Here is a 482,830-nt window from a genome sequence, read left to right on the forward strand (position 1 = left end):
TTCAAGCCTGTAACGTCTTGTGCAAATATCTAACAAGTGATTTTAATTCATGCAATATCGTTCTAACTCATGCTCGGAGCTTCCCTGCGTAATCGAATCAGGAAAACTAACGTAACCGACATAAACAAAGTAACAGAATTGCCAAACTTAAGTGGCAGTGGGCGAGGCATATAGCTCGTAAAGCTAATGGCCGCTGGGGCAGAAAAGTTCTCGAGTGGCGACCACGAGCTGGAAGACGTAGTGTAGGCAGGCCTTTCTCTGAGTGGACCGACAATCTGTTGAAGGTCCCGGTAAGTAGCTGAAAGCGGGCATCGCAGGACCGGTCTTCGGGGAAATCCTTCAACTAACGAATCCTGAAACGAACTACATAATATCGTTCTCATTATCAGTGCTTCTTACTGCCAACACCGCATTGCACCACCACGGATTATCAGCGGAGTTTTTCAATTAACACACCCAAAATGCTTTAGACGAATTCCTAAAACTATGGCCATTTAATTAGTAAATAAATGAACCGAAGCGAGTTTGATAATAAGAAATCTTGATAAATGACATTACGAGTATATTTGACGAAGCAGAATATGATTTTTTGTGAAATTCTGTAGACATTTTATCTAATTAGGCTCTTAGAAATTATCTGGAAAAATGTCTGAAGTTGTGTCTAATATTACATTGAGAATGTTCATGCTCTTCAGAACCGTAATTAAAATTGTATTAGTCTTACAGTAAAATAATAATACAGACAACAATGAAAAAAATCTTCAGCTTCGAATTACTTAAGAATACAAGTCTTTATAGTATTTATTCCATATTAGGATTTTGCTTATTATAATCTTCTTATTTTGCTTAGTTGGCAAATTAGAAAGCAGTAATTATGAAATGTTGTGTCATTCTCATAATAATAAATAGGTAAGATAAAGAAGCTTATAGAGAAAGTTTAACCAAGGCAAGACAGTTGGTCCGATAAGTCGGTGAGCAAGACAAGGAATATCTGGCCAATATCCAATAGTCTGATAGTAAACAACATAATTTGTCAGTCTTACCTAATCTCAGACAAAAACAGAGTACCTACTTACCTATACTGCGACCACAGGATAGAAAATTTATTTTAATAATAAACTTCCAAGTTAAAATGGGCGCTTAGAAGTATAACACAACCATCGTCAGTTTGGGTTGTCAGGTAGCAAAGCCTACCTACGATCTGTTCTTCGATGTAGGGCAAAAAATAATAAGACATGTATAGGCTCCATAACAACATTTGACGATTTGTAAGTACTAATTTAATTAGGATGAGTTCCACCACCTACATTTGACCGTAACTATAACGATAACCGGTGTTTTTCGTATGGAGTTTGACAGATTTTTGTCGTTTGTCAAAGTTAAAGTAAGGTGGTGCAACTCAGCCTGGGTCTAAACGAATAAAGACTTTTTTTTTGATGGGCCACTTAATCATTTCCTACGGTTCGTAATTGTTAATTGTAGAGTTATTTGTACAGTCGACAGAACATCTCACTAATTATATATTTTACAACTAAATAACTAATAAAATGCCAACTAACTGTTTTTACTTAACTTTTTAATAAATTGTTTACTTAACTCGACGTGCCGTTGGGTACAAAACAAAAACGCATCGCGTGGGCAGCTTCTAACAGAGTGCACAAACAATAATTCGCAAGTTCTATTAAAAGGAGCGCGCACTTTACGGAGTTCCCATGCACCTGCAGTTATAATTAATTGTTGGAGGCACCGCTTACGGCACTCACTTAATTAAGGACATGCTCACCTTTCTGCGATACTTCGGTGCTTCGTTATTTGCCGTTTTGTTTGCATTTATTCGAGTTCATTAGTTGAGACTCTACCTATGTATTATGACTTCCTTCTTGTATTTAATGTCCAGTATTTTTTTAAATGAAATTTATAGCACTTAAACAAAAAATCATCGTCAAGTCATTCAATCTTCTCTTCGGGAACGCGGCTCCAACTAACAAAAGATTTCACCGAATTTTGATTTAGGCTAGGTTGCACCATTTTACTTTAACTTTAACAAATATCAAAAATCTGTTAAACTCCATACAAAAAACACCGGTTATCGTTAGAGTTACGGTCAAAGTTAGGTGGTGCAACTTAGCCTTAGAATTTTTCCATACTAAATTTTACAACTTTGTGATTTTTGGTCCGATTTTCAAAATTTTTTCGCCTTAAAATATTCACCCTTTTCGGTTTAGCACCCCACTGACATTCGATTGACACCGTTTCATTGACACCATCGGACCATTCACATTTACCACGGCTACTGGCAAGACGGATGTAGGAGCTTAGGTCTCTTGATATTTGCCCTTTGTAGCATTTTACAAAATTCATAGGAAAAATGGGGGCGCGACTTGGGACCATATTGCAAAAAAAATGTTTTTTTTTTTCATATTAAAGTGAAGCCTACTTCTAATGTACGACAAAATGCCGTTGATACAAACTATAAAATAGTTTATCAAGAAAAGTTCCTGCCCGATATAAAGTTGCTCCCGAGAGAGAATACAGCGATGCGTCAGCGCCTGGAAACTTGTAATGAGCATTATTTTAATTATTTTCAAACTCAGATAGTTAATGTTGCCAGTCTTGACTCGTGTGAAAATACAGGCGTAGGTATAGTCTAACGTACGAGTATAACTAAGCTATGAAACCTATTTAATACCTTCAGTTTGTCTGTAAAGACAGTTTTAAATAAGGACCATCTTTTTAAAGAACTTTTTTTTTAATAAAATTGTACGAGTATTTTTGCGCACTTTTGGATAAAAAGAGTTAGCAAATTAAATCAGTAACCGGGATAAAAGCTATTTTTTCCCTGAATCTAACTTCTCTATTTGTCTTTACCAAATTTCATCAAAAACGGTTCAGCGACTTAAGCGTGAAAAGATAACAGTGTACCTACCATGAGTTTACGTTAAGTGTACTCGCTAGCGAGTACGTCAAAAATCTCTATGAAGATTTTGTTTCTTGAAAGTAGCCGCTAGGGGCGCTGCACAATATGTCATACAATTAATGTTATTTTTTACGCAGTCGCTAGCGAGCACACCTAACGTAAACTCGTGGTAAGCACACAGATAGATAGAGTTACTTTGGCATACTTATTCTCCAAACTCTAGATCGTTATTTGAACAATCAATAACAAGCCGGCCAAAACATCGTTTGTTAAATAATCAAATCTTAGGTAACAACCAAACCGTGTAACATTCGGTGCGACAAGTCCTCAACTACACAAATGGATTGAGGAATCAACCAAGGATTGTATAGACTGCACAGTAAGCTGAAAACTACTCTTATGTATTAGTTATAAGGTGCAATTTTGCAACAAAAATCCAAAGCGCCTCTGTATTCGCCAAATACATAAGGGCTATACTCCGATGACTTGTGACTTGAATGACTGTGTTCTGTTCAGTCTACTTGACTCGGTCTTTGATTGACGCAATCCGCAATACTGTATGCCGTTCCTACTAATACACAAGCAGCTGCGGATGTAAAGAAATGTCTAGATAAGGCATGCTGAAATGAGTTTCTTTCAGTAATTGGAGAGACGGACTTGATGGGTGTTAGATAAATATACAGGGTGTTAGGTAAATGGGTATATGAGCCGACACTAGCCCATGTTAACATGGTCATATAAATGGTATGGTGAAGTCAGAAAATTGATATCTTCATTTTAATTATTTTATTTTTCATACAAATCGGATTTTATAATATTAATTTTGTATGAAAATTAAAAAATTAAAATGATGATATCAAATTTCTGACTTCACCATACCATTTATATGACCATGTTAACATGGGCTAGTGTCGGCTCATATACCCATTTACCTAACACCCTGTAGAATTTAAAAAAAAAGAAACTTGAAAATAGATATTAAGAAAGATAAGTTTTTCTCAAACATATTCATATTTACATTCTTTAGTCATGTACCTAGTTCTGCCAGAGCCTGTAGATGGCCACTGATCCCCTCTCCTCTGGTGGATGTCATAAGAGGCACCTAAGAGACATACCTACCTACTTTGAAAATTAGTCTCCAATTTGAACGCAATAAGCCTCATTTGACTTACTTGACTTAAGGTCCTATGTCCCCTAGATGGGGCAGCAGAGGGCGTCCACAACAGTCCTCCATCTCGTTCGGTAAAGCTCATTTGCTTTTAGTTAATTTGAGACTCAATTATTATGACCTGGTGATGATAACACTTCTTAGAATTGACAATGGGGAAACTGTGAAAGAATCTCGTGTAACCTAATTCTAAAAGAAAGCTTATTATGGAGTCTTAGATCTTTGTGTGCTATCAATTATTTTAAATTAAGTTATGAAAACAGGTTTTCCTTTGTAAATGTGATATAGGGATGTTTTTGATCGTCATTTACGCTTTAATGACTGTACTAATTAGGTACTTTCAGCAAATAAAACGCGTTCAAGGTCGAAACAAAACATTAAGTCGTATCGTCAATTTAATTTTATTGGATTTTAGAAGACATTACTGGCCTACAAACCTCTTTAAGGTGTTTGTTATTATTTAGTAGTAAAAGTGTCCAAATAGAATGAAAACATATCTAATTTACCTCAAAAATTTCTAAAGTTTTAAGTAAGATGAAGTCTAGGATGGACCTGTAAGTGCCTATTCACTCTCGCCTTGAAAAGGCCCGGATTTCAAAAAGTTGAGGCCTAGAGCAACAGTGAGTTGAAAAATTACTGACGGTGCATAGTGCTGGGAATAGGCTTGCATTTCATTAACTAATAGTGACTTCTATTAGTTACCTATAGGTCAACGATAATATTATATATATAATATTCCGAGAATTCCCGCAAGATAGGCGCTACCTGAATCTCTCAGGCTCTAAGAAGTGCATGTCGATTTCAATTATGGCGGCTTGACTTCTGGTTCAATGAATTCCACGAGGCATGTCAAATAATGTTCTATCCATTACGTATAGATCGCAGGTAGTAGTAGCAAATTATCTGTGCTTTAATTTAACAAATAACCATTTAGGATAATGTCCGTAAGAATATCGTAATGAAAGAGGTTTGCAACAAAAACCTGGACTTCAATCACGAGACCCTGGAACTGATCTTACCAAAGCATGAAACTACGATAGCCAAACGGCGAAGGGGTCGGACTAGTCAACTCGTGATCCGGGGAACGCGGGTTCGGTCTCCGCCGCCGCTCGACTATTGTAGTGAGCTCACTCGTGACACAAGCATAATTTGCTTAGTACGAGGGGCTAACGGGACTAAAAAGCAAGAATTCAAACCTTGATCCAAATTGTCACTTCTAGCAATAAACACTTCTGGTGCCAGCTTGTAGTGCTCATTTCGCACTTACCCTTTGTGTCCTTAAAAGGTTGAGTTCATTTGCCGCCGACTCTCCTGAAATGTGACGCTTGACGAGGGATTGGATTGCTGTGACCAGGTCTTTGTGTGCTGATGACTTTTTTATGTATCGCTTAGTTCGCTTTTACAATCGCATAATATTTCGCCGATATACAGCGATCACTTCCATAAAGACCCAACGATAGACATAAATCTTATGATTTGACTCTCTTTAAAAATTTGACAGTCAATTATGATGCACAATACCTTTATAGAGCAGTTATAGCATATCATTACTGCTTCAATAGTTATACTTAGTGGTATATTTACTTGTTTTAAAGAACAATTTGTTCTATTCTAAGTTTTTCTAAAGAACTGACGAGCGCTGCGTATATCCCACGGGGAAAATGTTGGAATGATGAAGTAACTATTAATTACACCCAGAATCAAGGATATTGAAAAATATGTATAATGTGAAAATATTACCCGTTATACAGGGTGGCCAAAACAGTGAGGTCTAAAAGAAAAATTTAGATTCCTTACATCAAGGTGTACCTAAATCACCCCCATGTATGTAATACGATTGTGCTTAGTTTAGGAGATAGAGTTAATTTTGTGATATTTTAAAATTTTGTGACCTTGTAGGCTTTAAACATTTTTATCTTTTTTTTTGGGTTGACTTTTTTCAGATTTCTTTTTTTCGACAGATTTCTTATGAATTGCAGATGTTTGAAAAAAATAATCACCTTTCTATCTTTGATTCAAGGTACAAAAGTTTTGCTAGAAACATTAAAATTATGCTTTTATCAGAATACTATCAAATTTTCAACTTAAAAGTTTAAGTAAAAAAAAGAACTTCCATAGGTCCAAAACCATTTTAAAAACTGCGCCGTCTCCTGAACATTCATAATAATACAAAAAAAGATCTACTTAATAGGCCACTATTTCCTGTAATCGGTCCACTAAAGTGGTAAGTCGGAGATTCCGTTACATGTTTTTGACTTTCTTAGAGTGAATTAATATTGGGAATCCTCTAAGTTTACATTACGTAGAACAGATTTAGAGCAGTAACTGGACAGAACATGTTTTTATTCTCAACAAGGAAGGTCTTGCCCTTCATCACACCTGGTGGAAACTGATGATTAGGCTGAAGGTGGAAGGGAACTTCAACTACAGAGGAACTATGGCTTCCTACCTCCAAATTCTGGAACACATTGTTATTTTAAGTAAGTTTTAATGAACATAAACCAAATATCCCTCCTTCTTCTTCTCACTGTAGTAGGTATTTCAAGGGTAACAGTAAAATGTAAAAACTGCCTCTGTCTTCAAGTGGTAAGAGGTAAGTTTCAGAGGTCCCAGGTTCGATTCCCAGTGGAGGTGAAATTTTCTGCTCGGTTTGGTTGGCGGTAGGGTTTGATCTAAGTCTGCCTGGCTAGCAACTCTATTTTCCTAAGTCTGTCACTATAACAATAATGTTAATAGCATTACTGTATTCCGGCATTTGGAGGTAGGAAGCTATAGTCCCTCTGTAGTTGAAGTTCCCTTCCACCTTCAGCCTAATCATCAGTTTCCGCCAGGTGTGATGAAGGGCAAGAGCTTCCTCGTTGAGAATAAAAACATGTTCTGTCCAGTTACTGCTCTAAATCTGTTCTACGTAATGTAAACTTAGAGGATTCCCAATATTAATTCACTCTAAGAAAGTCAAAAACATGTAACGGAATCTCCGACTTACCACTTTAGTGGACCGATTACAGGAAATAGTGGCCTATTAAGTAGATCTTTTTTTGTATTATTATGAATGTTCAGGAAACGGCGCAGTTTTTAAAATGGTTTTGGACCTATGGAAGTTCTTTTTTTTACTTAAACTTTTAAGTTGAAAATTTGATAGTATTCTGATAAAAGCATAATTTTAATGTTTCTAGCAAAACTTTTGTACCTTGAATCAAAGATAGAAAGGTGATTATTTTTTTCAAACATCTGCAATTCATAAGAAATCTGTCGAAAAAAAGAAATCTGAAAAAAGTCAACCCAAAAAAAAGATAAAAATGTTTAAAGCCTACAAGGTCACAAAATTTTAAAATATCACAAAATTAACTCTATCTCCTAAACTAAGCACAATCGTATTACATACATGGGGGTGATTTAGGTACACCTTGATGTAAGGAATCTAAATTTTTCTTTTAGACCTCACTGTTTTGGCCACCCTGTATAGTCGCCATACTCAGCTTAATTTGGGACATGTTGGGCATTGCTTACAATAAATCTAAGTAAGGTATAAAGTGATTTGCAAAACGTTCGAACATCTAAACTCCAATTGCAATGGTGTTATAGCCACTATCACACGCTCTGTTCCCGCTGTTTTCATAATGTGACCAATTCAGGCAAAATCAGGCAAAAGCTCTTCTAATAATGACATTGTCCCAAATCTACGCCCCAGTTTGGGCCCCGATTACGTTACAAACGACGGTAGTTCTATCGCAAGGCCCAAAGGCCAATCTTCACATCCCACCTAGAAATGGGATCTACACCGAGAGGATTTGAACGCGAAATCCGACCCAACCGACTTAAACCCAAAGCTCATTTTATAACATCCGAATTCACTCAACCCTAAAATAATAAAAATTTAGCCGCAGCTAACGCTGGCAAGTATTTTTGTATCGGGATTCAAATTCAGCGATTGTTAAAATTGTGATACAAATGGAGAGTTCAGTTTCTCTTTTAGTACCTACTCTAGAAATTCATATTTAATTTTATGTTTACGACTGCTGTAACTAAGTGTGGTTAGTTTTATTCCGAACACACTGGTGTTCCGAGTAAAATGTAATACGTACAAAATTCAGAGAATCAAAATCAAATATTAAAGAAAAATTTCCATGTCGAGATTAGTATTTTAGCATAATATAAACAATTTTGAATAAATCGCTATAATTTAAACATTTTAACAATATTTTGACACTAATGACATAACATTTAATATTTTTGCCTCACTTTAGACGAAGCGTTTGTGAAGACTATCCATCTAGGCTTTATTAATCTAAGGAATTACCAGACCAGTTTATGATATTACTTAGATAATGTTACGTGATATGATATTACAAAGGGCTTTGCTTTATGAGTCTTGAATATGAATGCTAAAGGTTATCTGAAGATCCTATCTCAAAGTGAATAAATTTATTCACTTTCAGAATTTAATAATTATTAAATTATATTTATTTATGATGTGTAGATAGATAGTCTTATGAACATAATAAGACATTGCATCACACAAGCGAGCTAACTGAGCTTATAAATGGTACCTATCAATTTAATCAAACATTTAAAAAAAATTAAAAGTTCCAGTCACATTCAATGGTCATAATGGTGTTTTAGCCTAGGCGCACACTACAGACGTTTAGCTGGTCGATAGTTGGGCCTGATTCTTGTATGAGGAATCGGCCCATCAATTGTGCGCACTTTCATACATCTCCATACTGAATTCAGTCCGACTCATCTATCGGCCAACTAAAAGAAAACTAAACTAAGTCGGTGATATGCGCCTACGCTTACATGATATCAGACTTCAATTTTTTTTAAACCAACAATGTCGTTAAGATGCGTACGGATTGCGCGTACCCTGGTACGCGTACTCAGTTTACGCGTATCCGGAACGCCTAGTCCGTACGCACCTTTACACTAACGTTATGTGCATGTACACGTACACTCACAAGTAAAGCTCACTCGCCTTCGTGAGTTGCAAGAACATTATGTAGAGAGCCTACTTAAAATAACGTGGAATATGGCACAAAATTACGCGTCTGAGAGCGATATTTTATGAAAAAATATGAATGAACATCTTCATGCGAAAGTGTTTAATTTAATAACTCTCCCGAAAATTTTGTGTTTGAGAAGCATTATTAAATCGTACCAGAACGATATTAAAATGCTCTTAGGAGAAATGGCTTCCAGGCTTATAAGAATATTCAATGGAGTAACTACGGTAGTAATTTAAAATTCAACTGTGGACTACATTAAGTCCAAGCTTCAGTATGAAATATGTATCAAAAGATGCGAGGTCTGTCTTAGAATCTCTGATTTCTGGAAACCAAATGTTAATTTTGATATAAATAATCAGATTGGCAAAGAAAGGGTTGAAGGGTTCCAGGATTTACTTTTAGCATCAAAGTTTGGCGCAAAAAAACTGTTGACATAATAAAAAACAGGCATAGAAAGTACACCAAGGAAAAAAACAAATTATCAACAACAGAGCAATGATTTGAATTTCTGTTTTTGTTTTTGCCACTCTGGTTTTTAAGCAGTCAACAACTTATGAGACTATACCTACACTTTTGGGCCAAATCCACCGTTATTACAAATAAACATAATAATAAAACGTCTTATGTAGAGGCGTCCCACTGTGTTTAGCTTGATGCTCTTTATTTTTGATTTCTTACGCTAACTTTACAATTCACTCTTAGTACCTTCTACGTACAGTTAAGACACTTAGGCTGGGTTCCACCATCTTACTTTAACAGTAACTATAACCAAAACCGGTGTTTTTTATGGAGTTCGAGCGACTTTTGACGTTATAGTTAAAGTAAGATGGTATAATCCAGCCTGAAATGGATGCCAAATAATGAATGCGTTCTAAATCATTCCCAAAAACAACTCCAATTAATAGTCGAGTGACTTTAAACAGGATTAGAACCGGGATCTGGGACTACAGACTTAACAGAGCTACGCGACACAACGCGGCTGTAAGGCGATTAGCGCCACTACAATAGCACCTTAATTATATTGATATACAGACAAATCATGGCGTTTGTACACTACTGTAAGCTTGTGGGTTAATCCCAACTAATATTATAAATGCGAAAGTAACTCTGTCTGTCTGTCTGTCTGTCTGTCTGTCTGTCTGTCTGTCTGTCTGTTACGCTTTCCCGCTTAAACCTCGCAACCGATTTTGATGAAATTTGGCATAGAGATAGTTTGAGTCCCGGGAAAGAACATAGGATAGTTTTTATCCCGGTTTTTGAAACAGGGACGCGCGCGATAAAGTTTTTCTGTGACAGACAAAATTCCACGCGGGCGAAGCCGCGGGCGGAAAGCTAGTTAATCCAATAAAGCTTGGGGAGACCGTGTTAGTGTTAATTGAAATTGGTTTCCCGGTCCATTGATCTTCTTTTGTTTACGACTGAGCTGGTGGTTCTTTAAGTGTAATACAACGCCAGCAGTTGCGGGTTCGAATTCCGCCAGGACTAATAATGAACGCGTGATGGAGGAGTATGAGCATTTGCTTGTGAAATATTTGTTCTGCTGGCAATAGTATTTAATCGAATAAATATTCGAATAATATGTTTTTTTACTGACAACTGGCAGCTAGTTACTGGCACAAAAAATAGACTAGCTGTTGGAAGAAAAGCAGAATAAATTTTACTAAAGATCGCATGGATATTTCCACCGCAATTAAATCAATGGCGTATGGTCACGAAACGATGTCGATTGAAACGTTTCAACACAGATTGAACCGAGAGCCAAAGGATCCGGCATTTAGTGTCTCCAGCCACAACAATTAAGGAAACAACTATCCTGAAAGTCTAGACCAAACAGAAGCCAGTCTATACCAATATTACTTGGTGTCTGCACTGAAAAAGATCTAATTTGTATTGGTAGTATACTGTATGTGAAAGAGGGGAATATTATAGTACTTGAAACAACGTAATTAGATGCGAAAACTTTTGCAATGATAGAAACATTGAAATGGAAATGCTCACACTGCTAAAATGTCTCATTTTTTAACCTGTTACATTATACAGGGTGGAAACGATAAGTGATCTCACTCGATTTTTTCTAAACTATACAAGATATCGCCAAACTGGTTACTGATCCTGAAAGTGCTTTACAAGCTCTTTCAAACAGAATTAACTGATCTATCCGAAAATTCAATGTTTTCAGACTCCATTACGGGATATGACTGATCTTTCAACATCGTAAATTAATAGTACAATATACAAACTGAATGAATGGCGTTGTTTGGCATACAAATAATAAAGTAAGCATCCACCAAGGATTTTACAAAATTCACCCCCTAGAATGAGACGTTTAACGCAAGTGAAACCATGAACCCGCCGAAATCTTGGCCCTACCCAAAGCTGAAATGGATTCCTTAAACTATAATCCGTCAGTCATGACGAACTTTGCTGATATCACAGTAGAGAAAGATGCAGAATCCCTTCAAAACAGCAAGCAAATGAATTAACAATTAACATGTAATTTTACCAAGACATAAAAATCACGTTTTTTGAATTCTTTACTGAACAATCAAGCATTCAAATTAAAAAAAAATATATTCCTTGTACTGTGCTGGGGAAGCTCTTGGCCTGTACCTACCTGATGGAAATTGATGATCAGATCCAAGGCGGAAGTTAACTTCACTCAGAAACCTCAACCGCACAGGACTGGCAATTTTATGAGGTTCTTGCAGTACAAGTGTGGGATTCGTGATTCTGACTATGAGACCAGATGTCGTAGATTCCATATTTTACCCCTTAAACACAGAAGAGCAATTGCAGATATCATATTTTTAGTAAAAATCGCACAGAATTATATTGATTCTCCAGAACTGCTCTCGAAAATCTGTCTCAAAGTTCCAAATAGAACTGTAAGGCTCCCTATTTATTTAAATATCCCCCGCTGCAGTACCAACTACAGACAGAATTCATTCTTTTTGCGATCGGCATGTGAAGTGAACAAATTGGTTACCATTCCTGAACTCGATTTGTTTAACTCGAAACCAAATCTCTTTAGGGACACATTGGCTAAATCTTGGTTCGACGGTTCATCAGCTGTTTAATGTAGGTATAGATCTTAATTTAAAAATAACTCTCTCATGTAAGCGAATTGGCTTTTGTTGTATAATTGTATTGCTACATATATGCGAAAACATGTAAATGGTGTATAGTTTCTTAAGCAGTGGTTAATCTATTATTGTTTCACTGTATGTTTTCCAAACAAAATAAAATAAAAATAAATAAATAAAATAAATAAATTTTACTGACATTGTAGTTAAGGCTTTAGACTTAGTTAAGATGGAGCCTCTAACGAGGTAAAAAGAACGAGCCATACCTTCAGCCACAAACCTAGCAGAAAATTTTAGCTCTACAGGAAATCGAACCTTAAACATCTTCAACAAGTGTTCTTGCTACTAGACCACAGAGCAGAGCATGCAAATGTAGAAATGTTTTTCTTGAAAGGATTTGGATTTGCTCCTACATATTTGGCTCGTCATCTGCTGAACTTTCAGCTGTTTTCATAAGGCGTATTCTGTTCCTAACTCCACTATACTGAGGTCTCACTAACTCGCCTGATATTTATTCCCAGTGGTACTGTCACGACTCAAACTTCTTCGTAGTAACCAATTTACACTCCTCCGGAGATGTTTCTGAGTAAATAAGTACGTAATGAGTTTGTACTTGTTTGTTGACGACAATTTTCAACCGCTTCCAACGGTAGTACAAAAGTTGGTTGTTACTTTCACTAACGCGGTTATGAGATGAACTAACTTTTTTCTCTTTACATTTAGATGGGCTGAAATAGTTCTACAGTCGACAGTACGACAGACTACAATTTTTGTTGCAAAACAGTTCCTATTTTGACTACAAAGAGTGGATTTTCGTGTACACTTTTTTTAATTTATTTTTATCCACAACAAGGAAGCTCTTGGCCTGTATCTCACCTGATGGTAAGTGATGATCAGGCCGAAGGTGGAAGCGAGCTTCACCCGAAATCCTCAACCACGGAGGAACTGGCTATCTTACCTCTAACTGCCGGAACACAACAATGCTGTTAACATTTTTAAGTTAACGTGTACTTTTGTAAACATGCTTGTGATAAAGGTAGGTACTAAATAGATACATACGTATTCATGGGCACGGTCATTGCTTTAATTATTAATATTACATACCTATAATTTCTTAGTTGTATCTATAGTTTGACAGTTCTTGAAAGTCTTGAGAGATATTATTGGATTATCGGATTTTATCTCCAAAACTCAATTTGCAAAGGTCAGCCTTCTCTCAAGTGAAGAATAATTTAGCATTATTAAGTTACTGAAAGCTTTCAAGGAGTATCGTGTTATAAAAGAGCAGATTTATTAATACTTTCAATTTTCATAATAAATCTGTGGCTAGAGAGTTACACCGCAATTTTTTTACGCAGTTGGTAGCGAGTTTCATGTAGGTAAACTCATGGTAAGCACACAAATGTATGACAGATTGTACAGCGCCCCCAGTGGTTCAACCAACTTTCAAGAACTAAAATGGTATAGATTATTTTATACGCGCTTCCTAGAGGTTACGACTCATGTAAACTCATGGTAAAGTTACTGAAATTAATGCTGATTTTAGTTTCATTTCGTTAGAACAAGTTTGCAATAGGAGGCGATTGCACTTCGGCACATCAACCAACCACAAGTAAAACTGGCCTCAGTAGATTTCTATATACATACCGATAGCTTTGTGATCCGATATGATAATGAAAAAGGGCTTACTATAAAATCGATGATTATTTAAAAGATAAAAATGTTTGGGATGCGTAACTGCCTAGCTCGCATAAATATTTAGGTATAACTATGTATTTCGAAAACCTATAAACCTTTGAAAAAGAGGCTGACAATAGTGTCTGAGTTTCTTGCGCTGCTGCCAATTTATTGTCCTGAAGCAGTGGTAGGGTTAATACTGGGACTTACTGTGCTTTTTTAAAGCCTACTTACATAAAAGAGTTTTTTTATGAGTTTTTTACGAAGTATGAACTGCGTTTAGTTTTTTGACGATAGTCGACCGACTGAAAGCAATCAAATAGATGATGTATACCATTTAATACGGAGAGCAACAGGACGCAAACGGGAATGAAAAAACAGTAAATTAGTGAGCATTTTACACAGCGCCATGTAAGTACACAGATTTAAAAAAACGTAGGTACCTATACAACGCGAACGGAAACCCCTCTTTTTTTAAGTCGGTTAAAAAGACGCTGACAATTGCCATGACGTGATTATCTTAGCACTAATTTTCATGATTGGCTTGAATCTTTTGTTAAAGTGTTACTAACTTATTGATAAAAAAATATGTTTTCGTCAAGACAATCAGAACTATCGTTTGAAATCAATACTGAGAGTAATTAACTAACCTTATTCAGCTGTCAACAACTGGTTGCCATCTAATAATAGCCATTCAAATTCAAATTCAAATTCAAAATTTATTTATTTGGTAATAATTACCCCTTCAATGGCCATCAAGTCTAAAGATCTGTCAACTATCTCCTAATTTCGTCCACTATTACAGCTTTATTTAAGAGATAAGCCCCGCTCACATACGTATTAATTACGGGAATCCTCTTTAGAGGGAATGCGCATTAACCCATACTATTTGTTAGCATCCCCCTCTATATAGTCGGCCATTCGTTTTATTTCCCCGCATCAACTGCTGATGGAAATTTCCAGAATTAAGTCCGCAAGGATAACCTAATGTACTAAGCAGTTAGATGTTGCGGAAGGCTGTTGTTTTGTTCACGTTAATCGTAAGTTTATTTACACGTATACTAGTTTTTCGTCGTGTATATCGGCTTGCTACAGAAAAACTATCACGCCCGTCCTTATTAGTAGTAGTCGGTATAAAAATATGTTTACGTCCTTGACAAATTAATTATACACCTAAACATTCCTGAACCTCCATGAATCCCTCTATCTATTAGTTTAAACCGAATGAAAATCCGAACAGTTGTTTCTGAGACAGACGTGGCGGAATCGTAGGACTTTAAGTAGTGATTGTGTTTATACGCCTATACCATCCCACTTTTGGTAAAGCAAAAGGGGTTAAACGTTGCCATAGTTCGCAGAAAAGCACTGACAGAAATCTTTGGTCCCGTTTCGTCGAAATATCTGTTGATCGAAAACATTTTTTGCAGCAATTTTGAAACTATAAAACAAAGTCTGTCGACACCACTTTTAACTGGCTTAATGGTTTTCTGAATAAACTAGATAGGTATTTAAAAAGGCATATCATACGCGTATTATAGATTTTGCATTTTTCTTTTGTTTCGGTAGTTATTTTGATTGTACGGCACTCCTTAAGGTTTTCAAAATCATTCATGTTTTTATACACAAACCTTCAAACTCATAGAAACACTTTCCAACCCATTTCAACCAGACGTCGCACCTATAGAAAATTTATAATTGCTTTATAAAAATACTAAAGATATTTTTTAGACAATAGGTACCTGTATAATACATTAAAATATAGATATTTGTATTATTTGGAAGGAAAACAATTTGCCGCTTTCCCTATTTTATCAACCATCTTGTTTTTACAGATGCGCTGTTTTGTTTTTTCAGAGCCATTCGAAACGGCGCGGGTGGCGTACTGCTTCGTTCGTATCTTGCATTAGCATTTTTTCTATAACTTCAGTGTTTATGATATTTATTGAGTTATCATAATATTTCTGTTCGTAGTGATTCATATTCATATTCATTTTGTCTTTGTTAGTAGATAGGTAAAGCTTGTTGAGATTTTCTTTTGACGAAACATTTTTTGAGTCTTGACTCAACTCAGTTACTTGTAACTCAATCGTATTTCCTTTAATCTTGCACTAACTGTCTAAAACTGCTTTTCTTATATACTATAAGTACCAATTAAACAAGTTATTTTACATTTTAATAATATTTAGCACTAACTTGTTATGTGCTCTTACTAATTGTAAGTCTCTTCATATTAGCTTTAGAAACTTTAAAATAACTCATAACATTCTTTCCAAACGTTGACTTGACGAAGAATTTTCTCCCGACTATTTATTTATTTATTTATTTTATAGAAACAGCGATACATTGAAAATGTTAGTTATAAGACAGATTTCCCACGCCCTGAATTCTTTTATGTTAAAATACCGGTGACATCCGAATTTCTGGAGATTATAAACCGCAGGGCAACCGATTGAGTAATAAAAATACCGGTACAAAGGAAGCAGGGGAAATGTAGACCGAATTTCCCTCTAATGTATGACGGAAATTTGTTTTACGGTACGGTTTTAGTGTCGAAGTTTTGTTTCATTGGCTCACATATCCAAAGTAGGCCTAGAGCTAAGGCATGAAACCTGAAATTTTATTCTATTACTCTATGTAGGTATGAAATACACTAACGTGTGTTAATCGACAGAGCAGTTATTAGGCTTTTTTTTTCAGATTAAAAAGTTGACAATTAATTACTACATACTTAATTCGTTAAGAGATGGTTAAAACTTAGCCTTCTTTTCGTATACAATGCTCACCTTTATATTAATATTTTACTCGATTTACACAAACTCAAAGTTCCAAAAATGTATTGATATTAAGTTCTGAAATATTTTTTAACAATGCAAATTGCTCATTAACTATCTTATAAGCTAAACACTATAAATTGTGTAATAACATTAATAAGTTAGAACAACTAGACCAAGTTGGATATTAAGGTGTAAAAGCTAATTTTCATACCATTTTTGTTACATGTCCAAATTGATTACTGGCTCTTGTACTAAGATGTTGGGCATAAAAATAATTTTACGGTGGGCATCCACTTTATTGAGCCGATAAAAGGTCAACGGAGTATATTGTAATTTGAATTTTATATGGCCATGAAGTAAACTATTGATCAGCAGCCGTATTGTACACCGCAATGATTTATGGAAAAATCTGTAACACATTTATTAAAATAAGTTGAAAACAAAAAATTACGGTAAAAAACCGGACGTGTCTTTTTCCGGGCTAAGGTGTTTTATTTTTACTTTTAGGAGGCAACTTAACAAGCCTTTTATCCGTGAATCCGTGGGCTATCCGCATGTTTTGACCATTTATTAGGTGAAATGGTCACCAATGAACTGAAATTTTAGAGCAAATGGTATACAAATACGTAGTAGATTGGTCGGCCCTAATTATTTAACTTGACTTTCGTACCGAAATATACGTTCACATTAATCCGCACAATTCTTCAGTAGTACATTTCTTCAGCAATTTTCACCGCTAAATTACAAACACAACTCCTGTCTACCTCTCAATACTTGTACAAGTTTGTTTTGCTCCTCAGTAACTCGGATTTAATTCTGTCAGAACTATGTAACCAAGTTTGCAACAAGAAACGGGGGCGGTTACCCACTGACAACTTTGTTACACAGATTATTCCAGTCACTCTGCAGACATGACGGGATTTTAACCTGTAATATATTCGGTTTCATCATGTCTCTAACTGTATACTTACCACGATTTTACATTACATATAATCTTCTGATTAATTTCGTTGCGGGTCCGATCTTCTTCTAGTCGTGTCGACCTCAAACCTACACAGTGTCAGCCCAAAACTCCACAAGAGTGGCGTTGTCAGTAGCCTTCATTAAATCTTCCTGCGTACAATTGTTTGGGCATGCAGGGCACGAAATCATGTGCTTCGTTGACTGGGGTAAAAAACCACACTTGCACTCCAAGTTTGAGCCATCCAAGAATCCCTTCAGAACACATTGTCCTTACTACGGCCGACCTGCGGGTCCGATGACAGTTGAAGACTTTTCCCCGGGACAAACTTGACCTTAACTGGTTAGGTTTTTATTGGCGGTTAAGCTGTATATCCTGGCTACACAGCGGTAAAACATCTATGACGATTGTAGCTCTTAAAATTAACCACTAAGGGCTTTGTACTCTCTGATGGTAAGGCGTTCGATACATGATACTAAGTACTAAATTGCCTATGTATTATTGAAGTTGTATAATTTTCTTCCTTTAATTAATTTAGTCGCAAGTTTGCAACGCAACGTTTATGGGTTAACCTGTAAGTTCCAAGGTGCTATTATTGTTTACTTCCAATTGTTCGACAAGGCTAAGGCTTATTATACTAAATGTGCTTTAAACTTTATTTAACATTTTCAAAATGTACGAGTATTTTGCTGAATAAAATGCAAATAAAATCATGAAATTATATTTATTAACTGTTTCTACACAGTTATTTTGTATCGAATTCTTTAAAAAACTGGGACAAATTAACAAAATGGAATAGGTAACTAGGTACAAACTGCAACGGCATGAGAATAATCTAAAATACACGCAGTTTTTAATGACCTTATACCGTCATCACCTGAAAATTGTTCGATGATTCAATAATTCCACATAATCTATGACATTTAAAATGCTATCAAGTTTTGCAATTTACATTTTAAATGAGAGATTTTTCAGATAAGTTCTGAATCTTTTTTCAATTATTCTAAATTACCCAAACATCTGCAACTCTAACTTAATTATTGCTTACTGAGAAATTCATATCAATAAATAATCAATACTCTATATTTTATTGCATCCATTATGTACCTACTTAAAATTAGAACATTATGGGCCCACTATATCATTTCATAAACTATAAGGTGTTGGTCTACCAATTTCACTCAGACTAGTTACAAATTACATTGTAATAGTTCTGAACCAAAACTAAATTATTAAATCAAATTTTCAAGGTTATTAGATCACGGTTAATAATTTCAACAGTTTGTTATCTTTGAAGATATTAAACTAGCGAGTGTGTTTGAATAATTTTGAGTTAATATTAACCGAATGTTATTACAAGCTTCGGAACTTCAACGGTTATTGGAAATCACTCTGATTTATTGGATCCTACGTTTTGCTGAAGTAAAAATGTGCTCAGTAGTCTCAAGAGCAGCTTAAAAGACAAATAAATAAGCTTTTTAAAATGCTTTGAATATAAATTTCCTTATTAAATGCTTACAGGGAAACTGTGATATAAATGTTCATATTTTCAGAATTCATCATTATCATCATTTCAGCCATAGGACGTCCACTGCTGAACATAGGCCTCCCCCAATGACTTCCACATCGCACGGTTGGTAGCGGCCTGCATACAGCGCCTTCCTGCTACCTTTATCTACCTTTATTTTCAGAATTGATTGTTTGTTATTATTATTATTTATTCACTTAGGCTTCTTTTGGTTTCACTGCGCGGCGCCTCACACAATCGTGACTGCCGATATTAATTACACTGTAAAAACCTGATTTTCCTAAATAAATAAATAATAAATAATGGAGTGGTCACCGCCTTTAATGACAGTTAACTACTAAAGGCTTAGAAGACGTAATGGGCGTAGATTTTTTAAGATTATTAAGACTCAGGTTCGGCCAAACCACAACGCGTGCAGATCCTACTGATCGCCATCGCGCACGCAGGCTTCACGCGTTGGTTTGGCCGAACCCTAAACCATATCCACCGTTAAAGCCTTTTGTCCCACATGTCTAGAAATACACTCGACATCAAATAAATCGCACCTCCCGCGACAAGCACTTTCAAACGTATGCAACCCCGCTTCCTACCAATATTGGCACCATTTCAAAACCTAGTTCTAACCTTCATTTCATTAAAGAACAGGTTTTTACCCCATAAATGTGTCTTTAGAAGGATCCAGAGTCACTTCTTCAAAAAATAGGTAGTTACGTTTGAGCCAACTTTTATAGCTATAAAACTGTTAAGTTGGGATTAATCGCTATCCATCGTTAAAGAGGACACGTGAGATCATTATTTGGTTTTATATCCATAACAATTGGTCTAATTGATCCCAGAGGTGGGCGCAAAGAGAGGTATTTTTTCAAGTCACAATAACACCAATATTGTTGGGGTACCATGATTGTCTCAGAAGAAAATCTTTAAAGTTCGCGTCGCGGAAGGTGCGATTTATTTGATGTTGAGTATAGTTTTGCTGTCATGCTTTTATGACAGGGGTGTGTTCGTTAGCTCAGAAATATTCTAGGAACTAGAATCCCTTCGGAGATCCTACCGCATCACTCCATCATTATTAAGCGTAACCATTTTGTAAGCATGAGGGATACACGTACGAATTTTGATTCACCCATTTTTATTGAGAATATTTCGACTCATTTCATGAGTAATTTCTCCTCGAGTGATTTGATTTGATAAAAATGTCCTGTCTGAGCTACAGTTGTGAAGGTTAGGCTTGTATCTAAGAGTATATCAAAATGAGTTGAAATACTTACCAGAATCGAGTCTAGGCGCTTTGATTTGTCGAAGGTTTTAGATTCTGTACTATAATAATATTTGATTTGCCTGTTGCAGTCTTTCCCTAACATCCAGGCCTCTTGAAGGCGTAAGTAAATAGGCACTAAAGGTCTGGTATACGCCACCCTAGACTGCATTCACTTAACATCAGGTGCGTGCTGTTACTAATTGCAAGCTATCAACACAAAAAGTAGGTACCACGGAAGAAAACTTTGGATGATGGCACAAAACTCAGCCCTATTAATCAAGATCGGAAAACCAGGTGAACCAAATTAAGAAGAGTCAATAGTCGGTGAACATTTGATTAAAACTTCAGCGCTCCTAACTAATAAACTTTGAAACGTGTAATTAGAAACTTGTCTCTTCCGCGACGTGCACCAACTCAACTTTACCGTTGGCGAAATATTTTTAAGTTAATTGTGAACTTTATTCTATTGCAATAAAAGCTAGCTGGAGTTATGATAATGGAGGTAAAGTGGATGAAAGCGTGTTTTTGAAAATTTGTACAAGGAATAAGTTTGACATAATTGTTACGTCCATGGAGTTGGAAGTGGAGCAAAGGTTAACTGTTGTAAGAACAGGTTTATTGATGTTAAGAGAAAATAGGAACAATTTTCCATGAAAATATTATACAAAAGTGACGCCTCTATGGAGGAAGGTACACTGGTGACTATGATAGGAACGCTTACAAGTGAACACTTAGGGCCTTGCCACACTGGCGGATTGCAAGCGATTTCAAAGCGAAAGACGAGGCGCAAACTCTAGGCGGAAACGTTGCGCAGCGTATTCGCTGCGTCGCCGCTCCGCTTTGAAAACGCTTGCAATTTGCCAGTGTGGCAGCTCAAGGCCTGGTTGATACAAGTGCGATAGCCGCGTGGTTTCTGTGTGACTCTCATTGGCGATGCACTGAGGCAATAACCCTGCGGTTAAAGTTTGATGTAAAATTTGCAAGAACTGCCCAGCTATCGCGCGATTATCGCTGTCTGAACCAGGCTTTATAAGATAGGAAGGCGATTTCTGTCACCCCCAATAGTTATAGTAACCAACCAAATGTTGAACGAAAAACTACTTACTTTCAATTCCTTATCTTTTTAATTTCACATACGGCGCTGATTTTCAGGTCTATTCTTAGATTTCGCTTATGCCAGTATTTCATACGCGAGGGGGAATTTATGGGAAATTCAGCTTAAACCCGCAGGATTGCCGTAGAAATTAACCCGAAATTAATAATCTCGCATGATCCGTCGCTTAAACTAATCCTTCGTTATGTAACCCCCGGGAGCGAAAGATGTTATAATTAGGTGCGTTAGTATCCGCCTTGTAGCACTTGCGGGGTTCTATTCCAAGTACTTATGTCTATAATCATGAAGAACATAGCTCACTTAAGATGAGCTAATTATACCAGATTTTAAGAAAAGTGTAAACCGCAGAGGTATTCTAAAAAAACCGGCCAAGTGCGAGTCGGACTCGCTCACCGAGGGTTCCGTACAAACCTGCAAGGTTTACAAAGTTCGTTCATTACGACAATCGAGTCATAACTATGGTATTTTTATTGCAAAATGAAATTCATAAGTTTATATTTATTAAAAAATATATATTTTGTAATGTAACTAAAAATTTAAGGTTTTCGGAATTTTTCCTTCATGTGTACTTAGGGATGCAAACGATACATCGATGTTTTAAAACATCGAGGTATCGTTCATAAACATCGATGTTAAACATCGATGTTGAACTACAAGAAAACATCGATACATCGTGTATTAACATCGATGTTTTATGAACGATGTTTAACTGCAGCGCCATCTTGTTGTATTGTACGTAACTATCATTTGTGTCACGTGAGCATGTCGGCTCGCGCGCGCCACTGCAGTTCACTGCACCTGGCGCCATTAGGGTTCCCAACCCTCCCGGATTGCCCGGGAGACTCCGGAAATAATGGTTAACCTCCCGACCTCCCGGAGAGAAATATTTTCTCCGGTATTTCTAAAAATTAAATGCATCCATTGCTGCTCGTACTTGTGTATAAATNTCATTTGTGTCACGTGAGCATGTCGGCTCGCGCGCGCCACTGCAGTTCACTGCACTGGCGCCATTCTTTTCTCTCGCGAGTCGCGTCGCGTCTTGCTATTGCTAGGTACCGCCAGATTAAAACGAAATTAGATTCGAAGCCGTCAAGTGAAGTTAAGTGTTCGTGATTTTATGTTAATTACGTAGTTTATGTAATTAAGTGTAATTTTAAGTAAGCATACTGAAGCAGGATATGTAAGTATATTGTTAATTTACTTAAGAGAGTCTTCTTGGTTGTTAAATAAGTTTTACAGCTGTCATGTTTTGGTGTTTTGAACTAGAAAAGACATTTTAAAAAAGCTGATATGTATATTTAATGTACCGTTTACACTTATTTACCAAAAAATATTGTATAGTATTGCCAATATAATAGAAATTACGGATGAGATAAACAAAACATAACCTTAAAAATAAAGTGTTGAACAGATTTTATTTTCGTATATTTTATTTTAGATTGATACATACATAGAGCCGTAATTAATTTTATGAATTACATTATTTCAATTGTTATTTATATGCGCAAGTTAAGTTTAAAAAATATTTAGTTTACACTGTAATAGTGATGGGCAACGATTAAAATATTTTGTTATCGATATAATTTTGGTGATTTGAACGTCCGGCATATTACGTTATAGTTAGATTTTAACACAATACGTTCTTTTTTTTCAGATAAAATGCCGACAAATAAGAAGAAAAGTTTAATTTGGAATTATTTCCAAAGAGGTGTCAATAATAAGGAAGCGACATGCAAATTTTGCAATAAAACTTTGAAGACTTCAGGTAATACTACTAATCTGCGGGGTCACATGGAAAAAAAACACGCTGATGTTGTTCAGGATTGTATAACAGAAGAACCTTCACAAAAAAAACTGAAATTAAATGATGTAACTGATACTACTGCTCAAAGTAGCGAACCTGCTATTAGTCATCCTGAAAGTACTGATGCTGTTACGCCTCTAATGTCGGTAATAAATGTTGATTCCATGGACATTGTTAATAAAGGAGCTAGTACTTCTAGTGGTTTTGAAAAACCTCAACAACAGCCCAATGTGGGTGTGGGTCAATTGTTTACCAATATAAAAAGTATAACAAGTACTGAAGGTACCAAAAATAAGAAGATCACTGAGGCAATTTTAAATTTTATAATTTTAGATCATAAAGCGTTTTCAGTTGTGGAAGGGAAAGGATTCCTACAACTTCTGAAGGAAGTTGTGCCCTTATATAAAGTTCCTTCTAGAGAAACATTCAAAAAACGGGTCGATGATAAGTATGAAGTCATGTCAGGTATTTTCAAAAATTATATAAAATCAGCACAATATTATTGCCTTACATACGATATATGGACAGAGACGATGCAAAATAAGTCTTTTGTTGGTGTCACCATTCATTTTTTAGAAGAAACGAAACTTACAAGTGGTACTTTGGGAGTTTTCGAGTTATTCGAAAGACATACAGCAGAGTATGTACAACGAAGGCTTACAGAGATCCTTACCGAATGGTGTATTTCAATTGATAAAGTTACTGCCATTGTTACTGATAACGACAGTACGGTTATGAAGGTAAATAGAGACATGTTCGGAGAAAAAAAAATAATACCGTGCTTTGCTCATACTGTGAATCTAACTATAGATAATCCATTGACGAGATCTGAAACTGCATCTCAGATTATAGGTAAAGTTCGCGAAATTGTAAAGTTTATAAAACGCAGTGTCAATGCCAGCGATGAGTTGCGTAAAAAACAAAGAGAAGCCGGTTGTAAAGAAGGTCAAACAAAGAAGCTTATTCTAGATGTACGTACTAGGTGGAATTCCACCTTTTATATGTTAGAACGTTTCTTGGAGTTAGTTTCAACGATTGGTGCAATATTATTATGCCGTTCCGATGCTCCACCAATGCTGACATCTAGTGAAATTGGCTGTTTACGTGAAATCGTGCAATTGATAAAACCATTTGAAAAACTGACCAAGGAGATTTCTGGACAGAATTATATCACAGTCAGTAAAGTTATTCCACTTATTAGTTGTTTGCGAGGTATGTTAGAAAACTTTTCTCCGAAATTTGAAGCTGCAATTTCTTTAAAGACTGAAATTGAGAAGGAAGTAATGAAGCGATTTGATAATAAGTTAGAACACAACTCATCTTTGGCTTTAGCAACCGCTCTGGATCCGCGCTTTAAACTCATTCATTTTAAAGATGCAATGGCCAAAGCTAAAGTCGTGAATTATGTGAACAACTATGTGAAAAATATGCAATCTATGATTTCACCAGCTGAGTCTTCTGACGAATCAGAAAGAGAAGAAAAGGCAGATCGTGAATCAGATATATGGAGTTACCATAAACAATTAACACACGATAACTTGAAAAATAAGATAACAAGAAAAGCAGAATCAGAATTTCATATGTTTATATCTTCACCCGTTAACTCAATAAAAGAAGATCCAATAGAAATCTGGGAAGATATGAAAACTGTATTTCCATATTTATATAAACTAGCTATGAAACATTTGCCGATAGTCGCAACTTCTGTCCCCAGTGAGAGGTTATTTTCTGAAGCTGGAGCTGTAATTACCCAAGAAAGAAACCGGTTACTCGGCAGTAGATTATCAAAATTATTATTTTTGAATTCTGTAATGAGAAAAAATAATAAATAACTTCTGTTTAATTCATAATACATGTGATTACATATCTTTGTCTTAATAAATGTGATTATCTTTGTCTTTCTGATAATTATTTGTTTAATTTGTCGTTCTACTACTTTTCATATCTTAAAACGTTATAGATGTATCATTTAAAGTAACTAATTGTTTAACATTGTCAGTGATCATGATTAACAAAATGAATCTAAGTAGGTTATCAATATTTTTTTAAGAAATAGCCTTTTCTCTGTATTTCAATGCTGTATTTGCTGACTCTGCTAATAATTAACGAAAACATCGAAAAAACATCGATGTATCGTCCTAAAATATCGATATTTCGACATCGATGTTTCACTTTAAAAAAATATCGATGTTTCAGTATCGATGTTTTTTATGAACGATGTTGCATCCCTATGTGTACTATAAAACGTTGCTTCATGCCAAATTTCAAGATTCTAGGTCGACTGGAAGTACCCTTTAGGTTTTGATTCCCTTGCGAGTACTTGCGAGTTTCAAAATATGCAGCTTAAATTGCTGTTTCTTTTGATTGCGTTGACATAGAAGTTTGATTTTGTTACAACTTAAAGGTATTATAGACCTGAGTATTTGGTGTGAATGTCAATTTAATACCTTTACGCGTTTATGAGGAAATGGTACCTATGGTAAAGATCAAAATTATTTAATTAAAATTCAATGAAAACAAGTTTGTTTCGTGGAATATAAAGAACGCATAGCCTATAATATAACGTCCCTATAAAAATGTAAGAGGAAATGAAGTGAAAATTCAATCACCTCCCAAAAACAGAATAAAAATTTAACGCAAAAATTAACGCTACATAACCCGGAAAATGTTCCGTCGTTTAATGTAAAGGTTATCGTTTACGTAACCAGCCCTAGGGATGTTTAATTAGGTGTTCACCACAAGCGCGGGACTGACGGTGCAACGACCCCTACGCGCAGATAATACCCGAAGGATTTCCTTAACTATCCGTGTGTGTATTATGATTCTTCGAAATACGAAAATGGAGCGATACCTACTGTTATGAACATCACTCGGTCACTAAATTTAGGTACAGTCAACCGCACACCATCTATACGACATTATCGTTGCAAAATGACACCTATTTATAACAGATTTATCTTATGATCCCATTGTTTTCGTTCATGTAACCAGCCCTAGGGATGTTTAATTATGTGTTCACCACAAGCGCGGGACTGTCGGTGCATGTAAACCCTAGGCGCAGATAATAATACCCGAAGGATTTCCTTAACTATGCCAGATATAACATTTCGTGTTCATTTTGATTCTTCGAAATACGATAACTAAGAGCTTCTGGAAGGAAGATCACTCCGTTACAAGCCACTGTTATCGTTCACTTAATCAGCCCAAGGGATGTGTAAGTAGAAGCGCGAGGGACTGAGTTGGTGCATGTAAGCCCCTAGGCTGATAATTACTAACTGTACCGAATATAATATTTCGAGATACGGAAACGAAAAGATACCTACTGGCATTAGGTAATTCGCTCCGAGAAGCGTTTTCGAAATTAAAACTGTCATAAATGTTTCTCTGTCTAGGCAAAGAGCGTAAGAATACGGTCACACAACATGACAGGGAATGTGATCACTACGTTAAGCGAAAAAGAAAATTAGAATCTCTTATCTACTGTTGAATGCTCTCAGAATGCTGAAGCTGAAAGACTTGATTGTGCCTTACTACCGTAGGTCCAAATATTTCTTTTCCTGCTACTTTCCTGTTCGCACCTGTTTCACAATCTAGAGGTGTAAAAACTACTAACGCAGAATTCTTTATATAACTGCCATGAAATAGTGCGGTTGCGATGAAATACGCGGGTCTTCAAGCCCATCCCTGGGGCGCCCTTAACGTGAAAAGCTGGCTTTTTTCAGCGAATATTTGAGAATCACTTCCCAGTAGTACCATTATTTAGATGCAAGAACTGTTGCATGCATTATTTACGTTTACTTTTGGGATTATATCACTGTCAGGTGACAGGGTAACTATAAAGGGTTAACATTTCGACAATATGGTTTTCGACCTTATGCTAAGTGAATAAGATTGTATTTATGGTAGCTTTAGGGAAAAGAGGCACTTAAACTTGAGCATAAAGATGTGTGCCTTCATTTATTATTCAATCTTTATTTAATTTTCTCCTATTGTGATTTCACTAAATAGGTAAGTAACTAAAAAGGTATGTTCATAAAATAGTACAAAGGAGATTGAACGTGTTAAGAAACAGGTTATAAAGTAAAAACCATTTATTTAATCATTAATTTATTTCTTGTCATCACTACTTATTAATATCATACATAATTTTTCAAACGCGAAAATATTAAGTTTAATTTCTACACATAGGATCTAATTTCCACATAAACGATACTAATACATACAATAAATACATTGAGATATCTTTAATTATAGCTATAAATATTTTTATTACATTTACGTACAATTTTCTTAAGACTAGTTAGGAAATTATGACGATAATTAATATTTTTTTCCAATAATTAAGGCCTAACTCAAGTAAGTATTGAAATAAAACAAATTCTTACTAACGATATAATAAGTTGTGGTCATAAGTCACAACAAAGATAAGTATTACATAGTAAGTATAAACTAAAACCTTTTTAGTTAAATGTAATAGTTATAGATTATAATAATTACAAATGAAAAAAGAAGCGAGATTTTTATTATGTTTTATTTTTTGTTGGACACAGAACAGGATATCACAGCTATTAAATTTATTATTTACAAAGAATAAAGTCTTAAAGTATTTGTTAGGGTTTTTTTTTAAATAAAGGGCAATGTTAATTGTAATATTTTGGTGTAAAGCTAAATCTAAATCTAGTGGCAAACTTTTTATCTATTTTTAGTTATTTACAGCTCGTTTGTCTGATAAGTTTAGCAAAGTAGCCTTGATATTGCCTTCCAAAATTAATCATACTAAGGTACTGTGATTCCTACAAAAATGCATTATTTACTTTTATTGTTAGAACTCTACAAACTCTACATTACGATCAACTTTATGTGAATCAGTAACACTGAATAAAAAGTAAATTAAAAAACCTTAAAAGCAATGTTGTTATTTTTGCGTACAATAAATTCTAAATATTGTATGAAAAATGCAACATTTCAGGAAATAGTTTGGAAAATCTTCGAAGTACTAAATGCAATCAAAGACGCGAAAATCGAATAATACTTGTTTTCAACAAATCAGCAGTTTACCGATTCACACGAGTCGATGAATAAAATAATTAAAAATGGCGGTTAGCGTTTTACATGCTGATTTTGAGTTTCAATCGATTGCTTTTGATTATTGCGCGTACGCATCGAGCATCACCTACGCGTATTTTCTTTTGTTTTTCTTCACCCATAAAATAGGGTAGAGCGGGCACCCAGTAAAAACTGTCAACTTTTTATGAGCTGTCAACTGTCTCGTATTTTTAAACGCAATAGGGAGTAAGACGTCATCTACGAACTCTTTTGTGATTTTAAAACTTTTATACCCCGTTTAAAACCGAGTGTTTTTAAAGAAGATGTGTATTGTAATCATAATCATCGAGATGTCAGCTGACGAATTGTAAGCCGAAACAATATTTTATTTTTCATGCCTTCTGTTGTTTTTTTTCCTATTCTAATAGAACAGAGAGAAAAACAAAAGAACACTATTTGAAACAAAAGAAATTGACGCACGGTTCATTTGTTTTTCGCTAAAAGTACGCTCTATTTGTTGATGTACGCGTGAGCATGATTTTGGTTCATCATGATTTTGGGTAGCGCGTCACTTCGATGCAAAATAAAACAAAAGAACTCTACAAACAGCTTCCACGTGGAGAAAAACAAAAGAACGCTTCGAGGGTGACGCGCTGTTCTTCTACTCATCAAAAGCTATCGTTTGAAAGTGTACTCTATATCCTTTGTTGTACGCTCAGTTTCGCGTGAGCATCGGGTTGATCATGATGTTGGCGAGCGCGTTGCGCCGCTTGCGCCATGCGCCTGCGCCTTGCGCGTGGTACTGGAGCTGGCGGTACCAGGTGCGCGTGCGCGCGTTCTCTTCGGCCTGGAAACAAACGAGATGATTAGAGATCTTTATTACAGTATGAATAAAACCTATTTTTCTATCTAGAATCTTCTGCTCATCTAAATATTTTCAGATCTTAGAGATTTTCTGCGTGAGTCCTATAAATGAACGTCAAACTCAAAACACTGCTAAGATCTCTTTCCCGCAGAGACATCCCGAACTACAATTGCACTTTAATACAATAAGCTAATAATAAGTGAATAATTATTTAGACTTAATTTCAATAAATTGTGATTTTTTCAACAAAGCATGATAATTGGAAAATGGATAGAATTTACGTTAACCAAATCACCTTTGGCGCAAACCAAACCAAATACTTGAATTATTACAGTCAGCTGTTGATAATTACTCTTCTACATGATTAAATTGATTCCATACGGATCAACTGTTAACTAAATTAGCATAATAGCGATAATTATCTCCGCATACCAAATTGTTATTACTGCATTAACAACCGAACTTGAATCTAATTGGTTTGTTTTAGAACTGAAATTCAAACAGCTGGTCTCGAATATATTTTTTTGAAGTTTATTGGCTACTTGTATTTATGGAGAGAGCAACAGAAAATAACCCTATGTAATGTTAGTCTTCCAATAAAAATCTTATTAAACCACCAAATGTACAGGACTGAGTTTCTTCCTTCACTTTATTTCAGTACAAGCCAATCATGTTGTCCTGATATTTTATGGTGGTAGAGTGTTATCATAATTATTTGGAACGTAAATATGAGCTCTGAGTCGCTATCGTATTCATTTAGATAGGTTTTTTACCTAACAATTTGAGATGAACTCATGGTAGTATTTTTAGTTTTGCTGTGGTTCTGCTACTAACCGCTGGAGGCACTGTACAATTTGCCATACATTTTTTTACGCACTCGATAGCGAAATGCTCGGTAGGTAAACTCATGGTAGAGACACTGAACGGACTAGCATACTAAAAAGAATTTAATATAATTTGTTTACTTCTACATTTAAAGTTATTAATATCGATTCGATAAAGACTACTAAACTTAAAACAGAAAACGAACTAGTGAAAATGTCACACAGAAATTCGAAATAGCATCGTAATGATGCAGAAAGATAACAAGGCGATGGATTTGCAACTCCAAATTATCTCTTTGACACGTTTAATTCTTCCTCCATTGTTAAGCTCTTAATTTTTTAGCCCCTTGCTTTGACGCACTTCGCAGTGTTTTGTTTTTATGACGTTAACGCAAAAACTGCAGGCTTTAAGAATCATGATAAGACGAGCCCAGTCCCTTTTCTGTGTAAAACAATTAATTTCTATTTAGATTCCCTTTTCAGGTTCCTTTACTCAAAGGAAAAGCCCTCAAGAGGATAGCAAAACAGGCAAAAAATACAGCAGTAAAGACTCTATTTATTCTGTAGGAATAATGCGTCCAGTGACTAGTTATATTACCAGGTAAGCTATACATAGTTACTTTAACATTTCAATAATTTATTTTCAGCAATACAAACTGTAAGTCAACTGAAGGAACTGCTTATTATGCCAATGCACCGAGCGATAAACGAGATTCATCATGTCGCCAGTATCATTCGAAACGCACTGAAATACCAATAATGAAGTTACTATTACTTAAATTCCCTTTTTTGCCTAAATTTGTGGTTAGCTCGAAGAAAATGCCACTTGGCATTAAGCTCGCCTGTTGTACCACTATTTGTTATGTGTGCAATAAAGATTTAAAATAAATAATATTTGACTACACCAAAACAGAAAAGATTAATGTCTTTGGGATTAAGTAAAGGTCCGCCGCTCTATGATAAGTTCTAGTGTATCATCCTCTCACGAACCAAACATGCTTTAGAAGGAAACTCAGCTTTTTCTTTTAATGTATCATTCGTATGAACATCATACTTCATAAAATGCTTTAATTATTCATATATTTTAATATCCACCTTTAGAATAAGATAAAAACTCACCTTGAAAATATAAGAATCCTTCGTGGTTATCTCGTGGACCTCGAAGAAGTGTTCCGGCTCGTGATCAGCTGCGACCACACACCGGTCCAAGAAGAGAGGCTCTCTCTGCAGCGTGTATCTCCCGGCTTTCTCTCTTACGAGCAGGAGAGCGGCCTCTCTCACTCCGCTCCGAGCGAAGAGTGCTTCGCCCTCTCTCTCGCGCGCCTCGCGGTCCCTTTGCTCTCTCGTTTCGCGAATCTCGTTCGTTTTGTGGGTGGTCGTTGGCTGGAATATGTTTTCAGTTAGTAATAAAATAATAGATACAAAATAATAGAAGATACACAATTTCCAGTACAAAATTAGCATCTGTAACTTTTTTAGCTTCGATGTATCATCGAAATAGCTTTCTTATGCCCGTTTTCACCATCAATCCCTAATGTTTAAGTGACCCCTATGAAAACAAAATTCCTGTTATGTGTTGCCATAGGGGTTAAAAATTAGGAATTAATGGTGAAAATGGGCATTAGATTGTCCAGTTAGGCAACTTGTAGTAAAGAGTAGAATTAAGCAAGTTTCAGACATTTGTACACCCATAAAATATCTTTATCTCAGCTAGTCCTATTAAGAAACATCTATTATTTGCTGTTGCGACAGAAAATAGATTTTCCATACCTATAAATAAATAGTTTTTAGTTGCTTAAAACTAGTTTTAGTTTATTACCTTCCCGTTAGTCACCAAGAGCGCGTTGATCGGCGTCAGCTTGATCGTGCGGCCCTTCCGCCAGTTGTTGTCATTCGGCTGGGTGAACAGCAGCTTGCCTTCCATTGCGAACCTTAACAACATGGAAATAGAAAACAAAATGAATTGATGATAAAATTGGCTAGGGCAAAGAGCAGCTTGCTAACTTCTAAATAAAATTGGGCACCACAAGGTGAGTGGTTCCTAAATAAATGTTCCAAAAGTTTCAGTCAAATTGTATTCGCTATACTGTATATCACGTAGTCTATACTGATCAACGATTTTATTTTCCTTAGCTCCTACAATGTGCCGCAATGTGACTGCCAAGTCCATGAAAGAAAATCTTTATAGGCACTTAGACTTTACATAATTACATTACACGATTTTCAAGGCCACTACACAAATTTGAAATGCTTTTTAAACATATTTTTCATTACCACATCAGTTTGAAGAAATTAAATACTAATTTTAATCATTTATAACTGAAATAGAACCACTACTGAACCGATTTAGACCATAGAATCTTCATCAGTAAATATAGAACTAATTCCTAGTTTTAACCAGTGAGGCGTAAGTCCTATTCAAGATATGAATGGGCTTCATCTGATTTCATTTACGTACTTTATTTCTCAATATTTTATAGCGTGATTTCCAATGCAAAGCGGGCATATTAAGCCGCCATTTTAGCTCCCATAAAATGGGGTCGAGATAAAAATTGCTTCTAATAATCCAGTTAGAACTCAAGAGCTTTTGATTTTATAGGTTTAAATTAACATTAGTGCTCGTCTTCAAAAGTTATTTCCTTTTTACACGTATAATTACTTGTATTTGTGTTGTTAGAGCAATAAAGAGCCTCGGGAATAGCTCTTGCTGCCGTTACTGGCACTAAAGCGACGATTATCAGCAGAGTGGTGCAAGTGACAAGAGTCCACTTAATCTTATTATTATCTAAAGCAGGGTTTCCCAAACTATGGGACGCGACCCAGTGGTGGGTCGCGGCGAGCGAACATTGAGTGGGCCCTGCCTGTAGAATGAAACACCACCACCCTACAGATCCAACCGCTGGGCAGCGGGCGAAATTTCCTATAGGTGGGTCCCAAGTTTGGGAACTTGTATTAGATGAGTCGTAGCCCAGATAACTTTGGGAACCACTAATCTTAAGATATAATTAAGCTAATTACTGGTAACAAAATGGACCCATAGCTCGTATTCTGAAACTGATGAAGAGTTGTCCAATTATGAAGATATTATCTAAAAATCGGTAATGATATGGACCCCATAAACTGAATCAATGCTTGACTTTGGTTTGGTCTTACTTTGACGTGATGTTTCCATACAAACAATTTGACTCTTTGTGAAACTTTTTACGCAAAATTGAGTAAGTCCTTCTCTAAAACCAGATGATGATGTGACTAGAAGAGTAGACACACGTAAGTACTTACTTACAATAGTAGCATACAACGGCCAAATTAAATATTCATTACCGCGTCAGCTTACGACTGTGACTGGAACCAAACCTGCGACCCGCAATGGATCTAGTAATGGGATCATTTGTCCCATCCACCAATAGCAGGGCAATGTGCCTGAATACAATTCGCCGAAACATTCAGAATTATCCAAAGGGCTAAACGTTTATTTTTTAATTAAATCTGTGTAATTGTGGAGATTAAAGCTGATGGTGATTGTTTGTTGTAAGCAAGCTCATTATGGGCTTTAGAAACGGGATTTAATAGATCTTACGTAAGTATCAAGATAGATCTAGATATTGAAACGACACATTTAGAATTTACAGCAGCATTTTATAAATCTTTCGTTCTCAACATCGCAGTATTTTATTTCAATTAAGAAGAATGGGCCACAGTAATAATTTTCACTTACAAATAATTGGCACAAAAAGCAAATTAAAAAGTTGTCTGATGGCTGTTATTTTTTGTGGAAACCTAAGGGCATGAGGCAACGTAATTAGCTATTAGAGATAATGACCGAGCTAATTAATAATTTTGTTCAGTTATAATGTTTGGAAAGAAATCTTATGTCGAATAATACGCATTGATTTGTTACTTAGATCAAATTAAAAGTGATAGAGTACATAGACAGTACGCTCTTTTAAAGACGACAGAAAATTAAGTTATAGTGGCAACTTATGAACCTAGTTATGACAAATATTGTCACAACAAAATGCATGGTTTGATTGGCTGTCACCACAGATCCACACATAGAAGTGAGCAAATTAATTACCTTAATCTTTTGAGAAAGTTACCGTTGACTATCAATGAAATCACAGTAATTTTAACGCAACAGACCTTATCATGGCTTCATTCAAGGACTGATTATTGCCAGATCTGTCGCCAAAAACCCTTAACGAAAATCACCCACCTGGCATCATCATGATTCCAGTCTAGCACATCAACCGCCATCTTCCTAAGCCTGATATCGGCCACGTGGAGGTCGTGCGCAGTCCGCCTTGCAGCCGCCAGCCGCCGCCATAGTGGCACGTCCCTCGCAGCCGCTGCAGCCGCTGCGGCCGCTGCGTTGATCTCCTCAAGCCTAGACTCCACGCAGCGCTGCGCCGCTCGAACGTCCTCGCGCTCGGTCGCACACGCAGCCGTGGCACGGTACAGCCGCGAGAGAAGGAGTGGATATTTTGTCACGCGTTGTACTGGCACCTGGTTTGAAAGATTTTAATGAAATTTAAAGCATAGCACAAGGCACTCATCGTCATCATGAGATCATTTATGCCCGTTTTCACCATCAATCCCTTATTTTTAAGTGACCCCTATGGTAACACATAACAGGAATTTTGTTTTCATTAGTCTCCTCCGCAGGCCTGACCCTAATTTACCAGAGGCAAAAGGGAGCGCATGGGTCCAAATGTGTATTACCATGACAGCTCTATTATGAAAACTACTTAGATATTTAAAAAAATCAACAGGTTTAAATACTTTCAGCGAATTGTCGCTATCAGCGAAATCTCTATTGAGATATTGACAATCTTCAAACAAAAGAAGCAAACAAAAATCCTGAAGATCTTACCATAAGAAATGAGTTCAAATTCATTCGCCTCAAGACTGCGTTTTCCATCTGAGACACGCGTAAGAATATCCTCAGGAGTTCTTTCTCCTTCTCAAGACCAGCCAGCAGCAATGCAGCACCAGCTTGCTTCACACAGTACGACTGGAACGCCGACAGCATACCCGAACACTCCAGAAGAATTTTGCCTACATTGACTGTCAACAGATCCTGTAAAGAAAAAACAAATAAGAGAAATTCCGTAAGTCCATATCCTTTAGCGGATTTTGAATTTTATGCCAAAAATAATAGTGTTTGAGATTGAATTTGAAGTTGATAAGTCTTTTATGAGATGATGATAACAAAAGCTAAATATACCTCATCTCCCTGGTCAACGGCGATCTCAAGAGCATCCCGTAACTTCTCGGATAATACTTGATTGTTGTCAATTAGCTCTTCAACGTTCAAGAAAATTGCACTCAATTGTTCTTGTGTCAGCAAGCCAGCCACCAACATGGGTTTGTAAAACTCTTCTAATATAATTTGCAAGTCTCTTCCATATTTCTCTTCAGTCTCAACAATTTCTGTGATTATTTCTTTTCTCTCTGCTCTTTTCTTGGCACATTTACGACATACTAACGGAGCGTATATTGATCCTGAAAAATAGTCTCACATTAGATAAAAATCATTTCAAAACTTACAATAAAATCAAACAATAGTGATTAACATACCCTGTTCTGTCACTTGAGTATCTACTGCGGTGTCACAGTCTTCACAAAGATGAATTGGCGTATCTTTATCACTTATTGTACCACAAGGTGAAGTTTTTCCTTGTAGTCTACTTCTTGAAGATTTACTAGTTTCAGATCCCACACCAGAATCATTTCTTTCAATTTCAGCAGAAGTTTTCTTACAAATTGCAGATTTTTCTAACATTTCATTATTGATTGTCAAAGAATTGTCTTCGCTAGAATCTGAAGCGTTTGATAGCTGACTAGTATTACTACTTAGGTGAGTGTCAATAATACCAGTGTTGCGTTTGTCCTTAGACTCGTTCAATAAGTTTGAAGAATCATTGCCATTTGAATAGCTGGTAATGTATGTTTCTTCGTCATCAATGCCTCTCTCTTTTGCATCAACTAGATAAGATAGAATATCATACTTTGATGCTCCCTCAAATATTGATCGTGAACCACTACGTTTCTCATCATCCATAAGTGACAACGAATTAGGAGGAGGATTTGCTGGTAGAGGTGGTGGCATATCTCCTATCTCCTCGTAAATGGGATCACTGTTAAGGCGGATTGATTCGTAATGATGATCATCATCTGTATTATTTCCTATTTCTATTTCACAAAGGGCAGCATCAACAAGCATTTGGTAGAACTTGGACCTTGTAGAATTTGTGTCATCCTCAGTAGATAGCTCACTTGCTGATGCATTGTAACAATCTGACATAGGATCGAGATCAGAAAATATTCCCATGGCCCCGCTTTCATACTCCATACTTTCATAGGGAGCCGAGCAGCCGCTTTCATCGTTTTCATTACTAACGGACGTATCGATTATTTGTCTTTCAGTGGATTCTTCATTTTCAGCTTTCATTTGATTCTTTGGTTTTTCGTCTTCACATTTACTATCAGTTTTTTCCATTTCCAATTTCATGTTTTTAAGGGAGCTTTCAATTAGTTTTTCAACTTTCATTTTACCACTGTCTGTCCACTCCTGATTCTTTGTTTCTTGAAGTTTTATTAAGGAGTTTTCTATCAATTTTTTTACTAAGTTCGAATCTAATCCTTCAGCTAAATGGCCAAAGAAAGGGTCATCAAATAGTTTTGTAACAAAATTTCCATCCTGTTGCTTGCTGTCTTCGTTGGAATGTTCATCCTTCTTTCCACAAACGTGTGGTATTAGATTTCTTTTTACCGCTTCTACAGGATCGCTTAAAATAGACGAGAGCTCATTGGCGTCTGATATATTTTTTTCGTTGTTCTTATCATTATAATATTCCTCATAAGTATTCCCGTCCTCTTTCTTTTCTTTTGCATCCGATAAGACAGCACCAATGTAAATCTGGCTCTTAGATTTCTTGACTTCTTTTTGTGGAGTTCCCACACTTATGGTCACAGTAGTGCCTGTCTGGTACGTATTGCAAGAATTACCAAAGTCATCATTTACTACAACTGATGATAAATAAATCGGTGTATCACTACTAACATTCATTGTAGAGTAGCATTCATTTCCATTTATTTGAATAGAAGTTTTTCGAGGTTCACTTTCAGTTGACTTAAACACATTTGTGCCTTTAGTATCATCAGCTTCATCGGAATCAAACTGTTTGACACGTAAAATAGTTTTTTGTTCGTAATCGTTTGCATCTGACCATTCATCACTAGCAGAACTTGACGAATTGTTCCTCACAAATCGTGTCTTGACGTATGTATGTTTCTTTGACTTTGAACGATCTTTAGCTTTCAATCTAGGAGGAGGTTCTGGTGATTCGGAGATGCCACGACGCAAATTCTTTAAGATATTTCGTGTTATATCACTGCTGTCACTCAAGTTACCGGGTTCAATGTCATGTTCATGACTAGTGGTCTTTATTTCATTTGATTTAGGTGATAAAGAGACATTGTCTTTTGGCTGTTGAACAGATGTCTCAATAATAGTTTCAATTACAGGTGATAAGAAAACTTGACTTGTATGCCCATGTTTGCTTTTAGGTCGTAAAGCCATGGTATCCAAAAACTTCGGAGGTGATATTGATACTGTTGACGTCAAACGCTCAGATTCCGACCGACGCAATATCGGTATTTTAGGAATCTCATTATCTGGAAAGAAAAGAATAAAATGAATAACGTTTGGTTTAAACAATAAGAATAATAATTTTTAATGTAAAATGTAAATAAATATAAGTAAAATTGATACAAACCTGCTACATTAGATACGGAAGTTACTTCAATACTATCATTTACTGCTGTCGGAACTATGTTCATCTGAGTGCTTTCTTCTATAATGTTCTCCAGCAACGAATTCGTTTGAACATCTTCATAGACGTCATTATCATTATGTGATTCTTGGTTTACAAGTTGAGACATCTCTTCATTAGGAGCTTGGATCAAACTGTGGCTAACCACGTCTCCTTCAGCCATGACATCTTCTTCAGTGTCAACATTTACTTCAGATGAAATTTCGGGAGTTGAGGTTTGTTCGAGATTAAACTCAGCCGTGTAAATAACTTTTGTTTCATCACTATCGACTTGAAACTGAACTCTTTTACGATGTAAAGTATTTTGGAATGCCTTGCCACCCTTTTCTCTGGGTTTTGGCAAATAAAACTGTGAAGCATTAAATCTTTTGCTTTCAAACGAATCGTCAGATGTTTCAGCTTTAGTAGATGATTCGTGCAAATCGTAGTTTCTAGGCTTCTTTAAAATTGATTTGATTGTGTCTGTGTTCTGGTTTTTGTATTTTGAGTTGCGAGAAGCATCAAAGGCATTCTTTCTATTGTAACTCCTCTCAGGTAATCGTTGATTATCGCTCTCACTGTCATCGTCAGTTTTTATATTCCTTACTCGTCTAGGTGGGCGTTTAGGCGAAACACTTTTTTGTTTTGTACGATTATTATAATTTGATATGTTTAATATTTTCTTACTGGTATTTTTGCTTAATGACGTAGACTTTTTGCTTTCATTTTTAATATTTGGTAATGAGACAGAAGGAGATAACTCCGAAGATTTAGAATCGCCTTTCTTGAGATCATAATTTACCGGATCATACACAGTCATTTCCTCAACTGTGCATGATTTAGATTCATCGGAAACTCGTATCCTTTGTCCACTAATTGCTTTGACATTTGAATCCGATTTTGACTTACTTAGTGATCTATTTTTTAGAGATTCTTGGAAAATATCCCCATAATCATCATCGAACTCAATTTCTACCATTGATTTTGCACTACCACTTGATTTTACTAAGTCGTAAGGATTAATATCGCAAGATAGTATTGACTTTTTAGATTCATTGGCAGTAGCCTCTTCGTCTACCCAGATTTCATTTACACGGCTTACAGACTTACTTCTGCTTTTCCGCAGTGTCTCTGGACTTGGTTTCTTAGTTTTGACTCTGCACGGACTTATGCTTTTTGCTCTTGATCTGGTTGTTGAAAATTGACTTCCGATGCGAGCTTCATGAGGAGGAGCTAATCTGCTCCTTCGCATCAAGTCATAAGGATCAGCTTCGCCATTATTTTTTAATATGGTGGGTCTGGATTTGGATCCTTGAACTCTAACTGTTCCAGCTCTAAGTAAACCAGCATCTCGACTTACTTGAGGTCCTCTGACGGTGCCTCCAACCAGTAATCGCGGGCTATCCGCTATCGTCAATGGCAATCGAGATCCTTTGCATTTCTTACAAATACTGACTTTGGTAGAGCTTGTCTTTTTAGTACCATTGAGGTACTCGGGACAGGAACAAAGAATTACAGCATAGTTGTGAGGCTGTGGTTTTTGAGGAGTGCTGATTAACACTGGGCCAGGTACTTCAGGATAGGTAGAGAAGACACTTGGCCTTATAGGTGGGGTCTGGGTCCTGACTGACCCGTAGAGCCATGTTTCAGCGTATTTCATTGATTTCGACAGCGCCGAACCTCCCGGCCCACTGATGGTTCCGTACATGTATGGACTCTCTGGAGACTTCTCCGAGGACTTGCTGCTCCCTGATGTATTCAATTTCAGCTTCGATGACCATTTCTTAGGCCGTGTGTTTTCCGTTGTGTCGTATATCTGAAACAGAGAGAAAATGATACTTAGTAAACTTTATTGTTGAAACTACAATAATGTTGTTTTCATGGACTAAAAGTGTATGGTAATAAATATCCCTTGCGGTTGCGCAAATTTTTCGCATTGAATGTTAATGATAATAAGGTACTTCACCCAAAGCTGTTATGTTAACTAATTAATTTTGAATCCCAAATTCTGCGGGAAAATTTTCATTAAATCGGGCGTGTATTTATTTATTGGTTTCATCTATGATAGAAACACGAGATTAAATCGTACGCTGTGGTTAGGGTTTAAACCGAGGCGAATCAATAAATTAAATTATGAGCCTATATAAATATAGCACGTAACGTAGGTAGAATTAACTGAGATGCATCAAAATTATTTAATGTTGCTTCCCTTATGAGTAATATACCTAGAGTAAAAATTAAATGACGACTTTGTAATATTTTCAAAGCTACAGGAATAACTCTCTTGAAATGGCGTTCGAGGCTCTTTAGAGTTTCAGTGCGGGTCTTTAAAGCATTTTAATTCTTATTTATCGTAGAATTTAATTAAAAGCAATCTTAAAATGCAAAAGCCACAAAAATGTCTGCAAAAAGTTTTTGCGACTATTTTCGCAGGCAACAACAAACTTTCCAGCACTAAATTCCTTTGAAATTAATTAAAAGGTGGTTCAAAGTTATCAGGTTTGAATTCAAAACAAAAGTCTTTGATGTATTCTGTACAGTTTTTGCTAAATAGGTAGTAAGGGCTCTTATGAACGCTTTTTAAAATTTAGAACTTCTATTAAAAACATAATTGTAACACAATGAGTAAAAACTTGGTCCTTTGAAAATATCATTTTCATTTAAAAATTGACAACTTTTTTGTAATGGAAAATATTTTGTATGTTTATCTGATCACAACTTTTACTGATAGATTCTTCTTGTTTATTTATTTATTTATTTAAACTTTTACAATTTATACCAAAATAAATTTGTACATAAGGCGAACTTAATGCACTAAAGCATTCTCGACTAGTTTACCTTTGGGTTGAGCAGAAAAGAAATTTGTTTGTTAACATGAACAAAAAAAAACATTCTGTTTCATATCGAGTTGTCAAGTAGGTAAATGAAATTATTTTCTAGTTACTGACCACATGCCGCGTCCACCCTGTTGATGTTCAAACAGATGCTACAGTGATAAGAAAAATAATAGTAAAAGCTTTCTTATTTTCTAGGAACATCCTTACTGGCATTCTTTAATTCTCTTAACGTAAACGTTTGAAATGGTTTGTCATCTAGTTTCCTTTTCTACAGAAAACGTACGAGCACTTTGGCAATGTGCAGTAAAGTCTCTTTAGATATTTTTTAAGAATTTCATATTTCCAAACCCAACCAAAATAAAAAACACGGATCATAGGCTGAGTTCAGTGTTGGCATTAATCAATTAATTTTTTAATCAATTAATTAATTTGATTAATTTTAATCATGATTAAATTAATCCTGATTAAAATAATCATGATTAAAAAAGTAATCATAATCATGATTAATTTGTTAATCATTAATCAATAATCATTAATTTGATTAACTTGATTAACTTCTTAAATGTTCTATCGAAAACAATGTTAAAACATTGAATTCTAATATTAGATGTTTGGTTTTAGGCTACAATTCTATGACAGGTCATACCTAGATAAATTTAAGGTAACCTAGACTGCCCTCCGCCCCCTTCCCTCGCTGAAACTTCCGGTGCAGTCTTCCGACCTCCCGTAGGAGGATATCAGTCCACTTCCCCTACCGTTCCAGCACTTACTTGCAACCCCACACTCCCACCACCTGCCCCCCACCCCTAGCCTCCCCTGAAACTTCTGGTACGAAGTCTCCTGCACCTCCCCAACACGCAAAACCTCCTAAATAGCAACCCCACCCTTCTATTGAATTGCCTACGCGTGGCCCTCCCTCCGAAACTTGTGGTACGAACTCTCCAGCACCTCCCCAACACGCAAAACCTCCTAGCTTAGCANCCCATATATCTTTACTACCTTGTATTTAGTTGAGACGATCAAGCAAAAGTTATAACGGAGCACGCAGTGTTACAATATAATATGGCTCTATTCAAAGATACACTTCCAATATCACCTGCATTCAATTTAACACGAAACATGCGAACACTGGCGCACATAAAAGGATCCCCAAGCATCTGAACACCGGATCACCGGATCCCCTGTCCGCAGGGCCGCCCGGTTCTAATTACCGGTTGGTGCGATGGCCGATGCATATCGGTACGCCTTTGATCCAGGTAGGTCCGAACAATAACTGACGTCTATTCCTTGGAGTACGGGTGACAGAGTGCGGCAGCATTTTAAATACAGGGTGTCTTTAAATGTCTAGATGACGTCGACATTTTTTTTATTTATGTGTATGTACAATTGCACAGTCAGCGTCAAGTATTTCGTGATTCCCAAAGTAGCCAAAAAGTTCGCAGCACGTCTTTGTTACAATAGGAATAAGATTGTGTTGTCATCTCTTTGGCCACTTTGGATGTCACTAACTATTTGACTGATTTGAAGCTAACTGTATCTACACAATAATTAAGGTAAGATCTTTCTAGGTAATTTGTAAATCCTAAAATTAAAAATCGTAAAAAATATAGGTTTAAAATTCTTTAATCGTTTATTTTCCTACATTGTTTCTGTAAAACCTTTCTTTCACATATTACATAAATAAACCTTTCCCTTGAAATATGTCAGATCCATTTCAACCAAGGATCGATGCCGTCTGGGCATCCGGATCGCAAACCGGATTGCCCGTTTCTAATTACCGGTCCTGGGGTCACGCTTTGTACCGGTTTCCGGGACAATGCCTCGATACCCACCTCTCCTTTGATCCGGGTATCGTTACATTGTCTGATATCTCGACAAATAATTGAGGGAACATTAGGTAAAACAAAATATAAGTGTGAATAACCTATTATTTCTTAGAATTTCTAGTCAAATAACTAAGTTACAAAGTTAATAAAGCTTCAATTTTCTAAAGAAAAAGCTTTTTGGAACTAACTTTTTCGGTAAACCTAAGGATGAGTAGCACCAACATATTTTAACCGTAACAATAACCGGTGCTTTTTGTATGGAGTTTGACAGATTTTTGACGTTTGTCAAAGTTAAAATAAGATGGTGCAACTTAGCTATAGTATAACAAATACACAGGGATTCCGTGGAGGGTAGTTGAACGGGAAGCATGGTCGATCTGTTTTAATGGTTTCAATTTATTATTTAATGGACTTTAGTGTACAAATTTGGTGTTATTTTGTGTTCTAAAGTGCAGTGAAGTGATAAATTATAAAAAACATTGAAATACTTCGAATTTGAGCGCGCATCGAGTGTCGAGTGGGTTGTCGTATGAACAACCCGCTTTGGACCCGGTGGCGTCTCGAAACCTGCTTACGGGCATACTTAACTCCACGGAATCCATGAAAAATCAATAGAACTGAAACACCCACGTTCTATTGATAACTTTGTCAATTATTTTTCACTCGACATTGGCAGAAATAAACCTCCCAGAGAGGTTTGGTTGCCATTAAAAAAAAAAAAAAAAAAAACAAATACACAGTTATTGGTCATTGCCAGTGTACGGAACTTTTGACGTACATTAAAACTTATTAAGCCGATTTTATCTCCACTTACGGAATCCTAAAAGCTAGTGGAAGTGTACAATTTGTTCTCGGTAGCGGAACCTCCAACAATGTACCTACGCTTCCTTGTTCTATTTAGTGTAGACGAGGGATGTTTTATTTGAAAACAAACTAGACTTCAAATGTAAGAAATAAAAGTTAGCTGATATTTATTGTTTGTGACATCAGAACATCTTTGACGTTGATAAACAGTTGGTATCTTATTGAATTTCATCCTTAATTTGATAGGTAAGGACTAAATGGTTTCATCATTAATACGACACTATTCAGTAGGAGGATTAATGGTATGAACCTCCCACTCGTTGGACGGACAATCTGGTCAATGTCACGGGAAGCACCAGAATATGGGCAGCGCAGGACCTATCGTTATGGATACCTTGGGGGACGCCTTTATCCAGCAGTGGACGCTAATAGGTTAAAACGAACGGACAAATGATATTATTATACTTAGGCTGATATTATTATGCCAGACCGGTGCTTTTTGTATGGAGTTTGACAGATTTTTGACGTTTGTCAAAGTTAAAGTAAGATGGTGCAACCCAGTCTTAGTCTGTCTAGGTACTGAAATATAGTTACCTACTATAATTTCCTAGCTCACCTGTCTCCAAAACTTAATTACCATTGAGAAATGTTGTTACTATACTCATTGAAGGTCAAAGTAAACCAATTAACATTACCTACCTCTTACATTTGTTAATAATGTCGTATGAAAGTATCTAAACTGCAACTTACTGTCTCAATGCTATAGAAAGGAAAACTAAGCCGTGACTGGTTTTAGCTAAAGATACAAAAATAGTACTAAGGCTAGTGTGCAATTCTGTGGTCAGCCTAACTAGGAAATCGTTGTGGCTAAACATATTTTGATATCGCAAGAGTCGTGACCTAACGCGAGATGTAATATAATTTCTGGATGATGATTAGTCTAATCTTGCACGAATAATATTTAAATACTAGCTGTGCCCGCGACTTCGTACGCGTGAAAACCCGTTTTCGCAACATTTTTCATTTTTGCTCTACACCTTTACTCGTAGCGTGATGGTTTATAGCCTATATCCTTCGTCAATAAATGGGCTATCTAACACTGAAAAAATTTTTCAAATCGGAGCGGTAGTTCCTGAGATTAGCACGTTCAAGTAAACAAACAAACTCTTCAGCTTTATAATATTAGTGTAGACAAGCGCTAGGAGTCTCAAATTTTGCTTGGGGGTTCCTTTTAGAACGTAGGTGCTCACTAAGGAACGGATTTTACGAAACTCCACCCCTAAGGGGGTACAACGCGATCCACGCGTATGAAGTCGCGGGCGGCCGCTAGTTGCTGCATCCTTTCTGGATGATGATTAGTCTAACCTTGCACGAATAATATTATGCTACATAAACATGTAACGTACAGGTAAATGAGTTTGACAAGCTTATGAAGATTGCTATGATATAATGATTACCACCGTGAGTAAAGATTTGCTAACTTACCTAATTTTACTAATATTAATCTTTTTGCTATTTGCATATAGGTGCAATGAATAGTATGTGTTTTAAACTTGAGAAAATTTGATTATCTGAGGTGGAAAAACGCTTCTTTAAAATATTTGATAATTTGGGCCCGAAACACTATATAAAGTCCCTAATTCGTGAAGATTTCTGAAAATCAAATATCGAAAGTCTTACCGAAGTACCTATCACACTTTTTAGCCAGAACAAAAGCGAAGAACTAACTTTATTTTCTTTTTCCTGTACTAATTATTGTCGTCCAAAAAAAAAAGAGCACATTTTTCTCATTAAAGCAAGCTGGAAGTTCGCAACCTAATTTTCACAAATCTCCAAGCTGTTGCTATCACTAGTCCATTGTTCAACAAAATTGAAAACCACGCAATATCCTAGCGCCGGTATTTAGTCGCCTAACAATGCCTCTTGTTAGTATTAACAAAGGCACAGCCCAAAGAAAACAGAAATCAAATAAGATGCACTAATTTTATCCGCAGATCGTCGGGAAATAATGGAATATTTCGCAGGGAAATGAGATAAAACAATTTTTGATTTCATTCATTACTTCATTGAATGAAGTATTAATAATTACAATTTAGATTACCTACATACTACATAATTTTGTTGCCTTACTGCATACAGGGTGGAATTTTGTAATGCCACCTGGAGGGAAAGTACTCTTAATATTGTAGATAGTCATTTTTTCTCACAGAAAACATTCCTTTATTGTTGAAAAAAGATTTCCAAAAATTTGCTTGCCACACCCGGGATTCGAACTAATTAATCTGGAAAAATTACACCCTGAATTTTTGTTGCATCCATCGTTAGGGTTAAGTATAAGGATGAAATCTCTCTAACAAACTTGACAAACCAAATGAAAGGAAAACCATGAAATCTTAAATTATTTTAATTGTGTACAGGAAATCGTATGGTATGGTAGAGAATTTTTGAAAAAAAATCTAAAATCTTTGAATGCAGTTCTCTTTCTTATCAAAAATAAAGGAGTGTTTTCTTTGAGCAAAATTTTCTATCTACAGTATTAAGAGTAATTTCCCTCCAGGTGGCATTACAAAATTCCACCCTGTATATTAAAAGCCGAGATCGATCATGGTGTAGACTTTAGAACGAAATTTCAACGAACTGGAAAGTGACTATAATAATATCAGTTTTTGTGAAAAGAATGGGAAATGGCTAGGGCAAAGAAGAGACATTTTTGAAAGAAAAATATACATGCGAAAATAGAGAGAAAATAGTGAAATGTTTTAATTAAAATTGCTAGGTGTAATAACGTGACTCTACAAATGGAGCTTTACTAAATAACTGTTCACTTTTTCAGTATTTTCGTGAGTATCATCTTTGTCAAATCCTAGAAGTTAGTTATTATGGTAAGCGAATTTTTCTCCTTTTTTTTCTCCTAAATTTTGTACTAGCTTTTCTCTCTCACTTATGCCAGGGTTCGGCTTTAGGGCAGCTTTATCACCTTCTGTAGAGTGTAGGCTGGAAACTGGCGTCTTATCTAAATAATTCCCACTAAACGGGGTTTCTATTTTCACTAAGGGAAACAATGTCACTCGAGTACAAGTAATGTTCGGATATACACCCGACTGCACAAAGGAGGGTAAATTATCTGGAATTTAGGATTCTGTACTGTTGAAAATAAAATCCGTGTTTTTGAGAGATAGGTAGGTAATATATCTCGCATTATTTTTAATTCTTACACCTAAGTTAAAGAAACACCTAAAGTTTTCCGCTTTCATGTATCATTTTCTTCTGTGCCTTTTCTTATTTCATTTGTATCACGTAAAGTGTAATAAATGTATTTCTTCCCGACTGTGCCAGAAGGAGGGTTATGTTTTTAATATGCAGAATTAATAGATGGTTATTGTCACATACATACCTTGAGATAGGTTTTAATTAAGTACTTTTACGTCATGTAGTTTAGAATGATGATGACATCGAATCCTTAAAGCGTTAAGAATACATGTTTCTGATTTCTCTTTCACCAATCGTTATTAACATAGTTTATCTAAGTCCAAACAATCGCATGAATGCGGTTTGAAACTAAACATTGGTTCTCAGATAACGTCCTGTATTTGATACCTACGACCTTAGTAGGTAACCTGGTTAGCCTAGCGACTTGAGGATTGAGACCTAACGTATCGTATGTCATGCTGAATGTCATACAGGGTACAGTCAGCGTCAAATAATTGTCACTCAAAGTGACCAAAAACTTGATAACACAACCTTATTCCAGTAACAAAACGTGTTGGGAACTTTTTTGGCTAATTTGTGTGTCACGAACTAATTGACGCTGACTGTACGTACTGACAGCACGTCAAAGCTAAGCACTGTAAGGTCTTATGTAGTTGTAATAGAGGCGAGTTTGCAACAAAAATATAGTCTGTACTAGATTTGTATTGAGTGACGGCATTGATAATGAAACAAAAAACACGGATCTTGCAGCTCTACTTTTAGTGGCTGGACTTTCATTTATAGACTGGTACTGCTGATACGATCATTGTAATTGATTGTAACAATTCACAAACATTACTATGAGGTCTAACAGTGCGCACAGGGTCTCACACGAACCAATCACAGAACTCTATTCAACGCTATGCGGTCGATTTGCTTCGGTTTGTGAATACGGGTGTTAGACTTTTTAACTCAAAATGAAAAAGAATTTTGAACTAAAAACTACCTCAGCAATACCTAGACCCTTAATAAGCAAGATCATGTGTGTACAAAACTCAGGTTAGATGCTACAGTTTAAAGATGTATACTAACTTTAGTAGGTAGGGGAAATTGGAAAACCCAAACTAGAACAGAATTAATGATGATAGTTAATCTTAAAATATGTATAAGACTTTAACCGTAACTATAACAACAACCGGTGTTATTTGTATGGATCTTGACAGATTTTTGACGTTTGTTAAAGTTAAAGTAAGATGTTGCAAGTCAGCCTTAGGCTGAGTGGCACCACCAACTTTAACGGTAACTATGACGATAACCGGTGCATTTTGTATGGAGTTTGACAGATTTTTGACGTTTGTTAAAGTTAAACTAAGATGGTGCAACTCAGCCTGAGTTGCTCAAGGCTGAGTTGCAATGATTATATCCACATGGATATAATCATCAAGCCTTTAACGTTTAAATTTAGACTACAAACAGAAACGAAAACCTTGAAAACAAATGAAGATTGATGAAGGACATAAACTGTAGTTTCAGAGACGTGATGGGGCGCGCCCGATGTTTCTTTAGGCTATGGGTCATTTATTTTACCTACGTGATCCCTTAAGGGCACTTTTAAGTAAGGTACCTACATTTAGGATTTAAAATGGCAGCTAGTAGGCTAAAGATTATTTTCAACCACAAATTTAATGTTAAAATTTAAAAACACTCGTCAACAAACATTGTGATAAATATTAACTTTCTCATTATAAATAAAAATACCGGCAGACAACTGTCATTATCTCTTTGAACAGCTTTTCGTAGTATTACATTTACACATCAATCACTTCATTCAAGCGACAGCCTTTCAATAAATCATCAAGCATCTTTTATCTTGAAATAGAAACCGAATACGAACCCGTTCCAATACTAGCTCCGAGCATGTTACTTTCCTCGATTTCCCGGCCTCGTGTTACTGTAACCAGAGAAGTAAACGGGCCTAGTAACATACAGGGTGTTGATTTCAATCCTCGCCATATAAGGAGTTGATTAAGAGCTTATTCTGATCACGAATCACTAAAAAAATTGACTTCGAAAAAAATTTAAAACAAATTTAACTTTAGTTAGTCAAAGGAAAATACCTATTTACACTACCTACTTTACGTGGCTATCCGACATGATAGCGAGCAATCCGCGTAGTAGCTCGCCGTGCCTCAGTGTAAACGTATTGCAGTATTGCGAGCCACAGTACAGTTGATGTTGCACGGAAAATATGAATCGCTAAAAATTCCACTTTCGTTTGTACTTTTTTTTTGGTGGATAATGCGTTTTTATAAGTCTTATTAGATCACTTCAATAAATATGGCGAGGATTGAAATCAACACCCTGTATAACCGCTCCGGGTCATAATTATCACGTTCCCGTGACATATTTTTTGCACCGCCTTAATTAGGTCGCGGTCACCAACATTAAATAATTAAATCACCCCAAGATAACGAGCCTTGAATAAATGTTGACATTATCAAAATTTTAATCGCAAAGTAAAAATTTAACCGGCGTAATTTTACGTCCTTTGAGATGACGTTTAAAAAGAGATTTTCTAAAGCTTGGAAAATCTAATTTATCTTGGAAAGTTTCTACAGGATATTTATTAAACTTAATGTATTATGCTTTAGGGTGGTGAATGTTTTTATAAAACTGATGAGATTCGATAAGAGTGTAATTTAAAAACCGTAACATGAGGCATTTTAGCGTGTATCGTAAAACCTAGTTTCTGCTCGCGGCTTTTGCCAATATGGATGTTATTAATGTAATTTAAAATAAAACTATTTTAATCCTGATAAAACAAGATCGCTTATGTTAATCGAATAGGCATTTCTTACCTCTAAATCCAATCAGATTTTAACATTTCTTGTAGAAATAAATGTAAGTTTATCCAGAATGTGACACTAGCCAAGTTAATGTCACAGGGTTTCCCTGTAGGCATATTCATCCGATACCTAGCCTTGCTCTAGGGATTAGCGAGCGAAATATTTTAATGTAACCGCAATACGCCTCAGCAGTTCATACACGGGTATATTTCGAACAACACTCGAATTTAAAAACTTACGTAATTTTGATAGAGTAGAGAATTTATTGCGTGAAAAAAATACACGAAAATTAATAAATCGTGTCACAATTAAAAACTGTAAAATAATGCGTAACTGTTATTAGTAAAAGACTTATTAAGTTTTCAATTGATAAATTTTCTATAATGTCTCAATAATAACAGTTATTAAAGACAGTAATTATAGTTATCATTATAAATAAATATTGTCAATTATATTATTAGAAGCGTTACCACGTTGATTGAATAAATTGCTTCGTTTAACCGAATACAGCGACAGCGATCCAATTTTCGTACATTCTTCTACATTCTACCTAGAAAAATAATTAGGTCCTTCAAATAAAAGACATAATATTTTGCATAGAAACACCAAACTACTCTATATTCAGTTTTGAGAGTGCACATAAGAAACCGCAATATCTTTTTCTCCAAGACATTTTCAATGCAAGGGATGTGCCGTCAAAATGGCGTCTGAAGATTATTCCCGTCGATATACGTTAGCTGATAAGACACTATCGGTCTCAAGTTATGTCCATTGTGACCAAATAGGGACACAGATGACATAGGTACAGTGGGACTCGTCTCATTCAAGTCAGTCTACAACTCTATTGTCAGTCTCTAGCTAGTTTTGATTATGTAAATCAAAGCGATTTTAATAAGGAATGATTCTACTTACCTTATCATCACTACAAACTGAGTAATGTTATAAATTCAAAGAAATTCTGTCTGTCTGAAATCAATTTAAATGAAATTTGGTACGGAGAGAGTTGCAGACCCAGAAAAAATACAGGATAGTTTTCACTAACGATTTTTCGAGGAAAGCTAGTATATGTATATTTTATACTAGGTACTTGAAGCGACTTCAATACAAAGCATAAATGGTTTTGCTCATCGCATTTGACTTTTGTCGTCGTTTTGACGTCCACCCACAAGGTGGACCGACAACTTGATAAAGGTAGCGGGAAGGCGCTGGATGCAGGCTACCAACCGTGCGATGTGGAAGTCATTGGGGGAGGCCTATGTTCAGCAGTCGACGTCCTGTGGCTGAAATGATGATGATGATGATGCTTCGACTTTTTGAATTCCCTACCTTTATTTTTATTAGACTTTAACATAAAGGGTCTACTGCATCATTCTCTTCTATCCTACTAGAGATAGCATGCAAATGTGTGGTTGCAATAATTTCAAGAAAAGTTAACTTATCTATGCAATGGCCGTAATAAAATCAAGTCACCTTTTAGAGGTTATTCAAGACTTTCCTTGTATTATCTTGTAAAAGGACATGGTCTCAAATAAGAATTATCATTCCTATGAATTATTTTTACCATGTTAGGATGGAGTGATTAGATATTATTATGGGTATAAAATGCAGGAAAGATACATTCTTTCATATTTTTCCGTAAACCATAATCATGTTACCTTCGCTTCTATCCTTCATATCCATAGTTAGTTTTAATAATGAAATTAATGCTTAGATTCTTTGACACACTTTATAGCTAAGTATGGTAAAGAAAAGTAACCTATGTATATTATTAACATTAACATGAACAACAGTATTTATATCCCAAAGTCAACATTACATAAAACTGATTTTTTTTAATACAAATTAGAATCTTTATAAAGTCTATAAGGTTATACGTTTACCATAATTTGTGTTTATAGTCGTCCGTTCATGTACTTGCAAATATGTAAATATAACATTGATAGGTTTACTTTTTCTAATAGCTATTTTATCGCCTTTATTATTACTACTTCGGAGCTAGGTAATTGGTGTGCTGATTATTGGAATTCATTGAATATGTAATTTGACCAAGCTCATACACAAAACTCAAGTTTCGGGAATAGAAATTCCCTTAACACCTTCAAGTACTTCGGCAAACACTAATCGTATCCTAAAACAATAGGCCTACACAAAGGGTTCGAAATAAAATTAAAAGGAACGGGAGAGCTTATTGTATAGGTACTGACGAATAAGGATAACAAATGAACTTATGCTATTAACGAGTCCACTCGATAAAATCAATTCTGCGATTCTACCTGAGTCAAAATAGTGCTGTTAGAGTATCGATGATTTTCAACTATAAGACTAGTAGACTATAAGAGCCAAAGCTCGTGTGCCCGCCACAGATATTTCTATGTAAGACGACGTCATTCGTATAACGACGTCGTCGTCGTCGTCGACGCAGCGACATCGCCCGGCGTCGCACCGCTGCCGCAACGCATCGTGTGCTTTGGCTCTAAAGCTAGTTAACAAATAATTGATTTTGAATCGCAAATAGTTTTTTCTAATCTACTTGAGTGAAGTAGTAGTCTAAAATGTATACTTAGCTATATTCATTGGCGATTATTTTTCAGTGCTATTTAAAGAATATGTTTTAATTAAACGATTACTTTGCTTTCATTTTGAATTAGGTCACACATTTTGTAGCAGATGTTAATTAGTAACGGAAAAACCGCCGCCAACGAACCGCATTCTTGTTCAAAAGCTGTACCCCTATAAGGTTGATTGCTGAATAATTAATTTTATCGACACAATCAACACACAACACTGGCCACGTTTAGGCCGAGGGCCGGCAAATCGTGTAATTTGGCCCGCTGGCAAAAATTTTGTCGGCATTTTCCGCTGGCTGGCCGAACGTCCTCAGATAACGGGATATATTTATACGAGGCTGCGTCCGCGATTTTTTTCTACTGATGCGTTGGTGCGACCCTTTTTGATGATACGATAGCTCAACGTTCGTTACTTTGAGAGTGATGTCAGTGAGAGACCACTTACTTGAAATTAGGGGGCTCTGAGGTAAAAAACAAACAAAAACACTAGATAAAAATTGAATTACGAGCCATCTCCTTTTTTGAAATCGGTAAAAAAAAATTGGAGGTGACACGGCGACGAAAAAATGTTATTTTGATTTTTTTTAATTTCAATCCCTACTAGAGCTCTTCTTAAAAAAAATAGTCGACGTGGTTTTAGAAAAACGAGTTTTTAATCCTTATAAATCTGTTTTAACAAAATTTTCTGATATTTTTAACTGGAAGATGCCAGTGCCGAATCCCAAAGCTGCATTTTCAGCCAATCTTCGTTGTTGCGATATTTTGCATGTTCCTGATACTTTTCCGAGTTATTTATTTCTCCGGGCACATGTTTTTTGACAAAAAGTCGGGAGCACTAGCGTGAGGGACTCGCGCTTTTTACAGATCTGTTATTCAGGCTATCTGTTGGTTTTGGTATTTCAGCTTCTATTTTAAAAGCGGTAGTGGTGATATTGCTGTGATCCTCTTTTTGTGGGCCTTGATGACTGTAGTGGCTTACATCAAGTTTCACACTTTTCCATCGTTTGTGGAGTTATTCCGGGAAATGTATTCGGGAATGCTGATGGGTTTTCAAATTCTTTCTTCTTTTCCCTTTTGTGTTTTAAACGATAATTAGCAATAAGGCATTTAGTCCGCTGCTTGTGAGAAAGAAAATATAATTTTATCATTGAAATGAATGAAGCCTTTTCTAAGTATTTATCTCTGTTTGTTACGATTTTATACATAAGTAAACCAAGTTATTTTCACTAATTTTGTAAAGGAATAGGGTCCTTATCCTAAAGGACATAGAGATGAAAGTTTGTATAGGGTCTATGCCACCGATATGAAAACTCATTTTCATTCTTTTACTCGTATTAAGAAATATGATTTCTACTAATTACTTTCAGTAAAATATCAAAATCAACGCGTAGAAAGCTGCAATGAAGATATACTATTACGAGTATTCCAAAGTAATTACAGCTATAATTTAGACTTGAAATAAAATATCGTAATAAAATAAGGAGAGAAAGAGAATAACGTTAATAAAACAGGGGCCACAATACTTCAACGCAGCAATAACAACAAAATGAAAGTAGTATTCTTCATTACCCCCTGTTAGAGCCAAAGCACACGGTGCGTTGCGGCGTCGCACCACAAAGATTTCGCCGTATCGGCGGGCACATAACGGAGCGGCGCCGCAGCGTTGTTAAGTATGCCGCTCCGACACGTCGCATCGCATTCACCCCTCCCCACCTCGTCGCGGTGGTTGCAAGTTCGATGCCGCAACGCAACGAATCGTGTAACACGTCGAGTACGTTATAGCCTCATACTGAGCAGATACCAATTTCATCATCATCATCATCATTTCAGCCACAGGACGTCCAATCCTGAACTTAGGCCTCCCCCAATGACTTCCACATCGCACGGTTGGTAGTAAACGCAGCGTGAGACGTCCACCCACAAGGTGGACCGATGACCTGATAAGGTAGCAGGAAGGCGCTGGATGCAAGCCGATACCAATTTGGTACAATGTATTTTTTTCTTATTTTGATTTGTACTTGTTGTTTTATTTTTGGTAACAAATAAATATTTTTTCTTTCTTTCTTTCAGATATTTCTATTATACGTGAGACCGCGTCGCACCACCACCGCAACGCATCGTGTGTTTTGGCTCTTACACAATGTAGGCCGCACAAAGTTTCAAGTCACGTATGCGGTATTATTTCAGTTGATATCATTCAAAGTATTTATTACATTACCCGAGTTACGAAACGTAATAACGCGTGTTTGTTATCTGTACTTTTTGGTGTACGTAAAATCAAGGGGATACAATACTTATTTGAGTTTTATTTATTTGGGGTTTTCTTGTTTGGGATTTGTATTTATTGGTCGGAAAATAAGGTACAATTAACGTTTTGAAAGACAAAAAAGTCTTTTAACAGAACGGGGTTACAGGTCAGCTATTTTATTTTATACAACGTTATTTGTAAAGCATCAGAAACCTCGCAGGCCTCGATAGCTGGTATCTTAGGAAACAAAGCGGTAAATTAAATTACTATTTTAGAATTAAAAAAGGTAACGAATTTTTAAAGAAAAGAAGAATATATTGTTCCTTATAATGCAGCTAGCTGATTCTGTGAGGTTGATATTGTTTTACAAATAACCCTGTATAACTTTTGACATCCTACGAACTCTACGAAACAACGCTAGAACCTAGTAACAATAATACAAGAAATAGTACTGGGATACGTCATTCATCAGCAAATGGGAATCCTGGTAAGGTCTAGGAATCCCCTGGGAAGTGGAGTAACTTATAATTATGGAGATGCGAGCTCTAATCCGTTGAGTAAGATTTGGTATGCGCTCCGTGTTGAATGGGAACGTCGCTAGGTATGCTGGGATCCCGTAGTTAGAGAATTCTCTATCTATATCATATTCAAAGACCAGCGTTATGTAAAACAAAAGAAAGACGATTATTACCTATTTTGAATTTAGAAAAAAAGAATTGCTTGCATATCCTAAGATGTTTGAAAGAAAAGAATAACGCTACTTTTTTAATTCGTGTAGTTATGTACAATTACTCACTTGTTTTTGATCAACAGTGACCTCCTACCAGTATTACTAACATAAGGCCGGATTCAACCAAACTTTTATCCGAGAATGTGAAACTCCTGGTGTAACTGGCACATTGACAGTTTCAGTATGGGAAATATGTCAAAATGACAAGTTTATACTTCAGTTAAAAGTTATCCGACGATGGTAAAATCAGCCCAAAATTATCTTTATTAATATGCATTGAAATTGTACTTAGACACACAAGTAGGTAAATCTATAAAATCAGTAGTGTTTTACCTATGTTGTAAGAAAAAACTAAAGTGCTAAGTGACAACATCCAAACTTTTTCTACCAAAGTCACAGATCAAACACACCATGTCAAACACGGACAAGTCGGACAAGCTGCGAAAGCAAAAACAAAGGCTCAACTTGTAACAAGTGAAGAGCTAGTGGAATAGTTCCCGTAACTAGTAACTAGTGATATTATTGGATAAGTAACCGGAACTTTTAGAGGTACACCTCGAGCGTACGTAACTTTCCGGGTTATTCCGTATTCATCCTATGACGTCTCATCCTACTCACTAATTTTTACTTACTCAACCCACAACTATTGTTTTCCTTATTCACCCCAAAAACTATTTATATTAGCTCAACCTATTTTAAAATCATTTAAATTATTATGTAATTAGATTATTGTGTACGGGCGGAATAAAAATATTTTTTTAGAAATTTAAGCTCAGTTAACTTTTGTGTTCTAAGTAGGTATGTCAGTATTTTTTTAAACAAGTATGTAATGTCTTTTTACTAAACATACACATTCAATTTTTATTTCTTATAGATTTTTCTGTATGTGCCTATTTATATTCATATACCTATTTAATAATTTTCTGATAAATTTGTTTTGCTATCCATGCTTGTTTTTGGAATAATCACCTAAGTAAAGTAGGAATACTAGTTTAGGATGAGTGAAGAAATGGGATGAGACGTCATAGGATGAATACGGAACAACCCAACTTTTCCCCTACAAATGCGTGGACGAAGGTACAAGAGAAAACAATGTTGTATTGGATTACAAGCCCGCTTTCATTTGTTTTAGTCTAATTCAACGGCGCTGAAACGCGAAACAAAACAACTGGGATGTGAAAATGATAATGCAATTTTGTGTAGATGCCACTTTTAAATAAAAATGTAACGTGTAAAAATTTTTGAAAGTATTGAATGTTTCAAGTGAAAAGCTTTTTTATACTCGGTCTGTACGTTGAGTATAGAAAATTGCGTATTGGAGGCAACACAGTTCAAAATGGCAATTTTAAGTTTCATCATTCATCTCTAACCCATTAAAGTTTATTTGACATAACTACAAATGGGTGGCGTTCTTCTAATAGATTAGTTAGATTTTATAAATTCAATTTAGATAAATACGCGCGCAGTTATAACGGCCAAAATAACATGGCCGCTTACGTTACGTCTAATAAATTAAATTTTTCTTAAGAAACCCCCGACTGTTCGATGTAGCGGGTTGTTAAAATTTTATTGAACCCCTCTTTTTGTAGGCGTATAAAATTGAGTATGGGTCCTTGCGAGGTGTAAAATCGCTCTATTTTTATGTACAGCCGTAACTTTTGAGTGGATTTTTTATTTGTATGACAGTTCCGAAATTGTATTTGCGTACTTCAAGATTTTTTTACGCTTGTTATAAAATGCTTCATTTGTTCATAACAAAAATATGACAGACGTTTTAGCATTGATAGGGATTCAATTGTTAATGTAATCACTTCGTCTTTTCCAACAGCTTTGGGTGAATAGTTTAGTGTATTATAGATACAGATGACGGCACATCTGGCTAAATACTGTGATCTCTTATTCCTACTTCTAAGAGCCAAAACACACGATGAGTTGCGACGCAACACCGCAAAGATTTCGGCGTCGCACCACCGCCGCAACGCAACGTGTGATTTGGCTCTCAAACATGCAATTTTGCAACAAAATGTATAAGTATAGGTAGTCTGATATGCTGTCATCTGTACATATAACAATATTTATAAAACCAAACCAATAATGTTTTTGTGTTGAAAATCCACGTATCACCAACTCCAAACTTACCTGCAACAAAAAAAAAGGTAATTTAGCATGTTATTTGCACTCCATCCAATTCTGATTCGAAATTACTAAATCAAATAGTTTCCATCCACATTGCCTTTGTCAATATTTGTTCAAAGAAATCATGTCAATATGATCGATTACATTGCAAATATATACCTGGCGTGGCTGTTAACTGGTTAAATAGATTTTTCTAAATAACCACTTGTTCTATTTTTAATTGTGGTATTTTTTGAGTGTATCAAATATTTGCAAGGTATGATTTAAACAAACAAATGACCGAAAATTTTATTAAACTGCTCGATGAAACAAAAACAAAATGTTAATAAAAATAATAAATGCGAGTGGACAGTATTAAAGAAAGAACAATTTTACTACAAAACGTTACCTTTAAGTACGGTAGATTGGACGCACTAATGTTTTACCCCCTTACTAATAAAACTTACACGCTCGTTGAACAGTGTTTTAAAGTGACGTTTAGTATGGAAAAGTCATTTTAAAACAGTGTTCAACATCTGTGTAACTTTTTATTAGTAAGGGGGTAAGTGTATTCGTGGCTCAAAACTGAGTAAATTAATGTGTGCAATTCCAAAGTACCTCAAGCAATATTATTCAGCGCTGTACAAAATATCCACAAGAGCTAAGCTTCAGAATACAACCCTAGCACCTATTACACAACACTACACAATCTAACTGGTAGAGACAATACAAAGGTGACAGGTCGACGCCCTAGGCTCTAATTGTTATCTACGTGCCCTAGATGTTAAAGCTTTGGTGCTCACGGCAAATGGTAACAAGGTAATTGGTAGATCCAGTCGAGATATGGACTAGATAAGCAGTTCAAAGGTATCATATAATGCAATAATTTACATAGAAAACTATAAGAAATTGCAAAAATTGGAACGGTAAAAGATGCCACCTTGTCGTCGAAAAACGATATTATTATCTTTCAGATGAACAATATTAAAACGCTCTTTTATTAGCTGTTTACGTCTTACTTATTAGTTATTTATTTGGGAACATAAAAATTAAATGATTATTTCACAATTTAATCGTAAAACAAAGTACGAGTATAATGTAGAGGGCATATTTACATCGTATTTGAAGCCGTAGGCAAAGGAAAACTATAAGTAAAAATGACTGGTCTTTTCATAAAATGATAAAATATTATGAAAATGCCCTCAAAATTAGAATCAAATTGAAGATTAGAATTAAGCCTGTGATTTGTCTAAATATTGATGACCTAGCTACAGATAGGGCTTAATAGAGACTTACGCCGGAATCCACAAACGATGCTTGCTTAAATGAAGCAGCAAATCGAATACACAGCATTGAATAGAGCTCTGTGATTGGTTCGTGTGTCACCCTGTGCATCCACGCGCACTGTGAGACCTCATAGTAATGTTTGTGAATACGGGCTTTAATAACACTTATTAATAAATATTTGAATGACATTTCTAGGTTCATCAAACAGCCACTTCTGCGTCTTGATAACAACAGAAAACACAAAGCTTCCTCAAGCCGTTTCAAGTTAATGACGTCACATCTCGTAGCTCGAGAGCGTCACGAAATTTGAGATGAGGGTTATCAAAAATCAACAATTCTTTCAGTCTCAAGGGTGACACCTGGGGGGAATTTAAAGTGACCAGTTTGAGAAATGCTTTCTCAGAAATGGGGTAATGAACGCGCAATTAACTTCACGATTTGTAGGCTATTTTTCACTGGTCTTCAAAAACATGTTTTTTACTTGACATAGTTTCCGTGGCTTAAGGAATTGGATTCTAACTCTATCTATTGAATACTACAGCCTAGGTTTGAAACAGACATGATTATTAATGAATAATGAATATTTTCTGGATAAAAGTTATTCCATTAGCTACACAAAACTGTTTGAAGAAGAAGCACAGTTGACAGAACAATTATACAATTCTGTTAAATGAGCGCTGCTTAAAAGAAACGTTTAAAAACTTTTGACTGTAAAAACAAAACTATAACACTAATTGGGTCTGTCAAAACTGAGTTATTCTAGTTTCACGAAACGAAACATCCTTCTTTTGATTATAAGAAAATACCAACAGCCATTCGAATAAAATATCGGGATACAAACAACAACATCTGGCAACCCCAAGATCCATCATGGATCTAAGGTTCCGTTTGATCAAACATTTCGTCGAGAGCGTCATTACGGGGGAAACAAAATTTTGGGAACACTCCTCTTTTATAAATACAAATTGTTTGAAGAAAATACACGGCTGTGCTTTGCGTATTGCTTATTTGTGACGTTGAGGGCCCTGGAGGACAACCTGAAGCAATTACGTAGACAAAAACCGACTAATTAGACTGAGTTCCACCACCTTTCATCGTAACTATAACGATACGATCTGCTTTTTGTATGGAGTTTGACAGATTTTTGACGTTTGTTAAAGTTAAAGTAGATGGTGGAACCCAGCCTAAAAATCTCTATTGTTTTGTTTGTGTTTAAATTATGCTTATCTTTAGTTTGATTAACTATTTCATACAATCATATCGAAAAGGGGGGTCTCTCAGGGATTTTTAATTATACCTATTCAATTTGATGTTATCATAATAAAAGCGAAATGTTTCCAAGGAGTACCACTATAGCTCTAAGTAATAACATAACCAATATTGTACCAATTAAAGCTATTGTAACATAAACAAAACAAATAGCCCATCCAAACTATAAATAGAGTGAATCCTGCGACGGTGATATTACCAAAGTTTGTCCTTTAGTTGACTCACAAATACGAACTAAATATTTGGTTTTACGAGTCGCGAGTAAAATCCTTTGTAAGCTAGCCCTTTTATATTCGGGCCCTCATTAAATGCTTTAACTTACGTAGTAAAGGTTAAACAGCCAGCACAAAAGTTTAAAACTTTAACGCCATGTAAACAAGAATACAATACTTCAACTTGCTGGTAAATAAGAAAGAGTCATCTTTCTCTAATGGAGAATGAATGACCTGCCGGGTTAGGATGCGCGCCGTGATAAAATCTTATCGATGATTTTAGACGACAAATGAAAAATAGAAGTATTCGCATCTCGTTATTTTCTGATTCTATAATGTACTGTATATTATCTTAGTGTAACATCGACGTTAAATCAAAACATAATCTCTATGGATTTATGATATTAATTTAATAAACAACCCTTCATTAATTAAAAGCACAAGCAAGAGGATATTGATAACGTCGTACCACGTCCAGTGTTTAATCATGATGCCAATGTTTGTAAAACAAGTGAAACCCGACGCCATTAAAATATTTAAAAAAAGATCTGCATGAAAGTTTTTTTTCTAATAGTAAAGTCGAGTGCAGTGGGTCTAGACAAAGTGCAAATTATAGTCGCAAACCAGTCGAAAAGCCCCTTTGTGTATGGATTTTTGACGGATTCGATTTTCGATTCGATCAAAAAGTGCATTTTGTCTAGGGGGGCAGATCAACCTGATATAGAATGTCAAATTTCCTGATAGATATTGAGCCTTATGTCATTAGAAGAAGGTTCGACATGAATTGTCTGTAAATGGGTTAGCTGTTCTACATTTCGTTTGCCTTAGAATGACCAACTATTCCAAACTAAGCTAATAACAACTTTATGCGCTTAGCATAGGAATAATTGAATAGGTTTAATGGAAAAACTTTCGGTTTCCCATCGAGAAAGGATTTCAAAGTATCACGAATTTGCATTTTTGATACGTTTTGGTAAACAAACTAAGTACATAAAACGCTATCTTAAATTTTCGTGGGTTTGGTCATATTATAATAATAGTGGCGACTTTATCATTATTTATATAGACCTGTCTGAAGTCCCAAAGAAAACGTTATGTTTAGTTTTTCTCTATTTTGAAACGGTCCTGGAAAACATTTTTTTTTCTCTTTGTCTTCTTTGAACTAATGTTTGCAACAAAATAGCAGAATAAATTGGTGACGAACATTTTATTTGTATAAATTAATTACTAATTAATGTCAAATATTTTTATATTGCTACTTTGTACCTACTTAATTAAATAATAATAAATCCTTAAAATAAATATTCTTACTCGTATATGCATAAACTAGACGTTCATGTGAGCATATTTATGTACAAACCGGTAGTAATAAGATTAGTACTGAGAAATACTAAGCATAGCTCAGTGTCAACACATAAACTCTACATTTTAGTAGTGTTGTGTTCAACACGGTGATTTAGCCGTATTAAAGTTATCGGTCGTTTACTATGAAGATGAAATATCAACATAGTAATGTATGGAATTATAGTTACGACTTCCAGTTAACTTAATTGAAGTATTTACTTATATCTTCGTATTGTAATATTTTGTATATTCATCATTATCATAAATCTGCCATAGGACGTCCACTGCTGAACATAGGCCTCCCCCAATGATTTCCATAATGATCGGTTCCTGTTACCATTATAAGGTCGTCGGTCCACTTTGTGGGTGGACGTCCTGTACTGCGCTTTCCGGTACGTGGCCTCCACTCCAGTACCTTGCTGCCCCATCGGCTATTTGGTTCTGCGTACTATGGGCCCTACCCATTGCCACTTCAGCTTGCTAATCCATGGGGCTATGTCAGCGACTTTAGCTCGTTTACGGACCTTCTCATTTGTGTTCAATTCAATAGCCTACATTGTTAAATGGTAGGTACGTAAATATTAATACTTCAAATATGATTATAAAACTTCTTATGATTTCCATCGTCATAGCTTTGCAAATTAGTCAGTTTATAAACTTATTTACATAATTCGCAGAAACCTTATAACCAATTAAAAGGCATTAAAACCACATTATATCAGAATTTAATTTCTATGAATTACAAAATATTAACTTTCATGAATACTTGGAAATGCTGTTTATGTTATTATTATTACATTTTATATTAATAAAAAGTGCAAGATAGTAGAGTAATAAGTTTTTCTAAAGCCAAGACCATGAAAAAATCTTTTTAAAGAGCACTTTTACACAAGTCAAGATATTCATTAAAAAGATTAAAGATTAAACTGCATAGGGACAATAATAGGGTCATTCTGAGAAGAAATAGCGCAAGCATCTTAGTTAATATTTCAATTATTTTATAAGAACCACAGTTTTAGATGCAGCTCTATTATAACAAACAAAACATTTACAAACTCAAATAGATTCTAGAATCTATTTCAAAGCTTATTGAGAGTCAACTAGAGAGCGAGCTAACAATAACCATAGCGTCTAAGGCTACGCTTTGTATGGAACAAACCTACGTTAATAGAACATATTCTGAATAACGATGCTCGCAATGAAAAGGAACGCGTCTAACGATGGAGTACAAAGAATAGAAAACAACGGAAGCAAACGTTTGTTGTCTGCGCCAATACAAACTGGCATTTTGCAAAATAGGAATAAAATCGACTCAAATAAGATACCTACTGAGGCACAGTATCTTTAATATTACTTCATAGGTTTTCACAAATCATTAAAGTCAAGTCGGTAGATGAGATATAGAGCAACGAATATAGGTATGCAGAACAAACGGCCCATGGGGCAGCAAGGTTCTGGAGTGGAGGCGTAGGAAGTCCACCCACAAGATGGACTGACGGCCTCATAATGGCAGCAGGAAGGCTCTGGATGCAGGCCGTTACTCAGTGGACGTCTTATTTCTGAAACGATGATGATAGAGCAACGAAAGAAAAAAATAACTTCAGTTTAAAACCATAATTCTATCTTCCCACTTTTCTTAACACTTCAAACCATACTTAAAACTTTAGTACGTACTACGGACGGGCGATTTACTATTTTCTCGTACTTTATTTCGATTCCCCTCGTAAGTTCCGCTTAATAACGCGAAGTTCTGCTCAATAGCATCTGCGCCTGTCGTTGTTTCTCATGCAACGCTCCGCGAAAAAGTTTTTGCTATGAATGGAGTTTAATTCAATTGTTTTATTTTTTTTCTTAATGGAGAGCAAGAAGTTGTTACTAAACACACGCTCGAAACTTTTAAAGAAAGACTTGATTTAAAATGCGGCATGTTGTGGTTTAGAGGCAGAATTTAAAAAGTTTATGTGTGAAAAGATTGATATTTAAAATAATCTAAGCGTAGCTTTTCCCGAATTTTCCGAAGTTTTTTTTCAATTTCAACTGCATAAGAATCCTGCTTGAATTTCAAAAATATTTAAAAAATAATTTTCTATCCGGTGGAACTTTAGTTTTGAGCTCTTTAACACATCTAAAAGGCAATTTATAGACACAAAGATAATGCGAATAGGTAATAGGTACCAGACTTCCCAATCCGTTCGTGGAGTCTGCAAACCAAATCCTCCATTAAAATTTGACTGTGGTTTTAAACAGCTCAACGACTCTTTTTTATTAATTTAGAGGTTTCCACGAGAAGATAATCCTTCCATCCTACTATTTAATATTGGTCAGATGATTGATCCAGTTCGGGTTTTCACAAACAATCGGCCCAACCGATGTAAACTCGAAATGCCGAATGGAATTAAAAAATAAAGCCAGCTTTATCGGTTTGAAGCGTGATGCTTTCACGGAAACGCGTGCTATTTGTACAACAGATTTGTAGCAAAGAGCGACTAGTGTTGTGCTTGTCGATAAGTTTATCGAGTTTTAACGACGTTTTTTGATAGTCTGCTTTTAATAGCGATTAGTGGTTATTTCAAAAAATAAACATTTTACTTTGTTAATTGCTTAGAAGCAAATAAATCTTGGACACAGAGCAGCAGTAGATGGAATCACTAAAATGCAGTACTGAAATATAAATTACTTATTTCAAAACAATAAACTTTATATCACTGCAAACAACAATGAAAAGTCACAATCTCAATGGATATTAGGATACAAATAAATTGCAGCATGTTATTCTACTTCTACATTCTACCACTTGTCTTTCTGAAGCGAAGTCCGAGTAGATACAATGTATTCCGCCATACCAAGAAAATTATTTTCTATCGATATAAACTATAAACCATCGACAGCTAGCAACACTAAACAGGATATCGGTTGGGACCGTGAGCCGTTGCATATTGTTTTCCCCAGTTTTTGCATTCTGTTTGCGTGTTGCATTAAGCTTAATTTTGGATTATAGTGTTATTTGTTTTCGTAGAGAATTAAATTTACAATTGCAGTTTTTAGCCGTTCCTTTGTCAGCTTAGTTTTACGCTGCACCTGGGGCTGGTAGCGATAATATTTAATTATTTCTACATTTAGGTATAAGAAATAACTAACATAGCAGCATGACTTAACTGAAGACTAAAGTCATGGGATGACACTTATCTTGGGTAAGTACTCCTAATCGAATTCTTGATTTTATATATATTGATGAACATGTTTCTAAAAATCGTAACATAAAAACAAATAAACATTAATGTATAGTTACTAAACTTTTACACATGTAACGATATGCCTTAATACAATTTGATTACATAAAACACCTCCTTTTCACTTAAAAAAAAATACACATCGAAAAAAGCACTTCTGAGTTAAATTAATGAAAACAGGTAAAATTTTACGGGCGCTTAATATCTACAGTAAATCTTGTAATAAAACGTTTAATGAATTTTTATAGCCAAACAGTGTTAGGTAACAGTAGGAGGAAATAAAAATAATTAATTAAATTCCTTAAGAGTGAGAAAACACAGATTTCCTTCTAAGAAAAACGACATTCTATTTTGTGAAAAGCTTGGAATACAAAAACATCTGACTAAACGTCTCCCTACTACCCATAATTTAAAAAAAGCATTTTAGGAAAGAAAGATTAAAAAACCAAAAACATGCCAGTTTCAATGACTGAATATTCTTTATTAAAAAAATGTAACAAAACTCTTTCGAGTCATAAAAAAAGGATTAATTCGATTCCTTGACCACAAGAGCTTCAAAATAGGATTAGGACGTTTGTAATCTGTGCGAGCACGTGCTAATCGCGCCAAAAATTTGCCCTCAAAAGGTGAACTCGAGTGAAAGGGTTATCTGGGGCTGCAATTATTGCGCCCTATCCCGCTCATGCCCTGATTACTAAGGTTATTACGCCATAAAATGAGCAAAAACAAGTTATATTTAAAAATAGATGTTAATAAACTTCCAACTCAATCGTCTTACTCTTATCAGATTTATTATATCAAAATGTAGCGTAGTCATGTATATTTTCCTAATCTATTGACCTGAAAGACGACTACGAACACTTAATTTGCAGCTTTTATTTACCTAATCAAACAATAAAATATATTTATTGCATAACAACAATACACACGGTAGCTACTAAATTGGTACTTACGTGTGTTAAGATATCGATGACTGTGCAATTTTTTTCTGACCGACAACAGACTCTTAGGCTGGGTTGCACCAACTTAATAATAATATAGCCCTCTATTCAGATCAATATAACAATACAGACATGATCATTGTAACAAAGTAACAATTTATATTTTGTTGAAGTTTTATTCTATTCTCCTGCTTATTTTCTGCAAATCTGTTTGCCAATCGGCTAAGGCGGCACCAACCGATTACACCAACTTACTTTGACTCAAAAATCTGTCAAACTCCATAAAAAAACACCGGTTAACGTCAAAGTTACGGTCAAAGTTAGGTGGTGCAACTCAGCCTTAGTTGTCGTTAATAAAAAATATTTCACTTACAGTACTCAACCACAATCCAAACAAATAATAGTGTCACAAGAATGGTAATTGCTTTTAAAATTAGTTTTGCAATGCCTAGCAATTTATTTTCATAGTCATTTTATTTATTAATCATGAATTCAACTCGCAAAAATAATTTGTTTTGAAGTAATTATTTAAAAGTAATTCACTGCTGCGGCATAAACGATTCATAATTAACTATCAGTTTATTTTATTACACAACTTGAACAGCAATTTATTAAAGAGTTAATATTATTTACGTATTTTTAAAAAAATTCACAGTGATATTTTTATTAATCGAGCAAGATTAATATTATTAACACTAGAGTACACGCGTGGCCTACTATGGGAGACCAGGGTAACATTTTACGCTATAACTTTTTTTAAACTTGCGCCAGAGAGCTGGCATTCCAGGAAAGCCTCGTTTACTAAATTTGTCAATAAGCCAGTGAAAGTTGGGTTGCCAGTGTCTTCACACTTTTCTAAAATTGGCCGTCAAAACTGCGAGTCTACTCAAAAGCCCGAAATCACTCGACAAAAAAATTATGGAAAACTTGCAAAAAACGGATTTACCCCATGTACTAGGCATTAGAAAGTCTTGAATACTATGAAAGATAAAAAACAAACCATATTTTTTCATTAAATTATTTTTTGCTAACATGGATCTCAGAGTGCAATTTTGGTCCAAAAAATTTACAACTTTTAAATCCGTGTATAATGTTTGATCCTAAATAGTTTTATAAATAAACTTTGATCATAAAAGAACTATAATAAACACTTTAATCATTTACATAGTAATTGTATTCATAAATTGCTTACAAACTGATTAACAGTGATTTTAAATTGGCTTACCAGAGTAGGCCGCGCGTGTATTGGTGTAAAAAAGGGGGCGCGTGTACTGTAGTGTTAACGTTATTACTTCACCGATCAATAAAATTACTTTATTTTGTTTTTATCATTTTGTTATAAAAAAATCTGTATTTTAAAACAGTGACCACACATACTTAGATTAATAATCAATTCCTGTAAGTCATGATCTTATAATTATCATAAAGCTAATCTCAGAAACTACTGTTCCTGTTTCAAAAAATCTTGGTACCTATTTATTGAGGAAGGCTTTATAACATGACCTCACAGCCATTAGTGGCGGAGCAGTATAGAAAAATGTTTTGAAAACGGGAAATATTATTCAAACTATTTTCACGCGTGCGAAGTCGCGGGAACAGCTAGTTATTTATTAAGTACGATGTAAACTAAAGTGAGTTGTTATAACTATACACGCGAAGACATTTATAAATCATACGTTATCAATACAAATGTCCGTTGTATTATGTGAATTTCGTACCTTCTAACAGCTCTCTGATAAGCAATTTCCGTAAGCCATTTTTCTTTTTAAGCACTTCCTTGTAAATTCGCTAGACTTTTATTTCTAAGTGTGTACCTTATTTGTAATTTATGTATGGTAGTTAATTAACAACAAAATGTAGTGGGTCCATGTGGAATACATTAAAAACTAGCGCGTAGATAACAGTCAGTCTCAGAAAGTTTAGGTGTCTTTGAATTCTTCTAATAATTCCCAATTTATCAAATACTTACACAAATCTGTCTTTAGAAAACGTTTCAAGTACAACTTACTAACATAAAAAACCAATTACTCGTACTTTCGCTTTTATGATTAATTTTTTTACTGCACTTCCAGATTTTATAAGATTTAAATTTATGACTCTGTCTCCTTATTGTTGCCTACTTTTGACCAAAACGTCGTTATAAGTCGTTATCTTTTGTCTGTCATTTTTACTGGCATCTATACTATCTATACTAATATTATAAATGCTAAAGTAACTCTGTCTGTCTGCCTGTCTCTCTTTCACGCCAAAACCACTGAACCGATTTTGATAAAATAGAGATAGTCTGAGTCCCGGGAAAGGACATAGGAAAGTTTTTATCCCGGTTTTTGAAACAAGGACGAGCGCGATAAAGTTTTTTTGTGACAGACAAAATTCCACGCGGTCGAAGCTGCGGGTGTAAAGCTAGTATCATTATAAGATTAAAAAACATTTTTATGCACCAAAATATTTAGTAGTATGGATGAAGACTTGGATGAGACTTTAAACTAAAGGCAGCAGGTACATAGACGATTTTGTAAGCGCCCCGCAACAGTAAAGGCTGCAATAACACCATTCGGCTGCATAAACCGGGTTCGGCAAACCAAGTAAATATTCCACCGGCGTTCCGTATTCGTTCCTTTTGACGCAAGTTAAAGACTTGAAATATTTATAGCAACAACGAAACGCAGCTCGCTTACGTATAAATGTTAAAGCCTTTTAGTATAGTCTGTTTGCAATTTGCTTCGGTTAATAAGTAAACAGTGTAATGAAGCAGTGATAAGGAGTTGGAATCCAAGACTTTCGAGTTTCTGCTTAAAGTTACAGATGGCGCAAATGTTGATTAATAATTTTGGTAGATTCCGCGAAAGTTACACGACATAAAATATCGAAATGTAGGTACTAGAGATGTCCACACAACATGCCTCTGAGTTTTTTAGGAGACTTCGTAATAAAATGATCATAGAAGTGAAATGCTATTTTATTTTAATATCAATCCTCCCACTTCTTTTTATTTGCTTCAATCGCATTGACCCAATGAATAACGATCCCATCTACAACTTGATCTCCAGTGAAACCCGATATTGTCTATGAAAACGTATCCAATTTACTCGCGCAATAAACCAGTTTTTCATTTACATTTTATTTTCGACTAAGTTTCTGAGCATTTTCCGTAAAAACTGAAATGCTTTCATTCTCAACAATACATTTTCCAATCGGCTGCCCCATTCCGCTCGGGCTTTCAGAGTTTATCGAATATCAGCCGTTGAAAAAGCCGCCTTTAAATTATGTCTGTTCACGTAAATTTAAAGGCATTATTTACTTTATAACAAACGAGGTAACCGGTCTAACTGGCCCTTATGAAGGTGCATATTGACTCTGTCAACGTTTGCGAATAGATATGAGCATTATATTTCGCTCAGTTGATCAGTATGAAAAGTCATTTGATACTTAGTTAATTTGCCAGTTTATCGCTTATTTGCCTGAATTCACAACACGCTATTATACAAAACGAGACGATTATAATTTCTATGATTTATTTTCTTCAATGAGGCCAACAACATTTCTATTACATCGATTTATAGAAGAGAGAAGAAGAAGATCAGTCTTTACTAATCCTGGCCAGCAATTTTCGCGATGCTAAAGCTCAACTAAGCAGTTGAAATAGAAAAGACACAGAGAAAAGCATGCTCAATCTACCTACTCTTACATTGTCTATGCTCACTGATGTAAAACAATTGATCTGTAACGTTACACATGAATGGTCAAACCGGAATCCACCTTTACGATATGGCACAGTAAACTATTAGCCGATCTATAGAAAGCGTTCACTCTCACTGCAGGCTAGACTAGAGTTAGACCACACAGGTTCCACATGACTGCAATAGGCCGGTTTACGTGGGACTAGAGAATTGGGTTCAAATTCAGCTGAATTTGTGTTTAATATACGGGTTATTCCCAACGGTCCACAGCTCTATTGTTAAAAAAAACTTGGGTTGATAATTGATACGAACCTGATAATTATTTCATTTCCATTTGTCAAGCCACATCAAATTTTGATCATTATTAATATTTGTAATGTTTTTTTAAGGTGACGGCAATCCAACTGATTTCTACTGATCACCATCATCGCGCACGCGGGCTGCACGCGTGGTTTGCTTTAGCTGAACCTTTAACAATACTTCTAGTAGAGAACAATGTCTTGCTTAACCGCTTTATCCTCACTGTCTTCATTCAACTTCTTCCAAAGTTTTGAAGTTCTCCCAACTGCAAAAAGATGGAGGTAAAACAATTAGCAGACGGTTGCACTAAATGCGCTTAAAATGCATCTCCAAAGAACTAAGAACAGTTTATTTGTCGAGCTGGCGTGTAGTTAGCATAGTGGGCGATGTGTCTTCTGGATTGTTTATTTATAAGATTTTGTTGGTACTCTCGGGATTTGGCTGGAGCCATTTAATTTTAAGGTTAGAGAGCGCGAGATAAAGTAGTGAGATTTACTACATCGTATATGGAATGTATTCTACACAAACATGAGAGCAAAAGGTGAAACATAAAAGTGATAAAACTGCAACTGAAGGTTAATGCTTGGTTAATGGAAAATGACAAAGCTGCAACTTTTTCAGCTGTGATGTAGGCAAAGGAATACACCTTCGATGCTTCAGTAAGTTAAAGTTTTTATTAAAGTGTGCACAATACTTTTATTTTTCTTTCTAAACTATTAAAGGAATTTCTTCTACGTTCGTGCGAACAAACATTAAGTTTTTATTGCACCACGCATGCACCAAGACAGTTAGCACCTGACTTATTTCGCATGGCCGTTGATATGTTAATATTAACCGCTTATTTTCACTTTTCAAAGCCAACTTCATTACGCAACTTTGTGCTTTAAGTAATAGGCTCTATAGTCTAGATTCCTATCAAAATGTTTGACCTAGAAGGGAATGTTAGAGGGGACGTATGCTTTTTTATGGGACGTTTAGTGGACTCGTCAGAAGTGTTACTTACACCCATACTTTAAGCCTATTATTGTTCTGAAGCTATTTTTAAAGTTAGTTGCGTGCACATGATTTATTCAGTCGATATGAAAAACGTCGTGAAACACTACAATATCGTATACGAGCCATACTCGTAGTAAGTAGGTACTCATTAAAAGAGTAATTTTCTGTGGATCTGAAGATGGTTCATCAATCATCATCATTTTAGCCGTAGGACGTCCAGTGTCCACTGCTGAACATAGGCACAACATAGGCCTCTCCCAATGGACGATGGTTCAGTTTTCAGTAATAGTTAGGTATTAAGTGATGTATATTTGTAGTGCTACTTTCTTCTTAATTGAATACAATGAAAGGGACTTATACCAAAGTAATAAAAAGATTTCCATGATATTAAAGGTTTTTATAGTTACTCGATCTTGTGTCAAAGAATTCCTTCCCTCTATCCCTTAAACTAGAGTCTTCGATGATTAAAAATAATAACGTATGAAAATAAAATCAAAACTCCACGAAAACCCACAATAAACCGCAATTCATTTTCAATTAGTGTTCCAGACAGTACAATGCACTCGCGTCTAACAAGAACGTGCTACAAATACTAACAATAATCTCCAGAAGCAAGTGGAGATATTGTTTTATTGACGGTACAGCTTTAAGTAATTTCTTGAGCGGGAGTTAGAGAAATATGATTTAAAGTAATACAGTCAGCAGAACGTAAGACAGGACGTTTGTTGCAAAATAGTCCTTATGTACGACTGCATAAGATCACAAAATATACACGGTTTAGGTTGACATGACGGCGTCTGCGCAATAGAGCACCGTTCAGTTTGAAATGAATCTTAATCATCACAATCATCATAATTTCAGCCACTGGACGACGCGACGCCTCAATGACTTTCACGCGGCCTGCATCCACCGCCTTCCTGCTACTATTTGATTGTGAGTCGTTCGAGGCCTCCACTCAAAACCTTGCTGACCCATCGGCCGTCAGTTTTGCGTAGTATGAGCCCTGCTCATTGGTACTTCAGTTACGTACGTTAAGTTTTCTTACAACAACACAAAAATAATTTAAACATTAACAATGCTAACGTTCTTGAATAGACTTAATTCAAATTTAATTTCAACAAAAAATGACAGTCCATTGTATTCAGTCGCATGTTGATATTAACTTCAAAATGCCTTTGTCAAAATACAAGTAGCTAACAATGAAACGTCAAATCCTGATCCACTGTTAAGGTCAACCACCTTTTGACATTTGGGGATACGCAAAAAATATTTAAATGTACTTCTGTATACTTCACAAGTACCCTTGAAGCGGGTTGTAAATTCAATTGCATTGCAGTTCTGGTTTTCACAATTTGCAGTAAATAAAAATGAATTGTTTAAAACAGAATTTATTGATTTTCATATTGTAAGTATTTTGAGATTACAAATTGCTATGATTTAAAAGCTAATTTCGCTTAAAACATACAAACTATAGGTACAAACGGTACAAACAAATGCACTCAAGGAAACATTAAATTGATACAACATTTTAGAAGATAAAGAAAAGTTATGATGAAAGAGCAAAGGATGCTCCCTATTAGGTGATAATATTAGACTCATCGTTACGCTTAAATTGCATCACATTGGTCTTTAGACTTATGCCCATTTTCACTATCAATCCCTAATTTTCAAGTCACCACTGTTTTTGCACAAATCCCAACTAATATTATAAATGCGAAAGTAACTCTGTCTGTCTGTCTGTCTGTTACGCTTTCCCGCTTAAACCTCGCAACCGATTTTGATGAAATTTGGCATAGAGATAGTTTGAGTCCCGGGAAAGAACATAGGATAGTTTTTATCCCGGTTTTTGAAACAGGGACGCGCGCGATAAAGTTTTTCTGTGACAGACAAAATTCCACGCGGGCGAAGCCGCGGGCGGAAAGCTAGTTACTAATAGTCCCTTTAGCCCCTCGTACTAGGCTAATATGCTTGTGTCACGAGTGGGCTCACCACAATACCTAGTCGATCGAACCCGCGTTCCTCGGATGACAAGTCGGCCAGTCCGACCCCTTCACCGTTCGTGTTTCTTCATTTGTGCATCTAAGTACAGATTACACGTGTATTCTGAAGGCATTAAACGGTGTTTCAGAAATTAATAAGTAATGAAGATGCATTACGAACTTTGAGAGCTGCTCAACTTAAGTAGTCTGCAGCTATTTCACTCGGTAATGTAACTTTACGAGGTGCAACTTACTAGCAACCTGACACAGCCTGGAGAGAACAGCCAATAACAATTTTCACTAATACTAAAAATGCATAAGCATAAGCAACGCATAAACCGATAGCGCTGCGCTCTCGCTGAATCTCAAAATGCCTAAATTAAACAAAGGATTTCGAAACGCGGCCATAACAGCGTATTACGAGTACACTTGAAAACATTTCGACAGGTTCATCCAGTGTCTAAGTAGCTCAGTTGGAAGAGCAGTCGCCTAAATTAAATGAAGAAGGTGGGAAGTGGGAAGGCGTGGGTTCGAGTCCCTTCTTAGGCCTCAGTTCGATTTTTTCAAGTTGTTTATTTAGAAAAAGGATATCGACTTCCTTAACCAGTCAAGACTGTTTCGGCCTAAATAATCATACCTATACAAATTATTGAGAATAGACCGACTCTACCTACTCAGATATACATTTATTTATTTATTATTCAATAGAACCAAATGTGTTTATAAACAGTCATAATTTAATTCAGGGAGACCCAGTACAGGAATCCTTACCTACTCTACTCAGACCTACACAATAACGAATTTGAAATGAAGTGGCTTTTCCCTTTTGACTGTGAGTCAGTTTAGGGAATCTGTTGGAATGTTGTTCTGCCTCTGTACATTTTAAGGACTCCCGAAGGAATTTGTAGATTGTTACGCATGTTGTGTTAACAATGTTCCATAAATTATATAACTACCTTTATTAAATAAGCTAACAAAACCCTTTTATTAAATGAGAGTTAGATTATAATAATATTATTTGTGCTAACTAAACTAACTATAACTTCTAAATAGTATGGGCTACCTACTAGCCCATTATTAGTACTAGCTTTTGCCCGCGGCTTCACTCGAGTGAAACTTAGTTTGTCACATATCGTCATAAATTATAGCCTATATGTTATTTTGGGTTATAAACAATAATACTCTAAAGTTTCATCAAAATCCGTTCAGCAGTTTTTGCGTGAAAGAGTAACAAACATTCACACAAACTTTCGCATTTATAATATTAGTAGGATAGTAGGATAAAGTTTTACCTTTAGGTATACCTCAACGCCGTATTTTTATAATTGTGATATTTTTAACTAATTAAGCTATAGCCTCCAACTTATCACTTCGAGACCCTGACACGGTCGTTACTATGTATTTATAATCCATAATATTGGCGTTTAAAGAAAATTCAAATCTATTCGCGTTTGCATTTATAATTTTTCTTCGCGCTTTAATAATTACAACGCTTTCTTGGCTTAGTTGGTACAGTCAGTAGCAGAATTCGATTTAATAGATTTGAATTGTAAAGCAAAGAGGTCAGCTTTAACATCACAGTATTCGTAATACCTACGTGCTATTTTGAAACTAAAATATAAATCTGTTGTGCTCGTTACTGTACATAGAATATGCATTTTGCATCGAATTGTATGAATAGTTACTCTAAAATTTAATATTTCTCGTATATGATTCTCATTTTTTATCCATAACACTTTTTGTATCCATTGAACAATGGGCAAAGTATTTATGCCAACTAACAAAACAAAAGATATACATTTAAATAGAGGACTTTTTCGATGATTGTTTTTATCCTATTTTTAAAGCCAAAAGCTGAATCTTTTTTAGATTTGGCCAAAACAACTACAGCTGAATTACACTCAATATGTAACTTACTTTATATAAAATGAAAAATTAAAAAAGTAAGAAAAAGTTATTGCAATTTGAAAGAAAGAAAGAAAGAAAGAAAGAAAGAAAGAAAGAAAGAAAGAAAGAAAAAATGATTATTCAGTATCATCGACAATACACTTACAATACCTTAATTTACCTATGTATCGCTATTACAACAAAACTGTGTGAACTGACAATGCGGCCTCAGTTTTTATACGCACTTTACCACTTAAAATTATTTAATGCTGTAATTACAAGCCTATAAAGTGTCAGAGACAAAAGACAAAGTAACTGTAGCTATTCTTTACACTTTTTAAGTAGCTGTGGCAAATAGCTGAATGTAATTACAAGTCAATTTGCGAATTAGTTGTAAAAAAGATACAGATACATCTTACTCCATAATTTGAGCTTTCACTGTTGATAAAAAATGGATGAATGGAGCAATTTCTAGATGGAATCCAGATTGTAGGGTATTTCAATGGAATACCCAACAAATCTACATCTGACATTCTAAAAAATGGGACTGGTTCCGTCACGGATGAAGAAATTATTTTCCGTAAGAAGACTTTTAATAAAAACAGTATTAAAATTACATAGGAAAAGTAATCGAATCAATCAAAATCTAATTTAATTTCAAAAATGGAACAGGACAAAATATATTTTCTAGAGAGTGAGTTGTTGACAAAAATATAAGCGTTTTTCGGCTTACGGGTAGTGCCTAGAGTCCCAAATTCAATTAAAAGTATCTACACATGTATTTTAAAAAAAATACAAGCTTTTTTGTTTTGTAAGGACATTTTTCATGGAAACCAGAACACATTATCATGAAATAATACAGTTTAAATCCACTAGATGCCATACTTCAGGTACCCACGACACCGCGCGCCCTACATCATTGAAATTGCCGAAACAAATTTTCTTTACTCTGCGATTTTGCAAATAAAGAAATATAAGACGCAACACCCTTTCATAGCGATGAAGTACAAAATCCGGGGCAATCTCGACTGCTATGGCCGACGTAAAATTTATAGCAACAATAAAATGTGGGATGTTTCCCCTCTCTGCTAAAAGCGCCCCACGCGGATTGCACGGGTTAACGTTTCGTACCTAGTTCCCGGTGGACGTGAAAAATAGTGCAGTCTTATACTTATGGTCGTATATTTATTGCAAATAGACCAAATGCCAAAATGGGATATGAAATGTGCAATAGGGTTGGAAGGAAAATTTCTTAGACATTATTTTCGATGCAAAAATGTAGTAGCTACAGTCAGCGACAAATAGTTACAGCTCAGCTAACCGTCAAACAAATAGCTCTCACGCACAGGTGTAAAATATTATCTAAAGAACCTTAAAGCGAAAATTTACATTGGCCAATGGATAAATTGTCGTGAGGGCAGTTGAAAGTGGTTTTCGCAACGCTAGCAAATCTAGATATAGCGCAACTGTTGTTATAAGTGGATTAATAGCCGCAAAACGGCGGTTACAGCTGAATAGGCGGTTGGGAAATGCTTGAATAGAGCGCAGAGTAAAGACAAAATTGACGAATCTTTTTCTATCTAATCTATGGTTGCTGCGCCCTAACTGGGTCCACATTGTATAACTGCTTAAATTGTAAGACCTAATGTTAATGTACTAATGTGGTTAAGCAATAAACGATTTAGTAGGTATTGAGTATTGGTTTCAACCTAATGTCGTCCACTGCTAGACAAATGTCTTCCCTATGGATTTCCACAATTACTGTTCCTGCGCTGTCCACATCCAGGTGTTCCCCGTAGTTTTCTAATACGAGTACATTCATTAAATTACTCAAGTCTTAGGCTCATAATTATAAATTTAATCATTAATTGAAAAATGTGATTCAAACTCTAGCGTAAAGATTCAAGCTAATAGCCAATATTTCATTATTTGAACCAATCAGACTTGGATCTTTCGAGTCTTGAGCGTAGATTCACACTTGAAGGGTTTTCAATACTGGTTGGTGATGGATTCAGGTAAAGTAAAGTAAGTCCAATGGGTCTTTGCATAATGACTACAGAAATATACTAAAGATATAGAAAATGTTCATCTAGAAGACACAGTCTCCAGCAAATAATAAATTAGGTAATGATTGAAATCTATAAAGGTAAAAGGACAGGAAAAGGTCAACATTTCAGTGACTTTATATCAAGTTAACTTTGAATAGAACATTTACAAGCATCAAGGAACTGAACTTCATTATTTATTATTCAAAAAGACTATAAGAATATTTTTGCAGGTACCTTCGAGTGATGATAAATCTATCCAGAGCATTGGAACGTATAATTTATTTATATTGTTTTTATTCGAATAAAATTCGAGGCTAATATTTTATTTTGTGACAGTAAAACAAATCGAAAACCCAAAACTCATTCTACTTATTCACACGCTCCTTGACATTTCAAATGGCTTTTCTAACATCCTAACTAGTATCGCCTTGGGCATTCGACGCTAATTTGGTATTTATTTGGACAATAGAATAGTTTTTTTTAATACAAAAATGGTCTGTGTCAATATGGGATCTCTTTGTTATCACCAAATCATGACAAAATGTCAAGGTCTTTTTTCTAATTAACGATCTACATAATAAAATTATCTAATACATACAATCTCTTATAAAGGAGTGAGAGCCAAAACGCAAGTCGATCTTGAGAACTCCGCTTTACTGGCTTTTAAATTATACATATGTTACGGTTAATGTGGTAATTTGAAAATTATGAATAATCGCCGGTTATTATGAATTATCACCGACAGGCGAGGTAAAAGTGATAAATTAATCACATTTATCAGTGATTATTTAATAATGTAACCTTAATACTAACAAATATCATAAAAGAGAACACCGGCTCGTGTACAACGCTCATGTACGTACAGCCTCACATTTTGAACGTTTTGATATCATATTATATTAATATAACTAGCTTTCCGCCCGCGGCTTCGCGCGCGTGGACTACATTATCTACATATTTTACGGAACCCTATTTTTTTCCAAAATATAATGTAGCCTATGTTACTCGTGGATAATGTAGCTTTCGAATGGTGAAAGAATTTTTAAAAACGGTCCAGTAGTTTTTGAGCCTATTCATTACAATCAAACAAACAAACAAAGTTTTCCTCTTTATAATATTAGTGTAGATTTGGCAAAATGAGTTTGGACTGTTTCTTGCGTAACATTACTTTGCCATAATGCCTATAACACATTGTTTTGATTTAAAGTGAAAAATAGGTTAAGATGCGGCGGTTTAGGGATGGCCCAAGGGCCACCCCTAAACCGCCTATTTAGTTTTATACACACATAAATGATCTCATATTAATCACATTTACCAAATCATGAGGTAATTATTCATAATAACCGGTGATTATTCATAATTTTCACATTTATCACTTTGACCGTAACACATATACCAATAAACAAAGGTTAAGCCCCAGTTGCACCAACTTACTTTAACCAAAACTTTATCCGGTGTTTTTGTATGAAGTTTGACAGATTTTCGACGCTTGTTAAAGTAAGATTGAAGTTAAGAGTAAGATTGTGCGACTCAGTCAGTCTAATATAGGTCGTAAACAGTCAAAAGCAGGTGATACTGGCTTGCATATACGTGCCACATTTATTCAAGCGCTTTTAGAACACATAATGCTCATCAGCAATTCTGGCGCTATTTCTGAAAACTTTATATTAGAAAAATTAATACCAAAAATATTCTGTCCGTGCTACTGAAACGTGCGAATGTAGAACCACAGCAAATAGCTAGTATAAAATAATGGCATGAAAAATCTGGCTTGCTGTATTGCGCTTCTTCAAGCGAAATGACGCACCGTCAAAGTGTTCTCATACTGAATGCCTTTCTCATAAAAACTTAAGGATGCTTTGGTGAGCTACGATCTTAAATTTTAGCACTAAGAATGGTGCTTTAGCAAAATATTTCTTCCTATTTATATATTAAACTAAACATTTCTTAAAACTGGTGAAATTCCAATGTTCTGCATGATAAAAATTTGATACTGAACGCGCGCTATTTAATTTTATTAAAAATGTTCGTAGCGTTTTTGTGAAAAATTTAGACAGATTTTTACACAAGAATACTTAAATGTATAATAATAAGAAAGAAGTTAAATTGTACCTACCTTTCACTTACATCAAGTGATTTCATTTCAGAAACTTTAAATTCTACATAATGTATATATAAGTAAATATAGGTTTTATTAAGATCACACAGTAAGGTTAAAAGATATTACTATTTAGCACCTGTGCTCAAATTAATTCCGTACTTTAAAAGAGGGTTAATGTCTATAACCTGCATCCAAGATTCCATCCATCAGTTCTTATGATGACTACCGGACTACTTATAAAGTACCGTTTTGACACTGTACATCCCACGTTAGCCGCATCGTCTATTAAAATCATAGGTACAGTTGGAGCCATAAACCTCACACATTTTTGACGTTTCCTAAAGCCAGTACGAAATACAGACCTCGACTTTTTTAAGTTCACGTCCTCCAAAAGGTCCGTCCTCATTATGTTGCTCAAATGCAACTATGTAGAATTATTTTTTGTTCTTACAATATAGATTACTAGCTTTCCGCCCAAAAAAACTTTATCGCGCGCGTCCCTGTTTTAAAAACGGGGATAAAAACTATCCTATGTCCTTTCCCGGGACTCAAACTAACTCTATGCCAAATTTCATCAAAATCGGTTCAGTGGTTTAGGCGTGAAAGAGAGACAGACAGACAGAGTTACTTTCGCATTTATAATATTATTAGTATAGAAGTATAGATGAAGTATGTAGGAGAACCATGCGACCATAAACTTCTGTTGCTGACTGTCCCAGTAAAAAGTGTCATCTATAGATAACGATGTCGTTACCGTGTTTACAAAATGATGGCGAAACTATAAGCAAACATTATCCTAGGTAATTGTGGTTTACTGGTTTTAAGGCTTAGTGGTAGACTAAGTACCAACTGTGGCAGTCTCATAAAGAAAAACTTCTTAATGATTAAACGAACTTACCTTAAGTGATGTTCTATCATAATTATACGAAGGCTTCGTCTGAAGAGATTAGAATACTTGTAGTAGCACGTATTGTGTGGCCATTCATACGCTATAGTTGAGAGATAAATAAAAATATCATGAAAAAATATTATGTGCAAGCTGTACTTTTCGTATGGCAACATCGGGATCGCCATTTTCATTTAGTTCAGAGTATGATTGGTTTTTAGGGTTCCGTAGCCAAAATGGCAAAAACGGAACCCTTATAGTTTCGTCATGTCCGTCTGTCCGTCTGTCCGTCTGTCCGTCTGTCCGTCTGTCCGTCTGTCCGTCTGTCCGTCTGTCCGTCTGTCACAGCCGATTTACTCGGAAACTATAAGTACTACAGTGATGAAATTTGATGGGAATATGTGTTGTATGAACCGCTACAAAATTATGACACTAAATAGTAAAAAAAAGAATTGGGGGTGGGGCCCCCCNGCAAAGTATAATTTTGATTTTTTTTTTTTTTTGTTTCCCATCAAATGGGGGTACGTAACGGTTAGGGTGGGGACCAAAAAGTCTAGCTATTTGCTGAATAGCCCGACTACCGACTTGCCATTTCTGGGTGTTACTATGTATATTATGTATGTATTTAAAAAGTAAATATTTTATGTAGTATATTCGTTAAGCTAGCATCCATAACACAAGCATATTAATTGCTTACTTTGGGGCTAGATAGCGCCGCGCTGTGTGAAATTGTCCAAAGATAATATTTATTATTATTATTTTTGATAGTTTACTAGTACCCATTACCTAAAAGAATTATTAAATAAACTTAAAAAACTATGCGACCTCAAACTGCCTTCATAAAACCAATTCAACCTCTTCCTGATGCATAAATACAAGTAACAAAACTCAACGTTTTGTAACTCAAATATTATATCATCAGCACTAATATCCATTGATCCACCGTCATCAATCATCCACTGACATCTTGGATTAATTATCGAACTGAACTTAAAGCTGAGAATAGATTTATAAAAGTCAATAAATCATCGTCCATTCTGATGCCACTTATGGCACAGATTAAAAATATCGGACTATGTTTTCAAAGTGAATAGATTATTTATTTTACATGTATTGATTATTTGGTTGTATCGTACTGTTGTGGGTAAAGCTATATTAAATGTTTGTTTCATGTTTTTGTAAAAGGTAAGCTATGGAACTACCACCTGTAAAAATAAAAAACTTCCTGTAATAAATCTTTATTGAGGACCTAAAAATAAGCAGCGCATAATAAGTCTTATTTAAAGGACATTCAATATCTCGGAATTAGTAAATAAATAAAGTGCCTAACAACAAAAAAAGGTTTCTATTTTTGTTAATCTTTGACGTTTTGTCTCCATTCTTGCCTTCAGACTAAATGGCATTGTTTAATTACAATCTAATTTGGCACTTCTGAATTTGTTATTGTTTGGTAATCGCTACGTGATGGCTTGAACTTGACCCATGGGGCAGACTCGCGACCTTCTGACGACTCTTAGGACGTGTTCATACTGTTGAACAAACTCAGGACTTTAAGCAGAAGGTGGACCAAAATAATATAAATGATGCAGTCTATTGCCATTCGTGTACACGCTTTTTCACCGTGATTTTACAACAATATTTGTAAAGAAATGGCGCTTGTTTCACGTATGTACGATGCGCACTGAAAAATGAACGTCAATTTTTATTAAATTAAATCCTGATTTTTTTTACACCATTTAGCTCTGAATTACATACCACATATGATTTAGATACATATAATCTTTTGGAAAGTATTAAGTTTTCAGTGATTTCCTCGTGCTAAATACATTTTAGCAAGAAAGTTGCGCTGCGCTATCTGCAAGCAGCCGCAAGGAGCTGACCAGAGAGAGAGAGATTTAAGTTGACGCAAAAATACAAATTTCGACCCACAAGGTTGACCGACGACCTTGGAAGGCGCTGGATGAAGGCCGGTACCAACCGGGCGATGTAGAAATGATTGAGGGAGGCCTATGTTCAGCAATGGATGTATTGGGGCTGAAATGATGATGATGAAAGACACAAAGCTTGATCTGCCTTGATTTTTGTTTATGTATATAGAGGGCAAGCACTTGACTCAATTTGTCTCAAATACGAAACTTTAGCTTCATATTTTCATGTATGTGATCAAGGCTTTACACAACAAGTCACATTGGCACTTAACCTTTTCGAATACCTCGTTCGCAATATTGTGAACGCTTTGATATTAACGCAAACATCGTTTAATCACATTAGTGATTTCGAATTACGAATGTTTGGATGTAAGTGCGAATTAATTTGCTTGCGAAAGTTGCGAATAGATATTTCACGATGACGCTGGTTTTCTAGAATAAGAGATATAATAGAATACGTAGCTCTCTACAGTCATCAGAATGCAAATCTGCCTAAAAAGTACGGGATTCTTCAATGATTTTTTGACGCAATTGCACTTTTTGACGTGTCTATAGAAAAAATATCGTACTAATTAGTGATTTTTCCCGTTTTTACCCTTTAGATACCACATATAATATCTTTAATTTGTTTTTAACCTTATTTCATTACATTATAGTTCAAAATGTATAGGCAACAATTAGCCACCATCAAGAACAAAGATAATTGGTATTTCAGATGCAATTACATTGATTTCCTCTTGTGTCCAAACAAATGCGTTTCCTTGAAGATGTTATCTTTACTAAAACAAAACAAACCTTATCACCTTGCATTAAGATTTCATTTAAAGAAGGCTGAATAAGTGGGAAGTAGTTAATAAAGTACAATATTTTCGGATATTTCGGATACGTTACATCACTTTATTTGTTTCCGGAAATCCTGCCTTATCAGTTGCAGTATGTTATTAAGTGTACTGGAGTAAAACTATTAACAACATAATTAATTACATACTTAACTTCTGGGTCAGTGATCAATATCTTCCAGAAGCAATGAACTATCACATAATTATCTTCCAATGAAATGCACTTATATTATGTGTATATGGGATCTCCAAATTTAAGACACGAGTATCAATTTTATTCTTGTAAGTCACTCTTTAAACAGGTACTGAAAATAAGGGCAATCTGGTGTATGTAAGAACAGCGACACTTTAAGGGAAGTAATTTAACATTGTCTCATTATAAAGTGTTGTAATAGACCCCATTTTGCTACAAAAAGATGCAGTGTATGTATAAAATCAGCTACAATCAACTGCGTTTTAGTTTTCGCTTAAACTTATGTTAGACGAATGCTACAGGCAACAGCCAATGGCGATGTCCCACGTTCCCTGCTCATATGGCTCATGGCGAAAACATTCAGGTTTTTAATGGGTATGCCCTACCCTTCTGGTAGGGAGAGCCCCACATAACCCACTAGCTGTCCCCGCGACTGCTTGGTATGAAATTTCATGCATTTTCTTGATAAAAAGGGGGGTTACTAATGTAATCTAGGAACCACGGGTGGCGCGTTCATTTAACCTTTAAGCCACCATGAATTCGTTATGAGAGGACCAGGCATAAGTGTTTCTATTTTTATTTTCATTAATAGAACCGTCTCCGGGCTTAATTACATAAATGCGAAACCTTTTAACGGGTAACGTCCTTACGTCCTTCGTATTAAGGGCCCTTTTCCTTAACACAAGTAATTACGTTATCCATCCCATTTAGGACATACGAAGACGTTGATTGTAATGAAAGAAATGAGATTTCTTATATAGAAATGAGATAAGTATCTGTAAAATCTTTCGATTCAATGATAAGTCTACGTGAGTATTTGGTTTTAGGCAGTTGACACCTCAAAACACATACTTACAGGAAAAGAGCTGATAAAATCCTGATTCACTCTTGATTGTTTAGTAAAAACGTTTTCCACGAGTCTCCTGACAAGGAAAAGGTCGTAGGTTCAATTTCTTTTCGACGCACTGTATTATTGTAAGTTTTAAAATTAGTTTAAGATAAAGTTTAGAACTTGAATGTGCGAACCGCGGCACCTTATAAGAATTTACTCGTATTTTTGGGAGGTGTGTAGTGTACACTGGTTCTAGTAAGCCAGTGCCTTATATTTATCTCGAAGAGTAATTTAAAAAGTAATAATACGTGTTTTTTAAGGGACGCGCGCTGGTAGCTTGAAGAGCTTTCCAGCTTTGAAGGGACACGCGCTGGTAGCTTGAAGAGTATATGGATGAATAAAAACTAATTACATATGAATAAACTGCTAATTCCCGAGTGGTTTTATTTACACCTTAACTCACAAGTCTCTAAAGTCTAAATCGTCTAGAATAACTCCGATCACTTGAAGGGTACAACTCAGACGATCCCTTGGGGACCATTATTGAGTTGAAATATCTGTCTCTATCATTGGTGTCATAAAACATCTATTTTTATATCATCTTTGCTAAAATAATACCTATGAGTAGCTCTTTCAATTTGAAATAATGCATTTTTGTACATAGTAATTTTTGGCGGAGTTTTATGATCTCGAATTCTCATCATTTCCCTCCTGTGAATAATACGCTGTGAATGATATTCAAATGATATGGGCAATATGCCAAATGTACACAAAAATTAAGACTGAAAGCGATCTTCACTCTTCATAGATTATATCATATCCATATAATAAACAAGTTACAGAATCAGAGATAGGATGACCGAACCATGAAATCGGCTCAGCTGTCGTCCAATTGGAGTTGGAGACAACAATATCAACCTTTGTTGTTACAAAACGCCAGATGGCGGCAAATCATATTCGATTGTAGAGATTAATCAGTAGCCAAGTGGTTAAGTAGGGAAACTTATTTCAATACGATTTTCAAGTGACGGTGATTTAAACTATGTGGCTGAAATGATGATGATGATGATGAAGGACAGGCCACATATGGGACTTTAACCCTTTATTTTATACTTTTGGTGGACCTGCCGAAATTTTCAAGAAGTTTTCCCATTTAAATCATGATTATTAAAAAAAATTGTGAATCTAAAAGTCGAAACATGTCAGATGCCGTTTTATAGCTGCTTTGTTACTATTATATCATCACGTTCATTCATTCTGACGAAGTCATGTTCATAAATCGAATTACAGTATTCGCATGTCGCTGTCGCCATTATAACGCCAAGTTAGATAGAGACAAAACATGACTAGCTCTAGACGATTATCTCTTAAATCTAAGGCCTTCGGCTAATACAATAAACGGAATAACAATCTACAATCGATATTAGTGCAAAATTGGAAAGCTGCACCTGTCTCCTTTCACGGGTTACGCAACATACGCATTGTTGAGTGGGTGAACTTGGAACCGGTTCGATGCTTGGTCGGGGCAGGTCTGGCAAGATGGGCCGCGAGACTCGAGTTGTCATTCAAATTGTTTGTTGCATGTCACATGTCATAATATTGTTGTGTATGGGAGGAAGGTGCGGAGTGTACTGGACGCTTAGTGAAAATGGGATCTCTTATTTGGTACTTGAAGTGTTTTTTTTGTAGACAAAAGCGCTGAGACGAGCGGTCACGAGCGTTAGGTTTTGGCCAAGTTCACAATTTTAGGCTAACGTCATGTATACTAATGTTATATGTGGATACGAGTATGTACCATCATATACTGCATCTCACTAACACCTGCCTTGATATAAAAAAATGTATTAGCTCCATCTATGTTACGTTTTCGGGTTGAAGCCGATACACAAATACTCTACAAATGTATATAGATTCCCACCCTTCATACCCATTTTTGCAACTCCTGCAACGTTACCATTGTAAAAACTTGTGAGCACGAAAATAGAATCTACATAAATAAGAACTGTTTTGAAGCACGAGACACATGATAAATTCTTCTTTTGGCAGACCAAAATCCACGTGGGTGAATTTGCAAACCAAAAATACCCAAACTCTTCAATAATAGAGTGCATTTTAATAATAATTCGCTTAATTAATGCAGACAGCTCCTCTAAACCCCTTATATTTTGACATACCCACATCATTAGTTTAATTGGATTATTCCCACAAAACCAAGATAATTCAAAGGTACACCTACCCTCTATCTATTTGCAGCACTCGCTCCGAAAATTTAATCTTGCAATAAATCTCCCGCGAAGCTATCCTAATTTCGAATTATCTCCATACTATTACGTATTCAGAAACATAATTTCAAGGGATTAAACTCAAAGCATATTCATATTCGTTAGTTATAGAAATATTATTTCGCAAACGTGAAATTTTGGCAGTCTTTTACTCATTGAAACAGTAGGTAGATATGTACTCGTACGTATTAAAAATGTTTTCGAAAAATTAACGTTTAGCTGATTTAGATGATGTATCCAGGGGCCATCCATAAAGTACGTCACACGAATTTCATGATTTTTCGACCCCCCCTCCGTCCTTGTCACAGGTGGTCACATTTCTGAGACCCCCCCCCTCCCTAGTGTGACGTCACATGTTTTGCAATTTCACATCGAAAAATTATTAAATTAACAGCAGTTCCGAAATTAGTTTTATTTCCATTTAAATTAAGTACTTTTTTTATGAAATCAACATTATTCAAATATTTGAAACAATTGAAATGTGATGTCACGAAACTTAGGACCCCTCCCACCCCCTTGTCACACCATGTCACACTTTGTCAACCCCCTCCCCCCCTCTTTACGTGTGACGTACTTTATGGATGACCCCAAACAACTTATTGTTATTATCTTCAGTTTTGACAAAACATATCGAAATTAAGACGAATGTTTTGTAAAACCAACTTTGATGTAATATTTTAAGAGGTTTTTCTTCTGTTAAAATGCTGCACAAGAATTTTATACCTAGGTGTATTATTTATCGTAATGTTGCCTACATCATGTGAGAAATACCTGTTGACTTCATAAAGGGTTAAATTGACGTGGTCCCCATGGCTTGTTGGTACATTTTAACTCCTCTACCGTCCAGTTAAACATTTAGCATATTAATAACTGCTCTAATACTCAATTTGCAAGGCATTTTCTATTCCTGAAATTCTGGCGCAGTGGAGGGTGCAATTAATGGTATAATTTAGCGCACCTAACTAACGGTGGAACTCGGTGTAAATAGGATTCCGAGAGGAAAGTGAATTCCAACTGCATACCAGTTTGGCGAGCACGTGCGGAATCCGGTGACCCTTGTGCCTCTAGGGCAACAAAGGATGATGCCAGATTGAAGGCTACAAACGTGACATCAAGGTAAATATGTTATGAAGTGACAGGTGCATATTTTAGAAGATAAATGGGTCAGATGTGTTGTTGACTGTACATACTGGACAACTGAAAATGCACTATCAGCCGTTATAACGATCATGCATCCCTCAGGCTGTGACTGATAAAATTGCATGACACCTATAAAATAATTACACTGAGAACAAATTAAAAATAATTTTATTTATTTGTCAAGTTAATTAAAAATATACCTTCAAGGCTATAAAATCAGAAGCAAGAAAACTTAATTAACTTTTCTGTTAGTTTGTATTTATGTTGCTAAAAGCAAACAAGTTCACTAAAGTTTTAGTTTAATTACATTTGAATTTTAATAAAAGATTCTTCAATAAAATTACACAATAAAATTTGTTAGGCCTTGTGTACATTTGATTCAATTTTAAAATTCATAGTAATCAAAAAGCAAACTTAGTTTAAAATAGTTGGACGTCTTTGAGACTACTTTTTCACCTTTAGACCGCTAGAAATAAACTATGTATTTAAATACAAAGAACAGTTTGTCCATACAAAGTCCTTAGAAATTCAAAAACTTTTGTATTCTGTACCAATTTGCTTCGAACTGCGTGACCTTATTTTGTACCTTCAGTCGTGATGTCAAGATTAACTTTTCAATACATTCCGCAGTTTAAAAACTATTGTCGACTACAATAATTTGAAAGTAAGGTCATCTGGCAGATACCATTACATATTCTGAACTTATTTACTCGTTGGTATGTTGATTATTTTACATACTTATTGCAGTTGTTTTATCACGAATATAGGTACAGTCGCGGAATGAAAAGGTTCGTCACCTTAGTGTCGGTTTTCGCTTGCACCAAAGAGTCAAACCTGCCAACATAACAGTGCAAGAAACAGTGCTGCTAAAATTTAAATAAATATGACGTTTGCTGACGAATAAGGTTTTGCTTGTTTATTTTTCTATCCCATCAGTGCAATGCAATGATGACATTGACCAATTGACAATAGTTTTTTTTTATTTAATAGACATAATAATGGCAGGTTGAACCAACAAGAAGGTTTTAGTTTATCAATCATAATAATCTTCTTGACAAGATAAATCGTCAAACAACTTTGATCTGAATAATTTTGAACTTTACTGACGAACAGTTAAAGATTATTTTCTCTAATTTGAGATTATTCTGTAACATAGTTTCAAAAGGCAATATGTGCTCGCGATTCGTTGAAGGAATCAATTTGAAAACTGACGAACCTTTTCATTCCGTGACTGTACATACCTAGGTAAAGGTTGCACTCGATTAAATACATAGTTACCTATAAGTCTTTACGAGAATCTAAATTCTGAAACAATTGTCTTAAAGTCTATTTTTGTTTGAATCTATCAAAAAGCATGCACGCATGATGTAGTAAACACAATGTATCAAGTAAAAGTATGTTTACATCTTTATCATCCACTGTTTGCCATTCAGTAAAACATGATGAGATCCAAGACCCTACAAAAAGAACACATTCAAATTTTCACTTTGCAATTTGTAAAAGTGACTTTTCACTTTTCACTGTACATTGTTGCGTTTGAAAAAGCGCATATCGCATCTTCCCACGGTCGAATCCATCTCACTTTTAGTCTAGATGTTAACTAGATAATTAGTTAGACAATAGAAGTGTCATAATAAGTTTATGATATACGAATACGTAGTTACCGCGCCCCGTTATTTTACACGTGTGTCAAAGATATATGTGAGAACTTGTTTTCTTTTGATTTTATCTTTCTATTATGTTTACCCACATAATTACCACAGTTGCATCACAATCATAATGACACATATTTTAGATTAATTTTATACGTTACATAGTATCTTTATAATACTAGCGGATGCCCGTTATTTCGTTGACATAAAATTCAAAACTATAATTTTTCAGTTTTGCACTTAGAGCCCCAAAAATAACAAGTATTATATAACACTATAACCTATAACGGCCGAGTAAATGGAAGTAAGTTAAAAATAGTGCCGAGAAAAATATGTACATAATGTTTAGGTATAGGAGCTGAAGATATTTTGCTTTTATTGAAAGAAAATAGCACAGGCTTTGATATAGACACACATCATTAACCTATTTATGTGTAAACATTATTATTTCTGTTATGTTTAAGTACTATTACATCAACGAAATACTACCTTTGATACTTAATTACGTATTCTACTTACGTCCCAAGTAATACGAAACTTACCTACATTATTATCATTATTCTGGGCTAGACTATTCTAATACCCTACTCAAATATTCATTATTACTTCGCGAAGTAAACTGGATAATTTGTGTATTTACGTTTAATTATTACGTTATAATACGAACACAACGTTGAAATTTTCATTTACGGGAAATTTTCATAGTTAGATTTAAAAAACAGAATGTATGATTATTTCATGTTTAGATTCGTTGAAATTGTTTGAATCCGTTGTTTTTGTGTCAATGTTATCTTAAGGTTGTATCTCAAAATTGGCTCAAATACTGGAAATATACAAAATACAGTGTAAACTCTTTGTAATGTTACTCTATTTAACGACAAACTCCTTAAAACGTCAAATTTCATTGACATTAGTTGGTTTTATCCGTTTTCTATCCACTCTACCTTGTCTCTACATTTTTTTACGTCTACTCTTTTTTTAAAACGTTTTCGACGTTAATAAAAGAGCATGCTTAGTCCTACTTATGGGACGTCCTCGTTTTAATCGTTTTTGTTTATACTGTATTTGGTACCTATACACAGATTAACTATACACATTACTATACAGATTAACTATACACAGATTATCTTGAAATACCTACAAGAAGCTTTATTTTTAATTTTCTAACACGAGACAACATAAAATTATTTTCTATTCATTCAAACAAAAACATGTCACGCCATCTGTCACTTCAGTTGCAAAAAATAACAAAATGTTAATTTAATAAAATATCGTTATTTTGAGTTAACATTTTCGCTTCATAATTCCTTCAAAGAAATCTCGGTTTCTTAAAAGATTTGTATTCAAATATATTAGTGACTAGCGGCCGCCCGCGACTTCGTACGCGTGGATCCCATTTTACCCCCTTCATCTATCTTACGCGGTTTAGATTTTTTCATACAAATGTTTTTTCCCGCTAACTCCCGTTCCCGTTGGAATTTCGCAATATCCTGTTGTAACGAAGCTTTAAGTTTACTAAGGTACCTGCATGCCAAATTTTAAGCGTATAACTTACGCGGTTTAGATATTTTCATACAAATGTTTTTTCCCGCTAACTCCCGTTCCCGTGAGAATTTTGCAATATCCTGTTGTAACTAAGCTTTAAATTTACTAAGGTACCTGCATGCCAAATTTCAAGCGTCTATGTTACGTGGCTTAGATTTTTTCATACAAATGTTTTTTCTCGCTAATTCCCGTTCCCGTAGGAATTTTGCAATATCCTGTTATAACTAAGCTTTAAGTTAATACTAAGGTACCTGCTTGACAAATTTCAAGCGTCTAACTTAAGCGGTTTAGATTTTTCATACAAAAGGATTTTCCCGCTAATGCCCGTTCCCGTGGGAATTCCTAAGTATCCTATAACCTGCCCAGGAGTATGAAGAATAATTGTACCAAGTTTCGTTAAAATCCGTCTAGTAGTTTTTGTTTCTATAAGGAACATACAGACAGACAGACAGACAAAAATTTTACTGATTGCATTTTTGGCATCAGTATCGATCACTAATCACCCCCTGATAGTTATTTTGAAAATATATTTCATGTACAGAATTGACCTCTCTACAGATTTATTATAAGTATAGATTCTTAAGGACATATTTTGTATCTCTATTGAAAATGGTTATAATGAAGCGATTAGAAGCCATGCGAGTATTAAAGTATCAATATGAAAAGAGTTTCATAAACGTTCTTTTTATTGGTTTATATTGTATGTAATGTAATAGAAAGATACACAGTAGAACTACGAGTATATTTACTATTTTTATTTAGTTTTAAAATAAAATTGACAACCAGTCTCTTCCAATAATTTAAGTTACAAAGGAATAATTTTATACAATTTTGCATGGTAAATTAAGGAGTAGTAGAAAGGAAATAGTATGTTTTTTTTTAAATACATAGGTTATTTAGATTAAAAGTAACATGTGTTATTTTTTATTAGACTGTATGAGTCTGTATAAGTATGGAAATTCCAATGCTTATACCACAAAATTATGTGTAAATAAATAGATAAAAAATATCCTTTTTATTTTTCCTCAAAGATCCTTCTATGTTCGTTTCTAATATGAAGTATACTTCTTTATAAGGATAGAAATATATTTTCTTGTACATTTATATTTGAAAGCGGCTTACACATTTCATTTGAGCACTTTTACGGATTAATATTTTTGATGTAAGTAGAATTAAAATACTCTAGACTTTTACTAAAGGGAAAAATACTTGCTTACAATTTCTTTTGAATTCAATATCTTCTTTTTAAATATGCCTTTTGAAAATTAGTTAACAGACGCATACAATAAACAATAGTTCATCCTTATTACCAAAACGGTACATTAGTCACTGTAATTAAATTCAGGTTAATTTAGATCAAGGAATGACGAGTTTAAGCTGCCTAAACCGTGCGAATTAGTATAGAAAGTTAAAGTAAGTAAGTAAATAAAGAAAATAAATAGAGTTAAATTGAAAGGGGCATGGGCCCGTTTTCATCGTCGATCCCTAATTTATAATAGACCGTTATGTAAAACAAAATTCCTGTTATGTGTTACCATGAGGGTCACTTAAAAATTAGGGATTGATGGTAAAAACGGGCATGAGTCACTCCTCGAACTATGGATGGATGGATATATTATGATGTTCTATTGCAAGATGGATGGTTCTAAAAGGGAATAGGTAAATAAACATATTAATAAAGTTTAGAGAAGATCGATTGACGTTCGTGAGATATTCTGAGTTAGACCGATACCCACGCCGGCGAAGCTTTTCCCAGAAACTAGAATTCGATATTGCTTCTTAGAATAGGACCCCAGAAATGATTACCGGGTACGACGATCGGCGACCTATGCTACGACCGGATACCCGGGCCAGTCTGGCCCGATAATGTCTGGATTACAGGGATTATGTTGTCTACACTGACGCATTATGCCAGCACAACATTAATCTGTTGGCAATTGCTATACAAAGTAATGAGATAAGTATTGTTTAGACAGGTTTTTCTTATATTAAGTAGTAGGAGCCGGTTTTGACTGTCTGTGTCTCAGATTATAAGAATCCTACTATGCTACTCCTACTAATATTATAGATGCCAAAGTTTGTATGGATGTCAGGATGTTAACATGTTTGTTACTCTTTCACGCAAAAACTATGAAACGGATTTTGATGAAACTTAACAGTATTATTGTTTATGACGATTTGTGACAAACTTAATTTGACGCGGGTGAAGCCGCGGCCAAAACCTAGTTTATAAATACTTATTGTAGAATTGTGATAACTAATAATAAAGTTACTTTTAACTTACATAAAATGGTTCAGAGTAAAGCTTAAAGTCATCGCTCTATGTAGATAGATGTACCCAATGTTTCTTTTTGCTCGAGAGTATAACGCCCGTATTCGCAAACATTACTATGAGGTCTCACAGTGCGCGTGGGCGCACAGGGTGACACACGACCCAATCACAGAGCTCTATTCAACGCTGTGTGTTCGATTTGCTGCTTCAATTGTGAAGCATCGTTTGTGAATACGGGCGTAAATCTGTTAAAGTCTCAGTGATGTTTTTCCTTATTCGCGTTTATTTCCAACAGAAAATATAATATTTAGTTTAATTTTACTCCCCTATCATAGCAACTGAAATGATTCCTCAAGACTTAATCACAGACGCTCGCTGCCGTAATATCGCTAGAAGCTGTACAAAGGACACAAAGCTATAGATCAGGGATGGCGAACCTTTATGTATCACCGTGCCACTTTACAAAAAAAATTTTGATGTAGTCATAGACGTGCCATCAAATAACACCTAATGCTATCAACGAGGGGTATAGTACAAGTGGCGCCACTGGCGAGTGATAGGGCCTTTTACTTTACAGTGGCACTAACTGACGAGGGCAAATACGATAGTCCTTATTCAAAACATATTATTTACTTTTTTATTTTAGAGTGAACTAGCTTTCCGCCCGCGGCTTCACCCGCGTGAAATTTTGTCTGTCACAGAAAGACTTTATCGCGCGCGTCCCTGTTCCAAAAACCGGGATAAAAACTATTCTATGTCCTTTCCCGGGACTCAAACTATCCCTATTCCAAATTTAATCAAAATCGGTTCAGTGGTTTAGGCGTGAAAGCAAGACAGACAGACAGAGTTACTTTCGCATTTATAATATTAACTAGCTTTCCGCCCGCGGCTTCGCCCGCGTGGAATTTTGTCTGTCACAGAAAAACTTTATCGCGCGCGTCCCTGTTTCAAAAACCGGGATAAAAACTATCCTATGTTCTTTCCCGGGACTCAAACTATCTCTATGCCAAATTTCATCAAAATCGGTTGCGAGGTTTAAGCGGGAAAGCGTAACAGACAGACAGACAGACAGAGTTACTTTCGCATTTATAATATTAGTTGGGATAGATTTTGTGATTGGTGTCGTGTCCTAAATATTGTGACGCGTGCCAATGGTTCGCCATCCCTGCTATAGATAATCACAGCAGTGCATCTAGGAGGCTTTGTATAGAATATTAGGCGATCGGATGCCTCGGCATATTGAGAAGCTATGACGGGCTAAGCTGGGGCACTCTTGGCTGGATAATTTAGGGATTATACCGACTGACGTGGGCAGCTGATATGACAGGCTTAGACCGCAAATGCAAACGAAAGCGATTTAGATCTGATATGATTAAGTTAATCTGAGTGTGCAAAATGGATATTTTATGTAGGAGCTTAAACTGAAGAGATTAGAATAAAATAATTCAGGTTTTAAAGCACTTTGATGATTAATGCATTGGTTTAAACCTTGTAGGTTTTGAAGACACTTTGAAAAGTCTATAAATCCATGATTATATTGTTGTTGTGAAAAATCTCAATTTTTGCGCAAATACCAATAAAAGAACAAAATCAAACCAACAACGGCTTAGGATAAAAAAAAATCAACAGAAGTCCTGATTTTTATTCTTATCGTGTATTTAATTCACACGAACAACACGCGAGATAATACCATTAATTCACAATACAAAGTCACTAATATCAGTATAACAGTGTAGATATAAGGCAAAGCTTATAAAACCATTTGGTTCACGTGTATCGGGTGATAACTGTAAAGGAACGAAGCGTAGAAGCGAAATTAGACAAACGTTTTTAGGGCTGTTATGGCGTCCACTGCTGAGTAAATTGTATGTTGTACCTACTCAAAAAGAATAATTATCGGATATTTAAAAACGTTCTATAGAATATGCTTTTTCAAATTACTTTGGAAATTGGCTTCATATAATGTTCAATGTCAATAAAGGCTAAGTACCATTAGCGAGTAATTTTTCTTTTCCTTAAAAATTTTGGCAGTTTCATGGAAAAAAAAGTAATTACTTATTTTCCGGCTGAAAATTGTGCAGCAAATTGATTTTGTCGTAAACTTTCTCTACTTTTGTAGTTTTGTTGATATTTTTTATTTCTTATAACTAGAATCGTAGGAATAATGATTTTTTCTTCTTCTATGATCGTTTCTGGTGTCTCATTTCGTATCATCTTCAAAATGATTTCCATTATACATGTAATTTGTATTGGAAAACGATGAGCTTGTAACTACTGGGAAATTGGACCTTATCTGTTAACTGGTTTTAACTTATAACAAAAGGGCTCTCCATTGATTTTATGTCGTAATTATTAAAACACATAAACAACAAGTAAGTTGCGTAGCTCTACATGTTACCTAAGTTATACAATTACTTTTCTTACATAATAATTAATACACAATATTCAATCTGCCTTCATTTTTAATTAATGATTTTAATGATATTTTTTCGCCTGTCGTATGCTTGATAATACATAACACTAACTGTCTTATAAGGCTCTCCTTCTTTTTAATAGCTCTATTCGTGTCTTAACTGAGAAAATAATTCCTTAAAAATCTTAGAGAGGCTTGAACTCAGGACATGCCAAAAATTTAATTACATAACCACTATACGGAAACGTTTATCTTTCCATAAAAGAAGGACGTTCTCAGAGATATAATCGGCGCCAAGTTCATTACATAAACACTAACATAAGCCAATAAAAATTAAAATGCAACATGAAGATGCGTATCTTTGATGTAATAAAATCGAAACCAAGGCAAGTTCGATTTCACTTCGAACTCAATTGCCGCCTACCGTCGCCCACGTGTGTCTTACGGTAGAATATACGGTAGGCCCACCCCATACAAAAAAGTCTGCAGCCCAAACATTCAAGACACAAATATCGTGCCAATTTTTTAGATCTTCACAGATCTTTTTTGCCTTTATAACCAATCAAATTGTCTCTACAATCTAAAACTAATTAATGCTCTAGCTTCTCAAGAATCTAAAACTAGGTCCTAATCCAAACTAGCTTCTAAAGGAATAAATATTTGATTAAAAAAGGAAATCCAACAACTAAAACAGAATACAAAAAGTAAGGGAATTTGAAAAATTAAATTACTTGCGACTCATCTTAAGGATTTTAAAGATATTTATTTCCTTAATGATACTTCATACCTAAAGGAAGTAGAGGAATGTATTTAGTTAAAAATGCTTCTAATGAAGTCCGGCACCAACCACCAGCAAATTAAGCCAACTGACTCTACAGCTATTGTGTAAAACCCACGTAATGTTAAAATATTGGGGTTATAGAACCATCGATGCTATTAATTAGCTAGTAAACAAAGAATGAATGCCCGAGTTACATGGCTCAGATCATTAACGGTATTGGGGATATCGTTACCACAGATGTTGTTTATTTGTGAATGTAGAGCGCAAGTAATAAAATAAAATATTGATTGTGGCAAATAAAGAAATAGTTGCTTTATAAAAGTTATTTTCTTTAACTTTACTTATCTTTGAAGTAATTCTACCCGTAGATGCAATAGTAGGATAGTTTTTGTCAAGGACAGGAATTAAAAAGAAATTGAAACAAAATAAAACGAGCAAAAATAAAAGGCAAAAGCTTTTTATTTTTGCTCTCTTCGTAACCAGAATTATTAATTGCTTACATTTAGTTTTTTACTTACTCGTATAAATTACTCAACCTTATGGAAACGTAGATGGGCGAAAGTGAAAATTCATTATTAAAATTCAGCCTTCGAAGACTTAATCATAAATTATAATGTAAGGGTAAAATTTTAAGTATTTTAATACGCTATTTTAACGAATTAAAAAAGCATTTCCAAACCAAACAACTCGACGTTTCCTCCCAAATTAGGGGAGTCCCAAATATGATCGTAGCTCAGCAGTTATTATCCCTAAATTTCCCTGGAGATTGTATTAATTGGCCCCTAAATTGTTATTCATGTACTCAAAGGTTCATTTAGATCGTTATCTCCTTTAGACACGAAGCCAAAAATCCTAATTTACAGGTGTTTATTGGTAATCCTCCATGAATGAATTAGCGCCAACACTTATAGAGTTTTTTGATTGATGACGAACAAACATGCGAAGGGAATAAAAAAGGACCGTAAATATAATTGTGAGGAGAAATTTACTCGTGCCTATTTAAATTGCTTTGAAAGTAATCTGAGATTATTATGTAATCGTGGCAATTGAAATTAGATTTTTTCTCACGATTTGCCTTTATATTACAGAATTTCCAAGTAATACTTTAGATTCGTAAGGTATTGAATAGAGTATTTTTGCCTTTTTCATTCTTTTCAGGAATATTTTGTAGCAATTTAAAAATAATTATCTCACAAACTTCTTAAAAAACAGATTTTCAGCAGGCATCTAAGAAATTGAAAATAATATTCAAGCCTAAATTCTTAAAAAAAAAAGTTATTTTTTTACTCTATTCTTTGAAAGTCCTAAAAGACGCCATCTATTCTAAAACAATGTAACCACTTACCCGCTGCGAGGCATAGCACGAGGGGTCTATGGCCCCAGGGCGGTACATCGCCGCGCTGACTGCTGCCATCTGTCGGCTACCTCAGTTTGCCCTTCCACCGCGACATCGCTCTGGGGACAAACAAAAGAACCAATTAGCAGGTTGGAAAAGCATGTGCTTGTCGGAAAAGTTTATGTACTTTTGGCGGGAAAACTAAACGTCATGATTGCCACTTCTGTTATTTTTTTCAGGATTCTTTACCTTGAAGTTTTCGTGCATGCGCAAAATGAAACAAAATAGTTCAAATTCACTCAAAAAGTCAGCATTAGGTCTCAGCTCAGTAAAGTTTCAAGGAAATTAGGTTTTCAGGCTGACTGTAACAATTGCAATTAATTAATGTTAATAATTGCATTTTCGCACTATTTATGATACTGAAAAATGCAGCTTTTTCTTGTTTTGAAGAATCTCTATTTATTTCAACAACAGCTTCAAAACCATATTCAGTCAACAAAACAAAACAAAATATGCACGGAAATTCATTTTCCAAATGCGTTCTGTGACAGTTCACACCACAGGACCCATTCGTTGATCAATTCAGAGATTTATGTGCGCAGTTTTAAATTCTTGACACAAAATACAGTCATACAGCATACTGGCTGGCTGGAAGAATCCACAACGCTTTTAAAATGAAAATAAACAACATTCTGTTTTTGAAAACTTTCAAAAATTTTCTTAGTCTTGTTTTTTTTTTCAATGGTATTATCGTTAGTTGTCACTGGCCAAGAACTCTTCTAAAGGATATTTATGTGCATAAAATGCAGACAATTCATAACAAGGAAAAGTTATGTCTAATTTCTGAGGAAGTTATGGACATGGTCAGTGTTAAGGGCAACAGCAAATTAGCTGAAGAAATAATGTTACTAGGCTGTAATCAGACAAGTAAGCTCTATTTCTAAATAATACCTAAGTATTTATGTAAACTTAATCATGAATGTTTTTCAGTGACGTCTCTACCTATTCGGTAATTTTGCATTCAGAGAGATTTTTTATGTAAATTAGGTCACGAAATCTAAAAATAATAATATCACATATTCATCAATTCTGTTTAATTTTGCCTCTGGTAATTAAAATAGGTTCGTGATATTGCAGAGAAAGGACATCATCCATTTTGGTCCAAAATCAAAAGTGACAAAATCTCAAATATCTACTCGACGCACAGTGATGCTACAGCTTTGGTGCCATAGTAACAAATGCTAAGGCAGACGTATTCTGTCAATATACAGCACTTTTTTTTGTTGGCCGGCACTTTTGATTTTGGACCAAAAATGTATGAAACGTGGATGATGTCCTTATTGTCTATAGGCACCGAAGAAGTGGAAGAGAGTTATAATAGGATAATTTGGTTAAAATTTGCGTAGAAGATAACTAGTCAAACAAAATATAGAGCTGCTATTCAAACTGTTTTAAAAAAATATTTTGTGGTGTTTACACATTTTAAAAAAGCAATTTTAAATAACAATCATTGAATGTAGGTGCTAATTTAATAATCATTTTAAGCTTCTATGTCTCAGATCTTATCTGCCAAAGCTTATGCAATCCTACAAACCAATTTGTTCCACCATAGTCGCTTACTAGACGGATACATAAAAACAATACTTAAGTTGTTGACTTCGTTTTAGTGTTCCGCATAGTGTGTTGCACCTGTTCTGTGGTTTTATCAATGTACTTGCTTAGTTACTTAGAAAGGATTCTTAAGCCCAGCTGTGAATTAAAAACCATAAGATTTTTAAATGTGTAGGTAAGTGTGTGTAAGTATGTAGGTTTTGAATTTTGCATCCAAGGATGTGGTTATTTATCCAGTTTGCTTAGGCATATTGAGTTAAAGGTCAGTAGTCACAAGCAAAAATATCTTCATCCCTCTAAAAAACACAATACTGACTACTACAAGAGAGTCAACGTCAAGTGTTAATAATAAACTTATTAGTACTGTGACCTTTAGGACATCACTTAAATAATCACCCACGTAATGAAATTACTTAAATTCAAACAAAATAAAGTCGTTCTGAGAGACTGCATACTGATGCCCATTTTCACCATCAACCCCAAATTTTTAAGAGACCCCTAATAAAACAAAATTACTGCTATGTGTTACCATACGGATCACTTAAAAATTAGGGTTTGATGGTGAAAACGGGCATGAAACTTTTCATAGAGCCACATTAAAAGTAACGACTCTAGATGTACAGAAACAGCTGACTGTCTTCATACGTCAAAGGTAACCTACAGAACCCAAACCACCAGCTCAACCTTCCACTTGCCCTGTTTTTTTAGCCCGACCGCAGCCCACGGCCATTATTGTGCAATGCGCGGGCGCATCCGTATGACGACGTCAGTGCACTCGGGGTCAGCGACCCGGCTTCCTAGCGACAGTTCCCACACAGGTCGTATGATGCTCACCGAGTAAGCGTTTGTACGATGAAATTGTAGCGTAATGGAGGTAGACTAACAATTTGCTACTGGTGAAATAGAGCAGATCGTGACTCTGCTGTGGAGACATGATGATCAAGGTAGACCATTTCTTACGCATTTACGACCATTTTTTGCGCACAAGACTCAGCTGTCCATATATTGTGTGCCTTTAGCATCGATACCAAGTCTGATTCTTGGATAAGTTAAAGCCAGTACATGAAGTCCATTACTACGATAAAAGAAAAAGATTCAAAAATTCTGCTACAACTAAGAAATAACAGAAAGAAACAGCTTTAGGAGTATCGGGCTTATAACTATGTAAATCATCCTTGCAGTTTAAAGGGAATATTCCCACCTCTCATTCCCAATGCTGCACAGCTCCTGTGTATCACATACAGCAGATAGAAACAAAGAAAAACCCAACCAATGAAGGTCAAGTAGATTGAACAGTATCCTTATTATTATTCAAAATTGAATACTTAAGAGTTAAGTGAGACTTTTGCCCAGTATCTCTAACGGTAGATCTAATAAAGGTCTGTTAAGTTCCATTTAAAGCATAATCGATGTTGATCGATTCCTAATGGGAGCTTGAGTCGCTTCCTCGAGAGTTGATGGTATCAGCTGATGAATCAATCAACTTTGTCTTCCTATTTTCTCTGTTAATGTAACTAACCTTTGAGTTTAATCGCAGATTAGTTTTCTCTATTTGAACTCGCTATTAACACCTAGGAATGTTTCTAAATTAATGTTTGAAGACGAGAAAACTTTGTGTACAGGCGACGGCGCGTCAAGGTACACCATCTTATGTAGTTTTTGTAGAAGTGAATTAGCAACAAAATTGAATAATTTTCTGTATCTGGGTACCTTTTGTATCTGAATTTAAGTTATTATCATTATTATTAGTTAATGGCTCACATTTTCTCTGAAGATTTCCTGAAAATTCCTTTCCTGGAAATACTCGAAGACATTTGCAATGATAGCATCCAACTGGTGAATACTTACTAACTTCCGAAGTCTTAATATCTAGAATTCTATTATGTACTTCATTTTTTGGTACGTATTTAATACATAATAGACTCCTAGTTTGCTAATTAATTAACATTCCCTATTCTGCACACTTGACAAGGAAAGCAAAATTTCTCACGGTGTTTTTTCTTCGCAAACCTTAGGGTAAGTTAATTTTAGAATTGAACCTGTAAAGGCAAAAAGTACATTCCAAGTTGATGGGCTTGTGACGCGTTTTAATTATGTAATTGGCTGAGTCGACGCGAAATATAAAGGTCGCGGGTTTCGATCCCACGATATACAGTCACTTTTTCCAGTGAAATATCATCCTAAATTAATAAAAGCATAAAATGCCTGCGGTTTCATCGTGTTTCTAGTAATTATCGCACTAAAATTATGCTCGTAAATGTAAACCGTTCTTAATTCACTCATATTTAATTTTCTAATCAAAATGTAATATAGAAATAAAATTAGTTAACATTAGCATTCTAAAATAGCATAGACAAGCTTTTTTCACGGTTTTGTCCGCGTGTAATTCAGTCACAGTCCGTTTTAAATTAATAATAGTAGTAGGTATACAATGTACCTAATGTAGGTATAATAAATAATTAATACTTACTGTTTAATTTCATGAAAATCCGTTAAGTAGTTTTTACAAGAGTAACCAACATCCATCCTCAGAAACTTTCATATTTATAATATAAGTAAGATTTAAATTATGTTGTTTAAATAACTATAACTGAACCAACTTAATACTCATAATTAAGCTAGGAATTTTAGACTGAGTTGCACCAATTTACTTTGACCGTAACTATAACAATAAGCGGTGCTTTTTGTATGGAGTTTAACAGATTTTTGACGTTTGTCAAAGTTAAAGTAAGATGGTGCAACTCAGCCTAAGTCTATAAAGGCTAACTCATTAGTTGCTCAAGATCGTAAAGAGTTTCCATGTGTTTTCTTGTAGCATTTGAAGCCTTACATTAATTGCTACGTCTGTTTATAATTCTACGGTTCGAGTTAATTTCCAGCCGTGTAATCATAGTAAAGGTCGGAGGAACTGAGCTTAACCCTTTAACGGCTTTGACAGGTGGATTTTAAAGTAATTTTCAACCTTGAATCAAAGTAGTAAGGTTGAAAATATGCTGGCTAGGTTAACTCACCTTGCATGTAATATTACTTTTTTCTTGTAATTGAATGTTATGCCATAGGCTTCCTTTGTGTACAAACTGTAATAATGTAAATAACACACGGAAGATGGCTTAATAAATTATGTAATTGATCATTTCATTAGCATTCGTGTATTTTTAACAATTTTGATAATTGAGACGTTCGTAATTGCAATCGCAAAAAACATTCCTTTCGTTTTGTAGATGTAATAGTAGTAAACATTATACAGGGTGTTAGGTAAATGGGTATATGAGCCGACACTAGCCCATGTTAACGTGGTCATATAAATGGTATGGTGAAGTCAGAAAATTGATATCTTCATTTTAATTATTTTAATTTTCATACAAATCGGATTTTATAAAATTTATTTTGTATGAAAATTAAAAAAATCTAAATGATGATATCAAATTTCTGACTTCACCATACCATTTATATGACCATGTTAACATGGTCTAGTGTCGGCTCATATACCCATTTACCTAACACCCTGTATAAGTATGGACGTTTACTTAACTCATAAATAATTACTTAAGTTTATTTCATTTTATCGAATGTTTATAACGAACATTATTTAGTTATTTAAGTTGTAGAAGCAATAAAGAACTTTATTTATTTACTAGCTTTCCGCCCGCGGCTTCGCCCGCATGGAATTTTGTCTGTCACAGAAAAACTTTATCGCGCGCGTCCCTGTTTCAAAAACCGGGATAAAAACTATCCTATGTTCTTTCCCGGGACTCAAACTATCTCTATGCCAAATTTCATCAAAATCGGTTGCGAGGTTTAAGCGGGAAAGCGTAACAGACAGACAGACAGACAGACAGACAGAGTTACTTTCGCATTTATAATATTAGTTGGGATTAATTACACACCATAAAGTTCCTAAAAGCTTGTAGATACAATATTCGGTTTTCACAACTAAACGTCAAATATTAATACTCCTATTATAAGTTACTCATCGCCATAAATTGTTGAAAACAATGCGAATAAATCAAAACCATTTTTATCAGATGCCTTACCTTGAAACCATGTCAGTGCACTCATAATGTCAAATATTGTACCGGTCAGTGAAAGTACAAAATAGTAAATAATAATAAGAATGTGAATCATCTGGGAACTGTCATAAAACACTGGGAAATACCAAAAGTGAAAACTACTGTCCAACAATAGAGTTACTTTTTACATTGACATGCAATCGTAAATACCTACTGTGCTCAATTATGGATACAGAGTAAAGTTTTGAAGATAGCTGATGTACCATTTTCGTAGGTAGCACTTAATGTACAGTCGCCCACAGTTCCAGCTACCCATCTCTGTTTTTTCTCTCGCTCTCATCAAATGGAAATTATTTGCGACAGAACGTGACGGCATCACAGGAAATAGGTTGCTGAAAGTCTAGCCCATAGTACTCGTACCTACAATCGGTCACAGCGTTCGGTTTCATTTGTTTTTAGCAAACATAAATAAGTAGGTACTTATTTTTGGGATTCCTAAATGTGAGAGAGTCGTTAAACCTAGTATTGTTAGATTCCAATTTGCATTGTGCTGTCTGACCCAGTGACATTGAATGGTAAATGAAAATAATGTTGTTATTACAGTGCTAGCCATCCGAATTGGGGACAAAAAATAAGTTGTCACAGTAAAGACATCAATTTTCGTAATGTAACTGCGTGTAACGAGGTACGAAAGTGTTTTATTAGAACATGTAGAGACAATTTTGGGTCACATATTAAGGTAGTGGGTAAGTACTAGGTCACTTTGGAATTTTCAAAACCATTTGATATTGGAGAACAATGTGACTGCTAATATTTTATTTGAAAAAAGAAAACAGTTTTATGAAAAGTATAGTATTCGGAGCGGAACCAGTGGTTTACGAATACGACCACGAATCCAACGTTCAGGGTCAGGGATCATTCAAATCGGTCCAGTTGTTCTTGAAATGTGACTTACCCAACTTTGTTTTATTCGTAGAAGATTACTTGAGAAAATTACCACATTTATGATTATTAAAAGGATCAAGAATTTTTATTGTTCTCTATGTATTCATATAGTTTCATTTTGCTAATTACAACCTGTCCACTGGGTACACTGTACAAGATCAGAAAAACGTGTCTCAACACAGTCCTCAAATGTACTATAGCTAAAGATATTCACATTAAAATATGCAACAAGTAATAATAATTACTGCCATCTTGAAAATCCTATCGGCATTAACTTTCCCCCGTGTGAACGTTGCGTCGTGTCGTGTAATGTTTACGTTATTATTATCCACGTGAGAACAGGTGCCACAGTAAAAGATAATAGTAGTACTTCATGCTAGATAATGCATTTTAGACTCGTGTGTTTACACTGGCGTGCGGCGGTTGTGCCATCAACATTGTGATATGCTTACGATTATAATTTTTCTGCTCGCTTTACGCTAATCCATGTGCATTTTACACTACCAATTAAATTAAGGCCCTTTTCGGGACATTTATATTTATACACAGTACTACAATAACCAATGTTGAAACCATGATATCATGGTTTCAACAATTATTATGATTGCAGAATGCACAGTCGACAACACATCTGACTAATACATTTATGTTGCAAATTCGCCTAATTTTAAAAGTACATAAGGTGCCACAGTATTAACCTACCTCTATTTTGTCTTTTTATATGTGGGCTGGTTTGAGTGTAAAATTTAAGAGTATGATTATAACGTTTTACTATTTACTTTTACTATGCCATTAGTATGGTGTAATGAGCCCGCAGCCTTATTTGAAAGTCTCATCTGTATTGAAAGACTATGTAATACCTTCTTTTTATTTGATCAAGCTGTCTATATAATTGAATTTGAGCAATATGAACAAGAAATAGCACAATACTTGCATCGACTTTCAGTTAATAAGTTAGATCATTTCAAGCGTATTATACTTCGTAAATTTTTACCCATCCATCCTATCGTATGTAGGTTAATTAATACACCGAGGCAATAATATATTGCGTCTATTTTTATGAGTACAAGTTTTTTATTCGACAACTACTGGAAAAATCGTCGCTTTTTTCGATTGGTTCGTGAGTGCGATCGTTTATGCTTTTCCTCGGTGCTAATGGTTATTTTATGTCTTAAAAAAATCAACATTTATGGCTCTACCTAATGGCTAAATATAAACATCTCGAAAAAAACTGCACACTGGTAAATACATCGCCAGCCTAAGAAATAAGGAAGAGCCAAATCGCTTCATTAAATTGACGTGAGATTTGTTCCACATTAAAACTATGACCCATAATAAAAATAAGCAATAAGGAACAAACAACACAGTAGGTTATTATAGTCGCAAAATCCTGAAGATAAAAAGCCATAACTCTTCTATAAACCATAACATACTATCTTGTCTGTAACAACTCAACAAGCATATGGTGTTTATCTAGGTAGGTACTTGGGTTTGTGGGTACACTTATTTTACCTATATCAATTTATATTGCGATTTAAATTAGAATGCTAAAAAATACTTCTTTTAGACGCAATTTATCAGAACCTAACCTAACCTAGCCTAACCTCTTCCTTGTGTAGATTGTATCTAAGTATAGATTTTGTTGCAAATTAGCGTCTACTACAATTAGTAAAGTTTAGCTTAACGTGCTCTCTTCTGCACTAAAAGTGATCAAACAATAGGTAATTGAATTAATTAAAATAATCACTATAAGTATTTCTTTCCAAAAACCTAACCATAAAATAATATTATTTAAACCTAATAACCATTACAATAGAGCTCTTATTAATCCAACAGTAATTAATCGTAACATTTCATTTACGACTAAGGCATTCAACTCCAGGGAATTGTAGACAAAGGAATTCCTCAGTAGACCGTTATGCTTACATACACACACCATACATAACTCCATACATATTCATATACACGTTAGATAAATTACGACCCTGTCCCTTTATTTGTAGGATATTCCAGCAGATTTTGATCTAGGCAACATTGTGATTCAAGGCTTAGATAGTTTTGATACTGCAACGATGCTTTCTCAAAGTCAAAGTCAATAATCTCTTAATTTATCGTACTTACCTAAAAATTGAAGTCAATTATACATATAAAAAAGCAACAGTTATTATTTTTAAATCCATACTCTCATTTGAATTGGGGAAACCTCATGTTTCTAATTAAGATTTTAATTAGGGGCATTATTACTTTTTGCAACAGAAAAAGCGAAGCTGCTGGCAGAAGCTAGTTCAGAATAAATACTAATTTGTGAGTCAAAGTAATATAATTTCAAAGTTTCTCATGATTATGAACTTTATTCGACTTGGTGCAAAAACAGATGGTCAATACCAGCGTGGGTCGAGCAGCCATAAACCAGGTAAGTGCATAAGGACAGATGACCAGTTTGCATCATCATAGCCTTGTTAGAGTTCCATAATAATTATTTTAAGGGTTAATTTCAGCAGAATAACCAACATCTTCCCAGTTCATGGAAGACCAATGTCTTCTACGATCAAATAGAACCAAGCTGTATTATTAGTTATGTGTCAATGGGGCAGTGTAAAATCAAACACATTCATTAGAAATATCAAAGATGGTGGTTGATAAGGGAAAGTTCCTGGTTTCAACGACGAAGCCTACATGATGGACGGCCGACCAGTCTGTAGTAAGGCACAGGATGCAGTCCATCATGATCCATCCTCCATGGAGATCAACCTTCACGTAATATTGATAATAAAGTAATTATACTTGAATTACTTAGCTTGGAAATCATCTAAGAAGAAGAAGAAGTGTCATGGAATATACCAATATTTATAAACAACATGTTTATCAACAACTTACCTATGCATCTGAGTCACAACAAAATGGTGCACCCACAAGACATCAAAAGCAAATGAACCAGATACCAGAATCTAAAAAACACGAAAGCTTAAAATAAGCAAACATAGAACTACATTACGCCTCCACGTTTGATATCTTTAAATCGATCTGCGCCTACGCAATTCAATTATGCATTCAAAATATGGAAGTACAGTCGAAAGCACATCAAACAAACAAAAATTTGTTGAAAAATCGCCTCTATTACTAGATCTATAAGAGGCCACCGTGCTTTGTTTTATATGCTGTCGTCTGTACAAAACGGAAACTCATTATTCCGGATCCCTGACCTGGTGGATTACATACTGACCACAACGCCAGCTGTGGTGGTGGGTTCGATCCCTGTTCAGGCAAAAGACAGTGTGATAAGCATAAACATTAAAATTTACACTCGGGGTCATTAGCAGGTGTAGTTATTTCTTTAATAATCTAGGTGCTATAATTTATAACTCAATTGGGCTTCTTAAATTAATTATTGCCTCATTTTCAAAAGACATAATCCTGTAACGAAGTTTAAGAAAACACGTTTTCTCGTTTTCTCTTTTCCGTCGTCACCATCACAAAACTCTTTAATTTGAATTTTTCAATGTTTTTGAACTTTAACAAGGAAATAAAGTTAAAAAGACGGGAACTATATTCCCATTGCCGTACAAAGGGTTAACAAAATCACCGAATATCGCTTAGAATAAATAAAGCTATATTGGCCGTTGCAATCCCCATTCCAAATACCAAAGCCTAGGGGAGCGATTTGATCTTAATGCCTACGAGTGGGCTAACAATGCACTATAAAATGGTATAAAATGGTTTATTGTAAGAGTAAATATTCCCAGGATATTTGCGATTGTTCTGTTAATGTCAAACTCACGACTAAACTAATAATAAACAATGATTTTCTTTCAAAGAGCAAACGATATAAAAACAATATCTATAGAACTAAGTACTAAGGATTTCAAGATACAAAATAAATTTATTATTTTCATAAGCATCTACAGTCAAAAGTGATATTAAAATTATTTGTGACCGACTTTCGAAGAGCAATAGTTAGCGAAAATGACAAAAAAACGCAAACGCAAAATTGCATACCTATGCAATTTAACCTAAATAAGGTTTAAAGTAATTAACCCTAAACTGGTTAACGAAAGACTGTCAACAAACAACTAATTACTACCAATTTGCAATAATTCATTTAGATTATTTAAATAGAAAACGTGACGTGTCTAGAGATACTAAAATTATGATATCACAATCTAAATCAGCCTATTAAATAATTTAATTACTGTAAATGAGATCATGGCCTCGCAGACATCGGTCCACATTATAAAATGAAAGGTTTGCTCGTGTGACGTCATCAGCCTTCTTACCTGCTCCTACGACCTTTGGCGAGTCACGGCAGAGTAAAGGTCAACGCACACCTATCCGCGCGGCAATAAATAATAAATATATTGACTTGGCCATCGCATGAAAACACGTGTAAATTAAATTATTTAGTGCGATGGCCAAGTCAATAATTTATGTAAAACGTTAAAGATTTCCTGGCCTGGACTTGGTATTACATGGATCTCACAACTTTTTACCGTAGAACAACTGAGTTGCGAGACTTGGTTTTTTTGACAAGTATTGTTTTTGATGGGTTCACTATTTCACTAACTACTAAGCAACAAGACGCGTTCACACACGTTTGAGAAGAATAAATTGACATTCATACGAGTTACACACCGGCTCAATGAAAACGTATTCCTTCCAATCAGGTTACTGGACCTAAGGGCCATAACGCACACCGGAACCAAAGCATGGCAATTTTCACTAAAAACATTGACAGTCGGCAAGCAACGAGTACCGCTTTCTACGGGAGAAACGCAAGACATGTTAATGTGTAGTGACGTGCTCACGCGCACGCCTATTAGGCAATATTGGACACGGCGATGCCCCATTTGGATGGGCCAGTTCACTAGTAAGGGATCTGCTCTGTGTCCAGTCGATGTATGTATCTTCATTTGTCCAACTGGTTGATGGATTGAATTAATTGTGAAGGAAGATGGAGTTGATGAATGGGCATGTTTTGTGGTTTTTATAGCATTGGAAAAGGATAATGGAAATCCCAAAATATACTTAGTGTGAAATAAGCCTGAAAATAGTAAATGTGTAGGACTGTAGGTAAATGAAACCAAAAGTAGCTGAAAATTTATTTTATTTCAAATTATTGTTTTTTACTTTTTCACCTAACCTTGTATGTACCTTCTTATTCTTCTCTGTGTCACTAGTAATTTAGGTTGAAATGGTAATACGACAATGATCGCAAAACGACCACAAATACACAAAAGGCCCTTTTCAGGGCCGCACAAGTTTCGTCAATTAAATGACTGTTTCTATCGAAGACTTTACACAATAATTACCTATTTTAGAACTTAATCTTTTGTCGAATATTTCAAAAGATAATAATGTTATTAAAACTCATAGAGCACTTACAGTAATCTTATTTTAAAACGTTAATACTAGAGCTTTCTATCCAATCTTACAATCACACAAGGCGTTCAAACGGTACTATCAGCACCATGCGAAGAACTTGCGAGGTCTCCTGGCCTATTGACTTTTTTCACGCCTATAAAAATACAAACGACAGGCAGTAAGAGCGCGTTTGCACTTGTCAGATAGATCCGATAATACATCTGCTGACATAAATGATATACATTTAATTTTATTGTGAGCCTGTTTACAGGCTCAAATTAAAATTTAGGATGCAAAATAACGAATGTTAAGTTAATTTAAAGCTTGACCACGAGTATAACAAAAAAAAAGCATTTTGTTACCGTATACCGTACTATTTAATTTTACTTTCCTCAATTTGAAACCCCATTAACCAATAATTCCAAAGCACATTTTTTCTAGAAGGAAACATCGTTGTGGTCTTTAAAACTAAAATAGTTTTTAATCATCTGTAAATTAGGTTGCTTAAAAATGGTAAAAATTGGCAAAGCGCCTCGATATACGTCTTTCAAACTATGGGAAATTGGCGTTAAAAAGTACGGTCAATTCGTCGTCAAACAATCTATTTTATTGATCCGAGATAATTTCATAACATTGGAAACACTTCTTGACATAAGACGCATCTCGAATGCCGGCGAGAGCAGATTTCTTGCCGTAAACTTCATAAGCACGATGATTTATTTGTCTCTTCACAGTTTCTACGACTAGAGACAGTTATGTTAATGTTAAACGACACATTGTTACAGACGCGTTTGTTACTTTAACTTGTAACAGAAACAACTTAGAAAATTGTGAGGTTCCTTTCTATTTTGTCTTAAAAGAATACACACCTATAAAACTTTTAACGCGCTAAAGAAAATTTTAGAGTCTTGAAGATTATTATTTTAAAATCTATTCATTTCACTTAATCAAAAATTCAATTATTTATTCTCGTACCGCATCGTAAAGATAACAAACGAATAGATGTTGAATATCTATAAAACTTAAGAGACGAAAGCCGATGGCGTGATGTCTGATTGGTGAAATAGCTTCGTGCATCCTCTACAACTTGTAAATTGAATGGTTCCACGATTTTCTGATAGACAGCACTCTGGTCAGTGAATCTAGTTAACGATTTAAACTTCTGATATATCGATCGTCATGTTACGAACTACATAGTTGTCCTAAGAATATAACGTCAGTGAAATTCTAACTGTGCTACATACGCACAGTCACAGTTTTTTTTACAGTCTTAACATTTTGATGCCAAGAAAGACCGCGTGCTTTTTTCCGACTCGATCAATCTCCTGTAAATGCACATTTTTGACAATAACATTCTAACAAGAACTTCACTGACGATAAGCTCTATTCTGTCACTTGCCAAAATAAGCAAATCGGACCATGTACTTCAAAAACAATTTCCCCAAAATAAAAATTTAAAAAGAAAAAATTCGCAGAATAGGGTGAAAACTTTAATTTTGATTGCGAGATGCTCCAAAACTGAAGCTTTAAAAGCGATTAGTAACTTTAAACGCAGAACAAAATATTTAGGCAATCCAAAAATTCTGGCTTAATTCTCGTTAATACCACGTTTAATTCGCTAATTTACGCCACCATCAATCCCAAAGCAGGATGTAAGTCCGTCATTATCGGGCACATCGCGAAATGATAAGCCGAACGGGATGTGTTTGATTTGCGTAATTTATCACGCACCGACCGGACAGCGGCACCAGGAAAATAATATGGATGGGTCTGCCACGTTAGCGAATATGTCAAAAGCGAGAGCGATTTGAACCTCCAATAATAAGAGTTTTTTTTTTATGCTAGACAAGGCAGGTATTTGACCGCAATCGCACCTGGTGTTAAGTGAGATGCAGTCTAGGATGGTACATATCTGCCCTGTAAGTGCCTATTCACTCTCGCCTTGAAAACGCCCGGATTATAGTGTTCAGGAAATACAGGTAACTAAACGTTTTAGGGCTTGTTCCCACGGTGACATCCCGTCTTTTGTAAGGACTGTTTTTTGTAGGATCCCGTTAGTAGTACACGTGTTTTAATATTATATTCGGTTGTTCACACGATACTTTAGTTATGCGGAATCCTGCATTACTGGATCCCGCAAAACTGGATTGCCGTGAGAACGAGGCCCTTACATGTCAAACGCATAACTGAGTCAGTGCCTGAGGAGGGTGTTTTGTGACGTCATATGTCATAAGTATATCGCCACTCCCGTGCCTCAGGCACTGACTCCGTATCACATCATCATCCTTAGTCATTCGTTTAGTCTCCACTCCAGGAACTCGACCCTCTCTAATTTATCAGAGGCAAATGAACAATCACTACTCCCCATTCATTCACAGTACTTACAAAGCTTTTATTCTTAAGCGCTAGTGCTGTGTAAATTGTCCACGGATACTTTTACTCCTCGCTGTCGCTCAATGACTTGGGCAAAACATAAAAACATCGCAGCGTATATCCGATCCGCACTAATCATAACGGCAGTAACTCAGTTAATTCCGAATCAATTCGATTTAATTCAGGAAGCTCGGTGAAATGCGATGGGATTGATCTAAACGGTTTAATGAGAACGTGTATGTGGCGTTATCTCTCACTTTACAACCTCATCGGATATTATCCGCATTGAGTTGTAAATGCTAAGGTGTAATGTGGCAGGGAAATGTTGTAAATAAATCATTATGATCTTGGTATATCCTGCCAGTAAAGCCTAGACTAAGGCTGGGTTGCACCATCTTACTTTAACTTTAACAAACGTCAAAAGTCTGTCAAACTCCATACAAAAAGCACCGGTTAACATTGTACATAGTTATGGTAGTAGTAAGGTGGTGCAACTTGGAATAAACGTTGGTTATGATCAGAAATAAATTATGTCTATGTAGAGGCACATTATAAAATAAATACTTTGAGTAAGTTTCTTCATTTGACACTCTGAGACAAGATTGATTGCAAAACAGAGGGAAATAGAGACAGCGTAAAGATGATCATTTTTTCTTTTATTATTTTTTGTTGAAATTCAGCATTTTCATGTAGGCTAAATATTAATGTGTACGGAACTTTTAACACTTTAATAATATTGGAAGATTCATAAATCAGGAAAAGTGGAAGAACATACTTAGGTAAAATAAGAGCTGCTAAGAGACAGTGGCAGAAAAGATAATTATTAATTCGATGTAACATAAATAAATATTAGGCACTAACAAAAGAGGCTCATTACTAACATATTCGCAACTAAATTACGTAGCAAATGTATACTTTCTAGCTCATTGCAAAATCACACAGCCTGTCACACTATCCGACATTAATTTGACAGAAGTTAATTTTGGTTAGCGAGAAACCTAGGGCCATAGTGCTACTGCGACGTAACCAACTAAGTAATTTTGGGTCAAAGTTCGACCCGTAATGTTAAACTTGCACAACGTACACTTGGGTAATAATTACCTACTCCGTTACACTGTTAAACTACAGCAAATGTTTTTAAATTGTATGCAAATTACTGTAAAAGTAAGTAAAAAATAAATGTCGCATAACAGCTCATCCTCCTGAGACCCAGACCCCTAAAAATTGTCGGATTGTCTTGAATTTTGGAAGGCAGGCTAAGTTTCATATGTACAACTAACGAAAAATGCGAAAAAAAATCTAGCCCCCCTACATACGCCAAAATGGGGGGTGTCACCAGTGACACTACGGGTTTCAAAGACATTAAAATGGGCTTGAATTAATTAATATTTTAATTACTTCAGGTGTGGTAAAATAGGTGTTTTTAGTTTCAAATTGATCTGCAATTGTTTAGAATCATAAGATTTACTTTTTAACAGCTTTTATTGAACTTGTTATTACAAACTTTAATTTAACTTGCAATAAATGTGTGAATGTATGTTTGAGTAAAATCTTGGAAGCTGAATTAGAGCTACTTCCTGTCAACCGATTGAGCTGAAATTTTCCATAGACATGTAACTCAGATGAGACTTTAATATAATGAGGTCATGGAGCTGATCTGATGATGGAGACGGAAGGTAGCCATAGAAACTCTGTGACTAAACGATGTAACTCTGTCGAGTTTTGACTCATTTGATTGGTATTGACAAGTACTCTGGTCTTGGATGATATCCAGGGTCTGATCTGAGGATGGAGCATCAATTTTTTCATCATCTGTCTCATCAAAGTTGCATAAAATTGACTTGACGTTACCATCAGACAATCCTAAAAAGGACCATATTTCAAGTCACGAGTGCCCAAAGTGTCACCAGTGACACTCGAATTAATTGACGAAAATACTTATTACAATAGTTATATTTTAATAGTTTTATCGCATAATCTGAGAGATATATTACCGTAGCACACAGAAAACAGAAAACAATACCAAAAAAAATGTTTTAAATAATATTTTCTTTTCTTGGAATGTGTCATGTCGGAGGTCGCGCGAATTCAAAATTTCAATTAATGTTTACAAAATCAAAAACCCTTTCGTGCGAGGCATAGCAATTTTTTGGATATGTGACATATTCCAACGTTTCACACACTTTTATTAATTTTCATAAATACAAATAAATGGCGCTGTAAAAAAAATATATACTCAAGTGTCACGAGTGACACCGGGGGTCTCAGGAGGATATGACAGAAAACAAATACAGACTTGATGTCTTATGTCTTCCTAACATTATAAAAGGAGGAAAATATCTCATGGAAATCCATAAAACGACTAATATGTTATAAAATAGATGAATTAAGAAGTTAAAAACAAGTGTCATGAAACTCGTATCCCAAGAAAAAACAATTGACAGACGATACTTATTGGTAAATTTTAATAAAAACAATAAACATTCTTACTGGCCAGATTCGCAGTCAAGAAGACAGTTTAACAATAGGTCTTTTTTTACTATTCCTACGGAAAATCCTATTCTTGAACATAAAGTATGAAAAGCTGTTCTTTAAATGTCTTAACAAAAATAATTGTTAAGAATTTTTCAAAAGACTTATCTACATCTGAATTGTACCCAACATCAACACTAATAAATTAATTCTAACTACATAATATAAAATTGTACATAGATAAAGAACACCATCAATTCAAAGCACAACCTCCACACGTGTGAAACCGACCTTAATCTGAATTAATTTTCAATTTCGATAACAGATGGCGCTACCGGACCGATTAGAAAGCAGCCGATTATCGCTCGGAGTTCTCGATTACGAGTGCGTGATCGAGTGCATCTGACATAAATGCGATGCATCGATACTCGGATCACTGTCGCGGAAACTGGACAAGACTAGAGTTTTTACAAGCGTGTATCAATTTAGAAAAACGGCTCTTGGATTGACTTTCCGGAGAAAACTAGCGATCACTCGTTCCGTGGCGGTGGCCTGTTTATTCGTAAATTACACTAATTTAATTCTAACGCAATTAATATCAGTTTAAAATGATTTATAAAGCAGCTGTAAGATTGTATTAATTTATTTAGTGTATTTTTAATTAAACTTTATTCATTTTATTATTTTGACAAAAGAAAATATGAATCTGTTCAGTTAAGAAAATAATATTCTAGGCTTCGGAATTCAATAAGTATAATGTGATGCTTCCAAAAGTTTGACATACCTAAGTGTTATTTGAGTTGATAGTGTCCATACGATAAATTCAAGTAGATTGTAAGATGTATGTAAAAGAGGGAATTTAAAACCGAATATTATAACAGTTAACCTTTTTGCAACCCATAGAAACAAAAGATTAACCGATAAAAAATTCGACAAACGATTTCACGGCTATTTCAGTCAATTTGAATGCTATTGCATTATATTCTGAACCTTGTGGGCGTAAGAATAAGAGTGATCAGTCAGATGGTCAGAATACAACGGGCTCGTTAAAACAAGGCCAAACATGTGCAGCCAAAAACACAATTACACGTTGACCGCGACCCAAAACATCGAATTGTATCATCGCTGTCTAAAGCTTAGTGCTCATTGCTTTATAGGTAACAAACCTGCCAAACTCTATGGGAATTACAATGTTATTTTTGTAAGAATTATCATTTCTATTTGTAGCTCCAGCAAGTTGATGGGACGTGCTAAAAGCCTCCTGCATAGTAACTCATTGTAATCTGTGCCTCCTGCCTGAAAATTACATTGATTGTACTTTTATATTAAGTTACGACAAGTTTGAAAATTAACTATAACTAATTAGTTTTCCATTTACATTTATAATATTTGTAAATAGAACACTTCATAAAATATGGACTTTGTTATCTTTAAAAATATCACAAAAATAGTTCTCACATTCTGTACTAAGCTTTACAATGCAACTTTACCAATCGTGACTCCAAAAAGTTTGATCATCAATGATCCTGGCCTAAATAGGTAAGAAGCCTATCCTTTAACAACATCCATCAATCACTATTATATTGCTTAACCAAACATACAAAGAGTTCAAACAAAAAGGTTCTTCACGCAACTAACAACTTCTTTGTTTGAAGTTTATTCATGAGTCAAGAAGATTTGTAAAGAGTGCAAGTTAAAACCAAAAGAAGTAGCCAGTGTGGAAACTGGTGGAAACCAGTGGTGAAGCAACAATGTACCTAATCAATGATGAATAACTTGTTGACAATGTGTAATGTGATTTGCAAACTGGTAAGTTAGTATAGTTGTTGCAATTTACGAAGGCGAGTGAGCTTTACATGTGTGTACCTACCATGAGTTTACGTTAGGTGTGCTCGCTAGCGAGTACGTCAAAAATCTCTATGAAGATTTTGTTTCTTGAAAGTAGCCGCTAGGGGCGCTGCAAAATATGTCATACAATTAATGTCATTTTTTTACGCAGTCACTAGCGAGCACACCTAACGTAAACTCATGGTAGGCACAGTGGTGCATCGCTACTGTTCGTTTTTCAAAAGTCTTGATAGACATTACACTATCGTTATGTGCATGTACACGTACACACAAAAGTAAAACTCACTCGCCTTCGTGAGTTGCATGAACTATAGCTATCTCGTGGTTCAATGGAATTAAGATTGACTAGATACCTACTGAAAGTTCATTAATTAAAATTGCAATTTAAATGTTTATGTCCTACTTGTACTATAATCTTAAAACTGATTTTAATAAACGTAGATTTAAATTAACTACCACCGAAAAAACACTACATAATATCGGCGGATTCATTATATTAAAAGAATTCAGCTCAATTTATGTCACTGATACAAGTCGCCGACCTGAAATGATAGCAGCTTCGGTTTTTAGAGCACCAGTAATTAATGCAGTTGGGAAATGCGGTATCATTAACTCGATCTACTTAAAGTATCCAAATAACAAGATTTGACATAAACAAACAACTTACTTAAGTTAAACTAAAGGCTTGTTTATAGAAAATGTACTATTATGAGGTTTACATTAAGCTCAATTGATGATTTTTCTCTCTAATAGCCATAAAATAATACTGTTAACAGTATTTATCAGAACTTGTGTTTCTTTAATGAAAAGACCGATAGTTAGCGAGATAAGCATTTATTATTCGGGTTCTTACACAGACACATCTTGTTCGTACATAGCCGGAAGAGGGAAGAGCGTTCTACCGGAAACAGTTAACTTTTTAATATTTAATACACTTCCAAAGATAATATAATCCTAACACTCCCTCTCAATTACAAGTTAGGCTTTAACTTTTAATTGCAAAACAAAATAATTTTTATCTACTAATAAAAACTTCTAATAACAATATTCCACTTATGTTTTAGTATGGCAACATTAAAAAAAAAGAATTTGACATTTCAGAAACTGACATTAATGACAACTAGTGACACATGCAACTCACTTCACACTGTTCTATTAATGTAAACAAAACTTTAAATGAAATCACTACAAAACTAATAACTTCTCACGAAAATAACTGAACTTGATATTACACAGTGATTTAGTCAAAATATCTGACGTATTTTCGTTTGTACTTACATATTTGACACTTACAATATTATTACAAACTATGTCTTTCACGAAATGAAATTTAATGTCTATGTGCTTCGAATGTCGAGTGTTTTCACTGTTCATCACCATTTTAATCGCACTTTGATTGTCCACATATAACACTGCATCACTTTTGTCTTGAAAATCGATTGCAAGTCCCCTCACAAATAATAGCTCGCTCACAGTCATAGCGGCGGCGACATACTCTGCTTCCGCAGTTGAAAGGGCGACAGCTTGCTGTTTCCTGGATGACCATGATATAGGATTTCCTCTGTGATAAATGACCATGCCACTGACACTTTTTCTGNTTCGTTGGAATGTGTTTTTCAAAACTTCTAACATTTCTTTCGCGCTTGTGCTTTCTTTTATCAGGTTTAAGTGTTGGTCTGTCACGCTTTGGACGATGATACTTCTCGCTTTTGCATCCATGAGTTTCATCTTCTCATCACAGTCTACTATTTTCTTTATATCCAAAACTTCTGTTAGACCTTTTTCTGCGAGTATGCATTTTATCCTGAAAACCCAGTTGTCGTATGCCCCTGCACTCAATTGCGGTAGCGGCGTGTTACTACTTGACATCGCCATTTTTATATTTCACAAATCCGCTTTTTCCCGAATAATCTACAATTAAAACTTTCCCTAACTCTAACTAACGGGCGTCTGGGCCCATAACCTATCAGAACTTGTGTTTCTTTAATGAAAAGACCGATAGTTAGCGAGATAAGCATTTATTATTCGGGTTCTTACACAGACACATCTTGTTCGTACATAGCCGGAAGAGGGAAGAGCGTTCTACCGGAAACAGTTAACTTTTTAATATTTAATACACTTCCAAAGATAATATAATCCTAACAGTATTATTATTTATGTATTTATATTGTTTACTCACAGATGACAGATCCTGGCTGAACAGGAGTTGCAGTGGTGGGAACGAGAAGCGGGAAAATCCCTTCTCAGATGACCACCGTTCTTTCTATATAACAAACTAGCTTTCCGCCCGCGGCTTCGCCCACGTGGAATTTTGTCTGTCACAGAAAAACTTTATCGCGCGCGTCCCTATTTCAAAAACCGGGATAAAAACTATCCTATGTTCTTTCCCGGGACTCAAACTATCTCTATGCCAAATTTCATCAAAATCGGTTGCGAGGTTTAAGCGGGAAAGCGTAACAGACAGACAGACAGACAGACAGACAGACAGAGTTACTTTCGCATTTATAATATTAAGTTGGGATTAAGGCACTTAAAACACAATATAGGATCTAACATTAAATACCTATCATCAAGATCTGCGTGCAAATTAGATGGTTCACGCCTAATGCCCTAATGCATACTTGAAATATTTGAACATTGTTTGGGCCAATTTTGTAACATGCACTGTGTATGACGAATGACAAAATCTGATACGGCTCGTACACGTTTACGTAAGCGACGTAATTCGAACGTGTCCAGAGTGGCATATATGTATACTCGAATCATATGTAAATCACGTACAAGGCGCGCTTACGGTATGATGTTTCCCATGGAACTGTAACTATGATGGGGAGAAAGCAACATTATTGCATTATTTTTATACTCTTGGCACCAATAAGGATCAACGCATTGCGTCAAAATTGTATAACTTGACTCCAATTTAAATCTCAATTATTCTGTTCGTTCGTTTCAGCCAAATTACGTCGACTGCTTGACAATGGCCTACCCTAAGTATTTTCATAACGACCGGTTCTACGTTGCCCGCATCCAGGTACTTCCCGAAACCTTCCCCAGATCGTCGATACCACCAACTCTTCCGTAGCATATACTTAATATTGAATCGAGCTCCCATTTTTACATTTCTCTTTTTGATAGGATTATTCAAAGAATGTAATCCTTTAACTAACTGAAACTCAAATTTTTTTTTTCATCAAACACATACGTGTGGAGTATCTATGGATAGGTCTTCAAAAATGATATCGAGGTTTCTAGAATTTTTTTTTCTAAACCGAAAAGTTTTCGTGACAGACGCTTCCAAAGTGGAAAAAAGTTTCCCCCCCCCCCCNAAAAAAAACATATGATGTACATTACTATAAAAACTACCAACGAAAATTGTTTTGAACGAGATCTAGTAAGTAGTTTTTTTTTTTATAACTCGTAAATCGTAAACCGCTTATTACCGCGTAATCTTTCATACAAATACTTAAATTAAAAAAAAATCATAAATCAATGGTACGGAACCCTTTGTGCTTGAGTCCGACACGCACTTGGCCGGTTTTTTCTTATCTTTATTCTAGTATTCATTTCGTATCTAATTAAGACGATTAAGACATTTAACTCTGCAAATTTTCCAAACGCACGCGTCGGAACATCCGTGTGTGTAACAAATATTATGCAACCCCAATTACATTCACAACTAGAGTGAAACGTTCACACACGTTGGCTTCTCGTATCTAAGGCACCAACAATCCAACATTTTGAACAAACATTTGGCAAAACAAAGCTTGACCCAAAAAAATTTGGCCAATTATACGACTGTCAAATGTTTTAGATTCTCATCAAACGATTAGTTTTTGCTATAAATTTGATTAGTAGACAGATAATGATGTAAGACATAGAAAGCCTTAATTTATATTACAAGTTTTTGATAAAAATATGATGTAACTAAACTAACATTATTACGTTAAAGATCTATCGATAAACTAACGGGGGAATAGCCTGTAGCTAGCGCTATATAGAGTTCTTGGTTTGCATAAATTACTGACTACCATTCATTAAAAATATCTTAATATTACGAATAATAACTAGAATCAATTAAGTGTTCAATCATAATTAAAAAAACTTCGCTTAATCACTCTTTGTCTTACTATAAAATAATCACTAGGTATAAAATAACAACTTCACGTCCACGAAACCAAAAAAAGTGGTCACAAGGTCATCAAAGCTGCACACAATCTACGAGTACATACCTTCCCGTCAAAATACCTTCACCTAAAAACAAAAATAAAAACGCGTCAAAAATTTTGGCATATTCGCAATTCAAAAGAAGAACCATTAGCCAATCGGGTCAGTTTTTGTTCTCTTTTTTACGCCATTGTCTTACATCCAATCATTAATCATTAATTTTAACCGGTCATGTGACCGTTAAGTGAAACCGATCGTTAATCGAAATCGCCGTAACGACTTCCATAAAACCTAAATAATATTAACGTTATTACCGATACACTTCGGTTAACGTAATTAGATTCTGAGAAATTAAAATAATATTTTGTGGGAACTTTTTAATTATTGTGGATGTTTTCCCTGATAAACCGTTTAGGCGTTTAAAACTCATAAAACTTATTTATTTTTGCAAATAGGCTTTTATAAAGCACTTTTACACGTCCCAGTATTAACCCTTAAATGGGCCATGGTGCTGAGAAGAAGCAGCGCAAGAAACTGTCACTATTTAACATAGTAGAATTGTAAACTTAACAATTGTTGTGTCTTAATAATAATATTAATTTTAGCGAACTTAAAAATATTTAAAATTAAATTATAAGATAAGGTAAAATTAGCCCTTGGACTTATAACCTAAATTAAGATTGAAACTAAGCAAAATTGCTTCTAGAATTTCTCATTAGATGGGCATGTAGCACCCTATCTCATCTACACTTAACTTCAGATAAAATTGCAGGAGATTGCATAGAAAAATAAAAGTTGCCTCGATGTGAATAATCTAAGACAGCCAAAATAAGAAAAAAATTGTGTTGCTTAATTTTTAAATAACACAGATGCATACATATTTAGGTTTAGTTATGGTACAAGTTAATTATGGTGTAGTGATAAGACCACCTGCTTCAGACGCAGATGTCCTGGGTTCGTTTCTTAGTGGGGGCAGATTTTTCTGTTTGGTTAGGTTGGTGGTAGGACTTGTTCTAAGTCCGCCTGGCTAGCTACCACTATCTTACCTAAGTCTGTCGCCATAACAACAATGTTAACGGCATTGTTGTGTTCCGGCAGTTAGAAGTAAGATAGCCAGTTCCTCCGTGGTTGAGGATTCCGGGTGAAGCTCGCTTTCACCTTCGTCCTGATCGTCACTTATCATCAGGTGAGATACAAGCCAAGAGCTTCCTCGTTGGGGATAAAAACAATCCTCTTCATCCTGAAGGTATTTTAATTTTCTCGGTACTCCTCAACAGCTTGAGAAGTCGTTTATTAAATATCTACAACCTTCTCGTAGATCTAATCGGATGCGCATGTCTACTTGCGGATATCCTTGTAAAAACCTCTTAGTTAAATACTGCACGATTATCAGCGGATGTAAATAACCGTTAGCGGGATTCGTTCTTAAAACTTGAATATGAAATTCGATACTTTATTAACATAGTTATAGATACTTTATTAACAGTTTGGTAAACTGAAGGTGAACATTATAGTGACTGAATTTTGGATAAGCTTTATTACGAGTATGTTATTTTCAACATAAAAAAAACAGCACAGCGATAAAAAAGAAAATCTTTAATTTACCTAACTACGAGGCCACTAGTCCCCAGTTTTGGAATTAATATTTCTAGCTTGAGCCTGCTCATCTAGAAGAAAATTCTTCTTATTAAGTTTATACTTATGAGCATACTCAAGCTCAAAAGTCTCAATTCAAAACCTGGGGGTAAGAGTCTCTACCTGTATGCATAAATATTTTAAGAAATAGACTTTTCGCGCAAAATACAGGTAAACGGTAACTGATCCAAATCCTTATCAACCTGTCGCAAGATGGCCGCCACGCATCAGCTGATGACGATTCGCGCGAACCAGTTATAGGTCAGTGTTCATAGACAACGGTAAACGACCGACAGACGCATAAGAAGTGTCGCCCCAAGGCAGGCGACGTAACGGATTAACTTTGATATTAATGGATTTAATTAGTCACATTATCATTTATTCTGTACTCATTTGTGCTAATGTAATGTTTAATACAGTTATTTAAAAAATAAAATAAACATACTTAATAATACATAAAGTGTCAGTGTACAAAATACTCACAAAACTTGTCCTAAATGAAGCCAAACTTAAAAGTCAATTTACCTGTTTGGCAGTCGCATAAATGACTTCCATTTATAGAATCGAGCGTTTACATATTTTAAGCAACCACTTAAATATTGAGTACAAAGAATCTAGGTTTGGGAAAAAACTTACTCAAGCAATTTTGGCATCAAAATTGAGATGTTACTAAGTAAAGTAGTTTGATAATCGCTTTCTTTTATATTTCAAAGCAAACCTTAAGCTTGCATCTAAGTTGGTCGTAATTAATGACGGCAGTACGGTACTGACGGCGTCTTTAAACGATTGATGGGTTCCTATAATAGCCCTAAATGACTTGGAGCGCTCGGTTACTGCTCTAAAGTGCATATTTCTGATACTTTAGATGTACGGACGACAACACATTAAGGTAAACACAGTAGCGTCTTAAGTAGTCATAATACATAGATGCCATTTTACCACAAAAAAATATATGTATATTCTGTCTACTGTTGGCTGTGCATTGTGCAACGCAATTCAATGTTGATGTAAAGTTTTCTAGAGAACAGAATAATATTAACTGAACTAGCAACAATAACGATCTTATGAATGTCCAAGACTGTTACCTACTCTCGAAAATAGACTCAATGAGGGCTATCGTATGGGCTCTTACCAGTTGGCGCCAATGTAGAGTAAGGTCCCGTCACTCGCTAGTGGCTAAGACATTGGCACCAACTGATGAGCGCTGAAGCGGTAGGGCTATCGTAATTGCACTTACTAGTATGGCGCTAGTGTAGATTAAGGTCCTGTCACTCACCAGTGGCGCCAACTGGTACTGCAAATACGATACCCCTCATTTACACTAACAATCTGCCAATTATCGTGATAAATAGGAAAAAGTCGTAATTTCAATGACACCAGATAAATAACCAATTTGTCCGTTTATTTTTATTTGGTTTCAAAAACGCGTGTTTGTGATAAAATAATGTAATACAGCCGGTGTTGGTAATTGACCATTGTTTCTGTGTAGCCTACATGGGATATGGAGCGTGGTACGACCGCGACGAGTGTTTACATCTGGTTTGAAGTGAATTACCATAAACTGTTTCAACGATTTACAAGCACACTTTATACTTTTTATTGATTGCTTAGTGAGTTTGGATTACTGGTTCTGATATGTTAGCTAGTTAAGAAGACTGTCCGTTTTCACCATCAATCCCTAATTTTTAAGTGACCCATATGAAAACAATATTCCTGTTATGTGCCTGTGTGTAAGGGGCCACTTAAGAATTAGTGATTGATGGTGAAAACGGGCATGATTCACATAGTACATGAAACATTCATAAGGTTGATTGAAAGAGAATTTCATGAGGCATAAATTTCGCCTGTTCAATGAGCAAATTTTTAAATAATTAGAAATACCTATAATAAAATTAGAGCTTTAGATCTAAACAAGGATCATTGTAACAATTTCGAAGTTCTTACGTTCCCAAACGCTGAATTTATAATATGTAGGTAAATAATATTGCTATATGTATGTAGATGGGTACTAAAGCTTAGTATAATAATTACAATCTCATTTCAATTTCGTCCGTAAAAATAACCGTTGACAAACAAGGACTTAATAGCTTAAAGGAATGCAATCACGGATAACCATATTTGTGGCATCGCTATTCGCAATCAACCTCAGGAATTTGCTTACCTATGTAGTTGCATCACCATCAGAAACCAAGGCCAGTGCTCGTCCCTTCAAGTTCTACAAAACTTCCACGAAGATTTTTTGGTGATCCTGGGACTTAGAATGGTTAGATTTATATTCAAAACATGTACATTCTGGTTACAAAGGGAGTTGCAGCAGTAGAAACGACAGATGGGAATATTCTACTGGCGACTAAAAATCTATCTTCATTTGTTTTAAAAAGTGAAGTGAAGTGAATCTAGTGTCTGTTTTTGGCAAACTTGACCTTCACTGGTTGGGTTATACCTATTTAGAGACAAGTTGTAAATACTGGCCATACAGGAGTTACAGCAGTGAAAGAGAAGATCCATCCAATTTGCAAATAGGAATCTGTCGTCATTTGTTTTAAATTTGAATTTAGAACCCTTGCTATTGGTACTAATAATAATTGTATCTTTCGTCATTTGTTTAAAAACCTAGGTAGTTAAATCTACTTAATTACGTTCTTGACGCCCGTATTCACCAACGACGCTTGCTTAAGTGAAGCGGCAAATCGAGCGCACAGCGTTGAATAGAGATCTGTGTGTCACCCTGTGCGTCCACGCGCACTGTGAGACCTCATAGTAATGTTTGCGAATGTGCGTATTGTGCGTTTAATCTCTCATTGCATAAAATTGCACATAAGAATATAAAGTGTGCGCCTTTCCGATTTAGTTTAAGATAAACATGGTGTTTCATTGACCAAATTGGCGCTTAGCAGAGCAAGTAAGTGTTGGTGGAACAAATTGAATGTTTAAGTTGATATGGAAATAGACGTAGCCTTGGATGAACATGCGATTGTGATAAAATGTTTCGAACATGCTTGAAGAAACACATATAACAAGAAGATTACCTGCATCTAGCATACTTTGCTTATTGAATTATTCAAGGCATAGTCTGTCTTACTCAATTAATATTATTAAAGTACGGCTACGCTTAGAAATGCTTACAATTAGTCAGGTTAAGTAGGTATATAGAAAAATTACTTAGTCAAGTTAAGTAAATAAAAAAATGGTGTTTAGGTACTATTAATTTACCAAGACGAAGGAAGACACCAAAACTGTATTAAGTAGGTACCTGAAACAAAAAAGAAATATTTTATTAAAAATTGTGTAAGTGTTACAAATAAGTACAACATCTAAACAGAAAAAACAATATTTCATATCATAAAAGCTTTCATATTTTATTGTTGTTCTTCCAATTCTTGAGTAATTGTATTTGCCATTACAAAACAAGTATTAAACAAACATTATAACCTAGTAAAGAAATCAAAAGCGAGTCTACGGTTTTATAGCCGTGCTAAACTAGAAAAAACAGTGTTTATCTATAATCTTCAATAGACAATACCTGAACGAGCTGTTTAAGCACGCTCGCTCTCATTTCATCAGAGACCACGCAACATAAGATAAACGATTTCTTTTATTTTATCGCATTAGAGTTTGAGCTAGATAGCAAATACAATAGAAGGAAGTTAAGTAGTTTCATTTCATTAATTACAGCTCTATCAACTTCACAGTCTTTTGTTTGTCACTATGCTTCAAGATAAAGTTTCATGTGCGGTGTTTTATTGCAATCTTTACTTTAACTTTAACAAACGTTAAAAATCTGTAAAACTCCATACAAAAAGCACTAATAATATCGTTAAAGTTACGGTCAAAGTTAGCTGGTAGATAGCAAAATACGACCTAGACAGGAAGCTAATATCATTCCTGAAGTTTCGTTTACGAATTACGAATTTAAAGGATATTTTCTCGTAAAATAAAAGAATAACAAAAACATCGAACTGTCATGAAATGGAAGTAACGATATTTCTATTTTCATCTTAAAAAACTCATCAATATACATAGTTATAGAAAGAACCCATTATAAATACTCCAATCTCTACGGTTTCAATCTTTCAAAAAATTTCATTATAAAAGCAGCAATAATTACCCAGTCTAATTTTATTATCACGCGAAATGATTTACAACTTAATGTCACTTGCCTCGATAAATCTAGCGTCATCGTCATGTTTTTACACCAAGATTCCTCATTAATTGCTTATTACGTCATTGTATATGTAATCTTACATTAGAAAACACTAAAAAACTTGAGAACGAGTTTTATGAGCTGTCTCTCTAGTAAAATTATATTTTTTAAGAATATTAGCAAGTTAATAATAATCCTGTTAACCCCTCGTGGTATACTAAATATGCTTGTGTTACGAATAGGTTCACCACAATAATAGTCGAGCAGCGGTAGGGATCGAACCCGCGTTTCTTGGATCACTAATCGTCCAGTCACCTTCACCGTTTGGCTATCGTCGCATTCAGCGATTTTGCGAAAAATATTATTGGCAGGTAGTTGCTAATTGCTCATAAGATAGGCCCCCTTAATTTAATTTATTGTCCGTGGTGCATAATCTTTTTCTTAAAGGTTTTAAACCTTTGTTTGTCACCTGTCATCCACTTTGCAATGGAGGGAAGTCGAACCTTAATTTCGAACTCCTCCTATGTTCTTCTGATTAATTTCGTTGCGGGTCCAATGACAGTTTAACTTTCCCCCGGGACAAACTTGACCTTCATTGGTTGGGTTTTTGTGGCGGTCAAGCTGTAGATCCTGGCTACACAGGAGTTGCAGTGGTAGGAACGAGAGGTGGGAATAGTCCCGTTATCGTCGCATTCAAAATAATTTGAATAAACAAAAACAATCTAAACTAAACTCTATTACATGGATCTCACAACTTTTTACCATAGAACAAGTGAGTTGCGAGACTTGGTTTTTTTGACAAGTATTGTTTTTGATGGGATCTCATTTCTTTTTGTATTTTGTAAACAGCAGTTATGTATCTAGAAAACTGGACCGAAATTGAAAAATTTTACTCGACTTGGCGGTTGCACTACCGTGCCCCCAAATTTTAGTTTTTCCTTGATTCATACACCAAACACTACTTATATTCCAAATTTGAAGCTTCTAGGTCTGCTAGAAGTGCCTTAGAATTTTGATGATCGGTGAGTCAATCAGTCAGTCAGTCAGTCAGTGAGTGACAAAATTAAGTAACTTTGACCCGTTATAATTCTTAAACTACTGGTTCAAATTGAATGAAATTTTAAATATACAGTGTCTTTACAATGCCAGCATAGCTAATGAAAATTCAGCCTTCTAGTTTTATTCACGACGAAGTTACAGGCGGTCGAAAATGGCCTGAATTGCTTCAAGAAAAGGATGGTACGGCCGTGCCGCTTTTTTGCTCGACTTGGTGGGGGCACTGCCGTGCCCCCAGATTAGTTTTTAGTTTTTCATGACTACAGTAATATACACATTTTCCACTTGAAACGATGTTACCTTTACATTTGTAAAACAATATTATACAAGAAAATGATGAAAAATGAATGTGCCAAATTATTAACCTACATCGAATACATCAAACTCTCATATCAAACAATGAAATGAAACGCCGTAATATCATTTTAAAACGTCTATTAGCATATATCAAGCATCGCAGACGCCCGAGGGCGTCATTAACAAAACAAATATATTATTACACGTTTTAGAACAATGTGTGCTATTAGACGTTACACAACGTGTAACTCGCTGTGTAATTTGTTCTTTCAACTGGCAGAGATTAAGCTCCGCTTTCAAAAACGAAGGGGTTATTTCCTGTCTTAACAAATGTAAGGTTTTACCAGCGGTTTACAATAGTTGGGTATACGTCATTAGGAAATGGAGAGGAAAATCTGAAAATCATATTCTAAAGTCACGATTTGTTGTAACCAATTTACCCATCATTTTAGTTAAGTAGTTATTGGGATTTTTGCATCTAATATTTTGGCTCACAGCTTAAATTAATTTGAGATTTTCCAAAAGTTTCCCAGATAGGTTTTCTTGGCAGTATTAGTTCCTGATTTCCCTGAAATATTGAAAATGGTTAATTGACCCAGAGCTATGTTGTTTCAGTTCTTAGACAATGAGACTTTACTAATCTAGATATAAAAAAATTAAGTAAGCTTATTAACAATTTGAATTATTAGAGCTTAAGTTTACAGATAGGGAATTATACTGCTTGGTTGTTTTATCGTTATTTTAGGCTTCTTAATACTCAAAAAAATTCAGTCTCTATTTATGTTTATTATTTACCCAAATTACCGTTCTTATCCTGAAAACAATAAATTCCCATTACCCCAGCCAGACCTAAAAAAACCTTTAACCCATCACATTGCGGGCTAAACTAAGTTACTCGTATAAAACTTTAGTATCACTAAATGTCACCTTTGATTTATAGTCCAGTGTTACAGTTAGAGTCGCGTGCGCCAGTTGGTTAAACAATTACGTACAAAACAGCATGTTAAGCTATACACTGCGGTTTCTTATTCAGTTGAAATAAGTTCTATTTTTCAACAAAAATTTATAGCCTGATGTGACTGAAAACAATCGTCTTTAATCGCTCATGATGTGGGCTTATTGTTTGTTTGTATAATAAATTGATCTATTATGAAGCTAATGTAACAATCGGTGTTTGGGTAAATTTTGTATTGGTTTGTAGGTCTAGTTAGTTATTAATTTGGGCATTGTTTTAATTGGGGAACAATGTTTGCGATACAGGGTGTTAATTCTTATTGACGTTAGAGAAATCTATGAGCAAAATACAGCTTAGGTTACAATAACCCGATGGTGTCAGTCAATGTCGGCTTGAAAATTATCTACTTTAAGGCTGAGTTGCACCACCTAACTTTGACGGTAACTTTAGCGATAACCGGTGCTTTTTGTATGGAGTATGACAGATTTTTTACGTTTGTTGAAGTCAAAGTAAGATGGTGTAACCCAGCCTAAGAGTACTTACATTATCTGGTGCCAAAAAGTACACGAGTAACTTTTCCTAATATCAAAAAGTTTACTTTGAATTTGTTTTTCAATAACTAAAGACTGAATACTTAGAACTTATACTTAACACTTTAATTTAATGTAATGTAATACCCGTCAAATTCCAAACAGTACTGCATTCTAAATCGGGCCCAAATTTAGTACCATCGTAACAGTAGTGACGTCATGCGATGACTGACGTCCGCTAAAAATGGCAAACCATTTTATTAGAACGCATATAAATATTCTTTACCAAATTTTTATTTGTTTCGCGTGGGCTGTCTCAGTTACAGAAGAGCCGTATTATTTTCGTATCGACGTCGCGTGAGCGATTCGAGCTCGTTAGCATTTCATTATATTTGATTTCTTCGTGAAAAAACTATTTAGTGCCAATGAACCTTACTAACTTAGTAATAGAATTTAAAATCCTTTGTTTATGGAAAATGTTTTTCTGGGCTCGGCTGAAACGATAGGTTTTCATGTTTCTCAAAGGTCTTTACGTCAGCTTGTTAAGCAAAAATGTTCTTTTAGATACTTCTAGGTGTTTCCAATCTTACCTTTTTTATTTGAAAAAATAATTGGCTTCATTATTTCACACCCTATAGATTCAATTTACAATTCATGTTCTAATTGTAATTTAGCATAAGCAATCAATATTTATTTATAGACAAATTTCAAGTCACTCTGAAGGTTATAAAGCTCTTGATTGCTACATGTTACGTATTAGATCAATATGAGTGAGTAAAGTTTAATTTAAAACACTCTCTTCTAATGAAAACTATAAAACATATCCCATAAAACTTCTCCATAAATCGGTCCAATTTCACAATACTTTCTCGAGCCGAATCAATCAAATGATCATGATAGTACATTATGTATTGCAAAACTTCAATTGGCCTACGTAGGCCGCGGGCGACCGATACATTACCTGCCTACAAAGCCTACTGCCCAAATTGTCCGGGCTTTTGCGTAATAAGATCATTATGGTCTCCAATGTTAGCAATTTTATTTTTATTCACTTCGACCAACAAAGGATCATAAAACAAATGATTTGACCAACTGATTTTACCAACCAGTAATCAAGGCAAGAAATTTAACTTTCCCCCGGGACAAACTTGACCTTCACTTTTTATTTATTTACTAGCGGCCGCCCGCGACTTCGTACGCGTGGACGGGATCCACGCGTACGAAGTTTACCCCCTAAGTTTAAGTTTTACCCCCTTCATCTATCTTACGCTGTTTAGATTTTTTCATACAAATGTTTTTTCCCGCTAACTCCCGTTCCCGTTGGAATTTCGCAATATCCTGTTGTAACTAAGCTTTAAGTTTACTAAGGGACCTGCATGCCAAATTTCAAGCGTCTAACTTAAGCGGTTTAGATTTTTCATACAAAAGGATTTTCCCGGTAATTCCTGTTCCTGTGGGAATTTCGGGAATTCCTTTCTTAGTGCACCTCTACGGTACCTAAGCTACGTCCCTTATAAATTTCAAGTGCCTAGGTTTAGCCGTTTAGGCTGTGCGTGGGTATGTCAGTGAGTCAGTCATACAAAAGGAATTTCCCGCTAATTCCAGTTCCCGTGGGAATTTTGCAATATCCTGTTGTAACTAAGCTTTAAGTTTACTAAGGTACCTGCATGCCAAATTTNAGCGACTTTAGTTCGTTTACGGATCTCCTCATTTCTGATTCGATCTCGTAAAGAAACACCGAGCATAGCCCTCTCCATAGCACGCTGTGCCAGGCGCGGATCCACCGTTGTGGGTACTGTGGGCATGCCCACAACCATAATTTGCTTGTTTTAATTATGATCTATTGATAAGATCCATAGGCTGATGATAAAAACGGCTGACTGATGAGCCTTTAAAAATTGAGCGTGATTTGGAACACAGCCGTTCCACTAAAATGCCGCCGCCACCGACCACTTCGCTCTCACTTTGCAAATGGCTGTGCCCAAAACCTTTTTTGAGGGCTGGATCCGCGCCTGCGCTGTGCAATTTGAGCTTCTGTATAAGGCCTATAGTGAGAGGCCACGTTTCCGAACCATAAGTCATCACTGGTAACACACATTGGTTGTAGACCTTAGTCTTCAGGCACTGAGGTCTTGACTTACTTATGGTCCTATGTCCCCTAGATGGGGCAGAGGGCGTCCACAACAGTCCTCCATCTCGTTCGGTCTTCTCGCTTGATCTCGCTCCAGGTCTTGCCGATCTTCTTCGCCTCGTCCGCTACAGTGCGCCGCCAAGTTTGCCTGGGTCGACCACGTTTGCGTTTTCCTTGGGGATTCCAATCCAGAGCCTGCTTAGGGATGTGATCGGGGTCCCTTCGGAGAGTGTGGCCAATCCAGTTCCACTTGCGGCGCTTGATCTGCTGGTCGATCGGAATTTCGTGGCAGCGTTCCAATAGCTCGACGTTGGAGATTTTCTCGGGCCAGTATATGCCGAGAATTCGGCGAAGGCAGCGGTTGATGAAGACCTGCAGCTGGTGTGAGATAACCTTGGTGACCTTCCACGTTTCACACCCATAGAGCAGAACGGATTTAACGTTGGACCCGAATATTTTGATCTTGACCCTTCGGGTCAATTTCCGTGACTGCCATATGGGGCGAAGTTGTGCGAAGGTAGCTCTGGCCTTGGCAATGCGCGAAGTGATGTCCTCTTCGGTACCTCCAGTTTCTGACACGACGCTCCCGAGGTAGGTGAAATTGTGGACTCGTGCCACATCCTCTGCACCAATCCGTAATGGCGTGCAATTTCTCACACCAGATCGCATCTCTTGGGTCTTCCGGCAGTTAATTTTGAGCCCTGTGATACCCGCTTCTCGATGTAGGTCATTAAGTTTGGATTGCATATCGTGATGCGTGTGGCTCAGCAAACAGAGGTCATCGGCATAATCTAAGTCTTCTAAGACTCCGATTATACCCCACTCTATTCCACGCCGTTGGTCTTGATATGCGCGATTCATGACTCCATCCAAGACAACCAGAAAGAGAAGGGGCGAAAGCAGGCAGCCTTGCCGGACGCCCGCATGCACCTCGATGTCTTCGGAGATGAGGCCGTCGTGAGTCACCGTACAAGAATATTTCCTGTAGATGGCCTTCAGTAGGTCGATGATTTTCGGCGGGACACCAATGTCAGCGAGTCGCGACCATATACTTGCCCACTTCAGCGTATCAAAGGCTTTTTCAAAGTCTACAAAGGTTAGGTAGACTTCCCTTTGCCATTCTGATGCCTGCTCCAAAATGATACGCAAAGTATTGATCTGGTCGGTACACGAGCGGTTCGGGCGGAAGCCAGCCTGTTCCCTACGCAANGTCGAGTAGTTTTTGTTTCTATAAGGAACATACAGACAGACAGACAGACAGACAGACAGACAGACAAAAATTTTACTGATTGCATTTTTGGCATCAGTATCGATCACTAATCACCCCCTGATAGTTATTTTGAAAATTTATTTCATGTACAGAATTGACCTCTCTACAGATTTATTATAAGTATAGATTGGTGATCCAGCTGTTGATCCTGGCTACACAGGAGCAGCGGTGGGAACGAGAGGTGGGAATAGGCAAGAACTTTATACCCGGATTAAGATAAACAGTCAGAATATGTCACAAAACTAGTTTGGATTCTATAATTTACGACTTTAACGTGTCAAATGAGATATGTATATACTGAAAGATTTTATAGCTAATTGGAATCGGTTGATTTATGGCGGTTGGGATAACATTTAGGAAATTATAATGACAAATAACATAATATTGTTTTAAAGACGTCTAGTTGACCTGCTCTACAATACAAATAAGATCAATACACGACTCATACAAATTAAATCCTCACTTTCCTCACCCTCAAAACAAACATTTTTGAATTTGTATTTTTTGAATTTTGTATTTTTGTATTGTATTTTGAATGGAATATTTCAATATTAATCCATACAAGTTCCTTGCACTTGAGCAACTAAATTAACAGTCTCTTTTATGCTATTTTAAACACCTAGAGAATATAAAAATATAGTCAATCAATTCTTTGAAAATTTCCCATAACTAAGAAATTAAAGCGAATATTCGCGTGTCATTTATAACTGTGGTTTTCGCTATCATGGCGATACCATGACCAATAGCAATTGCCATAGATCTGAATTAGTTTTACTCTATAGATTCGTTAAAGCATGACTGCGAAGATATTTGATGTTACCATTTTCACTTGGAAAATATAACTACAGATTTGATGACTTGTAGACGATTTTGCAAGGACTAGCTTATTACGAAAAATAGGACGCTTTCAATACTGCACTGAAATGTATATACCTATTATTTTCTAAAGTTACTTTTTAAGCTATGAACCCACTAATAATTCCGTTAATTGATTTCTAAAATGAGTGACATCACATCGCTGTATTTCCATACGAATTCAATGGAGAAACAACATGATAGATAATAAAAACTACGTCAGTTGATTGTTGGTGTCATCATGCTTGCCATTTCAAAACTTGCATTACCAATCATTACCATTGATGCTTCCCTGCCTTTGTTACAAATCATTCGCAACAATGGTAATAGGGCCAATTTACCTTAGGGCGTGCGCCTGCGCTTGTGAAATCTATGTGGACCAGATCTTGCTTGAGGTAACTATCACTATCTCAAACGCTGTTAGTCATAGATATGTTTGCAGGTAGGTTAATATCTTAGGCTGAGTTGCACCACCTAACTTTGACCGTAACTATAAGCCTAGGCGCAGACCACCGATTTTTAGTCGGCCATAGTTGGGCCCGATTCTAATTTGTATGAGGAATCAATCGGTGTAATGTGCGCACTTCCATACACGCCCATACTGATTAACTGCCCGACTAAACTATCGGCCGATTAAAAATCTGTGGTCTGCGCCTTTTTTTTTTCGACTGGAAAATGCATTGAGTTGAATACCCAATGGCGGGGGGCCAATGGGTTATGTGGGGCTCTCCCTGCCAGAAGAACAAGGCCTACCCACTAAAAACCAGTCGGGTCCCTCTGGTCGCTGTTGTCTGCGCCTAGGCTAACGATAGCCGTTGTATTTTGTATGGATTTTAACAGATTTTTGACGATTGTCAAAGTTAAAGTAAGATGGTGCAACCCAGCCTTACACTTTGTTAGTCATAGTATAAAATAGATATTTACAATGTTTTGGAGTGAATGACCGAATGTGACTCAGATGAGGTGGAGTTTAGTGTTAGCCATGAAACTCTAATGCCTAGTATAGAAACCCTTAACTATAATTAAAGCCTCTGGCACACAGCTGAGTTTAAGAGGCGTGAACACGATATGACGGTTAAATGAAAATTACTTGAATTGTTTGATAGTTTCACAGCTATCGCCTTGCGCTGAGAACGCTAAGGATCAGAGTAAGATCTACGAGTATAAGAAGTATTCCGACGACTTGACCCACTTTTAGCTTGGTCCAGGGACCAAGTCACTAGCTGTTAAAGTTCTAGTAAAATAAATGACCCATACAAAAAGATGAAAATATAACTGATGGTCGAATAGATTCAATCAATCCAACCAGGATTTCAATACTTAGAAGAATTACAGTCTATCCCATCGTCTACATTGAGTATAATAAACTCATACTTAGTCTTGAGGGTCGTGAAGTTGTATGTACTTAGTACCTAGTTGGTTTTTACAGGTTAAAAGAATATTCAATTCTCCATCCGAATAATATTCGAACTTATTGGTTTAGTTATTATGTGAAAAGTGCGTTACACAACACCTAGTAAGTGGGATTGTTGTAACCAAGATATATTGATGTTTTATTAGAAAGTTGAAGTGTTTATTGCCGATCATACTTTTTATGGTATTATTAAAACAACTTTTTTACGTAAACGCATGTGTTAAAAGTAGCTTCACCTGCGGTTTTACACAGAAAGTAGGTATATTTTATCAGTTGTATCAACATCATCATCATTTCAGTCAAAAGATGTAAACTGCTGAACATAGGCCTCCCAAACGACTCCAGATTAGCCGGTTGGATGGGACCTGCATTCAGAGGCTTTCTGCAACCTGCATTAGGTCATCTGTCCTCTTCATTGTTAATTGAGTTGTTAGTTGTTATGTTTTAACAATTCTGTATAATATTAGATCACATCAACTGCATGTAAGGCCTACTAACTAGTAGGCCTACAATTTCTTCTAGAAAACTTATTCACTACACCCGTTCTACCCGCATTACATTCAAAATTCCTAATTTCATACTTTTCCGGTAACACATACACTCTAAGGCTGAGTTGTACCAACTTACTTTAACTGTAACTATAACCATAACAAGCGTTTTTATATGGCGTTTGACAGATTTTTTCGAAGTTAAAGCAAGATAGTGCTACTCAGCCTAATTGTAGATATGTTATTGTATACTCTTACTTCCCTCGTATTTATAATCCTGACTCTGTCATCTGTGCAAAATCCCAATGCAACATCAAAGGAGGTGAATGAACTAGCCCCATAACACACTGAGTGCCGACCGCCCACGACTATGTGTGCAATCCGACTTTCCCCATTGAGATAACTAGACAAGGACAAATGCAATTTAAGCTTAAGAAACCGAGTACTAAGTGGCTGCCAATTAACGAGGAGCTTAATGAAAAGTCTTACAATTTAAAATAAAAAAATATCTTTAATCGAATCTATTTACTAACCAAATGTGAATACGTAATTTAATTCGATACACTATTTGGTCAGAAATCAGATAACGATTTAACAACCCCTTAATAAAGAAGTAGAACTTTAACTTCGAACTCCTCCTATGTTCTTCTGATTAATTTTGTTGCGGGTCCAGTGACAGTTTAATTTTCTCCCGGGACAAACTTGATCGTCACTGGTTGGGTTTTTTATTGGCGGTCAGGCTGTAGATCCTGGCTACACAGGAGTTGTAGCGGTAGGAACGAGAGGTGGAAATAGTTCGATAGCCTCATAAAGTGTGTAGTACCTAATAATAACACAGAAATAAAAATAGTTACATTTTGACAGCTTACCATTTTTTCGCATGTATCTTTTGAATTCTAAGTTTTAGAAAACACTTGGCGATAGTAATGAGCACTTGCTAACAGAATCGGAAGAAATTTCGCGCCCCACTTGCTTTATTACAGTCATAGAGCTCACCGTCATTCAGACTTTTGGATCAAATGTTCAAAGTTAGGCTTGGGACTTATGATTTTTCAATGATGATGAAAATTAACATTCACAAAAACTTCCTTTTTCTAATCATTTAAATCATTTACTATTTTGCTTTAGGTAAAGAAAACCTATTCCACCACAAAATACCAAAGCCTTTGAAGAGATAACTTAGTCCATAAGCATTTTTGTTTTTCAAAAAACTAAAAGAAATTCCTGACAATGTTATTCACGACAAATATCAATTTATTGATTGACTGAAAACCCATTTTTAGTAAGTTAAGTAGAGCAAGAACTTACTAAAAATGATTGCTCTAAAGTACACTTAAAAACTTAATTTTATATTATGTGCAAATTTTTATACGACCAACACAAATCGAACCATACGCGTACATCGAGATCGCTTCGAGATAAGAATCATAGTGTACACTTGTCTTAAAACAATTATCGCAAACCGATTTCTAAGTTCCCATTGCTTTCACCAAACGAATTTTGCGCCGACTGAATGCAATTCACACTTTACCATTGTTCTTATGGTGTGTGAATGGTGAATAGCTGTAGTGTGGATTGCGGATGGTACTTTTTATCGATAAAATGATAGCGAGTGGTTCGTGTCATGGTTTAGGAGTGTTTTATAACAAAACTAACAAATGTATGTACAATAACATTATTAGATCATGTATTTATTCAGAAGAGCATAGATAAATAGTATGTACTCGTATTATGAATCGTTTGCACCTAATTGGCTGTGATGTTGACAATCAAACCAAAATAATCAAAAACCTTTTTTAACAAAATAAAGATACCTGCTTAGGCTGGGTTGCACCATCTTACTTTATCTTTGACAAACGTCAAAAATCTGTCAAACTCCATACAAAGAACACGCGGTTATCGTTAAAGTAACGGTCAAAGTTAGGTGGTGCAACTCAGCCTGCCTTATTGTAATTCAAAGCTTGTAATTAATGACATAGAGCAAAGTTCGATTGCCAATTGCTCATTTTACCACAAAATATCTTTTTTTTTTCTAAAAACTTTTGAAACATCGATAGCTATGAAAACATCGATATCCCAACAACACTATTGAATAGCAAGCAAGTAATGCACAATACAGAAAAAGCGTTCGATGTATTGTATTGTATGTGTAGCCGCTAAATGTGTGGCCGACATTTTTTGTTACCATGTCAGTATTCAACACGCGAGCCGAAGTGAACTCGAAAGTGTTTTGGAGAATTTTGAAGAGTGATTCTTGTAATTTAATGAACGTGACAGGTTGTGCATATGCATGCATCCCTAGAAGTATTCAATATTTTGGACGGAATGCATTTGTCTATACTTATAATAAATCTGTAGAGAGGTCAATTCTGTACATGAAATATATTTTCAAAATAACTATCAGGGGGTGATTAGTGATCGATACTGATGCCAAAAATGCAATCAGTAAATTTTTTGTCTGTCTGTCTGTCTGTCTGTCTGTCTGTCCGTCTGTATGTTCCTTATAGAAACAAAAACTACTCGACGGATTTTAACGAGACTTGGTACAATTATTCACCACACTCCTGGGCAGGTTATAATATACTTAGGAATTCCCACGGGAACAGGAATTAGCGGGAAAATCCTTTTGTATAAAAAATCTAAACCGCTTAAGATAGACTAGAGATTGCAATCCGGATTATTCGAAATTCGAAAATATCTGAAAAATCCGGATTTTGAGGCTATAAAAAAATCCGGATTTTGACTTTGAAATCCGGTTTTTTCGAATATTTTACCCCAAAAATTTTATCATAAAATAAACCAAAATATCTATTGAATGCAACATGGATGCAAAACAAGCGAAGTTTTGATTGAACGCACCCGCACTTCGTCGCACAATAACGCGATATGCCGCATGCGTAAGTGAATTCGCTAGTCGGCCAGTGAGTTTTATACGAGACGCTGATTCTGAAACACCATATAGCTGAGTTTTAAAGAGCAGCTAAATCGGCAAATATCCCTTGCAAGTGTTAGTCATCATCATCATTATCTCAGCCATAGGACGTCCACTGCTGAACATAGGCCCCCCAATGCTTTTCATGTTGCCTGGTTGGTAGCGACCTGCGTCCAGCGCCTTCCTGCTACCTTTATGATGTTATCGATCCACCTTGTGGGTAGACGTCCCACGCTGCGTTTTCCGGTACGCGGCCTCCACTCCAAATTCAAATTATTTATTGCATGTCACTCCAGAACCTTGCTGCCCCATCGGCCGTCAGTTCTGCGTACTATGTGCCCTGCCCATTGCCACTTAAGCTTGTATCCGTCGGGCTAGTATGTCAGCGACTTTAGTTCGTTTACGGATCTCCTCATTTCTGATTCGATCTCGTAAAGAAACACCGAGCATAGCCCTCTCCATAGCACGCTGTGCAATTTGAGCTTCTGTATAAGGCCTATAGTGAGAGGCCACGTTTCCGAACCATAAGTCATCACTGGTAACACACATTGGTTGTAGACCTTAGTCTTCAGGCACTGAGGTCTTGACTTACTTATGGTCCTATGTCCCCTAGATGGGGCAGAGGGCGTCCACAACAGTCCTCCATCTCGTTCGGTCTTCTCGCTTGATCTCGCTCCAGGTCTTGCCAAGTTTGCATGGGTCGACCACGTTTCCACGATGTCCTCTTCGGTACCTCCAGTTTCTGACACGACGCTCCCGAGGTAGGTGAAATTGTGGACTCGTACCACATCCTCTGCACCAATCCGTAATGGCGTGCAATTTCTCACACCAGATCGCATCTCTTGGGTCTTCCGGCCAGGCACTGAGGTATTTTGGACTAAAAGATGTTGCGTCGTTTCCCAAACGCTGCCCAGCCGAGTTGAATTCGACGATTGGCCTCTTTCTCGAAATTGGACCTACCCAGCTAAATCGTTTGTCCGAGGTAGACATACTTGTCAACAATCTCGAGAATTGAGCTCCCAACCGAAACTGGGTAGGGCGCAACATGGACATTGGACAATATAAGCTTTGTTTTCTCCATATTCTTCCGCAGGCCAAGTGTAAGTAGAGATCTTCAACCTCACCCATCTAGTTCACCCAGCGGATTCGATTTGCTTACATTAATTCATCTCGAAATGTGAATATGAGAATGGGGGTGATTGTGGAGAAATCCTTAAAAGAGTTCTAAACTGGTTGTTGGCTATACCGCCGACCATTTAGCTGGGTTGATGATGGAGTCAAGAGGTGACCATAGGAACTCTTAAACGAAACAGCAGAATCACATCGAACTTGGGTTCGTTGGATTTGTCTTTTCAAGCACTTTAGTGCTAGATGATGCCCAGGGTCCTGATGATGGATTCGGGAGGAGGCCATAGGAACTCTTAACCGAAACGGCAGAAACTTATAGAGTTTGAGTTCGTTGGATTCGTCTTCCCGAGCACTTTGGTCGTAAATAATGACCAGGGCCCTGAGATTGAAATACAACTTAAAAGTGTAAAATAAAATTATAATAAAAAAATTAGCTCCCCTGGCCTACCTGGAAATCTTTATAGACTTCGGACAGGTCTGCCGTAGTAAGGACAATCTGTTCAGGTGTCAGGTGGGGATTCTTGGATGGATCAAACTTGGAGTGCAAGTGTGGTTTTGTTCCCCAGTCGACGAAGCACATGATGTCGTGCCCTGCGTGCCCAAACAACTGCAAGCAGGAAGATTTAATGAAGGCTACTGACAACGCCACTCTTGTGGCGGAGTTTTGGGCTGACGCTGTGTAGGTTTGTTGTCGACACGACAAGAAGAAGAATAAAAAAAATATTTTATAGGTACAAGCAAGTTTTTATTCAGAAATGCAGTTGTACTAAAACGAAAAAAATAATGCAAAGTTCAAATAATTTCGAAAGGTTGTAGCGCAAACCGAAAAAAAGAGGAATAAATTCCATGTGCGATAATAAAATAAAACGCTTTTCTTCAAATACTTACATCTTTTTGAAAAAAACTACGTTTTATTTAAATTAAATTGATGGTTTAAAAAAATTACCCAATATTCGAAAAATCCGGATAATCCGGATTTGTACGTAACACAAATCCGGAAAACCGGATTTAAGAAAAATCCGGATTTTGCAATCTCTAAGATAGACGCTTGAAATTTGGCATGTTGATACCTACCTTAGTAAACTTAAAGCTTGGTTACAACAAGGAATTCCCGAAATTCCCACGGGAATGGGAGTTAGCGGGAAAAAACATTTGTGTTATTTGTGTATCGCGTAAGATAGATGAAGGGGGTAAAACGGGATCCACGCGTACGAAGTCGCGGGCGGCCGCTAGTTATTCATAAATGTTTGCCAAAGCTGCCATAGTTGGATATTTAACAAAGGGGAAAAAGAAAAATTACATTCTTCAATTTTAACACTGTGATTCTTAATTCTGATATAATTGGAACGTCGATTCGGTCTACACTAACCACTGTTCCTAATATCGCTAGCGCAAAAACCAATTCTTAAACTACTACTACTAGTATTTGCTTTTCATCAAGCATTAAATAAATAAAGTCATGAATTAATGCTGGAATAAATAAGTTAGCGCTTTCCACCAAAAATACGCAAAGGCTTGCTAAAAGTTGAAGAAGTTACAAACAACATCACACACTGCCTCTGCCATGCGACCCAAAAAGGTCTTCTAGAACTCTTATGTAAAGTCGACTCCATATATCTCTGTCCCAAAAACTAGTCCAAACTTTAACCCGTAAATGCAGGAGGCGACGAAACGAAAGCGCCCATACGTCACGAGCGACGAACCGTCAAACACCTTTCAGCAATGACAGGTTACAAATTGACGAAAGTCTTCTATTGTCGGTTGCAATTTTATAGCGTCCGCTAAGCTCGCTTTGTTTAGGGTTCCGTAGAATAAAACATTGGCATGTTTTTTTCCATTTTCGATTACCTACCTACCTTCGAAACTCTCAAAAAGGAGTTAAGAAGTAGGTATACAGTATAAAGTGGAATTAGGATTAAACCTGACTATTTCTAATCTAAGTTTGTGTATTCAGCAAATAATGTGAAACAAGAATTTCCCTAAAACGAATTTAATTCATTCCAATCGTAAGATGAATTTTTTCATGAATGAACATGAATAACATGAATACATGTTAAGAAAACGGGTAAATTTTTTCCGATTTGCGTAAAAGTAAAATACATTTTTCTTAATAGATTTATCCTACTTTCATCACTATGTGAATAAAGATTTCAATTTACACATACGGAACACAAGTACAGTTCACTCTTTACACTTTTTATATACTTGCGTTTTTGTTGCGTATTTACTGGAGCGTAGGTGGTGTGCTGTAATTTCGTGAATGAACACTTACTCGTAGCTATGAATGGAGGTCTTATCGTAGTAACTTTTGTAGCACGTTTGGGGATCAGAAGTTTTATAGGAGGCCTAATTTAGGATGTTTCACCTGACAATGTTACAATGACCATGGACGGTGACCTAACCAAGTGTTACACTTGAAAACGACGGGTTCATCCAGTGTCTAAGTAGTTCAGATGGAAGAGCAGTCGCCCGGAAAGCAAAAGGCTGATTTACACGTATTAAGTAGTTAAAAAGGTATATTTTTGTCTTGCAACTTGCTACTAAATTCTTAGTTTACATGCAATTACGTTCACGAATCGGAATAAAAGTCAGCTTTCTGTGAACTAGAAGCAAATAATAATATGACGAACACCGGACCTATAATACATATTATAATGTATACCTAGCCCATTCATTTAAATCTATCCAAACGACTAGTCTAGTCGTCACAGTGACACTGCTTAGTTCGGAGGGAAGAGGGGGATAATAAGGCTGAGTTGCACCACCTAACTTTAACAGTAACTATAACGATAACCGGTGCGTTTTGTATGGAGTTTGACAGATTTCTGACGTTTGTTAAAAACAATGTAAGATGGTGCAACCCAGGGTTTGGGAAGAGTGTTGGATGTTGTTTTGTTAGTTTGTGGAAGTGTAACAAATCAGTCTTTATTGCTCAATATCGTTTCTTTTTTTTTTCAATAAGTACATGATCAGCTTCATTAGCTGCTTAATGGACTCTTGACTCTAAATCAACTTCACGTTAGGCTTACGGGACATTTGTGTTTTTCATGGTTACTAAATAGATCTTCTGTTTGCCAATCGGCAAAGGCCTCCTCCAACCTTTTCCATTCTGATCTTTCCTGAGCGACTCTATTCCACATCACTCCTGCCACTTCTCTGATATCGTTGCCGATTGGCAAACAGATCTACAGAAAATAAGCAGGAGAACAGAATAAAACCTCAACAAAATATAATTGTTACTTTGTTACAATGATCATGTTTGTATTGTTATATTGATCTGAATAAAGGGCTATATTATTATTATTATTATAAATAGATCTTACTGTATCCCCATGCACCACTAACCAGCGATAGTGAAACTCGATTAGTTTCGTCGATTAACGATTGCGTATCTACTGGACGCTATCATTAGATATCGATTTATGGGAATGAGTTAAATGTTGTTATGTATGTTATTATATAAACCCGGTATAACGGTTGGTCATTAGTTAAGAAATTGACGAGTTCTTAACGGAATAAATCAATTATTATTTAGAAGAATTTATCATTTAAATCAGCAAGTGTTTTTCGATGTATTTTTGCAATTACTAAATATAAATACACCTTATTTAACTTAAGCCTACCATATCCATCCAATCGTGGACAACACAAATTTATTTTTTCACTTTTGACAATACTGGAGAATTTTTCTTTCAGATTTTATTTACACTAGAGTGATTTGATTTGAAATCACTTTAGCCTAACTTCATAACTGCAAGTAATTTTGTTGAAATGTTTAAAAAGAAATAATTAAAAATACATTTCATTTAATGCAAACTTATTCAGAACAACTCAATGTCATGTTATCATTACGATTTGTTATGACTCCTAAAGCTTTTATATTTTAAAGTTTTGTAAATGCCCTCTTCCCCTGCCGCTTAAAATTTGCATAGCCCCGGCTTATTATGTACAAATGGCCCTAATCATGTATCATACAACGAGCCCAGATAGGGCATGTTATAAATGACAAGCAATTTATAGCCTTGAATCTCGACTCGATGCGAGATGCAGATTATCGTGAATAATCGATGCATAAATGGTCCTTCGAATCGGATGACATTAATCGAGTTTTGTCATCGGGCCTATCGAGATATTGAAATTAGATATTAATGGAAGGTTACTTATTTCATTAAAAGCTAACGTGATTTTCTGCTTATAAAATCAGGTAGGTACAGAATATCACATTATATTGATAAGAGGATGTTGGTCATCCACATACGCTAACATCAGGTTTTCCTGATTTCCTTGGAGTCAATAAGTACTTTAAAAATATTTTTTGAATTCAAGTACCTATTCAATACTTAGATTCAAATTTACTTGTGAAAGTAGTAAATATAAATATAATTATAGTAGCCTTGCCCAATGGCCAGTGGAAACTAAATGACCTGATGATGATTCTTATTAACTCCAAAGCATTGGGATCTCCAAACATCCTGCATTTGGTAGGTAATTTCCCTTTCTAAAAATACATAATAATTATATTAGGTCTATTCCTTTTCTCTTCAATATTAGCATAAAGATCTTTTAAAATCCTATTCTGAATAACTTTTGCTCTAAATTAAAGCACTGTTTCTCACAAATGCTCTAGATACTCGTAGCTAATGAAATTCAATATCAACAACAATGCCTTAGTTACATCACTAGCATAACAGACATAATATTAAATTAATAACCTCCACCACAACACCGCAGTTGTATACTCTCGTGGGTTCTATTTTACGGATTTATTATATTAAACTAAGATAGTGATCTTTATCTAGTGGAAATAAAGGGTATTTTAGAAGAACGTGCGACTCTGGCACTTCAAAAACCTGGAAAAGGTACGTCCATACAGGAGTTTAGAAAACACTGAATAGACATTTGTGCTAAAATAGACTGAAGAAGGACTCATAAATGTAGCGGGAAGGCGCTGGATGCAGGCCGCCATTGTGGAAATCATTGGGGGAGGCCTATATTCAGCAGTGGATGTCCTATGGCTGAAAATGATAATGATGATGATGAGACTGAAGAAGAAGAAAGACTGTGAAGTCGCTTGTGCCAATACGTCACTGTTATTACGACTCTTCTAGTATAACTTAATTTCTGGGTACAATAAGATCTTGCGTCCTTAGGCCATAAACACATACACAAAGTGTAAAGTTTGGAATAAAGTCATTGTCTGCCTACGCCAGAAAGCCAATAAAATTTTACTGGGAACTGTATTTTTAAACATCTATGGCTCTCTCTGTCATAAAATCTTTCCACTGAAAACCAAAACTTTGATGAGCCATATTGTTTGAAAACATAAGACAACATCAATGATGCACATCACCATTTACCACTGGACGGGTCGATGCTCTTCACACGGCTTGCTCAGCACCGTTGACATAACATGCACCAACCATACTCAGTGTGGACCACACCTAACCGAGCTTAATATCCGTTATGTAACTTCATAGAGTGAAGGGCAAGGGACGGAAGTTACCACGAAATTGATTAAATTAAACGTCAACATCGACAGCTGACAGCTTTCTCGGGTAATTTTCGTGTAAACTTTAATTAATTTTTAGGCAATTTGCTTCAGATGGTCCAGTTGAGATTGCGCTAACAATATGTAGTTGGAAATTTAATTATGAAGATTATAATGAGCAAACGCCGCGTCCATTTTGACTTAATAAAAGTTCTTTAATGATACTATCAATGTAAAAACGCTGTTACAGAAAACAGATCTCGAAAGAGACTAAACTTAAATGTCATTTTTTTAACAAAGTTCCACGAATAAAACTAAAATAACCAATGTCACTCCGTAGGAGTTGAAATTGCTTTTATAAAATTCACGTCCTCTAAAGTTTCCTTTGCGAACGATTCTTTTATTTTGAGACGTCACTGTCACACACCTCAACCCTCAAATAACTGCCTAATCCGGTTTCCAGATAACGGTAACAAATTCAATATCGGCACAATTACAAGAGCATCCGATATCAACAACTGTCCACCATCGGCGGGCTATTTACAAACGCCCCGAGAAATTCAATCCGGGGCGCGTTTCTAAACGCTCCGAGCGAGACCCTATCGTACAATAACGGACATTACTGGCTTACCGATTATTCTCAAATATGGTCCAAGTTGAGATCTAGATGCTCATTTCGACACCCCAAATGAATTAATTGTTAACTTAAGTTACACGTTCATGGTCACTAACATTAGAATAGTTATCAACAGGATTGCTACCATGTAGAGGCTCGTAAATAAAAAGGTGCACGGTAGCAATCCTGTTGATAACTAATCTTATGTTACAAGTTTCAACAGACAAGTCCAGTTCATACGTCATTGTTTGAGATTGCGTCTGTCATAGTTTAGAAAATAGTTATAGAAAATGTCAAAAGTCATAGGTTCTGAAATTGCGTAGATAGATGGCGATGTGCTTCGTTCAATCGCGATATCATTTGATTTTTTCCTGACTATTTAAGTTAAAACATTAAGGTTCAATATACTTCACTTTACTTGGATCAGTGTTTTATTTTACAACCACGGTCCGAGCTTTTTGGGACACTGTACATTGTTGTGGTCCTTCGGTACGCCGGATATAAGGGCTACGTGGAGGTTTGTACAGCTGGCCACTCTCTCGTCACACCGACCAAGCGGTGGACTGTCGCTTATGGTGTGCTTTGCGGAAGCGGAAGCGGAAAGCGGATTCTGCTGTGATGACGTCAGCGCAAAGCAGTTGGATTGGATTTTCCACCAGACTGCGCTAAAAGCAGTGCCACCCACAAGGATCCTCTAGATGGCGCTAAAAGCAGTACCATAGACAAGGATTCTTCAGAGGGCGCTAAAAGCGGTGCGAGTTTATGGAGTTCACGAGGAGTAACCAGATGGCGGTAAAAGCAGTGCAAATCGGAACAGTCGTGAGTCACAGTGATCAGAGACAAAATCAAAATTGACAGTTTGGACTTTGATTTTCTTATACAGTGTGTCCGGGCATGTAGTGATCAAACTTTAAAGGCGTAATCTATGAACAATTTTATCGATGAAAATACTTCAAATTTGGGACTTGACCCGTTTCTCGAAAAATTACATCGATTTAAATTTTTAATTTTTAGTTTACACCTCTTCTTTAAAAAACAAGTGAAAGCGTGGGTAGCTTAACATTAATAGGCAAATATTTTATATCATGCGATAGCCAATAAAATTATTTATTAGTAGAAGAAAAAAACAGACACAAATTTCATACATTTTATGGGAGTAAGAATGGATTGAATTAGAAAAATACATTACTTTTTTCACTTCTTTTTCAGTTTTTTTCCAACACAAGAAAAACCAGGTCGTTAAGGTATGTTTTATTTGCATTGTATTATTAGTATTTAAGCTATTCTACAAAACGAATGTAAATTTATTAGTCTACGTCTATTAGTTTCGACGTAATTGTTGAACAAAGATACCCCTTCCCAGCGGTTTCCATAGCGCAACGTGACATGCGAAAATGCACTGCTTGAAAGAATCACACAACCTATTCCGATTACTATGGAAACCGCTGGGAAGGGGTATCTTTGTTCAACAATTACGTCGAAACTAATAGACGTAGACTAATAAATTTACATTCGTTTTGTAGAATAGCTCAAATACTAAAAATACAATGCAAATAAAACATACCTTAACGACCTGGTTTTTCTTGTGTTGGAAAATAACTGAAAAAGAAGTGAAAAAAGTATTGTATTTTTCTAATTAAATCCATTCTTACTCCCATAAAATGTATGAAACTTGTGTCTGCTTTCTTCTTCTTCTAATAGATAATTTTATTGGCTATCGCATGATATAAAATATTTGCCTATTAATGTTAAGCTACCCACGCTTTCACTTGTTTTTTAAAGAAGAGGTGTAAACTAAAAATTAAAAACTTAAATCGATGTAATTTTTCGAGAAATGGGTCAGGCCCCAAATTTGAAGTATTTTTATCGATAAAATTGTCCCTAGATTTTGCCCTTAAAGTTTGATCACTACAAGCCCGGACACACTGTATAGTTAGCAGTTGTCAAACACTTGTAATTTATTTAGTTTCGTAGCTAGGACCTCATACAAGTTACTCTATGGCTAGGACTTAGAATAATCGGCGAAAAAGTGAACAGACGGGGAACCTATGCCCGATTTTTTATAAGTTCTATTTTTTCAAACACTTAGAAAATTTTGCATCTCAGGACTTAGAATTTTTTGCGATTTTGGACTTGGTGTTTTCAAAGTGTGTTAATTAATATGCGGAATTAACTAACTTTAATTTAATTGCGATCTTGATCTAAGTAGGTAATTAACTGTTCATCTAATATTTCCATGCCTAGTGATTTAGAAAAGTCGTTTCACTCAATGGATCACTCCTCAGAGGTCAATATGGAAGCCTTAGTTAAGTTACAGGAGGATGTGAGGATTTCGATAAGCAAGGGTCATGTAAACTTTAAAAAGTCCCCTAAATCCAGAATTTCCCAAGCTTACATAGAGACACGGCTGGAAACATTAGAGGAACAATGGAGGTTATTTACTGATACGCACCGAACTATTATTTCAGATATTGAGACTGACGAGTACAGGAGCTCTAGCTATTTTACTGATGATGTTTTCGAATCCACACACGAGCTCTACTGCGATTATAAGACCAACTTAAAAGAGAGCTTGAGTGAAGTTGTTGCTGTAACCTCGAGCAGTAAGTCTCCCATCCCGCAGTTCGGTACGTCTGTTAGTATGCCACAGGTTAAGCTACCCAAAATTAGTATTCCCACCTTCAGTGGAAAGTACACTGAGTGGACCACTTTTAAAGATCTGTTTGAGTCCCTGGTCCATAGGAATGATAGTCTGGAAAATGTTCACAAGTTGCATTATCTTAAAGCCCACTTAACAGGAGAGGCAGAGCAGCTTTTGCGTCACATCCCTGTTACCGATGCAAACTATACTGAGTCTTGGTCTCTGTTGAATAAAAGGTTCAGCAATAAAAAGTATTTAGCCAACTGTCTATTAAAGCGCTTGATTAGCCAGACAAATGTTAGTTTCGAATCATCTGAGTTAATCAAATCTTTATTAGATACAACTTGCGATTGCCTAAACGGGTTAAAGAATTTGGGTTTAGAAACAGATTCATGGGATGTTATCGTAATTTATTTGATTAGCGCAAAATTAGATTCCGAATCTCGCAAGTTGTGGGAGGCAGAAATAAGCACCACTGACGACCATCCTACAATGAGCCAATTTAAGAACTTTTTAGAACATAGGTTCCGGTCGCTAGAGTTTTTGCCTTCTCGGTCAGTAAAGATAAATGTAGTCCGCAATAACATTTCTGTTCATCACGCTGCTGAAATCTCGTGTCCATTCTGTTCAGAGAGTCATAGATTATACAATTGCAAGAATTTTGCAAAAGAACAGGTTGACGCACGACGCAATTTTGTTCAGTCCAACGGATTATGTTATAATTGTATGTGTTCTGGTCACTCCGTATTTGTTTGCCGTCAAACTTCCAGGTGCCGAGTTTGTAAAAGGAAGCATCATTCTCTTTTGCATGGCAGTAGTCCCAAGTCAACTGATCAAAATGTTGAGAGCTCATCAGTTGACAAGAGTGAAGTCATTGTAGCCACTTCGTTGCCTAATAACTCCAATGTTCAAAGTGAAGTCCTTCTGGCCACTGCACGTGTTAGGGTTGAATCGCAGTCCGGAAATATGCTAACTTTTAGGTCTCTGTTGGACCAAGGTTCTCAGGCTTCATTTATCTCGGAGTCAGCAGCACGATCACTAGGTCTAAAACGAGTTTCATGTGACGTAAATGTATCAGGTGTAGGTGATAGAGTTCAACCTGTTGTTTCGAAATCATTGGTAAGCTTTAAGCTCCAATCGACTCTTGATCCCACATTTGCCTTTCCAGTTAAAGCTTACGTATTAAAGAAACTGACATCAGTCATCCCGAAGCGGAAGGTTACGATTCAACTGAGTCAGAGCTTGACACAACTCAAATTAGCAGATCCCAAATTTCACACTCCTCATAAAATTGATTTGATTCTAGGAGCCGACATTTACAGCCAGATTTTAGTTGAAGGAATAATCAAGGATTCTCCAGGCTCTCCTCTAGCGCAGAACACAAAGCTTGGATGGATCCTATCTGGCCAGGTTCATTAGAACCTGTAGATGGTTCGCCGTTATGTCATAGTAGCAGAATCATCAGTTCGCACGCCCACAACGACAAGTGAGCCGTTGTTGAGGAATGGTCTCTCTTGGTTGACAAAAGAGCTATCGAATACAGTCCACTAGGTTGTAGCCAAGATACCAATTTAGAAAAACATAAGCAATATGTGTGGTTTGCAATGTGTAGTCTTTAGTGATGGCAACTCTCTCAAAGAATACTCAAATACTCAGCTCAGTTTCTACAGCCACAGATAGGTCTTCACAGGTACCCAAAATAGGTAACGTAGGGCTAGTGAAAGAAAATGATCTTCCCCGGCACGTTGGCTTTATGGAATTATTGTTGACAAGCATCCCGGCGCGGATAAGATTACGCGTGTTGTTAGTTTACGATGCAAAGGCTCTACAATAAAAAGACCGGTTTCCAAATTATGTGTCTTACCTGTGGCAGTCTAATTGATGTTTCTATAATATTTTTGGTTTTGAATGTTCGGATTTGTTGAAGTCATAAGCAACTGTACTCGCACAAGTCTCACATAGCATAAATATTATTAGATGTGTTATGTTTTATGAATTTAATGAAGTGTCAATTGTTTTTTGTTTATTAAGTGATGGTAGTTTTGTTTTGTTTTGAAATTTTTATAGTTTTATACCAGCGAATGTTATTATATCGTACCAGTCCAATCAGGTATCAAGTACACTACTTTTTAACTTAACTAATAACTAAGTTATAGGTATTTTGTCGAAGTCTCATGTACGCGATACTGATGTTAATGATGAACACCGCACGGTGTTCATGGTGGGCGGTTATGTTTGAGATTGCGTCTGTCATAGTTTAGAAAATAGTAATGGAAAATGTCAAAAGTCATAGGTTCTGAAATTGCGTAGATAGATGGCGATGTGCTTCGTTCAATCGCGATATCATTTGATTTTTTCCTGGCTATTTAAGTTAAAACATTAAGGTTCAATATACTTCACTTTACTTGGATCAGTGTTTTATTTTACAACCACGGTCCGAGCTTTTTGGGACACTGTACAGTCATAAAGTTGTACAAGCGTGTAACTTAAGTTACTATGATATTCTTATGGTATCGATTTAAAAATGCTAGACCATTTCAGCGACATGATATAGTTCGTATCGATGTGAAAGTGGAAGACAATTAAGACCCAACTATGCGATACTTTGATAGAGCGTTTATTGTAAATGATGATGTGACTTAAAAATATTATACTTCAAAAGCCAGAATTAAAGACGTAACGAAAGATAATTTATAGGAATTTAATAAACAAAAATCATAATCAATTTCTCATAATCAACAATCCTTCTTATAACCCATACTATCCAACTGACAGACCACTATTAAGTCGTAAACACGGGGCTAGCAAATTACAAGATTAATGATTCGATATCTCGACTCGATTTAATTCCATATCCCATGGTTTTAATCGGAGTCCATCTTAATGAAGAGTGAAGACTATTACGAGTGACGATCGAAGTTAACGCATGTATTACATGTTATGTCATTCATTATAATGGGTATGGGTAATCGATTATGGGTTTAAAGACATTTATTATGAAGACAAATATTTGTATCACTATCATCATCACAGACGGTTCAACTTGTAATAAAATAATTATTTTAACCTGTAGTCTATCCGAGTTTACTTCGCGTTATGATTCAAACCAAAAAAACAAATGACAATCATCCGCTCACACGAAATGTCAGGTCAAAACAAATGAAAACGAAAGTCCACAATCAAACAGCTGGCCGTATAACATTTCTGACTCATAAAAAAAGTTTAAATTCAAATTGAAACAAAAGAGAATCAATCTGACCGTGACAACGTACTGACCTACCGGCAACATCGAATGATTCAGCGTTCCCAATTTATTTAAAAGCCCACAAAAGCGTCGCTGTCGTTCCGTATTTGCACCACAATGCACCGAGAGCAGAGTAAAGCGATATTTCACGTAGAAAGCAAGGAAGTGGCGATGTGCCGCCTACAGCCGCTGTTTCGGTTCAATAAACCGGACTAGATCTCTTCTGGCTGGAACGTCTTTGTTTTGCACCAATTTGGAACAAACTCTGTTTATTTTCGAATCCTGCACTTTTACTTCGCAATGAGTCACTGGTTACCTAAGATGGAACACGTTATCGTCTAGTCTCTTGTATATGGACTCACTTTTTTGGTATTACCATGTTCTAAATTGACTACACTCCTAATAAGTGAAGTTGAATGTTAAGAGTTCCATTAAATATGACGCAGGTAATCAGTTTTCAAAGCATTCTATTATGAAGTACTCTTAGATACATGTAAATCTTTATAAGTCTTTTCGTGTAAATAAAATTAATGTTACTTATTGTAAATAAACATTACCAATCCCAGTATTCCAATCATCCGTCCTTACCTGGAACAAAAAAAAAAACAAAAAATAAGCATACAATTTCAAATTGGCGTTACTCTAGTTCAGAAACTGGGTGACTATCAGGATGCTTTATTGCCACAATGACAAAAAGGGGACGACGTGTTACCCACGTCGTGTTCGTCCAATTACCACTTCCTACGGTCCACAAGAACTGAATAATCAGCCGACCCCATATGTAGTACCTAGGGAACCGTTATCTGAACCAAATGTACTAAGTCGGAACGCCCTAGTTCTTGCGGTTTTACATATCAATGGAGTTGTAAACGCATACAATGAGATGCATGGGATGGTTTGTGAAGATAAATGTTTGGTAATACATGTTTTAGAAAGGGATCATCGTGTAACTATAACGTACGATACACGCTTGGATAGTTTGGTACAGGAAGGCTCAATATACCTGATACCATTAAGTTATTTATAGTGCTTCGTTTTCCTTTCTTTTCTTCGGAAATTTCGAAATACACTAGAGGTTTTCAAAATCACCATACTTTAGCGTTTATAAATAATAAATAAGATTTTCTAATAAAGTTGAAACGTTAACGACAGTCGGACGGTAACACTAATCCCTTGAAAGTGGAACTGCCCTCAATACAACCTTTCTACAAAGACTAGTTACTGAATATAATACAACAGAAGGCCTGAGGAAGTAATAAATGTTCGCGGCAATCGCCGGAGACATAAGTTTGCAATTTGCATGGGATCAAATAAATGTATATGCTAAGGCAGATGGACATTAATGCATTGACAGACACAACTTAATAGCGTGAAGAATTACCATTCTGTGTTAAAATGAAACCTATAGAGAATAAATAGTCATTCAAACAATCATTTAAATGAAATGAAAGGCGCACTACAGTTAGCTTTTGACATTTTGAATGTTTTATGAATAAATTAACAGCGTGATAATTAAAATGTTGGTCCACAAAAAACCTGAAGCTATTTCTTAATTTCAATATCCTAGCAACCGCTAGAAATAATTTGATGATGTACATAGTCAACTATATGAGCTAAAACGATAGAAAATATCCTTGAACCCCAAATAAATTCTGCATGACACAGTCATATGTCAAAAATTTACAACAAAAAGATGCATATTCCATAAACCACACCCAGTTGTGTATAACAAAGATGATGTCTCTGTCGAGGCGCGAAGTGAGAGGCCAGTCAGCCTTGATGCACTTGATTTTTGCCCACTTCCTTCTAATAATGAATTGTATCGCCGATCTACTTCAGTTAAGGAGCTGCTATTGATTCAGCCTTGGAATATGATCAGACAGAAACATACCTATTATAATAGTTTTTATACGATTCTCACAATCTTTAACATTTATTTTTTTTCATTGTTTCAATGCGTGGTTATTTTCTGCATCTTTTAAGAAGTATGTCAATGTATCAATTATTATATCTCCTACATCATCAACATCAGGTCATTTATTTAGGAACACAAAATGCACTAAGCTGCAGCAGCATAACCCTCTAATTTGCAAGCAAAAGGAGGATATCCTGTGCGATAAAATTTGTCAATTACTTAATTTTTGTTTTATTCACTATCGTTTCTTGTTGCATTTTGATTTTTGACTTGATACTTTCTAGTTCCTTTTTCTTTTTTTCATTTTCTTTTTTGTATTCATATTTTCCTTTTTTTTTTCTTTACAGCTCTTTGAATATCTCTTACATCAGTAATGTCATTCTGCCTCGAATGAGACGCATTAATTCAGTGTGTCCTTTGGTCGGTACAGGCAATGATCGAAGTAATCTTGGCGTATAGATCGACGGCCTGTCCATTGCCGATAAACATATTTTTCCAGTTTGATAATCCTGCGCAGATTTGAATTGCAAAACGATGGAATAGTTGAGGTTTGCGCTGAGGAAAATTAATCTTGTATTTAGGTACTAGTATTGCACTATGCAAGTAATCTTGAGGAAAGTAGTACATGTAATCTTACGTATATTCAACGTTTTTATAATAACAACTGTCTACAGCATTTTTGCGCACGGGTTATGCATAGCTTATTTTTATTGCTTTATGACCTAGAAATAAAAATAACAACAAAAAAATGTTCTGAATTTGCTTTTATGTGTAAAAAATAGAAAAATTCATATCAATGAATGTATGAAATTTGAACATAGAGATGATTCAATTTGTTGCCAAATATATTTTTTTCTTTCTTTCTTTCATTCTTTCTAATTATGAAAACATACCAAACATCCATTTAAGATTCATTCTCACAAGAGAAAATTTAAAATAGAGTCTAAATATTTATTAAAAATGAAAAGTTCTAATTTCCTGTCATAGAAGATTTTTCGCATAAAAATCTAACCCTATCATGCTTTCAGTATACTGGCCTTGGTAACGTCGTCTCTCAAATCTCACTATATTTTGATGAAAGCGTGCCCCTTGTTCTTGCGAATAAGCCCCCATAATTATTTATAAATATATCCCAATGAGAATGGGACGTGCATCTTTAGAGACATTCTACTATGAAGATGGAAAATTCAAATCCCTATAACTTCTTAAAAAGCAAATATTTTCGATTTGTAATCGCACTTTTTTATATAAATTTGCTTATATATAATCAGAATATAATAAGTAAAATCCATGCGCAAAAAAAAATTATTTTTTTTGTTGACCGGTGTAATCAGACTTATCAACTCTGAAAGGGATCAACACCGCATCGCCTTTCGCGCCCTGTCAACCGCAAGGCGACTCGTTTACCTTACGGTGCGTTGCACTATGGACTTTCATACAAAGAATACTGACCGCCTCGAGTTGATACGGTTACGATCCCTTTCCGGGTTGATAAGTGTGTTACGTCCTTTAAGCTAAACTTTGAGCTATCTTACTTACGAGTCAAAGACTATAAAACAAAAAAAATAACAACGTTTTAGGAAAAAGCTGGTAGCTAGTTATGACTTTAAAAGATAAAATGCAGGCAGGCATAGATACAATCATGAGGCTGATGAGATGATATTTTAAAGGCACTGAGTGAATTTGTTTGAATGCATTGGCATGGAAAGTGAGTACACAACCTTTAATGAAAGTAAAGGTTAAAATTCTTCGCTCATTATTTCTAATTAGGGAATAAAAGTGATATTGCGAGATACCGAGCTAACCCCTCAATCTGTACGCATCTATTAGCGACACCTACGGCATAAACATCGAATAAATTATTTACTATCAATTAGGCATCGACTTAGCCGTTTCTATTCATTACATTCCATTCAAAACTCACCCTTATTCCAACGACATAAAACAGTTAAGGAAACTATTAACTCTATCGGTGTTAAGGGTAAACCTGTTTGAAAGTAAACTTGGAATTATGTAAACTAATAGGGGTGTAACTTGGGTTGCGTAAACTAAAAGACAAATATAAAGTTTTATACGACAGGTCTTTTCCGCAGCCTCGCTTGCATATCATTAAATAATTCATAGCTTTATTTATAAAGTGGTTTTGGATGTCAATACTTAGGTACCCTGGATTTCACCATCTTAGAATAACTTTAACAAAGTCAAAAGTCCAGAAAACTCCATACAAAACACCATTTACAGTTATAAGTTAAGGTGGTGCAACATAAGCTTAAAACATTACAAGAATGTTGAATTACCTCTCGTAGTCTGAAAAAACTATTTAAAACTTGTAAGTAAATACACAAACCTGTGGTTTGTCTAAATATCAAAATGACAGGTTTTAGCATAAGCTTAAGCACTGTTTCATAATACAGGCCTAGATTTCTAATTAAGTCGGCCTTTTAAACTGCATGAATATTTACCATCTGATTTCTTGAATGTGTTTCTATCAGGAAGCCAAGTCTTTAATAAGTGCTAACGCTAAGTTGACTTAAGTAACGAGTGGGTTATAAAAAGGTTAATTAAATGGCTGTACATAACACTGAACTCGTGAACAAAAAGTGTCCATTTGCCAAGCATAATTATCTAATGGGCGAATGTTTCGACACCGGTAGTAACCACGTGGCAACAGTAATCTCATATCGAAATGGTGAACGATCAAGCATAGATCGTTATCATTTCATTAATTAACTAGCTTTCCGCCCTATAACCTATGACACTCAGCAATAATGTGACTTTCTATTGGTGAAAGAATTTTTAAAATCGGTTCACTAGATCCCGAGATTACCCCTTACAATTTATCAAATATACAAACACACAAACTTTACCTCTTTATAATAATGTATAGATTGACAGTGGATGTCTTCCAAGGAACGCTACACATACTAAATATTAGTAATCTTCTGATTAATTTTGTTGCAGGTCCAATGACAGTTTACCCCGGAACAAACTTGACCTTCACTGGTTGGGTTTTTATTGGCGGTCAAGCTGTAGATCCTGGCTACACAGGAGTTGCAGCGGTGGGAACGTAATGTGGGAATAGTCCCGTTTACTACATACTACAACTACGAGTATAAGATTTTTTAACTATCTATTTAGAATAGTTTTTCTACATTATACTGTAACTCTGGACGATTACGTTGATGCTTATCAAGATGATGATCCAAGCTACCCTAGCAGTAGTACGTAAAATTGTGGACATTTTCCTAAAAGTTGTGTGTCTTTTGTATACATTGTTATTTACATAGTACTTTTTTCATTAATTTCAATTTTATTTACAAAGTTTAGTAGAGCGTTGTTGCGTTAATATGATGTGTCGATTGTGTAGTTAATTAAATATTTTTTATTCATAAATTCGCCGCTTGTGGTCGCATTATATCATTGATTTTATGCAAAGTAGAGCGGTGTATCGGTTAACAAATTGTGTCAAAACCAAAACGCATTTTTATGATCGGTTTGTTCTATTCATTTTTTGTTCACAGTCCCGTATCATAAACAATAGTGTAAGGTCAGCATGTTTTCACCTTTGCTTTGTTTCTTTTTCATATCAAATAGCAAGGCCGTTCTCGTTAAGGTGTATATTACAATGCATGATATCTTTAGCTGCAATTTATTAGTTGAATGTGTTATTATGTGCATTACAATACATTGCAAGCGGCTAGTTAGCATTGTAATTGACAAGTGTATTTTAATAGATTCAAACGTTTAATTATATTCAACTAAAATATTGTTTAATGAGACCGAAATATTAAATTCAATAGCGATAAAAAATCACTGAACTGTTTCTATGAATTTGATAAAGAGATAGATTTAACCCTCTTATAAGCGTTAAGTTTTTAACTAGCTTTTAGAAGAGGGACAAACACACGATAAAGTATTTTATCATCATCATCAACAGCCCTTTACAGTCCACAGCTGGACTATGAGCCTCTTCCACTATAGCGGACTAAAGTATTTTATACAGACCAGAATTCACGTGGTTAAAGCCGTAAAACCTAGCAACAAGTTATATCAAGTATCAATTCGCTTAAGTCACTAAGGTTCAGACGAATGTTCTCTTTTTTCAAGCCCTCGTCCCACTTAAAATCGCATCCTTAACTCAACGACACTATTAAATTTTATATCTGACAGTGACGTGCTTTCCCCGGCCATGTGTTGACACAGTGGCCAGATTACGAGTAATTACCGCACTAACGAGCAATATTAAGATAAGTACAGGTAACTGTACGGTGACATCGAAAATGACCGTTTTGATAGTTATTTTTTGTATGTAGAGTGACGCACTGTATACAGTTAGGTATTGGAGTAAGTAACGCGATTTAACGTAGGTAGATAGTATGGGTCAAAGTTCGGTGTCAGAGAACATATTATTTCATAAGTTAACGTTATATGACGTTACTTACTAACATAGAGCTGGGAAATTCTGACTTGTATTGTAAAATTCTTAGGCTGGGTTGCACCATCTTAGTTTATCTTTAACAAACGTCAAAAATATGTCAAACTCCATACAAAAAACACCAGTTATCGTCAAAGTTAGATGGTGCAACTCAGCCTTAAAACAATGGGTTTATTTATTATTCAGATATTCTAAATAGATTCTAGAAGTTTGTTTCTAATCATTTAAGTTTCGAGAATTCGCTAGCGCTTAAAATTAATTTTATTCAATTAAATTATTTCGAACCTTAAGCAAGCACTGAACTTAAAATTCTTTAATTTATTCTTATGGAATGTTGGACTTGCCGGTTACTGTATCTTTTTTCGAAGATACAAAGTATTAATTGCGCATGACGTATCTTTTACAAAATAAGTAATAAATACATAAATACCGAAAGTTGATCTTGTAACTAAAGTAGCACAAATGAATCACTAAAGCGATAAAAACAAACATCTTGACAATGCTGCTTCAGAGTATTGTAGCAACCGAATGATTGGCCATCTCACACGTGCCGAAGATAACATGGTGGAAAGTCAATAGGAATCCCATCAAAAACAATACTGTCAAAAAAATCATTTCTTTTTGTATTTTGTAGACAGCAGTTATGTATCTAGAAAACTGGACCGAAATTGAAAAATTTTACTCGACTTGGCGGTTGCACTACCGTGGCCCCAAATATTTTAGTTTTTCCTTGATTTATACACCAAACACTACTTATATTCCAAATTTGAAGCTTCTAGGTCTGCTAGAAGTGCCTTAGAGTTTTGATGATCGGTGAGTCAGTGAGTCAGTGAGTGACAAAATTAAGTAACTTTGACCCGTTATAATTCTTAAACTACTGGTTCAAATTGAATGAAATTTTAAATATACCGTGTCTTTACAATACCTGCATAGCTAATGAAAATTCAGCCTTCTAGTTTTATCCACAACGAAGTTACAGGCGGTCGAAAATGGCCTGAATTGCTTCGAGAAAAGGATGGTACGGCCGTGCCGCTTTTTTGCTCGACTTGGTGGGGGCACTGCCGTGCCCCCAGATTTGATGTGCGTGCCTTGAAGACTGTTAATGAAGTTGTTGTATTGCTTAATAAACCATAATTTACTTTTACAGCTTTGGACGGAGTTAAAAGAAACGAACTCCAAAATATATTTTCATAAGTTTCTTACTTAGGTGAATTGGCGCTACTGAAGAATCAACACAACACTTGCATGCCATGCATTGTGCATACTCACTCATATGCACCAGGTTGATATTTTAATACTGTAGAAGTACAGCAGCAGCAGCAACTTCCTGCAAACACTTTTACAAACAACTACTTCAATCTCTATCATGACACATAACATAAAAAATGCATAATCACCAGACATTAGATAGGTCAGTAGTTTTCAAAATCTGTCAGCACCTCAGGCTGTACGCTGTACTATGGCGTCTTAAACTGTTGTAATAAATACTATTTTGCAATGAAAACGTAGTGTAATGTACCTAGCTGTACATATATCTAAATCTTCTATCTATAAATATAAAACTCAAAGGTGACTGACTGACTGACTGACATAGTGATCTATCAACGCACTGCCCAAACCACTGGATGGATCGGTGCAGGTAGATGTTATGACGTAGGCCTTCTCTAAGAAAGGATTTTACGAAACTCCACCTCTAAGGGGGTAAAACGGGATCCACCAGAAAATACTTCTTATGGGTCATCGGAAAAACCAAAAAAATTAATTTTCTTAAAATGCTTTTTTTTACTTTAAGATATAACCAGAAAACATTGATTGTAGCATAGCATGATAGCCACAACGCTGCGATTTTCTCTATGTAAATCTTTCTGTGATTGCTAAAACGCTTTGTGAGCGTTTTCATAAGAATGTTTTAGACTAGGCTAGGCGCAGACCACCAACTTTTAGTTGGCCAATAGTTGGGTCGGCTGATAATCAGTATGGAGATGTATGAAAGTGCGCACATTACGCCGATTTGGTATCGGCCGATTCTTTATACAAATTAGAATCGGGCCCAACTATCGATTAACTAAAAGTCGGTGGTCTGCGCCTAGGCACAGTAACGACAACGCGTAGGTAGTGAGTTTTCGCTCAAAGAGCATTTTCTTTGACCTTAATACAATATTGAAAATATAACTTGGCTTTACATTAAAATTTGGGTTAGTAGTAGTTTCGCACGATTTTCCTCTTGTCCTCTTTCAATAATATTTTTTTAGTAGGTGTTTCGCACCCGTTTTTGATACTTTTGATACATCTGGGCGAAACACCTACTAAAAAAAAATATTATTAAAAGAGGACGTTTCGCACATTCGTGCGAAGGTAAATCGTACGAAACTACTACTAACCCTAAAATTTTTGTACAACACTTGAAAAGGTCTTTAAAACTATGTATAAATGTATAACGAACATTTTAAATACTGCCTTTCACACTATTTACGCCTAACAATGTCTGACGTGCGTTTCAAAGCCTTCGCATTCAGACAGAACGTTCCTGCTCTATTATTACTCCTCTGTTAAACACCAACTTCTAGCGGGATTACATAAGCCGACTAGTGATGTTCTATTTATATCGATAGTATAAGTCTATTTGTACAACTTTTATGCATCATACGTTTTACAGTGACTGCAATATTAAAAAAAAATAGTTTCTCATTTTTTTTTTTTTTGCTTCGAATAAAATGCAAAATTTGCTATTACTTAACACTTAAATTAAACTATTGTCTCTTGTATAAATAAAAAAACACTACCTATACATAATATCTAACCTACATTATAATTTTCATACTATTAAAAGGAAGCTAGCATTAATTTGCCTTGAATTGTTTACATTATAAACAACACTTTCCTGGGTGGGTCTTTTTCTAAGCACCTCCAAAGCTGCGATATATCGACAAAAAGCGCAATTCCGCACATCCCTACCCGCGTTTATGTCAGACGTCGCGGACTAATCACTCGTGCACTCTCGCGCATAACACCGAAAACGAAAGCCCACATAATTAATTACAGCGCGTCATCTCAAATTATTTAACTCGACTGAGCCGATGGCGCAACACTTTCTCAGTATTACGAGTTATAATCTCGTTTACAAACGTCCCATTGTGAAGGTCTGGGAGTTTGAAAAAAATCGCACTTTCATCTTAGACTTAGACACTTTTGTTTTTCGCCTCCGTTTCCCACAATGAGCGTTTTTTGTGGATCGTGACTTTGGGTGTTTCCGCGGTGACACAGAGTGATGGAAAGAGCCAGCTCATTCGTTTACAGCGGTCACGACTTTTGGTTAAGCTGTGGGCGGCAATGGTTTCAACTCGATGCCGTTGGCTGAATGCAGTGATTTATATTCATTTGCTTTTTGAAATGAAAACTAGAAACTATTTCTTATTAAATTATGGAGGAGAGTAATTCTTCCGGGTTGAATTTATCATTTTGTAATTTAGTAATTTATTATTATTTTAACAGAATTTCCCACTGAAAGCCTAATAATAAGTGCGCTCACTAGTTATAATGCTGTTTACTATCATACAATCACATTGCGATAGTGATTTCATGTTTATCACCAGTTATTGATTATGAGCTTACTGTTCAACTTGAGCTACATTTGAACACAAAGGCTTCTTTAAGCGCAGTTTTCAATGACATTACTGAAAAGGCTTTCTAGCGGCATGATTGGAAATAGAGTGACAGCCTAGTTTCTCTAAAAATAGTCTCATGATTTATTTTGTTACAATACAGGTACTTACCAAACAAAGCCGACCAAAGTTTAAAAATAGGTAATTTGACAAAAACATTAATATGTTAGGCAGTGTTTCTTGCATTATCTACAAGTCTACAACATGAAGTTTTACGATGGTATTACAAAAACGTACCTGTTGTACCGACGTATGTGTTACCATTCTGTGACCTTTACACTATTTTGTCCACATCTTCTATTAAAAAAAAGCTGACCGCATTGTTCAAAGATAAATTGTCCAATTACGACAATGCATTATGCTTAAAGGCTAATCTCATAATTGCTTGCTACTGGAATTAACAGTCAAATTAAACGGAAACGTTAAGCACAAAACGACCTTTAAAACGTTATTAATACAAACCCAATTCAGTCAATACATTATGTAGCCATGACTGATAATTTACAATAGGAAACTTCATTATTACAAATAATGTTTGTAACGAGAAACCAATTATTATGACCATTACCATTTAAATCAAAATGGTAATAAATACAGCAAGGAACAGAAACTAAGATATAAATAAACTTTTGACACGTCAAAGTGACAGCTAGCAATGTCATGTAATCATTACAAGTACGCGGAGCCTTCAAAACCAGTACATAATTCATACTGCAAGTAACAATTATTGCAGTGAAATGTAAAATATTCATTTAAGGGATACAGGGAGTACAAGTATCATATATAAGGAGAGCTAGGCAATAATAATTTTGTGTCATGTAAGTTACTGGTGGCATTTGATACCTACTCGTATTTACTTTAACCAACTTAAAACAAAGATCATGTTAATTTTTGGGTCGGGAGTTTTTTAATATGTAACTTACGTTTTTTCTTTTTTATAGAGTTATATGACCTTTACATCAAATTTGTTCTTTATTTTCCTTATGCTTCTTACATCTATTTGCATTATTTGCATTTATATGAGAACTTAATAAAGCTATAACAGGCCAACAATGAAACATAAAATGCTAAAGCGAAGTTATCAAAATAATCACTTCGTCATTTCGCATATAATGCCGCAATTATTTTGCTTTGACAATAAACTTTAACATAGGTATTGCTTAACGAAACCTAAAGCATAATTTAACTGCTCTTAATAATTCACTTTAACTTTTAACGTACAGTCGCGGAATGAAAAGGTTCGTCACCTTAGTGTCGGTTTTCGCTTGCACTAGGTACTGTAAGTCAAACCTGCCAACATAACAGTGCAAGAAACAGTGCTGCTAACATTTAAATAAATATGACGTTTGCTAACGAATAAGGTTTTGCTTGTTTATTTTTCTATCCCATCAGTGCAATGCAATGATGACATTGACCAATTGACAATAGTTTTTTTTTATTTTATAAGAAATAATAAAGGCAGGTTGAACCAACAAGAAGGTTTTAGTTTATCAATCATAATAATCTTCTTGACAAAATAAATCGTCAAACAACTTTGATCTGAATAATTTTGAACTTTACTGACGAACAGTTAAAGATTATTTTCTCTAACTCGAGATTATTCTGTAACATAGTTTCAAAAGGTAATATGTGCTCGCGATTCGTTGAAGGAATCAATTTGAAAACTGACGAACCTTTTCATTCCGTGACTGTACATATCGCTTTATAACTATAAATTGACCTTTTTTGCAGTCGGTACAATATCGCATTACACTTTCAACATTATCTGGATAAGATAAAGTAGAAAACTGCGTGCAAGGTGTTTACGTTGTCAAGCTACAGTATAGCTGTTAAATGGCTAAGGGTTCGGCCAAACCAACGCGTTCACAGCGCGATCAGCTGGCGTGCAGCGATGGCGACCAGACCTAAATGCATTGTTCGCCATCGCTGCACGCCGGTTGATCGCGTTGGTTTGGCCGAATCTTAAAAGTTGCAAAACGAAAGTGAAAGTAACCTTTGTAGTGCCGCTTTGTTCTCATTAGTCTAATTGATATTGGTTCGAATGCAAATGTAATGTGCCTTAACAATCGGTTGTGTCAAATTGAGGTAAATGACAGAAGGCTCTTACTTACCCCCTTATTAATAAAAGTTACACCATTTTTTTACGGGGAAAAAATGCGTTGAATCGCATACCTACCCTGCGGGGACAGGGTAGGTTATGTGGGGCTCACCAAGTCAGAAGGACGAGGCATACCCACTAAAAATACCCCGGTGCTCCGTCACTCGCCATAAGTGGGAGGAAACTGTGGGTTTCCGGACAAAGCCTTCTCTACCACAGCCCCAGTTGAACTCTGGCTTATAATTTAGTATAGAAATGTCATTTTGATCCAAGTTTCATCCTAGGTGTAACTTTTTATTAAGGGGGTTAAAGTGTTAAGTGCAAGAATTCTGATGGCTAGTAGTGGTTTTGACATTCCTTGGGGAAAAAATCAACTTTCAATTAAAAATGATACTAAAATATCAAGTAGTTACGAAAATGCATTCGGTAACGCGTCATATTAATATCACCAATGAAATTATCAATGCAAGCATGTGAACATTTTCACGATAACTCGGTTCAAAATTATGAATATTCGCTTTGAAAATATAAGGAAGTAATATCAGATAGTCTTATCAAATACTGAAATTATATCGATTAATAAACCACATACCATCTTAGAAAACCTACAAGTATGAGTTCCTACCTTTTTTTTTTTTTTTTTTTTTTTTTTTTTTTTTTTTTTTTTTTTTTTTTTTTTTTTTTATTTTAGGTGGTAAAAATGTATTGAGTTGCATACCCGCCGCTGTGGTAAGGCGACGGGTTATGTGGGGCTCTCCCCTCCAGATGGGAGGGGCCTACCCACTAAAAATCCACCAATCTCCGTCTTATTGAGCAGAGGCAGGAGCCGGTGTAGCTGAGCCTTATNAGGGCCTACCCACTAAAAATCCACCAATCTCCGTCTTATTGAGCAGAGGCAGGAGCCGGTGTAGCTGAGCCTTATCCCGACCTATCCAACCAATGCTCATGTAGTCCGCTTAATTGTGCAGACTCCGTCTTTACCACATCCTTCTTTTAACAGTGGCGGCTTGCTGATCCGCCACCGACCACTCGGAGATAAATTTACACGCTTATGTACATTAACTTACAACTTACTACTAATTGTATACAAGAATGTACATTTGTGCAAAAATCTATCTACATATTTACAAAAACAGTTGAGACCAGCGGAAAGGTGTAAATGGCCTATCCACTGGTACTCTGTAGAATCTTAAATATATGACTAGCGTTGACTAGTGGCAGAGACGGTTAGCAAAAGTACGCCGTCTCCGACCAGCTCTTCGGCGGCGGATGGGATCTGAGAGAGGATCGTTTTCCCGTTCCCTTTCAGCCGCCTCTTTGGCATTAATCACTTCTTCACAGAAGTTTTTAAATGCGTCCCAGCCTGCTTCACTACTGACCATGGCCCTAACCACAGCCGGCAGCGTTAGGTCAAATCCGATAGTGGCGCACAGTGTTGTTCTGTACGCTGTCCAAGCCTGGCACTCTTCCAGAGTGTGTTGCGCCGTGTCTTCGGTGCAGTCACAGTGGTGACAAGCAGCAGCTGTCTCACGACCGATGTCGTGCAGGTATTTACCGAAGCAGCCATGTCCGGTCAATACCTGCACCATCCGGTATGTGAGCGAACCACTGCTCCTCTCTACCCATTGTCGCAGGCAAGGCTGCAGGGCGGCGACTGTTCGGTGCCCAGCACTGGGCTCCTCTAGCCAATATTGTGCACTACTAGTACAAGGCTACCTCAAAAAATTAATTTATTTAGCATTTACTTACCAAACGACTTATATGATTAGCACATCATTAAAATCTAAAAACATCCTGCTGTGCAACCAAAAAACTTTTAATTAGCTGTGCAAAATGGTAAATAACAATAGATTTTTTCATAATGATGTAAAAATATAATGATCTTTTTAACCACAAAATCGATTAATGAAATATTTCGGCATTTTTTTACTTGAAGGCTTCATTAATTGTAATCTATAACTATACTGTTCTTGGTTAATTGTTAATTTGTTTAAATATTAGTTATTTCAACCGGTCAGGGCCAGTTTAACCACTTGTTGATAAGTGGCTGATATCTGGAATTTATCTATTAGATTAACTTTTTGTTCTATAGATTTCAGAGAGATATTTTTGGCATACAATGTCAATGGAAATAGGAAACTGGACTACCAATTTAAAAGTTATTAAAAACATTTTTTTTTATTCAGTTTAGTAACACTTTAAAAAAACAAAATCAAAAACATTTATTCAGTTTAGACCAGTATTTTGGCACACTAACGCAATTCTTATCATGTACTTTAAAAAAATCAATTATTATATAGCACGTCAAAAAAGAGACAACTCTAATTTTTGGTCCTTTTACAAAAAGTCTAATTGCTCAATCTGACTGCGACATGTCAAAAGTGTAGACAGAAGGCAGTCTTTTGTTAGCAGACCTGTTTCGCCTCTGGGCAACATGCTCAAAACATGTTCCGAGTCGTCTCACATGTTGTATGGTTTATTGTTTTTTTGCGTCTAGTTGTAACAGGCTCACCTACTTACAGGTCAAGATTTAATCGCTTAAGTGGAGCTTTGTAAGTTTTGTTACATGAAAGCTGTCTGGATACTTATTGGGGTTATTTTTAAGCCTATAAATGTAAGTTGAACATTTTTTCATAAGATTTTTTTATGCATAACAAAGCAGGTTCGTTCGTTTCAGCCAAATGACGTCCACTGCTGGACAAAGGCCTCCCCCAAGGTTTTCCACAATGAACGGTCCTGCGCTGCCCGCATCCAGGCTCTTCCCGCGACCTTTACCAGATCGTCGGTCCACCTAGTAGGAGGCCTGCCCACGCTACGCACCTTAAGATCGCACCTGGTGTTAAGTGAGATGCAGTCTAGGATGGTACCTGCCCTGTAAGTTTAATTTGTGTTACAATTTGGACCCCTTTTCCATCCCCTTAGGGGTTGAATTTGTACAATTTTATCTCGTCATAAATAACTATCTTTTGTTTTTGTCATGAAGAGATTGCTTTTAACGATAAGACTGCCTTAGTTGTGGTGTGTCTTTAGTATATTTCTTCCCTTTTCTTGGGCCTGGATGCGGGCAGCCAAGACCATTGTGGAAATCCTTGGGGAAGGCTTTGTCCAGCAGAGGACGTCTTTAACAAAGGTGCAAGCAACCCTCTAACTTATACGTAGAAAGTTAGTACTAAAATGATACTTAATTACTATTAATGATAATATAAAGAAACGTGATTGTGATGTAAATTAGTACTATTAGAAGAAAACTAGCATTTATGCTGTTAAAAAGTTATTTACCTTTGTATTAACTAGGTATTAAAATAATACTATAAATTGCATTAAAATTACATTTTTTAAATATTTGAATATACGGAAACTGGACATATTTTGATGCTAATGCTCTCAAGTATTACCCCTTTTCAAGGAATTAGGTCGAGTATTTGAATTCTGTATAACTATTTCCATTTCAAATATTATTAATATTATGTTAAACAACCTCACACCTAATGCGTTATTTCCTTATTATATTGAACTACATATTACCAAAACCTAATTGGACAGAACTATTACAAACTGCCACGCAAGTGCCTCATTCCGGGCACGTTTCCTACAAATATTGTATGAAAAAATAAACGTACTGAAGGAAAATGCATGAGGAAGGAAGTGAAAACCTTGCAATGGTAGGAAATTGGTTTTCGCGTGTTCATAAGTGGGTCAGGCTTGGCTTGGCTTCAAATGATGCGTGATGTTTGTTTGGAAACACATACGCGTATTTTTCAAATCAAATCAAAAATATTTATGCAATTTTGACCAGTATTTTGGCACTTATGACAATCCAAACTTATTATAGACTAGCGGCTGCCCGCGACTTCGTACGCGTGGATCCCGTTTTACCCCGGGTTGAATTTTTCAAAATCCCGTCTTAGTGAGCACCTTACGCTCTAAGAGTAAAATGAACCCTATTACAAAATTTGAGACTCCTAGCACTTGTAGTTTCTCAGATTTCGTGTTGAGTGAGTGAGTCAGTGACCTTTCTTTTACAGATAATTTTTTTAAAGAATATTAGTCCCGTAAAACCCTCCAGCTGGGCTAAATAATATTATTATGCTTGTGTTAGGAGTAGGTTCACCATAATCTTCCTGTAGACACAGGGGTTCCAACTACTGACTCTCAGCAATCCGATACTGACCTGTGAAGGTCAAAGCCCCCCACTAGGTGGACCGACGATCTGGTCAAGGTCGCGGGAAGTATCTAGTATGATGCAGCGCAGGACTGTCGTATAAAAATCCCTGGGGGAGGCCTTTGTCCAGCAGTGGACGTCATTTGGCTGAAACGAGCGAACTTGACCTCCGTTCAGGGCAAGCTCGTAAGCACTGGTAGGTTTTTAACGTATAAAAGCGCCTTTTAAAAGCTTAATATTATTGCAAACATTTTACGAGTCTGTCCTTCATTTCCTTCTGGTAAATTAGAGGGTCGTGCTCCTTCATCGGAGACTAATGACTGATGATGTTTCTTATAATACACAAATCAATACTTTCCCTACCTCACACTAGTCCATTCGTAAAAAAGAAAACTCGATATAACAGACGCATAATCGAGTTGACAATCCGATCGATTAATGAATCGATTTTCTCCGCGAGACACGCTCCAGTGGGAAACACGCGATTGGACTGTCCGTTACTTTCCTAGGTTATATTGACGAATATTTGATTAAGTAACAAATGACATACCTACACTTAGGTAGAAATATTAACGACTTTCATAGTAAAAATAGATGCCCTATGGGTAGTTAAATTTAAAGGATTTGTCTAAAATAACTTTACTAATAATTTATACTTATTAGGCACACACAGGCATAAATAGATAATTTAATATTTTAACAGCCTGTGTTATTCAATTGGCCACAAATTGCCAAATGTTGTTTGACAAAAACATTATCATTATACATCATTATAATGAAAAATCTCTATATGAAATAATTCATTATTGGAGAGATCTTGCATTTTATTAGCTGTTAGTTCTAAAAACTTAGTCTATTGGCAAATGACCTTCTGTAATATATTAGAGGCAAAATGGAGGATTTGGCATACACTCCACACCTCACGTAGGCCAGACAAGTTGAGGAGGCCATATTCGCATATTTCTCCCTTATTCTGTATTTTTTGTTCACTATATGAGAAACTTAATATTTTATCTTTATCTATACAAGCGAAAAGTCACTGACTCACTCACTCACTCATCACTAAATCTCAGAAACTGCAAGTGCTAGGTGTCTTAAATTTTGCATCGGGGTTCCTTTTAGAACGTAGGTGCTCACTAAGACGGGATTTTGCAAAATTCAACCCCTAAGGGGGTAAAACGGGGTCCACGCGTACGAAGTCGCGGGCCGCCGCTAGTTTAATAATAAAAACAGAGGTCCAATCAACTACCATAGTAACATAACAGCTTCGAGGTCAAAATTCAGGGTTTTCATAAATTAAAAGACTAGAATTGTACGAGTACATTGACGATGGATCTAGTCACAGTCGTTGACGTATTTTTACCACTCAGTCAATTACCGTTTTACCAGTTATATTTTGTGGTTTTTGTTAAACAGCATTTGGCACTTTGTGGCCAATTGAATAACACAAGCTGTTAAAATATTAAATTATCTATTTACGCCTCTAGTATCGGTTTTCAAACCACATTTAGGGTAGTGTGCTATTAGTGAAATAAGTATAAATTATGACTGTGACGTCATAAGCAACACAGTGTTATTTTTGCGGTTTATTCAAGAAATGATTACAAAATACAATGAGAACGCTTTTGGCCTGCATCTCTCCTGGTGGTAAGTGACGATCAGGTCGAAGGTGGAAGCGAGCTTCACCCGGAATCCTCAACCATAGAGGAACTGGCTATCTTATTTCCAAACTAAACAGAACTTGTAAAGCTTATATGTTTACATAGATATGTACAGTTATCAGAACATAATCTTGTATCGCCTGTGTTCATCAGAAACAGTAGGATTCTAATGATGAAAGATTTTTTCAAATCGGATCAGCAGTTTTGGAGCCTATTCAATACAAGCAATCAAATCTTTCCTATCCATAATATTAGTGTAGACAATACTATCGGGAATCGAACCTGTGACTCACTACATATTGTCAATAAACGCCACTACGCCCCCGCGGCATTATACAACGTATAGCAACAGCATTACAACGTCGGTTTCGCTATGCGCGAGCGCCGACGTCTGTGTGCACGCAATACGGTACTGTGCGTATGATTTGGAAATTAAAATAGGGACAAGATTTTATTTTAAAAAATCTTAAGCATTAAATACCATATAGGATTATTCCACTATGTAATATAGAGGATTTATATTTTTTAAATGTTTACGAATTTATTAAGACGGTTTTTATTACTCAAAAAGATTAATACAACTTTAAATATGTGTATGTATGGGTGACGATTAGAAAAATAATCAGCTATTCTTATAATAAATATTTCAATTGAAAATGAAACAGAAGATTTCGTTTGTCACTAAACTTGTCCGTTGATACCTCCATAGCCTAAAAACAAGGTTGCAAAATACAATATTCAAAGTAACAATAACTTTTACCTACCCAAGCAATTTCTTAAAAAAGACCCAGGCGAATTTTCTACAAACTAAAAAAAATTAGAAACTTAAATAAATTGACTTTTCAGTTGGGAATTCTGATAAGTTCAGTTCAAAATTAATTATGAAATTTACTGTCTGATTATAGTATTATTGATAGTAGAAGGTTAAAATGTGCCATCAAAATATTAAAACCAAACATTTCACTGACACCAACAGAAATAAATTCACATAATAAACCAATCCACTATTGAATTGGCATCACAAACGATACACCAATTAGGCAATACATCATTAGCTGCCTTTCACAAACTAAGTCCGCGTTCACGCGAACGTGTGCTCCCCCTACCCCCCACTTTAGTCACCACTCAGTACACCTCGGTCATTCCACATGAAAGTGTGTAGTACACCGTTGCTATACTTTATTATAGCAAACAAATCATTCTAGGTCCGTTTTCTTCTAAAATTAATGTTGGAAAAGTGTTATTGTGTTGTTTAAGTGTCATTGTGAGTGATTTTCGGGTGTTTTTGCGTGATTTTCACTTGTTATTGTATTTGGTTCGGTTTATGTAAGTGTTATTGGAGTACAGTAGCTTAGCGCGGTAAATATTTATCTGTTGGTATGTTATGTTATGTATTATGTAATGACAAATTAAGGGCACGGGATTGAATTAATATTTCGTTTTAATTAACAGTTATTAATATGTATTTTCATTTGTATGTTAAATTTATGGTTAAATATTCAGATGATAGACTTATTCATATTTTTGATACCAAATTGTCTTATACTAACCTAAAAATTGTTTTGCTTTACTAAATTTTTAACAGATTAGTGATAAACATTTCTTAGCAATTATTACCTAACTATCTTCAACCCAATTAAAATCATAATGTTTTCCAACAGTCATTAGTTTTAGAAATTATGTTTTTTCAATGTTTATTAGTCTAATAACGTCAATTAGGTTTTCTGTTAGTTATTAAAACTATTAAAAAATATACCTCTAATGTTTCTTAATAGAAGTTTTAACAAACAAAATTATTATTTGTCCCAATAAATGTTGCAAATGTATCTTAAACGTAAAGATGACAATAAAACAAACTGAAAATTGTAGGACCTTATGTACTGGTAACAGATACTATATTGCAACAAAAATGTAGGCTGATGTGCTGTTAGGGCCCTTTCTCACGGCCATCCAGTTTTGCGTGACCCTGTATTACTGAATCCGGCAAAACTGGACAGTCTTTCAACACACAAGTGTGTTCCAAATTCGAACAGATCGTTTTTTTGCGGGACACTGTAAACAGGATAATAGTGTAAAAGTGCTTTTTAAAAGCCTATTTGCAAAAATAAATGAGTTTTATGAGTCTTTATGAGTTTAGGATGTTCGTGTAATTGTTAATATTAAAACACTTACGCCTGTTTTCACAAACATTACTATGAGGTCTCACAGTGCGCGTAGACGCACAGAGTGACACACGAAACAACCACAGAGCTCTATTCAACTCTGTTCGATTTTCTGCGTCATTTAAGCAAGCATCGTTTGTGAATAGTATTAAACTAAAGATCCTGCAAAAAAACAGTTCCTGTAAAATACGGGATGTATCCGTGAAAACAAGCCTTTATTTTACTTATGCAGTTAAGAATGTAATTTGAAATTTCACTCACAAAAGAACTTACGTACGTTTTATGGTCATTTCGTTCGATTCGAGGAAAAATGTCGTAACATTACACTTGTGTCCGTGATATGTGATGCCCAAGGTTTGTAGATGGTAACCTGCTATTTAAAATAACATTTTCATTAAGATTAATTTAAGACTGCAATGGGTTTTTAGTAATTTTACAAAGTTGTCAATATCGGTGTCAAGGTTAATTACCAGTTTAGTTTGACCGAAGATTTAAATTTTGATTTCTGGATCAAATTGTCCACGGAAGACCAGCGTCGTGGCATTCCTGAGAAGCTACGACACTAAGTGACCCACCTTTTCAGTATCTTGTGTATGTACATCTATACTAATATTATAAATGCGAAAGTAACTCTGTCTGTCTGTCTCGCTTTCACGCTTTTGATGAAATTTGGTATAGAAATAGTTTGAGTCCCGGGAAAGGACATAAAATAGTTTTTATCCCGGTTTATAATAACAGAGGCGCGCGCGATAAAGTTTTTCTGTGACAGACAAAATTCCACGCCGGCGAAGACGCGGGTGGAAAGCTAGTTTAAATATATTTTTCTATTTTGTAAACTATGTGAACATGTTTATTACATGTCCTTTCTTTGAAATATTGAATATCTACATTCTAAGTAAGTCTTGTAAGTTATGGATGGGATAAAAAGGTGTTATAATTTTCTTTCTCCTCTCCAGTTACCTTACTGTCCGTGACCCGCACAAAAATTGCATACGTAGTTAGGTATATGACATCATGATGAAATTATGCATAGCAATATGCATAAGTAATCAACAATATTAAATTTTCAGAATTAAAAGAAAACATTTAGTTTTGCTATCAAAAAATATAAATGAAATAAAAATCAATTTAGTCGTTTCCGAGTCCATTAATAACAAACATAACAACATTTTTTTAAAGAAAAAACCTATATTTTGATTTTAAAGCCCATTTAGCCCTGTACTTTTATGGTTTTTTTATGTGACAGAAGGCAAACGAGTAGACGAATGTCAATGTACTTTCTAGTATTTGTTAAAAAATAAACTCTTCAGCCTTATATTAAGAATAGAAGTATAGATAGATAGGTACTACATAAATCGAAAAACAGCAGGCAATAATTACGACATAGGCAGTTTATTAATTACTGTACTAACCCAACCAGGCATGCCAAGTGATTTTAAATTAATGTAATGTTTTGCAATTAAATAATTTAAACAATGGGACTTGTCAAGGCTAGTTGTTAGAAAGGCAAGTGTAATCAAATTATAGGCAAAACCTTTGGTGTTCTAGTGTTTGAATATCTAATAGTAAATTAATCAATGATTTCCACATCGCCCGGTTGGTGACAGCTTGCATTCAATCCATCCAAAAATAGCGAATTAAAAAAAGATAAAAACAAAATCAATTGATCAGGTTGCAGACTGAACTAAAAATACATAATTGCGAACCAAAAGCAAACAAATTGGTAGCTTCAACCAATAATCGGTGTCCGAAACACTTTTACTTCATAGCAAATGTTGCGATGCAATTTCACAGCGATCCGACTCGGTCAAGTGTCCATAAAAAAAGATTGTGCAGTAGAATCTCACAATAGATACTCTGTAAATAAAATAATGTACAGAAGGTGGACCGACGACCTCATAAAGGTAGCAGGAAAGCGCTGGATGCAGGCCGCTACCAACCGGGCGCGTGGAAATCATTGGGGGAGGCCTATGTTCAGCAGTGGACGTCCTGTGGCCGAAATGATGATGAAGATGATGAATGTTGTAAGGGACAAATATGCAAAAACTCATACCTCAAATAATGTACCTGTAATTTGGCGGTAATCACTTACCTACCATCAGGTGATCCATTTGCTGCAAAAAAACAGATCTGCCTGGCATGGGGAGTGTACGCCTCATCTTCCATTTGCCTCTGGTAAATTAGAGAGGGTCGTCCTCCTGCAATGGAGACTGAATGACCTGATGACGATAATATGCAGTTTATGTTAGTGTCGTGACTTCAACTCGGCATGGGGCCCACTGAAAACCAGCGTCGTGGCCTTCCCCACCGTGGGCCACGGCATATGCTGAGTGGAGTCCCATTGCGATGGGCATCGCTGTTGCGACAGGATAGCACTGCTCAGTTCACTTTTTATTTCCTTGTAATATTTATGTGCTGCTAGCGGCCGCCCGCGACTTCGTACGCGTGAATCCCATTTTTCCCGCTAATTCCCGTTCCCGTGGGAATTTCGGGAATTCCTTTCTTAGTGCACCTCTACGGTACCTAAGCTACGTCCCTTCCAAATTTCAAGTGCCTACGCAGCTACGTTTAGCCGTTTAGGCTGTGCGTTGATCTGTCAGTCAGTCAGTCAGTTTCTCCTTTTATATATTTAGATTTCTGTCTTTTTTTCCGTATACGTTCTTTATTCTTAACTAAGTGATGTTCATCGTAATAAATGTTTCTTTCTTCATTAAAAAATAACTTTGGCCAATAAAGTAGAGTTGACAAACTAAAGCTTTTACTATGGGAAATACAAGGGAAAAAACAAGGTTGGGCCAGTCGTATAGTGATCGAATAATGATTCGAGCAAGGTCAAAGCGAGATACAAGAATGTCAATGCGAGACAAGAGTTAAGAGTGAATGTAATAAAATTGAATTCGACATTAATGTGGCAGAGTTTAAACTCAAAGTATAAGTTGAACATACACAATTTTGGGTAAACATTGGTCTTAAAACTAGTATAAGAGTTCAGTGGATACTTATCTGTTAACGATGTCAAGAATTAATTAACCGAGGAGCAGCCATTCGTTAAAATTATGATATTTTATCAACATCAAGTATCTGCCACACGTCTTCTGCAGTCTGCGGTCAGGCCAAAGTGAACGCAAAAATATTCTCGGCCCTACATTTAGTATTATTGCGATCTGAGAGTGAGGCATGAGAAAAGAACGCAAACGGACTGCATCTCACTTAACACCAGGTGCGATTGCGGTCAAATACCTGCCTTGTTATGCATAAAGGAAAGGAAGTTGCGGGCTGCGTTCATTTGACCTGATCGCAGAACGCATCCATTGTGATAAATGATTCAGACCTATGAATACCTACTCATCATCATCATCATCATTTCAGCCATAGGACGTCCACTGCTGAACATAGGCATCCCCCAATGCTTTCCATGTTGATCCATTGGTAGCGGCCTGCGTCTAGCGCTTCCCTGCTACCTTTATGATGTCGTCGGTCCGCCTTGTGCGTGGACGTCCCACGCTGCGTTTTCCGGTACGCGGCCTCCACTCCAGAACCTTGCTGCCCTATCGGCCGTCAGTTCTGCGTACTATGTGCCCTGCCCATTGCCACTTCAGCTTGCAGTAGCAGAATACCTATTCGTATTTTAGTTATTAATTGTTTTTGAAGTAGCGAGGCTACTGTGAATCACTTTAACTATATTTTTAAACGTTAAAATTACATCAAAGTCGATTATTGACGCGATTGCGATCGCGGACAGCTTTCATAACTGTTTAGATGTTTAGATAAAATATGTCATCATGGAGGCTGTTGATCAAGTTGGTTCTAATAACTTTTTAGTGATGTAAATGCCTGAAATTAGTAGCGGTTTCAGCGAGTTTATTAAGTAATTTAATCTAGTTATATGCTAATAGAAGTCAGAAATAACTATACTAGAAGTAGGTTTACCTAACTTCAGTCATATAATCATTACAACAATATTTAAATGAATTGTATGACTTGGGAAAGTTAAGAAGACTACAAGATTAAAAGAAAAATTATTGAAAATTTTGAGATAGGGTTTATAAGAAATTAGCTTTACACAATATAGCTTAAGAAATTTGGTAAAATATTCAAAATACATTCTTGGAATGGTATCAATATTATCTATTTTTTATTTATTTATGAATGCTTTTAATATTTTTATGTATTTTATTACTATACAAAAAAAGTATACATACAATTTATTTTCGGTATATTGCTTTTTCATAAATTCCATTGTATTTTCTTACATCAACTAACAAACAGACAACATTATTACTAACTAATAACCCTGTCAACTAAATTAACAGAACCAATTTGTTACAGGGACAAAATTGGCAAAACAAAATCAATAAATGCAAGAAACCAATACAAATCCGCCCCCGAAGGGTATTTTAGAAAAGATTCTCCAATTTTTTAAGGACTTTCTATACTTATACATAAAGTTCGCGTTGTACGCTGTAGCTATATACATAATATTTTATTACTACGATTACTATTTTGGTTAATAACAGGTCTGCTGAGGAACATGTGAAGTGATCAGTGATTGTGAAGTGATTCATGTGTTGAGTACTGACTGGACTTTTTTACACCAAAGTGACGTCGACAAGGTGTTCTGGTAAGTTTGTTTTATTTAATTTTCTAGAATTAATATTTACCAAAAATATTCAGCTCTTACATAATTCTACAGCCTATGTAGTAGGTAGCACTAGCACCTTCCAATTTGGTAATAGCAAAAAAGTTTATTTTATTGGAAAAGTAGCTTTCCGCCCGCGGCTTCACCCGCGTGGAATTTTGTCTGTCACAGAAAATTTTTTTCTCGCGCGTCCCTGTTTTAAAAACCGGGATAAAAACTATCCTATGTCCTTTCCCGGGACTCAAACTAACTCTATGCCAAATTTCATCAAAATCGGTTGAGTGGTTTAGGCGTGAAAGCAAGACAGACGGACAGACAGATGACAGAGTTACTTTTGCATGTATAATTATAAGCTTTATATATTATAGATTATAAGTGTAGATTAGTATAGATTATTTTGTAGTTTGTAAAAAGGATTCTATTGACTCATAACAACTCACAAAACATCTAAAATCAATAAAAATAAAATCATACTAAGTACTCAACCACTCACTGGTATCATTAGAAGCCTAACTGCAGATCCTGGCTAAGCAGTACATAGTTGCAGTAGGAACGTAGGTGGATTTATCCTTTATTTTGTCACTTGTCATCCGCTTTGCATTGAAGGGAAGTCAAACTTCAACATCGAACTTCTATTCTTCTGATTAATTTCGTTGCGGATCCAATGACAGTTTAACTTTCCCCGGGGACAAACTTGACCTTCACTGATTGGGTTATTGGCGGTCAAGCTGTAGATCCTGGCTACACAGGAGTTGCAGCGGTGGGAACGAGTGGTGGGAATAGTTCCGTAAGCAAAACCTGGCTAGACTGACGACCAATTTATACATGTTACTTTTATGATAAAAGTTATTAGTGTCACATAAAGAAGCAAGTATATGGATCTAAAGCAGTGGTTCTTAACCTTTAAATCACGAGGGACCATTTTACCAAATTTCTGTCTTTTTTTTTTTCAAAATCCTCTGAAAGGGGAGGTCGATTTCTCGCCCAGTGTGCGCCGTTTGCGTTGTGTTGACTCGACTCATCACGTCACGTCACTTGTTTATTACGATGTCTTCGTGGACCACTTGGAATGCCTCCAGGGACTACCAGTGGTCTGCGGGCCGCCGGTTGAGAACCACTGATCTAAAGCAAGCAAAACCGCGGGTCATAACCAGTATCTAATAGCTTAATTCTTAACCAACTAAACCGCGAAGCACGCAGCTGCGTCCGCGCAAGAGATCGTGATCGAAGTATTATGAAATTGACACCGATCGGTATTGATTGGCTAAATCGATCTATTTCGAAAATCGATGACAGTTCTAATAGGTTTGGTTATTTTTATTGCATAAATCATAAATTGTAATTGGATGGAGTGAATTAAAATAGCTAACGATTTTTCATTACTAAAATGATTGTTTAAGTGACTGCCTTATGTATTTCTAGTTGTAGGATTATGTATAGACTAGCGGCCGCCCGCGACTTCGTACGAGTGGATCCCGTTTTACCCCCTTAGGGGTGGAGTTTCGTAAAATCCTTTCTTAGCGGATGCCTACGTCATAATATCTATCTGCATGCCAAATTTCAGCCCGATCCGTCCAGTGGTTTGGGCTGTGCGTTGATAGATCACTATGTCAGTCAGTCAGTCAGTCACCTTTGAGTTATATAGGTACGGTTACGGTTTGGGACTAGAAAGCCAGTCATCATCATCATCATCATTTCAGCCACAGGACGTCCACGGCTGAACATAGGCCTCCCCCAATGATTCCTTACCATTTGAACACCAAAGCTCAACGAAGAGACGGGCAGCACCGATCTGTCCTCGGGTTATTGGTCGAACTGCCTGGGCTCTACGTCAGTTCAAGGCCTTAAGTTCTAAAATTTATAACAAAGTGAATAAACGTTTAAGTATTTACCCACTTACCAGATATGAATTCAGGAGAGCAGTTAAATTATTTCTTCTTTCGTTAGACTATAATGAAACCGAATCGCTTCTTACATAGGATCAGGTTATGCAGTTGCCACCTTACCACTCAGCACAGACTTGCACACCTCACTCACTTACACACTGATAATTTCACTCACTCACTCTCACTCACTCACTCACTCTCACTCACTCACTCTCACACACTCACTCTCACACAATAACACGTTCATTCGTTTGTACTCTAATTGTTATGTAACACTGTTTTAAACTAAATTTAAGTCTTCTTTTTCTTGTTTTAAAAGTTTTGGTTTTGTTTTAATAGACTAACCAATCGGACCAAGTCATTGTATTTAAATCTTAGTTGAGGAATCACTGGCTACTAAGATACAGGTTGTAACCTAGTTTAGTAGTCATGGGACCCCCGATTATCATGCCACTTTTTGTAACTTTTGCATAGTAATACCTACATGCATAATGTAACTTTTGGTTCAAATAAACGTTTTTATTATTTATTATTTTATTATTTTAATGATTTCCACAATGACCGGTTGGTGGCGGCCTGCATCCAGCGCCTTCCCGCTACCTTTATGATGTCATATCGGTCCAACTAGTAGGTGGACATCCAACGCTGCGCTTTCCGGTACGTGGCCTCCACTACAGAAAAGAAAGAAACAAATAAGAAGTCAAGTAAAGTCAAATTTTGTTCCCCAGTCGATGAAGCACCTGATGTCATGCCCTGAGTGCCCAAGCAACTGCACTCAAGAGGATTTGATGAGTGCTACTGACAACGCCATTCTTGTGGCGGAGTTTTGGGCTGACACTGTGTAGGTTTGTTGTCGACACGAAAAGAAGAAGAAGAAGTCAAATCACTCAAGAAAACCAATAACACATAATTTTTTCATTTTCTAAAACCATCACAGGCCTTGTAAGTCAGTAAACTACATCTAATGACGTTATATTTCAACTCTATTGACCTTTCGTCCATTTTTATTGAATAATTGCCGCTTTGTGATACAATGGCGATGGAAAGTCGTTTGGGTAGACACCGATCGGTTCTGCTAGTGATGGGACGTGTCGATAAAAATATTTAACTACCAATTTATAACACTAAGAGTAGGCGCACACCGTTGATTTTTAGTTGGCCGATAGTTGTGCCCGATTTTAAATTGTATGAAGAATCGGCCAAATCGAATCGGCGTAGTATGCGCACTCCCATGCCTACATGCCCATACTGATCAACTGCCCGACTAAACTATCGGCCGAAGAAAAATCAACGGTGTGCGCCTACTCTAAATGAAATTAAAAATAAGTAAATTACAAAATAGTAGGTCTCTGTAAAACACATTTAAATACAAATTAATATTCTTTATCTTTATCTTTTTCTTTACCGATCGGTTCTGCTAGTTTATAAAACACATTTAAATACAAATTAATATTCTTTATAAATGTTTATATCTAAGCCAGGGCACTTTAAATACACGCTCCAAGCATAGTTTGCTCTACCACCATTCCTGGACAACATTATCGTTTGGTACTGAGAAGACGGAAGAAACTTTTTGATTCGTTCAGAAAGATATGAAGACTCTAACAATTAGTTTTTAAAGGCAGACATTTAATTAAAAACAAAACATCCAATGATAATATTATTATCATTTATTTGTTTTTTTTTTTATAACGGTATAAAGCTGTCCTGGTGGTTATTTCATTTTAGAGTAGGCGCACACCGTTGATTTTTCGTCTGCCGATAGTTTAGTCGGGCAGTTGATCAGTATGGGCATGTATGGGAGTGCGCACACTACGCCGATTCGATTTGGTCGATTCTTCATACAAATTACAATCGGGCACAACATAACTATCGGCCAACTAAAAATCAACGGTGTGCGCCTAGTCTTAATGCTAATGCATTTTCATCTCTATGTCCCTACATGCTCTCTAACAACTATCGTGATATAATACATCTGCCAGCGTTTTCTCATCGTATACCAAAAGTATCGACTTAGTATATCTGTTACGGCTAAAGATAGTTGTGAACATAAACTTAAGATTAGCCGGCTAAACTTAAGTTTATCTTCGAGAAGCAGCTAAAGTTCGATAACATGTTAGTTTGCGTCGTGATATTCCATCTTTAGCCGGCTAATGTGCACATTAGCCAAAACGAAACGGCTAAAAATGTATTCGATGGGCGCGCCAGGCCGGCGGAGGGCTTGAGGGGGCGGGGGGGAGACAACGCGCGCGCAGTTTTATTTTGTAATTTTAAATACCTACAGAAGATTCTGTAATGACCAAATGGTTTCTTATTATTTTATTTTAATGATTAGGTAGATATTGCTTTAAGTAATTAATATTTTGTAATTGTAATAATTGTAATTTTTAATACCTACATAGGTACATAAAAGTATGTGTAATGAAAGTGATTATTTTTTAATAAAGGTTTCGTGTCAAAATAGTAAACATTATTACATTGTTTCCTTTTCCATTTCCTTCTACATTTTTAGCCAAGGGTCTGCGGTTACACTTAAGTTTAGCCGGCTAAAGATAGAAGAAACTAACATTAACACCTCGTCGAAGATAAACTTAAGTTTAGCCGGCTAATCTTAAGTTTATGTTCACACCTATCTTTAGCCGTAACATATCGATAACTCGAACATCACTAATCGATCGTTGGTTCAATTACGTAACTAAACATCGGTTATTGGGTCTCGATTGTTATTGTTTTGGCTATTTAAAGTAGAAGTGAAATTATTTCCTTTTTAAATAGCTCCAGAACTAAGGTATTTCCTACTTTCCCAGACATCGTTATTCACTTGTAACTGCTTGTATAGTTTTAATAACGGGACTATTCCCACCTCTCGTTCCCACCGCTGCAACTTCTGTGTAGCCTGGATCTACAGCTTGACCGCCAACAACCCAACCAGTGAAGGTCAGTTTGTCCCGGGGGACAGTTAAACTGTCATTGGACCCGCGACGAAATTAATCAGAAAAACATAGGAGGAGTTCGAAGTTAAGGTTCGACTTCCCTCCATTGCAAAGCGGATGATAGGTGTAGCTTTAAGCTTCTAAAAAGCGGCTAAATCAAATGTGTGCTGTGAATCTTAGTCAATACTACCACCAAGCCAGATGGTCTATGCATGTCTGACCCCCGTATTCACAAACGATGCTTGCTTAAGTGAAGCAGCAAATCGAAAGCACAGCGTTGAATAGAGCTCTGTCACTCTACTGGTTGCACGTAGGAGAAAGATTTCGTATTGTGACCGAACGCGTTCGTGTAGCTCGCGTAATACGGGACTATTCCCACCTCTCGTTCCCACCGCTGCAACTTCTGTGTAGCCAGGATCTACAGCTTGACCGTCAACAACCCAATCAGTGAAGGTCAAGTAGCCCGCGTAATAGAAGAAACAGTAAAATGCGGATGCATGCGGATTAAATCCGCACGCGTGCTGAAATCCGCATCACGGGAAAAAGGCACTAATAATGGTGATATTTTTAAACAGTTCCTAAATCTAAATTTCTTCTAATAATATGAATAGAGAACTGAGTTTCTTCCGCCACTTCTACTCAGCACCAGTTGGTGTTGTCCCGAAGTGGTAGGGCAAGCTATATTTGGGACGTGTATACGTGCCCTGAAATGAGCCTACATACCAACGAAGAATTTGAGTTTAATAATAATTTGAATTGTTTTTTTTTTGTTGCAAAGTAGTTATATTACATCCACTTAATATACCACAGAGAAGCTGTCATTCTACAATATAATTTTCAACCATAGCACTAAAGTTATAAACTACACTATCCCTTGGAGAAAACTATTAAATAATAATTAAGTATGCCTACCACACACAACAGAAAATGATAATTGTAAGAGCATTATGTAAGTATTTACTTATGTATAATTAATGTGAAATATGTGCGCAGAATGTATGACAAATAGGCCTTCAGTTAGATCATCGAAAAGTATTTTACTGAGGAAATTGTCAAGATTTCTTGCCATAACCTGGATTCTAGAGAGACTAGAGTTGTAATTCAAGTATTCACAGACATTACTATGAGGTCTCACAGTGCGCGTGGACGCACAGGGTGACACACGAACCAATCACAGAGCTCTGTTCAACGCTGTGCGTTCTATTTGCTGCTTCACGCAAGCATCGTTTGTGAATACGGGCGTAAGCACTCAGATCCAATCCGCATCAGAAAAAAAAGCACTAATAAATTTTGACATTTCAAATAGCCCCTAGTTACAAACCGAGGTCATAATGTTACAATAACATTATCAAACAAACGAAAAGTAGGTAAAAAGGTCATTCGTATTGGATAATACTTAGCACATTTACTTATTTACTTTCACTGGTATTGCATTGTTTTACTTGGCTCGGAGGCCGACTGAATTTATCTATGTAGGTATAGTACAAAAATAGACAAACTAATAGAAGCCTACTTATGTGATTTATTTTTGTTTTGTTTTTCTTACAAAAATAGCCGAACTAAACGAAGCCTAGAGTCTTCGATGTGCTATTTTGATTTGATTTTTGGTTCATGTCATTTTGAAGATTCATCAAAATCCGTGTGATAGTTGTTTTTGCGTGAAGAAGTTACAAATATCTATCTAGGTATCCTTTACCCATACAAAATTTCGCGTTTTTGACGTAAATATTACGTAGAGTAGGGAAACGTACCCAAATTCTTTAAAAATGCAACAAGTGAATGGGATTCTTCAAAATCTAAGCACTAAAAACATAAAAGAATTATAATATAGCACTACGAGTAAATAAAATACCCATAAAAGTCACTTATTTTTGCAAGTAGGCTTTTAAAAAGCACTTTTACACGTCCCAATATTAACCCTACCACTGCTTCGGGACAATAAATGGGCCAGTGCTGAGAAGAAGCAGCGCAAAAAACTCTGTCACTGTATAATACTATGGAACGAATAACGTCTAGATTAAAACAGCGTATATTTTATCTTAAAATAGCACATAATTATAATTGCTTCAGATGGGATAATGTTAAACTTGAAAAGTAACAATCGTCCGTTCATTTGGAAAATTTTGGAATTCACCTCTGTACCTCTACATTTTATACTCGTAACAAATCATACACACAATGTACTATGTTAATTCACTGCTCTATAACATAATTCATCCAAATAATAGCTAGTAGAACAATTTGTGTGTAGCTATTCATTACGATTGTGTAAGCTTGCTCACTGCTCGGTATTATCTAATACAAGATTTGCCTGTCTGTGTTTACCGTGTACTTGGGTTGGAACATGATACTTATCAATTACAGAATACGGTACCTAATAATGGTAATTGGATTGTTCTACAGGCGACGAGAAAGCAAGTACTTCTATCTAATTCTAAATATATATACATAACTCAAAGGTGACTGACTGACTGACTGGCATAGTGATCTATCAACGCACAGCCCAAACCACTGGCCGGATCGGGCTGAAATTTGGCATGCAGGTAGATGTTATGACGTAGGCATCCACTAAGAAAGGATTTTACGAAACTCCACCCTTAAGGGGGTAAAACTCACTTTGTCTTGTGTCGTATACAAGCCACCAGTCCATATTTTGAATACAGTCCGAAATCTCAGAAACTACAAGTGCTAGGAGTCTCAAATTTTGCATGGGGGTTCCTTTTGGAACTGAGTTATTGAGTCTCTAGCCCTGCTTCTTCTAAGCACTGGCCCATTTATTGTCCCGAAACAGTGGTAGGGTTAATACTGGGACGTGTAAAAGTGCTTTTTAAAAGCCTATTTGCAAAAATAAATGAGTTTTATGAGTTTTTAGGTTTTTAACGTAGGTGCTCACTAAGACGGGATTTTACTAAATTCAACCCCTAAGGGGGTAAAACGGGGTCCACGCGTACGAAGCCGCGGGCGGCCGCTAGTAACTAATATTATAAAGCTGACGAGTTTGTTTGCTTGAATGCGCTAATCTCAGGAACTACTGGTCCGATTTGAAAAACAAAATTGTGTTGGATACCCTATTTATCGAGGAAGGCTTTGGGCTACATAACATCACCCTACAGTCAATAGGAGCGGAGCAGCAAAGAAAAATTTTGTAAAAACGGGAAATATTATTCAAACTAGATATTTTCATTGTACGATTTCTCTTCATAGTATTCCGTTGATATACCTTTAGATACGGAATTTATGCAACACTAACCTAAGTAAAATAGGCAAACTAGCAATATATTATTGTCTTGTCTTGTCAACTACAAAGAATATCGTGCAAACAAACAAACAATATGACAGTTTTGGTCCATATTTTGCTGACTATTGTTTGTATTGACAAATAATGTTACAAGATCTTTTGTTGCTTATAACATGACTTAACATGTTATATAACGTGTGTTGAAACGTCAATGGTTACAAAAGAGCCGTATGAAATGCATTAATAATGAACCGATTGTCTGTTTGTCATTTTGTTAAGTATGACCATAATATAAATGAATTGAATTTGGAGTCCAGATTTTGGACGTAAGCATCTTTAACACATAATTTCTCTAAAATAACACGTATTTTTAAAGTCATAAAAGTAATTTCGTTTCAGCCAAATGACGTCCACTGCTGGACAAAGGCCTCCCCCAAGGATTTCTACCACTGCTTCGGAATAATAAACGGACCAGCACAAGAACACAGTCACTTACAGCTTATATACCATTACTAGCGGCCGCCCGCGACTTCGTACTCGTGGATCCCGTTTTACCCTCTTAGGGGTGGAGTTTCGTAAAATCCTTTCTTAGCGAATATGCCTACGTCATAACATCTACCTGCATGCCAAATTTCAGCCCGATCCGTCCAGTGCTTTGGGCTGTGCGTTGATAGATCACTATGTCAGTCAGTCAGTCAGTCAGTCAGTCAGTCAGTCAGACGGCTAAATAGTTTTACAACCATCAATATTTAAATTAGCATTCTGAAGAATTTTAAACGTCTTCTTCAACTCCTTAAGCTCTAAGAAAGCGAAAACGATTCTACGAATAGTAATAAATAATTAGCTGTTTCTCGATAACTAGACGACCTTGGGCGACTGTCCACCCAGCCAAGGCCACGCGGACATTCTAGTAGGCAGAACAAGTCCTTAATAAAATTTACATTATTTGGTTTTGCTCTTTTTTGAGTTGGGCGCTTTTGCTTGGACTATGCTAAGATACCAGAAATATTTAAATACTAGCTGAACCCGCAACTTTGTACGCGTGAAAATAGTTTGAATAATATTTCCCGTTTTTGCAACATTTTTCTTTACTGCTCCACCCTTATTGGCTGTAGGGTGATGTTATGTAGCCTAAAGCCTTCCTCGATAAATGGGCTATCCAACTAACACAAAATATTTTTTTAAATCGGACCAGTAGTTCCTGAGATTAGCGCGTTCAAAACAGACAAACTCTTCAGCTCTATAAAAGTATTAGCTTTTGTCCGCGGTTTGTTTATCACACAAATCGTCATAAAGGATGATAGGCACTTTTCTATGGAATCTGGGCTTAAAACCAACAGAAATGTAACTACTATTATTTTTTAGGACTTAATATCAGAAATATATTTTCATATAAATAACTACCAAAAACTCCCGGGTTTGCTTGGAAATTGACATAATGTGTAATAGTAATCGGTGCTTTATTGCTCAAACTTGCTTATCTACTTGCATTTTAAATACATTAAGTTATTTATCCATTATTAGGTATGTCCAACAGTTCAGGAGTGGGGCCAACCCAGTATATTTAAACCATGTTCTACATTATAAGCGTAGGACCATACCTAGGTACCTACCATTTAGAAAAATGACATGAACACAGTCATTTTTCAATGGGATTTCTACCAGTTAAGTTGTAGAGTTCTCGCATAATCGATCACGGACCGATTACTAATCGATATTGCCAAATAACGATTTATCGATTAACAATTCGATTAATCGATTTTATTGATTACCATCATTACTATCATTTGATTGTTAATTCAATTCCTTATTTTCAGCAATATAATCGATTATTGTAATCGAATAATCGATTATTATTTATTCGGTATACATGCTTACTAAATCGATAGAATCGATAGTAAGATATGATACAATACTCTCAATATGATCGATAAAAGCAATCTAATTGACCTAATACTATTTTTATCACCCTAATGTGATGTGCAATACTATGGAAACTTTGCATATTCAACGACCTCTATCGCCGTATCCCCGCGTATTTCAGGATTGTTGTCATACTATGAAATGAAGTACTAGTATTAAGCTTTAATTTAGTATACTTTTTGTTTCTGTTGGTTCAACGCCCAATATGCCCATCATCCTTTATAGCCTATAATATGTTATTCTGGGTTATAAACAATAACACTGTAAAGTTTCATCTAAATCTGCTCGGTAGTTTTTTCGTGAAAGAGTAACAAACAAACATGTTGATATCCAGACATCCATACAAACTTTGACATTTATAATATTAGTAAGATAAGATAGATTAGCAGAATAATATAGAATTAAAACATAGGTAACAATAATAGGTAAGAGTGATAGAACCTTACTTACCTTACCCTACAGTGGTGAAACTAGAAGCGCTTAAAATATAGCCCTCGTTGACAGAGAAATCGGTGATCTTGCATACAAAAATAAAAAACGTACATCGGAACCTAAAACCTCAATTTTTGAAGTCGGTCAATAAATATCTTGTCAAACTCAACTCACAGCATATAAATATGATTGTAACACAGAATCAACTAGGTATGTTACGTAACTAGTGATGTCATTTTTATGAATCTAGAATCTAGACTCAAGACTGTTGCAGTCAACCTTTGACATCTCTTGACATTTCTCATCAGAGTGAAAATATGCGAATTGGTATTCTATTACTTTAGAATACGACTCTATATTCATTGCCAGTTGTTTTAATACTCAAGAAGGAAAATGAAATTACATATTTTCAATCAAGTTGCTTTTTATAGTGCTGTTGACTGCGCATCATGTTTTTTATACCAAATATAAGGTACCACAATATCTTGAAGGATATGCCGATGTCCGTATATTATTTATTTAGTTACTTTACCTTTATTTAGTTTGAATTATACTGTCTTAATTCAATAGCTAGATCCTCTGTCCAACGAGTACGGGACTATTCCCACCTCTCGTTCCCACCGCTGCAACTCCTGTGTAGCCAGGATCTACAGCTTGACCGCCAATTACCCAACCAGTGAAGGTCAAGTTTGTCCCGGGGAAAGTTAAACTGTCATTGGACCCGCAACGAAATTAATCAGAAGAACATGAGGAGTACAAAGTTAAGGTTCCATATTATGATTACGGTCAACCTACCTTTTGTTGCATTGCATAAAAATAAAAACACACACACAGACATGATTATAAAATGTTCTGTAAAATCGCTCCTATTCGTATCACCTTAATGTTATTTTATGTTACCAGCTGAAATTTCCATGTTATAGTCCTAGCATGTAAAACTTAAATATTTCTATGTTAGCCCACAAATGTCGAGGAATCACTGACACTGAAAATACAGTATTTTTTACTAGTTTCGGTGTCAGGGTTCACCCCTTGTTAGATCCAAATGTTTAATTGAATAAATTTATTTATTATTTATTATTATTTAATAAGTTACTATAATAATTCCCAAAGCTACCGTAGCTACATTTTTCTAATTACCCCAGTAATGACAGCCGGTATTGTCTCTATCGCAGCGATATCGCTCCACTAAGGCGCCCGGTTTCGCCCGACCGGTTAGTTCGCTATGCAGCTTAATTTTCTTGCTCTTGTGTAAGATTGGGCGTGTTTCCAATGTCTCAAGATTATTTTTATACATATATTTTTGTTCATTGTCTGTTAATATTTAAAATACTTGTGGTGGGGATACAATATTATACAACTTACGCAATAAAAGATTTGAATTTTAATATGAACTTATGATGAAGTGTAAAAAGTACATAAATCACTCAGCGAGGCTGAGTATAGTTTAAAAAGTATGGCAATTGACTGAAACCAATAATTAATTACTACTCCAAGACACAACTTCCTTCAAAACATACTTCAGTTTAGCTGTCAAAATCGAATTGGTTTACAATAATTTTGCTTTTGGTATATACAGGGTGGCCAAAACAGTGAGGTCTAAAAGAAAATCATTTAATTGCTAAGCCTAAATGGGTAACATGATGTACTGGATAATATGATAACCACATCGTGTAAACATTCATGAAATGCAATAAATACATTTTGACTTTGACTTTGACTTTGAAAAAAATTTAGATTCCTTACATCAAGGTGTACCTAAATAGCCCCCATGTATGTAATACGATTGTGCTTAGTTTAGGAGATAGACTTAATTTTGTGATATTTTAAAAGTTTGTGACCTAATAGGCTTTAAACATTTTTATCTTTTTTTTTGGGGTGACTTTTCTCAGATTTCTTTTTTTCGACAGATTTGTTATTAATTGCAGATGTTTGAAAAAAATAATCACCTTCCTATCTTTGATTCAAGATACAAAAGTTTTGCTAGAAACATTAAAATTATGCTTTTATCAGAACACTATCAAATTTTCAACTTAAAAGTTTAAGTAAAAAAAAGAATTCCAAAACCATTTTAAAAACTGCACCGTTTCCTAAACATTCATAATAATACAAAAAAACATGTATAAGAAAGTCAAAAAGACACTTCGACTTACCACTTTAGTGGACCGATTACAGGAAATAGTGGCCCATTAAGTACATGTTTTTTTGTATTATTATGAATGTTCAGGAAACGGCGCAGTTTTTAAAATGGTTTTGGACCTATGGAAGTTCTTTTTTTACTTAAACTTTTAAGTTGAAAATTTTATAGTATTCTGATAAAAGCATAATTTTAATGTTTCTAGCAAAACTTTTGTATCTTGAATCAAAGATAGGAAGGTGATTATTTTTGTCAAATATCTGCAATTAATAACAAATCTGTCGAAAAAAAAAATCCGAAAAAAGTCAACCCAAAAAAAAGATAAAAATGTTTGAAGCCTACTAGGTCATAAAACTTTAAAATATCACAAAATTAACTCTATCTCCTAAACTAAGCACAATCGTATTACATACATGGGGGTGATTTAGGTACACCTTGATGTAAGGAATCTAAATTTTTCTTTTAGACCTCATTGTTTTGGCCACCCTGTATTATTTGAAATCAATATAAAGCTTGTAAAAAGTCAATCAATTATGTTGGTAGAATCATTACGTCATAATAAATAACTCAAATTTGCTACACAAAATAATTAGGGTTTTCGCGAATGAAAGATCCGCTAGATGGCGGGACGTGGATGTGGGGTCTGACTGCTGCGTGATTGGTGGATTTTGACATATCTGTCAATGTCATGTCGAAAATAACCAATCATGCAGCATTTGGACCTCGCGTCTACGTATTGCCATCTGGCGTATTTTTCAATCGTGAAAACCCTCATTGGTGCGTTTTGACAGCTCAAAAAGTATATCAATTGGCTATGATGTTATGTACCTAATTCTAAATCTTGATTTCTTCCATTATCGTATTACGACAATGGAAACAAACCAACGGTTACAAAACCGCGTTTAAAATTGCTACAATTACGACAATTCGTTTAATTGCAATTATAATAATTTGCTAATATTTATTACGATGCGGTTAAGTAATTTTGCAAAAAATGCAAATGGCTGCCTAGTTTGATCTACATTTTTGATAAAATATATTTTGTGACCACATTATTTAACAAAAAGAGATAGTAGGAATGAAAAATACGAGTTAATTTGTAACTTGTCTACTTTTTGATCAAAAATATCTATACAGGGTGGAAACGATAAGTGATCTAACTCAAATATTTCTAAACTAAGTATACAAGATATCGACGAACTGGTTACTGATCCTGAAAGTGCTTCACGAGCTCTTTCAAACGGTATCAGTAATAGTTTTCAGAATTAACTGGATCTATCCGTAAATTCAATGTTTTCAACCTTCAAAAATTAGACTGTGGGTGAAATTAAATTAGTATCTCAATGGAAATTGTGTATGTAGTACACAAGTAAATTTGCAAACCATTTATGATTATAATATACATTATTTTCTCAATGAAGCCCTATTCAAAAAAATATATTTGTTGTCCTTTAAAAAGTGACTGACTAAAAATCGTTGGCCAATATAACAAAACATCATTTCAATCATCAATTAAATATTCTCGACGCGACTTCAAGTTTTTTAACCTTTACAATATGACCACCTTTCCTTTGTTTTTTAAATTAAAATTCAACGTGCAATATCGTGTACTTTTCTTGAGAATTATGTGATAGTACCTATCTGTGACAGACATATTTACGTATATGTCATAAAAAACTCATCAAACTCATTTATTTTTGCAAATAGGCTTTTAAAAAGCAATTTTACAATAGGTATCCCGTTCTACTTTTGAAAATTATGGTATTTTATTAGTTTAACTGTATCAGTCTACTTCATCATTACACCTTCAATGAGTCAATTTTGATACAACTTAAATATTTTAAATTGTCAAAGATGAGTATCTGTATCTAGAGACATTTTTTTATTTATTTATCATTGAAAAAAAAAACAGTATACTGTATAATATCGATAGCAAAAACCATGTAGGGTATTAGAAAAAGACATAGGTTAACTTTTATTTCAAAACATAAAGGGGATGAATTAAGGGTTTTGCTGAAAAATAAAATTGATTTTAATTTAAAGCTTTGGCATCACTGACATATCGACCTGCCAATTTCATGTACACACTCATAATTTTAGCGTTAATGTTTTAGTTTTGTTGGTAAGCAGTTTTAGACTATACCGTCTTAAAAATAGCGTCTCAATTCAAAATCTTCGCTTAAACACGGGTTACCTACGTGAGTGCGACAAACGTTACATCGAATTTTGTTTCTTCGAAAACCTTTCTGCGAAGTTACTATACTGCGACGCCTTGTTATATCGATGCCTTGTTACTGCGATGTAACGTTACATCGAAAAACTTTACTGCGAACGATTTTACTGCGAAGCCTTCTTTATTTGACTTAACAGATAGATAAAAAAAAATCAATTACATACATCAAAAGAATACTTACCTAATATAATGCATTATGTATTTATTTATTTAAAACATACATGCACTATGTACACAAGGCGAACTTAATGTGATTCAGAACTCTCCTCCAGGTAACAAAATAAAGTGAATAAAGTGGGCGGTACAAAATTAAAGATAAAATAAGATTCTAAATACATTAAATTTTATTTACTCATTACACATATTTAACAGTTGCATCATTGATTAAATAACATGAGAATAGAAACATAAATATAAATAAATTATAAAATATGTGCCTACCTATTGATTTGCATTTTTATAATGATACTTACTACTCACTCGTTCATTAAAAATGACTATGTACATAATTTCGCAGTAAAATCGTTCGCAGTAAAGTTTTTCGATGTAACGTAACATCGCAGTAACAAGGCATCGATATAACAAGGCGTCGCAGTATAGTAACTTCGCAGAAAGGTTTTCGAAGAAACAAAATTCGATGTAACGTTTGTCGCACTCACGTAGGTAACCCAAAGCCAAATAAAAATATTACAAAATTATTGTTCATGCTATGAACTAAGATATTATGTACAATGTACATATTTGAATCAATTATTTTTAAGATATAAGAGTTTACTTGTTAGTATCTCGACGCGTCGGTACCATGGTCGGAACAGAAGAGGGGTTGAGGGGAGAAGGGGACAAGAAGCGATTGTCTATTCTATCTATGCGATGTTCATTTGCACGTAAAATGTGATATAAACACTTAAATAAAACATTTATGAAACCATGATTTAAGATTTTCAAAGCTTTTGTAAATATTTTGACAGCTGGTAGCGACCTCTAAATCTTAACTAAAAAAAAAAAACAAAAAAAGCTAATTTCATATTTAGAGGTATATTAATCGAATGAGAAAGTGCCCCGGGGATAATTCAAAAGTCGAAAAATAAGGACCACCCTAATAAATATTCCACAAAATGTAGAAGAAGGTTAATTTAATAAAACTTTAAGGTTGAGTTGCACCACTTAACTTTGACCTTAACTATAAAGATAACCAGAGTTTTTCGTATGGAGTATGATTGATTTTTGACGTTTGATAAAGTTAAAGTAAGATGGTGCAACCCAGCTTAAATACTTGATTCTTATTTTTTGGGTTATAAAAAATTCGTTGACATGCCAAAACCGAGTATAGTTTAGTAATACGGGTTCGATCACTTCTTGCGACATGGCGGCAGGCGCGACATGTGTGAGGATGCTTTAAAGCTGACAACAACATTATCATCTAAAATGTCAAAGTTAAGTCCTGTTGACATGAAAACATGTACGTAATATATTGACACTTCTAAGCCGCCATATGATACCAATTGACACACTTTTTAGGCTTATAGCTTTAGGCCAATAGAACCCTTCCATTTGCTTATTATTTTAAACACAACGATAAAACTCTTGGCCTGTATTTCACCTGATGGTAAGTGATGATTAAGCCGAAGGTGGAAGCGAGCTTCACCCGGAATCCTCAACCACGGAGGAACTGGCTATCTTACCTCTAACTGCCGGATCACAACAATGCTGTTAACATTGTTGTTATGGCGACACACATAAGTAAGATGCCGGTAGTCACCTAACTTTAACCGTAACCATAACCATAAGCGGTGTTTTTATATAGAGTTTGACAGATTTTTGACGCTTGCTATAGTTAAAATAAGATGGTGCAGCCCAGCTTTAGACTACCACCAACCAAATCGAGCAGAAATAATTATTGCCTCCAATGTCTATCAGTTTGCTACTGTTTCTCACGAGTCGTAATAGTTAGATAGTTGAAATATTCACAGAATGTGTATTTTTATTGCCTCTATAGCAACACTTACTAAAAATTTCAAATTATGTACTAGCTTTCCGTCCGTGGCTTCGCCCGCGAGGAATTTTTTCTGTCACAGAAAAACTTCATCGCGCGCGTCCCTGTTTCAAAAACCGGACAAAAACTATCCTATGTCCTTTCCCGGGATTCAAACGACAAATTTTATCAAAATCGGTTCAGTGGTTTAGGCGTGAAAGCTAGACAGACAGACAGACAGATTTACTTTCGCATTTACAATATTAGTAGATATAGATTTCATTCTCGTTCAAACTCGTTTTAAATAAAAAATGTTGCACAAACTAGAAACCTATAAACAATAACGATTAATAGAAGTCAATTCTGAATGTTAAGAACATATTTCAACAAGTCACGTTTTAGAAGGGAAAGACTAGCATAAACAGAGTAACTTAACTATATTAAGTTTATTTATAGTATAACATCGAAGGTTCTATATTTTATCCAACAATTATACCTACTAGAGCCTGCAAGTACTGTCGCACATAAGCTTTATATTTTTACTCATAAACTCATTTTATTTTTGCAAATAGGCTTTTAAAAAGCACTTTTACACGTCCCAGTATTAACCCTACCACTGCTTCGGGACAATAAATGGGCCAGTGCTGAGAAGAAGCAGCGCAAGAAACTCAGTCACTATTATTACATTATAACTCGACATGTGCCAGTATATGTATAACTTGATGAGTCCTCAGTTACAATCTATACTAATATAAATGCGAAAGTAACTCTGTCTGTCTTGCTTTCACGCCTAAACCACTGAAGCGATCTTGATGAAATTTAGCATAGAGATAGTTTGAGTCCCAGGAAAGGACATAGGGTAGTTTTTATCCCGGTTTTTGTAACAGGGACGCGCGCGATAAAGTTTTTCTGTGACAGACAAAATTCCACGCGGGTGAAGCCGCGGGCGCTAAGTCCATAATAAAGAAGTTAAAGAAGGTAATGACTATTAGCTACATAGTGAATAAGTGTCTAAATCATCATCATCAGTTCATTTAGTCTCTACTGCAGGAGCATGACTTCTAATTTACCAAAAACAAATAGAGAGTTTTTCCTACACTCCCCACGCTGGCCAGACGGATTGGCGAGGCTTGATGTCCAATGACAGTTTAACTTCTCCCCGGGACAAATTTGACCTTCACCGGTTGGGTTTTTATTGGCGGTTAAGCTGTAGATCCTGGCTACACAGGAGTTGCAGCGGTGGGAACGAGAGGTGGGAATTGTCCCGTATCTTACCAACTACTGCAACACAAGTAACTGTATTTATATCTTATTTTCTATTGATTTTTCAATGAAACACCTCCCAAATAAACCTGTCACAACCAGGAAGCGAATTCGAGCCGTCAATTTCAAGGTCTATGCCCTCGTTACCGTCTATAGCCCCAGTGGACTGGTTACCCAACCTATTTGACTAAAAAGGGAGGTAATGTGTTACTGAATCCTTTTATGTAAAGCAATCTGAATATATTTACGTTCGTACTGTTAGGCGACCTGTTTGTAGCTATTTATAGTGAGCATTGCTCATGGACTTTTGTAGGCTTAGCATAAATAGTTTGGTGGTTGAAGAGTGCAATATTAGAGTTACTGGTTCAAGGTTCGATTCACAGCTGGGTCATAGGAATTAAGAGAATCATTGTGTGTATCGTAATGTAGTCGGCCGATAGTTGGGCCCGATTCAAAGTATGAAAAATCAATCGATGTAATGTGCGCACTTTCATACATCTCCATACTGATTAACAGCCCGACTCAACTATCGGTCAACTAATAGTTGGTGGTCGGCGCCTAGGCTTTTTCCAGTTTATCTATGGCATTGTAAAATTGAGATGATTAAAAAATATTTCATTTAATATTTTCTCTAAAACGGACCACAATTTAAATAAACGTTATTGGCTTTTACTTTACTTTTGCCCGCGGCTTCTGCTAAACTCTAGATCCCCATTCATCCCTTTAGAGGTTGAATTTTGAAAATCTTGATATCCTAGCGGATAACACGAAGGGGGTGAATTTTGGAAAATCCGTTCAATGGTTGAATTTGTTACTTATGTCGCGTTGATACCCTTGTTTCTCTATTTTAACTGGCAAAGAATATTTGTTTATCCGACTTTAACAAAAGGAGGTTTTGAACTCGGTTTGTTTGTTTTTACTTATTCAAATCTTGGTTGTATATTTAAATACGAGTATGCTACACGGTAGCCAGTCAAAACCAACAAAAACCAAATATCGAAGACAATACCGCCAAGTAGGTCGGCATCAGTACACCGAACACGTCTGTGTTACATAACTGTTGAACCTTATTTGGGCATAAGTCGTGTTACCAGTTCTTATAAAATTATCTGATGGCTGTTAGGGCTACCAGCTAAGCTGCTAAATAAAGTCTTGAGAAAGAGCTGAATGTATAAAACGTCCTCAAGACCTCAACCGGGACCCAAACCCAGGACATTACAAGCATTACATTTTGTCGGCCGTTTGGTGTAGTGGTTCGAAACGGACTATTCCGGAGGTAGCGGGTTCGATTCCCACACAGTACAAATATTTGTGTGCATGAACATATTTGTTTGTATTAGACTGGGTGTTTTCTATGTATATTAAGTATGTATTTACAAAAAAAAGTATTTAAGTATGTTTATATCCGTTGTCTAGTACCCATAGTACAATCTTTGCTTAGTTTGGGACTAGAAGCGCAGTGTAAATGTCCAAGGATATTTATTTATTTATTTATTACAACACCCGCGATCCCACACCGACTCGCGACGGATTCGAACCGCCGCGACGCGGTTGGCCGACCACTTTCACTGGGCATGCCTGTAACGATCTATTATATAGGCGATTTCAAAAGAGAATGAATTAGTGCTCATTGGGAATGTAGAGAGTTCGATTCCTGGAGGGTGTATGTACAATTGTACAGCGTCTAATATTGTGTAAAGTATGGAACCTACAAGTTTGCTCGTATACATTGGCGAGAAGCTACCAGCTACCAGCACTCGCTAAATATGTACATTAATTTGTCTGCATATTTAAAATACTATTACCTTGCAAAAACCGAACTCCGGTAATTTCGGCTGGAGATAAAAACAAAAATATTTCAGGACACCCAAAGTAGACAAAAAGTTCGCAACACGTCTTTGTTACAAAGGGAAGTCGAACCTTAACTTCGAACTCCTCCTATGTTCTTCTGATTAATTTCGTTGCGGGTCCAATGACAGTTTAACTTTCTCCCGGGACAAACTTGACCTTCACTGGTTGGGTTGTTGTTGGCGGTCAAGCTGTAGATCCGCTGTGCTCGGTTTGCTGCTTCACTTAAGCAAGCATCGTTTGTGAATACGGGCGTAAGTCAAAAATGTAAACCCTACTAGCCTGGTGGTGCTACCAGACTACAAGACAGCGGTTTCGGGATCGAACCCCGCTGGGGACAAGTACCAGTAACACCCGGATTTACGCTCTACTTATTTCAGTATAAATAATTGGCGTATTTGTTGGAATTATTTATCGGCATTGATAATGCAGCGATTCGTTATTTTCTTAATTAAAAGCAATCAGAATAAATTGTTGAATAATATGGTTTAAAATGACTTCCTCTTCTTGATAAACCCATTCAATAAAAATGTACTATCGGCGACAGATTGGGGGAGGCTATTCAGCAGTGGACGTCCTGTGGCTGAAATGATGATGATGATGGAATGTATAAATAAATAAATAAATATCCTTGGACATTTTACACTGCGCCTCTAGTCCCAAACTAAGCAAAGCTTGTACTATGGGTACTAGACGACGGGATAAACATACTTAAATACTTTTTTTTTTTTTTTGTAAATACATNGGCATAGTAGTCCGTTCTGAACCACTACACCAAACGGCCGACTATGCCGAGAGGTCCCGGGTTCGAATCCCGGCCGGGCAGAAATTGAAATGATGAATTTTAATTTCTGACATGATGATCGGCGACAGTGTTAACTATCCATTTCTGTTTTTGCTCTCGCTCTCATCAAATGGTGATTCTTTGCGATAGAACGAGACGACAGTCGACATGACCGGCAATGGGTAGTTGCCGATAGTACATGCAGTAGTCATCATCATCATCATCATCATCAGATCATTGAGTCTCCACTGCAGGAGAACGACCCTCTAATTTACCAGAGGCAAATGGAGGATTTGTCCTACACTCCCCACGCTGGCCAGACGGGTTGGGGAGGCCTGATGTTCGTATTTTTGTCCCTTAGTTAATTACAACATTCATGGGAAGAGTATTTAGTTCTTAAAAAATAATTTTAGTATTGCAAGTACCTAGGCTTTTAAAAAGCACTTTTACACGTCCCAGTTGCAAAATACAGAACCCAGTATTAACCCTACCTCTGCTTCTAGTTTATAAATATGTATTACTAATAGTCCCGCTAACCCTTCGTGGTAATTTATTGTGGGCGCTGCAGGCTTAAGGGGGGCGGTAAGAGACCCAGAAAAAAAATCGGGACGTTGTGTAGAGGCTTGGGAGGCGTCATCTACTAGGAGGACTCTTAGACACCGACTGAGCTCGACTATTGACTACAAAAATGGGGGGCGCTAAAAATAATTTATTCTCAAAGTGGGCAGTAGACTAAATAAGTTTATTAGTTAGTAAGTAGCGCTTAATTCAGTCAGTATCTGAGGTGTGGAAGCGGCATGGGAGGGGGTGACATTGACATAATATGACGTGACATACAAATCTGAAGTTTCGCTGACGTTTGCCCGTCTTAAAATCCACCGATCCAAAGAGCTGAGTTACGCTCGTATTCACAAATTAATGTTGCTTGCTTAGGTGAAGCAGCAAATCGAACGCACAGCGTTGAATGATGATGATGATCATGATGACTACTGCATGTACTATCGGCAACTACCCATTACCGGTCATGTCGTCTCGTTCTATCACAAAGAATCACCATTTGATGAGAGCGAGAGCAAAAACAGAAATGGATAGTTAACACTGTGGCCGATGTACACATTTTTATTGAATGGATTTATCAAGAAGAGGAAGTCATTTTAAGCCATATTATTCAACAAATTATTCTGATTGCTTTTAATTAAGAAAATAACGAATCGCTGCATTATCAATGCCGATAAATAATTCCAACAAATACGCCAATTATTTATACTGAAATAAGTAGAGCGTGAATACGGGTGTTACTGGTACTTGTCCCCAGCAGGGTTCGATCCCACAAACACTGTTAGCTTTGTAGTCTGGTACACAAACCACCAGGCTAGTAGGGTTTACATTTTTGACTTACGCCTGTATTCAAAAACGATGCTCGCTTATATGAAGCAGCAAATCGAACGCACAGCATTGAATAGGCTCTGTGATCGGTTCGTGTGTCACCCTTTGCGTCCACGCGCACTGTGAGACCTCATAGTGCTTGTGAATACGGGCGTTAAACTTCAACGGGACCCTCAAACAATAAGTACTTGTTCCTCCACAGTACAATATCAAGTACCCGCCGAGGCGCCGAGGTCATTCACCCTGCGAGCGCGCCGGCCTTGCTTGACTTTTACTTGATATTGTTGCGTTGAAAGGGCTTGCAGGAACTGTGGTCTAGTGGTACGATTCAGACCCAGAGGACTTGGATTCGATTCCCAGTGGGGGCAAAACTTTCTGCTTGGTTCAATATGAAAATAAAAAATAGTTAATTCAATTTTGACCACTAGTGGCACTTATGAACGTCAACATACAGTTAAAAAAACCAGGTAGCCCTTCAGGGGCACTTTACATGTCTCCTTATCTTTTGGCCCTACCAGCGCTTCGAGACAAACATAAGTAAGGCAAGTGCTGAGAAGAAACGCCGGAACAAACTCAGTCACCACTAGTTCCAAGTAATTTATCTAACGGTAAGGATAACCAAATTCAAGTACATCAAATTTATGTGCATAGGTTTACAATAGGTCTGGTTGGTAGTCCCTTGCCTGACGTTTACTTATATAGGGACTGTAGGTTCAAACCTCTGTGGTCTAGTGGTAAGACCAGTGACCACCTGTCTCAGTAACGGAGGTCCTTGGCTCGATTCCCAATAGGGGCAAATTTCCCTGCTTCGTTTGGTTGTTGGCAGGGCTTTGTTCTAAGACCGCCCGGCTTACTACCATAACAACAATGTTAGCATTGTTGTGTTTTGACACTTGGAGGTAATATAGCCAGTTCCTCCAAAGAAATAAGATTCCGTGCTTTGAGTGCCATGCGTCTGGTCTGACAGAGCGACTTTGTTTTACTATGTAGAGACGTGAAAACCTTATCTGACCCAAAAGGGGGTAATTCAGATGTAATTATTACTGATAATGTCTAGAGACCTAAATCATATACAATTGACCTAATCATCATCATCATTTCAGCCATAGGACGTCCACTGCTGAACATAGGCCCCAATGCTTTCCAAGTTGATCGATTGGTAGCGGCCTGCGTCCAGCGCTTCCCTGCTACCTTTACAATATGGTCTTGTACTTACTCACAGCTTTTAAGTTTTTAAGGTTCTTTTAAGTTATTATAGAGCTTTGGACTAGCATATTTCGCTCACTAGTTGAAGTCTGGCTAGTAAAAGGGCCTTACGACAGTGTCGCCATCTGGTGACCGCAAAATACGACTATTTTAAATTTATGTACTCTATGTATGTAGTTTTTATTTCCAAGTATTCGGAACTAACAATAATAGGAAGCGAACGCCATATCACCACATCGGTGCATTGTTCTTACCGTGTGTATGTCCTAGTGATGTGCTGTGGACGTAGAGTACCGATGTCGATAAAAATAATTCTATTGAAACAAAACCGAAATGCTTGTAAGTAAACTAGAGATGTGTGAGTACGCTTCTGACAGCCGATCTGGTGAAGGTCGCGCGAAGTACCTGGATGCGGGCAGCGCATGACCGATCGTTGTTGGAGATCCTTGAGGAAGCCTTTGTAGCAGTGGACGTCATTTGGCTGAAACGAATGAACGAATTTTGAGAAATTAGTGTCGTTATGAAATACTTAGAAGAACACAACTAATATGGTGACAGCCTCACTAAATTCAAGTCGAAACTTATGCCTGTCTTCGGTACAACTTAGGCACCGAACAAAATGAACAATGCTGTGTATACCTGTAATTGAGGTCGTATACGCAATACGTATCATGTGTTAAGACATGTTAAAATGTATGAACTGTATGTGACTTTGTTGGTGTACCTAATAAATAAATAAATAAACATGGCTCAAATTGGGTTAAATGTGGTGTTGCGAAAAACTAACGAAATTGCACTTTGTAACATGTAATGTATTTGTAAGGAGTTTGACTGACTTGACGTTTGTCATAGTTAATTTAAGATGATGCAACTCAGCCTTTACAGTTTAACTTCAACTTTAAACTTTTCTGTTGCGAACTATTATAAATTAACCGTTTTTTAACCGACTTCAAAAAAGGAGGAGGTTCTCAATTCGAGTCGGTGCCGGTAAATATATTTATCTTGGCACCAACTCCAAAAGTATCAATCATTAATTCATCCTAATAAATAAGTAATTAGTAATTATTTTTCTACTTTTCAGTGCATGTTTTTTGTTAAAATTAATTTTATTATTTACTCTTTTGCTCTATAGCATTGAAAAAAAAATTTATCATCATTAGTTCAACTAGTCTCCACTGCAGTAGCACGACCCTCCCTAATTTTCCTATCGATAAGTTTTTCCCATCACTATTCGAACACAAAGCAAGGTCCTACACATTACGACAAATACCTTAAGTACATAAGCTCTTATGTACACAACGACTTATAACACATTCTCTTCGCAATGTATGTCGTATTTCTTGACATATAGAGTCGAAAATGTATATGCCAATGTGTATTTAACTACTTAAAATTCAATGCAATGTTGACTGGCTGAGGTTTTTAAATTATTTCCAAGGATTTTTTCTGTATTGTACGACATATTGGAGGTATTTTAAGAAAATCCTTCAATAGCTCTATACATTAATTTGTGACATGATTTTTTAAGAGGGATGTTAAGTGCTGCCTCACGCAAAAACTACTGGACGGATTTTGATACAACTTTAGAATTTTGTATCATCATCATCATCTCAGTCATAGGACGTCCACTGCTGAACATAGGCCTCCCCAATGCTTTCCATGTTGCCCGGTTGGTAGCGCCTTCCTGCTACCTTTATGATGTCGTCGGTCCACCTTGTGGATGGAGGTCACATGCTGCGTATGTTGTAGTTTAGTGGAAAATCTAGACGCGATTCCTTGGATATTTACGTACCTATCCCTATTTGAGAAACGCTGACTTACGCCCGTATTCACGAACGATACTTGCTTAAGTGAAGCAGCAAATCGAACGCACAACGTTGAATAGAGCTCTGTGATTGGTTCGTGTGTCACCCTGTGCGTCCACGCGCACTGTGAGACCTCATAGTAGTGTTAAATACGGGCGTTGCTTTAGTGCATAGATTTGTTTTATACGCTAGCAATAGTGTGAAAGTATTTTCATTGCATGAACTAACAGATTTTTTCTTTGTTCCAGGTCACTGTAGCACAATGAAGCGAAAACACAGATGGCTGGGAATCAGTATATTGTGTAAGTATCAGTAAAATTTTGTTAGTAACAACGGGATTTCTTGGTGAGAGAGTGAAACGGGATGTTTTTCTTTTGCTTTCTTATAAAAGTGCTTGTCCATACCATAATGTTCCGCAAAACTTTTGTATTCAAGGTTTTTTCGTTCGTTTCGTCTCAGTAAAATATGGCGTGTAAAATTATGACAACGAATAAAATAATGTTCTTAGATCATGTTAACCTATATTTTGGGAAACATGAGTCGTCCCAAACCATCTTTGGATGCTCACTGACAGCAAACAAATCTATATTTCAACCAGTTTTTTTACAGGACCAAAATTAGAAATACCACCGACTCCGACCCATTTTTTTAACCTGACATAATTTGCAATAAGGAAATCCAAAGAAGATTTATTTATGTGTGCCAAAAATGTCAAATTAGAATGCAAGGATTACAAGGTTATTAACGCTACGTAGAGTTAGCATTTTAAAGCTGTGTTCACATTAACCATCATCATCATTTCAGCCACAGCTGAATATAGCCTCCTCCAATAATTTCCACATCGCCCGTTTGGTAGCGGCCTGCATTCAGCGCCTTCCTGCTACCTTTATGAGGTGGTCGGTCCATCTTGTGGGTGGTGGTCTTCACATTACTGAATAGCATTCAAGACATTTATTTAGACTCCACAACAGGAACACGACACTGGTGACTGAGTTTCTTGCGCTGCTTCTTCTCAGCACTGGCCCATTTATTGTCCAGAAGCAGTGGTAGGGTTAATACTGGGACGTGTAAAAGTGCTTTTTAAAAGTCTATTAGCAAAAATAAATGAGTTTTATGAGTTATTTGCAATATAAGGCTTGGTTGCACCATCTTATTTTAACTTTGACAAACGTCTAAAAGCTGTCAAAGTCCATACAAAAACACCGAATTATCGTTAAAGTTAAGATCAAAGATAGGTGGTTTGCAGCCTTAGTGCTAAAATCCGTGCGAAGCCGGAGCGGGTCGCTAGTTGTATATTATAATAAATCATATTGCAAGATTGTTGTTATTTTGAACTTTTCACAAGTTAGCTATTCAGTCATTTATAATCTAGATCCTTGACATTTCACGAGAGATGCGCCGCGGTCTAGACTTGCCTCCTACGCAACAACAAAAGTAACATCCTAATATTAAAATTGGTATTTAGATATTATATCGCAAAACTGACATTTATGGGGTGCTGATTCTATTTTATCATATATCAAACTCATTTATTTTTGCAAATAGACTTTTAGAGTAGGCGCACACCGTTGATTTATAGATGGCCGATAGTTGTGCCCGATTTTAAATTGTATGAAGAATCGGCCAAATCGAATCGGCGTAGTGTGCGCACTCCCATACATGCCCATACTGATCAACTGCCCGACTAAACTATCGGCCGACGAAAAATCAACGGTGTGCGCCTACTCTAAGAGTAGGCGCAAACCGTTGATTCGATTTGGCCGATTCTTCATACAAATTAAAATCGGGCACAACTATCGGCCAACTAAAAATCAACGGTGTTGTGCGCCTACTCTTAAAAATCGCCTTTACACGTCCCAGTATTAACCCTACCACTGCTTCGGGACAATAAATGGGCCAGTGCTGAGAAGAAGCAGCGCAAGAAACTCAGTCACTATTGTCAGCCTCCTTTTCAAGGGTTTAATAGTAATAAGTATCCATAATTGAAATTTATTGGTTTAGATAAGCTATTTTACGTAGCAGGAAGGCGCTGGATGCAGGCCGCTACCAACCGGCCGTTGTGGAAATCATTGGGGGAGGCCTATGTTCAGGAGTGGACGTCCTATGGCTGAGATGATGATGATGAGTAAAAATACATACAAATACTTCATAAAGTAAAATAACTTTTTCATCATGACGTCATTTAGTCTTCACTGCAGGAGTACGACCCTCTCCAATTTACCAGAGGCAAATGGAGGACTTGGACGACACTCCCCACGCTGGTTGAGGAAGCAAATAACTTAAATTTTATGATTCAGTCGTAGATACAATTAAAATGTTAAAATTTTAATCATAAATCTAAATAAAATTGATCTGATTATAAATTGCTTTAGTAAAAAATAAATAATAATTCGAAGGCCGTTTAGTTGACTCCATCTTGCACAATTTATGAGAACAACTAATTTAAAATACCTTCATCTAAAACTTGATAATAAAATTCTAGAATGTTTAAAAAATAATGAAGTAACGTAGATTCTAGTTTTGAACGTGTTACTAATCATTTATTACATAATATAAATTCTAGTTTCAATTGTGGAATATTAAACTCATAATATCTCTATAACCCAACCTGTCTGGTGGACCGACGACATCATAAAGGTAGCAGGGAAGCGCCTGACGCAGGCCGCTACCAATCGATCAACATGGAAAGCATTGGGGGAGGCCTATGTTCAGCAGTGGACGTCCTATGGCTGAAATGATGATTATGATGAATACCCTCTATAAACCTGCCTGGCCAATGGAGTGCAGGCCAAATTCTACACTTGCCTCTAGTAAATAAAAGAAGTCGCCCTTCTGCAGTGGAGTTAGACAACGATAAAATTATTAATAACTAGCTTTCCGCCCGCGGCTTCGCCCGCGTGGACTACATTATATAGTCTATAGTGAACCCGCCTATTTTTTCCAAAATAAAATGTAGCCTATGTTGGTACTCGTGGATAATGTAGCTTTCGAATAGAGAAAGATTTTTTAAAAACAGTCCAGTAGTTTTTGAGCCTATTCATTACAACCAACCAAACAAAGTTTTCATCTTTATAATATTAGTGTAGACAAAGCTATCAAAGACATTTTTAATCAGGGTACGACGCCCAAAGTAAAAAAAAACTAAGTTTTTTTTTGCAAAAAGACAACAGACAAACTAATATCAGGGTAATACCGAAATGCATTATCCTTATTTTGTTTTAAGAAGTCTCGAGTTTTATTTGAGTTATCCTTAAAACTCGAGTGCTGATGACCTTTGTGGTTAACACAATTAAGGCTCTGGCCGTAACCAAACCTGGACAAATTCCCCCTTATTACAAAAGGCTAGACTCTGGCTGGTTTAAATTGACTTTTAGTATGGAATGTTCATTTAGGTTATGATAGGAGTATTCCCACCTCTCGTTCCCACCGCTGCAACTCCTGTGTAGCCAGGATCTACAGCTTGACCGCCAATAACAACCCAACCAGTGAAGGTCCTTTTTTCATTGACATTGCTGATAGCCGAGAATGGCTTTCTAAGCTTCACCGAGCAATATAGATCGTTTCATCCACGAAGACGCGCCCCACCATTCTTCCGCTAATGTTTGAGTGTTATCGGTACACGCTAAATCATCCATGAGTGCACACGCATATAATAATGACGCTCGGATTGCTCGGATCAAACTCATCGCACCCCGTGCGACCTCGACTAAAATTTGCGTGCGTCTTCGTGGATAAAATGATCTATACCAGTGAAGGTCAAGTTTGTCCCATTATGGACTTTTTTTTATCCACAACGAGGAAGCTCTTGGCCTGTATCTGACCTGATGGTAAGTGAAGGTGGAAGCGAGCTTCACCCGGAATCCTCAACCACGGAGGAACTGGCTATCTTACCTCTAACTGCCGGAACACAACAATGCTGTTAACATTGTTGTTATGGCGACAGACTTAGGTAAGACTGAAGACTAATTGTCTCTCTTTCGACTTCCAGGTGTAGCAGTCTTTGTGCTGCCCGAGTTACCGACGTCGTCCGCCGTCAGAGCCACGTCGCTCATCTTCTCCAAGACCACCAGCACCACGGCTGCGCCTGAGGAGCTGCCCACTGGCGATGAAGATGGACCTCAGGTAAATATAGCGTTTTATGGTACCAAAATAGTATTCATTCAGTACCTATATACAGGGTGAATCATTGACATCGTCGTGGAGAATACGAGCCTATACCATTATCATGAGTAGAGTCTTATTTTAGAAGGATGCCAACGATTTCAATTTCAACCTGTATAACCGTGACCAGAGCACCAGAGAGCGCGTTATGACTACAGAAAATCTGTGGAAAGGAACACACCTACCCGAACTCACGTTCGATGTTACTTTTTATCGAAATGACAAATTATTATTGATGTACAAGAGGTTCTCCATTACTTTAATTAGGTGACAAATAGCCCAACAGCGTAGGTGTCGGACTGACCGAAGAGCGCTGGTTCGAAGGTTCGAACCATGCAGTTGTTGGTCTATTGTGGTTAACCCACTCGTAACACAAGCTTATACAGGGTGTCCCAGCATGGGTGAATCAAACTGCTAGGGGAGGTAGCTCTACTAATGTACTATCCCTAAAAATATGAGAAAAAAAAATTAAGCGCATAAGGACACAAAAATTTTTTTTTTTGTTCAAGTGAAAATAAATCAGCTTTGCCTAAGTATCTGGCTATAATTGCTGCGTTTGGAGTTTATTTGTACTTTTTTCTTACTAATATTAATTGTACATGATCGCTTCGTTTATCTGTAAACAAACTTTTGAAAATAATGACCAGATTTCACTTTATTAAAAAAAAATCCGAACTCAAAATTTTTTTTTCATATTTTTTAGGGATAGTTCATTAGTAGAGCTACCTCCCCTATCAGTTTGATTCACCCATTATGGGACACCCTGTATATCTAAGTACAAGGGGCTAAACAGAATAGCTTATTGTAGGACTCGTGATAGCGTATTAAGCTAAACTTGCACTTAGTTATTATTGTCGCGAAGCTTTAGTAAGTTGTACTTCAGTGAACTGCTCCTGAATCAAATGTACCTACTACTGCTTTTTTATTTATTTATAACCGGCAGACAGTGGTGACTGAGTTTGTTGCGGCGCTTCTTCTCAGCACTTGCCAAATGTTGGTCTCGAAGCGCTGGTAGGGTAAAAAGATTATGAGACATTTAGAGGCTCCTTAAGAGCAAAATATTTGACGATTTGTCAGAACTATTTAACAGTCTAATACAAATAAAGAAATTTTGACTTTGACTTTGTAATGATGGCTTTTTAGGCGAAACGTGTAAATAAGCTTTTATAACCATCTTACATAATATCATATTTTATTGATAAATAAATTAGGGATAAATAAACCTTTTAATGAAATCAACGCCTGCCGCTGATTTAAAATTTTTAACTGAGATTATAAAGAATGCGCTTTAAACCACTTTAAACGTCAACGAGGAAATGAAAATAAAAGTAAACCACCTTGATAATCTCACATCCTAGTTAACAGCTGTCGTTTACTTCCTTGAATAATAAGTTCGTGGAGGTACTCATTCATTAGGTATTAAATCACTATCACTTTATTATTCTGCTATATTTATCGACATGTCATTTTAAGCATTTATACTCGAAAATGGGCCTATTTAAGACCCTTAGGTCATATTGTACTTTGCTCTAATTCAGTCAAAAGAACGCTAAAACAAAGCGATGCCAGAGTAACAACTGTCACGTTTATAACTTTGTCTAGGGAGGCAGGTGGTAAGGCCTGTATGTAAGGCTGTTGCACCAATTAGTCTAAGGATGTTTGGACTAAATAAAAATATTTTTCTTTCTTTCTTTCTTTCAATTTACTAACCCTAACTATAGCATTAACCGGTGTTTTTGTATGGAGTTTGAAAGATTTTTGACGTTTGTTAAAGTTAAAAAAAGATGGTCCAACCCAACCTAAATGTTTATTTGCAGCATTTAAAATATTCAACAATAAAACGGGGCTATTCCCACCTATCGTTCCCACCGCCAGGATCTACAGCTTGACTGCCAAAACCCAACCAGTGAAAATCAAGTTTGTCCTAATTCAACGATATAATAAAAATGAATTATTTTCCTTTCCAGACCGAGACCACAGCGGAGGGGGGTGAAGCACCAACAAACGGCACCAAAAAGCTGTCCGGCATCCCCCAAATCGACTACATCTACGACCCCAATCTCCCCCGGGAACTAAACGGGTACAATCTGTCTGGGTACCCCTTCTACGAGACCGTGCCTCCCCCAGAGATGATTGATTTCAAGTGTGATGGTCTCCACGATGGGTTTTACGCGTCAGTCCCCCATAAGTGTCAGGTGAGTGCAAAATTAATTCATCATCATCATTTCAGCCATAGGACGTCCACTGCTGAACATAGGCCTCCCCCAATGACTTCCACATCGCACGGTTGGTAGCGGCCTCCATCAAGCGCCTTCCTGCTACCTTTATCAGGTCGTTGGACCTCCTCGTTTTAGCTGAATGACGTCCACTGCTGAACATAGAACATATTTACACAATGACCGGTACTATGTTGCCGCAAGGTGCTTCCCGCAACCTTCATCAGATCGTCGGTCCATCTAGACAAGATGGTCCCATGATCCCATCACTCTTTGTTGACTTGACAATGGTTCCAACTAGTGAGCACCCTCTTACCGAAACCTTCAAGATACAACTTCTTTGCCATGAAAAGATAAATAACACCTTTTTTGTGATTTTAAGTTGCTCGCACTCTGCATAACTTTCGATCAACTTGTAACGTTGTTTTCATATGTATCAATGCATGCTGTTTGTTTCCTTAATAAAGAAAAATAAAAAATAATTACTTTCGAGTTTTTTTTTGCTGGTATTTTATTTTTACCAGGATCAATGTTTTTTTTAATTGGATGTTAAGTTATGTTACTTTTACTGAGTTTTGAGAGATTGTAATAGTTTCTCGCAATTTTCTACGAGCAAACTGAAAAAGACATTGATGAAATAATATTGTGGGCAGGCCTCCTACTAGGTGGACCGACGATCTGGTAAAGGTCGCGGGAAGAGCCTGGATGCGGGCAGCGCAGGACCGTTCATTGTGGAAAACCTTGGGGGAGGCCTTTGTCCAGCAGTGGACGTCACTTGGCTGAAACGAACGAACGAAATAATATTACTTTAACTTTATTTCTTTATCATTTTCCAGGTGTACCACCACTGCTTGTTCGGCACCCGCTACGACTTCCTGTGCGCGAACTACACAGCCTTCGATCAGAAGACCTTCATCTGCCACTTCGTGTCGGAAGTCGACTGCAAGAACTCGCCGAATTACTTCAACAGGTTGGTCTTTTTCAATAGGCTAGTTGCCTAAAAAAACTTTTTTAGTCCGTAATGTTTAATATCAAAAAATATTGGACACATATAATTTTATTTGTCAATCTAACAAATAATTACATAGTTATGGTGCGTTGAAGTTGCGCACGACGTCACAACCTGCGGCATTTTTAAGCAAGCGTTGACGTCACGGGCCTCTTCTTATGAACTTTGGGGCGCTATATCTCTTTAAATTTTCATTAGTTTGAAAAAGTGAAAAATACGTGTAAAGTATTTTTTGATAAGTTAACTGACGGACTAATTAAAACTCTTGCTTTTTGACCCAGGCAACATCCCCATTATTTTGTAAAAATTAAGACAAACCCCCTTATTAATAAAAAGTTACACATAGGATGAACACTGGGTTGAAATGACATTTCCATACTAAATGACAATTTAAGCCAGAGTTCAACTAGGGTGTAACTTTTATTAATAAGGGTATGGGTATTATTTAAAAGACGTCATAAAGAAAAGAAAGTCTACTACCACCTTATGCGTTGCCCTTTGCAATAGAACCCAACTCAGCTTGAGACGGGAATTGAACCTACGACCTTTTTCTCTTCATAGCTCTCTGTTAAGTTTTAAAATTAGTTTGAGAAAAGTTTAGTAAGTATCGTGCTAAGCAAAAATCCTATAACTTTAGGGGATATACGGGAAAATAGACGTTCGATTTTTCGACACAAATAAAGGTCACAAATAAAATGCTCTGTGTTGAACGACTGACTGATGTATCAACACACAGCCTAAACCGCTGATCGTAGAGACCAAAAACTTGGAGGTTGTGTTCTTTTTATAACGTAGTGTTACACCNATAACAGTAGGCATCCGATATGAAAGGATTTTCCAAAATTCTACCCCTAAGGGGGTGAAAAAGGAGGAAAAAACTTTGTATGGGACAACGTGATTTCTAGGTCCAATCTACTTACATACATTCATTTCTATTAAATTGAAATAAATATGAAATTCTTCAAAAAATATCCCGCATCTTTTTGTAACTGTTCCTCTGTGGTAGTCTGCCCTCACTAATCATCAAACCCATCCTTCCAGGAACGAGGCACTCTACAAGCAGACTGAGACAACGACCCCGGCACCCCCACCGCCACCCTCGACCACAACCACCACCACCACCCCCCGCCCCCCTCGCCCGGGCCGCCGGCGTCCCCACCCCAGATACGATTACTATGATGATGACTACTACTACGGGAGGGATGACTACGAGTATGATGATAGGTAAGTGTACCTTATGAATAAAAGGCACGGTAGGTGACAGTTTTTTCTTCGTCTTAGCAACAGCCCATGTTGTCCCGAAATGGTGGCAGGGCAAGCTATATTTGTGAGGTGCCCTGAAAAGGGCCTAGATGCTAATAAAGATTTTGTTTTATCCACAACGAGGAAGCTCTTGGCCTGTATCTCACCTGATGGTAATTTCTGTTGTTCTTGTTTTAACTTTTTCAACTTTTAGAACCACTGCTCGAAACAAAGACTTCTGTCTTTACTAGACAGACTGTAAAGGTATTTTCAGCGTGAATATGAGCCATAAAGAGACTGACCAAAAGCGAGTTAGGCTCTCTCACAAGAGATTTTATTCTGGGCCATTATGCTACATTTAATTCCATTCATTCATTTTACTAATCTTTAATTGTGAACTATTGTTTTTACGTGACATTCTAAAAGACAGCGAAGGACTCAATTAATAGAGACTCGTTTGTCCTTATCAGAATGTTCAATAGTTGAATATATTGTTGTTCTTTTTTTCCAGGGTAAGAAGACCAAGGCCGCGTCCCCAGGGCAGACCGGCGAAGAGACCGAGACCACAGGATGATTATGAAGATGACAGGTTTGTATTGATTTCATGTATTTGTTTTGCCTTCTAGTAATTAGACAGTGTGAATCAAAACGGTATTTAGGCAGGCTTCTCGCTCGGTAAACCGACGATTGCGGCCAAACGAGGTTAATTTCACGGGAAGCACTTGACTGGTCGTTGAGAAAATCCTTGGGGGAGACCTTTGTCCAGCTGCAGACGTCCTTTGGCTGAAATGATGATGACGATAACCAATTTTAGGATTTTCTTATACTAAATCGATTGGACTTTCCACAAACTACCAATAAGGTGCCAGATTTATTCACGCACTTCAACTGGTATTACTTTTCCTTCCAGATACGAGCGTCCACGCCCAAGACCTCGCGACGAACTAGAAGAAGATTACGATGACCGAAGACCCTACGATAGAAGACCAGGCAAAAGACCGTACGATAGAAGACCGTACGACGACGATGAGGAGAGAAGACCAGCTGGCGGCAGGAGGAGGCCGGGAAGGCCTCGGGATGAAGAAGAAGACAGGTACAGAGCTGATGATGAAGACAGACCTAGAGGTGGGGCCAATTTGAGGCCTAAGAGGCCTAGAGATGAGTACAGGCCACGAGATGAGGTCAGACCACGAGATGAGAAAAGGCCCAGGGATGAGGTAAGGCCAAAAGATGAAGTTAGACCAAGGGATGAAATAAGGCCAAGGGACGAAATACGGCCCAGGGATGAAATAAGGCCAAGGGATGAAGTTAGGCCACGGGATGAAATTAAACCACGAGACGAAATTAGACCTCGGGATGAAGTAAGACCACGAGACGAAGTAAGGCCACGTGATGAAATAAGGCCACACGAAGAAATAAGGCCACGCGAAGAAATAAGGCCACGTGACGAAGTAAGGCCAAGAGATGAAAAGCGCTCTCGAGACGAACCTAGACTCAGAGACGACGCTAGACTTAGGCCCAGTGAAAGACGGCCTTTAAGAGATGATCCAGTCATCGCAGAAAACAAACGTGAAAACACTAGGCCTAGAGACGACAGGTACTCGGCTAACGAAGGCCGCAGGTACAAAGAGGACAGGCCTTACAGAAATAGAGATGAGAGGCCTTATTCAAGACCTGAGAGAAATTACGATGATGACCGAGATGACAAAAGAGAATTGCCCACCGCTCCGGAAAACCCAGGATTAGTTAAACCAAACGGCCACGGAATTTTTAGCAAGCCAAGAATGCCCCCAAAAATCAAACGACCAGTGCCAGCAAATGAAAAAGGAAAATATGAATACGTAACCGTATCCACCACGAAGGCTCCTCCTAAAGTTGATGATGATGAGTACTATGATGATTATGAAGATGATGAAACAAGCAAACCTTCGTCATCTGGGAAGACTAGTACGATCCAACAAAGGCCTAAGCCAGAACCGGTTGAGAAGGAAAAATTTAAGCCATCGCGTCCGCATTTCACCAGCCCATCAGCCAACTATAAAGAAAGGCAAACTAAAAAACCCGTGATCTACGATGATGATGATGATTATTATGATACTCAATGGAATAAACGCAGGCCTCAAAGACCATACAAAAAGGAAACAAAACCAAAAGATATAGACGACTATTACTACGATTACGATGAAACGAATGACAAAAAAGTAGTTGCGAAGGAAGAAGACATAACACACCGAATCAAAGACGTGAAGCCAAACGTCAAAGTTGTAAAGCGTCCTTTTTTACCGTCTAGGGGTGGAAGTCCCTACTTACCTAGGGGCTTACAGCCTGTCGCTGGCAAAGACATGACTGCTCCTCTTCACACCACCCCTAAACCTACCACCACTACTACTACAACGACCACGACCACTACTCCTGAACCTACTACTACCAGAACCACTACCACTACAAGAATAACAACCACAACTAGACCTACAACTACTAGACTAACTACCACAACAAAACCGACTACTACAACAAGGCTAAGTACGACCATAACAACAGAGCCTACAACTACCCAACATCTAACGGCTCCTGATGATGAATATGAATACTATGACGAAGAAGACATAGAGTACGAGGTAAATAACAAAAAAGAACCCTCTACCTCACTGCCAGAAGTCAAAACGCAGTATGCTGAAATAAAAACCCAAGAGCCAGACACTAAAACTTACGAACCTACTTACGATGAAGAAGTAGAATCAAATGCACCTGAAATAGAAACGTTTACACCAGTTATAGAGCCAGAAATCAAAACGCATTCGCCAGAAATCAAAACGCACCGGCCAGAGGTAAGAACTCAGGTGCCAGAATTCAAAACTCATCTGCCGGAGATCAAAACTCATTTACCAGAAGTGAAAACCCATCTGCCAGAGATCAAAACGATAGCACCTGAAATCAAAACACACACGCCAGAGTTGAAAACTAACAGGCCAGAAACTACCACAGCCGATGTGGCAGATTTCAAAGAACAGAGAGCCAAGCTAGCTAAAAACGTTCTAAGGGTGTACAACGATAACTATGAAGCTATCAGAGAGAAACTAGAATCGACTCTCTCTCCTGGCGACTACATAAAACCTTATCTAGGCACTCAAGCAATACCCTTGAAGAACGAGCCCAAATACACAGTCACCGACGCTCCTTACCGACCTAAAATAGAGCCTAAACCGGAGATTTCAAAGCCTTATACCGCTACAGGAAAGCCTTTGAAGTTGCCTGAGAATATATCAATAAAACAAAACCTAGCGGACTCTATAGAAAACGACTACGATGTTAGGCTGAATGAAGCGATAGCTCCAATCCTTCCTAACGTCAACATTCGGGTGCCAAGCGGATTTGTAGTCCCTAACGACAGGGATTACACGTTTTCCAGGTTCAGGAATAATTATCATCCAGAACCGCAGTACGCAGCCTCAGATATATCTAGCTTCCAGATAAGAAAACGCCCCCAAGTATCGGGGGTCAGTATTCGCACCCCTAACTCATATTACCTACACCCCCAGAGAGTTGTGAGCTACCAAGATGAGGTACAAAGATATCCTAGACAACTCATTTATAGGCAAGTAGGTGATTTCTTTTAAAATGTGATTTTCAATAGCCTTTCATTATATTACATGAAAACCTGTAAGAGTATATTTCTATGGAAAATCCTTGATTTCTTTAGGATTTTGATTGGCAGTTTTTATTCTTAATTTTTCGGTCTTTGTACTTATACGTTAGTTATTATATTATTTTATATAAAATATGTACATAATATTATGAGTATTCCATTTAATGTGATTATTATTATGATCAAATTAAACAACTTTAGATAGTAGTTCCTTGCGCTGCTAAAAGATGGCGTTGTATGCTCATTACATCACGATAACGTAGCTTATTATTATTTTAAACTTAAGTCATAAGTTTTATCAATCCTATCAATCAAATTCATGATATACCTTACAGGTTTTTGTAAAAAAAACTAGGTACTAAATAAGTACATTAATTTTAGTCATTCGAAAGTGGAAATTCGTTGTAAATTATTATTTAATGTCCAAAATTTAAGACAAAGAATGTATAAATTATGAGTCGGTTTATTTATGTTAGTGTGACGTAATTATTTATTAATATAAAAAAATCACGTACAGGAATATTAAAACATAATTACAGGTAAAGTAAGATATTTTATATTTCAGTTAGATTTACGCGTCTGCTATAAAGAAACTAGCCTTCTAAATCTATTTCACCTTTAATTTATGAAAGCTGTAAATTATAAAATGAAAAAGTACAGTGATATAAACTTTCAGACACTGTATTTCACTAGGTTATATATCAAATATAAATTCTTTAAAAATAAATACAAGAAAAGTCACACTAACTAGCAACTCTTTACACATTGTATTATTGTGTTTTCTTTATTGATTCGTCACAATTTCACTGCCAATATATTTATAAGAAGAAATGTGTTACGATCAGAATACTCTAAGTTACCCGTATTTTTAAGATATTTTCCAAAAAACACCTTTATGTATTGTCAATTTATTTTTATATATTTACAATCATTGTGTTTGAATTCGTTAGTATAATTTAAATTATACAACAGTTACATAATTATTTGTATAAGGTGTATAATATAAAAGTAGAGCTAATTCACTCGTATATGTATGTATTGTGTTGATTTTTATATAAATATAATACATTAAATTAGTTTCTAATTGACAATACATCTAGGAGTGAAATGTACATTTTTATACTGAACAATTGTGTAAACTTTACGTAAAGATGTTATGTAAGGAGATTTTTAAATACAAGAAAAAATAAATGTTGTCTGACTTTTTATTTTTACCTCTTTTCCGAAAGAAAATAAAACACTGCAATATAATTATTTCATTTATTCTACCTATTAACGTATAAAACCATTTTCGTACCGTAACTTATAGTATATTCTACACAATGATATTGAAGAACTACTTATACACGTAAAGTTAAGTAAATTGAAGACATAAAGATATTAAGTAACTATTTACAACACGAAATTTTCATTGATCAATTGAAAATAATTTATATTTGAGCAAAAAATATTATTATAATTATTAATTGTATAATTATTTATTTTTTATTTTGGATGGAAGTATACAAATTAAAGTGACTGGCATGTATTTTTCAATAAATATAACAATATTGGATACATAATTCATTTCTTTGGCTTGCAAGATGGCTAAGAAGGCATTTTTGTTTTAGAAATGATATTTACAATTGAAATAAGTCGAGTTTGTAAAAGAAAAACAAGTACATTCTCTAATATTAAAAACAATAAATGCAAATACTAAAGTTCTTCAAAGCATTATTTACAGCAGTTTTTGTTTAACTAAAGTGTCCCAATATAGTATCACTCATATTTTGTTGTAATATAAAATGGATAAAAATATAATTTTAGAAAGTAATATATTTTTTATATTAACTATACTATTTTAATTTTTTTACTTGTTTATTCACTATGAAAACAATCAAGAAAATTATCATAATTTCAAATGCATAGTGAAATTTATAAAATAGGAAAGTTACCTACTGCAGAGGCACGGAAAAGTAATGTTTAGTAGTACAAGACCATAGAACACAGGCAAAAGAACTGATTTCTCAATTTTTTACTAATATAAAAACATACTCGTTGTTCTCTTAAATACTATCAACCAACATTTTAATTTAATTTGACACACAACGCGAGATGAGTAACTCAGCAAAACTTTTTGCATTAACTAAGTAACTCTAGTGCAGCTTCATTATAAGAAGTGAGTTAACTCACCCGCCACAGTAAGCTTAGTTGGCGCAATTATTGCGCCCTAGCGCAGTGTCACCTATTTCTAAAGTCATTGCTGCACGTGATAGCCTTAATAAAATACCAACTACGACTGTAAAATTTGAGGCTGCGGTCTCCTAAAACATTGTAAGCTGCGTACAACATCACGTCTTAGGCCGCGTCACGATGCTTACTATAGAAATGTGCTGTTGTGGTCTTTCAGATGTTAACGTCGGCGACACTGTAGGCGACGTTCAGTGTGCCTACCATGAGTTTACGTTAGGTGAGCTCGCTAGCGAATACGTCAAAAAATTCTATGAAGATTTTATTTCTTGAAAGTAGCCGCTAGGGGCGCTGCACAATATGTCATACATTTAAATGTCATTTTTTTACGCAGTCGCTAGCGAGCACACCTAACGTAAACTCATGGTAGGCACACAGATGTCGATAGGAATGTTTGAGGCTGACGTCAGAAGCCGTATATAGGATGTTAGGTAAATGGGTATATGAGCCGACATTAGCCCATGTTAACATGGGCATATTAATGGTATGGTGAAGTCAAAAATTTGATATCATCATTATAATTTTTTAAATTTTCATACAAAATAAATTTTATAAAATCCAATTTGTATGAAAATTAAGATAATTAAAACGAAGATATCAATTTTTTGACTTCACCATACCATTTATATGCCCACTAGCTTTCCGCCCGCGGCTTCGCCCGCGTGGAATTTTGTCTGTCACAGAAAAACTTTATCGCGCGCGTCCCTGTTTCAAAAACCGGGATAAAAACTATCCTATGTTCTTTCCCGGGACTCAAACTATCTCTATGCCAAATTTCATCAAAATCGGTTGCGAGGTTTAAGCGGGAAAGCGTAACAGACAGACAGACAGACAGACAGAGTTACTTTCGCATTTATAATATTAGTTGGGAAGTTGGGATGTTAACATGGGCTAGTGTCGGCTCATATACCCATTTACCTAACAGGGTATAGTGTTTAGAAGACCGTAGCCTTTGGAAACATTAACTTTGCACCGCTACGTCAGTATACGAGTATCAGAGGCTCAAAACATTAAACTTTCTCTTAAAAGTCAATGACACATTTTTGCGACACTACGAGACAATCCTCGTCACAATCCTGCCATAAGCTACCTTTTGAACTATTACATCACAGGTTTATCACATTCATTTCATAACCTAGAGTTCTCGAACTTCTCTCTCAGCGATCTGTATTTTAGACTCCAATTATCAGATGAAAAAGGCGCATCCATCGTATCTAGATTATTCTGCATAGCTGCTATCTCGAAATTCTTAGCTACACCGTTTCCTTTCTTTTCGAAGACGGTCTCTTCAACAGGCTCGGGAACTTTTTCTAACTGGGGTTCTTTTTCCACTCTTTCGATGACGGTCTTCTCTGGTTCGGGCTCAGAGCCGTGGATGAGACGGTTGATAGGGAATTGCATGTAATAGAAGACGTAACTGGACGCCCAGATGAGTAGCTGGTACATGCAGACCTGCCACCAGGTCATGATGCCGAAGACGTTGTATAACCAGCGGTTTGCGAAGAAGAAGATGGAGTAGTACCTGGAAATGATGATGAAACGTTAATAAGCATTAGAGTTCTCCAAGAGTAGAGACTAATTAATGACCTGATGATGATCATTTTATTTTATTTTATTTTATTTATTAGGACAACCAACAAGACAAACACGCATACAAGGAATTACTATAACTAAAAGTGCTTAGTAGAACTAAGTGTTGTCTTAATTAAAGGCTGCCACGGCATGCAATGTGGACAGTTGCATAAAAAGTAACAAATAGAAACACATCATGACGTCATGATGGAATCCTTGAGAGACTAAATGAACTATTAGAGTTGCGCCTTGATGCACGTTAGGCCTCATTATTATACGCAGACAAAGATATATTCAATTCCAATTAAATAATAGTTTGCAGGCCCAATAGCGTATTAGACGATGTGGCGGACGAAACCACCTTTGTCAGCCTTTGAAAACGGATTAATATTCTTAAGATATGTGCATGTAAGATACACTTATTTAGCTTGGCAGATTAACGCCCATATTCACAAACGATGCTTGCTTAAGTGAAGCAGCAAATCGAACGCACAGCCACATTGAATAGAGTTCTGTGATTGGTGCGTTTGTCACACTGTGCGTCCACGCGCACTGTAAGACACTCATAATGCACTCATAATTTTTCTTTAAAGTGTCCTTTCAATAGAATTATTACTTATCGAATAGATACTCACACAACAGCATACCCCACGTTTACAAAGGTGGTAAGGATCAGCTCCAGCTTCAAGTTGACCGGTTTCCTTCTAGCCTGGAGGAGGGTCTCGATCAGCACCACGATGCTGATGTTTGTATGGACGCAGTGGTTGAACCACCAGGGCACGATGCTGTCGTAGACTTTAGGGAAGACCAGCTCCCGGTCTATCCAGTATACACTCCAGAACATTAGGGAGACGAACTGGAATAGAACAGAAAAGTAAACGTAAGTAAGTAAGTAAGTGAATAAATGAATATGAAATGAATAATTAAAAACGCGCTAAAATGCGCGATTCCTATACGGCGTTCGAACTCATGAAATAACGAATCGCAATGATGGATCGCAGTTGCAAAATCGACGATCTTGCATTGGCGCAATTTCGATTCTTCCGATGAATTTCGTTAGTTGAACCTTTTATTTTTCTTGAAGAACCATCAGCTTTTACTTCAGTTATTAGGTAGGTATATTATTTTTACTGACTGACTGAGTTTGTTGCGGCGCTTCTTCTCAGCACTTGCCAAATGTTGGTCTCGAAGCGCTGGTAGGGTAAAAAGATTATGAGACATGTAGAGGCTCCTTAAGAGCAAAATGACGATTTGTAAGAACTATTTATTAGTCCAAACAAATAAAGAAATTTTGACTTTGACTTTGACTTTATGCATAACAAGGCAGTTATTTGACCACAATCGCACCTGATGTTAAGTGGGATGCAGTCTAGGATGGTACATATCTGCTCTGTAAGTGCCTATTCACTCTCGCCTTGAAAATGCCCGGATTATAGTCTTCGGGAAAGACAACAGCATATCCTGCCCCCCTAGACATTCTAGACAAAGAAACATGTGATAGTTGTAACTCGGAAATCGTTTCTCTCTGGTGCTTTTTTGTAGTAGTAGGTAGTAACTTCGCTTCGTATCTTAGCATTGTACTCTACGTAGATATCCCAACTAATATTATAAATGCGAAAGTAACTCTGTCTGTCTGTCTGTCTGTCTGTCTGTTACGCTTTCCCGCTTAAACCTCGCAACCGATTTTGATGAAATTTGGCATAGAGATAGTTTGAGTCCCGGGAAAGAACATAGGATAGTTTTTATCCCGGTTTTTGAAACAGGGACGCGCGCGATAAAGTTTTTCTGTGACAGACAAAATTCCACGCGGGCGAAGCCGCGGGCGGAAAGCTAGTACTTCATATAGGAGTTCCAGAAGTAAGAATGAGAGGAGAGATAGTCTAGTATAGTCCTCATTAATTCCCACTTAGACTAGTCCTTCATAACATACAAATAACTCACCAAAGTATAAGGCACGACCAGCGAAGTGAACACGATGTCCCTCCAGTAGGCGATCTTCTTAGCTCGCGGCACTTCGTGCAAGCTCAGCCATTCGCAGATGTCGTATGTGAGGGACAGGAACAGGAACACGGTTTGGAACGACTGGAACAAAGGAAAAAAATACATTAATAAGAATACAGTCAAGCCTTGTGGTGACGGCAGAGTAGAAAACATTCGTCACCAACCCCTACTCTTTCCGCGGGTGTCTTAAGAGGCGACTTAGGGACTACACATCAAACAGAGAACCGGCAGCAGCGCTCTCTGAAAACATCAATATTTTAACTGCGATCTCCAACCCGCCTGCCAAGCGTGGGGATCATGGCAAAATCCTCCACTATAGAGGAGGCTGAGTCCAGCAGAGTACTGTAAAGGGTTCTTGATGAAGATGATGATGATGATGAATACAGCCAATGGCAGTCCACTGCTGCACATTAGCTTCTAATAAAGAGCGCCATTTTCCTGTTTTTTTGCCATGCTACGTTTGGCGTTTTTTTGCGGTATGGTCTTGTCCCTTCTGTATGCTATTTTAAAGGTAGAATTATAGACTGGAACATTTACTTGTAACAGAACATCGAGACGCTATATAAAATGGTCTAGTGCCAGTATCAGTGTCACCGTTTCACGAACCAAACGTCGTACATTTTACCTGTATTTTACCATTCGTAAGACTATTGTGAATGTGAAATACATTATATCAAGTTTAAGATTGATTTTATTATTTAAATTCTCTATTTATTAGAACTAGTAGTTTTATAATACAGTTAAAACATTATTTATTAGGTTACGACATTCGATAACATAAACAGAAAATGGGCTTATAACGAGCTGCTCATTATTTCATAGATAGTCGACCTAATTTTAGTTTAATTACAAATCTAGACTAGAAACTTCTGATATAAAGCGTTTTGCAACAATTTACGAAGATTAGTTACTACATATTTTGAATTGACATTATTTACCTACTTACTTTATCTATATTTATAAAAGCGAAAGGTCACTAACTGACTGACTCACTCATCATGAAATCTCAGAAACTACAAGTGTTAGGAGTCTCTTTGTATGGGGATTCCTTTTAGAACGTAGGTGCTGCTCGTAAGACGGGATTTTGCAAAAATCAACCCCTAACCCGTTTTACCCGGGTTCCACGCGTAAGAAATCGCGGGCGGCCGCTAGTTTGTTATAATAATATTAACGTTCGACAGTTCTCGTATTTCTCATTCCAAATAGATGTTTTAATTTTGAAGCAAACGTATTATTTTAATGATTGGATTAGTCAAGTGTGCTGCCGATTCGAGGGTCGGTAGTTCGACCCTCGTCGTCCGCGCTGATCTATTAGGATGACCGCCAATAAAAACCCAAGCACGGGACTATTCCCACCTCTTGTTCACACCACTGCAACACCTGTGTAGCCAGGATCTACAGCTTGACCGCCAATAAAAACCCAACCAGTGAAGTCAAGTTTATCCGGGGAAAGATAACTGTCATTGGACCCGCAATGAAATTAATCAGAAGAACATAGGATGACTTCGAAGTTGTATAAAGAGTTTTATCTCAAAACGAAGAGGATCTTTAGAATAAGGTTGCTTCGTTCCAAGATAAAAAAGTATTAATTAACTAATTACCAGATCACGCTGTAGGTAAGCGGGTTTATCAATGATATATTCTTCGGAATGTCGGATCCTTGTCCGAGAGGTTATCTCTAGTTGACACATCACACCACTATACTGATTAGTGGCCGATTCAATTAATTAACTTAATTAAACTGGATTCCAGCGATTATAAGACAAGCACCTTATTTAAGATCCTTTTTCGGGGCATTAAACTTTTATGCAAATAACCTATGACTTTCACAAATAGTTGAAGTAGGTACATCGACCGACATAACTACTGTTTCAGACGCAGAGGACCCGGGTTCGATTCCCAGTGAGGGCAGATTTTTTTGTTTGGTTTGGTTGGTGGTAGGGCTTGTTCTAAGTCAGCCTGGCTAGCTACCACCATCTTACCTAAGTCTGTCGCCATAACAACAATGTTAACAGTATTGTTGTGTTCCGGCAGTTAGAGGTAAGATAGCCAGTTCCTCCGTGGTTGAGGATTCCGGGTGAAGCTCGCTTCCACCTTCGGGCTGATCGTCACTTACCATCAGGTGAGATACAGGCCAAGAGTTGTGCCAAGAGCTTCCTCGTTGTGGATAAAAAAAATCTACATACATAAACTAAGAGCAAGTGAACGTTAGACCTACGTCATTTTATAAAAGCTGAAAGTTTGTCCTAATATACCTACTTAAGAATGTTGAAGTTTGTCATCGTGGCTTTGGCAGTTACCCTCAAGAGAGTTGAAACTGTTAAAACTGTCTGGCTGATGAGGAAACAATTTCTAATCATTGCCCAAATACTTACTATACATAAAAATCAGCTTTTATGGTACAACTTAAGTAGAATTACAACTTAAGTAAAAGTTAGGCTCGCATTATATAACACTAGCTTTCTACCCGCGGCGCGGCTTCGCCCCCGTGGAATTTTGTCTGTCACAGAAAAACTTTATCGCGCGTATCCCTGTTTCAAAAACCGGGATAAAAACTATCCTATGTCCTTTCCCGGGACTCAAACTATCTCTATGCCAAATTTCATCAAAATCGGTTCTGTGGTTTAAGCGTGAAAGAGAGACAGACAGACAGACAGAGTTACTTTCGCATTTATAATATTAGTATAGATACATGATAGTAAATACATGATGTAATAAATTCGTGTTGCAGCCCGGTAACAAAAACTACCACTTATCAGTACCGTTCATTGATAAATTAATTAAAAACATGCAAACAATGTAAGTTTATTTAATGGATAATAATGCAGGTATTTGACCGCAATCGCATCTGTTGTTATGTAAGATATGGCAAGATGCAGTCTAGGGATTACCTGCTGCTCTCTTCCATCAGAAAAACACATAAAATACCTACCTATATCTAAATATATATAACTCAAAGGTGACTGACTGACTGACATAGTGATCTATCAACGCACAGCCCAAACCACTGGACGGATCGGGCTGAAATTTGGCATGTAGGTAGACGTTATGACGTAGGCATCCGCTAAGAAAGGATTTTACGAAACTCCACCCCTAAGGGGGCGTCCATAAATTACGTGAGACAATTTTGGCAATTTTTCAACCCCCCCGCCCCCCTTGGTGAGATTTGGTGAGATTTTGCCTGACCCCCTCCCCCACCCCCCTAATCTCACGTGATATTTAATAAATGCCTATTTTGCAACGTCTATGCTTCGAGTCTATTAGATTTATATGAAAAAATCAGTAACCCAGTGTCGTGCCACGCGCAGTGCAGGGTTCCGTAGCTTCCCGTCGTTTAGTAAGACAAGCAATTGCTTCAACCTAGGACCAGTTTTTTTATTCATAGTTAAAATAACTAATTGTTAAATTTTGCTACTAATGGTTAAATATTAATAAAATGTAAACTAATAAGTAGTTAAAAAAATGTACTAAAAGTCAAGTTAAACATTGTTATAAAAACATTTTTTTCTGTTATTTAACCACTTGTCATTTGACATCTGTCAAATTTGACTATTGGTTACTTTAACTACGAATACATATTATTTTCATACGTATGTAGGTAATGTCATTTTTTAGGGTTCCGTAGTCCTGACAAGGGGAGCTGTAATTTTGTGAAGGTATGTGTATTAATCACGCCGACAAAACGGTAAAATAAAATTTTGAAAAAAAAAAAATTATGGGGTTGCTCTCCTGCATGTAAAGTGGGGATGAATTTTTTCAAGGAAAACTACAACGGTTAAGATACATTACTTAGTTTAAGAGTAATAGTCATTTGACTCATGTTTTACACAATTTCTTAACCAGTGAAAATTCCTTAGAAGAAAATATGAAAAGTGACTTTAGTTAAATGAAGTAATTGCTTGCTTCTGAAATATATTGTGGTAAAGACAGACAACTACGGAACCCTACACTGCGCGTGGCACGACACGCACTTGGCCAATTTTTTACGCAATAGCGATGCCGATGACGTTTTTTTAATTTCGTATTTTCTTAATTTCGACATTTATTCTGCATCTTTAGTGTTCACAAATGCGGATTAGACGGTTTGGAATAAATTGTCATTATCATCATAAAAAAATCATTTTTTTTTACTTCAATAACCCAGTTTTCTGGCAATTTTACGCTATTTCTTGCGAGAAAAAAATTACGTGATATTTTCCGAGACCCCCCCTCTCCCCCACGTGAGATTTAGTGAGGTTTTCGTTGACCCCCTCCCCCCCCTAAAAGTCTCACGTAATTTATGGACGCCCCCTAAGGGGGTAAAACGGGATCCACGCGTACGAAGTCGCGGGCGGCCGCTAGTTATAAACATAAAGTAAGTAAGTACTTACTACTCTAGCTTCGCCCACGTCAAATTTAGTTTATTATAGAAAAACTTCATCACGCTCGTCCCTGCTTCAAAAATCGGGCTGAAAACTATCCTATGTCCTTTCCTGGAACTCAAACTAGCTGTATACCAAATTTCATCAAAATCCATTCAGTGGTTTAGGCGTGACAGACGAAATTACTTTCGCATTTATAATATTAGTATGGATTAGTAGGGAAGAATCATTCCACTTCCAGTCCACCACACACATGTAACCCAGCGTGAGACGTCCACAAGGTGGACCGACGACATCGTAAAGGTAGCAGGAAGGCGCTGGATGCAGGCCGCTACCAACCGGGCAACAGAAAGCATTGGGGGAGGCCTACGTTCAGCAGTGGACGTCCTATGGCTGAGATGATGATGATGATGTGACCCTTACAGAACTCGAACCCCAGACCTCTAAACCAGGGCCCAACACACGTGGTCTATTCTTGCCCCATTATGGGCTTATCAGTAGGTCACTGGCCGTACAAAGTGCACAAAACAAATTATCATCACGTGCCGATAACTAGAGATGCAAAGCTATTTTATATCGATAAAAAAATGTCGGTAAAAATACCGGCATTTTTTTTATTTTCGATATTTTTATGGAAAAAACATTATACCTACTCGCAGTTTTTAAAGAAATACACTAAACATGGTCTCGAAAGTCAATACTCAATAGCTTTTTCCAAACAAAAAGAAATATCCTGCTAACATAATGCTGTATATTGAGATATTGAGGCTGCGAAAAAAATACTACAAGTATTAGAACCCAAGTGAAAATCCATGACTAGGGATAATAATAGTTAAAATCCCATCAAGGTTGTTAATCTTAAAGGTCATAATAGCTACGGAAGACTCGATAATGCATCAAGACTATACTAACAACATTAAATGTAATTTCTATTTGGTAATGTTGTGAGAGCTTTGCATCGATCTGTAAGCTCACTAGCACACAATGTAAAGTAAATAAGTAAGATGAATACTGTAGCATCGTAGCTGCGTAATAAGTACTATTTTAAAGGATTTTTGTTATTGTAATATTAGTTAAGTTTTAAGAATTGATTCTTGGCTCCGATATCATCGATAATAATAAATAGATATTATATCGATATGTCATTACAACAACCCTAGTTGTGCTATCAGTGTCCGCGTGGGCACGGAAACAGCGACGCGGATATCGATCGGGAATGTTTTGGGATCTTTTTATAGAAAAAAACCCATGTCGACCATGGCCATAGGAATTTTACTAGTATGTCTCATGCAATGCAAGCCTATCTTACTTCTTACTAATATTATAAATGCGAAAGTAACTCTGTCTGTCTATCTCGTTTTCACGCCTAAACCACTGAACCGATTTTGATGAAACTTGGCATAGAGATAGTTTGAGTCCCGGAAAAGGACATAGGATAGTTTTTATCCCGGTTTTTGAAACAGAGACGCGCGCGATAAAGTTTTTCTGTGACAGACAAAATTCTACGCAGGCGAAGCCGCGGGCGGAAAGCTAGTTGTTTATAACCCAGAATAACATGTAGGCTATATTTTATGACGATCTGTGACAAACTAAATTTCATGCGGGTGAAGCCGCGGGCAAAAGTTAATGTCACACAAAATCGGTTCAGTTGTCAAAAGATTGTTTTTATCCACAACGAGGAAGCTCTTGGCCTGTATCTCACCTGATGGTAAGTGACGATCAGGCCGAAGGTGGAAGCGAGCTTCACCCGGAACCCTCAACCACGGAAGAACTGGCTATCTTACCTCTAACTGCCGGAACACAACAATGCTGTTAACATTGTTGTTATGGCAACAGACTTAGGTAAGATGGTGATCCAACCTAACCGAACAGAAAAATCTGCCCCCCCTGGGAATCGAACCCGGGACCTCTGCGTCTGAAGTAGGTGGTCTTACCACTAGACCACAGAGGCGGTTCTTCCAACAATCTTTATTTCTCTATAATGTTATAGTTCGAGAAACTGTCTTGATTTCATTGATAGTGGTAGTAAGTGAGCTTCAGACGCTGACAATAGTGACTGAGTTTCTTGCGCTGCTTCTTCTCAGCACTGGCCCATTTATTGTCCCAAAGCAGTGATAGGGTTAATATTGGGACGTGTAAAAGTGCTTTTTAAAAGCCTATTTGCAAAAATAAATGAGTTTTATGAGTTTTTGAATAACCAATTATCAGATTTTTTTTCCAAAAATGAATGAAATCTGATTGGTTATAAAAACACATCATCATTCATCAGTTAACTATTACGGATACTTATCGTATGGGTTTTAACTCGCACATTTTCGTTATCAATGGAATTTAAACTACTTAATCACAACAATAATAATGAACAAGGATCCGGAAATATTTTCTATTAGATAAGTTTAACCGAACCCTAAAAAGTAAATACTTTACGAAACACACGGATTCGATTATATATCACTTATCAAATTGGGTCAAATTAGTGACTGTACACAATGTGTATAATTAATTGGTCTTTAATTTATTATAATGAGTAAAATAAAATGCAGTGGTGACTAAATGATCTGATGATGATGATGATGATCTTATGCTTTGTTTTGGTTATTCATCTTATGATTGGAATCAGTAATTGTTATTTAATTAGCTAAGCGATCAAACGCGTTGTCAAATTAAAAAAATGATACTAAAATGCATCTATCTATACAATAAAGAACGTACAGTTTTTCGACGAATTCAAAATAATTCCTGGACATAACTTAAACTTTAACATTATGTAATATTTAATATTTGAAACAAAAAACATAACAATCAAAATGAAAACCTCCTCCTTTTTTAAGTCTGTTAAAAATAGTAGACCCACTTTAAAAGCCCCATCTCAATAACAGTTCTTTGGCAACTCTCACCGCGGTCCGAATCACTCGTGGTGCAAATGATTAAAATACCCTCGATTTTACACGGTTTTTAATTATTTATTTTTATAAATAATACAAATTACAAATGTAGCAATTACTCACGAAATTCCAGCCAGTCAAGTACGCCGTTCGATAGGTGTAAAGTTTATTTATTTCTTCGTTGGGGTTTCCCACTAAATCCAATCCCACGGCGTATAATCCCACGTAAAAATGGTGGAGAATCCCAAACATGTGAATAACTGTTCTCCAGTACAATCTGGCATCACTTCGATCAAACAACTTTTCGTTTTCAGTGATCAAAAAACACATAACGTTGTAAAATATGTTCGTATCTTTCCAGAGGACATCCATTTTGGAATTAATGTTACACTATCACTAATTATTTTTTAAATTATTATTATTAATTTAGAATTATTATATTTATTAATTAAGATTAAACTTATAGCTAATAGACGCCTGCTATAGTAAAGGACGACTAATGATAACTTTTTAATTGGCGGTAGACGTATTTAAATATTGAGTGGTCAGCCTAATTTCTTGTTTACCCTAAAAATAACTTAGTTATACCGCTGATTGTAGGTAGTATGTTTCTGGGAATATACTATGCCCAATATTGGAACATGATATGTAATTAAAATACTACTCGTATAAACACACAAAATATATTCGCATTCATTTTTTTACAGTATGTGGGTTGTAGGCCCTTCTTAGGGTACCTACTTACTCGTATACACGTCCCAATGTACCTTGCTTTGCCACAAAATAATAATATTGATAGGATATTTATTGTCGGATATGATATTTTTCCACACAAAAATAAAGAACAAAGATTAAGGAATAACAAATTAAAGAGAGATTTTTTTAAAACACATTTCATTTTCAATGTTGTGATTAATCGTTAACAAAAATATATTATGATGTACCTATTGCAATGACTTCTTATTTGGACTTCTATAATTTTTATAACTCAAATATTTACCCGACAAACGGGGACTATTTTCCCGACAAAACCAGCAACACTGCTGTCATATCAATGTCAACGATACTCATAGGGGTCAACAGTTCAGCACAATTATAAAGCAGACAGACTACCAGACAAATTATATTATAATTCTATTATTATTCTTTAATATTTACATTATACATGAAGGCTGAGTTGCACCACCTAACTTTGACCGTAGCTTTAACGATAACCGGTGTTTTTTGTATGGAGTTTGACAGATTTTTGACGTTTGTCAAAATTAAATTAAGATGGTGTAACCCAGCATAAGAGAAGACAAAAATGTATCTTTAGCTTATAATTTAGTTAAATAATAGAAGATGTCAATGACATAACCATGTGCTTGCACATCAAAAAACATTTGTCTCTCGCGTGATTCGAATCCGCGACCACCTACGACTAGTGAACAACCGAAAGGATATAAGATTAAGATATTTCAGATCATGTTTACAAATTGTTTATCTTTTGTTACCAATTAAATTAGCACGGGATATGGTGAGTCGTGACCTAGTGGTTTAAATTACACTTCTTAATAGGTGATCCTAGGTTCGATACCTAGGACGTACAAATCGAAACATATCGCTATTTGATATTATTTCTAGTTTGTTTACATAATTGCAAGTCTTTAACGCGATGGTATCAATTTATTATTACTTGATCAAATGCGATAATCTAAAATACCAGCATGCTAATCCGATTGGTTTTCCTTCCGCGAGGCATGAACATACATACATACCCATCTGATATAGATATGCTTAGTAAGTATTGATTCATATTATTATTTTTCTGTACCTAGGTAGGTATCCTATGGCTGAAATGATGATGATGATTTACGGGAAGAAACCATTTTGGCTCCTGTTAATATTATTTCAGTAAAGTTTTATAGCCGCGACTTTGCCTTCGTGGTTTTTGGAGTCTATATTGTTTGTCATCTTGGTTTTATATTAAAATTATAAATTAGAATTTTACCTCAGACTTTGTGGTGGTACCTACAAACTATTTATATACCAAAATTCATTAAAATTATTCACTTCAAAATGTGAAACGTAACAAGACAAACTTAATTGTTTATCTTACTATTACTATGTAGACCGCTTCCAACAGATTAGGAAGTCATAGGGTAAGGCTTATGTTTAGCATAATATCCTATGGGAAATGATGATTATGAAACATTAAGTACTTACAAAATTCCAATTAGTCGCAAATATAGCTCCATGATTACACGAATCCACTATATTCGATATATTGTTTCTCACAGCATGCACACACAACAAACTCCCAGACGCAAACGTAAAAACATGGTGTATTATGAACACAATATGGGCTACAGTTCTCATAAGCAACACACACTTCTGCCACTTAGTGTACGCAATCACTTTGCCCGATTCCAAATCGAATTCCATTTTTGAATAGTAGTCACAAATTGGAGCAGATAGTAGCTGGTTTGGAAAGAATAGTCACGAATTGGAATTGATAGTTTTTAAAATCACATTTTAAATTCTTTCTGAATACTACTCGGCTCTGATCGTAACAACAAAATGATCGGACGCCGGTTATGTTTATGGTTTTATTTTCCTTAGATGAATCCTGTTTTGGTTACCTCATAAGGCTGGCGAGGATTTTGCGAATTTGAAATTCCCGAGTAATTTTGTACTTTCCTGCAATTTTGTATGGATTTTTGGGAAATTAGCGTTTTTGGCATTTTTAAGTCATTGACATTAGTTCCACTTCAGTGGATATAATTTGTTAACCAATTAGCTAATTATTTTTGAGTGTTGACCACGAGCCGGAAGACGTAGCGTGGGCAGGCCTCCCACTAGGTGGACCGACGATCTGGTAAAGGTCACGGGAGGTGCCTTAATGCGAGCGGCGCAGGACCGGTCTTTGTGGAAATCCTTAGCGGAGGCCTTTGTCCAGCAGTGGACGTCTTTGGAACGAACCAATTAGCTCGAAACTAAGTTAAACATAGGCATTTTTTTATATTTAAAATAGCACTTGTTAACACTAGTTACAACTACAAACAGCTTTTATCTTGATGTGAATTAGATAAAAAAATAACACTTCCACGTCACAGTATAGATGCGTTTGTCTTCATGGAGATTAAGTCCCAAAAACCATTAGGTTTTGTGGTAACTATATTCCTCTTCGAAAGTAATACATAAATGTAATACTATTTTTATGGCCGACACATAATCTATGTACTTCATCATAATCAAAATTCTAGAGAATTCCAAACACTAAAAAATGCATCAGGAAAACAACAAAGTTGTAAAAGTTGAAATCAAATTAAAAGATTACGTATAATAACGTACAAATCTAGAAACAAACATTAATTTAAGGAAAATTTTTCTTTGATATCAAATATTAATAGTTTATGATGCTTAGATTGAAACTAATAAAGTTACATAGCAATCGAATCTTGATCATGATTTTGGACTAGTATAAGCTAGGATTAGCACTTTGCTATCTGTGATTCATCAACATCATTTCAGCCACAGGACGTCCACTGCTGAACATAGGCGTCTCCCAATGATTTCCATGTTGACCGGTTGGTAGCGGCCTGCATCCAGCAGCTTAGCATAAAAATTGCTGAACATTTTGGAATATCTAAAAGCAAAGTTCTAAAATCACTAAACACTTAAATTGTAACCCATTCATTTGCGATTTTGAGCAAGAGCAAGGCCCGCAAAGGTTGTTGTAGAAAAAATTCTCTATCAAAATCATAAAAGATCAATAATATTATGTTTAACACAAGCATCAATTTAGTCTGAATTATCCTCAATGGAGGCGTAAAAATGAAAAATCGAGATATTATTTAGCTTACGTAAATTTTTTGTAAACAAACAAATGTCAATAAACGGTGCTTGAAATAATGTAGTCATGCAGGCCATCTGGCTATAAGGAAAACTGAATCGAAGATGAACAATGTTGGATCTTATACACGATATACATGCAAGTAGGCTCAGTCGATTCGATATCTTAGGACTTATCTTCAGAATTTACTAGCGGCCGCCCGCAACTTCGTACGCGTGGTTCCCTTTTTACCCCCTTAGGGGTGTAGTAAAAAAAACTCATAAAACTCATTTATTTCTGTAAGTAGGCTTTAAAAAAGCACAAAAGCACGGAGTTTCGAAAAATCCTTTCTTAGCGGATGCCTACCTACTACGTCATAACATCTACCTGCATGCCAAATTTCAGCCCGATCCGTCCAGTGGCTTGGGCTGTGCGTTGATAGATCACTATGTCAGTCAGTCAGTCAGTCACCTTGGAGTTATTATATAATTATATTAATATAGATGATATATTAGATAGAAGATTAGATTTAAGTTTAGCTTTTTTCTTTGTCTAGTTTCTGATGAGGCAGAATGAAATCTTAAACTCAAGGGTGAATTTCAGTCAAGAATTTTTTTTTAAATAATTTCAATAAATCACAAGGTTAAATATATTTTCAGGTCGTTTAGAAATACAGAAATAATTTAAATCAACTATACAGTAAGCCTACCGTGTATTACTCTACTGTGTATTTAATAAAACCTGCATTTTCTATCAAGGAAACAAAATTATTTTTCGTTTGATTAGATTCTTTGTGAGGATTTCCCGAAGATCAGTTTATTAATGCAATTTTAATAAATACGAGTATTTTGCAGCTTCACGAACATTAAAATTTTGCATGCTGGGAAATACATCGGCATGGCCCTTCCTGGCGTTTTTTGGATCTTTTGGAAAGTCCTTGCAATGTAAAATGATCTTTATAAAGAATATGGTTACTATGTCTTGATGCATTTATACAGGGTGTTGACCTGTAAGGTCTTCGAACTCCTCCTATGTTCTTCTGATTAATTTCGTTGCGGGTCCAATGACAGTAACTTTCCCCCGGGACAAACTTGGCCTTCACTGGTTGGGTTATTGGTGGTCAAGCTGTAGATCCTGGCTACACAGGAGTTGCAGCGGTGGGAACGAGAGGTTGGTATAGTCCAGTTTAAGGTATCAAGCCGGTGCGATGTGATAGGTGAGGATCATACCTATCGATTGAACCCCCATGTATGTTCTACGATTTTTCGTAGTTTGGGAGTTATATTCAATCTAATTGATTGTATTGAGGGAGGCTTATTTCAGCAGTGGACGTCCTGTGGTTGAAATGATGAATGATGATGATTATTCAACCTTGTTAGAGTCATTGAAAAATATATATTGGTAACTTATTCAAGATGGATTTCTAGTGCAATGAATGCGCGTCTCAAAATTGTTGAATTGCAGTACAAAAAAATATGCATACAGTACAAATAATATTTAAGTTTTGTTATAATTAAATTGTATGTTTGCTAACAGCGCTACCTAGTGTCAATCACGCGAAACTCTTGTGACTGTACCGCCATCTAGTGAGCGGTGATAGAAACAAGTGTTACAAGCAGCTCATAGAGTTGACGATTGGATCTCGATCGATGGAACTGTTTGCTGCCATCTAGTGTCAAATCTGAGAACTAAATTTCACAGCGTCATTTAACCATTGTAAGTATTAGTACTAACGACACGTGGTTCCCAACTTCTACTATAGGTGGCAGTGTTCACGAGTACTTCGTTCATTCGTTTCAGCCAAATGACGTCGACTGCTGGACAAAGGCCTCCCCCAAGGATTTCCACGACGACCAGTCCTGCTCCGCCTGCTCCCGCGACTATTACCAGATCGTCGGTCCACCTAGTGGGGGGCCTGCCCACATAACGTCTTCCGGCCAGTGGTCGTCACTCGAGAACTTTTCTGCCTCAGCGGCCATCAGCTCTGCGAGCTTTGTGCCCCGCCCACTGCCACTTGATTTTAGCAATTCTGGGGGGTATGTCGGTCACTTTGGTTCTCCTGCGGATCTCCTCATTTGGAGGTCATCGGTCCACCTTGTGGATCTTCGTACTTAGCAATATTATCATATTCACAATTATGTACTTGTGATAGTAGTTTCCGTATGTAGGTAAGGGAGGTGTGACACAGATGGAGGTCCCTTAATGTCAATGTCAGTAGGCGTGTCATAGCGTCAAGTCAGACCAGTCTTACAATAGTGTTACCCGGTCTTTAGGGAGAAGGCTTATTTTTATCGATAAATAGTACTGGCCTTCACTGGTTGGGTTTTTATTGGCAGTCAAGCTGTAGATCCTGGCTACACAGGAGTTGCAGCGGTGGGAACGAGAGGTGGGAATAGTCCCTTTTTATCTATAATTAGCATTTTGTCCGCAGTTTTAGAAATGTGTTCAATGGTCATTTCATTTTTGGAATAAGCTCTCTTAAGTTTTACATTAATGAGTTTTTAGTATTATAAATAAGTAGCCTATGTCGTTTTCCATGGTCTACTCATCTATAAACCATAATTCATAAAATTGGTTCAGTAACTTAATCAGCAGACAGACAGTGTTACTTTAATATCATCGACAAATCGACTACCACCAACACTAGCCAGGACAAGTACTGCAGTAGGTACTGCATAAGTGCATACTGGATACAAACAAGCTTCAACAGTAAGTTTAAGTGAGAGAGTCATCTTTTCATACTAAATAAATAAAGTAACAAACACTGTCCAAAGAAATAAATAAAAAATATTAATACCGTTTTTTCCTGAGTTACTTCAAGCAATCATTTGTAAATACTGACTAACATTTACTTGGAACCCACTGCATTCCTCTACAACCTGCAACTTTTACTGGCTGACCCGGATGTAACAACCTGCACTTTTGGGCCCAAGCGAGGGTCAAGTTTAATGCGGTCCATTAGTTTAAGTCGCAAGGTGAATATCAAGGTTATTTTTGATAACATCAATTTAAAAACTGGTTATGGACCGATCTGTAAGCTCACTTGCAAAGTTTAAAGTAAATAATAAACACGTCCATGTCATCCATACTGTGATAACTGCCTCTGTGGTCTAGTGGTAAGACCACCTGCTTCAGACGCAGAGGTCCCGGGTTCGATTCCCAGTGCGGGCAGATTTTTCTATTCGGTTTGGTTGGTGGTAGAGCTTGTTCTAAGTCCGCCTGGCTAGCTACCACCATCTTACCTAAGTCTGTCGCCATAACAACGATGTTAACAGCATTGTTGTGTTCCGGCAGTTAGAGGTAAGATAGCCAGTTCCTCCGTGGTTGAGGATTCCGGGTGAAGCTCGCTTCCACCTTCGACCTGATCATCACTTACCATCAGGTGAGATACAGGCCAAGAGTTTCCTCGTTGTGGATAAAAAAAATGGAGGATTTGGTCTACACTCCCCACGCTGGTCAGACGAGTTGGAAAGACTTGGAATTACAGGTCATAATAGCAGATATATCAACTCGGAAAGGGATCAACACCGTATCGCCTTTTGCGAGCTGTCATCGTCTCTCACGCGCTGTAAGTCGCGAGGCGAGGCGTTTTCGTTACGGTGCGGATAAGTGTGCGTTGAAGTATGTAGTTTCATACAAATATTTTTTTTATGCACAACAAGGCAGGTATTAGACCACAATCGCACCTGATAATTTTTTTTTATGTCACAGGAGGCAAATGAGCAAACGGATCATCTGATGGTTAAGTGATTACCGTCGCCCATAGACACCCGCAGACCCAGGGGCGTTAAAGGTGCGTTGCTGGCCTTTAAGGTGAAGATACGCTCTCCTCTTGAAAGCTCACAGGTCGTATCCGTCAGGAAACACCGCAGACGACAGTCCATTCCACAGTTTGGTTGAACGGGGCAGGAAGTTTCTAAAGAAACGTACTGTTGTGGACTGCCAACCATCTAAGTGATGGGGGTGGATGTGGGGTGGAGTGGGATGGTACATATCTGCCCCGTAAGTGCCGGAGTCTTCGGGAAAGACAGCAGCACGCAACGAATTCCAGTCCCTAGCTGTTCGCATTATAAAAGAGTCATCGAAACGCTTAGTGCGAGCTGGTGGAATGTCAACAATATAGGGATGGTACGCTAACCTGCGTCTGGTTCCCCGATGATGGAAGGGGGTTGGAGGAAATGTTCGTCTAGAATATACTTACTGACCGCCTCGAGTTGATACGGTTAGGATCCCTTTCCGGGTTCATAAACGTGCTAAGGTCTTTAATCATCGTAATTTCAAACAAGTTATCTTCTTCAGTAATTAACTATTTATCCTTGTGTAGTCATAAAACAATTGAATGACCCCTAATGCGTAAGAGTTGGCTTTAAATAGACTAATTATTGTTTTTGCGTTACCTTTGTTTACAATGTTTATACTTTTATGTTCGAGGGATTGGTACAATCAGCTTCAAATACATAGTTCGTGACACCCAAAGTGGCCAAAAAATTCGCAATTTTAGCAACACGTCTTTGTTACAATAGGCTAGTTTTCTAAAAAAAAACTTTTTAGTCCGTCAATTTTAATATAAAAAAATCACCTGAAGCACCTGATTTCATGCCCTGAGTGCCCAAGCAACTGCACTCAGGAGGATTTGATGAGTGCTACTGACAACGCCACTCTTGTGGCGGAGTTTTGGGCTTACACTGTGTAGGTTTGTTGTCGACACGAAAAGAAGAAGAATATAAAAAAATATTGGACACGTATATTTTTAATTGTCAATCAAACAAATATTACTAAGTTATAGCGCGTTGAAGTCGCGCGACGTCACAAAGTGCTGCACTTTTACGCACTCACTGACGTCACGGGCCTTTTCTTTAGAAATTTGGCACGCTTTTTCTCTTTACATTTTCATTAGTTTTAAAAAGTGAAAAATACGTGTCGAGAAGTTTTTAATAAGCTAACTGACGGACTAATTAAAACTCTTGCTTTTTTACCCAGGAAACATCCGTATTGGAATAAGGATGTGTTGTCGACTTTTTGGCCATTTTGGATGTCACGAACTATGCGTCGTGTGTATGCAGCTTTAGAAACAATCACCATCTTGTTATTTCCACTTATTCCCTGACTAAGCATTACGTGAGTGATAATTTCAAATCTGCAGTCGTTATTTATGTCACGTAGGTACAAAATAATTCGCTGTTGCGCATCTGCACGATATTATAATGTGCGGTTACTGGTTATAGTTAGTTATGGAAAATTTGCAAGGCTGTAAGAAAAATAACTAAATGTTTTTCCACTTCATAAATATTTTATTATTATTGTATTTGACGCTGACTGTACGTCAGAATTTTTGTTCTATAAATTAAAAATTTAAATTTCATATTATATTTTCTGTATCTGTTGAATATATGTTTTGTTTTACTTCGATTTTCCAGATTTGTTGTGACCCTAAGCCCTAACCAACAGTGACAGCGGACCTCAATTTTTGCGGTCCCTATAACGTAGTGTTGTTGATCATCAAACCTGTTCGATTTCAAGTTCAAGCAATGTCAAATTAAGATTTTATGGAAAGATTTTATTAGTCACTCATTACATTCCCTTAAGTAGTACATAACCCTTGATAAGACATTTAATTTACCTTATTACGGGACTATTCACCTCTCAATTCCACCGCTGCAACTCCTGTGTAGCCAGGATCTACGCTTGACCGCCAATAACCCAACCAGTGAAGGTCAAGTTTGTCCCGGGGGAAAGTTAAACTGTCATTGGACCCGCAACGAAATTAATCGGAAGAACATAGGAGGAGTTCGAAGTTGTATTCGACTTCCCTCCTAATTCTTATTGGGGATATAACAATTACTTTACCCTTCTTCATGAAACGAAGTGTTTCTAATCACAAGTTCGATCAATACGAACGAAGCCGCGGGCAAAGGCTAGTCATAAATTAACACACTGTAATCGCGTTATCATAAAAGAAGGAATAGAAATATTCACTTATTTTACTCCAAAACTCATAAAAACTCAGTTTATAGGCTTTTAAAAAGCGCTTCCACAAGTCCCAGTATTCCTTTAACCCTTCCACTGCTTCGGGACCATAAATGGGCCAGTGCTGAGAAGAAGCAGCGCAGGAAACTGGCCAAAAAGTTTAAAAAAAAACCAGCAACTTTAATAGTAAAATATTAAAACATGATGGCATGTGTTACCACTTCCCACTTCCTGCTAGTCCTACTAATATTATAAATGCGAAAGTTTGGATGTCTGGATGAATGTTTGTTACTCTTTCACACAAAAACTACTGAACGGATTTTGATGAAACTTTACAGTATTATTCTTTATAATCCAGAATAACATATAGGCTATAATTTATGACTATCTGTGACAAACAAAATTTCACGCGGTTGAAGTCGCGGGCAAGAGCTAGTTAGTACATAAGTCTAGTCGATAAGTAAATTTTTGTAACATATTTGTTTGTAATTTAAAAGAAAATAAAATCATATCAAATCAAATCAAATCAAACAAACTTACAAAGTTCCAGTTAGTCCCAAAAGCAGGTGCAAAACAGCCCATCTGGTATATTTCTGGGTTGTCCGAACTTAAGGCTTTAACAGCCACAGAAGCTATACCAAACAAATTCACTGCTGTATGATGAAGAAGTATCAGTCCATGTAACACTGTTCTAAACACCAATCTCACTGTATTTTTTCTCGGCACAAGTGTTTTACATCCGCCTTCGACATCTGTTACTTCCATTTTAAAATTTATGTCAAAACTCGGTCTAGAAATAATAAAAACAAAAAACAACGCACTGGATTTTAAACTTGATTTGCTGTTCCTTTTTTGAATAAAAACGTTCTTCAATTTTTTAGATTTAAACAAAAAATGATCTTGAATTTTTCTCCAAAAACATTTTTGTATTCAGACAAAAAAATACACTTTACAATTGTTTGTGTGATCTCTGTGATTGTGAGTTTGACACTAATCAATTGTTTGTTTTTCAAAACAAGTTAAACTAAAAATGTATGTAATAAATATACAAAGACGTCATGGCGTACATAATACAAAATACACACTGAAGTCACGGCTAATAGGTAGGCCAAGATCTGTATCTTTAAAAAAACCAGTTCTGTTGCAGTCTACTAAATTGGTTTCATTTATAAATAGCTTGAATGGAATTCTTTTTATTATTATTAATAATGACGTGATTATTAAGTTGCTTAATCCTGGATTGCTTCATTTGCAATGTTACTTTTTATCCATAATTTCATTGTGTTTGATATTTTCGTATTCAAGCGCAAACACAAGGAAATAATATGTAAACAATTTTTAATTTAAATGTGAATGGAAAATTTTTGAAGAAAACTGTCAAAATGACAAAAACAACTAATATGAAAGTCATGACAGTGAAATGTTGTAGGTAAAAAAATAAATAATTATAAAGACGATTGTAGTGAATCCACTCGAAACACAAGCATTTAGCTTAATACGAGGGTAGCTTAACATGAAGGGTTAACGAGTAACAAATTACTAATATTCTTTTTATAACATATCAAATGATGTGCCTTTGTCTCTGTGTTTCTTTACGAGATCGAATCAGAAATGAGGAGATCAGTAAACGAACTAAGTCGCTGACATAGCCCGACGGATTAGCAAGCTGAAGTGGCAATGGGCAGGGCACATAGTACGCAGAACTGACGGCCGGTGGAACAGCCAGGTTCAAGCAAACAGTGAACGTCCTATGGCTGAAATGATGATGATGATGAACAAAAAAAAATACTTTGTGGATCAAGGACCTTAATTAGTTTTTAAAAATGTGTCACTTATTGAGTCTTATGAAACTGTATATAAACTTTATAAGCAATCGTAATTATTTCATTCAGTTCATGTTTATCACACTAACATCAATTTGTCCCCTGTGGGACTCAAACCTGCAACGCTTGTTACACAATACATACAGCTATGCGTCGCATCTATTAATATAAATACCTACATACAGTTATTATTAGTTCATTGTACATAATGATAATAACTTTAATTACATAAGCGATCAAGGTTAATTACTTCATTAAATTGTTAATGAATTTAATTACGGCAATGACATTCCAAACCGGTTAACTAGCGGTCTTAATAAAAAAATGAGTTGAAATTAGTGCATCTTTCATATAATCTATACTGAAGAGTTTGTTTGTTTGCTTGAAAGTGCTTATCTCAGGAACTACAGTACAATTTGAAAAAACATTTTTGTGTTGGATAACCCATTTATCGAGGAAGGCTTTAGGCTATATAACATCAATAATAAATAAATAAATAAAAATCACACTACAGTCAATAGGGGCGGAGCAGTGAAGAAAAATGTTGCAAAAACGGAAAATATTATTCAAATTATTTTCACGCGTACGAAGTCACGGGTACAGCTAGTGTAAGTGTTGGTACGAAGAACCACATAATAATATAGAAACTCTTTTCTACTAACCACGGCCACGGACAATGTTGTGTTTATACGTTTCACACTTCATAAGAAATAAAAGATGTGAAGTTGATCCACTGTTCAAGACGTGTTGCCATAATAAAAGGAGAAGAAGATGATCCACTGTTTGTTTTTACTCAGATTAATAATATACAACGTGCTCTTTTTGATTTCCTGGAACTCTAGGGTATTAATAAGACCACTTCAAAGAATGGAATGGCATTACATTTTTTTGTTAAATTCAACAATTTTTTCGACTTATTTTTTCATACGAAATTATTTAAAAACTATTTATCACTGAAATAATTCATAATTTTTACATACACTTATCAATAAAAAGTCTACACAAAAAGACTAGGTGACAAAAAAACTAGATTTAAGATACTATAATCTAAATCAACTAGGTAGGTATACACAATATCTTCAAAAATATGCTTTTAGAAACACATATTCTTAAGACTCTTTAACTAGTTTTTATTTATAGAATATACCCCTAAAATTTCCGGAAAACAAATGGAACACGTTGTATTCTAAAAGTAATAAACGGATACCTATCAGATAGTCGAGGTAACTATGGAACCCTAAAAACTCGTTTAAACGTCCAAGGATACTGCAGTTCTCTGTACCTATAACTTGTTTACCTTTGAATATTTTAAAACGAGATTAAGCACTTCGTACAAAACTTTATAAACAAGTATGTTTACTAAAACATTAAGCATTTTTCTAGAAAAAGTGTCTTTAATATGTATAATTATACAGGGTGTTTGGCGCATCGTGTGCCAAAATGATTTGGCGGATAGAATGGGTCATTTCCTATATTTTCAGCCCCCATAACANTATTATTAAGCATTACTAAGAAATGAATACCTACTACCGTTAGTCCCTCGTGAGTAAGCTAAATAATTATGCTTGTGTCACGATTGGGCTCACTACAATAGTCGAGCGACGGTGGGATTCGAAACCGCGTTCCTCGGATCTCGAGACGGCGGTATTGTAACTTATCTAAATCTGACTGGCTGACATAGTGATCTATCAACGCACAGCCTAAACCACTGGACGGATCGGGCTAAAATTTGGCATGCAGGTAGATGTTATGACGTAGGCATCCGCTAAGAAAGGATTTTACGAAACTCCACCCCTAAGGGGGTAACACGGGATCCACGCGTACGAAGTCGCGGGCGGCCGCTTAGTTTGCTAATACAATTGATCAGAAGGGGATTAAAATTAGCTACAACGATATCATCTGGGGAAGCTCCTTCCATCATAAATTCCTTTCTGCACCCCCCAGGTGACATTCTTATCAGGACTAGCGGCCGCCCGCGACTTAGTACGCGTGGATCCCGTTTTATCCCCTTTAAATTTTTCCTGAATTTTCTTTGCTACCTAATCAAATCAAATCAATTATTCAGTACTTAGGACCTTTCCAGTGACCTAATTCACGTATTTTGACTCAATCAAAATTTCGTTGACGTTTAGAAGTCGTCCAAACAGTTCTAAATCCGTATTCACATGGGTCATTTTGATAGAACGGTTACTCGATAGGATCGCAACTCAGCGATTTGTTGTCGTTGAAGTTTTGTTACGTGAATAAGGCTACAGGGCACTTACGCCCGTATTCACAAACGATGCTTACTGAAGTGAAGCAGCAAATCGAACGCACAGCGTTGAATAGAGCTCTATGATTGGTTCATGTGTCACCCTGTGCGTCCACGCGCACTGTGAGACCTCATAGTAATGTTTGCGAAACGGGCGTTATACACGTCCTGAAAATACCTAGTTTGTCCCACCACTTCGGGACAATATACCTAATATGGGATGTGCTGGCTCTTTCACTACTTCTGACCTCTACCAAAGTCTGTTAATGCTTATGTAGAGATTATTTAACAATAGCTCTGACGTATATGTATATGCGTAGGTAGTTAATCTGGGGTTTACGTCTAGAAAGGTCAGGGTGACACAGTATATGAGAATTTAACTGCATTTTTTTGTGTCTGTCGGTTCTGACGTCATTCGCTTCAAGATCTTTTTTAACTCATTTATTTTTCTAATTTTTATTGCACCTAAAAATAAAAACCTTGCCTGTGAAGGTCAAGCTTGTCAAGTGGTATGTTACTGTCATTGGACCCGCAATGAAATTAATCAGAAGTAAATAGGAGTACGAAGTTAAGGATCGACTTCCCTCCAGTGTAAGGCAGATGACAAGTTTAAGTAACCTTTATGAAAAGATAATTATTATTCGAAAATACAGGGTGTCCCAAAAGCACGTCACACTGACACTGGAGGTAGCTGAGTCTAAGACGCATCTAACAAGCTTAATATGTCCATAGAAAAGTTTCATAAGTTTTAAAATATTCATGTCCAATTGTCCATAGAAAAGTTTGATGAGTTTTGAAATATGACTTATACCTATTAGTTATTTTTTAAAATGGACTTAATATACTTGTTAAATGCGTCTTCAGCTCATGTAACTCTGGTGTCAGTGTGAGGTGAAAATTTTGGGACACCCTGTATATGCTGTCGGATAGGCTGTCGAAAGTATCAATTTATTTTTTGTCTACATAGCAAATCTAGTGCCAATTTTACCATTTCAACTATTCTAGGAATTTTAGAGAACAAATCGAATTGTTCTCACTCTCACTAATAAATTAAACTTGTGTCAATTCGGTATGTTATCCATCAATTTTAATGAGAAGTCATTAAATTGTCATCTTTCAAATTAATTATCTAATGAAAGAGAAATTCAAATTGTTAAATTTTCACGCAGCCTACTGCGTAGGGTATTCAAAGACTATCTTGATTTATTGATTAAAAGCCTACCTTGTAACAAAGTACTTTTTGGTTGCTGTTAAATTTAATTTTATTTAAAATGCCAAAGAGGCAACGTAACGCTAAAAGAAATAATAATCGATGAGCGCTAATGGAAGGAGCTCATCGAGCTTTCTTTATGATCTTTATTAAATCTACGTCAGAAAAACTAGTTATCTATCTAAAGGCAACAAAAAAATAGTAGTATTTTGAGTTCATATTTTCAAATAGTCGCGTAGTCGTTTTTAAAATATGATGAGCAAAATGTCTCATCAGAGTAAAATTACAATACATTTTCAGGATTAAGAATTTATTTCTCAAAAGAAAGTGTACATTTCACATTTTACTATAGGCACTATTAAAAATCCGACAAATTAATGCATCAACCTAAATTATATAATATTTTATTTTTAAAAAGGAGTTTTTTATTCGTTCATTCGTTCGTATACGAGTACGGAGACGTTTAAAAAGCTTCTTAACTTTTGGTCCTTTTCGGAGCTTCGAGACCAACCCCCCAACTAAACCGAGCAGAAAAAGTCGTCCCACTGGAAATTAATCCCGGGACCTCTGTCTGATTTCAACTACTGTATTACCAAGTAGCACGTCTACACTAAACTATAGTTCACATAAATAAGATCTAAGCGTTTAAACAAAAAGAAAGAAACTCACCAAAGTATACCCATCCAAAGTGGCAACCGCGTACAAATTCCTATCGGCTCCCGGTAAAAAACCATGTTTCTTTGGATGCACTGGTTCATAAACATACTTTAGAACAAACAACGTATACAACAACGCAGTACCGTGGAACCATTTAGAGCTCCTATTACGTTCCTCCATCGTAATTTTCCCTAACACCTTTACAATAATACTTAAACTTAAAAATAACTAACGCGTTAACAACAAACTGTGATCGGATAATGAAGGAGAAAATGTGATGTTAATGTTTTATATTTTCCATACATAGATTCGCACTTTGACCCTGGACGCTTAGCGACGTAAGAAAATAACTTGTTTACGCATTTAACAGGTAACATTGACTGGAGTTTTGCTTAGTAATTTACATGTTTTTGAGTATATTCTTAGCTTTAAACTCATCTTATTTCCTTCTGATACTGGAAGACGTATATGTACGAGTATACTGTGGGCAGACCCCTCACTGGGTGGACCGACGATCTGGTATAGGTCGCGGATACGATACCTGGATGCGGGCAGCGCTGGACCGGTCGTTATGGAAATCCTTGGGGAGGCCTTTGTCCAGCAGTGGACGTCATTCGGCTGAAACAAACGAAATTTTCTCATCTTCAAACAATGACGGTATATTTGACCGCGACTCTGCGCAGGGCGCCCGCAGTGAGTGTGCGAGCGCGACAGCAACATAATTACGCGCGAGCGATAGGGATGGGTAGCTTGGGGTCATTGGACGGGATTCTACGTGCTCATGGACCAGGCTTTAGGCGTTGTTAAACTTCCATACGAGTATACCATAGATACGAGTATATCGATCTAGTGGATTCGAGTCTCTATAACAGTTTTAAATGCATAATAACCGTATCGAGATTGTTAATAACTCCATGGGTTAGTGGTTGGAACGGGTTTCGAAAGCTGAGGCCTCCGATTCGACCCCGGGGTCAGTCGAAGCACCTAGGTAGGAATCAGTAGGTCTAAAGTCTATAGTCGGTTCAGTTAAAGACTACATAAAATGCAGTATCATAAAATATCTTTGGCATATTAGTAACTAGCTTTCCACCCGCGGCTTTGCCCGCGTGGAATTTTATCTGTGGCAGAAAAACTTTATCGCGCGCGTCCCTGTTTCAAAAACCGGGATAAAAACTATCCTTTGTCGTTTATCAGGACTCAAACTATCTCTATGCCAAAATTTCATCAAACTCGGTTCAGTGGTTTAGGCGTGAAAGCGACACAGATAGACAGACAGAGTTAATTTCGCATTATTTTATAATATTAGGATAGATTGAATTGACAATAGCCCAAAGCTATTTGATCTCTAATGAACACCGGAGTTATGTGGTAAGCCCACATCGTGGTATATTCATAATTTGGAGGGATTAACAGGAACATCAGTAAGTAATTTAATAAAACAATAATTAAACAATACATAGTAATATTTGATATTCTATTTTATAAATTTGATCTGCATTGTGAACGGTGACTGTATCAAGTGTTTTCGCTTTGTTTCATGAAGATTTATGACACACTTATATACATTTTTCGGGAATAATAAAGTGACCTTACTGCCTGCCTTTCCTTGACACAGCTTAGACATGTTAACACAAGCGTGCATCTGGTGACCCCATGAATGCACCATACAGTGCACGGAAACTACTTTCAATGTGAACCTATACGCGAAAGTGCATTTGTACTTGCACTTGGGCTTGTCACTGCTTTTTGGGACACTCGGTATAGTATTGTTTGTTATGTAGTAATAGTATGTTACTACAATTCAAATAAAATATTGTACGCTCAATCGGCAGGTTATAGCGGTCTGTTACTGTACCTATCACCTATAACTGACACAATAAATGCACAATTTATTGATTGAATAAAATTACTTTTTCTTTCTTTCTTCTTTCATTACACTAAGATATAAAAACGAGCGACAAATTCCACTGGCTTGAAAAAGTAAATAGGCTATACTTTTTTTTAGATTTTTACTCACCATTGAAATTAGGGACTTCAAATAAAAAAAAAAAACCGGCCAAGTGCGAGTCGGGCTCGCACACCGAGGGTTCCGCCGTACAAACGTAGCGGTTTACAATTTATGACGTATTAAATCAAATTACTTACTTGATTCCGTTGCGAGTAGTGGCGAATTTCAAAATATGCGGTATGATTATTTTTCCTATATTTGCATTATAGGTAGGTACCTACCTCAGCGTTTTGAATTTTTTCGTTGATTTAGAATTTCTCACAGTTTAGAGGCAATTAGATTTAAGAAGTGTTTGATATGAATTTCAACTTTAATATCTCTACGCGTTCATGTGAAAAAGGGTAGGTAGTAAGTTTATAATTATTAAAAAAATATTTTATGTCATGTAAGCAAAAATAATATTTTAAATTTTATATAACTTCAAATTTATCATTTTCGCAATTTTTCCTTTATCTGTACTATATAACGTTGCTTCGTGCCGAATTTCAAGATTCTGAGTTCACAGGAAGTACCTTGTAGGTTTTGATTCCCTAGCGTGTGACGGAAATTCGTCTAAGGTGTCGGTATAAACTGCTGTATCTTTTGATCGCGTTAACTTAGAAGTTTGATTTTTTTACTTCTTAAAGGGACAATAGATCTAGGTATTTGGTATAAATTTCAATTTGATACCTTTATTCGTTCGTGAGAAATAACGTAGTAAGTTTCATTTTATTAAAATATTTTTATTATATTATATAACTAAAAAAATGTAATTTTCGCAATTTTTCCTATATTTGCATTATATGACAATGCTTTATGCCAAATTTCAAGATTCTGAGTTTACGGGAAGTATCCTGTAGGTTTTGATTCCTTTGCGAGTGTCGAAAATTTGTTGAAAATATCGACATAATCGGCTGTATCTTTTGATTGGCTTGGCTTAGAAGTTTGATATTTTCACAGCTTAGGACAATAGACCTGAGTATTTCATGTGAATTTCAGCTTGATACGTTCACGCGTTCTTGAGATAAAGGGTCTTGACAGACGGACGGACGGACAACAAAGTGATCTTATAAGGGTTCCGTTTTTTCCTTTTAAGGTACGGAACCCTAATTATTGAAATAACAAAATTTGTTTACTAACCACAAACAATATGAAACGTTTTAAGTTGTTCGAAATAAACACTTTTTATTATTTATCTGCTTTCTTACAAAATGTAGTAAACTATGAAAACCTTTTCGAAGTCCTTTTTATTTTCAAAGTATATACGTAAAAAACATTCATACAGCCGAACATACACCGTCCTCCTTTTTTGAAGTCGGTTAAAAATTGAAATTCTCAATGCGGGATCGAATATAAAAATAATAATTATGAACCTAAAAAGAAAAAACAAAGTACATACCACGTTCCAATTGGTTAAATAGCACGCTGCGAACTTCACCGCCTGGTTGACCATCGGGTCCATCTTCTGTTCTTCGGTTATATTCCAATAAATATACAGCCCTAACCACCATAAGTACATATAACACACACACAATCCACCGTGGAATACGCTTAGCATAATCAGCCGCCATTTTTTTCTGTTATTGTTACTTTCAAAGTTATAAATTACGCACGAATTTGACTCTATGTCGACAGTTGTCATATTTGAAGTTATGATCGGCGAAGGGTCAATTCAATACTGGCAAATATGATGGCAAATCGTTAATTTATCAAATGTTTTTATCAAGGCAACGTTAATTGCTAAAACGTATAATAAAATGCGACGCCGTCCATGCCAGATCTGGTTTTGAAAATCGAAAATTAGAAATATTCCAGAGACGTTTGAATTTTGTTGCACCTTATTAAAATTTTGTGAGATAATTTATTACTTACTTTATCTATACTAAATATTAGAAAGCTGAAGAGTTTTGTTTGTTTGAACGCGCTGACTTCAAGAACTACTGGCACAGAATAAGTAATAGTACAGGTACAGAAGGATTACTCCGCAAGACGATTTAAATAAATGCGAGTCTTGCTACGACGCGATACAGTGGAATTCAGCTCGCACAGCACTACGTACCTACAATTTTATTCACCTACAAGCTTTGTCTCTTTCTATCGCGTGCCTCTGAACTCTTCTTACGCTGTTAGGGTTGCTGTCTAGTGAAAAAAATTTAATCTACTTATTTGTAATGAGGTACGTATGTAGGTAAGTATGCATTCATTATGGAAAACCTTGCGAGAGGCCTTTGTCCAGCAGTGACGCATTCTGAGCAGTAGTCATAGTAGGTTAGGGTCCTATACTATCCTAAGAATTATTGATTACCCACTTGGCCAACATACCTTTCAGCATCTTTGGGAAGCGAAAAAAAAGATGAATCCGGTAGATTACTTTTCGAATTTAAACACCCGAACGCCGCACAATATTTCATTCTCTTTATGTCCATTTTTAAATAATACTTCGATCATAGAATTATAATCATACTACAACGCATGCCAGCGTCCTGACGAGCGCGCGCGTGACACTCGACTGATATAATACCCGCCGGCGGGGCGCTTCGCTGTAGGTAATTATCGGATGTACCGCGCGGAGTGAGCCAGGCCTGCTACTGGACCGATTTGATAAAATCTTTTTGTGTTTAGCCCTTGTCTAGCATTAAGGAAGGCTAATAACATCACCCTACAGTTAATAGGGGCGGAGTAGTAAAGGAAAATGTTACAAAAACAGGAATTGTTATTCAAACTATTTGACGCGTACGAAGTCGCGAGCCAGCATGTTACTTTAAACTAAAAAAAAAAAAATTTTGGGAGTGACAAATTCAAATTAGATACCATTTGATTGTATAACGACGCGTCATTACATAATAATCAATGTAGCATAATGTTTAAATAATGATATATGTATAAAAAATTACAGATTGACTGAATATCCTTCACCTTGCGCTGTGACAATTATTTTCAAGGCCCTTCCCTAAAATTATGTACATGGTCAATAATGCTCATGGTTACATACAAAAGTACGAGTACGTAGATCGTTTCATCCACGAAGACGCGCCCCACCATTCTTCCGCTAATGTTTGAGTGTTATCGGTACACGCTAATTATCCATGAGTGCACACGCACACTACAATAAATAATTAATTAATGATGCTCGGATCAAACTCCCTGCACCCTGCGCTTCGCTCGACCAAAACTTGGTGGGGCGCGTCTTCGTGGATGAAACGATCTATACTCTACCAAGTTTTGTGATTAATTATTAGAAAAGGACCGGCAGAAGTAATATAGGCTGGCTTCCTACTCGGTGGACGCTTTGCAATGGAGGGAAGTCGAACCTTTACTTTGAACTCCTGTGTTCTTCTGATTAATTTCGTTGTGGGTCCAATGACAGTTACCTTTCCCCCGGGACAAACTTGACCTTCGTTTCAGCCAAATGACGTCCACTGCATACATACATGTTGCAGCAGTGGGAACAAGAGGTGGGAATAGTCCCGTACTCAGTGGACAGAGGATCTAGCTATAGGATGTCGTAGAAAGCACTTGGATGCGGCAGCATAGGACGGACATTGTGGTAATCATTGGGGGATGCCTTTGTCCAGTAGGGGACGTCATTTAAAACAAACTAACTTCTTACTATAACGTTTTTATAATTATGCTACCTGTGTTATAATTTAAGCTGTATGTTTTCCTAAAAAAATAAGAAATAAAGTTAAGATTCTTTGAAATAAACACAAAGAGACTAACGTGTCGTTACATATACACAATGTTCCATTTATGACCCTACGTCACTTGGAGGAAACACTTGTACTTCAATTACTTATGAGGTATTATATAAATTGTCATAAGCCTTTAATACGCTAAGGCAGTGAATTAACGCTCTTCAAAAGCGTAGATAAAACTCTACTTTTCTTTTGAAACTTTAAACAGATTTTAGATTAATACTAATTTATTGTAAACTCAAAACTTTGTCGTCGGTCCACCTTATGGGTGGACGTCCCACTCTGCGTTTTCCGATACACTCCACTCCAGAACCTTGCTGCCCCATCGGCCATCAGTTCTGCGTACTATGTGCCCTGCCCATTAGTGCCTATAGCCACTTCAGCTTGCGGGTTATTTCAGCATAAAGCTATTATAAAGGTAGCAGGAAGGCGCTGGACGCAAGCCGCTACCAACCGGGCAACATGATAAGCATTGGGGAGGCCTATGTTCAGCAGTAGATGTCATATGGCTGTGATGATGATGCAAAACTTTGTGGATGGATGATGGATAAACTTGCCCTCAATTGGGTTTGTATTGGAGGTCAAGCTGTAGATCCGGGATACACAGGAATCGCAGCAGTGGGTACGAGATAAAGACCCGAAAACCAACGAAAACTTTAGGTATCCGATTGCTAATTCTAGAGGTATCTTTCTATCGCTGTCGACCGTTACACTAATGTTGTAAGTACCTCTTCTTCACTAATGAAGAAAGAAAGAATGGTCTTGGCCTTATATTTATCTCCAAAGACGGATCTATTCAGGGTTCATCCAGTGTCTAAGTAGCTCAGATGGATGACCAGTCGCCTGTCGGCAAGCGAAAGGTCGTGTGTTCGATTCTCACCTTAGGCTAACAAAAACTTCTATAATATATAAAAACCTGTCAAAGTACATACCAAGTTCCAATTTGTAAAATACGCCAATGCAAAATCTATTGCTTGCTTGACCATGGGATGTTTCATCTGTTCTTCTGTTACATTAAAGTATATGTATAGCCCAAAAACAAAATAAAATATACTTGCTACACTTAGTACCCCATGGAACACAGTTTTAAAAGAATGATTAAGCTCTCTTTTAGAGAGCTTTTGCCACATCTCTTCTTCACCACACATAACTTTGCTACAACTTTTGGAGAACATGTTTTTTAGGTTTAGAAGATGCGAAAACACTGACAAACAATTAGCAAGGATGGTTAATTTATTTCAATACTTATTTTTTTTTGAAAGGAGAGAAGATATAAATTTTAATTAAAAAAATAATACAAATAATTAACCTACATAGACTAAATATTTACAAATATTTACAAATAAAAAATATGTCCCAAATCGCTGTCCAAACAACGCGACATGGTGCCCAGAATGCTGGCTGCATTTCCACGCTGAATGGCCAAACTGATTCGTTGGCCAAGAAATGCGCCAGCTCTTCTATCACCTGTACAGTCAATCAGCCGCTTGGCTAATTCCCTGTACAGGCGATGAGCACTTGGTCCCCACGGACCTAGCGTCTCGACCCCAAATGGCTCAAACATGTAGGTACTACTAAGACCTACATATTTGCGTCGCTTGAGGGATTCCGCTGATGCAGCGGCAGTACCAGCCCCAGACGAGGTTTGCGGAAGATGAGACGGTGCCAGTGTGTCTACGCAGGTTGCATCCCACACTAGTGGCCGTCCCACCTTCCATGGAACCAAAGTCATACCATCAGGTCTCTTACCATCACTTCGAACCAGGCCATTTGGTTCAAGAATGGCCGGTACGGAAGCGCTAGAAAGAGACCTGCGTATGATGTCATTGAGGCTGGCGTGACGGGAAAATCTCCCGGCACTTCTGCTGCATGACAGTCCGTGATGACCAAGGGAGTCAACCATGTCACCGCAGGGACAGCGATGGGGGACAATGCATGGTGCCCCCAAACGGAGCGAGACTGCTAAATTAAAAGTGGTATTATCCAAAAGTGTGCCAATATGAGGAGAAGGTAGGGAGTGAAGCCAAAGACCTGATTCCCACTCGGCTACAGCCAGAAGACGAGCTCGATCTGCAGAACTGGAAGACGTGTTTAATAAGTTATTCCGTACAAGTCTGCAGAGCGGCTCGTCCCACTGCCTTTGTGAGATGAGAGACAACGGCAAATTTTCAGAGCTTAACTGCCTCCAAGCGCTAATGCCTTCGGCTAGGTGGATGGTAGTTGAGTCAGAACACTTACTCAGTATTTTTGANTGCACCTAATAATGCTTCTGGTGTTGTCTGGAGGCAGGACTGTGCAGGATCTGGTTGTTCAGGGTATACTGTGGTGGTTGCTGAAAGTGGATGTTTGCTTTTAAGGGCCGAGAGGGTATCAGGGGTATTAGGGGCTATAAGATCGTCGGAGAACATAATGCGCGCAGCACCTTTAATGTCACCGTCGCTGATTTTTGATTCTACATGTTTTATGAAATGTTCACTGTTAGAATAACGGGAGTTAGGTATGGAAATGTTATCAGAGGTTTGCCACGGTGTACTACAATTTTGCTTAATTCTGTTTGTCAATGATTGATGGTTATTTGGTTCAGATTTTATGTGTAAAACTCTATAAGAAAAAGTAAACAAATGCTCCCAGGCCTCAACAGAGTTGCTTCGAACTACATGGGATATGGATTGACTTAGGCACTGTGCAACTGAGGCACGAGCGCCACGAGGAATCCGTTTAATGAGAGGATGAGAATGTTTAAGGTGACATATTTTTTAATTAATTATTTTTTTAATTAAAATTTATATCTTCTCTCCTTTCAAAAAAAAATAAAAAATTAAAAAAAAATCTCAATACTTATTTTTTATGTTTCTAGAAGTAGAAAATATAGCTATCTATAACTATAGTTTTGAACTGCGATTCCGTTCGCGTGTACCTACAAAATCAGGCTTTCCCAACCTGTATATCCGTGGGCCACGGCATATGCTGAGTGGGGTCCCGTTGCAGTGGGCATCTTGTTGGTGGATGGGTGGCACTGCTCAGTTTACTCTTGTTTTTATTTTTTCTTCTTCCATTATTATGTGCCACTGTCATGTCTATGTAATTGCCTGTATTTGTGTGATGTCCATTGTAATAAATGTGTCTTTCTTTCTTTCTATATCCAGCGTGGGGAATGTAGCAAAGTGACAAGTTCAATTAGTTACTTTATGGATTCGCCATCATCATCATTTTAGCCACAGGACGTCCACTGCTGAACATAAGCCTCCCCCAATGATTTCCATATTGCCCGGTTGGTAGCGGCCTGCATACAGTGATCCTTCCTGCAATCTTATGAGGTCGTCTGTCCATCTTGTGGGTGGACGTCGCACCTCCACTCCAGAACCTTGCTGCTGCATTGACCGTCAGTTGTGCGTGCTAAGTGCCCTGCCCATTGCCACTTCAGCTTACAAATCCGTTGTGCTTTCAGCGACTTTAGTTCGGTTCATCATCATCATCAACAGCCCTTTGTAGTCCACTGCTGGACTATGAGCCTCCTCCATCCACTATAGTGGAGGGTTTTGCCATAATCCCCACGCTTGGCAGGCGTGTTGGAGATTGCAGTTTAAGAGATTGATGTTTTTCAGAGAGCGCTGCTGCCCGTTCTCTGTTTGATGTGTAGTCCCGTGTTTAGTTTGGTTACGGTTTACTTATTGATTAATCAATACAAAAATAGATTTGATAGAGCGAAGAATATTTTATATGTATATATCCGGCCGATAATGTCAACAGGACTGACATATCCATATTAACATAAACATACCTATTATTACCTATTGTATATTGTTTTCCGCCAATCACTGACGTAAGACAGCAATGTTATGTACAATAAATAAAATAGGTACATATTTGAATGTTGAATGTGAGTAATGTATAACGGGACTATTCCCACCTCTCGTTTCCACCGCTGCAACTCCTGTGTAGCCAGGATCTACAGAGTCAAATTCAAATTCAAACATTTATTTGCAAAGAATAGGTATTATACATAATACACACATAATATACAGCTTGACCAAATCGGTCAGATGTTTTTTGTTTGGATTGTTTGTTCCGGCGTTTCTTCTCAGCACTTGCCATATGTTTGTCTCGAAGCGCTGGTAGGGCCCAAAAGATAAGGAGACATTTAAAGTGCCCCATAAGGGCTACCTTTTTTATTATATTTTGAAGTTCATAAGTGCCACCAGTGGTCTAAATTGAAAGAAATATTTTGATTTGATTTGATTTGATGACTCAGATCAGTGTAGATGTGCACCAAAAAGTAACTACAATCTAAAATACAGTTCAAAGTACATACCAAGTTCCAGTTAGTAAGATACGCCAATGGATATTGCATCGCTAGCTTGACCATGGGATGCTTCATCTGATCTTCGGTTACATTCAAGTATAAACTTAGTGATACACCAAAATAAAATATATACGCTACACTTAGAGCCCCATGGAACACACTTTTAGCAGAATGATTAAAAGAAAGCTTTGGGCACATCTCTTCTTCAACACACATTTCTTTGTTACTTTGGAGAACATGTTTTTTAGTTTTAGAAGATTCGGAAGCACTGAGTTAAAATTTGCAAGGATATTTATTTGTATGTTTGTAGCGGTAGAAATTGTAGTTATTTATAACTATAATTTTGTACTGCGACTCCGTTTGCGTGTACCTACAAAACCAGGCCTTCCCAAACTGTATATCCAGCGTGGGGAATGTAGGCAAGTGATAAGTCTAATCACTTCATTGATTCATCATATTTCAGCCACAGGACGTCCTCTATTTTTTTTTATGCAAGACAAGGCATTTGACAGCAATCGCACCTGTTGATAGATGCAGTCTAGGCTTAGATAAACATAAGCCTCCCCCAATGCCAATTGACCGGTTGGTAGCATTCAGCGCCTTCCTGCAATTCCCACGTGGCCTCCACTTCAAAACCTTGCTGCCCTATCGGCCGTCAGTTCTGCGTACTATGTGCCCTAACCATTGCCACTTCAGCTTGCTAATCCGTCGGGCTATGTCAGCGACTTTAGTTCATAGCATAGCCCTCTCCATAGCACGCTGTGCAACTTTGAGCTTCTGTATAAGGCCTATAGTGTTCACGAGGTTCACGTTCACGGTTTACTTTATTGTAAAAGTAGATTTGATAGTGCGACGAATCCTTTTATATGTATATATCCGGCTGATAATGTCAACAGGACTGACATATCCTTATTAACATAAACATATTGCATTTTGTTTTCCGACGGTCACAGAGGTGACCTATGCCTAAGGCAACAATATGTACAAAAAATAAATACATATTTGAATATTGAATATGTAGGTATTATAATTATCTAAAACATCCGTTTTTTTAAGAATGTTAATCTGTTTATGAAATATTAAACATCCTGTTAACCCCTCGTGGTAAGCTAAATACGCTTGTGTTACGAGTGGGTCACATAGTCGAGCTGTGGTAGGGTCCGAACCACCGCCGGTCCTTGGATCTTGATTCGACCAGTCCCACGCGGACAACATTGAGCCATTACGGGACTATTTCCACCTCTCGTTCCCACCACTGCAAATCCTGTGTAGCCAGGATCTCTTGACTGCCATAAAAACCCAACCAATGAAGGTCAAGTTTGTCCCGGGGGAAAGTTAAACTGTCATTGGACCCGCAACGAAATTAATCAGAAGAATATAGGAGGAGTTCGAAGTTAAGGTTCTTACTACTAAGCTACATTAATTTTAATTAAAGGTGACTGAGTTTCTTCCGCCACTTCTTCTCAGCACCAGCCCATATGTTGTCCCGAAGTGGTGGTAGGGCAAGATATATTTGGGACATGTATAAGCGCCCTGGAAAGGGCATAAAATAAATAATTTGATTTGAATTCATTTGATTGAGGATTTACAAAATCCATATCATCTTGATCTTCTTTTCTAATATTGTACGAGTATATCCAGTCGTTATTGTTAACATGACCGACGTATGTCTGTTAAACATGTTTGTTTCTATTATTCTATACATCAACGTATGACGCATGATATTTCAATGGATATCATACAAAGAAGAAGATGAGACTGTTCGATAACACCATTTAGGAGCCTCATAAGGCCTCATAAGAAGGCTCAAGGCCACCAAAGAGCAACGGAGCGTACTATGCTCAGAGTTTCCCTGCGTGATCGAATCAGAAATGAGGAGATCCGCAGGAGAACCAAAGTGACCGACATAGCACGCAGAATTGCTAAAATCAAGCGGCAGTGAGCGGGGCACATAGCTCGTAGAGCTGATGGCCGCTGGGGCAGTAAGGTTCTGAAGTGGAGGCCAGGTGAGACGTTCCACAAGGTGGACCGACGACCTCATAAATTTAGCAGGAAGGCGCTGGATGCAGGCTGCTACCAACTGGTCAATATGAAAATCATTGGGAGAGGCCTTTGTTCAGCAGTGGACATCCTGTGGCTAAAATGGTGAATATGTCAGTGCAACTAATTTTGAATAAATTATTATTTACTAGCTGACCCGGCGAACTTTGTTCCGCCTTAATGGCAATAAATAAGCAGACTTTTTTTTTTATTTCGAACGGGATAAAAAGTATCCTATGTCCTTCTCCTGGCTCTAAACTACCTCCCTGACAATTTTCAGCTAAATCAGTTCAGCCGTTCTTGAGTTATAAGCGAAGTAACTAACACGACTTTCTTTTATATATATAGATTTGTGTTCAGCTTTTAAGCTTTTTCCATTCACCCATCATGTTTATTGCTCGGTGGTTAGATGATGTGACGCGACGGTAACTACGCATGTAAACCGGTTCGAGTCCAGGTTTAAGACAAGTTAAATGGAGCTTGAAGTCATAAATCTTTATTGCCAGTACGCACTGAAAACCATTAAAGTTGTATTACATTTAGAATAATTTATTATACGGGACGTTCCCACCGCTGCAACTCCTGTGTAGCCAAAATCTACAGCTTGACCGTCAAAAAAAACCCAACCAGTGAAGGCCAAGCTTGTCCCGGGGGAAAGTATAAACTGTCATTGGACCCGCAACGAAATTAATCAGAAGAACATAGGAGGAATTGAAGTTAAGGTTCGACTTATTATGTAATTAAAAAAACTCTTACGTAGGATCATTCAACAAACTCGTAAATGCTCGTAATCTTTTATATCCTGTAATCTAAACCTATAGAAAGGTAATATATTATTAGGGCACATAGCTCGGAGAGCTGATGGCCGCTGGGGCAGAAAAGTTCTTGAGTGGCGACCACGAGCCGGAAGACGTACCGTGGGCAGGCCTCCCACTAGGTGGACCGACGATCTGGTGAAGGTCGCGGGAGGTGCCTGGATGCGAGCGGCGCAGGACCGGACTTTGTGGAAATCCTTGGGAGAGAGGCCTTTGTCCAGCAGTGGACGTCTTTCGGCTGAAACGAACGAACGAACGAACATATTATTCTCTATTATTTATTTAGCACTAACGTTTCAATAGGAAGACGAAAAGGTATGTATTGATTTTGTTGGTTAACAACATAGTGATAAATTGAAACATAAGTGCACTAAACATTATTTTGCAATGACATAATCATGAATCTGAAAATAACCGGTATTGACCGGAGTTTTACACTGTTGTTAACTTCTTTGCCGGTCAATTTTACTTGACCACAAGTACTTATAATGTACTAAAATTACAATGACGTTGTTATTTTTTACGATTTGTTAGATATTATACTGAACTAGCGGCCGCCCGCGACTTCGTACGCGTGGATCCCGTTTTACCCCCTTAGGGGCGGAGTTTTGTAAAATCCTTTCTTAGCGGATGCCGACGTCATAACATCTACCTGCATGCCAAATTTAATCCCTATCTGTCCAGTGGTTTGGGCTGTGCGTTGATAGATCACTATGTCAGTCATTCAGTCAGTCACCTTTGAGTTATATGTATATTTAGATAGATACATTGTATTAAAAACCCATCGTTTCTCAAACTATCGAAAGAAAAATATTTTTAATGCAATTTAAAATATTTTTGTGTTTTGTTTTAACTAACTAATATTTACCTGAATCAAAATCTATAGACCAAAATCAAAATACTCGTAAGACGTCAACATTCGATAACTTCGAAGGTTTTTAGTAGTAGTGATGCAACTTTACATGAGCGTGTTTAACAAATCGATTGTAATGTCGAATCGTAACTAATCGATGAGAAGTCGTGACGATTATGTTCAAACAAAAATACATAAACATAAGTATGGCAAGATTTTTTTAAATGTTTCCGGAACACAACAATGCTGTTAACATTGTTATTATGGCGACAGACTTAGGTATGATGGTGGTAGCTAGCCAGGCGGACTTAGAACAAGCCCGAACCCAACTGAACAAAAAAATCTGCCCCCACTGGAAATCGAACCTGGGACCTCTGCGTCTGAAGCAGGTGGTCATACAACTAGACCACAGAGGCGGTTAAATTGTATGTAAATGTATTTATGTTTACAATCGCTAAGCAACATTTGGGTAAACCTTACTGTTATTGATACAATGCAGCACTTAAAATAATAATCCATTTCCGTTTTAATACATTTCTATCATGGCAAGTAGAGTGTGTCCAATGCAATACATACATGCACGTACATACAACCACATAATATCAACTAAAACATGTAAAATCTTTATGAACGGTAATAAGTACTGTTTCGCAAAAATATTAGACTGTTGTTGACTGTTCATGCTAGTTCACCTTTAAAACAAGTATTTCTAATTTATATTATTAAACATTTGCAATAATGTCGGCAATCGCTTTTAGTTAATAGAAAAATACATATTAACAATAGTAAATGTGTGTGTGTAAATAAATAAATATTAGTAGAAAAATGTCCTAGAAAAATTGTTAAAGCATCATTATTATCAAAGTAAAGTATGAAATACTTTTTGTAAATAATATCTTACCCCCATACTGATAAAAAGTTATACGCTTGTTGAACAGAGGGCATAGTGTGAGTTTACATTAAACGTCGTCACTAGTGAGCGCGTAAAAATGACATTAAATGTATGACGGATTGTACAGTGCCCCTAGCGGAAACTTTCGAGAACTAAAATTTTCATATTTTATTTGATGTAAACTCACACTAAGCCCTGTGCTAAAAATGACGTTGCCATAAACTTCAATTTATAACACTGTTCAAAGGGCGTGTAATTTTTATTAGTAAGAGTAGGCGCACACCGTTGATTTTTAGTTGGCCGATAGTTTAGTCGGGCAGTTGATCAGTACGGGCATGTATGGGAGTGCGCACACTACGCCGATTCGATTTGGCCGATTCTTCATACAAATTAAAATCGGGCACAACTATCGGCCATATAAAAATCAACGGTGTGCGCCTACTCTAAGGGGGTTAGGCAAGAGGGTGGGCATAGAAAATGGAAGAAATGCACAGTAAAAGGATGAAAAAGACCAATTAAAACAGAGGTGGAATTGTGAAATAACTTTATCTGTCTTGTACATAGCTCGAGCCTGCGACATCTGGCGTAGCACAAAGTACTCGATTACAACGCCAAAAGCAGTAAATAATTCAAAACAAAACTCTTTTTTTCTCCTAACTTCAGGGATAGATTTTAGTGCGATTCGGTTTACACACTAGTATTGGCGTGAGGAACAAAACTATGGTTTCATTCTGGGCAGCACTTGGTCCAACTTCCATACGTGGATTCGCACTATTCTTTGACCCCATACTTAAAGTAGAAAATATCACTTCTGGGATTAAAACTTAAAACAATGTATTTACTTGAGACCGGCTCTATAAAACTGGCTCTATAAGACTGGTGTATGTAAGTACAAACCGAATTTTTTGGATTATGGAAGAAAAATATGTTATGTATTGACTAAAATGGTACTTACATAGTTCCAATTAGTGAAATACAATGGTGTAAACCTCTTGCAGTCTCCCAATATGGGCTCCTCTTGAATCTGTTCTTCAGTGATATGGTACCATATAAGGAACCCCTTAAAACTGACCACCCAGCACACAAGTAGGAATAGAGAATGAAACCCGCTCCGTAAATATAGACGCCATAATTTTATGGCCTTTTTCTTCGGCACCGCTTTGTGTAAAGTGATTTTGGTCTCGGTCATTTTTTGACCAAAAAGTTTTTTAACAAAAAAGTCTTCTTTTTACAAAAAAGTTTTTCACAAAAAGATTTAACTCACTTTGCTCTCAAACTGCACGCAAAAATAGTTCTTTTGCTAATTTTACTAGTTAAAAACACAATTTTTAGATTAACTTTTCACGTGAAAATTACATAGATTTGGTCACTGAAAAGTTTCTAATTTTTAATTTAAATAACTAGCTTAAAAAGTCACATCACAATTTTTTCAGTCACTTTGTTTTTACTTTAAAAAAACTAGGACAAAAAAGCAAAAACAATTAAAAATATCCTTAATACGCGCGCGTTTTCAGCGAAAGGTGAGCTAGTTATGAATCAAATCGAAGCTGGCAGTTTTCAGGGTCCTGTTGTTATTTTTTTGCATATGTTGTTAGTTTACTGACCAACTGACCAGGTGAACCGCATACTGAATTACTGTTCCAGAAGTCTTGACTTCAATCGCCAAATAAACAAATATTTATGTGCATATTTGTTTGTATTGGTCTACGAGTAAATATTTTCTATTTGAAATACATTTTAAGATTTTCTTAATTTGCCAGTAGATAAAAGAAATAAAGAAAGAAAAAGTCTTTTAGTTCATCAATTGAGAATGTTAATAGGTATGCAAAATCACTTGAAACCTATGTTACAGTTAGGCTTTTACATTTACAAATACATAAGTTTTTATTTCATTCAAAAATACCCAGTAGTTATGATTTTATACGCATTCAAAGTTCGCTTAAATATTGAGTCCCGCCGACGGTCACGTGACCACGCGTGACGTACATTCACAGTGGCTGCTCACTAGAAAACGGATATAAACATACTTAAATACATTTTTTTTGTAAATACAAACTTATTATACATATTAACACCCAGACCCATCACAGAAATTAAAATTGAACCAAACCCAAACTTGATGCGATTGTGTCGTTTTATTGCGAATTACCTTCCAGCTCCATCATTAGACCCTGATTACTATATAGAATTAAAGTACTCATCAATACAAAACGAACGAGCCCAAACTCGATGGATTTAGGTCGTTTTATTATAGAGTTCCTATGGCCACCTTCCAGCTCCATCATCAGATCAGCTCCATGTCATCATAATATTGCATGGTCATCCAAATCACATGTGTTTGCGAAATTTCAGCTTAATCGGTTGCCTGGAAGTGGGTCTTAATTCAGCTTGTAAGATTCCACCCATACAAATATGAGCCAGTCACTGTAATATGACGTCACGCGCATATAATGGCGGGCTGGCCGCCGCCCGCACTTTTAAAATTCAATATCTTGGAAACTAATTGACCTATCGAAATAATTCTTTCATGTGTATTTTTTATTTTTAACAGAGAATACAGAAAGCTAAAAAACAAAATTAGTGAACATTCTTCATTGCAAAGTTTTCAGCCACCATTCGGTATATTTTTTGTCATGCTCTAGAATAGAACTCAGTAGGTACATGTACCTTAGAATATACCAGTGTTATGTATAACACTGGTATATTCTAAGATAACACTGTAAAACTAATTTATAAGTTAAAGTATTAATTCACCCTCAGATGAACGCATCCTAGCAATCATCCGCCTCTGTGGTCTAGTGGTAAGACCACCTGCTTTGGACGCAGAGGTCCCGGATTCGATTCCCAGTGGGGGCAGATTTTTCTGTTCGGTTTGGTTGATGGTAGGGCTTATTCTAAGTCCGCCTGGCTATCTATCACCATCTTACCTAAGTCTGTCGCCATAACAGCAATGTTAACAGCATTATTGTGTTCCGGCAGTTAGAGGTAAGATAGCCAGTTCCTCCGTGGTTGAGGATTCCGGGTGAAGCTTGCTTCCACCTTCGACCTGATCGTCACTTACCATCAGGTGAGATACAGGTCAAGAGCTTCCTCGTTGTGGATAAAAAAAAATCATCATCTTAATCAATAAAGTTTGCAAACAAACTTGCTCATAAAGAGCAAGACAACCCAAAAATAAATCTACTGAACCCAATTTATACAGTTCCCACTTGGCCAAGTGTACGTGGTCAACATTGATCGAAGCAAGTCAATGTCGATCAGTTACACACAACTACCTACGGTTTGCGAAAATCTATCGGCACAATTGAAATACGAACGGCAGGTATAGATCGTTTCATCCATGAAGACGCGCCCCACCATTCCGCGAATGTTTGAGTGTTATCGGTACACGCTAAATGATCCATGAGTGCACACGCACACTACAATAATGCCGCTCGCATTGCTCGGATCGAACTCCCCGCACCCCGCGCGACCGAGACCAAACATTGGTGGGGCGCGTCTTCGTGGATGAAACGATCTATACGCAGTGGCATGTGGCAGTCGGAAAAATATCGGAATTAGACTTTTAGTGCCATCTAGTGTAGAATTGCGTAATCTTTACATTGGAATAATGCGTATTATTATTTTATTGAAAACAAAGTACAATTTGCAGAGAATGAAAAATTAAAACAGTGGCTTCTTCCACACTTTCTGCTGTCAAAATCACCTAAAAGACACACACACACATATTTACACATTTTCATATTTAGACCAACGCATCATATTTAGACCAACGCAGATTGATTGGTTTTCTACGTGCATGCAAGTTTTTATTTGTTTCTTTAATAAATAAAATAATAACTAGGCTATGTAGGCATTAATTCATTAGGTGCACAGAGCATGGAATCGTCGAATTCCATGCTCTGTGATTAGGTGTAACGGCGTTTTTTTTTAAAGCCTGCAATCCTGCATGCAAAAAAATACTTTTATGACTTTTCTTCTTCTTCTTTTCAGCCAAATGACGTCCACTGCTGGACAAAGGCCTCCCCCAAGGTTTTCCACAATGAACGGTCCTGCGCTGCCCGCATCCAGGCTCTTCCCGCGACCTTTACCAGATCGTCGGTCTTTATGACTTTTAAGCTTATAAAATTTGCAAATAGTTGCTTATTTAATATCATCTTATTACATTCAAAAACAATAATCATGGGTCTACTCCCATTAATTTGTATTGTGTCTATGTGTAATTTTTCTGGAACATTCGCGCTGGTTGCATTCTCATCGGTGTAGTAATAACCGATTGTGGAACTCATTGAACCATTTGGCGGGAAACGGTCAGTCTAATTTATTTAGTTAAACGGTGTTTCCGTTGATATAGTACTAAAAGTGTACTAAAAGGGTACTAAAAGGGTACTAAAAGGGTACTAAAAGGGTACTAAATGATAATAATATTTGCTTCAATTTAACTTGTGTCCTTTAATTTATACCGTTGGGGCAGAAAAGTTCTCAAATGACGACCACGTACCGGAAAACGTAGTGTATGTAGGCCTCCCACTCGGTGGACCGACGATCTGGTGTAGGTGGCAGGAGAAACCTGGATATGGGCAGCGCAGGAGCCGTCATTGGTGGAAATCTTTGCCAATAAAAACGGTCAAAAAAGTAAAAGGTCAAGTTAGTTCAAGAATCAATTTTACAGTCATTATCTAAGTATTTTTTTAATTTTTAGCGTTAAGAGTCGCATCTCAAACTAATTTAACCAGTGTCTAAGTAGCTCATTTGGAAGAGCAGTCGCCCGGCAAGCGGACGGTCGTGGGTTCAATTCCCGCCTTAGGCAGTTCGATTTTTTCAAGTTATTTATAATTTTCAAATTATCTAAGTAAAGTCTTAAGTAAAGCAGCAAATCGAACGCACAGCGTTAAATAGAGCGCTGTGATTGGTTCGTGTGTGACTCAGTGCATCCACGCGCACTGTGAGACCTCATAGTAATGTTTGTGAACACGGGTGTGAGAGAATTTCATTTTGACAGCTCATAAAAGTACAAAAACTGGTGTCAACCCTATTATTTTTGGCTCCATTTGTAAATTATCGTAACAAGTAATATGACACTTATAGAAAAAGCCACCTCATATTGTTTGAACAAATAGAAAATGAAGTTAAATATCGAAATTCTACACTAATTCAAACAGATTTCATATCACGCATCTTCTAACGCGTTGAACTCTTTTCTACGTGTGGAGGAAAATTGGGTTTAATTTTTATGATATCGTATAATTATGCTAAATTTTACTAATTTTTGTAAAAAAAATCCTTTTTTGGCGAATGTAGATATATCAGATATGTTTGTAACACGAATAAGCCACTGAACCAATTTGAAGTGTACAAGAAAAACACAAAATAATTTACGACATTTATGATCGTACTTTTTTATTCTATTGTATTATTATAACTAGTGATCTAACAGGACTTATTTAAAACGTTTTTGTAATTTTAGCTCCTGACATAATTAATTAATTAGAAAACCATTTAAAAGAAGAAAAAAAAGGTCATGTTTTCAAAAACGTAACTATTTTTAGTAACATGAAACGGTCTTGAAACTTTTATGAAATAAACTGACTTTAATAGTAAGTAGGCCGTTTACGGTTAAAGACATTTTAAATTCTCAAAAGGTCATTAGGCCATTAATTAATATTGAAAACAGTTTTGATTAATACCAAATACAAAAATGGCTGACCAAACTTTTTCAAACCCAACTTTTCTTCAACTCTTTTGGCGCCAACCAAATAGTTTAACTCCATAAAAACGTCCCCAAAAGCCCTTAATTGCCAAAATAAACCACTTTCACTTATCCTTATATCGAAAACGCCATATCCATCCGACTTTCGCACCAAAAGCACATACCGACGCTTCGAAAAGAAAGTAGGCAGCTTATATTGTCGCTATACCATCCTCCTCGTGCAGTGCAACCTTGAACGTCGATGCGCGCGCGCGCTTAAAAAAACAACTGTCAAAACTGTCATCAATGTCAAGATGGCCGCCAAAAAGTTCGCGTGCTTAATCCTAATTTTATATTTCAACCAAGTACAAAGTGCCAGTTTGTTGGAGCGGTCATATGAGTATTTCATGAATTTAGGCAAGAGTTGGGCGCCTAATTTTATGACGTTTCTGGACTGTATAGGGGAGGATGAGCCGTTCAGTTGTGCGAAGGAAAAAGCGGGAAAACTGCTCGACGGGTGGGACGAAGATGTACAGAAACAGAGGAGGAGCTGGCAAGGTAAGTTTTTTTAATACTCAGTGTTAGTTTTTAGTTTATATTTAAATATTTTTCTAAGAGACGTTCTACAAATAGTTATTACAATTTTCGAGCGTCAAAAGTCGCATCTCAAAATTTTTAAATAACGAATAACTTTTATTTTTGTACAAGTTATCACAATAAACTTAGTTAAAAAACAAATAATACCTAATGGAATAAATCGTTTATTACTACCCTAGTCCGAGGCTTCGCCTGTATGAAATTTAGTTGCATGCAATAGGAAGTAGGACATTTAATTTTGTAATGTATGTTTTCTGATTAAAAACTTTAGTTTTTGAATTTTGTACCAATGTGTTAGTATTATTTTTTTAAAACACTTGGTTCCTTGGTTCCTATCAATTACAAATGATAATAACATTTTGAATTTTAAGACAATTAATGTACTTTTTAGATGATTAAACCTAAATTCACCTCAGGAGATACTTGAGGAATGCCTATACTTTTACTTCTAAAAATGTTTCTTGCAATCTTGCGAGTGGCTCAAAATTATGAACTATAAAGAAGCGCTATAAGAAATACATATTCATATTATAATATTAAAGAGAAATCGACCTGATGACAAATGGTTTTGAATTCAATTGCCACCTGAGACCAGTGGCATTAGAATGCTAAGTATCACGCTACTAACCTCATTCTAGATATAATCATATACATAGGCAATTTATATTAAAATATTATGTATAAAAGTTATGAATTAACTATCGTGTTGGTATTTCTTTTAATCAAAGAACGTTTCTCAAATTAGTGAGGTATTTTTCGACGCACATCCATTTTGAAACACCTATGCCCGTTTTCACCATCAATCCTTAATTTTGAAGTGACCTCTATGAAAACAAAATTGCTGTATATGTGTTACCATAGGGGGCACTTAAAAATTAGGGATTGATGGTGAAACAGGCCCTAAACTATTTATCTCGGAACGCACCTTTGCAATTGTGTTGTCTTGTACTTTTAATTTCATTATAGCTAATTTGAATATTAGGTGCGCTTCGAGGAATACTTTAGGTGCGTTTCATAAGGTGAGCCTAAAAATGGGTGTGAGAATACCTAAAATTAGTGGGGTTAGGTGTTAAATTTTATTTTCAATTAAAAATGTTATGCCCGTTTTCACAATCAAACCCTAATTTTAAAGTGACCTCTTTGAAAACAAAATTCCTGTTATGTGTCACTATTGGGGTCACTTAAAAATTAAGGATTGATGGTGAAAACGGGCATAAAACTTACTTTATGCATTGTCCTTCTGCTTGCAACACTATTATAGCATTGTCACATTATTTATTATGTCAATACTAAAGCCTTATTCGTTTACAACATTCAGCTATGAATTAGTGAACAATAATATTAATTTCTACTCGTACTCTAGAACATTTGAGTTTCCTCCGCCACTTCTCAACATCAGCCCATATGTTGTCCCGAAGGTGGTAGGACAAGCTATATTTGGGACATGTATAAGTGCCCTGGAAAGGGCCTATGTACTGAATAAACCTTTTCATTTCATATATTCATTGTTAAGATAAACTCTACAGTTAATTTTATATTGTATGTTAGCTTAATCAACATTCTTGAAACTTTCTTTCCAAATTCTTCTTCTTTTCGTGTCGACAACAAACCTACACAGTGTCAGCCCAAAACTCCGCCACAAGAGTGGCGTTGTCAGTAGCACTCACGAAATCCTCCTGAGTGCAGTTGCTTGATTAATCCATAATCGAACTCAATTCACTGATTATTTTAAACGTATCACACTGCATCACCGCGTTACAGGTTCACTCCGACAGTTAAGCCGAAGAAAGCTCTAAAACCAGCTTTACTAGCTTGAACTTTTTCTTTACGGCAGTTTAAACGGTACGCCCACCGCAATATATCCTGTTAAGCCACATGGTTGAAGTCTTGCATAGTGTACGTGCGTATAACTTACTATACATAGTTATTAGCCAAATCTTGGTTGAAATTGAATTAACTTTAGTAACTGCTCATCAGTTACTAAAGTTAATTCAATTTCAACCAAGATTTGGCAAACATAAATAAGGTACATGGTAGCAATCCCTTTAATAATTATTATTCTAAGATTTTGCACTTTAACGGGACTATTCCTATCTCTCGTTCCCACCGCTGCAACTCCTGTGTAGCCAAGATCTACAGCTTGACCGCCAACAAACCAACCAGTGAAGGTCAAGTAAGATTTGGCACTTATGACCATAAAAAACAGCCCAGGCTCGTAATAGTTATAGAGTGAGCAGTCACTAAAGTTTTGTTAATAAACTGAAATGCAACGTCCTTAAAGGTACTGCTAGTGCTAATACCATGATATGTAGGTACCCAAAATGCACAATACATTATTTCATAATTCAATTTTGACCAAGATTTGGCACTTATGAACTTAAAAAGATAGCCCTGACGGGGCTTTTTACATGTCTCCTTATCTTTTAGACCATACTAGCGCAGAGACAAACATAATTAAATATAATTATGACAAGTGCTGAGAAGAAGCACCGGATCTAGCTCAATTGCTTACTCAGTAACCCAGAAAGAACTAAGTATTATTAGTTTGAGCGTCCAAATGCAAAAATCTTACTTCTAGACTTTTAGTTACTGAGAAAGAGCATCTCATTCTTATTAAAGTTATTTTGTAGTTACCGAAAATATTATAGATAGTTAGGACCTTTTTCTCAGAAGGCGCTTAGTTGACACAGTTTCCCATAGTGTTTGTGTAGTTTGCAAATTGCACACGGCTGTGGTTACCTTTTTCTTTTTCTCTTTAGGAAATGCATGAAATTGCATACCCACTGGCCCAGGGGAACCAGTCGAATTCACGACTATGGTTCAAAGTCAAAGTCAAAATTTCTTTATTTGTTTAGACTAATAAATAGTTCTTACAAATCGTCATTTTGCTCTTAAGGAGCCTCTACATGTCTCATAATCTTTTTACCCTACCAGCGCTTCGAGACCAACATTTGGCAAGTGCTGAGAAGAAGCGCCGCAACAAACTCAGTCACCACTGTCTGCCGGTTAATATAAATAAATATAAATAGTAGTAGTAGGTACATTCGATTCAGCAGCAGTTCGCTGAATTTACCACGCATTCTTGTATGGTGTATCTTGTAAGAATGGGTATACAAAATTGCGTGGTATATTAAACAAGGTAGTGACGTGCTAATATCTAGACTTACATATTAAGATTCTAGTAGAAATGACTCGCATACATAAATTTGAATAACCTTACCATACCTTACCTTAGCCCTTGCTACTTACTTGCAACTCTTACTGAACTTGTAAGTTCGTGAAAAAGCTGAATATCTCTAACATTAAGTATTAACAGAACACTACAAAGTCAAGACCAACCGGAAGTGTCATATCAATCGAGCTAAGTGCAATTTCAACCTTTCTACCCGCAGCCGCGATCAGATAGTCACGGCGCCAACCGCAGGCAAGAATGTACTCAATTATCACTATTTTATTATTATATTGTAATTTTTCTTTGCCTACATGGGGATGTTTCTCATTTAAAAAAAGTAAAGAAAAGTCCTTGCTTTCAAAATCAAAATTATCTTTATTTGTGTAGACTAATTAAATTAGTACTTACAAATCGTCAAATGCTCAAGGAGCCTATACATGTCTCATTCTTTTTTACCCTACCAGCGCTTCGAGACAAACATTTGGCAAGTGCTGAGAAGAAGCGCCGCAACAAACTCAGTCACCACTGTCTGCCAATCTTTACTATAGTTTCATATTAAAATGACTGACACCCGTATTCACAAACATTACTAAGAGGTCTCACAGAGCGCGTGGACACACGGTGACACACGAACCAATCACAGAGCTCTATTCAACGCTGTGCGTTCGATTTGCTGTTTCACTTAAGCAAGCATCGTTTGTGAATACGGACGTGAGTTTCTTGCGCTGCTTCTTCTCAGCACTGGCCCATTTATTGTTCCAACCCAAAGCAGTGGCAGGGTTAAAATAATACTTTATAACGCGGAAAATAGAAAAATAAACTAACGTCATCAAATCATTATAATTATCTACGTGTTCGTAATTACTTACTATGGCGTTAATTATGTATTAAAGTATAAATAAATAGCTGCTACTCGTAGAAATTGATTTCGCTCTATAAAATAAATCGAAATTCCAACCAATAATTCCACGTTTAATTAATATTGTATTTACTTTAATAATGTTAACTTAATACAGTTCTTGTTTATTTATTTATTTATTTATTTATTTAAAGGCACAACCACAGAATACAATTTTATTCAATAAAATTACAACGATAACTTAACTTAATGATTAATTACAACTTATGGATTTTTAATATAATTGGTTTAACAACTTCCAATTTGATATGTTTACTTTAATTTTGTATTTCAACTTAATATTTTTTTATTAATTACTTAATTGAAATTCAAATATTTTGTCTTATAGTGAAGAACAAAACATTAGTTTTTCAATTAAAAACACTTTTTAAGTGTCCGATTTGAAAAAATACTTAAGTATTGGATAGCCCATTTATCAAAGTCAAAGTCAAAGTCAAAATTTCTTTATTTGTTTGGACTAATAAATAGTTCTTACAAATCGTCATTTTGCTCTTAAGGAGCCTCTACATGTCTCATAATCTTTTTACCCTACCAGCGCTTCGAGACCAACATTTGGCAAGTGCTGAGAAGAAGCGCCGCAACAAACTCAGTCACCACTGTCTGCCGGTTAATATAAATAAATAAATAAATAAATAAATAGAAATAGTAGTAGGAGTATCGAGTATCGAGGATGCCTTTAGGCTATATAACATCCCCCTTCAGCTATTGACTGGGCCGCAGTAAAGAAAAATGTTACAAACACGGGAAATATTATTCTAATTATTTTCACGCGTACGAAGTCGCGGGAACAGCTTGTCATCTAAAAGAACGTTCTGTCTTTGAAGCACGTATAAGTTAGTCTCACAGTTACTTTTGCAATCTATACATATATATAAAAGAAAGTCGTGTTAGTTACTTCGCTTATAACTCAAGAACGGCTGAACCGATTTAGCTGAAAATTGTCAGGGAGGTAGTTTAGAGCCAGGAGAAGGACATAGGATACATTATCCCGTTCGAAATTTAAAAAAAAATCTGCTTATTTATTGCCATTAAGGCGGAACAAAGTTCGCCGGGTCAGCTAGTTTTGTATAAAACACTCATAAACCAAACAGATTCTTATTTTACAACTTTTCCTTACAATTAAAGTATGAGTGAGTATCTCTGTTTAAACGAATAACTTTCTATTATAATTAATTCTGTGGTTTGCTACTAAGCAGATTTCTCACATTTGATTATTAAATTAAAGGCAGAGAAAATACTGGAATACCCATGATAGTAAATAAGACAGAAACGTTTATGGGAAGATGCTTAACAATGATCAATAAATAAATTACCATAAACTATTATACCTGCCTATTAAACATTCAAATCCATGCACTATAAATGAATTATATATTAAAAAAATTGCCTGTGACTTATATGTACTCGTATTTTATACTGGATGTAGGATCAGTCACCATCCTACTCTCCTACTAATATTATAAATGTGAAAGTTTGGATGTCTGGATGTTTGTTACTCTTTCACGCAAAAACTACTGAACGGATTTTGATGAAACTTTACAGTATTATTGTTTACTAGCGGCCGCCCGCGACTTCGTGCGCGTGGATCTCGTTTTACCCCCCCTTCATCTATCTTACGCGGTTCAGATTTTTTTATACAAATGTTTTTTTTTAATATCCTGTTGTAACTAAGCTTTAAGTTTACTAAGGTACCTGCATGCCAAATTTCAAGCGTCTAACTTAAGCGGTTTAGATTTTTCATACAAATGTTTTTTTCCCGCTAACTCCCGTTTCCGTGGGAATTTTGCAATATCCTGTTGTAACTAAGCTTTAAGTTTACTAAGGTACCTGCATGCCAAATTTCAAGCGTCTAACTTAAGCGGTTTAGATTTTTCGTACAAAAGGATTTTCCCGCTAATTCCCGTTCCCGTGGGAATTCCTAAGTATCCTATAACCTGCCCAGGAGTATGAAGAATAATTGTACCAAGTTTCGTTAAAATCCGTCAAGTAGTTTTTGTTTCTATAAGGAACATACAGACAGACAGACAGACAGACAGACAGACAGACAGACAGACAGAAAGACAGACAAAAATTTTACTGATTGCATTTTTGGCATCAGTATCGATCACTAATCACCCCCTGATAGTTATTTTGAAAATATATTTCATGTACAGAATTGACCTCTCTACAGATTTATTATAAGTATAGATAACCCAGAATAACATATAAGCTATAATTTATGACGATCTGTGAAAAACTCAATTTCACGCATGTGAAGCCGCGGGCAAAAGCTAGTGTGAAATAATACCAAAGGAATGTCAAGCGATGCGAAATTATTTGTATATCCCATCTGGAAATTGAACCCAGCACCGATAGCTACTTTTTAACCTTTGAATCTTTGAAAACCACTACCTACTCTAGAGCGAACTCTAGTCTCCACAATAAAATCAATTCAAATACAATGTAAGCGAGTTATCATTGTGTATTTCAACGGGACTATTCCCACCTCTCGTTCCCACCGCTGCAACTCCTGTGTAGCCAGGATCTACAGCTTGACCGCCAATAAAAACCCAACCAGTGAAGGTCAAGTTTGTCCCAGGGGAAAGTTAGACTGTCATTGGTGACAAAATTTGAATAAAACCCAGGATCTCTAGCTAAGAATCTAACGCCCGTATTCACAAACTATACTTTAGTGAAGCAGCAAGTCCAACGCACAGCGTTGAATAGAGCTCTGTGATTGGTTCGTGTGTCACACTGTGCGTCTTATATGCTATTGCGGGTCGCTACCAACCGGGTAGGTAACATGGAAAGCATTGGGGAAGGCCTATGTTCAGCAGTGGACGTCCTATGGCTGAGATGATGATGATGATGATGACTGTGCGTCTACGTGCACTGTGAGACCTCATAGTAATGTTTGAGAATACGGGTGACTAATTCTCTATGAAAGGCCTTCATTGTAGAGCTTATGACTACCTAATTAATTAAAAGTCGGATCAAGAACTCTTCAAGTTGGATTATTGCCACTTTCATTTTGAAAGTATATCTATTCTTGAACCGCACGACTTTGCTATTGAATTTTTGAACGACATAAATAACATTTAATTTGGTTTTGTGAACACTTTTTATTCTAGTCCTTGATGTTTTGTCAAAGTGTTTTGTTAAATAAGCACTAAAGGTTTGTTTTAAAGAAGCAAAATTGTAGTGATCACACATCATATTATGGACTATAATTAAACAATAATTATAATGTAAGAGCTCTATGACAGATACGCCTTGGCCCAAAAAAATCACGCGAAAAGTATCACACAGCAAATTCTACCGTTTCCAAGATATCTCCAAACGAGTTTAATGCCAAACTGGATTCCATAGTCATCCCACTTTTACGAAGTGTGACGAAGCTGGTTTCAAAAGTGATATGCGAATATTAAACTACTTGCATGTTATCTTGCCGTTAAAACAGTAGGCATATTTTAAATTATTTTTGCGAGCAATTAAAATATTTTTGAGAAACTCACTGGTACAGTTTTCAGTTTTAAAATTCACGGTCAATGTCAGAATCTTATTAATTAGTCGGTTTCTTTTTGATGAATTTAAGATGAGGTTTTTTTAATTTACCAAATTCTGCTGTCTTTTTCGAAAATTATTAAAAATATCTGGGTCTCACCTAACGTGATGCTTTTCTATTTTTAGCAACGTTATAAAGACTTTATATTTGTACTAGCTTTCCGCCCGCGGCTTCGCCCACGTGGAATTTTGACTGTCACAGAAAAACTTTATCAACATAAAAACTATCATAAGTCCTTTCCCGGGACTCAAACTGTCTCTATGCTAAATTTCGTTAAAATCGGTTCAGTGGTTTAGGCGTGAAAACAAGACAGACAGAGTTACTTTCGCATTTATAATATTAGTATAGAAGTATAGATTGGAGAAAGTCCATGTCCAGCAGTGGATTGGTATATTACGTCGATGGAGTGTATTTTGAACTAGAAATGTGAGGTCATTAGTGTCACATAATGTCAAAAACTATCATGAATAGCTGACCCCGCGAACTTCGTACCGCTAATAAAAATTCTATAGCCTGTGTTTTTGAAAAAAAAATCGGTCTAGTATAGTTTCGTAGCATAATTCAACAAACAAACAATCAAAACTTTCCTCTTTATAATATTAGCGTAGATGAAAAGACGCAGGTAATAATCAAGAGAAGTCATTGTGAAGCCAAACGAATTTTTCAAACGCAAGCAAATTATCAATAAAAAGATAATTCCCTAATCATCGTTACCGCGCCACATCAAAATCTACACAACTATTGTTAGAACAAATCATGTGAAATATCGAAAGTGGTGAGAATCCATGAGAATCAGTTTTCACTTTCACAGTAAACAATGTCGGGTAGGTGCTAAAACGGAAACCTTGCGAGATTTTGTTATTTTCTAGAAATGGAGAGCAAGGTTCCATATTAGGGCTTATTCGAAGACTATAGCTGTTTTTAGTGATATTTGTTATTGAATTAGTCAAAATAGATATTCCATGATATCACATCCACAAGGTGGACCAATGACCTCATGGAAGGCGCTGGATGCAGGCCGCTGCTCACAGGGCGATGTGGAAATCATTGGGGAGGCCTATGTTCAGCTGTGGACATCCTGTGGCTGAAATGGAGATGATGATGAGACGTCAAAGCAACATGGATGTGTATAATGTACATTTAGGGACGCAGCAATTATGAAAAACTAGCTTTTGCCCGTGGCTTCACCAGCGTGTTAGTTTGTCACAGATCGTCATAAATTATAGTATACTGGGTTATTTACAATAATACTGTAAAGTTTCATCAAAATCCGTTCAGTAGATTTTGCGTGAAAGAGTAACAAACATGTTATCATCCAAACATCTATACAAACTTTCGCATTTATGAAACTCTGCCATAGGTACACTATTGTCTAAATTGCTAGAGTTGGGAGCCCATTTTGTTATGTCAATATTATTGAATTCGGGACTCTTTTAATCTTCTGATTAAATTCACTGCGTTTTCCAAAGCCAACAAACTATCCCCGGAACTGATCAACCTTCACTGGATTTTACTGGAGGCTTACTGTCTAAACTACAGTCTTGACTATACAGGAATTCCAGCAGTGGGAAAGACAGGTGATATTAGTCACATAAGGGAGCAGAACTATAGTAGATATTCGGTAGTTCAAGGCTGAACTATAGATGATTGCTATTCGTAGGTCAAGCCGTAGATCCTGGCTACACAGGAGTTGCAGCAGTGGGAAAGAGAGGTGGGAATAGTCCCGTATCGTAGCTATTCGGGAGTTTCAATGGTTGAATTAGCTCTATTAGGGAAGCTGTAGTTATTTCATAGACTAAGCTAAGAATTAGTAAACTTAATACCTTCTCCATCTTTCCAGAGGCAGCTGATGCAGAGGTAGCAGCGTCAGGAAGGTCCCTGGACCAGATGCCGTCCAGGATCGGCATGCAAGTCGAAGACTCCTTAAACTCCTTGGTGGAGATCGTCAGCCATGGAGTGGCCAGGTAAACAATATTAAAATTAAATCAATGAATGATATTAAGCGAGCGGGTGACTGACGCCCGTATTCACAAACATTACTTTGAAGTCTCACAGTGCGCGTGGACGCACAGGGTGACACACAAACCAATCATAAAGCTCTAATCAACGCTTTGCGTTCGATTTGCTGATTCACTTAAGCAAGCAACTTTGTGAATAATGGGTGAGTTGCTTGCACTGCTTCTTCTCAGCACTGATCCATTTATTGTCCCGCAGCAGTGGTAGGGTTAATACTGGGACGTGTAATGTGCTTTTTAAAAGCCCATTTTGCAAAAATAAATGAGTTATTTTTTTAGGAGTTCGAAGTTAAGGTTCGACTTCCCTCCGTTGCAAAGCGGATGACAAGTGACAAACAAGGGTTTAGTAACCTTTAAGAAGAGATATACACCCCAGTTATGGAAACAGCGTATCAATTACTATTCAATGAAGACCACCCACGTAATCTGAGTCACCTGCTCCAAAAACTAACTCTCACTTTTCAAACTCAAACTTAAAGTAAACATATAAACCAGCGCCCGCGCATGTCTTTTCTCTGGCACACTTAAAACATCCTGTTCTCTCGCTTCCTTATACGAGAACTGTGTGAGAGCGGGCGAGATGGATGAATTAGGCATTTTTATATCTTCATCTTAATTAGCGTGGAATTCGGGTAATTGCTTTTTTAACCCAGATACTCCTGAAACTTTTTATACTTGTAAATTTTTATAAATTTTTAGTATGTTTCTAAATAGAGGTCAAGTGTCCACAGAAAAATATTAGAAAAATTCTTGGTCAACTGGAAAAGCCGGAAAATGGGTGGTGTTTTAACACCTGGTCGGAGAATGGACTACTACTACGAGAAAAAAATATACTATGATTTTGTTAGGTTCAAGAGTTAAAAACGAGTTGTAAGTTATCCTCATTTATTAAAAAAATACCAAAATCTTATTCAGAGGAGGTAGGAGGATGGTAGAGACATAAATCATAGCCTAGGATGCTTTAGTACGTGGCGCATATTTTACACCAAATGGATTTTTTCTTGCGAATTTTACATGTCAGTTGCGTGTAGTACTCGTAAGTAAAGTAGTACATAGGGATGTAAGCTCCGTGGACCCTGGTTGTGGCGCCATTCTTCATAAATATTGTTTCGGAGTATGACTTTGGCACAGAACTTTCACAGAAGGTACTTGCACTATATTGCATTGTTGTAATTGTGATTGCGGTAGGTACTTTCATGACAGAAGAACTAACTGCAATGGTAACATCATTAGAGTCATTTCGTCTTACTTTAAAAAATTCAGAGATCGGACTGTTATCATCTTTATCTGAAGAAGACTTGTCGTACTGTACTTCTGCCTCGGCTCTAAGTTGAGAACCTGGAGTTCAAAAAATAGCAATAGAAAACTTACACGCTATAAGTAGTAATGCAGAAGCAACGGATGAATATTCTGGTGAAGAAGACCATGTTACCTTACAAAATCTTCCAGGTTATAGTTAGATAAACGGAACCAGGCTAACCTGGAAGATTTTGTAAGGTAACGTGGTCTTCTTCACCAGAATATTCATCCGTTGGTTCTGTATTAGCATTTTCTGGTGGTAAAATTGCTATGTAATTCGGTATCTGAGCATCGTCGTCAATATTTTCTAATATGTCTACAATTCGTGAAGTCTCAGCGGTCTTTTATATCGTGGCCTAAATTTTTAATAAATATACAGGTTAGACGTCGATTATGCGACCAGGTGTTAAAACACCGATTGTAATTTTGTCATAAAAAATCTCAAAAATGTAAAGCTTTTCAAAAACATATGTTTATAGTTTTATAGCTAACAGTAGTACATAAAATAATAACTAGTATAATCTGAGGTATTACTAGCAAGTTTATGAAATATCTTACCTTTTATTAGACGTTTTTGCGCAAAACTAAACAACAGAATTCAAAATAATAAAAAACTAACAAAATAAAGCAAATATGCGATATCGAACATACTCAATTACAGCTTGATTCGTAATGAAGAGAAAATACAAGGAACAGTAAACAAATTCTCGATATTTTTAAATTTATCTGAGGATATTCCGAACTACTTTTTAGCGGTGTTATAACGCCTGGTAGGAGTAAGTGGGTTAAATCAAAAATGTCAGTCAAGTCGTTTGTGTGGTATCTTTACTACAGATGAATAATGACCTAATAAACAACTTTGCGTTTGTAGATCAGTGGTAACAGAAAACTCTTTAACCCACTTACTCCTACCAGGCGTTATAACACCGCTAAAAAGTAGTTCGGAATATCCTCAAATAAATTATAAAAATCACCGCAATCACAATTACAACAATGCAATATAGTGCAAGTACCTTCTGTGAAAGTTCTGTGCCAAAGTCATACTCCGAAACGATATTTATGAAGAATGGCGCCACAACCAGGGTCCACGGAGCTTACATCCCTATGTACTACTTTACTTACGAGTACTACACGCAACTGACATGTAAAATTCGCAAGAAAAAATCAATTTGGTGTAAATATGCGCCACATACTAAAGCACCTAGGCTATGATTTATGTCTCTACCATCCTCCTACCTTCTCTGAATAAGATTTTGGTATTTTTTAAATAAATGAGTATAACTTACAACTCGTTTTTAACTCTTGAACCTAACAAAATCATAGTATAATTTTTTCTCGTAGTAGTAGTCCATTCTCCGACCGGGTGTTAAAACACCACCCATTTTCCAGCTTTTCCAGTTGACCAAGAATTTTTCTAATATTTTTCTGTGGACACTTGACCTCTATTTAGAAACATACTAAAAATTTATAAAAATTGACAATTATAAAAAGTTTCAGGAGTTCGCGTTGGTTTGGCTGAACCATTAGAATTGGGGGTTCTTGGTTTGATACCCAGATAGAACACACAGTTTAAAGTGTCATCATCATCATCTCAGCCAGAGGACGTCCACTGCTGAACATAGGCCTCCCCCAATTCTTTCCATGTTGCCCGGTTGGTAGCGGCCTGCGTCCAGCGCCTTCCTGCTACCTTTATGATGTCGTCGGTCCACCTTTAGTGTACAATCAATTTATGCGAGTACTTTACTAAAGCACTGAAGAGAAAAAGACTAGGTACGCTACTTTTTGTTGCAAAAATAAAGCTTTAAATGACTGAAATACTTGAAAGCTTGTATAAAGATTGAGGAATCATAGGCTTCTCATGTTGAAAATATAACAAACTTACTATAATATGACTAGCGGCCGCTCGCGACTTCGTACGCATGGATCCCGTTTCACCCCCTTAGGGGTTGAATTTTGCAAAATCCCTTCTTAGTGAGCACCTACGTCCTAAAAGAAACCCCCATGCAAAATTGGAGACTCCTAGCACTTGTAGTTTCTGAGATTTCGTGATGAGTAAGTCAATCAGTGTCGTGTCGCTTTTATAGATATAGATTTTAATACTAATAATGTTTTGAAAGAAAACGTACGCACGACTCAAAAAATCCACGCGGGCGAAGCCTCAAGAAAAAATACTTCTATAAATACCCACACTCTAAAAATAAACCAATACACTCAGAAGAGTGTATACTTAAAAAAAAGTAGCCAAATAGGCTTCGTCACGGTCATAATAGTATCTATTGACTATTGACAACACTCGTCTTTAGCAAGCCTTTGTGTGGGCCCATTCACGCACAGAGCAACATAAAGCATGGCCAATCGGTACAGTCATCGGACATAGTGTAGGAAAAGATAAGTAGGTTATTGTATTGGCAGTAATTTCCAAAAAAATAGAAGAACTTTATAAAAATCTAAATCAAAAATATTTTATTAAATTTTGACCACTAGTAGCACTTATGAACGTCAAAAAATAGTAAAAAAAAAGAAAAGTAGCCCGCCCTTAAGGGGCACTTTATATGTATATCTCCCTATCTTTTGGGCCTTACTAGCGCTTCGAGACAAACATATGGCAAGTGCTGAGAAGAAACGCCGGAACAAACTCAGTCACCACTAATTGCCAGTAATCACTTTACTAAAGAACAAATTGTAGAAATGACTTTTATGTTTTTGATTTTCAAATTGATACATGAGATAATAAATTCATATTCCTACGAAAATCGTTATGAAAATTCCTATGAACACCATCATTTCCACGATACCTGTGTAACTTTTATATTACCAATAATTAAGTAAATCATTTTTATAAATACCTTGCGGCTTATTACCAAAAGTTCAACGCCTGTTGAACACTTGTTCAAATTGTCATTTATCATGGAAATGTAGTTTTTAACCAATGTTCAACGTGTGTTTACTTTTCTGTTATAGGTACGCCCCCTTATGTCCTAAATCACTCAAAATACATTCGTCATTCTGTCAACATCACTTTCTACCAGTTTATACTGTGTCCCCAAGAACACGCTGCTGTGAACAGGGTCACTGGGCTTGTGGATCGGGGTTCGATTACCGGCATTGACAATATCTTGGCATGTGTGGTATATGATTATAGTGCTATGGTGTTTTATGGAAAGTCGTGGAATAAATGGGACAATGATTTTTATGAATTAAACTAGAAACGCGGGAGGTGCCTGGATGCGAGCGGCGCAGGATCGGTCTTCGTTGAAATCCTTGGGGGAGGCCTTTGTCCAGCAGTGGACGTCTTTCGGCTGAAACGAACGAAACTAGAAATATGATTGACTTGTTTATTTCACAAATAGCAATTACCCAATTTTCTCTTAAGTTTTTTTTGCAATGACTCGTGAAAACTTTTTTCAAAGCTCATACTTTTCAATATAATTTTAACTCTACACTGCTTTAGGAGAATGTTGTGCGATTGTGTTACTGTTGTATTTTATAATTCCTATAATTTTACCTATTAAATAACCTTTTTAGAAATAACGGTAAAGGCAACAGAGTTTGCGGTAATTTATAACATGTTTTAGCTTAAGAATGAATTTATCAAATTCGTAAATTTTTGAAGTTTCGTTCTTGAGAATCGTGATTTTTTTGCGGACATAGGTAGGTACATACAATAAGTTCTCATACATAGATATTACTAGCTTTTGCCCGCGGCTTCACACGCGTGAAATTTAGTGCCACAAATTGGCATAAATTATAGCCTATATGTTAATCTGGGTTATAAATAATAATACTGTAAAGTTTCAACCAAATCCGTTCGGTAGATTTTGCGTGAAAGAGTAACAAACATCCACATAAACTTTCGCCTTTATAATATTAGTAGGATGGTCATTTCTCATATATTGGTCATTCGACAAGTTCTCATAAATAAGTACGAAGCTACTGTAACATTTACACTGGAAAGTCGACACGTAAATTGGTTCCTGTTAACAAATGATCAAGACCTTTTCCGAACAGGAAACTCGCCAGTCAAGTCTCAAGAGTCTTGAATACATATTTGTCGAGGGAAACTGGTGGCACGACCACATGCCCTAGTTTAATCAACGGTTAGGTGTCATCGGAAGCACAAATATTTAGTTTTTACCCACATTCTGGTGGAAATCGTGTGTATTAACTCTACGTGATCTAGTAGAGATATGGATTTATTTGGACTTGATCGCTGAACACAAAGTTGAATGAAAGCAAACTATTACAATCATAATACACAGTTATTATGTAATCGATATTTGAATTACTTAATTCTGTTAAATTATTGTTTTGTTGGTAAAAGAAAAGTCGCTCTCCTGCTATCTGTGCGCTTAGAACTGCGGAACGGATTTTAATGTGACTTTCAGAGTGATTCAAGAGGAAGGTTTATGTATCAAGGTTTATTTGTAACTACTAGCTGTGCCCGTGACTCTGTACGCGTGAACATAGTTTGAATAATATTTCACTTTGTTGCAACATTTTCTTTACTGTACCTATTGATTTTAGGGTGATGATATATGGTCTAAAGTAGGGTAATATTATTATTAGTTAGCAGATATGCTGGAGCGATTGAGGAATTACAACAGGAACTGTCATGTATCTTTGTCTAGAGAGGCTGCCTAAGGCCTCAGCCTCGAATTTAGTGGGCAGCGGGGGCACAATAAATCGAGCGTTAAGGATAAATTTGAATCGAAATAAAATTGTCGCCGTTGTTCAGACATGTCTATTGCGAATAAAAACAAATATCTAGACAACACAACCCCGAACACAACACTTCGCCGCTAAAGCGCCGCGCGAGCTGCCCGCTTGTTTCGAGAACGGGTCTGCGTTGCCCGCCCCGCTCCCGCGCCGCCGCCGCTCCCGCTCCGCTGCCCGCTAAATTCGAGGCTGAAGCCTAAGTCAATTTTCAAATGATATCTTTCTCACACATTATTTTCTCCACCAGAGCGCTTTCGAAGAAGCACGACCACGGTGGCGGCATCGACTCCATCACGATCTCCACCGGTGGCAATAAGGATAAGAAGATGAAGAAGAAAAAGCAAAAGCCGCCCAAGATCCACCTGGTCCACCCCATGATGGTGGCGCCTATGCAGAAGGCTGATAAAGGTTAAAAACTGACAGGCATAGCTTACATTTTGACAACAGTTTTGAATAAGTTTCTGTCGTCATCATCATCATTTCAGCCATAGGACGTCCACTGCTGAACATAGCCTCCCCCATTGCTTTCCATGTTGATCGATTGGTAGCGGCCTGCGTCCAGCACTTACCTGCTACCTTTATGATTTCGTAAATTCACCCACAAAGTGGATAGACGACCTTATAAAGATAGCGCTGGATGCAGGCTGCTAACAACCGGCAAAACGGAAAGTCATTGTCCCCTATGTTCAGTAATTTCCATTCTTTTGCTGAAACGATAATGATGAGATTCAGAGGTTTTGAGACAACATAATAAACATAATAATGATCCTAATTTAGATATACTGTTACAGACTTGAATTTAAAATTATACTATTCCATACTTCGGAGGCCACATAAGCCCATAGAGTCATTGTCTTTGCTTGATACCTATTTCTATTTTGTTATTAAGTATACGTAGTACACTTTTGATTTTGTTTCTTTCTATAGTCTGGTCTGTGAGCACGTAGAATTTTGTCCAATGACCAAAAATTATGTTAAAGGTCGTGGCTTCGATTCCTCCAAAGTCCAGTCTTGGGTGATCGGGGAAGAAGCGAGGAATGTGCCTCAGAACTCTTCTAGAAGGGGGAGGGGTCTGGTCTCCGAGTTTTGGGACTTGGGCGAGGCAGCTTTGGACGCTGCTGCTGAGCATGCGATGAAGAGCGATGAAAAGGAGGATGGGGTTGCGGATAAAAGCTCTTTGGAAGGTTGGTGATGGGTGCATCTTGATGTATAGGTTATTACTTAATTCATAGGATTCTAGAAGTATTTCATCATTATCTACACGAGACCACCACTTTGCAACGGAGGGAAGTCGATATTATACAGGGTGTTAATTTCAATCCTCGCCATATTTAGGGAGTTGATTCAGTAGCTTATTTACTAATTCTCTTTTAAATGTTCGTTGAAGTCCAAGGATGATTTCTGCGGCGACAAAAATTGGATTAATTTTCGAGAAAACCCTAAAACAGCGCTTTTTCCACGCGGGCGAAGCCGCAGGTGGAAAGATATTTCCTAATAAAATTAAAATATGTTTAATATCAGTTATTCTTACCGAGTTGAAACATGACAGCAAGCAACGACTACTACAAGTCTCTCAGCGATTACTACTACCTACTGACTACAAGTCACTCAGCGAACTATAGAAAGGTCAACAAGGATGTATGGAGAGCTGATCTTCAAGAAAACTCAGTAAATGGAAATTTTACATGCATCCTGATCATGCATTTTGCATTTTGTTTGCATGAGAGCATGATTTGTCATTGTTATGATACCTAGCATTGTTATTTTAGTTTAGCATGGCACGTTTTAGAAACATGTTTTGTGTGAATGATCAGAGAAGTACCTAATATGAAATTGTCTGCATTGCTATGTTTTTCTTATTTTTTTCGGCAGCATGTGATACCTACCCCAAAATGACGATTTCCAAAATGGACTTTAATTCAAATTCAAATTCAAAATTTTTATTGCATATACTTTAAACTGTATAGATCGTGTCATCCACGAAGACGCGCCCCACCATTCATCCGCAAATGTTTGATTGTTATCGGCACACGCTAAATTATCCATGAGTGCACACGCACACTACAATAATGCCGCTCGGATTGCTCGGATCAAACTCCCCGCACCCCACGCAACCGAGGTCAAAAAGTGGTGGGGCGCGTCTTCGTGGATGAAACGATCTAAGTATATGCATTTTTAAATCAATACTTTGAGGCTGGGATTTTTAAGAAAATTATGCAATTGTTTACAGTTTAATCTAATTTATTCTTCTATCACGTTCTAGAACAAAGAGGCAAGAAGAAGAAGAAAAAGAAGGCGATCCTCAAGCTACTGATCCTAGGAGCTGTATTAAAAGCCAAAATCGGAACCTTATTACAGATTTTGTCGTTCAAACTGCAGGTATTTAATTATTTTTTTTATTATTGTACTAGATGTTTTAGTTAGACCAGGCCTGTTCATCTCCGCGAGTTTACATCGAAAACAAAACACGCACGATGGCCCACGAACGAGCGAACTTTGACTCACGCACGCGTATTCTTGTGTATGATGGAAGAAAATAAAGAAAATGGTGTACCAAATACTGTGCAGTATTTAACTGCCTAAATAATAATAAAAACACAGAATGTACTTTTTTAAGTTGCCTCAAGACACTGAGAGATAAATATGTAGTTAATATTATTCATGATAATTCATGCTAAGTCATGTATTTCCTCCGCCATTTTCCGCAGTTTGGCACCTCACGTCACATCATTTTACCGAAGTCAGCCCTATAGCTTCGGCGCAGTGCCGATCACTGACGTTTGTCAACTAAATGGTGCTAGACACTTGAGACAGGCTAAATTACACCATATTGTTAATGACATTGAGCATACATTTTTTTAAATACCTTCGCGAAGTAAAACTTCTGTATGTAGTACTTATTATTATTCTGTGGTTAGACTATAATAGTTAGTGATCGAGGTTATATCATAATATTGACCCAACTAAAACTGGAAATAAACTTTATTAAACAAAGTTTTAAAAGAGATTCTAAGATACAGCTAGGTTCTGCAGTGGAGGCCGAAAGTGTAGCGTAGGACATCCACCCACAAGGTGGACCGACGACATCATAAGGTAGCAGGAAGGCGCTGGACGCAGGCCGCTACCAACCGGGCAACATGGAAAGCATTGGGGGAGGCCTATGTTCAGCAGTGGACGTCCTATGGCTGAGATGATGATGATGATGATGAACTGTCAGTTTTTCAGGCTTTCATTTCCTTTTACCAGTTTTATTCGTAGATCCATTTCTTCGATGGCTTTCAAAGTAGAGTCAATGGTGTTCGAGGTTAAATTACGATTGACTTGACATTAGAACATTGAGATAAACTCTTACTATACGTTTTATTTGTTTACTGAATGGATTATCAAAATGAGCCTTATAGGACATAAAAGAGATTCAAAAAACAGAAGGCCAAAGTCAAAAGATCTAAGAAAGTCTTTGAAATTAACAGAATTATACTAGCTACTCAGCAAATAACGTTCTAATGTTTGCTATAGATTATTCTAGATAACAATGAAGATAATGAATATTCTTCTTCACCAGGTGAAATTCTTCCTCATCGCTCTAATCGGTCTGGGGATCAACCTGGCTCGGCTCTGGATCGACCTGAAGAACAAACACAGTTCACAACCGCAGAAGGTAAGTTTCATTCAACAATTTACATGTGTGTAGTTAACAGATGTTTTGTTGACCAAAATTTTATAGCTTTACAACAATCTAATTGAAAATCGATGGGATTTTCTTTAATAAGGGTTTACCCATGATGCCAGGAGAGACCATTGAGTCTCAAATTGTGTTACTAATAAATCAAACCAATATTTTTTTATAATTTTTCAAGGTAGCTTAAATACCTATTTTTTTATTTAAAAAAATACACTAAAGTCTACTAGCACAATATTCTATATATTAATTTTATCGTGTGCCTAATGCCACCATCAATCCCTAATTTTTAAGTGACCCCTATGGTAACAAATAACAGGAATTTTGTTTACATAGTGGTCACTTAAAAATTAGGGATTCATGGTGAAAACGGGCATAAGTATACTAAACATTTTACAAAGTAAAGAGGCCTGTCTATTCCATACCAAAACATTTATCCAAAAACTGCCTTACATCATTTCATAGACAATAATCTACCTTCACTAGTCAAATCTATTCTATTTATAACTCGATAATCTGTGTTCTGCTTACGAGGCGATAACCTCGTAGGTACACTGGAGACCTCAAAATTAAAACGTTTACTTTCTCTCACTCTAATTGTTGAACTTGTTGAGATCACGCACTCGTTAAGATCGGTTTGATACTTGTTAAGATAGTCAGTCCGTATTCACAAACATTTAGACTAAGAGCTAGTGAACGCCAGACCTAACGTCATTTTATAAAAGCTGAAAGTTTGTCAGCGTATGCTCCCGTAACGTTAGTAGAATTACAGTCTATTGAATATACAGAGAAAGCCACCGTAAAAGTTAGACTTACGTTATACCATAAAATCTGATTTTTATGTATAATATTTGGGCAATAATTAGAAGTATTTTCCCCAACAGCCAGACAGTTTTGACAGTTCCAATTCCTTGCCAGACAGTTTTTTTAGGGTAGCTCCCAAAGCCACCATGACCCAAACTTCATAATTCACCAACATTATATCCTATATTGGGAGCATACGCTGACAAACTTTCAGCTTTTATAAAATGACATACCTAGGTCTGGCGTTCACTAGCTCTTAGTCTATTACTATGATGTCTCACAGTGCGCGTGGACGCACAGGGTGACACATGGACGAACCAATTACAGAGCTCTATTCAACGCTGTGCGTTCGATTTGCTGCTTCACTTAAGCAAGCATCGTTTGTGAATACAGTAGGCCTAAGATGCGCGCCGTGATAACTTTTATCGATGTCAAAATGTATGGGGAAAATCGATAAAATGGCGTGATAACCGCTTATCGCGGCGCGCATCTTAGGCTTACTGGTGTATGTAACGTAAGTGATATAGGTGTAAAATTTAAGTATGTCTGTTTGCAATATGTGGAGTGAAATATAAAATGGTTCATACATATTTAAAGGTCACCTGCTTTGCAATGGGGGAAGTCGAACAATAACTTGAACTCCTATGTTCTTCTGATTTATTTCGTTGCGGGTCCAATGACAGTTTAACTTTCCCCCGGGACAAACTTCTTGACCTTCACTGGGTGGGTTTTTATTGGCGGTCAAGCTGTAGATCCTGGCTACACAGGAGTTACAGAGGTTGGAACGAGAGATGGGAATAGTCCCGTGATACATATTTACTAAATGCTCATAACAATTCGATACTGCTGCACCTTTATAAGTATCCTAAAAAGGCCTGTTGAGTAATGACAACACTAAACATTTATTTATGGTTTAGAGTTTTAAAAAAAGCTAGCTCTATGTCTATGGTCTCTCTGTGGAAAAATAACCGACTGAAAAGTTTTGTTTTGATGTGCTCCGTTGTAATAATTATATTTTGCATGTGTAAGATTGCAATAAACAAGCAAATTGAAGATAATCATGGCGCTTTATTAATTAAACCCCATAACAACAATAAGGCCCTAGTTACTAATAACTAAATTTTGATTTTTGACCTAAATTTTGGCTAGAGTAATAGAATTTAGCAGAATATTCTATCAACGTCTCTTTTGCAATAACGTAACCTATAATAATAAAAACAATAAGTAAGTAAGATACATAAAAATACACATAAAAAACTGTGTTACCTTTTCATTCCTTGAATTTTTTTTTCACGACAATAATTAAATAATATCGTGTTTATAGTATGTCTGTGATACACATAAAACAATTTTCAAGTAAATCAACTTACAGTCACAGTACATCACTAGTCTAGCAATTGAATTTGTTACACTACAACGTAAGTCATACTAATTGCTACATATTAAGGTCACTTTCTTTTGACGCTGTCTGTTTGTGTAACATTCATATGTGAACGACAATTATGGGTTCCGTATGGTTATAATTTAATTAATCTTGTGAAGCAACTAACTATGTAGTTTTTAGTTTTTAAGTCTGTCGCCATACAACAATGTTAACAGCATTGTTGTGTTCCGGCAGTTAGAGGTAAGATAGCCAGTTCCTCCGTGGTTGAGGATTCCGGGTGAAGCTCGCTTCCACCTTCGGCCTGATCGGCACTTACCATCTGTGAGATACAGGCCAAGAGCTTCTTCGTTGTGGATAAAAAAAAGTTTGACGTTAAAAAAAACACACGTGTCTCTCCCATACCTCAAGCATTAACTGAAATATTCGCTAGGCCTTTAAATAATTTTAATTTTATCAGTTTCTTCGTAAAAGTATTAATGCTTTTCTTGGAAATGGTATCTACGGAAGGTCAATTACATACAGAATACTTGTTAGAAACGGATAAAAGTAACGGGTGTCCGCAATTAGTTTAACTGCGTCTGCAATGCAGGATGAATCTTAATCGAATACAGGGTGTTTGTAGAAACTGATGTTTTTTTATTTGAGATATACATTTGCTACTTCATTTTGCTGGTGCTGTTTAAGTTAAGTCTCAAAAATTATTACCTCTTCTCTACTTACCTTAATTACGAGTATCATACAACTAGCGGCCGCCCGCGACTTCGTACGCGTGGATTCCGTTTTACCCCCTTAGGGGTGGAATTTCGTAAAATCCAATCCTTTCTTAGCGGATGCCTACGTCATAACATCTACCTGCATGCCAAATTTCAGCCCGATCCGTCGTTCAGTGGTTTGGGCTGTGCGTTGATAGATCACTATGTCAGTCAGTCAGTCAGTCACCTTTGAGTTATATAATTTAGATCAAATGTAGAAAACGTCCTTAAAGTTTTTCCGGTCGGTTCCTTAAGAGGTTATGCATGTCCTACCACTACTATCTACCTGAGTACTTACGAGTGAGACGATCTGGTAAGGGTCGCGGGAAGAGCCTGGATGCGGGCAGCGCAGGACCGTTCATTGTGGAAAACCTTGGGGGAGGCCTTTGTCCAGCAGTGGACGTCATTTGGCTGAAACTTAATTATTCAAACAAATATTAATAGCAGAATATTATTCTCTTGTAAGAGAATACGTGGTAAAGCTTTGCAAAAGCTTGTATAAAATAAGAAGCTCCAAAGCTCAGCCGATATCAACAATTTCTCCGTAAAACATTAAACCTGCTGCGAAATGGTGATTTGCAGATTCCCCCAGAGAAAGTGCACTTTGACCTTAAATTGCACGAAACTACCAGCTACCTAGTACTTATCGAATAAAGCTGTGCTTTTGTAGAATATTCACTGATGCAGTTGTTTAAATTGATTAAACAATGTTTCTTTGAAACTAAATGACCTTTTTGCTCTAGAATCTGTAAAATGATGAGGCGAAAGTAAGTCTGTCTTTCTGTTCGTTTATAAATACTGATCGTATGTTAAAAATTGCTGATTTTTTGGTATAATAAATTGCACTTTTAATAACCGATTAACGGATTGCAAAGAATGATTTAATTAATAGTTAATGAACAGTTACTTAGTTTATTCCGCAAAAAAGCTAGCGGTGAAAAAATGTATAAGTAAAGATTGAAATTTAAAATTTATTCTTTTGAGTGTTGAGGAGTAAAAAATACCAGACCAAATTTCATAACATAAGTTTAGGTACTTATGTTAGGTATTTATGTATACTTAACTAGACCGTTGCAAAAATCCTGTATGCCTTTTTTATCGCTGTTGTCAAGGGTTTCCTTTCACCTTTTGTATGTAAATACTTTCCCTACAAGGTAAATAAGGTCACATATTATCTATCAATATGCCATTTATTTTATTTTATTTTATTTATTTATTTAATAGGACAACCAACAAGACTACACTGGAAGACAATCAATACTCTTCTTTCTAAAACAAGTGAAGGGAACAAGCGGTTTCCATAGCGCACGCGACATGCGAAAATGCACTGCCTGAAAGAATCACACAACCTATTCCGATTACTGTGGAAACCGCTGGGAAGGGGTATCTTTGTTCAACAATTACGTCGAAACTAATAGACGTAGACTAATAAATTTTAATTAGTATTTTTCTAATTAAATCCATTCTTACTCCCATAAAATGTATGAAACTTGTGTCTGTTTTCTACTTCTACTAATACATAATTTTATTGGCTATCGCATGATATAAAATATTTGCTTATTAATGTTAAGCTACCCACGCTTTCACTTGTTTTTGAAGGAAGAGGTGAAAACTAAAAATTAAAAACTTAAATCCTTGTAATTTTGCGATAAATGGGTCAAGACCCAAATTTGAAGTGTTGTCGATAAAATTGTCTATAGATTACGCCCTTAAAGTTTGATCACTACATGCCCGGACACACTGTATCTTAGATATTCATAACGAACGGCTAGGGACTGGAATTCGTTGCCTGCTGCTGTCTTTCCCGAAGACTATAATCCGGACCTTTTCAAGGCGAGAGTAAATAGGCAGAGGCACTTACAGGGCAGATATGTACCATCCTAGACTGCATCCCACTTAACATCAGGTGCGATTGTGGTCAAATACCTGCCTTGTTATGCATAAAAAAAATTCATCATGAAATTGCAACAACAAATTAACCCCTACATTGTTGTGTTAATAATTGTTACTTAAGTTATGCATACAAAATTGGCATGTTACTATCCTACGCTATGCAATATCTTCATTACACTGTATTGGTACATATTCGAATAGTCTAGAAGTTCGCATAACTATGCCATAGTTATTGCAGACTTCCGTTCGATGCACGCAATAGATCCTGGCAACATTGAGTAGTAATATTACTTCAATGCCTGGCAATACTTAAGTATTTTATTTTATTTATTTATTTATTTATTATTCATTATTGAGCAATTACATATTTGATCCAACTTTGTAGGTAACTTAGATACATTGTCACTGCTTATATTATTGATGCTCTTCTAGAATGATATGGAATTTTATGAAAATCCCTACGTACAAGATTTTAAACTTTCGCGTTCCATTTCAACTAAAATAGTAAGACACGGGTCTTAACGCGACATTTATTAATGAGTTACATTATGTACTAAGTTACTTTTTGTACCTAAGTAATATTTAGGTACACAAATTAAAATGCCACAGTAGGTATTTAGCTTCATGTGCTCTCTTTTAAATTGGGTCTCGAAGCTTTCCCTTTACAAGTAAAACCCCTAAATTTCGATAAAAATTCGTTTTCCAGTTGCATTACAGCCATGTTCCTCTCACAGGTGCATTCAAAACTTCTCTACACATTAACCTACTTCAACTTACTCAAACCTGCTATCAATCCCTTCATAAACAATAATTATTCGAACACACCCATCGATGTTAAATTCCAAGTATTCCGCGCGATGACCCGACGACCACTTTCTCCGACCTCGACGGCCGAGGATCGCGTGTATTGAGTGGCTACTGTCTGGACATCTCTAGTGGAAAGTTCTTGAATTTGTTCAATTTGTTTTAAAGGACGAAGAGCAAACTCGAATCGATTCTCAAGCATTGATTGATTCTTAAATTCTTTATTTTCATTTATTTATTTAGTGTCGACACCGCCTTCCCCTTCATATTTTTTTTAAATAACTGTCCTCACCATAGGTTGTCTGGAAGAGATCGCTTCATAGCGATAAGACCGCCTAGTTGTATCTTATGTGTTCCTTTTCTTATTATTATTTCTTTATTCATTCACTTACAAGTATAAGTACCTACTTATGATTCGTTTATCAATATTAAATTCGTAGGTATGCTAAGTTAAATGAGTTTTGAGCATCGTTCTGTAATAGGTACATTAGGTACTCAGAGTGGTTACCACCTGTTGATAGAGTTTTATTAGAAGCTTATCTATCGGATAAACGACAGCATTTGATTTTATAGAGCTTAGAGGAGATATCTAGCAGACCTTTCTTTGCTAAAAAGTAAAACAAACTAATATTTTAATCCGTAACTAATATAATATTTGAGAACTGAATTTTTCATGTAAATTAAAGACATTACATGCTACGGCTGAGTTGTACCAACTTACTCGTACTTTGACAGTAACTATAACGATAAACGGTGTTTTGTATATAGTTTAACATATTACTGACGTTTGTTGAAGTTAAGTAAGATGGTGCAACCCAATAATTACCCACCCAAACCCCCCCCCACCCAATTAATTAAAAATTTCTAGCCTTTTTAGAACGAACTATTGAATCATTTTCAGTGACCGGTCATCAATTTTTTTAGTATTTTTCAAGTGAAACATGGTATTTTTGTTCCAGGTAATATACTACGAGCACGCACAGCACCAGCATCACTACGACCACGAGGAGGACCACGGCTGGGGACCCTGGTCCCGGAGTATAGACCCTGAGGTGAGTTCATATTCTATCCACACGATTTATGATTCTGTTAAAGCAGTGGTTCTTAACCGGTGGTCCGCGGACCACTGGTGGTCCCTGGACGCATTCCAAGTGGTCCACGAAGACATCGTAATAAACAAGTGACGTGACGTGGTGAGTCGAGTCAACACAACACAAACGGTGCATAGTGGGCGAGAAATCGACCTCCCCTTTCATAGGATTTTGAAAAAAAAAGTGGTCCCTGACAAGACAGAAATTTGGTAAAATGGTCCCTCGTGACTTAAAGGTTAAGAACCACTGTGTTAAAGGATGTTTCATGAAGTATTAGGTAATTAACGGTTTGTAAATTTTTATTTATTTATTTATTGACAAAGATCTACCAACAACACATCTTTACACAAACAAGTAATGCATGCAATGATGACAAGTATTTTACGTTGTATGGCAATACAGGGTGTTAGATAAATGGGTAGGTATATACGTTTTTTTTTATCTACAACGAGGTAGCTCTTGGCCTGTATCTCACCTGATGGTAAAATTAAAAAATAATTAAATGAAGATATCAATTTTCTGACTTCACCATACCATTTATAATAATATGCCCATGTTAACATGGGCTAGTGTCGGCTCATATACCCATTTACCTAACACCCTGTAGAAAATTAAGGTAGTGGCCCGCCCATTGAGGTGTTACCACCTAACAATTCTCTCTTTTCTTCTCAAAATGTCTCATAATAAAAATTAGCTGGACATAAAGATGACCCACGCTGAACTGTCCCACCAAACTCAAAGACAGGGGGGCGCTACCATCGTTCAACTATATGGTTTCCAACATGGCAAAAATCGGAACCAGCGATCCGGTATTGACGGTAGCGCCCCACTGTCAATGTCATGGATAGGACAGTTTAGTATTTTGGAACTATAGATATAGGACTTGCGTCACTTTAAAACACAATAAGTACAGGGTGGAATTTTGTAACGCCACCTGGAGGGAAAGTACTGTTATACTGTAGATAGAAAATTTTACTCAAAAGAAAACATTTCTTTATTTTTTAAAAGAAAGAGAACTGCATTCATATTCTATCTACAGTATTAAACAGTACTTTCCCTCCAGGTAGCATTACAAAATTCCACCCTGTATATGTAGTTCAATTACTTCTCTCTATTTTGTATTGCTCGATTATTTATCCTGTATTGTACAATTACTTATCCTGTATTGTTCGATTACCTACTTATCCTGTATTTTTAGATTACTTATCCTGTATTATTCGATTACTTATCCTGTATTGTTCAATTACTTATCCTGTATTGTTCAATTACTTATCCTGTCTTGTTTGATTACTTATCCTGTATAGTTCGATTACTTATCCTGTATCGTCCGATTACTTATACTGTATTGTTTCATTACTTATCCTGTATTGTTCAATTACTTATCCTGTATCGTCCGATTACTTATACTGTATTGTTTCATTACTTATCCTGTATTGTCCTTCCACAGGAGACAGCCGAACTGGAAGACCTCCCCGCCTCCCCCTACCATGCGCAGGAGAGGCAAGACGTCCAGTACCGCCCTCTACTCACTAAAGACTAAACCCCAGTCAGTTAGCTTAAATAGTCTTAAGTTTATTTATTTTGAGGCTAATCTTTCCGAATCTGAGAAAGACAGTTTAAATAGGGAATGTGCATCATTTTTCTGTTACAACAGTATTTATTTAAGGCCTAGATTATCTGTAAGACAAGTATCAAAATCGGACTGGAAATAAAAAAGAAATCACTAAGCGTGACGTCACAACACGCCCCAAAAAACTACAAAAAGACGCTGCTTGTTGTTTCAAGTGACGTCACAAGATGGTAGGTAGATATTATTATAAAATATGTTTTTGGAAAATAAAATTACTGGATGATTTAAAGGCTAAAGAAATGCATATTCCCTATTGTCCCTGCATACTTAGTCGACCCCCAGTTTATATTATTTAAAACTATGTTAAGTATGTATTTATAAAATTGTACAAATAGTAGATAATTTATTTAACTAATTGTTAGTCCATACGTTGCTAAACTTCTAGACCCATAGGCGTAGCTGTAGTTAAAAACTCCTATGTTCTTCTGATTAATTTCGTTGCGGGTCCAATGACAGTTTAACTTTTCCTCGGGACAAACGTGACCTTCACTGGTTGGGTTTTTAATGGCGGTCAAGCTGTAGATCCTGGCTACACAGGAGTTGCAGCGGTGGGAACAAGAGGTGGGAATAGTCCCGTATGGACCCCTTATAGTTATCATTGGGGGTCTGCGGTCTAAACAGAATAAAGCAAGGGGCAAGGAGATAATGGGTCTATTCAGCTGGTCAGTCAGTTATTCGCATTTTGAAGAAAGAAAGAAAGAAATAGAAAAGTATCTGAAATAATAAAGTATCTCCAAATATGACTTAACTTTCTACCGCCATTTCTTCCCAGCACCAGCCCATATGTTGTCCCGAAGTGGTGGTAGGGCAAGCTATATTTGGGACGTGTTTATGTGCCCTAGAAAGAGCCTAAGTACTGAATAAATATTTTGATTTTGATTTGATTCGAATCTTGATGCTTTCCGAACCCCCTGGATCCCTTAAAAACCCATGACCAGGACCTAAGCCTAAGCTATAACAGGGGTGGCCAACCGGTCGATCGCGATTATTAGTTCGGTCGATCGTGGCTAGGCAAAAAATACCACAAGATTGTGTACTAAACTATGCTGTTTCATTTAAGATTTCAAGAAGTATGTAAGTGAAGATCACCCAGGGTTTCGTTAGTAAACAGTATGAGCTTATGTCTTCAAGTTGGCCACCCGTGAGCTATAAGAATTACCTAATTGTAGTGTAAGTTGACGCCATAATGTGTGCATTGCTTTATTTATTGTATGATTGTCGTGTTATTAATTTATTATTGAAAATAAATTATTCAACCTATTTAGTTTTGTATTTAAATCCCGAATTATCTATTAATATTATATTATATTATAATATTAATTAATATCTTTAATTTTTAAAACTGACAGGTGTCAGGAAATATTTGACGACGTGAATAATGCTCTTTCCAAAGTATTAAATTGGTTTACAACTAATAATTTGCTATTAAACGCAAAAAAAACCAAATGTTTAAAATTCACTATGCCTAATGTCAAACAAGTTAATACTAATATTACAGTAAATAATGAACGCATTGAACTGATAAACTCTACTGTCTTTCTAGGTATTACCCTAGACTGTAAATTACAATGGGGCCCCCATATTGCTGCCTTGGCGGGAAGACTTAGTTCAGCTGCCTTTGCGGTGAGAAAGATCAGAAACTTGACTGATGTTGAAACAGCAAGGCTTGTATATTTTAGTTATTTTCATAGTATTATGTCTTATGGTCTTTTACTGTGGGGCTCAGCAGCAGACATAGAATCAATTTTCATTTTACAGAAAAGAGCTGTTCGGGCAATATACGGTCTTAAACCACGTGACTCGCTTAGAGAAGTTTTTAAAGAAATCAATATATTGACTGTGGCTTCGCAATACATATTTGATAACATTATGTATGTCCGTAAACATATACATTTATTTACTAAGAAAAGTGACGTCCACTCATTTAACACGAGACATAAGAATAAACTTGCTGTTCCATCATTTAGGTTGCATAAGATAGGTAATTCATTCTTGGGGAAATGTATTACCATATTTAACAAAATACCACACAACCTTGTCGAATTGCCAATAAACAAATTTAAGATACATATAAAAAATACCCTTATGTCCAAAGGGTACTACAAGGTTCGAGACTATATTGATGACAAGGATGCGTGGTCAGTTCAGTCTGCACATATTTGATGTACTTAAATTTGACTATTCTTACCGTTAGATAATTCCTGGCAATAAGTGGTGACTGAGTTTGTTCCGGCGTTTCTTCTCAGCACTTGCCATATGTTTGTCTCGAAGCGCTGGTAGGGCCCAAAAGATAAGGAGACATGTAAAGTGCCCCATAAGGGCTACCTTTTTCTTTTTTTATTATTTTCTATTGACGTTCATAAGTGCCACTTGTGGTCTAAACTGAATAAATATTTTTTGATTTTGATTTTATAATCGTAGTCTGTTTCATCTACCTACACGAATAAAGAGGAAAGATTTGATTGTTTGTTTGCATTGAATAATTTCTGAAACTAATATATAGTCACAGTTGGGAAAAAAATCCCATCAATTCACACTGTTAGAGATGACCTACACTGAACTGTCCCACCAAAGTCATTGACAGGGGGCGCCACAATCGTTCAACTATACAGGGTGGAATTTTGTAATGCCACCTGAAGGGAAAGTGCTCTTAATATTGTAGATAGAAAATTTTACTCAAAGAAAACATTCCTTTATTTTTGAAAAGAAATAAAACTACATTCAAAAATTTCCAAAAATTTGCTTGCTACACCCGGGAATCGAACCAACTAAAATATGTTAAAAATTACACCCTGTATTTTTATTGCATCGATCGTTAGGGTTAAGTAATAGGATGAAATCTCTCTAACAAACTTGATAAATCAAATGAAAGAAAAACGATGAAATCTGAAATTATTTTTATTATTTACAGAAAATTTTATTGTATGGTGGTGAATTTTCGGAAAATCTTCAAAAATCTTTGAATGCAGTTCTCTTTCTTTTCAAAAATAAAGGAATGTTTTCTTTGAGTAAAATTTTCTATCTACAGTATTAAGAGTACTTTCCCTCCAGGTGGCATTACAAAATTCCAACCTGTAGGAGTTTCCAACATGGCAAAAATCGGAACCAGCGATCCGGTATTGACGGTGGCGCCCCCTGTCAATGTCACGGGTGGGACAGTTCAATGTATTGGGTCTTTACTCGTTAGGACATTTTGTTTAACTACCTTCTCAACCGGTCACACTGTAGCCTGTATTTTCTCACATTATGCTTTAGATTATAAGTATTTTTATTCTTAATGTATAGAAATATTGAACCTGGGCAGTTTCTATGTTGACTAGCTACAGGTAAGAAAAGTTTTAGGACTTACTTACTTGGTCAACGCTGTCGACGCTTGCTTGCAAAGCCCTGGGTTTGAGATCGCCCGGGGCTCACATCCGATAGTTTTTGTGGTCTTGCTGCACTCACTACACACAATGCACAGCATTTTACGAGAACAAAGCGGGTGTTTACACTGTTAATGCGGTTTTTCACTCGCACGCGCGCGCCATTTTTCTTGACTGACGTAGGTAGTTCCCGCGTTTTTAAGATTCGAACGAGCAGCGCCCCTCGTGGCGTGTTTGTGTACTTTTTGGTTGGCCAAAGAGTTTGGATTTATTGTATTTTTAAATTCTACTGCAATCTACTGTTTTTAAAATTCTTTTTGCCACTTTTGTAAAAAGCCTGATGCACGTGTGAGACAAAATTGTTATATTCCAATTTGTACTGCCAATCCAAAACTAGAAACTCAGTGTGCTTTTTATGGCAATAATAGGTACAATCTAAAATAGATATTTTCGCTACCTTTATCCCTACGAATATGACAAGGATGCAAAGTAACAGCGTGTAATTCACTCTCGCCTTGAAGAGGCCCGGATTTAGTGTTCTCTTTGGCCTAATTCACGTATTTTGTTTGACAGTCAGTCACGTATTTTCTCGCTGACGTTCAGAAGTCGTCCTATTGAAAAACAGTTCTAAATCCGTATTCACAAGGGTCATTTTGACAGAACGATTACTCTATAGGATCGCTACTCAGCGATTTGTTGTCATTGCAGTTTTGTTACGTGAATAAGGCTACAGGAAAGACAGCAGTATAAAATAAAACAGCCGAATATATAAAACCAAAAATATATTTTCTCATGGATACACATAACAGCCTATCGCGGCGAATACTTAGGGTTTTCTGGAGCGTACGTAAAACTCCTTAGCTCGTACGAGACGCCATTTTGGTTTTCGTACCCAATCTCCCTCATGCCCTTCACTTCGGAATCAAATTCGCTTGAACCGCCGAAAACGCGGTTCGGAGATCTTTTCTGATCGCTCCCGCTGTTTGAGTCTTTCTCTTCGCTGTTTTTCTCGCTGTCGCCATTCGCTATGGGCCGGAACAGCGAGTGAGCGGTCGCTGTGTCCAGATCCGCTTTCCTTGACACGATGATTCGTATGTCTGTGTGGAGGTACAGTTTGCCGGATTTCGACGTCATGAATCTGTGGAAGAAAGTAAATAAATAAATAAATCTTTGGACAATTTCACACAGCGCCAGCTAGCCCCAAAGTAAGCAACTTAATGCTTGTGTTATGGGTGCTAGCTTAACGGATATACTACTTATACTTTTTTTTGTAAATACATAAATATTATACATAGTCACACCCAGACCCGTCACAGAAATTAAAATTCATCATTTCAATTTCTGCCCGGCCGGGAATCGAACCCAGGACCTCTCGGCATAGTAGTCCGTTTCTGAACCACTACACCAAACGGCCGACAAAGAGAAAGAAAATAAAGTCATAATGATTGTGGTATATGAATCTGGTATAATATGGGTAGACTGCAACATAAGTGTTGTTGACCACGAGCCGGAATACGTAGTGCGGACAGGCATCCCACTAGGTGGACCGACGATCTGGTAAAGGTCGCGGGAAGAGCCTGGATGCGGGCAGCGCAGGACCGTTAATTGTGGAAAACCTTGGGGGAGGCCTTTGTCCAGCAGTGGACGTCATTTGGCTGAAACGAACGAACGAAGGTACCGTAACAAGCTCATCTCAGACATAATGTACCGTAACAAATCACTTTTATAAGGTACCCTATAAGATACTGAACGACATGTATAATACTTATAGTATAAGGTACTGTACGACATGTATAAGGTACTGAACGACACGTATAAGGTACTGAGCGACATGTATAAGGTACTGAACGACATGTATAAAGATACTGAACGACATGTATAAGGTACTGAACTACTTGTATAAGGTACTGAACGACATGTATAAGGTACTGAACGACATGTATAAGGTACTGAACGACATGTATAAGGTACTGCACGACATGTATAAGGTGCTGAACGACATGTATAAGATACTGAACGTCATGTATAAGGTACATTGAGCTTACCTCAAGTGTATAAGGTACCGCAGCCACTTATGAGCGTATCGAGCAGGCGGATCGGCGCCGGCGGGCATGTATAGCGTTCGCTGTCGCAGGAACGTTCGCGCGGCGGGAGGCATCGCTGTCAAGTCGTACAGCACTACAAACATCTTGACCAGTGTCCCGTGGGGGTTGAAGAGGGACACCTGGATGGTGCCGGAACGGGCGACCCGGTACCCGTGGGGACCTAGGTTTATGTGGCCCTGGAAAGAAAGGTTAAGGTAAGGTCAAATTAAAATAATAATAATAAGGAGATTTGTTTTATAATGCCTATTTTAATTTTATTTTTTGTAATTTACATACAGTAGAACGCCGATTATCCGAACGCCGATTAACCGAATCGCCAATTATCCGAATCGGTCCTAAGCGTAATATAAAAAAATAAAACCAAGTAATTTTTGATTTTTTTTTTTGGAACTGAGATATATTTCAAATGAGCGTTATTGTAGCAGTTCTACAATAACGCTCAGTAGAAATATGTCTGTTTTTTAAACTTATTAAAGTTTATTCTATGTGTGACAGTTCGTTTTTCTCTATTACCAGTCTATGTCCGATTATCCGAATTTTCGATTATCCGAATCGACCCCGGTCCCAATTAATTCGGATAATCGGCGTTCTACTGTAGTAAAAAATATTTAAAATTAAGAAAGAAATATAAATAAGGAGAATTATATGTATAAATAGTTAGGAACACAACAATCAAAAAAATATAGAGATCTGTGTGTGTGTGTGTGTGTGTGTGTGTGTGTGTGTGTGTGTGTGTGTGTGTGTGTGTGTGTGTGTGTGTGTGTGAGTGTGTGTGTGTGCGTGCGCGTGTGTGTGTGTGTGTGTGTGTGTGTGTGTGTGTGTGTGTGTGTGTGTGTGTGTGTGTGATGAAACGATCTATATACGTACCATATACGGAGCGTTAGTGCCTCCAGGGGCATAGAAGAACACGGTGACCGGAAGTCGGCGGTGTGGCGGGCAGAAGGCGCCGGAAGCGCCCAACTCAGCCGTGAAGCCTGCGACGGTGGCTACCGGCTCTAGGCGGCCTTTTAGGGCGGATTCCTCGAAGCTGCCTGGAAAATGGAAAGGAGAAATCTCTTAGCATTGTATTAAGAATAAATTAATTCGAAAATGAAGCTTCTATTTATTAAATTAGACCCTGGATATCATCTCAAGCCAGAATAACTGTCACGACAAATCAAACGAGCCGAGTCGACAGGGTTTCATCGTTACACCGGCCACTTTTCTATGGCCACTTTCCGGCTTCCTCGCCAGATCAGCTCCATGAAATCATTACATTGCATTTTAATTTGAATTAAGTAAGTTTCCTGGAAAAAAGAACGATCCACTCTTTCGCTTCAAGGCGAGTGATTTTTTTAGACTGCATTTACACTTATGCAACAAATAACTTGACTATAAACGATGTAACATTAGATTTTTTTATGAAACTATATGACAAATATATCTTATACTGATGATAATTATCCGATAATTATCTGATAATTATCATGAAGCATAATTACCTTGATAATTTTGAACCCTGCTATACACCACTAAATTTTTATCACCGAAAAAAAAAATTATTGATACTGATCCTATTTATGAAAAAAAAAGTTAAATAAAGTTACTCACATTTTCATCCTAAAATTGGTTATTTATGGACACACGCGTCGCTAGTGGGCGATAACGCCCCCTTGTGGGCGCTGCAGGCTTAAAGGGGGGCGGTAAGAGACCCAGAAAAAAAATCGGGTGTGTAGAGGCTTAGGAGGCGTCATTTACTAGGAGGTCTCTTAGACACCGACTGAGCACTCGACTCTCGACTACAAATTGGGGCGCTAAAAAGAATTTATTCTCAAAGTGGGCAGTAAACAAAATAAGTTTGGGAACCGCTGGTTATAATCAACTCACCCAACAGCCCAGTGCTCGGGCCGATCCTCAGCTTGGGCGGCTCCTCCTTCCTCCGGGGCGGCGGCGCGGGCGGCGGCGACCGCGGCGCGGGGGACGCGGGGGACGCGGGGAGAGGGGACGGCGGCGAGATCGGGTGGAATAACGCGCTGGAAGGAATGAGGCAAATATTTTAAACTTTATATTGTCAATGTGTATTGTGCCGGTATGCACAATACTAAATCTCTTCACATCTTATCTTGATCACATTCACAGTGTCAGCACATTTATCACGTATAGTGCTGATGCTGTGACGTCATTTACCTTTAATCTATATCGTATAAATAGTCACGCAGTTCGTGTTAATAAACAGATTAATATCAGAGACTAACTTAAACCCGTGTCTCATTCATACGGTCTCTCAACATGGCACATGTATCATTCTATACTGATCATCACAAAAATCGACCCTCTCGCGACAAGCACTTATCAAACGTATGCATCTCCACTTCCCACCAACATTGCATTGGTACCATTTGAACGCCTAAAGCCCGGTCTGTGAGCACGTAGAATTTTGTCCAATGACCCCAAGCTACCCATCCTTATCGCTCGCGCGTAATTATATTGCTGTCGAACTGTGCGACGGGCGCCCGCAGTGAGTGTGCGAGCGCGACGGCAATATAATTACGCGCGAGCGATAAGTATGAGTAGATTGGGTTCAATTTCTGTATGCAATAGATATTATAGTTAAAGCCCGGTCTGCGAGCATGTAGAAATTTGTCCAATGACCACAAACTACCCATCCTTATCGCTCGCGCGTAATTATATTGCTCACTGCGGGCGCCCGTCGCACAGTCGCGACAGCAACATAATTACGCGCGAGCGATAAGGATGAGTAGCTTGGGGTCATTGGACAAAATTCTACGTGCTCGCAAACCAGACTATGGTTGAAATGGAACGTGAAAGTTTTAAATCTTATATTGGAGGGTATTTTTGTGACATGAAATGTCAACGAGACTTCAGATTTGTATAATCTGTCACGTCAAATAACATGTCAATGTCACCTCCCATGCCGCTCCCATGTGTCATCAGACACTAACCAGAGTAAATACACATGAGTAGGTCATCTTCATAGAAACGCACCGAGCGCGGTTTGTATGTGAGCGCGCCAATACGTATGCGGCGCGCACGCACACACTGACAAAATTTAGCGGGGATTAGCGGGGAGTTACGCCGCACGTATTGGCGCGCTCACATACAAACCGCGCTCGGTGCGTTTCTATCAAGATGACCTACTCATTTGTATTTACCTACTCTGCATTAACTCAGTTCAACACTAGACCTTAACTATTTTCATGCTGTAACTTGCAGACCTAAGGCATCGTCCAGAGGGCTGTGTGTGAGTTTATATCAAACTTTGTCACTAGCGAGCGCGTTTAAAAATCTATGAAGATTTTAGTTCTTGAAAGTCCGATAGGGGCGCTGTTCAATCCGTCATACATTTAATCAGGGATGTTATGGATATCCGTAACCGTAACCGAAACTTTTGAATATCCGAAATAAAAAAATATCCGAAACCGTAACCGATTCAAAAGTTTCGGATGTAGGTAGTTTAAATTGTTTTTTGTATAGCATTATAATGTAAAGGCATAACAGCCTGATTTACCTTTATAATGCCATCTAGTATCAATTTTGATTTTTTTATTCCTTTTTATTCGATGTAAAGTGTGCGGCCATCATGAATGAACCATGTTGGACAACTATTACAAATTCGGACCGGGCCTCTTCAAGGCGAGAGTGAATAAGCACTTACAGGGCAGATATGTACCATCCTAGACTGCATCCCACTTAACATCAGGTGCGATTGTGGTCAAATACCTGCCTTGTTATGCATTAAAAAAAAATTGCATTCTAAAGCACAGATATCCGTAACCGTAACCAAAAATTTCGGATATCCGAAATAAAAAAATATCGGTAACCGTACCCGAAACCGGTATAATATTATTACTATATCCGTAACCGTATCCATAACCGAAACTACATATCCATAACATCCCTAGTCACTAGTGAGCGCGTTTAAAAAATCTATGAAGATTTTAGTTCTTGAAAGTTTCCGCTAGGGGCGCTGTACAATCCGTCATACATTTAATGACACTTTTTTGCTCACTAGTGACATCATAAAGGTAGCAGGAAAGCGCTGGACGCATGGCGCTACCAACCGGGCAACATGGAATGCATTGGGGGAGGCCTATGTTCAGCAGTGGACGTCCTATGGCTGAGATGATGATGATGATGATGACTAGTGACGATGTTTGATATAAACTCACACTCAGCCCTCAGACCAAACGTATTGTCGGCCGCTGACTGTGAAAGATTTATTCCTTTTTAACATCAATATGGAAATCAGAGTAGGAAATTAATGATATTTTATCGATTCAAATCGCATACGTAATAGTTTTGTTTATTTTTACATATTTTCATTTAATTTCGTTGAAAAACCATCCATAAATTAGTATTATAAATGCGAAAGTTTGGATATCTGGATGTTTGTTACTCTTTCACGCAAAAACTACTGAATGGATTTTGATGCAACTTTACAGTATTATTGTTTATAGCCTAGAATAACATATATTTATGACGATCTGTGACAAACTAAATTTCACGGGGGTGAAGCCGCGGGCAAAAGCTAGTTTTTACATATTTTCATTTAATTTCGTTGAAAAACCATCCAAAAATAGTAAAGTTGCCATAACAGACTATTTGACACCATTCCCCAATAATTCGAAATCAAAACTTTTAAAAAGACCTTCATTCTAATCTTGAAAACATAAGCAATTTTAAATTACCTGTAAATTAAGATTTTCGGTTGCATTATAAGTTGACAAAATAGTGACATCACTTGCTTGTATTGCCATGCAAAAACTACGAGTCTCGTTTTGACAGTTATAAAAAGTACGTCAATTAATTAGTGGTGTCAACACGTCTGACAGGTTTCTTTCATGCAAATTGTGGTAACTAGGGGCGCTGTCATCATGCACACAGCGAATACTCTATTATAGATGACCCACGCTGAACTGTCCCGCGAAACTCAATGATAGGGGGGCGCTACCATCGTTCAACTATAATATGGTTTCCAACATGGCAAAAATCGGAACTAGCGATCCGGTATTGACGGTGGCGCCCTACTGTCAATGTCATGCATAGGACAGTTCAGTATTTTGGAACTATACAAAATCTATTCATTGACTGGGTCAGCTTGCCTATAACGTGCCCTTGAGAATACCACGTTACCCTTGTGGATTGTTCAGAAATAGATTTTGTAGGACGAGGATGGGTCGCAATTCACCAATTGTTCGTGTATCTCGTTTGTACAATGATCTCAGCAAGAAGTTGCCAGAACTTGATATACATTTTCAAAGCCTCGCTGGTTTCTTAAAAACAATTAAGACGGGTGACGTGCCCCTGGTGGCATGCATCTAGGAGGCCTCTTATTATTTTATTTTTTATTTTTTTGTTGCTTTCTTTTTTTTGTTTAAATTCAAAGTTGTAATTAGGTACCTACTATAATTATGTTATTGTATTGTGTAAAGTTCACGGGTTGCTTACATTATAATATTATGCATGCTGTGGTTATCGTTTGTGTGGGAGCAGTTAGCTAGAGACCTTTGGCTTAATTTTTTTTTTTTAATTGTGTATAATACTGTATCTCATGTTGATAGCCCAATAAAATAAATAAATAAATAAAAAATTAAAAAAAAGGCTAACAAAAGTGACAGATTTTCTTCCGCCACTTCTTCCCAGCACCAGCCCATATGTTGTCCCGAAGTGGTAGGGCAAGCTGTATTCGGGACGTGTACAAGCGCCTTGAAAAGGGCCTATGTACTGAATAAATTAATTGATTTGATTTGAAATGAATACTCACAGTCCGCGGCAGACAATATTCGTGTAAACGATGCCTACGAGTCGCAATCTGAAAGTTAACCAATTTCGGAAATCCATTTAATTTTTATTCATTTTAATATCAGCAGAAATAAATTACTGTGTGACGTATGCAATAGTTACCCGAGAAAAGTGGCTGGCAAAAACAAGTCCGTATTGATATAGGCTTATAGGCCTGGTGGTTAACTCAGAGTGCCAGAGGTATATGAGCGGCATGCACATTGACATTTTATGACATTGATTCTCAAACAAGTTTCGTGCAACCATTTCTCATACTAAGTTCACTTTACGACACGTTCACAAGGGCGCTGTTGTAGTTTTCTTACTAAATCTTTTGATGGCGATTCGAATACGCAAACAATTCGAACTCGAAAGATTTTCGTGCTAGCCGTACAGTACCTCTAGCATGAACAACTTTCGTCTTCGAATCGTTTGCATATTCGATAAAACTCGATACTCAATCTTCGAATTAAACGATAACGTGACAATTTTGATTCTCAAAACAAGTTTCGTGCATCCATTTCTCATACTAAGTTAACTTTACGACCGTTCACAAGGGCGCTGTTGTAGTTTGCGTACTAAATCTTTTGATGGCGATTCGAATACGCAAACGATTCGAACACGCAAACGATTCGAACTCGAAAGTTTTTCGTGCTAATGCCTGGTCTGTGAGCTCGTAGAATTTTGTCCAATGACCTCGCACACTCACTGCGGGCGCCCGTCGCACAGTCGCGACAGCAATATAATTACGCGCGAGCGATAAGGATGGGTAGCTTGGGGTCATTGGACAAAATTCTACATGCTCACGGACCGGGCTTTAGCCGTACAGAGCATACAAATCTGAAGTTTCGCTGACATTTAACGTTACAAAAACAACCTCCAGTGCCGCTCCTATACCTCAGATACTGACTGAGTGAATCCCTAAACCTTATAATAAAACAAACTTAAACTGTTTTAAATTACGACTTAGGCACGATTCGACCAAACTTTCATCCGAGAATAACTCCTGGTACAACTTCAGTATTGACAGTTTCAGTATGGGAAATATGTCAAACCTGACGATTTATTCTGAGGTTAATATTCACTCGTTTGGTCGAATCCACCCTTAATTAATAAAGCCCGGTCTGTGAGCACGTAGAATTTTGTCCAATGACCCCAAACTACCCATTCTTATCGCTCGCGCGTAATTATGTTGCTGTCGCGCTCGCACACCCACTGCGGGCGAGCGTCGCACAGTCGCGACAGCAATATAACTACGCGCGAGCGATAAGGATGGGTAGCTTGGGGTCATTGGACAAAATACTCCGTGCTCACAGACCAGACTATAGAAAAGAACTGACCTTTTAATACCGGAAATTCCGTTGATCGAGTCGTCAAAATCGAAGCAATTGTTCCCTCGCCTCAAAGGCGCTGGACTCGATGTCAAAGGTAGCCCAGTCTTCGTATGAAACACCATGGACGCAGCCGAATCGAAACGCCACCGAAACCGGTCCATCTCACTAGGAGAAGGAATCAACGCGTCCTGATTCCTTTTCGGATCAGGGAATTTGAACCCGCTCTCGTCTTTCGGCGAAGACAACTCCTCGCACTTATCAATCGTCCCATAGTCACACTTTTCGTACAACACATAATCGTCTTCGCTGATCGAAAACGTCTTCTGGCGCTTAGATTCCGGCCGCTGAGGCTGAGAAAACACTGTGTCATCAGTCTTCAAATGCAACTCCTCCATATCCCGTTCAGCATTCTGAGAGAACCTATCGGAAACTATCTTCTCCAGTCGGCCTACAATCGGGAAGAACCGACGGAGTTTCGGTCGTTTAACCACGTCATCACTAACTATAGAACTATCAACTACTATATCATTTAATTTTATATCACACGTAGAATTACTGCTATTTATATCACATTTGTGCTTTTTGAGGGGGTTGCCCTCGTCCTCGCATTTTCGGCGGGCGCCATTCGGCTCGGAGATAGCAGCGAGATCGTACGAACCACCAGAGCGGACTAAGCGACTCTGGGTACAGTTGGAGCAAGCCACCTGTAAAGGAAGACCGCACTGGCAAGAGAAATCCTCAGTTTGGGTCCCAACTGTGCTGGTCCTTTTGAATTCCGGCGGTGGTATGCTCACCGCTTCAACGAAAGGCGATTTGGTCTCGATCCGACTGGCAGGCAATGTCAAATACGTTTGGTTTCTGTAGCATCCGATCGCTCGGAGCCGGTCGAATCTCGCCGCCTGCAGAATCGGAATCGAGGTGTGTGTTTCCTTAACTTTTTGCTGACTATCGCCCTCCGAAGACGTACTGTCGGAGAGCTTTTTCATCTTGCTCTCTTTCCGCAAACGCCTTTTGTATTTAGCTATCTCTTTTAACCGCCGCTCGTCCAGTTTCTTCGGCTCCTGACTTAAACTAGTGGAAGATCTATGATTGTCTTTGCCGTCCGATTCGTCGTCGCAGCTGCATTTGTGTTTCCCGTTCTCGCTGCATGGCGTGTGCATTCGATCATCGACCAAATCCTTCTTCTCCATTTCGTCTGAGGATATGAGGAACTCTGTCGAACCTGGATTGGAGACGATTGACAGCCTTCGGGAGGTAGTGCCGATGTTGGAGTTGACGGCGTGATCGGACGGAAACTTGGAACACCTAGGACCTAATGTGAGATCATTTAACTTCCCCGTGAGGTCCTCGGGACCGACGGGCTCTTTCCTGTGGCAGGTACATTTGACTGTGGGTATATCATCTATTCGTGGGAGACTCTCCAGAACCACTTTGAGGTACACGTTGTCCCCTATGTCTGAGATGGGGAAGTTGTGGTCTGTTGGTGGTTTGGAGAACTCCGCCATTTTGTAACTCTCGCCAGGGATCTTGATGGAGTAGACGATGTTCAGTTGGCGTTTCTCATCGGCCAACTCCTCCTCGTCACAGTTAGCCTCGACTTTCTTGTAGTTGCACGATTCGCGGCTTAGCTTTCGTCTGGAAAAAGAGAAAGGAAATTGTTGAAAAAAATCTGATTTTCATTATGAAATAATGTTTCCTGTGTACTTAAATAAGGTGATGAGAGCAGCGTAAAACGTAGTATGGCAGGTCTACCACGATCTGATGAAAATCGCGGGAAGCACTTGGATGTGGCATCGCAAGACCGGTCATTGTGGAAATCCTTATAATATCAAATGTGGTGACAATGACAGCAGTCACCCGACAGATTGATGTTGGTGAATGTGCCAACAGTGGCCTTTTTTTCATCAGGAAATGCATGAAATCGTATACCCACACTGGGGGAACCAATCGGTTATGTGTCACTAAAACTAGACTGAGCTTGTGGCGACCACCTGTCACGCGTTAACGCCACGCGAACAACTGACATAACTATTATAGCTGGGACTGTTGGTGGTGCCTATTGCCCAGCAGTGGGCTATCATCCTACCTGCGCTCGCTAGTCCTCCTTTGTCTTCTGAAGGCGTGCGAGGCACGCGGACACTAGTTATAATTGTGATTTACATAAATCCCACTGCCCAACAGTGGGCTAGCATCTTACTTGCGCTCGCTGGGGTCCTCCTCTGTCTTCTGGAGGCGCGCGAGCCACGCGGATAGCTACAAGTCGTATTGTTGGGACTAGTGTAAGTGCCTATTGCCCAACAGTGGGCTAGCATCCTACTTGCGCTCGCTGGGGTCCTCCTCTGTCTTCTGGAGGCGCGCGAGCCACGCGGATAGCTACAAGTCGTATTGTTGGGACTAGTGTAAGTGCCTATTGCCCAACAGTGGGCTAGCATCCTACCTGCGCTCGCTGGGGTCCTCCTCTGTCTTCTGGAGGCGTGCGAGCCAAGCGGACAGCTGCGAGAAGTGGAGTTGTGAGCGGACCGCGTTCAGCAGCCATTGTGATGTGATGAACGCTGGTCCGTCGTGGGGTCTGGAAATAGGATGAGACGAGATTATAATCAATGTTCGAAAAATGGCTGATATCCGATATAATTATGTATCGCAATACAACAGTAAGTCTCCTCGTAGATAGAACGTTGAAGGGAGGTGAATTTTACTGCAATAAATACTTTAAATAATAACATAGTAGCAGTGCCCTTACATGTTAGATCTTGTAATCTCACATACTCTAAAACAAACAAAAGGATTTTTTTTCTTACATTCGTAAAACAAGTACCTACTAAAATGAAAAAAAAAGAAGCGTTGAAACATGATAAATGGCACTATGGCAGTAACTGAGCGTGACATCACATAACACGTGCCCATAATACCACGAGTATGTGACGCTGCGTGTTTTTAACATGTACAGTGACGTGACAAGATTAGAAGTGTCTGTATCTTATCTAGACTATAAATTAAAAAAATAGTAATGAATGATTTCGAAAACAAATGATGAGTACCAAAATACTGTCTAAACAAATGTCCTAACGAATAACAGTGTGACTTGATAGGATTTTTTTTCCCAACAAGTAACAGTGTTACACGTTTCTGTGTGACTGTTTGGTAACAAGTGCTCTCTCTGGTTTGATATTGGACTCTACAGGGGTTCCCAAAGTGGAGGGCGCGCCCCCCAAGGGAGGCGCTTTATGGTCGTAAGGGGACGGTCTCAAATCGTCGCTGCCCTCCTAACTGACGTATCTGTCATTTTTTTCGAAACTGAGTTATCTACACCATCTTAATCAATTTCGAAAGACGAATCGATCTGTCTAATCACCTGAAAAATTTGCAAAATGTCAGTTACGTCAGTTAGAGAGGCAAGCGACGAAATAAGTAGGGAACTCCTGGTCTAGATACGGTTTTATGCCCGTTATGACCATCAATCCCTAATTTTTAAGTACATAACCCTTGTGCAGAACGCACATCCTTTTTTCTAATAATTTACTCTTTTCTATCGTCTTATATCTTTTGTCTTTGATTATATTTTTTGACGTCTTTAAAACCTGTGTGTTTTATTACTAAAAAGTAAATATAAAGTATTATTATTTATTATTATTATTTATTTAATGTGCTCTTTATAGAGATAAAATAAACGCATGTGTTGCTCTGTAAAATAAAAGTTTCATTCAATATTAATACATTTCTCATTGAAACAAACTAAATTCCTTATTCATTGGCTATAACACAAACCTGTAAAATAAAAGAAACGACATTTAAAGTTTATTATTATCTCTTAAAATATCTTTATATAAATTTTCCACAATGACTTTTCACTATGACATTCATTTGATAGACGTCAAAGTCATAGACAAACCATAGACCCTAAAGTAAAAAGTATTTACTTTACACCTATAACTCTTGAGCGCCCTCCTAGACCTCAAGGAGGTCCTGCGTCCCCACGTCCCACAGGGGTCACTTAAAAATTAGGGATTGATGGTGAAAACGGGCATTAATCTAGTTTTCTCGCACTCACTTGTTCGGCAGCGCTTGTATGGTCCACCTCTCCAGCAGCATGGCCCGTTGCTGTGTGTGCTGTTTGTCGAACGTGCTCTCCCCTTCCGGCTTGCTGATCGACGCTAGACAGTCCGGGCAGTCGGGAGCTAGCAGTACCTGGAAAAAATCAAATTCATATAAAATCTCATTTTATTTTAGCAAGTAGGCTTTTAAAAAGCACTTTTACATGTCCCAGTTTTAACCGTACCACTGCTTTGGGACAATAAATGGGAAAAGTGCTGAGAAGAAGCAGCGAAAGAAACAGTCACTATTGTCAGCCTACTCAGCATAGCTATTTGCATAATTTTGGGTAAAACCAGTAAGTTAGAAACATAGAAATCAAGGAATTTCTATCAGGTTATAGAGGATTTGGACTACACTTCCCACGCTAGCCAGAAACTAGTTGTGATACAGTCACGATCACCAGGTCATTTAGTCTGCAATGCAGGAGCACGCCTTTGTACTTTATCAGCAAACTGAGAATTTAGCTTACACTCGCCACGCTGGCCAAAAGGGCTACGGATGCCTTGGGGCTCAGAAAAGCAAGTGGCACTTCGAAAATCGCTGGAGCGAAGGCCTTTCGAAATCACATCTGTCACGTTTTGCCACTTGGCTAGGGCTGATGTTTGTATATTTCTCTTTTAATCGCCTATTACGACATTCATAGGAAGAAGTTGTATTGATACTTTAGCCTCTTATCAGCTGCAACTGCAACGAAGAAATTCCCTTAGTCGCCACTTACGCAGCGCCTCTTACGATAGCCACTTGAAGAGCTGGTTCTAACTGGAACCACAAGGCTAGAAGCCTATTTGCAGAAAAACAAATAACTTTTATGACAAGATTACTTTTGTAACTGTTATGACTTTCGTCTTCTAATGAATTCTGTGACTTCTATCACTTCTACGACTTCTATGACTTCTAAGTCCACTTACTTCAATGCAGATGGGGATCTGATCGTTCCACAACGCCTGCACGTGGTTGTCGAGCTGAGCCTCCACGCCACCTAGCTTCGGCTCCTCAGTCTCTAGTTTTGGCTGGGTTTGCTGGACCTGAAATGAAAGGACAGCTGTGGTGAGTATAGTTCATGATATAGTGGTTTCTGGGAGAAGAAAATGAGGTTGGATTGGATCAGCAACAAAAATGTGATTCAAGTTCTTTATAGCTTTCTATAATGTGGTCGGTAAACGAACTAAAGTCGCTGACATAGCCCGATGGATTAGCAAGATGAAGTGACAGTGGGCAGGGCATATAGTACGCAGAACTGACGGCCGATGGGGCAGCAAGTTTCTGGGATGGAAGCCGTGTACCGGAAAACGCAGCGTGGTGGGACGTCCACCCACAAGGTGGACCGACGACCTGATAAAGGTAGCAGGAAGGCGCTGGATGCAGGCCCCTACCAACCGTGCGATGTGGAAGTCATTGGGGGAGGCCTATGTTCAGCAGTGGACGTCCTATGGCTGAAATGATGATGATATGTGGTGGAACCACTTTGGGACAACATAATGGCTAGTGCTGAGAAGAAGTAAACATCTCTATTGCATTCTGTTGATATTATTGGATTAAGATTAATTACTCAATAACAGTAACAGTTAACAGTAATATAAGAAACATTTCTGCTCTTAGAATCAAAAAGTAACGATAATAAGTCGCCTACCCTTCAATAAATATTTAGGCCTAAGGATAACAAAAAGGTACAACTCGATTTTTTACATTTTTATGTAGCTTCTGAACTACTCAGGCGAAGGTTGACCTCATAAAAATAGCAGGAAAGCGAATGTCTATGTTCAGCAGTGGACGTCCTATGGCTGAAATAATGATGATGATGACGCAACAGTTTTAGAATGGTACCTTAAAATCCCGAGTGTAGTCTTGCCTGTGCGAGAACGAATGAATTAATGAATGATGAACGATTGAACGGACTATGTGCCTGCGCGCTGGCACGGTAATATACAGTGTGAGTCACGTTAAAGTGTACATATGAAAATAGATAAAACTAGACCTATTTTTATCGACAAAAAAGAGGTCAAAAAATTTTTGAGATTTTTTTTTAATTTTTTATAGAATTTTTTTTCTTCCAATTACTTATTGTAAAGAAAACATAATAACTTTTAAACTAAGCGGTATATCTTGATAAAATAAAAACAGTAATAATGCTAAATAACAGGCAATACTAAAAAATACATAAAGTACACAAAANCACACTGTATAGATAGTATTACCGTGGCGCTGGGTTCTCTGGCTTGGCGCTTGTCATACAGCGAGCGCGTGACGGGGAGGAGTGAGTGAATGAATGGTAAACGAATGAAGAACGAATGAATGAATGATGAACAAATAAATGTATGATGAACGAATAAATTAATGATAAAAGATTGAACGAACTATTACTAACTAAACACAGAGCCTGACGTTTAGCAAGTTCAGGCAGCGCGCTGCGGGGAGGAGAGAGTGAATGAATGGTTAACGAATGAATGATGAACAATTGAACGAACTATGTACCTGCGCGCTAGGTTCCCTGGCTTGGCGCTTGGCATACAGCGAGCGCAGGCAGAGCGTGGCGGGGAGAATGAATGGTAAAAGAATGGTGAACGAATGATGAATGAACGACGAACGAACGATAAAGAAAGAATGAACGATGAACGACTGAATGAATGAAGAACTGAACGATTGAATGAATTTAAAGTCCAGAGTGTAGTCTTACCTGCGCGCTGGGCTCCCTGGCCTGGCGCTTGGCGTGCAGCGGGCGCGGGCGGCGCGCGGCGGGCGAGCGCGCGCGCACGATCAGCCGGCCCAGCTGCAGCAGCAGCCGCGGGCCCGACGCGCCCGCCGCCGGCAGCGGGGAGCAGCTGTGCGTCTGAGGGGCGCGCGAGCAGTGGCTGCTAGCCCAGCGGGCCATATCAGTCATGGTGCGAGTAGATTAACGAACTCGGGTCTTTCAGCAGGCTTACCTGAGCCTTCAATGATGGGGTTTTTACTGGCGATCAAGCGTAAATCCTGGCTACACAGGAGTTGCGCGCTGGGTTCTCTGGCTTGGCAAGGTGACCCAAAAGGTGGATCGACGTCCTCATAAAGCAGGAAGGCGCTGGATTTAATAATTTAATAATTTCATAGTCCCATTTAAGTTTCTTGTATTTAGTAATTTTTTTATTTAATAAATTTATCTTTATCTTTATCTTTATCTTTATTTGGAAATCTTTGAGGGAGGCCTATGTTCAGCAGTGGAGCGGGCGTCCATCCCATGCCCAAATGGCGTGGGGCCTTAAAATACCGAAAGTAGGTTTACCTGCGCGCTGGTTTCTGAGTGCATCGAGCGCGGGCGACGCGCGACGTGGTAGGAGTGAATGAAAGAATGGTGAACGAATGAATGAATGATAAACGATTAAACGAACTATTACTAACTAAACACAGAGCTTGACGTATAGCAAGTTCAACAGCGCGCTGCGGGGAGGAGTGAGTGAATGAATGATGAACGATTGAACGAACTATGTACCTGCGCGCTGGGCTCCCTGGCCTGGCGCTTGGCGTGCAGCGGGCGCGGGCGGCGCGCGGCGGGCGAGCGCGCGCGCACGATCAGCCGGCCCAGCTGCAGCAGCAGCCGCGGGCACGACGCGCCCGCCGCCGGCAGCGGGGAGCAGCTGTGCGTCTGAGGCGCGCGCGAGCAGTGGCTGTTAGCCCAGCGGGCCATAGCACTCGTGGTGCGAGTAGACTAACGACCTCGGGTCTTTGAGCAGGCTTATCTGCGCCTTTATTGATGGGGTTTTTACTGGCGATCAAGCGTAAATCCTGGCTACACAGGAGTTGCGCGCTGGGTTCTCTCGCTTGGCAAGGTGACCCAAAAGGTGGATCGACGTCCTCATAAAGCAGGAAGGCGCTGGATTTGGAAATCATTGAGGGAGGCCTATGTTCAGCAGTGGAGCGGGCGTCCATCCCATGCCCAAATGGCGTGGGGCCTTAAAATACCGAAAGTAGGTTTACCTGCGCGCTGGTTTCTGAGTGCATCGAGCGCGGGCGACGCGCGACGTGGTAGGAGTGAATGAAAGAATGGTGAACGAATGAATAAATGATAAACGATTAAACGAACTATTACTAACTAAACACAGAGCTTGACGTATAGCAAGTTCAACAGCGCGCTGCGGGGAGGAGTGAGTGAATGAATGATGAACGATTGAATGAGCTATGTACCTGCGTGTAGAGAACCCCCCTGGCCTGGCTTGGCGACACTTGGCGTGTAAGGGTTGCGGGCGGCGCGCGGCAATAAATGGTGAACGAATGAATGAACGATGAACGAGTGATGATCGAATGAATGAATGAATGGTGAACGACTGTATCAATGAATGATGAACGAATGATAACCTTATGAATGAATGAATGTTGATGGACTGAATGATTGAATGACGAACGAATGACTGAATGACGAACGAATAAATGAATGATGAAAGAATGAATGTTGAACGAACTATGTACCTGCGCGCTGGGCTCCCTGGCCTGGCGCTTGGCGTGCAGCGGGCGCGGGCGGCGCGCGGCGGGCGAGCGCGCGCGCACGATCAGCCGGCCCAGCTGCAGCAGCAGCCGCGGGCCCGACGCGCCCGCCGCCGGCAGCGGGGAACAGCTGTGCGGCTGAGGCGCGCGCGAGCAGAGGCTGCTAGCCCAGCGGGACATATCACTCATGGTTCGGATAGATTAACGACCTCGGGTCTTTGAGCAGGCTTACCTGAGCCTTCATTGATGGGGTTTTTACTGGAGATCAAACCATAGATCCTAGCGATGGGAACGAGAGGTGAGGGAATAGTTCCATTACCTGTGCGCTGGGTTATCGCACTAGGCAAGGTCAAAATGTGGGCTAGAAACCTCAGGAAGGTGCTGGATGCAGGCCACTACCAACCGGTCACCATGAAATCATTGGGGAAGGCCTATGTTTAGAAGTGGACGTCCTGTTGAAATGATGACAATGACGCAGCGGGTGTCCATTCCATGCCCAATTGGCGTGGGACCTTAAAGTCCCGAGTGTAGTCTTCCCTGCGCGCTGGGCTTTGAGTGCAGTGGGCAGGTACGGCGCGCGGCGGGGTAGAGTGAATGAACGAATGATGAATGAATGAATGATGAAAGAATGAATGTATGAATGAATAATGGACGATAAAGAAAGAAAAGTGAACGAATGAATGAATGATGAACGATTTAACGAACATATGAATGAATGAACGAAATAAGTACCTGCGCGCTGGGCTCCCTGGCCTGGCGCTTGGCGTGCAGCGGGCGCGGGCGGCGCGCGGCGGGCGAGCGCGCGCGCACGATCAGCCGGCCCAGCTGCAGCAGCAGCCGCGGGCCCGACGCGCCCGCCGCCGGCAGCGGGGAGCAGCTGTGCATCTGTGGACGAGAGAAAACACCAATTTAATAATGGGGTAGTTGACAGTGTTTTATTTCATGATCATCATCATCATTTCAGAGAGCGCTGCTGCCCGTTCTCTATTTGATGTGTAGTCCCTAAGTCGCCTCTTACGACACACCCGTGGGAAGAGTAGGGGTTGGTGACAAATGTATTCTACTCTGCCGTCACCACACGGTCTTCAAACATCAATCGTTTAAACTGCGATCTCCAACCCGCCTGCCAAGCGTGGAGATTATGGCAAAAACCTCCACTATAGTGGAGGAAGCTCATAGTTTAGCAGTGGACTGTAAAGGGCTGTTGATGATGATGAGCATCATTTCAGCCATAGGATGTCCACTGCTGAACATAGGCCTCCACCAATGCTTTCCATGTTGATCGATTGGTAGCGGCCTGCGTCCAGCGCTTCCCTGCAACCTTTATGATGTCGTCGGTCCACCTTGTGGGTGGACGTCCCACGCTGCGCTTTCCGGTACGCGGCCTTCATTTCAGAACCTTGCTGCCCCATCAGCCATCGGTTCTGTGTTTTATTTGATCAAACAAAGAGGGTCAATTCCACTACTTTGCATTTTTTCAAAATAGCGGCGCGTGCGAAAATCGTACGAGGTCGCAAAGTTGAAATTCGGAAAGAACACATCAAAATCCATATAAATACCAATTTTCAAAACTCCCGGAAAACTTTCCAGGTAAAACTACCAAATGACTGGAATAAGACTCAAAGTAAGACAATACCGACTATCGCAATCTGCATCAAAAGCTAAGTCAACTACTTACTGTTCCTATAAAAGTAAGAATTTTGAGTTGTACTACTCTCCATTCAAGTGTGCGGTATGTCAATTGACTAAAGTAAAACTCATAAAATTCATTTACTTTTGCAAATAGGCTTTAAAAAGCACTTTTACACGTCCTAGTATTAACCCTACCACTGCTTCGGGACAATAAATGGGCCAGTGCTTGAACAGTGGTTTATTTGAACAAATAGAATTCGCTGGCCTTCTTAAATTATCATGAGAAAAACATAATTTATTTATTTATTTGAACACCAACAAGGTTACATTGAGGCTTCACAAAAGTAACTATAAAAAATGACACTTGTTAAATGCAAACTTAATTATAGGTGAAAACATCATGCGTTAGAGACTAAAGCAATATAATCGATCACAAATTAATTCTAAAACAAATTATCACCTGCCTGGCCGAATCGACTTTCCCGCCATTAACGAAAAAGAGAAAATGCATAGCTTATAGCGCTATTTGGGCATATCCATAAAGAGTATCGCGTTTCTGTTGCCAACGCCCTGGTTTTAAAAATAGAACGCGGGTGCACTGCGCAGCGCTACAGCGCTTTACGTGCCGCCGTCCAGTTTAAGCGGTGCGCTGAGTGGAAAATGCAGCGGCAATGTTTGTTTTTTTATTTGGTTTTACGGCTCTGGGAATTTTTCTTTTGCCACTTCTCAGCACTAGCGATATGTTGTAGCGGTGGTGGTAAGACAAGCTATATTGGGACGTATAAGTGCCATGAAAAGGGCCTACTTATTATTAAAGAATTTGAATTTGAGATAATAACTGAAGAGATGTCATATCCGGCGGATTTTTAAAGGATTAATTGATAAACTGCACAGACACCACTAGTAAAGGGAAGTGGTAACCAATTCACCATACATAATAGTCAATTGACACACTTTTTATGTGCTATCAATATGCGACTCTCCCATAGATTTTGTATGAAGGTCTAGAAGGCTATAAAGTCATTATTAACAAGTAATTGATTTTAATTTGTCGATGACAAGATTCTGGAAAGACTCATAAACAACCAATTGATCAAGTACCTCGAACAAAAGAATCTCTTATCCCAAGGACAATTTGGCTTTAGATCAAAGAGGTCTACGGCTGATGCGGTGCATGAACTCACTGATCATGTCTCCAGGAGTCTGGACAAGGGCAGTAAATGTGTCTCAATCTTTCTGGACCTAGCCAAGGCGTTTGACACGGTTTCGATCCCCATCCTGCTGAAAAAACTGGAAGCGGTTGGAGTTCGAGGTGTCCCACTTGCCTTGTTCCAGAGTTATTTCTCACATCGCAGTCAGACTGTCACAATCGACGGAAATACTAGTTCTCACCTTCCTATGGAGTATGGGGTTCCTCAGGGAAGCATCCTTGGCCCTACGCTCTTCCTTGTATATATAAATGACCTCTGCTCTCTTAACATCCCGAACTGCAGGGTTATCTCGTTTGCTGATGACACAGCCCTTGTTTTCACTGCTGACACCTGGGATGAAACCTTCCAGTGCGCTCAACTTGGGTTCGATATGGTTTCTCATTGGCTCCGAGCTAATCTTCTCACTTTAAATGTTAAGAAAACCCAATATCTTTCCTTCTCAATTAGAAATATTTCCCCAAATGTTATTGATAACTTTCGTATAGTTGCACACTCTCACTCTGATCCAGCCACATTTCCATGCAACTGTCCTACCCTTAGTTCTTCCGAATCTATTAAATACTTAGGAGTGATTGTAGACAACAGACTTACATTTCAGGCCCACATTAGCCAGACCGCTGGTAGGCTACGCAAACTGATGTATGTTTTTCGAAATCTACGCCACGTTGCAGACCCTAGCCTGGTCAGGACCGTTTATCTGGCTCTCTGTCAATCGCTCCTACTATATTGTTTAACTTCTTGGGGAGGTGCCTGTAAATCTGCTTTGATTAAGTTGGAGAGAGCCCAAAGGGCAGTCCTCAAGGTCTGCACTTTACACACACACACACACACACACACACACACACACACAAGCGCGATCTCAAACATTTCTTAGAGTGCTATATTTTGTAATTCGTAACTTTTTATCTCCAATTTTGTAGACTTTTTACGTGTTTCTAACATTGTATGTACAAACGGATCCTCCGAGAGTTGAGAGTACTGGTCTCTGTAATACAGGCTTCTCGCCTAGCTCAGACACCAGTCTCTCACAATCTATTATATACATGATGTACTATTTTTATTGTAATAATTTTGTGTCAGTTAGATTGTGGAGAAAAATAAAGATTTTTATTATTATTATTATTATTATTTGTAATATCCCAGACCTACCCATAAACAAGAGAAGAGGAAGTCACGTTTTGACACCTCATAAAAAGTATGTCAATTGACTAGGGTAGGCGTAAAATTGTAAAAAACATACAAAAAGCACTTTCCGCATAGTACAGGCAGTTATTTTTATACTTGAACCATCTAACCCTCTTAGATTAATTGGTTGATCAAGTTTAGTCAAAGTCATCAAAGTCATTTATTTACTGCAAAAATAGACTTTTAAAAGCGCTTTTCCACGTCCCTGTATTACTTCAAATCTACTGCTTCTGGCATAAATAGGCCAGTGCTGTACAACACAGATGCAGCGCTTGCAGCGCTTTAGACACTAGGTCGGTGGGAGGGGGTGCATTGCGATGTGGGCCAAGGGCGCACCCCGCCCCCGCCCTGCCATAGTTCATACTTCGTACGAACAAAGAAATGATAAGTTTGGGTTAGAAGTGTCGAGGTTAACAGGCATCTTTTGGATGATGCTGTTTTACAAGAAAATTATGTAATTTGACTGCATAAGAATCATGTTTTTTGTTAGTATGTAGGTCTTTTCAAGGACAAAACGGCCCAAATTAATAAATTATAGCTCGCTCATCGGCTGGTGTCTCAATATTTCTCATTGCAGTAATTTCTAATGGCAGAAGAAACGTATTCACAAACATTACTATGAGTTCTCACAGTGCGCGTGGACGCACAGGGTGACACGCGAACCAATCACAGAGCTCTACTCAACGCTGTGCGTTCGATTTGCTGCTTCACTTAAGCAAGCATCGTTTGTGAATACAGAGGTGTTAGTCGCAATCATCAATTTGGGCACTCATACATAAGTTACAGTTTCTTGCGCTGCTTCTTCTCAGCACTGGCCCATTTATTGTCCCGAAGCAGTGGTAGGGTTAAATTGGCAGGTGTAAAAGTGCTTTTTAAAAGCCTATTTGCAAAAATAAATGAGTTTTATGAATTTTGAATTTTTCACACACGAACCAATCACGCCTTTGTCCAGCAGTGGACGTCATTTGGCTGAAACGAACGAACGAACGAACGAACCAATCACAGAGCTCTATTCAACGCTGTGCGTTCAATTTGCTGCTTCAATTAAGCAAGCATCGTTTGTGAATACGGGCGTTAGTGTGAGTAAAACACTTCCGCATACTACTTAAATAAATAAACACACATCGCGGTCATACTCGTACCCACTTGGCAGGCCGCCATATTATGCTTCTGTCAAATATTTAGTTTAATTAACTTTATCCGAATATTAACTGACCTGGCGAACTTCGTACCGCCCAGTCTAGTAAAGTGGCAATTGCGGAAAATGGCGGAGTAAATATTTATTTATTTAATTACTAGCGGCTGCCCGCGACTTTATACTCGTGGATCCCGTTTTACCCCCTTAGGGGTGGAGTTTCGTAAAATCCTTTCCAAGCGGATGCCTACGTCATACTACCTGCATGCCAAATTTCAGTCAGATCCTTCCAGTGGTTTGGGTTGTGCTTTGATAGATCACTATGTCAGTCAGTCAGTCAGTCAGTCACCTTTGAGTTATATTATATTTAGATATACCATTTCATCAGGCAACAGGCTAGTTGTCCAATAATCTTTTTCAAAGTCAACTAAACGAATGTATGTACATATTTTTATTTATTTCAAATCAAATAAAAAACGAATTGTCACTGGTAAATTGAAATGTTTCGCTCCTGCAGTGGAGACTAAATGACCTGACGATGATAACTATGGCAACCTGCCTAATGGAACATAAAATAAAAACTATTATCACTAGCTCTTCGACAAATGTTGGTTTGGTTGGTGGTAGGGCTTGTTCCAAGTCCACCTGGCTAGCTACCACCATCTTACCTAAGTCTGTCGCCATAACAACAATGTTAACAGCATTGTTGTGTTCCGGCAGTTAGAGGTAAGATAGCCAGTTCCTCCGTGGTTGAGGATTCCGGGTGAAGCTCGCTTCCACCTTCGGCCTCGTCACTTACCATCAGGCGAGATACAGGCCAAGTGTTTCCTCGTTGTGGATAAAAAAAAATCATCGACACGCGAACATCACTATACTTATTAACACGTGTCATAGTTCTAATACGCGTCCCTTTCCAACTCGTTTTGATTTATAGCCGTCTCGTTCTCACCCGAATTAACAGATCTTTAAATTAGACGATTTCTGAATGCGCAGTATATGTAAAGGCGGGAGATGTTTTTGAGACTTTCCATATTATTATTATGTTTAATTTTTTATGTTGTTAAAATAACCTACTTGATAGGCCTATCCATCCGGAGATATTAGGTTTTCTTTGGTATACTAAATCGCCATGAAAAGCAATAGAACCTAATAGAACTAAAGCACCCATGTTTTATTGCACAAATTATATTAAAACTAGCTCTTGCCCGCAGCTTCACCTGCTTGAAATTTAGTTTGTCACAGATCGTCATAAATTATAGCCTATACTAGCTTTCCGCCCGCGGCTTCGCCCGCGTGGAATTTTGTCTGTCACAGAAAAACTTTATCGCGCGCGTCCCTGTTTCAAAAACCGGGATAAAAACTATCCTATGTTCTTTCCCGGGACTCAAACTATCTCTATGCCAAATTTCATCAAAATCGGTTGCGAGGTTTAAGCGGGAAAGCGTAACAGACAGACAGACAGACAGAGTTACTTTCGCATTTATAATATTAGTTGGGAAGTTGGGATTATTCTAGGTTATAAACAATAATACTATAAAGTTTTATCAAAATCCGTTCAGTAGTTTTTGTGTGAAGGCCAAACTTTCGCGTTTATAATATTAGTAAGATACTACTCAACATTGGTAGAAATAATAGAGGAGGTTTGGTTGCCACTTGATAAAAATAAACTTAACAAAACTATAAGTCTTGTAAATATTTTATTACCTATGAATTGCTGTTTGTTTCTATAAATAAATAAAAACTTATAATAGGTGTGTTTGTACGTACATTGGTGTACATTATTACCCTCTGTTAACTAAAACGTTTGAAGGAAAATGGTATTTTTAACGCGTTATTTTTAGCATTAATGTACCTTGCAAACTTTCCGTAACGTTTCCTAGTGATCGTCGAGCCAAATAATTTGAGATAACGGTTCAGTGACATTGTTAGACAATATTTAGTCAAAACATTGCTTCTAATATCATTTAAATAAATATAAAAACGTTTATTCGTGACCTAGTTTGTTAAATTACTAATTTTATCAATGCTGTAGTTCAACGAGCGTTAGTTTGTTTGAATTCTGACTAAATATGAGTCATATTTACTGTACAAAGAGTTCCGTACGAACGTATAATTAAGGATATTTTTTATAGTTTACTTAATTAGTGGTCTCTTATCTATAATTTCCTAATTACTATGTTCATTATTATAGAGGCCACCATAATAACCAATTCATTTTTATGTTTTACAAAGATTATTGGACTATTCCTACCTCTCGTTCCCACCACTGCAACTCCTGTGTAGCCAGGATCTACAGCTTGACCGCCAACAACCCAACCAGTGAAGGTCAAGTTTGTCGGGAAAAGTTAAACTGTCATTGGACCCGCAACGAAATTAATCAGAAGAACATAGGAGGAGTTCGAAGTTAGCATCTTTAGTGAAGGTAAACGTATGCTTGTGTTAGGAGTGGATTCACCTCAGTAGTCCAGCAGTAGAAGAGTAGAAGTGAATCAAACTAACAACCCTTGAATCTATAGTTTCATCCACGAAGACGCGCCCCACCAATTTTTGGTCGAGGGAAGCGCAGGGTGCCGGTAGTTTGATCCGTGCAAACCGAGCGTCATTATTGTAGTGTGCGTGTGCACTCATGGATGATTTAGCGTGTACCGATAACACTCAAACATTAGCGGGAGAATGGTGGGGCGCGTCTTCGTGGATAACACGATCTATACTAGATGCTGAAACCATAATATTGTCATTAAATACTGTCACAACCCCTTTAGTATTACAAAACCTATTTACTTATCAGTTCCACTAATTTAAATAACAATTGCCAACATTTAGTTACAATTAATTGCAGTAATAAATATAAACATTGGATAACAATAATTATTACTCCACATTCGTCATTATTTCAACACAATTTCGTGCTTTCAAACTACATTTAGACCCAAAAACCCCGATGAGTCATTCGACAAACTTGATTCCTGCTTTAGTCATTCTGGAATCCCAAAATCAGAGAGATTAGTCATACAAACCAAACCCTTATCTCTGAAGTTTTTTATCAGGTCATTCAGTCTCCACTGCAGGAGAACGACCCTCTCTAATTGACCAGAGGCAAATGGAGGATTTGGCCTACACTCCCCACGCTGGCCAGACGGGTTGGAGAGAATATCTAAAGTGATCAGCATTGAATTTCTGAAGTTCATAAGGTTAACATTCAATATTTAGAGCTTAAGACCAATCACAGGATTGTTTGAACAAGGAATTAATATTCTGCAATATTAAAGCCGTGTGGTGACGGCAGAGTAGAATACATTTGTCACCAACCCCTACTCTTCCCGCGGACTACACATCAAACAGAGAATGGGCAGCAGCGCTCTCTGAAAAACATCAATCCTTTAAACTGCGATCTCCAACCCGCCTGCCAAGCGTGGAGATTATGGCAAAACCCTCCACTATAGTGGAGGAGGCTCATAGTCCAGCAGTGGACTGTAAAGGGCTGTTGATGAATGATGAAATATTAAACGTTGCGTTGACACTTCTCCTTTACGCAATAAATCGTTATTCAAAGGGCACTTATACACGTCCCAAATATACCACCACTTCAGGAAAGAATATATCGGCTAGTACTGAAAAATGGCGGAAGAAAGTTTTATGGTGCCCCCTTGGGATCAGCTACAGCCCCCTACTTATATCGTTTCGCTTGTTATTGTTGGAGCAAAAATGTTAAAGAGAGATGCAAGAAGCAACTTTAATCGAATCTTAGGCGTCATTTCAGAATAGAGACCTAAATTTTAATCCTTTAATCGAGTCTTCCAATGACTTGGCTCACTTTTAGCCTACTGAACTCTTGGCCAAGTAAGTCACTGGTTTGAATTTTAAATAGTTTTTCTTCCAGTGCCTGAGCCCATCTTTAAGATTCTAGAGTAGATTTTTGTTAATTTGGTGTTTAATCTATACTAATAATATTATAAAGCTGAAGTGTTTGTTAGTTTGTTTACTTGAACGCGCTAATCTCCGGAACTACTGGTCCGATTTGAAAAATTCTTTCAGTGTTAGATAGTCCATTTATGTAGAAAGGCTATAGGCTATACAACATCACGCTACAATCAATAGGAGCAGAGCAACAATGAAAAATGTAGCGAAAACTTGTTTTCACGCGTACGAAGTCGCGGGCACAGCTACTTAATTAACAAAAATTAAAGTGACTCACTTAGCCCCTGGACCAAACTAAAAGTGGGCCAAGTCACTGGAGGACTCAAATGAAGGAGTTACATACAAGTTGATTGTCTTCCCTTATATCCGTTTAGCCGGAAGATGTAGCGTAGGCAGGCCTCCCACTAGGTGGACCGACGATCTGGTGAAGGTCGCGGGAGGCGCCTGGATGCGAGCGGCGCAGGACCGGTCTTTGTGGAAATCCTTGGGGGAGGCCTTTGTCCAGCAGTGGACGTCTTTCGGCTGAAACGATATCTATTTTCAACCGACTTCAAAAAAGGAGGAGGTTCTCAATTCGACCCGTATGTTTTTTTTTTCTATGTTTGTTACGCGATAACTCCGCCAATTATGAACCGATTTGAACAAATCTTTTTTCGGCGTATAGGTAATACCTCAAGGGTGGTCCCATTTAAATTTAATAATAAAAAACAACCCCCAAGGGTGGAAAATTGGGGATGAACTTTTTTATACGCAATATCTCCGCCGATTATAAATCAATTTGAACGATAATTTTTTTGTTGAATAGGTATTATCAAAAGGGTGGTTTCATGCGAATTTGAAGAAAATATTTCACCCCCAAGGGTGGAAAATTGGGGATGAACTTTTTTATACGCAATATTTTTAATTTTTAGTTTTTTTTTGTGTTCACGCATTTGAAGTCGGTTTTATTTTTTTTAGAAGTTAATTATGTAGCTTTTCTTTGCCACACACAATAACATTTTCGTGTGCGGTCACATTTCCAAAGCGGTGTGAATCAGCCGGTGCAGTGATAACGTTATCAGGTGGCCTTGCGGTACCGCGATAGCGTACTGGGTCACTTGTTAGCCGAAACATATGGCAGATGGCAACCTGTGGATATTGGTGGACTTTTACTATACGAAAGCCTTTGTGATCTAAATAGGGTAAACCGTATAGCTATTGCCCACTTAAAGATTTCAAACACATTGAGATGAAAAATTAAAGAAAGTATTTTAATTATCGACCATTTATGACTTTTTTCTTATAACTCAATAAACTGTTAAACAGAATATTAACAGTTTTTAGTTAAAACTTACGTAACTTAGAAAATATTGAAATAAATTTAAAATCATCCAAAAAGTACAGTCATTGCCCATTACTTACACTAATTGCCCACATCAAAGCACAGTAATTGCCCAGTATCTTAAAACAAAATAATCAATCGTTTTATTCCGGAGTTCCTATGGGGTCACTGACTTTCCAGCTCTATCATCAGATCAGCTCCATGTCATCATAATATTGCATTGTCATCCGAATTGCATGTGTATCCGAAATTTTAACTCAATCAGTTGTCGTCAGGAAATGGGTCTAATTCAGCTTGCAAAATTCCACCCGAACAAACATAGTTTACACACAACATACATTGTAAGCTAAATAAAATAAAATAAAAAATATTATCCCATACAAAATGTTCATGGATTTGTAATTTTTGTTAAATATAAATACCTTACTATACGGTGCGCTAGTTTAGAACATTTCGGGCGATCACTTGCGCCTGGGTTGAATGACATCGACATCAAGGTTCATCAATTCAAGTTTAAAATAATAGGCAGTTATGTATGAAGAAAGAGCTTCTATTCTGTACCTACCTATGCCCGTGTATTTTTGATCGGTGTCAAATCGGAGTTTTCGTGCGGGGTGCGCGGGTGTTGTGCGAAGCGTGAAGGTCAAACGCTCAAGGTCATTGAGGACTCTAATCGCCTTAAGTTAGACGCTTGAAATTTGGCATGCAGGTACCTCAGTAAACTTAAAGCTTAGTTACAACAGGATATTGCAAAATTCCCACGGGAACGGGAGTTAGCGGTAAAAAACATTTGTATGAAAAAATCTATACCGCGTAAGATAGATGAAGGGGGTAAAACGGGATCCACGCGTAGGAAGTCGCGGGCGGCCGCTAGTTATCTATAATATAGTAGAAAAAAATATTCTTAGAAACTTTTATACGACACCATTAATCTCGAATATCTTTTTTTTATGCAGAACACAGCAGGTATTTGACCGCAATCGCACCTGGTGTTAAGTGAGATGCAGTCTAGGATGGTACATATCTGCCCTGTAAGTGCCTATTATTCACTCTCGCCTTGAAAAGGCCCGGATTATAGTCTTCGGGAAGGACAGCAGCAGGCAGCGTATTCCTGTCCCTAGCTGTTCGCATTATCACGTACGCATAATAATACTATTATATTTATCTAACATGGAAGGGAATAGGGACCATAATTAAATAATGTAACGTATAACGGGACTATTCCTACTTCTTGTTCCCACCACTGCAACTCTTGTGTAGCCAGGATCTACAGTTTGACCGCCACAAAAACCCAACCAATGCAGGACAAGTTTGTATAGTTTGAGGTAAACTACGGAACCCTAAATCTAAAGCAAAACCTCAAGCCACAAAAGTACATCACATTATACATTTTTATTGCAAATTTGCTCCTTTTACAACTAAATAAGAATCCAGTGTTAACTTGAAGTGCTGTGATCTGCACTAAGTGGAAATAGGCACAGCTGCAGCTATCCACGCATAGAGACCGGTTCATAAATATTTATACGGTAATTGCAGTTTTATCAGCTATTGTACAATCGCCCGGTAACTGTCTGGTTTTTATTAAATGTGCCTACCATTAACAGTATATTTTTCTATGCTAGTGCATTGTGAAAGAAGATCAAATTCAAGAGGCTGTTTGTTAGATCTTCTATATTTATAAAAGCGATAGGTCACTGATTGACTCAGTGATTGACTGACTCACTGACTCATCACGAAATCTCAGAAACTACAAGTGCTTGGAGTCTCAAATTTTACATGGGGGTTCCTTTTAGAACGTAGGTGCTAAGACGGGATTTTGCTTAATTCAACACTTAGGGTAAAACGGGATCCACGCGTACGAAGTCGCGGGCGACCGCTAGTAAAACATATTTATTTACATAGCACTCTCTATTTCCAAACTGAGTATTAAGTCCGCCTTATGTAGACTGTTATAAAATAATATGTGCATATAAGTTTAAAATAAATAAATAAAAATAATGCACAAAAGCAAATAACAGAAAACATCAACCTCATCTTCAAGCACGTCACGTCCGTCTGTCCGTCCGACCGTCTGTCTGTTTGTCCGTCCGTCCATCTGTCTGTCCGTCCGTCCATCTGTCTGTCCGTCCGTCTGTTCATCCGTCTGTCCGTCCGTCCGTCCAACCGTCTGTCTGTCCGTCTGTCCATCCATCTGTTTGTATGTCTGTCTCTCAGTCTGTCTCTCCGTCCGTCCGTTCATCCGTCCGTCCGTCCGTTCGTTATTTATTAAGGCATACCAACAACATTTTTGTTTACACATTAATTACCAATAATAATTACATAACGGTAATCAATACAATGTCTTATCATGGCGCGATAGCACGCGACGTAGGTGTGTAATCTAACAATGTATGACCAAAGCATGTCAAGCTTACACTGTGGCATCTTATGTACTTTGTAATAAGAGCGAGTTTTCAATAAAAATGTATAATTTGATGTACTACAGTTTCTATTAACAGTAAAGTATACAGGGTGAAATTTAAATCTTTGGCATCCTTCATCTCTCATATTTTGGAATGTACTATGTATCATCTATGTGTAAAAAGGCTGCAATGCAGTAGGAATTGCGACGGATTGTGAAGCTTGCCGCCAAACCAGGTGTGACGACCAAGACCACTCTGCCAAGAGTGTAGCGAAGAAGAAGAAGATACAGGGCAGATATGTACCATCATAGACTGCATCTCACTTATCACCAGGTGCGACTGCAGTCAAATACCTGCCTTGTCTTGCATAAAATAAGACTATGTGACATGAGCAGAATCTTATTTCAAAGAATACCAACGATTTTTTCACCCTGTATCTTGATATGAAACAATATTATCAGGAAGAATCTAGAACAGACAAGTAGGCAGACGTGAGTTTACATAACAAATGTCAATACATTATGTATTAGTATTATTTAAATAAGTTTTGTTTGCATAATGTAGCGTATTAATTATAATTATTTATATTTTTTATCTAAGAGCTGCCGGCCATTTTGCTAGTGTATAATAATGAAGAATATGCAAAACATACAAAATATTTTTTAGTTATGTAATTTATTTAATTAAACCATAGTTAACTGCATCATTTAGGCTGACTTTTTGCAACATTTTCCTTTACTGCTCCACCCCTATTGCCTGTAGGGTGATGTTATATAGCCTTAAACCTTCCTCGATAAATAGGCTATCTAACACTGAAAGAATTTTTCAAATCGGACCGGTAGTTCCTGAGATTAGCGCGTTCAAGTAAACAAACAAACAAACTTATTATTAGTATATATTTACCTACATTACTTCCCCGTAGTAATATATTCTGGCAACGTGCCAACTATTTACAATAGTAGGTTAAAATGTCCACTAAAACAATAAAATTAAAGTTTAAAATCAAACTCTAAAATAAATTAACAAATCATCATCTTTTTGCGCGTATACTATCATTATTATGCCGTGCGTGAGCGAGATAGATATACGGAAGGCGAAACGCGAATGATAAGGACAGCTAATTTGTTTGTCAACATTGCGAGTTTTAAATTTAGAACGCAAGTATTCTTCTTCCGCGTTTTTAAAAGAACGTTTGTTAGGCTGAGTTTCACGGTTTCACCAGCTAACTTTGACCGTAACTATAACGATAACCGGTACTTTTTGTATGGAGTTTGACATATTTTTGACGTTTGTTAAAGCTAAAGTAAGATGGTGCAACCCAGCCTTAGATTTGAAAATGGAATTGGCATAGATTAACAATAAAACAGACTATCCAATGCAAAGTATTTGAAAGAAGGTCGCTGTATAATTAACCTATTTATTGTTTTAGCCCAACAATTTTAGTAAGCACTTCTAACTGTAATAAAATTTAAAAAGATAAAATTCAGGAAATCTTTAAATGTGTAATAAAGTTATAATCGCATTATCTATTTATTAAAAAATATTAACAATGAATTATTATTGTTGTAATCGAAAAATCATTTTAAAAACGATTTGCGTTAGTTGAGTTTCATAATTAATGACTCTTATAATACTTTCGCTGGTTTTTTTATACGTTTATTTGTAATAAATAAGTATGTTATTTTTGTGTCAAATAAAGTTTTTTTCTATTTCTAACTAACTTATGCCCGCGGCTTCACCCACGTGAAATTAAGTTTGTCACAGATCGTCATAAATTATAGCCTATGTGTTATTCTGGGCTATAAACAATAATACAGTAAAGTTTCATCAAAATCCGTTCAGTATTTTTTGTGTGAAAGAGTAACAAACATCCAGACATCCAAACTTTCGCATTTATAATATTAGTAGGATTATAATAAGTACAAAAATAATTATAAATTGTAGTGTTTGTTACCTAGGTATTTTTATTGAAATAGAGTCAATATAACATTACGTCTATTTATACATATACGGTGAGTGATAAGAGATACGGGCTTTACATTATTTACTATGTTTTTGAACGATAACAATAATGTGCGAATAGGGTTGACATGTTTTTTTTATGCTAGACAAGGCAGGTATTTGACCATGTTGTATGTATGGCTTTTTAGGGACTTGTCCGGCCAAAAATTCTCATGTCCGGCCTGTCCGGCCTGTCCGGCTTTTGTAAGGTTTTTTATGTGGCGGCAGCGCCAGTCGACAGCACACATGCGCGTATCAGGATGCTGGGCTACCAATGAGAGTTTTCGCGAATGAAAAACCCGTCAGATGGAAATACGTAGACGCGAGGTTCAAATGCTGCATGATTGGTTATTTTTGACATAACATTGACAGATATGTCAAAATCCACCAATCACGCAGCAGTCAGATCCCACATCCACGTCCTTCCATCTAGCAGACCTTTCATTCGCGAAAACCCTCATTCGAAGATGATAGTTCTCACTCATGAGCTATGACACTAATTGCACCCCCCCTCCCCGTGGCAAGGTAAAAAAGGAGATTCCGGCATTAAGGGTAAAATGTCCGGCCAAACTAAGCACCGACTCGGGTTAATAGTAGTAGTTTCGCACGATTGTCCTTCAAAGTCGTTCGCACGATTGTCGTTAAAGATCAAAGTCCCGTGGTTAAAATCATCACTAGTCAGACTGTACCACAATAAATAAGGCATTCGCACGTAGGGTTGCCAGGTCCAAAAACACAAAAGACGAACTCAGTGGGTTAGTAGTAGTTTCGCACGATTTTCCTTCGCACGAATGTGCGAAACGTCCCCTTTCAATAATATTTTTTTTGTAGGCGTTTCGCCCGGATGTATTAAAAGTATTAAAAAATCGCGTGCGAATTTTGAACTAGTAGTATGCGATTACTAGTTCTCAAAGGGGTCGATTCGCACCCGTTTTTAATACTTTTAATACATCCGGGCGAAACGCCTACAAAAAAAATATTATTGAANCTTTCAATAATATTTTTTTTGTAGGCGTTTCGCCCGGATGTATTAAAAGTATTAAAAAATCGCGTGCGAATTTTGAACTAGTAGTATGCGATTACTAGTTCTCAAAGGGGTCGATTCGCACCCGTTTTTAATACTTTTAATACATCCGGGCGAAACGCCTACAAAAAAAATATTATTGAAAGGGGACGTTTCGCACATTCGTGCGAAGGAAAATCGTGCGAAACTACTACTAACCCACTGAGTTCGTCTTTTGTGTTTTTGGACCTGGCAACCCTACGTGCGAATGCCTTATTTATTGTGGTACAGTCTGACTAGTGATGATTTTAACCACGGGACTTTGATCTTTAACTGATTGAGAAAAGGTTGAAAGTCTTTATTTTGAATTGTGTACATTATCATAATATAATACGTTTAATTTTATTGTAATTAGCAATACGTCAAGATTAATATTATGGACTATTGGACTTTTTGTTGTCTAAGCATTTTGTAAAGGAACAGAATACATTGGACTGTCTCTATCTTAATTTTTATTAATGACTGACTAGCTGACCCGGCGAACTTCGTACCGCCTGTGTTTGTTGGAAACAATGTAGGATTCTAATGGTGAAAGATTTTTTCAGATCGGTCCAGTAGTTTTCGACTTAATATGGACTAAATCGTCTGTCTCTACCATCAATGGATTTTAAACTTTCCAATCTAGTTGTTTAGGTTCATATTAGGTTGTACATCGTTGTGGTCATAGAATATTAAAAATCGCTTTAGAAAATGTATTCAGTAATGAATCTACAATCTAGTAAATTACCTAATATTTTGTTTCTGGGTTATTTGTAGTTTTGGGCAAATCAGTATACCATAGACCAGTGTTTCTTAATCTGTGGTCCACGGACTCATGGGGGTCCATTATGGGGGTCCGCAACTTAATATGGACCATTAAACATTCATAAATAAATGCCACCAAAAGTCTCGAATTGCTGCTTTTTTACTAAGGGCGTCCTTAAAATTGTGCGTGACTTCCGAAGGGGTCCATAGACAAAAAAAGGTTAAGAAACGCTGCCATAGACAACTAAACTGGACATAGACAACTTTGTTTATGGTAATTCTAGGCATCGAATGCATGACCTCGTATAAGCATAACCAAACTACCAGGCCATAGCGAAACCCTCTGGACACGTGGTCCGACTGCTTTGTCCGATTAATCGGACCACGTGAACTTTTTTTTCCTGTTGGTTCGATTAATCGGACTACATGGAATCGCAATTCCACTTCGTCCGACTAATCGGACTTGAAATAAATTAAGGGTGGTATGCAACAAAATCGATCCATGGAAACTATTTCTCGTGACAATTTCATAATATTAACTACCAATGCGATGCTCTTTGGTCATAATAATAACAAGAGCTTCCTCGTGAACGGCTTGGCATGGACCTTTCCATGCCAAGCCGTTCACGAATAAATAATACAAATATGTAAAGGTATAAATATTTTTAATTAAATATTGTTTCATTCAATGTAAAACGACCTCCTTTTAGTTCAATTCAAAGTTCAACTGAATTGAACTTTCAGGAAAAAAAACCGTAAAGTCAACTTTCTTAAGTAATATTTCAAGGAAGTTGAAATACAGGGATTTTTTTTATAAACATTTCAGAAATGTTTATATTATTATAGATAAGTAGGTACCAATAACACATTTTGTAAACTTATGGAAGCAATAAACTATTGAGTATTGAGTATGTAGGTAGGTATTCATTTGTTTTCCAAATTTTCAATAGGGATGTTTCCTGGGTAAAAAGCAAGAGTTTTAATTAGTCCGTCAGTTAGCTTATCAAAAAATACTCGACACCTATTTTTCATTTTTTGAAACTAATGAAAATGTAAAGAAATAAAGCGTGCCAAAGTTCTAAAGAAAAGGCCCGTGACGTCAGTGAGTGCGTAAAAGTGCTGAACTTTGTGACTTCACGCGGAACTTCAACGCACTATAACTTTGTAATTATTTGTTTGATTGGCAATTAAATGATTCAAGTCCAATATTTTTTGTATTAAAATTGACGGACGAAAAAAATTGTTTTAGGAAACTAGCCTAAAAATCTATCAAAAATATTCAATAGATTTATTATAGTTGAATTTTAAGGAAAATATATTCCGTTGATTTCAAATTTCTAGAAAAAATATTGAAGCTATGGATTTTTTTTCCTGAAAGTTAAACTCAGTTAAACTTTGATTTGAACTAAAAGGAATAGGTCTGTTATAGTTTTTCAATCAAGAAAATGCAATTAAATAGTGTTGAGCTAATGAAATAATAAATGTATCTTTATTTCTTTCTTTCAAATAGGTTAGGCGGTTAAATGTCGGACCATGTAACCTTAAGAACAGAAAGTCTTGATAGTCCGACTCCTTAATCGAACCAACAGGAAAAAAAAGTTCACGTGGTCCGATTAGTCGGACAAAGCAGTCGGACCACGTGTCCAGAGGGGATTTAAATGGACAAAGAACTTAAATTATGTCAATTAAATCCATAGACAAAGACCATGATAATGACACGACACAACCGCGGACATGACACACATAGACAAAACCTCCGCCACTTGCCAATAGTAACGCAACTAACGTCACCAAACTAAAATAAATTTTAACCCTTTACGATAAAGTTCAATTCAAATTGCAGACACTTACGACCTTCCTGTTCCAAATGCGAACGCAAGGTAACATCGCACCAAAACCATTTTAAGCCGTAACAGCATAAAAATAGAGCGACAATTCGAATGAGGATCCGACTTTGAAATTGGAACGATTTTGAATGCAGCGTGACGTCACCGCAAGCCCTTCTGACATAGATTCTGTCGTCAAGCGAGATTTGAAACGCTGAAAGCGCTGCAAGGGTGCGTGCCCAAATATAGAGCGGGATTGCAGCGCTTGAAGCGTAGCGTCTAATATTAGAAGTACTATAGATTTTAAAGGCGACGAGTGGTCTAGCTTGGCGGCTGTTGACGCAACCAGCCTTGGCACTGTTTTTGCCAATCACGTTTTAAAAGATAATGTGGATTAGGTAACTCACACACATGTAAGTACTCGTACGTGCGTGGTAAATAGATTAAAAAAATGTTTTCGCGCGTAAATATTTTTCGGCAAAGGCGTTTATTTTTGGAGCATAATGACAAATGGCGGGAGAATGAACTTGTCATGTCAAAATAACATGGCGGCTGAAAATACAAAATAAATAATGTAACGACAGGTCTACAATCTACATCGACCATTTTTTGTGGACTATTGACAATGTTTTTAACAAAATGTTATGGCTTTCTAAAACTTTGTTTTGTTAACAGAACATCAAAAGATAGCGACTTAACAAAATAATAAAATGTTTAACAATGTTGTGTTAAAAAAACATCTGGGGGCACGGCAGTGCCCCCGCCAAGTCGAGCGCGAAGCAAACACTGCCGTACCATCTTTACTGGAACCATTTCGCCGCATTTTCAGGCCTCTATTTGAGAACCTCTGGATAAGACCAGAACGCAGAAATTTTTGTCATCTAGTAAGCTATAATCACATACTTAAAATCCAAAATTTCAAGTTTGTAGGTCATTTAGTTCCGAAGTTGAGCGAAAGCAAAGTTTCGCATTTACGACACTCATTCACTCACTCACTGATGATCATCAAAATAGAACTAGTACTTCCCATTAACTCAGAGAGCTGAAAGTTGGTACAGAGTTAGGGTTTAATGACTACATAAAGGGAAAACTATAAAAACTAGGAAAATCGAAGATCTGGAGTAACACAACATTCATAATCAATACTACTAGCGCCACACCGGCACCGTGGTGTTCGCCTGTACCGCTCATCGCTAGATGGCATGGCACTTGTTATTAAAACAATTTCTGATACGTTGTCCATTTTAAAGGTCGTTAAGTTTATTTGTGTTTAATATCGTAAAAAAAATGTCGATGATATTATAAGAAAAGACGCCGACGTTAAATAATTATGCCACTTTCTACAAAAAGAAGTGAAATCCCACCAAAAACATTCTGTAAAAAATTAGCCAAGTCTCGATGGAGCTGCCTGTTTATCTCTAAAAAGTAATGAAATCTAGACAAAGTCGTGCCAAGTCTATGGTTCCTTACTGCGATTTCTTTATTATTATATTTAATGTTGTGTGACTTGGCCGTTGAACAATCTTTATTAAGATAATCATACATAAGTATTATTGAAATACGCAGCTTTATTAAGCCTACAATTGACTGGTTATTGAATCAACGTTTTCCAAGTGCAATTTATTTTCCATCGTCAATGGGTAGCGGTTTTGGCGACAGATTGGTGCAATGGTGTCATGGAGCATCTGGTTTGGTACCCTTCAACGGCCAAGTCACACAACATTAAATATAATAATAAAGAAATCGCAGTAAGGAACCATAGACTTGGCAGTGGCACGACTTTGTCTAGATTTCATTACTTTTTAGAGATAAACAGGCAGCTCCATCGAGACTTGGCTAATTTTTTACAGAATGTTTTTGGTGGGATCTTTCTTTCAGATAACGGCAATTTAGTCTCTTCAAGGAAGTAGGTAGTACTAAAATAAGTAATATAACTAACTATTGTAAATAAGAATGAAAGAATTTTTCAAATCAGTCCAGTAATTTCAGAGCCTATTCAATACAAACAAACAATCAAATCCTCCTTATAATATTAGTTCAGACTGAAAAACCACGAACCATTGCAAGATTTTTTTTTTAAGCAAACGCATAACTTCATTCCGATACACGCTAAAGATTTTCACAAGGCACGTTTGCCGTTGGCACGTGAAACGGAACGTCCTCGATTTCCTCGTGCAACCTTTATAAAAAACAATAGTTAATTCGGCTGACGTCACCGCCATTACAGTTATGCTCGCCTGGTGCTTGATGGGTAGTGATGTGGGAATATTTAATCGTTAAAGAAAAAATAATCATTTTGTAATCGAGAATGTAATTTACCTGTTTAGAGAAAATAAATACATTCTATTCGAAGTTGCTTCTATACCTTTTTACGGTGCGAACTACCAGCCATAAACACAAGTTGCCACAAAGTATGTAATTAATTATGTACTTAAAACCCACTGTAATTTTTGTATGTAGGAGAAATAATTACGACGTTGAAGTGACAATACCTCCTAACTGCAATTTTTTTGGTTTTCAAGAGATAGAAAAAATACGTAAATATCACTTGCGCATATTATAGCAGCTATATCCACAAATTTTTATTGCTATCTATTTTTATGTATGTATATTTTATGCAGTATAGGTTAGTGTCCGTGACTCTCACTTGGCATGGGGCACGCTGAAAACCAGCGTCGTGGCTTCCCTCACCGGGGGCCACGGCATATGCCGAGTGGGGTCCCATTGCGATGGGCATCGCTGTGCGACAGGGTGGCACTGCTTAGTTTACTTGCTCATTCATTGTATGTTTTATGTCACCTCTGTCTTATTTGCTTTTTTTTTTTCATTTTACCTCTTTTGTCTTTTGTGATGTCCATGGCAATAAATGTTTCTTTCTTTCTTTCTTTCTAAAAGAAATATCAGTTACGAGAAAAATTTCGAATGGAAAAAGTCCATGCGAAATTAAATTTTAAGCCTATTGTATTAAGAAAATCGATTTCTTAAAAAATGTTAGGAGGTATTGTCACTTCACCGTCGTTATGATTTATTGTTATCGATACGATAAACACGCAAAACAAACCCGCACATCACTACCGATGACTCAATACGAGTCTCGCTTGTTTCTACGCAGCAACCAGCAACATTGTTACGTTGTAATTGTACCATGTGATTGAAGACTAAACTCAGGCTCGTTGTCCTAAAAGGAACTCGAGTTCAATAATGTCAGACTTTCTGTCCTAAAAGGGACTTTTTCTATCTTACGTAGAGCGAGACCAACTAAAAACATTTGTCTACAATCCTGCTGTGCCTAGACAGAATTCATTTATTATTTGCAATTAAGCTTTTAAAAAGCTCTCTGACACTACTTCAGGACAACTTCGAGAAGTAGAAATCGCTTGGCTCTGTCCTGAAAAAGACTTCGGTTCGTTCGTTTCATCACTTTCATCCAAATGACGTCCACTGCTGGACAAAGGGGATGCCTTGGGATCAAGAATTTCCTTAACGACCCCTCCTACGCTGCCCGCTTCCAGGTACCTACTTCCTGCGACCTTCACCAGATCGTCGGTCCACCTAGTGGGCGAAAGAAACTTAAATAACGACGATCGAGACCAACTAAAATAAATCGGTTGACTCTACCTACATCCCAGAAGGGGGACACTTTCTATATCTTACGACTTAGCTTTAAAATCGTGCTAAGCCGATTCATAACTTTAGTAAGTAACTCGTCGTAAACGCGTCAATTTATTGTGTTAGCAACGAAAGGATTAACGCNACAGACGATTTCTACTCTCGACAAATGCATTTGAATTAGCCCACGGGTTCGATTCCGTTTTGCTATGACATAGGTACTTAGTACGATATAAAATGTTCTTTGATTTTATTTCTTTACTTATTTGTTTCTCACGTTGAATAAGTGTTACTACTTTCGGTTATTGTGTAAATATTTCAAGCGTCTACCTAGGTATTTTATTGGAGAACTAGCTGATTATTTAAGTTTACTAAAACGCACCCTTCCAGCACTTGTATGTATTGTATTACTAACACAATAATATTCCTATTTCACAAATAAAATTGTAATTGTTTTTTTGATGAAATAGGTACATGTTTTAAACCGTAAAGACTTTTTTCAAGTCCAGTAGTTTCGGAGCCTATTTAAACAAATTAAATAAATCATTTTTTTTTACACTTAAAGATATCCTCTACTTGTATGCCTCAGATCGTTTCATTCCTACATTATTGAATTTGATACCGTAATTAACATAATAATTATTATTTCATGAAGCAACATACTTTCATGAATTTCATGACGACGCTAGCCCAGCAGTGGGAAGTGTGGGAACCTACCAAAGTCCCCCCTTTTCATCGGACCCCACCGGTGGGTCTTAATAACCACTTATCGAGGTACCAGGCTGACATAAAAACGGGCAGGGATGCCCCAGTCACCGGTGCAATGACCTAATGCGAGGTCAGTCGCCTGACTGACATTTCGACTTGCGAATAGTGACATGCAACTGATATCCTTAAACTTCTTGCGCCCTGGTACTACGGTTCACAATACCTAGGTCTCTTTGGGAAATTTTAAGACCTAGGTAGCCTATATTAAAACCTAGATACTAATGTAAAAACTTCCTAACCACGTATGGAATCTTAGTGCATACTTACTTGCGAATACATATAATGATTTATGCAACTGATATCCTTAAAACTTCTTGCGCCCTGGTACTTTAGTTCCCAATGCCTAGGTCTCTTTGGGTAATTTAAGACCTAGGAAGCCTATCTTACCAACCCAGATATCTAGAACCTAGATAGAAAAAGTAAAAAAGACTTCCTTACAGCGTATGGCGCACTCTCGCGAATAAAGTGATATGCAATTGATATCCTTTAAACTTCTTGCACCCTGGTACTTCGGTGCGCAATACCTAGGTTTCTTTAGGTAATTAGCTTATCTTAATACCTAGCTAGATGACATCCTTCCATCTCTTGCACCCTGGTACCTCAGTTCTTAAAGTTTAGGTTTCTTCAGGTAATTTTACCCCCTGGAACCCCTCAGGATTTTGGGGTTACCTACAGATTCAAAGACTAACTGGTACTTCGGTTCACAATACCTAGGTTTCTTTGGGTAATTATAAACCTAATTAGCTTATCTTAATACCTAGCTAGATGATAATATCCTTCCATCTCTTGCACCCTGGTACCTCAGTTCTCAATGTTAAGGTTTCTTCAGGTAATTTTACATCTCATAGCCTATATTATTACCTTCGTTTTCAGCCAAATGACGTCCACTGCTGGACAAAGGCCTCCCCCAAGGTTTTCCACAATGAACGGTCCTGCGCTGCCCTATACTACTATTATTATAGTCTATCCAATATAGCTTGATTAGAATGACGGCTGTCAAACGAATGTGACTAGTGATGGGTATGTTTCGTACGGTTCACATAGATGTATCGATAAGTTTTCGAAAAAATGATATGAAAAAATGCACCCAATTTTTCTTCATTTATCTTTATTCATAAAAATTACAATTATGATTTAAATTTAAAGACAGTAAAATTTAAAATTCATGTCAAGGGTGTACAATCTAAGTCGTAGTCATTAACATCAGTGTTCTTCAGTGGTTTTTTCCTCTCGCTAGAGGGCGGTGGGCATCTCTTCTAGAGCAACGGCGCTATGAATACCCAAAAAATTACCGGTGATTGATTTCCGATGTTTGATTATTTAAGAATGAAATGTTTTTTGGTTTTTAATAGAGAACATTTAGAAAAACGTATAACTTGACTTAAATATGTTAAAAAAATAGTTTTAATTTAANCTCAAGTAGTTAAACGATATAGATAGCATACATGTATGGGGACATACATCATAACGTTCGAATGGCCGAAGCGGAATGGGGACATTCCGGCATCAGGACGGCCGTCTGTTAGCAACGAAAGGATTAACGCTGATTTGGCTATCAAATTACACCTGAGGAACGCGGGGAGTCGTACGGGATAACAAAAAGATATTCCTTGTGGCATTCGAACGTGGGCCGCGAGCGAGTAAAGCCGAGAGCTTTCGAAAGTGTGTTGTGTACCTATGATTGATGGCTTGATTTAGCAAATTATGGTATTGGTGAATAAGTTGGTTTCAGACTATTTGTATTTAATATCCAATTTGTGAGTGAGTATGTGTACGAATCTAACAATTGAGACTGCAAGATATAAAATATTATTATGAAGTGTGACGAGTTCAAACATGTCAATGCATGTTTAGAGACAACTCTGTGGTAAACCGACAACAAGCCATACCAACATGTGAAAATACTATCTTTACGCCCGTATTCATAAACGATGCTTGCTTAAGTGAAGCAGCAAATCGAATGCACAGCGTTGAATAGAGCTCTGGGATTGGTTCCTGTGAGAAATCATAGTAACGTTTGTGAATACGGGCGCATAATATTTATTCCGCTCGTGTAGAGGCTTTCAATCGATTTCAGAACTTTTTTTGGCGGTCACCCATCATAATCCTGACCACCGCCAAGCGTGCTTAACATCCGACATCTGCTTCAAACCACACTCGCCAACGTGCTAACGAACTCTCAGGTCGATCGACAAAAACTCGCTATGTATGGCCCCGAGTGAACTCTGCGCTATAAATAAATAGTGCGCAAATACTAAATGAAATGACCACGTGGAAAGGATTTTAGGTTATCTTTGTTTACATTGCATAATGCATTCGTTAGTCTAGTGTAGAGACTAAGTCCATTTATGTGACTAATTAATATCTTTGTCCAAAAAAGTTACGAAAACCTTGTGACATTTGCGTCACACACAGACCGCGGACTTTGGTTCCATCTTTTCTAAGTAGCAAGAGACATAATATCTCCCTGTACTTTTACCTACTCCTTAAATGTTTCATTTGTTAAAAAAGCACTTAAAACAATTTAACTGCGTATTTTTTAGCTCCTTTGAAACCTGTAAAATATGGTTTAAAAAAAGTTTTATCTATGACAAAGGTGACTGAATTTCTTACACCACTTCTTCTCAGCACCAGCCCATAATATGTTGTGCCGAAGTGGTGGTAGAGCAAGCTATATTTGGGACGTGTATAAGTGCCCTGGAAAGGGCCTACCATCTACCATGGCAACCATACTATAAAAGATTTCGAATTCGTAAGAATTGGTCGCATATTTTTCTCTTTTGTATACTACTATCCTTAAAAAAACTGATTATAATCTAAAGTAAATCGAATAAAAGACAAAATAGAGCCTTATTTTAGACCTGGCACTAATAAAAACAACTTTCCAAAGACTACAGAAACTCGGACAAGGCTGTGCAAATACATTCCTTCGCCTAATCACCATTAAAGAAAGTGACGCAAAATGGCGACCACGTTCGCAAAAACAAACATCTTAACGAGTGTATGAAAATTATTTAATAACAATACAAAACAGATGTGTATTGGACAATTAAATTCTTATTATACACGCGAGTCTCCTGGGCATAGCAGAATGAGAAAGGCCAGCTCACTTCGTACAGAATAATCTATATGTACTAATATTTTATAGCTGAAGAGTTTGTTTGCTTGAACGCGCTAATCTCAGGAACTACTGGTCCGATTTAAAAAATATTTTTGAGTTGGATAGCCCATTTATCGAGGAAGGCTATCATCATCATAACATCACCCTACAGCCAATAGGGGCGATGCAGAAAAGAAAAATATTGCACAAACGGTAAATATTATTGAGACTATTATCACGCGTACGAAGTCGCGGGCACAGCTAGTTAGGTCAGGAATAAAAGAGGATTAAAATGTTTCAAAGTTCGCCTTTTTTCCCTGAGGGAGAAATTTTTTCATGCAGAAACATGGTGGAACCAAAATATTTTTTTCTTTCTTTTTAAAGTTAGGAAAGCGCCTCCAAAGGTCGCGTGAAGTACCTGGATGCGGGCAACTCAATTTAGAAAATAAATCGCCAATTTTGTTCCTTAATCAATGCAAACTTGAATCAAACCAATTGAATTGAAAGATAATGTTGGATATGAGTCACATCAGACACCCATTGTAATCGCAATTGGGACCCACACGAATATGAATGGACCGGACAAATCCATATAGAGTCGGCGCGGTGGAGTACGTTAACCTCAAGTCCTCAACTACTTGAAGAAGGTGTAAGTATATTTTCAACACTTAGCTACCTTCCTAAGTTCCTACATTACACCACGGTCATTCTCACGGCACTTATCCGAAGTAAGTATTTGCTGTATTTAATTGAAAAAGAGGCTGACAAAGGTGACTGAGTTTCTTCCGCCACTTCTTCTCAGCACCAGCCCATATGTTGTCCCGAAGTGGTGGTAGTGCAAGCTATATGGAACGTGTATAAGCGCCCTGGAGAGGGCCTACGTACTGAATAAAAGATTGGACTTTGACTTTGAATGTGAAAATGCGTACCTACTGCTAGACAAAGATTCGTATTCAGTCGTTATGGTGGTGTCAGTGTTCATTCAACGACTGAATACAGGAATATTGGTGGAAACGAAAGTAATATAAATGTGTAATGTGGTGTTTGTTCTCTTCAAACTGTGGCGAGCACAATCGAATGAAAAACGTATAATTGTTCAAGGCCCACCAAACAGTTCATATGCAAAGAGCATCTTGATATAGGCAAGGTTATTGATTTGTTTTGAACTACCGTACAAAATCTTTTTTTGAAATAGGCTATTTAACTGCACGGGACTATTCCCACTTCTCGTTCCCACTGGAACTCCTGTGTAACTAGGATCTACAGCTTGACCGCCAACAACCCAACCAGTGAACGTCAAATTTGTCCCGGGGGAAAGTTAAACCGTCATTGGACCCGCAACGAAATTAATCAGAAAAACATAGAAGTTCAACTTTTAACAGAAGTTATTGTCGATAGTTATACCTACAACGGAGAAGCTCTTGGCCTTCATATGGAACCTAATGGAAAGTGATGAATAGGCAACTAATGGAAAGGTTTGATCAAGAAGAGGTGCCACCTTCTTAGGGCTTCAAGCAAGCTTCACCCGAAATCTTCAACCACAGAAGAACTAGCTATCTTACCTCCAACTGCTGGAACACAACAATGCTGTTAACATTGTTGTTATGGTGACTGAAAAGGTAAGATGGTATGGACAGCCAGGTGGACTTAGAACAAGCGCTACAACCAACCAACCGGAGCAGAAAATTTTGCCCTCACCCAATATCAAAGTTTTTATTGTACTTAGGATCATTCCAGGGCGCTTATATACGTCCCAAATAGCTTGCCCTACCACCACTTCGGGACAACATATGGCTGGTGCTGAGAAGAAGTGGCGGAAGAAACTCAGTCACTTTTGTCAGCCTCTTTTTCAATCAAATACAGCAAAATATACTACTTTTAAAACAAGATGTAATAAGTGCGAGCTAGGCATGTAAAGTCCGCGCACTCTTGTCATTCTGAACCCGAGACCTCTGTACGGCTAGCACGAAAAACTTTCGAGTTCGAATAGTTTCCGTATTCGAATCGCCATCAAAAGATTTAGTACTTAAACTGCAACAGCGCCCTTGTGAACGTGTCGTAAAGTGAACATAGTATGAGAAATGGTTGAACGAAACTTATTTTGAGAATCAAAATTGTCACGTTATCATTTAATTCGAAGATTGAGTATCGAATTTTGTCGAATACGCAAACGATTCTAAGACGAAAGTTGTTCATGCTAGAGGTACTGAGTGGTATTTTAAATCGCAACCGTGATAAGCCATTTATTTTACACGTTTACTACGATCATACACGTGTTCACGGTCGCCTTGACACAACCTATCGTATAAACAATGGCTGTGTTTGTCTGTCCGTACAGCTAGTACATCAAGCTATATTGTACTTCTTATTCAGTCGTAATACGTGCTATATTGCCACAAATATGTATCGGTGGACTGTACATTTGGCACGCGCAGCGCTTGCCAATAACTCAAACAGAGTTATGATTACTATGTGGGATCGTTTGTTGTGACGTGGCCAGTGATCTAGTTTTTGCTTCTCAATGGGGGGTGTGATGGGAAGTATATTCCCACTTCTCGTTACTACCGCAGTAAATCCTATGGCTAACGAAGTTACGGTCACTATGTGGGATGGTTGAGATGGTTCGTTGTGACGTGAACAGTGATGTAGTTTTTGGTTGTGACCATTCACTCAATGGGGGTGTGGTGGGAAGTATATTCCCACCTCTCGTTCCCACCATTGCAATTGCTGCAACTCCTCTGGCTAACGTAATTATGACCGATTTGACGATTTCTAAGTACCATTTTAATAGCCTATGCTTAAAAAATAATTTTGACTTCGACTTTGATAAGTATGTAGAATGGATTGTTGTGTCGTAGCCAGTGATCTAGTCTTTGACGTTCACTAAATGGGGGTGGTGGGAAGACTCTTGCCACCTATCGTTCCCGTGCCACTCCTGTGTAATCGAAATATTGTTAATCTTACCGGTTCGGAAACCTCATCTTCTTCGCTAGTTTCGAAGATGCTGGGGCACTCACCTGGAACAAAAATAATAATAATTTTAAAAATGTTTTCTCAACACTAGCTTTTGCCCACGGCTGCGCATGAAATTCAGTTTGTCACAAATCATTAAAAATGACAAATTTAGCCTATAATACTGTAAAATTTCATCGAAATCCGTTAAATATTTTTTGCGTGAAAGAGAAACAAACATGTTCACATCCATACAAACTCTCGCATTTATAATATTGGAAAGATTTAAGTATAAAAACGTATCAATTATTTCTCAGACTAGAGTAGTTGTTTTGGCAGACGGAGTGGATTATAATTATCTATCTTTCCACTTTTTACTTATATTATTTATTCAGAATAAATCAATAAAACATGCGCCACAAAAACAAGACGCACTTTCTTTAGAAGTAAATAAATAATACGACCTTGTGTTGATAAACGAATTTTCACAACATGTTCATAAAAATAATCGATTTTTTCCAACAGACGCTCAATCTATACTAATATTATAAATTCGAAAGTAAATCTGTCTGTCTCGCTTTCACGCCAAAACCACTGAACCGATTTTGATTAAATTTGGCATAGAAATAGTTTGAGTCCCGGGAAAGGACATAGGATAGTTTTTATCCCGGTTTTAGAAACAGGGACGCGCGCGATAAAGTTTTTCTGTGACAGACAAAATTCCAAGCGGGCGAAGCCGCGGGCGGAAAGCTAGTGTTAAAAAATATTTGAAACCAAACCAGACTTCGTACGCGTGAAAATAGTTTGAATATTTCCCGTTATTTCGCGGGGAGTTTGATCCGAGCAATCCGAGCGTCATTATTGTAGTGTGCGTGTGCACTCATGGATAATTTAGCATGTACCGATAACACTCAAACATTAGCGGAAGAATGGTGGGGCGCGTCTTCGTGGATGGAACGATCTATACCAGGGGTGGCCAACCGGTCGATCGCGACTATTAGTCCAGTCGATCGTGGCAAGGCAAAAAAATACTACATGATTGTGTACTAAACTATGCCGTTTCATTTAGTTAATTTATTTAGTAACCGCCTCTGTGGTCTAGTGGTTAGACCACCTGCTTCCGATGCAGAGGTCCCGGGTTCGATTCCCAGTGGGGGCATATTTTTCTGTTTGGTTTGGTTGGTGGTAGGGCTTGTTCTTAGTCCGCCTGGCTAGCTACCACCATCTTACCTAAGTCTGTCGCCATAACAACCATGTTAACAGCATTGTTGTGTTCCGCCAGTTAGAGGTAAGATAGCCAGTTCCTCCGTGGTTGAGGATTCCGGGTGAAGCTCGCTTCCACCTTCGGTCTGATCATCACTTACCATCAGGTGAGATACAGGCCAAGAGCTTCCTCGTTGTGGATAAAAAAAAATTTAAGATTTCAAGAAGTATGTAAGTGGTAGATCGCCCATGGTGTTGTTAGTAATCAGTAGATTTTATGTCTAATCAAGTTGGCCACCGCTGATCTATACCATCTGCCATTATGTCATCGGTGCATAGGTTACAATGGGGCCCCCATATTGCTGCCTTGGCGGGAAGACTTAGTTCAGCTGCCTTTGCGGTGAGAAAGATCAGAAACTTGACTGATGTTGAAACAGCAAGGCTTGTATATTTTAGTTATTTTCATAGTATTATGTCTTATGGTCTTTTACTGTGGGGCTCAGCAGCAGACATAGAATCAATTTTCATTTTACAGAAAAGAGCTGTTCGGGCAATATACGGTCTTAAACCACGTGACTCGCTTAGAGAAGTTTTTAAAGAAATCAATATATTGACTGTGGCTTCGCAATACATATTTGATAACATTATGTATGTCCGTAAACATATACATTTATTTACTAAGAAAAGTGACGTCCACTCATTTAACACGAGACATAAGAATAAACTTGCTGTTCCATCATTTAGGTTGCATAAGATAGGTAATTCATTCTTGGGGAAATGTATTACCATATTTAACAAAATACCACACAACCTTGTCGAATTGCCAATAAACAAATTTAAGATACATATAAAAAATACCCTTATGTCCAAAGGGTACTACAAGGTTCGAGACTATATTGATGACAAGGATGCGTGGTCAGTTCAGTCTGCACATATTTGATGTACCTACTTAAATTTGACTATTCTTACCGTTAGATAATTCCTGGCAATAAGTGGTGACTGAGTTTGTTCCGGCGTTTCTTCTCAGCACTTGCCATATGTTTGTCTCGAAGCGCTGGTAGGGCCCAAAAGATAAGGAGACATGTAAAGTGCCCCATAAGGGCTACCTTTTTCTTTTTTTATTATTTTCTATTGACGTTCATAAGTGCCACTTGTGGTCTAAACTGAATAAATATTTTTGATTTTGATTTTGATTTTGATAGGGCACTGATTGCCCTGTCGTAATAGCGGTTGACCTCGTTACCCAATGGACGGATCACCCACGCCCCAGGGGCCTTGGTACGCACCACCAAGGTTCCAAACCAACTGCGCCGTTGCTATGTTAATAATAATTTAATATGCATAAGTTTAAAGTTTTTTTTACATTAAAATCGAGGCTACGGAACTATTTGCACCTCTCGTTCCCACCGCTGCAACTCCTGTGTAGCCAGGATCTACAGCAGTCTTTCCCAAAGTGGGCGATAACGCCCCCTTGTGGGCGCTGCAGGCTTAAAGGGGGGCGGTAAGAGACCCCGGAAAAAAATCGGGGCATTGTGTAGAGCAGCGGTTCCCAAAACTTATTTAGTCTACTGCCCACTTTGAGAATAAATTATTTTTAGCGCCCCCCATTTGTTCGAGCATCTTCGGCTGCCCTCGGCTGCTCTCGGCCCAGAGGCGCGGGCGCGCGGCACCAGCGGCGATCGGCCGCTCACTTCACCTCACACCACCGCAGACACCGCGCGCGCTCCCTTGCTTATAATTGCCAACCAAACTGTGTTTAACGTAGTCTCAATAAACCTGTAATACAGTCCACTACGCTCTCATTTCATCAATTCCCGGTCGAGGCCCCTACACATTTTTGTAGTCAAGAGTCGAGCTCAGGTTCAGTCGGTGTCTAAGAGTCCTCCTAGTAGATGACGCCTCCCAAGCCCCTACACAACGTCCCGATTTTTTTTCTGGGTCTCTTACCGCCCCCCTTTAAGCCTGCAGCGCCCACAAGGGGGCGTTATCGCCCACTTTGGGAAAGACTGGTGTAGAGGCTTGGGAGGCGATTTATAATTTCATCTACTAGGAGGATTCTTAGACACCGACTGAGCACTCGACTCTTGACTACAAAAAGGGGGGCGCTAAAAAAGAATTTATTCTCAAAGTAGACAGTAGACAAAATAAGTCTGGGAACCGCTGATTTGACCGCCAATAAAAATCCAACACTGCTTTGCACTTGCACATTTATTGTCCCGAAGCAGTGGTAGGGTTAATTAATACTGGACTTGAAAACCGCTTTTTAAAAGTATATTTGCAGAAAATAAACTACTTTTCAGACCTTTCATCACTTTAAAGATATAGAATATTTCATTGATACTCATGGTTTATCCAGTGTCTTATTTAAGAGTTTGTTCCGGCGTTTCTTCTCAGCACTTGCCATATGTTTGTCTCGAAGCGCTGGTAGGGCCCAAAAGATAAGGAGACATGTAAAGTGTCCCATAAGGGCTACCTTTTCTTTTTTATATTTGACGTTCATAAGTGCCATTTGTTGTGGTCTAAACTGAATAAATAATTTTGATTTTGATTAACTCAGATGAAAGAGCAGTCACCCGGGAAGAAAAAGGTCGGGAGTTCGATTCCCACCTTAGGCAGTTCGATTTCAAGTTATTTATAACTAGCTTTCCGCCCGCGGCTCCGCCCGCGTGGAATTTTGTCTGTCACAGAAAAACTTTATCGCTCGCGTCCCTGTTTCAAAAACCGGGATAAAAAATCAAAATCAAAAATATTTATTCAGTTTAGACCACAAGTGGCACTTATGAAAACTATCTAAAACTAAAACTATCCTATGTCCTTTCCCGGGACTCAAACTATCAATTTCATGAAAATCGGTTCAGTGGTTTAGGCGTGAAAGCAAGACAGACAGACAGACAGAGTTACTTTCGTATTTATAATGTTAGTATAGATTTAGTTTGAAATGCGACTATTAGCTTAGTTTAATTTCACTGGTAAAGCGAAACTCACAGGGCGAAGTCTACAACCCCTAGTCTATAAACTTAGGGATGTAACGCGGATATCCCTGCACCCCTGTCTGAGTCTACCAGGCAGGGGGAGTCTAGACACAATCCAGACCTAACCTAGGTCAACGCTCAGACGACAAAGGAAGGGTTCGGACTGGTGCGTTCACCTGGGAGTTGGACTGTTCAACAGTTTAGTGGGTACATATTGAACGTGTTGACAAACTCAAATATTAAACTGCACTGTACACAGAACATGCACTGTCGACAGAACATCAGGCTATTGCATTTATATTTGCAAAATTGTTCTTATTAAGTAGGTACATATAAGATGCCACAGCGATTAGCTGGATATGCCGTTTGTCTCTACAAAGATAGATTTTTAGTGGGTAAGTTTTTAGTGTTAAGTAAGATTTTTAGTGTTAAGTAAGAAGATTTTTAGTGTTAAGTAAGTAGTTTTGAAGTTAGGAAAGGTGAAAATACGGTGGCGGTGACGGACTAGCCGATTCGAGATCCAAAGCACGCGGGTTCGAGCCCCGTCTTGTCACAAACGTACTCGTAACACAAGCATCTTGTAGGTACTTAGCTTTAACGATGGATTAACAGGATTTTTTCACATAACCAATTAAAAGGTGCTGCTGGGCCATTTATTAAAAAAAAAAAGCAAAATTTGCGCTAATTGAGATACATACACCCGTTACTGTGACTATTAAATAAACTGTGTTGTGGAACACAAGCTTTAAAACCCGTTACAGCGCTTTATCACGTTAAATACGCCTTCTGTTTGGCAGAGCCTTAAATGTAGAAACAAAATTATAATAAAATTGGTATAATGTCAAACACAAAATGAGGTCAAGTAAACTCCTATTTTCTATTGTTTCAAAAATGAAGGACTTTAATTTACATCCGTATGAAAAACTTACTTCATCATGTAGCAAATGAAACACACGGAAATATAAAAAACAACAACAGCAGCCATAAATACGAGTATAAAATAATAAAAACGGCGAAGCGCGAGTCAGAGTCGCTTATGATGGGTTCCGTACTACTATAATACTCGTAGTTAACACTACTAAGGGTGGATTCGACCAAACAAGAGTAAATATTAATCTCAGAATAAATCGTCAGTTTTGACATATTTCCCATACTGAAATCCGTGCTGAAACTGTCAATGTCTCAGTTATACCAGGAGTTATAAAAGTTTGCTCGAATCGGGCCTTAATGTAAATAGTTAAGTAAGTACTCGTAGTTTCTTCTGGGACTTTAATTTGATATTATTTAATTTATTTTGAATAATTTTGAAATAGTTTTTCTTCCGGCAAAGATTCTACATTAGATTTTTTTTGACGAAGGTGGGCCCAGTTCCCGAAAAAAAAATTATAAACTTCAATCCGGTGACTTGCCCCGTGGACCAAGCTAAAAGTGGGCCAAGTCGCTGGAAAACTCATAAAAATTCCCCCTAACTACCCACTACATGAAGCGCCACAGTTTTTAGCTAAATACATAATAATATATCGTCGTCTACAGCCAACAAAGTATAAAAAAGTTTACTTACTGGTTCCAAAAAGGCAGAACATTTTGTTTTAACGATAATTATACCAAAAAATATCACAATCACATTGACATTTCTATCACAGATATTATATTCACAGCTCTATGTTAATAATTGTATACTTGATTATGTATTTAAGGATTAAATATTTCGTTAAATCACTTGATAGTTAATAAAAAACTATTTTAAAAGTGGTATTTCAAAGTTTCTTATTTGGCCAACTGGACGTAGTTACACACTTTTACAAATAAATAAGACACTTCGTATTGATTAAAAAACTACAAATATTTAATGATTACATCACACGATAATTATTAAAAAATTACAAAAAGATTATTTATAACTTTACAAGTTTCACGTCTCAGAAAACTTTTGATTATTTAAAAAAAACTAGTTTTAATTTCGATTACAAATCACACTAATTCTAATGTATCAAACTTTATAAAAAAAACTAAACTTTTTCACGTTTTTATTTTTATAATTGCACTTATTTTAAGATTATTATTATGTATTTTGAGTTATAATTTTTAAAATCGCACTTCTTTAAGTTCTGTCCATATAAAAACTTTTTTCCGTTACTATTTTTTAATTACATATTTTTATTTCCACGTCCGCTCCGAGCGGCGGGTGTCGAGCGACTGAGCGGCCATCAGCTGATTCAGCTGTTATCCCCACCTACCTACAGGTTGTCTAGACGGGGGGAGGGGGGAGCGTCTGATCAGGTCTATGCACTTTCAAATCTACCCACATATAGGTATGGCTGTATAGAAGCGGCCATAACTTTTTGTAAGTCCAAACTGCGAACTAATTTGAACTAGAAATGTAATGGAGTGAAACTTTTTAGATCTATTTTTAGTTTGGAAGATATTTTACGTATAAAGTAAATACAAGTAAGAAATAATCATCAAAGAAAATAAGAAAAATATAATAGAACAGGATAGATACGTTACTCTCCACTTTACTTCGTACGCGTCGATCCCGTTTTACCCCCTTAGGGGTGGAGTTTCGTAGATTTATCTGCATGCCAAATTTCAGCCCGATCCGTCCAGTGGAGGCTGTGTTTTGATAGATCACTATATCAGTCAGTCAGTCACCTTTGAGTTGATATATTTAGAAGTGCGCATGGACTTTACCACCTAGCTCATACTAATTGTGCATGAACTTTACTTGCATAGCTCACACTTAGGTATAACATTATTTAGTAAATATTTTTCCTGCAATAAACAAGAGACTCAAAAGTGACTGTTTTTTTCTGACACTTCTCAGCAACGTTAATATTATTATCCTGAAGCAATCTATGCAATTTGTGGGATGCTGTGTAGAGACGTATTATGTATATTTGTCCTGAAAAAGGCCCATAAATAAATATTCTAGGACATTTTACGCCATCTAGTCCCAAACTAAGCAAACATCGTTCGTTCGTTTCAGCCAAATGACGTCCACTGCTGGACAAAGGCCTCTCCAAATGATTTCAACAACGATCGGTGCTGCGCTGCCGTTACATCAACGCACAGCCCAAACCACTGGACGGATCGGGCTGAAATTTAGCATGCAGGTAGACGTTATGACGTAGGCATCCGCTAAGAAAGGATTTTACGAAACTCCACCCCTAAAGGGTAAAACGGGATCCACGCGTACGAAGTCGCGGGCGGCCGCTAGTAGAAAATATTTATGTTTGTACCGTGCGGTGTTCGAATCCGCGACCTCTATATCCTATACTCAAACCACCAAGCTATGAAATCTAATCAACTTCTAAACAACCTTGCGTGTTCTTTTAGCCTTTTTCGAGCAAGTTTCTTCACCCAAATTAATATAAGAAAGAAAACTAATTATAAGAAAGCCGATTTCCATTCACTCTCGCAAAGAGAGTGTACAGTTCGTGACAAACAAAGTAGCCAAAAACATCGCAACACGTCTTTGTTACGATTGGAATAAGGTTGTGTTATCAACCTTTTTTTTATGCTAGACAAGGCAGGTATTTGACCGCAATCGCACCTGGTGTTAAGTGAGATGCAGTCTAGGATGGTACATATCTGCCCTGTAAGTGCCTATTCACTCTCGCCTTGAAAACGCCCGGATTAAAGTGTTCAGGAAATACAGCAGCAGGCAGCGAATTCCAGTCCCTAGCTGTTCGCATTACAAACGAGTCGTCGAAACGCTTAGTGCGAGCTGGTGGAATGTCGACAATGTAGGGATGGTACGCTAACCTGCGTCTGGTTCCCCGGTGATGGAAGGGGGCTGGTGGAATTAGGTCGTATAATTCCTTCGCAAATTACTTCGGGTCAACATGGGCTGGTGCTGAGAAGAAGTGGCGGAAGAAACTCAGTCACCTTTGTCAGCTTGTTTTTCAATCCACGTGTGACGAACTATAATTGGACGTTGACTGTACAGTACACGTTACAACAATCGATCCGATGGAAAAGTTTTTTGTCTTGTTAGTAACAACATAAAGCAAAAGGAGTGGAGAAAGTATTGCCTTTGATTATTTTGGTAGAAAGATAGTCGTAGAGACGGCCTTGGTAAAGAATAAAGATAAAGACCATACAAATAGGACATTTGATTTATATTAACTAATTAAAACTAACTTTGGTCTGCGTAAATTTCGATATCACAAAAAGAAAACCCTGAAAACGGTAGATACTACGAAATAATTTGAATGTCAATATCGTGCGCGTGTCCCCTTTTAAAAACCGGGATAATCCGGGATAGGATATCCCGGATTATCCCGGGATGTCAAACTATCTCTACTACATCCTAGAATATTAGTGTTAGTCGTTCTTCTGCCGTTAATAGAGTGGAATAGAACCACTCTTCTCGTGGTCGTAAGAGGCGACGAACCCCTTGACATCACGGGCTTCATCTTTTGAACTTTGGAGCGCTTTATCTCTTTCAATTTTCATTAGTTTGAAAAACTGAACAATACGTGACGAGTATTTTTAATAAGTTAACTGACGGACTAATTCAAGCTCTTACTTTTTACCCAGGAAACATCCCTATTGCCTCTGGAGAAATGACCTGATGATGAAGAAAAGAGAGTGTATCGAACTTGTTTTAAGTATCAAGTAAATGAGCACCCAAGACAGGTCAAAACGCCTATAAAATGATTCATTCCAACGACTTATAACGTTTTGTCGTGAATCATATCCTGAAGGCGTGGCTTTAAACGCAGCGGTTAGCGGAAAGATGTTTCATGTATTTCTAAAGAAAACAGCGAAACTATATGAACTAATTCAACAAACTAAAGATTACTAAAACCTTTGGTTTGTCTCCTGTCATCCGCTTTTCATTGAAAGTCGAACCTTAACTTCAAACTCCTCATATGTTCTTCTGATTAAATTCGTTGCGGGTCCAATGACAGTTTACCTTTCCACCGGGACAAACTTGACCTTCACTGGTTGGGTTGTCGGCGGCCAAGCTGTAGATCCTGGCTACACAGGAGTTGCAGTGGTGGGAACGAGAGGTGGGAATAGTCCCGTTGGTTGGATTTTTATTGGCGGTCAAGCTGTAGATCCTGGCTACACAGGAGTTGCAGCGCTGCAGTGGTGGGGGAACGAGAGGTGGGAATAGTCCCGTAAACTATTTTTAGGAACTTATAGATAAGTAAATATAGATATTTATAAAAGCGAATGGTCACTGATTGACTGACTTACTCACTCACTCATCACGAAATCTCAGATACTACAAGTGCTAGGAGTCTCAAATATTGCATGGGGGGTTCCTTTTAGAACGTAAGTGCTCACTAAGAACAGATTTTACGAAACTCCACCCCTAAGGGGGTAAAACGGGATCCACGCGTACGAAGTCGCGAGCAGCCGCTAGTATTCTAATATTTTTCATTATAATTCATATCTTGCCAAAAGCAATGTCGTCAACCCCCCAGGTCATCGTGCCACGATCAAGGTTGTCGGTTTTTGACACTTTTTGCTGACGTTTCTGGCTAAGACACTTGTACGCCCACTCGAGGATGAGGCCCGTATTTACAAACGATGCTTGCTTAAGTGAAGCAGCAAATTGAACGCACAGCGTTGAATAGAGCTCTGTGATTGATTCGTGTGTGACCCTGTGCGTCTACGCGCACTTTGAGACCTCATAGTAATGTTTGTGAATACGGGCGTAAGTATACTCGTAGTTCTTGCAACTCACGAAGGCGAGTGAGCTTTACTTGTGTGTGTACGTGTACATGCACATAACGATACGTGTACATGCACATAACGATAGTGTAAATGTCTATCAAAGAATAACATATAGATAGGCTATAATTTATAACGATCTGTGAATATATAAATCCCATCAAAAACAATACTTGTCAAAAAAACCAAGTCACGCAACTCAGTTGTTCTACGGTAAAAAGTTGTGAGATCCATGTAATACCAAGTCCAGGCCAGGAAATCTTTAACGTTTTACATAAATTATTGACTTGGCCATCGCATGAAAACACGTGTAAATTAAATTATTTAGTGCGATGGCCAAGTCAATAATTTATGTAAAACGTTAAAGATTTCCTGGCCTGGACTTGGTATTACATGGATCTCACAACTTTTTACCGTAGAACAACTGAGTTGCGAGACTTGGTTTTTTTGACAAGTATTGTTTTTGATGGGATCTCATTTCTTTTTGTATTTTGTAGACAGCAGTTATGTATCTAGAAAACTGGACCGAAATTGAAAAATTTTACTCGACTTGGCGGTTGCACTACCGTGCCCCCAAATATTTTAGTTTTTCCTTGATTCATACACCAAACACTACTTATATTCCAAATTTGAAGCTTCTAGGTCTGCTAGAAGTGCCTTAGAGTTTTGATGATCGGTGAGTCAGTGAGTCAGTGAGTCAGTGAGTGACAAAATTAAGTAACTTTGACCCGTTATAATTCTTAAACTACTGGTTCAAATTGAATGAAATTTGAAATATACCGTGTCTTTACAATGCCTGCATGGTTACTGAAAATTCAGTCTTCTAGTTTTATCCACAACGAAGTTACAGGCGGTCGAAAATGGCCTGAATTGCTTCGAGAAAAGGATGGTACGGCCGTGCTGCTTTTTTGCTCGACTTGGTGGGGGCACTGCCGTGCCCCCAGATACAGTGCGTATTTAACGCGGGCGAAGTCGCAGGCAATACTTATCTGACAGAAATGAACTAGTACACTCAAAGAAATCAAAAGACCGAAACCCCTCAAAATATTTAAATCCATTCAAAATATTTATAACAGAATTTAAATAAAAAACATTTCTTTCAACTTGGACAGCCCCGAAGGCATATAAATTATGCAAATATACTATTTAAATGGATGCAACTTTGTAAATACAATTCAGAGACATTATCAAGGTCAGAGAGTCAGAGTTCGATTCCCGGTGAGGTCAAGTGAAAACCCTTTCATATGGTAACTACCAGCATGCATTAAGTTTTGTGAATTTTAATATTGTGATACATTCTTAATATGACTACCTTTTCCCGAGGATTCGCATGTCGCCCTTTAAAAATTGGAAAAAATAAGCTATGTTCTTTCCTGGGTCTTAAAAACTATCTGTATACCGAATTTCATCAAAATCCGTTCAGTAGTTTTTGCGTGAAAGAGTGACAAACATCCATCCATCCATATTATTAGAGGAGCAAAGGAACAGAAAGTAGGACGGATCTTTTTTTTAAAACTATTCTGTACAAGATGGTCAACTATTTAGGCAGAAACCTACTTAACTATGTTTTGTTTATTTATTCATAGCAAATAAGGGTTCCCTCTTTCCTACGGAACCCTAAAACAAAGAACATGACCAATTTTCACACGAATACCCGAATATTGAAGTCGTAGCTGAATTTTCTTAGAACACGCATTATTTTTAGATGCACCAAAACAAAGGAAAACGTTCTAAAATCAAAAAGTTGGACGCCATTATAAAACGTAAAAAAAGCTAAAATATTTTTTCAATTTGCAACCTTAGCCCAAAGGAATACGTCTCAATGCGATCTAAAAATTGCATTGTGCGTAATATAGATGCTCACTTGTTTACAGTGCAATGGCCGAAAGTCAATGCACTCCCAAAGTGGTCACTTCCCTGTGATCTGTCAAAACATACAGGGTGGAAACGATAAGTGATCTCACTCGATTATTTCTAAACTAGCTTTTGCCCGCGGCTTCACCCGCGTTAAATTTAGTTTGCTACAGATCGTCATAAATTATAGCCTATTATGTTATTCTGGGTTACAAATAATAATACTGTATAGTTTCATCAAAATCCGTTCAGTAGTTTTTGCGTGAAAGAGTAACAAACATTCAGACATCTAGCTAGACATCCAGACATCCAAACTTTCGCATTTATAATATTAGTAGGACTATACAAGATATCGAAAAACTGGTCACTGATCCCAAAAGTGCTTCACGAGCTCTATCAAACGATGTCATTAATAGGTTACAGGAATATTGTGTGGCTTTACTAAATGTAGAACATGAAAACATTCAATTTTCGGATAGGTCCAGTTTCTGTTACCTATTATTGATACCGTTTTGATAGAGTTAGAAAAGCACTTTCAAAATCAATAACCAGTTTTTCGGTATCGTGTATAGTTTAGAAATAATCGAGTGTGATCACTTGTCGCTTCCACCCTGTATACGGCTAGTCTTTTGTGTTGGTTGCCAACTAAATTGGATGTACACTGATTTAAAAAATGGTTGATAATTTTCATGACTCCGTAAAATGGCGACTAACGCCCGAATTCACAAACGATGCTTGCTTAAGTGAAGCAGCCAATCGAACGCACAGCGTTGAATAGAGCTCTGTGATTGGCTCGTGTGTCACCCTGTGCGTCCACGCGCACTGTGAGACTTCATAGTAATGTTTGTGAATACGAATGAAACTAGGCTTTCCAAATAGTACTAGTAGAAGAACATTAGGTACCTAGTACTACATACATAGCACTTAGCAGTAGTACACATATCTTAGAATATCTCAATCCCAGCAGTCTTTGTCTGCCTCAACACCTACTTTAATACATCTCTTTGTCCTTTATAAAGTACGTACTCAACTACATTGCTTTGTCCTTTATAAAGTACGTACGGGGCCGAATAGGGGTGACCCAATTCTGGGCCGAGGCCTGGTGACCCAGTTGCACCAGGTCAGTTCATCCCGTGCAATATAGTAAACAATAGAAATAGTGGTATTGAATGATATTAGATAGTTGGAGGTATTTAGAACTCAAACAACAGTCCAAGCTTATGAATAAGTTTTTTTTCATCAATTCGCTTTAATCTCGTCTATTCGTGTATATTATTATTAAAAAAACTACGTCTCAACAAATAATTTCAAGAACCAGATGCAGCAGTGTCACTGACGACACTGACATCGTTTGGCTTTATTAAACACTACATAAAATAAAATACATTTGACAGTGACAATCTCTCAAATTAACTGTCACCACGATATCAAAATCTATCACCACGACTGTCACGCTTGCCGTTTGACAGAGACGTTAAAATATTAAAGTTGCCATTTAATGCCCACTTGCAATACTCGTAATATCAATTTAATAGCAAGTCAAGGTCGTAGGCCTTTCACGTTTCACAACAACTTAATGCCAGCTGTGATTGCTGTTGCTAACTGCCATTTTAAAAGTTGTCTTAAGGTGAGTATAGACTAAAGCAGGTCCCCAAGTCCCAACCTTTTCTAGACGAGGGACCACTTTGATTTCTTCATTGTTCGCACTGGGACTATTAAAAAAGTCCTCAAACAAAAACTAAATACGGAACCCTAAAAAGTTTATTTATAAAAAAAAAACAAAAAAGTAACATTTAAAAGGAAAACAGCTGGAGCATTCCACGCGAAGCGGACAGGTAAAAAAAGTCGATGTTTCCGATTTCAGTAATATTTGAGTATGTTCTACTTATACATATTATTCATACGTGTACCAAATATTTTTGTAATATAATGACTAGTTTAAGAGTTATGGGTCTTCGAAGTTTTCGACAACCGGTTGGCATGCAGTACTTCAAAGCCGATTATGGAGTCATAAAATTATATATTAAAATAATTAAACCACGGGATTTATTACTTCATTTACCGTGCTTTTTAACTGTATTTTTGGAAACGAAAAAAAAATTATTTTTTCCTAAAAAAAATGCAAATTAATTTTTTTTCCTTGATTTTCACAAAGTTCGACCCTTTCGATTTTTTTCATTTTTTTATTTAAATAGCTAATATTGTGTAGAACATTCATGCCAACTTTCAAAGTGGGCGTGGAAGTGGATTCGGAGCTAGACTGAAAATACTGCCGAAGGGTGGCGTCCAGCGCCGCGCCGTCGCGCTGCCGCGCCTGAAGCCCGCCGCCTGTGCGCGTTTAGTGAAACTGACAAGCAAATAAAAATTTTTCACGATACGGAAAAACGCAACTTTATTTACTACTACTACTTTATTTTATAACGTATTTTAGTATTTAATAGGTATTAAAAATGTCTTGGTGTTATTAAAAATCTACAAAACATTCCGTCAAAAGTGATTTTATTTGCTTGTCAGTTTCACTAAACGCGCACAGGCGGCGGGCTTCAAGCGCCACCCTTCGGCAGTATTTTCAGTCTAGCTCCGAATCCACTTCCACGCCCACTTTGAAAGTTGGCATGAATGTTCTACACAATATTAGCTATTTAAATAAAAAAGAATTAAAAAAATCGAAAGGGTCGAACTTTGTGAAAATCAAGGAAAAAAAATTAATTAGCATTTTTTTTAGAAAAAAATAATTTTTTTTTCGTTTCCAAAAATACAGTTAAAAAGCATGGTAAATGAAGTAATAAATCCCGTGGTTTAATTATTTTAATATATAATTTTATGACTCCATAATCGGCTTTGAAGTACTGCATGCCAACCGGTTGTCGAAAACTTCGAAGACCCATAACTCTTAAACTAGTCATTATATTACAAAAATATTTGGTACACGTATCAATAATATGTAAAGGTAGAACATACTCAAATATTACTGAAATCGGAAACATCGACTTTTTTTACCTGCCCGCTTCGCGTGGAATGCCCCAGCTTTATTTACAACTCGCATAAATATTTATAACTATGTATAACCCTTGAAAAAGGAGCTGATAATAGTGACCGAGTTTCTTGCGCTGCCGCGCTGCTTCTTCTCAGCACTGGCCCATTTATTGTCCCGAAACAGTGGTAGGGTTAATACTGGGACGTGTTAAAGTGCTTTTTAAAAGCCTACTTGCAAAAATAAAATGAGCTTTGAGTTTATTTATAAAACGAAATACCAAATCAACCACTGTTTGGGATGGGAACCCATGAGAGCATTTACTTGTAACAAAACAACGAGCTGCTCTGTGAAATGTTCTTCTGTCAGTGTCAATTTAGTCTTAAAGTTTTGTACTAGTATTAGCACATGTTTTCTTTACCTGTACTAGGAAAAGCTGTATGTTTCCCTAATAAATAAAGTACGTGTTGGTGGTAGAAAGTGGAACTAAATTGAAATGAACAGGCAAGTAATGATACGTCATCGATTCAAGTCTTTTGCCTAGCCCTAACTGTTTGATCAAATGACTGAATATCATTCAGGTCGCTAGTCAAATGGTGGTTTAGTAAAGAGGCTGGGCTGTTGATTGAACGGCTAATAAACTAGCTGACATTAATCTAAATATATAAATACAGGGTGTTAGGTAAATGGGTATATGAGCCGACACTAGCCCATGTTAACATGACCATATAAATGGTATGGTAAAGTCATCATTTTAATTTTCATACAAAATAAATTTTATAAAATCCGATTTGTATGAAAATTTAAATAATTAAAATGAAGATATCAATTTTCTGACTTCACCATACCATATATATGAGCATGTTAACATGGGCTAGTGTCGGCTCATAATATACCCATTTACCTAACACCCTGTATAGCTCGAAGGTGACTGACTGACTGACTGACATAGTGATCTATCAACGCACAGCCCAATCCACTGGACGGATCGGGCTGAAATTTGGCATGCAGGTAGATGTTACGACGTAGGCATGCGCTAAGAAAGGATTTTACGAAACTCCACCCATAAGGGGGTAAAACGGGATCCACGCGTAGAAAGTCGCGAGCGGCCGCTAGTAAATAAATAAGTTCGAAATATTTTACTAATTTACGTGCGACTGTTAAATTCTCACTTTTACGTAATAGAGAAATATAAACTACGTAAGTAAGTTATACGTAACAAACGTAGTTAATGTAACATGTGAGGTTTCCTGCCAAGGTTGCCCGTAATTAGGGGCTCGGTGGGGTAATTCAAGTGCAATCTGTCATTTCAATCNCGACTTCATATCTATTCTCTTTGGTATCCTTCCGTTTGGCCAAATTACTTTTCGCCAAATTTCACTTCGCAAACAACTTATCGCCAAAGTTTCATTTCCCAAATGAACTTTTAGCAACTGTTCTTTTCGCAACTAATTCATTTGGTCAAATTATCATTTGGTAAAATGTTACTTGGCAAATGTTTATATAGCAAATGTTTTGTTTTGCCAAATATTATATCCCAAATAATTTGTTTGGTCAAATTGACACTTCACATACTTACCCACCGTTACCCACAAATCAAAGCATAAGGCACATGATCATGGTTTTCACAAGAATTTTATGTAAAACAAAGAGATTTCAGAAAATAGTATGGTTGCAAAAAGTAGGTATTGCAGAAAATAGTAGGTTAGGTTAGGTTAGAACAGTGACCCTTAATGCGCGAAGGCGAGCGAAGCGTGCCGCGGCAGCGGCCGCCGAGCGCTAGAATCACCTCTATTGTGAATGAATCATATGGAAATTTCGATAAAGAGAATGAAATAAGAAAATTAATTAAGAACAAATTTTATATTAACTACCCACTAAATAAAATAATAACCGACATAGCTCGCAGAATTGCTAAAATCAAGTGGCAGTGGGCGGGGCACATGGCTCGTAGAGACGATGGCCGTTGGGGCAGGAAAGTTCTCGAGTGGCGACCACGGGCTGGAAAACGTAGCGTGGGCAGGCCTCCTACTAGGTGGACCGACGATCTGGTAAAGGTCGCGGGAAGAGCCTGGATGCGGGCAGCGCAGGACCGTTCATTGTGGAAAACCTTGGGGGAGGCCTTTGTCCAGCAGTGGACGTCATTTGGCTGAAACGAACGAACGAACGAAATAAAATAATAACCACAAGCTAATTTGTATCCATTCTATGCACCAATCAAATTATTTTGTAAATAGTTTATCGTGAAATATTTTTGCCAAATGAAACATTTGGCAAAACATACTTTGCCAAACAATAATTTGCTAAACAATAATATGCCAAAAACGACATTTGCGAATTAAAAGTTTGCAATAAGTTGCTTTGCCAAATGAGAATTTGCCAAATAAAAATTTGCGAAACGTTGTTTGCGATGTGATAATTTGGGAAACGTTTTTTGGCCAAACATTAGTAATCCATTCTCTTTCTATGATCTGAGGACGTGAATTATTTCTTGTCCGCCAATATTTAGCTCTCATTGATCGCTACTACAAAGTTATGTCGTTACTTTTGATGACAGCTGTCATTCTAATCAAGCTATATTGGATAGACTATATATACCCTATATTATTACCTAGCTAGACGATATCCTAATATCCTTCCATTTCTTACGCCCTGGTATTTCGGTTCACAATACCTAGGTTTCTTTAGATTATTTTAAAACCTAGGTAGTCTATCTTAAAATCTAGATAGGTACTAATCTTCAAGAAACGTGTAAATCTCCTAACAACGTATAGCGCCTTAGTACTTCTATTCTTACTGCCTAGGTCTCTTAGGTAATTTAAAGCCGTCCATCCAAGCCATTCATAAATATTCTAAGAACGTGAAAACATCCTAACAACGTATGAGACTCTGGTACATAGGTCTGTAGTGTCTAAGGTCACTAGTATTTAATACCTAATAAGTATCTATACACAATACGTTATTTTTGTTTTTAAATTCTTTCTGATGTAACAAAATTAACATTCATTTATTCATATTTCAGAACTACATCCATACCCATTACATATTCACTATGATTTATGTACTATTTTGTCTGTCCCATCCAGGAATCGAACCTGGATTCTACTAACCACTAGGCTACAGAACATAGCAACAGTAGGTCAAAGCCTCCGCCTGAGGTCGCAGAACTCGCGTCCTCACCAAACTTAATACGCAATGAAGTGTAGTGATGTGCATGACAACCGGTATTTACCGGTTAAAACTGAAAAAAAAAACCGGTTTAATTCCGACTTCGGATATTATTTTGTGAGATTTTTTTTGGGATATGGGAATTAAAAAATGTGTGATGCTTAATATAAATTCTGGGGGTAGAATAAAATAATTCCAAAAATTTACGCGCGAGTCGCCGCGACCCCATTGGTTAAGATTTTGTATGTAACCAACCAGCGTATTATAGATCCAATTTATAGAGAAAAAAACATATCTGGAAGTCGAGCAAAAAAGCGGCACGGCCGTACCATCCTTTTCTCGAAGCAATTCAGGCCATTTTCGACCGCCTGTAACTTCGTTGTGGATAAAACTAGAAGGCTGAATTTTCATTAGCTATGCAGGCATTGTAAAGACACGGTATATTTAAAATTTCATTCAATTTGAACCAGTAGTTTAAGAATTATAACGGGTCAAAGTTACTTAATTTTGTCACTCACTGACTCACTGACTCACCGATCATCAAAATTCTAAGGCACTTCTAGCAGACCTAGAAGCTTCAAATTTGGAATATAAGTAGTGTTTGGTGTATGAATCAAGGAAAAACTAAAATATTTGGGGGCACGGTAGTGCAACCGCCAAGTCGAGTAAAATTTTTCAATTTCGGTCCAGTTTTCTAGATACATAACTGCTGTCTACAAAATACAAAAAGAAATGAGATCCCATCAAAAACAATACTTGTCAAAAAAACCAAGTCTCGCAACTCAGTTGTTCTACGGTAAAAAGTTGTGAGATCCATGTAATACCAAGTCCAGGCCAGGAAATCTTTAACGTTTTACATAAATATATTGACTTGGCCATCGCATGAATACACGTGTAAATTAAATTATTTAGTGCGATGGCTAAGTCAATAATTTATGTAAAACGTTAAAGATTTCCTGGCCTGGACTTGGTATTACATGGATCTCACAACTTTTTACCGTAGAACAACTGAGTTGCGAGACTTGGTTTTTTTGACAAGTATTGTTTTTGATGGGATCAAACTATACAATTTATATCGTTCTAGTCATAGATATGATTTTGCGACAAAATATAGTCTGCTGGCGACAGTACACCGGCTTCGTTTATACAAAATGCAACAGTCGAAGGACAGCCCACTAGTGCCGTGCTGATCGATCTACCGGTTTGACAACTGCCAATTAGGTCATAGTCATATCGATTTCTCTGACAGTTGCATCGTAAGAAATTAAATGTCGTGAAAAGGAAAAAAGTTGGTAAGGTAAAAAAACAGACGAGAGCGAATCGAACTTGCACGTTAAAGATTCTGTCCCATTTTTTTATGAAGTACAGCAGTTTTTTTTAAAAGCAGGTGAGAATCAGATGCAGTCTAGGATAGTACATACTTGTCTATAAGTGCCTGCCTATTCACTCTCGCCTTGAAGGGGCAACGCACAAGATTTTATTGCTAAAGAGGTCCTAGGTTCGAATCCCTGAGGAAGCAAAATTTTGTCTACTTGGTTGGTGGATGAGCTTCTTCTAAGTCCACCTGGCTAGCTACCATCACCTTAATTCTGTTACTTTAACAATAATTTTAATATTGTTGTGTTTCAGCGACACAAGATGGACCGACGACATCATAAAGGTAAGCAGGAAGGAAGGCGCTGGACGCAGGCCGCTACCAACCGGGCAACATGGAAAGCATTGGGGGAGGCCTATGTTCAGCAGTGGACGTTCTATGGCTGAGATGATAATGATGATGATGATGTGTTTCAGCAGTTAGAGGGAAGATAGCCAGTTTCTTTGTGTTTGAGAATTCTACCTTCAGCCTGATCATCACTTTCCAGCAGGTCAAAGCTATTGTTAAGAAAATAATATTGATCTTCAGTTCAAAAGTATAAAACCGTACACTTTGATTATTTATCTATCAGCAGCAACTCATTAATGTGATACTGCGCCTCAGTTGCGTAAGATTTATGCTTGCAATTGAATAGATTATAATGTAATATATTATGTATTCCCTTGCGGTTGATGCTAACCACGTGTACGAGATATAAAGGTCGCGGGCATATCGCCTTGAAGCTTGTGTATGGATTGACACACCTGTTCGTAGTCTCATACATACAGCTAGCTGTGCACGTTACTTCGTATGTAATGTAGGAAAACTGTATGGTCAGTTAAAAAACAGGGATATTATACAGTAGAGGATTCGAGATATAATGTGTCAGAATCTACATTACTATTCCAAGTATGTAACTTCATAAGTTAGGTATAAATATAAAATTTCACTCAGAAGAATATGAAAATCATGCAAATTCAGAAAACTATATTCTGGACGACTTTTTTCTCGCAAAAGTAATGAATCACACTTCCTGAGTCATCATCATGATTTCCGATGAGATTTTACTGTCTGACACAATCCAGATATGTATTTTATAAGAATGAACACTCACCAGTCTTCTAAAACATTCGAAGTTTTGATATCTCAAATTACCTGTAACAGAAAGAGAAATCACATTCATTATTCTGCTGTGAATTGTAAATACACATTTTTAACGCACTCACTATTCGCTAAAACATTTTATTGATTGGCAGATCTGCTCAACATTCATCTTTAACGAATTCATTTGTCAATTTGTCAAGTGCTCGGATTAACTCATTATTAAAGCACTAGTTTTTGCCAGCGGCTTCTCCCTCATTAATTTCTGTTTTGCGAAAAAATTCACGGGTTAATTCTATTACGTAAGTCCCTAATTATTTTTCCAAATTAAACCTTAAGTTACTTCTTATAACATCAGCTATGAGCCAGTGAAAGCCTTGTCAAATAACTCAAGTCTTCTCAGACAAAAAGTTTGTTTTAGATATTTTTTTATACTAAATACCGTTCATACTTTCTGTTAAGTAACAAATAGCTGATCAAACATCGCAAACGGGTACATACACCCGTATTCACAAAATGCTTGTTTAAGTGAAGCACCAAATCGAACGCACAGCGTTGAATAGAGCTCTGTGATTGGTTCGTGTCACGGTCACCCTGTGCGTCCACGCGCACTGTGAGACATAGTAATGTTTGTGAATACGTGCGATAGATTTATCACTATGGCGATTGATTAGATCTATGAAAGTCAAGGTCTCCACCAAATTAGTTGGCAACTACCGTCAAGAGGAGAGCCAATAACCTGGCAAACATCCATAGTGACAGAGGTAAATTTAAAATTATTCAAAAAACATTATTTTTCTGTTGAAACCGTCCTCTTTGTTGGGTGATTGCCCTAGCTACGGAGTTACATCATCTTCAGTTTTCTGGTGCGTCCACATTGGGCGAACGGGCTCGCGCGGCACGCTGGTCATCCTGCTCACCCTGCTCTTGAGTGAGCAGGATGTCGAGTTTGCCGCGCGAGCCCGTTCGCCCAGTGTGGACGCACCATTCATCTGTTCAGGTGGGGATTCTTGGATGGCTCAAACTTGGAGTGTAAATGCGACCCAAATGCGACAATGCGATTTGTTCCCAGTCGACGAAGCACATGATGTCGTGCCCTGAGTGCATCAAAAACAGTAGTTATTTGTCCAGTGCAGCGCTGTAATGTGATTTTAATCAATGACGATAGATGGCGTTTTTTAGACACGTCTTATTAATTTATTGAAATTTATTTGTCACATATCGTCATAAATTATAGCCTATATGTTAATCTGGGTTATAAACAATAATACTGTACGGTTTCAACAAAATTCGGTCAGTAGTTTTTGCGTGAAAGAGTAACAAACATCCAGACATCCAATCTTTCGCCATTATAATATTAGTAGGAAGTAGGATAGAATAAACGCAATAATGAAACAAAGGAAATCGGAATCTTCTGGGAAATTATGCCGATTCCTGAACGTAATTTAACTGGAAATAAGATGATCGAGAGAGATTACTGAAGCAATGGTTCTCAAACTTCTAAAGTCACACGGAGACTTCCAGTTTTTTGCAGGATAGCGTTTATTTTATTACTAAAATAGTAACATTCACGCGATCATCCCGTTTGCAGTGTCTACCCGGCAAAAATCCAACCTATTCGACTTTGGAACTCGTTCGTTCGTTCGTTTCAGCCGAAAGACGTCCACTGCTGGACAAAAGCCTCCCCCAAGGATTTCCACAAAGACCGGTCCTGCGCCGCTCGCATCCAGGCACCTCCCGCGACCTTCACCAGATCGTCGGTCACCCAAAGAGCGATGGAGCGTGAAGCAGAAATGAGGAGATCAGTAGGAGAACCAAAGTGACTGACATAGCCCGCAGAATCGCTAAAATCTTTGGAACTCGTATTTCAAAAATTCAAACACACACTTGTGCGTTCACACGACAGTCCAGTTTTGCGAATCCTGCATTAATTACTGGATTATTTCGAGCAATGTTTTCCAAAGTTTTTTTCTTCAGAATCTTGTTCAGGCAAATACAAAAAAAAATCCATATTAAGACACCCTTTCCCAAGCTGTGAGCTTAGAACATATTTAGAGATATTTTAACCTCATGCCTAAGTAATTTATTATTTAAGTTCACTTTGAGAACCACTGGACTACGAGATGAGGTTCAGATGGAGCGAACCAAAATATTTATAATACAGATCCCTCCGTTACTGGGGGCTAAAACAACACATATTTCAATGATAAGGTTAACACGAACGTAAGCATGCGGTTCGATTCCGAATTTCCCATGAGAATTCTGATAATTTTCGACCGCTAAAGTGGCCGCCATTTTTAAAATATTGCGGTAAAATACAATATCCGCGTGTACATACGTTATAGTAAACTGCAAAATGATATTTTTTATTAGACGAGTTTTTGTAGTAACAAAATTCATAAAATTATTTTAAAGATTTTTTCTTTACCTACTAGTAAACTTTACTTTCCTTCTTTAATATTATTTAATACGAAAGTAACTCTGTCTGTCTGCCTATTAATACTTTCACGCACGCCTAAACCAATGAACTGATTTGATGATATTTGGTATAGAGATAGTTTGATATCCCGGGAAAGGACATAGGATAGTTTTTATCCCGGTTTTAAATACAGGAACGCGCGAGATAAAGTTTTTCCAATCATTTAAAATAACCCATACATGTTGTCATCATTGCTTATTCTACACAGCGTGTAGCGTACTTCACTTAAGTCTCTAGTTAAGATAAAATCGATTGTTATTCAGTCGGTAGATCAATTGAATATTCAATTGCGGTGACATCACTACAATATCGGTTTTTGACATTCGCTATTACAACACATAATCTGTACCGCGTGTGGGTGCACAAAGAAATCTATGTACAGTCGAGAGCGCATAATTTTTAATGCAAAATAACAGTTAATACAACCAGTATAGCGGCGTAAGGGAGGGGCGGTGGGGGCGGTCCGCCCCGGGTGCCAAGTATCAGGGGGTGACACAAGTCACGCAGATTAGTACTCTGTAGCACATCTGGATGGCAAATCTGCGGTCTATGTCATGATACGGGGGNGGTCCCCCTACATCGGTCCCAAAATCCTGGGGGGTACCAGGGGGTGCCTTAGTTGACGGGGGGTTGTGAATTACATTAGTATGTACTTAGGGTTGCCAGGTCCAAAAACACAAAAGCCGGACTCTGTGCTTTATTTGGCCGGACATTTTACCCTAACCCTAACTACCTACATAAGACCTTACACCATACTGTGTAATGAACTAGATTATTGCATAATAATGAGGATATTTGAAACTAATTATTATTATTATGAATAACACGTAATTTCCGAATCGTGTCTTACGATAACTGTGTACAATATCAATTAAACTACAATTTATACTCTCATTAGTATGACGTATGAATATTATTCATATTATGTAGTATACATTCAGATTTTACAAGCTTTTTTTTAATTTACCACGTGAGACGTCCACCCACAAGGTGGACTGACGACATCATAAAGGTAGCAGGAAAGCGCTGGACGCAGGCCGCTACCAACCGGGTAACATGGAAAGCATTGGGGGAGGCCTATGTTCAGCAGTGGACGTCCTGTGGCTGAAATGATGATGATGATGATGAAGCACTGAACGGCGCCGACAAGTTTCAACACGCGCTGGTCATGGCTGGACGCTGCCATATAAAATGCCATTCAACTTGCTTCCTTTGTCAATGAACGGACCAGCGCTGACAAGCGCTGGTAAGCGCTTATAAGTTTCTAGCTTTCTTTCAGTATTTTTTTATCCACAACGAGGAAGCTCTTGGCATGTATCTCACCTGATGGTAAGTGACGATCAGGCCGAAGGTGGAAGCGAGCTTCACCCGGAATCCTCAACCACGGAGGAACTGGCTATCTTACCTCTAACTGCCGGAACACAACAATGCTGTTAACATTGTTGTTATGGCGACAGACTTAGGTAAGACGGTGGTAGCTAGCCAGGCGGTCTTAGATACATTTCCTCCTCTTACAAAAGTATACAATGATCACTACTTATTTACGATATTTAACAAACTGTAGCTACCACAATAGGTGCGCGTCATCGTGATGCAATGCATACGATGCCACGTCATATCTGACATTCAGGCGCTTTATGACGCTTCTGACATTTGCTGTATGTTTATAACTTGTTATGTAAGGCAGTGGGCTGGTGATCTTGTTAGGGAGGCCTTTTAATCCTGTTATTGTACACTAATATTATAAACAGATAAATTACTTTGTTTGGAGGAAGTAATGTTTGGAACTGCTGAAACGATTTCACCGCCTCTGTGGTCTAGTGGAAAGACTACCTGCTTTAGAAGTTCAGACTCAAAGGTCCCGGGTTCGATTCTCAGTGAAGGCAGATTCTCCAGTTCGGCTTGGTCGGTGGTAGGGCTTGTTCTAAGTCGGCCTGGCTAGCTACTACCGTCTTACCTAAGTCTGTCGCAATAACAACAATGTTAACAGCATTGTTGTGTTCTGGCAGTTGGACGTAAGATAGCCAGTTCCTCTGCAGTTGAGGATTACCAGTTGGTGGTAGCTAGCTAGACAGACTTAGATGGAACAAGCCCTACCACCAACCAATTACTTAATTATTTCGGAATACTTTTGCGGTTAAGTAATAGCGATACTAGGAAATTAGTTAATATAATTAACTTTATCTATACTTAGTACAAACTTTCCACGAATTTTGTTTCATATAAATAAACCACACTTACGCCCGTATTCACAAACGATGCTTGCTTAAGAGTAGGCGCACTGCGCACACCGTTGATTTTTCGAAGTTTAGTCGGGCAGCATCAGTATGGGCATGTATGGGAGTGCGCACACTACGCCGATTCGATTTGGCCTATTCTTCATACAATTTAAATCGGGGAACCAGACGCAGGTTAGCGTACCATCCCTATATTGTTGACATTCCACCAGCTCGCACTAAGCGTTTCGATGACTCTTTTATAATGCGAACAGCTAGGGACTGGAATTCGTTGCCTGCTGCTGTCTTTCCCGAAAACTATAATCTGGGCCTTTTCAAGGCGAGAGTGAATAGGCACTTACAGGGCAGATATGTACCATCCTAGACCGCATCCCACTTAACATCAGGTGCGATTGTGGTCAAATACCTGCCTTGTTATGCATAAAAAAAAAATCGGGCACAACTATCGGCCAACTAAAAATCAACGGTCATACTCGTATATACAGGGTGTTTGGTAAATGGGTATATGAGCCGACACTAGCCCATGTTAACATGGGCATATAAATGGTATGGTGAAGTCAGAAAATTGATATCTTCATTTTAATTATTTTATTTTTCATACAAATCGGATTTTATAAAATTAATTTTGTATGAAAATTAAAAAAAATAAAATGATGATATCAAATTTCTGACTTCACCATACCATTTATATGCCCATGTTAATATGGGCTAGTGTCGGCTCATATACCCATTTACCTAACACCCTGTATACTGTGATAGAGCTCTGTGATTGGTTCGTATGTCACCCTGTGCGTCTACGCGCACTGTGAGACCTCACAGTAATGTTTGTGAAAACGGGCGTTATTTATAATCGTAGCGTGAATACAAAATTGTTTACTCGTATTTTTTCCTGCGATAACAGTTAACTGTTTAATTTCTGAATTATGTAAATATTATACCGTTAACAAGTGCAACTAGGGACGCGACGATGTATCGATAAAATCAATGTCGATGTTTTGAAAAAAAAATCCTGAGCTACAAGAGGATGGTTTTATTCAGAACATTTTCAACTTTCAAATAATCATAGTGTATCACTTAATGACATTACAACCAGAATATTAAGCAATATGACTATTAAAAGTCTTAGGCTGGGTTACATCATCTTACTTTGACCGTAACTATAATGATAACCGCTGTATTTTGTATGGAGTTTGACAGATTTTTGACGTTTGTCAAAGTTAAAGTAAGATGGTGCAACCCAGCCTTAGATTACAAGAAACTATCTCAAACATAGTAAGTAAACATTTTTTAGGGTCACAAAACTACTTTTTCATCTTCTGTACACCAACAGCCTTACTAATAAAAAGTGAAATTCTTGTCAAACACTGTTTTAAAATGACATTTCCTTACTGAACGTCACTTTAAGACACTGTTCAACGAGCGAGTAAATTTTATTAGTAAGGGGGTTAATAATTATCGGTATGTCGATAAAAATACCGATTTAATTATCGATAAAAAAAACAAGTAACATCACTAGTGTGCAGTCATTGTGAACACAAAACAAAGCATCTAAATGGTAAGGTCAAATGACATTTAATGCTGGTTTCACCGGAAGTCAAGTTTCTTAGGACTTTTCGCGATCTTTGATGGGTGTTGCCAATCAGTTTGATTGAGGTTTTCAAACTTTCAAATCAAAAACATCTTTGTTTACTTGTCTTAAAGTTTGTTTTACTTTATTTTGGACTTCTTCCTAATCAAATCCTACTTCCTACTTAATATTATAAATGCGAAAGTTTGGATATCTGGATGTTTGTTACTCTTTCACGCAAAAATTACTGGACGAATTTTGATGAAACTTCACAGTATTATTGTTTATAACCCAGAATAACATATAGGCTATAATTTATGACGATCTGTGACAAACGAAATTTCACGCGGGTGAAGCCGCGGGCAAAAGCTAGTACTTTATGTAAAGCTTAACAATTTAGAACTTTATGTAGCCGTAATAAATGCGGTATTGAAACTACATTGTTTTTCTGTCTCTGTAAAAAGTAGCACCCACAACTTGATGACGTCATAGTAGGGTAACGGCACCAGTGGTCAGCCAGGAACCAGTGATCAGCCTATTGCGTTGTTTATTGGCCATAAATATCGCTGTAATCAAAATAACCAAAACACGCGCACTTAAATAGAAGCTCTGTTTCCTTATTGGTTCATGCATCACGCGATAGGAGCGGCAGGGGGTCAGGGGAGAGAAGTAAACACGTTCATACAGGTGCTGTCCGCCGACAAGAGCAGAAGTGTCATGTCCGCCATATTTTTTGTTTCACGTGGTGCTCTTTTGAAAGGTGAGAAATAACATATTTTAGTATGAAATGTGATTGTGTTTTATAGATAATAACTTTATACATTACTTACTGCATTTAATTTTATGAAATTTGATAAAAAATATTGTTTTTTTACTTAAAAATTTGAGGGGCTGACCATTGGATACTGATTTTTTATGAAAGATCCAATGGACAGCCCCCGGGGCTGATTACTGGGTTTTTCTATTTTTTTTTAACAGTAAAAGCAAAACGAGCCATTAAAACCGTTAAATTTATATTTACATATTTAGTGAGACAAGTATTTCCTAATTGTTAGAAAACCCAGTGGTCAGCCGCATTTCAAAATATTTTTTCAAGCGGCTGACCACTGGGTCTCAATGATCCAGTATTCAGCCACGATGTTATTGAAATAATATTTTAAGTATAAAATGCGAATGTTTGTGTGTAAATCTATAAGTAATACTTCATGTTAGTTAAGTTTTACCTGAAATAATGGTATAATGTGTATTCATATCCAAAAGTTATTATTGTTCACTTTTTTTTAGCTAAAACTGCCGAATGGCAAAAACTCGTTTCTTTTTAGAGATTAGAAGTGAAGAACCACAATACTAGTGGATTATAGATACATCAATAGGACATATTATATACCAATATCGTTGATTTTTTTTTTAAAGAAATATTGCTGTTTTTATGATAAGTAATAAGAAGTTCCTAGAAAATAAGAAGACACAAAGAGATTGCAATAGTATGTTTAAAATAATATTTGTATAATGTGCGATATACATTTTTTTGTGATAAGTGAATCGTTGCTATAAAAATGTGATTAATATCGTTGATTTTGATATAACATTGTTTATTTTGATCTCATTATTAGTTATACGTACTATAGGCTGAACACTGGGTTCAACAAGGCTGTTTATTGGTTTTTAGAGGCTGTTCACTGGGACACTGGGCCATTTTTTGTTTAAAATTAATTATATATTTTACTAAGAGAATTATTGTTTTTGATAAATGTTGATTCGAAACTACAATAAACAATAAATCCATACATGTTGTACGTTTTTTTATTCGACGATTGTTGTAGAAATGGCAATTGTCAAAACTTCAAAAAACTGTTATGAGGCTGACCACTGGTGCCGTTACCCTATACGTCGAACGATTAATATTCAATAAAAAATTGATACTGAGTCAATTAGAATTGTATGCCTTAGGGGATAATAATAGAACTTATTTTTGCTTTATTGTGAACTCAGACAGAGTTCGTAATAATAATACTAGTGTTGGGACTATATTAGTCGTTATTTATTTATTTATTTATTTAAACTTTTAGCACATAAAATGCACTGTAGCGGACTTAATGCCGGATGGCATTCTCTGCCAATAAACCACAGGTTAATAACCACGTTACTAGACGTTTGACATGATTAATGGGACCGATATCGTTATCGTGTTTAAGAAGGAATCATTCTTCAATGGGATATCGTCTTAAAGAAGGAAATCATTAAATATTAAGTACACATTTATGCAACCTACACTTTAGAAGATAATTGTGACTACCCAATAACTTTGCTATTATGTTACTTAATTAGATATGTATGTACAGACAGTACATCAAGCTAAAAACGTGGCATTTAATGCAGAACGAATAGGTGCTAATTTGCAACAAACATTTAGTCTTGACTGTTGACTACAAAAACTTAACGAATGCAAAGTCAAACACAAAGTCGATCGGTCAGTTTTTATAAGAAGAATTTTAATCGAATGTGTACTCTAAAACAATAGCAGTAAGAAATAAATGTCACAAAAATGTGTAACAAAAAAATTTAGCTTAAAGCTAGCTTAACCAGTTTTCTATGTTTATCTATGTATTTTTTTTTAATTCTTAACCCTCGATAATGATTTAAAGTTATGTTAAGAAATAAAGTGCCCTTACGTAATTTCGTACCAGTCTGTTGCTCGCTTCTTACTAAACTTAATAAAAACTATGGAAATTTATTATCCCTAACATGAGAAAATTAGAGGTACCCATATCGACTTTAGGCTAACTTAGTAGCTGTACCTTTAAAATGTACCCTTTAAATCTCTTATCGCCTAATGCACCGAAATTCATCAAAGTAGTTCAGACAAGAAAACATTATTTAGTAATGTAGCTCTTTGTCATGATGACAAATTCAAGTTATCTCCTTATTATCAACATCAACCTTATCTGATCGTAAACTGGGTCACTCCTTGCTGCGCACATCCTTATAAACTGAGAAACGACAATGTTTATAATGTGTCTGGTTTGTATGAACCCCCCGTATTACTGCTGTCAGTTTTGTATGGTGTACAATGAAGAGACCTACTCTACTTCGTTCATTCATTCAACTGAATTTTTAGTGTTGGCCGATTATGTTACAAAATTTCAATCGATACAGTATTTTTAGAAGACAGGGAAGAAATTGAAATGTGGCGGGTTACATCACTGCTCTAGCTCAACTCTAGCTATAGGTATTCTAGGTAGTATGACATTAATGTCTGTAATCATTTTAAAGCACCCGGCGGAGTCTGATTACTAACTTAGTACCTACTCGTACGTTTTTGTCAGGAAGTAAATAAGGCACTTGATACCAAGTAACTGATAAGCTTCTATTGAAATGTTTCTGTACAGGTTTACAGTGTAGCACACTTAAGGGATGACGTACGCCTCACTAGTCATTTGTAGGGGTTCGTACTCAGTTATTACTATCGCAACCCTATTATCAAAGTCTTTGTTTTCCGACTATTAACAAAGAAAAAATAGTTTTTATACCATATTAATGATTTTCACTAATTTTACCTCATTTTACGAGTCTTTCAGCGACTTGGCCCACTTTCAGCTAGGTGAAAATAATTTAGGTTGGGAATCGAAAAATTACCTTATCTACCTCAAATCTCAAAATTCCTAGCTTAAAAACTTAATGTAATTTATAAAATTATTACCATTTAACCTTGACACCAGTCAACTGTCAACGATCGTAAAAACAATGCCAAGTTTTGTTCACTAAATTGTAAATTTAAATTACAACCACGACTGCAACGACTCGATTCTTTATCTATGTCCCAACACAATTCCTATTGATAAAGGAAGTAAAACAATAGTTTACAAAAATGTTAACAATGTTTTAATGAGTGGTTTAGGCTGGCTCACTAATTGCACATTACTTAATTGATAATTAACCGTAATTGTTTATATCTGTTAGAGATATCTTTCATTATTTGCTCCAATAAACATTGTTGCGTATTCACCAACGCGTTGGTGAATCCCAACAAATGCCTACCTAATTATTTTTCAATATGGCCTCAAAATGTCCTGAAATACATCGACAGTACAGCAGACTTAATATTATTGTAAAAAAATACATACAGTCCAACATAGAACCTCCTTTTTTTAAGTAGGTTAAAAAATATACCTTTTAGAACAACATCAGATGATTCTGCCTCATGTGACGTAAGAAGTGTCTAGACGAGATTGTAATACATTTAATTTCAGGCTTAAATCTATTGTTCTTTCATGAATATACTGAATCTAACTTCCCTAGAATGTAATTCTACTGAATCGAATTCAAAACTAGATTCATTCATAGCCACAAGGGCTCATAGATTTCGTTCGATATACGATATCCCCAGTATTGTTGAATAGGAGGGTAAAATTACTGCCTGCAATTTGAAATACGTAGCAAAATCATCCCTCTCGCGAAATAAGGGCCAAATAAAGCGAGGAGGGTGGTTATTTTTAAAAGGGATGACTTATTTCTGGACCGAGCGATAAATACAATGACGGCTCTATAAATGTTTAATGAATTTACCTAATTAGTCAGGCCATTTAACGATCGTTAATGTGTTGTAATTTCCTTAAGATAAATAATGGTTTAAGCAACTATAATCAGTTGCTTAATAAGCATGATGAGCCAATTAATAAGTTAATTGGCGATACAGGCGTACTTTTTTCATTAAATCATGTCTCTGAGTTTTTATGGCAACTTTTACCAAAGAAAACTTTAACAACATCGGATATAATACATATTTATAGAAACGTTATCTGTGTGACTCATAAAGAAATAATGCCCAATGACGATGCCCAAAAAAACACCATGCTTGGGTCAGTTTTTGGGACTCATTGGTCTCAATATAAAAAAAATAACAATACCATAGTTCCAGTTACCATGGGCCCATTTATTGTCCCGAAGCAGTGGTAAGGTTAATACTGGGACGTGTAAAAGTGCTTTTTAAAAGCCTATTTGCAAAAATAAATGTGGTTTTTTTAGTTCGTATTTTTCAGATGAACGTGAAATCAACTGCCCATAACCTAGACCATGACCTCTCTTCAAATCCGTACACGGAAGTGACGTCACTCGTACCCTATTACTAACTTACTCACATTTAAGTAATGGTAGACAATGGAATTGTTTTTAGAAGTAATTTATTTAAATTGCACTTTTTGATATAGTTACAACACGTGCCCAAAACTTAAATAAATAAATATCTTCAACTAGTTAAGTAATATAGAGTACTAGTCATAGCTGAAAGATTTTTACATAGGTTTAACAAAATAAATGTAATTTGGGTTACCCGAACCATGACGCCATCTTGGCACTTTTTTTACACACAGAACCGGACACAGAGGCAGGGCAAACAGACCATTAATTTAAACAAAAAAACTTTACCTGACTCCCAACTGATTTGACTTCAAAATGCGTCAAAAAAAGCATCCATCTTGAATGTACAGATTTAAAAAAATACCATGCATTTATGATTCCTGGAGAAAAACTTTTAAACAAAGAAATCCCCTTGCTTTGTTTTTATATTCATATTTATTTAGTTATTCAGATTATTTACAGCATAATACAAAAACATGAATAAGGAACTTCATTCACATATTAATTTCATAAAAACTGGTACTTGCGTAAAAACTTTCATTAATACTAATTGAATGATGTTATTAATTTGATTAAAATAAATTAATAAATTACAACATTATCGGCCAAGTAGAGGTATACTGCATTAAAAATGAGGTAGGTCATGCACTCGTTACCGATATTTTTATCGGTTTTTAAAGTAGCCTTTCCCATCACTAAAACCAGTTCGAAGGGCCCAAACCAAATAAAAGTACCTACCTGCACAACCCGTTATGACCACGAAGATAAAGAAATCGCAAGGGCTTTGCACTTTAGAACCTTTTTATAGAACAAACAGCTGATTTCTATTCTCGACTCATCGAAAAAAAAACAATTCCAAACGATTACACACATCTCTATTTCAATTTTTTTTTATCGGAAGAAAATGCAACGACACACCTGCCAAATCAAAAAGTGCATTACAACGGTACATCACTGCACATCTTTTCGTCACCGCAAATTGGTCGCGTTATCAATAGAAAGTTTCTATGCCAGCAAGGTTAGTAACGCTAAATGAAGAGCGAACGATCACAGTGAAATTTAAACATATGGCAGGAAAATGTGTAGAATACTGCGTACCTTAATAAAGCAGCTAACTGTGTCGTCTACCTCCTTTGAATCACCTGCGCTATAATATTACACTCCGATAATCGTGTCTTTTTCGCTTCAAATGCATTATTACACTGAACAATGGAGTCCGGACAAGCGAAGCTGTCCAAATTGTATGTATTTTTCAACAATTTCACGTTATCGCGAAATCGAGCGACGTCCGATGACGAGCCGCCCAATTCAATGACTGGATGTCAGCTGGGCTAGACGCGCTCCCATTGGTACAATCGATTGAAATGATACTCGTGTAGGCAGCGCGCTCTTTCACACACGAACATCTCGCTCTAAACGAATCGACCTTGATAAGGTTTTATAGACAAATCACACCCTAAATTCACCAAATAAAGACCTATTTCACCATTTCTAGACTCAAACTTTCGTATTTTGATGTTATTTTGAAGCGAAAATGTACGGTTTCTTCAAATAGAATCATATGGGGAACAAAGCAATATGTCAACAAGTTCTTTGTGTGCGTGAGAGAACAGAGCAGCGATATATTGACATTCAAAAGCGTTGATTTCATTGGTCAGCGCACAGCTGTTTTTGACACGATGTTCGATAAACCCAATGTGTTTTACTGTAGGATTATAGGCTTTATGTCAAAGCTATAAGAACCAAAATAAAAGCCATTTTGCGATATTAGTTTATGTAACTAGTTCCAATGGAGTAATCTAGATGGCAGCGCATACACATCAACAACAAGTAAACGAGACAATTTCAGTGTAATTTCTTTATCACTTTATTGATATTAATTAAAGTTATTTATAATTCGTGTGTAAATCTTGTTCAACTCACCTCGCATGTAGGAAAAACATTAAAAAGACTTGCTACTGACTATTAGATGGTGTATTGGTTACTACCTTGTTACCATAGCAACGCCTTTGTTTGATCACAATAATACAGCCAAATAAAATAGATGTTGGTGAAATAAATATCTTACAAGGAACATCTTGCTTTAATTTTGCCAGGTTTTCTAAAATGTCAGAAAAGAGTGTGTTGTAAGATTTTACAGTACTATTTTATTTGTAGAATTTAAGCGTAAAGAATGGATTCCCTAGATCTTTTAGCTCGTGAAGATGAGTTCAAGAAACTCAATAAACAGTTGGAAAAGAAAACAGAAAGCCTTATGAAGGAAATCGAGCATGTTATGGTATGTTTTCATAAAATTTTCTGTGCACATATTTTTAACTGAATTAAACTAGTTTTTCCCATGGACTTTTTTTATAGGTCCATGGTTTTTCCAATAAAATCTCAATATCTTATTGATCAAAAAGGCCCTAGCTACCATCATAACTGTTTATAAAGAAAACTACCAAGTTTTTGTAGTTTTTTACTCACATTTAACATAATTTTCAAGAACAACATTAGTGCACAAAATTCCGAAGATTTCTTCTTAAAAATTATGTAAAAAGAATTAAAAGAAGTAACTGTCATACTCAATTCTTCATATTTAACGCTAATAATAGCTCAGAAGTTAATTTTTTACTCATTATTTTATAATTTACAGCAAAAACAAGATTTCTTCTCCGAATTCTCTCACAGTCTCTCTCTAACACCGAACTCCACACCTAAACGTCACCAATGTCACCCACCACCACCAGAACGAACAATCAATCCGATCAAACCTGCCATCGTCAAACGGAGGACGATCAAATCACCGAAGCACATCACGGTTGACGAAACAAAGAATGTCTCTGTAGAAATAAAAGAAGAAGTACGGAGGGTGGTATGTGATTGTTGTTTAAATAATAAGAAAGAGAAGAGAGACGATAGCAGTGAGTTTTTGCAAGCGTTTGTGTCAGTCGGTGTTCAAGAGAGGGTTTTCCCGCAGTCTTTCTTAAAAGGTAATACAGGGTCCTATATGTATAATGAATAAGTTATTTGTGTTGAAATTCTATAAATATAATTTTGGCTGTCAGTCCATTTTAACGTTCCCCCGGGACAAACTTGACCATCACTGGTTGTTTTTTTATTGGCGGTCTAGCTGTAGATCCTGGCTACACAGGAGTTGCAGTGGTGGGAACAAGAGGTGGGAAGGGAATAGTCCTGCCTCAGATGGGAATAGAACCCAGGACCTTTTGCTCACTTGATTGCTGTGACTGTTCAATTCCGAGGCACCAGCGGATATCAGTTTAGCAGTGGATATCCTGTGGCTTAAATGTTCCGAGAACATTTAAGCCACAGGATATCCACTGCTAAACATAGGCCTCTTAAATGATTTCCAGAATGGCCAGTTGGTAGCGGCCTGCATCCAGCGCCTTCCTGCTACCTTTATGAGGTAGCACTTTATGAGGTTGTCGGTCCATCTTGTGGGTGGACTTCCTATGGCTACCAGAATAGATTTTCTTGGCTTTTCAATAATATTTTAAACGATAAATCTTTTTCTTTTACAGATAATATTTCGGTGGAGAGTATTTGCAAGTTCCTGTCATCCAAAGTGAAGCTAATGCAAGATCAGATCGACAACTTACAAGATGCTATAGACAAGAAGGTTGTTGTTATCAAAAACTTGCATCACCTTAACTTTAACCGTAACTATAACTTTAACCGGAGTTTTCGTATGGAATTTGACGTTTGATATAGTTGAAGTAAGATGGTGCAACCCAGCCTTAATCTCCAGTCAGTGAATGCACATTACTTTAACCGTAACTATAACCGTAACCGGTGTTTTTCAGTTTCTTGTTGGCTGACATACTTTTGACATTTGTTAAAGTTAAATTAAGGTGATGTAAATTTATTTAAAACTTAAACGTAAAGTAAACGTAAAGCCATTCGGCATTCTCCTCCAGTTAATTTGAACAAGGAGTTATTGAAACTTTTGTATGATTATGTTCTCATGATTTCAGGCCATACAATGCAAAGCGCACCTCACACAAGTAGCAGAGTTAGAGGGAGAAAGGATGAGTCTGCTAAACAAGAACAATAACTTGCGGTCGAGCGCAGCCGACGCGAAAGCCAAGTGCATGGGGATGGAGAACAGACTAGCCGTGAGTGTTAATTACTATTACTTTAGTAACAGAATCCCACATGGGCGTACTCGGCTTCTGTAGTCTTACTTTTTCTCTCTCTCTTTCTTTCTGTTTGCCCCTTCCTATTTTTACCTTTCTTCCCCTTTTTTATCTTTCTGTCCCTCTCTCTTTCTCTCTCTCTGTCCCCCTTTCTTTTTCTTTCTATCCCTCTCTCTCTCTTTATTGCACTCTCTCTACCTTTCCCTCTTTGCCCCTCTCAAGTCTCCCCTTTTTCTTTCTCCCTCTCCTATACGCCCTATATCAAGAGTAGGCTCTTGAGGCAACATACGAGTAGGTAGGTAGTACCTACTAGGTACATACCTACATTATATCTGTGCCCTAAATTAGGCCCAGTAGTTTTGGTTATGGATACGGTTACGGATATTTGAATTATATTATACCGGTTTCGGTTACGGTTACGGTAATATTATAAATGCGAAAGTAACTCTGTCTGTCTGTCTCTCTTTCACGCCAAAACCACTGAACCGATTTTGATGAAATTTGGCACAGAGATAGTTTGAGTCCCGGGAAAGGACATAGGATAGTTTTTATCCCGGTTTTTGAAACAGGAACGCGCGTGATAATGTTTTTCTGTGAAAGACAAAATTGCACGCGGGCGAAGCCGCGGGCGGAAAGCTAGTTTCGGATATCCGAAAGTTTCGGTTACGGTTACGGATATCCATAACATCCCTGCTCTTTAAGCCCTTAACCAGCAAATTAATATTGAACAGGAAAAAGACCGGCTCTACAAAGCCCAAAGAAGCGAGTGTGACAAACTATCCAGAGAGGTTCAAAAACTGCGTAGTGACACCTCTGCCGCGGCCGCACGTCACGCCGCACAAAATGACGCGCTTGGAAGGACCACGCAGCAGTTGGAAGCGCTGAAAATGGAACACCAGGTAATTTCATCATTATCATCTTTCACTCACTCAAACTTGACCTTCACTGGTTGGGTTTATATTGGCGGTCAAGCTGTAGATCCTGGCTACACAGGAGTTGCAGCGGTGGGAACGAGAGGTGGGACTAGCCCAATTTCTCTAGCTCTCTCCTTTACTATATCTGCCTTCTGCCATACGTCGTATAAAAAAGCTACCTAGTGAAAGTCCTACACCAGGTAACCTTGTCATAACAATCTACTTTCTCTCTCTTTATCACTCTCAATCTTCCTATCTCTCTCTCCCCTTCCCTTTAAATTTATCCCCCCTTTGCCTCTAACTAACTCTAACTGCCCTCACCACAATGGAACACAGCTAAACTTATTTATTTATTATTATTTTTTATCCACAACGAGGAAGCTCTTGGCCTGTATCTCACCTGATGGTAAGTGATGATCAGGCCGAAGGTGGAAGCGAGCTTCACCCGGAATCCTCAACCACGGAGGAACTGGCTATCTTACCTCTAACTGCCGGAACACAACAATGCTGTTAACATTGTTGTTATGGCGACAGACTTAGGTAAAATGGTGGTAGCTAGCCAGGCGGACTTAGAACAAGCCCTACCATCAACCAAACCGAACAGAAACATCTGCCCCCACTGGGAATCGAACCCGGGACCTCTGCGTCTGAAGCAGGTGGTCCCCCTCTCTCCCTCCCTCTCTCTTCCTCCCCTCCCCCTCCCTCCCTCTTTCTCTCCCCTCCCTGTCTCTCTCCCCCTCCCTCTCTCTCTCCCCCTATATCTCTCACACTTTATTAAAAGCGCTCCCCCTTTAATCTCTCCCACTTTCCCCCCTCTCTTTGCCTCTCCCTATTTCTTCTCACTCTCCTAAAATCCTAGCTGTCGGATACTTGGAACTTGCCTCTCTTAAGTATTCTTTCTTCACCAGGCTTTCCGCGACTCCACCCGCAGTCTCGCAGCGTCGCACCAAAGCGCCATCTCATCTCTGGAATCGAAACTGAAGTGTCTCAAAAGCGACATAGACAAGAAGAACGCTCTCATAGATACACTGAGGAAACACAACGCGTTGCTTAGTACAGAGGCTGCGTTGAGGGCTTTAGAGAAGGACTATTCGAACTTTTTGAACCAAGACTTGTGAATAAAGTGTTTTTGATGATAACCTCAAGTTTTGTTGTTTATAATTACCTATTTCATAAGTTTGATAGGCTTAAGATTGAACTAAGATTCGCTCATCATCATCAGGTCATTAGTCTCTCCCTTCCCCTATATCTCCCTCTCTCTCTCTCTCTCTTTCTCTCGCCATTCCCCCTCTCTCTGTCTCCCATCCATGCCCTCATAAACATGCTAAGGAAAAAATGCCTTCCTTGCCGGGGCATGATGTTTACTTACATACTCGTCCCCTTTGGCTTCGCTCAACTGGGTCTCAGTCTGTCGCAGTACTTAAAATTTAGGGTCAAGTTACGAATTTCATAAGAATTCGGCTGTCAGCTGCCAATGTAAAAGTATAGACTAACAAAATCTCTCCAACTGTTTTGAAGATTAGCTGGAACAAACATAACTAGGTACGTACTGTACTAAACCAATACAAGTACCGGATTGTTACTTCGATTTATTTGTAAGTAAATCTTAAATAACATACAGACAAATTACTATAGGCTACTATAGGCTTTGACCAACTACATTGTATCTATGCAATTTATATATTTGTAAGCTGTTTGTTTTCTGAATAAAACAAAATAAAATAAAATAATAAAATTAGATTATTTTATTTGTATGTACAAATAACAGCACAAGTTTAATACTGTAGCAACTTATGTAATAGTAATAGAAACGATTTTCCAACAAAACCGTATAGTCTAACTAAAGCTGTCATAGTACACTAAGGCCGGAATTCACGGACCGCTTGAATCAGTCAGGGTCGACAGCTTCAAGCTGCGACTGCACAGTGAACTGATGCAGAGTTCTATGGACGCACATACACGAACCGCTCGAGCAGTTGCAACTGATTTCATTCCACGGCGCGCGCGCTTGCGATTTGTTGACCAGTTAATACCAACTGCTCGAGCAGTTATCACTGGCAGCTTCAAGCTGTTGACTCTTGACTGCAAGAGCGGTCCGTGTATGTTGATCACTGACTAACTGCTCGAGCTGTCCGTGTATGGCGGGCCTTAGTAGAACGATCTCAATAAGATCTAAGCATGAATCATTGGCATTCAAGCTGCGTCGATTCTATAGTTTCTAAGAAACCTCGTCATCAGAATTTACGATTAAATATTTATACAATCTGGCTGACCTTTTAGGGTGACCATCAGTTTTTGTTGACCAAGTCCATTTTAAGAACATAATAATGACTTCACAAATAAGTACCTACGTGGGAGTCTGCGAATAATATGATTGTCGTTTTAAATAAAGAAACATTTAGTTTTTGGAGTGGACTTTGACTAAATATATTTATAGCCTGACCAGGAACATAAAAACCCTGGCATAGAGGCGCGTCAATTGCATTTGATAGTGCAACACTGGGTACAGTCGTACCTGTATTAAATTAATAGGCTAACTTTATGTATCAGGATTCAGGATTATGGGCTAATTTAATATTTTCATAAATTAACAAAAAATATTTATAAAACAGGTAAACTGGTTTAAATAAATTTAATGAAACCATCAATCGAGCAAGTAAGATTTTATTATTATTCATCAATAATCAAATTCTAAACTTGAATATTCAACTACAATGTCTGCTCATGAACGCTTCAAACTCGGTACTTCTTTCCCAATTCTATAAAATTCAACACTTACAAAGTTACAAAAAACTTTAAAATAGGTAGTTGAAACAAACCACAGCTAATTTTCATAATTGACTGTACTATACGATAAACATGTCAGTCAATTTGACAACCTTTGTCGGAAACATTATTCAAAGAAAATATTGTCCGAACCCTTAGTATTTCTCTTCGACAAATACTTTAACACATTGTGAACCACTTTTCTTTCACGACTATAAAAATATTTTAGCAATTTAATTCACAAAATCTATTGCGCACATTTAAAATAAAGTTTGTTTACACTTTGACAACAATAGACTGACATGTAAGGTGACATGTCAATGAAGTTTTCAGTTACTGTTGCCATTAAAAGAAATTAGTACCATTAATTTTCCGCAACATGGCGAGGGTTTTTATGTTCCTGGTCAGGCTATAGTTTCGACAGTGTCTACGTTTGTGTCAATCAAATAACGTCCACTGTTGGTCTGTCTTATCTTAGTTTTGGTAAAGCTAAAAAATTGTTACCTTTACCCGAGTACTAGGTTACACCTAGGCTTGTGGAAACGCATCTAGGCAAAGACTATTTTTTCATATCTAAGTTTGTCATAATATGTTTCTTTCTTGCCTTAAGTTTGGTGTATGACATTGTCTGTCTCCCCAGTCCCCAACCGCTTGGTCACCCTACTCAGACCTCAGATAGCATCAAAGCTGACCTCACTATCAACTGAGACTCACTTTTGATCGCACGCATTGTTACAATACTTATTAAGTAACTTTAAATAATAATATTCTGGTGTAATTTACAAGTGTTACTAAAAACCTGTGGTTTTTTGATACAACTTAGGTAAGTAAGTAACTTTAGCTAAGTACCTATCTATTGGCACAGGTATTAATTAGATACCCACTTATTTATTTATTTATCTAACTACATAGAAATTACAGTTGCAAAAGTAATAATAGATATTTAAATATAGACATCTTTTTCTTTGTTCTTAATACAAATTGCCAACATAGCTACATACGAGTGTATTATCCTATTTATTTGTTTGTTTATTTATTTATTACTTAGTGGAAATAAATATTTCAATTTAGCTGCAATATAACAAGGGTAGGTATAATATAACAACTCCCGTAGGTATGTGATTATACACAATAGATCGGAGAAGACAATCATGTTTCGATCACAATTAAAATACGTGTTATTTTTATCATATAAGGAAAATATTACGTATAACGATTAGGTACTGTATTTAAAGAAACATCTTACCTACTTACTACTCGTAGATATTGAATGTCAAATGTTATGTTGATAATAAAAATCGTTCGTTCGTTCGTTCGTTTCAGCCGAAAGACGTCCACTGCTGGACAAAGGCCTCCCCCAAGGATTTCCACAAAGACCGGTCCTGCGCCGCTTGCATCCAGGTACTTCCCGCGACCTTTACCAGATCGTCGGTCCACCTAGTGGGAGGCCTGCCCACAATAAAAATCACCTAAGTTAATTTACGATTTCTTATTAAGTAAGTAATTTAGTTATGTGGCATCTAAGAGAAGCATCTCTACATTGTTTTACAAAACGTAATAGACTGGAGAGAATGCCATTTATGTCATTAAGTTCGCCCTTGGTACTCTGATACTGTGAGCAATAAAGTTTAAAATAAACAAATTGAAATTCAAAACGCTCATTTAATTTTCAGTAAAAACTATTCAAAACATGAAGACCCTGCTTTTGCTGCTCATCATCACGCTGACTTCATACTATGTCGTAAGTACTTATTACTTATTGAAAACACATGACTAAATAAGTAAATAACTAATTTTTTCACCGAGGATTTATATTAAATGGGCACACAGACGTCCACTGCTGAACATAGGCCTCCCCCAATGATTTCCATGTTGCCCGGTTGGTAGCGGCCTGCGTCCAGCGCCTTCCTGCTACCTTAATGACGTCGTCGGTCCACCTTGTGTAAGGTAGGTAGGTAGGTACACGGCTTCCACCACCACTCGTTCCCCCCGATGTAGCCCAACTCCTGTGTAGCCAGGATCTACAGCTTGACCGTCAATAAAACCAACCAATTGAGGTGAGGATATCCATAAACGAACTAAAGTCGCCGACATAGCCCGACGGATTAGCAAGCTGAAGTGGCAATGGCCAGGGCACATAGTACGCAGAAATGTCGGCCGATGGGGCAGCAAGGTTCTGGAGTGGAGGCCAAGGTGGACCGACGACATCATAAAGGTAGCAGGAAGGCGCTGGACGCAGGCCGCTACCAATCGATCAACATGGAAATCATTGGGGCGGCCTATGTTCAGCAGTGGGCGTCCTATTGCTGAAATGATGATGAAGTCTGTCCGAGGGATTATTATTTAGGATTTAGTAAACTCTCCTATTTTGTTCTAAATACCTACCCTTGTTAAAAATAATTAAATTAAAAGATAAAAATGTTTGGGATGCGTAACTGCCTAGCTCGCATAAATATTTATAACTATGTAGGTATTTTGAAAACCTGTAAACCTTTGAAAAAGAGGCTGACAATAGTGTCTGAGTTTCTTGCTCTGTTTCTTCTCAGCACTGGCCCATTTATTGTCCTGAAGCAGTGGTAGGGTTAATACTGGGACGTGTAAAAGTGCTTCTTTAAAGCCTACTTACAGAAATAAATGAGTTTTACTGAGTTTTTTTTACTGTGATGCTCTACAGGCTGCAGAACACTTGCTGGTGGGAGACATCAGCCACGCAGAGCTGGCTTCCAGCGAAGCAGTGCAGTACAACGCCATCCCTTTCAAGAAACGAGTCAAATACTACTTCTACACGCAGCCGGATAACCGGAAGATCCGGGTAAGTCAAGAGTGCAAGGTAAAGGTTCAACCAAACCATCGCAATCAGTAGAAATCAGTAGGATTGCCATCGCCGTTGCCATCGTCCACGCGGGCTGCACACGTTGGTTTGGCCGAACATGCTTCAACCACACATCATTGTCCCGATAGTTGTCTCGGCAAACGGGCTAATAGCGAAGAGCTTCGACCAACATCTAAAGAAGCTCTCGCTGGATGGTTGGCTCAAGGGTCAGATGCAAAAGGCGGTGATCCTCAGCACGGCACGCATTATCCGGAGGTTCCTCAGCCTGTGACCCTGACCACCGGTAGCTTGGGCCCTGCTCCGCTGCCAGCGCGTTAACTATTTTTAAGATTTTTGTTTTTATAATGTATTTTTATTTTTTGATAATTACATTGTAAAAATAAAAAATTAAAAATAAGAAAGAAAAATGAACAAAGAAATAATAATAAAAGGACCGGGCCACTTTTGACCCGTGAGCTCCAAAGCGTACAAAAATAATAATAATAATATATTTCTTTTTTGCACAAAACTTTTACAATTGTAGTAACACAATAAAAATATAAATATAAATAGTGCATTGCTGAAGGAGATTGCTGTAAAAGTGCTTTTTTGAAGCCTACTTACAGAAATAAATGAGTTTTACTGAGTTTTTACACAAAGTTTAAAAAATATACAGAGGTTTCCAAACTAGGCCAAGCCTGTATCTTGGAAAACCAATAAAATTAAGTGTGTAACTTGCAGAGAAAAGGAAATCCAGTACAACAATGCAATTTCTGGTGCAAAAGAAACATCATGAGTAGGTAAGTAGCCTAAAAACATCAATGTAACAGGTTTTTGATCATTTATGTCATTGGCTAATGGCGATCTGCACGTGTTGGTGTGGTTGAACTTAGGTAGCTTTGTTCACCCAGGGGAACAAAGTGGATTTTTTAGTACCCTCATTTCACCTCGGAACCATTTCACCCATTTTCATTGTCTAGTCTTGACACAGACGCCGTTGGACTATGTTAAGTTAAGTGGACATTATCTGAACTTTGTTAAGTCTTGTTTGAATAGTGTAATTGGTACTACCGTTCTATTCATGAATAAATAAATAAATAAATCATCTCAAACATAATATAACTTCTTTAAGCTTCGGTACATACGCATTCCCGAGTTAGGTACAAGGTAAGCAAGGTTCTGAATATGCCAAGTGTAGCGTGAGACGTCTGCCCATAAGGTAGAGACACCTTTTATAGATTGCAGGAAACAAACCGGCCAACCTGGAAATTATTAGGGGAGGCCTAAATGTTCATGTGGCTGAAATCACTTAGATGGTTGGCAGTCCACAACAGTACGTTTCTCTAGAAACTTCCGGCCCCGTACAACCAAACTGTGGAATGGACTGTCGTCTGCGGTGTTTCCGGACGGATACGACCTGCAAGCTTTCAAGAGGAGAGCGTCTCTTCACCTCAAAGGCCGGCAACGCACCTGTAACGCCCCTGGGTCTGCGGGTGTCTATGGGCGACGGTAATCACTTACCATCAGGTGATCCGTCTGCTCGTTTGCCTCCTGTCACATAAAAAAAATCAAGGCCGTCTTTAACCTACTAGCCCTGGGCACATCAGGATCAAGGGGGGCCCTTATCATCTGAAAAAAGGTCTTTTAATTGAGCAGAGTCGTCCCCCTCGGTCTCGCACGGGGCCCTGAACATGTGCTCAATATACCCAGTGAAAAAGAAGGGCCTGGCTGAATTGATTAAATGATGATGGTCAACCTTTTTGCTCCGTTAATCGGTTGAGAAATTAGATTTTGCTTTATCTACAGATGCTGGTAACTCTTAAAGGTCTTCCGTTTAGAAATCATAGTCATATTTGTTACTTTTTTTTTAGCTAATTAAGGTAAACGGCTACTAGTTCGTGATAGTACGTAAGTTTTTTTTCTAGCTCAAATAATAAGCAAATGGAATATTATTTATAAAAATTCTTCATTACTACAAAAACTCTATTATATGTATAAGCTATCTAAAAAACCAAGTACCAACATTGTGGCGCCAAAAATGAGAGCAATACGAAGTTTCAAACTCTCAGAGAGCCAAAAACAGCCGTGCGGCGTGCAAAGGTTGCTCTCATCGTAAGGTTAGCGCTCCAACTTCTTAAGCTTATAAAAAGGCGAAGGAACGTCCATTTAAATAAAACTTGTAATAGTGATTTCATGTATTCCTTGACAATTGATTTGGCTTAGAAAAAAGTTATATGAAAACGTAGAATTCCTTTAAAATTGCGATTAATTGACTCACGAAATAGCGTATATTATTTTTCGGGTGTCCCCTATTTCGTGACACTACCGATTCAAGGATATTATGGACAACATTTTGATGCTTGGTTTTTAAATAATTACGTATTTATGATAATTTAAATGTAAGTTATGAAACAAATAATGCATTTATTTAAGTTTCTCATGACCTAAATTCGGTATATGTTTCGTTCACTAGAATTTATATGCCATGAGTTTGAAGTTCACATATATGACCAATTTTAAGATAAATTAGCATAAGTAGTACCAGCATAATTTTGGTTTTATTTCGATTTGTTTTATTTATCTTTGTTTATTTGTATTGTATATGGGTTAGATAATAGTTAATTGACACATTTTGACAATAATCCATGAATTTTACTTGGGGAATTTAGAATAATCAGTATCACGAAACAAGGAACAGTATTATTGCTACTTTTTTCCAAGTTCGTGATACATAAATGTATGGTGTTGGATACTTTTATGACACATACCATCAAAGAAATCGACATATTTCTTAGTTTTGTAATACTTACCTACCTAAGAAATTAATTATTTACTTACTTTTTATTATGAGTCATTGGCATATCTGGGGTTATTTTCAGGGGGGGGGGGCTACCCTCACTTGAAACAGCTCCAGGGGTGGGATTATGGAGAGAAGGGGTGGGTTACAAATCTAAANAATACTTACCTACCTAAGAAATTAATTATTTACTTACTTTTTATTATGAGTCATTGGCATATCTGGGGTTATTTTCAGGGGGGGGGGCTACCCTCACTTGAAACAGCTCCAGGGGTGGGATTATGGAGAGAAGGGGTGGGTTACAAATCTAAATTTTATGGGTACGAAGGGGGGGGGGAGGGTTAAGTTCCCCCCCCCCTACATTTCTAATGGTTATATAAATATTTTCACATACTGTTAGAAATAACAAATCAAAATATTATACTAGACTCGCATTATTTCTTATGAATATTTCAGGTAAGTAATATCGTCAATTTCACATAATTATTTTATTCTAAACTTTTATTATCGTTTTTAAATTTATTAAACACTTAATCATTATTAAAATATCCTAACTGGATGCATAAAACGTTATCCCGAAATAGGGGACATGAGTTCACGAACTTAGAAACAGAGCAAAATTTTCTCACGAAACAGGATCCAAACAAGAGGTCCGCAGAACAATTAATATAAAAAGAAGTTCAAACTATATAACTATAAATTATGTATTAACTTACTGTCAAAAGACCAAAGTTTAGCATACAAAAGCTTTTATACTGATATCATGCTTGGTTATTTTTAAATAAAATGTTAAAGTCGTAAGAGCCTTAATATACCGAAGTAGGGGGCACTTACCTTAGATACTCAACGGCTGTAGGTGCAACACAACGGCAGTGTCAACAGGACTAGCGTGTGTCTCGGATTTACTGAGCTTTTTTTTTGGCACGAATGTTGTATGTACCTATGTGCCTTTTTACTATGTTCCTCTGAATTTCGTTGGGGGTCCAATGACAGTTAAACTTTCCCCCGGGATAAACTTTCTTGACCTTCACTGGTTGGGTTTTTTTGGCGGTCTAGCTACACAGGAGTTGCAGTGATGGAAACGAGAGGTGGGAATAGTCCCGTGTCTTTTCTTTACTTTCTTCAAGCCAAACTAAAGATTGTCTTTCTTTCATTATTCCAGGGCATCCAGGCCATAGACAACCTGCACAGCAAGGCGTCCATGAACATTACAGCAGGCGGAGTGGGCCAGGCCTTCGTCAACTTGCGGATGAAGAGCGAGCGAGGCTCGGGCCTGGACTACAACATCGGGATCTACGTCGAGCCATTTAATAGATTCTAGACAAAACATACTTACTGTGTTTTATTTACCATATTACCTCTACCATGGGTGATGGGTTGCATCTGTAGATGAAAATAGAGACTGTAAAGGACTGTCTCTACCATTGATATTCGCACAGCTCACTTCTGTAACTGCATCTATGAAAAATTGACCCAAGACCGCTCTGGCAGCTGATTCGATTCTCACCTGAAGCAATTTAGACGAAGAGTGAAAGAGGCAGCAACTGTAACTATAGGACTATAGGTTTAGTGCTTAACTGCATAGTGGAGCAGTGCAGAAGAGGTATCGTGTGATGTCAGAGCTCTCTAAGCACGTCATATGAAGCAGTCTGTAATTACTAATTTCGTTCATTTTTTACGTCACAAAAACACACCCTTCCGTAATACTTCACTACCGCAGGAACCCAAGTATTCAGTTAATGCACTTTACCTGTAGTATCGGATAATTCGATAGTGATTAACTATCAGTTTGCCATCGATAATCAGCATTCGTTGCCCTAACTAAACCATAATAATAATGAGTATTGTATACCTAAACTATGTTCGCTAAACCAAGTGCCGACTGTAAGACAGAAGCTTAAGATGTTTCTGGACCAGGGGATTTTTGCTATCTCTTCAACCAAATGGCAAACAAGGAAAATCTCGGTACATTCGAACTGCGGGATGTCCCGATCCCGAAGTTCATTCTGTACCAGATGCAAACGACATACTTATCACAATATTAAGTTATCATTCAGGCACGACAGCGAGTTTTAAACATTGTGTTATAATTTATTTAATTTAAAGAAGTAAAAGTATTTTACTCCGAATCTGGTAAGTGCACATTGTTATGTTTTAAACCATGCCATTCAAACACGTTTCATTAGTATGAATTGAAACTAGAGTAAGACCTTTATTTATTTATTGAAAACTTGAAAAAAAATTATAGTCTCAAGTGGAAATCGAACTCACGACCTTTCGCTTGCCGAGCGATTGCTCTGATCGCTGAGCTATGGAGACATCAATAAAGGTAAACTAGCGTTGTAGGTTCGATTTCCTCCAGAAGTGATTTTTTTTTAAGAATTGTATTGGTATTCCCCAAATTACTCAGCTAACTATGATCATCACATAATTAAATGAATATTCTGCTTGTTAAAAGTGTGTATTGTACTGTGTTACGAGTAATCTCACCACAAAATATGTATTAAAATCTTATTTGAAAAAAAACTGCGTAATCCCCTTAATACTTAATTAACCCACACGAAGAAGAATTTCATTATTTTTCGAAATATTTTCAGCCAAAACCATGAATCCCACCCTCCTCCTCATCATATCACAGCTCTGGCTCGCCAGCTCCTACGACCTGATCGTGGGGACTCCACAGACCGGGTACATGGTGAAGGAAGACGTGCTGAACTACAGCTACTTCCCCTTCATATCGCTAGTAGCGAAGACAGTGGCGCCAACTTGTGAGCGCTAAAGTGGTAGGAGGACTATCGTATTTGCACTCATCAAGATGGCGCCACTGTAGAGTAAGGTCCTGTCAATCGCCAGTGGTGCCAACTGTTAAGTATAAAAACGATAGCCCTCATTATAGTAACACAATAAAAATATAAATATAAATAGTGCATTGCTGAAGGAGACACAAAGTAAATATACAGAGGTTTCCAAACTAGGCCAAGCCTGTATCTTGGAAAACCAATAAAATTAAGTGTGTAACTTGCAGAGAAAAGAAAAACCAGTACAACAATGCAATTTCTGGTGCAAAAGAAACATCATGAGTAGGTAGCCTAAAAACATCAATCGATCATTTATGTCATTGGCTAATGGCGATCTGCACGTGTTGGTGTGGTTGAACTTAGGTATCTTTGTTCACCCAGGGGAACAAAGTGGATTTTTTAGTACCCTCATTTCACCTCGGAACCATTTCACCCATTTTCATTGTCTAGTCTTGACACAGACGCCGTTGGACTATGTTAAGTTAAGTGGACATTATCTGAACTTAGTTTTGTCTTGTTTGAATAGTGTAATTGGTACTACCGTTCTATTCATGAATAAATAAATAAATAAATCATCTCAAACATAATATAACTTCTTTAAGCTTCGCTACATATTACACATTCACGAGTTAGGTAGGTATACAAGGTAAGCAAGGTTCTGAATATGCCAAGTGCAGCGTGAGACGTCTGCCCACAAGGTAGAGACACCTTTTATAGATTGCAGGAAACAAACCGGCCTTTTTAGGGGATTATTAGGGGAGGCCTAAATGTTCATGAGGCTGAAATCACTTAGATGGTTGGCAGTCCACAACAGTACGTTTCTCTAGAAATTTCCGGCCCCGTACAACCAAACTGTGGAATGGACTGTCGTCTGCGGTGTTTCCGGACGGATACGACCTGCAAGCTTTCAAGAGGAGAGCGTCTCTTCACCTCAAAGGCCGGCAACGCACCTGTAACGCCCCTGGGTCTGCGGGTGTCTATGGGCGACGGTAATCACTTACCATCAGGTGATCCGACTGCTCGTTTGCCTCCTGTCACATAAAAAAAAATCAAGGCCGTCTTTAACCTACTAGCCCTGGGCACGTCAGTATCAAGGGGGTCCTTATCATCTGAAAAAAGGTCTTTTAATTGAGCAGAGTCGTCCCCCTCGGTCTCGCACGGGGCCCTGAACACGTGCTCAATATGCCCAGTGAAAAAGAAGGGCCTGGCTGAATTGATTAAATGATGATGGTCAACCTTTTTGCTCCGTTAATCGATTGAGAAATTAGATGTCACAGATTTTGCTTTATCTACGGATGCTGGTAACTGTTAAAGGTCTTCTATTTATTAGCCATAGTCATATTTGTTAGCTTTTTTAGATAATTAGATGCTCAACGGCTGTAGGCTACCGCTGAAAATCAGTGTCAGCTGACACATCTCGATTTACTGAGCTTTTTTTGGCACAAATGTTGTACCTATTTACGAGCGGGTGCCTTTTTGCCCCTTTTGTCTGTCTATCTTTTTTTCTGATTAATTTCGTTGCGGGTCCAATGACAGTTAAACTTTCCCCCGGGATAAACTTGACCTTCACTGGTTGGGTTATCGGCGGTCAAGCTCTAGATCCTGGCTACACAGGAGTAGCAGCAATGAAAACGAGAGGTGGGAATAGTCCCGTGTCTTTTTTCTTTATTTTCTTCAAGACAAACTAAAGATTGTCTTTCCTTCATTATTCCAGGGCATCCAGGCCATAGACAACCTGCACAGCAAGGCATCCATGAACATTACAGCAGGCGGCGTGGGCCAGGCCTTCGTCAACTTGCGGATGAAGAGCGAGCGAGGCTCGGGCCTGGACTACAACATTGGGATCTACGTCGAACCCTTCAATAGATTCTAGACAAAACATACTTACTGTGTTTTATTTATCATACCTATACCATGGGTGATGGGTTGCATCTGTAGATGAAAATAGAGACTGTAAAGGACTGTCTCTACCATTGATACTCGTAGTATAGCTCACTTCTGTAACTGCATCGATGCAAAATTGACCCAAGACCGCTCTGGCAGCTGATTCGATTCCCACCTGAAGCAATTTAGATGAAGAGTGAAAGAGGCAGCAACTGTAACTATAGGACTATAGGTTTAGTGCTTAACTGCATAGTGGAGCAGTGCAGAAGAGGTATCGTGTGATGTCAGAGCTCTCTAAGCACGTCATATGAAGCAGTCTGTAATTTGAATTTCGTTCATTTTTTACGTCACAAAAACACACCCTTCAGCAATACTTCACTACCGCAGGAACCCAAGTATTCAGTTATGCGCTTTACCAGTAGTATCGGATAATTCGATAGTGATAAACTATCAGTTTGCCATCGATAATCAGCATTCGTTGCCCTAACTAAACCATAATAATAATGAGTATTGTATACCTAAACTATGTTCGCTAAACCAAGTGCCGACTGTAAGACAGAAGCTTAAGATGTTTCTGGGCCAGGGGATTTTTGCTATCTCTTGAACTAAATGAGAAGCAAATAAGGAAAATCTCGGTACATTCGAACTGCGGGATGTCCCGATCCCGAAGTTCATTCTGTACCAGATGCAAACGACATACTTATCACAATATTCAGTTATCATTCAGGCAAGACAGCGAGTTTTAAACATTCTGTGTTATAATTTATTTAATTTAAAACTAGCTTTCCGCCCGCGGCTTCGCCCGCGTGGAATTTTGTCTGTCACAGAAAAACTTTATCGCGCGCGTCCCTGTTTCAAAAACCGGGATAAAAACTATCCTATGTTCTTTCCCGGGACTCAAACTATCTCTATGCCAAATTTCATCAAAATCGGTTGCGAGGTTTAAGCGGGAAAGCGTAACAGACAGACAGACAGACAGACAGACAGAGTTACTTTCGCATTTATAATATTAGTTGGGATATTGGGATTGGGATTAGTAAAAGTATTTTACTCCGAATCTGGTAAGTGCACATTGTTATGTTTTAAACCATGCCGTTCAAACACGTTTCATTAGTATGAATTGAAACTAGAGTAAGACCTATTTATTGAAAACTTGAAAAAAATCATAGTCTCAAATGGAAATCGAACTCACGACCTTTCGCTAGCCGAGCGACTGCTCTGATCGCTGAGCTATGGAGACATAATTAAAGGTATACTAGCGTTGTAGGTTCGATTTCCTCCAGAAGTGATTTTTTTTTAAGAATTGTATTGGTATTCCCCAAATTACTCAGCTAACTATGATCATCACATAATTAGGGGAAAGTAGTACGAGTTGATCCCCTGGGGTAAGATGATCTTTCGCGATTGTGCTGAAACCACTAACGTCATTTAGTTTCTTTCACTGGTAAAACATAGCTCTGGACACATCCCCGCCTCAGTCAAATCGTAATGGTGGCGTGAGCGATACATCGAATTTGACGAGAAAAAAGAAAAATTGTGTACTTCTGATCTAAAATAGGCATGACTTTGAGCTTATGTTACTTTTATTCAAACAATGTTAAATGTAATTACTGTTGTCGTTAGGCTTTCTATTATGTTTAATTTTAATATTTTGGCCATAAAAACGTAGCCGCGTACTTGTAGATTATTTTAGCAAATATTTAACAAAAAGTGGGACTTGGGTCAAGATGATCCCTTCCTATATGTACGAGATGATCCCTGGGAATTAAAACAAAAAAGTCAATGGAGTAGGTAAAGGGAAGTGAAATAAAAAAAAGAGAACTTCATATAACTCACCTGAGTCTGAAGGAGATGATACTGAGTGGCTGTACTGAACAGAAAAGTTTTCAAGCGATACCAAGGGTGAAGGATGGATAAAATGTTATGCATGTGGAAAATGGGGCCATAAAGCATGTGCTGGGGTAGAGGGTGATGAAGCAGGTGAATTTATTTGTGATATATTCAACACAGCTCCAGCCAAAAAGCGTTTCAATTATTTAAACGCTTTTTAGCAGGTACTAAGAAAGAATCAGTTATTTTCGTTATTTAATTCGTAAATGTTTTTCTTTTCTAACTTTTTAACGATTTGTTCGCATAATTAGGTACTCCGAAAGGAATATAACCAGAAAAGAATAGATCATAGAACAGAATCATAGGGATCATCTTACCCCTACCTGGGGGATCATCTTACCCACAGGGGTGTACAAGATGATCACTTTGTAAGGTTTTGCAAAAAATGAAATATTTTAATGAAACCTCAATTAATTTCTGGTTTCGAGTATAAGGAAAGTTGGATAGATAAATATACTAGTAGTAATCGTCTTTATTTTTGGTTTACCTTGAAAAATATGTATTTTACAGCGATTCCCGCTTAAGGGGATCATCTCGTACTACTTTCCCCTAAATGAATATTCTGCTTGTTAAAAGTGTGTACTGTACTGTGTTACGAGTAATCTCACCACAAAATATTTTATGCTTAAGTTTAAAATCTTATTTGCAAAAAAAACTCCGTAATCACCTTAATAATTACTACACACGAAGAAGAATTTCATTATTTTCCGAAATATTTTCAGCAAAAACTATGAAGTCTACCCTCCTCCTCATCATATCACAGCTCTGGCTCGCCAGCTCCTACGACCTGATCGTGGGGACTCCACAGACCGGGTACATGGTTAAGGAAGATGTGCTGAACTACAGCTACTTCCCCTTCATGGTCAGAGTCAAGCAGTACGCTTACTCTGGGCCGGAGTATCAGAAAATTGTGGTGAGTTAGAAACACAAAAGGGCTTCTGTCAGATGTTTTCTGTGTATAATCTAAAGTTCACAAACATAAATGCTAGCTCTTTATCTTTCTCCAAGCCAATAATAGATCAGATATTTTATTTCAAGTCACATAAATTACTGAGAAGATACAGTCTATTTAGCTTTCTCTATTTAAAGGCAAAGGCCAAAATTCCTTTTGCTATAAATAAATTCCATAATTTATATTCCAGTTAGCCTTTAAACATTGTTGAAAAACTTTAAAAAATCTTATGTCTAAGATTGGAATCGAACCCAAGACTCTTCGGTCTAACCAACGCGTGCAGCCCGCGTGCGCGTTGGCGATGGCGATGGCGATCAATGTGTTAAGATCTGATTGCCATCCAGGTGCTTCACCAGACTAACACCTGGTAAAACACCTGGATGCGGGCAGCGCAATACCAGTCGTTGCGGAAATTCTTGAGGGAGGTTTTTGTCCAGCAGAAGACGTCATTTGGCTGAGACCTACTAACGAACACCTTAAACTGTCTTCTCTATCCCCAGGGTATAGAAGTGCTGGACAACCTCCATAGCAGGGCATCAGCGACCATCACAGCAGGTGGACTTGATCATTCGTTCGTCAACATCAGGATGCAGAGCGAGCGAGGCACCGGCCTGGAGTACGATGTGAGGATATTCGTTAAGAATCAATTCTCTTAACAAACTATATACCTTCTGAGTATTCATTAAGTACTAATTTTATTTGTATGATTGTGCAGAAATACTGATTTAATAAATTGCGTTATCAAAGAAATGAATCTGTTTATTATTTGACCCATACCGCCTACAGCCTACGCTATCACCCAAACCCAACGCTAGCGTCGAACTCCTCCTGACTAGGGGTCCAGTCCAGTGTCAGTTTAACTACCCGTGGAACTAAGTAACTTGGCTCCGTTAAGGATTAGTAGCTTAAAAAAAGCGGAGATCTTAGAAACATTACTCATAATAAACAACGAATGGAATTAGAGATAAGATTAACTGAAATAAATGACTAATAAGCAACTGCACTCAGGAGGGTTTGATGAGTGCTGATGACAACGCCACTCTTGTGGCGGAGTTTTGGGCTGACACTGTGTAGGTTTGTTGTCGACACGAAAAGAAGAAGAATGACTAAACTTTTACAAAATAGGTAGTCGTCGGTGTTAAGGGCAACGTAGCCCTATAACCATAATGGTCCCTTTAATAATGAATTTAATTTCTTTCATAGACAATCTCGAAACTTCTTACAGCGCTCATCACTCAAAATATTTAGAAGTAGAAAAATGACGCATGTCATTATGAAAACAATCGAATCACGCGAATTTCAGTGATTCAGTGACATTGTGAGAGAATTTATTGTGTTTGTTATGTTTAGGTTTATTTTGTGGTATCATGCTTGGTTTGGAGTACTTAATACATAGCAAATGTTATTTTTCAATTTTTTATGGTAAGTCCCTCAATATTTCCTTACAACTACAAATACAAATCTTCATACTTGTCAACAGTCAATAAGGTACCAAAACGATTGGTTTTCCTTGCTGAAACCCTGAAAATACTGTTAATATTCCTACTTAATGTCTTATTTATTTTGTACAACTTGTGACAACATCAGCAAGATTGTCAAAGTGTCACTGGTGTTTGATGATGACTTTGTTAATTAAATAAAGCTAAGCACACACCATCTTACTATTATTATATTAATCCGTTACACGATAAGATGAATATTTTTGATGTTCCCTTAAATGCCCTTTAGTTGCTGAAATGATACTGTCACCAGAATTTTACATAGATGTGTTCTTTCTCTCACCGCAATAAGTACTAATTCATTTTTGTTTTCCAGTTTATTTTATCTGATGGTGCTAATTAATAGCCACACTATATCTAAAAACATAGCATACTACGATACGGTTGATGACATAGTCGACAGCGTCCACGATTTGGAATACAGAAGAGAATACAAGCCGAAACATGATAGATTCCACCGTTACTACAGAAAAGAAGAAAGAGAAGATGCACCCAAAGCACAGAAGAAAGAAGAACCAAAACAGAGCACAGCGGGTAAGCTGGTGTCTGACTCGATCGAGGTAACCAAACTGGCAAAAATAGGGAAGCCGTTACCAAAAACAACGAAACGATTAGGATTCTGGCATAAGTTCAGATTCAAAGGGAATGATAAGAAGAATAAAGCATACAAAACGGAATACGATGTGTACAAAAGGAAAGCCATGCCTCGGTCCAGTTATCGCCAAAAACAATATTTCCAATCACGTCATAGAGACAGAGATTCTAAATCGGAAGATACTACAGATGGTATTCAAAGGAGAATAACTCATAGTATTCATAGAGACAGACAGACTAACGTAGAAAAACGGAAGAGAAGTATAGCAAATACCACCACAACTGACAAGAGCATTAGTACAAGGGCATCATCAATTTTTAGCCCAATCAGCGCTAAAACTACATCACTATTAAAATTGGCCAAAATCAAAACATACGAACCGTTCCACAGTAAAGACAATCTTACTAAATCTTTGACGGCGTTAACGACAAAAATTAATGATCTGAAAAAAGAATACGGATTGAAATTAAAAAATACCGATACTTATCCAACTCACGTTACACAAAGTATGTTAAAAAACATCTCTACTGTGTCTTCGACTGTTTTAACTACTACTCAAAGCACTACTGAAGATGTAGACTTCCTCGGAACAGCTCAGATTGAAGCTTTACTGAATGACATTAAAGTCAAAGCTGTACAAATGGTGGCAGAACAAAGCCCCGCTATAACAGACATTATTACAAACACCGTTACTGAAACTACATTTGGGGCAGACCCCATACTGACACACATCAGTACACCTGGCTATGCTCTCAGTACGTATATTTCTATTGACAGTGACGGCGTTTTCAGTAAACGAACTGCTTCTCCTAGTACAGCAGGACCAAAAGCAAATGATACTGTAGTGATATCGAATACAGAACCTACACATATAATTGGTACTAGATCTATCAATGAAGACGTCTATACCATAGCTCAAACTATTGAAGATATGCTGCAAAGGGAATTGAAGAAAGTCATCAAAAAAGTTAAAGGGAAAGTGTCGCCTCAACTGAACGAAGAAATAGACCATGCCAAAACTACAATCAAGAAGGAAACGGATAAGGCACTTAAAAAGATGACACAAAGTAATAGTAAACAAGCGCCTACAGCTGTAACCTCGCCAATGTCAACACCTAAAGCGAAAACTAAAGCTAGGCATAGCACCAAAAAGAAAGGAAATCCAGGAAAGCAAGTGCGGCGCACGCCAAATCGTAGCAAAACTGAGAAAAAGAAAACTAGTTCAGCATCGACGTCATCCACATTCGATGATTACGTCATGCTAACGTTATTTGAGCAAATCCTATCTAAAACCCACCAAGATAACGTCATGAAGATGCTGACTACTCCACCAACCATCGCCTCGCAAGTCCGGGACTATTTTAAGCTACACAAAAGAACGCCTCAGCCTTTAGCTCGAGTTAGTCTGAAGGAAAACATACACAAATTGTATGACGATGTAATACTGCCTGATGATTTGCAAGATTATGGTTCGAAAACAACGAATCCATATAACGATAATATCCCCACTGAATCTTCAAGCGACGATACAAGCTACGAAGGCTTGAGCAACAAAATATCTTACAACGACTACGTAAACGGGTACAAGCACTATTTGAAGTTCCAAAAAGAGCAGGCCAACCAGAATTTTTCTAACCTCGTCCGGTACCAAGCGCATAGACATCATAACGTAGACGATATTGGAAAGTTTATACTGAACAAAATACCACAGCTACCCACTGGGTCTCGGAAAAAGAGATTCTCAGACGATGACGTCATGGAAGATCAGGATATTTCCACCAAAAGCGACGATTCCTGGTTCAAGAAGCATTTTTACTTGTTCATTGATAATGGCCCACCAAGAAAGTTTCACACTTCTCAAACTGTGGAGTTAAAATCACCAATTACCGATCTTGGCTCATCTGGTACTGAAAGCCCGATTACTCCACGTCCTAAGAATAAAGGTGTCACTGAAAACGCGGAAAGTTCTGGAGAAAGCAATAAGTCTAATAAAGATGAGTCGGGCGAAGTGAACCTGGAACAGCTGTCAAAGGCTTTGGATGATCGGAAATCTAAAGAATTCACGAGTATCATGCCTGGACAAGGTACGTTTAATCACTTTGATGGATTAACAATGATGATATTTATGTCCATTGCATTCATTGAAATTAGAAAAACTGATACATAACTTTAACAAACAAAATATAATGAGTCATGTTACTTGAATAAATAAATTATATTATTATTATTATTATAACCGGATGTAAAAAATATTTTTAGATTGTTTATTTTATTTCAGGTGACAAAATGAATGATGAAGAAATGGAGGGGCAGAATAAAGGGAAAAATCAAGATTACGATATATTCAGAGGTTTCGGTGCCATAGGTCTCGTAGATAGATTTTTCAAAGGCAAAGGAAGACGAACTTCTAAACATAACGCAAAATTTAATAGAGATAACACTGAACAGCTATATGATGTAGATAGAGAGAAGAGGAATCCAAAAACAAACATTGAGAATACCCATAATTTGTATGCTTCATCAATAAACACCCGCCGATCTACATTGCCAAATGTAATAGAGACTAGAAACAAAAATTACGGTTACGTTGATGTCAATTTAATTCCAAGACCAACTGCAATAGTCAAATTACGAGATAATAATCAGAAAAAAAGCAAACTAAAGAAGTTTTTTAACAAATTTCGATTTCGCAAACGAAACAAGCATAACGAAAAAAAGAAACCTACGAGAGCCAAAAGAGAATATTATAGCTACAGAGTGCAAAGATTCAACCCTTTGAAGAAACTGAAGGATTTGTTCAAAGTGAAACAGATAGATAGACCAAGTCAAAGCCCCGATAACGAAATGCCAGATTATGAAATGATGACATCACATATTGATACATTCAAACCAATCAAGTACGATAAAGTCATGAGCCTTGAAGAAATAAAGGGACAAATACCAAATATCACCGAAGAAATGTCGCAGATTCATCAAAATGGGCCCGCAAAAGCAGCTGCAAAGCCATCAGTAGAACAATCGATTGAAGCCCCTATTGCAAGCCACATTGCATCTCCTGAAAATATGTACGACTTCTCTTCTTTATCTAATGTTTCAACCCCAAGTCTCTCAGATTTTTCTGGTGAGTCCTTTACTTGAGAATTCTGTTTTGGTGTTTCAAATTTCAGTGCTATAGTAATGCTACGATGTTCTATATTTTTTAGGTTCACTTAAAACTTCGACAAGAAAATCTCCCAAGCTAAAACCCCACATGAATAAACCGAACACGTTCAAACATTATCAAGAGCCTTACTCTGGTTTAGATATGTCGGAAATAACTTATGATCCAGCCACAAATAAATTGGAAACTCATTACGGAGCGACGACACCATCACTGGATGATATTAGAAGCGAAATTGACAGTTTACAAATGAAACTATCTGTACCCGAAGAAAAGCATGAAGAATCAACTTCGTCCCACAGTTTGCCAACTTTGCCAACTTTGCCTACTACTAGATTCTCTAATAACTTTTCAGCCAAGAAAATTTTCGTACCTGCTCATATACAAACAGTTTCAATACAACCCAAAGTCAAAGCAAAAGCTGATCCGAAAGACATAAAAATACAGACAAAACTGACTAGAATAGCAAAGTTTCCGCTAACGCACTTTTCCCACGATCACAATAATAAAATGAACCCTGTTATTGATATACCACAAATTTGGGAACAAGCCAAAGAAGATAGAACTTCTAATGAGAAGACATTTACTGACGTTAGTCAACAGAAACGAATAAAAAAGTCTGCGAACGCTTACGTTACCGTACACGCTAGATTACCCACGCAGAATTTCAACGATTTCGGCAAACCAGACAATTATAAACCTTACCCTGATTATTTCAATGATTTATTAATGTGGCATGGAGATTTGCTAAACGCAGACAAACTTACTAGTCCACAATGGGAAAATATACTTGAAAGTCTCAAGCAAGATTCCGAGGTTACCACTTTGAGTATGATGGATATGCAGAGAGAGCTGATGCAAATGAAGGACTACTTGAAAATTGATGAGTCTATGAAAAGAGTCACACCCAAGTTAAAGAAAGCAAAACTAGCAATGAAAGTCAAGAAGGACAAAACTCGTAATACTAACAATAATAAAAAGACGCAGAATATAATCAAAACTGTAGCTCTAAAAGATAATACAGTAGCTAAAGGCAAGGATATAATCATTCAAGGACAAGCTAAATATCTCCATGTCATAAAACAACCAGAGTCCGATTCTGAAAAGTATATCAAAGCTTCTGATTTACTAAAGGATTTGAACAAAATATACTTCAAGTCGCCTGCAATCAAATATAATATAGAAGACAAAATTCACGATACGAAGAGAAACGGAGAATTCTGGATAGAAAATATTAGTAAATATTTATTTTCATCTTTGATGCTAAAAGAACAAATAATAATTATATTGTTTTGCTGTCTAATGGTTTTCTATAACAATGTAATCTATTATTTACAGAGCCTAAAAATAAAAATACTAGAGATCAAGATGGTTCTTCAGTTCTGTTTTTGGACACAACTCTACTAGCTTACGATGATGGAGCTGACTTCCTCACAGAACGTCCGAAACATAAGAAAATGTGTAAGTGCCTTTTTATATTATGTTCCTGACATTTGTTTATGTATTATTTAACTCTTATCTTTCTCAACAGCTAAAAATTCGTTGGTTTCTGCTAAGCCACAGCACACACAAGCTGCGGTAAGTGATCCTACTCCATATTTATCAATGTCTTCAAACACTGATATCATTTCAAGTAATACAATTATTGTTGTAGTCAAAACCGGTGGCTAAAACGAACCCATCACCGCTCCAATACTTCAGCACACCTCTGCCAATGAGAATGAACGATTTCGAGAAGTTCCTCAAAGAAAACCAACTAGATGTCCAATCAGTCACCACCCCTCTCGTTGGGATGCCACAGTTTGTCGTTAATAAATCGCCCAAAAAAGTAACGGAGTGGAAGAAAAGCCATACGAAAAGTAATAAACCAGTCTTGAAAGATAAAGCAAAGCTAGAGAAGCCAGCTCATCTGACAACAATATACCCTATCGGTGTCCTGTACAATAATAAAGTAGCCAGTGAGAGTAAATCGTATGATGAATTTACAATAAAAAATATTTATGCTGAGAAATCTAAAAACACTGACGATAAACAGAAGCGAAAGAGATTCAGTGAATTGCGTAACGAACGGTTCTTTACATTCGAACCGTTCCGCAAGATGTCCAAAGTTGAAAAAGTGAAGAAGAAAATCAAATTTTTCGACAAGAAAGCTACACCTTCCACCACTCAATATCCAGATGTGCATTACACGGTTATTGCTCCTCATAATGATGATGACATGCAGAGCGATGTTGAATTAACAATCATTAACATGAACGATATCGATCGAGGTTACAACAACAACAAGCAGTGTAAATGTAAGCCGGATGAGAAAAGAAGAACTGAGATCCCAACACACGCAACTACAAAGCATTTTACTGATAAAAAGCATTCCAAAACAAAAACAACTAAAGCTTCTAATGATGCAGCCAACCACGCCTTTGTGCAGAAAATACACAACAATTTACTTTACAATCAAAAGCACAAAGACAAGAATGAAAAGATACCAAAAACGTCAGTTCTTGATACTACTCCGAATTTTGAAAACAATGTCATCACAGATGATATTTCCACAACAACCTTCCATCCTATGATTGACCATGAGTTATTCAAGAACTTGAATGCTAAAAATCCTCCAAAAAGAGTGAGGATAAGCAGCCATAGCTACAAATATGATATCATTTACAACAACGAACCGAAACGAATGGACAAACATTTTAATCAAGCTTGTGAGTTTATTTTTGGTTGCATAATAACACCTATTACAGCTAGATTAACACTAAAATATTTATTTATTTTAATTTTTAATTACAGATAAACACGGTGACTACAAATTAACTCCCGTAACCGATTATAATGTAAATGATCAATATCAGTCTCCATATGACAGTGAGTAAGTTATGATTTGAATTCTGTATTGTATAATACTGTCTGTCAGTTTCTCTGAAGAAATGATGTATCTTGAGATGGCTAATTTCACTAACAAAAATCAATCTACCACAAAATAAATAGCGATGATGAGGAAAATCTTCAATGATTTTGAAACTTTTCTTATGTGAAATGAACAATTTTCGCCGTTTTATGGTAGATTGACTTGGTGATACATTTCGAAACAATCCAAAATAAAGATTGAATTGTTTTCAATAAATATGTTTTACCAACGTCTTCTAAGAAAATTTTCAGCTCCAAAATAGCCTTACCCAAACCATCCGTACGTCCGACAGAATCCGCGAAATTGTTAAAGTAATAAGAGCAGTTGAAGCTGTAGAAAACTGCACTAGACCAAACGTGATAATAAAGATTGATCTGCCCACTTACTATATGCCAGACACAGGGCCTACAGAAAAATTCGAAATACCCACCACACCAAAGACTGTATGGAATGAATTCGTAATGAAATACCTGTCGGGTTTAGCTCTGATAGAATTGTTGAATAAGTTCGGAATTTTAAAAGCGTTTGAGGATAAAATTGACGTTTCGGATGGAGTGGATAAAGCTGTTAATGCGAGTAAAGTTTTTAGCATCTCCGACCACACTGACGTTGAGAAGGAGCTGAATTGGCGGATGAAATCACGAAGGAGGCGTCAAGGTAATTATTTACAACCATTTTAAGCTGTTATTAGTCCAACAAGTCTTCAGTACACTGATAGATTACCTATTACACGAATCCATATAACTTTCTGTCCAAATTCTAGTAAAGAAACTTAATGCAAATCCGTAAAATTTAATCATTAACTACGATATTTCTATGTTTTTCAGTGAGCGGTCAATTGGGATCCACTAAATCATATAATTACGAAGGATTAGAAACGATGATGCCTAATTGGAGAGAGAAGAGACGCTTAAAGCTATTTTCAAGTAACAAATCATTACGTTATGAATGTACTGTCAATGAAACTACGTTCCTGGCTAACTTAAAATGTTATAAATTTCAGATATAAAAGGGAAACTAAGAACGCTTCTGAGTAAAAAGTCCAAGACAACATCTACTCCTCTAAAAGCTAAATCACCGAGCAAAGAAGGTAGGCGAAGAATTTTCCTCCCATCATCTTAATTTTCATCCTGTCCTCTAAATATAGTGCGTAGCGCTAGACCTAAAGGAACACAGTTCTAAGTTTGTTTCCGAAAGTTAACTTGAAATCTAATTTTGTAGAAAAACATACAACTGCAGGCAGATTTGAAGAACACAAACCGAAAAGACAGAAAAAGGACGATGACATAAAGGGAGATGGCATGAGCACGGTTGAAGATGGCTTCAGCGTTGACTACACCTTTGACATCGACAGGGTTGTCGAAAGGGTGATTGTCTGAGTTGCTTTTAATAGAATTTGACTGAAATTCGATGGTAATTAGTTGCTTATTCTTTTGCAGGCTACAGCCAATAGTGCGACGACAAGAAAATTGACGGCGATGACTAAAGATAACACAGTGAAAGCACATGACGATATGCTGTTCAGTGATGCTGACGTAAGATAATTTGTTTTATTCATAATAATGAAACAAGCTGGTTTTGTACTTCCAGTGATAGTAAGAGATATAAAATCGAAATCGTTTTTGCAGATACCGTACCTACCGCCGATGACAAGTGAAGATATACCCCCATTGAAAGATAATTACACATCTGTAAGTTCTGGAAAACTAAACAAAGAAGTAAGTGTTTCGAAATATATGTCGTTTTCACGGTGCTACATAACCGCAACAATTTTCAGCAGGAACATTATTTTCAGACAACGCCGATAACTACAGCAAAAACCACAACAGCGAAAAGCCATCCTCTAAGTTCTTTGCCTATTCCCGCTAAAGCAAAAGAGAAAGCACATTCAAAACACAACGAAGAAATATACTTTGAACCTTCGATTTATGACAATAAGGTAAAAATTTATAATTTAGAAAACCTAGAGTTTATCACTCTCAAAAATGAAATTGCTGACGTCATTTAATTGCAGATATACTACGAGCCAGGCACTAGCACCACAAAATCTAGTTTATTGATTAAAGAGACACTGAAAGCCAAAGGGACTCCAAAATTACAAACGAAACCCACAGAAACGAAACTTGAGAAACGCGATATTCAACCAGCAGGAAAGTTTACAGCAAAAGATGTCGCTGCACTTGAAGTCATTGTAGATTTAGTCAAAAACACAGTCAATTACGAAGAACGTGATGCTCTGCAAGAATTTACAGAGAACTATTACCACAATCATCCTTCTGCAGCAACAACAACTACCCCAGTTCCAAAGTCTACGCAAGGCTCAAACTCCATTCAAGTTCATATTGCCATACCCTATAATCTTCAAGTAGACAAGAAGAGATCTCTAGACTCTTTCAAAGTGAGACGAGTCTTCGCAGCGAAGATGTTTTCTCCAGTAGACTTGGAGTACCAAGTCCAGGCTTTCGAAGAAACTAGGCCAACTACAGCAGCAACGGAACCTGAAGATTTGATGACGCCAAAGATGTACTTGCTTATAGATGCAAACGGGTCGATAGCTAAAGGAAATTTTTCGCTAAAACCTTTGCCAGGCAATATAGATTTATCTAAAGTGAGAATCAGACAAGTGGCTACAACTAAAGCATTTGCGACGCAGAAAGCAGAAACTACGAGTGGCAAAGCCATTGGCAGAGTCACTCTCAGCAAAGACTTCGTAGCTGCTGTGAATAAACATTTAGTGCAACTTTACGAGAATTTGACTGCAATAAACGAGTCTATATCAAGACACAATGTCAAAATTAGGGAGACCAATATGTTCAGTGGTCCATCTAAAACTTCAGGAGTCAAAACAAACTATAGACGTCACATAAACTGGGACACAGTCAAGAAATATTTCGGACATGACAGAGTTTGTAATTGCAAGTGCAAAGCTAATAGGACAATGTGTAGAGCGTGCGCTGCTAGCGATGCAGTTATTTCAGAGTTGATTTTCGAATTTGAAAATTTGGCGAAGTATATGAACGATCATTGTACTGAAATACAGACATTCTTCTGGATGAATCCCAGTGGAGGCAAAAAACTGAGAGATACAGTTCACAAAGTAGACCAAACTTTGCATGATTACTTCAAAAGGGTCCGGGGCAAGTGCCAAGGGCGCACCTGCAAAACCTTTTCGACTTGTATAGACAAGCGTAGTTTTGTCAAAAAGAAGAAAATGCCCAAAAAATATATTGGCGACCCTTTGATCGCAGATTTGCAATGCGTAGCTAACGATATTGAAATTGCTTCAAAATTAGGCATTTGTTACAATAACAATTTCATAGAAAGGGGCGAAACATTGATCAATACTATTGGAAATTGTATCAGAGACGTTTCAAAGCGAGAAGAACCAAATCCAACTGCTACTAGTCCTACAGCCACTACTAATACTGTATCTTTAAAGAAGCAGATAAAAAATGTATATTCCCTGGACAACATAAACGTGAATATCATTTGCAAACCGGAATCAAGAGTAGCCATTGCTTCATCCACTGCATTTACTCCAAATACTGAGGCTTCATTAGTTACAGCAGGCCTCAATTTTATGGAAAGCCCGTATCTCTACGATTATGACACCGATTCTGTTAAATACACAAAGAGGAAAAGCTTCCGAAACTTTTTTGGTAATAAAAAAATCGGGAAGAAAATGAATCATATTTTTACATACTACGTCACTAAAGATACTACACCACCTATGAGGTTTAAGAAAAGACAAATAACTGGACAAATCGAGTCTCCATTAGTTTCTGATTCAGGTGGAACGTTTTGGCAAGATTACATGAAAGGCAACTCTTTGCCTCAGAAGTTTACGAGTGAAATGGTTGAAGAAACTGTAAATGATGATCATACCTTATATCCCAAAGACCATGGTGAATTAGAAGCAAAAAAATCAATGTCCGTAGCAAAGTGGCTTAGCATACTGAGAACAACTGCTAATCTTTATCCAAAGAAACATGTTTTCCAACGCGATGTGAATACCACAGACTATGCATCGGTTGACACTTTGTCTCACAACATCAATGAGCTCTTTAAAATATTCCACAACATGACAGACCTTAAAGAAATAGAAGACATGTCTACACGAACTATGGAATTATTAGAAAAACATACAACGCCCAAACCGAAGAAAAACAAGACAAAAACGACGACGAAGATTTACAATATTATAAAATCAAAGCTGAATTTCAAGCATAAACCTAATGCTCCAAAGACTGTGATAAATGTTCCTAAAACTCCCAAAATGTCTTCGACAGTAGGAAGCAGTGAAGATAATGTCGTTATTCCAGTACCAGATAATACTCAGTCATTACAGACCACGACTACAGAACTTCCCAGCACTACAACTGAAACTACAATAAGGACTACAAGAACTACTACTGCAAAAAGTACTACAACAACTACAGAACCAGCAACGTTAAAATCTTCAAAGGCTAAAGAAGAATCAACTCAAACAAGTCACAAAGAACAGGAGTCAACTCAATCTGTATCCCCTAAAGAAGAATCCACAACTTTTACTGAATCTAGAGAGGACGCAAATTTTAAAGAAACTAATGATGTCACCGAAAAATCTACAGCAAGTTTCTTACATAAACTTAAAGTGGCTACTCTAGACTTCTTCCACAAAAAAGCTAACGAGTTCCGAAAGACAACCGCTATCACGGACAGCACTGAAGAAATAAGGAAATCAAGATCTTCAGTCACGGAGAGTAGTAAACTTAAAACAACTAAGAATAAAATCGAAAAACCCAAAGCACATAAAGTGGAGGCCAGTAAAAATTTAGATTCGCAATCAACAACAGACAATAATCCAACAATACTCATAATAAATGAATATGACACCGAAATGGAGCCCAATTTTGGGATGAATTCACCTGAAGGCTATAATTTAGATTTTGAAAGAATGTCTTCAAGTACAGATAACTTTATGCATGACAATTCACGCAGTTTATTACTGACTATACTAAATTATGAAGCGAAGAAACTGAATAGTGAACTGAGAAGAATAAAGAAGGATAATGATGAAATGAAAAGCAATGATTCAAGGAACAGCAAAAGGGGAATATTCAGACTCTTTATTAGCACTGAAAGGTTAGTAAGAAAACGTTACCTCATCATCATCATCAGATAATTTAGTATCCACTGTAGGAGTACGACCCTCTAATTTTACCATAGGTAAATGGAGGATTTGGCCTGCATTCCCCACGCTAGCCAAGGGAAGGCCTGATGTCCCTTCACGGGAAGAATGGGGTGGTCTTGTTGTACTCTAAATGAATCATAAATTCTTTTTTTAAATCGCTTGTTTGACTTACTTGTAAGTTACTGGAAAAAAGATTAATTCTAATCATAAAAATATTTCTACAGCACCATCAAGACATCAAGAAACTCGGAAAGCGACTATGACATCATAAGAACCCTCAAGGATTTAGAGCTGCCGACTCCTAAAGGGCTGGAGGAGAGTAAGGGTTCTGGTCTGCTACAGAAGATTGCCAACAAGTTTGGAGTGAGGGTAGTTCCAAACACACTTAGTGAAAAGGTGATTAATTTCTTAAATTCTATGAGGAATATGGGAAGTTGAAGGAAAGCAAGCAAAGATAGGACTCAATACTTTACTTAACTTGTAACATAGATTCAATAATAGGCCAATAAAAAGTAGAACAGCTAGCCCCCAAGCAATTTCAACGTTACTTCAGTAGCCTAGTTTGATAAACTTTGTCCTTTCAAAGGCAGCCAAAAGTCGCGTTCACGAAGCTACCACCGCCGCAGAGCACCACGCCTCCACCACGAAAGCAGTCCACAACGACAAAACAGAAGGAAAAGCAGCCACAGATGAAGGGAAACACAAGCAAACCTAAAGGTAAAATAGACGAATGTTTATAAGTGTAGCACTTAAATCAAGTGCGTGAGGTTGGGAGCGGCACGGGAGGGGTGACATTGACATACACTCAGCATCAAATAAATCGCACCTCCCGCGACAAGCACTTTTCAAACGTATGCATCCCCACTTCCCATCAACATTGGTACCATTTGAAAACCTAGTGACTTATGGTCCTATGTCCCCTAGATGGGGCAGAGGGCGTCCACAACAGTCCTCCATCGCGTTCGGTCTTGAGCTTCTCGCTTGATCTCGCTCCAGGTCTTGCCGATCTTCTTCGCCTCGTCCGCTACAGTGCGCCGCCAAGTTTGCCTGGGTCGACCACGTTTGCGTTTTCCTTGGGGATTCCAATCCAGAGCCTGCTTAGGGATGTGATTGGGGTCCCTTCGGAGAGTGTGGCCAATCCAGTTCCACTTGCGGCGCTTGATCTGCTGGCCGATCGGAATTCTTCCACGGAAAACCTAGTACTAAACTTCATTTCATTAAAGGAAAGGTTTTTACCCCAAAAATGTGTCTTTAGAAGGATCCAGAGTCACTTCTTCAAAAAATAGGTAGTTACGCTTGAGCCAACTTTTATGGCTATAACGGCCGAATACTGAAACACTACTCAAATCTGTCACTCAGCTGACGGGCTCCTAAATTTAAGTATCCTTCAATTTTAAATGGTATTCTCAAACGCCACTCAACGGATTTGAAGCCGTGATCAGCTAAGCAGCTCTCAAATGTTTACATAATGGCAACATTTACCAAAAAAAGTATGTTTTCATTTACACAAATGATAACTTTACGTTTTTTATCCATTACACGCAGCATCGTTTGGTTATGTATTGTCTTTTATGGAAATATTACTCAATCAACTTAACATACAACAGTTTATTTTTAGTTTCTATTATACATAAATCTCGTTTTAACATATAAAAAAATTAATGCTTGCATTTTTATAAAATTTAATTAAAAAAATAATTTTAAAGGTGATACTTTTTATTGTTGAAATCTATTAAGTGGCGATCGTGGACCGAAACGTAACCACAATTGACATTTATCATTGTTGACAGAGCATCAAATTGACAAATCAACAACTCTTGGAAATGCTACTATGCGATGTCCCCATATTATTCCTCAGAAATAAGCATGTTTATGTAAAGCGATTTCATAGCACAGCTATTTTGGTTGTTACTTTGTGCACTATACGATGCACAGTTGGCTGTTCGATGTGGAAGATATCACCTAGTACACGTTCATAACTTCCCGTTGCGTAGAACAGTAGGGTTCGGGGAAAGTAGTACGAGTTGATCCCCTGGGGTAAGATGATCTTTCGCGATTGTGCTGAAACCACTAACGTCATATAGTTTCTTTCACTGCTAAAACATAGCTCTGGACACATCCCCGCCTCAGTCAAATCGCAATGGTGGCGTGAGCGATACATCGAATTTGACGAGAAAAAAGAAAAATTGTGTACTTCTGATCTAAAATAGGCATGACTTTGAGCTTATGTTACTTTTATTCAAACAATGTTAAATGTAATTACTGTTGTCGTTAGGCTTTCTATTATGTTTAATTTTAATATTTTGGCCATAAAAACGTAGCCGCGTACTTGTAGATTATTTTAGCAAATATTTAACAAAAAGTGGGCCTTGGGTCAAGATGATCCCTTCCTATATGTACGAGATGATCCCTGGGAATTAAAACAAAAAAGTCAATGGAGTAGGTAAAGGGAAGTGAAATAAAAGAAAGAGAACTTCATATAACTCACCTGAGTCTGAAGGAGATGATACTGAGTGGCTGTACTGAACAGAAAAGTTTTCAAGCGATACCAAGGGTGAAGGATGGATAAAATGTTATGCATGTGGAAAATGGGGCCATAAAGCATGTGCTGGGGTAGAGGGTGATGAAGCAGGTGAATTTATTTGTGATATATTCAACACAGCTCCAGCCAAAAAGCGTTTCAATTATTTAAACGCTTTTTAGCAGGTACTAAGAAAGAATCAGTTATTTTCGTTATTTAATTCGTAAATGTTTTTCTTTTCTAACTTTTTAACGATTTCTCGAAAGAAATGATAACGATGACACACATTATTTACCACTATTTAGGTCGATTTAGGTATAAGAATAGGATTTAAGATACCGCGCAAGCACTCTCAAATTTAACAGCTGCTTAAGACGATTTGACAGTTGTTTGAGTGATGCTTAGCGTTGAATGGCGTTTCAGTATGCGAAAATTCATTTAAGTGGCGTTTGAGTGCAACTTAATTTGAGAGGTGCTTAAAAATTGAGAACTGCTCAGATATTGTTTTGAGTATGCGAAATGTAAGTTTAGGAGCTGCTTAACTATTTGAGAAGCCGTCAAATATTTAAATGGCGTTTCAGTATTCGGCCGTAAAACTGTTAAGTTGGGATTAATCGGTATCCATCTGTTAAAGAGGACACGTGAGATCATTATTTGGTTTTATAACCATAAAAATTGGTCTAATTGATCCCAGAGGTGAGCCCCAAGTGAGGTCTTTTTTCAAGTCACATTTATGGTATGTGTTAATCGTTTATGGAGAAATTAAATGTAATTTTCTTTAAGGATATTTATTGGACTTTCATATAATACCAATATTGTTGGGGCACCATGTTTGTGTCAGAAGAAAATCTTTAAAGTTCGCGTCGCCGAAGGTGCGATTTATTTGATGTTGAGTATATTATGACGTGACAGAGCATACAAATCTGAAGCACATTTGAAGACATTTGGCGTCCCAAAAACACCCTCGCGGTCCTCCCTCATACTTCAGGCACTGACTTAGTTAAGCTCTAGACCTATAGAGAAAGAAAATTCATCAAAATTGTTTCCCTTTTTACTCGAAATTAATATATCCTGTTTGAATCTCAATTGTTACAATTATAAACAACTTATTGTTTTCAGGCGAGAATACCCCGAATACCTCAAAGGTGAAAACGGTGAAAGTGAATCCAAAGGTTAGTCTAGCAATTCCATTTATTATTTTAGACCAGGACAAAGCATGAAAAATGTAAACACTTGTTTGGAGTTCTCTTACTTTGGATCTTTTAAATAAATTCCGATGCGTCTCTACATTAACACTTAAATTCCCTCATGTCAATCCATTTGAAGCTCCTAGAGAAAGTGTTACATCATGAAATGGTAGATTCACACAAACATTTGTCGCCTGTGCTATTACATGACCACTCTAGACTCAAGCCTAACATAGTGGTAAAGGTGGACCGACGACCTGATAAAGGTAGCGAAAAGGCGCTGGATGCAGGCCGCTACCAACCGTTCATGTGGAAGTCATTGGGGGAGGCCTATGTTCAGCAGTGGACGTCCTGTGGCTGAATGATGATGATGAAAGATTCAGAATCTAAACTACTATTTCTATTACAGGATTCTTTACCAGAACCTAAAGTGACGGTATGCGTTAACAGCAATCAAGGTAAATATTTGGTCATATTATCACTTTCACGCACTATCCATTGATCCCTCTCATGAATCTCAGTCGGGGCACGGGAGGGGTTCTTTTGATATAAATGTCGTGACAGAACATACAAATTGAAGTCTCACTTGCCGCTCCCATACCTCAGGAACTGACTGAATTATGCGCCTATATCAGTCTGGTAACGTTTAATTTTCTCCTTCACAAACCGACCTTCAGCTGAATTTTGAGTTTTAAGATGAGAGTTCATAAACATTTTATAACATTCTTCAATTTGTTTCAAGAGGCGTCTAGATCCCACGCCGGTCAAGTCTGCGACATCGATTCCACCTTCAAACGAGTCCAGGAAATGCTCAAGTCTCTTCCCAGAAAAGAAGTAGAACAGTACATCGCCAATAAGACCTGCGACAAATTCAAGAAGCTTCCCAACTACTTCCTCATAGAGATAGCTCACAGGAAACGCAGGAAGAAAATGAAAAAATACGAAGAAATAACTTCTACGGAACACATTTTGAAATGGGATTGGATACGAAATAAAAGATCAATAAATTATGATGAAATTGAAAGTAAAGATTGCAATACAAATAGGAAATCAAAACGGATTGAAAAATGTGACAACAAAAATAGAATTCAAAATAAAAACAAAATAGAAGAATCAAATAAAATAGTTAACGCAAAATGTAACGACATAAAAAATACAAATGAAGAAAATAAACTGGTAGATTCAATAAAATTTATAAAAGAAGACAACGAATATTTCGAAGAACTTGAACGGGATAAGTTTGGAATTTACAGAAGTAAAAAGAAGAGAAAGAAACGGGCTGATGATATCAATGAGCTTGAGACTGGAATGAGGAATTTAACATTTTCTAGTAAACCAGTAAGTAAATAAATATGATTCATTCATTGACATTCTAAGCCCACAGGATATAAACATATTGCCCCCCAAAAGATACTGCTCTACCTAATAGATTAATAGAGTAGTAGTAATAGATTAGTAGAGTAGTAGTAGTAATAGAGTAGTAGTAGTAAAAGACTAGTAGAGTAGTAGTAATAATATATTAGTAGTAGTAATAGAGTAGTAGTAGTAGTAATAGATTAATAGAGTAGTAGTAGTAATAGATTAATAGAGTAGTATTATTAATAGATTAGTAAAGTAGCTAGTAATAGATTAGTAGAGACTAGACTTTATAGAACTAGAATAGCCGCTTATTAACTCAGAAAAAATATCGTCAAGAGCAATGTCCTCTATTACTACAGTCCTCTACTGCATTTTTGAACCATTAAAATATTATGATGAATGGACAAACCTAAATTAAAATGTGTAGTTGTTTACAATGCATTTCCAAAATTGTTTCAGAATGAATCCTATGTAATGCTCGGCGATACAGTAATAATACAATGTGCTTCCAATAAAATCAATGTGCAAGAAGATAACGAATTAAGATGGCTGACTGACAGAAAGGATATGCTGACGTACGACAACGTCATCGTGGATGGACCAAAATTGATGATAAAAGAAGTGGAAGCGAGGAATTTGGGAGAATATACGTGTAAGAAGGTAGCTATGGATTCTAAAAGATTTTTAACTCGAAAAAATCCAACTGCTTAAGATGGGAATCAAACGCACAACCGTTCTCTTGCCAGGCGAATGCTCTTCCATCTGAGCTACTTAGATACTGGATGTACACGTCGAAATTTTCAAGTGTTGATTGCGTTTGTTTTATCAATGTTGAGTGGCCTTAAAATTCTATAAGATTGTCAATAAAGAACCATAATTACATACCATTCCCCCTTTTGTTTGATAAATATGGTTATTCCGATGCATAAATTCATTACTTCCAGGGAAATACAGCACAGAGGAAGGTCAGATTAACAATCATCACCTTGCCAAAGTTCAAAGTGGTGTTTAATCCCGTCTACGTCATTGACCAGACGTGTACCTATGACGTAAGTTAAAAATTACGCTGTTTTCTTACAGGCTAAGCTAAAGTATAATATTTTATGTTTAAGTTACGAGTGGGTTCACCACAATAGTCCAGCAGCGAGTCATTCTATTCCACTTTGGTCACCTGGATTTGATGGACTGCAAGCGACTCTTTGGTGACCTTTGATCACCCATGGATAACATCACCTAGGTGATTAAAGCGGACTTTTTATCCGTGGGTGATCAAAGGACACGAAAGTATCGCCTGGGGTCCACTTTGATCACCTGGGAGAAATCCAGGTGATTAAAGTGGAATAGACTAGCGAGTTGACGAGGTTCGAACTGCTTTGATCACCTGGGAGATCAAATCCAGGTGATCAAAGTGGAATAGACCAGCGAGTCGACGAGAATCGAACTGCCGACTCGAATCTGCAATCCATCACTACTGGGCTATTGTAGTTTCACGTTTGGCTGAACAATTTTTGTGTCTCTATCTACGGTTCTTCTTCCTCAGGATCTAAGAGCAGTTCAGTTGCTTGGTCCAATGATGGGCAAAGAGATATGCTCTAAAGACCAGCTCTGCGGTGTACAGATTGAGGAGCCAGTCTGCTTGCAAGACAGAGTAAGAAGTACTACTGACCTATCATTGAATAAATTAATAATCTATCACTCCGGCTAAAAACGATCACGCTCATCACAAAGTCTTTCGAATCCATTACCACAGACAGCTTTATTATTGTAGCGAGACTTCCTTTAGGAAGCCGAGAATCTCATGAGTCTAGTTAAAGACCTTGTGAGGAACGCCTATCATCAAAATTCGAATGCCTGCTCATTACTTGATGACCCTTCACCGAGTCAAGTAATAACATGGTGGGTACGAAAAAAAACACCAGAGCGCGCGTAGCGATTTCAGAAATACCTGTCACGTTTGTAGCTTTGACTAGAGGGGGCAGGAGTAAAATCTTCACTTTCTAAAAATTCCAGGTGGCAGCACTTACATGCTGGCAGCGCAGAAACAGTAGTTGTGGAAATTGGCCGTGGACGTCCTTTTAATAAATCAAATTATTTGTATCAAAGCATGGCATTACAGCTGTTACTCGTATTCAAATAAGGATCCGCCAATCCTCTTACCTTCATCATTAAGCATTCAAAAGTAAATAACAATAAGTTGGTAGTTACTTACCTAATCATGAATTTTGACAACAAATCCCAGGAGTCCAGCACAGCATACGTACGCATGACGGCCAAGATGAGCGTCCTCCCGGGCCAAGGCGTGGAGTGCAGCGCCCGCTGCCGCCGCGACCTGCACGACTCGTTGGCGCTGATGGCCGCTGCCGACGCCCCGGCCTTGGCGGCTGTTAAAGGTATTGCTTCTGGAAATGGTGGAATAAATTATTACAAAGAGCTCGTCGTTCGTCGTCGTTTCAGCTAAATGACGTCCACTGCTGGACAAAGGCCTCCCCCAAGGTTTTCCACAATGAACGGTCCTGCGCTGCCCGCATCCAGGCTCTTCCCGCGACCTTTACCAGATCGTCGGTCCACCTAGTAGGAGGCCTGCCCACGCTACGTCTTCCAGCCCGTGGTCGCCACTCGAGAACTTTCCTGCCCCAACGGCCATCGTCTCTACGAGCTATGTGCCCCGCCCACTGCCACTTGATTTTAGCAATTCTGCGAGCTATGTCGGTTACTTTGGTTCTCCTGCGGATCTCCTCATTTCTGATTCGGTCACAAAAAGAGCTGCGGGGTTAAAAGTTATTGCAAGTAGGCTTTTAAATAGCACTTTTACTCGTCACAGTATTAAATCTACCACTGATTCGGGACAATAAATGGGCCAGTGCTGAGAAGAAGCAGCGCAAGAAACTCAGTCACTATTGTTACTACGAAAATGGTTATCCGGAGTTTCTAAAGTTGCCATTCCTCTCACGCAAAGCTAGATGGCAATATGAGCAACAATGATTGATAGACTTGAAACTACGCAAACAGCGCTTCGGAGTAGATCTGCTGTTTGGACAGTTCTTTCGTAGTACAATTTTAAGCTATTTGTATAATGATATTTGGAGCCCGATCCTGTCTCAGGCATTTTATTTCCATACCCTTTTAGACCCTGTTTTCACCAGGTTGCTTGTAGTACATGAGTCTTCGCTCCTTGGTTAGGGATATCTCATGTGATAGTTTCTCGAAAAACTATGCATGTCAACATTTCTTTTAGGCTAGTCGTGGAATTGATAGAACACCTGAGATCAGTAAATTGACATTCAGTCTGGGTCAGTTGACGAGGTCTTCAAACTTATTTTTCCGTTGCAGTTATGATAATGTATGACGACATGAACAAAACATTGGTGCCTTCGTCTTCTTCGGATAGCAGAAGAACAATCATCACTCATACGCTTCGAAGAAAAGGTTGGTTTACATTATTTCAAGGACAAAAATGAGTTCACATAGAGAACAAAACAATAATACTCACCAAAATATATATTAGCTAAGTTGTTTTACCTTCACCTTCACACTCAACTTGTAGATTCAAAAAACTAAACTTTTAAACAAATTACTTAGGGTAGTTCGCTCATTTTGTTGAATGAACTACCCTCACAATTTTGTAACATGAAATTTTACTTCTTTTTCTTCTTTTATTTAAGCAACGACTTGGTTTTGAGAACCATGATTTCGCCAATGTGCAAACATGAAATTTTAAGGCGCGCGCGCACGGTTGACTTTTGTCAACATGACAGTATGTCTCTCCATAGATAAGAATAAACACTACGTTGTCTCTCTTTTTCTCTTTATAATAGTGTAAAAGAGAAACATACTGTCACGGTGACAAAACTCTTTTCACACGCAATCTTCTTAAATAGTCTGGTCGCCGAGCACGTAGAATTATGCGCGAGCGATAAGGATGGGCAGCTTGGGGTGATTGGACGAAATTCTACGTGCTCGGTGACCGAACTTTAGGCAGTATGTAAGTTATAAAAAAAAACCCTTGTTTTTTTTACCTCACAGATTCGGACCCCCACCATGACTATTACAGCCCAAGTTTTTATTCCGAGAGCATCAACGTCTTCGCGTCCTGTCCTGCTGGGTACTACCTGATTCCTGACCAGAAGTTGTGTGGTGAGACCTTGTCCATTCGCTACGACCCTTGAAGTTCCTCTACCCCCTACAGCAGGGGTTGCCAACTTGATTAGACATAAGATCTACTGTTTATTAACGAAACCCTGGGCGATCTAACACTTACATACTTCTTGAAATCTTAAATGGAACAGCATAATTTAGTACACAATCATGTAGTATTTTTTGCCTTGCCACGATCGACTGGACTAATATTCGCGATCGACTGGTTGGCCACCCCTGCTATACAGCAACGAGGTTGAGAGATATACAACCGTCGCATTTAACCGCCTTTAGTCTAGTGGTAAGACCAAGTGCTTCAGATCCAGGGGTCCCGGCTTCGATTCCCAATGGGGGATTTTTTTGTTCGGTTTGTAGGTGGTAGGACTTGTTCTAAGTCCGTCAGGCTAGCAATCAATATATCAATATCTTACCTAAGTCTGTCGTTATAACAACAATGTTTAAGAGGCGACTAAGGAACAAAAATGCGAACATCAGGCCTCCCCAACCCGTCTGGCCAGCGCGTAGAGTGTAGGCCAATGAATCGTGCTCCTGCAATCGAGACTGTGACCTGATAATAATGATGACGATTGATTTACTAACTCGAAAACTAAAATCTGGACTTGCTGCATTGACGATTATGTTCATTTTGTGTCCTACACGATATTGAATAGGGTATTATTTAACTTGCAGCTGCATGCCCCGTCGGCAGTTGGTCGAACCCAGGTGAGAACTCCTGCGCACCGAAACGACCTGCGCAGAACGAGAACGAGCCACAGCGAGATCGATTTCGAAGATGTTATGTACGGTATTATTATTAATATTATTACACTACTTAAAGTAGTTTTACTCCTCTTTGTTTGAGCCATTACAGCCTTTAGATTATAGCCTTACAGTGATGGAGCCAAAATATATCTTATCCAGCTCGAAGGACCATTACTGGTCTGACACATCCTCCAGTGTGGCATGACTAAAAAAATCGTACTATGTCGCGTAAATAAACGTTGTATAAAAGCCAGATATAAAAAGTGAAATCACTTAATTTTGGAGGCAGTAGGTATGCTGCCTTTCCGGTAGGTACATGGTCACTCCACTCCAGAGCCTTGCCCCCATCGGCCGTCAATTCTGCGTACTACGTGCCCTGCCCATCCACTTCAGCTTGCTAATCCGTCGGGCTATGTCAGCGAGGTGCACCGACGACCTCATAAAGGTAGCAGGAAGGCGCTGGATGCAGGCTGCCAACTGGTCATGGAAATCTATGGAGGCCTAATTTCAGCAGTGGACGTCCTGTAGCTGAAATGATGATGATGTGGTATACCCAAAATTTTCCAATTACCTTCCCTTCCAGTGGTGGTGGTACCCTAGCTGTGGGTGGTGCGTGGCAGGCTGGGCGGCTGCCTTCGCTTGCGCGGGCGCCGTGGCCGTGGCACAAGCCAGAGGGGGCAGAGGGAACGAGAGGGGGGCGAGAGGTGAGATACCTTATACATTGATGATACTGAGCTATTGAGTACCTAGGGTTATTGAGTACCTACCTATGTTTAGAGGCTGCAAACTAGGGGTCGCAAACCGGGATACCGAATTTCGAAAATACCGGAATACCGGGCCAAATTTAGGTCTAATTAATACCGGTATTCATTTCACAAAAACCGGGATTTTCGATATTTTCGGTTTTAGTAAAATAAATAAAAAACAAATACAAATAGAAAAATTTACGCGCCATTTAAGTCAAAATACGCGCGCGCGAGTTCGTTTCGAGTTGATTGAGTGATAGTCGACGTAAACTCCGCCGCTGACGTCCTGACACCTCTCATCGAAAACATCTGGATGGAAGAGGAACTCCCAGACGACTGGAATAAGGGGATTTTAATTACTGTGCCAAAGAAAGGGGACCTAAGCCAGTGTAGCAATTGGAGAGGTATCACTTTGCTCTCGATACTGTCAAAGGCTTTCTGCAAGATTATCTTGGATAGGTTACCGGGGGCCGTTGAACCTCTTTTGCGTAGGGAACAGGCTGGCTTCCGCCCGAACCGCTCGTGCTCGAGCAGGCATCAGAATGGCAAAGGGAAGTCTATCTTACCTTTGTAGATTTTGAAAAAGCCTTTGATACGCTAAAGTGGGCAAGCATATGGTCGCGACTCGCTGACATTGGTGTCCCGCCGAAAAATATCGATCTACTGAAGGCCATCTACAAGAAATATTCTTGTACTGTCACACGAAGACATCGAGGTGCATGCGGGCGTCCGGCAAGGCTGCCTGCTTTTGCCGCTTCTCTTTCTGGTTGTCTTGGATGGAATCATGTGTCGTGCATATCAAAACCAACGCGTGGAATAGAGTGGGGTATAATTGGAGTCTTAGAAGACTTAGATTAAGCCGATGACCTCTGTTTGCTGAGCCACACGCATCACGATATGCAATCCAAAATTGATGACCTACATCGAGAGGCAGGCATCACGGGGCTCAAAATTAACTGCCGGAAGACCCAAGAGATGCGATCTGGAGTGAGGAATTGCACACTATTACGGATTGGTGCAGAGCATGTGGAACGTGTCCACAATTTTACCTACCTCGGGAGACTGGAGGTACCGAAGATGACATCACTTCGCGCATTGCCTAGGCTGGAGCTACCTTCACACAACTTCGCCCCGTATGGCAGTCACAAAACTGACCCGAAGGGTCAAGATCAAAATTTTCGGGTCCAACGTTAAATCCGTTCTGCTCTATGGGTGTGAAACGTGGAAGGTCACCAAGGTCATCTCGCACCAGCTGCAGGTCTTCGTCAACCGCTGCCTTCGCGCATCCCATCGCGTTTGGCATATACTGGCCTGAGAAAATCTTCAACGTCGAGCTATTGGAACGCTGCCACGAAATTCCGATCGACCAGCAGATCAAGCGCCGCAAGTGAAACTGGATTGGCCACACTCTCCGAATAGATTCCGATCACATCCCCAAGGAGGCTCTGGATTGGAACCCCCAAACGGAAAACACAAACGTGGTCGCCCCAAGCAAACTTGGCAGCGCACTGTGGCAGACGAGGCGAAGAAGATCGGCAAGACTTGGAGTGAGATCAAACTGACTGTTGTGGACGCCCTCTGCCCCATCTAGGGGACATAGGACCTTAAGTTAAGTAAGTCAAGAGTGATAAAAGTTTAGATACTTTACTGTTTCTACGTTCTCATTACAAGGCCCTAAAATTTAATCTAGATTTAATAATATTTTGATTACCTCTTTATAACTCAATTTGATTTGGACTGAATTTTGTTTTATTTAGAAGATACATTAATTTAGGTTAGGTACCTACTTACTTTTCCTCCGCAAACTAACTTTATTATACATACTAAATTTGCTAACTTTAGCTTAATACCGGAAATATCGAAAATACCGGATTATCGGTATTTGTCTAGAGTCAATACCGAAAATACCGGTTTTGCTGAAATGATTCGGTATTGCGACCCCTACTGCAAACGTTAACACTGTTGTCTTGTGTGGTATACAATCCACCAGTGCATTATTTTCTCTGCTCCCTGGTCAGACGTAGACACTCGTGTCCAGTTGCTTCCACTTGACTCCATACAACCTCGCAATTTCCTATGATTTGTGTCCCTCAAGGCTGCCAAGTAGGATGAGCATCCAGTTGTTTTGTGCCATACCACATCTCTTGTATAACTGCTTGTGAATTCAAATGAATTCATGAAAAAAGGATACTATAAAGTGATAGAGTTGGTAGTTATTGATAAATGCAAAGATTCTCCTGGATCGCACTTATTACCTATCTTCGAAATTGTATTTTCAAGATTCTGATAAAGGTAACCTTCTTCTGCCACTTCTTTTCAGCACCAGCTGACTATGTTGGTCCGAAATGGTAGTCCACCTTCACTCATATTTCTTTACCTTGAGTTTGAACTAGCAAAGCGATAGAAAAAGACAGTAATAATATTGCTGTCGCGACTGTGCAACGCGCACCCGCAGTGAGTGTGCGCGCGCGACAGCAACATAACTACGCGCGAGCGATAAGGATGGGTAGGTTGGGGTCATTGGACAAAATTCTACGTGCTCACGGACCAGGCTTTAGCAAAGCAATAGAAAAAGACACACAATGTATTTGCAACAGTAACAACATAATTCTCCAGGCAGACTGGACGTGAGCATTGCACGAGCGCAGCCGGCCCATGCGCGCCCTCTGTCACCGTCGCGCGTCATCCTCGCCAAGTTCTTCAAGTCGCGCTCGTCTACCAAGGCTACTGGTAAGTGAAGAGTTTTTCATCATCATCATCATTTCGGCCATAGGACGTCCACTGCTGAACATAGACCTCCCCCCAATAATAATGCACGTCGCCCGGTTGGTGAAGTCTGGTCGCCGAGCAAATAGAATTTCGTCCAATGACCCCAAGCTCCATCCTTATCGCTCGCGCTTAATTATGTTGCTGTCGCGGCCGCGGCTGTGCGACTGGCGGCCGCAGTGAGTGTGCGAGCGCGACAGCTTTATAATTACGCGCGATAAGGATGGGTAGCTTGGTGTCATTGGACGAAATTCTATCTGCTTGGTGACCGGACTTTAGCGGCCTGCATCCAGCACCATCCTGCTACCTTTATGATGTCGTCAGTCTACACAACTATTTTTCAAATTTGAGATACAAAAACTTACAAATTTTTGACCGCGATACTCGCTGCAAAGACAGCAATGATAAACCAAAATTTAGTAGAATGAAGTAGAATACAAATCTTGTTTCAGATTCTCAAGAAACGAAATTCGGATTGTGGAAAGAAAAGAATCTACCACCTCCTTTACCGCCAATAGATTTCGATTTATAACATCGATATCGGCAAAATATTTTAATCGATAAAGTCAAGAACTTTATCGATATATCGACTCTGTCTCACTCACTCGTATTACGATATTAGCGTGAGAGAGAGAGAGAGAGAGAGAGTGAAACGGACAGAAAAGAAATTAAACTACTGACATAAGAGATGTTACAAAGCAAGCATTCGCTGTGACAGCGAGCGTTGTTACACGTATTCAGCGAACCTTTAAACCAGCGAAATTTTAAATAACCTGTATTACCTACTGATCGTCGTGCTTGCTATTTATTGTTCGGTTTGGAGAAGAATGTTCGTCTGTAACAAACGAACACGTAAGCGAATGCTCGCTGTCAGACTTTTTTGACACTTAAATCAGCCACCATAGACAAAATGACATCCGTGACAGTTTTACTTTTGGAATCGCTTCATATAGCGAAGAAACTGCATACAAAATCGGACGGAGCGAAACGATTTCGAAATTGAAGTCATATTATTTGTCACTTTGTCTAAGGGGTAGTTTTAAAAAATAGTTTTTTTTTTACAATATTGTACAAAAAGTATTGTATTTCAAACCCACTGAAAATGCATCGGAATTACTTATTTTGGTTTTTCATCATCAACAGCCCTTTACAGTCCACTGCTGGACTATGAGCCTCCTCCACTATGGTGGAGGGATTTGCCATAATCTCCACGCTTGGCAGGCGGGTTGGAGATCGCAGTTTAAAAGATTGATGTTTTTCAGAGAGCGCTGCTGCCCATTCTCTGTTTGTTGTGTAGTCCCTAAGTCGCCTCTTACGACACCCGCGGGAAGAGTAGGGGTTGGTGACAAATGTATTCTACTCTGCCGTCACCACACGGTTTTTACTCCAAATCAAACTTAATTTTATAACTTGTCTAATGTCACTGCGGAAAATTTGTAATTATAAATATTTATTTAAGAGTATACTATGTGTATGTTTTTAGATATAGTTTTGTGTAAGAGAGGCCGTAGTTAGTCGCCTATTTTCTAAGTGTTATTTATACTGTAATTATTTAGCCACTGTCATGTTGTAAGTTGTAATAAAGTACAGTGATTTGAATAAAATGTTTCATTTATTTACCTTTGTTGCAAAAATTTTTAACCGACTACAAAAAATAAGGTTCTTAGATTGTTTTGTGTTTTTAGGATTGTCACCTCCTCCATCATTTATAAAACGTTTAAAAACGATGTTTTGTTTTGTCTCTGAATAAAATATAATTTTCATTTTTTTTTATATTTGTTCCTCAAAATCAGTACAGCAGTTTTTAAATAAAAATTGGCAATGTGTCATCCAGGTACGAAATTGCGGATTTTGCTTCTCTTACTTTTTGATGACAGTAAATAAATAAAATTTATGTGTTTATTGTAATAATGGACGTCACAAGACAATCTACACTAAAAAAAAAACAAAACAGTATTTTAGATATGTATTTATTTATGTATGTAATATACAAAAAGAACACATCAACATTGGAATATGTTTTATATACTAATTACAAAAGCTACTACATTACATCCATTGCAAGTGTCACACTATCATAAAATTAGTTACAAATCCGACAAATAGATGGCGTTATACGCTTTTTAAATCGCGCTACTAAAGTACTGTTGTGTTTGTGAATGAAACTAATAACAGAGTAGATACAAATGAGTAGGTCATCTTCATAGAAACGCCCGAGCGCGGTTTGTATGTGAGCGCGCCAATACGTATGCGGCGCGCACGCACACACTGACAAAATTTAGCGTTGATTAGCGGTGAATTGCCCTGAATTTTGTCAGTGTGTGCGTGAGCGCCGCATACGTATTGGCGTGCGCTCACATACAAACCGCGCTCGGTGCGTTTCTATGAAGATGACCTACTCATTTGTATTTACTCTGCTAATAATTTATAAATCTTAACATTTGACATTATTTTAACACTTTCAAACCTGCAATATATTTATAAATGTGACATGTGTGTGTGTGAAATAACCCAAAGTGGTCAAAAAGTTGACAACACAAACACAACCGAGGGCTATCGTTTTAGCGCTCACCAGTTAGCGCCACTGTAGAGTAAGGTCCTGTCACTTGCTAGTAGCGAAGACAGTGGCACCACCTGGTAAGCGCTAAAGTGGTAGGAGGACTATCGCATTTGCACTCATCAAGATGGCGCCACTGTAGAGTAAGGTTCTGTCAATCGCCAGGGGTGCCAACTGTTAAGTATAAAAACGATAGCCCTCATTGTAACAAAGACGTGATGCGGACTTATTGGCTACTTTGGATGTCACAAACTTTAACGATGACTGAACAAAGACAATAATATGACAGTATGACACAAGCTATTAATTATTTAACATGACTATACATCAATAACATAGCTAAAGCGCTGTGTATTTTCAGTGAACAGATATAGAATGTACAGGAATACAAGTTTTTAAACTTCTTTTGAGATAATAAGTACAGATGAAAGAACACCAGACAAAAGTCCGGTCACCGAGCAGATAGAATTTCGTACAATGACCCCGAGCTACCCATCCTTATCGCTCGCACACTCATTGCGGCTGCCCGTCGCACAGTCGCGACAGCAATATAATTACGCGCGATAGATAAGGATGGGTAGCTTGGGGTCATTGTACCAAATTATTTCTGCTCGGCGACCGGACTTTACACATTTTTTTTAAATGGCATCTATTACAAATACGTACTACCCGATTGAGTTAACTGGGCACCTCGCTGGAATGCGACTTTAATTCGTCCGGTTTGTAAAATTTTCAACTGTATAATCTACCAAAAACCCAATATGACTCGATAATAAACTTTGTGTCAACGATACAAATTCAAAATCGCTTGGACATGATATCGCTTACTAATTTTTTTACGCCCAACTTATATTCTGTACAAAGTAGGCTTATTTCAATTATGTAACAAGCTAGAAAAAGCTAGATATTAACTACTAATCATTTTGTAACAGAGACACAAAGGCAATTTTTGTTTTACTTTTATGCTATGAAAAAATGAAATAAACCTACTTCATATTTATGTATTTAATATTTCCGAGTTATTTTTAAACATCATTTTGGAAATAGTAACAAGTTTTACCAATTATTTAAAAGTTCTTAGTTATATTTAGGTCCTTGCAACATTTCACAAAAAATGGAAACAGAAACGTGACAAAAAACGTAGTTTTCCCAAACAAATAGCTAAAATAAGGTCGTTCTTTTCTTACTCTTATAATTAGAATGAGACAACATTGCTTTTCATATACATTTTCTAATTATTTGAGTTAATTTTCTATTTTTTTTTACTTTTGATAGAAAACCGCGCATTTCGTCACAAATTATATAAAAAATACAACCCATATAACCAAAAATACGTCTAAATATTAAAGATTATATAACAGTAGTATATTTATTTGCAAAATATATATATTAGAGACATTTCCCGCCTACTTCAAGTGTGTTGGCAAATGGCTACAAACATTTTGGAAACTTTGAAATATGGGATTTTTATAGTTCCAAAATACTGGACTGTCCTGTCGATGACATTGACAGTGGGGCGCCACCGTCAATACCGGATCGCTGGTTCAGATTTTTGCCATGTTGGAAACCATATAGTTGAACGATGGTAGCGCCCCCCTGTCATTGAGTTTGGCGGGACAGTTCAGCGTGGGTCATCTATATTATAATTATGATTTATTGTACTTACAAATGAAAATGGTCCAATGACAGTTCAACTTTCACCCGGGACAAACTTGACCTTCACTGGTTAGGTTATTGGCGGTCAAGCTGTAGATCCTGGCTACACAGGAGTTGCAGCGGTGGGAATAGTCCCGTTACAAATGAAAAGTGATGCTATGGACTTTGTTTCTAATTCTTGAACTGTTCGTACACTTTTTAAAAGCCTTAAGAAAGCATTTTTTTAAAGTTTGTACCACAGAATTCACAAATGGAAATTTTGAAGTCTTCATAATTTTCAAAACTTTATTTCCAGTTTTTAAAATTATTTGTATTCATTTACACGAAGTATACATAATGTTAAAATTAATGTGCGTTACATAATAAAGTTACATTCATTAAAAGTCTTTTTCAACGTCCATAGTGACACATGCTTACAATATTATAATTCAAATACCTTAATTTTTTTCTGTCACTGCACATTTTATGCATAATTTTAAATGAATTTCTACATTTTTTATTTTTAACTCATATCCGAGAAGCACTTTTAATCGATTATTTTTTTTAATATTAAACGTAGGCAATCATAATAATATTGTAATAAGTTTTTAAATCATTTCAAATCCAAAATGGCTGAAAAATTGCAGCATAAACTAACTTTATTCTTCTATACATTTTCTTTATAGTATTAATTTCCACTGGTATTATACCAGAGCCCATACCTTAAAAAAAACTAACCATCAGTGCTGGGGTCTCGTTTCAAAACACTACAAGTACACTTCTGACATTTTTTAATTATTATTTAACGACGTTCTATTCAACAAAGTCAACAGGACTCTACAGTAAAAAATCCTTTCTTTCTTTACTCGAAGCATCGTGAATCAAAAACCTGGCCTTTTTCTCTTTAGTAAAGTCTTTCCTTTTCGATGAAAATACAATTCTTTCAACATACATTAATTTATTTGATAGCTCCATCTGTATTCATATTATTTCAAGGTAGGCACTAGGTTTAAAATTGGATTCGATTATCTACTCGAATGTCGTGAAATACCACTGTGTTAACAAGAAAAATGCCTTCTATAGTCCGGTCGCCGAGCACGTAGAATTTCGTCCAATGACCCCTAGCTACCCATCCTTATCGCTCGCGCGTAGTTATATTGCTGTCGCGCAGTGAATGTGCGTAGCTTGGGGTCATTGGACGAAATTCTACAGGGCTATAGCAACAAACATCTCTGGATTAATGATTTTTATTTATTTAGTAAACTCATGTGTTAAACTGTGGCTTGTTAACCGTCACAAGCTTCACTTACGCCCGTATTCACACACATTACTATGAGGTCTCACAGTGCGCGTGGACGCACAGGGTGACACACGAACCAATCACAGAGCTCTATTCAACGCTATACGTTCGATTTGCTGCTTCACTTCAGCAAGCATTTGTGTATACGGGCGTAAGACCGTTTATTTTTTACTTTTTCTGAATCAAAATAGCACGATATTTAAATTTTGCCTTTTTTATTTAGTTATTAATGATTAACTAAAGTTGCTATGAAACTTATTTTAAACGTATTCTGCTAACATATAAATCAGTTTTAGAGCCAATCATGTGTCGTGATCTACCATTTTGTTACCAATAAAAATATCTTTTTCATCTTGTCCTCGCAAAAGCAAAGCAAATAACTGAATTCACTGTTGATTCTACTAATCACTTGTTAATAGTTCTGTATGACCACTCTGCTATCAAGAAAAACGTCTTCCACCAACAAAACAGCCGGATACACTGCGTTACAACTGTGTTACATAGTGGTTGTCGCTGCGTTACTACCGTAATATCACTACGTTACCAGGATACCATTGTGTTGCCACTTTGTTACCAGTAGGACTGGAATGCACGCTGTGATAAACTTACATTATCGCGCCATTTATTGATTTTACACTATAAACCAATACATTTGACGTCTAAAATCATCGATAAGAATTTATTACAGCGCGTATCCTAACCCGGCTGGATCCCACCGTATTACTACCATGATATTACTTGTTGACATCGTGTTACCATGATACCAGTGTATTACCATGACACCACTGTGTTACCAGGATGCCGCTATGTTAACGCTGCGTTACCACCGTGTTACATGGTACCACTGTAACCGCTATATTACCACAGTACCACTGTGTCACCATGATACCACTTTTTACTGTGCTACCATGTGCCACTGTGTTACCATGGTAACATTGCATGGCCGCTATACTACCATGGTACCACTGTCACCATGATACCATTATTTTACCATGGTACTACTATGTTACCATGGTAAGACTGTGTTACCACACTCCCACTATGTTACCATGGTACCACTATGTTACCACGCTACCACTGCGTTACCATGGCACCACTGTTATCATGGCACCACTGTGTTACCACGCTCCCACTGTGTTACCACGCTCCCACTATGTCACAACGTCACAGCCCGAAGCAGAGCATGGCGCGCGGCTCACTGCGCCTAGGCGCCTCCAGTGGTAGCGTGCTAGCAGTAGGAGGGTGGTCACATAGTGCGTTAGCGCTGTGGTACCATGGCACCATTATGACACCACTATGTTACCGCAGGATACCGCTGTATTACCGCAGTGATACCACCATTTACCACGGTACCACTATGTTACCACGGTACCACTATGTCATCACGATACCACTGTGTTACCATGGCATCACTGTTATTATGGTACCACTATGTTACCACGCTCCCACTGTGTTACCACGCTTCCACTATGTTACCATGACATCACTGTTATTATGGTACCACTATGTTACCACGCTCCCACAATGTTACCACGCTCCCACTTTGTTACCATGCTACCAATGTGTTACCACTGCGTTACCACGGTACCACTATGACAACACGTCACCGCAGCGTCACCGTCACAGCCCTATCACTATGTAACCACGCTACCCAACGCTCCCACAATGTTACCACGCTCCCACTATGTCACGTCACAGCCCGAAGCAGAACATGGCGAGCGCCCGCACCGCGAGCGGTCGCTCGGCTCACTGGGCCTCCTCGTCGCCTCCTCCGCCTTCGCCTGCCTCGGGCGCCGGTTCCTCGTCGCGGGGGAGCCTGGGGACAATCATCATCATCATAATAACGTGTTATATCATAAATAGAATAAACTAAAGGGCCCTCTTCCATGGCGAGGTTGCTTAGTTAGCTCGTCATGTCTGTGAACAGGCGCTGCTTACGGGGATTGGTCAATCCAAGTTATTCAAATTTATGTATGCGAGTCATTTCAACTAGTACCTTAATATGTAAGTCTAGATATTAGCACGTCACTACCTTGTTTAATATACCGCGCAATCTTATATACCCATTCTTATGATACACCATACAAGAATGCATGGTAAATTCAGTGAACTGCTCCTGAATCGAATGTACCTACTACTGCTATTTCTATTTATTTATATTAACCGGCAGACAGTGGTGACTGAATTTGTTGCGGCGCTTCTTCTCAGCACTTGCCAAATGTNTTCTCATCCTTTAACTTTAACAAACGTCAAAAATCTGTCAAACTCCATACAAAAACGTTAAAGTTACGTGGTGTAACTCAGCCCAATAAAAGTTTACACACACATTGACCGTAGTAACAAGTACAGAAGGGTTCTTTTTTGTTTGATCTAGAGTTACTGCATTCGTTTAGTTTCTGTGCGCTCACGTTCCGTCTCAGTCGCGTTTCGCTCACGCGCCGCATTTCGACGGCTGTATATCAGAAGATTTAGTTACACTTTGGGTTGCAACATCTGTCAAGGGATCTTCTTGTCGTGTCGACACAGTCTCAACCTAAAACTCCGCTACCAGAGTGGCCGCGTTGTCAGTAGCCTTCATTAAATCTTCCTGCGTGCAGTTGTTTGGGCACGGAGGGCATGACATCATTTGCTTCGTCGACTGGGGAACAGAACCACACTTGCACTCCTAGATTGAGCCATCTCTCCACTTGAACAGATTATTATCCTTACTACAGCCGACCTTCGTCTAAAGTCTATTTAAAGACTTCCAGGCAAGCCAGGAAAGCTTATGTCCAGGTGGAGGACTCAGACATAGGGAAAAAAGGGCAGGGAAGATCAGCTCTCTCACGCCATAACCTGCATTTCTCTTTCTATTGTCAAGGGATACTAAAGGTCTATTATGTCACACATAACTCTTTCTTACATTACAGGTGCCAAAGCCTCCAACACCGAAGCCTACTGCGACGCCGCCGCCGCAGACGCAAAGTTTGCCGGCGCCTTTACAGCCGAATCAACAGGATGACACGCCCTGGATATGCCATTGGCGAGGCTGTGGCAAGTAAGTGAAGATTTGGTATTAGATGTTACAGTAATTTCCTACAATGGTAATTTGATACTGGTTGTGAAATTTTGTTTATGGAAATCTTCCAACACTCTTCAGTGCTGGACGCAATTATCAAATAATTCTTTGGAGTAACGTCTGAAAACGCAGATTTAAAATCTGCTGATTTAAATTATGTGTGAAAAGCTGGGTCTTCATTTATTTGTTATATTCGCTTACAATAATGTGCTCATTCGGTTACTACTTAAAAATAAAGACTCACTTGTTACGCCATATAGTTTAATGCCTGTTTTCACCATGAATCCCTAATTTTTAACCTCCTATGGTAACACATAACAGCTGGAGTTTTGTTTTCATAGGGGTCACTTAAAAATTAGGGATTGATGGTGAAAACGGGCATAAGACAGCCAGTTTGTTAAGAAAAGTTATTTTTAAACATTTTTGATGCCATCTGGCCAGTGACGATAACTTTTCTTTATTTCTTTCGAGTCTAGTTTCTCGATAGTTGAACTCGCTTAAAACAAACCCTGTTTTTGTTCCTAGGTCATTCGCAAACGCAGCAGAGGTGTTTTCGCATGCCGCTCGCGTCCATTGCCCGACCAACGCAGCGGGCGAAGCGCCCTGTCTGTGGTTAGACTGCGACCGGGTGCCGCGCCGGACTTTCGCGCTTCTCAACCATCTTACTGACAAACACTGCAGTGAGCATGTAAGTGTATATGTAGTAGAAGTCATGATTGACTCGTCAGTGACTTTCATTATAGTTTATTCAGGGTAAGAAGGTGATTATGACAGTTCTATTTAGTGAAGCGCTTCTTTTAAACCTAATCGATATTTTTTAGAATCGAGAATGTTTTCTTAAGAAATCTAATCGACTTTTTATTTGTTTGATTTTTAATTTTATCTACGAAAAATCATAATTATATCTGCGAATTTTAATTATCTGGAATAAACGTTGTTGTTACACAATAAATCACAAAGAATTAAATATTATGCATTTTATTCTATAAAAACAACAAATAACAATAACAAACAACTCGTGGAGATATAGCATAAAACACAACCGGTCATGCAAGGCAAACGCACACGTACTGACTGAGCTATAAATATTTGCATGCTTCGTGTAAGCAAAACATGACTGAAAATTTTTCTGTGTAACATCTGTATACAGGGTGTTAGGTAAATGGGTATATGAGCCGACACTAGCCCATGTTAACATGGGCATATAAATGGTATGGTGAAGTCAGAAATTTGATATCATCATTTTAATTTTTTTAATTTTCATACAAAATAAATTTAATAGAATCGAATAAATTTAATCGATTTGTATGAATAAAATGGGCTAGTGTCGGCTCATATACCCATTTACCTAACACCCTGTATACCGTGTTTTCAGCAAATAAATGTATTCTTATTCTTATCATCGACAGGCACTAAAAGCGATATTCAACGCGCGACGGCACACAGCTGCGGATTCGGATAGCAACAAGCCAGTTTCTCTCGGCGGCTACCCGCCGAATGCGGCGCTAGCGGCGCTCAACAAACACGCTACAGATATGTTCAACCCGAGAGAGCTCATGGTAAGTTACACCATACAGTATATCAACCTCTTTGTAGGAACACTGATCAACATTTTACACCATTTTGGAATATACTTTCGCCATAGGCGTTTACGATAAGTTTTAACTTTTGAAATGATTTAAGAATCACACCCGTATCAGGCCTGTTCATCTCCGCAAGTTTTCATCGAAAACAAAACACTCGCGACTACCCCTCCTGAGGTACTTATTCGACAGGACAATCACAAGCGAGTATTGACGCACGCACGTGTAATCTTCGTCCATTTGCATTGTAAAGACAATAAACTATATGTAAAAACGGTGGTGTAATTAATACTGTGCAGTATTTTTTAACTGCCTGAATAATAATAGAAACACAAAATATAATTCATGCTTACTCATGTATTTGCTCCGCCATTTTCCGCAGTTTGGCACCTCACGTCACATCATTTTACCGAAGTCAGAACCCCGATTACGGTAATTTTTAACGTCAACAATCCAGACACGCTGCTCGATTCTGCGATACGATTGGTCGTTCAACAGCGCACGCCAGCTGTTTTGACCAATCGTATTGCAGAATCAGAAACGCATCAGAAACGCGTCTGGATTGTAGACGTTAAAAGTTACCGTAATCGGGGCTCAGCCCTATAGCTTCGGCGCAGTGCCGATCACTGACGTTTGTCAACAAAATGGTGCCTGACTCTTGAGACAGGCTAAATTACACCATATTGTTAATGACATTGAGCATAATTTTTTTAAAATACCTTCGCGTAGTAAAGCTTCTGTACGTAGTACTTATTATTATTCTGTGCCCGTATTCACAAACGACGCTTGCTTAAGCGAAGCAGAAACGCCATGCGAAGTTGAACGCACAGCGTTGAATAGAGCTCGTGTGTGTCACTCCGCCATTCAAGTATTGTCTATGGATAGGTTTTTGGCACCCTGTGTGTCTATGAGCACTTTGACACTTCATAGTAATGTTTGTTAATATGGGTGTTTGTAACGACAAGATACAGCTAAACGTTTCTTTGTAATGGGAATTTAAAATATTCGATTTTCTTAAGGCCTCGACAATATACAATATTGTAAGTTGGGCTTATTGTTGGAAAACGACTCGTATGGGTATACCCATACATATTAAATCATGACCTCAGATACAAGTGCTGATCTATCATAAAAGTCATGTAGCCTATTCCAATTTAACTTTATTATGTCTGACAAAACATTAAATTCAGACGGTTACATTTTAGCAGCTTCAAAAGTCTTGACCAGTCATAATACAGTTCAATAAATCATAGGTAGCTTGAATCATATCCTTGGCCATCAAACTCACAACTTTGTGTGGTATAATACAGGTCATATTGGCCATCAAGCTAATGACTTTGTATGATCATTTTACATGTCAATAATCAGCTTTTTCATCACATTTTTGCGCACAATTAAGCGACATGGCCCAACAAAGGTAACTTAATGTTCGATTGTACTAAAATCTGTCAATGTAGATAGTTTGTCTCACTCCTTAGAAAATAATAATAATAAGATATTATCTTAGGCCCGATTCGACCAAACTTTTATCCGAGAATAACTCCTGATATAACTGGCACATTGACAGTTTCAGTATGGGAAATATGTCAAAACTGACGATTTATTCTGAGATTAATATTAACCCTTGTTTAGTCGAATCCACCCTTAATAGAAGATGAAGTGAGAAATATACTCGAAAATGATCTTTTTACTTTAACAGTATTTTAGTGATAGTTTGATAGATTCAGGTGTCCATTTGTGTGAGTGTTAAATCTAAAGTGATAAACTGAGGAGTGAGACAAAGATAGATTTAATGAGACAAGTCTATCTATCATTAAAAAGCATGATTGTTGTACTTCTCAAACTATTGATAAAAATCTCACACTGGGCATCCATACTTATCCACTTTAATTTTTATAAAAGTAAACAAAGAACCATATAAACGGAGGCATTGGGGTCTAAATTGTATACTTTCTGGGTCATAAAAAGAAATCTTTTACTACTCAACTCAATTGGCAATACCATAAAAATTTATATGAAAAAACTCACACACACATTTTGCATATGCGAATTGTAGCCTAGTGTGAGTTGTAGTATTTCTTGACTATTTAACTGAGTAGCTGTTAACCATGTCGCTTTTGTGAACATTTGAGCGAGGGATACACTAGAGAAAAAAATGAAAGCATAGTCACACTGGTAACACTAAGGCCCAGAACAGACGGTGAAACGCAACTGCAACGAAAATGCAACTTTCTGATGATTCTTATGAATGAAACTGAAAGTTTCAAACTGGTCGCGCCATGTGTGGTCTCTCAACGGACGCTATGGCAGAAACTTAGATGCAACTCAAAAGTAACTAGCAGTTGCAGTTGCGTTTCACCGTCTGTTCTGGGCCTAAGTATACCTATTTAATAGGCGCGGGTAGTAATGCACCGCGTATACATATGTGTAACCATTTAACCATCAATTTATTGTTACTTAGAGTTTTTACAACATATTTCTCTTACATACGTAGTTGTTTAGATAATTGTTAAACTCTAACGTCACCTCTAGTGCATCCATCGCTTCAACCCGGTCATATACATCGGATATTTTTTATTCATTTTACTGAGATAACGTTTTAAATGACGACCGATGTATGTGATAGCACTCATTATTGTTTAAAATTATGGTTCCCATTTAAACTGTTGTATCTCGTCGACATTCGATTGCCAAACGATTTTGAGCTCTATATCGTCAATATACGATAGCTTACGTGGGAGCTACATTATTAATATGGCACTTATCACGTGTGACGTCACTAATGTGTGTGTTAACGCGCGCAGAACAGGGCCGATGTCAGTCGCACGCAGGATCAGATGGTGAGACACTAACGCATTGCAACGTGCTTTTGTTTTGGGAAAGTAGATCCAGGGGTATAGTTTTGAGCTTAATGAATAATGGAGTAAAGGCGTGTTTTCTTTGATAAGTAACTGAGCAAAACGACACGAGCGGCATTTTCGAAAATACAGCCTTATTCACATAACAAAACTTCAACGACAACAAATCGCTGAATGCGATCCTATCCAGTAATCGTTCTATCGAAATAACCCGTGTGAATACGGATTTAGAACTGTTTTTCAATGGGACGACTTCTGAACGTCAGCGAGATCTTGACTGTCAAAATACGTGAATTAACTACAGATCAACCCAGTTAGGCCCAGAACAGACAGTGAAACGCAACTGCAACGATCTGTGCAGTTGCGTTTCACTGTCTGTTCTGGGCCTGTGCTGATCTAAATACATAAAACGATGAATCGTTTCAGCTGTGTGAAGTTGACCAAATGCGAATTTGTCATTGTGAGAAATAGACATTAGGGGTCATCCATAAAGTACGTCACACGTAAAGAGGGGGGGAGGGGGTCGACAAAGTGTGACATGGTGTGACAAGGGGTGGGAGGGGTCCTAAGTTTTGTGACATCACATTTCGAAATCTAATATTATCTAGAGGTACTAATCACGTAATTTGAAATATAAATTAAACTGAAAAATACCCCCACCACTTAAGCACAACTCCGTCGAAGTCGAAAACCTAGGAGAGTTTTAATGGGCAACCAATGAAGCCATTAAATCAATAAAATCTTTTGTAAGATTTTTTTCACATTTAAAATCTAATTCTACTGGCCTATAATGCCGCCAAATGAACCGTACCTCGCGCGTGATTTTATTGTTGCTATTTTTTTGTTAATTTAATAATTTTTCGATGTGAAATTGCAAAACATGTGACGTCACACTAGGGAGGGGGGGGTCTCAGAAATGTGACCACCTGTGACAAGGACGGGGGAGGGGTCAAAAAATCATGAAATTCGTGTGACGTACTTTATGGATGGCCCCTTATGAGAAGTTGTCTTTTAGCGAAGATGACATTTTAAGAAGTTGTTATTTCGAAAAGTGGACATTTTGCGTCCCGGTTGTCATTTTGAGAAGTTGTCATTCCGAGCTGAAACGAAATAAATAAATAATAAATAAATAAATAAAAGTTTATTTAACAACTTTAACATTTTTTACATGAATGAATGTTTGTTCAACGAAAGAAAGTTAAATCAACGATCAATTAAATGAGTGACAGTTGTGGTATATTTATGGTGTTTTATGATACTTTCTGGATCTACTTTTGAATTTTTGTTGTGGTTGTTGTGTTGTTTTGTGTTTACGCTTCATTATACAATTTCGTTAACGTATAGCCAATTTGAGTGAAAATTATGTTGATAAATACATAGTTGATTTGTAAAAGTTATTATCTCCAGCTCTAGGACTAAATAAATAGAGTTGTTTAAATGAATAAAGTATTTAGTCTTGAAATAGTTTAAAAAAACAGCATGTGTTATTATTTTTTATTCAGCTTGAATATGTGTAATTGTGTTATTCATATATTTTGAAAATAATCAATAACTTGCGAGACATATGTAGTTATATCATTCTGCAAAGCATGTTTAATTTTTTTATTGATTCCACCTTAAGATGAGTCATTAAGGTTCAACCAAAATATAATATTTTAGTAAACATTATATGAAAACAAAACTTTTTCATAGAATCATTTCATAGTAACATGCGGTCATCGGTGATAGTTGATGTTGTGTTGTACTGTGTGTTTTGTTAATGTTTTAATAATAATAATGCCCGGTTTCTATTTCAATAACCATAGTTTCTAGCAGCACTTGGCCTTTTCTTACCACTATAATGGCCTCTCATACAAAAGTGGTACCTACTTTTTAGAAGTTACTACACAGCAAGTTAAGATCAGTTGACATTAGTAAACCGGGCATTAGTTGTGTAATTTGTGTTGTGTTGTGTTTGTAACCTTGTTGTGTTTTTTAACAGTTTTATCTATGGTAGGCAGCACATCAAGCTAAAATATAGTTGTAAAACAATGAAAATGTCTAGTTTTATGTGCTGCCTATTATTTTCGAAGTAGATGATGATGTATTTTTTTTCAAACGTAGCAGTAATAGATGTCATATTATGGGGAATTTTATAGTTTGCAAACATAAGATAGTATTCTAGAAAACATTCAAAACTCGCTTCAAAGTAAATAGCCCAACGGACTGTTCGGTATTGGACTGTCAGCTAATTGATTCCTTTCGCTGAGTTTTTATAATGATTCCCCTTCTTCTAATGTAACCTATACCCCTCTAGGGTAACAGAAATTTTAGTAATTTAGAAAAAATCATCCTTATAATTGGCTTAAATACTTAAAATCAAATAACTTGTATCGATCAATTAGAATTTAGAACTGAGTTTTGAGTGTATTTATAGAATACGAGCCTTACTCAAATTACAATTGGTAACTAATCTAGTACATATTTCTTTAGGATGAAAATGAGGGTCCAGTGACGAAGAGCATACGGTTGACTGCGGCTCTCATATTGAGGAACATCGTCATTTACTCCAACACAGGCAGGCGGTAAGTAAAAAATAACAATTTGCTCTCATTTTATTAAAAAAAAGGTTCTAGTAGTTAGTCTAGTCTAATAACGAACTAAGTTCTCGTAGTTAAGAAAATTGTGCATACCTTTATTTAAGCTGACTCGAGAATGATCGAAAAAGAAAAATAATTCCTTGCTTTACACAGGGCATGTTTCGTTTTCGGTCTTGAGAAATAGAAAAAGAAATAAATCAATATTTTTTAGAGAATTTCTGAAACTTGCTTTTCACTATTGAAGATTTCTAGTACTTTGTCGTGCTATTCGATTATTTTAACGTTTTAATCTGTACACGTTTTCATAGACCACGCAATCAATATTTTTGGTTTATTATCGTACCTCTAAGAACAATATTTTTCTTTCAGCCAACTCCGTTCATACGAGGCCCATCTAGCGTCCATAGCTCTCAGCAACGTGGAAGCATCGCGGACGATCGCCCAAGTATTATACGACATGCACAATATTTGAGAAGGGCGCGGGCCCCAGGCCCGGGATACAGACAATTAGTGACGTCACACCTTAGAATTAGTGACGTCATAACTTAATACGTTGGCAGTGAGAGCCATCTAAAGTTTGTGAACAGTGAAAGGTTTAAGTAAGATCAAAATAACGCCCGTATTCAAAAACTATGCTTGCTTAAGTGAAGCAGCAAATCGAACGCACAGTGTTGAATAGTCTGTGATTGGTTCGTGTGTGGTCTGTGCGTCCACGCGCACTGTGAGATCTCATAGTAATGTTTGTGAATACGGGCGTGTTTTTTTTAAGCTTCGGCCAAACCAACGCGTGCAGCTTGCGTTGTTCTTGATGGCAATCACTGCGCATGCATAGATCGCCGCGACAAATGACAGGACGCGTTGATGTGAACACTACAAATTCATACACGACATCTGTGGCCTAATTCACGTATTGTGACAGCCAAGATCTCGCTGACGTTCAGAAGTCGTCCCATTGAAAAACAGTTCTAAATCCGTATTCATAATCCGTATTCATTTCGATAGAACGATTACTCGATAGGGTCGCATTCAGCGATTTGTTGTCGTTGAAGTTTTGTTACGTGAATGAGGCTAGGCTACTGATCGCCATCGCGCACGCAGACTGCACGCGTTGTTTTGGCCGAACCTTTAAACGTTATAAATAGTATTGATAAGCTTGATTTGTTAGAAACTAGCAGTGCCTGTTACTTCGCACGTGTGATTTTTTTCCCAGTCTATCGTCCAGTTAAATATGAGGAGCTACCGGTGGATTAGGGGTGAAGAATTTTCGGCTCTTCCCGAAATAAAATGATTTCAACTTACGATAATATACTTACCATCACGTATGGTTTTGATTCTACAAGTGAAATCACTCAATCTATGCCTTTCTTTAGTGATAAGTGTAATTTTCTATCAAATCTCCTATCTATATTTTTTTCAATCATTATTTCTGATGTTCTAAAAACGGCCGATGAGTGTAAATGAAGTGAATAGTGAGATATAGTTCCAAAATACTGAACTGTCCTATGCATGACATTGACAGTGGGGCGCCACCGTCAATACCGGATCACTGGTTCCGATTTTTGTCATGTATGAAACCATATAGTTGAACGATGGTAGCGCCCCCCTGTCATTGAGTTTGGTGGGACAGTTCAGCGTGGGTCATCTATAAGCTGTATGACATTTATAATAATTATGTGTCCCACGCTACATAATTTAGCTAATAGCTAAAACTGGTTTGGATTAGATTAAAAAGTCAGCTAAACTAAACCTGACTAAGCTCGTATTAAAGATTTTTAAGTTTATTTTTTACTAGTTTACTAAACACGGCACATACTTTTTTTATTATGATTTTTGAGTGTTGTACAGTTAGCATCAAATAGTTCGTGACCCCCAGAGTATAGTTCGTTTCATCCACGAAGACGCGCCCCACCAATTTTTGGTCGAGGGAAGCGCGGGGTGCGGGGAGTTTGATCCGAGCAATCCGAGCGTCATTATTGTAGTGTGCGTGTGCACTCATGGATAATTTAGCGTGTCAAAGTCAAAGTCAAAATTTCTTTATTTGTTTAGACTAATAAATAGTTCATACAAATCGTCATTTTGCTCTTAAGCGTGTACCGATAACACTCAAATATTAGCAAAAGAATGGTGGGGGCGCGTCTTCGCGATAGCCCTCAATGGAATTAGGTTGTCAACTTTTTGGCCACTTTGGGCGTCACGGAGTATTTGACGCTGACTGTACGAATATTTTGCTATAGTTGTTGCAATTCACGAAGGCGGGTGAGCTTTACATGTGTGGTGGCTCGCTACTGTTCATTTTTCAAAAGTTTTGATAGGCAGATTAATCTTTATATGCATGTACACGTACACACACAAGTAAAGCTCACTCGCCTTCGTGAGTTATAAGAACATAACAATCATTTAAATAGTAAGTATTGTACCCAGTGAGAAGCTGACTTAAAATGATTGCATATAATCATAATGGTTACATTTAAAAGTAAAATCTTGATTATTAGTTGAATTTTGTAAGTATTTCGGTTAGTGTTACTTAAATATTTTTTTTATTGCTAAAATAACTTTTGTACTATAAAAACAACGGGGATGAATATTGACAAATTCGTTTATATTGTATACAATCTCATAAATACTGTAGTTATAAGAATAAAGAGCATTTGTAACTAAATATAGTTAAATCATAGGCAAAAATATGTTGGAAGTGCTAGAAGAAAAACAGTTTGGTTGAATGTCTTATCTCATAATTAGTCCATACTAAAAGTAACGAAATGTATAGATTTTTTGTATTTATGATGTTATTAATATAAGATATCATTAACGGCATGACGATTTGTCTATATTTATGTAATTTGATAAAATGTTTAGCACTTTTTTACAAGTAAGTAATTTAATATTACTCTGTTTATACTTACCTAGTGAATTGGTACATTGTGACGTCATTCAAACTTAAATTATACTGTCTAAAATGTACTAAATAATTATACGTATAACATCTTCATCTAAATTGTTACATTTAGTGTGTTGACTTCAAATATCAGCAACATTATGATTACTTAACTAATTTTGAATAAAATCTACGAAAAGGCTTAGCCTTACTGATAACCTTATCACTTTTTTATACTCTCTATTATAAAAATATACCACTTTTCTTTTCTCTAATATGTCTTTGACCTATCATAGGCATAGCAAGTAATTTTCAGTGTAATGTGATTTAACCTCTAGATATTATGTATAACTCTGAATATAAAAATAGTATATTTTTTGTATCAACGTGAGGTCCGCTAACTGTAAAGTACTATACGCGAGAAGTTGAATCTAAGTTGTATGTAAGCGAACACAAAGTAGCGTAAGCATTAAACCTGAAATAAAACAAAAGTAGTTGTGTATTTCTTGTTTCACTTAATAACCCCTTCTAAAATAATTTCTTTCGTAGAGATTGATACTCAATAAAAAAAGTTAGCTTCTTTATACAAGAAATCGTTTCATCCACGAAGCGCGCCTCACCATTCTTCCGCAAATGTTTGAGTGTTATCGGTACACGCTACATTATCAATGAGTGCACACGCAAACTACAATAATGCCGCTCGGATTGCTCGGATCAAACTCCCCGCACCCCGCGCTTCCCTCGACAAAACTTGGTAGGGCGCGTCTTTGTGGATGAAACGATGTAATTAATTGGATGCAAATCCTTGCATCTACGAAGAACGATCTACCAAGTTATCCAACTTGGTAGATCGATTATGAGGAGTGTCTTTTCAAAAGGGGATACCTACATTCTATCTTATTTTTCACAAAATGGGAAAAACTTATATGGGACATATTTACAGACCTACCGAAAAGCATTATTTCTGTTATGAAACTATTTCATTACAGTGTTCTAACTACACTTTTTGCCAAAAAATATGACTTGTTAATTNACTTCGTACGCATGAATCCCGTTTTACCCCCTTAGGGGTTGAATTTTGCAAAATCCCGTCTTAGTGCAATGAGCACCTACGTTCAAAAAAGAACCCCCACTCTTAGCACTTGTAGTTTCTGAGATTTCGTGATGAGTGAGTGAGTCAGTCAGTCAATCAGTCAATCAGTGACCTTTCGCTTTTAAGTTTAGTAACACTTTAATTTATGTTTTTATTATGGTTTTTAAAGGTCATAGCAGACTTATCAACTCGGAAAGGGATCAACACCGTATCGCCTTTCGCGAGCTGTCATCGCCTTTCGCGCGCTGTCAACCGCGAGGCGAGGCGTTTACGTTACGGTCTACGGTTGCAGTATGGTGTTTCTTACAAAGAATACTGACCGCCTCGAGTTGATACGGTTGCGATCCCTTTCCGGGTTGATAAATGTGCGACGAACTTAAAAAGGGACAAGAGCAATAGTCTTTCTTTAGACCGAAATTAACGCAGGTGAAGTCGCGGGCGAAAGCTACCTAAGCTACTAACCGCCCTCTGCAAACAAGAGGCTATTGAGTGGTGGAAGTCTACATCGGAACAAAAACACTCAAAAGCACTCATTCAGGGATATACTCAAAGGAACTGTTAAAGTTTAAAAGATACAAAGCTTGTGCAGTGACTAGAATACTAACCGGCCACTGCAAACTAGACAAACACAAATCAAACATGAACATGATCAAAGAAACTCTGTGCAGATTCTGCCATACAGAAGAAGAAACGGCCATGCATGTTCTCTGCTCATGCGGCCCGCTTATGAGCAAAAAAGTATCCATCTCGGGCGACACATTATGCACCCGGATGAGATAGCAGATATCAAGCTCCAAAGAATCTGGAAATTTATAGACTCAACGGGACTAAGCAGTGAACTCTAAACACAAGGGCTGCCACAATAGTTCAAATCTGGTCAAGCTGGCGCAAATGAGGGCCCAAAAACCAATAGGTAATAATACCTTATAACAAATAGGTAACACTATAATCATCCAATTGCATGTTATTATCGCATCGAGCGTGCTTGTATGACTGCACAGTGCACACTTCATACAGCGGACCTTTCTCCAATGATTTGTTTAGTACTTTAGTCAATGTCAATGACTCGGCCAGATGGAAGGAGATCCGTAGGCTGATGGTTGAACCTCAAAATGGCTACATTCATTAATTGAGGGTTCAAAAAGAGCTTTACACTAAACAAACTCTGAGTAAATCGAAAAAAATCTCTACCTACTCAACTTGTATCAAACAAAAAATTTTAACATTTAGTAGGTACTTTTTACAAATATAAAATTCTATGTATATTGCCAATAATTTTGAAAAAAACCTTTGTGGCGATTTTATTGTGGTAATAAATATTTTTAATCAGTTTTGAGCAAAGGGCATGCTGGGATCTGAAAAGCTGAAACAAATTCTAAAAAAAAGGGAAATAAGTAGACCCATTTGAACAGAAGTTTCTCATAGTGATAAGAACGCTTATAATGTTTTTTCTTTATAATATTCAGTGTTTGTGATGATTGGAAAGTTGACATCAATAAAAAATAATTCAAAGACAACTTTTATTTAAATACCCTTCACCCAAGTCCTTCAGGACTGTAGACCTGAAAACCGAGTTAGTTTTCAGGTCTACGATCATTCTGCGACAATTATGAGTTTCACGCGGATGAAGCCAAGTATTAGATACGTACGGAACCAAATTACTCTGCGTCGACTCAACCAAGCCCAAATCGTTTCATGACAATGACGTAACCGCTTGAGAGACATGGCGCTGGCGTTACGCTTGACGGACCAAGCGTTTTTACGCTCCTCACGCTCAGGTGAAAATAACTTAGCGTTTTGTGAGTATCCGCAGTTTTTAAATTATTTACTTTTTTCCTTGTCGGACTTCATCATCATCAGCAGGTCATTTAGGCTCCATTGCAGGAGCTTGACCCTCTCTTTACCAAAGCAGAGGCAACTTCGAACTCCTCCTATGTTCCTCTAAGTAATTTCGTGGCGGGTCCAATGACAGTAACTTTCCCCCGGGACAAACTTGACCTTCACTGGTTGGGTTATTGGCGGTCAAGCTGTAGATCCTGGCTACACAGGAGTTGCAGCGGTGGGAACGAGAGGTGAGAATAATTATAGTCCCATCCCAGTGTCACTTCAACCCTACCACTGCTTCGGAACAATAAATGGGCTAGTACTACTAACCTAAAAGGCGCTTAAAGAATTGCACAAAGATTATTTATTATTAAGTTGTTAAAAAAAATATATACACAGCAATCGCGTGTGCAAGCTTGCGTGCTAGTGTATTAAATGAAATTACCTATATCGTGATAATAAACATATGACTGACTGATACAAATAATAGATTCAACTTTCCGTTTCAACAGCTGTGTGAAAAACACTGACGTTTTTGTAATTTACGTTGAAAAACGTCATTAGATAATGCGCAACAATGCACCACTTGTATCAGAATGGTTGATATCATAATCAAATTCCAATTAATTTAATTAAAAAATAACCAGTAGGTGTTACTATGAAACTTCGTCCGTTCGTTTCATCCAAATGACGTCCACTGCTGGACAAAGGCCTCCCTCAAGGTTTTTCACAATGAACTGAGGAGTGTCTTTTCAAAAGGGGATACCTACATTCTATCTTATTTTTCACAAAATGGGAAAAACTTATATGGGAAATATTTACAGACCTACCGAAAAGCATTGTTTCTGTTATGAAACTATTTCATTGCAGTGTTCTAACTACACTTTTTGCCAAAAAATATGACTTGTTAATTTAAAGTTACAGAGTTCAGAAAAATCATAATATCCTCTTTTGACACGGATCTTNAGCACTTGCCAAATGTTGTCTCGAAGCGCTGGTAGGGTAAAAAGATTATGAGACATGTAGAGGCTCCTTAAGAGCAAAATGACGATTTGTAAGAACTATTTATTAGTCTAAACAAATAAAGAAATTTCGACTTTTTTTAGTTGTTTGTAGTGATGCGCGTTTCGTTAACGAGCGACAGAATCGCTACTGCATTGCTACAAAAAGTCGCCGTGGGCGAGGAGCCAAAAATGGCACGCATCATGCTAAACTGATAATAGAATGGGCCCCGATTGCGCAAAAATTATCGTCGCGATTGGACGACGAACGAAAATCAGCTTTTTGACAAACCCGTCGTTTTGACAGCTAGTTCAAACAAAGATTAAATGCAACTGCTTTACGTTAAAGCTAACAGAAAGCCTAATTTTTTCTCAAACGTAAATCGAACGCTTCACAAATTTTTTCTGTGTTCTAGTAGTTTTGTTTCAAAAATAAGGTGTTCGGACCTGTTATCCCGTTGGTCAACGGTTTGGTTTAACTGGAGGACCAAGCTGTAGATCCTGGCTACACAGGAGTTGCAGCGGTGGGAAAGTGTGATGGGAAAATTCCCGTCAACTCACCTGTCATCCAGCTCAATGGTTGGGTTTGATTGAAGACCAAACTGTAGATCCTGGCTACACAGGAGTTGCAGCAGTGAGAAAGTGTGGTGAGAATATTCCCGTTATCACCTGTTATCCAGCTCAATGGTTGGGTTTCATTGGAGACCAAGCAGTATCTCCTGGCTACACAGCAATTGCAGTGGTGGGAAGAGGTCCCGGGTTCGATTCCCAGTGGGGGCAGAATTTTCTGTTCGGTTTTGTTGGTGGCAGGGCTTATTCTAAGTCCGCCTGGCTAGCTACCACCATCTTACCTAAGTCTGTCGCCATAACAACAATGTTAACAGCATTGTTGTGTTCCGGCAGTTAGAGGTAAGATAGCCAGTTCCTCCGTGGTTGAGGATTCCGGGTGAAGCTCGCTTCCACCTTCGGCCTGATCGTCACTTTCTATCAGGTTAGATGCAGGTCAAATGCAAAGAAGTTGCAGCGGTGGGATAGTGTGGTGGGAATATTCCCGTTATCGTCTGTTATCCAGCTCAATTGTTGGGTTTCATTGAAGACCAAACCGTAGATCCTGGCTACACAGGAGTTGCAGCGGTGGGAAAGTATGGTACGAATATTCCCATTTCAACTCACCTGTTATCCAGCTGTGGAACGAGAGGTGGGAATATTCCCGTTTAAACTCACCTGTTATCCAGCTAGATGGTTGGGTTTCATTGGAGGCCAAGCTGTATCTCCTGGCTACACAGGAGTTGCAGCGGTGGAAAAGTTTGGTGGTAATATTCCCGTCAACTCACCTGTTATCCAGCTCGATGGCCGGCTCAGCTGTTGGGTTTAATGGGAGGAGGACCAAGCTGTAGATTCTGGCTACACAGAAGTTGCAGAGGTGGGAAAGTGTGGTGGGAATATTCCCGTCAACTCACCTGTTATCCAGCTCAATGGTTGGGTTTCATTGGAGACCAAGCAGTATCTCCTGGCTACACAGCAATTGCAGTGGTGGGAAGAGGTCCCGGGTTCGATTCCTAGTGGGGGCAGAATTTTCTGTTCGGTTTGGTTGGTGGTAGGGCTTTGTTCCAAGTCCGCCTGGCTAGCTACCACCTACTTACCTAAGTCTGTCGCCATAACAACAATGTTAACAGCATTGTTGTGTTCCGGCAGTTAGAGGTAAGATAGCCAGTTCCTCAGTGGTTGAGGATTCCGGGTGAAGCTCGCTTCCACCTTCCGCCTGATCGTCACTTTCTATCAGGTTAGATGCAGGTCAAATGCAAAGAAGTTGCAGCGGTGGGAAAGTGTGGTGGGAATATTCCCATTTCAACTCACCTGTTATCCAGCTGTGGAACGAGAGGTGGGAATATTCCCGTTTAAACTCACCTGTTATCCAGGTAGATGGTTGGGTTTCATTGGAGGCCAAGCTGTATCTCCTGGCTACATAGAAGTTGCAGTGGTGGGAAAGTGTGGTGGGAATATTCCCATCAACTCACCTGTTATCCAGCTCAATGGTTGGATTTCGTTGGAGACCAAGCTGTATCTCCTGGCTACATAGAAGTTGCAGTGGTGGGAAAGTGTGGTGGGAATATTCCCGTCAACTCACCTGTTATCCAGCTCAATGGTTGGGTTTCATTGGAGACTAAGCTGTATCTCCTGGCTACATAGAAGTTGCAGTGGTGGGAAAGTGTGGTGGGAATATTCCCGTCAACTCACCTGTTATCCAGCTCAATGGTTGGGTTTCATTGGAGACTAAGCTGTATCTCCTGGCTACACAGGAGTTGCAGCGGTGGGAATTTTCCCGTCAACTCACCTGTTATCCAGCTCGATGGCCGGGTCAGCGGTGGCCTCAGCGAGATTCGTGACGGACTTGCTCTTGAAGCATTGGAAGTCAACATGGCGGCTCTTGGCTTCTTCCTTCTCCCAGGACATATGGATGAAGGGGCGTTGCACATAGTTGTATATCACCTGAATAGAAAAATATGTTCGTTAGATTTAATAACATAGATATTTTTCACAAGCTTGCGCCGTTTTGTCCTTGTGAGTTCTTTGAAAATCTACACTAATATTATAAAGAGGAAAACTTTGTTTGTTTGTTTGGTTGGTTGTAATGAATAGGCTCAACAACTACTGTACCGTTTTTAAAAATTCTTTCACCATTCGAATCCACGAGTACCATAGGCTAAATTTTATTTTGGAAAAAAATAGGGTTCCGTAAAATATGTAGATAACGTAGTCCACGCGCGCGAAGCCGCAGGCGGAAAGCTTAAATAACTTGAAAAAATCGAACTGCCTAAGGCGGGAATTGAACCCACGACCTTCCGCTTGCCGGGCGACTGCTCTTCCAACTGAGCTACTTAGACACTGGATGAACCAGTCGAAATTTTCAAGTGTAATACGCTGTTACGGCCTGGGTTTGTTTCATCAATGTTGGGTATACCTACCCTCGTGATTTCTTAACAGTGAACTGTCAATTTAGCGAATTTACTCCTCTACTTCCTGTATAGGTAAAAAAGGGGTAAATTTTGCCACTTGAATTTACTTTTCTCCGAATTTTATAACATTCACATGCTTATTTTTATTCACATTATATCACTTATCGCATTAAAATATTTTAAAGAATTTTTACAGCTAAAATAGTAGATACATTTGAGGAGTGTCTTTTCAAAAGGGGATACCTACATTCTATCTTATTTTTCACAAAATGGGAAAAACTTATATGGGACATATTTACAGACCTACCGAAAAGCATTATTTCTGTTATGAAACTATTTCATTACAGTGTTCTAACTACACTTTTTGCCAAAAAATATGACTTGTTAATTTAAAGTTACAGAGTTCAGAAAAATCATAATATCCTCTTTTGACACGGATCTTTTATAATATCCCCCTTTGCTCTGTACTTACTGTAAATATCNCTTTTTACACGGATCTTATATAATATCCCCCTTTGTTCTGTACTTACTGTAAATATCCCATTTAGTTGTGCCTACTATTTTGTAAATATCCTCTTTTGTTTTGTACATCTCAAGATTTTAAATGATAATAAAACCACAGAATAATAATAAGTACTACGTAAAGAAGTTTTACTTCGCGAAGGTATTTAAAAAAAAATATGCTCAATGTCATTAACAATATGGTGTAATTTAGCTGGTCTCAAGAGTCAAGCACCATTTTGTTGACAAACGTCAGTGATCGGCACTGCGCCGAAGCTATAGGGCTGACTTCGGTAAAATGATGTGACGTGAGGTGCCAAACTGTGGAAAATGGCGGAGGAAATACATGATTTAGCATGAATTATCATGAATAATATTAACTACTTATTTACCTCTCAGTGTCTTGAGGCAACTTAAAAATGTACATTCTGTGTTTTTATTATTATTTAGGCAGATAAATACCTACTGCACAGTATTTAGTACCATTTTCTTTATTTTCTTCCGTCATACACAAGAATACGCGTGCGTAAGTCAAAGTTCGCTCGTATGTGAGGCCTTGTCGAATAGTATCCTGTAGGTGGGCCATCGTGCGTGTTTTGTTTTCGATGTAAACTCGCGGAGATGAACAGGCCTGATAAAACACAGATTATTCTTTTTTTTTAATAATAATAATGACCAAAATTAAAGACGCTACTAAACAGAATTATATTTTTTTAATTATTAGACATTCAAATCCTGATTTGTCCAATATCAGGTGTCAGACAATCACACAACATAGATTCCGTTTTACGTTAATTTTGCGTTCCGTTCTACAGAGTAAAATGTCTAAAAATAAATCCTAAAGCCTAAAGTTAAAGGAAATAAAACACTATGTAAAAGTAAATATCCCGTTTTGAAACGGCTAATTGGTATAGTGTAAATATTTGTATTGTAAATATCCTCTCTTGTTAAGAAATGAAAAATAACTATTATTTTTTAAATTTTGTAAGTGTAAATATCCTGTTCTGAAATGAACACTCATATTTGAAGCTGCTTTACTTGGGAGAATATCCCGTTTTGATTAAGATTCAAGTGACGAAAGTGAGTATTCAGCACTAAGAACAAGACTGCATACTCAGTTTAATAAATAATAAAAATGTAAATATCCCCTTTTGAATAGACACTCCTCATTAGATTTTTTTGAACAATATAAATCGTGTCGTAGTACTATAGCCATTTAGTAAATGTTAACACAAACATAGTAAATAGGTAGACATCTTACGTAAATAAGTTCAGTAATTCTGCGCAATGCATTTTTAATCAAATACTCTTCAAAATGACACCCAAAAACTCTCAAAAACTGATTTAAACTCATAACAACTCTATGCACCCCAACTCCGCCCGAGGCGCGTCCATTATCCATTTCGTCTCTACCCGCGATATGAAAATCAGTCTCGAGGATCAAAGTTCGGAAGAAAATTGGGTATTCGAGTGAATAATAAATTAAGCAAGAATTTTATCTCGAATTTTGGAGTGAAAAGCTACTTCGGAGTTGAGGTTTGCATTATGTATGTGTGCTTTCATTAATTAGGATAAGATTCAAATAAAGTTGGATGTGTAGGCGTATACGTTTAGGGCCTATTTGTCTACTCGCTGATAAAGTTCCCGATAGCTAGCTTTAGGAACTTGTTTGTCAGATATTACTTTTGGTTTCACGTCATAATATTATCTAGGACTAGGAGAGACTGTGAGTTTTTTTATTTTATTTTTTAATGTTTTCAATTTGTTGCTAAGATCACTACCTAGTCTAGTTCAAGGAATAGTTCGAGTGTATCACTCTGTATGTAGGTATAGCGTTAAAAACATTCGTTCACGAAAAGATAACTGACACCTTGCTCTTCTAAAAGGTAAAATAAATTCTCAGACTGGACTGTTTTATAAACAGTTGTTGAATAAAATGCAACTTAAAGCCAGGCAAAAGTTGATGAAGCTTATTAGCAGCATTTCAGCGAAAAGTTGGGCCATTTAAATCCCAGCTTATTTTCGGACTGTAAATAGTGATTTGCGAGCCGAGTACGGGGTAGGGCTGCCCATTTAGGCTCGGCGCAAATGGGCCACCGACCACAGCCACCGGTGGCCAGCGATGGCGACTTAACACACTTTTTGTATAGTGGCGAGTCGCGGACATTACTGTAGCGAGTGGCCGCCACCGGATACAGGTGTGCGGCGCGACTATACTAAATATATTAAAAGTGTGGTATCGCCACCGGTGGCTGTGGTCGGTGGCCCATTTGCGCCGACACTTATGAAGGAGGAGCTTAATTTTCTACCTGCTTTACCAACCCATGGTGCGATGTTTTTCACGTGATGCGGATGATTTTGGGTCAGTCTGTCATGTTGTTTTGGTGTTATTGATAAAATTTCATTTTAACTACGAGTAGTTTCATGGTGGCCCTCACACAGTTCATTGTCTATCTAGTACCTCCTATAATACTCTTCCTTTCATCTAAAAAATTACACCGCTGTGTAAATTACTCCTCAGGGCTAAGGCACTAACTAAAGATCGTTTCATCCACGAAGACGCGCCCCACCATTCTTCCGCTAATGTTCGAGTGTTATTGGTACACGTTAAATCATCCATGAGTGCACACGCACACCACAATAATGACGGTCGGATTGCTCGGATCAAACTCCGTGCACCCCGCGCTTCCTTCGACCAAAAACTGGTGGGGCGCGACTTCGTGGATGAAACGATCTTTAACTACGCTGGTTTCGGACAGGTTTGACTATTAAGCTCTCTTCTTAGGCAATTGCTAACGAAGACGCCTACATTGTTTTCAGTACCTCTAGCATGAACAACTTTCGTCTTCGAATCGTTTGCGTATTCGATAAAATTCGATACTCAATCTTCGAATTAAGCGATAACGTAACAATTTTGATTCTCAAAATAAGTTTCGTGCAACCACATCTCATACTAAGTTCACTTTACGACACGTTCACAAGGGCGCTGTTGTAGTTTTCTTACTAAATCTTTTGATGGCGATTCGAGTACGCAAACGATTTGAACTCTAAAGTTTTTCGTGCTAGTGGGGCTTAAACCAATAAGTTCGTCTTAAAAACATAATAATATGTTTTTTTTTATATGATAAGCATGATTTATCAGTTTGGTAGCCCTGAAGGCCGAAGCGCAGCTGCACAGTGGGATTGCAGGCGATGCAAACAGGCGAATTGAAGCGGCTTTCATTGGATAAATTCGATTTAACAAAAATGAGTTATTGTTGCCGTTTAGCATCTGAGAATTGGCAGAAATAGCTACACTTTGCCGGAGTTTAAAGCAAGTCTGTTCTGCGCTTGTAATGGTCAGAATAAACAAAAGCTAAGTTAACCTTTTTTAAGATCACTGCGACTCTATGTAGGTATACTAGATAAAAGTAAAAAAAGTATTTAGAAGTTTAAATAATACTTATTATTTATTCCCTTTGTAATGCGAGTAAAAAAAAACTCGGTTATAAGGAAACGCTAACACTTAACCGGTCCCATAATTCGAAGAAACTCGTAGTCTCGTAGCACATCTCGTAGTATTCGTAGTATGACCTGCTACGGCGTAGCGCGGCATCTTTTATCCGACTCTACGTATATTTGTGTCTACGTGTTTTTGTAGTCACAAATCCCGTTTGATGAGAATCATCAGCATAAGGTCAATTTAGTCTACACTGCAGGGCGACCCTCTCTAATTTACAAAAGGCAAATAGAGCTTTTAAATGTGTACGGCATAAATGAATAATGATTGTTCCCGCTAAGCTTGTATTAGTAGTGGATTCACCACAGTACGGGGATATATCGATAGATCCCGTTGGGTTAGTCTTACATATCCCGACATTGTTTTAACACCCACTCAGTGCACATTAAGCTTCTCATCTGTATTGGGGCCGTCCATATATTACGTCATTCTAAATTAGGGGGGGGGGTTGGTCTGCGGATGACGGTAAATGATAGATAGGGGGGGGGGGGGATCTATATATATAAAAATGAAACCCGTTTCGCGTTGTCACGGCATCACGTGTGAACGGCTGAACCGATTTCGATAATTCTTTTTTTTAAATGTTTGTGGAAGTCCAAGGATGGTTCTTACGGAAAAAAATATTAAGAAAATCTCTACGCTAAGGCGGTACGAAGTTCGCCGGGTCAGCTAGTTATACATATAAACCTTCCTTAAGAATCACTCTATCTATTAAAAAAAAATAAAAGGTGATTCTACAAGTGTTTTAATTTTGTCAAACTGGTAATGACGTCAATTTTGGGAGAAGGGGGGGGGGGTCATTAAGAAATGACGCTAGGATGATTGTAGGGGGGGGGGTCTAAAATCTGAAAAAATCGATGACGTAATTTATGGACGGCCCCATTCCAGATTCGCTTCCCGATCGAGGCAATCGCCTGAGAGCGAATACATCACAGATTACCGGCGCTGGACACCCGGCGGAGTGGAAAGCGTAGTTCGCTCTTCACTCTGTAAGAAGCACTTTTAGATCGTTTCATCCACGAAGACGCGCCCCACCATTCTTCCGCTAATGTTTGAGTGTTATCGTTATACACTCTAAATTATCCATGAGTGCAAACGCACACTACAATAATGACGTTCGGATTGCTCGGATCAAACTCCCTGCACCCCGCGCTTCCCTCGACCAAAAATTGGTAGGGCGCGTCTTCGTGGTTGAAACGATCTTTATAGGTTCCGCAGTTTTTGAAAAAACGCTTTTGTCACAAGCTTCATAATGCTTATTCTTGGAAATCAAGACTTCTTTGGGTCGTCGTGTCATCTTAGTTTTTTGCCACAAGTAATTTACTTGTAAATTAATAGATTGACTCATTTCCCGATTATGGACCCCGGTCTGACAATAAATTTTTTCAATTTCAATTTCAATTTCCGAATATAACAAATTAGCCTAAACCAAACTACGTTTTTGACTTTCGTAGACCAATTTTGATGATCAATATTGAAGTAAAAGTACCTACCTAATGCGATTGAAATATAAAATGAAAAAGTTTGTTATGAAGAACATTATAATAACGAAACTTCAGTATGTAAAAGAAACTCGAACTTGGTTGAGAATAAAAATGGCACGTGTGGAATTTCTTCGCGAAATAACTGGCAGCGATATCAGCCATTTAATAGAATAAATAATATTCCTACCTAATTATTGTAAATAAGGAGTTAGTGAAATGTAATTTAAAACCTAAGTTCAATCATTATTGTATTGAATGTAGTGAATGCTAGTCGCTTGACGTTGACGCATTTGCCACTCGACGAACCTTTCTGCGACAAATCATTTTCATTTCAAATAGAATTGCTTTGAAATCAAAGGTACAGGTTTTATGTTTTAAATTCGACTCTCACCCATACATAAGGCTCTATAATACTTGTGCTATACGTTACCTACCCCACATTCATGTGCCTGATCCATCACTGAAACGATCCATCTTCCTCGGGAGTGAGCCATCCGAAATTCACAACTTTTTCTGGGTAAAAACCGTCGGTTCAAACTTTTCACATGTGCCATTAGTAAAACAGATGTTTTCTGAACGTTAAAAAGAAGCGAGATATTTTTTAAATAACGTGAAAAATGGTGGATTTTGTTTAGGCTTTCACACAATTTTACGCAGCGCAATTAAAATTGTTTCAATGTTGAATTTTCGCAATAAACTGAAATATGAATAGCTAGACTGTTATTAATTTCTAGGGCAGGAATTTTGAGCATTCCTTAAAGTTGGCAACTTTGAGACCCTGAAGGTTTAGCAAGCAACTATGCTGTTACTAAAACCTTATTATTATTCTGTGCTAAAACTATCTTTTTGTCTTTATCCATCTTAGTAACTTACTTTCAAATAGTGAATGAGTTTTTCAAATACATATTCACATAAAAATCTCTAAATAAAATACTATGGGAGTATTATTATTTCGGAATACTTGTCAAGTCCATTCACGCTAGCTTTTGCCGCATTTCATGACTGAATGGTCTTACTCGCCACCCTGTATTGTATGATAATAAAAATAATAGTTCCCCGAAGACTACCATTAGCGAACAGAGGACTACACTGAGGTCCAGCAGAATGTCGCCAAACCAAGTGATCGATGCGCCGTCTGCCCGCCATCAGTCTTCATTGTGTTCGCTGAGTGTAGTGTTGAGCCAGTATCGATAGTTTCGTTTGACGTACTGGATGGAGAAAGGTCACCCCAATGATCGATATTATGAAACAGTAACAATCACACACACTATTTTGAAGGCCTTGGGATTGTAAGAATTTCAAGGACACTAATGCTTGAAGGGAATTCCACTCTATACCTACCTATAAAATCATTGTAAAAGATGTCTTACGTGGCAAGTACTACATTATTAAGATTCTAAGGGCTCTAGGAAATGGCAGTAGGTATGATATTTGGTCAGGCGTGGTGAAAATAGGCAAAGCAAGTCTACGGTTGGCATGGCTCGAAAAAAGATGTTGGAATCTGAAATATTCTGTTATAATGTACAAAAGTGGGCAAATTGATGATGACTGATAAGTAGGCATCATTCAATGACTCTTAAGTTTCAAGAGCAGAATTCAATTGTTTCGATAGACTATCTATCGATAGTTTGTCTGTTAATAAACCCAACACTAGTTGGTCCTCTCAATTACGGGGCCGCAGAGAAAAAGTATTAATACAGCTGTATCGCGTTTCTTTCCGCAGATAATTAGCGGTAATGATGTATAGACGACCATGACTTAATAAGCGTTGAGAACGGCCGCGAGAAATTTTTATTATGGAGAGAACGCTGCTTAGGAAGGTCACACTTATTGTTATACAGTTTTTCTTAATGAATCTAATGAAAATACTTGACGAGATTGTTAATTTTGGTAATCTTTGGACCTAACCGCACTATAGGTACTGTGCCTGGTAGTAAGTGAGGCACTACGCCTCGCTAGGTATAACTAAGCTAATGCCCGTTTTCACCATCAATCCGTAACTTTTAAGTGACCCCTATGAAAACAAAATTGCTGTCAATATGTGTTACCATAGGAGCCGCTTAATAATTAGAGATTGATGGTGAAAACGGGCATAAGACCTAGTGCCTTTTCTTTTACGTATTAATGTATAAGATGCCATTAACGTATAAGATGCCATAATAACATATGGATGTGAAATCCGTGTTTGAGTGGTGATGTAGTTGAACTCTCTCTTAACCCAGAGGTCCTGAATTAGAATCTTCGTTGAAATATGTAGCACACTCTTGGTGTTATGTTTTATTAATCTAACCTTACGCCCGTATTCACAAACATTACTATAAGGTCTCACAGTGCGCGTGGACGCACAGGGTGACATATGAACCAATCACAGAGCTCTATTCAACGCTGTGCGTTCGATGCAAGCATCGTTTGTGAATACGGGCGTTAGTCTCTTACAAACACAATTGACTCGCTACTCACCAAATATCTTGGTCATATTTTGAGGGACTCATATACTCTACTATACTTCTTATTAAATAGTGTAATGCCCCAAATTCTTTTGGGTAAAACCCTTGGCCACAACAAAGTCCTTTATTTGCAAAGTTTACTGACCGGCTACACCAGATTAGGGCAACGAAAACTAATCACAGCTTAACAAAATCGTTACAGGGATGCGAGATACAACTTAAAACCCGGTAACTAATTTGTCGGGCGTGTAATAATTACTGAGCCTCTGCCAAAGAATAAAGAAAACAGCCTGTTTTGAACGTGACGATTGTTATTCGTTAGCTACAGAAAAGAAAATGTTTTTTTTAGAAAACCAACGTGTAGGAGATGGCTATTAAGCTAAGCGTCCACTTGTCGGTATCGTACGCAACGGACGCATCGTACAAAACACATCGTATCGGATGTGCGATGCGGACAGGTGGACGCACTTACATGAGTTTCTATATAAATAATACTACAATCCGTTGCGTGCGATATATCCGATGCGTACGATACCGACATGTGGACGCTAGCCTTAACACCGTTGCTAGGCTAGAGTCCAAATCATATTATACAGTTCACTCTTTTATTCGAAGACCCTACTCAACTTTTTTAAATAAATGATGACCCAACAGACTTCTATTATTAGATAACCATAGAGAAAACGATGTTAATTTTTTCCGAATTTTAATTTTTCCGGATTTTTTTCTATTTTTTCTCTTCAAAAGAACCTTTTTCACACTTCAACGAATATTTAAAAAGAAAATTGTCGGATTAATCGAGGCATGCTCATGCTGCTTTACATTACTTAATTATGAAACATGTCCTCCGTTCTCAGTATTTAATTTAAGTATCAAATTGCTGTTATTTATTTTATTTTGTTCTTTCATTTCAGGCAATAACAAAAACATAACTATAAATCTATAGAACATGCCATGCTAATGGTCTCGAATTTTGAAAAGGTTGCCAGCCGTCATGGTTACGTTGTTATAGGTAATCCGGCTGCCCCGGGTGAAAATCAGGATCAGCTGGCCCCGGATAACATTAGATGGTCAATGCAGGAAAAAATACGTATTTTTGTTCGAGCGAGCGGATTAAAAGGGTTTATCCGGGTCGTTTTTACCCGGTTCACCTTTTACGGACAAACAATTTCCAAACATATATCTTTCGGTTTTTTAAATTGCTTGAGCGACGGATTTAAGTCGGGCACATTTTTGTAAGCGGTCCCTTGGGTATCTTACGGCAATAGACTGCATGAATTCTGAATGGACTTATTTGTGATAGATAACATTCTCCCAGGATTAGGTTTATTTAGCCTTCACCAATTGGGTTTAATTGACATTTAAACTAGACAGGCTACAGCTATGTAGTTTCTCATGCTTAGGTAGGCTTCCCCCAATGCTTTCCATGTTGCCCGGTTGGGAGCGGCCTGCGTCTAGCGCCTTTATAATGTCATCGGTTCACTTTGTGGGTGGACGTCTCATGCTTATTACCGATCTTTTTGTAACAGTCGCAATCGCGAGAATTTCACAGCTTGCTACGCGAAGCCACCAAAGTTGTCATTGGTTGCCGTGCAGTTGTGAATGGCGCTAGTTTCCGTACATAATTTGTATTATACTCTAGGTAGGTGACTACTTACTTAGTTACTAGTAGCATTGGAGTTTTTTTTCTATTGTACAATGAGCAACCGGTTGCTGACAGACACTGCCGTTTTTTACCCTTTTTCCTGTTCTGTCCAACGAACTGGCTGGTCTTGTCAGGCTACGTCTCATCCTCGCCACCTTGCGGCAGGTTAACTCGGGATTAATTACTGGGCTAACTGTTCATAAATCATTCCAACCCCAGCAGATTTAATTTTAGTTACCCCCACTAATGTTCTTTGGGAGTTGCAGATTTCTTATTCTTTTTAGTGGTGATCATTATTAATTTGGAAACTCGATTTATTAAAAGAAATTAGGAACAGAGGGTAAGGCTTTTGTTTTCTATTTTCGTCTTTTTAATATTACGGGATAATTTAATTTTCAGTGATAAATGTTGGTGTTACTTACATCATTAATCATTTCAGATGTCGGCAGTTCACTGCTGGACGTAAATTCTTCCACAAGTCATAAAAGTCTTAACAGTCATTTATTTTCTGCAAATAGACTTTTAAAAAGCGCTTTTGCACGTCACAGTATTTCCTTATTGACTCCACTCATATTATGGGCCAGTGCTGAAAAGAAGCAGCGCAAGAAACTAAGTCACCATTTTCAGCCTGTATTTCAAGGGTTTACACTATTATCTTATATATTATAATGATAAGATAAGAAAAACTTTATTTGACTCAAAACAAAAATTAAAAAAAGAACAAAGGGACTTAAAACTATACACACATGGATATTTTTGTGCCAAAAAGGCTTTTTCTCCTTTTAAATATCTCTCGCTTTTTCCATCTTCTTCAGGATGACCTGAAAACATGAAGCCCTAAGAACATGAAGACTTAATTTTCTTAGGGATTTGTTTCATTAGAACAACATACATAGTGTCCCGTCATGCCACAATTCGCACCACCAACAAAATGATACAGTTATATGGAGCTTTACATAATGTAAGCATGTTGTACAGTTTTGTAGATATTAAGCTTATTGTGAAATAAATTTGCGAGCAAATAACAAGCAAAAGATAGTAGAAAAGTGTAGATGCTTGCGTATATCGTCGCACAGCCTTGTTGTATAGCCTAAACAAATCACACAGTTCTGTAACCTACAAGTAGAATTTGAATTTGAATTATGCCAATATTAATTCGGATTTATGAAAAAAATTTTTGAAAACAAACTATACCTAGGTATTTCGTAGTCTTAACATCTTTTATTTATCTATTTATTTAAAATCTTTATTGCACACATTAAAAACAGTGGTACAACCAATGACATATCGCACAACAGGCGAGCTTAATGCCATGTGGCATTCTCTTCCAGCTAACCAGAAAATTAGACAAAACAGAGAATTTCAGTTTTACTTAACTTATTGACTGAGTTTCTTCCGCCACTTCTCAGCACCAGCCCATATGTTGTCCTAAAGTGGTGGTAGGGCAAGCTATACAGGGTGTTAGGTAAATGGGTATATGAGCCGATACTAGCCCATGTTAACATGGGCATATAAATGGTATGGTGAAGTCAGAAATTTGATATCATCATTTTAATCTTTTTAATTATCATACAAAATAAATTTTGTAAAATCCGATTTGTATGAAAAATAAAATAATTAAAATGAAGATATCAATTTTCTGACTTCACCATTAGTCCAGTCATTATAGTAAGTTCACCTCGGAATTCGAGATACCCAGCTGTAAGTCTGTAAATACGTGTATATTGACACCCTAAAAGTTGTCTCAAAACCTACATATGGTAGGGTGTAAGCAACTATTAAATTTCAAGGTCAACGGTCACAAAAATCGGTTTTTTGCGCTTTTTTTAGAAATACCTCATTTCCTATGGGTTTTTTGCTATTTGTATTTATTATCAATATTGTAGAATACTAAATTCTCTACAAATTTTGTTTAATAACTTTTTTTATACGGTGAACCGTTTTCGAGATAGAGGGCGGAGAGCGCGCGGTCACTGCATCACTTCAGGTCTACTTAAGCGGTTTAGATTTTTCATACAAAAGGATTTTCCCGCTAATTCCTGTGGGAATTTCGGGAATTCCTTGTTGTAACTAAGCTTTGAGTTTACTAAGGTACCTACATGCCAAATTTCAAGCGTCTAACTTCCGTTAAGCGTTTAGATTTTTCATACAAAAGGATTTTCCCGCTAATTCCTGTTCCCGTGGGAATTCCTAAGTATACTATAACCTGCCCAGGTGTATGAAGAATAATTGTACCAAGTTTCGTTAAAATCCGTCGAGTAGTTTTTGTTTCTATAAGGAACATACAGACGGACAGAATTCTATACATGAAATATATTTTCAAAATAACTATCAGGGGGTGATTAGTGATCGATACTGATGCCAAAAATGCAATCAGTAAAATTTTTGTCTGTCTGTCTGTCCGTCTGTATGTTCCTTATAGAAACAAAAACTACTCGACGGATTTTAACGAAACTTGGTATAATTATTCTTCATACACCTGGGCAGGTTATAGTTTACTTAGGAATTCCCACGGGAACAGGAATTAGCGGGAAAATCCTTTTGTATGAAAAATCTAAACGCTTAACGGAAGTTAGACGCTTGAAATTTGGCATGTAGGTACCTTAGTAAACTTAAAGCTTATTTACAACAAGTAATTACCGAAATTCCCACGGGAATTAGCGGGAAAATCCTTTTGTATGAAAAACCTAAACCGCTTAAGTTGACCTGAAGTGATGCAGTGACCGCGCGCTCTCCGCCCGCTATCTCGAAAACGGTTCACCGTATAAAAAAATTTTTTAAACAAAATTTGTAGAGAATTTAGTATTCTACAATATTGATAATAAATACAAATAGCAAAAAACCCATAGGAAATGAGATATTTCCAAAAAAAGCGCAAAAAACCGATTTTTGTGACCTTTGAACTTAAAATTTAATAGTTGCTTACACCCTACCATATGTAGGTTTTGAGACAACTTTTAGGGTGTCAATATACAAGTATTTACAGACTTACAGCTGGGTATCTCTAATTCCGAGATTCTTACCTAATTTAAGCTTAAATGACTGGACTACATACCATTTATATGACCATGTTAACATGGGCTAGTGTCGGCTCATATACCCATTTACCTAACACCCTGTATATGGAACCTGTATAAGCGCCCTGGAAAGGACCTAAGTACTGAACGATAGCTTTGACTTTTTTTTACTGAAAAAGTATTTTTTGTGGGATTGATCTTTTAAGATATTTTTTACATCCTTTCAGACAAACCCGAAAATATTATGATTGGGTTGTCTTATCTTTTTGCACTATGCCTTTATCTAAACGCCTAAGTGCGAATGTAGGCGAAAATTTACCCTTATTTTGTCGTCAACGCTATGACAAACTGCCTCATGTTTATATTCATTTTCTGGGGTTATGCACATTTCTCACGCGGCCTCGAAGCAATGGTGCCCTAGCTGTCATATCTGGGTAATATTAACGTCATCAAAAAGTGATATTAATATTAAAACGGACTATAATGAGAGCTCATGCAATATCAAAGAATGAACCTTCATCAAGTAGTTAAATACTTTGAAAAGACCCTACGTGCCCTATTGTAACTACCTACTTCATTAAGCTCAAGTTGCAACATTTAACTTTAACCGTAGCTACTAAAGTAACAATAACCTGTGTTTTTTGTGTGGAGTTTGACAGATTTTTGACGTTTGTTAAAGTTATAAGTAAGATGGTGCAACTCATGTTTGCATTAAAAACATGATCATGAAGTTTCTTTCAAAGCAAATTCTGTCAGTAAACAAGTATCGTACCTATCATGCAAAAATCTAATTTACCTAATTTAACCCCTTCGCTCCATCATTAATCAAATGTTAGTAATCGCAGCCAAAGAGTAAAAGTTGGGATAATAAATGGTATGTCTGTGAGCGGCCGCAGGGTTAACGGGTTGCGTCTTAATCAAATTGAAAGCCTTGAAGAATACTCGTGTAGATGAGTTAAAGTTTGAGCGTGAACACGAGCGAAGGATAATAATATATTCTAATATTAGATGCGACAGTAACTTTGTCTGTTTGTTTCTTGATTCTAAACATAGAACCATTTGATGAATTCTATGCTAAACATAAACAAACCAAACTTAGGAGTAGACAAAAGTATGTACCTAACCTATGTTTTTTTAACAAAAAGTTAAGTAGCTATCACCAATTAACAACAGACTAGGTAAGGTACTAGATTTATAATTAAAGTTATTAAATTTGTTTCTAACTTCTTGATTCGAAATGTACACAGAGTGTTCCTTTTATAGAATCATACCTATCAATTAAGCCTCCATTATAAGCAAATCGCTAGACACTCATGGGGGCTAATGTAATGATTACTTCTATCTATCTACTTCTTGCTTGACATCTTACAAGAAACCATGTACCTATATGAATGAAACTTAGATATTTTTTGTATCACGTTTGCTTCGATAGCGATTGAAAAACTGAAATTTCCAACATGTCGCCACGGGTAAAAAGCTTTCGTGCCTTTGCGATAGCAGCTCCAAAAACACCAGTTTTCAGCACTAGAAATAAAACATTAACGGGGCTAATCCCGCCTCTCGTTCCCACTGCTACCTGGTTAGCCAGAATTACAGCAACCGCCAATGAAACCCCACTAGTGAAGATTGAGTAGTCCCGGGAGGTAGCTAACTGTGTTGGTACTCGCAACTTTTATCAGAAAATAGGAGGACTTCGAAGTATATTGAACCAAAGACATACATAATATACATATACATGCCAAGACCATAATGGCTCGCACTGTGAAAAAGTTATCAGATCTTATGTAGAGCTAAGTTTCTAACTAAGTACAAGCCCTAACTAAACAAACTCTAACATCATCATTTCAGCCACAGGACGTCCACTGCTGAACATAGGTCTCCCCATTGCTCCTCCAATGATTGCCATATCGCCCGGTTGGTAGCGGCCTGCATCCAGCGCCTTCCTTTATGAGGTCGTCGGTTCACCTTGTAGGTGGACGTCGCATATATTGCATTTTCCGGTACGTGGCCTCCATTCCAGAACCTTTGCTGCCCCTAGGTAAATCAGTCTAAATATGTCGTCAAATGAGCGTAAGGTGAATTCATTCACTATGCTTTTCTGTTATAAGTATCTACAATAGTTCTTGTAATTAATAGGTAAAAGTAAAACATTTACCACTAATTACCTACTTCCCCAAAAGTGAACCATTTAACCTGAAACCAGTACACGTGTAATTTTAAACGACTTGTAATAAAACGTTCACAAAATATATTAATCAGTTGAAATAATTTAATTATATTCGTTCGCAATTCTGCGTGCGCGGTGTGCATTCATTTGTACGCAATCAACTAATTAAGGGTATTTAGTAAAGGTTTTCATGAATTATAAAGGTGTGGTTTGTGATTGGTCGTATTCAACGAGGCGAATGTATTGGTGGAAACAATTTAGGTACTTTGTTATGGCGTTATTCTGAATATTATTGCAATTTAACTAACAACTTTTTTCACTTAAATAACGCTACAGCAAGGTACCTAAGCCTATAATATAAACAAACCAAACTTAGGAATAGACAAAAGTAGGTATGTAGGTATACCTAACCTATGTTATTTAACAAAAAGTTAAGTAGCTATCACCAATTAACAATAGACGAGGTTAGGTACTAGATTTATAATTATCCNAAGTTATTAAATTTGTTTCTAACTTCTTAATTCGAAATGTACACAGAGTGTTCCTTTTATAGAATCATACCTATCAATTAAGCCTCCATTATAAGCAAATCGCTAGACACTCATGGGGGCTAAAGTAATGATTACTTATATCTATCTACTTCTTGCTTGACATCTTACAAGAAACCATGTACCTACCTATATGAATGAAACTTAGATATTTTTTGAATCACGTTTGCTTCGCAACTTTTTTCACTTAAATAACGCTACAGCAAGGTACCTAAGCCTATAATATGTATATGTAATTATATACTTACATCTCAAAGTTGAGAGGAGCGCTCTCTTCTTATAGAAGGCTCTTAAGAAATATAAATCTGGCTGGACCCATCTGTTTTATGCGCACTTATTTTTGAAGGAGTTCGAACATAACATTATAAAAAAATATGTTTTATTATTAATTTGTGTATAAGTAAACATGTTTGTAAAACTAGATAACACACTGGTGGCTGGCAAACCACCATATTTTTTAGGGATAGTATATTAATAGAGCTACCCTCCCCTAGCAGTTTGATTCACCCAGTCTGGGACACTCTGTATATGTATACTCACACTAATGTAAATTCTGAATATAGAACACACATCTCAGTCATAATAATAAGGTAATATGCAAGATGTTAACGCGTCAAGCGTATAAAGATAGAAATACGAGTATTTGTTTGTGTTGATCGCCTCAACTCTTACTGAGCGACCTATAATAAATCCTGGGGCTAATAATCTTAAATGGTATTTTATTGGACAGTTCTGGATACAGATCTAGGTGTCGGCGATAGTTTGCGTTTGATAAGGGTCGCTTTATTGATAGCCTGGACCGGTTCGGATAAATTGCGATGGAAAACGATACATTTTGCCATTTTATGCTTCGGGGATTGTATTTCTTGATCGTTTTAATCTATGCCTAGAGTGTTTATTAGACAACTGTAATTCAGTCTCCTTTTTTCTTACTGTTTACAATAAAATACTTAATTTTATGTCGATAGGTTGGAAAAACATTGAAAGACTATGAGACAACGCAGGGTAGTGGAATAGATAGAATCAACGGGTGTTTATTTTACATAAAAGTAATTTTAGCATCAGTCAGATATAATTCAAATTCTTAAAAGATGATTGCTAGACCTAGTCCCAAAAAATATCCAGCTCTGCTGACAATTAATGAGAACATTTGATTCTATACTTTTTGTTTTGAAATCACGCGTAAGAAAATGAAACGAACGTGCTAATCTCAATAACTCTGGTCCGAGTTGAAAAAATATTTTTGTGTTGGTCCATTTATCGATCCCATGGTGTACGAAGTCGGGGGCACAGATAGTTTGTATAATAAAATGTCTTCGTCTGCTTACGACCGTATTCACAAACATTACTATGAGGTCTCACAGTCCGCGTGGACTCACAGGGTCACACACGAACACACAGAGCTCTATTCAACGTCGTTCGCTTTTCTGCTTCACTTAAGCAAGTATCGGTTCTGAATACGGTGTGAGATGTATCTAAAAATATTACAGAACAAGCTCTCACTGCTACCAGCCTCCAGCTTATCGTAACTAGTCCAGCAACTTATCAGATTTCCCCTAAGCATGAGGACTTTTCCACTAATCTTGGTGATAAGCCTACTTAATACTTGCAATGGAAGCGAAAAGTGGCAGCCTCGGAGAATTTGTAAGATGTATTTCTGCGGATGGCTATAGTAGGGAATTTAGTGCAATGATTTGTATGGAGACCCCTCCACTTTGGTATAGAAGGCTCATTTTTGCAACAGTGGTTCTTTGGGTGCTCCTGAGTGGATTTCCGTCGGTAGACATCGGGAGCCCCCCCTGTGGTAGCAGGGGGGGGGGGGGCAAGTTTCCTTCCGCCGCGCTTCACTTTAAGGCCCATATCATCAAAACTATGGGTATTATGGCAAGTGTGGTATCATTTTCGGATAATTAAAGGATGGCGAATTNGTGCTTTCTTCTTATGATATTTTCAATATTAAAATGTATTTAAGCTATTTTCAACCTTATGTCTCACACATAGAGTTCAAAATCAATTGACGAAAAAATACAAATTATGGTAGATTGATGTGCCAGCAACTCTAAATAAATTCTAAAATAATAATCCTTGCTTGCTTATGAACCAAATAGTATGAATTCATGGATAAAATAAATATTTTTTTCCAATGCGCAATAAAATTTGCCCGCTGTGTCCTGAAGAAAACATTTTTTTCACCTACTTTTTGCGAAAAAAGTACCATACAATGTTATATTTTTATAATCCTAATAAATGTAGCTTTCAGGTCATATTTTTTTTATTAGATTATCTCCAGTGGTTTAAAAGTAAACGACGTTTATTTAAAAAAATACTTTTTGGTTTTTGTGAATTTTACTCAATATTTCAATTTTTTTGTATGAAAAGGCAAAAAGTTTGTTCTAAAAATAAATTCGCCATCCTATAATTATCCGAAAATGATACCACACTTGCCATAATACCCATAGTTGTGAAGATATGGGCCTTAAAGTGAAGCGCGGCGGAAGGAAACTTGCCCCCCCTCCCCCTGCTATCACAGGGGGGGCTCCCGATGTCTACCGACGGAAATCCACTCAGGAGCACCCAAAGAACCACTGTTGCAAAAATGAGCCTTCTATACCAAAGTGGAGGGGTTCTTGCACTAAATTCCCTACTACTAGCACTCATAACTAATCTATACTGATATTATAAATGCGAAAGTAACTCTGTCTATCTGTCTCGCTTTCACGCCTAATCCACTGAACCAATTTTGATGAAATTTGGCATAGATATAGTTTGAGCCCCGGGAAAGGACATAGGATAGTTTTTATCCCGGTTTTTGAAATAGGGACGCCACGATAAAGTTTTTCTGTGACAGACAAAATTCCACGCGGGCGAAGCCGCGGGCGGAAAGCTAGTATTTTATATTGGAAAGGAATTCTGTCTGTTCGTCTATTACCTGTTCAAGCCCACTGAACTAGTAAATGAAATAAATTTTGGTAGGTATAGTTAAATTATCATGTTCAACTGTATTGTGTTATCAATTTTATGTACTACATACTTACCGTGTTGCGAAAATAAAAGAGAATAAAATAGAAAAATCCTTATTTGCCTTTTCTTACGAATTCTATTGATTTGAAACTCTATTGCGTCAAGAATACATCCATTCCAGTTATAATATGAAAGCTAAAACTGCTTGTTTTAATTACAAAGCACAATAGAGACTAGTTTTGTAACTGTAATCTTCTAATGCACTTTGTACCGCACAGTACCCCAGACTTACACATTTTTGTTGCAAAACCAACTCTATCACCACTGCATAGAGTCCAGTGTTTAACTTAATGTGTTGCTGTACATCGCCCGAAGCATCAACACTGTAACTTGACCCTAGCTGAAACTGAATCTGTGTAAATCCGCTCCCATCAGTCACCGGCACACCATTAATCACATTCTGATGAATTGATTCGACGTGACGGGACAAACTTTCTACTAAACTACCCTCAATTTCACTAGACAGACAAATTTCAACCTTATCCTTTAGATATAAAGTTCAATTTTGATTACCAGATGATTACGTGACAATCTTTCGTAAGGCGCGTCGCGGTTTTTTTGGTAATCCAATTTGAGCGTTGACAGGCGGGGATAAAGCTTGAATTGCACTGTGTGGGTGTAGATATGACAATTTCTTTAAGTAAACCCGTACAAGGCCGGCAAATTGGGCGGACGACAGTTAGTTGGTTGGTCCAGTGAGTTATCTAAGATGAATTTTAGGTCTAAGATTAAAATGTTATGAGATTATGCAGTGTATTTGATGTAAGTACAGTCGACAGCACATTAGGCTATACACACTTTTGTTGCAAAATCGCACTTGCTACAACTACTTAAGATGCCCCGGTATCAATTCCATTAGTTAGGAGAAACGAACTCGGGCATTTAGCCTAGGCGCAGACCACCGATTTTTCGTCGGCCGATAGTTTAGTCGGGCAGTTGATCAGTATGGGCATGTATGGAAGTGTGCACATTACACCGATTTGATTTGGCCGATTCATCATATAATTTAAAATCGGACACAACTATCGGCCAACTAAAATTCGATGGTCTGTGCCTATAGTACGAGAGCCCACGACCAAAATTTTTGTCTCATAGCAATACGGCCAAAACCGCATCAAATCGATAGATACGATTATCCTGAACTCGAAAATACCAATATCAGACATTTTCCGCGTAGCGTTTGATCTGACCGAATTTTCAAAATTGTCAAAGAATTTTACCGAACTGCATCATAGCAATATGTCTGATTTGCAGACTGTAGTTGAATGATAGTTCTGAGATACCGGAAACATTATTTTCAGACGTTAGTGGTGTAGCGCAAACCCGTAAAATCACTTAAAAAAATTAAAAATGAGACAAAAAAAATGTCTCATAGCAATACGTCTGAAAATCTTTTTTATTAGTAAATTTTGGTTATTTGATGCGAACAAAACAATTTTCAGACGGAAATGTGAACGCATTAAATTTTGAGACCTTTTTGAAAATGTTCACAAATTTTACCGATCGGTATCATAGCAATATGTCTGAAAATTGTTGGACATGATAAAATAAGTTGTCCACATGTGCAAAAAAATTATATCAGACAAATTAAGTGTAGCACCTTCTCTATCATACAACTTTTTGATACACTTAAAGTGTCTGAAAACAGGTTTTTGGTAATCATGGCAGCAATACGAAAAGTTAAAAAAAATAATTATCCGTATTGCTATGATACAGGTCGGCTAAATTTGTTGACATTTTCAAAAATGCGCACAGGCTATATGCTACGCGCAAAATGTCTGAAAACAAACTTTTTCGTAATACAATTATAAAATCTATGTACATTTTCACTATCAGACGTATTGCTATAATACCGACTGTCTTTTTTTTTTGACACAGCAGAAATGGCCTCCCACTCAGTTGCTACACTTTCGACCGTTACTACACACCTAGTCGGGTTCAGAATCATACAATCTAACGATTTTATAGGGTTTTTGCCGTATTGCTATGACACATGGTTTTGGTCGTGGGCTCTCGTACTACTAGTCTTAAATCTAGAGCATGAGCATTTCTAGCAAAACATTAAGAAGAGCTATCAGCACCCATCTCCCCAAAACCGCGATAAAACTATCCCATATTTTTCCTGGGTTTTTAACTAAATACGTTCAGTGAGCTGAGTCATCCCTCAGTAGTTTTGGGAACAATAAGCGCTCCTGCACACGACGCCGCCACCGCGCCGCCGCCGCGCCGTCGCCGCGTCCCTACACTGTTCATACGCACCGAGTAAAGACCGCCGCCGCACCGCCACCGCGCCGCCGCCACGCCGCTACCACGTCATCAAAGGATAATTTCGCCAGCGGCGCGGCGGCGGCGCGGCAGCGGGCTTCACGCGGCGCGTATAAACAGTGCAAAGGCGCGGGGGCGGCGCGGCGGCTGCGCGGCGGCGGCGTCGTGTTCAGGAGCGCTAACAAACATTATAAAATAATAATGGTCGTGGTTTATTCAGATTTATTTATTTATTTATTTATTTATTTACTTTATTGGGCTATCAACATGAGATACAGTATTAAACACAATTAAAAAAATTAAGCCAAAGGTCTCTAGCTAACTGCTCCCACACAAACGATAACCACAGCATGCATAATATTATAATGTAAGCAACCCGTGAACTTTACATAATACAATAACATAATATAGTACCTAATTACAACTTTGAATTTAAACAACAAAAAGAAAGCAACAAAAAATAAAAATAAAATAATAAGAGGCCTCCTAGATGCATGCCACCAGGGGCACGTCACCCGTCTTAATTGTTTTTAAGAAACCAGCGAGGCTTTGAAAATGTATATCAAGTTCTGGCAACTTCTTGCTGAGATCATTATACAAACAGATAGGATAAGAAGCTTAGTTTAATGCTATCGATATTTATATTACAGTTTGTTAGTTTTAGATCGCTCCTTTTATGCAAACACTCGTAGTCTAACCATAGATTAGACAGTTCACTGAATAATATTTGTAACTAAGCCTATCTAATAATAAAACAGTAAAGGCCTCTCGTCCAACTAAGGGATTTGTAGTCAAACACAAAACCCTTATTAGGCTGTGTTAATCAAACAACTACCCTCGTAAAATGTCACGTCTGTCAATCTGGCCCTTCTATCCATCACGCAGATTCGCACACAGTTTCTGATCTAGATAAGTGGTACTCAATCTTTTTGAGATTTTAACCACCTCTGTGGTCAATAAGACCACCTATCTTAGCCGTAAAGATCCTGGGTTCGATTCCCAGTGAGAGCACAATCTTTTAAGATTTTAACCGCCTCTGTGGTCGATAAGAAGACCACCTATCTCAAACCTAGAGATGCTGGGTTCGATTCCCAGTGGGGGCAAAATTTTCTGCTTGTTGCTCTTTTGTCTTGCTAGCTACCATTATTTCCAAATATGGATTTTGGCCTGCATCCAGCGCCTTCTTGCTACCTTTATCAGGTCGTCGGTCCACCTTATGGGTGGACGTCACACGCTGCGTTTTCCGCTACGTGGCCTCCATTCCAGAACCTTGCTACCAACCGTGCGATGTGGAAGTCATTGGGGGAGGCCTATGTTCAGCAGTGGACGTCCTGTGGCTGAAATGATGATGATGATGATGGATTTTGGACTAAATAAAAAAAAATCTTTCACTATCTTACTTGCAGTTCGTCAGACCTGCTATAATAGCTACCACTGTCTGGTCATAACAAAAATGTGCATCATCATTATTATGTTTCGGCAGTCGCCATTAGGTGTGCGGTGTGGAATGTGTGGTCGCGGCATTCAGCTTTTAAAAAGCGGCTGATGATCGCCGACGCTAAAAGTAGCTCATAATGATAGCATCATTAATGATAGCTCAGAAATATAAGTACTTATATAAACTTCATAGGTTCTGTAAAAAAAAAACACACAAAACACGTCCTGGTAATAACAACACAGATTTGTAAACAGGCCTCTTTGTCATTGTGTCGACGGCTCGCTATCTTTGTAGTGTGTCGTATAATTTTGTAGTTAGTTCCGCTGTTTTTGTCCCTTTGGACTCTTGGGTGCAATGTTTTTCTTCAGACAATAAATCAAGCGATAATTATCGTGGAGCTGTCAGATGTCGTGTGAAGTGCGCATAGCATCGTTAGCAGTAAAGGCATATAAGAAATCTGGTCATAAAAGAAGGATAAGAAAGCCATAGTTTGCGTTTTGTACAAATGCACCTAATTTGTCTGGAAGAAGTGAGTCTAAACTGAGAATCAAAAATAAATCCAAAAGTCTAGAAATGCTATTCTACAACCAAGTTTTCAGTTGGATCTCTAGCTATATTACTGTCATTCTTTCCTACGGTAAGTAATGACTTCTAAATTTCACCATAATACTGGAAGCCTTGTCACAATATTTTAACCGTGATTTCAAATAATTTACTTATTTAGTACGTTTTCTGTTGCCAAAGTTACCAATCGTCCATCAATATTAACCCATTTGACGCAATATTAGGCCTCATCGACCCGTCTGTCCCTTTTTATTGGTACGAACTTATCACTTTTGTTTGCTCCCTGAAATGGGTTGAGTGTTTGCACTGGGCTACTGTCAACGAAAAATATGGACGCAATTTCAGACTTTACTGCTCCAGATATTAAGGTCATAATACCAGACACGCCGGAGCACTTTCATGTTTCTTAATTAATTGAGCCCCGTAACAAAATGTGCCAAGGTCTGGCGAATGTGGAGTAAGGAATTATTTATGAACAGTTTGACCGTAAAATGAGGTGGAATGAAGAAATAAAATTGAATATTTGCGGGACTGTGGTGGCAGTAAGGGTTATAATTGGATATAGGTACTATCGGGGACTCGGACGCCTTGACACCTTAAGGGCCTAAATTGTTTGCACACACACGCTCGATTATGCTACGCCCCCGTTCATTCATGTTTCGGGTCTAAGCAGCGTCGGCGCACCACTGTAGATGTTTGCCCTAGCCAACCAAGCTCTATGTAGGTATAACATTTAGGATTGAGTATTGCTTATTACCCGCATCCGTAGCGCTCGTTTGGCAACGTCGCAGTTAGTCAATTTGAAACCCAATAAAGAATCGCTACAAAATATTATATGGGGCTTCGTGTAAAATTTGAACTAGCGATTGCCCGCTCGGGTCACAAAATTGGTATCGCACATTCCGAGCTAACTGTGCAATTTCCCGAGAAAAAAGTAGCCCTTTCTATTTATTATTGTTGATATTAAGAGTGTAAATCTCATGATATTAGTTTAGCTAGTTAAGGCGAGAAATACAAAATCATACAGTTACTTTCGAATTTTACTTATTTAATAGGTATTTAATTTAATCGGAACTAATAATTTATAAACAATATGTTAGACCTCGTATAAAAATACAATATTAAAAAATACATATCTAATTTTGTTTGTAACCAAATTCTATTATTAAAATTCTAAGGCTGAGTTGCACCATCTTACTTTAACTTTGACAAACGTAAAAATCTGTCAAACTCTATACAAAAAGCACCGGTTACCGTTATAGTTACGGTCAAAGCTAGGTGGTGCAACTCAGCCTAAAACTAAGAAAGATTGAAGAAAAAGAAACATTTCGTTTTAAACCTTAACCGTACGACAATAAAGTGCACAATGGTATTTCGTATTGCAACCTAAGCCCTGATTGTCTCTTATTGGTCGTAGTAAAAATATAGTAAAATGCGTAACCAATTAGAGACGGGGTGAGCACGTGACCGGAGCGATGCGCTTACGCTAAAATTTCTACAAAGTGGTCAGGCGGAAGAGTCCCCGATAGTACCTAAACATTAGAATTACGCTAACAAACTGTATTCTAACACCCGTATTCACAAACATTACTATGAGGTCTCACAGTACGCGTGGACGCACAGGGTCCCAAAATCTATTCATACTTGAGTGGCGGAGTGACACACATGAACCAATCACAGAGCTCTATTTAACACTGTGCGTTCGACTTCCCATAGCGTTGCTGATTCACTTAAACAAGCATCGGGTGTAAATCAGTTTTATTAGGTGTGATTTTGCAACGTCTAAAATGAGCTGACGGTAAAATCTTATGAAAAAGTTTATTGTCTTTCAGTCGTATTACGGAATGTAAGAAATAAGTTATGTAGATTGACTTGATCACAGTGTGAGGCAAGATGGCGCGATAAAATTTACGAAGTTGCTGGCAGGGAAAAATAAACGATAGATCACACGAGACTGCTAAGAACGCAGAATTATGATGGGATATTTTATCCCCTCAAAAGGCAATGGCATAGGTAAGCAAAAAAAGCACAGGGACGTGAACATCAGGCCCCCGGCCCCTCTGGTACGGTAGTACGACTGCAAAGAACGCAGAATTATGATGGGATATTTTTATCCCCTTGGTAATGGCATAGGTAAGCAAAAAAAGCTCAGGGATGTGAACATCAAGCCCCCGGCCCCTCTGGTCGTACGATAGTGTAAGCTAAGTAGGTACAGTCTACAGCACCTCAACGTAAACACTGTGGTATCCTACGTAGTACATCCTCCATTTCATCATCGACATCATTTCAGCCTCAGGACGTCCACTGCTGAACATTGGCTTCTCCCAATGATTTAAGGTTCGGCCAAACCAACGCGATCACACGCGACCGGCCGGCGTGCAGCGATGGCGATCAATGCATTTAATTCTGGTCGCCATCGCTGCACGCCGGCTGATCGCGTGTGATCGAGTTGGTTTAACCGAACCTTTACAGATTGGCCGGTTGGTAGCGGCTTGCATTCAGCGCCTTCCTGTCACCTTTATGAGGTCATCTATTTGCTTCTGGTAAATTAGAGAGAATTGGGCTTCTGCAGTAGAGACGAAATAATGACCTGCTGATGATGATACGATCTCGAGTGGCGACCGCGGGCCAGCAGACCACTAGGTGGACCGACGATCCGGTGAAGGGCGCGGGAAGAGCCTGGATGCGGGCAGAGCAGGACCGGTGGTTAATTGGAAATCATTGGGGCCTTTGTCCAGCTGTGGACGTCATTTGGCTGAAACGAACGAACAAACGATGATGATACGAGTAGATAAGCAAAGCTATACAAAACGGTAGTTTAAGCAGTGAAGACTAATATTGATAAAGATATTGGGTAACAGGACTATTCCCACCTCTCGTTCCCACCGCTGCAAATCCTGTGTAGCCAGGATCTACAGCTTGACCGCCAATAAAAACCCAACCAGTGAAGGTCAAGTTTGTCCCGCGGGAAAGTTAAGCTGTCATTGTCATTGTCAAGATATATGGTAAGTAAATCTCCACAGAACGGTATTCCACAAATGTGCACTTCAGTCGTTAAAAGTTGGATCTGGAAGTGGCAGTTAGCTTCGAACTTGGCCATTGTTAACTCAGCCAAGTTAGTAATTACATTGAAGTAACTTCACTGTAGGGCACAGGCTAGTGCATTGCCTTTGACATAGAAGTATTTACACTTTTCAGTGTAAGAGTACAAGTATTCGAATTCAAAGATTTATTAAATAACTTATCACGTGCATGACTTAGCAGATTTTGAAGCGAGTAGCTAAAATTAATTTGAAATACTGCAAAGGTAGGTAGATTTATTCCTTGTATTGTTGTATTGGCAGATTTTTATCAGTAGTCCTTTAGTAATAACTTTTAAAATTAAAAGCTGACAGGGGTGGATGGATGCAGCTTAGGTAGCGTTACTTCATACGCTACATTTGCAAAATGAAAAATAGCGTTACTTTCAAGCGTAGGGAGCGTATTTATCGAGACTCTGATTTCTGATTCTGATTCCTAAAACAATAATAAATAAAAAAACAAAAATGTTATTACTCATTTCAAACGTAGCAAACGCACGGACACATCTGGTTAAATATTTTTCATTTGAATTCTGTATGAATTTACCTAAATAATCTTATATCGATATTTGAACAATGGCAATTGAAATATAAGCCTTTAAAGATCATGATCAAAGTATTCAAATAAATGTGCTAAAAAGTCCGTGGATTTATTTCAATCGGTATAAATGGCTCGGGCATAATAATGTTTATATTGAACTTTATTTTAATAACTGAATGGAACGCCATTGTAAAGGAACCACTCAATTGAAATATCGCTATTGGAAATCGGTTGAATTGAAATGTGTTGAACCGAATGGAACGAATCAGACTGATCTTATTCGCAAATTACCTATATTGTGTCTTATTTATTAAATTGTACATAATTGTAAATTTAATAAAATACATAATAATGTATAAGCATAAAGTCATGAATGTTACTTTCGGAGCGGAGAAAATTAAATGGAGAGAACTCTCGGCTTAAATATAATTCTGCCTATGTATTCCCTTTGATATACTTAGGTACCTCTATTGGTTTATTGTTTTGACGAGCACAGTCAAAAGTTTTAATATATGCGGCGTCGCTTACGATTTTAATTCAAAACTCACACAGCGATTCAAAAACAACAGAGGCAAACAAATCTCGTTTAAAATTTAAAAGTTCAGTGTGTCTGCCAAAAACTGCGAAACACACAGACTTTGTGGTTTTCAAACGTCTAATTAAAGTTGAAACTTTTTGCGTTGTTATATTTTTAGTGGATACCTAGAGTCGAGAAGCGTAAAGAACTGTACATTTGTGTTACAGGTTGGACAATAACTTTAGTACTAATTTTATGATTAAAATGTTTAAAGCTTCAGCCAAACCAAGGTGTTCAGTCTGCGTTCGCGATAGGGTATGGCGATCACTGTTCCCAGAAGTTCAATAGGAAAAAATCCGCCATTTTAAAACCGGAAACGTATAATAACTCAATAGCTCACAGTGCAGGAGCTGCACCAGACGCGCCGCAGCCAATGACAGGACGCGTAAATGTTGCTACAAGTTCGTAAACGACATCTGATCACCACCGTGCACGCTAAAGGTTCAGCCAAACCAACGCGATCAGCCGGCGTGCAGCGATGGCGATCAGACTTAAAAGCATTGAACCTTAACACGAACCCAAAGGTGAAGGCGTTGATTTAGTTGAACTTGGCGACAGTGTCAGATAGACCCAAAAATACATAAAGAGCGCGGATTTAACGACTCCTTACGACCTCTACCAAACTTCGTAGCTTGAAACTAAAAACTTTGAAATTTTTTGTTGACCAAGCGTAATATCCGTGTGTATCGCAAGCGTGCGTCAAACGGTAACCGCCTCTACCGCAAATATAATTTGAAACGGAAGGATTTTCATATCGCGCACCTCAAATGCAGCGTTTCCAGGTAATTCATATTCATCGAAGAATTACGTTCGCATGAGAGCGGTCGCGTTAGTTTGCTAAAGGCATAACTTGTGCAGTTAAATCTAGATGACTTATCTATACTAATATTATAAAGCTGAAGAGTTTGTTTGCTTGAACGCGCTAATCTCAGGAACTACTGGTCCGATTTGAAAAATGATTTTTGTGTTGATAGCCCATTATCAAGAAAGGCTTTAGGCTTAAATAGCATCACCCTACAGCCAATATGGGCGGAGCAGTAAAGGAAAAAGTTGCAAAAACGGGAAATATTATGCAAACTATTTTCACGCATAGTTAGTTTGAAAATTAGAGAATTTAGAGAATATAGTCGTAAATACTTTAGTTAAAAGGAAGTGACTAGCAACACTAGCAGTCCCTTTATGTGTAACTGAAAAAAAGTTGAATTAAGATTCTCTTGCCCGACTACGGCGAAGTCAAAAGGAAGAGTTTTGATTTTAGCAGCCTGTTTATGTTTATGTATTTACTTTTACCTTTAACTATATCTAGTTTTAATGAATAAGGTATCAATCGATTCGGTATTATGACCCGGGTAACGGCTACATTTTGCACACTCTTCCGAGCGGAAAAGTTTTTTTTCGTAGTCAGATTACAGTTCTTCAAACTTATTATTTAAACTTCATAGCAATACAATCCGCTTAAAAGTGCCCTAGTTTTGCTGATAACAAACACATTGCATTTCACATAATTTATTTGCCGCGATTACAAAGAAATACCATTCACAGTGATGTGTGCAGTAATGGGAGATGCTCAATCACACGTTCCCACATGGCGGAACAACATGAAAGCCATACCTCACTGGGATGCGGTGGCGCTCTCTTTACTTAAGAGAGAGATATATATATAAGAGATATATATACTATCTTTACTTTATTTGATCATAGGTGGAATTGCGTAAAGCAATCGTAATCATTTGACAGTTCATAACGTACGACAAAGTCAGTTAAACAAAGCGTTTGACAGAACAATCGTACGTTATGAACTGTCAAATGACAACGATTGCTTTACACAGTTCCACCTCATGACGTGATCTGCCCTGGAGCAGCAGTGCCGGAGCACGATTCTCTCCATTTTACCGAAGGCACATTTGCTAAATAACTTTCTACGCTGCAAGTGCTGCAACGCCAGTCAGACGTGTTGGGAAGGCCAGATGTTCGTTTTTTCTGCAGGGAAACTATTAAATTGTCCTGATGATGAAATTACGCGCAAGAGCTATCAAATCAAATCAATTCAATTCAGTACTTAGGCGAAAAAGCTTGCCCTGCCCTATCACCACATTGGGACAACTTAAGGGCTATGTTTCTGAAACATCTTCAACACACAGGAAAATACCTCTTACAACTACAACATGAGAACAATAACAAAGATACATTTTCCTTTAAATATGCTTGCTATTTGACCTAAAACTTTGTCGCTATTGCTCACATCTTGGTTATGATAAAACAATAATTAATTAGGCGACTAAGCCCAGAACACACGGTGAAACGCAATTGCAACGAAAATGCAACTTCTAGTTACTTTTGAGTTGCATCTAAGTTTCTGCCATAGATTCCGTTGAGAGACCACACATGACGCGACCATTTCAAACCGGTTTCAAACTGGTTGCAATTGCGTTTCACCGTGTGTTCTGGGCCTACGTTGCTACTGGCGACAAAGTCGGGCATCCTAATGAGGGAGAGCCTACATTGGAATAGCGGGACGCACGCAAACAACGCATCACGCTTTCTGTGTAGCTTGCAAATAGAGCTCAAATGGCTATTAATATGTAAATAACATAGATTCAGATTAAAACTACACCACAAAACAGCCAATGTCCTTTCCCGTACATTCAGTTTGTCTTTTGCCCAAAAACATTGCGGCAAATATTTGTAGTCCTAAAACCCTTTCCGAACTTTCAGGTTATATTCTATCACAAAATTCGAAGTTGCTTTTTATTAAATTAAAAACTTTTTTAATAAAAAAACTTTCTGAATTTAATACTCGATATTCTGCCAGATATTTTTCAGTAGTAATTTAAAACAAGTTCGAACAACGCCAAAGTCAAGCGGTGCATAAACATAAAACCGCGAGCTTGTTGAAGTTTTTATTGTTTCAACTTTTAACATAAAGTTGGGTGTACTTTAAAAAAGTAAATAATCTCTTTTTATATTTAACCACACAGTTTTTATGGTCGACGTATTTTTTATTATGTGATTGTGTTTTGAATAAAATAGTAATTGTCAGCTTTAGTAGAGTCAGTTTTGTTTGCTAGATCGTTTTTGGTGCTAAAATGCACACTTTAAAACGATAAACAAAACAAGAGTGTTATTTTCCTGAAATTTTGAATACCCAAGTAGGTATTCAAAATTTCAGGAAAATAAAATGGTAAGTAAGTGAAATGATATTTTTATGACGTGGATTGAATGCAATATCTTTTATAGTTTGTTAGATTTTACGAACGACTTCCTTGATCGCTGACTTGAAATTTTCATAAATGTTTTAGATAGAAAACCAGACCGGCAGACGGTAATAGAATTATAGAAATATGAACATTACATTTTAAACAAAGAAGCTCTTTAATAAAAGATCAAAGTTAGCATAAGTTAACAATAAGGTTTAAATGCAAACATTTGTAGAAAAGCTTCAACCAGTGTTAGCTTAGGACCGTTCACACTTGCCCAACTGCGAAAATAATGATAAGGGAAACTTGTATTTTGAGATTAGGGGTATGAAAAATATGGTAGCGTCTATTGGTGGTTAATGAAAAAATATTTGCACATCCTTTTTTATGTGGTGAAATAAAGCCCCATAATTTTAAAGTGAGTGGCATTGTTTTTTTACGTCCGTATTCATAAACAATGCTTGCTTTAGTGAAGCAGCAAATAGAACGCACAGCGTTGAATAGAGCTTTATGATTGGTTCGTGTGTCACTCTGTTCGTCCACGCGCAATGTGAGACCTCATAGTAATGTTTGTGAATACGGGGAGTTAGAGTCCAAGAACAACAAAATGTATTTGCTAAGTGCTTTTAAGTATTAGGCACTTCAAAACAAAGGTCATATTCGTCAAAAATAAAGACAGCTGTATGTTATTAGGCACTTCAAAACAAAGGTCATATTCGTCAAAAATAAAGACAGCTGTATGTTATTAAGCACTTCAAAACAAAGGTCATATTCGTCAAAAATAAAGACAGTTGTATGTTATTTTTGTATTTGAGAAGGCCTATGTAAAATGGAATTTAAAAACATACGGGTCGAATTGAGAACCTCCTCCTTTTTTTGAAGTCGGTTGAAAATAAGTAAAACAGATTCTTGGACCATCCAATATATTCATTAGCCTGTCACAAGACTCTTTCCTTCTTCCTCCATATAGCTGTCAAATAGATGGTCGCATTAAGCAACCTGGCACCATTCCACGGCTATGTCGGACATAATAGTATTTTTTCCGTGTTTCCGTTTTCAGAGACAATGGTATTGTTTCTAACTTGTCTTGGATTTTATTATAATGTGTGCCGCAAAGTAATGTTACTAGCAAACGATCGTAGACTACAATTTTAGAAACTATATTATGTTGCTATAAAAAATATTTTAAGTGTTTTTGGATGCGATTTTACTAAAAACCACACTGCGCTACCGTGGCTGAGAGTGCCATTTTAGTTGGCACTCTAATTTACTCGATATAATTCTCCAATCTGCCTTCAGTCTCGAATGAAGATGAGCCAGCGTAATTTAACTTGCATTTCATAATTAGGTACCATAAAATGAAAATAAGTATAAATATCCCTGGATATTTTACACTACGCTTCGAGTCCCAAACTAAGCAATGCTTAGAAAGAAAAGAAGGTAAATTAGATTCAATTTCTAAATTTTAAAAGCTACGAGAAACCATAACATAGAGATGGGGTTCCTTAGATGGCATGGACATGTTACCAGAGAACTATAATCGAAGGACCGGTGAGTCCTTGCTAATACTGTATGGACTGACGTGAGCTGATATTCATGATGACGGACAATTGAAGTTCCATCTCGCTCTCAGCATATCTCTTGGACAGCACCTAAGCGAACCACGATTATGGTTGCATCAGGAGCCTGGAGGCAGCTGTGGCAAATGCACCGCTCGAAATGTCACGAAAGTACCTCGTTACTATAAAGCTGAATATTTTGATAAAGTATCTGCCCGTGTGGGGCAAAATTATTCTTTTAGAAGCAGGTGCACGGTAATACAAGGTCGGCAGTCAGAAAGAAGCCAAATATAAAAGTTGGAACACGTATATTATTACTTTTTCAGGAGTTCTTTTTTCTATTTCAACGTAATCTTCCTAATAATATTATGAATTTGTAGTTTTTACTAGTTTTTGCGTTTTGCCTTTTCCATCAGTGGCGTGATGACGTCACGTTTGGCTGAAAAGACAAACAAAATTAATTCTTCTCCCATGACAGTATTTTTCAGGAAGTCCAACGGTTTCTTACTGGTTATTTATTTAAATATTTAATATTTATGAAATTTTGGTCAATTGCAATCGTGATCGTACTTAGCTCAGTTATTATTGGCCTTTGTTTTCATAACATGACATGTAAAGTGCCCCATAAGGGCTACCTTTTTCTTTTTTTATTATTTTCTATTGACGTTCATAAGTGCCACTTGTGGTCTAAACTGAATAAATATTTTTTGATTTTGATTTTGATTTTGAACAGTAGCTACATTCCTCGAATCCGGAACGCAAATACGAAACGCCTACATCATTTAGATAATGCTCTAACAATTCCCAATATTAGCTAAAGTAACAAACATATAAACGAGATTGTTTCGTCTCATATAATATACGTCGTATATACGTCATGGCAATGATAATTAATGCCCATAAATTACGCGTGACGGCCCGAATTCATATTCGGCTCAACACGAGTGTGAGGCGTCATTCCCTGCCGCACTCACTGGAGTGACATATTGTTGGAGGAATACACTATTCCAGATTATTCCAGCAATTCCCTTTTTGATAACACCTGTTGCTATCCGAGAAGAGAGAAATGGGGATTTTCCAGGAAATGACTTTTTTATACAGTCTGTTACTTTCCGAGATGAAGAAATGGGAACTATCAATGGTAAATTATTTAAAGACCCTTGAAAAACTGCGCGTGGCACGAGCACGGCACGCACTTGGCTAATTTTTACTTTCTTTTATTGGTCTAATATTGAATTAAGTTCAATTCAATTTATTTGTTTGCAAATTAAGGGTGGGTTGCACCATCTTACTTTGACTTTAACAAACGTCAAAAATCCGTCAAAATTCATACAAATTACACCGGTTATCGTCATAGTTACTGTCAAAGTTAGGTGGTGTAACTCAGCCTAAGCGTACATATATCGGAGTCCATTCAATACAAACAAACAATCAATTAGTGAACACGTAGATTACCAAATTTTCGATAGACTTCGTTTTAAATCTGTCAACATTAAAATGTGGTCAAATAATTTTATAACATATTCCATCGTTATACGAGGTCTGCCAGCTGTCGGATTGTATCAACTGAATAATATATTTCGGCATACTAAAACTAGAAGTGAATATTATGCTAGTAAACTACTTGCTTTTTAGGAGTTTTCATTTTATTTTCACGGATTTTTCATGCTGTATAAACTCAATAGAGGTATATTTTCCTTAAATATGATCACAGTAAAAACTTAGGTATTTAATTAACATTCTGATGAAATAATGACAATTCCAGGGCACCCTGTATTAACACGCAAAGTTTTTATTTTAATAAGGAAAAACTTGCTCGGAGTTTCCCTGCGTGATCGAATCAGAAATGAGGAGATCCGTAGGAGAACCAGAGTGACTGACATAGCCCGCAGAATCGCTAAAATCAAGTGGCAGTGGGCGGGGCACATAGCTCGAAGAGATGATGGCCGCTGGGGCAGAAAAGTTCTTGAGTGGCGACCACGAGCTGGAAGACGTAGCGTGGGCAGGCCTCCCACTAGGTGGACCGACGATCTGGTGAAGGTCGCGGGAAGTACCTGGATGCAAGCGGCGCAGGACCGGTCTTTGTGGAAATCCTTGGGGGAGGCCTTTGTCCAGCAGTGGACGTCTTTCGGCTGAAACGAACGAACGAACGAACGAACGAAGGAAAAACAATTATATTGCTAAACGCACACAACTACCTACCAGATTATGTGGATACTTACGCAATGTAAGATAAATGCGACAAACATCACGAAAAAATCATCAAGTATCAAAAATGCAACACCAAAAAAAGCTTTTCTATATCTTTTAACTCCTCGGTTAAGTGCACAGCAAGGGTCGTTAGTTCTGAAGCACATAAGTCATTTACTACATCGCATTAGCCAACCAAATAGCTCCACAGACTCCACTGCCAGATGACAAATTGGATTCGTAACGTACCATAAAATGGTTGGTCAAGCTTCATTAGGAACACTAATGTACCAGTTCTACAAACAAGGTTCTATTTAAGGGAGTGATGTGAAATGAAGTTTTGGTACGCTGAGAATGGTGCGTTTAAAAGTTAGTGCGCTTTGTGGAATAACGCCCGATGCTTGCTAAAGTGAAGCAGCAAATTGAACGCACAGCGTTGAATAGAGCTCTCTGATTGGTTCGTGTGTCACCCTGTGCGTCCACGCGCACTGTGAGACCTCATAGTACCTAATGTTTGTGAATACGGGCGTAACCCGAGAGCACAGCAGCACGCGCTTGCAAGGTACCACTATTATACAAATAAATTAAAAAAAAAAAATTGTACCTGTTTGTACTTTTTCTGCTGAAATATATTAATTTCTCTGTGTGACTGACGAACACTCATATAAAGATTATTTTAGTCGCCAGCAAACAGAAAAATATCCAGGAATACTTGACATCACCACGAAAAGTCAGAGATTTTATTTTACTTTGAAAAAATGAATATTTTAGCTCATTTAGAGTAAAAAATATCTCTCTTTACGTCACCTTGTTTGCTCCGGCTAGTCATTACGAGGTACAAAGGGTTGCGCCATAAAGCATATGGACAGTAATCTAACTCCTATTTACTTTACACTGGAGACTAGATTTTCAGCCACAGAAATGCCCAGCTTCTGACCCCTCATATTCTTGGGTAGAGTCTACCGCGCTTACACACTTACGAAACATGAGGTACGTACGTAAGTAGACAATAAAATTTAAAGAAGGAGTATGAAAACCAATTTTTTTATTAGTGATTAGATTACACTACATATCTTTACTTCTTTCAAAGTTATTTATTAAATTAATTAAGTGGTTGTAAATTTAGACAAACAGATTGATAAAAAAAGAATGCTTCAGCTGATTTGAATCCGCGACCTTCGGCTCGATATGCGAGAGCTATGACCAGCTACGGACACATTGGTAAACCTTTCAAGAGTATTTATCGCTGAAAGTCAAAGATACGAGCATTATTATGTAGATTTACTTCACTTTACCTGCACTGTGGCATTACTAACGACCACCGGCGAAAATGCAAAACTGGTGGCAAGGAAATGACTGTTCCTTCGGCGAAATTTAGAGAACTCTAACACACTTTATGCAAAAATTTGGCCAAGGGAGCGATAAGGCAACAGATGCGGGGGAAGCGACTTGTCGTGTTTGGGTCTAAAATAAAAATATTTTTCGTACAATTTTCGACTGTGTAGCTAGAAGCTTCTGAAAAAGTTTGGGATCAAAATTTATAGCAAAATAGTCGACTGTAACTGTATTGATGCTAGTCTTCAAGATTCATAAAAGAAACATGACAGAGTCAATAAGCCTATGATATTCTAACCAAACAGAATGTAAACTAAGTACTTACAACAAGTCGAAATGTCCAACTCTCTAAGGGCTGATTTTTCAATCGTCAGTTATCTTTTATCTGAAGAATAAACTTGTCATATTGACATATTCCCTATACTGAAACTGTCATGTGCCAAACTTATTCTTCAGTTAAAAGTTATCCGACGATTGAAAAATCAGCCCTAAATAAACAGATAAAAAAAAAAGTAAAGCAAACTTACCTAAACAAATAAAACTCTCTAAACTCTTTTATGACTTGACATTCATCCTTTTGTAGAGTCAAAAATTATGTGACCTAGTCTAGTCTAGTCTAGTCTCGATAATTTAATATTATGTTTGTTACTCTTTCACGCAAAAGCTACAGAACGGATTTTGTTATCGGAATCACATACAACGTCTTAATGAAAAAGCGCAAAACCTGAAATTAGTTTGTTCGGAATCGAGAGCAGAATCGATTCCACTAATATAATATCGATTCCACAAAAAATAGGGTCAAATTTTAATTTAATATTTTAATTACGTCGTGTTTAATCGTTACTTAACTCTATTATCAGAGGCTAATGAACTATCTACGTTAACTATTAACCTACTCATAGGCGTGCATACCTTGCAATCAGCGGGTGAAAGGTCAATACGTTTCCAGAAATGCGTAAAAAAGAGATAACAAGTGCGCGGGGCGAAAAAAAAGAGTTAATATCTTCGTAAATACGCGGATTATTTACGAAGATATTAAAATTTAATAATTTAATTGATGAAATTAATTTTAATAATTTACATAATTCTTTTATAATAAAAATAAGTTGGAGTGTCTGAGGTTTTGCGCTTTTTCATTAACACGTTGTCTATAATTTATATCGATCTGTTGCAAGTTTCAATTTTATGCGGGCGCCAGGCGCAGCCGCGTAGTCGTGGGCAAAAGCTAGTATAGCATAAATATCTGGCAAACCCTCACACACTAAATGTTATCAAATGATATGTAAACGTAATTTTTTTTTTTTTATCCACAACGAGGAAGCTCTTGGCCTGTATCTCACCTGATGGTAAGTGACGATCAGGCCGAAGGTGGAAGCGAGCTTCACCCGGAATCCTCAACCACGGAGGAACTGGCTATCTTACCTCTAACTGCCGGAACACAACAATGCTGTTACCTAAAGTTTGCAGCAACAAATTCTTTGCTTAGGTATTTTTTAGTTGTCATAGTAACGGGGCCAGGGACTAGGTAATCCAGGGTCTAAGTCTACAATCATGTTGCTCTAGTGCTCTCCAAGGCTAAGCTTCATTTAAAGGAAAGGGATAAGCCTCGCTTGAGGCCCGTCTGATAAACACACACCCTGTATTAAAGTACTAGAAGTGGTCTTTGAAGGTTGGCTCTTGGGATTTCTTTGGTTGAATAATGTTGTTTTAATTTATCTTTAACGTAATAATATTTAAATAGGTTCGAGATGAGAAATTAGGTTAAAGATTTCAAGACTATTTAAGAGTGAATATCGTATCGTTAGAAGATAGAAAGTGAAGCCTGGAAAGTTGAGACAAAGACATATTAATTAAGCTTAAAATAAATGTGACACATATATGCAGACCGCCACCAACCGGCTATTGTGGAAATCATTGGAGGTGGCCTATATTCTGCAGTGGATTGCTCCCATTGCTGAAAAGATGATCATGATGAAATGTTACAAAACTTCGATTATTTATTTAAAAGGTAGGTACGACTACGGCGAATTAAGTGAAATGTCTAATTGCAATATTTTAAAATGTTTCTTTCCTTTAAAATTAAAGCGATACTTATATTAGAGAAAATTAGTTTTAGAGAACCGATCACAACACATTTAGGTTTACAGCTAAACTACCAAATAAAATGCAGATAAAGTTCTAAATTGCGTTCAAAGGAATAGTATAACAGAACTATCAAGTTAACAGCCGGTTCAGCACGCTCAAAGGAAAATGATCCGTTTTGCGAATAGTGCCATTAAACTGTTTCTACGAAGCGTGTTACCTGGATCCTAGTTAAATGCAGTGCGAATTGATCTTCGCTGGAATTCAGACAGCAATTTAGGTATTACTAGGTTCTGAATGGGAAAGGTATTAAATTGGAAGCAGATAGGTACTATCACGTAGACGTAGCAGAGTTTAATGTAGTTCAAGAGCATTTTCATTCTAATTCATATTTATTTTAAAGCATTCTAGCGTATTACGAGTAAAGTTTTAAGGCCGGGTAACAGAGAAAATGGCGAAAATGAGGTTTTCATTTTTCATTTTTGAGGTACTAAACAGTAAAATAAAAGGCTAAGATTTTTTTTGGGCATAGTTGAGGATATTTTCTAGGGCTATTAACGGATGGAAACACGATTTGATGAAGTTGACTCGATAGAATAAATTCCCAAAGTTACCTCTATTCGTTTTCTAATTATGGTTTTATTTTTAAAATAAGCGATTTGAGATTCTGAATCTTTTACTAAACTAAAGTTCAGAAATAACTTGAGGGCTTTTAACGGATGAAATTTTTATATTGCGTCTTATTTAGTTACTATGTTAAAAAATGTGGAAAAAATCGCCCATGACGGCTTGGACAATCTCAATCAGTCGCGCGGTGGCGCTTACGGAGGACGGACGCGTGCCAGTTTTTTGGCCGTNGAAATACCTACTTTAGAAGAAATACCAAGCCTTAACAGTTCTGGAAGCGAGAGTACTGACCCATGGCGTGTAGTTTGTTTAATATTTGTGGTTAGTCAACCTATATTGACAAGTAATAGATTGAATTGAGTAGGTAGGACTAGTGACATTGTGGCTGCGGTCACCTAGTTAGTTTATCTTTCGTGTAATCTGAATACATTTTACGGGAAATAAAATATCAATTTGAAAGGAAATAAATAACTTGATTTTTTGTTGTCTCAGAAGTTGATACACCTAGCAGGTACTTATTTCTTATTATGCAATGCAATCACTACAATATCTTAGTTAGAAGTTTATTAGTGTTTAAATATGAAGTAAGAATCAAGAACGCGGCAGGATTCCTTTTTTAGTGACAAAGGTCCTTTAAACGTTTCTGTAACTATTACAACATTTTAGAAAAACGCTTATTTGTCTCTTTGAAGGTTGACTGAAAAAAGGCCGGGTAGCAGAGAAAATGGCGAAAATGAGGTTTTCATTTTTCATTTTTGAGGTACTAAACAGTAAAATTAAAGGCTAAGATTTTTATTGGGAATAGTTGAGGATATTTTCTAGGGCTATTAACGGATGGAAACACGATTTGATGAATAGT

The 482,830-nt window shown here is 37.3% G+C and overlaps 11 protein-coding genes across 22 annotated transcripts; 8 read left to right on the forward strand and 3 right to left on the reverse strand.

Moving 5' to 3' along the window:
- Positions 1–22,465: 22,465 nt before the first annotated feature.
- On the forward strand, positions 22,466–25,198 carry LOC114350437 (zinc finger BED domain-containing protein 1-like). Its single transcript, XM_028301249.1, has 2 exons — positions 22,466–22,666; positions 23,141–25,198. The coding sequence occupies exon 2, from the start codon at positions 23,146–23,148 to the stop codon at positions 25,120–25,122; it is 1,977 nt and encodes a 658-aa protein (XP_028157050.1). The 5' UTR covers positions 22,466–22,666; positions 23,141–23,145; the 3' UTR covers positions 25,123–25,198.
- A 2,625-nt stretch (positions 25,199–27,823) lies between these two features.
- On the reverse strand, positions 27,824–96,493 carry RhoGEF64C (Rho guanine nucleotide exchange factor at 64C). Its single transcript, XM_028301212.1, has 9 exons — positions 96,384–96,493; positions 37,804–39,655; positions 35,603–37,702; positions 35,250–35,527; positions 34,896–35,102; positions 34,239–34,528; positions 31,845–31,956; positions 31,145–31,408; positions 27,824–29,183 (listed from the first exon to the last, which is right to left on the reverse strand). Exons 1-9 carry the CDS (start codon positions 96,450–96,452, stop codon positions 29,052–29,054), a joined length of 5,304 nt encoding a protein of 1,767 aa, XP_028157013.1. The 5' UTR covers positions 96,453–96,493; the 3' UTR covers positions 27,824–29,051.
- Positions 96,494–169,005: 72,512 nt separating this feature from the next.
- On the forward strand, positions 169,006–212,739 carry LOC114350416 (uncharacterized). 5 transcript variants are annotated; one of them, XM_028301215.1, is made up of 9 exons: positions 169,006–169,271; positions 174,592–174,695; positions 200,008–200,061; positions 203,748–203,881; positions 205,888–206,115; positions 206,973–207,106; positions 208,187–208,369; positions 208,899–208,976; positions 209,298–212,739. In XM_028301215.1, the coding sequence occupies exons 3-9, from the start codon at positions 200,022–200,024 to the stop codon at positions 212,002–212,004; spliced, it is 3,504 nt and encodes a 1,167-aa protein (XP_028157016.1). In that variant the 5' UTR covers positions 169,006–169,271; positions 174,592–174,695; positions 200,008–200,021; the 3' UTR covers positions 212,005–212,739. The 5 variants fall into 5 exon arrangements, with proteins under 5 accessions (XP_028157016.1, XP_028157015.1, XP_028157019.1 ...); XM_028301214.1 differs by having other exon boundaries at positions 169,006–169,238; XM_028301218.1 differs by having other exon boundaries at positions 169,014–169,117.
- Positions 212,740–215,370: 2,631 nt separating this feature from the next.
- Positions 215,371–241,008, reverse strand: LOC114350423 (androgen-dependent TFPI-regulating protein). 3 transcript variants are annotated; one of them, XM_028301230.1, is made up of 4 exons: positions 240,816–241,008; positions 217,776–217,916; positions 216,470–216,690; positions 215,371–215,784 (listed from the first exon to the last, which is right to left on the reverse strand). In XM_028301230.1, exons 1-4 carry the CDS (start codon positions 240,981–240,983, stop codon positions 215,391–215,393), a joined length of 924 nt encoding a protein of 307 aa, XP_028157031.1. In that variant the 5' UTR covers positions 240,984–241,008; the 3' UTR covers positions 215,371–215,390. The 3 variants fall into 3 exon arrangements, with proteins under 3 accessions (XP_028157031.1, XP_028157029.1, XP_028157028.1); XM_028301228.1 differs by lacking the exon at positions 240,816–241,008 and adding an exon at positions 235,403–235,888; XM_028301227.1 differs by lacking the exon at positions 240,816–241,008 and adding an exon at positions 225,205–225,498.
- A 20,284-nt stretch (positions 241,009–261,292) lies between these two features.
- On the forward strand, positions 261,293–289,679 carry LOC114350420 (uncharacterized). The gene is made up of 8 exons (XM_028301223.1): positions 261,293–261,635; positions 271,150–271,273; positions 277,587–277,747; positions 278,320–278,523; positions 279,603–279,718; positions 280,902–280,997; positions 287,615–287,707; positions 289,194–289,679. Exons 1-8 carry the CDS (start codon positions 261,392–261,394, stop codon positions 289,284–289,286), a joined length of 1,131 nt encoding a protein of 376 aa, XP_028157024.1. The 5' UTR covers positions 261,293–261,391; the 3' UTR covers positions 289,287–289,679.
- A 3,827-nt stretch (positions 289,680–293,506) lies between these two features.
- Positions 293,507–372,437, reverse strand: atos (atos homolog atossa). Of its 5 annotated transcripts, none has more exons than XM_028301210.1 (12): positions 372,204–372,437; positions 311,377–311,390; positions 310,491–310,533; positions 306,962–307,078; positions 306,010–306,146; positions 304,399–304,530; positions 301,968–303,596; positions 300,611–300,658; positions 296,713–296,858; positions 295,714–295,877; positions 294,787–295,022; positions 293,507–293,879 (listed from the first exon to the last, which is right to left on the reverse strand). In XM_028301210.1, the coding sequence occupies exons 2-12, from the start codon at positions 311,388–311,390 to the stop codon at positions 293,552–293,554; spliced, it is 2,994 nt and encodes a 997-aa protein (XP_028157011.1). In that variant the 5' UTR covers positions 372,204–372,437; the 3' UTR covers positions 293,507–293,551. The 5 variants fall into 5 exon arrangements, with proteins under 5 accessions (XP_028157011.1, XP_028157010.1, XP_028157012.1 ...); XM_028301209.1 differs by lacking the exon at positions 310,491–310,533 and adding an exon at positions 311,238–311,280; XM_028301211.1 differs by lacking the exon at positions 310,491–310,533 and adding an exon at positions 311,238–311,277 and having other exon boundaries at positions 311,374–311,390.
- A 576-nt stretch (positions 372,438–373,013) lies between these two features.
- Positions 373,014–377,276, forward strand: LOC114350430 (testis-expressed protein 9). The gene is made up of 6 exons (XM_028301242.1): positions 373,014–373,383; positions 373,741–374,077; positions 374,627–374,724; positions 375,080–375,220; positions 375,973–376,140; positions 377,064–377,276. Exons 1-6 carry the CDS (start codon positions 373,279–373,281, stop codon positions 377,271–377,273), a joined length of 1,059 nt encoding a protein of 352 aa, XP_028157043.1. The 5' UTR covers positions 373,014–373,278; the 3' UTR covers positions 377,274–377,276.
- Positions 377,277–379,606: 2,330 nt separating this feature from the next.
- LOC114350438 (uncharacterized) lies at positions 379,607–389,211 on the forward strand. Of its 2 annotated transcripts, none has more exons than XM_028301252.1 (4): positions 379,607–379,744; positions 380,595–380,662; positions 381,596–381,733; positions 389,043–389,211. In XM_028301252.1, the coding sequence occupies exons 2-4, from the start codon at positions 380,612–380,614 to the stop codon at positions 389,199–389,201; spliced, it is 348 nt and encodes a 115-aa protein (XP_028157053.1). In that variant the 5' UTR covers positions 379,607–379,744; positions 380,595–380,611; the 3' UTR covers positions 389,202–389,211. The 2 variants fall into 2 exon arrangements, with proteins under 2 accessions (XP_028157053.1, XP_028157052.1); XM_028301251.1 differs by lacking the exon at positions 389,043–389,211 and adding an exon at positions 385,693–385,861 and having other exon boundaries at positions 379,608–379,744.
- Positions 389,212–391,832: 2,621 nt separating this feature from the next.
- LOC114350431 (uncharacterized) lies at positions 391,833–392,733 on the forward strand. Its single transcript, XM_028301243.1, has 2 exons — positions 391,833–392,015; positions 392,555–392,733. The coding sequence occupies exons 1-2, from the start codon at positions 391,833–391,835 to the stop codon at positions 392,708–392,710; spliced, it is 339 nt and encodes a 112-aa protein (XP_028157044.1). The 3' UTR covers positions 392,711–392,733.
- Positions 392,734–393,404: 671 nt separating this feature from the next.
- On the forward strand, positions 393,405–414,625 carry LOC114350432 (uncharacterized). Its single transcript, XM_028301244.1, has 25 exons — positions 393,405–393,476; positions 393,870–396,232; positions 396,427–397,269; positions 397,352–398,545; positions 398,647–398,769; positions 398,840–398,886; positions 398,963–400,016; positions 400,703–400,876; positions 401,223–401,309; positions 401,441–401,586; positions 401,659–401,754; positions 401,848–401,937; positions 402,015–402,158; positions 402,234–403,616; positions 403,659–405,343; positions 405,617–405,788; positions 405,983–406,109; positions 409,033–409,085; positions 409,510–409,558; positions 409,843–410,124; positions 410,989–411,119; positions 412,000–412,107; positions 412,699–412,849; positions 413,790–413,885; positions 414,483–414,625. The coding sequence occupies exons 1-25, from the start codon at positions 393,454–393,456 to the stop codon at positions 414,623–414,625; spliced, it is 10,764 nt and encodes a 3,587-aa protein (XP_028157045.1). The 5' UTR covers positions 393,405–393,453.
- An 11,399-nt stretch (positions 414,626–426,024) lies between these two features.
- On the forward strand, positions 426,025–435,133 carry LOC114350433 (AT-rich interactive domain-containing protein 2-like). The gene is made up of 7 exons (XM_028301245.1): positions 426,025–426,162; positions 427,269–427,396; positions 427,943–428,105; positions 428,827–428,976; positions 431,805–431,840; positions 434,331–434,422; positions 434,807–435,133. The coding sequence occupies exons 1-7, from the start codon at positions 426,025–426,027 to the stop codon at positions 434,907–434,909; spliced, it is 810 nt and encodes a 269-aa protein (XP_028157046.1). The 3' UTR covers positions 434,910–435,133.
- The last annotated feature ends 47,697 nt before the right edge of the window (positions 435,134–482,830 follow it).

Source organism: Ostrinia furnacalis, unplaced genomic scaffold, assembly GCF_004193835.3.
Source record: "Ostrinia furnacalis isolate ACB-3 unplaced genomic scaffold, ASM419383v2 OfSCF0890, whole genome shotgun sequence".
In the NCBI taxonomy this organism is placed as follows: domain Eukaryota; kingdom Metazoa; phylum Arthropoda; class Insecta; order Lepidoptera; family Crambidae; genus Ostrinia; species Ostrinia furnacalis.

Coding starts and splice junctions, on each gene's coding strand:
- LOC114350416 (XM_028301215.1), top strand. CDS start 200,022: ATGAAGCGAAAACACAGATGGCTGGGAATCAGTATATTGT. Junction 203,882..205,887: donor GCGATGAAGATGGACCTCAG/GTAAATATAGCG, acceptor TTTCCTTTCCAG/ACCGAGACCACAGCGGAGGG. Junction 206,116..206,972: donor CAGTCCCCCATAAGTGTCAG/GTGAGTGCAAAA, acceptor ATCATTTTCCAG/GTGTACCACCACTGCTTGTT.
- LOC114350433 (XM_028301245.1), top strand. CDS start 426,025: ATGTTACCACGCTCCCACTATGTCACGTCACAGCCCGAAGCAGAACAT. Junction 431,841..434,330: donor GTCGCACGCAGGATCAGATG/GTGAGACACTAA, acceptor ATATTTCTTTAG/GATGAAAATGAGGGTCCAGT. Junction 434,423..434,806: donor TACTCCAACACAGGCAGGCG/GTAAGTAAAAAA, acceptor TTTTTCTTTCAG/CCAACTCCGTTCATACGAGG.
- LOC114350423 (XM_028301227.1), bottom strand. CDS start 225,453: ATGGATGTCCTCTGGAAAGATACGAACATATTTTACAACGTTATGTGT. Junction 216,691..217,775: donor TGGTCGTGCCTTATACTTTG/GTGAGTTATTTG, acceptor GTTCTATTCCAG/TTCGTCTCCCTAATGTTCTG. Junction 215,785..216,469: donor AACGTGGGGTATGCTGTTGT/GTGAGTATCTAT, acceptor CATCATTTCCAG/GTACTACTCCATCTTCTTCT.
- LOC114350432 (XM_028301244.1), top strand. CDS start 393,454: ATGTTATTTTTCAATTTTTTATG. Junction 396,233..396,426: donor GAGTATCATGCCTGGACAAG/GTACGTTTAATC, acceptor ATTTTATTTCAG/GTGACAAAATGAATGATGAA. Junction 409,086..409,509: donor CGGTGAAAGTGAATCCAAAG/GTTAGTCTAGCA, acceptor TTTCTATTACAG/GATTCTTTACCAGAACCTAA.
- LOC114350430 (XM_028301242.1), top strand. CDS start 373,279: ATGGATTCCCTAGATCTTTTAGCTCGTGAAGATGAGTTCAAGAAACTC. Junction 374,078..374,626: donor CCCGCAGTCTTTCTTAAAAG/GTAATACAGGGT, acceptor TTTCTTTTACAG/ATAATATTTCGGTGGAGAGT. Junction 375,221..375,972: donor GGATGGAGAACAGACTAGCC/GTGAGTGTTAAT, acceptor AATATTGAACAG/GAAAAAGACCGGCTCTACAA.
- LOC114350420 (XM_028301223.1), top strand. CDS start 261,392: ATGGCCGCCAAAAAGTTCGCGTGCTTAATCCTAATTTTATATTTCAAC. Junction 261,636..271,149: donor ACAGAGGAGGAGCTGGCAAG/GTAAGTTTTTTT, acceptor CCATCTTTCCAG/AGGCAGCTGATGCAGAGGTA. Junction 279,719..280,901: donor TTTTGTCGTTCAAACTGCAG/GTATTTAATTAT, acceptor CTTCTTCACCAG/GTGAAATTCTTCCTCATCGC.
- LOC114350438 (XM_028301252.1), top strand. CDS start 380,612: ATGAAGACCCTGCTTTTGCTGCTCATCATCACGCTGACTTCATACTAT. Junction 380,663..381,595: donor CGCTGACTTCATACTATGTC/GTAAGTACTTAT, acceptor GATGCTCTACAG/GCTGCAGAACACTTGCTGGT. Junction 381,734..389,042: donor CGGATAACCGGAAGATCCGG/GTAAGTCAAGAG, acceptor TCATTATTCCAG/GGCATCCAGGCCATAGACAA.
- atos (XM_028301207.1), bottom strand. CDS start 311,390: ATGCACAGCTGCTCCCCGCTGCCGGCGGCGGGCGCGTCGGGCCCGCGG. Junction 306,147..306,961: donor AGATCCCCATCTGCATTGAA/GTAAGTGGACTT, acceptor GATTTTTTCCAG/GTACTGCTAGCTCCCGACTG. Junction 300,659..301,967: donor GGAATTTCCGGTATTAAAAG/GTCAGTTCTTTT, acceptor GTTAACTTTCAG/ATTGCGACTCGTAGGCATCG.
- LOC114350437 (XM_028301249.1), top strand. CDS start 23,146: ATGCCGACAAATAAGAAGAAAAGTTTAATTTGGAATTATTTCCAAAGA.
- RhoGEF64C (XM_028301212.1), bottom strand. CDS start 96,452: ATGGCAGCAGTCAGCGCGGCGATGTACCGCCCTGGGGCCATAGACCCC. Junction 37,703..37,803: donor TTCCGTATCTAATGTAGCAG/GTTTGTATCAAT, acceptor TTTTCTTTCCAG/ATAATGAGATTCCTAAAATA. Junction 31,409..31,844: donor TCTTGGTGACTAACGGGAAG/GTAATAAACTAA, acceptor AACATATTCCAG/CCAACGACCACCCACAAAAC.
- LOC114350431 (XM_028301243.1), top strand. CDS start 391,833: ATGAAGTCTACCCTCCTCCTCATCATATCACAGCTCTGGCTCGCCAGC. Junction 392,016..392,554: donor CGGAGTATCAGAAAATTGTG/GTGAGTTAGAAA, acceptor CTCTATCCCCAG/GGTATAGAAGTGCTGGACAA.